Source organism: Schistocerca americana, chromosome 11 (genome assembly GCF_021461395.2).
Source record: "Schistocerca americana isolate TAMUIC-IGC-003095 chromosome 11, iqSchAmer2.1, whole genome shotgun sequence".
Classification (NCBI taxonomy): Eukaryota; Metazoa; Arthropoda; class Insecta; order Orthoptera; family Acrididae; genus Schistocerca; species Schistocerca americana.
Window position 1 is genome coordinate 23,232,626 of NC_060129.1, and position 488,776 is coordinate 23,721,401.

At 42.0% G+C, this 488,776-nt stretch overlaps 2 protein-coding genes across 10 annotated transcripts; one reads left to right on the forward strand and one right to left on the reverse strand.

Annotated features, from left to right (window-relative positions):
- Window positions 1–35,473: 35,473 nt before the first annotated feature.
- LOC124553594 (zinc finger protein 436-like) lies at window positions 35,474–250,328 on the reverse strand. Of its 4 annotated transcripts, XM_047127447.1 has the most exons (14): window positions 249,949–250,327; window positions 199,483–199,651; window positions 169,214–169,267; window positions 155,728–155,826; window positions 148,691–148,756; window positions 140,366–140,431; window positions 108,887–108,985; window positions 108,576–108,644; window positions 98,253–98,330; window positions 94,538–94,606; window positions 76,979–77,077; window positions 73,054–73,119; window positions 66,787–66,824; window positions 35,474–36,610 (listed from the first exon to the last, which is right to left on the reverse strand). In XM_047127447.1, the coding sequence occupies exons 2-14, from the start codon at window positions 199,510–199,512 to the stop codon at window positions 35,500–35,502; spliced, it is 1,944 nt and encodes a 647-aa protein (XP_046983403.1). In that variant the 5' UTR covers window positions 199,513–199,651; window positions 249,949–250,327; the 3' UTR covers window positions 35,474–35,499. The 4 variants fall into 4 exon arrangements, with proteins under 4 accessions (XP_046983403.1, XP_046983406.1, XP_046983404.1 ...); XM_047127450.1 differs by lacking the exon at window positions 108,887–108,985 and having other exon boundaries at window positions 249,949–250,328; XM_047127448.1 differs by lacking the exon at window positions 199,483–199,651.
- A 12-nt stretch (window positions 250,329–250,340) lies between these two features.
- Window positions 250,341–416,057, forward strand: LOC124553595. Of its 6 annotated transcripts, none has more exons than XM_047127454.1 (9): window positions 250,341–250,578; window positions 301,880–302,197; window positions 322,946–323,028; window positions 353,169–353,243; window positions 364,375–364,446; window positions 369,123–369,201; window positions 380,617–380,705; window positions 393,073–393,110; window positions 415,495–415,748. In XM_047127454.1, the coding sequence occupies exons 2-9, from the start codon at window positions 302,026–302,028 to the stop codon at window positions 415,607–415,609; spliced, it is 723 nt and encodes a 240-aa protein (XP_046983410.1). In that variant the 5' UTR covers window positions 250,341–250,578; window positions 301,880–302,025; the 3' UTR covers window positions 415,610–415,748. The 6 variants fall into 6 exon arrangements, with proteins under 6 accessions (XP_046983410.1, XP_046983412.1, XP_046983411.1 ...); XM_047127455.1 differs by having other exon boundaries at window positions 250,342–250,578; window positions 369,123–369,200; window positions 380,628–380,705; XM_047127451.1 differs by having other exon boundaries at window positions 250,343–250,578; window positions 415,490–416,057.
- The last annotated feature ends 72,719 nt before the right edge of the window (window positions 416,058–488,776 follow it).

Here is a 488,776-nt window from a genome sequence, read left to right on the forward strand (position 1 = left end):
CTTGAAGTCTTAGGCTATTTCGCCTGTCTCATACCTCTTGCTCACCAGATGATGCGAGTTTTGTCATGGCTTTCTCTCAAGGCCATCAGTGGCTCTAATGGAAGTTGTCTACTCCTGGGGCCTTTTTTCGACTTATGTCTTTCAGTGCTTAGTCAAATTATTCTCACAGTATCATATCTCCCTTCTCATCTTCCTCTATGTGGTCTTACATTTTCTTAATATTGCCCTCAAGTACATCTCCTTTGTCTAGAGCCTCTGTATACTCCTTCCACCGATATGCTTTCCCTTCTTTGCTTAGGACTGGTTTTTAAACTGAGCTCTTGATATTCATACAGGTGTTTCTCTTCTCTCCAAATTCTCTTTAATTTTCCTTTTGGCAGTGTCTGTCTTATCACTAGTGACATATGCTTGTATATATGCTTACATTTGTCATCTACCCATTCCTGCTTAGCCATTTTGCTTTTCTGTCAATCTCTTTTTTTATATGTTTGTATTCCCTTTTGCCTACTTCATTTATTACATTTTCTCCTTTCACTGATTAAATTCAAAATCTCTTGTGTTACCCAAGGATTTCTATTAGCCCTTGTCTTGTTACCTACTTGATCCTCTGCTTCTCGCAAAGCTACCCATTCTTCTTCTACTGTATTCCTCCCCCCCCCCCCCCCCCCCCCATTATTGTCAATTGTTTCCTAAGCTCCCTCTGAAACCCTATGGTTCTTTCAGTTTATCCCTCCTTATATTCCCACCTTTTTGCAGTTTCTTCAGTTGTAATAGACAGTTCATAACCTATAAATTGTGTTCTGAGTCCACACCTGCCCCTGGAAATGTCTTACAATTTAAAACCTGGTTCCTAAATCTCTTTCTAACCATTATACAATCAGTCTGAAACTCTCCGGTGTCTCCAGGTCTCTTCCACGTATACAACCTTCTCTTATGATTGTTAAACGAGGTATTAGCTATGATTAAATTATGCTCTGTGCAAAATTCTACCAGGTGGCTTCCTCTTTCATTCCTTTATCCCAGTCCATATTCACCGACTACTTCTCTTTTGCTTCTTTTTCCTGCAATCGACCTTCAGTCTCCCGTGACAATTAAGCCTCACTTTGGACACTGTTCTCAAGCGGGGGATGTGTTAGTCGATGTTCTTGAGCAGCTGGAAATCATTCGGACTACCGTAAAGTGATTGGCAACTGTTGCGAATCGGTGTCTCAGAAGAGCTCCCGAGAGTCGAGAACTTGTGGTAACAACGGTACCACAAGTACAGTCCTCTTCTGTGACCCTGTCTCCATTGCAGGAAGTACGGGATCTGTCTCTAACTCTCCACTTCAATGCACGTGGCATATCAGTGGTAGATCTAGGCATCACATGCGGAGTGCATGGGGACCGATCACCCTAACCAACAAGTTTGGTGCTGTCTTTCCCTAAGACTGAATCAGGGGGATTCACTTCACCTGTTCTGCGAAATCCGCTTTGTCCTGTGTCGAGATGTGGCAAACGCAAAAGGGTAGGAGTCTATTAATCATCCGTTCAAATGTAGAGTGAATAATGGTACACCTTTGGGAATATTCCAGAAGCCGCTGAGAGAACAGGTTGCAAGCAACTGCTGATTGTGGCACACACTGGAACAAACGATGCCTGTCATTTGGACTCCAAGGTCATATTTGGATCACTGCAGCATCTGGCACAGAACGTTGAGAAGGCCAGCCTTCACACGGAGTTTCACTGTCTCCCGAACTGATCAACGCCACCCGTTTCTGAGCCGAGAGGACGAACCAGAGATTTGAAAGTCCTATGGCAAGTTACGCTGCGACTTCCCGGACTCGCGCCATAGGGTAGAGAACAGTAGGGTCCTCCTACACGGGACAGGTGTGCGCTGCACATCAGAGACTGCTACACAGGTAGCTGACAGTTTGTGGGGTGCACATCAATGGCAGATCATGGGCATAAATTCTTGGGAGGCCAGGAAACATCTTGGAAAATCTCCTTTTCTTCACTTTTAATGTATATATAGCATTCCTAATGACCACTACTACTATGAAGATGACAACTATCACTACTATTACTATTGCTAATATTAATAATAATAATAATAATAATAATATTAACCAGACATAATATCTGAGAAAGGAAATAAATAATAATAATAGCGGCACCCACTTTTACTTACAAATAGTTTGGGCATCTGAGCATAGTTACTTGTAAAACAAAGTTAACACGACTTCCCGAACCTCTCAATGACCTAGTCATATTGTGTGCCTCGGCTTTCAAGTATTCACAGTACTGGTTTTTCAACTGAGGAACAAACAAGAGGCGTTAGGCGATCCTGGGCCATACTGTTCCTCAAATGCATTTTCATGTCCTTAAGACAAGAAAAATTCCATTCAAGTGAAGCGTTTGTTGCAGGAATGGTTGTAACTGGACAAAATAGCTGAAAGCTTCTGAAAGAATTTGGTTTATTTCATTCTCAATCATTCTTTTGGTAACACTTCCACCTTTGCTAACATCTCCCAAATTGACAGAAATGTTTCTTTATGCTGGGAATAAAATACAGTTTCTGCAACTGCAAGCAACTTAAGGTTGCATCTTGTGTCTAATAAAGAATCCACACAGTCTATATGGAAGTGATGAGCATAACTGGCGAACAGTAATGCTTAATTTAAGGAAGAGCAGTTTATCATAATGTGAAAATCTTGTTCCCGATTGTGTCACAGTATTATCCAACACCTCTAAGTACGCCAGTGTTTTTGCCATCAATGAATTGCCATTGTATTCAACCACCATTTCAGCTCTGTTCATGGAAACTTCAGCTTGTGATTTAGTAGGGTGTTTCACAGAATGTAAAAAGTTTCTCAATTTATCTTCATTATTTAAGTTTTTCATGTAAGTTATCAATTATGAGGCAAAATTGTTGCAAAATGTCATCATTCGTTTTTTTTCTGAAAAATGTTGAAAAGCAGTTCAATGTTTAAAAGTGCAAGGATGGGCTTCATACATATTCACTGTACACAGGACAATTAACATAAGGGAAAACTATAGGCCAGCACCACAGCTACACCCCACACCCAGATACCTGCAAGTGTTGCGAACGTTACAATGCAACTGCCGGGCGGTCACTGTGCATGCACAGATGCAAAGAGAGGTACAGCTCGCGCGTCTTCAGTTTGCCTCGTGTGTCTGTTGTGAGTACAGTACAAGTTTGATCATCCTTTATTTTTTCCTCTGTGTGTATTATTAGTGTGCAGTGACTTCATACTGAAATTATGACGTCTACTAGTAAATGAAAATTGGAAAGCAGAAAACTGAACAGTCAGTCTTAGGAGATTATACATGATGTTTTAATGTTTATGGAAGATGAGTCCACTCAGGGAAGGAACATTCCAGTGCAGCAAGTTCAGCCGAGAGCCCAAGTGGCCGCAGGCATTTTGCTTATCACTCTACCGAAAATTAGAAGGGAAGGCAGGCTATACAAATCTGGTGGAGGACAGAAATTTGTAGCTCCAGATAAAAAACGTAAACGCAAAAGAGTTGTAGACACTGATACTTTTCATGAGGCCATTGTTAGGAGAACTGCTTACCACTTTTCTATGAGTGAAGGAATTAAAAAGAAGTTGAAAGAAGCTATAGACTTTCAAGATAGCAACGCAAATGTAAGGTTGTTATTAATGGAATTAGGGGGAAAAAATGAAGCAGGCTCATATCGTTAGAGAGATGCGACATCTGAGAAAAATAATTGGGATTTTGAGGCAATTAAAAAAATTTTGGGACGGGAACACACACACTGCTTTTGCTGACGAAACCTTCATTTTACCATCACACGTTAAGTTGGGAATCGTGGAGTGATGGACTCACGATCCCCTCCAAGCGGTATCAAAGGGACAACATGTAGTAACTCGTGCATGTAGTGAAGAGGACTTTATCCTAATTCACTTGTCATGTGAAGTCAAATCAAGCAACAGCAAATCACCACAACCACATGAAGCAACAAAATTAAGTGGTTCACAGAAAAAGTTATCCCCAATTTAAAACCTAACTCTGCACTAATTCTCAACACTACTCCATTTCATATCACAATATTAAAATAAAGAACGCTCCAGTGTCTTAATTCTACTAAAGATAGTATCAGAAAGTGACTAGCAATGCAATGTACCCCATTCTTGGGTGACATGCCGAAACCTACTCTATACGAGCTCATCGGAGAACCGAGCCACCGAGGACCGCCAGGTATTCCATCGATAAGATCCTACAAGCTGCCGTTCACGTTACTTTGGACTTCCTTTCTTACCACCCGGAATTAAATACAATGGAGAATAGTTGGTCTATTGTATAAGGTTGAGTAACTTCTAGGAACATTCTCTGCGAGGTAACACCTCTGCCAAGAAACACCTCTGCAACGAAACATCTCTGAAAAATTTGTGCGAGGAAAGATTTAATTCAATGATTAAACAAGATTGGGAATATGTTAAAGTAATTAAGCAAGAATACACACAGCAAGAAATCTTTTTTGCCAATGAGATAGATAAAATAATAATATAGTGATCGGTGAGTACTTGCACTTGACGTTTCCTGTCCAGTGAGCATATGCTCGTGTCGAGCTCTGCGGCAGTTCTCTCCGTGACATCGCCTATGCTTTCAGATATCTGGTGCAGAGTGTACTGGTCTCCCTTGCCATGGAATTGCGTGGCAACACAGCTATGACAGCCTGTAGCCCCTCTTATATTCCTAATACTGAGGCCACGGCTACCACAGCAACCGAGCGTAGACAGGCAGCCTGGCACATGTCTGGTCTCCTCACCAAATGCTTCGTACCTCCGTCTGCCTTAGGTTAGGATTAAGCTTTCACACTTTTTACGTGCTCACTAGTGCTGCAAGTTTACAAGAAATAACACAAGCTAACACCTTTCGCGCTCACTGTGTAGCGGGACTTTGAATTTCGCCGCGCTACACTCGTTCCCTCAGATAAAAAATGTCTCGTCGCAGCGGTATGAGCGCTCGACGGCAGAGAAACTACTAAAATTGTTAACTTTTTTTGTTTTTTTTTTCGTTTCAATTGTCTCTTGTTAGCGGTAGCTTAAGGCAGGCGTGATCTGATGCTGACGTAAAAACTTAATGGCTAATCTTGATCTGATTGTAATGTGTAGACATTGTGAAAGTTATTAAGAAATTCGGTGGATGGAAGTAGCAAAGTGAATTACATTGCATACAGTATCAAGATGATTTTAATTGGTATAAATTAGTGATCCCTGGACTATTACAAGATTTCGGAGCAGATTTTTTCACGCTGATATGAAGGAGATTTTTGAAGACGTGGACGCCGCCCGAAAGAAGATAAGTTAATCTGGTAAAGGATGATCTCTCGTCTACGCCACTTCCCCCTGTCAGTTACATTCTGTTATTCTCTGTTTCTTTTCAATAACTTTTGTAGTGAAAATTGGTTTAACTTTTGCTCAAAAACGCCACAAGGACCACCCCAACAATAGCTTTTCCGAATAACGAAGTCCGATAGCTTTTCCGTAATACAAAGTCCGATCTGCATTTCTTTCATTCTTTCCCTTTTTCACGGTCTCTCTTCTCCCATTTTTTTTTTTATTAACCACTACAACTTGCGACCGTGACAGGACGCAATTTTCGGATGTGTCGTTTTTGAGCAAATTTGAAACTTTAATTTGTATTTTTTCCCAACAGAGAATATCAAAAAATCCTGAACTTTAAAGGGTAACGAAAACACCAACTTTATTGTACCTAAGCAAATGATTATACAACAATATTGTAAAGAATTTTTGTAACTAATTCAATCTGTTTTTCTTTGCATGGCATATGTTGATGCAAAACTATTATTTTGAGGACTTTTGGTGATTATCCGATGGAGATGTATTAAGAAAATCCATATTTTGACGAATACGATTTACGCAGAAGTGTTTGACCAGCCGCTGTAGGACAGAAAATTTAATGGTGAGTCACACAATTATGTTTCATTCAAGCATTCAATAGCCAACTGCAGAATCCATTTTTCCCTTTCCACACATCCTGTAGTTTTCTTCTAGATTTTTCCAAAATTATCTATCTCTATTGTAGTTTGTGGTAATTATAGTATTGTTGTAGCATATGAAGATCGTGAATTTGACCGCCAAACAGTCATTTGTTACGAAAAATTTTGTCCGCCCTGCTGCAGCTTTCTCAATCATTGTTTGCAATAGAGCAATCATTTACATTGACGAGAAAATATTTCAACCTAAATTTGAGTCAAATTTTTATTAATCAGACTTATATTATTCCCTTTTTGACTTACGATTATACATTCTATTACAATGGAACGCGGTAAGGTAGAGATAGTTTCGGCAGATGAGTTAAGTGAAGTAGATTCATCTTTCAACCAACAAGAAAGTCCGCGTTTCCCTCCATGGACCAGTTCACAGATCAATGCAATGATTTTGCCTCAAACTCGCAACACTTGTGATAATACACAGATGGCGAATTTAAATGACGAAATGTGGAATGGACGCGAGACTAGACCGTCAGCGCCATTGTTAACATCAATGTCAGAACCGAATATGAGACAAATTCAGCAATGTGACACAAATCGGACACAGGAAACTGACAAACTGGACCGACTATTAGAGTTATTTGCAGACATGAAACGAGACGCTAGTCAGAAAATTGACGCAAAACTGGACGCACTTGGTCAGGACTTTAAACAAAGGCTAGACAAAAGCGACGAAAAATTTGACGTATTAAACCGTACTATGACCGAAAATTTTGAACGAACGACAAAACAGATTACAGAATTAAATAACACCACTCAAAAGCTCAGCCAGAGATTTGAAACTTTGTCCAACCGAGTCACTAAACAGGAAGAAACTTTGGTTACATTCACACACAAAACAAAAAACAATATCACCCGATGTGAGAATCAGTTAACTCAAATAGTTAATGTGCAGCAGGAAGTGAACACCCGTGTGGAAGAGTTAGCTCAGGCCCACACTTCAGCTAGCTCCACCCAAGAAAAGCTGACTGAAGAAGTGGGAAATATTACTCAACAACTTACAATGGTAGTTCTTGAACAAACCCACCTCAAAGAAAAGATAGAAAAACTAGAAGATCGAGCGGACCTCGCGTCACTAAACAACGACACCAACATGGCCGAAAGAATTGTACATGAATGTAAATTGTGTGACGACTATCTGGACAAAAAACTTGAAACAATTACAGAAGACATACTTTCAAAAACAAAGACACATGTTAAAGACGAGACAAAACACATACAAGACGAAGTGACAAAATTACGAGACAATGTTGTGCCGTGTTTGGCGATAGGAGCAAATGCATCGTCAGGAAACGACAAAACAGCTAAAACCATGGCTAATGACACAGACAGATCACCACCTATTGTGGAATCACCTATTTCAAATCAAAATTACAATGTGCCGCTTTCTTTTCCACCGAACGAGCAATATTACGTTACCACACCTAGAGTAGCAAGTGACCTAAATCACATCAATACAGTTATGCCAACCGGCATGGCCGATGACACGTTTGTAAGACATGGGTATTTCCAGACATTTTCCACTGAGGACAAGCACAAAGTCCACCCTATTGTGTTTATTAGATCATTTGACGGTGTTTTTCCACGTAGTTGGTCAGAAGTCGATAAAATCAGATACGTCACCAATCTCATGAGAGGACGAGCAGCTAAGTGGGGTGCCGCTATGAAACGGCGGTGCCTTACGTTTGAACAGTTCGAACAAGCCTTCTTGGACGAATTCTGGTCCGAGAATGAGCAACAGAGTCTAATGAGAGAAGTGTGCAACCCCGAGACCTATGACCCTAAAAAAGAGACATTAAGACAATACTTTGAGAGGTACTTAGACACGACACTGTACTGGTCCAAATCAGCCGACTTGTCAGCGATAATTGACACTTTAAAGAGCCACTTACCCTTTCCATACCGAGACAGATTAATAGGAGTACCGGAGAATGACGTTAAGACTTTCTTAAACTTCTTAGATCAAATGGACGTAGTTTACAGAGGCGATTCACGCCATTCAAATTTTACTCATATTAGTAACCAAAATCAGCACCCACCCCAAAGGAACCGTAGTGACGGTGGTTGGTGGAACCATCCGTCCGCGCCGCGACACAATACGATGCCTGCGCGCGAAACATACTCAAATGGAAACGTGTATGACAGTAGGAACAACCGCAGAAATTCGTGGAATAATAATAACAACAATAATTATCTTCCATATCAAAATGGTAACTACAAGCAAAATGAAAATCACAGACAGTACTACAACAACCGCAATAGGAGACGTGAGAATAACCGGTACAACCCGGGCTACTTTAACAGGAACATGCCATATAACAGACATAATTACCATCAAAACAATAACAATCCCAACAATTACCGACAGAATATGTGGAACACACAACATTCACGCATGACAAATCATAACCCTCCACGGAATCCGCCCCCGTTCCCCAGTCCAGTTATGCACTCCCCGCCACGAAGTAGCAATAACAATTGCGGCGCGCCATCAGCTGACGCGTGGGCGCCAACCGGCCGGAATGTAAACATAGTGGAGCTGGTCAATGAACCCGGCCAAACACAGCAGACGACGGAAAACAGTCGACGACCGAGCTAAGCGCTCGTGCTTCGGTCGTGAGGTGTTGTAAGAGCGCAACGGCTGAGACGGTTTGTTTCCTCAGGTACGACGACAAAATGACAGCTATTATATTCAGGTCCATTCAGAATAGCAAGCATACCTCACCCAGGTTGTTACTCCCTAGAATACCTGTTATCTATCAAGCCGAGGGGGCTGCATCCCCACAGACATTTGAAACCCTTTGTGCACTAAAACAACATAATATAATGATAACTAAGTTGAACATGAGCAAGTTGCTGTGAAAACGAGATCGTAAATATTTGTATTGAATACACGAACATTAAGTTATACAGCCTAAGAACACAAACGTTAATTTATGGAAATTATATACTGCAGTTACACTTGTACACATAATTATGAAGAGAATGTAAACTCAGGTGAGTACACTTACTGAATGAGAAAATATATTCATATAGGAATGAGGTCTACGCAGGTTACATTTGTTGTTAATCGTAAATTATAAGAACCAACAATTAGTTATTTCAAGACACTCTAATGACAGGAAATAATAGCTATTGACATCAGTAATGACATAGGTATGTAGCAGAATGAATGAGGATGTAAGAATGAATGATCAGTATGAATGAGTTAATATTTAAGTTAATATAAGAAGATAAGTTACTGTGAAGTAGTTGATGGAGACAGATTATTTGAGGAAAATATTATTGGAGTTTTATGAGAATGGAAGTGCCAAATGGCCCCATGTATGTGATATATTAATGTTTGATGAGGAATATGTTTAATGTATAAGGATATATATATCATGATGAATATGTGAGTAAGGAATGAGTGAGAATGTTTTGGTAATATTGTGCTACATAGAGAAGTGAGTAAACAGTCAACATCTTTAAGATTATACAAGAATTTCAGTTTGAAAGAAAACATTTGTGATGAGTTAGAACACATGAGTACAAGACGTTAAAAGTGAATCTATTTACAGTGCCCTTGAAAATGAACGAATGTAAGAAAAGCAGAGTGAACATAATGGTGATTACAGCTGTTGAAAGAAGTGTAATAAGAATGTAACTTGGAAAAACATTAGCTTTAATTTATTTCAGAAGTGTAACTTAGTAACCTTTCGTTAAGTTTCGTTACGCCATTGTGTGGAAGAAAACATTTATAGTTCGTGTTCAGACAGGAGAATGATATTTTAAGGAACTTAAGTTGAAATATAGTTTTTACACAGCCCTCATGTGAATGCATTTGTTTAAAAAAAAAAAAAAAATACGAAAGTGAAATTTAGTGCCATATTAGCCTTTATTATAATTACATACGACAGAAAACCCTGAGGAAGCAAAAGATAGGAGAGTTATTAAGGCTGTTTTGCGACTCGTACAACACCTCCACTTAAGCGAACAGATGACAAAATTACACCTACGTTAAAGACAACATTTGACTTTTCAGGTAATGCAAGGTAAGTGCAAAGGAGCAGTGACCACCCGTGCAACCGACGTCGAGCAACGGACAGTGAGAAAGAGACATTTTACTGTCAATTATAATAATATGTTCTTTATTTATGATTTATAGATAGACATGATGCATATACACACAACATACATAATGTTTAACCTTCATTAAAGTAGAAGAAAGTTCATGGTTGAACTCTTGAGAGGAAATTTGATATGTTATCATATAATACACATTATGAGAGAGACAATCTCTGAGATACATTTTCCATTTGTATAGACGGTATCCACAAGAAGTGGAGATATTGAGGATGTACTGAGCAGATATGTGATTTACTCATGCAAGGATTTGTTAAGGTATCATACACTTAGTCATATGAACAGTCAGAACATAAACAGAGAATCTGTCATGAGGTTACACTACACAGACTTGACGTAAGGACACTTACATTTACCCATGATTTGGCAAATTGTAAGCACCCCCTTTCACACACCCCTTGAAGGTGATGCAAACATTATAACGTATTGTGTACTCTTTTTAATGTATTAGCTGTAGGATTAGGTAGTTTTTAGGTAGTGAATAGTTTCTTCCATTCTATCTTTCTTTCTTTCTCCATTATCCTACCACCTCCTGCAGCTGGGTATTGTTTGTTTATGGAATGTAAGAATATATTGTGTGACAGTAAACTTTCAGGTATGAATAAAAAGACATTAAGAAAACTGAGTATGGCATTACAAGCCTGGTCAACCCAATAAAAGAAAGCCAATGGGACTTAGTATAATTTTTTTTAGTGTAAATATTTCACGTGTATATTCTTGTAAATTTATATGTATTTGTATATGTGTTAAAACTTTGCATATTGTCAACATATTTTGAAACGTGACCACGAAATGTAAGCTTTCATAATTAGCGATGTAAACATGCTTGGACAAAGTGAACTGTTAAAATGTAAATGTGGCAAAAAGTGTTGCAAACTGTGTTAAACTGTGAACGTTATAAACGACGAATTTTGTGTTGTTTGTGAAACTTATGGTGCATAAACCAAATAACTGTTTGTAAATCGATATAAACTGCAATTTACTTCGACGATAATGAGGATTTCCACACTGCAAATGAACGTTTGTTGGCATGTGTAAACAATGCGGTGAAACACCTACCTTTGCGAACATCGACGCCGTTGTTCCTGGCCGGCCTTCAGATGCTTGGAGACAATAAACTCAGCACCTGTCGTAGGCGATGTGGAGGCTAAAAACTACATCGACCATATATGCCCCGGGAACAATAGTCATGAAAACGCACAAGGACCTGGAGTGTTGTGTCATAACAGAAGACATGGACGTTGCTTCAGATCACGCACACGCTCAATCTTATGGTGTCACCAAACTTAACACGCCATTTATGCTGGAATAACAACTTGTAATGAACACTATGTGAGAGCGAATACTGTTGAAGACTGTCATAACACAGCGATTTTGAAACTGCCGCACGCGAAATTCAGTGATGCTATTGCGCATGTGCAAAGGCTACGTGCTGCCAGAGATGAATTGGGAAACCAACGCTGGAAGCGCACAACATTAACTGCGCTGGTGAGCAGCTTGCTCAAACACACACTATGTAAACATATATATATTAATTGTCTAAAAAGAATCAAAACTGTAACAAGTGTATGTAGTATATAGATTTAGAAACAAAGTATTGACAAAGATAATCCTCTAAGTATGCACGCGGCGTTTCCTGGGAAAATATGTGTAGTAGACATTTAGGTATATCTATTCTATTGTTTGCTAGCCTGCCACGCTAAATGTTTAAGCGTGACAGTCGAGGGGGCGATGTAGCGGGACTTCGAATTTCGCAGCGCTACACTCGTTCCATCAGATAAAAAATGTCTCGTCGCAGCGGTATGAGCGCTCGACGGCAGAGAAACTACTAAAATTGTTAACTTTTTTTGTTTTTTTTTTTCGTTTCAATTGTCTCTTGTTAGCGGTAGCTTAAGGCAGGCGTGATCTGATGCTGACGTAAAAACTTAATGGCTAATCTTGATCTGATTGTAATGTGTAGACATTGTGGAAGTTATTAAGAAATTCGGTGGATGGAAGTAGCAAAGTGAATTACATTGCATACAGTATCAAGATGATTTTAATTGGTATAAATTAGTGATCCCTGGACTATTACAAGATTTCGGAGCAGATTTTTTCACGCTGATATGAAGGAGATTTTTGAAGACGTGGACGCCGCCCGAAAGAAGATAAGTTAATCTGGTAAAGGATGATCTCTCGTCTACGCCACTTCCCCCTGTCAGTTACATTCTGTTATTCTCTGTTTCTTTTCAATAACTTTTGTAGTGAAAATTGGTTTAACTTTTGCTCAAAAACGCCACAAGGACCACCCCAACAATAGCTTTTCCGAATAACGAAGTCCGATAGCTTTTCCGTAATACAAAGTCCGATCTGCATTTCTTTCATTCTTTCCCTTTTTCACGGTCTCTCTTCTCCCATTTTTTTTATTAACCAATACAACTGACACAAGTGAGAGTATTAAAATCCTTGTGGTTAACTGCCGAAGCATTCACAACAAAGTGCCAGAGTTTTAAGTGCTTCTGAAAATCAGTGAAGATCACATAATACTACGTGCAGTAAGCTGGTTGAAATGTGAAATTGATAGCAGTGAGATTTTTTTGGGAAAATGTTCGTCTTTATCAAAAGGAAATGGAGGTCGTGTACTGGTCAGTAGACGACAAACTCAGATCCACCAAGATAGATATTTCATCTACATCTACATCTACATTTATACTCCGCAAGCCACCCAATGGTGTGTGGCGGAGGGCACTTTACGTGCCACTGTCATCACCTCTCTTTCCTGTTCCAGTCGCGTACGGTACGCGGGAAGAACAACTGCCGGAAAGCCTCCGTCCGCACTCGAATCTCTCTAATTTTACATTCGTGGTCTCCTCCGGAGGTATAAGTAGGGGGAAGCAATATATTCGATACCTCATCCAGAAACGCACCCTCTCGAAACCTGGACAGCAAGCTACACCGCGATGTAGAGCGCCTCTCTTGCAGAGTCTGCCATTCGAGTTTGCTAAACATCTCCGTAACGCTATCACGCTTACCAAATAACCCTGTGACGAAACGCGCCGCTCTTCTTTGGATCTTCTCTATCTCCTCCGTCAACCCGACCTTGTACGGATCCCATACTGATGAGCAATACTCAAGTATAGGTCGAACGAGCAAGCTACACTTGAAATTGTTTGGGCAATGCTCAGTATCAGTGGTGGGCATAAAATGATAATCGAATCTTTCTTATCGCCCACCAGTCTCGTCTCCTGATGTAACTGAAAACTTTAGAGAAAACCTCATTTCACTTATACTTAAGTTCTCCAATCATACACTAATCATTGGTGGAGACTTTAATCATCCAACAATCAATTTGGAAAATTACAGTTTTGTTAGTGGTGGGTACGACAAGATATCCTGCAAAACATTACTAAACACACACACAACTGCAGTCTCAGGCAACTGAAACCACACTGAGTGTGGTTTCAGTTGCCTAAGACTGCAGTCGTGTGTGTGTGTGTGTGTGTGTGTGTGTGTGTGTGTGTGTGTGTGTGTGTGTACTGTTGATGAAGGCCCATGGCCGAAAGCTTTAATTGTGAGTCATTTTGTTGCGCCTATCTGCAACTCAGCATCTCCGCTATATGGTGAATGGCATCTTTCCTTCTCATAATATTGTTACATTCCATACTGGATTTTCCACTGTTTGACCATACTGGTCAGATATGTGGCGAACAGAACAATTCATAATGGAAGGGATCCTAAGTGGTAACTTCAAAATAAACAGAGACTACGGCATAATAGGTGTAAAACAAAGCATATGGCTACCAATAGAGAGATCCTGAACAAAACACATATGGCAGTGAAGACAGCAAAGTGTGAAGTCTTCAGCGACTACCGTAGCAGAACATTATCAAATGATCTTTCTCAAAACCCAAAGAAATTCTAGCCATATGTAAAGGCTGTTAGTGTACAGTCCCTAGCGATTGAGACAGGAACTGAAATTGAGAGTGTCAAAGCAAAAGATGAAATGCTTCACTCTGTTTTCAAATGTTTCTTTACAAAGGAAAACCCAGGACTTAAACCTTGTATGACTGAAAAGATGAGTGAAATTAGTAGTTGTGTCAGTGGTGTTGAGAGACAGCTGAAATCGTTAGCACTGAACAAAGCTCCAGGCCCTGAAACAATCCCTGTCAGATTCTATGCTGAATTTGCAGGTGAGTTAGTGCCTCTTCTCACCTCAAACAAAAAACCATTCCCAGTTCTTGGAAGAGGGACAGGTCACATCCATTTACAAGAAAGGCAGTAGAATTGATCCCCAAAACTTCCTTCCAATATCCTCGACAAACTTCCGTCCAGTATTCTTGACACGGATTTGTTGCAGTATCTTAGAAGATATTCTGACCTCAAACGTGATGAGGTATCTCGAACAGAATGATCTCCTCAGTGCCAACCAGCACAGATTGCAGAACCACTGATCACGTGAAACCCGACTCGCACTTTTCTCATGTGACATACTGAAATCTTTGGATCGAGGCACTCCGGTACATGCAGTATACTTCTGGAAAACATTTGTTTCAGTACCAATCTACGCTTATTGTCAAAAGTACGATCACATGGGGTATCAAGTGAAATCTGTGACTGGACTGAGGACTTTTTGGTAGGGAGGATGCAGCACGGTATCTGGGATGGAGAGTCAACGCCAGATGTAGGAATAACTTGTGGTGTGCCCCCAGGGAAGTGTGTTTGGACCCTTGCTGTTCATGGTGTATATTAATGACCTTGTGGACAATATCAATAGTAACCTCAGAACTTCGTGACGATGATGCAGTTATCTGTAATGAAGTACTGTCTGATAGAAGCTCCATAAATATTCAGTCAGATCTTGATTAAGGTTCCAAATTGGTGCAAATGTTGGAAACTTGCTTTAAATCTACAGAAATGTAAAAATGTGCACTTCAGAAAACGAAAAAAATGCAGTATCCCACAGTTATGATATCAATGCCCTGTTGGGGTTGTCCAACTCAGACTAATATCAGGGTATAACGCTTTGTAAGTGTATGGAATGGAATGGAATGATCATATAGACTGAATCATGGGTAATGCAAGTGGCAGACTTTGTTTATTGGTAGAACACTGGGGAAACGCAATCAGTCTACAAAAGAGATTGCTTACAAATAACTCACGGGACCCGTACCAAACAGGACTAACGGGATACTGAACGTATATAGAGAAGGGCAGCACAAATGGTCACAGGTTTGTTCGATCCGTTGGAGTGTCTCACAGAGACACGGGAGAAACTGAACTGGCAGACTCTTGAAGATAGACATAAGGAATGCCAAGAGAGCCTACTTATAAAGTTTCATGAAATGATGACTCTAGAAATATACTACAACCCCCTACACATTGCTAATGTAGGGACTGTGAGAAGATTATATTAAGTACAGCACACACAGAGGCATTTAAGCAATCATTCTTCCTGCGCTCAATATGTGAATTAAATGGGAAGAAATCTTAACAAATGGCACAATGGGACATACCCTCTGCTGTGCACATCACAGTGGTTAGCAGAGTAGAGATATACATCTCTAGATTATTCACTTAAGACTGGTTCCTGAAAGTGTGTAAGTACGCTTTTGCAGGGTTACTGATATCTACGAGGGCAGTTCAATAAGTAATGCAACACATTTTTTTTCTGAAACAGGGGTTGTTTTATTCAGCATTGAAATACACCAGGTTATTCCCCAATCTTTTAGCTACACAACACTATTTTTCAACGTAATCTACATTCAATGCTACGGCCTTACGCCACCTTGAAATGAGGGCCTGTATGCCTGCATGGTACCATTCCACTGGTCGATGTCGGAGCCAACGTCGTACTGCATCAATAACTTCTTCATCATCCGCGTAGTGCGTCCCACGGATTGCGTCCTTCATTGGGCCAAACATACGGAAATCCGACGGTGCGAGATCGGGGCTGTAGGGTGCATGAGGAAGAACAGTTCACTGAAGTTTTGGGAGCTCCTCTCGGGTGCGAAGACTTGTGTGAGGTCTTGCGTTGTCATGAAGAAGGAGAAGTTCGTTCTGATTTTTGTGCCTACGAACACGCTGAAGTCGTTTCTTCAATTTCTGAAGAGTAGCACAATACACTTCAGAGTTGATCGTTTGACCATGGGGAAGGATATTGAACAGAATAACCTGGGAGATCAGACAGTCTTGCTTGACCTTGCGGCGATGATGACACATGCTTTGCCCAACGACTCACCGTGCTTTTGTCCACTGCCAGATCACCGTAGACATTCTGCAAGCACCTATGAATATCTGAGATGCCCTGGTTTTCCGCCAAAAGAAACTCGATCACTGCCCGTTGTTTGCAACGCACATCCGTTACAGACGCCATTTTAACAGTTCCGTACAGTGCTGCCACCTGTCGGAAGTCAATGAAACTATACGAGATGAAGCGGGAATGTTTGAAAATATTTCACAAGAAATTTCCGGTTTTTTCAACCAAAATTTGCCGAGAAAAAAAAAAAGTGTTGTATTACTTATTGAACTGCCCTCGTATCTTCAAATGTCTGCCAGTTCAGGTTTCTTCAGTACTTCCATGACACCCTCCTCTGAGGGAATCTTAGTCTGTGACGATGAGGCAATCATAGATTGAAACCATTCACACTACCCTTCTTTGTAAATCTTCAGTATCCGCTGTTAGTCGTATCTGATACAGGTCCCACACACTTCCCTAACAAGTGTCATTCCTAGACTTGATTGCATTTTCCCAGTGAACCAAATGAACGTGACCTTTCCATTTCATACCCCTATAAATTGTCATTCCCAGGTAATGTACATATAGATTGAAAGGACAAAGCAGCAATACATTGGTCAACACTGGTTATGCATCCCTCAGTTGCACATTAAGTGATGTGTTTTAAGTTATGTACAAGTCAATTGATTGCAGTTGTGACACTGGCAATGTACTGGTAATCATACAGTACTGCATTTTGTGAAGCACCAAATTTTACACTTCTCCAATCTCTGCACCACTTTGAAATCTCATCAAGATCTGACTGGATATTTGAGCAGCTCCTTTCGCCTAATATTTCATTATAGGTAACTGAATCACCTGCAAAGAGTCTGAGGTTGCTGCTAATATTGTTTGCTTGATCACAATTCCTTTTACAGGTTTCTAGGGGTTGTAGCTGAAGTTCTGATAAGGAAGATAGGATCCCATTTCACGGTACACACACAGTACAGACAAATGAGCTCTGACGTGTGCACTTTAGAGGAGCCAATGGCACGCGTCCTCTTCTATGTGACAAAGCTGTTCTGCTGTGGTGGCAAGTGAAGTGTGTGGTTGGGCATTGTCACGGTGGAGGAAAACATTTCCCTTTTCCTTTCAGACCGTCGTTAGCCGTTGTTTCAGAGTTCACAGTGTTGTGATGTAACGTGCTGAATATATCGTTGTTCTACGATTGAGGAAATCTACATTCTTTGACGTCGAGTGTGTGGCTCGTCTGTGGAGCAGCGAAGACCCCAGTTGTGGACATACGGGTTTCTCGTATCCATCATTGCAGTTGGCCAAAAACAGTATGCAACAACACAATTACAAAAGAGGCTGACAACGGTGCCCTTGCCTCAATTTGTGGGCAGATCTATCTTCAAACTTACTTTATATTCAATCAGTACATTTCTGGACACGGATTCCTTACCAAAACCTTTATCTACTAAGTCCCCTCTACATCCCTGGAAGCTTGTAATAGCAACTGTGGAATGTCCTGTACAGAAAATGAACGTTTAAGTACCCAACACACTTCTCTGGGCTCACACCTCGAACTACTTCTAGTTGTGTCGTCGGTGCTCCAGCCGAGATAACGTGCCGCTGCCTCCCTACTGAGGAATCTTCAACCTCAGTCTCATCACAACTTTTATTTGATAGGTCATATGTTACAAGTTATGTATATTGGAGGTGGAGGGGAGGGGGGGGGGGGGGCGGACAAAAGGAAAGGAACTAACGATTTCAGCTGTATTGCGACTTTTATGTGGAATCAGTGGCGACGAGTGCAAGTGTGTGCTGAATTGGGAATCCCACATGGGATCTCCTATTTACTAGGCAGTTGTGTTAACCGCTGTGCCACCCACACACACTGTTTATCACAAATGAATGGACAATGTTGGTACACTCCACATCTAACTCAGATTCCCACCTACAGCCTGTACTCCCCATCCGTATCCTCCACGCTTGCCTATTTTAGATTCTCAGTGGAGGTCAAACGTAAATGTGCAACTGCAATGAAGGTTGTAGATTCGTTACCCATCGAAGCAAACAGACATCATCCGTTCATATAATATGAAGGTCGAATAATATGAAGGTCGAATGAAAAGTAATGCCTCTACCTTCGTTAATTGGGTTTGGATGGAAATATTTTAATAAATCAAATGCAGAAATAATACTTAGAACGTGATCTTTAATGACCAATATTCACTTTTCCATATAATCACCAGCCAATTGGACACATTTCTGCCAATGATGAACAAGGTTTCTGAAGCCGTCACGGAAGAAGTCGACACAGTTTGCACAACCACAGTCTCACACAGTTCTCTCGACATCTTCATCAGAAGCATAATGATGTCCCCGCAGATCGTCTTTCGTTATCGGGAATAGATGGAAGTCGGACGGTGCTAAATGTGGACTGTATGGAGGATGCCGTACGGTAGTGCGATTCAGTCTCTAAAAGTTCTGCTGTGGTGGCACGTGAAGTGTGTCGTTGGGCATTGTCAAGGTGAAGGAAAACATTTCCATTTTCCTTTCGGACCCTCATTAGCTGTCGTTTCAGAGTTCACAGCGTTGTGATGTAACGCTCTGAATATTGTTGTTCCAAGATCAAGGAAATCAACAGGGATAACACCATCTGCATCCCAGAACACTGTGGCCACGATTTTTCCAGATGAGGTCTGCGTCTCGAATTCCTTTTTCTGGAGCGAGTCTGAGTCGATATTCCACAGAATGACGTTTCATCTCCTGTCACAATTGAATGGAGAAAGGTGTCACCATTCTCGTAACATGAGAGGACTTCCTGATAAATTTCAAGTCTGTGCGCTTTCATTTCAGGAGTCAGCATCCGGGGTACCCATTGTGCACAGATCTTCTGATAGCCGAGCAAAGCAACACTGTGACCCACGCGTTCTTGTGAAATGGCAATTGTGCTTGCAATTTCTCTCCGAGTGATCCGACAATCGTCCTGAATCAATGTGTCAACATTTTACTTGTGAAGCTCGGTGGCTGCTGTCACGGGACGTCCAACTCTTCGTCTGCCACACAGGTCAGATGTTCCCCCCTCGACATCTTTAAACTTACTCCCGCAATGGCGCACAGTACTCACGTCGACAGAATCACCATAAACTGCTACCATCCTCTGTGAATCTCCTTTGGGGTGACACCTGTTGCAGTCGAGATCTCAATGACTGCACGTCGCTTAAATCGCACTGACTGACCGTCTGCACAGGGTTCCAAACTTTACACTGTAACAACACAACTGTTCAATGCTGAGGCTTCCTCCCAACTGGAGCTAGAGAGAAGAGGCTACAGAACAAGCGAGTACTTGCCGCATTCCGATGCCGCCAACTGTTGAAGAGTTACGGAGGTGGAGGCATTACTTTTCAGTCAACCCGAGTATATGATAGACGATTTCAAGAAATATGTTGCTGATGCAGTCGGTACTCTGACGGATTGCTGAAATTAAATAGATTATACCGGGCCAGTAACCCAGCGAAAAAGGAGCACCTAACATTACACAAGTGCGCAGCAGGTCTAGAAATGGAAGCACATCCTGTATGTGCCTTTACACTTTACAGGCCACTTACACATGAACACTTGACAGTCATGTTAGTGAATATGACCCAGGAAATCACTGGACAGTTAAAGTCTAAAAGTGGTAATGGTACAGCAATTAAAAATTCAATTTCAAAAAATATTATGCCCCTTTAATATGTCTAGCCCACTCCCAGACTGTAACAACCAACCACATACAATTTATTCTCACTTTTACAGAAGATTGTATTAATATACGAGAAGCTATATATATCACTGGGTGCTTACAAATACTAATTCAGATCTTATGTCACTTCAGTGCACTGATTTCTGAGAAACTGTCTACACTAACAGAAAAAAATCAGAACATCAAGGAGTTGTGCAACATAAAGAAATTTGGTAGGCACGTTTCTACTTCCGGAAAATGACATCCATTCAAATTCCGTGCCAGTCGCAGAAGAGTGGCGCTAGTAATGACACTTGCTTTAAATATGTACTGTAACGGTTGTGAGCATTAGGTAGCTTTTAAATTGCACACGGTGAGTCGACGTTAGTTACAAATGCTTTAAGGCGACAAAGACGCCATTATCAAAACCTGACCGAGTTTCAGTGAGGTCACGTAATAGGGCTACGAGAAGCTGAATGTTCCTTCTGCTATATTGCAGGATAAGTTAGCAGGAAAGTGGCCGCTGTACGTGACTGCTGGCAGCAGTGGTCACAGGAATGCACGGTCGCAAGAGCGGCCGAGCGGCACTGCCGAGACAGAAGACCGACGTGTACGGCACGTGGCTCCCGTATGTCACACTGCATCTGCAGCAGCAGTTGTCACCACAGTTACACACCAAACTGTTACAAATCTGTTACTCCGAGGACAGCCTCGAGCCAGACGCCCCGTAGCGTGCGTTCCACTGACTCTGAACCACTACCATTTGCAACTTCACTGGTGTCAAGCAAGAGCTCACTGGAGGCCAGGGTGGAAGTTATTTTCTGATCGAAGGTGGTCCTGCCTCAGTGCCAGTGTCGGTTAGGAGGAGGCCAGTTGAGGCCTGTCTGCTTGCTGGACACACTGGATCTACATCTGAAGTTACGATCCCGTATGTCATTTCCTACGACAGCAGGATTATCACACGAATCCCGACTGCAAATTCGTGCGCACCAATACGGTTCGATCTGTCGTGCCGCCACTCACAAACAGCATTCCGGGGGGTGTTTTCCGACAGGATAACGCTCGCTCGCACGCTCTACGGGGTGTCGACGTGTCGCCTCAGCGTGCTCGATCCCCGGACTCGCCTCCAGTTGAGAACGTGCGGGACGTCATCGCACGACAACTCCGGCATCGACCGTCCCTGTACCGACCGACCGAGTGCGACAGGCGCGGAACTCCAGACAGACGTATTCTCAAGATTTCATTACTCTACATAATTACTTTTGGTATTGTGATTTTTTTCTGTAAGTGTACAGCACAGATTGCTTACAACACTAATTCAGATCTTACGTCACTCGAGTGAGCAAAGTGCGTGCACAGTAAACCGACGAGGAACTTTATAACTACTCGAGGAAAAACACTGCCGAGGCACCTTTGACCTTTCCGGGAGAGAAGAACTACGTTGACTGTTTCACTAATTCTGAAGTACAGATTCACCACGTACACACTTTGCCTCTTTCTTCTATACACCTGCACACTTGCTGTCACATTTAACAAATGTACAGTGACAGTGACAAACAATGAGTTTACAATTCAGAAAAACACTTTACAAGACCACAAGTAATATTAATAAGAAATTTGGAGATCAGTCCAATGTGAGACATAAACACCCTTCACCACTACAAGTTTTCTGTTTTCATCCGACAACTGTATTGCCAGCAACATACCGTTTGCTATGTGGAGATACGATTTAAATTGCTCCGACATCATACAAATCACAATATACTTCCAGAAACAGAAAATTAGTGATGTAGGTGGCTGTGTAGCTCTTGTACCTCATACAAGTGAGGGCACAGAAACATTAATTTCATTCCAGTGAAGTTCCCTTATTCTGGAGCCTTGCAGATAATGCGACAATTCTAAATTCAACCACAACTACAATGTATTTTACAAATAGGAAACAGTGGAGTACAAAACTGTTTTGCTAGACCATAAATCTAAAACCTCAGTCTCAGGATACCCCATGAAGGTTTCTTGACAGTCTGAATTGGTCAAAACCATTTCTTATTCAAATAATACTATTGCTACTTTTAAATAAAAATGTTTTACTGTGACAGTCCATTTCCAAAACACAGAAGTTCCGTGTAGCATTCTGAGGGCACGTCCTTCCACCTCGTGGTCTTGGATCTTTGTATTTCATTATGTTGACACAGTGGTTGCAAAAAGGCAGTTCTGCTGATGTTTCTGTAGCCGTAAATCATTTGTTTCACACAATGTCATTTCTGAGGGAACACAGTCCAGAAAGGAAGACTAACTGAGAACAATTACTCTACCAACTGTTTAGAAACACATACCCTACTTAATTTCTTGCACTTAGACATAAAAAAATGAAATGAACATATGGAATGGTTGGCCGGGAGGGCCCATTCGGGGGAGTTCGGCCGCTTACACGTGAACACGAATGCTCGAGTCTAGCGGCGTTCCTAACTATTGCTTAACATTCCTCTGCATTGCCGGTGATAATTTTACCTCATACGGGTATAACAAACAGAATTTTCCATCATCACACTCTTCAACTCCCCCTAGAAAGCTATTGGCCCTCTAAGGCTACAGTCTCATTTGTATTATTCGGCTCCATATCAATTTTTCTCTCTTTATGTTAATATTCTTCTAACACCGGGTAAATTGGAGATTCCCACTGCCACAATTCCACAGTAATTTTTCCACCGACGGTATCATCTATATTGAAAGCTAAAGATCGGACCGTACAGTAAATTTCAACCCTAAGGTAAGAGTTTTTTTCTGACCTTAAGTGCTTCCTTTCTCACACCGATGCCTCGAGGAAGGAAATGTTGACTGTTACAAATCAGTACTCACGTCACTCCTACATGTACATCCGCCAGTCTTTCATTTTATAATAAGTACGCTATTTTTACCTGCCATCTACTGACCGGAGCACAGTACTTCTCTTATACTACGAACTGATATCCTCGGTCATTAAAAATAGAAGTTAAGGTTGACATAGAACATATATATCAATGAACCAGTGGCTGCACTGAGGTGGGTTTCAAACTGGAATATCTGAAAATGTTACTCAATTTTAACAAAAGTGCTTCAAAGAGCACTGTCTATTTATAATTACAAAGTTTTGCTAAATGCACTCTTTAGAAGAGTATTTTGGAACTGGCAGTTATTAGTGATCGTTAAACAAAGAAATTCTTTCTCGCTAGTGGATTTTCAATGAACCAAACAATTCGAGTGGCTAAGGGTGGCCGACTTGCACACACCGCACAGACAACTTTTCCTGCACAGCTGTTAAACTGCAGCACATTCTCCCAGTTGACCAACTAGCTGAGCCAAATTCGTACACAGTCCGTGTGCCTGCTCCGAACACCTGTACTGCTCAGTTAAATCGCCAACACACAAAATTCAGGTTATACCGGCAGTATTTTGCAAGTCTGGTGACTTTTGTTATACATTCCATCTCGTAATGCTGCAGAATTCATTGGTCGATTTTCAAAGTCAGCAAGCTCAGCACGCAAACTGCTTATAAGTATCCACACGACGGTCCAGTTGTGACATCATCATCAGACCACTTCCTAAGATCGCAGAGTCGTGTCAGTGCACGATGCAGGCACCCGATGAGGTGTGACGTCAAGTCACGTGCCCATTTTTACATCATTGGAAGATTGTATCGGTGCTATAATGGCCGGTACAAAAAATAAAGAGGCTACCTTTTATAATGACACATTTTGATGTATGCAGATGTATAAATTGACTTTCTCCTTTAATGATGCTTTTCAGTTTATACCGACGTATAAATCGAAACACGTCATTAAAGAAAGTCGTCACAAAACAATCGGAAACTTCCGTGTATCTTTTGTACTGTCCATTATAGCACCGACACAATCTTCAAAGTAGTGTTGCTCTATTCAGCACTGATTGTGAGGCCCACAGCTAGTGATATTTCAGTCATTCCCCTTTTCTGTTGCTGTTGTTTTTGTGCTTTTGCTCTTCTAGGGCCTCTCTGTACACCCTAGTAATGTTGAAACTTGATAAAACTATATTACCAGCTAAATGGATTGTTCTTCCTGACTCCCAGTGCACAATCGGCTGCTGCCGCCAATTTATCCGTGCCGTCCACACGACAGTCGGTCTAGTTTTCCTCGAGCCGGGTGTTATTGCCTCTTTTGGTAGTTGCTACGTACACTTAGTCACGAGTAATGAGAGTATAGCCCTATACGGCCGAAGGCCAAAACTTTAAAAGAGTGTCTGCAATTTATCTGACAGCTGGAACGGGCACGATGGTCGAGCCAGGTCGGGCCACGTGCAGCCGTGCGAGAGTTCGGGCATTTGCCAGTAGGTGACGGCACATTTGAGTCACTAAGCTCAGCAGAGGAGGGCATTACGTTCACTCCGTCAGTATGACGTGACACCGTATCGAAGATGACTGTAGATGTGTGTCGACTTTTGTGAATACTCTAGACATATTGTCCCGGTAGTGCCATTTGCTTTCTCGGCTTTGGACGTGGTGGTTCAAACTGGTCTCTCTTCTGTGTTATACGAGGGTGCTTTGAAAAGTTCCCAGAATCACCGTGAGAGGTCAGTGCTAGAGCAACAAGTTGTTCACGTAATATTCATTGCACTGTTGCGCGTAAACATGTGCCATGTCGGTGCTCTCGGAAGAGAGATGTGGTTCTATTGCTGTTCCCGCGCAGTGATTTGCGAAGATGGAAAAAAATTCAGGTTCGAGCAGTGATTAAGTACTTTGTAAAGAGAAGTATGAAAGCAAAGGACATTCGTGCCGATTTCCGGAATACACTGGGGGACTCTGCTCCTTCATAGTCAACTGTTGCCAAGAGGACAAACGAATTTATATTCGGCCAGGAGAGCTTAGATGGTGATCTGTGCAGTGGTCGACTAAGGTGTGTCACTGCCCCAGAAATCATTGCAAAAGTGTGTAAAAAGGTCACGGAGGATCGTCGATCGAAAGTGTGTGAAATTGCTAACACTTGCCAGATGTCATCTGGAAGGGTGTATCACTTTTTAACTGAAGAATTAGAAATGAAAAAATTATCTGCAAGATGGGTGCCACCACCCTTGATGCTGGGTCAAAAATGCACGAGAATGGACATATCGGAACAATATCTGGCCCGTATTAGGAGAAACGAACAAGACTTTTTGCCACTGTTTGTGACCACAGATGAAACTTGGGTGCACTACTATACCCCAGAGATAAAACGGCAGTCAAAGCAGTGGAAACATGCTGATTCTCTGCCACCAAAGAAAGCAAAGACAATTCCTTCGGCGGGAAAGGTAAAAGCACCAGTATTCTGGGATGCGAAGGGGATTCTGTTTGTAGATTGTCTCCCCACTGGGCAAACAATTACTGGAGAATACTATGCTAACCTTCTGGACAAATTTCAACAAAAGATACGCGAAAAAGGGCCAGGTTTAGCAAGGAAGAAAGCCACCTTCCATCGAGACAATGTGTGCCCAGACACGTTCCATCGGTGTGGAAAAATTACACCGACTGAGGTACGAATTTTTGCCACACCTGCCTTATTCACCTGATACGGCTCCGTCAGACTTCCACCTCTTCCCAAAACTGAAAATTTTTCTCGGTGGACGAAGATTCACTTCGAATGAAGAATTGATAGCCGGAGTTGACAATTATTTTGCAGGCCCGGAGGAAACCCATTTTCGAGATGGGACTAAGACACCGGAACATCGTTGGACTGAGTGCATTAATCTACAAGGAGACGAGCTCGAAAAATAAAAAAAGTTTCAGTGACGTAAGTACTTTTTTCCTATTCCGTTCCGAGAACATTTCAAACCACCCTCGTACATTTACTGTTCTCTCAATATGTCGACAGCGTCTGACGCCGTTATGAGAGAAAATCTGAAAGTTTTCAGCATTAACAATGAGTTTCACTGTAATCGTGTTTCACAAGAATACATTGACAGACAGAACTGGAGGACACTGCAGTACGGGCAACACTGTGGCAGCAGGAGTGCAGCAGGCACACTGCAGATGTGGCACGCGATCTGGAAGAGTCTGGCGCACTTATCCGTTGTCGAGGAACGTGGAAGGAGTGGCTGTGCCTACAGTGCCCGTCCATTACGTAAACCTAAATTCAGTGACATCCGATCGTGGAGCTCCGTCAAAACAGACAAGTGGATCTGTTACAAACCTTATATATTATAGACTACATTCCAGAACATGTATTCTGAGCATGAGAAATGTAAATTTTCAGCAAAATTGTTAATAATACAATGAAAGCAGTAGCAGCATATCAATGTGGACTTAGGCATTAAGTTCTATTTCTTTCTGATTTATTAATAGTAAATCTAAAGTAGCATTTGGATGTACAAAACTCTGATTATCGAGCAAACTAATCGACCCGGCAGAAAAACTCGAGGACAGCAGTGAAAAGATGAGTAAATTTCCAAAAGATGAGAAACTTTCCATTTAATTTTATGTAGCATACACACGTATTGATTAAGATTGTTTTTAAGTATGTATACAAAATGGAAGTATGTGAATATTCTTAAAAACAGTGTGGGGGCACAAATAGCCGGTGGCCATCTTGTCTCCAGTCATTCGCAGGCCACAGCTGCAGCAGTGAACACGTACCTATCGGGGAGGGCGATCGGGTCGCATTTCTGTAGTATTCTGTATTCTCGGACTTCCGGGATTCGTACGGGTCGGAAGCAGATACTTAGAAAATCTGCGGTCGTACGATCGTGTGGATACAGGAATATTCCGTCGAGAGAGTGACAGTGCAGACTTGGAATAATTCACACGAGGTGAAGGGTAGAACTCAAAAACATTTTTGTGGGTTTGTAACCGTTCTGAACTTGTCATTTTAGCTCGTTTGACCGTGTGGAGCTCTCAATTGAACTCAAAAGTTTTCAGTACTTTATCAGTACTACTCATTATTTACTGTGATACACAGCTCTAGTTTCTTTTACTTTACAGCTCAGTCGTTACTTTGATTCAGATTAAAGAAGATAACGATAAACCCTGATTTTTATTTAAATCAAAATTTCAGTGACTAGTGAACATTATTTATTTTTCATTGCACAGTCAAAGCCGGCCAGCATATTTTTTAATTATTGAACTTTTGTGTAATTTGTCTTGTGACAGCCAGAGCGAGAGCACCAGCAGCAGCGAGTACTGTTTGTATAAAGCGTTTTTGTACTTATTTGCTGCGCTTAGCTTTTAAATAGTTTTTCTCGGAAAACCTAGCATAGTTTTCGCGTCTCGTATTTCAGTGAGTGTTTCTTGATTATCAGAGTAGCTCATCAGAAGATTATCTTGGGAATTTGTCACCGTATAGAGTAGGGTAAACATAGTCATGTGTAGGGACTGTGGTTGTTGTGAGCGGACGCAAGGAGAATTGGCCACTCTTCGGGGGCAGGTGGAGGCTTTGTCTGTTAGGCTCATCGAGCTCGAGGCGCAGGCGTCGGCTCGTAGTGGCGTTGGGGCAACTGTGGTGAGACCTATGCCTACTTCGGTGGCCTTGGAATCACATGGAACCCCTGATGTCGCTGCGTCTTCCGGCAGTGAGCATCTTACCGGTCAGCCATCACTCCAGGGTGAATGGCGGACAGTGGTGGGCTCGCGCGTGCCTGGCCGAAAGGCGAAGGTGGGATCTGGCCGCGTGGCAGCTGCCTTACCCCTTTCCAACAGGTACGGGGTGCTTCCTAGTGGTGATGACATCGTTTCCGAGCCACCACAGGATGCCTCGCCTGTTGGGCCAGTGGCCGATTCTCCGGCAAGGTCCCGACAGTCACAGAGGGCGGGCCTATTAGTTATAGGGAGCTCCAACGTTAGGCGGGTTATGGAGCCCCTTAGGAAAATAGCGGGTAGGTCGGGGAAGAATGCCAGTGTGCACTCGGTGTGCTTGCCGGGGGGTCTCGTCCGTAATGTGGAGGAGGCCCTTCCGGCAGCTATTGAACGCACTGGGTGTGACTGGCTGCAGATAGTAGCACATGTCGGAACGAATGACGCCTGCCGCTTGGGTTCTGAGGCCATCCTTGGTTCCTTCCGGCGGCTGGCTGATTTGGTGAAGACAACCAGCATCGCACGCGGAGTGCAAGCTGAGCTTAATATCTGCAGCATAGTGCCCAGAGTCGATCGCGGTCCTCTGGTTTGGAGCCGTGTGGAGGGTCTAAACCAGAGGCTCAGACGACTCTGCGACTATAATGGTTGCAAATTCATCGACCTCCGTTATTGGGTGGAGAACTGTAGGGGCCCCCTAGACAGGTCAGGCGTGCACTACACACCGGAAGCAGCTACTAGGGTAGCAGAGTACGTGTGGCGTGCACACGGGGGTTTTTTAGGTTAGAGGGACCCCCCCTTGGGCGAAACGATAAAATACCTGACGGCTTACCAGAGAGGACATTATCATCGTTGATAAAGAACGTCCGTCCTCAGAGACCAAAAACAGGAAAAGTTAACGTAATATTGGTAAACTGCAGGAGTATCCAGGGCAAGGTTCCTGAATTAGTATCTCTTATTGAAGGAAATAGTGCGCATATAGTATTAGGAACGGAAAGTTGGTTAAAACCGGAAGTGAACAGTAACGAAATCCTAGACACAGAATGGAATATATACCGCAAGGATAGGATAAACGCCAATGGTGGAGGAGTATTTATAGCAGTAAAGAATTCAATAATATCCAGTGAAGTTATTAGCGAATGCGAATGTGAAATAATCTGGGTTAAGTTAAGTATCAAAGATGGGTCAGATATGATAGTCGGATGCTTCTATAGACCACCTGCATCAGCAACCGTAGTAGTTGAGCGCCTCAGAGAGAACCTGCAGAACGTCGTGAAGAAGTTTCGTGATCATACTATTGTAATAGGGGGAGACTTCAATCTACCAGGTATAGAATGGGATAGTCACACAATCAGAACTGGAGCCAGGGACAGAGACTCTTGTGACATTATCCTGACTGCCTTGTCCGAGAATTACTTCGAGCAAATAGTTAGAGAACCAACTCGTGAAGCTAACGTTTTAGACCTCATAGCAACAAATAGACCGGAACTTTTCGACTCCGTGAATGTAGAAGAGGGTATCAGTGATCATAAGTCAGTGGTTGCATCAATGACTACAAGTGTAATAAGAAATGCCAAGAAAGGAAGGAAAATATATTTGCTTAACAAGAGTGATAGGGCACAAATCGCAGAATATCTGAGTGACCACCATCAAACGTTCATTTCTGAGGAAGAGGATGTGGAACAAAAATGGAAAAAATTCAGAAACATCGTCCAGTACGCCTTAGATAAGTTCGTACCGACTAAGGTCCAAAGCGAGGGGAAAGATCCACCGTGGTATAACAATCATGTACGAAAGGTACTACGGAAACAAAGAAAGCTTCATCATAGGTTTAAGAGTAGTCGAATCATAGCTGATAAGGAAAAGCTGAACGAAGCGAAAAAGAGCGTAAAGAGAGCAATGAGAGAAGCATTCAACGAATTCGAACATAAAACATTGGCAAACAATCTAAACAAGAACCCTAAAAAGTTTTGGTCATATGTAAAATCGGTAAGCGGATCTATTCAGTCACTCGTTGACCACGATGGCACCGAAACAGAGGACGACCGAAGAAAGGCAGAAATACTGAATTCAGTGTTCCGAAACTGTTTCACTGCGGAAAATCGTAACACGGTCCCTGATTTCAGCCGTCGCACGGACGCCAAAATGGAAAATATTGAAATAAACGATATCGGAATTGAAAAACAACTGCTATCACTTAGTAGCGGAAAAGCATTCGGACCAGACGAGATACCCTTAAGATTCTACAGTGATTATGCTAAAGAACTTGCCCCCTTTCTATCAGCAATTTATCGTAGATCGCTGGAAGAACGTAAAGTACCTAGCGACTGGAAGAAAGCGCAGGTCGTTCCCATTTTCAAGAAGGGTCATAAATCAGATGCGAATAATTATAGGCCTATTTCGCTTACGTCAATCTGTTGTAGAATAATGGAACATGTTTTGTGTTCTCGTATTATGACGTTCTTAGATAATACAAATCTCCTTCATCATAACCAACATGGATTCCGCAAACAGAGATCATGTGAAACTCAGCTCGCCCTATTTGCCCAAGAAATTCACAGTGCCGTAGACACTGGCGAGCAGATTGATGCCGTATTCCTGGACTTCAGGAAGGCATTTGATACGGTTCCGCACTTACGTTTAGTGAAAAAAATACGAGCTTACGGAATATCGGACCAGGTTTGTGATTGGATTCAGGATTTCCTAGAAGAAAGAACACAACATGTCATTCTTAACGGTTCAAAATCTGCAGATGTAGAGGTAATTTCGGGAGTACCGCAGGGAAGCGTGATAGGACCTTTATTGTTTACAATATACATAAATGACTTAGTTGACAACATCGGTAGCTCAATGAGGCTATTTGCAGATGACACGGTTGTCTACACGAAAGTAGCAACATCAGAAGACTCGTACGTACTCCAGGAGGACCTGCAGAGGATTAATGCATGGTGCGACAGCTGGCAGCTTTCCCTAAACGTAGATAAATGTAATATAATGCGCATACATAGGGGCAGAAATCCATTCCAGTACGATTATGCCATAGGTGGTAAATCATTGGAAGCGGTAACGACCGTAAAATACTTAGGAGTTACTATCCGGAGCGATCTGAAGTGGAATGATCACATAAAACAAATAGTGGGAAAAGCAGGCGCCAGGTTGAGATTCATAGGAAGAATTCTAAGAAAATGTGACTCATCGACGAAAGAAGTAGCTTACAAAACGCTTGTTCGTCCGATTCTTGAGTATTGCTCATCAGTATGGGACCCTTACCAGTTTGGATTAATAGAAGAGATAGACATGATCCAGCGAAACGCAGCGCGATTCGTCATGGGGACATTTAGTCAGCGCGAGAGCGTTACGGAGATGCTGAACAAGCTCCAGTGGCAGACACTTCAAGAAAGGCGTTACGCAATACGGAGAGGTTTATTATCGAAATTACGAGAGAGCACATTCCGGGAAGAGATGGGCAACATATTACTACCACCCACATATATCTCGCGTAATGATCACAACGAAAAGATCCGAGAAATTAGAGCAAATACGGAGACTTACAAGCAGTCGTTCTTCCCACGCACAATTCGTGAATGGAACAGGGAAGGGGGGATCAGATAGTGGTACAATAAGTACCCTCCGCCACACACCGTAAGGTGGCTCGCGGAGTATAGATGTAGATGTAGATGTAGAATAATGTGATAAAAGTGTTTGGTTGTCCTCTACACATTAATGTATCCAAACAATTAAAAATCAACACGGGGTCGCAGAAGAGCTTCTGTGAAGTTTGGAAGGTAGGAGATGAGGTACTGGCAGAATTGAAGCTGTGAGGACAGATTGTGAGTCGTACTTGGGTAGCTCAGATGGTAGAACACTTTGCCATGAAAGACAAAGGTCCCGAGTTCGAGTCTCGGTCCGGTACATATTTGTAATCTGCCAGGAAGTTTCATATCGGCGCACACTCCGCTGCAGAGTGAAAATCTCATTCTAAAAATCAACACACATTCTAAAACTCATAGGAACAATTTGAAGTAGAATTTTTTTCCCTTTTCTTTCTTTTATTGATACATAAATCATTACACGCCCACTAATGACCAAATGAAGATAACATTTTATTTCTCTTTTCCTTCCGCTTCCTCCAAAACTCTCTCACTTTATCAGAATGACCTTTTTTCCTCTCATCTTACCATTTCACAAAAGCTGTTTTTCTGTTCATTTTATCCTGAAACCCTCTCCATTTTTTGACATCTTGTTTGAATTTGTTTCTCCTGACTACACTAAAATTTTTTTGTCCACTTTCCATTTTAAATGAATATGTGGATCTTCCTTCATTGTCTTTACATGTCCAAGCAGCATAACACTTCTTTTCCTGACCTCGTCTGTTTTTTTAGGGCATGATGAGTGTATTTCCTTACTTGGTCTCAAAACCAAATTGGCACCTTCGTTTTTGACTGGACTGAATATTTCTCGCAGGATTCTTCTTTCTATCTTTACGAAATCTTCTAATGACCTTTTGCATTTGGATAAAAGTGGTGTTTCCAACCCACAGAGGACTCACTGATTTAGAACTCTATTATAATGCCTTAATTTCATATCTTTTTAAAAACATTTCTATTGTACAGATTTCTCACTTCAATGTATGCCCTTTTCATTTTTTCAGTCCAGATACAGATAGCTTATGTTTCACTTTTTATGATTACATTTTCATCCACATATTTAAAGATGTCAGTTTTCTAGATGTTGTCATACTTGGTCTTTAAAATTCTTGGTGAGTTACTTTCATTGGAGTATTCAGCCTTTTCAAATGATATTTGTAGACGTGTCTTCTTAGCTGTTTTCTTCAGAAGTTCTCATCTTTTCTTTGCATTCTTTGAGGTTCCAACTATTATTACGAGATCGTCTGCAAAGGCCAGACAATTTATTGCTTCTTGTGATCTACCCAACTTAATGTCGTTATTAACCCTGTTTTTCCTTCTTCTATTTTCCATTGTTGCCCCCACCCACCCCCCTCCCGGACCACCACCACCACCGCATAGAGATTACATGGAACGACACACAGGACAAAGAAGAGAGAATGCACTGTACTTTCTCTTGACATACAAAAGACCTTTCCTCTTCCAAAAGTGAGCATTGCTACTGTGTATAGCAAACGGCAGCTTTCTTGTTTCATATTGGGCATACATCATTCGGCTACACACAAAGGTACAATCAACATCTGGCATGAAGGTGTTGCAGGTCAGGTACTCAATGAAATATGTTTCTGTCTTTTGAAATATTTACATGAGCATCCTGTGAAAGGAAAGGTCATATTGTGGCCTGGCTCTTATGGTGGCCAAAACAGAAGCTTAAAAATAGTAAGCCTCCTGATGCATTTCTTGCAAGATCCTAGTAACAATATCAAGGAGATCACTCATAAGTTCAAAACTACAGGGTACAGTCATTTACCCATTGCTACAGACTTTGTCTCCATTGAGAGCAAAGTTAGAAAGCATCAACATATTTGCCACCCTACTGAGCTACAAAATGTAACAAAAACTTGCAGAGTTCAAGAGCAAGCATTTGAATGGTGGAGATAGAAACAAAAGACTTTTATTCATCAGAAAACATTACATCAGCATTAACCCTTAGAAACAAAGTTGATGGCCACCCTTTATCGTGGGTGAGTATTGGATGTATTCATATCTGCCATCAAAATGTGAATGTACTGGAATTCAAATACACTTACAATGAGGAAACGGAGTGTCGTGAGGTTACGTTTACCAAAAGGATCCGAGGCTGAACAGCTGAACCTCACAATATTGTTCTGAAAGTTAAACACCCTGAAGGGAAACCACTAACTTCTCCACAGCTACAATATTTTAAATATATATTCTGTCTCATTCCTCCAATATGTCATGACTTTTATAAGAATTTGCCAAGTAGCAGCGAAGAGAGTGCAGAACTGATCTACAACATAATAATTAACTTCAACTGTATGGTGTTCGTTTGCTACTTTACAAAGTAACATCTCCTGATGAATTTATAACTGTTTAAATATAGAATGTGCTGATATAAACCTATTTAAATAAGTAATGAAGTAACTTTTAACTTCTATTCCAAATTTTATGTTGATAATTGTGATTATAATAATGTCTGTACATCATTACGTGTGCTTAAAGTTTAAAATGCAATAAACATTGATAAACACATTTAATAAATGTAATTTATCCCAATTTGAGTTGCAGTATAAACTATCTGATTCACGGTAGTGTCTGGAAGTTAAAAGCTGATTATGCCAAACAGAAAAATTTGTAGTTGGTTTACTCTGGCATAACACCACCAAAATCATTTCTACATCTGTACACATTGTTTGGTATATAACAAGGGGTCATATCCCTCCCACGAATATAAGTGTTTGTTAGATGGGTACTGAGTTAGAGAAGGGGCCATGTCCATATAAACAAGCATATGGTAGATTTGTTCTAATAAAAAAGAAGAAATTAGATGATGTAATGAAAATTATACGATACATACCTGATGAGCATTTTATAACAGTATCTGACTGTGGCCAGCAAAGGATGGACAGGATAAAGATGAAGCATACCCACCATTGTCTGTCCTGCTGTATTTTGTTTGTGGTTGTATATTGGGTACATTATGAATTAACCTTTATGCTCATAGTACACTCTTTTATTGCTACAATGAAGATGAATAATATAAACTATAACACAACCTTCCTGCTGCAAAAATGCTACTTGCCTAACCAGCATCAACAGGTTCGAAAAAAGGTCATCTCCCATACATTTAAACTGGATTACTGATCACATTGGTGGCTGAAGGGTATTGTAATTATGTATACTGTTTCACCCTGGGACCACCTGCTACACAGAAACTCGACGACACCATATTTAAACCCACTGTGCAGTAAAACGGTTTTTTGTATCTCCTGAAAAATTTCCTTTCTGGGATACGACCCCTTTTCCAACTCACCAGTTCAATTTATAAACTGTGCCGTCACATGTGAGGACTCGAAAGCAGCAATTTGCAGCAAAAACATTTTATTAACTGAAGGGGAGAATGTTGCAAAGTGCAAGAGATTTTATATAATCCTACTGTGGCAAGCGGCGAGCACAAGACCTTCGCAGTTATGAAATATCGGAGCACGTGTCAAAAAGAGAGAGCGATAAATAGCAGACGTCATCCTAAATGATCTGGAGCTTTTGGCAGGAAAGAACCAACCGAGGAAAAGTTTTCCACCCATTCGTAAAAGCAACCCAGATCACAGAAAATAATAAACTGACAAGTGACTCGATATCTGAATAAGCCCACCATTCTTCGTGGCAGGAGTATATAAAACCTCTGGCACAGGCAATCAGGTGTGCAAAAGGACTCCTAACAGAAGAATTTAATACCGTACTTAAAGAACATAACAGCAACTGTTGTTTGGGCAACACCGATAAATCAGCAATAGCTGAAGGTGCACTAGGCCTAGGACAGAACCAAATTCATTTCTCCAGTCGCACAGTTTTATCGAGATCCGAGCATTACTGTGTCAGGACGGACAAGAGGCCACAGAAATTCAAAAGTACAAAACGAATATTAACAGCAAAGAACCAGGATCGGAATTAGACAAGTTGCAGACGTGAGTGTTAAATAAAGCAACAAGCACTAACTCTTACACAACAGAGGCTCCGGAACACACACCTGCACGACTCCGCTATCTTACGAAGTGGTCCGACGAGCTCACAACTGTTACGTCGACAGGTCCGAACGGGTCGGCTCGCTCAGCTAGAAGCTACCGAGTCTCCGTAGCCCGCGAAGGAGTGTCTGGCATTAGGACGCGAGACGTCACGCACGAAACTAAAGATTGCCGAGCTCCGACCCGGTTCGGACTTTTAAGGCGGGTTTTCGACGTGCTGCCGGTGTAGGTGGCGCTTCAGTTGGTTCGTCGCCGAGAAGGACGCGCCGCAGACGCCGCAGGCGTACGGCCGCTCCCCCGTGTGGATGCGCATGTGCCTGTTGAGACCGCCGAGCTCGGCGAACGAGCTGCTGCACAAGTCGCACTTGAACGGCTTCTCCCCCGTGTGCAGCTGCTTGTGCCTCTGCAGGGTGGCCGACCACATGAACGACTCGCCGCACACGTCGCAGCTGTACGGCCTCTCGCCGGAGTGCATCCGCCTGTGCCGCCTCAGGCTGTTCGGGGCGGAGAAGCAGTTACCGCAGTCGTCGCACTTGTACGGCTTCTTCCCGGTGTGGATCTGCTTGTGCGTCTTGAGTTTCCCGAGCAAGTTGAAACACTCGCCGCACACCTCGCAGCGGTACGGGTTCTCCCCCGTGTGCATCCGCAGGTGCACCTTGAGGGTGTGGAGGAGAGCGAACGGCCGCCCGCAGAACTCGCAGTAGTGGCGCTTCTCGGCTGTGTGCGTCACTCTGTGGTTCCGCAGGTGGACCGCCTGCACGAACGTCTTCCCGCAGAGGTCGCACCCGTACGGCCTCTCGCCGGAGTGTGTCCGCTGGTGCGACTTCAGGCTCCCGACGAGGGGGAAAGCTTTACCGCACAGGTCGCAGATGTGGGGCTTGGTGTCGGGGCGTTTCCGAATCCTGCGCTTTTTCTGGTGCTTGGAAGATCTGCCGGAGTCTCCCCTGTTCCACTTCGAGGAGACCGCGGGCACCCGCAGGTTATTCTCGTGACCCTTCGAATGGTCGATGAGGGACGCGGTGTCACAGAACACTTCTCCGCACCGCCTGCACACGTGCGACGGCGGAGGCACCTCCCGGATGTGGACGAACACGTGATTGACCAGGTGGTACTTGGTCGAGAAGATGGCGGAGCACGAGTCGCACCTGAACGCCTGCTGCACCGTTTCCTTCCCGTCGCTCCTGCAGCTCCTCGACACGAAACTACTGTACGACGGACCTCCGCCGTTCGCGATAACGAAAGCCGGACGGTCGTAATCCGCTTCTCCTGAAGCGGCCCAACGGTTCTCGTCCGACGTGTGGCTCCACCTGTGGAATACAGTACACAGTAATTATAAGATCTTACAAATTTACGAGAAATATATTCGCATTCATGCGGTGACCACATAATCACAAAAAGTTAAGTGCTAGAACAGCAACAGTCACAGAACTGGGCCACTTATTTTACGTACGGTGAGAATACGGGTGATAAGGCTCAGACAGTGGTTTTGCCAGCTCAGGTCCTTCAGATACTTCTTCTGTTCCGTGTCATTCATTTGTTCACCACTCCAGAGGAACTGCACTGACGCAGTACGAGTCCAGTAAAACATTAACAGACTGAAGCGACCACTGTTAGCTATTTCTATAATTAATACTTACAAACAGTTACACACTGCTAATTTATTCATTTGTACAGTAGTGGGAATTACTTTTTATGTACATCCACAAGCATTAAAGCATTACTTTGGAAATCTGTATATCTCTTCATCTCAGGCAGAAATGGTGTGGCACAGATGTCTGGCAGAGATGTGGGAGGTACAGGGTGTGGCCACAGCGTGACCAGGACACGAGGCTGCCGTGCTACAAAATAGTGTCAAAATACGTCGTCTTCATTCGACCGACATAGCAATGCACTGTATTTTGGCGTTGACTTCTAAAAAAACTACTCTACAATTTACACTTAAACGACTGGATGAGTGTTCCTACAACACCTTCAGACTATTTCTCTACTGTTCCACTTGCAAATGGCACATGAGAAAAATGAACACTTAAATGTTTCCGTGCAAACTACAATTCCTTTTATGTTATTACAATAGTAATTTCTCACTTGTAGGTACCTCTTCAAAGAGTTCTTCCAATAAAACACCGTCTTTAGCTTGCCTTCGCCCGCCCCTCTCCGCACATTATTTTCTACGTAATGCATCCACTTTAGGTTGTTACCATTGTAATTTGCAGGTATTATTTTAAACCGACAATCTTTACAGTTGTGTCAAGTGCTGTGTAACCAAAATTTACCAGAAACTTATTTTTAATGCACATGTATAGAACAAATTTTCACTGTAAGACTGCTAAAGGAATTCCACCATGAATATGAAATAGGTCTTTGTCTACTGACGGACTTTCTAAACACTAAAAAAAAAGTGAGTGTGTGTGTGTGTGTGTGTGTGTGTGTGTGTGTGGGGCGGGGGTGCGGTGGGGGTGGGGGGGGGGGGGAGGGGGGGGGGCACGGATGTATGCATTGCATGTGTGTGAATAGATACAGTATGAAACTCTCTGGGCAACAGAGGAGTGGAATAGCAGAAATAGTGAAATCTACAATGGGAGCTTGAGTTGTGTGGAAGTGGAAGGGGAGAGAGATCGGACTGGCTGTAACTGAAAAATGACTTGAGGCGGAGAAGTGCACTTTCACCTCTGCTCTTCACTGTGGCGATGGATAAGATAATGATAAGAGTAGAACAGTAATTTGTGAAGGAAAGATGCAAGCAACGGTAATCAAACGAGGATATGAATTTCCCGACGGTCCACGATCATTGTGAGTATTTTGTGAAAAACACTGTTTTGGCTGCTTATAAAAGTTTCTTTATTTATTTTCACATAAAGCTTAGAAGTTATAAAGTAAGATTCTGTGTCACTGGTAAAATCTGTACCTAATCTGGGCACCAACTAACCCACAGTTGTAGGGAAACGACTGAGGAAGATGAAGAATTTGAAGTATTTGGGAAGCTTAATGCAGGAGAATGAAAGATACCCCAGAAATAAATTAGTGGGGGACGCAAGCAGAAGCATTCCAGAAGTGTGTTAGAAGCCTGTCAAGGCGCACGGACGGACCTCAAAACATCTACATCTAAATGATTAGTCTGCAATTCACATTTAAGTGCTTGGCAGAAGGCTCGTTGAACCACAATCATACTATCTCTCTACCATTCCACTCCCGAACAGCGCGCGGGAAAAACCAACACCTAAACCTTTCTGTTCAAGCTCGGATTTCTCTTATTTTATTTTGATGATCATTCCTACCTATGTAGGTTGGGCTCAACAAAATATTTTCGCATTCGGAAGAGAAAGTTGGTGACTGAAATTTCGTAAATAGATCTCGCCGCAACGAAAAACGTCTTTGCTGTAATGACTTCCATTCCAATTCGCGTATCATATCTGCCACATTCTCTCCCCTACTACATGATAATACAAAACGAGCTGCCCTTTTTTGTTCCCTTTCGATGTCCTCCGTCAATCCCACCCAGCAAGGATCCCACACCGCGCAGCAATATTCCAACAGAGGACGAACGAGTGTAGTGTAAGCTGTCTCTTTAGTGGACTTGTTGCATCTTCTAAGTGTCCTGCCAATGAAACGCAACCTTTGGCTCGCCTTCCCCACAATATTATCTATGTGGTCTTTCCAACTGAAGTTGTTCGTAATTTTTACACCCAGGTACTCAGTTGAATTGACAGCCTCGAGAATTGTACTATTTATCGAGTAATCGAATTCCAAAGGATTTGTTTTGGAACTCGTGTGGATCACCTCACACTTTTCGTTATTTAGCGTCAACTGCCACCTGCCACACCATACAGCAATCTTTTCTAAATCACTTTGCAACTGATACTGGTCTTCGGATGATATTACTAGACGGTAAATTACAGCATCATCTGCGAACAACCTAAGAGAACTGCTCAGATTGTCACCCAGATCATTTATATAGATCAGGAACAGCAGAGGTCCCAGGACGCTTCCCTGGGGAACACCTGATATCACTTCAGTTTTACTCGACAATTTGCCGTCTATTACTACGAAGTGCGAACTTCCTGACAGGAAATCACGAATCCAGTCGCACAACTGAGACGATACCCCACAGGCCCGCAGCTTGATTAGAAGTCGCTTGTGAGGAACGGTGTCAAAAGCTTTCCGGAAATCTAGAAATACGGAATCAACTTGAGATCCCCTGTCGATAGCGGCCATTACTTCATGTGAATAAAGAGCTAGCTGCGTTGCACAAGAACAATGTTTTCTGAAACCGTGCTGATTACATATCAATAGATCGTTCCCTTCGAGGTGATTCATAATGTTTGAATACAGTATATGCTCCAAAATCCTACTGCAAACCGACGTCAATGATATAGGTCTGTAGTTCGATGGATTACTCCTACTACCCTTCTTAAACACTGGTGTGACCTGCGCAATTTTCCAATCTGTAGGTACAGATCTATCGGTGAGCGAGCGGTTATATATGCTTGCTAAGTAGGGAGCTATTGTATCAGCGTAATCTGAAAGGAACCTAGTCGGTATACAATCTGGACCTGAAGACTTGCCCGTATCAAGCGATTTGAGTTGCTTCGCAACCCCTAAGGTATCTACTTCTAAGAAACTCATGGCAGTAGCTGTTCGTCTTTCAAATTCTGGAATATTCCATTTGTCTTCCCTGGTAAAGGAATTTCGGAAAACTGCGTTCAATAACTCCGCTTTAGCGGCACAGTCGTCGGTAACAGTACCATCGGCACTGCGCAGCGAAGGTATTGACTGCGTCTTGCCGCTTGTGTACTTTACATACGACCAGAATTTCATCAGATTTTCTACCAAATTTCGAGACAATGTTTCGTTGTGGAACCTATTAAAGGCATCTCGCATTGAAGTCCGTGCCAAATTTCGTGCGGCTGTAAATTTTAGCCAATCTTCGGGATTTCGCGTTCTTCTGAACTTCGCATGCTTTTTCCGTAGCCTCTGCAACAGCGTTCGGACCTGTTTTGTGTACCATGGGGGATCAGCTTCATCTCTTACCAATTTATGAGGTATGAATCTCTCAATTGCTGTTGCTACTATATCTTTGAATTTGAGCCACATCTCGTCTACATTTGCATAGTCAGTTCGGAAGGAATGGAGATTGTCTCTTAGGAAGGCTTCTAGTGACACTTTATCCGCTTTTTTAAATAAAATTATTTTGCGTTTGTTTCTGGTGGATTTGGAAGAAACGGTATTGAGCCTAGCTACAATGACCTTGTGAACACTAATCCCTGTATAAGTCATGATGCTCTCTATCAGCTCTGGATTGTTTGTGGCTAAGAGGTCAAGTGTGTTTTCGCAACCATTTACAATTCGCATGGGTTCATGGACTAACTGCTCAAAATAATTTTTGGAGTAAGCATTTAGGACAATCTCAGAAGATGTTTTCTGCCTACCACTGGTTTTGAACAAGTATTTTTGCCAACATATCGAGGGAAGGTTGAAGTCCCCACCAACTATAACCGTATTTGAGTGGGGTATTTATTTGTTACGAGACTCACATTTTCTCTGAACTGTTCAGCAACTATATCATCGGAGTCTGGGGGTCGGTAGAAGGAGCCAATTATTAACTTAGTTCGGCTGTTAAGTATAACCTCCACCCATACCAATTCGCACAGAGTATCTACTTCAACTTCACTACAAGATAAACCACTACTGACAGACACAAACACTCCACCACCAATTCTGCCTAATCTATCTTTCCTGAACACCGTCTGAGACTTGGTAAAAATTTCTGCAGAACTTATTTCAGGCTTTAGCCAGCTTTCTGTACCTATAACGATTTCAGGTTCTGTGCTTTCTATTAGCGCTTTCAGGGACTTTCCCAGCACAACTACAACAATTTACAACTACAATTCCGACTGTTCCTTGATCCAAGCACGTCCTGTATTTGTCATGCACCCTTTGAGATTGCAGCCCACCCTGTACTTTCCCGAGGCCTTCTAACCTAAAAAACTGCCCAGTCCACGCCACACAGCCTCCGCTACCCGTGTAGCCGCCAGCTGAGTGTAGTGAACTCCTGACCTATTCAGCACCCTATGGCGCAAGTCAAGGAATCTGCAGCCAACACGGTCGCAAAACTGTCTGAGCCTCTGATTCAGACCCTCCACCCGGCTCTGCACCAAAGGTCCGCAGTCAGTTCTGTCAACGATGCTGCAGATGGTGAGCTCTGCCTTCATCTCGTAAGCAAGACCGGCAGCCTTCACCAAATCAGATAGCCGCTGGAATCCAGAGAGAATTTCCTCAGATCCAAAGCGACACACGTCATTAGTGCCGACATGTCCCACCACCTGCAGCTGGCTGCACCCTGTGCTCTTCGTGGCATCCGGAAGGACCCTTTCCACATCAGGAATGACTCCACCCGGAATGCACACGGAGTGCACACTGGATTTCTTCCCCTCCTTAGCTGCCATACCCCTGGGGCCCCATTATGCGCTTAACATTGGAGCTCCCAACTACCAATAAGCCCACCCTCTGCAATTGCCCGGACCTTGAAGGCTGAGAATCATCCTCTGAAACAGGGCAGGCAGCTGCATCATGCTCAGCCAGAGACAGTGCCTGAAACCTGTTTGTCAGACGCACCGGGGAGGCTTTCTGATCAGCCTCCGGGGACGTCTTTCGCTGCCTGCCACGCCTTGGAACGACCTCCCAGTCAACCACAGGCGAGGGCTCAGCCCCACTGCGGGCAGCAACCGGGGCAACCACAGCGGAAGACCGATCTGGGGACAGATGGGACAAGGTTGACATCCCCGTGATACCCAAGTCCAGCTCCCCACAGTGGTGCCCATTGGCAACAGCCTCAAGCTGCGCGACCGAAGTCAGCGCCGCTTGCAGCTGTGAGCGAAGGGATGCCAACTCAGCCCTCATCCGAACACAGCAATCACAGTCCCACAGTGAGACGTGCAAGAAGTGTGCAAACGACATTTGGGCAGATACCGACAGGGGTGTCCAGCTGTGCCGACTCCGCGATGTGGCCAGCTGCGCTAGGTTTCTGGGCTGAAGATCTGCGGTGCAAGCAGCCCGTCCTAGTGGCTTACGTCTGCACCTACGAGCATACTGCAAAGCCACCGTATGTTGCGTGGCAAAGGGCATGCTGTACCACTGTCAGTCATATGCTTCCCTGTTCCACTCACAAACAGAGCGAGGGAAAAACGACCGTCTCTATGCCTCCGTATCGAGCCCACTCTCTCTAATCTTATCTCTGCGGCCACTATGCGCAATGCATGTTGGTGGCAGGAGAATTGTTTGGCAGTCAGCTTCAAACGCTTGTGCTCTAAATTTTCTCAACAGTGTTTATCGGAAAAAATGTCGCCTTCCATCTGGGGATTCTCATTCGAGTTCTTGAAGCATCCCCAGAAAATTTACGTGTCGTTCGAACCTACCGGTAACAAACCAAGCAGCCCGCCTTCGAATTACTTCGATATTTTCCTGTAATCTGACCTGGAAAGGGGGGGGGGGGGAGGGGGGGGGGGGAATCAAAGGTCGGATACTTTTTAGACAGACCTCGTATAATGTAACAGCGCCCCTGTCACACTCCTTGGGGCACTCCTGACAATACCCTCGTCTCTGACGAAGAGTCACCGTCGGGGACAATTTACTGGGTTCTCTTACTCAGTAAATCTTTGAGCCACTCACATACCTAAAAACCCATTGTGTATGCTTGTGACTTTGTTCAAATTCAGCTTTGTGGCATTGTGTCAAATATTTTATGGAAATCTAGAAATACGGAATCTGTCCATTGCCTCTCATCCAATGTTTGCAGTACATTATGTGAGAAAAGGGCAAGCTGAGTTTCACAAGAATGAGGATTTCTAAAACCATATTGATTTGCGGACATAAGATTAAGAGTCTCAAGAAAGTTAATTATAATTGAACTGAAAATATGTTCAAGGATTCTGCAGCAAACAGAAGTTAGGGATATTGGTCTGTAATTATTGTGGGTCCGTTCTTTTACCCTTCTTATACACAGAAGTCACCTGCACCTTTTTCCAGTCGCTTAGTACTTTGCACCGCACAGGAGATTTGCGATAAATGCAAGCTGAATAAGGGACCAATGCTGTAGAGTACTCTTTGTAAAACCAAATTTTGATTCCATCTGGATCTGGCAACGTATTTGCTTTTAACTCTTTCAGTTGTTTTTCTGCACCAGAAATGCTTATTATTATGTCCTCAACACGGGAGTCGATGCGACAGTCAAATGACGGTACATTTGATCGATTCTCATGTGTATACAATTTCTTAGATGCGAAATTTAAAACTACTTCTTCACTTTTGCTGTCTTCTACTGCCACACCAGACTGGTCAACAAGTGACTGGGCTGAAGCCTTATATCCAATTATCAATTTTACTTAGGACCAGAATTTTCTCAGTTTCTCGACAAAATACACTGCTAAGGTATCACGGTAGTAACTGTTGTAATCTTTGTGCATCTGTCTTTTTATTGACACACAAATTTCTATTAACTTCTGCCTGTCATCATTTGCACATTCTCCTTCGATCTGAGAGTGCAACAGCCTTTCCTTTATCAACATTTTTCGAATTTCATTGTTAAACTACAGTGGGTCTTTTCCATCCTTAATCCACTTACTTGGCAGATCCTTCTTCAGAGAAGGATTTACAATCCATTTAAACCTTGCCCTTAATTCCTCTACATCCATCATAATGGAACTAAATGATGTCAGTTCATTGTCTCAGTGGGATTCTAACAACTGTCTATATCCAGCATGAGATTTACATTCTGCAGCAGAGTGTGCACTGATATGAAACTTCCTGGCAGATTAAAACTGTGTGCCGGGCCAAGACTCGAACTCGAGACCTTTGCCTTTTGCCGGCAAGTGCTCTACCAACTGAGCTACCCAAGCACGACTCACGCCCCGTCCTCACAGCTTTACTTTTGCCACTACCTCATCTCCTACCTTCCAAACTTTACAGAAGCTCTCCTGCATACCTTGCAGGACTAGAACTCCTGAACGAACGGATATTGCGGAGACATGGTTCAGTTGGTAGAGCACTTGCCCACAAAAGGCAAATCTCCCGAGTTCGAGTATCGATCTGGCACACAATTTTCATCTGCCAGTAAGTTTCAACTGTCTATATGATCTTTCTGGCAGAAATACTCTCCTACCCTTCTCGACTGATTTATTAACTTTAGCAACCAAAACTCGCTATGACGACATAATGGTCACTAATTCCTGTCTCTATACTGATGCTGTCTATTAGGTTAGGCGTGCTTGTAGCTATGAGGTCTGAAATACTTCTACTGTAAGTGGGCTGTCAAACTAGCTGATCAAGACAGTTTTTAGAAAATGTGTTCAAAAGAACTTCACACTGTACCCCCTGCAATGAATCTGTAAATGTCCCAGTCTAGACTTGGTAGGTTAAAATCACCTCCAACTAATATTGCACGATCTGGGTATTTCTGCACTGCTGACCTTAAGACTTTGTACAAATGACTCTAAAACCGTCACAGCGGAATCGGGTAGCCGGTCAAAGCGTCCGACAATTATTTCGATTTCATCTAGGGCTGTTATACGTGACCAGATACAGTAACTGTCACACTGAAATTCTACATCAGTAGAGAAAATATTTTTGTCGACTGCTATATCACATCCCAACCCACGGTGTCGAATCCGCCTTTCCGATACGTATGCCACGAATCACTGTACATCTCAGATCTTCCTATTTCGAGTTTCAGCCAGTTCTCAGTTCTGAAAATGATTTGAGCATGAGAAGGGCAGTAAATTTGGAAACACTCTGCTACCACCTTGCCTAAAAAATCCCATTTGCACTCCACAAGCACTCTGCTCACCGAGTAGCTGCTACCTTTGTGTGTGCACCCCTCACCTATCAAAGGGAAGCCCTGTGCACCCATCACCTATCAAAGGGAAGCCCTGTGCACCCCTCACCTATCAAAGGGAAGCCCTGTGCACCCCTCACCTATCAAAGGGAAGCCCTGTGCACCCCTCACCTATCAAAGGGAAGCCCTGTGCACCCCTCACCTATCAAAGGGAAGCCCTGTGCACCCCTCACCTATCAAAGGGAAGCCCTGTGCACCCCTCACCTATCAAAGGGAAGCCCTGTGCACCCCTCACCTATCAAAGGGAAGCCCTGTGCACCCCTCACCTATCAAAGGGAAGCCCTGTGCACCCCTCACCTATCAAAGGGAAGCCCTGTGCACCCCTCACCTATCAAAGGGAAGCCCTGTGCACCCCTCACCTATCAAAGGGAAGCCCTGTGCACCCCTCACCTATCAAAGGGAAGCCCTGTGCACCCCTCACCTATCAAAGGGAAGCCCTGTGCACCCCTCACCTATCAAAGGGAAGCCCTGTGCACCCCTCACCTATCAAAGGGAAGCCCTGTGCACCCCTCACCTATCAAAGGGAAGCCCTGCAATTCCCTACAGGATAATGCAAGTCTAAAAGACTGCAACCAAGAATGTCAGAGAGACAACAAAGCCTTTGGCCGAGGCCCTCCACACGGCTGCAAACCGAAGGACCCCCGCCGACTCTGGGAACGGTGCTGCAAATTGCGAGCTCCACTCGCACGTTACCTCCACCGGCAGCCTTTACTGACTGAGAACGGCCTCAGAACCCACGCGACAGGCACTATCGGTGCCGACACGAGCCACAACTCGCAGGTAACTGCAACTCGTACACTCGATAGGCGCAGGCGAGGCCTCCTCCACGTCTCGGATGAGGCGCCCTGGCACATATACCGAGTGCACGCCGACTTTCTTTCTGGCCTCGAATAATATCTGCCTAGGAGGCTCTATAGTGCACCTAACATTGGAGTTTCCAATAACTTATAAAGCCTCCCCGCGTGTGCCTGCTCGGACCCAGCCAGCTGTCCAGCCGCAGAGTGAAGAGGTGGGGCCAGGAGGCCAGTCTCCACACCGGCCTCCGCCTCGAGCGTCGCAGACGCGTTACCGCCCACCACTCACCCTGCTGTGAGGGCGGACCCAGGGGCAAAACGAGCGACATCTGAGACAACTCGTGCAATGTCAGAATCTCCGCCACCACTATACACGAGGCAGCAGTCTGAAGACGACTGACCGTTGCCAAAAGAACACTCGGCTGTTCAAAAACTGTAGCCAGCCGGTCTCGCATCTGCACACGGCGTGCACACGTCCTACCGATACTAGCGAGACTAAGTGAAAAAGTGACTTTTGAAAGTGCAGACAGAAATCTAGATATGCAACTTGCTAACCTCCTGAAGGGTCAGCTGTGGAGATTGACACCTTAGGAGAGATGAAGCTGGCTGTTAAACAGAAATGAAAACTGTGCTACAGGCTGCCTGACAACACTTTACAGTTACAGAAAAGCATGAATGAACCACATAAATAGAGAAAAAAAAAACACTCAAATTTAAGAACTATAATATTAAGAACATATGGGAGATGTTTACTACATAACTTGCACTTCGCATACGTGTAGCAGACAGCACTAGGAGGCCGGTCGCCAGGGGAGTACGGTAAACTCGTCTCGGTGTTCTTCGAACCACACACGTACGCAGTGGCTCGTCTCACACACTGCATGCAATGCGAGGCACAATGTTAAAACAGCAACTAAAAGGGACAACACTATTAAAAGCACATTAACAGGCAAGGGATTAAAAGAAAACAGCATAATCAAATGTCCTGAGACAGGTTTGTCAAGTGGATAAAACGAAGAATGCGAGCAGCTGCTCCTGGGTCATCCGCTAAAATTTCATCCAGAGTACACGGCAGGCCAATATCAACGCGCAGTGTATTAAAATTCGGAAAGGATGTTAAAATGTGGAGTACCGTCAGCAATCGCCCACACGGGCAGAATGGCACCGGTACAGCCGTCGGTAGATGGCGGTGGCTGAACCGGCAGTGTCCAATTCGTAACCGGGCCAAAACGACCTCCTCCCGCCGAGAAGGGCGTGAAGAGGTCGTCCGAGCCGTGGGAAGAGGTTTCGAGGCCCGAAGCTTGTTGTCCGTAAGTGCAGCCCAATCGGCATGCCACAGTGACAAAATGCGCTGACAAATGACCTTGCTACAACAATCAGATGAAGGCACACAACAAGAAGCTGTCCGAGGATGGAGGACCGCAGCCTTGGCCGTGACATCTGCAGTTTCATTCCCAGGGATACCGACATGGCCAGGAACCCACATAAAGTTAATCGGAGAACCGTCGTCTGCCAGCTGCTGAAGAGAGCGTTGGATCCGGTGCACGAAAGGGTGAACTGGATACGGATCACTGTGGCTCTGGATGGCACTCAGGGAATCGGAGCAGATGACATAAGCAGAATGTCGGTGGCAGCAGGGTGTAAAGAACAGCCTGGTAGAGGCAGGGTGTATACACGGACAAGGAAAAAAAAATGCCCGGATTTTTACCTGATCTCCCGGTTAAAAATAAATTTTCTTCCGGATGAAAATACACTTTTTCTGTGTAAAGTAGTAGCATACTTTCTCTCGGAACTGTAAGACGTATCCTTTGAATGGATATGGTTTTATACAGCAGCGTTGTCTAATACTGAAAAAGCTGTTAATAGAAATAGTACTTAACCCTGGTGTGGTTTCTCGATCTGATTACATCTATGTTGCCCCTGTTGCTGGATGAAACAAAATAGGCCTTTCTAATATTGCAGCAATTGTAAAACACACCAAATAAGTGAGACTGTTTTGGCAATAACGATCATTTTTGTAGTACAACAGAATATAATTCACAAAGTACCAATATGAAATACCTATTTGGCATACTACAATCAAAAAGCTTTATGTTAGGAAATAGTTTCAAATTTCATACATATGCTTCAGTTTCTCATGCACGAGACCAAAAAGTAGTAGAACGAAATTTTTGTATAAATTTGGAATCGTCATATTATTCCATAATCTGTTTGACGTCCCCGTTTCTTCTCCTTCCTCATTCTAACAAACAGTCTCGTCATCACTAATTCTGTAACTATTCCTACGACTGTCAAAACTCATTCTCCGGTTAACTTTACTAACCCTGCCACAATCACCGGTTTAGTTATCCAGCGATTATTCACCGGTTAGGCGTTATTACGAGTTCGTAAAATGCGTTTCCCGCGCTACTTCCAGAATGGAACTTAAGCGGCTGCTAGCCGGGGACTGCATCTGGCACTCTCTAGTGTAATGATCTGGACAAAAATTTTCTGTCAAAATTTTACTTTCTTGGATACACCGAGGAGATAATATGTAATCTTTCTTACACGTTATTCCTGTTAGTCGTTTATTTCCACTCTGGTAGTCTGAATCTACGGATTTCGCTAGTGATTATAACAACGCTGAACATTTGCAAACCGAATCAACCACATAAACAAGCAGCAGTTGGCATTCTCCGGTTCGGTTTTATTCCGCTCAGCTCGTATAGCCCCGTCCCATTTTGTCTGCAGTTGGTAGAGACATCACGTACAATATGCACGCATTCAAAAATCAACTAATTCATTCAGAAATCAATTAGAATGTGTTCAAATACCAGCAGGGGTGTGTTTCAAAATCATATGAATCATCGATAGACTGACATGCTCTGGATGCTAGATGCTATGTGAAACAAGGATTTTCCCTCAAGAATATGAATTTGCCCCTCCCCCCGAAATTGCCACCCGGTTCAGATACCCCGGTTTGCCTAGATACGGGCCTGCTGCGCACGCGTGAATCTGACAGATTGGGCGCGCCAGTAAATTTTTCCGGGTACCACGTGGCTGGTTACTGCTACTGCTACTTAGACAGCCAACAGACAAATTTCTGTAGCCAGGAGCAGGAGAAGGTACTAAAAGTAGCCAGGAGCAGGAGAAGGTACTAAAAGGCCTTTGACATATTCTGCTGTTGGCAGACGCTTGTAAGAGCACTGTCATTTTATATGGCGCATTTCCTTTGCAATTTAAGTTTTATTTTCGTTTCTCCTCTCTTGTTCATGTTTTAATGCTGCAGTATTATTCTGTAGTAGCTGGATACAGTAATATGCTTTGTTAGAGTATCGGTTCTTACCAGTCAGAATTACAAAAAATTAACTGAAAACTTAAACAACGAAAAATTCCTGGAATTCTAAAAAAATCCCGGGTTTTTCCTGGTTTCCTCCTGGATGAAAAAATTACTGAGTTATTCCTGGATCTCCCAGTTGTCCCGGGTCGTAGACACCCTGAGAGGGCAAATAGCTCAGCTGTGAAGAGCGAACAATGGCCATGGAGCCGGTATTTGAAACTGTGTGCCCCAACAATAAAGGAACACCCGACACCATCATCGGTCTTAGAGACATCTGTATAAATGAAGAACATATTAATGAACTTCGAATGAAGTTCGACAAAGTGGGAGCGGTATACTGAAGCGGGGGTAACCTCCTTTGGGAGCGAGCTGAGGTCAAGGTGAGCGCAAACCTGAGCCTGGAGCCAAGGTGGCGTTTGGCTCTCGCCCACTCGAAAGGTTGCAGGGAGTGAAAAATCAAGGTGCTGAAGGAGGCGACGAAAGTGAACTCCAGGGGGTAGCAGGGCAGATACATACAACCCCTATTGACGGTCGAGACAGTCGTCAAAAAAGGAACGATAAGACGGGTGGTCGGGCACTGACAATAGCCGGCAGGCATACCGACAAAGCAGTATATCGCGTCGGTAGGTTAGTGGCAATTCACCGGCTTCAGCATGACGACTCTCGAAGGGACTAGTATAGAGTTGAAGTGGCGTAAGATGGACGGCCGTGCAGAGGAGTATACAAAGCTCCCATAATCCAGCTTTGATCGGACGATCGACCGATATAGGCGAAGTAACACGGTTCGATCTGCTCCCCATGACGTACCGCTGAGAACACGGAGGACATTTAGAGAACGGGTACAACGGGCAGCCAAATATGACATGTGGAGACCAGCTAAGTTTCCTGTCAGATGTAACACCTAAAAATTTTGTTGTCTCCACGAATGGGAGAGCAACGGGACTGAGACGTAAGGACGGTGGGAGAAATTCTTTGTAGCGCCAGAAGTTAATGCAGATCACCGGACATCCAGCTGCGGTATTGGCATGCAAATTACAACCTCTGTTGCCGAACAGCAGTCAGTCCGGGTGCACGAATTAAATGTCTCCTGTGAAGGCCGTATGCACCGACATTCACCGAACGGTCATCGGAGAGACACTGTTAGTAGCCCCTAGGTTCATCGGGGTGGTCGACTACCCACCGGTTGCACGTCTGCTCACCCGTACACATCTCCGCAGATGTCGTTCACTCCCGTCATAATAACCCTCGGAACACGCAGTTGCCTCTGTGCCGGTTTCGGATTGCGACATTTTGCCACGCACGATATATTTCGACCGCGGCAGAACACAAATAGTTTACAAACTTAGCTGTTTCAGAAATGCTTCCACTCTCGGGCCGAAACCTAACAGTCGTGATCTTTTGCACCTGAGATAAATCACTCCATTTCTGCATTACGATAATGACTGCACTGCACCGATTTATACACAAAGGGCGTTCAAAATGTTTTGCACAGTCATCTCTAATTTTTCATTTTTGGCAGGAAGAGAATGAAATTTTTTGTGACCATATTTGGAACATTTAGCTATAAGTTGGTATACGAAAGTATTTTCATTTATTTACAGGTGAGTCATAATGGAGTGTGAAGTAGATGTCAGGTTGCGACAACGGTCGGTGATGGAGTTCCTCTTCAAGAGTGGCGATGACTCTGTCACATCGATTCACAGGAAGTTGCTCCCTGTTTATGGGGAAGACACAGTGGATCGCAGCAGTATTCAGCAGTGGTTGCAGAGATTTAAAGAAGGTGATTTCTCTCTACTGGACAATCCACGAAGCGGTAGACCATCGACGGCAGTGAGTGATGTGAATAAGGAGAGCAAATCATCCAAAATGACAGATGTGTGATGACACGACAGCTTGCTGAAATTCCTCGTCAGTGGGTAGTGTGGTATTACTGGTACAGCCACTAGGGTACAGAAAAATCTGTGCCTGGATCACTGACAAGTGAAATCAAGACAATGAGGAAGAATGTGTGCGAGGGTCTCGTGAAGACCATTACTGGAGAGTGGAAACAGTGTTTTGACGGCGTCATTACCCAGTTTGAAACACGGTTGTTTCTGTCCAAACCTGAGAGCAAAACCCAATCTGTGGAATGGCGTCATCCGGGTTCCCCTCAGTACAACAAAACGAGACTTTGACGAACAGCAGGCCGAAAGGTGATGGCCTCCTTCTTCTGGGACCAGTGAGATGTCATTTTCATTGACTTTTTGGAACCCGGTTCCACAATTAACCGGGACCGTTACTGTTTGTCATTGGACAAACTGCGACATGCCATCAAGACTCACAGACCACAGCTTCAGGGTCAGCTCATCAGACTACACCGTGAGAATGCCAGACACCGTACAGCCCTTATGATGCAGGAGAAAATCACGAAAATGGGTCAGAAAATTGTTCCTCATCCACCCTACAGTCCGGACTTGGCTCCGTCTGATTTTTACCTCTTTGGTCGTCTGAAGGCCCACCTGCACAGTAAAACATGTGACAGTGAGAAAGACCTTATTTCCTGTGTCAAGCAATGGTGTAAAAGTCAATCCCCAGAGTGTTACCAAAGTGCATTTACATCACAGAAAGAATGTTGGGCCAGATGTGTCACAGCTGATGGATGCTACATTGAGTAGTCTCAATGTATAGCTAGATGTTCCAAGTCTGTTCACAAACAATTTCAGTCTCCTCCTGCAAAAAAAAAAAGAGACAACTGTGCAAAACTTTTGGAACGCCCTTTCTACCTTTCACTACTAATGCTGCCACCTGACACCTGTGAGTCGTCACTGCACGCTGACGCCAAACGTAGGCGAAGGTCACACGGATGTGAGTGCACTGTGTACATCGAGTGTACTAGGTTCAAATTGCGATGTGTGCCTCGGAGATTGGGTAAGTAAAGGAAGAGACAGAAGTAAAATACAAGGTAGTGAGGTGCAGTTCTTGTGAAATTATACTGGATAGAGGAGGAGGAGGAGGAGATCAGTGTTTAACATCCTGTCGAGAACGAGGTCATTAGTGATGGAGCAGAGGCTTGGATTAGGGGAAGCATCAAGAACGAAACTGGCCGTGTCCTTCTGAAAGGAGCGATTTTGGGAAATCACAGAAAACCTAAATCAGGCTGACTGAACAAGAGTTTGAAGTGTCGTCCTCCCGAAAGAAAGTCCAGTGTGCTAAACACTGCACTATCCAGCTTGATGACAGGTTGAGGAATGAAAGGATCAGGTATTTAGTGAAAGGGGAAGCATTACAGCATAGGACAGAAGAATTGAGGCTTAGGTAGCATAAACGGGTTAAGCGAATGGAGGAGAAGAAGATATCCTGATGGATATGTAATATGAAAGGAAAGTGAAAAAAACTGAGAGACGGGGAGAGGAAAGAGTGAAGGACAGTGAGTGAAAGAGAGGAGCAGCCTGGACCAAGGTGGAGATGGATAGACGGTGGGAAGACAGAAGCAGATGTGGAGGCCTATGTTCCAAACAGTCAAAGCCAGCAGCTGGAAACTCTACAACACTGTTATGATGTCGATGATGATGACACGGAGAAGCTCACATCTTTTATTTTTCAGGGTCGACTGGCACCTTTGGTACCGTGAAGATATTTTGTCTGAATCATTTTGTAATTCATTTTGTTCTTCTAATGGTTTCACTAGACAGTAAATTATGACATCATCTGGACTGCTAAAATGGTCTTCCAAATTCTTTAAATAGATATAGAACAGCAGTGGGCCAACACCACTTCCTCAGGAAATCCCAGATATAGCTTTAGCTTCATTAGAAATTCGGGAGTGGAGAAGATACTAGCTGCATCGATTATAGTTCATGGAAAGAGGAAGAAATATGTAATCTTCAGCACAATAACAGAACTGAACATTAAAAAAAAAAACTGACTGATACGTGGTACATACGGACATGCGACACACACACACACACACGCAAACCAGAGAGATACCCAAAATACAGGGTGTCCCACTCAAACCTCCCTGATTTCAAGGACCTAGGAAAGAAAAACCACAGTAGATACGGCAATTAAAAATGCACCACATTGTAGAGCATCTCAAAGAATCTATATTCCCGCGTCAGAAGTCTCAAGTATTGTCGCCAGAGTGCAGCATGGTCGCATGAAGTGAAAATGGTGACTCCACAGCAGTGCACACAAGCAGTAGTAGGGTTTGCAGAAACAAAATCACTGATTTCTGTGCAAAAAAATTATCGTCAAGTGTATGATGTGAAAACAATTAAGGAATGTTATAGGAAGTTTCCGGCAACATTCTGGTGGTGCACGTTACAGAGTTTCAGAAGAGACAGTGGAAGACATCAGACAAACTTTTCTCAGAAGCCTGCACAAGTCAATTCGTCAAGCATCTAGGCAACTTTATGTTCTCGATCAACATCGCATCGTGTGGTTCACCAGCGTCTTCGTATGTGTGCTTACAAAGTGAAAATTCTACAATATCTGATGCCAAACGACAAACCACGCCGACAACAATTTGCTGCAGACATGCTGCAGGGTATTGATATGGACGCCAGCTTCCTGGAAAGATGTTTATTCTCAGATGAGGCAACCTTTCATCAATCAGGAAGGGTTAACAGGAATAATATTCACAAGTTTGTGATAGCCCTCAACTAAATGTCCGGTGCAAGCTATTGCATGACACGATTGTTGGACTGTTGTTCGTTGCGGAACAAATAGAGAATGGGTCAGTGTATCTCGACATGTTGGAGCAGTTTCTGAACCCTCAGATACAAGATTTGCAACCCAACATCATTTTTCAACAAGAGGGAGCTCCACCGCATTGGTCAACGGGTGTTCACAAGTTACTGGATACGAAATTTCCCAATCGTCAGATCGGACGCGGAGGACCCATTGCCTGGCCACCACGTTCACCTAACATTATGCTGCTTAATTTCTTAATGTGGGGATTCGCGAAGGACCACGTGTATGTGACCAAAGTGGACGATATTTCTATGTTGCGACATTGTATCACTAATGCGATTGCAACAATAACGGAGGAAATGTTACAAAGAACTTTGATTATATCCATACTGGATGAGAGGTTGTGGTTGTGAATGTCAATGTTAAAAAATATATCGGCTCAACCACTTGTTCATAGTGTAAAACACTACGATTGACGCGTTTCGGAAGTCAAGCTTCCATCATCAGAATAATAAAAAGTAAAAGCACTCGTTAAAACTCGCTAAAATGGAACATGCACCGGGCACAATAAAATTGATAATAAAATTAAAACATCGTGGCTACTTCCCCTGTTGTAGCCAGGTCTTCCAAGGTGCATCTCTTTTTCTTTTTGTATATTACAAATGCTGTGTAGATGATACGCTGCTGCTTATTGATGGACAAGAAAAATAAGTTGCAGAAATTGTAAATAAATTTAACGAGTTACATGGTAAAATTGAATTCACTGTGGAAGATGAGGAAAATGGTGAACTGCAATTTCTCGACCTAAGTATTAGGAAACAAAACATGTTTTTAAAATATTAGGAAACCAACCACAATTGATGTGTTGATACAAAATAATTCCTGCCATCCTAATATCCAGAAACGTTCTGCTTTTAGATCTTTGATAGATGGAGCCTTTAGAGTCCCTATGAATGAAGAAGACAGAATGACTGAGCTGAATATCGTGAAACAACTACGCAGAGCTAACGGATATCACCAAAACGTTGTCAATAAATTAATACCACAGAAACAGCGCGCGAATGCAAGGAAGAATACCGCAAATAATATTACGAGAGTCACAATACCATACTTCGGTGATATTTCGCAAAAAGTGGCTAACATTTTCAAACCTTTTAAAGTTGATACCGCTTTTCACACCAATAATACGCTGCGGTTTAAACTAAGAAATAATTTACAGCAGGAAAGCGATAAATATGAGAGAGCTGGGGTTTATAAAATTCAGTGTAACACGTGCAAGGCAAGCTATGTAGGCCAAACTGGTAGGTCCTTTAAAGTATGTTACAAAGAACATAGCGATGCTTTACGGCTTCATAATTTTGAAAAGTCAGCTGTAGCCACGCATATTTGGGAAACGGGACACCCCATGTTGGGAATAGATCAGGATCTTGTTATTTTACATAGACAGGACAAGGCAAAAAGCTGAATCTACTAGAACAGCTGGAAATTATGATACATAGCGTGGATAATCAGAACACACTGAATGAACAGCTAACTGGTGATACAAATAACTTTTTCAAACATTTCACTGGTTTCTTTTAGTAACTACATTTTTAGCATTTGGCAGGATACCATCATTTCATGAGGTCCTTGGAACGCGTGAGCTCACTCACGTTTCAGTGTCGTGTTTGGCTACGTGGTGTGTGGTATCAACTTAAACGCACAGGCGGTTTACGACGATAGAGGAGAGAGCCGTGTGGTTGGAAGTTGAACACCATAGGCGACACCATTTTAGAGTTTTCTATATTTTGACGACTATGTGGAGATGCACCTTGGAAGATCTGGCTGCAAAAAGGGAAGTAGCCACAATGTTTTAATTTTATTATCAATTTTATTGCGCCCGGTGCATGTTCCATTTTAGCGAGTGTTAACAGGTTCTTTTACTTTTTATTATTCTGATGATGGAAGCTGGACTTCCGAAACGCGTCAATATTAGTGTTTTACACTATAAACAAGTGGTTGAACTGATATATTTTTCAATGTGTTACAAAGAACTTGGCAAGAAATTGAATACTTGATATTCTTCGTGCTGCAAATGGTTCACATGTAGAGGTGTGTTGTGATAAATAAATAAATTCTTTGAGATGCTCTACGATGTGGTGCATTTTTCATTGTCGTATCATGTCCCCCCCCCCCCCCCCCCCCCTCTCTTTGAAATCAGGAAGGTTTGAGTGGGCCACCCTGTATACACACCTGTGGCCACAGTGAGACTGACTGTTAATTATAACTTAATTATTGGGAGCAGCTGGCTGTCAGATGGAGGGAAGGGGCTAGGAAACGGGATACAAGATGAAGAGAGGGTAGTGGGGTGGTGTGAGGCAGCTGCTTTGACAGATGACACAGTGCCTGCACAACAAGGTTTCATCCGAGGGGAGAGCATATAAGAGGCAGAGACAAGTACTGAGGGTAGGAAAGGAAAGGAAGGTGGAGATGAAGGAGGAGACAGGGAGGGAAGAGAGCAAGGGAGAGGGAAGGAGAGAGAGAGAGAGAGAGAGAGAGAGAGAGAGAGAGAGAGAGAGAGACAGAGAGAGAGAGAGAGAGAGAGAGAGACAGAGAGAGAGAGAGAGAGAGAATATCTGCTGCATCCTGCATGGGATTGGGGGGGGGGGGGGAGAGTTAGTAGACAGTCTGGGCAGGGGAGGAGTGGTGTGGGCAGAAGAGAGTAGGAGAAAGGTAAGGTGAGATAGTGGGAGCAAGTTAGGAGAGGTGTGGAGCACAGGGGAGACAGTCCCCACCTGTATAGTTCAGAGAAGCTCCTGCTGGAAGGGAGAATCCAAATGGCTCGCACAGTGAAACAGCTGTTAAAGTCTTTTGTATTGTGGCGTGCAGCAGGTTCGACAACTGGACGGTCGAGTTTGTGGTTTGCCGCAGTTTGGCAGTGGCCATTTGTGCAAGTACACAGTAGGTTACTTCTCGTGCCCACACAGAATGCTGCATAGTAACTGCAGCACAACTGGTATATAGGATAGTTGCTTTCACACGTGGCCCTGCCTTTTATGGGCTTTCAACAGTTGGAACGGCATTCCCAGCACCATCTCAGGAAAGTATCACAGGTACTCTTGTCCTATTCCAGAATTACCTATAGCCGAGAAAGTGACTACCAAAATTATCCAACCCCTCCCCCGACACTTAGTAGTTCCCTGAGTATGCCTCGATGACATATTCCACCTTCCACACACCTAAAAACTTCCTCCACCCTTTATGAAACACAATGCTCCTAAACACCCATCCTGTAACACTTTAGTCAACATTTCTGTGCCATATGCAGTTTCACTTATGATTGAAACAGGCTTATGTCTGTTGAAGTTATTTTATTCATTGTGACGCAGCCACTGGGCTAAGACGTTTTTCATTTTTAAAAGCTTATGTAAGTAATATTTTATCACATACATAATCTTAGAAGTTTATGTATACATTGTATTACTGGTCTACATGTTATTTTGGTCACTTTTTAGGATTTATGAAGAAGGCTATATTATTATAGTTGAAACCATGGTCAAGATGTGGTATAAACATAATTAGTGCAACTGTGGGCTGTTTTTCATTCCAAACAATTTCGTAACGGTTGCTGGTATTGCTGCCACCATGAAAATAATGAATAATTTTGAGGTCACCTACAGCCACAACTACATCTATACTCTGCAAACCACTGTGAAGTGCACAGCAGATGGTACGTCCCATTGTACCAGTTATGGTTTCTTCCAGTTTCATTCACGTATGGAGCGCAGGAAGAATGATTGATAGAGTGCTTTTGTGTACTGGTAACTAATATGATCTCATTCTCACAGTCCCTATATGAGCGGTATGTAGGGGATTGTAGTATATTCCTAGAATCATCATTTAAAGCTGATTCTTGAAATACTGTAAATCAACTTTGTTGGGACAGTTTCCATCTCTCATCAAGAGTCTGCCAGTTCAGTCCTTTCAGCATCTCGGTGACATTCTTGCACAGGTCATGAAAAAAACTTGTGTGACCATTCATGCTCCCCTTCTCTACATCTACATCTACATCCATACTCTGCAAGCCAGCATACGAGTTGTGGTGGAAGGTATACTTTACCACACCTAGTCGTTTCCTTTCCTGTTTCACTCACAGATAAAGTGAAAGAAAAACAAATGTCTATATGCCTCCATACGAGCCCTAATTTCTCATCTCATATCTTCGTGGTCCCTCCACGAAAATATGTTGGCAGCAGTATGATCGTTCTGCAGTCAGCTTCAAATGTCGGTTCTCTAAATCTTCTCAGTAGTGTTCTCTGAAATGAATGTCGTCTTCCCTCTGGGGTTCACACTTGAGCTCCCGAGGCGTATCAATAACACTCGCATGCCGATTGAACCTACCAGCAACAAATCTAGCAGCTCACCTCTGAACTGCTTTGATGGCTTCTTTCAATCTGACCTGCTACAGATCCCAAACAGTTGAGCAGTATTCAAGAATAGGTCACACTAGCATCATATATGCAGTTTCCTTTACAGATGAATTATCCTTCGCTCTAGTTCTCCCAACAAACCGACACTGACCATTTGCGTTCCCTACCACAATCCTCACACGCTCGTTCCATTTCGTATTGCTTCGCAACGTTACACCCGTATATTTAAACAACATGACTGTGTCAAGCAGGACACTACCAATGTTGCATCTGAATGTTACGAGATTGATTTTCCTACTCATCCATATTAGCTTACAATTTTCTACATTAAGATCCAGCTGCCATTCATCATACCAACTAGAAATTTCGTTTAGGTCACCTCGTATTAACCTACAGTCACTTATCTTCGACACCTTCCTGTACACAACAGCATCATCAGCGAACAACTGCAGATTGATGCCCACCCTGTCTGCCAGATCATTCGTGTATACCGAAAATAGCTAGACTCCTATCGTACTTCCCTGGGGAGCTCTGACATTACCCCACCTCCGATAAACACTCACCGTCGAGGACAGCATAATGGATAATATTACTTAAGAAGTCTTTGAGCCACACACATACCTGGGAACCTATCCCGTATGCACGGTTGTACCCGTAGTTCGCAGTGGAGTACCTCAAACTACCGCCTAGCCTAAAAATAACCCGTGTGCACTCCACAAGTACTCTGCTATCCGAGTAGCTGCTTCCTTTGCGTAGTGCACCCCTGACCTATCCAGGGGAGTCCTGCAAACCCCCACCAATAACACAGGTCCAGATATCTGCTGCCAAGACTGTCACAGAGAAGACAGAGCCTTTGGCTGAGAACCTCCTTTTGGCCTCAAACCAAATGACCCCGATCAACTCTGGGAATGATGCTGCAAACTGTGAGCTCTGCTGGCACCCCTTGTGTGAAGCCAGGAGTCTTCACCACCTCTACAAGCTGCACGGAAGAACTGAGGTGGCCTCAGAATCCACGCGACAGGCGTCGTCGGTGCTGACGTGAGACACCACTTCCAGACGACTGCAGTCTGCTCACTCGATAGCGACAGGCAAGTACGCCTCAGATGAGGACTCCTGGCAGACATACCGAGTGTTCATTGGCTTTCATTTCAGTCCCAAACGCTATCCGCCTAAGGGGCTCCAAACGCATCTAACACTGGGACTCCCAATGACTAGCAAACCCCTCCCCCCGTGTACCTGCTCGGACTCTGCCGAAGGAGTGGCCAGCCGTACACTCGTAGGGTTATCGGCGAGGTCAGGCCTCCGGTCTCCACAGCGGCCCTCTGCCTCGAGCGACACGAATGCATTACCACCTGCCATTCGACCTACTGTGACGGCGGATCCGACACATCGGGTGCACTACGAGGTGCCTCGGAAGCGGAGCCTGTGGGCGAAACGAGTGACACCCGAGGTATCCCGTGCGACACACCACAATCTCCACCACCGTTACGCCCTGAGGCAGCAACCTAAAGGCGAGTGATCACAGATAAAACCACGTTCAACTCTCTGCAAACTGCAACCAGCTCCTCCTGCATCCCCACAACAGGCACACATTCTAGCCATCCTAGCAAGACTAACTGAAGAGTAAACAATAACAGCTGCTGGAAAGCTAGATAAGCAATTTGTTACCTTCCTATTTGTTCATGAGACCCAGAAAAATTAGATACAGGCTCCCAGGTAGATGCCATTTTCCTCGACTTCCGGAAGGCGTTCGATGCAGTTCTGCACTGTCGACTGATGAACAAAGTAAGAGCCTACGGAATATCAGACCAGCTGTGCGACTGGACTGAAGAGTTTTTAGCAAACAGAACACAGCATGTTGTTATCAATGGAGAGACATCTTCAGACGTTAAAGTAACCTCTGGTGTGCCACAGGGGAGTGTTGTGGGACCATTGCTTTTCACAATATATATAAATGACCTAGTAGATAGTGTCGGAAGTTCCGTGCGGCTTTTCGCGGATGATGCTGTAGTATACAGAGAAGTTGCAGCATTAGAAAATTGTAGCGAAATGCAGGAAGATCTGCAGTGGATAGGCACTTGCTGCAGGGAGTGGCAACTGACCCTTAACGTAGACAAATGTAATGTATTGCGAATACATAGAAAGAAGGATCCTTTATTGTATGATTATATGATAGCGGAACAAACACTGGTAGCAGTTACTTCTGTAAAATATCTGAGAGTATCCGTGCGGAACGCAACAAAGGAGGTGGCTTACAAAACACTCGTTCGACCTATACTCGAGTATTGCTCATCAGTGTGGGACCCGTACAAGGTCGGGTTGACGGAGGAGACAGAGAAGATCCAAAGAAGAGCAGCGCGTTTCGTCACAGGGTTATTTGGTAACCGTGATAGCGTTATGGAGATGTTTAACAAACTCGAGTGGCAGACTGTGCAAGAGAGGCGCTCTGCATCATGGTGTAGCTTGCTCGCCAGGTTTCGAGAGGGTGTGTTTCTGGATGAGGTATCGAATATATTGCTTCCCCCTACTTATACCTCCCAAGGAGATCACGAATGTAAAATTAGAGAGATTCGAGCGCACACGGAGGCTTTCTGGCAGTCGTTCTTCCCGCGCACCATACGCGAGTGGAACAGAAAAGGGAGGTAATGACAGTGGCACGTAAAGTGCCCTCCGCCACACACCGTTGGGTGGCTTGCGGAGTACAGATGTAGATGTAGATGTAGATGTAGAAGGTGTAACCCCCAAGGGGTGCTGATCCCTCAATGAACTGTGCAGCTGGCTGTTCTGAAGAAATGACAACTGAGCTACAGACTGTCTGAATTTACACTTACAGGGCAAAAAAGGAGGGCGAGAGAAAACTTCCTAAAGTAATTATACAAATACATAGCATTAAGAAAACACAGGAAAAGCTAAATACGTAGCTTGATGCCCCGGAGATGTGCCACAGGCAGCAGCTCGCACTGAACTGAGTGCCTAACCGGCCTGATTAGAATGGTCACTGGTCTCAAAACTAACAGCTGAGTAACTCTACTGCACTACTGACTAATTGAATAAAAACTTACAAAACACGAGATTCAACTCTGAGAATTTGAGGCTTCAGGTCTACCGAATATTTATTATACGCAAAGGTCATTGAATCGAGTACATAAAGCCACACTAGCAATGCCTGCGGCAGAAAACTTCACTACAAAGTAAACTCACTCGAGACAAAAGATCGAAAAATAAGCAAATTCTTGCAACAAAAATACGCAGCACTACTAACAATAGCTAAATAAACAGTTACTGTTCAGTTCTGCTCAGAAGTAAGTTAGAATAGCACTAAAATTAAAAATGTAAACAAACTGTGTACAACCGGTTGGCTGCTGTTGCTGCTGCTCTGTTTACATTCAATATCTCCTGCTAGTCCTATCTGGTACAGGCCCACACACTTGAGAAACATTCTAGGATGGTATGCAAGAGTGATCTGTAAGCAATCTGCTTTGTAGAATGGCTGCACTTCCCCAGTATCCTACTGAAAAACTAAAATCTATCACCAGCATTTTCCCACAACTGAGACTACGTGATCATTCCTTCGTACCCCTACAAAACGTTACACCCAGGTATCTGTACGGGCTGGCCAATTCCAACTGTGACTCACGGATATTAAAGGATAATAGGCTTTTCTCCTTTTGTGAAATGCACAATTTTACACTGCTGAATATTTAAAGCAATTTGCCAATATTTGCAACACTTGGAAATCTTATCACTGAATATTTATGCAGCTCCTTTCAGACAGTACTTCATTACAAATAACTATGTCATCTGCACAAAGTCTGAGGTTGCTATTAATAATGTCCACAAGGTCATTCGTATACTACATAAACAGCAATGGTACCAACACACTTCCCTGGGAAACACCCAAAGTTACTTCCACACATGTTGACGAATCTCCATTCATGATTATATGCTGCGTCCTGCCTACCAAAAAATCCTCATTCCAGTCACGAACTTCACTTGATAGCCATATGACTGTATTTTTTAAAAATAAGTGTAGGTGTGATATTGAATCAAATGCCTTCCTGAAATCGAGAAATATTGTACATACTTTCAGTATGTCATGTGAGAAACGTCCGAGTCGGGTTTCACACGATCGATGTTTTCGGAACCTGTGCTGTTTGGTATTGAAGAGAACATTCCGTTTGAGATACCTCATTATGTTTGAGCTCAGAATCTGTTCCAAGATTATACAACAAATCGATGTCACGGATATTGGATACAGTTTTGTGGCTCACTCCTGCCACCTTTCCTGTTGACAGGTGTCGTCTGGGCTCTCTTCCAGGAGCTGGCCACAGTGCTTTGTTTGAGGGATCTAAGACAGATGATAGTTAACAGACGGGCTAACTCATCCACAAATTGAGTATAGAATCTGAGAGGGATTCCGTCGGGCCCTGGAGCTTTGTTCAGTTTTAACGATTTCAGCTGTTTCTCAATGCAGCAGCCACTAAAATCTATTTTCTCCTCAGTGGCACGAAATAAAAGTGAGGCAATAATTCTGGACTTTCCTCTGCCAAGGAATATTTGAACACAAGAGTTAGGTGTTTCTCCTTTGGCTTTACTACTCTCAATTTTATTTCCCGTTGTAACATACAGCATTACTATAATATTCAATACCCAGAATTTGTAGCCGGGTATCGGTACTTTCTGTTACACAAAGAATAAAAAACATGCCACTATGGCACCTTTTCATGTTATGTAATTGTATTATATAATACTATGAATGATATATAAACAAAATTTACAAATAATTAAATAATATGTAACATAATAATCACTATGAACCATCAACATTTACTCAGAACTATAATAATCAGTACGTAATTCATTTGCTAAGAAGTAGTTAAAAATGTTAGCATCGATATTACTTTTGTTAATTAACTGCAATTAGATCTCGAAAGTTCAGTTTGGAAAACGTTATTGTAAATCGATCAAAAAGCAAGAACTAAATTTAAATTCATGTAATTTCAAGTGACAAATAATTTCAAACCCAAATTTGTAAACCAGAATTAATACCATAACTAAAATAATTAATTGATCATTGTTAACAAATGTAATTAACTCCATTACTTACGTTTGGATGCATATTTCAAAGTTATGAGCCATTAAAGAGGTTAAACAACTTGTGCATATATTACATAAATGTTAGCAATATTTTCCGATCGGTGATTCATTTGTACACTACTGGCCATTAAAATTGCTATGCCACGAAGATGACATTCTACAGACGCGAAATTTAACCGACAGGAAGAAGATGCTGTGATATGCAAATGATTAGCTTTTCAGAGCATACACACAAGGTTGGCGCCGGTGGTGACACCTACAACGTGCTGACATGAGGAAAGTTTCCAACCCATTTCTCATACACAAACAACAGTTGACCTGCGTTGCCTGGTGTAACGTTGTTGTGATGCCTCGTGTAAGGAGGAGAAATGCGTACTATCACGTTTCCGACTTTGATAAAGGTCAGATTGTAGCCTATCGCGATTGCGGTTTATCGTATCGCGACATTGCTGTTCGCGTTGGTCGAGATCCAATGACTGTTAGCAGAATACAGAATCAGTGGGTTCAGGAGGGTAATACGGAACGCCGTGCTGGATCCCAACGGCCTCGTATCACTCGCAGTCGAGATGACAGGCATCTTATCCGTATGGCTGTAACGGATCGTGCAGCCACGTCTCGATACCTGAGTCAACAGATGGGGACGTTTGCAAGACGACAACCATCTGCACAAACAGTTTGATGATGTTTGCAGCAGCATGAACTATCAGCTCGGAGACCGCGGCTGCGGTTACCCTTGACGCTGCATCACAGACAGAAGTGCCTGCGATGGTGTACTCGATGACGAACCTGGGTGCACGAATGGCAAAACGTCATTTTTTCAGATGAATCCAGGTTCTGTTTACAGCATCGTGACAGTAGCATCTGTGTTCGGTGACATCGTGCTGAACGCACATTGGAAGCGTGTATTTGTCATCGCCATACTGGCGGTGCCATTGGTTACACGTCGGTCACCTCTTGTTTGCATTGACGGCACTTTGAACAGTGGACGTTACATTTCAGATGTGTTACGACCCGTGGCTCTACCCTTTATTCGATCCCTGTGAAACCCTACATTTCAGCAGGATAATGCACGACCACATGTTTCAGGTCCTGTACGGGCCTTTGTGGATACAGAAAATGTTGGACTGCTGCTCTGGCCAGCACATTCTCCAGATCTCTCACCAATTGAAAACGTCTGGTCAATGGTGGCCGAGCAACTGGCTCGTCACAATACGGCAGCCACTACTCTTGAACTGTGGTATCGTGTTGAAGCTGCATGGGCAGCTGTACCTGTGTACGCCATCTAAGCTCTGTTTGACTCAATGCCCAGGCGTATCAAGGCCATTATTATGGCCAGATTTCTCAGGATCTATGCACCCAAACTGCGTGAAAATGTAATCACATGTCAGTTCTAGTATAATGTATTAGTCCAATGAATACCTGTTTATCATCTGCATTTCTTCTTGGTGTAGCAATTTTAATGGCCAGTATTGTATTTATTAAATTAATGAAACACATTATTGTAAAAAAGTCATATTTAATTTTCAATCTTAAATCGTACAATTTCTAACCTTAAACTCATATGTAATGAACTAATATTTTATGCTGTAAGTAATCTGATTGTCAACCTTTTGTATATTTGTAACTTTTAATTGTAACTATGAATTTCACGATGGTGTAACAATTGAAGTAATGAACACACGTTGTCTGGAATATATATAAGCAAATGTGGCAATGGAGTGTCAGTTCACCTAGGAGTTCACTTTGCAGTCAAGTCTTTTCAGTCAGTAAGTCGGTCTGTCAGCTGTTGGATTGTCAAACAGACTATAAGTGAAGTTTGATGTATTCTGCTACGACTTTGGAAAAATGTTATCAACAACAAATAAATCTCCGCAAATTGTATGACCTGGAGTTTTAATTAGAAGGAATCACCAGCTACCCGACTCAGGCAAATTACAAGATAAGTACAACAAGAATACTTCGTTATGCATTGCCCTTACTTACGTCCACTCCAGGTGCAAATACATAAGTAATTATATTAACGCACCAGTAAATAAATCATATGCATTCATAAAGTAAGGGGGATGACATACCGTCTTGTCCATGAGTGATTGGACACTACCTCTGAGTGATTCACTAGTATCTTGGAAAGTTGACAATATTTCAAGTCCCAGTAGACTCACTATCTACTGAGCACTATTGAAGTGCTTAATGGAATACAAGTGTATCCCTCAGTTTGATGAAAACTGAACTTGGTGCATATTATGTGAGCTGGGGCCATCTGGCACCATTTATTGAACTGTCAGAATGTCAGATAGCTCCATGTCAATACTGAGGAGAATAAGGTAATAAGCCTTACAAAGCAGCCTGAAACTTCTGACGGAATAAGGCGGCATCCTGCATCGCTTTGATACCTGGGTTGTTACTGGCTAACTGGATAGCTAACTGACCAGCAAGAGAACAGCTTTATAACGTCAGTATATAATTAACATGGCTGACACAGCAAGTGACAGTTTGGTAATAAATGGTGAAAGTATAGAAACTGAAGGTAAAATGCGGAAGAGAAATATAGAAAAGAGAAAAGATAGGAGCAGATAACGGGCATGTGACAGTGGACAATAATGGGGAATATGGTAGAAAAGTAGAAAGAACATTTAGTTAGTTCAATTCCATTAACAAAACAGCCCACAAAAATGAAAACACTTCTGGCACAACTGAGAACTCCTGAAAGGCAAGATTCCAGTGATGACATGAAGTCCGTGCACAGTTCACATACAGTGATACAGACCAGTGTACTACTATAAGTCTGCAGTGGGGCAAAAGTAGGGCATAGAAAATAAGTGACACTGTTCTGGAACATAAGTGTTTTAATGATTGGTCCGCCAAAGCTCCGAAAGTGTGTCATATAATGTCAATGTTGAAGTTTGTGCCTCCTGTTCGCTACAGCTTTTATAAAAATAACGAGTATGATTCCAAGAAAATGCAATTAATGAAAATGATGTTACTTATTGTTTTTCTATTGTATCTCAAAATGTGTATTGTATCATTAGTGAGGTGACAGTTTTCCCTATAATAATCAATGCATTCTGTGCCACATTTGCAGGAATTTAACACAATACCCACATAACCTAACCCATAAAATATTTTCTGATTCTTACTGTTATGATAAAGTTACAGGCTACTTAACAAAATGGTAAATATCTCCAAAGTACACTTTTGAGGGATACCTTCTTCTTCAACTAAGCCCTTCAATTCTTCATTTCATTTAAAAAGAAGTGTTCTACACCTATTACGATGAAACACTTTCCAGAGAAGAATGAAAACTTACCCCGTCGGATAAAATCCCTCATTCATGGAATCGGGTATCTGAAACATTAGGAACAACAATTGTCAGAATGAACAAGCTTAACTTCAACGCAAAGTGTTACAACTCTACACTTAGTTACTCAAATACATGACAAGTGTATTTGGCATTTTAACAAATTTATCAAAGACAGAGGTTAGTAAAGGTGCTGCATTATGAGAACGTTAATAATAACCTCACACTTTTTCACACGATGTAGTTATGTCAATGAGGTACTGTCTCAAAGCAGCTACATAAATATTCAACCAGATCTCAATAGGATTTCAAAGTGGTGCAAAGACTGGCAATTTGTTTTATTGGAAAAGAAATTAAAAATTGTGCGCTTCACAACTTGAAAAGCCATAGGTACACTATGTAAACAAAAGTATCCAGACACCCCCAAAACGTGTCTTTCATATTATGTGCATTGTGCTGCCACCTACTGCCAGGTACTCCATATCAGTGACATTGTGAGATAACAGAATGGGGCGCTCCACGAACTCGAGGAGTTCGAAAGTGCCCTAGGTACACTGTTTCCAATGTGATAGCGAAGTGGAAACACGAAGGGACACGTACAGCACAAAAGCGTACAGGCCGACCTCGCCTGTCGACTGACAGAGACCACCGACAGTTGAAGAGGGTCGTAACGTGTAATAGGCTGACACAGGAAGTCCAAACTGCATCAGGATCCACTGCAAGTACTACGACAGTTAGGCGGGAGGCGGGAAAACTTGGATCTGACAGTCGAGCAGCTGCTCGTAAGCCACACATCACGCTGGTAAATGCCCGGCTTTGTGTAAGGAGCGTAGACATTGTACGATTGCACTATCACAGCACAGGCCTACACTGATGTTTTAAGCAGGTTCTCGCTTCTCACTGTCAAAGAGCAATTTGGGGATGGCGATTGCACCTTTCGACACAATCGAGCACCTGTTGATAATGCACGGCCTTTGGCAGAGTGGTTACATGACAATGTAACGTGGCCTGCACAGAGTCCTGACCCGAATCCTATAAAACGACCAACGTCGATACTTCTCCTCAGTGCAGCACTCTGTGAAGAATCGGCTGCCATTACCCGAGAAACCTTCCAGCACCTGACTGAACGTATGCCCGCAAGAATGGAAGCTGTCATCAAGCCTAAGGGTGGGACAACACCGTACTGAATTCCAGCATTACAGATGGAGGGCGCCACGAACTTGTAAGTCATTTTCAGTCAGGTATCTGGATACTTTTGATCACACAGTGCACATAACTTCAGCATCTGGAATCAATATACTCATACAAATAGCAGGGCATAACAATTTGTTAGGATACCAAATGAAATGATAATTTAGGATCAGCTGTAGGTAAGGCACGTGGCATACTTTGAATCACTGGTAGGACACTGGGAAAATGCAGTCAGCCTTCAAAGGAGATTGTTTAAACAGGTCCAGTCACGTTAACGTGGCCACGTTTGAAGTCAATGTGGACCAACCACTCAGACAGCTGGTGGCAGCACTAGCAGAGGAGGGTCTGTGGATGAGGACAACAGTACAGTCTTTGTTGTAATGGCACAAATGGAGTGATTTATCCTATGTCCAAAACAAGGACGTAATCATTGGCTTTGGGGCCAAAGGTTGAAGCATTTCCGAAATGGCTAAGTTTGTAAACTGTTTGCGTGCTGCCACGGCTGAAGTATATCTGCACGAGAAACCGCCACTGCCAGATACTGGTGCCGAGGTAAGTGTGGTGGACAGACGACAGGGGTAAACGACGTCAGCGGATATGTGCACGCACTACCAGACGTGCAACTGTTGAGCAACTGGCTGCCCAGATGAACCGAGGGGCTACCGACAGTGCCTCCTCCACGACTGCTCGGCAAATGTCGCTGCACGTGGGCTTCTGCAGCAGGCGCCCGCTTAACTCACCCGTGCCGGCTGCCGTTCCGCGGTGACGACGGCCGAATTTGTGGGCCACTATCGCAACTGGACGTACGGTGTCTGGTGACGTGTGGCTCCTTCAGATGAATCGAGTATTATGATCCGTCTTGCAGATACTGGTGTGTATAGCGTGAAATGTATAAATGCAAACACCGAGCAACAATTGTCAGAAGAGTACAGGCCACACGAGGGAGCTATACTATGTGATCAAAAGTATCCGGAAACCTGGCTTAAAATGACTTACAAGTTCGTGACGCCCTCCATCGGTAATGCTAGAATTCAATATGGTGTTGCCCCACCCTTAGCCCTGATTACAGCTTCCACTCCCACAGCCGTGCGTCCAATCAGGTGCCGGAAGGTTTCTCGTGGAATGGGAGCCCATTCTTCACGGAGAACTGCATCGAGCAGAGGTATCGATGTCGATCGGTGAGGTTGGGCACAAACTCGGCATTCCAAAATGTCCCAAAGGTGTTCTATACGATTTAGGTCAGAGCTCTGTGCAGGCCAGTTCGTTACAGGGATGTTCTTGTCATGTAACCACTCCGCCACAGGCCGTGCATTACGAACAGGTGCTCGATCGTACTGAAAGATGCAATCGCCGTCCCCGAATTGCTCTTCGACACTGGGAAGCGATAAGGTGCTTAAAACATCAATGTGCTGTGATAGTGCCACGAAAACAACAAGGGGTGCAAGCCCCCTCCATCAAAAACACGACCACACCATAACACCACCGCCTCCGAATTTTACTGTCAGCACTACACACGCTGGCAGATGATGTTCACCGGACATTCGCCATACCCACACCCTGCCATCGGATCACCACATTGTGTACCGTGATTTGTCACTCCACACAACGTTTTTCCACTGTTCAATCGTCCAATTTTTACACTCCTTACACCGAGCGAGGCGTCGTCTGGCATTTACCGATGTGCTGTATGGTTTATGAGCAGCTGCTCGACCGTCATATACAAGTTTTCTCGCCTCCCGCCTGTCATAGTTTTTGCAGTGGATGCTGATGCAGTTTGGAATTCCTGTGAGATGGTCTACATACGTATCTGACTAATACACATTATGCCCCTGTTCAACTGTCGGCGGTCTCTGTGAGTCGACAGACGAGGTCGGCCTGTACGCTTTTGTGCTGTACGTCTCCCTTCACGTTTCCACTTCACCATCACATCAGAAACAGTGGACTTAGGGATATTTAGGAGTGTGGAAATCTCACGTACACAGGTATTACACAAGTGACACCCAATCACCTGACCATGTTCAAAGTCCGTGAGTTCCGCTGAGCACCCCATTCTGCTCTCTCACAATGTCTGATGACTACTGAGGTCACTGATATGGAGTACCTGGCAGTAGGTGGCAGCACAATGCACGTAATATGAAAAACGTGTCTTTGGGGGTGTCCAGGTACTTTTGGTCACATAGTGTATATGGCCTGGGGAACATTTTTGTGGCACCGTCTGCGTGATCTCGTCATTCTGGAGGGCACAATGGAACAACAAAAGCACGCATCTATCCTCGCAGACTGTGTCCACCTCTACATGCTGTTTCAATATTGTGAAAGGGAAAGTTGCTACTCGCCATATAGCAGAGATGCTGAGTCGCAGATAGGCACAACAAAACTGTCACAAATATAGCTTTCGGCCAGTAAGGCCTTCATCGAAGTTAGACGACAATGTGTAGTTTGTTATTCCCCGGCACGATGGCATCTACCAGACTGCCAATGCAGCATGTCACACAGCCCAGGGTGTACGCGTTTGGTTTGAAGAACACCAGAATTAGTTTATCGTACTCCCCGGGTTAAAAAAAAAATTGAGAATCTGTGGGAACAGCTCGACTGTGCTGTTTGCACGTGGATTCTCAACCGTGAAACCTAGAGCACCTGCCCACGGCACTGGAGCTGACACGGCACCGCATCCGTGTCGGCACCTTACAGAACCCGACTGGCTCTTACTGCACATCTCGGAACTGTCCACGCTGCAATACGCGGTTATTCGAGCTTTCGACAGGTGGACACATAAATACGACAGGACAGTGTAAAACACTTGTGTGAATAGTGCTTGTCTGAATACTGCTTTAGTGTGTGGGACCCGTACCATTCAGGACTAACAGGGGGTATTGAATATATTCAGAGAAGGGCAACACAAATGGTTACAAGTTTGTTTGACCCACGGTAGTTCCTTAGGGGGATGCTGATGAAACTTAACTAGGAGACTCTCGATGGTAGATGCCAATTATCTCGTAAAAACCTTCGTACAAAGTTTTGAAATGCCTTCAAGTAATGAATATGCAACTACCTGCTTTTACCATTCTTGTAGAGGTCACGAGAACAGAATTTGACTCGTTACACACACTGATGCATTTAAACAGACGTTCTTCCTGCACTCCGTATGTGAATGTGACAGGAAGAAAGCCTAGTACGTGGTACAACGGGGAATACCCTCTGCCATGCACTTCACACTCGTTTGTTGAATATGTGTGTCAATTTAGATGGAGGTTTCTGTGCACAGCTCCAGCTAAATCCCTGAAAACAGCATTGCTGGACTGTTAAATAAAACGTCACATCTGCATCCACACTCCGTGAGTGACAACAAAGCTTTGTGGCTGAGGATCATTCACTTTCCCTACAACTGAGTTTATGTGGCTGTTCCACTTCAAATATTTACTCAGTGGTAAAGTCAAATGTTTTTGTGGCACGAATGACTAGTCAGCTCTCTAATCCTATAGTCGGGCAACACCACCCTTTTATGTTTGTATTTCTCCACACTGACACCTAGATGGCAAGCAGGTATTATGTGGAGATGTAATTGCACATAACTACAGTTCTTGTAGCACAAATCTTTGTCACAGATAACTGTTCGACCTTCAACAGGATGGGGCACGACCACATTGCTATTTTCATGTTTAACACCATTTTATAATAACAAACGGCTTCAATAACGGTTGTTATTATTGATATTACTACTACGAGAGCCATCCGGAACATAAAGAACATTTTTCCACACCAAGATATTCTTTAATGATATAGAAACTGAATATACATGTTTTGGCATATACTTTGCCCGATTTTCCATAACGCGGCCTTTGGCATTAAGGAACTTGTCATAGCTCGGCACGTTTTGGTGTGCCCTCTTTATAGTGTCTAGCCGCCTACTATTCGACCAGATTGCGACAGCATCCTTCAGGTCTTCTTCATTCGCACAGCGCTTACCAGCAAGACAGCAGGAAAAAGTTCCAAGGTGCCAGACACTCATTGCGTTGTATTACAACAGACTCGGTTTAGTTTATATAACTTGCTGCAAATATGTACCAGTACTGGAGATGACTGCGTCTATAACACAGATTCACAAATCAGTGTTACTATTGTCTCAAAATTTATATCACACCAACTGTTCAGTACGAGTTGCGCAGTCCCGTAAGTTGTCATTACTGGAAGACAAACATTCTATCTGTCACAACCTATAGCCCCGCAGTGGCGATGTGACTCACCGTTCTGCCCCCGAGATAAGTGGCCAACTTTCCTCAGCTCACAGTCGAATTCACAAGCTTCAATTAAAATTAAGCACAGCTTAAAATATTACTGTCTCTGAAGTAAATTTATTTCTAACTAAGCAAGAAAACTGCAGTTTGCGGAAACTCTTTATAATTTGACATTATATGATTCGGTTGTTAGTTGCTAGATGTATATTGTAGTAAGACAATGACAAATTTGAATCTTGACATGTGCATACCTAAAAGGGGAGCACTGCAATAAACAGTAACAGTTTACCACTTCTAACCAATTTATTTATTTATTTTAAAATTCTAACTATCACCCAGTGTGTGTGTGTGTGTGTGTGTGTGTGTGTGTGTGTGTGTGTGTGTGCACGTGCGCGCGCCCAAAGGTTTTGTCAAATGATGCTGAACACACACGGCCTGGATCTTTCTTATGCATCTGGTGGAGGGGATATTGAAAATTCATGAATGGTAAGTGAAAAGTTTGTCCTAAATGCACTCCAAGGTTGTATGTGCAAGCATGTAAAAGATATACTGTTGTGAAATCAGATGGGTCTTTCTTTTTTAAATATTTAAAAAAAAAAATAAGAAAATTTTGTATATCTGTGCACAAGCAAGAATTTAGCGCAAAATTGTATCTTCATTCACGGCAAAAATACGAGCTTGTAAAATAGGACGTTTTGGTATCACCACGTATTCTGCGAGTGTGGCCGACTGCAGTCCTGGTCACACAGTGGGGAAAACACTGCTTGAGGAAATACAAAGCACAATGTGTGCAGCAATGCAGCCTGCTAGATACGAATACAATTAATGAGACCACAAGTGAAGCACTCACCACTTCTCTCTCGGAAGCCAGGGGGTCACTCAAGGGCTCATCACTGGCAGGTCCAACTGGAAGAACCTGTGGAGCAGAATAACCAACTAACTGGTGATAAACTACTATGCTAAAAAACATTGTGGCAATTTTGAGTAATAAAAAGCTTCTAAGGATATACTGCATCACTTAGCACAAAGCTGAGATTAGATACCATTTGGAATTGTCGAACAAAATTCACTTCACCTGAAACTCGGGGAAATGTTGAGATAATTCGAGAATTCTGAAAGACTCTGTGGGGTTTTCAACTGTTCACCGACCCAAACACGCAGGAACTTGGGACGTTTTCATTTCGGTCTGTCGAACCTCGTACTCCACCTCCTAACGCTCGAATGTGAGCACAATGTTAACCTCAGAATTTTTCACACTGCCGTGATTTCTGCGAGTGTCTTCCTTTCTTTTACTAATACGCCGAGGTGACAAAAGTCGTGGGATAGCGATCTACACGTGCACAGAGTGTGGCAGTTTCGCATGCACAAAGTGCAAAACGGCAGTACGTTGGAGACCCGCTGTCTGTACTCGAGTGATTCATTTGAAAACCTCTCCGACTAGATTACGGCTGCACGACAGGAATTGACAGACTCTCACCACAAAATGGTAATTGCAGCTAGATACGTGGGACATTCCATTTTGGAAATCCTTAAGGGATTCAATACTCTGACATCCACTGTGTCAATATCATGCTGAGAACAACAAATTTCAGGCACTATTTCTCACCACAGGGAACACAGGGGCTGACGGCCTTCACTTAATGACCGAGAGCACCGGCATCTGCGTAGAGTTGTCAGTGTTAACAGACAGCGACACTGCGGTGCAGGGTGTACACAGTCCGGGAACACTTTCAATTATTTATTGTGCAAGAACCGAACATTGTACAGATATCTTACAGATGTCATTTTGAAGAGAAACTCTAAAAGTTCTTTTTCACGTATACCCCCACAGCGTAGTTTGGTAATTTGCAGACAGTCAGCGCTAGTCGCAAACGTGGAGAGTTCGAGTGAGAAGGGAGCTTTCTGTGTGTCAGAGTTCGACAAAAATGAGTGTGCTACAGCTGTTCGACGGATATTTAGAACTGAGTACGGTAAGAAGCCACCGACAAGGAAGGCCATTTGCCACTGGCACAACAACTTCGCTAAGACAGGGTGCTTGTGCCCGGCAAAGAGGAACGGACGTCCCAGTGTGAGTGAAGTGAATGCGGAGCAGCTGTTTCACGAAACGGATTACCAGATCCCACTCCGTGTGAAGGTGGCAGCACTGACTGCAAGCTGAGGGGAGGGGTAGGGTGGGAAGGGGAGAAGCAGTAAGAATGAGGGAGTAGGGAAGTGGCGGACGTACTCAGCTGCTCCCAGCCAGCGACGACACGTGACATCTCGGTAAACAATTTCATGCTACTGAGACAAAAACGAGATTTTTCCAGCTCCCCCCCTCCCCCCCCCCAAATTTCTTTGATATGTTTGAAACCCTGATTTCCATAACTTGTGGCAATCCTGCAAATACTTGTTCAATCACTAACTGCAACTGCCTCATTAGAGGGTTGTGCTGCCAGCTCAGAATTTTAGTCACTTCCTTGCGTGGACCGTAAATTTTTTCTCACCTAGCTCACTGTTTATTTTATATTACTACTGCCACGTGGGTGTACAACAACACAGTTTATCATTGGGTTAGCTGAAGCAATAATGCAGGAATGGAAGCACGCTCGCAACTGTACAACAACAATGGAAAGGTACAAAACAACTTTGTTCGTGGTTGGTGCACTTTGCCCACTCGAGGGTTAATAATGTTCCAAACTGCTTGTGCCTTGTTTTTTGAGCATAGTACATGAGAAGGTTCCTTCTTTTTTCCTTTATCTCTCTTTTTTTTCTTCAAAGAAAGAAGAAGAAAAAGGAACACGAGACTGGAAGCTTTTACAACACAGGTGCTACTGAAATTGCAACTTGTGACTTCATCCCGTCTGCTGAATTTTGCAGAGCTCTTGCTTCCTAATAGATACTTTAAACCCAGGAGATGTATAGCCTTATAATCGCTATTCTTCATTTTCAGCCTTATTTCCTGTAGGGAAAAAAACAAGATTCAAAGTGTTGTAGGAATATGTTTAAGAAAAAATTTATCCCCTGCACTTTCTCGTAATTTCTCTGTAAATTCTGTGGTCGAGTCACTGCTTATGATTTTACACTACAATCCTTTTCCTCTATCATCTGTACCTAAATGGTCAGTAAAATTTTTTGTTAAAATGAGACCATCATGATCAGATAAACCATTTGCTATTGACTTTTCAGTTAAACCACTGCAGACTGTTGGATCCAAAACCAAGTTTTCAACGGCTGTTGCATCATGTCCTCCAAATCCTTCTAGGTAATTTTAACAAACTTTCTGGGTCTGGCTGCAAGGGATGGGAAAAACCGATGGGTTAAAACTGATACCAGTATTTTAGCCCTGAATAACTAGTATCTTCCGGTGTCTGTCTCGTTTATAACAGATGATTTTATTTTTTACTAATAACCGGATAAAAATACCGAAATATCAATTAGTCATTGCAGCAGTGCTAAAGTTTTTTGTTTTTAAATAGACCTTTTTTAAAGAACAAATAATTCATAAATTTGCACTGCTTTGAAATATTGCATTATTACAGAAAATGGGAAGGCGATAAGTGCTATTTTAACAACAATACCGACAGAAATGAGGAACAGACACACGGCGTAAGATCTGGTACAGCACTGCTGAGATGATTATGTCCCTGTTACCACAGGATGTGGCCTACCAAATGGTACGCATGTACATGTAGTGTGCAAGACTTGCCCCCACCTTGTCTACGCAGTAGTTTCTTGCTGTCGCCACTGGAGATCCATTTTATTGCAGAATGAGACCATCCACAGTCTGGAAAATTTTATGAAGTGCAGAACAATGAAATAAAATGCTTCATTTGCTTTAAAATTTTAAAAACGGGAGGATCCACAACGAATTTGTGACATAATGTAAGGAGAAAACTTACAACTTAACAGATCACTCACAGTTTGCAATAAAAACAGTAAGCAGCTGATTGGCTGCCTCCGTCTATATAATTTGTTTGTCTGCCTGCAGCCCTTGAGAATGGACAAATTAACACGAAAAATATAGTTCTTATATCTAAGTTTCCAATCTCAGAAGTGACTATTCGCAAAGTCCAAATTGTGGTACGATCCCAGATTAAATGATTTTTGAGTAGAGTTCTAAAAAATTAGAATCAACAGGAGAATACCTGAGATTTTTTGTAATAGTCAACCACTTCCCACTCTCCGAGAAAAGCATCCAACAATGGACAGACTAACTTTTGTTTTATTTGACTGTTTAATTTAATATTTTGATTCTACGTACCCTAAAACAGAGGGAGTAAAAATTTTTCAAACTCTGTTCAGTTTCCATATTTAATACAGGAAATAAAAGGAATAAAATAGCAAAAATTGGCTATTTCAGTAACTGGTTATTACGAGCACTTTTAACGGTACGGTTAAACTGGCGTTTAAGACAACCAAAAATCAGTTGCTTCAGCAACAACTGCCATTCCTACTGCCAACGAGTTCCATTTTTATTCGCGTCAAACATTTCTCGACCGTGTGCCTCAGTTTAGTATTACAGAAGTGAAGCTCGAGGTTCGAGAGATCTGCTGTAACATTTTAGTTTTCAGAAGGGAACTTTATGGTTAATCACTCGACGGCTTGCAGAAATTGCGAAGAATTGAAAATTATTGTGTTTGGCACTACACTGGAGTAATTGAAAATTCTTGTAAACTTGAAAGACGAGACTGTTTCTTTTGCATTTACGACCTTCCTTACGAAAATCGCCTCCGTCCCTCGTGAGACATAAATGCCTGTGGACGGCTTTAAGAGGAGAATTACTGAGCTGCTCTCACCCATTCCATCTCCGGCTCCAAGCCGAGAATCATCTCCTCCTCCTCAGCTCCTCCTGCCGGGTTACGCGCCGTCTTCTGCCGCGCCCCGTTCTCGTGTACCTGCAATCGAGAAAAATCACTGTATTGCACTAAACCATTTCAAAGAGTCAGTACTTACTAATTTTGGGCTGAGAAAAATGAATATGACAATGAAAAACTTTCCTTAGCTCTAGTTTCCGTGATACACACTAAGTGCAGGTATTTCATATTAATGGATTAAAAGAAAAAGATACATTTTAATTACATATGCTAACAGGACTAGGGGTAAGATAGATACTGCCTACAGGAAAATTAAAGAGACCTTTGGAGAAAGGAGAACCACTTGCATGAATATCAAGAGCTCAGATGGAAACCCAGTTCTAAGCAAAGAAGGGAAAGCAGAAAGGTGGAAGGAGTATATAGAAAGTCTATACAAGGGCGATGCACTTGAGGACAATATTATGGAAATGGAAGAGGATGTAGATGAAGACGAAATGGGAGATACGATACCGCGTGAAGAGTTTGACAGAGCACTGAAAGACCTGAGTTGAAACAAGGCCGCGGGAGTAGACAACATTCCATTAGAACTACTGACAGCCTTGGGAGAGCCAGTCCTGACAAAACTCTACCATCTGGTGAGCAAGATGTATGAGACAGGCGACATACCCTCAGACTTCAAGAAGAATATAATAATTCCAATCCCAAAGTAAGCAGGTGTTGAAAGATGTGAAAATTACCGAACTATCAGTTTAATAAGTCACGGCTGCAAAATACTAACGTGAATTCTTTACAGACGAATGGAAAAACTGGTAGAAGCCGACCTCGGGGAAGATCAGTTTGGATTCTGTAGAAATGATGGACTTAGCGAAAGCTTTTGACAATGTTGACTGGAACACTCTCTTTCAAATTCTGAAGGTGGGAGGGGTAAAATACAGGGAGCGAAAGGCTATTTACAATTTGTACAGAAACCAAATGGCAGTTATAAGAGCCGAGGGACATGAAAGGGAAGCAGTGGTTGGGAAGGGAGTGAGACAGGGTTGTAGCCTATCCCTGATGTTATTCAATCTGTATATTGAGCAAGTAGTGAAGGAAAGAAAAGAAAAATTCGGAGTAGGTATTAAAATCCGTGGAGAAGAAATAAAAACCTTGAGGTTCGCCAATGACATTGTAATTCTGTCAGAGACAGCAAAGGACTTGGAAGAGCAGTTGAACGGAATGGACAGTGTCTTGAAAGGAGGATATAAGACGAACATCAACAAAAGCAAAACGAAGATAATGGAATATAGTCGAATTAAGTCGGGTGATGCTGAGGGTATTAGATTAGGAAATGAGACACTTAAAGTTGTAAAGGAGTTTTGCTATTTGGGGAGCAAAATAACTGACGATGGTCGAAGTAGGGAGGATATAAAATGTGGACTGGCAATGGCAAGGAAAGCGTTTCTGAAGAAGAGATATTTGTTAACATCGAGTATAGATTTAAGTGTCAGAAAGTCGTTTCTGAAAGTATTTGTATGGAGTGTAGCCATGTATGGAAGTGAAACGTGGACAATAAATAGTTTGGACAAGAAGAGAATAGGAGATTTCGAAATGTGGTGGTACGGAAGAATGCTGAATATTAGATGGTTAGATCACATAACTAATGAGGAGGTATTGAATAGAATTGGGAAGAACAGGAGTTTGTGGCACAACTTGACAAGAAGAAGGGACCAGTTGGTAGGACATGTTCTGAGGCATCAAGGGATCACCAATTTAGTATTGGAGGGCAGCGTGGAGGGTAAAAATAGTAGAGGGAGACCAAGAGATGAATACACTAAGCAGATTCAGAAGGATGTAGCTGCAGTAGGTACTGGGAGATGAAGAAGCTTGCACAGGATAGAGTAGCATGGAGAGCTGCATCAAACCAGTCTCACGACTGAAGACAATAACAAGAAGCCTGAAAGTGTATTCGAATTTTTTCAATGGTAGTTACATTTTAAGAATTCTAAATTGCTGGAACAATACTTTACAGATGCATGGGTCTGAACAGAATTGTGTAGCGGCTGCACGAGGCCGTCATTTTTTAGTTTGTCTGTCGTAATGGAGTTCCATAGCATCCCTACACAAAGACAGACAGTAATCCACACACACTGCTTTGTTCCAATCGCCCTGATATCTTTGTTTCATAACAGAAATGTCCTTATGGAATCTTTCTCCATGTTCATCACTGTCAGCTTTAAAACTAGTAGGGAAAAAGTCTAAAGGGGAGTGGAGAAAATGGATTTTAAGGGACATATTGCATCGAAGGTTGTGGTATTTTTGCTAGAGCACTGTCGCCAACTGAGTGTAGTTATCATCTCTTTTGTTACCTAAAAATCCCTGGAAGGCTTCCCAAGCTTCCTTTTCTTCCCCCTCCAAAACTCGGTGAACTGCAGGATCCTTTACAAGTTTTCAATTTTGTGGCCCGATAAAAATACCTGCCTTAACTTTTGCATCACTTAATTTCGGAAATTTCTCTATTATTTACTTGAAGAACCATCCTTCTTGGTTCATACATTTGATAAAATTTTTCATCAAACCCAGCTGGATGTGCAGGGGTAGGAGAACAACAACCTTTGTGTCCACGACAGGCTCGGCACGGACATTTTTCTCGCTAAGGTTAAGATTTCTTGCAGGCCAGTCTGCTTTAATATAATGTTATTTCCTATCCCTACTGTCCCACATACATAAGAAGCAGCAATGTTTTGTGTACCCCAGCTGCAGTCCTAGGAGTATGGTAATGACTTTTAGATCATCACAGATTAACCATTTGTGTTCCTGATATTTGATTGAGTCCAACATGGCTGTCCTATTTGAATACATCACCTTCAGGTGAACAGCACGACCAACAGGAGTAGAAGGAAGACTGTTGCCATTGTGAAGTAACACAGGTTTCAAACTAAGCTCGGGGGAGTCTATGAACAGCCTCCATTCAGTTGGATCACGGTTCAAATTCAAAGATTTCATCAATGTCGCAGCAAACAACAAGATAGTTTATCTTCTCCAAAAAGGGAAGCAGTTCCACGTGACATTTTCTATGCTGTGAGACTGTGACATCACTTTCGAGAAGATTCCATTGCTTTTGTCGAGACCCAAGAATTTCTGCCTTTTCCTTTGATGTCTCTAAAGAGATCACTCAATTCCGCTTGACTCACTCTGTGAGCTTTATCATCTTTTCCCTCAAAATCAGGGTCATGTGATGTTGAAAGCTTGTTTGGTTCTTCTTCATCTTCTTCTTCTTTTTCTTTTTGTTCCACACTGTCTTTATTTTCTATTTCAAATACACAATTTTCATGTGGAGACAATTTTCAAGTGGAGTAGGAACTAGTCAACTATCTGGATGCGGAATGGGTCGATTAGCAGATCAAAGATTCGGGTATTGATCTGTTCTTCTTTTCTTCACACACAATCCTGCCTCTATAAGTGGAGTCAAGCAGAAATAGCAGTCATCTGTATGGTTTGTAGGCTCCAATCATTCCCCAGGCACAGCAAAAACCATAGGTCATTTCTTATTTTTCAGCCATTCTCGCAGTGTTACTGAACACTGCGTTGCAACATATATGTGGGGCCCAAGACCTATCCTGGTCCCTACTTCCATACCGAAATAACGCCGGTAGGCAATCTTCACAAGAGGCGTCAGCTTGCGTTTCTGCGAAGAAAATGTCATTTCGCCACAAATGTAACAAAAATTATTCCCCTTATTTGCACATTTTCGTGGCATTTTTACAAATTTTACACTACAAAAGCACTCTCAAACCAGAAATTCTGCTTTAATTACAGCAGAAACTGTATAAAACACACAGCCACAGCAACACTACCTATGTTTATGACTTACAAACAGCTTAATGTCATTTGTGTTTTGTTATTGGACAGGTCTGCCAACTACGATAACAAATTCCCCCAAAACTGAAAATGTTGACTATAAAAATGAAATGTCACTTTATCTCAGAAGCAAGAGCTAATCTTTCATTTGATGGTTGTTTTTTTAATTCAGGAGATGGACGTACATAAGAACCAACTATTTTTGAGCCCAAAACATTTTCATTGTTGGCCAGTGTAAACAGTGAATGACCCAAGAAAGAAAAATTGCTATTTCTTTAAAGATAGGACATTCCTCAACTCCTATTAGTGTGTGTGTCTACAAGTTCCACTTTCAGCAGCTGTGACTCAACAGGGTGGTGACAGAGACGGTCAACCGGGCCCTCTGCTGTCACCTGTTCACAACTCCAAAGCAGCAAGTTAAATATTTAGCTATTTCTGTGTTTTACTAGTAGCATATTTCTTAAATTTTGTGCATATTTTTGTATTTCAGAGGCTTCATAACACGTTCTGTAGCTGCAAGTGTAAATTCAGGCAATCTGTACTGCAGTTTTCATTTTTCTATGAACAGCTCACTAAGAGGATCTGGACCTCATGGCCTGTAGTTATTACTAGCATTTTGAAATGTAGTAACTTAAAAACATTGATAGATATTGGAATGAAACTTAAGCCAAATTAATATTGCAAGTTTCTTGTGCTGGCTGTTCTGAACTATTGTTAACTGGATATTGTAACCTACACGTGAAAGAAATTTGGAGCCAGTGTGGCTCTAGCTGCCAGACTGTGGTCATTGTGTGTGTGTGTGTGTGTGTGTGTGTGTGTGTGTGTGTGTGTGAAAGGCCTTGTTGCCCGAAAGCTAACTTTCCAAAAGTCTTTTTGTTGTGCCTTTCAGCAACTCGGTATCTCTGCTGTATGGTGAGTACCGACTATCCTTTTCATAATACTGTCACATTCCACCCTGGTTTTTCCATTGCTTTTAAAAACTCAATGTTTCTTTTAATAATTTAAGAACATATGATATGCTCCAGCTTACAATATTTCATGGAATGTTATATAATGTGGTTTACTGTGTAAGCATACACTAAACTATTATTTGTGCAAAATTTTGTTTTTGTTGCTTTAATATTGGACAAGAGAACGATACCTAAGTATGCAAAAACGATGATTACAGGAAACTGAAACTATAGCTATGCATGTCATTTATCAGCTGACATGCCTACACTGCACAGGCTTTTACATCGGTATGACAACAACTTAGCCGGCTGAGCGCATAAACGGACACAGACAAACTGTCCACCTAGGAGATGTCCAATACCCAGTAGCAGAGCATGCCCTCCAGCATAATTCTAGGGACCTAGGAACCTGCTACAATGTATGTGTCATTTGGCTTCTCCCACCCAACACCAGTCCCTCTGAAACGCGGAGATGGGAACTTGCACTCCGACACATCCTTTCAACCCGCCATCCGCCTGGACTGAACCTACGTTAAACAACCTCACTCCCATTTACTCTTCAGTCTTCTCCTCTTTCCCTTTCCTCTTTAGCCATTCACGCATCTTTTCATCCTACATAGTTGTGTTTATCTTTATACAATATACCTCTTTACTTCTGTATGCATCCTCTTTGGTTTGAAGGTGGCACAGTACTTACAGTAGAATATCTTTGGCTTCCCTCTGACAACCATGCCTCCATCCTTGCTACCCTCCCTGTTTACCTTTCCCTGTTGCTTCATAACCTGGGTTGTGAGTAACTGAATCCACTTTCCCTTCTTCCCTTTCTTTCCCCCTCTCTCCTCCCTGACGAAGGAACAAAGTTCCGAAAGCTAGGAACGTAAATTTTCTGTTCTGTTTTGTGACTCTATCGGCTGTACTGAGCTGAGGCAAGTACTGGCCAGCCCCTCTATCTCTTTGTTAGTATTTGTTGCACATGTCATTTTCTTCTCAATGATAATGTGTCCAAACATTCCCGCTCCGTAATCTTGGTGTCCTTTTCATCTTCTTTAGTTTTCCTTGTTATTCTGGGCTTCTCTGTCACACTTTGAGAAGCTTTTTCAGCTTCAGCGACATGCTGCCTGTCCACTCATAGTAGCCTGCATTTCATATTGTCCCCAGCTCTGATGCCTGGTCTGCTCGTGGTTTTTTATCAGCTTGTTATTCCATCATTACAATGTATTTTGGCAGGCTAACAAAAAATTTCTGGCAAACATTCCCAAATGCAACTACTGAAACTTTCTGTGTTTTGCCATGTAAAAATTTTTCCAAGAGTTTAGGACCTGAAAGATCTTGATATATTGGCTCTAGTTCTACCATAACAGTTTCTGGCATGGCGTATGCAGGTGTACGATTTTGTCCATTTGCTTCACACCTACAATACTTGCACCACAAAGTGTTTCCTTTTGGGAAGAGGCCATGCTGTGGATGCTCAACGGTGGATATTCTGTGAAACAAAGTTGCCCAAATCACTTTCCTCATCCCACTAACATTGTTGCTGCCTCTCCAGCTTGTCAGACCATAATACTCTGTGATGTTTTCAATTTCTGATTTGATGTTTCGTCCTGCCTCATACACCAATTGTACTGTCATGAGAGAATTCCCCCCCCCCCCCCCCCCTTCCACCTTTCCACATATCCTTGCAAAATTTCCTTAGTCTTGCTCCCATATGGTTTAGCAGTCACAGCACTACTGAAGCCATTACAGCCACCACCACCAAGATAGTGAGTGTATCACACACCACATCTAACAATTGACCTACTAAAAATACACACTGCCCCTTGCTTTCCATACCACCACTGAAAATTTTGAAGTTTTTGACATATTCGTGTTCATTTACCTTGTCGGCACAGCCTTGGCAGAGTTCTGTCAGACATTGATAGTCCAGCACCTTGCCCGTATATACAAGGGCAATTGTGACAACTCCATTCTGCTATGTATGGCATGGCCTCTCTTCTACCAGGAACTGTCCAACACAGCAACAATATCAGTAGATCCGCAAATATCTCTAGTTTCTTTCACTGGCCTCTGTACACATGCTTCGCTGACTTCTGTTACGGCAATACGCAAACCTTTATAATACCTCTCAAATCTAACAGGTGGCGGTGGGAGATACACGGTAGTACAGAACATCTGGACTGCTTCATTCCCCTTCCCAATAATACCTCGTGGCATAAGCAAGGAGAATATCCACTTCATGTTGCATGTTATCGCAGATGACATCGTATGTTTCATTACTTCACACACTTGACATTCCACTACAATTTTGCTGAATAGGCCTCTTCTCTTACATCCTCACTACACATAAGGGATTTTTAACTTACAGTATTAACTTTTAGTAACAGACAAAACTAATTCTGAAAACTTCCACTTACTAATTAAAATGTAACCTTTATTTTCATCTCTGACAACACCAACCTCAAGTACATTTTCAGTAAGATGTTGCAATTTGCATTCTGAAGCACTGCCTGGTGAGCTCTTAGGCCTAAACCCACTTTGCTGCAGTGTAGCAATTTCTTCATTTTTACATTTTCCAATGGCACACTCGTGGTTATTACCGCAAAATTTAGGACTGGAATTGAACTTACTAATTTTTGGGATTTTAGAATATGAAATGGTTGAAATACACAGTCAAGTAAGAAATGTAAATAAACTCGAGTAATCTACCTTTGTCGACAGAAAGATCGACTGCGATAAATCCCTGTTCATACTACAGTCAATATGTCCTTAAAGGATATTACACAAACGAGTTGCTATGAAATAGCGGTGCCAAAATTAAATAAAGAGACATTTTAGACAAGGTTTTGTGTTTGACAGTAATGAGACAATTAGGCATTCATGGGCTGAATCTGCTTCAGAAAGGCATTTAAACATAAAAATGATGAGGCACTACACTATATATAAACTATATAATTTTAGAACAGGAACAATCACAAATTTTATTGCATAAACTTCAGTTTTTTGGGCCCTCATAATGTCCTGGTCCCCTTAAAACATCAGTGTCCAGTGGTGACACATCAGGAGGGAAGCAAGTGCATACAAGGGTGGTTTGAAAAGTCCTCGGAATCACCACGAGAGGTCAGTGCTAGCGCAACGAGTTGTTCACATGTTCATTGGACTGTTGCCTGTAAACACGTGACGGTCAGTGCTCTTGGAAGAGAGCTGCGCTGGAGATGTGGCTCTGTTGTTTCCATGTAGTGATTTGCGAAGACGGGAGAGGGAGGGGGGGAATCGAGATTCGAGCAGCGATTAAGTACTTCATAAAAAAAGGTACGAAAGCAAAGGACGACCTCCAGAATACACTGAGGACTCTGCTCCTTCATAGTCAACTGTTGCCAAGTGGACAAATGAATTCAAATTTGACCGGGAGGGCTTAGATGATGACCCGCGCAGAGGTCGGCCAAGATGTGTCACTACTCCAGAAATGATTGCAAAAGTGCACAAAATGGTTACAAAGGACTGCCGATTGAAAGTACGTGAAACTGCTCACGCTTTCCAGATGTCATGTGAAAGGGTGTATCACATTTTAACTGAAGAATTAAAAATTAAAAAATTATCTGCAAGATAGGTGCCACGACTATTGACGCTGGATCAAAAACGCACAAGTACGGACATATTGGAACAATGTTTGATCCGTTTTAGGTGAAACGTACAAGATTTTTTGTGCCGGTTTGTGACCACAGATGAAACTTGGGTGCACTAGTATACCCCAAAGACAAAACAACAGTCAAACCAGTGGAAACATGTAGATTCTCCGCCACCAAAGACAGCAAAGACAATTGCTTCGGCGGGAAAGGTCACGGCACCAGTGTTCTGGGATGTGAAGGGAATTCTGTTTGTATATTATCTCTCCACTGGGCAAACAATTACTGGAGAATACTACGCCAACCTCAGGGACAAGTTGCAACAAAAGACCTGTGAAAAACGGCCAGGTTTAGCAAGAAAGAAAGTCACCTTCCATCGAGACAATGCGCGCCCGCACACACGTGCCGTCGCCATGGCAAAATTACACGAACTAAGGTACGAATTGTTGCCACACCCACCTATATGACTCCATCTCTTCCCAAAACTGAAAATTTTTCTCGGTGGCAAAAGATTCACTCCAAACAAAGAATTGACAGCCCAAGTTGACAACTATTTTGCAGGCCTGGAGGAAACTCATCTTCGAGATGGGATCCAGGCATCGGAACATCGTCGGATAGAGAACATTAACCTGCAAGGAGACTACACTGAAAAATAAAAAAAAGTTTCAGTGATGTAAGAATTATTTTTCTATTCCATTCCGAGAACTTTAGAAACCACCCTCATATATAGGTTTCTGTCCGGTTCTACAGTTCACTTCTTCAGTTAGTCTCGCTAGGACAGATAACACGTGTGCCCTGCCGGGCGCAGACTCGGGAGGAGCTGACCGCAGTTCGCGAACAGTCGAATGCACTTTTGGCTACAGTCGGCCACCTTCAGTCTGCTGCCTCACAAAGCTTGGCAGTGTCAGAGAACCTGGCACGTCACACGGGACACACGAGGTGCCACTCGTTTTGTCCGGAACTCTGCTGCCGAGGTACCTACTAGTGACCCGGACGCAGTGGATCCGCCTTCACGGCAGGGCGAGTGGCGGGCGGCAACGCGTTCGCGTCACTCGAGGCAGAAGGCCGACTGACCCACACTGCCTATTCACGCTGTGAGTGGACACGTGGCTGCCCCTTCGGCACAGTCCGAGTGGGCACACGTGGCCGGGGCTTTGATAGTTACCGGGAGCTCCGATGTCAGGTGCTTTACGGTGCCCCTTAGGAAGACAGCATTAAGGTCTGGAAAGAAAGCAAGTGTACACTCGTTACGGCTGTGCCGGTGGGTCCTGTCCGAGACGTGGAGGGTGCCCCGCCTGCGGCTATCGAGCGTGAGGGGCGCGGTCGTCTGCGAGTAGTGGCTCGCGTCAGCGCCGACAGTGTTTGCGGCGCGGGTCGAGGCCGTCCTCAGTTCGTACGTCTCGCTGGCAGAGGTGGTGAAGACCGCCGGCCTCGCACGCGGGGTGCGAGCGGAGCTCGCAGTTTGTAGCACCGTTCCGAGAGCCGACAGGCGTCCCCTGTTCGGAGCCGAGCGGAGGGTCTCGGCCGGAGGCTTCGCAGACTCTGCGAGAGTCTCGGCTACAGATTTCTAGACCCGCATTATCGGCTAGAGGTCTGTAAGATTGCCCTCGACAGGTCAGGGGAGCGCCACACAGAGGAAGCAGCTGCTCGGGTAGCAGAGTACTTGTGGAGTGCACACGGAGCTAGGCGGTAGTTTGAGATTGTTCGGTGGACTATCACCAGATGTTACACAGAAAGAAAAGTCAGATCACATTCAGATTAAAGACGCTTCAACTATAAAAATTTCATTTGTAACTTTTCAAAGTATTCGTAACAAAGTTCTCAAATTTACTGCCCTCCAGGTAACTTTTAGCAATCAAATTACTAGAGACCGAGAGCTGGCTGAAACCTAAAGCAAAAACCTCTGAGATATTTAGAAAGTCACGGGACATATATCATAAAGACAGATTAGAAGCCACAGAGGCGAAGTGTTCACTGTAGTCGACAAAAATATTGTCAATGTTGAGGCCAAAGTTAAACGTGACAGTGAAATTATCTCATCACGTATAACAGGTCTAGGTGGAATCAAGTGAATTGTTGGATGTTTTTACCAGCTACCAAATTCCACTGTGAGAGTTCTAGAGCCATTGTAAGAAAGTGTACGGCCAGTAGCGTGTAAAGTCTCAGATCGTGCAATACTAGTCGGAGACGACTTCAGCCGACCGAGTACAGACGAAGAGGTCTTTCGATTCATTCTGGGAGGGCACACACAGACGATCTTGCCAAGTACTTTCGAACACATTTTTTGAAAACAGCCTTAAGCAGCTGTTTCTGTGACCCACACATAATGGAAATACCTCAGACCTAATCTCTTAGACCTTGTAACTACATATTTGTAGTGCCAGATGTTATCGACGGAGTGATTCTGATATCATTACGGCGACTGTAATTATGAAAGCTAATAAATCAGCCGAGAAAGATAGGTGAGTGTTTCTGCCAGATAAAGTGGATAAGCAATTATTAGCATCTCACTTAGACAGTGAATTGGCGTCACGTAATACCAGTAAGATAGAGGTAGGGGAATTATGGGCAAAGTTTAAGCAGGTTGTAAATCGAAGTCTCAAGAGTTACGTGCCTAGTAAGTGGATGTTGTTGTTGTGGTCTTCAATCCGGAGACTGGTTTGATGCAGATCTCCATGTTACTCTATCCTGTGCAAGCTTCTTCATCTCCCAGTACGTTCTGCAACCTACATCCTTCTGAATCTGCTTAGTGTATTCGTCTCTTGGTCTCCCTCTACGATTTTTACCCTCCTCGCTGCCCTCCAATACTAAATTGGTGATCCCTTTATACCTCAAAACAGGTCCTACCAAGCGATCCCTTCTTCTAGTCAAGTTGTGCCACAAATTTCTCTTCACCCCAATCCTATTCAATACCTCCTCATTAATTATGTGATCTACCCATCTAATCTTCAGCATTCTTCTGTAGCACCACATTTCAAAAGCTTCTATTCTCTCTTTGTCGAAACTATTTATCGTCCACGTTTCACTTCCATACATGGCTACACTCCGTACAAATACTTTCAGAAACGACATCCTGACACTCAAATCTATACTCGATGTTAACAAATTTCTCTTCTTCAGAAACGCTTTCCTTGCCATTGCCAGTCTGCATTTAATAAGTGGATAAAGGATGGTAGAGACCTGCCACGCTTTAATAACGAAATTCGTACGATACTGAGGAAGCAGAGGCAGTTACACTCTCGGTTCAAAAGGGAACGCACAAATGATGACAAGTGAAGGCTAGTAGAGATTCGTGCCTCTGTGGGAAGATCTATGCACAAACCATACAACAACTATCACCGTCACACTTTAGCAAAACATCTGGCAGAGAACCCGAGAAAATTCTCGTCTTACATAAAACCGCTAAGCAGGCCTAAGGTTTCTGTTCAGTCCCTCGCTGACCACTTTGGTGTGGCAGTTGAAGATAGCAAAACAATAGTCAATGTTTTAAATTTCCCGTTCAAGAAATTACTCACACAGGTGAACCATACAAGCATACTGTTGTTTGACCATCAGGCAGACTCCCATACGGACGACATCACGATAAAAATATCTGGCCTAGAGAAGCAACCGAAAAATTTGAAAACAAATAAATCACCAGGTCCACTGGAATCCTAATTCGGTTTTACGAAGAGTACTCTAGGGCACTGACCCCTTACTTAGTTGGCATTTATCGTGAATCTCTCACCCGGCACAAAGGCCCAAGCAACTGGAAAAAGTTCGTTAAGAAAGATAAAAGAATGGACCTACAAAATTACAGACCATATCCCTAGCTTCTGTTTGATGCAGAATTTTTGAACATATTCTCAGTTCGAATATCACAAACTTTTTTGAGAGCAAGAAACTTATGTCCATGTATCAATGCGGTTTTAGAAAGCATCACCCGTGCAAAACTCAGAATACCCTTTTCTCGCAAGATATACTGAGAAGTATGGACGAAGGGCAAAATGCAGTTTCTATATTCCCAGATTTCCGAAAAGTGGTTGACACGGTGCGCTACTGTGGGCTGTTAACGGAGGTGCAAACGTACGGAACAAGTTCACAGACATGCAAATGGCTCAAAGACTTGTTAAATCATAGAACCCAGTGTACTGTCCTCAACAGCAACAAGAGTATTGTCAGGAGTGCCCCAGGGAAGTGTAATAGGACAGATAACACTCTCTATAAACATTAATGGTTTGGCAGACAGGGTGGGCAGCAATCTGTGGTGGTCTGCTGACGATGCCGTGGTGCACGGTAAGGTTCCGAAGTTGAGTGAGTGAAGGGAGATACGAGACAAAATTTCCAGTTGGTGCGATGAGTGGCAGCTAGCCCTAAATGTGGACAAAAGTAAGTTAATGCAGATGAGTAGGAAGAACAAACCTGTGATGTTCAGATACAGAATTATTAATGCCCTGGCCGTTTAAATATCTGGACATAACGATGCAAAGCGATACGAATGAGGTGGCACGAGCGTGTGAGAACTGTGGTAGGGAAGGTGAAATTATTGGGAGAATTTTTGGAAAGAGCGGATCACCTGTAAAGGAGACCGGATATAGGCCACTGGTGCGATCTAGTCTCGAATACTGCTCGTGTGTTTTGGATCCTTACCAGGTGGGATTGAAGGAAGACATCGAAGTGTTCAGAGGCGGCGGGATAGAGTTGTTACCAGTATGTCTGAATGACAAGTTAAGTGTTACGGTGATGCTTCGCGAACTCAAATAGGAATCCCTGGAGGGAAGGTGGCGTTCTCTTCAAAAAGCACTGTTGAGAAAACATAGAGAACTGGCAATTGAAACTGACTGCAAAGCAATTTTACTGCCACCAAAACGTTTCATGTAAGGACTGTGAAGATAAGATATGAGAAATTAGGGCTCACATAGAGGCCTATAGACAGTTGTTTTTCCCTCACTCTATTTGCAAATGGAACAGGAAAGCAAACAACTAGTAATGGTATAGGGTACTGTAGGCCACAGACTGAACATTGGCTTACGGGGTATGGATGTAGACGCAGATGTAGATACAGACACGTCTCTGGCAGTTACTTGTACTAGAGCTGGCAAGTGAATCAGCCATTTGCATTCTGTTACAGAAGCCTTCATTAATTTGATTCTCAAATACTGACTAGCAAGACTGTTTGATTGCATGTCGCTGTCTACTATCTTTATCGGTATAAATCTGAGGTGACGTTACTTGTGGCCACACAACCACATTTTCGTGTAACCACCATTATCACAGAAATGGACCAAGTCTCTCTGATGTCTCATGCTTGCAAATGGATTAGGATAGTGTATAGGAGGGGATACGAAGCCCACGCCTACCACAGTAGTACAAGTTTATCCGCCAACTAGCTCCGCAGATGACGAAGAGATTGATGAAATGTATGATGACATAAAAGAAATTATTCAGATAGTGAAGGGAGACGAAAATTTAATAGTCATCGGTGACTGGAACTCGACAGTAGGAAAAGGAAGAGAAGGAAACGTAGTAGGTGAATAAGGAATGGGAGCAAGGAATGCAAGAGGAAGCCGCCTGGTAGAATTTTGCACAGAGCATAACTTAATCATAGCTAACACTTGGTTCAAGAATCATGAAAGGAGGTTGTATACATGGAAGAAGCCTGGAGATACTGGAAGGTATCAGATAGATTATATAATGGTAAGACAGAGATTCAGGAACCAGGTTTTAAATTTTAAGACATTTCCAGGGACAGATGTGGACCCTGACCACAATCTATTGGTTATGAACTGTAGATTAAAACTGAAGAAACTGCAAAAAGGTGGGAAATTGAGGATATGGGACCTGGATAAACTGAAAGAACCAGAGGTTGTAAAGAGCTTCAGGAAGAGCATTAGGGAACAATAGACAAGAATGGCGGAAAGAAAGAATGGGTAGCATTGAGAGATGAAATAGTGAAGGTAGCAGAGGATCAAGTAGGTAAAAAGACGAGGGCTAGTAGAAATCCTTGGGTAACAGAAGAGATATTGAATTTAATTGATGAAAAGAGAAAATACAAAAATGCAGTAAATGAAGCAGGCAAAAAGGAATACAAACGTCTCAAAAATGAGATCGACAGGAAGTGCAAAATGGCTAAGTAGGGATGGCTAGAGGACAAATGTAAGGATGTAGAGGCGCATATCACTAGGGGTAAGATAGATACTGCCTACGGGAAAATTAAAAAGACCTTTGGAGAAAAGAGAACCACTTGCAAGAATATCAAGAGCTTTGATGGAAACCCAGTTCTAAGCAAAGAAGGGAAAGCAGAAAGGTGGAAGGAGTATATAGAGGGTCTATACAAGGGAAATGTACTTGAGGATAATATTATGGAAATGGAAGAGGATGTAGATGAAGATGAAATAGGAGACACGATACTGCGTGAAGAGTTTGACAGAGCACTGAAAGACCTGAGTCGAAACAAGGCCCTGGGAGTAGACAACATTCCATTAGAACTACTGACGGCCTTGGGAGAGCCAGTCCTGACAAAACTCTACCATCTGTTGAGCAAGATGTATGAGACAGGTGAAATACCCTCAGACTTCAAGAAGAATATAATAATTCCAATCCCAAAGAAAGCAGGTGTTGACAGATGTGAAAATTACCAAACTATCAGTTTAATAAGTCACGGCTGCAAAATACTAATGTGAATTCTTCACAGACGAAGGGAAAAACTAGTTGAAGCCGACCTCGGGGAAGATCAGTTTGGATTCCGTAGGAATATTGGAACACGTGAGGCAATACTCACCCTACGGCTTATCTTAGAAAACAGATTAAGGAAAGGCAAACCTAAGTTTCTAGCATTTGTAGACTTGGAGAAAGCTTTCGACAATGTTGACTGGTATACTCTCTTTCAAATTAAGGTGGCAGGAGTAAAATACAGGGAACGAAAAGCTATTTACAATTTGTACAGAAACCAGATGGCAGTCGATGGGCACAAAAGGGAAGCAGTGGTTGGGAAGGGTTGTAGCCTCTCCCTGATGTTATTCAATCTGTGTATTGAGCAAGCAGTAAAGGAAACAAAAGAAAAATTCGGAGTAGGAATTAAAATCCATGGAGAAGAAATAAAAACGTTGAGGTTCGCCGATGACATTGTAATTCTGTCAGAGACAGCAAAGGACTTGGGTGAGCAGTTGAACGGAATGGACAATGTCTTGAAACGAGGATATAAGATGAACACCAACAAAAGCAAAACGAGGATAATGGAGTGTAGTGAAATTAAGTCGGGTGATGCTGAGGGAATTAGATTAGTTTTGCTATTTGGGGAGCAAAATAACTGATGACGGTCGAAGTAGAGAGGATATAAAATGTAGACTGGCAATGGCAAGGAAATTGTTTCTGAAGAAGAGAAATTTGTAAACATCGAGTATTGATTTACGTGTCAGGAAGTCGTTTTTGAAAGTATTTGTATGGAGTGTAGCCATGAATGGAAGTGAAATGTGGATGATAAATAGTTTACACAAGAAGAGAATACAAGCTTTCGAAATGTGGTGCTACAGAAGAATGCTGAAGATTAGATGGGCAGATCACATAACTAATGAGGTGGTGTTGAATAGAATTGGAGACAAGAGAAATTTGTGGCACAACTTGACAAGAAGAAGGTAGGGCATATTCTGAGGCATCAAGGGATCACCAATTTAGTATTGGAGAGCAGCGTGGAGGGTAAAAATCGCAGAGGGAGACCAAGAGATGAATACACTAAACAGATTCAAAAGGATGTAGGTTGCAGTAGGTACTGGGAGATGAAGAAGTTTGCACAGGATAGAGTAGCATGGAGAGCTGCATCAAACCAGTCTCTGGACTGAAGACCACAACAACAACAATAGGAGGGGAAGAGACAAACTGTCCATCTACTCAACAAATTCAGCTAAGATCAATATGACTCTAGGAAACAGTGAGAAACCAGGAGGAGGAATTCTGAATTTGCAAGTAATAATAGACAAAGAAGGAGAAACAATTGTCTCTTCACAGTATCAAACAACAGTGAAAGGCAGAATTAGATTTTTGAAGTCCTGAAAGCAATGACGATAAAGTACAGGGAGAGAGAGAAAGGTACATTTGCATTGCGCAACTTTTCTGCAATTCACACTTAAGCGCTTACCAGATTGTTCACAGAGAGGCATCCACAGGTAGTGAGACATACGTACGTCATCGTCGTACGCAACCAGTTCAGTTTTAGAGTGACAGATTACTCACACATGGAGAAAACCACAGCCCGACCTACGCTCAGGATTGGTCTATAAAGTGTCGATGTTGGTTCCCCGAACAATACTAGGAAGCTTTAGCAGGATAGTTTGCATCTACATTCAGAGCTTGAGAGCTTGTGACATTTCCCATTATTTTATCGATAAGAGTTTCAGAAAAGGAAACAATTCAATTGATAGGAAAATTCTGTACTTACTTGACATATAAATGAACATGTGTACATACTTATTTGTTTTGGTAAAAATGACTAGAAAAGTCATTTTGAGAGATAAATCTATCTATATTATGTATATTAATTTGCATGAGGTATTCCTGATGGACTTCATGGAGAGACAAGGAGTAGCGCTATGCTTGACGTCACTGCAAGTGCAGCAAGAAACTGCTGTGCCGTGCCCAGCTCCCAGGAATATCAACAAGGCGAACATAATAATAATGTCAAGATACACTGAATCTTTTTATAATAGCATTTTGTTTAAATGGTTGAATGTTATAATTTTAACTGGGTGTCCAACATAAAGATGCATACTACATTAATGTCTGATGCACAGCGAACTTGTAATAAAGTCCAATTGCACCTTCAAGTTGTCAGAGTTCAGATTCAGTTGACATCGGCGTCAAATCGAGATTCTGCGAAGCTTGGCAGCTCGACAAATACAACGGGGCACGTGTATAGTTTATTGGGAACACACACATCAACCTAGCTTTCCCACGGTTTGACATTTCAGGTATTTCAGTATCTCCGTGAAACACGTATAATTTAACTGCTGGAAAGTAATGACTTCTCATTTTGCTGGCCCATGTAGGGCTGGAGCTAAACAAGCTACACACGAGAGTTAAGTATGATCAGAGATCAGAGAGGTTTCTTGTTGGCACAACAAAATTGTACCTAAAAATGAGATATAAATAGTCCTTCCTACCTGTGTGGTTTCCAGAAGTCTGGGTCCCACGTCATCGACCTCTTTCTGCACGATAATACACTCGGGTTCCTGTGACAGAAGATGCTACATTATGAAATGATTAAAAAATTACATTATTTACACCAAAGTACCAGTAATTATGACTGTTGTGGTGATAGGTGGAGAAACCTCTAAGAAAATCATTAAATATATATTTTGTAGTATCGATGACGAGAAAAAGCAGCTCCACAATGAGGAAATAAGAACGGTATAGCTTGTAAATGTGGCTACAATTAAATTAAACCTCTCACTAAAGGAAACAAAACTGTCACTACTGACCACAATAAAAATGTCTGAAACTATGGTGATTCCACAGGGTCATATCGATGTGATTCACCTGCAATGAAAAGAATAGATAGCAAGAAAATCAATTCTTTTTCAATGTTAGTTTGGGGAAGGATCCTAGCACCAATTTTGTTACTTCATTCTGATTTTATTACAAAGTTGTAGTATGTACTTTAGCTGATAAGAAGAAATACTAACACTTTTTGTCACTTCTCAGTACTACGATCTGTATTTCATCACAAGAAAAATACCTTCCTGTGCTGTTGGCTTTCTGCAAACTGTGAGGCACGCCTACCGGCCAGCAGGTTACATCATCCTTTCCAGGAGTGCCCACAACATGGAATTACTGTCTTTGCATGTTTCAAATGTGCAAGTACATTTACGAGTGGGGTGGGGGTGTCGGGTGGGGAGGGGGGCTGGGGAGGAGGAAGAAGAACAAGAAGAAGAAGGGGAAAAAAATAATGTATTTATAGTATATAGCTTTGTACGGCAAAAGCCACAATTTTACTTGACATTGAAACTTAAGTGTGTGGAGGAGGAAGCTTAATTTTACTCCCTTGATTTCTCGTCCTTCCCTGGGCTGGCTCTGATAAGGCAATGCGCTGTTTACTGCTAGTAGTCATTTTGTGAAATACTGATGAGTGAACACAGGGACTTATAATCAATCAGAACCAACCAATAATTATCATATATGTATTTTTTCATACTGATAAGAATAATTTTGAACTGGGGTATTGTGCAATGTGTTTGAATGGTCTTTAAACGTAAATGTAGTTCACGAACTGAGCTTTCATTTAAATGCTTTTATACGCAAAAAACCAAATCTGTTATGAAAGACAGTTAATAAATGATCCCTATCTTAAATATTCTGCAAGTGGAAGATTATTATATGTACACATTATTATTTTTTTTGAATAATTTAATTATTTCTTGCTAATTTTTTTTATTGAAGAGCTGTTGGCATAAATAGCTGCCATTTTAAAGAATCTGGCAGACTCAGTTATTCCTGATAGGGGAAAAAAATCAAGACTGATTTCCAGGTGGAACAATTCTTTAAAGAAAGGTTCCAGTATCTAACATGGATTGTTTTAGTAACAGACGAAGACCTTGCTGGGCGAAAGGTTATTTGTGACAGTCTTTTTATTGTGCCTATTTACGACTTAGCAGGAGTAGAAACTTTCCTTTTCATAATATTGTTATATTCCATCCAGGATTTTACATTGTTTGATGGATTGTTTTAGTTTATTTCAAAAAATCTTTAGGAGCATAATTTATTACAAAATTGTATTTCCTAAGTTTTATGAATGTTAAGTCCATCTAAGAACTTAGCCAACATTTACAAAACCACAGAGGCAAGATATAATAGTAATTATATTCCTATAAATGTTCCTCCTTTCTATCTATAAGGATACTGCCAAAATGCAGACTACTGCAAGCAGCTGCGGTTCGAGGCTCAGTTAGTACTACAGGGTGAATCAAAAAGAATCATCAGATTTTAAAAAACCGAACTATTATGTTAGTTGAGATATGTGCATCAACAATGTACTGTTGGAAAGAACGATCTCTCGAGTTTTACATGGTTCCCACTAGGTCAGCAGTGTGCACCCACTTCAGTTCTAGTAAAAATGGTGTCAGAAAAACAAAAAAAGTTTTGTGTTCTACATTTTGCACAGTGCGTGTCAGTAATACAGAGCATTAGATGATGGCATGAACAATTCCAAGAAACAGGTTGTTTGTGTAAAGACAGAACAAAGTCCTTGAGTGTCTGACACAGACGTTGAATGCGCCAACCGTAGTTTCACAAGGAGTCAACTGAAATCCATTCACTGTGCATTTCGACATCTCAGCATGCTCTCAATGTCCATCTGGCAGATGTTGCTCGATGTTTACACATGAAATCACATAAAATGCAGCTACTGCAATGCAAGCCCTTCGTGAAGGTGACAAACAACAGCGTGTGGAGTTCTGTAATTTCATTCTTGGCAAAATGGCGAATGACAGTTTTTTTGCACACTTAGTGTTTAGTGACGAGGCAACATTTGATTTAAATGGAATGGTGAACCGTCATAATGTGAGAATATGAAGTATGTAACAACCACATGAAGTTGTACAACACGGGACGGTCTCTCCAAATTTTAATGTGTTTTGAGCAGCTTCGCAGGAAAAGATGTACGGTCCATTTTTCTTTTCCGAGAACAGTGTTATAGGAAGCACATATCTCAATATGCTTAAGAACTTTCTTTTCCCGCAGTTGGAGACTGATTCGAACGACTTCATTTACCAACAGGATGGGCCATCTCCACACTGGCATCTGGAAGTGTGGGAATTTAAAAGTCAAAGGATTAGTGAACGACGGATCGGCTGCACTGGACCAAACCATTCGGTCTTACATTACTGGACTCCTATGTCACCAGTCCTGCTGGTACGTGATTATTTCTTGTGAGGATTTATAAAAGACTTTCTTTATGTGCCTCCATTACCAACAACAGTAAGTGAAATGAGACATCGCATAACAACAGCTGTGGAAGCTGTTACTTGACATGCTCACTGCATGTGTGGGAGCAATTTGAATACCACACTAACATGCCGTGCATCTCAAGGGGAGCGTATTTAACACCTATATATATAAAATAAATTTTTTTTTTTTTTTTTGAGGTCATCAAAAAACAAAATTCAATGTATATGTTTATTATTTTCAGAAATACAGTAGTGCCAAATAGGATGATTCTTTTTTATATACCGTGTATACTGTACGACAAGTGCAGGTACTGTTCGGAACTGTCATTGCAGCTAGAGATTCCGATTCGTAGCAACTTGACGATGTCTTTGCTGAAGTGGGAAAGTTTCACACCCAATTACTGTGCTTCAGCAAAAATATAATGTGATCCTGGCTTTGACCACAATGTTACCATGAATTGTATGTTAGGCTATGCAAAGTATACAAATCAGTTTTACTTTACTTTATTTAAATATTAGTAAGATCTTACAGCTAGCAGTAAAATAAACATACTAGAGAGGAAAATATAACTGATTGAGCTTCTTTCTTTCCGTGTCTGGGTTTATACGAAGTCAGAAACTATGGACTTTGATGTCGCTGAAAATAATCCTAGAAGTTATACAGGAGTAAAATAAATATGTGTGTAAATATTGTTACATTTCACATTCTGAAGTCGAACAGCCAATATTTGCATGCATGTGACGCTCGCACCTACTAGTAGCAGCAGTACACACTTTAGCACGAGCTAGTGTCTATCATCGTAACAAGAGTCAAGTGCGATTAAAGACCAGTGGCAGGTTTTGTCAGTACTACAAAACTTCGTCTTAAAATTAGATATAAATGGCTATGAAGAGGAAAGAAGAAAACTGTCTGTAAACGTAAGTTTGTTCCTACCTGTCTGGGTCGTAGCGCTCCAGTTTGCAAGGCGTCGTGACACAGATCTTCTCCCTGCACGATAATACACTCGGGTTCCTGTGACAAGAGGTGCCGCATTACAGAAGATTCAAAAATTATATTACTGACTTTGTAAGAACAGGAATAAAGACATTTAGGATTCATGAGAACAAAAAGCGGCTCCTATACTGTTGAAGCAAGAATGGAACAATTTGAAAAATCCACTAAAATTAAATTAAGCAAGTAACTACAGGCAGTGAAACTGTCAACACTGAGCAAATAAAAGTACATAAAACTTTGATCTTTCCCACAGCTTTGTACAGATATGAGTAGTTGACAATAAAAAAAGTGGATAGCAAGAAAAGTGATTCTTTTGGAATATATGTTTGGAGAAGGAGCCTAAGACTCACTACAATAAAATGTACTGCTCAGAAGGATGGAAGGTCACAGAGAGGAAAAGACAGGATGACATGGATAGGAGACATCAAAGAAACCACTGGGAAGGACACTGGAATAACTGAGGAACAAAACAATGTCTGGGAGTTCACGAAGGGACACCATTCATCATGACATCATGACTTGGAGATGACTTGATGGATTGTAGCAAGTAACAAAATAACATAAAAAGTAATGAACAACACACATACATAAATAAGAAATACACGGGGGTATATGGAAACACGAAAAACACAAGACATTAGCATGCCTAATACAGTGTAGGAAACCTGTTGACATTCAAAAGAGCTCCCAGTCATCTCGGAACGGATAAATACAGCTCCGGCATGATTTTTGAAGCAATCTTATACCACTCCTCCTGCAAAATAGTAGCAGGTTCAGAAAACGATGACGGAGAAGGATAGCGACCGAATATCCGTCTCTCTGAAGCAGAGCACAGAGACTCAGAAACATTGAGATCTGACGATTGTGGCAGCCAGGTGAGGCACGACAATTTGCCCTCGTGCTCACAAATCCAGTCCTGCATGATGCGAGCAGTAAGATAAGAGACACCGCTCGACTTATATTTTTACAATTTTTTTTAAAAAATAGCCTTTTGAAGAAACCTAGTTTCACCTAAAACTGGATATCTTAATGATTATGGATTAAAGCACCGATAAATTTCAAAAGTACATAAAAGGTAAAAATACATAAAAGGCAATAAAAATTTTGTGATCATTTCCCCTGTGACTATGCCACCTTAAAATGTAACCCATCAGCTCAGCATTCAAAACAAGAACTTTTGCTGTATCAGTTTTATTGCTTGTTGTACATCTCAAGCACTGTTCCCTTCAAAATAGTCCTCTCCACTGATAATACACCATTCCCATTGTTTCTTCCAGTTTTGGAACGCCTCCTGGAATGCATTTTGGGGGGCGGCACACAGGTTTGTCGCCAATTGTCCTGTATTTCTTCTACGGTTTGAAAACAACATCCTTTCAATGTGTTTTTCAGTTTGGGAAACAGGGAAAAATCTGGTGGGGCTAGGTCCTGAGAATACGGTGGGTGGACACAATGGGAATGTGGGGTTTTGCTAGATAACTGCAGACGAAGAGTGACGCGTAAGCCGGCACACTGTCACGATGCGACATCCGACTCTGGTTTTTCCCACAATTCAGGCCTCTTCCTGCACACAGCGTCCATCGTGCGCACTACGATTCCCCGCTAGTCTTCCTCATTTACCATCTGACCACGTGGCACAAATCTGTGATAGATAATACCTTTGTAGTCAAAAAACACAACCAACACCACCTCGATCTTTGACCTACTCACGTGTGTTTTTTTTTTTTTGGACGAAGTGACCCTCACTTTACTTTTATTCAATTAATTGGTTTAAATGTAATTTTTTATTTCTATTCCTTTTGTCACATCATTTTAGTTATCATATGCTCTCATTTTTTTCCTATTTTTTTTTTTTTTGCTTGAAGTCTTTGTTTATGTGATTTCAATTAATTTATGAATTAGTTTCGCTCTAGTTTATTGTGTTTTGACTTCCTATTTTTTTGTCGATGCTATTGCATCTATTATTTCTATTCCTCATTTAATTTTACTTGTAATCCCTTCTTTCGTTTAAATCATCATCTGTTTTGTTCCACCTATAGAGCAATGGGAATTTAGGCTATGTTTTAAATGTCTGTATGAGAATCACCAAAAGAAAGCACATCTGGCATCTTCTAATGAGAAATATTTTTGATACCACTGCACAGTGAATATGAACAGATTATATCGTCTTTTGTTTTTTAACAGATGGATTGGAACTCTCAAATATTTAAATATTATGATAGATAAACATAATAAGATTCACATTCACAAAAATTCCAAGTGGAAAAAGAATCATATAAAGAGAAAAACGAGACAAATGTCAACATTCATACAATGACTAAAAGATGTGACATAGGAATAAAAATAAAGAATTACATTTAAACCAATTAACTGTAGAAAAATAATGATCAAAGTCATTTCAATAATTATTTAAAAACAGAAAATGGAAAGATTTAAAAATATAAAATGGAAAGCATCTGCTGGGATTTGAACCTACAACCTTCTGCACGTCAAGGGCTTATCCTATCCATTACACCACACAACTAGTCTATTATACAGGGTGAGTCACTAACTATTGTCACCAAGAATAACTCCAGAAGTATGATAGGAGCTGAAAAGTTGGTGGGACAAAAGTTGCATGGGGCAACAGGGGCCATAATATGACACTGGTTTTTTTGTTGCAAGATGGGGTCGCTTCAGAGATATGAAGGTCAAGCCGTCCCCCCCCCCCCCCCCTTTTTTTTTTAATGGGATGCTATAGTTTGGCACTTATTTTCTGATAGCGGCTAATGAACGACCATTTACAGAAGGTGTTCGAAGTGATGACCACTGGTATCAATGCAGTACTGCAATCTTCTTATCATGGATTGACTGGTATTCCTTATCACTCATTTTGTTCTTGAAGGAATACATCATTCACATTTGCTTAACTCGACAATATTAGTCTTACCATTCCTATTAGTACTATATTGCAAAACCGTCGAATGGTGTTTACATATCCTTGGCACATTAGATGGATATGCTGTATTCGGCAAATATTTACTATTTTCACTATGCAGGGTGGTCAATTGATAGTGACCGGGCCAAATATATCACGAAATAAGCATCAAACGAAAAAACTACAAAGAACGAAACTCGTCTAGCTTGAAGGGTGAAACCAGATGGTGCTATGGTTGGCCCGCCAGATGGCGCTGCCATAGGTCAAACGGATATCAACTGCATTTTTTAAAATAGGAACCCCCATTTTTTATTACATATTCGTGTAGTATATAAATAAATATGAATGTTTTAGTTGGACCACTTTTTTCGCTTTGTGATAGATGGCGCTGTAATAGTCACAAACGTGTAAGTACATGGTATCACTTAACATTCTGCCAGTGCGAACGGTATTTGCTTTGTGATACATTACCCGTGTTAAAATGGACCATTTACCAATTGCGGCAAAGGTCGATATCGTGTTGATATATTGCTATTGTGATCGAAATGCCCAACGGGCGTGTGCTATGTATGCTGCTCGGTATCCTGGAAGACGTCATCCAAGTGTCGGGACCTTTCGCCGGATAGTTACGTTATTTATGGAAACAGGAAGTGTTCAGCCACATGTGAAACGACCTGCAACAAATGATGGAGCCCGAGTAGGTGTTTTAGCTGTTGTCGCGGCTAATCTGCACATCGATAGCAGGCAAACTGCGCGAGAATCGGGAATCTCAAAAACATCGGTGTTCAGAATACTACATCAACATTGATTGCAGCACCCGTACCATATTTCTATGCACCAGGAATTGCATGGCAACGGCTTTGAACGTCGTGTACAGTTCTGCCACTGGGCACAAGAGAATTTACAGGACTATGACAGTTTTTTTGCACGCATTCCATTTAGCAATGAAGCGTCATTCACCATCAGTGGTAACGTAAACCGGCATAATATGCACTACTGGGCAATGGAAAATGCATGATGGCTGCGACAAGTGGAACATCAGCGATCTTGGTGGGTTAATGTACGGTGCGGCATTATGGGAGGAAGGATAATTGGCCCCCATTTTATTGATGGCTATCCAAATAGCGCCATGTATGCTGATTTCCTACGTAATGTTCTACCGATGTTACTACAAGATGTTTCACTGCATGACAGAATGGCGATGTACTTCCAACACGATGGATGTCCGACACATAGCTCACGTGTGGTTGAAGTGGTATTGAATAGCATATTTCATGACAGGTGGATTGGTCGTTGAAGCACCATACCGTGGCCCGCACGTTCACCGGATCTGGCGTCCCCTGACTTCTTTCTGTGGGGAAAGTTGAAGGCTATTTGCTATCGTGATCCACCGACAACGCCTGACAACATGCGTCAGCGCATTGTCAATGTATGTGCGAACATTACAGAAGTCGAACTACTCGCTGTTGAGAGGAATGTCGTTACATGTATTACCAAATGCATTGAGGTTGACGGACATCATTTTGAGCATTTATTGCATTAATGTGGTATTTACAGGTAATGATGCTGTAACAGCATGCGTTCTCAGATATGATAAGTTCACGAAGGTACATGTATCACATTGGAACAACCGAAATAAAATGTTCAAACGCCCCTACGTCCTGTATTTTAATTTAAAAAACCTACCTGTTACCAACTGTTCGTCAAAAATTGTGAGCCAAATGTTTGTGACTATTACAGCACCATTTATCACAAAGAGATAAAAGTGGTCCAACTAAAACATTCATATTTCTTTACGTACTACACGAATATGTAATAAAAATGGGGGTTCATGTTTTACAAAACGCAGTTGATATCCGTTTGACCTATGGAAGCGCCATCTGGTTTCCCCCTTCAAGCTAGACAAGTTTCGTTCTTTGCAGTTTTTTCGTTTGAGGCTTATTTCGTGAGATATTTGGCTCGGTCACGATCAATGGACCATCCTGTATACGAGAGAGAATTGTAAGAGCATGTGCTTCAATAACTGCCGAAGTGATAAGGAATGCCACTCAATCCCTGATAAGAAGATTGCAGCACTGCATTGATACCTATGGTCACATCACTTTGCACACCTTCTGTAATGGGACATTCATGCCACCTTTGTGACCTTCGCTGACCTTCAAAGACCTTACTGTTACACATCATTGGATTCGTCTCGATAGCTGCTGTCAAAAAATAAGTACCAAACTATAGCATCCCATTGAGAGAGAGAGAGAGAGAGAGAGAGAGAGAGAGAGAGAGAGGGAACAAAGTTGACCTTCACATCTCTGATGCGACCCCACCTAGCACCAAAAAACCAACGTCATTTTATGGCCCCCATTGTCCCATTCAACTTCTGTCCCACTAACTTTTAAGGTACTATCACACTTTTGGAGTTATTCTAGGTGGAAACTGGTAATGACTCACCCTGTGTACTACTTGAGCATCGAGTAAAATTCTGAATTTTTTTCGTCGATCACCCACAAATGAGGGCCCATCTGGATGAGTGGCTGCAGGGTGTGTGATACCTGAGATCTTAACCTACATCATAGTATAGATGGTTTCAAAAAGTCGATCCCACCACTGGTGATCTCTCCTGGTGAGAAGATAAAGAATCCCTTTAAAAGATGTTTGGTTTCAGCAGTACGATGCTACATCGCACATTGCACTTCTTTGGTGTGCATTTCCTGGACAGTTATCTCACTTTTGGCAATGTCTCTTGGCCTCCCAAACCTCCAGACTTACCAGCGTGTGACTTCTGGCCTACATTAAATGGCATTTGATTTAATGTCAATAAACACACATTAATTTTTAAGAATTGATGAATTATTCTTTATTTAAAAACTGTCTCCCTCCCACGTGTCACCCTGCATTAAGCAAATAATATGTTCCACGGTCAATGGTATTAAATACGTCACAGGATAAGAGTGATCGACTAAAAAGCAAGTTTTCAACAATTCACCTCATTTTTGGGTGGCAGTGAGAAAAGTATTCAGTTTTTATTACAATGCTTTTCTTTATCCTGTTAAAATTCCACTAATTTTGAGGAAACGATTACCAATCATGCCCAGTCACTGTAACAGGCACACTGAGAGTTCTGCCTCGGAACTTGTTTAGCCAGGTTCACGTCGGAAAGAACTCCAGCGAACGAGCATCAGCGAATGAGAATTCTCTTTCACAGAAGCAGAGGGCGAACACAAGAGATCACCGTACAGTCGTGTCCAATTCATATTCGGCCACACTAGCTCCCGAGCGGCCGGTTGTCGGTCTTCCGCAAAAAGCCAAAGGAAGCTCCGTCCTCTAGGCTTCTGCATTAGATGCGGAGAGTGCACCGGCTGCCATCTTGCGAGTGAAGTTTTGTTGTTGACGTGAGCTGAATGAGTGACGGAGTGCTCCGAGTAGAGTGCAATGACAGCAGAACACAGATGTCGCGGGTGCCTGTCAGATTCGCAGCACCAACGTTGGACAGAACAAAATACGACCGGTAGAAAATTAATGAAGCACACAAATGTCCAAATGGGGACATGAGAAACACGATCAAAGATGTTTCCATTGGGTGGGACTGGAGCGAATATTTTTATTAAAAAGTAACATCACAATAAATTTCCTTGAAAGTAAACAAGTACGAATATGAATACATTATATTGATTAAAATTAAAAATATACAAAAGATCCGATCATTCTCATCGGTTACATTCACAGTAGCTTTAATCACACGGCAGGTGTCTCACTGCCACGTTAAGGATTTTCTATGTAAAAGCAGAATAAATAAAAACTGTTTACCCGTGATCACATTCCCTGCCCTCTAACAAACTGCAGGGTGACCAAGAAGTCCTCATACCCCCTCTGTATCGAATGCTAATTGATTTGATCTGTTTTAACGCAAGTACTTACTTACGTATTGAGTGTCCAATATCAACATGTTCACCATTGTCCTATAAACACATTTCCTCACGCCTTCACGTTGTTCTCGACATATTTTTGAGCACGTCCGGTGTTATAGTGAAAAATGCATTCTCAACAGCATCGTGCAGTTCTTCACTGGTGCAGATACGTGTGCCTTAACGAATCCCCGTAACGAGTTGTCAGGTGTGGTATGTCAGACCTCCTTGGTGTTCGTTTCGAGGGAGCTGGTGTTGCTGATGAACCGTGACCTATCCAGTGTTCATTAAGTAACTCACGCACTGCAAGTGTGTAGCGAGGAGGCGCTCAATCTCGCTGCAACGGCACGCATTCTGAGAGGCCTCTTTCCTCGACCTGAGGTAACACCTGTAAATAAATTTGTGCCACTCACATTCCCTTCAAACAAGAACTGTCCGAGCAGATTTTGTGATGTCCTTTTTGCCCATAATGTTACGTGAGACAGGTCCTTTCTACCTCTACTGTGTAATGACAATTCTCTTTGGCTCAATCGAGAACATGCCTAGCACGTGAGCTGCAATAAATGGCGCATTTGTCTGCAAACGTGACCTCCGTACGATTGATTGCATTTGGAAATCGAGTCAACAAAGCACCACAAGCTAACACTGCTCATTCCTGTGCCTATGAGATAACTCCTTTACAAACATCAGTGGAAAAGGTCAGACCTTAAGGTCTTTTTTTGTACAATCTCGTATTGCTGTCTTCGGTGTACTGACTTCCGATATATGTTTACATGTCGACTTCGTAGGAGATTGGTCAATCGAAGGAGATATGTTGGCGAATGTCTCCTCTTGTGTCTTCTTCATTCTCCTCCGGGGCCTGTTTTTAATGCACGTCTTTTCCACTCCAGACTTGTTGCCTTTCGCAGCAGAACTGCTCCCATAATCTGTCTCACTGCCTGCTCTGTGTGTCGTCGTTCATGTACCCACACACTTTTCACTGGTTTCCTCAGTAGTCTTAACTATGACCACTCACATCTGCCGTGGCTACAAATTAGAACTCGACTGCAACTGCGAAAACATGTAAACGTGAACTCGAACAATTTTTAAGAAGTAACAGAGCTACTAAACTGCATAAAAACTTTTTATACTAAATAGAAGTTACACTCATGGGGACTTCTTGCCCACCCTGTATATAGCAGATTTTATCAACTAGCTTATGTGAGCGATTGTATGTATATTCACATGTCATTAACCATGCTTTATTGACATTAACTTCCTTATGCATACTTTATACAATCACAAAAGATGATATAAGCGTTATTTAATTACAAAATTGCCAATATCCTGTGCCACAAATTTGAATGCAGTACACAGACAATTATTACACTTTTCACAGAACACAACCTTAATATTTTATTTTTTATTTTATTTTACTTTTTTTTTTTTTTTAATCAATAAGTGTAGTTCAGTCTGTTCTTCCAGCAGACTGCAGTTGCTCCAACTGGTTGATATAATTTATAATTCAGTCATGTACATTAAAAGACGAAAAGAAATTCCTGACAGTATCAATTCCTCGCACAACAGCAGTGAAACCTGACCCAACGCCCTCCTATTTTTCTTCTTCTTTGTCTTCTTCTTCTTCCTCATTGTTACCGCTAGCTCCCAAAAGGCATAAATGTAAGCATTTTATTTGCATCAGTCTCAGGTATCGAAGTCAGGACACCTTCATCACAACAGTGTAACAGTGTCTGGAATCTAACATTTTCAGAAAAATCAGTTTTCTACCCCCTCCTTCTTCTGGAACAAGGTCGTCCTCAGCAGCAACTGATGTACCTCAGCCACCCTTTGTGAAACAATTTAATATTGTCTGTTGTGTTATAGAATTCCAGGCAGCGACAAACATTTGCACAGGCTGTATGAGGCTGACTGTTATTACATCCTTCCTCTCAAAGAGTGAAACTGACTTCTGCAAAACTGCTACTTTGTGCTTATCTTGAACAGAGTGTATTATGCCCAGGCCCAGAGTTTGGAGGAAGGAACACAACATTTACATTCCTCACAAATTGTTTCCTTAGGAGGTACAGGGCATATGTTAATAATAAGTCCAATTCCTTTCTGCTGCACTCATCTTGGTATCTAATGCCTGAAAAAGTCGTAAGGATTTCTGGTATCTCCAGGGTCTGCGGTTGTACTAATATGCACAAAGCAGCATTTCTACATTTTGGAAACACCTGAGAATCATTAGTGGAGGCAACTTCCATTGCTATTTACACACAACAGCATAGTTACCCTTTTTTTCCTCCGTGGCAATTTTCTACCTTAACTGAATATGATTTTGCAGGAAGTAAATTATAACAGATGTCAGTTTCATAAGCATTGAAAATGTATCTGGGCTCGTAGCCCTCTAACAGTCGTGACAATGTAACATTCTTCGAAAAGTTTACACATTCTTCGAATAGACAACAGCACTGTCCAATATGAGTGTGTGAGGTGAGATCTGTATTATATTGTCTATGTGCTCACCTTCATGAGTCTTTTACTCAAGTTTGATTTAAATCTTCTGTCTGGTGACAAAACTTTAAACACGTAACGTTTAATAAAGGCTCTCGTGATTGGCACTTTTCCATATCTCAAAGTTGTGCCAGAAGCCGAGCTGAATGGAGTAGTTTTCGACAGCTCTGACATTTGGAAACTAATGAAAGATAAAACATCTGAAGATAAGACCGACAACAATGAAAGGTCAACTCAGATATCCTTTAAAGAAGTTATCAGCAAGTTTCTCGGCAAGCTCTCCGTTACGACAAAATAATGAGAAATGTGATGCATAGTTTGAAGGTACTGGGTGCCTCAATGCTGCACTTCACGAACTCCCAATTACCTATTTTCCAAAAACAATGTAGGTGCTGTGAGTGAGAAGCAGTGTGAAAGGTTCCACCGAGAGAGTAAAGGAAGGTAAGGTATCAGAGCCGAAGGGATGTCAGTATGATAGCTCACTGTTGCTGGATGCTACACGTGGTATGTCCCCGGGCAGCCAACTTGAAACAGTGTTTCAAATGGAAAAACAAGACATATTAAGTGCCGTACCTTTGTATTAGTGCTGAAGAACATTATACTTCATTATAATGTCAGGAGTGCCATACGTTAACATGTTGGTTTTTTATATATGTAGTATGAATTTTGTGCACCTTCATCATTAGTTTGTAAAATGAACCTTATGTGACAGAGAGAATCCCTTGGTATTTCTGAAATCAGCACATCAAAAATATCAGGATCACCCAAATGATTATAAAAAAATAATGTTGTAAGCCATTACTCATAATTAATAGTTCTGTTCATTCCTAGTTAGTGCTCCCAGACTTGTGTGTCACTTTTGTGCGAGTCGCACGAGTACACACCACTCTGGTTTCCAAAAGAGGCATTCACAACAGAAAACATGAAGACGTGTGGAAGAGTATATTGTCTCCGTACCTGTGGCAAGAATTCGTCAGCTTCTCGGTCTTCCAATGGCTCCTGCTTCACTCCAACAAACACAAAATCCTGCAACACAAACAAATTTTTTGTTTCAGATTTACTGACCAGAGACAGAATAAAATACAGAGGAAATCTGTGACACGTGTGGGGCGACGGGGGGCATGTTAATGTACATTAGAGAAGGGGGGCATTCTATCAAACATATGCCAAAACTGTGAACAGTGAGTGATTCATCTCATAATTATCCTCAAAATTGTTTAGAAAGGAAATTAAGCTCACCGAATAGAAATAAAAATCTAATGACGTACCGGCTCCACAGATGGGCGGTTAATGTGGCTACCCTCGGTGCGGGAGGAAGCTGGCTCGATTTCCGGAACGTCTTCAAATTGTTTCCGAGGAAGGGAGATCTGTTAACACAGGGATGGAAAAAATAAAATGAAAATCAATTCAGTCATTTGGTGGAAAACAATCGACTCATTCAGCTGTAATTTTACATACTGACTGCAATTATTCATTCAGTCTTTGAATGAAAGCAACATGTGGGAGCAACCAGATGAAAACATTCAACTGTTTTGCCACTGTTAAATCGTTACTGTTGACAACGCTCTGTTAACATTTGTCGTCACTGTTACGCCGTTCCGATATTTGCTTGCTATTTGAGTGCCAATAGGCAGTTTTCAGTTAAGTTTTCTGTCCACGCTTATAATAGGTGTTTTCTTAATAGCGAACTCAGCATCTGATGAAGAATACCAAAATGAACAGAGGCACGGGAATGGACGAAATCTTATGACTCCATAGAAAGTGATCCTCACGATACATTCAATACGATGTACAATAACTGCAAGGACAACTCTTATTACGAAACTATATTAATTAATTTACAGAAAACAAACGACCGAGGACAAATATTTCTCACAAAAAATACTTCTAACAGTTATTCAATAAATTTAGATTAAAAATTACTTGCTTATTTATTTAAACTTAAATCTGAAATGTAGCATCAGTTTTTAATCTCTGAAAACCAACAGAAAATCCAGATGCCAGACATATAAAAAAACCTCTTATTTATGTAAATAAATACACCAGTGGAAAAATTCTCCTATCAGAGTACAAAAAAGGGCAAATATGCTCCTGTTTAAAAGCCTCTGAATGAAAAGTATGGTACTGGCTACCTCAGTCTATCTTCCTCAGCACCTTTACAAGTTTTCTCAAACATTTGGCATTTGATCATATTGATGATCTATTCAACGTGCTCGCAACTCGCCTCTCACTCCCACAACCTCCCCTTGCTGTACTGCACTCAACACCCACTAGTCCATTTGTACTCTTCTGCTCCCACTCACCCTTTCTCACTCGTGCAGCCACAGTCATCGTCATCACAGTCTCCGTCTTCCTCTACCTTAGTCCTACCACCTCATTACTTCCTTCCCACTGCTGCTGTCTCTTCTCATTGTCACTGCCATACACTCTGATCTCTCATTATCACTGGCTCTTACCCACTTCCACTTCCCCCTCATCTTTGTTTCTCTATAACTGCCTCTGTCTCCTTCACTCTTGTCCGAGCACTGTTCTGTCAATCTGCCAACTATGTTCCACTGCCGCAGTGTCCTTCTCTCTCTCTCTCTCTCACACTGCCACTTTTTCCTTCACTCTTTCTGGAGCAGAACCACTGTTTACTATCTTCCAGTACTTATTAATTTTCTGTCTTTTTCTAAATGCCACCGTCTCTTCCTCTCTAACCACAGATATGTTTGCATCCCAAAACTGTTGGTAATTTTTTTAAATGTGCTGAGGAACGTACGACGAGGCAACTAGTACCCCAATTTTCTGCCGAGAGCCTCTCAAACGGGAGCATATTCGGCCTTTCCACTGGTTCCCTTCTTTAGCCTGCAAGGCATGTCTCTGATGTGAAAATAACTTTACAGATCGTTGAAATTTTGACAGTATACTTACACGAAACTGAAATAACGCAAAACTAGTTTTGCACCTCAGACAGGATTTTAAGTGCATAAAAATGTGCACGTGCTTCAGTGCCACAACTTGGGGTTCCCATAACCCTTACAACGATAACAGACATACTTTACAGCGTATTTCTTGTCACTAAATCACTTTGTAAGTTACATTTTCATCTCGTGTGCATCTTCTGTGTGTATAAGTAGAGTAACTTTGAACCTCTGTATCCTGGAAATGGGTAAAGATATCAAAACAATTTTCACGGTTGCTCAACATCAGGATATTATGAATATATTGTAAGGACTACAACCGTCTGGTGTGCACAACCATCTCGGAATAAGCAGCTCAGTTTTGATACTCAAAAAGCAAATGTTGACCTTGTACTGTAGGATAGTTACAGTAAGACAATCCTCTTGCTGGGAATGCAAATGGTCCCCGGTCCAAGGGCTATCCAAAACACACGACCTTACATTTCTGTCACCAACAGAATCTGATGTGTGAGTCCCAGAAAAATCTCATTTTTATTGCAAGGTTTTGGAATGTAACAGTAGTGTGTGCTGTCGAATGCATATTTAAAAAACTTGAAAATATTTCATTTTCCAAAAAATACTTTTTAATCACCTCTCCTTGAAATAGGAAATGTTATGTCTTTAACAAAATTGCCACCCCTAATCACAGTTCATGTATGACCAAGAAGACTGAAACACTATGTAAATAAATTCAATCAAATCCAGGGAGAGTTCCACGACCACAGATCGCTTGCGGTAGGTCGAGGCCCGCCAGTCAGAACAGACCTGAGGCATAATGTTTGCAGACACCATTGTGATTCTGTTAGAGATGACAAAGGACTTGGAGGAATAGCTGAACGGAATGGACAGTGTCTCGAAAAACGTGTTATAAGACGAACACCAACAGAAGTAAAACAAGGGTAAGGATTATCAACAATATTAGGCAAAAATAGAGAGCTACTTACTGTAAAAATGAAATGTTAAGTTGCAGACAGGCACAACGAAACACCAATTAGCTTTTGGCCAAAGCCTATGTTAGGAAAGAAAAAACACACACACACAAAAGCAAGCATACTTCATGCACACATGACCACCATCTCTGGCAGCTTGGACAGGAATGTAGCTGTCACATAGAATGCAAGCATCTGGAGGGGGCAGGAAGCACAACATATAGCAGGGTACAGGTGAGGGGGTAGAGGGGTGGGGGTGGAGAGAAGAGCACTGTCTGAGGCTGTGTGCAGGGACTAGACCTCCAACAGACATAGTGTCAGGTGGCTATGGGGCAGGGAGGTGAGGAAAAAAGGAGCCAAAAAGGGGAGGAGTGGGGAATGACGGGTGGGTGCACTTGCAGAGGACGGAACACAGAGAGGGTGGGAGGAGAGAATAGGGAGGAGGTGACAGGACAGAGGGGTACAAACTGTCGGAGGGCGTGAGGACGGCAGGTTACCGTAGGTAGAGGCCATGATAATTTCGGGTACGGAGAATGAGTTGTAAGTGCGCAGTTCAGAAAAGCTGTGGGTAGAGGGGAGGCTCCAGATGGCTTGTGCAATGAAGCAGCCACTGAAACTGAGCAAGTTACGTTTAGCTGCATGTTGAGCCACAGGATGTGCTACATTGTCTGGGCCACACTTTGGCAGCGGCTGTTCATCTCGGTGGACAGTCGGTCGGTATACACACCAATATAAAAACTGTGCAATGATTGCATCAGAGCCGGTATACAACACGGCTGCTTTTTCAGGTGGCTTGGACTCTGATTGGGGAAGATAAGGCTGTGACAGGACTGGAATAGGCAGTGCTGTTTTGGTGGACTGGGCAGGTCTCACGCTTGGGTCTGGAAGTGGCACAGAGATCAGCTAGAATGTCGTAGAGGTCGGGTGGGAGACAGAACATAACTTTAGGAGGGGTGCGAACGATCTCGGGCAGGGTGTCCCTCATTTCAGGGCACGACGAAAGGCGATCGAAGACCTGGCGAAGGATGTAGCTCATTTGTTTAGGCCCAGGGTGCTATTGGGTGACAAAGGTGGCACTCCTTTGTGGACGGTTCTTGGAGGTGGTGGGGATCTGAGGGGAAATCGAACAGAAGATCTGTTTGCTAACAGGCTGTAAGAGAAGGATGACAACTGTAAAAACGCAGGAGCTGTTGGTAGTTGGTTTGTTTCGCGTGGACAGAAGTGTGGATGGAGCCATCGTAGAGGAGGGGGTCAACACCCAGAAAGGTGGCACACTGGGTTGAGGAGCACCAGGTGAAGTGGATGGAAGAGAAGGTGTTGAAGTTGTGAAGGAATGAAGATCCGTTGTCTCGCCTGTGAGTCCAGATTGTGAAGATATCACCAGTGAACCTTAATGAGACCACGGCTTTGGCATTTTGGGAGGCTAGGAAGGTCTCCTCTAGATGAAGTATACACAGCTCGGCATAGCAGGGTTCCGTGCAGGTGTCCGTGGCTCTGCTGTGAATTTGTTTGTAACCTTACTTTCAAAGGAGAAGTAGTAAGGTGAATTAGGAACGAGGTAGTGGGTTCGGAGTCTGAAGGACGTCGAGAAAGGTAACGAGTAATAGCGATAACACCACGGACGTGAGGGATGTTGGTGCACAGGGAGGTGGTGTACACTGTGACGAGTAGGGATAGAGGAGGTCGAAGGAAGTGGGAGGCTAGACTACGAGCAATCGGTTGGAGGTGTCAGCCAATGACGGGCGAAAGTTTTTCAGTGGGGGCGCAATAAGCAGTCACAATTGCGCGTCCAGGATTGACGGGCTTGTGGATTTTGGGGAGGGTGTAGAAGGTGGGTATGCAGGATGTCGTAGCGGCGAGGACAGAAATGGATTCAGGGGAGAGGTTCCGGGAAGGACGTCAGGCTTTAAGCAGGGATTAGAGGTTGTACTGAACTTGTGGGGTAGAGCTCTCTGCTTCTCTTCCATGTGACATGCATTCTGGTCCACACAGCTGGAGATGGTAGTCATGTGTGAATAAGGTGTTTTGTGTGAGTGAATATGTGTGTGTGTGTGTGTGTGTGTGTGTGTGTGTGTGGGGGGGGGGGGGGGGGGTACAATGAGGACAGACCCAGGAACACTGTCACTTCTTGCACTTTTCTACTAACACCTTTCTAATGGAGAGGCTGTAAACAGATGCAAATGGGCGCACTGTTGCTGTGGAAGCTTGTGAAAATGCTTTGTTGGAACAACTGCAAGTTGGGCATTATGTGGCTTTCAAATACGATGAAAACTGGTATCCAGAGCACATTTCCCAGGTATTGAATGAATTTAAAGATACCGACATTAACTGCATGCCTCCTGCTGAATCAGTTCCTTTCACGGCCCTGTAGGAAAGATGCTGTTTGAGTCACATTCTCTGTTACGTGAAAGGTGAGTGTCTCGTCATTACACAGTCACAGTGCACAGTTGTATAAACTTGACAACATGCTGCGAAAAAAAAATCATCTCTCTCATCTTTAAGTGAAGTCATTTCGTGTTTGGTTCAAGTTGTCAAGAAAAACAAAGCTATATGCAACAGGATAGTTCTAGAAATACAATTTCTGTCTTTATAATTGAATCCGTTTATGGAACTGTTCTTTGCAGAAATTTTATATCTATGTACAGGGTGGTCCATTGATTGTGAACGGGCCAAATATCTCACGAAATAAGCCTCAAATGAAAAAACTACAAAGAATGAAACTTGTCTAGCTTGAAGGGGGAAACCAGATGGCGCTGCCTTAGGTCAAACGGATATCAACTGCGTTTTTAAATTAGGAACCCTCATTTTTTATTACCTATTCGTGTAGTACATAAAGAAATATGAATGCTTTAGTTGAACTACTTTTTCGCTTTGTGATAGATGGTACTGTAGTAGTCACAAACATATGGCTCACAATTTTAGACAAATAGATGGTAACAGGTAGGTTTTTAAAATTAAAATACAGAACGTAGGTACGTTTGACATTTTATTTCGGTTGGTCCAATGTGATACATGTACCTTTGTGAACTTATCACTTCTGAGAACGTATGCTGTTACAGCGTGATTACCTGTAAATATCACATTAATGCAATAAATGCTCAAAATGATGTCCGTCAACCTCAATGCATTTCGGAATACGTGCAACAACATTCCTCTCAACGTGAGTAGTTCGCCTTCCATGATGTTCGCACATGCACTGACAATGCGCTGACGCATGTTGTCAGGCATTGTCAGTGGATCACGATAGCAAATATCCTTCAACTTTCCCCACAGAAAGAAATCTGGAGACGTCAGATCCGGTGAACGTGCGGACCACGGTATTGTGCTTCAACGACCAATCCACCTGTCATGAAATAAGCTATTCAATACCGCTTCAACCGCACGTGAGCTATGTGCCGGACATCCATCGTGTTGGAAGTACATCGCCATTCTGTCATGCAGTGAAACACCTTGTAGTAACATCGGCAGAACATTACATAGCAAATCAGCATACAATTCACCATTTAAACTGTCATCAATAAAATGGGGGCCAATTATCCTTCCTCCCTTAATGCCGCACCATACATTAACCAGCCAAGGTCGCTGATGTTCCACTTGTCGCAGCCATCGTGCATTTTCCGTTGCCCAATAGTGGATATTATGCTGGTTTGCGTTACCGCTGTCCGTCAATGACGCTTTGTCGCTAAATAAAACGCGTGGAAAAAATCTGTTGCGCCCAGTGGCAGAACTGTACACAATGTTCAAAGTCGTCGCCATGCAATTCCTGGTGCATAGAAATATGGTACGGATGCTATCGATGTTGATGTAGCATTCTCAACACCGACGTTTTTGAGATTCCCGATTCTCACACAATTTGTCTGCTACTGATGTGCAGATTAACCACGACAGCAGCTAAAACATCTACTTGGGCATCATCATTTGTTGCAGGTCGTGGTTGACGTTTCACATGTGGCTGAACACTTCCTGTTTCCTTAAATAACGTAACTATCCGGCGAACGGTCCGGACACTTGGATGGTGTCACCCAGGATACAGAGCAGCATACATAGCACACGCCCATTTGGCATTTTGATCACAATAGCCATAGATCAACACGATATCGACCTTTTCCGCAATTGGTAAACGGGCCATTTCAACACGGGTAATGTATCACCGTAAGACAGAGATTTAGGAACCAGGTTTTAAATTGTAAGACATTTCCAGGGGCAGATGTGGACTCTGACCACAATCTATTTATTATGAACTGTAGATTAAAACTGAAGAAACTGCAAAAAGGTGGGAATTTAAGGAGATGGGACCTGGATAAACTGACTAAACCAGAGGTTGTACAGAGTTTCAGGGAGAGCATAAGGGAACAATTGACGGGAATGGGGGAAAGAAATACAGTAGAAGAAGAATGGGTAGCTTTGAGGGATGAAGTAGTGAAGGCGGCAGAGGATGAAGTAGGTAAAAAGACGAGGACTAGTAGAAATCCTTGGGTAACAGAAGAAATATTGAATTTAATTCATGAAAGGAGAAAATACAAAAATGCAGTAAATGAAGCAGGCAAAAGGGAATACAAGGATATAAAATGTAGACTGGCAATGGCAAGTAAAGCATTTCTGAAGAAGAGAAATTTGTTAACATCGAGTATAGATTTAAGTGTCAGGAAGTCGTTTCTGAAAGTATTTGTATGAAGTGTAGCCATGTATGGAAGTGAAACATGGACGATAAATAGTTTGGACAACAAGAGAATAGAAGCTTTCGAAATTTGGTGATACAGAAGAATGCTAAAGATTAGATGGGTAGATCACATAACTAATGAGGAGGCATTGAATAGAATTGGGGAGAAGAGGAGTTTGTGGCACAACTTGACAAGAAGAAGGGACCGGTTGGTAGGACATGTTCTGAGGCATCAAGGGATCACAAATTTAGCATTGGAGGGCAGAGTGGAGAGTAAAAATCGTAGAGGGAGACCAAGAGATGAATACACTAAGCAGATTCAGAAGGATGTAGGTTGCAGTAAGTACTGGGAGATGAAGAAGCTTGCATGGGATAGAGTAGCATGGAGAGCTGCATCAAACCAGTCTCAGGACTGAAGACAACAACAACAACAACAACAAATGTAACACACCCCCCACATGAACCATAGACCTTGCCGTTGGTGGGGAGGCTAGCGTGCCTCAGCGATGCAGATGGCCGTACCGTAGGTGCAACCACAACGGAGGGGTATCTGTTGAGAGGCCAGACAAACAAGTGGTTCCTGAAGAGGGGCAGCAGCCTTTTCAGTAGTTGCAGGGGCAACAGTCTGGATGATGGACTGATCTGGCCTTGTAACACTAACCAAAATGGCCTTGCTGTTCTGGTACTGCGAGCGGCTGAAAGCAAGGGGAAACTACAGCCGTAATTTTTCCCGAGGGCATGCAGCTTTACTGTATGATTAAATGATCATGGCGTCCTCTTGGGTAAAATATTCTGCAGGTAAAATAGTCCCCCATTCGGATCTCCGGGCGAGGACTACTCAGGAGGATGTTGTTATCAGTAGAAAGAAAGCTGGCGTTCTACGGATCGGAGTGTGGAAAGTCAGATCCCTTAATCGGGTAGGTAGGCTAGAAAATTTAAAAAGGGAAATGGATAGCTTAAAGTTAGATATAGTGGGAATTAGTGAAGTTCGGTGGCAGGAGGAACAAGACTTTCGGTCAGGTGAATACAGGGTTATAAATACAAAATCAAATAGGGGTAATGCAGGAGTAGGTTTAATAACAAATAAAAAAATAAGAGTACGGGTAAGCTATTACAAACAGCATAGTAAATGCATTATTGTGGCCAACATAGACACGGAGCCCATGCCTACTACAGTAGTACAAGTTTATATGCCGACTAGCTCTGCAGCTGAGGAAGAAATTGATGAAATGTATGATAAAATAAAAGAAATTATTCAGATAGTGAAAGGAGACGAAAATTTAATAGTCATGGGTGTCTGGAATTCGAGAGTAGTAAAAGGGAGAGAAGGAAACGTAGTAGGTGAATATGGATTGGGGCTAAGAAATGAAAGAGGAAGCCGCCTGGCAGAATTTTGTGCAGAGCATAACTTAATCATAGCTAACACTTGGTTCAAGAATAACGAAAGAAGGAAGAACCCTGGAGGTACTGACAGATTTCAGATAGATTATATAATGGTAAGACAGAGATTTAGGAACCAGGTTTTAAACTGTAAGACATTTCCAGGGGCAGATGTGGACTGACCACAATCTATTGGTTATGAACTGTAGATTAAAACTGAAAAAACTGCGAAACGGTGGGAATTTAAGGAGATTGGACCTGGATAAACTGAAAGAACCAGAGGTTGTACAGGGCTTTAGGGAGAGCATAAGGGAACAATTGACAGGAATGGGGGAAAGAAATACAGTAGAAGAAGAATAGATAACTTTGAGGGATGAAATAGTGAAGGCAGCAGAGTATCAAATAGGTAAAAAGACGACGGCTAGAATAAACCCTTGAGTAAGAGAAGAAATATTGAATTTAATTGATGAAAGGAGAAAATATAAAAATGCAATAACTGAAGTAGGCAAAAAGGAATACAAACGTCTCAAAAGTGATATTGACAGGAAGTGCAAAATGGCTAAGCAGGGATGGCTAGAGGACAAATGTAAGGATTAGAGGCTTATCTCACTAGGGGTAAGATAGATACTGCCTACAGAAAAATTAAAGAGGCCTTTGGAGAAAAGAGAACAATTCAAAAGAATATCAAGAGCTCAGATGGAAACCCAGTTCTAAGCAAAGAAGGGAAAGCAGAAAGGTGGAAGGAGTATATAGAGGGTCTATACAAGGGTGATGTTCTTGAAAACAATATTATAGAAATGGAAGAGAATGTAGATGAAGATGAAATATGAGGTATGATACTGCGTGGAGAGTTTGACAGAGCACTAAAAGACCTAAGTCGAAACAAGACCCCAGGAGTAGACAACATCCCATTAGAACTAACGATAACCTTGGGAGAGCCAGGCCTAACAAAACTCTACCATCTAGTGAGCAAGATGTATGAGACATGCGAAATACCCTCAGACTTCAAGAAGAATATAATAATTCCAATCCCAAAGAAAGCAGGGGTTGACAGATGTGAAAATTACCGAACTAGTAGTTTAATAAGCCACGGCTGCAAAATACTAACACGAATTCTTTACAGACGAATGGAAAAACTGGTAGAAGCCGACCTCGGGGTAGATCAGTTTGGATTCCGTAGAAATATTGAAACACATGAGGCAATACCGACCCTACGACTTATCTTACAAAAACATATTAAGGAAAGGCAAACCTAAGTATCTACCATTTGTAGACTTGGAGAAAGCTTTTGACAATGTTGACTAGAATACTCTCTTTCAAATTAAGGTGGCAGGAGTAAAATGAAGGGAGCGAAAGGCTATTTCCAATTTGTACAGAAACTAGATGGCAGTTTTAAGAGTCGAGGGGCACGAAAGAAAAGCAGTGGATGGGAAGGGAGTGAGACAGGGTTGTAGCCTCTCCCCGATGCTATTCAATCTGTATATTGAGCAAGCAGTAAAGGAAACAAAAGAAAAGTTCGGAGTAGGTATCAAAATCCATGGAGAAGAAATAAAAACTTTGAGGTTCACCGATGACATTGTAATTCTGTCAGAGACAGCAAAGAACTTGGAAGAGCAGTTGAACGGAATGGACAGTGTCTTGAAAGGAGGGTATAAGATGAACATCAACAAAAGCAAAACGAGGATAATGGAATGTAGTCGAATTAAGTCGGGTGATGCTGAGGGAATTAGATTAGGCAAAGAGACACTCAAAGTAGTAAAGGAGTTTTGCTATTTGGGGAGCAAAATAACTGATGATGGTCAAAGTAGAGAGGATATGAAATGTAGACTGGCAATGGCAAAGAAAGCGTTTTTGAAGAAGAGAAATTTGTTAACATCGAGTATAGATTTAAGTGTCAGGAAGTCGTTTCTGAAAGTATTTGTATGGAGTGTAGCCATGTATGGAAGTGAAACATGGACGATAAATAGTTTGGACAAGAAGAGAATAGAAGCTTTCGAAATTTGGTGCTACGGAAGAATGCTGAAGATTAGATGGGTAGATCACATAACTAATGAAGAGGTGTTGAATAGAATTGGGTAGAAGAGGAATTTGTTGCACAATTTGACAAGAAGAAGGGACTGGTTGGTAGGACATGGTCTGAGACATCGAGGGATCACCAATTTAGTATTGGAGGGCAGCATGGAGAGTAAAAATCGTAGAGGGAGACCAAGAAATGAATACACTAAGCAGATTCAGAAGGATGTAGGCTGCAGTAGGTACTGGGAGATGAAGAAGCTTGCACAGGATAGAGAAGCATGGAGAGCTGCATCAAACCAGTCTCAGGACTGAAGACCCCAACAACAACAACAACAACAATGTATCACGAAGCAAATACAGTCCACACTGGCGGAATGTTACGTGATACCATGTACTTTTTCGTTTGTGACTATTAAAGCGCCATGTATCACAAAGCAAAAAAAGGTGTCCAACTAAAACATTCTTTACGTACTACACGAATATGTAATAAAAAATGGGGGTTCCTACAAAGATGCTGTAACTTACCAAACGAAAGCATAGGTATGTTGATAGAGACATTAACAAACACAAACACACACACAAACTTCAAGCTTTCACAACCCACGGTTGCTTCATCAGGAAAGAGGGAAGGAGAGGGAAAGACGAAAGGATGTGGGTTTTAAGGGAGAGGGTAAGGAGTCATTCCAATCCCGGGAGCGGAAAGACTTACCTTAGGGGGAAAAAGAGACAGGTATACACATTCTATGGGTTGCAGGGGTCCCGACCCCTGGGGAGGTGGGTGGGTTACTTCTATGGCTCTGTGCGCCGCCTTATAGGCGGATGACCTTGAGCGGGACTTAGCCGTTTAGCGAGGCAGCCAGGGAACGCGGCCCCTAGTATTACTAGGGCCGCGTTGCACTAAAATCAAGTTTATCAACGGAAGTTGCGCAAGCGATAAGGCAGCGCTGAATGGAGCTTTCGGCGCGCTTCCTGTTTCTGCATCAGTCGACTGCAGGCAGCAGCACGCAGCACACAGCCATGCCGTATCGTCGTAGGAGATACACTAGGAGGAGCAGAATGCCAGTGTATAAAACTGTTTTTAGTTTTGATGAGACACCAAACCCTGTCTCTCAACAGGAGATACTGTCTGGTCCAATAACATTTGTTGGCTGTAAGATTACGTTTTCTTGTTCCAGGTAATTCATGGATGACACTTGCTTTGGTTAGAGGAAGTGAAAAGCCTTTAGAAGGATTGGAGGCTTACTATGACAGGGACATTATCTGTTATAAAACATTTTCGATTGGTGTTGTTGGAAGCAGAGATTATGGTACTGCTATTGTAACAACAGACAAGCCTTTTTTATTGTATACCAGGAACAGAAGAAAGGTTAATACCAATGAAAGAGTTAATCTTTGGTGTTGGGGCGCGCGCGCGCGCGCGCGCACACACACACACACACACACACACACACACACACACACACACATCCATCTGACATATACAGACACAAGCAGACATGTATGCGAGTGAATACCTGTCCCTTTTCCCCCTAAGGTAAGTCTTTCTGCTCCCGTGTTTGGAATGACTCCTTAACCTCTCCCTTAAAACCCACATCGTTTTGTCTGTCCCTCTTTCCTGATGAAGCAACCGTGGGTTGCGAAACCTTGAATTTTGTGTGCATGTTTGTGTTTGTTAGTGTCTCTATCAACATACCAACGCTTTCGTTTGGTAAGGAAATCATCTTTGTTTTTAGATATATATTTTTCCCACATGGAATGTTTCCCTCTATTATGATGAAGCAACCTTTGGTTGCGAAAGCCCATTTCACACAGTCTGGCAGACTGTTATGGAAATCTCTCTTCCCGTCCAGTTCAATGCATCCATAGTTCTCACCTTTCTGCATTCATTTCACCTTGTGGAAGTTGCAGAAACCTACTACCAACCTTTGCCAGCAAATAGCACTTTAAAGCTAACATTTCAGCGTTCTTCACCACAGAAAAGTTGACGCGTTTTGTTAGGGTCTTAATTTAATATAAAATGAGTCTTAAGTTTCACACACACACCTGTATACTACAATAACCACTAATTAGGTCAATTCTGCCACTTACTTTCACGTACTACTTGGGCCCGAAATAGCTGTCTTGTGCCATGTGACATTCAACTGACCGATGGCAGCACTCAGTTGTCAGCAATCCAGACATAACAGGCTGTCGCTGCTGCCTTTATTCAGTTGTTTAAACACGGCACATAATATGACGCTGGAGTGCCTGTGCTGTTCAGAAGTACTGAGCAAAGTTGCTCCAGATGCACAGCACGTCCGAAGGTACGGCCACTGCAGCAACTACTAGCATTATGAAATACATTAAATGGAGCTGCATTTGCAGATACGGACAACCGACAGCCGTGTAACGTATGGACGACAATGAAAATTTGTGTCACACCGGGATTCGAACCCCGGTATCCCGATTATCGTGAGTGGTTGTTTTACCGTTAGGTTATCCGAGCATACTCCACTGCCAGATCCTGACTTACGTACGTCGTCAACCGTGTGTCTACAACCTGCGTATATTTGCATACAGGAGAGACATTTTAATTGAATGAATATGATGATGATGATGATTGGATTGCGGAGCACTCAACTGCGCGGTTATCAGCACCCGTACAAATTCCCAACCTTTGCTCAGTTCAATCTCGTCACTTTGATGAATGATGATGAAATGACGAGGACAGCACAAACACGCAGTCATCTCGAGGCAGGTGAAAATCCCTGACCCCGCCGGGAATCGAGCCCGGGACCCCGTGCTCGGGAAGCGAGAACACGACCGCAAGACCGAGAGCTGCGGACATTTTAATTCGGAGTCACTTTCCCAGTGTCGACAGATAAATTTGATATTGCAGTGGCTGTGATGTTCACCAATACAGTGTGCAATGTAGGAGTGAAGATTGTAGGCACACGGTTGGTGAAATACGGTAATTAGGGTCTGGCTGTGAGTCACGCTCAGATAGCCTAACAGCAAGGCGAGCACTCGCGCAAAATTGGGAAATCTGGATTCGAGTCCTGGTCTGGCTCAAATTTTCATTGTCATCATTCCATTATAAGGCAGACGATTGTCCATATTCGCAACTGCGGATACATTTCACGTACGGCATACAAGTCTTTGGTGTATGCACGTGTGTCCTCAGATTCACTAAATGAGAGCCTGTGGTGACAGTTCAGCGATGATTTCGTACTACACTACTGGCCATTAAAATTGTTACACCAAGAAGAAATGCAGATGATAAACGGGTATTCATTCGACAAATATATAATACTAGAACTGACATGTGATTACATTTTCACGCACTTTGGGTGCATAGATCCTGAGAAATCAGTACCCAGAACAACCAGTTCTGGCCGTAATAACGGCCTTGATACGCCTGGGCATTGAGTCAAACAGAGCTCGGATGGCGTGTACAGGTACAGCTGCCCATGCAGCTTCAACACGATACCACAGTTCATCAAGAGTAGTGACTGGCGTATTGTGACGAGCCAGTTGGTCGGTCACCATTGACCAGACGTTTTCAATTGGTGAGAGATCTGGAGAACGCGCTGGCCAGGGCAGTAGTCGAACATTTCCTGTACCCAGACAGGCCCGTACAGAACCTGCAACATGCGGTCGTGCATTATCCTGCTGAAATGTAGGGTTTCGCAGGGATCGAATGAAGGGTAGAGCCACGGGTCGTAACACATCTGAAATGTAAAGTCCATTGTTCGAAGTGCTGTCAATGCGAACAAGAGGTGACCGGGACGTGTAAGCAATGCCACCCCATAGCATCACGCAGGGTGATACGCCAGTATGGCGATGACGAATACACGCTTCCAATGTGCGTTCACCGAGATGTCGCCAAACACGGATACGACCATCACGATGCTGTAAACAGAACCTGGATTCATCCGAAAAAATGAAGTTTTGCCATTCGCGCACCCGGGTTCGTCGTCAAGTACACCATCGCAGGTGCTCCTGTCTGTGATGCAGCGTCAAGGGTAACCGCAACTACAGTCTCTGAGCTGACAGTCCACGCTGCGGTAAACCTCGTCGAACTGTTCGTGGAGATGGGTGTTGTCTTGCAAACGTCCCCATCTCTTGACTCAGGGATCGAGATGTGGCTGCACGATCCATTACAGCCATGCGGATAAGATGCCTGTCATCTCGACTGCTAGTGGTACGAGGCAGTTGGCATCCAGCACGGCATTCTGTATTATCCTCCTGAAACCACCGATTCCATATTCTGCGAACAGTCATTGGATCTCGACCGACGCGAGCAGTAATGTTGCGATACGATAAACCGCAATCGCGATAGGCTACAATCCGACCTTTATCAAAGTCGGAAACGTGATGGTGCGCATTTCTCCTCCATACACGAGGCATCACAACAACGTTCCACCAGGCAACACTGGTCAACTGCTGTTTGTGTATGAGAAATCGGTTGGAAACTTTCCTCACGTCAGCACGTTGAAGGTGTCGCCACCGGCACCAAATTTGTGTGAATGCTCTGAAAAGCTAATCATTTGCATATCACAGGATCTTCTACCTGTCGGTTAAATTTCGCGTCTGTAGCACGTCATCTTTGTGGTGTAGCAATTTTAATGGCCAGTAGTGTAAATGTCAGATAAAAGCTCCAACAGACAGAACAATCCAAGGTGGTACAACACTTTCCACTTGTGTAGGTGCCTATAAGGTTTACCCACATAGACAAACGACACACATTAATTCATACAGGTCTAACTGAATGCGCCAAATATGTATTAATTCATATTACGCTGCAATAATGTAATCTGAGTGGGCAGCGGAAAAATTAAAAAGCAATGTACCTTGGGATTTTTTACATCACCTCTCTCATTTTAATGCAGGTAACATAGATCTTCTGTACTCATCCCACGTGGTGTACGGCAGTATTTTGTTCTATTTGAGTGTAACAAATGAAAAGTGGATAGCTCTCGGAAGAAAAGTACTTAATTTCTACGAGCTTCAAGTACACCTGTTCTCCCGTACGCACGTTGTGAACCACTGCAGCAAACCTTCGGATGCACGAGAATAATCTTCAAAAAAACGACCACCATATTGACATCGGCATTGTCGTACTGAGTGAGAGAAGAGGTGATTATCATTAATACGGAGAGAACTTCCCAGACCAATGTCTTTCTAGTTCATGTTGCAGAAGATTGAAAGCAGTGCCTATCGTGGTGTCTTGCAAAGCGTATGCGTAAAAGAAAAAAACTTTGTCAATCGACAGGTGCTGCCGATTTTGATACTGGCATCATACCTTTCTCGCTCGCCAAATTAACTGTATTTTATACACGCCAGACAGGCTGCTGTTGTGGTGTGAAGGAAACAGGTCGGTATGGTCAAACAGTGAACATCGTCTGTCCCGAGGCCGAAGACACTTACGACACGTACGGGCAGCACACTGCAGATTCTGCTGTCGGCGGTGTGACGCGGTCTACACAAACGTCCGCATGTAAAACTGTACAGGCTCCAGTTGTTACTCGTAACGGAGAGCTTCATTCTGACTCCTGCAGTCGCCTGCAGGGCTACTGCAGGAAGGTGGTTTCTCACAAGTGTCGGTTTTCAGTGACAAAGCCACATTTCATGTGCACGGAAAGGCAAATCGTCATAGTGTGTATGTTTGGGGCACAGAAAAATTCACACGGGGCTACAGAACACATTTGTAATTGACATACACTTAATGTGTTTCGTGTGTTGTATTCTTCGAAAGGTTACAGACTATTTTTCTTTGAGCAAGAAACTGTGACCGGTTACATGTTCTCGGACATGCTGCAGCACTGGCTTATGCTGCAGTTACAGCAAAACTGCGGAGACTTTATTTTTGCAAAAAGATGGTGCTTCACCACCTTTTCTTTCAGACATTTGTAATTACGTCCAAGGATAATTGATCATTTTATATCACACGATTTGCTATCAAATGTACAGTTCGGCTTTAGAAGTCGTTTAACAACCGAAAATGTTATATTCTCTTTTCTCTGTGAGGTACTGGATGGGTTAAACAAAAGGTTGCGAATGCTTGGCATATTTTTTTGATTTAACTGCGGCATTTTATTGTGTTGATCACAAAACATTGCTACAGAAGTTGGACCATTATGGAATACGAGGAGTAGCTCACAATTGGTTCACCTCTTACTTTAGCAACAGGCAGCAAAAGGTTATTATTCACAATGTTGAGAATGGCAGTGATGTGGGGTCTGAGTGGGATACTGTCAAGTGGGGGGTGCCCCAGGGATCAGTGTTGGGGCCACTCCTGTTCCTTATTTATATAAATGATTTGCCCTCTAGTATTATGGGTACCTCTAAAATATTTCTGTTTGCTGATGACACTAGCTTGGTAGTACAGGATGTTGTGTGCAACATTGGCTCAGTTTCTAATAATGCAGTACATGACCTCAGCTCACGGCTTGTAGAAAATAAAGTAACGCTAAATCACAGTAAGACTCAGTTTTTACAATTTCTAACACACAATTCAACAAAACCTGACGTTTTAATTTCACAGAATGGGCATATGATTAGTGAAACCGAACAGTTCAAATTTCTAGGTGTTCAGATAGATAATAAGCTGTCGTGGAAAGCCCACGTTCAGGATCTTGTTCAAAGACTTAATACTGCCATTTTTACTATTGGAATGGTATCAGAAGTGAGTGATCGTTCAACACGAAAATTAGTCTACTTTGTTTATTTTCATTCGCTGTTGTCGTCTGGTATCATATTTTGGGCTAACTCTTCTCATTCTAAAAGTATATTTTTGGCGCAGAAACGGGCAGCTCATGAAATAAGTGATGTTAGTTCACGAACCTCTTGTCAACCTCTGTTCACAAGTATGGGTATTTTGACATTGGCCTCTCAATACTTATATTCCTTATTGTCGTTTCTTGTTACCAATATCAGCTTATTCCCCAGAATAAGCAGCTTTCACTCGGTTAATACTTGGCAGAAATTAAACCTGCATTTGGATTGGACTTCCTTAGCTCTTGTGCAAAAAGATGTGCAGTATACTGCTGCATCCATTTTCAATAAGCTGCCACTTAAATTCAAAAATCTTGGCAGTAATCCACGCACTTTCAAATCGAAACTAAAGAGATTCCTCAAGGGGTCACTCCTCCTATTCTGTAGATGAGTTCCCTGAAAAATTAAGCTGATTTTTATTGCATTGCTGATAGCGTTTACTTAAACTTATAGAGTGACTTTTTTAAGGTTCATGAACATTTATTTTTATCTGTTATTATTGTTGTTGTGGTCTTCAGTCCTGAGACTGGTTTGATGCTACTCTATCCTGTGCAAGCTGCTTCATCTCCCAGTACCTACTGCAACCTACGTCCTTCTGAATCTGCTTAGTGTATTCATCTCTTGGCCTCCCTCTACGATTTTTACCCTACACGCTGCCCTCCAATACTAAATTGGTGATCCCTTGATGCCTCAGAACATGTCCTACCAACCGGTCCCTTCTTCTTGTCAAGTTGTGCCACAAACGCCAATTCTCCCCAATCCTATTCAATACTTCCTCATTAGTTATGTGATCTACCCACCTAATCTTCAGCATTCTTCCGTAGCACCACATTTTGAAAGCTTCTATTCTCTTCTTGTCCAAACTATTTATCGTCCATGTTTCACTTTCATACATGGCTACACTCCACACAAATACTTTCACAAAAGACTTCCTGAGACTTAAATCTATACTCGATGTTGACAAATTTCTCTTCTTCAGAAACGCTTTCCTACCCATTGCCAGTCTACATTTTAAATCCTCTCTACTTCGACTATCATCAGTTATTTTGCTCCCCAAATAGCAAAACTCCTTTACTACTTTGCGTGTCTCATTTCCTAATCTAATTCCCCCAGCATCACCCGACTTAATTCGACTACATTCCATTATTCTCGTTTTGCTTTTGTTGATGTTCATCTTATATACTCCTCTCAAGACACTGTCCATTCCATTCAACTGCTCTTCCAAGTCCTTTGCTGTCTCTGACAGAATTACAATGTCATCGGCGAACCTCAAAGTTTTTATTTCTTCTCCATGGATTTTAATATCTACTCCGAATTTTTCTTTTGTTTCCTTTACTGCTTGCTCTATGTACAGATTGAATAACATCGGGGAGAGGCTACAACGCTGTCTTACTCCCTTCCCAAGCACTGCTTCTCTTTCATGCCCCTCGACTCTTATAATTGCTATCTGGTTTCTGTACAAATTGTAAATAGCCTTTCGCTCCCTGTATTTTACCCCTGCCACCTTTAGAATTTGAAAGAGAGTATTCCAGTCAACACTGTCAAAAGCTTTCTCTAAGTCTACAAATGCTAGAAACGTAGTTTTGCCTTTCCTTAATCTTTCTTCTAAAATAAGTCGTAAGGTCAGTATTGCCTCACGTGTTCCAGTATTTCTACGAAATCCAAACTGATCTTCCCCGAGGTTGGCTTCTAGTAGTTTTTCCATTCGTCTGTAAAGAATTCGTGTTAGTATTTTGCAGCTGTGACTTATTAAACTGATAGTTTGGTAATTTTCAGATCTGTCAACACCTGCTTTCTATGGGATTGGAATTATTATATTCTTCTTGAAGTCTGAGGGTATTTCGCCTGTTTCATACATCTTGCTCACCAGATGGTAGAGTTTTGTCAGGACTGGCTCTCCATAGGCCGTCAGTAGTTCCAATGGAATGTTGTCTACTCCGGGGGCCTTGTTTCGACTCAGGTCTTTCAGTGCTCTATCAAACTCTTCACGCAGTATCGTATCTCCCATTTCATCTTCATCTACATCCTCTTCCATTTGCATAATATTGTCCTCAAGTACATCGCCCTTGTATAGACCCTCTATATACTCCTTCCACCTTTCTGCTTTCCCTTCTTTGCTTAGAACTGGGTTTTCCATTTGAGCTCTTGATGTTCATACAAGTGGTTCTCTTATCTCCAAAGGTCTCCTTAATTTTCCTGTAGACAGTATCTATCTTACCCCTAGTGAGATAAGCCTCTACATCCTTACATTTGTCCTCTAGCCATCCCTGCTTAGCCATTTTGCACATCCTGTCGATCTCATTTTTGAGACGTTTGTATTCCTTTTTGCCTACTTCAGTTATTGCATTTTTATATTTTCTTCTTTCATCAATTAAATTCAATATTTCTTGTGTTACCCAAGGATTTCTACTAGCCCTCGTCTTTTTACCTACTTGATCCTCTGCTGCCTTCACTACATCATCCCTCAGAGCTACCCATTCGTCTTCTACTGTATTTCTTTCCCCCATTCCTGTCAATTGTTCCCTTATGCTGTCCCTGAAATTCTGTACAACCTCTGGTTTAGACAGTTTATCCCGGTCCCATCTCCTTAAATTCCCACCTTTTTGCAGTTTCTTCAGATTTAATCTACAGGTCATAACCAATACATCGTGGTCAGAGTCCACATCTGCCCCTGGAAATGTCTTACAATTTAAAACCTGGTTCCTAAATCTCTGTCTTACCATTATATAATCTATCTGATACCTTTTAGTATCTCCAGGATTCTTCCATGTATACAACCTTCTTTTATGATTCTTAAACCAAGTGTTAGCTACGATTAAGTTGCGCTCTGTGCAAAATTCTACCAGGCGGCTTCCTCTTTCATTTCTTAGCCCCAATCCATATCCACCTACTACATTTCCTTCTCTCCCTTTTCCTACACTCGAATTCCAGTCACCCATGACTATTGAATTTTCATCTCCCTTCACTACCTGAATAATTTCTTTTATCTCATCATACATTTCTTCAATTCCTTCATCATCTGCAGAGGTAGTTGGCATATAAACTCGTACTACTGTAGTAGGCGCGGGCTTCGTATCTATCTTTGCCACAATCATGCGTTCACTATGCTGTTTGTAGTAGCTTACCCGCATTCCTATTTTCCTATTCATTATTAAACCTCCTCCTGCATTACCCCTATTTGATTTTGTGTTTATAACCCTGTACTCACCTGACCAGAAGTCTTGTTCCTCCTGCCACCGAACTTCACTAATTCACACTATATCTAACTTTAACCTATCCATTTCCCTTTTTAAATTTTCTAACCTACCTGCCCGATTAAGGGATCTGACATTCCACGCTCCGATCTGTAGAACGCCAGTTTTCTTTCTCCTGACAACGACGTCCTCTTGAGTAGTCCCTGCCCGGAGATCCGAATGGGGGACTATTTTACCTCCAGAATATTTTACCCAAGAGGACACCATCATCATTTAATCATACAGTAATGCTGCATGCCCTCGGGAAAAATTACGGCCGTAGTTTCCCCTTGCTTTCAGCTGTTCGCAGTGCCAGCACAGCAAGGCCGTTTTGGTTATTGTTACAAGGCCAGATCAGTCAATCATCCAGACTGTTGCCCTTGCAACTACTGAAAAGGCTGCTGCCCCTCTTCAGGAACCACACGTTTGTCTGGCCTCTCAACAGATACCCCTCCGTTGTGGATGTACCTAAGGTACGGCTATCTGTATCGCTGAGGCATGCAAGCCTCCCCACCAATGGCAAGGTCCATGGTTCATGGGGGGGATCTGTTATTACGTTTACATTGTAATTTCATGTACTGACACGTTCCATGACCTTGGAGATTTGCTCCTAAATTTGGACCTACAGAACTTGACGAGTAAATAAATAAATAAAAAAATGAACTGGCTCAGCAGACTGGACGAGCTCCCCATCGTGACTGTCCTCTCGTTCAGGGCCCCCACAGTTGGGGTACTTTATGTGATTTCTTTTTGTGGTGTCATGTCAAAGGTTGTGTGTGATTTCTTTTCATGATGTTACGTCAAATGTCATGTCTTCCTACCTCCACTGCCACTTAGTTTTCAATTTTTGTTTTCGTTGGATACTATCGTTAATGTTGTTAATTTTTACTGACAGACAGAACCGCCTTTTATTTGCACTTAGATCATAGCTCTTGCAAATTTTCGTCTACAAATCCTAACAGTGTCAAATCCACAATATGAGAGCACTGAACTACTTTCCTCATTTCAGAGGTAAAAATATCTCGATTCAGGTAGTTCTTTTCTCACCCGAGACCATATTATAATACTGCACTGAAACAGAGAAAGTGCAGAGGAGCCTCAGGTAGAATGAGGTGCAAGAAATGTGCAGCACAGTTCAACCGAGGCCAAGAAGACTAGGAATAGACAAAGCGTTAGGGAGAAGAAAGCGCTGCTGCTAGGTAGTGGGCCCTCAGTTACAGGAAAGTTTAGGGGCAGCGTACCAGGCCACCAGTATCTCCAAGCCAAATGCAGGGCTAAGTCATGCGATAGAGGACCTAGGGTCTTTATGTAAGGACTTTACAAAAGAGGACCATGTAGTGATAGTGGGTGGGGTGAGAAACAGTTTGGACAAGGATGGGGCATATGACATAGGTGGTGACCGGGACGAGATAGCTTCCCTGACTCACGGCACCGACGTACACTTTGATCGACCACACCTCGGTGGAGCTGTGAGGCGAATCAATCTGGGGTTAGGGATGGCTCTGAGGGCAGCCAACTTTGCTCACGTTTCTCTAGTGCCCGTCGGGGTTATCAGCAGATCGGGTTTCACTAGGCACGGTCTACACCTAAATAGGACTGGGAAGGGAAGATTGGTACAGCTGATTCATGGAACCGTACGGGGATGGATCTCGGGCCACACATGGTCAAATACCTGTTGTCATGGGTAGGAGAAGTGGGTCTTTTTTAGGATAAATCCAGACAACAGGTTCCCCTGCCTAAAGAGTATCTCTAGCAGTTTAAAAAATACTGAAACAACCACTCACAAGACAGATTTTAACACTTCAAATATCACACCTACCAGATGTCACAAAGTAAAACAAACCATGGGCCATTTCACAGACTTAACAATCCTCCATCAAAAGATGCAATCAATAAAAAATAAAATACTACTATTAGAAGTTGAGCTCCAATCTTTGAACTGCACAATAGTTTGTGTTACTGAGCACTGGTGTAGAGATACAGAGATCCAACATGTAGTATTATCATTGAATGGAATGGCAAACTCTTACTGCAGAACTGCTTCAAGGGGTGGAGGATCATGCAACTATATCAGAAAAGGAACACAGTTCAAATCAAGACATGACCTCAGTACACTAAGTGAAGACAAACACTTTGAAATATCAGCTATTGAATTAACAGAGCTTGATATCACCAAGAAATTAATAATTTTGGGTGTGTATAGCTCTCCCAGCGGTAGTGTGGACACTTATTTCAATAAATTAACACAAGTTCTAGATAAAGTCTCTAGTACAAAGGTCAACATAATTCTGGGTGGGGACATTAACATCAACACTAATATCATAAATGAATCCAGCAGTACCCTCATAAATATCCTTCACAGTTTTAGCATGTCCCTATTGGTCAATAGTGCAACAAGCGTTACTACAATGACTTCATCAGTAATTGACTATGTGGCCACAAATATGGACACGGAAAAATGTGATGTGCCTGTAAAAGATCTCAGACTATCATACCATATCTGTCAAATAACAACAGTAAAACCAGGCATTTAATCATTCCTTAAACTACAAGCTTACGAACGATATCTATCAGAAATCAAAACAAAAGATTTTTCAAAAGCTGGGATGAAGAGTATAAGGAAACCAATGGGAATAAGAAAGTCTCTAAATTCTCCACATTATTTGAATTGAACTTTGAAAAGGCATTTCCAAAAGTATGCATATCTGTATCAACATCACACAAAAACCTATGGATAACAGCAGGAATTAAGAAGTCCTCCCAAACACTTAAATACCTCAGTTCCAGGAAAAAGAGTCGCGATGATCCAGAATTCTTAAATTTCTATCACAGATACAAAAAGGTCTATAGGAAGGTGCTGATTGCTGCAAAAAAGTCATTTAATGACAAAATAATAAATAATGCAGAGAATAAAAGAAAAGCAGTCTGGGATGTTGTAAAAAAGGAAACGGGGAGAGGCAAACAAATGCAGAATAACGTACTTCTAAGAGTGGGGGATAAGGTAATAAATGATCCACAACACTTAGCAAATTATGTAAACGAGCATTTTTCAAGTATTGCAGAAAAGTTACAGCAAAAATTCCCCAAAACAAATATAACAACTGTAAATAATGTTGCACTAAATACAATGATGTCACTTACAACCACAGAGAATGATGTCAATAAAACTGCCCAAAAACTAAAAAATAAAAAGTCAGTAGGCTTAGATAAAGCACCAATGTGTGTACTGAAACAATGCATAGAGATTATAAAAGGCCCCTTAACAAATATAATAAATGAATCCTTCACATCAGGGACATTTCCAGAGCAGTTAAAACAGGCAAGAGTTGTACCTTTGCTTAAGAAAGGTAATGCAGAAGACATAGAAAATTATCAGCCCATTTCCCTGCTCTCACCATTCTCAAAAATAACAGAAGCAATTATGAAAGACAGATTAATGAATTGCCCAAATAAATACAATCTTTTAAGTGAATAACAGTTTGGTTTCCGAAGTGGCAAAAATACGAAGTCAGCCGTAGTAGAATTCACAAAAGTTGTACTTGATGCTCTTGATAAAAATGAGTGCATCACAGGCATATTTTTGGATCTTTCTAAGACCTTTGATACATTCAACCACAAGATTCTATTAAATAAATTAGAAGTATTAGGAATAAGAGGGGTAGGTAATGACTTGTTTCATCATACCTAGCAGACAGGGTACAAAGAGTAGAGATAACAAACACTACAAATAGATCCAAACATTTAGTAAAACACTTATCAGAACCAAAGTGCATTAATATAGGGGTTCCACAAGGTAGTATATTAGGACCAATACTATTCCCGATATACATCAATTACTGTCCCAGTAGTGTTACTCGTGGTGAAAAAATTCTCTTCGCTGATTACAGCAATATTATAGCCACTGAGAAAACAAGAGAACTCCTCGCAGAGAAAGTAAATGAAACTCTCAAGGAAGTTTACGATTGGTCAATAAGCAATAAAGTGATCTTGAACATAAAGAAAACTAATGCCATGAATTTCAGTTTGAAGGGGGAAAATGACTATGTTGAATTTTAATACAGATGACACCTCTATAGAGTGTGTAACAAACGAAAAATTTCTAGAAATGAATATTGATTCACAGATGAAGTGGTGTGACCACACAAAGGTACTTGCAAACAGAATGTCATCAGCATGGTACTTACAAACAGAATGTCATCAGCAGAATCCTATTATCACTGTGTAACATGCAGTGTCTTTTAGTTACATATTATTCACATGTACACTCAATTCTCAGCTATGGCATTCTGTTTTGGGGAACAAATGCACAAAATATGAACACAATTTTCAAACTCCAGAAAAGAGCCATAAGAATAATAACTAAAATAGTAGTCGAGCTCATTGTAAAGATCTGTTCAAAACACTCGGGATTTTAACTGCGGCATGTGAATACATTTACCAGTCAGTTGTACATATGAAAAATAACATTGGTAATTACTGCACAAACAGCTCTGTCCATGACCATGAAACAAGAGCTAGATTCGACTTACATTTACCAAGAAAAAATAAACATAAAACTCAAAACAGCATTTTCTACCAAAGAATAAAACTTACAATAAATTACCAAAAGAGATTTAAAAAAACTGCAAAAATACACTTATTTAAAAAGGCAGCTAAAAAGTACCTGTTATGCAATACATTTTATACACTGAAGGACTACTTAGATAAAACAGAGTAAGGGTTTGTAAAAAAAAATGTTATACAAATAAATAATGATGATTATAAAACATCCAGCATTCCACATAATACCTTCACACTGTTTTTTTCCTTCTTTTTCCCTTTTCTATAAATACTTACCCCCAAACTATGCATAGCACAACACTAACACTTCTTCCTCTTTCTGAACTCAACATCTCACTCTAAGTTGCAATACATAAAATGGCCCAGAGATCACCGGTGTGTGTGTGTGTGTGTGTGTGTGTGTGTGTGTGTGTGTGTGTGTTACAAAACCGTGTGTGTCTAGTGTGACTGACAGTGAGATATGAGTGAACAGTGTGGCATTAGACTATTTAATAACTTATTTGTAAAAAAAGTATTGCATACCAGGAGTAAATCTAATGATTGCCTCTAACTAGAAGTCTGTAAATGTATGTGTATACAAATTGGCTTATTTTAAATTGGTCTAAAGTTGTAAATATTTTGCCATGTCCTATATCCTTGTAAAAAGAGATCTACGAATGAATGAAGCTGCTGCTACTACTACTACTACTACTACTACTACCAGATGAAATTTAACTGCAGATTCATATAGCATGCATAAAATGCTGTTTTTTGAGATCGCAACAATGTAACATTAAGTTTAATTTTTGTGGAAATAATAGGAAACAGAAGCAATACCCTTGCACGCAGGTAAAATAACAATATCCAGATCAACTCTAAGTAAACTTAAAGCAGCCCTCTTAGCCACTGTGGCATTACTCTCGGGAGGACGTGCTCTAATCAACACACGACGTATCTCCGTTTTTGCCTTCTCTACTACCTCGGGAGATAGTTTTAAAATCTACCACTGTCTCGTACAAGCAGGATTACACTAAAAAGACGCAGCTTTTACTGTCCGATTCATCGAATCACCGGATCGGTGCCGACCCTACGAAAAGTGTCGGGAGGAGGATTAATGGCCTTCTGAAGGAAAGTTCCCAGTTTCAGGAGACTAGGAAGATCTTAATTCTTAGTGTGTTCCTCCTAGATTATATGCCCTTTGTAAGGTCCACAGTAGAAGAGTTCCTCTCTGTCTGATTGTGAATAATATTGTTGTTTTGACATACAACGATCAGCCTCACCATTACGACCATCAACCCACTACCGGTGTGAACCCGTGCGGGCGACAGCAGCGTCACCTGCTGAGGGACGACTGCCAGTCAGACACCTGCACGGTGCACACAGTATCAGTGAGTGTGCTGTCCGTGTGTAGAATGCTGAAGGCACTCAATCTACCCGAGTTTGATCGAGGGCAGACTGTGCCGGCCCGGAGGCTCGGTACGAGCGTTTCGCAAACTGCACAATTTATCGGGTGTTTGAGGAGCGCGGTGGTGAGTGTCTTCGACACGAGGTGAAATCACATCCACACGTCGTGAGGTAGGGGAGGGGACCCGTCATTACAGATGTCAGACGTTGTAGGCCGGGCAGACTGGTAAAACGGGACAGGTGCGAAACTGGCAGAACCGGCATCACACACTAATGCTGGGCAGAGTACGAGTGTGTCTGAACACAGTGACCACTGAACACTCCAAGCCGTGGGCCTCTGCAGGTGACAACCTGAGCACGTGCCGACATCGGCAAACTACGACCGAAACGGCAATGTGACCGTCGGCACTGGACGCCGGCACAGTGGCAGAACGTCGCGCGGTCTGACGAATCCCGAGACCTTCTTTATCGGGCCGACAGGAGGGAGTGAAACCGTCATCTTCCCGAGGACCGGCTCCTCGACACCTACACACTGCAGGACGGAGACGAGCTGGCAGCAGCTCCGGGGCACAACTGCGTGGGCATCTGCGGGTCCGGCGGAGCTCGTGCGAGGCACTGTGACGACCGAGAAGTATCGTACTCTGGTTGCAAACCGCATACGCCCCCTTCGTGATGATGATGTTTCCCGACAGCAGTGGCATTTTTCAACAAGACAATGTGTCAAGTCACAACGCCAGGAGTATGGTGGCCGGGTTCGAGGAAGTCTATGGTGTGTTCTAATTTATGTGCTGGCCCCCCAAATCACCAGATTTGAACCCGGTCGAACGCATCTGGGATGGGATGCGATTGAACGTGGCACGAGAACTCATTGCCCCCTGGTGCTCATCGCCCCTCCCCAGAATTTACGGGAAATAGGTAACTTGCGCGCGCATGTGTGTGTGTGTGTGTGTGTGTGTGTGTGTGTGTGTGTGTGTGTGTGTGTGTGTGCGCGCGCGCGCAGATGTGGTGCCAACTCTCTCTGGAGACCCACCGAGGCCTAACTGCTTCCATGCCACTTCATGTTGCCTCTGTCATCCGTGCCAAAGGCGAACATACTGGTTATTATGTAGGTGGTCATGACATTCTGGCTGATCAGTAGCAAAACACACTGCTATTCTGTTGAGCCCTATAGTAGGTCACCGTGAGCATCACACTTAGAAATCGGCAGATTTCTTATGTCAATTACAGGGAATGTGTTTGAATGACTCTGACATTTTAGTAAGTTTTGAAGTGGCATCTCTTTTCATTCGTGTCCCTCAGTGTGATTCCTGACAATCGATTGAGGTTAGGTTTCGTGTCGGTTTAATGAACCTATTTTGACATGCGATGACCCACTTACTTTTTATTCGATGGCCAGTACTGTGAGCAGACAGGTTCCAATGGGAAGCCCATCGTAACCTATTATTGCCAATTTGGTTATCGGAGACTCGAAAGACAGTGCCTCGGAGTCAAAAGCTTTGAAACGGGCATGTTTTTTCAGATATGCAGATGATACTTTTGTTGTTCGGTCTCGTGGCAATGGGAATTTGGGTGACACTCGGACCCTGAGAGTTGTGTCAGCCGAATTAGCCCATCTCCAGGTCACCTCTCATCAGAACGGTTACAGTGGAAGACAGATGAGACGTGCACTGTGCTACTGATCGACTGTATTCTGCATGGGTGATGGTAATACTGAGGTGGCAGTAAAGTCTACAGCCTTTTTGCCTTTATGCAGGGAGCACTTTGAACAGGATTGGTCATATTTTCTGAAAACAAATGAAGTGGGTTATTCAACCACCACCTAAAAGATTGGTGGGCCTTTTAGGTTACCTAAAACACGATCTCATTTGGCGCTAGGTGGTTGTCTACTGTATGTATTCCTTGCAGTTGTGGCGTGTAATGTATCGGTTAGACTATCGAGACTGTGGAGGAACAGTATACCGAGTGTGAGCGGCACACACGCTTGTGACAGCCAGACAAATCTGCCACTGCAGAACACTGCCTCGGTACCGGTCATCCTACAGCATACAGTGACACGGAGATTGTGGCATACATTTACAGCAACCGGGATGGTGTTGTTATGGAAACAGTTGACATTAAATTGGCAATTAACCTCGTTAATAGAGATAACTGTTTTTATCTAAATCCTGCATGCAATCTTGCTCTCTCCTTTGTCAAAAAACAGAGGGACAGAGTTAATACTACCTGACCTGTTGATTATTGATTTCACCACTGGTAACACCTGGAGTCAGTCACCTTCAGTTTGTACAATGGTCCCAGTGTTTACAGTGCGTCATCTTTGTGGAGTTTCTCTGCAAACTGCGGTTTCCAGTTCCCTCGCACAGTGCTTACTTACTGCAGTTACACCTTATAAATGGCAGGGTGTGCTCCTGTCAAAATATCGGCAGCTGTCGGCGACCTCAACCGCTGCATTACCCTAAGTTATCTGTACGCTATACATGCTGGGAGAAAGTCGGGTCTCAACAATCCGAAGATTACCCAATTACCATTATTCAATACTACGGTGTTAGTCACACGGCCCGGTGTGAAAAATTTCCTCAGCTTAGTGACAAAGTTCGTGAGAAAACTTTAAAGACAATTTTTTCAAGAATTTTTGACACCGAACTGATTTGTGAAACTGACATTTGAGTTCTGACCTTCAAGTACCACACACACACAAAATTACAAAAATTTGACTGGCATGTGATCTCCTTGTAAGGTTGAAATTGTAGAAGAAACAAAGAAAAAATGATAGCTGCATGTGCAAGTAATACTATAGTTCTTTAATTATTCTTCTGTCTCTTTAGTTTAGTTCAATCAGCTTTTAGAATTTTTATTACTTTGTTCTGGTTGACAGTGTCAGATGTGCTCCTCACGTCTGCCAGAGATAAAGGACCACAAAAGAAGATAAGTGAAGAAATGAAACAAGGCTGGGCTGCAGAAACGGTCGAGCACTCCCCGGGCTTGCCATGTGACACGACTGCCCCGCCACACTGAATATTAAAGTCTGGGAGGCCAAAACCTGATGACCATTATCCCACAGTTGGCCAGTTTTGAGGATAAGTAAACCTTTAGGCCCCACATTCCTCACAGTGCTGTGAGCAGTCCAGCAGCAGTGAAGTTCCACTGCTAAGACAGGGGGAGACTCGTCACACAGAACAGTGTTTTCTCTCTCTCTCTCTCTCTCTCTCTCTCTCTCTCTCTCTCTCTCTCTCTCTGGCCCCCCTCCCCTTTTCCAAAAAAAGTGTGATCTTTTTTACTCCTTTTCAGTGTTTCTACTGGCGGTATTGGAGAACAAATGTAATGTACTTTGCTTCCAGTAGATGGTAGCACGAGACAGTACGGTTCTCTTGTAAATTGCTGGAGTGTGGTCCGTCAACATTAGAGAAGCTGTGAGAGGAAACAACATTACTCTGTCTATCTGTAATTTTTTATCCTCCAAGAGTTTTTTGATAGCAACACAGCCAATTCGTATATTAATACAAGTGCTGCAGATGTCTTGACTCGAGGTGAGTGATCGAATGTCTAAAATTTCTCAACAATTAAAAATTGAAGCTGAGGGCTGCGTCTCGAATTTCTTTTTCTGGGGCGAGTCTGTGTCGATATTTCATAAACTGACATTTCGTCTCTGGGTCATAATGGTGTACCCACGTTTCATCTACTGTCGCAATTGAATGGAGAAAGGCGTCACCTTCATTCTCGTAATGTGAGAGATGTTCCTGGCAAATTACAAGTCTGTGCACTTTCATTTCAGGAGTCAGCATCCGGGGTATCAATCGTGCACAGATCTTCCGATAGCTGAGCAAAGCAATAATGTGGCCCACACGTTCTTGTGAAATGCCGATTGTGCTTGCAATTTCTCTCTGAGTGATACAACAACAGTCCTGAATCAATCTGTCAAAATTTTGTTCATGATCCTCAGTTGTTGCTGTCACAGGATGTCCAACTCTTCGTTTGCCACGCAGGTGAGATGTTCCTGCCTCGACATCTTTAAACGTACTCATCCGACGGCGGACAGTACTCACATCGACACAATCACCGTGAACTGCTTTCATTCTCTGATGAACCTCCTGTGGGGTGACACCTTCTGCTGTCAACAATTCAATGACTGCATGTTGCTTAAATCACATTGACCGACCGTCTGCACAGGGTTCCACACTTTACACTGTAACAACACAACTATTCAATGCTGAGGCATCCCGCCAACTGGAGCTAGAGAGAAGAGGCTACAGAACAAGCGAGTACCTGCCGCATCCCGATGCTGCCAACTGTTGAAAGAGTTATGAAAGTGAAGGCATTACTTTTCAGTCAATCCTCAAATAAATGTTAACAAGTCTTTCCTGATGGCATTTTCTGGAGTGTAGCCTTGTATGGAAGTGAAACATTGACAATAAGCAGTTCAGACAAGAGAATAATCACTTTTGAAACATGGTACTACAGAAGAATCCTCAAGATTACATGGGTACATAAAATAACTAATGAAGTGGTACTGAATAGAAATGGGGAGAAAATGAAGTTATGGCACAATTAAGACTAAAAGAAGGATTCGGTTGATAGGACACATTCTAAGACATCAAGTGATCGCCAATTTAGTACTCGAGGAAAGAGTAGGGGGGTGTAAAAATTGTAGAGGGAGACCAAGAGATGAATACAGTAAGCAGATTTGGAAGAATGATGTAGGTTGCAGTAGTTATTCAGAGATGGGAGGCTTGCACAAGATAGAGTAGCACGGAGAGCTGCATCAAGCCAGTCTTCGGACAGAAAACAACAACAATAAACACAGTGAACTGTCAAATGTAGCAGTGTTAAGTGAAAGAGAACCCTGCTAAGGGCAATCAGAGCAAGAAGCAGGCGTATTTTGCCTTCCTACCTTTTGTCGCACATTGTAACTGACAACTTCAGGTTGCTCGCTTCTCACTGTTACACAGTTCAGCTCCTGTAACAAACAGAAATTTTGGTTCATGCTCATAAGCAGAGTAGCCAAGGTACAAAGTCTTCAATATGTTACTGATTTTTGTATGCTAACGAGTCAGATCCCACAACAGTGTCTCGTGTGATGTCAGCGAGCAATGCTCGCAGTTTACCTGACTGCAACAGGTAGTTACACTTCAAGTGAGACAGAGACCAGAAATAATGAGATGTACAGACATGATAAAAGTCATGGGATAGCACCTAAAATCATGCCAGACTTCCTTTTGCCAGCATAGTGCAGCAACTTGACATGGCATACAATCAAAAAGTTGTTGAAAGACCCCTGCAGAAATACTGAGCCATGTCGCTTCTATAGCTGTCGATAATTGCAAAAGTGTTGCCAGTGCAGGGTTTCGTGCACGAACTGACCTCTCAATTACGTCCAATAAACGTTCAGTGGGAATCATTTCAGGCGATCTGGGTGGCCAGATCAACACCTGAATTGTCCCGAATGTTCTACAAAGCAGTTGCGAACAATTGTGGCCCAGTGACACGGTGCAGTATCATCTATAAAAACTCTTATCTTTGCTTTGGAACATGAAATCAGTAAATGGCTGCAAAAGGTCTCCAAGCAGCTGAACATAACCGTTTCCCATTAACGATCAGTTCAGTTGGAACCACAGGACTCAGTCCATTCTGTATGACAACAGCCCAAACTATTACGGAGCCACCACCAGCTCGCACAGTGCCCCGTCGACAACTCGGGTCCACGGCTTCTCGGGGTCTCTGCCACACTCGAACCCCACCATTAGATATTAACAACAGAAATTGGGACTCGTCGGAAAAGGCTACAGTTTTCCATCCTCTAGGATACAACCGATACGGTCACGAGCCCGGAAGAGACGGTGAAGGTGACGTCGAGTTGCCGGCAAAGGCACTCGCATCGACCGTCTACTGCCGTGGCTCATTACATCAAATTTTGCCGCACTGCCCTAACAAATACGTTTATTCTTACATCCCAGATTGATTTTGGCAGTTGTTTCACACAGTGTCGCTCGTCTGTTAGCACTGACAACTCTACTCAAATGCTGCTGCTCTCCGTCATTAAGTGAAGGCCGTCGGCCACTGCCTTCTCCGCGGTGAGAGGTAATTCCTGCAATTTGGTATTCTCGGCACACTCTCGAAACTGCGGATGGCAGAATAGTAAATCCCCTAACGATTTCCAAATTGGAACATTCCACGCATCTAGCTCAAACTACCATTCCGTATTTGAAGTCCGTTAATCCCCACCGTGCGTCACACGAGTCACCCGAGTACAAGTGACAGCTCCACCACTGCCCTTTTACAATACTCCCACCATCTTTATATGTGGATATTGCTATCCCATTACTTTTGTCACCTCCGTGCACATTATTAACTGGACTAATTTTTTTATTCCACAGGCAAAACGTTATTCTGTTAGAGGCCAGCACGGATCCGGATACTGACATTGTGGGTAAAAGCCCATACCGATACTTATATTAGCAGTTTTATCTGCAGATACACTGATAGAAAAAATTACAACACCAAAAAATAAATAACGCAGAGTAATGAAATTTTGATGGTTGGTTGGTTGTTTTGGGGAAGGAGACCAGACAGCGTGGTCATCGGTCTCATCGGATTAGGGAAGGAAGTCGGCCGTGCCCTTTCAGAGGAACCATCCCGGCATTTGCCTGGAATGATTTAGGGAAATCACGGAAAACCTAAATCGGGATGGCCGGACGCGGGATTGAACCGTCGTCCTCCTGAATGCGAGTCCAGTGTCTAACCACTGAAATTTTGAGATTACAGTTAGCTAGGTAATATATTTAAGCAATTAACATTTCAGGATCACAGATTTATGTAATCGTGAGATAAGCCACTGCAAATGTGAAATGACAGTATATTAATAACCATTCTAACTGCCGTAATGTTGAACGCAAGCATGCAAACATACACACACTGTGTTGTACAGGTGCCGGATGTCAGTTTACGGGATGGAGTTCCGTGCCTGTTGCACTCGGTCAGTCAATACGAGGAAGGTTAATGCCGGTCGTGGAATACATCGCAGCTGTCGTCTGATGACGTCCCGTATGTGCTCGACTGGGGACATCTGGTGATCGAACTGGCCGAGGCAGTGTGTCGACACTCTGTAGAGCACGTAGGTTTACAAAAGCAGTACGTGGACGGACGTTATCCTAGTGGACAACCACCCCGGAATGCTATTCACGAATGGCAGTACGACAGGATGAATCATAAGATTCTTTGCGTTCATTCTTAGTCTATGGAATGTGAATTACGAGGTCACACACAAGAAGATGAAAATTCAGGGCAGAAACAAGACTAGCGTCAGAATTCCTCTGTATCTAACAGTTTAAAGTGCTTAACAATATTTCAGAATCCATGGATGTGGGCAAAAGACTTGCAGATAAGGACTCATAGATAAGGTGCAAAAATGGCTCTGAGCAGTATGGGACTTAACTTCTAAGGTCATCAGTCTCCTAGAACTTAGAACTACTTAAACCTAACTAACCTAAGGACATCACACACATCCATGCCCGAGGCAGGATTCGAACCTGCGACCGTAGTGGTCGGGCGGTTCCAGACTGTAGCGCCTTTAACCGCTTGGCCACCCCGGCCGGCTAGGTCCAAAGGCAATTTTTGTTTGTTTATGTTTAGTTTTGATTTTACTTTTAAATTTAATGAACTTTTAATTTTACATCACATGGTTTTGCAGAACAATCTGTACATTGCCCCATACTGATAACTTGTAACCTGCAACCAAATAATGTTAATGTCAATATTTTTTTCCTTTATGCTTCAACGTAATCTTGTTGTGGTAACTGACAGATTGTTCAACATCATACACAAATATTACACATATTTTACAGAATTTTGGTTTAACAAAAGCTTTTCACTTCACCGAAACACAGTGCAAAACATTGTCTTTGTGTACTCTAAAGCCGTTGATGTTCACTTGTTCTCAAGCAAGTTTGGCATTGAATTTGAATTTTGCTCTCTCTCTCTCTCTCTCTCTCTCTCTCTCTCTCTCTCTCTGTGTGTGTGTGTGTGTGTGTGTGTGTGTGTGATTTTTTTACCTGCTTGTATTGTCTTTTCTGTAAAGCTGTTTTGCTGTGTTAAATAGCATGCCTTTGCAGAGTGTAGTGTATTCATTGATAACTCGTTTGCCTTCTGCTACTGCCTTCTGTGTGTGGAAGCTTTCTTCTGTCAATTATGGGAAAGGCTGTAGCTGGATTTTGGTATTTCTGAATTTGTTTCTATTGTAGTTGGGCTGTGGTTGTGGGCTATAAGGTGGTCAGCAAATGTGCTACATGAGCTACTACTTTTTAGGGTTCTGAGGTGTTGTAAAGTTGTTGCAAACTTCCTGCATGTTTGACCAGTGTACACTGATTGACGTATGTTGCATGCGAGTTCACATATTCCACATCTGTTGAATTTATCTGCTTTTGTTTCCCATCTTCTGCACCTTTTCTGTTTTGTGGTGTCTGTCCTCTATTCTATTCCAAGTACGTGTTTCTTTAATGTGTTTTTCTATTCTGTGAACAATTTTGTTATTGTAGGGGAGTATGCGCCATTTAGTTTTGTGTGCGTGTCATTGCCCTGGTGTGTCTTGTATGTGGTCACTGTTTGTGTATTGTGTTCTTGCGTGTCATGTAAGGTCTCGTATAATGTGGCCTGTTCTCTCCTTTTTCATTTGCATATTTGTTGTTAAGTTTCTCTATTACATGGGTATGGTAATCATTTTCTGCTGCTATTTGTTTTATTGTGTTTCACTCCTGTGATTAGTTCTCTTTGCATACGGCTGTTCCATTTACTCTACGGTGCACGAATCTGAAGCTTGCTCAGTTATGTGTCAGCGAGTGTTTCAATAGATTGTGAATGGTGGCGCTCGTTGTCGTCAGTTTCCTGAATATTGTAAAGTCACGGTGTTATACCGGAACCAAGGTATCCCCTGAGGGCCGGCAACCCATATAACAACACAGAGGATGAGGTTGTCTATGCCCAAAGGCATACCCAAAAGCACCGTGGTAAACACCGGCTATTTACACACAAGATAATGGAAACGGACATTCCGACCACTACTTCCTGCAGGGGGAGCTCGAGCCACGACCTGCAGGAAGTATCACTACGCTGAAATCCGATTGGCTGGAGACAGCTATTTCGGGGCTAGAACCAGACCTGAAGTTCAGTTCACGCCGGATGCGGAGAGAAGTCTTCCGAAGTAAGAGTGATTTCAGGTGTGCCGCAGGGGAGTGTCGTAGGACCGTTGCTATTCACAATATACATAAATGACCTTGTGGATGACATTGGAAGTTCACTGAGGCTTTTTGCGGATGATGCTGTGGTATATCGAGAGGTTGTAACAAAGGAAAATTGTACTGAAATGCAGGAGGATCTGCAACGAATTGACGCATGGTGCAGGGAATGGCAATTGAATCTCAATGTAGACAAATGTAATGTGCTGCGAATACATAGAAAGAAAGATCCCTTATCATTTAGCTACAATATAGCAGATCAGCAACTGGAAGCAGTTAATTCCATAAATTATCTGGGAGTACGCATTAGGAGTGATTTAAAATGGAATGGTCATATAAAGTTGATCGTCAGTAAAGCAGATGCCAGACTAAGATTCATTGGAAGAATCCTAAGGAAATGCAATCTGAAAACAAAGGAAGTAGGTTACAGTACACTTGTTCACCCACTGCTCGAATACTGCTCAGCAGTGTGGGATCCGTACCAGATAGGGTCGATAGAAGAGATAGAGAAGATCCAACGGAGAGCAGCGCGCTTCGTTACAGGATCATTTAGTAATCGCCAAAGCGTTGCAGAGATGATAGATAAACTCCAGTGGAAGACTCTGCAGGAGAGACGCTCAGTAGCTCGGTACGGGCTTTTGTTGAAGTTTCAAGAACATACCTTCACCGAGGAGTCAAGCAGTATATTGCTCCCTCCTACGTATATCTCGTGAAGAGACCGTGAGGATAGAATCAGAGAGATTAGAGCCCACACAGAGGCATACCGACAATCCTTCTTTCCACAAATAATACGAGACTCGAATAGAAGGGAGAACCGATAGAGGTACTCAATGTACCCTCCACCACACACTGTCAGGTGGTTTGCGGAGTATGGATGTAGATGTAGATGCCGACCTCGTGTACTGCAATCGTCTAAGATTATGTCTTCGTCTCGGAATTGGACTATTACTAGTGTGTGAGTGTGTTACCACAAACCTTTGTGGAAAATAAGAAGTGAACTTTTGTTTGCCTCAATTAGGAGACTTTTTTTTTGTTATTGTTACCTTTCCTTTGTATGTTCAGTCATCAACCTGGTGAACATACAACAATCAAAGTTATGTTGTGAAAATTTGTGAATTGTCAGTCACGACACATGGGTTTTCTTTATTATTTGTATGACAAGATTTAGAAAATTGTCTCTATTTTCTCTTTTTGTTTCTAACACAAAATAAGTTTTTGAGTGTAAATTGTTCTTCTCACTGAGAAACTGTTCTATGTGGGTGCAGTTCATGAATCAGGCATATTATGTTATCTACATAATCTATTTTTTTTTTAATTTTTATTATGCATCTGAAGCTGTTGTTCTTTAAGGTGTTCAAGAAAATGTTGACTAGGAAGCCACTATCAGTAGTCTCATTGGCACAGCTTCATTTTGGCAATAACAGTCTCTGTTGAGCACAAACTAACTTTGTGCCCTTAGGGTCCGGAGCACGATTTCTGTTTCATTGATGGGTACATGTCTGGTGTGTTTCCTTGTCATTTTAACCCTTGTTAATGATGTTGGGTGTTTATTGACTGTCACGCAGGTGTACACTGATGTGACAGCAAAAGATATAAAGGCATGCTGCGTCTGGTAAGTCTATGTTCTTGACTCTGTCCATTAATTCAAGTTTGCTAGGTTGCTGTTGTTTTCACAAGTGTAGATTTCCTCCAGCAAGGCACGTGTATGTCGGGCTAGGTGCTGGTACGGAGCACTTCTGAAACTCATGACTGGTCTTTATAGAATATTTTCTGCACACAGTTTTGGTTAGGAAACTGGAGTGGTCCTTTGGATTTTTTGGTGTCATTCTTTTTATTTGGCCTTTCAGAATGTGTTTTTGATGTTTTTTCCAGTTTTTGTTGAATTTTTTTCTGTTATCTTGCTGCAAAATTAATGATCAATCTGTTGAAGTTGGTCTTCAGAAACTAGTGGCCCAACAGCAAGCTACCATGAAAAAAATGAGCAAACACTGAAAAACATAAAAAATACATTTTGATAGTGATATATGGCACGATTTGTTACAGTTTCATCAGGGCTAGTTGTTACAGTGTAACAGCCTGCCCCGTGTCATATGCAGTTTCGTATTATGTATTTTCCTCGTGAACTCAACATGAGAAGTTAAAAAAAGAAGACAGAGACACACAAAAAGAAATGGCAAAAGATGTAATGTCAAACTTCCAGCAATTTTTAAAAACAAAGCAGACTTCTCTTCAATACAGATATCTAATCACAAGTTAGAAAATAAACAACAAAAAATAATACAAAACTACAGTATTTTTATCAATGCTTAACAGGCTCCATTATGTGCAACAACTTACCCCACCCACTGTAACATCATGTCCCATTGGGCATGGCTGGAAATTGTGTCCAGTCAGTGATATTCCTGATTGCTGAGCATGAGGGAAAAACATGAGGTGAATCTATAATAATGGTCTTGCATCATAATGTATGTCACATTAAAATAGCTCTAAAACTTTCTTGTGCAAAAATCATTGAAGAACTACTCCCATTCTGCTCTACTTGGCATTTCCCCTCATGAAAGCAAGCACTGGCCAGCCAGTCTACCTCCTTTATAATTGGAAGATGAAGCCTCTTTCTTCCACATATAACAGACAGGTGTGAATATTACCAAAACATTACTTTAGTAAGTCTCAATCGTAAATTACTGACACAAATTATTTACAGGAGAATTGAAAAATCATACAACCCAACATAGGGGAGTGTGAGTTCCAGTCTGGGAGAAATTTATTAACACACAAGATAATACTGACCTTTCGGTTAACCTCACAACACAGGTTCCTTTATGGGATTTGTAGATTCTGAGAAAGATTTTAATACTGTTGGCTGAAAAAAACTAAATTCTTATGGCACCAGGGATAAAATTCAGAGAGCAAAGTGTTATTTACAACTTGTACAGAAACCAGAGTCAAGGAGTGCAAAAAGGAAGGGAGTGAGATTGGGTTTCAGACTTTGCCTGGTGGTATTCAATCTGTACACTGAATAAGCAGTACACAAATCTGTGGAGAAATGTGGAAAGGAAATTAAAGTTTAGGTAGAACAAATAAAAATTTGGCAGTTTGCCGACGACATTGTAATTCTGTCACAGAGAGGAAAGGACTTAGAAGGAATGGAATGGGCCATATCTTTAAAACTGATTACAAGATTACCAAAAAAAAGTAAAGCAAGGGTAACAGAATGCACTGGAATTAAACCAGGCAGTGCCGAGAGGATCAGATTATGAGATGAGGTTTGCTATTTGGACAGTAAAATAACTAATCGTGACAAAAGTAGCAAAACAAACACAATATAATATGTACACTGGCAACGATAAGAGAAGCATTTCTGAAGAAGACATATTTGTTAACATTGAATGTAGATTTAAATGTTAGGAAGCCTTTTCTGAAAGTATTTGTACAGAGTGCAGCCATGCACAGAAGCGATATGGGAATGACAAGCAGTTCAGACAAGAAGATAACAGAAGTTTCTGAATATATAAGAAAAATGCTGGAGATTAGATGGGTACATGAAAAAACTAATTAAGAGGTACTAAACAAACCTGGGGAGAAAATAAATTTATGGCACAATTTGACCAAAGAAAGGAATCAGTTGACAGAAAAGATGGTAAGGGATCAACAAATCATCAGGTTGCTAATTTCTCTTTTTTTTGGGGGGGGGTGGGGGGGGGGGGGATGTAGAGGCTGGAATATAAGTGGATGTAGGTGGCAACAGGTACATCAAGATGTAGAGGCTAGCACAGCATAGAGTAGCAAGGAGAGCTGCATTAAATGAGGCACTGGACTGAAAACGACAACAACTAACATAGTAAACTGTGAAACGTACCAGTGTTAAGTGAGAGAGATTCCTGCTAAGAGGAATGAGAGCATGCCTTTGTACCTTTTGCTGTCACATCAGTGTACACCCGCATGACAATCAATAAACAACCAACATCAGGCGCACGTTGCCTCCCTACCTTTTGTCGCACATCGTCACCGACGACATCGGGTTGCTCTCTCCTCACTCTTACACAGTTCGGCTCCTGCAACACAAACAGAAGCTTTGGTCCATACTCCTGAGAAGAGTAGCCCAGGCACAAAGTCTTTAATGTGTTATTCTTTTCTGTATGCTAGTATTAAATCACATCATGTAATAGTACCTGGCGTGCTCGTCAATGAGCAATGCTCACAATTTACATGACAGCAATGGACAGTTTTTTATTCCAAAGTGCTTTGGTACTAAGTGCCTTGCCTATTTCATCTTGAAATGTGCAGTAAAATGTTTTTCATTTAGTGCAGACCAGCAGCCATTTGTATAGCCATGCAGACTGTGGTGTCACCTCCAGACACCACACTTGCTAGGTGGTAGCCTTTACATCGGCCGCGGTCCGTTAGTATACGTCGGACCCGCGTGTCGCCACTATCAGTGATTGCAGACGAGCGCCGCCACACGGCAGGTCTAGAGAGACTTCCTAGCACTCGCCCCAGTTGTACAGCCGACTTTGCTAGCGATGGTTCACTGACAAAATATGCTCTCATTTGCCGAGACGATAGTTTAGCATAGCCTTCAGCTACGTCATTTGCTACGACCTAGCAAGGTGCCATTATCAGTTACTATTGATATTGATTCATGTACCGTCCAGACCGACGTTCACCATTAATGGATTAAAGTTAAGTATTCCACCAGCTACGTCCGTTTTTCTAAAGTCTAATTTCCTTGTCCTGTTCCAGACCTCACGCCAGGCTGCGTGAGCTACAACGCGTGCCTTTTGGCCTCCTCTAGTAACACGGTGTTGGCTCTCCTGCCAACCAAAACACAGACATCTGTCTTACTGTAGCTATGTTACAGTATTGCCTATTAAGCAAGATCTGAATGATGAAACAGAGCTCCCACCTGAACCTTGTGTGAGTTTATTAATTTCTTTTGTAAAAATATTTTAATTGGACTTAAACTAACGTTCAGGTACTGGCATCATTTATATATGTACTGTTCAGATTTTACATGTGAAACAGTCAGCCTTAAGTGTCTCTGGACTGGAGTGAGGCTAATAGTTCAAATCTGTCCACCAGTGTAACAAACCTTGGTCTGAGATAAGTTTTAACTGTTTGAAAAAATTTTGCACTGCTTGAATACGCTGCACACAGATAAATGGATGAAGTCAAAACGAAACTTTTCTAATTCAATGATCTTTACCCGTTGTCATGATACTGTGGTTTAAAGTTGAGCTGAACATAGGATTTAAAACTGTTCTTATGCGAATTGAAAGAACTGTAATGCTTTAAAGAGAACGAAATTAATAAAAAATGCATTCTTACAATAAAGTTGAAAACTCACTTTTAAACATCTATCCTCAGTCATATTTTATGTGCAAAAAAACTGTTTCTTTTTTTTTCCTTTTTTCCCCACATCACTTCTATGTTTCAGGGTCATGCAAATCAGATCAAATTTTGCAAGAAAGTAAAAAAATTCATGTAATTCACAGCCGTCCTGTTGGTTTTGTGAAAGCCTGTTGCCACAATATAAGCAACACGGTTCAAAAGACTACAAAAAGGTAATCTATACCAGACCAGTCATTGCCTGAATCAACAAAAGTCGACATCAGTTGCCAAGTTATGGCAGTATCATGTCAAAATTACAGTGAATAGAAGTTGGGAACCATAACTGAAAATGCTTCTATCATTGGAGGGGGAAAAAAAAGCCGAGTATGCCCTGAGCAAAGTTAGGATGTAAAAGAAGGGAACCAGCTTTTTTTAATAATCTGGCAGCTTCAAAGACATTTGAATCGAAACATCTTGACATATTCACACTTTTCTACTGTCCCAGGTGCAGTAAGCTCTGATAGCTGCAAACATTTGACACCTGCACCTTGCAATTTTTAGGCTGCAGTCCCTGATCCTGTGTCCAAAATTCAGAAGATTCGCCAGCTATAGAAAATAATATACAATATGAAATACCAGAAGTGCATAGATGTAATAGCTAAAAGAGTTTTTCTAGGGGGAATAAAATATCTGAGAGTGGATGCATTACATTGTGTTGTATTACACTACAAGCAAAAAAGCATGAATAAGCAAATGTTTTGATTTAAATGTCTTTGAAGCTGCAAGTTATGTTGAAAAGCTAGTTCACTTCTTTTACATCCCTAACTCTGCCCAGGACATATTTGCCTTTATGTGCTATAACAGGAGCTATTTTCTTTCTGGTAGTTGTATCGGCACATATATGCAGTAATTTTACTTTATGGATGAAATTTAACTACTCTCTACAAAAAAAAAGGAGAAGAAAAGTCTACGGTAAATATAAAGGAATAAAGCTTCTAAATAGTTCTTACAAACTCTACACAATAAATAGTGACAGTAAAATGAGAAAGATAGCTTATGCACTTGTAATAGAGGAATAAAATGGCTTTAGAAAGAGTTGATCTTGTAGTGACTGTGTTACCACTGAACTGCAGTAAATAGAGAAATGATGAGAATACAACCTGCACACTCACATCACATTCATAGAGTATGAAATGCTTTGAACACACTGAACAGTTGCAAGACTTGGAACATCATCAAAAATGAGGGTCTCAAAGACATTTAATACAAGTAATACAGAGTTTAAACAATGGAAAATCCGTGATGGAATGTAAAAATATTATGAAAAGGAAAGTTGCTACTCACCATATTGCAGAGATGTGCGTCGCAGATAGGCACAACAAAAAGACTGTCACAAATAAAGCTTTCGGCCATTAAGGGCTTCGCCAACAATAGATGACAGACTGTGTGTGTGTGTGTGTGTGTGTGTGTGTGCGTGCGCGCGTGCAACTGTTGTCTATTGTTGACGAAGGCCTTAATGGCCGAAAGCTTTATTTGTGACAGTCTTTTTGTTGTGTCCATCTGCTACTTAGCATCTCCGCTTTATGGTGGGTAGGAGCTTTCCTTTTCATAATATTAATACAGAAATTATGATAAATACAGAGAATGAGAAGACAGGGCCAACAAAGATCAACAGAGGAGTTTGACAAAGGTATAGCCTTTCACACACTCTACTCAATATATACCAAGGTGACATTCTTAGACCCTGGAAATGAGAAGTTAACCAATGTGTGAAGTTAATATCTGGGCACACACATAGTTAATCCATTCTCTACCAATATCCAAATAATTATTCACAACAAAGAAAACGACTTCCAGTTTGCAATACATCTCCTAAACGAAATAAGAAAGGACGTACATCTAACAATTTCAGTAAAAACTAAGTACAATGAAACTTCGATTTTACATTCTCTGAGCAATTCTATGCCATAAATTAGCAGCCCCTGTGAAAAATCCATAGGATTAAGACTAAAAATTCTCGAATTTAAGTTTCTTCCTAGTAAGGTTTATCTCGATTTTACGTTCTTATCCGATGTCTCGGTTGACTTTGTCCCATTTCCTGCCTGTTGACATTTGATGTGACCGAACGAGTTGTAAGTGCCACAAAAGACAGACTGTTCACACAGTGGGCGGTCGTGGAGTTAAGGGAATATTTTAGGCCATTGTGGAGAGGAGAGACATGAGAGAGGAAATGCTGGTGCAATGCAGGATCAGTTTTGCCCACATAACTTGCAATGTTTAGCTTCACTGCACAATTATGATGCAAATACTGCTAGGTTGCAGCAGCAACGGAGAAAGGGGACAGTCGGCGCGAAGAGTTCTAGACCGGACCAATACGTGACGAAGGGGTCCAGCCACCAGCTTCCCTCGTGCCACTTACAACTCAGTGTCATCTTTTTGCACGTATTTCGGATGTACTGTATCCAGCAACAATGTCGATCGTCAACCTTTAAATTCAAACACCGAGCTCCGAAGAACATGCTCGGTCAGAATCGGGGAAATGTAATACGAGATTAACGGCACCACAAAATGTACAGCTGCTAAAACTTTCATTTTAGAGGCTCTCACGAAATGATGAAACAGTATTTACACTGGTGACTGTGTAATGCAAGCCGGTGTAGTCGTGTAAATTAGGGACTTCACACTACTTTTTGCAGCTGTGATGTCACTAGTGAGCTTTCGACTATTGATTTTTGCAAGCACGTGTGAACTACCACAGTGTGTACTGTGGGCATTTCGCTTATTCATTTCCTTTGTGGAGTGTGTAGCACAGTATGCCGTTTCAAAGCAGTGACACATTGAAAATGTATCACAAAAATGTCACCCTTATCATTAAATACCAGTTAATAAAGCACCAAAGACACAAAGCTTCAAGAGAAATTATGATAACTGAGACGAGACAAAATTTATACGATTTATCTGTAGCATAAGAAATAACGTCATAGTCTACAGAGTTAGACATAGTAAGTTCGCATCCTTCTAACTTTTTTTCCACCTTAGCACTGTTAACACATTCTGGGACTTCGTTGTCAAAATAATACGAGTATGTTCTGCAATATTCGATCTGGTTTAACATTTCTGTCTGCTTAGAGAACAAAGGATGAAATAAATATTTGGCTGTCCATTTCAGAATATGTTGTGATTTCACAGATCATTTCTGGCTGCCCTCACAGTGCCACTACATCCTGCAAAAAGTTGTGTGAAATGTACTCAATCCTTCACACATAAAATGAGCTTGCCTGCTCCATGTCTACAAGCGACACACTAAAGTCACTGCACACGCGTCACCAGATTACGCTGCGCGGCCATTGGCTACAGAAGGGAAAGCCCCCCTCCCAGTTATATTCTGGCAACTTTCACTGTACTTCACAGTTGTCGGTTCGCTTTTTTCTGGGTGAGCACAAAGGAAAAATCTCTCAAGAACGCGTGTTTTGTCATACCACTCGTGGTCGTAGTATGTCGGAAAATAGCTAGATCACCTTGTATCCAGATGACAATTTCAAATTTTTGAGGAGTTTTTGCTTGCTGTTACACATCTGCCATTTTTTAATAACTGATGATATTCATTACACCAAATTATTGTATAAACATTGTATTGTACATTTAATTTCCTTCATTTATACAGGTTTTATACAATGTATTGGAGAGGATTAGGATTTTTAATCGAGTACACTAATTACAAATGTTTTTGCTTGTATTTTGGGGGTTTTAATGTTTTCCTTGAATCTGCATTTTGCCCAATTTTGCATTTTTTAGATATGGACTGCACAAAAACTTAAAATAGGACTTTCATTGTAATTTCCTTAAAAGGATAATTTTATAGTTCACTCAAAAGTGGTACTAGACAAACAGCCAATAAAACTGGTGTCACATCTTCAGGTGGCCAGGCTGTGATATTAGCAACGATCACAGAAACGGTGTTACTGATAAATGAAACAAGTATCATGTGATATGTGGCACAATACACAGAACACTGAGTCGCAAGACAGTGGAGGACACAGAGTTAAAATTTTACGAAGTAATGGCTATCACTACTCCAATATATGGGAGCAGATCTTGAACAATAACTAAAGAAGTCAAAAGAAGAACACATTGGCGGAAATGAGACATTTGAGGAAAGTTAAAGGGTGTAACCTCAGAGGTCAAATACAAAACCTATTGCAAGAGAAGAACTTACTTTATACTGTAACAATAATAAAGATAGAGGCAGGATCCATAAAATGGAAACAACAAATCAACACAATGGGGAAAAACAGATTAGACAAACAAGTATTCAGTTATAAAGCAATAGGAAAAAAACACACACACACACACACACACACACACACACACACACACACACACATATACAGAAAGAGAGAGAGAGAGAGAGAGAGAGAGAGAGAGAGAGAGAGAGAGAGAGAGAAGGCTTTGGTGTGGACAGAACTAGCTGTTAGCCTACTCCATGAAGTGAAGAAGAAAAAAAAGAAGTAGTTAAAGAACAGTGTCAATTTTACAATGTTCCTCTGCTTTTGCATTACAAATTATCAATGACAACAACAACAATTTCAACTATTAGTCTTTAAAGTCACAGTTTCTAAGTTGGCACTTAGACTCCCATGTTCTGATCGGCGGCAGCCGGGGAAACTTTGTGCTGTAGTGATTAGCACTATTAATAGTCTATGCACAAACAACATAATTGTTACACAAATGAAAAACATAATCAAATGCTAACAAACACAAAGGGGTAAGAGAGGGATGCTGTATCATCTGCATTTCTTCTTGGTGTAACAATTTTAATGGCCAGTAGTGTAATACAGACTGCCCTATTGTTCCGTGCATCGGTCGGCGGTGAATAAGAAAATTGTGAGAAAAAGAGCTGAGTTTCAGTGACAAAGCCACATTTCGTATGTGTGGAAAGGTGAACTGTCGAAAGGTGTGTCTGGCGCACAGTAACTTTGTGTGAAATTGAGGATCACATTTGTTATTCACCTAAACTTAATGTCTTTAGTGTGTCGTCTTCTGCAAATGCTTAGAGACAATTTTTCTTTGAGAAGAAAACTGTGCTTGGTTACGTGTACCTGGACATGCTGCAGCAGTGGCTTATGCCACAATTACACCAAGACAGAGGAGACTTAATTTTTGCAACAAGACAGTGCTTCACCACAGTTTCTTTCAGACATTCAAACACTGAACTGCCTCAGCAGACTGGATAGCATTCCCATCATGAATCTCCCTTCTTCAGCACCCCTACAGTCGCCGGACTCTGTGTAATATTTTTCTCATGGGGTTATGTCGAGGATCACATGTTCCTGCCTCCGTTGCCACTTAATTTGGAAGAGTTGCGAGGAATTAATGCAGTCACACTTTTAAGTGTGACATTTTGGGACGTGTACAACAAGAGATCGATCATCGTACTGAAGTTCGCGATGTCAGGACGGTGCCCATATTGAGCAGCTGTAATGTCAGTTGAAAACTTCGAACGATACTTTATCCCCTGACACATTTCTGTTTGCTGTACAGCTTTTACTTTTCACATACATGTCTTTGGAAACACCAGAGTTACTTACAAATAACTGTGTGCATTGTGGATGCACGTCTCTGAGGTGTCCACTGTCAACGATGATGGAGAGACTAAAATTAAAATGAAAATATGAAATATACATCAGTTTCCTACCTGTAGTTTTCCAGAGACACTGGTCTGTTCAGAATTTTCAGTCTCCTCCTGTTCCGAATTGTCACTGTCCTCCATCTTTATTGTCACACAATCCAATTCCTGTAACAACAACAAACACTTTCATTTAATTCCTGTGCAGAATGTCAGAGTGGCATAGAACTGGGACACATAGAACATTGATGTGTGCAAGTGCTACGTTTGTGAACTGTCTACGGTTAAGGTCAGTCATCGCATCCCACAAAGCGAGTCACACGAGACCGATAAAAAGCTCTTCTGAGAAAGGGTTGCAGTTGGGCATGTAAAAGGTAATCTGTAAAGGAACATGTAAAATTGTTATTTATGTAAAACGTCAGTTGTACTTATATTTCAATTGTTTATATTTACCTTCCTGATTAGTTATACAATTAGTTTTGCTGGAAAATAAAGTAATTAAAAGTTACAGCTAACTGGAGCCATGACAATGTCATATAATTGAAAAACATTATCAGCTACTGAGCTGCTGGGAAGATATTGTTGCTACTCATAAGGAAGCAGACATTCACAACTTTCTGAAGACATATTGAGGACTGTCTGAAATTAAGTAACTTACAAAATAAGTAACATTAATAGTTCAGACCCTCAAACTTCAGGTCGCCTATTTTACTTTAGTGACTGCAACATTCCAAACTTTGACAATATAATTTCATTGCTGTATCTTTCTTTAATTAGATAACACCTCTCACTAATTAGTTCAGTCAATAATTAATATTTCAAATAATTTTGAATCATAAAACATTTATTTCAAGACGGATGCCATACTCGTATATATGCAATTTCACATAAAGTGTAAGAATAATGTCTGATGTACTTTTGTCGATTACTAACGTGAAACATTTTTCGTACACCAAACAATAGTGAAGTTTTATAGTCCATGCAAAACAGTAAAATCTAACCAAGCAGAATATGAAGACATTAAGAGTTTCAGAAATCACATCACATTTTCACGCACGTCTTCGAATAGCTGCATCTCATCCCAAATCGCCAGTCTACGCCCGGAGATCATAAAAGTAGCACTGTAACGATGTCGGTTCGATCGAGAATCTGCGACCGGCAAGATCCCTGTTTCATTTAAAGTGTAATTCTGTACCATAAGATAACAAAAATGTGTGCCAAATACGTTTGAAAGTAATCTGAACCTCAGAAACGTCTTTGCATCTCAAAATCTTGGACGAGCGAGTAAATACACTTCCTAGGACTGTCGATATCTGCAAACTGGTTTTCCTCCGGATATGTCTGCAAAGGTTAGAGATGTGTAGAAGGTGCCCCAGACCTCGAACAAAAGTAATTTTTATTATTTAAATTTTACGAAGAGTTCACCTATTTTGTCCATCACCTTTCGGCTCACGTGACATAAAACAACCGCTTCGCAGTGGAATAGGGCGAACCGTCATCAGCAGAGCCGCACTGACAATCGAATCGTATCGGCAGAGCAGGTGACTGGTGAGTGTGAGGGTCCCAGCACTGCAACTGAAAAGTATCTCCCTCTCTTCTGTTCAGAGTCACCGCCAGTTCCTCCACCTTTAAAGTGTCCCTTCTCCTTCGAGGTGGGTCCACGGTTACCAGAGTTACCTTCTCTCGCCCTCCTGACAGTCCTCGCCTCGTAAACACGATGAGCAAATAGACTGGTACGCATTCTTTTTCTGAACCTGAACACTGTGTATTAATTACAAGCCGATACTGCTCTCCAATCCCGACTACATCTCCGGGGGGCACGTACAGATGGGTGACCTTTTAACTGTATAACATATAAACTACGAGGGCAGTTCAATAAGTAATGCAACACATTTTTTTTTCTCGGCCAATTTTGGTTGAAAAAACCGGAAATTTCTTGTGGAATATTTTCAAACATTCCCGCTTCGTCTCGTATAGTTTCATTGACTTCCGACAGCTGGCAGCGCTGTACGGAACTGTTAAAATGGCGTCTGTAACGGATGTGCGTTGCAAACGACGGGCAGTGATCGAGTTTCTTTTGGCGGAAAACCAGGGCATCTCAGATATTCGTAGGCGCTTGCAGAATGTCTACGGTGATCTGGCAGTGGACAAAAGCACGGTGAGTCGTTGGGCAAAGCGTGTGTCATCATCGCCGCAAGGTCAAGCGAGACTGTCTGACCTCCCGCGTGCGGGCCGGCTGTGCACAGCTGTGACTCCTGCAATGTCGGAGCGTTCGAACACACTCGTTCGAGATGATCGACGGATCACCGTCAAACAACTCGGTGCTCAACTTGACATTTCTGTTGGTAGTGCTGTCACAATTGTTCACCAGTTGGGATATTCAAAGGTTTGTTCCCGCTGGGTCCCTCGTTGTCTAACCGAACACCGTAAAGAGCAAAGGAGAACCATCTGTGCGGAATTGCTTGCTCGTTATGTGGCTGAGGGTGACAATTTCTTGTCAAAGATTGTTACAGGCGATGAAACATGGGTTCATCACTTTGAACCTGAAACAAAAGAGCAATCAATGGAGTGGCGCCACATCCACTCCCCTACCAAGAAAAAGTTTAAAGCCATACCGTCAGCCGGTAAAGTCATGGTTACAGTCTTCTGGGACGCTGAAGGGGTTATTCTGTTCGATGTCCTTCCCCATGGTCAAATGATCAACTCTGAAGTGTATTGTGCTACTCTTCAGAAATTGAAGAAACGACTTCAGCGTGTTCGTAGGCACAAAAATCTGAACGAACTTCTCCTTCTTCATGACAACGCAAGACCTCACACAAGTCTTCACACCCGAGAGGAGCTCACAAAACTTCAGTGGACTGTTCTTCCTCATGCACCCAACAGCCCTGATCTCGCACCGTTGGATTTCCATATGTTTGGCCCAATGAAGGACGCAATCTGTGGGAGGCACTACGCGGATGATGAAGAAGTTATTGATGTAGTACGACATTGGCTCCGACATCGACCAGTGGAATGGTACCGTGCAGGCATACACCCCCTCATTTCAAGGTGGCGTAAGGCCGTAGCATTGAATGTAGATTACGTTGAAAAATAGTGTTGTGTAGCTAAAAGATTGGGGAATAACCTGGTGTATTTCAATGCTGAATAAAACAACCCCTGTTTCAGAAAGAAAATGTGTTGCATTACTTATTGAACTGCCCTCGTATTAAACTGGAACTTCCCATAAACTACGGTACTGTGCAAATAAAGTGAATCTTTTGAAATCCATTTCTTTTTCGAGCTAATCAGTTGGAACTACACTTCATAGCATCAGTTTTCTGGATACATTTTTACAACAGCAAGATACGACGTTTCAGATTTCGCCAAAACTGAGTGCAACATGTAACTACAGGCAAGAGGTCAGCCAGTGTCCTGAGTTTGCTGTGCTCCAGCTCAACATTCAAAAACTAGCTGCAAGCACTCTGTCGATACCTAACCGATTCCCTCTGGCTGAAATTTCTTCGATTCTGTTAAGTAAATTTTGTGCATAATGGAAAATAATAAAAACTGCTTGAAAATTCATGCTTCCATCCCTACTTTATTAAAATATATTTCTTGATCTGTTGTGACAAATGATTACAGTTTTTGATTTTGTTTCCCCCATTAGATACTATAGCTAACGTTGTTAGTGGACAGTCAGAACCAGCTTTTATTTGAATTGAGATGATTGCTCACTGAAGCCATCTTTCACAAACCATAATTGCATCAAATCCACAATATGAGAGCACTAAACTATTCTACTATGTGCACCTCAGAAACAGACATTCGGAACAACTGAGCTACATCGAACAACGCAGGAAGTCAAAATATCTTGAGTCAGGTACCCTGTTTTTCATACAAGACCTTATTATAACAATACAAATAATTTAAAGCAATGGATTAATACGTGTACACACACACACACACACACACACACACACACACACACACACACAGTCTGGATAAAAATTTAACTACAGATTCGCATTACACATATCAAGTGCTACTGTTTGAGATTAATGGTAACATAATATTAAATTTTAATTTTTGGTAAAATATAAGAGGCAATTACAAAGTTTACATTTGAGGGTATTGCTACAGCATACACGCAATGTATCGTGACTCCAAAGTCGATATATGAGCACCGACATGTAAGCAACGGAGTAGTGCAGCGTTTGAGCCTTTCTGACGTGTGTGTGGTAAGTCTGGAAATGCGAACTGTGGCAACATTACTACCAAATGCATCCAAACAGGATCAATGTGTGCTTATTCGTAAATCCGTCAGAGAACGAAGAATGTGTGTGGGGCAGCACTTCTGTCGATAGCCACCACTGCGGAACAGCGCGCCAAGTTCGCAATTCGACAAGACGTGCCGGTCAATCTGGTAGGCCAGCCTCTTCTGCAGAAGTCACACCGACTCCAATGGGAGACACTCGAGCGTCTGCCCTATAGTCTCAGTCTCTCCCCGAGTGATTAAAACGCCTTCGGTCCCTCGAAGGGTCGAAGATTCCTGTCAGACGAGAGTGTGCAGCATGACACGGTGTTTTACTAAATGATTATCTTCACCGTAGTGTGTCAGTCGGATGATTGCCTCGATGCTCACAGCGATGTTGCCCGGCTGACATAAAAATTCTAGAGAGCGAGGTGCCCCCCCCCCCCCAGACACTACCTTCTTCTTGTCAACTGGTATCAGTCTGTAACTCATGAATATGATCTTCATTCATATACAACCAGCACTCTCTGAGGAACTCCCTTTTATGTTACGAATCCATAAATTACATAGAAAATTGCTGTCAATCTCTGTTAACAATAGTTTATTTTCCCCAACGGAAAAATTTCATTAATTAGTCAATTACTTTTTTTTTTCTTCATCTTCCCACCATTACCCTATTTTCTCCCCTTCTCTTTCTAACTGTATTCCCCGCACCTTACCCACTGAACATTTTTTTTTTATTTGTCCACTTCTTAACTTCTTGGTCCCCACTGTCAATTTCTGTGCCTGTTTAATTCACCTTTAATTCACACTCTAAAGCTTCCATCATCTCCTAACCGAGTTGCACCAGGGCTTCAAGGGGTTGTCCCGCGTTTCAGTTACCACCCAAAAAAAAGTTATGTAATTAATTATTTGTTTGCTGACTGCAGGTATATATCTGCAGTACTGATATACACTGGATTACCAGCAGCACAGTATCGCAGCATGCTGCTGGAAGAGGCAAAATAACATGGTGCAATCCATTGGTAAAGCAGAACATTGTATAGTGAATTGTTTCTGGCAGCAGCAGAAAAGTTGCAACTCTGCCCATACAGACGGCTTCCTCAGCTGTCAGGAATGGCCCAATACAGCCGCAATGTTTAGAAAAGTCACCCAGAACCGTGTGTCAGGGGAGACTTACTGGCAGTCCTGTATATAAAGTCTCCACACTCTTCACTCCATTCTATTGAAAACTGTTGCAAGTGATAGCAGAATAACGTGAGTGACTTTAGAAATTTTACTATTCGTAACATCACTTTCTTTACATGTTCCGTGCCATAAATTTTAGCACAAAGCCCTCCTTCATGTAGAGAACAATGAATCCCATCTGTTGATCATTGTAATTTTTGCTCTTTCACTGCCAATGTAGATTATTTCTGCACAATATTATAATGTTGTTTCATAGCAAATCTGCAACACCCAATGCTTATGCAAATTGCCACTCATTTTAAAGGGCTCATAACAGTAGATAGCTAGACTGCCTGTTTTCTGCAAACAGCCACCGGACCTGTGAACGTCCTCCACCCCACAATTCTACCGAACGTCAGAGAGTCGTGCCGACCGGAACGAGCCACAGCAGAATACTAAATGAAATGTCGCGCTCCTCTGGCTACCTCCACTAAGGACGGAGCAAAGCCGAGACAGCACGGGCCTCAGCCCGCCGGTGGTCCGCACACCCTGCACACGTGAATTTCGGCACGCCGTGGACGGCTCCGTAGCAGATGGTAGCTCCTGACGGTGCAGTTCTCCAGCCGATCACTGGTGGGTGGGCTGGCAGTACCAGACAGGCTGTGAGAGGAAACACTGTATTCCGTCTGTCTGTAATTTTTCTTCTCCCAGTATTTTTTAATAGCAACAAAGCCATTTTGTAGATCAGTGCAAGTCTGTTAACATGTGGAAGACGTAACTGGAGGTAGTGATAAATGTTTAAAATTACTTTACAGTTTAAAAATGATTCCTATCTGCACCTAAATAGGAAGCGGTGATATATGGGGCAATTTGTTACAGTTTCATCGGGGCTAGATGTTACAGTGTAACAACCTGACCCGTGTCACATGCAGTTTCTCGTAACACATTTTTCGTGTGAAGGCAATGTGAGAAATTTAAAAAAGACAAAAAGCGGCACAACACCAAAAGAAGTGGCAAAAGGAGTAATGTCAGCTTACCAGTAATGTAGGGTGTGTGAGTAGACCACCGCCTACGGGTACACCCCAGGTAATGGTGTAACTGACATAAAGGCTACTCACATCGAGAAGCACAATCGCAGACGCTACTTGATGTCCGAAATGAAGCACACAAAAGGTGGTCACCCTTACGACCACTCGATTAAAATAATCGGACCTTCAGTCCGGGTGTTACAATTTAACTGCGAAGAGATGTCTAGATCGAAGGACGAGTGCATTGCACGAACTGCTGAGAAGGAGTGCACCGACACCATCTGTCTTTGAGAACTCCGTATAAATAATGCCAATGAACTCGATGACAGGCGGGTTTCAAGACAGCAACCTATGCCTCGTCTAGCACACACAGTTCGGCAATCTACGTAAAAGATAATCTGATTGAATTTTGTGCAGAGCCTGTGGTTTGTACTCGAGATGGCCTGGAAATCTTAAAACTCCAAAACATAATCACTGTTTCGTTATACAAGTCTCCTAAAGTAAGATGGCCCAACCGCAACATAACCACTGTGGCTCACCCTGCCGTATACACGGGCGAGTCGAATACGTAGACAACTTCGATGGCCGTCATACCTCCAGGGGATACACATCTAACGACAGAGATGCTGAGACGGTGGTGAAATTGACGGAAGCTAAGGACCTGCAACTACTGTATGATGCCAAAGAAAGTAAAACTTTCCACTTGGCTAGGTGGCAGAAAAACCTCTGTTTCGTCAATAGAGACCAATTTGACAGCCCAATGCCCTCTTGCCATAAAGTGTTAAACAGTTTCCCCTAGGTCAGTGTAAGCCTGTCAGCCTCATGATACGTCTTCAAGTTCATCATTAAAACTGCCAAACTAAAATGATAGATTGTTAGAAAATCAAACTTCAACATGTTCTGTAAAGAGAGCAAATTGAACATTCAAATTGTTCCTTCTACTGCAGGAAACTAAGACATTTGTAGCCATCCCGAAAGACGCAGCCGAGAAGAACATACCTCGGAGTTTTCGTAACGATTATATACTGGGTCGGTTGAGGGATACAGAAGTATTGCTAAACAGATATGAAGAAACTGGAGATCCTCTGATTGGAAACCAAATAATAGAGTTATTGAATTCCACCAGAGCACAGAGGTGGCAACGGACTACAGAAGAAATAAGCTTTGCACACTCCAGTAGGACGAGGTGGAGCCTCCCCAGGCATTTGGGCGCTGCTGCTCCCCCCGCTGGAAAAGACAGATAACAACAAAATTGTTGATTGCCTCGTGGAAATTTCAAAATCTTCATCTTCAGAAAGACATTCACCAAGATAATAAAAAAAGGGCAGTAACTCCAACAGCTCATTCACTCCCACACAATTCACAACAGTCACAGGCATTCCCAACAGAAACCCTAAATTCAGCTCTGAAGCAAATTAAACACAGAAAGGTGCCTGGCCCAGATGGTGTGTTCCCTGAGTTCTTGAAGAATCTAGGTGGGTCCACCAAACAGTGGCTGCTGAATTTCTACGAGATCCTCCAGACTGGTGATATCCCCAATGATTTTAGGAAATCCAAAATCCTTGCTGTTCTCAAACCGGGAAAGCCATCAGATAGTCCACAGAGCTATCGGCCCATCACATTTAATCGTGTGCTATAAACTCCTAGAGAGATTAACAGAACAGAATTTCCCCTACAACCGATAAATCAATCATTACACAACAGGCCGGCTTTAATTGCCGATGCTGTGCCGACTGTGTTCTGGCACTAAACTCATTTATAAAAGCTCATTTTCAAAAAGGTCTTCAAACTGCATGCGCATTTATAGATTTACCCTCGGCATATGACATTATCTCAAAAAAGGAGATAATATATTTAGAAACTATAACACACAATTCTGTGTAAAAAGATCACCAGATTAATCCAGAATATACTTAGTACTAGAATAATTACAGTACACATTAATGAGAGAGCCAGTTCTACCCGTACTCTCAAAAATGGCCCTCCTTAGGGGTCAGTCCTGCACCACTTCTTCTACTGCATATGACATCAACAAAATTTATCTATGCTGACAATATGGCACTGGAAAACCAACATCAAACATTGGAGGAAGGAAGTGACCAACTGCAAGAAGACCTAGAAATAATGCAAAAATACTAAATGAAATGGTGCCTCAAACCTAATCTTCCTATCTTAGCAATAGTTGGCTCTCAAAATACTTGATTTTTACTTTGGCGGTGAAAGAATACGGTACAACACTTGCACCACATACCTAGGAGTCACTCTGGACAGATCACTGACTTATAAGCAACGTCTGACAAAAACTGCCCACAAAATACAGTCTAGGAACAACATTCTCGTGGGATGAAAATGGAAACACATTGAGAAGTGTTACATTGGCCTTCACGTATTCTACCACAGAATACTGCACTGCAGTGTGGTATAAGAGCCACCATTCCTATGAAGTCGACGTACAGCTAAATCGAGCAATAAGGATCGTATCGGGCACACTAAAATCCTCTCCCATTGTGTGGCTTCCGATCCTAGCCAATATCGCAACTCCTCAACTCTGCAGAACAGCCCGGCTCAAGAGGAGTGGTTAAAAGTTATCGGCCAGGAAAACTACCAGCCAGCCACAAAACTTCACAAGGTGCGGCACTTAAATCCGGACAAATGAACTATTTTTAAAAGCAAATTGATTAAAAAGAAAATACAAATGAAAATCCTTTTACATTCAAGTAGTGGTATCTTTCAAGAGTAACATCACTCGATGTAACCCCCTTCAGCCACAATGACCACCTCTAATCTCGTACCGAAGCGATCGCACGCACTCTTTAAGACAGCGCTGTCCGTGTTCACCGATGCTGCTCCAATTGCGGTGTGCAGAGATGTGAATATTAGGGTGGCTCATCTTATCTGTAACTCTTTCGACTTCACTCGAAACGTAGTAATCGAGAGGGTTCAAATCTGTGCTATTCGGGTGCCAGAACTCCTTTGACCAGAACATGTCAACTTGATCCAAGAGCCCGTATCGGCTGGTGCACAGTCCCGTTGAAAGACATATCTCCCAGAAGCCACAATTACCACCCACGGCCTCACAACATTCGTCAAGACATTCAAATAAACTTCTTTAGTGACAGTTTGCTCTATTCAAAGAAATGTGGCGGCACAGTATCACCCTAACTGGACACGACATCCAGACTTCTCCAAAGCACTATACTTGGCCACAATATAGTAAAAAGTTGATCTCGGGTACCTGAAGGTTCAAACTCTTGCAGTGGGTGAACGCCCAGGGCAAAGACTTTTGATAATCGCGGCTCTTTCGGTTGTACTACACACCTGTCCGTAACACCTCTGCCATTTTGAGGTTCTAGGACTGTTTACTAGATGCCTGCGGCTTTCGAGAAAGCCAATTGCGGCCTCTGGCAGATCTACGATATGGCGGGAAATTCAAATTGAAATTTGTCCGGATTAAAGTCCCGCACCCTCCTCCACCAGATCGTCTTAGGTCTCGTCGCCCTATCAGGAGAACCACCAATTTGGAAGACAACCACGACATTACTGCCAAATGGACTGAACATGTTGCCAACAATACAGAAATTAAGAACATGGACATTATCCCACAAGTAGCAGACAGAACTCCGGAAATGGATCCACCCCGTCGAATACTGAACTGCCCGAAACAGTTTAGGGTAGGCACTGGTAGAAGTCTAGACACGCTGTTCAAATGGAGCACGGAAAGCTCACCAGAGTGCAACTGAGGAACACTGAATCAGAGCACGGACCACAGCTAAATGAGTGCCCCAGCAGATCACTCCCAGATGGCATCACAGAGCCGCACTCCGTATCTCCAGCAGAGTGATGCTTTGCTGTCTGATCTGGATATAACTATTTATGTTAAAGTTTCTTGCTTACCCTTTTAATGCACCTGTTCAGACTATGTATATCTCATGCCCAAATGTCTATATTTTAACTGTCTTAACTGACTGTACAGTATATCTGTAACTGTTCATTTTAAGTATCATATGTTTTAGGTAATATCTACATACTTAACATACATCTGCTTGGTGCTAGTCATTGTTGTTAGGTAATGTTTTGTCTTCTGTAATTTTTTTATTTCTCATGTGAAAATATATGTGTAAAAACAAAACAGACTTTTCTATACTACTGATATGTAATCACTTGTAAGAGAAAAACAACAATAAATACTACAAAACTATAACATTTTTATCAATATGCAAAAGGCTACACTATGTGTAACAACTTACCCCACCCACTGTAAAATTATGTTCCATTGGGCATGGCTGGAAATTGTGCCCAGCCAGTGACATTCCTGATTGCTGAGCATGAGGAAAAAAGTGAGGTAAATCTATAATAATGGTCTTGCATCATAATGTATTTCACATTAAAATAATTTTAAAACTTTCTTGTGCAAAAATCATTGAAAATCTACTCCCATTCTCCTCTACTTGGCATTTGCCCCTCATGAAAGCAAGCACTGGCCAGCCAGTCTACCTCCTTTATAATTGGGAGATCAAGCCTCTTTCTTCCACATATAACTGACAGGCGTGAATATTACCAGAACATTACTTTAATAAGTTTCAGTTGCAAATTACGGACACAAATTATTTACAATATAAGGGAAAGACTTGTACAATATAACATGGGGAAGGTGAGTTTCAGTTTGGGAGAAATGTAGGAACACACAAGTTAATACTGACCCCTTACTTTATCTCATAACCCAGGTTCAAGGAAGGCAATCTATTTTTATAGCATTTGTAGATTCTGAGAAAGCTTTTAATACTGTCGGCTGGAAAAAAACTCTTTAAAATTCTGATGGCAGCAGGGTTAAAATACAGCAAGCACAGTGCTAGGCCTTTGATTGTGTGAATCATGGAATTCTTTTAGATAAGCTAAATCATTATGATTTGAGGGGGGGGGGGGGGGGCAGTGCACAAATGGTTTAATTCATGCTTAACTGGTAGAATGCAGAAAGTTGAAATAAGTGGTTCATGTAATGTTAAAACAACAGCTGATTCCTCAAACTGGGGGGCTATCAAGTACGGGGTCCCACATGGTTCGGTCTTAGGTCCTTTACTGTTCTTGATATACATTAATGACTTACCATTCCAAATTGATGAAGATGCAAAGTTAGTTCTTTTTGCTGATGATACAAGTACAGTAATAACATCTAAAAACCAAGAACTAAGTGATGTAATTGTAAATGATGTTTTTCACAAAATGATTAAGTGGTTCTCAGCAAACAGACTCTCTTTAAATTTTGATAAAACACAGTATATACAGTTCCGTACAGTAAATGGCACAACTCCAGTAATAAATATAGACTTTGAACAGAAGTCTGTAGCTAAGGTAGAATTTTCAAAATTTTTAGGTGTGTCCATTGACGAGAGGTTAAACTGGAAGCAACACATTGATGGTGTGCTGAAACGTCTGAGTTCAGCTACGTATGCTATTAGGGTTATTGCAAATTTTGGTGATAAGAATCTCAGTAAATTAGCTTACTATGCCTACTTTCATTCACTGCTTTCGTATGGCATCATATTCTGGGGTAATTTATCATTCAGTAGAAAAGTATTCACTGCTCAAAAACGTGTAATGTGTAATCAGAATAATTGCTGGAGCCCACCCACAGTCATCCTGCAGACATCTATTTAAGGATCTAGGGATCTTCACAGTAACCTCACAGCATATATATTCACTTATGAAATTTGTTGTTAATAATCCAACCCAGTTCAAAAGTAATAGCAGTGTGCATAGCTATAACACCAGGAGAAAGGATGATCTTCACTATGCAGGGTTAAATCTGACTTTGGCACAGAAAGGGGTAAAGTATGCTGCCACAAAAGTCTTTGGTCACCTACCAAACAGCATCAAAAGCCTGACAGATAGCCAACTAACATTTAAAAATAAATTAAAAGAATTTCTAGATGACAACTCCTTCTACTCATTGGCTGAATTTTTAGATATAAATTAAGGGGGGGAAAAAAACCAACAACAACAACAACAACTTAAACATAAGTGTCATGCAATATTTTGTGTAATGTAATATCTTGTACAGACATCTTTTATTAACCTGACACGTTCCACATCATTACGAAGTGTCGTATTCATGATCTATGGAACAAAGTATTAATCTAATCTAATCTACTTACAACTTGTACAGAAACCAGACTACAGTTGAGACTAAAAGTGAAAGAGCATAAAAAGGGAGCAGTGGTTGAGAAGGAAGTGAGACACGATTGTAGCCTTTTCATGGTGTTATTCAATCTGTACACTGAATAAGCAGAACAGAAACCTGTGGAGAAATGTGGAAAAGGAAATAAAATTTAGAGAGAAGAAATAAAAGCTTGGGATGTCTGTTGAGGACATTGTAATTCTGTCACACAGGGCAAAGGACATGGAAGGAATGGAATGGATCACGTCTTTGAGAGTCATTATGAGATAAAACTGACAAAAGCAAAACGAGGGTAACGGAAAGTCGGCAAATTCAACTGGCAGTGCTGAGTAAATTACATTAGGTAATGAGGGACTACAAGTAGCAGACAAGTTTTGATATCTGCGCAGAAAAGTAACTGATGACGATCATAGCAGTGAGAATACAGAGAGTACAGTGAACAGAAATTTGTTGTACTTAAGTGTTATGATGTCTTTAGAGAAGGAATTTGTCTGGAGTGTAGCCTGTACAGGTGTGAAACATAAGTGATGAGCAGTTCAGACAAGAAGAGAATAGTGTGGTATAGAAGAATGCTAAAGATTAGATGGGTACATCACAAAACTAATGAAGAGGTACTGAATAGAACTCAGGAGAAAATTAGTTTACGGCAGAATTGGAGAAAAGAAAGGATCGATCGAAAAGACACATCTTAAGGCATCACGAAATTGTCAGTTTGGAAATGCAGGAAACTGTGTGGTACAAAACTGTAGATGGCAACAAAGGGATGAACACAGTAAGCAGGTTCAGAAGAAAGAATAGTTATACAGGGGGGAGAACGCTTGCAGAGACAGCTGCATCAAACCTGTCTTCAGATCAAAGACAAGGATAACAACAACAAACATAGCAAACTTTTACACAAAGATACTTCTGCTAAGTGTAACCAAAGCAACAAGCACGCTTGTGTTGCCTTCCTACCTTTTGTCGTGCATTTTCAGGTAGCTCAGTCTTCATTCTTACACAGTTCTGCTCCTGTAACATAAAACAGAAATTACTGTTCTTCCATCTAAGCAAAGTAGCCAGGACAAAATCTTTAATACATTACTGTTTTATGCGTGCTAATGGGTCAGATCCGACAACAGTATCTAAGAGTCACAACGAGCAATGGACAAATACACTTACGTTGGCACAGAGACCAGAAATAATAAGGTGTATGACCATAAATTATTAACTGGATAAGTTTCTCATTCCATGGGGTCAATTTAATATTGTTAGAAGCCTCCACAGATATGGATATTGATCTGTAAGTAATATGTATGAAAACTCCGAGTACAGAATCACAGCTTTTAGGGGGCTGGGGGCTCATTTTTCAGATCCGAGCAGTGGCCACTTGTATAGCCATTAAAATATCTGGGTTACTGTAGTTATGTTACAATATTATGAAAAGGAAAGTTGCTACTCACAGCATAGCAGACGTGCTGAGACGCACAACAAAATGACTGTCACAGATAAAGATTTCGACCAGTAAGGTCTTCGTCAAAACTAGACCCCCCCCCCCCCCCCACACACACACACACAAATGAACTCACCCACACATGACTGTAGTCTCAGGCAACGAAGGACACTGCGAGCAGCAGCACCAGGGCAAGATGGGAGTGCCGATTGGGTGCAGATAGTAGGAGGCGGGGGTGGGGAGGGGACGGGGAAGGACAGAAGGGTAGGGGTGGCGGACAGCGAAGTACTGCAGGTTAGACGGGCGGCAGGCAAGACGTGCGGAGGAGGTGTAGCAGAAAAGAAGAGATGTACAAATGGAGCTGGATGGGTGAAGACAATGACTAACGAAGTTTGAAGCCAGGGGGTTATGGGAACACAGAATGTATTGCAGGGAAAGTTCCAAACAGTGCAATTCACAAAAGCTGGTGTTGGTGTTAAGGGTCCGTGTGGCACAGGCTGTGAAGCCGTCATTGACATGAAGGATGTCATGTTTGGCAGTGTGCTCAGCAACTTCAGCGTCCACTTGTTTCTTGCCACAGTTGACTGTGGTCATTCATGCAGACAGACAGCTTGTTGGATGTTATGCCCACATAGAATGCAGCACAGTGGTTGCAGCTTAGCTTGTAGGCCACATGACTTGTTTGACAGACAGCCCTGCCTTTGATGGGATAGGTGGTAATTGTGACCGGGCTGGAGTAGGTGGTGGTGGTGGGAGGATGTATGGAACAGTTCTTGCACCTAGGCCTATTACAGGGGTATGAGCCATTGGGTAAGGGATTGGGAGCAGGGGTTGTGTAGGGATGGACGAGTATATTGTGTAAGTTAGGTGGACGGAGGAATACCACTGGGGGAAGGGTGGGCAGGACATTTCTCATTTCAGGGCTCGATGAGAGGTAGTCCAAACCCTGGAATAGAATGTAATTCAGTTGCTCCAGTCCAGAAGCCACAGCCCCACAGAAGTATCAGTCCTTTCCAAAGGCTTCACCTTTTGTCTCACTCCCAAATTCAATCACACAGGACTTCTGAAGGACCTCCTCTCCTTCTCCCAGGCCCTACAGTGGAAACAACGTTTTGTCACCAACTCCACCCATCAGACTCGAACAAAGACCAATGTTGAACCCAAATCCCCCAACGTGCAAACTAACCTTACATCCACAGAAAGAACCGCAGTCCACCTTCTAAAAACTGATCCCAGCCTTATAATCCTATCTGTGGACAAAGACTCCACCACTATTGTTTTGAACTGCAATGATTACCTGGCAGAAGGACTCTGCCAGCTGTCAGATACTGCCATGTACAAATCTTGCCACAGTGACCCCATTCCAGAAATCCAGCAGGATCTCCCATCACTCCTCAAATCTTAGACCCATCCCAGAATCTCTCCCCGGAGTCCATCTCTCTGCTCACCCTTTCCACTCCCTGCACTCCTAAATGCTTCCTAAAGCCCATAAACCCACCCACCTAGGATGCCCCAATGTGGCCTGTTGCTGTGCCCCCACTGAGAGATTCTCTGCTGTCGTAGACTGACACCTTCAACCTTTTACCTGGGAACTACCCTCCTATATAAAAGATACCAAACATTTCCTCCACCAGCTCTCCACAGTTCCTGTCCCTTTACTACAGGGTGCCCTGCTCGTCACTATTGATGCCACCTCCCCTTAACACTAACATCCTCAATCCCCACGGTCCTACCGCTACTGAACGCTACCTTTCCCAATGCTCGACGGATTCCAAACTGACAACCTCCTTCCTAGTTGCCGTGACCAACTATATCCTCACCCACAATTACTTCACCTTTGAAAGCATTACCTACAAACAAATATGGGGTACAGCTATGGCCAACCGCATGGCACCATCCTATGTCAACCTATTTGTGGGTCAATTAGAGCAGTCCTTCCTAAACACCCAGAATCCTAAACCCCTCACCTGGTTCACATTCATAGATGACATCTCCACAATCTGGATCAAGGGTAAGGACACCCTATCCACATTCCTCCAGAACCTCAACTTCTCCCCCATTTGCTTCACCTGGTCCTACTCAACCCAACAAGCCACCTTCCTAGATGTTGCCCTTCATCTGAAAGATGGCTACATCAGTACCTCCATCCATATCAAACCTACTAACCACCAGCAATACCTCCACTTCGACAGCTGCCACCCATTCCGTACCGAGAAGTCCCTTCCGTACAGCCTAGCCACCCGTGGTTGTCGCATCTCCGGTGACGAGTAGTCCCTCTCAAAATATACCGAGGGTCTCACTGAAGCCTTCACTGACCGTAATTTTCCTCCCATCCTTGTACAAAAACAAATCTACCCTGCCTTGTCTTTCCAGTCTCCCACCACCTCCCACAGTCCCGCCACAGAGGAGCATTCCTCTCGTAACTCAGTATCCCCCCAGGAATGAAGCAACTGTATCACCTTCTCCGCCAGGGTTCTGCTACCTCCCATCTTGCCCTGAAATGAGAAATGTACTGCCCTCTATCCTTCCCACCCATCCTACCGTGGTATTCCGCCGTCCACCGAACCTACACAATATACTCGTCCGGCCTTACACAACCCCCCTACGTATATCCTACGTATATCTCGTGAAGAGACCACGAGGATAAAATCAGAGAGATTAGCGCCCACATAGATGCATACTGACAATCCTTCTTTCCACGAACAATACGAGACTGGAATAGAACGGAGAACCGATAGAGGTACTCAGGGTACCCTCCGCCACACACCGTCAGGTGGCTTGCGGAGTATGGATGTAGATGTAGATGTAGATCCCCTGCTCCAAATCCCTTACCTCGTGGCTAATACCCCTGTAATAGAGGTAGATGTAAGACCTGTCCAGTACATTCTCCTACCACCACCTACTCCAGTCTGGTCACTAACATCACCTGTCCCATCAGAGGCAGTGTGAAACCAGTCACACGGCCTACAAAATAAGCTGCAACCACTGTGCTGCATTCTATGTGGGCGTAACAACCAACACGCTGTCTGTCTGCATGAATGGCCACAGTCAACTGTGGCAAGAAACGAGTGGACCCTGATGTTGCTGAGCACACTGCTAAACATGACATCATTCATGTCAATGACTCCTGCACAGCCTGTGCTTACCACCAACACCAGCTTTTCTGGCTTCAACCTTTGTTAGTGTCCTCACCCATCCAGCCCCTTCCCTGTTCCCATTCCAGCACTACACAGCCATCATTCCACCATCACACCAAGTCTTTTTATTTCTCTCCTTTTCTGCCCCCCCCCCCCAACTATCCCCTGCTGTCTGTGTGACCTGTGGCACTTACTGTCCACCACCCACCATACTATACTATCCCTCCCCCTCCCCTACCTGCCTCAGCCCCCTCCTATCTGCACCCAATCACCACTCCCTGCTGCTCGCAGTATGGCTTCAGTTGCCTGAGACTACAAACGTGTTATCTGTGACAGTCTTTCTGTTGTGCTATCTGTGACTCAGCACCTCAACTATACAGTGAGTAGCAATTTTCGTTTCATAATATTTTTAGATTTCATCCTGGATTTTCCACTGTTTGCAATTATGTCACAGTATATTAAGCAAGGTTTGAACAACAAACCTGAGCTGGCACGCAAACAAATTGTGCGAGTTGATTAATTCCATTCACAAAAGATTTTAACTGGGCTGAAATTAATGCTCAGCTAATGACACCATTTGTATGCGCACTGTTCAAATTTTACATAATCCACCACATTTAAATAACTCTGGCCGGAGTGAGGTTGATGGTTCAAAGTTGGACCACTGGTGTATCTGACCTCGGTCTTCTAACTGAATGAAGTGGACACAGTCTAAAGTGAATCAAATAGAAAAAATGCATTAATATGATAAAATTTGAAATTTCACTTTCCAAAATCTGGCTTCAACATTAACAAAAACACGTTTTTTTATGTGCACTATTTCTATGTAGCCCCAGGGGCTTCAGCTAGAAGTACGCAGGTGGCGACCGCGGGGACCCGAGCTGAGTCTGACATTGCTTCCACTTACTTGTGTCAGACTCCTTCTTTCTCCTTCCCTGTCGGCCTCCCTTGGCCAACTCTTGCTTTTTCGACCCCAACGGTATTAGGTTTCGAGGCCCGAGGGCGTCTTTCCAATTTTCTTATTCCTTCCTATAACCCAACTCCTGAGGGGAGTCCACCCCTTAAGAAAAGCCAGCAGTCCTGTGAGCTGTGAGGGTAACACCGCAGGTTGGACGGGAGGCCAGCACCCTCTCTCCGTAAAAAATTAAACGTGCTTTCAAGACTACAAGTAAGCCTCGGAACATTACTGACAAAAATAGACGACGTCAATGGCAAAGAAACGGTATACGATTTGGAACGTGGAATGTAAGGAATCTGTACAAGACAGGAGCTGCAATCAGTGTGGTCAAGGAAATTCAGAGGTACAAACTAGACCTAGTTGCACTGCAAGAAATCCGGTGGGACGATGCTGGGAGCATTGCTGTTGAAAACTGTACAATTCTGTACGGAGCCTGTGAACGAGGTCATCTGTTAGGCACTGGTTTCTGCGTCAGTAAGACGTTGGCCACTAATGTTTCAGAATTCATTTCAGTCAACCCAAGAATATCTGTTCTAACACTGGAAGTAAAGCATATTAAGGCGACTTTTGTGAACTGTCATGCTCCCACAGAGGAGAGCGAATGTGAAGTGAAAGACGAGTTCTATGCACAGCTAGAGGCAGTGATGGACGCTATACCAAATGGACACCTGAGGATCTTCCTTGGTGATATGAATGCCAAGGTTGGGAAAGAACAAATATTCCAAGACACAACAGGTAGGCACAGTCTACACAACCTAAGCAATGACAATGGAGTTAGGTTCATCAGCTTCGCGACATCATTAGGGTTGTTCATCTCCAGCACAAACTTCCAGTGGAAAAACATACATAAAGGAACCTGGGTATCACCAGATGGGAGAACTGTAAATCAAATAGACCATGTTGCCGTTGATCTCAGAGCCAAGAGATGGGTGTTAGACGTTAAGACAGCGCGGGGTGCCGAAGGTGGGAGTCATCATTTCCTGGTCACAGGCCATTTAAACATACAGTGTAAAGGAAGAACGGGGCCTAAGTTAAAAATAGTGGAGAGGTACCATGTGGAGAAACTAAAAGATGAGGCAACGAAGACCAGATACCAGTTGCAACTTAGTAACCGCTTTGAAGCACTCAGCGAAGTGGACGCGAATCAGGAGCTCGAACTTATGTGGGGAAACATCCAGAGCTCAGTTAGGGATACAGCAAAGGAAACACTCATGGGGAAACCCAGTGGGCAAGAAGATCTGGTTTGGAAAGGAATGTGCAGAAGCCCTGGAAAGGAGAAAGGAAGCCAGGAACAAATGGCTGAAGGGGACAAATCTGGCACAGGCCAAAGCACAATTTGAGGAGGTCCGAAAGACTACACAAGCAATTCTGAGAAGAGCAAAGAGGAAATACATAAGGAATATCATCACTGAAGCAGAAACAACTTCAGAGGACAAAAGACGAGGGAAATGTTTCTGAGGCTGAAGTACCTCTGCAAAGGTCACCAGGCCAAGCAGAAATTTGTCAAAGATTCCCGTGATAAGATCCTGACGAACGATAGGGACATAGCTGAGAGATGGAAAGAGTACTTTCGACAGCTGCTAAATTGTGATGAACCCGAACTGCAGTTTGATTTCCAGTACCCAATTACAGCCGATGCAGACTATCCCCCACCTATCCTGGATGAGATAAAAACCAGAATCAGACACCTTAAACAGAATAAGAGTCCAGGTCAAGATGGAATACAGGCTGAAATGATCCTGGCAGGAGGAGAGAAACTTGCAGAAAAAATACACCGACTGATACAGGCAATATGGACCAAAGAAGAACTACCAGGAGAATGGAAAACAGCTCTGATTTGTCCAATACATAAGAAGGGCGACAAAGTGAAATGTGACAACTATCGAGGAATCGCCCTGCTTAACGTCTGCTATAAGATCCTGTCCAATTGCCTCATACATAGAATTCAGCCAGTGGCAGAATCGGTGATTGGGGAGTACCAGAGAGGTTTCCGGCCAGGACGGTCAACAGTAGATCACATCTTCAGGCTCCGGCAGCTCACTGAGAAACTGGGTGAATATGGTAAAGATTTGCATATTTTATTCGTTGATTTTAAGAAGGCCTACGATTGCATACATCGCAAGAGCCTGCTCAACTGTTTAAGGGAGTTTGGCATAGCAGAGAAACTCATCAATCTGATAAAGATCTGTCTAAACGAGACACATGCAAAGGTGAAGATGGGAAATCGCGTAACTGAGGAATTTGAAATTGTGACAGGACTCAGGCAAGGAGATGGGTTGTTCCCTATCCTGTTCAACTTTGCCCTCGAGAAGATCGTACGCGAGACCTTCCGAGAGAACGAAGGGATTGAAATCGAAGGAAAGAGACTGGCATACTTAGCCTATGCAGACGACATCTGTTTACTCTCTAGGTCGGAAGAGGAGTTGGAGCAAATGACCAAAGCACTAAAGGAGGCTGCCAGCAAATTTGGGCTAAACATAAACGAAGCTAAGACAGAGTACCTCGTTATGACGCGTGGTCATTGTCAGACTGCTGATCATCTACAATCACTGCAGGTTGGGGACCAGTCCTACAAGAGAGTGCAAGAATTCAAATACCTAGGGGCACTTTTCAATGAGAACTCGTCATGTGAAGCAGAGATCAATGCCAGAATACAAGCAGGAAACCGATCTTACCACAGCCTAGCACAACTGCTTCGGTCCAAATCTCTCTCCAGACAGTTCAAAATTCGACTGTTCAAAACCCTGATCCAGCCTGTTGTTCTATATGGCTGTGAGACATGGAGTATCCGGAAACAGGACTTCCATAAGCTCCTCGTTTTTGAGAGAAAAGTGCTTCGGGAGATCTTCGGTCCGGTTCTGGATGCAGATGCAGGGGAATGGAGGATCAGATACAACCGAGAGCTCGAGGAACTATACCAGCAGCCCAACATAGCAGGAGCTGTCAAAGCCAAACGAATGCAGTGGGCCGGCCATGTGGCCCGGGTGGAGGATCACAGATGGCCTCGGAAGCTCCTGGATTTCACAGCTACAGGAAAGAGACCGCCAGGGAGACCCGAGAAGCGTTGGAGGGATGGACTCCGTGAAGATTTAAAACAAATGTCAATAGATGTGGACAAATGGCGGATAGCAGCAATGGACAGAATACAGTGGAGGAGGAAACTTGTAGATGCTTGCGGTCCACTGGGCCTGATCACGTAGTAGTAGTAGTAGTAGTAGTATTTCTATGTTTTGAACTTTTGTGACTCAGTTCAAATTTTTGTAACGAGGTACAAAAGTACATGTAATTAATGTAATTCTATTGTTTTGTTATAGATTATTCACTGCCACGATATAAGCAACATGGTTTGAGAGACAATAAAAAATAGCTATAGCGGATCAGTCATTGCCTGAGTCAACAAAAATCTACATTGGTTGCCAAGCTATGGCAGTCAAATGACAAAATTACGGTAGAGCAAAAGTTGGGAATCAGAATAAAAATTGCTCCTATCGTAGCACAAAGAAAGACAAATATGTCCGAAGTAGAGTTAGGGAGGTAAAAGAAGGGAACTAGCTTTTGACTTTCCTGGCAGTTTCAAAGGCATTTAAATCAGAACATCCCAACATATTGACATTTTTTTTGTTACGAGTTAGCCGTCCTTTCCCAGTGCAAGGTGTTGGCACGTCTCCATATTCCTATTTACTCACTAGAGTCACTGGTCCTGTGCCCAAAATCCAGAAGATTCATCAGCCACAGAAAACAATACACACTGTGATATGGCTGTAGAGCATACATGTAACAGCTACAGAAGTTTTTCTGTGGGGATAACTTTTTTGGGGATGGGTACATTATATTACTGACATGGGTATCAATACTAAAACCTAAAAATCATAGAATTTGATGGCATGTTTTGATTTATATGTCTCTTAAGCTGCCAGATAGGTCAACAAGCTAGTTTCCTTCTTTTGCATCCCCAACTCTGCCCCGGACATATTCACCTGTTTTGTGCTGTGATAGGGGCACCTTCCATTATGGTATTTATATTGGCAAATATTTGTAGTAATAATTACTTTGGGTTAGAGGGTAAAAGTTTTCTCTACAAAAAAGGAGGAGAAAAGTCTGTGGCAACTAAAGAACAATAAGCCTCCTAAATGTTTCTTACAAACTCTACACAGAATTAACAATAAAATGAGAAAGATAGCTTATGCACTTGTAAAGGAGGAATAAAATGAGTCTCAAATGGGATGATCTTTTAGTGCAGTGTTACTATTGAACTGCAGCAGATAGAAAAATGACAAGAATACAACTTGGACGCTCACATCACATTTGAAGATATGAAAAGACTTTCAATAGAGTGAAAGGATCCAAGCTTTGGAACATCACGGAAAAACATGCATATTAGAGACATTTAATACAAATAATAAAGAATTTGTAACATCACAAAGAAATTATAATAAATACAGAGAATTAGGAGACAGATCAATAAAGATCAACGGAGGAGTGTGACAAGGGTGTTGATAAGGGTGTAGCCTTTCACCTATTCTATTCAATATACATTTGTAGACATAGGAATGGAAAGTCAAACATGTCACATTATTATCACTGGGTGTATTCGTGGACAAGGAAAAATAAAGACGCAGATTTTTCCTGGATTTCCTGGTTAAAAATACACTTCTTTCCCGGTGAAAATACAATTTTTCCATCTTAAGTGACAGTATACTTTCCCTTGGAACAGTAAAACTTATCAATAAAATGAATGGTTAAGGTTTTATATACCGGTGTAGAACTTGCCGGCACTTTAGAGAGAGAGAGAGAGAGAGAAAGAGAGAGAGTGCCTCCATATTTTCATATTACAAAAGTATAAATTCGAATTCCACCAAACACAGCACGTTAGTGTCCAAAGCATTGAAACTGACATCGTGGTGTGTCTCGGTAGGCCAATCATAGCTCGTTTGACGTGATCTCACCAGCTGACGACAGCAGATATTCAGAGTTCAGGACACGAGATGTACTCAGTCAATAGCATCACTGTTAAGTAGCGCGAACACACAAACAGGAAAAGTTAATGGTTTAAATTAATATACACAATGTACATATAGCAAACATATAATATTGGTCATTTTTTTTGCATTTGTTACACTTTAAGATACATCACATAAAAATGTGCCAGTAAAATTTTAATCTTCTGGGCTCGAAATTCTTCTAAGTGGCTGGCCCTCAAAGTGTTAAGTTTTAAATGAGATTCAAATGCTCTGTCATTTAAGAAATTCATCTTGCACAAAAGAAAATTTTGAAACTAATGCTTCTCAAACCACCATTTTCTTGAGACCTGTTAGAAACTGGCTCGTTTCAGCAGCTGCCAGAGAGCGTCAGAAAACAGGTGTTAATGCGTGTGCGCAGCTACGATGACGTACGAAGCCCATGTGTTCGTACCACAGTCTAACATTATGTTACACTGTGGTTTGTACATATAAAGCATTAATTTACATTAAGTAATAAAAGGAACAGGACATGAGAGGCTATTCCAAGAGCATCAGAATTTGGTAAGCCATTCTAAAATGCATAATTCGGCTCACAGTGCACATTCACATGTCCAGATTCACAGTGAAGTAGGCCCCAACCTGATATTAAGGTTTTCAATGTGATTTTCGAGACGTAAATTTTTTTGGCGTACCGGTGTTGTACTATCTCATATTAGGTACTTTATTATGGCATAACATGTGTACCATAAGATGAAAATGTGCACTTGAAATTCAGTGCACAGTTGAAACTAGCAAACAGTTTGGACTGAAACACTGTGTTTCAAATAAATCGGCTGCCTCTGTGAAAAAGATTAAAAAAGCCAAATTTCTTTGGCAAAAAAAATAACTTCATTCTTCTGGAAGGTGCTTAATGCTTGACAGCATTACAGTTCCGCACTGTCGCACAAAGTAAGAGCCTACGGAATATCAGACCAGCTGTGTGGCTGGATTGAAGAGTTTTTAGCAAACAGAACACAGCACGTTGTTATCAATGGAGAGACATCTACAGACGTTAAAGTAACCTCTGGCGTGCCACAGGGGAGTGTTATGGGACCATTGCTTTTCACAATATATATAAATGACCTAGTAGATAGTGTCGGAAGTCCCATGCGGCTTTTCGCGGATGATGCTGTAGTATACAGAGAAGTTGCAGCATTAGAAAATTGTAGCTAAATGCAGGAAGATCTGCAGCGGATAGGCACTTGGTGCAGGGAGTGGCAACTGACCCTTAACATAGACAAATGTAATGTATTGCGAATACATAGAAAGAAGTATCCTTTATTGTATGATTATATGATAGCGGAACAAACACTGGTAGCAGTTACTTCTGTAAAATATCTGGCAGTATGCGTGCAGAACGATTTGAAGTGGAATGATCATATAAAATTAATTGTTGGTAAGGCGGGTACCAGGTTGAGATTAATTGGGAGAGTCCTTAGAAAATGTAGTCCATCAACAAAGGAGGTGGCTTACAAAACACTCGTTCGATCTATACTTGAGTATTGCTCATCAGTGTGGGATCCGTACCAGATCGGGTTGACGGAGGAGATAGAGAAGATCCAAAGAAGAGCGGCGCGTTTCGTCACAGGGTTATTTGGTAACCGTGATAGCGTTACGGAGATGTTTAACAAACTCAAGTGGCAGACTCTGCAAGAGAGGCGCTCTGCATCGCGGTGTAGCTTGCCCGCCAGGTTTCGAGAGGGTGCGTTTCTGGATGAGGTATCGAATATATTGCTTCCCCCTACTTATACCTCCCGAGGAGATCACGAATGTAAAATTAGAGAGATTAGAGCGCGCACGGAGGCTTTCAGACAGTCGTTCTTCCCGCGAACCGTACGCGACTGGAACAGGAAAGGGAGGTAATGACAGTGGCACGTAAAGTGCCTTCCGCCACACACCGTTGGGTGGCTTGCGGAGTATAAATGTAGATGTAGACAGCAAAAAACCTGGAAATAAAATAAAATCAGAAAACAAACTAATAACATATTTTAGCTTTCCGTAATTCACTTGATAGCTCCAGGCCACAGATGGTTCAAATGGCTCTGAGCACTATGGGACTCAACTGCTGAGGTCATTAGTCCCCTAGAACTTAGAACTAGTTAAACCTAACTAACCTAAGGACATCACAAACATCCATGCCCGAAGCAGGATTCGAACCTGCGACCGTAGTGGTCCAGGCCACAGAAATCCGTTTTGTTTTCATTTGAAGTGAGCGCTTGAAAGAAGAGGAAACAGCAAAATCACTAGCAGCCACGCTTAAGTAGACAGAAGGGGGAGAAGATACTGCTGACAAGTGACTCAACTACGCACGTGTGTGGGCCCGCTGGAAAGTGCTCAAACAAACCTTGTGACAGAAGCAGTTTGTTGTTATGAAGTACTGCGCAGTCGTTGTCTTAAAGCCTTTGATACATTTTGCTGTTGACAGATGTTAGAGTATCAGTTCTTACCAGCCAAATTTACAAAATTTAAACTCAAAACTAAAACACTGAAAAATTTTTCCTGGTTGTCCCAGGGCGTACACACCATGTATGAGAGCACACAAGCATAAATACTCCGTGTGTATATATAGTTAATGATATGAATATAATAGAGGAAAACATTCCACGTGGGAAAAATATATCTAAAAACAAAGACGATGTAACTTACCAAACGAAAGCGTTGGTATGTTGATAGAGACACTAACAAACACAAACACAAAACACACACACACACACACACACACACACACACACACACACACACACACACACACACACAGAAAATTCAAGCTTTCGCAGTGTATACAGGGTGTGGTAGATAAGTAATGAGACTGGCGGCCGCGCGGCGCCCCAGTCGCTCGCAGGGCGGTCTCCACCTGTACGTCACGTGGTGGGGGATCTGAGCTAACAATAGAACCGGTTCACAGTCGCGTCGGAGCTCTGGTGCAGTGAGGGTCGAGCTTCGCGTATTACGTTGCTTGTGTGCCCGTGACACTTGTGAAAACGCTGAAGATGGATCGCTCGATAGAACAGCGGTATGCAATCAAATTTTGCTTTCGCTTGGGCAAAACTGCTTCGGAAACTTTTGCTATGATTACGGAAGCCTACAAAGAAGACTCCCTATCAAGAGCTCAAGTGTTCCGGTGGTTTAATGAATTTAAAAACGGGAGGCATTCCGTTGAAGACATGGAACGATCTGGACGCCCTTCAACGAGTCGTGTGGATGAAACGGTGGCCAAAGTGAAAGAACTCCTGGACTCCGACCGTCGTTTAAGTCTCAAAATGATCGCCAATGAGGTCTCCGTGAATAAATTTACGGTTCACCAAATTGTTACGCAAGATTTGATGATGAGGAAAGTTTGCGCAAAATTGGTTCCCCGAGTGCTCACCGCCGAACAAAAGCAACAACGAGTGGACGTTTGCCGTGAGATGTTGAATGATTTGGAAAATAATCCACACTTTTTAGACAACGTAGTAACAGGTGACAAATCGTGGACATTCCAGTACGACCCGGAGACGAAAGCCCAGAGCTCGGAGTGGCACACACCGGCATCCCCGCGGCCGAAGAAAGCAAGAATGTCAAAGTCCCGCATCGAGACAATGCTGATTGTGTTTTTCGACAAGCGGGGGTTAATTCACAAAGAGTTTGTCCCTCAGGGGAAGACTGTCAATGCCGAATTCTACAAAGAAGTCCTTCAGCGATTGCACAGAGCCGTCAAACGGAAGCGACAGGACCTTGCTCAACGCTGGCGTCTCCACCACGACAACGCTCCGGCGCACACAGCGTTCCTCGTGACCTCCTACTTGACCCGAATTGGAGTTGAAGTTTTGCCACAGCCACTGTACAGCCCTGACTTGAGTCCTCCCGATTTCTTCCTATTTCCGAAGGTCAAAAGATGCCTGAAGGGTCATCGTTTTGACGATATTCCGAACATCCAACGTGCTGTCACGCAGGTACTAACTGGGATAACTCAAACGGACTACAGTGGGGCCTATGAAGCTTGGAAAATGCGCTGGCAACGTTGTGTCGACGCCCAAGGCGAGTACTTTGAAGAATATTAACATTTTGTACAAATTGGATCAATAAATTTGTTTTTCTAGACTGAGTCTCATTACTTATCTACCACACCCTGTACCTGTGCCTTTTTCCCCCTAAGGTAAGTCTTTCCGCTCCCGGGATTGGAATGACTCCTTACCCTCTCCCTTAAGCAGCCCATACACAGCCGGACCGGTCCGCCGACCGACCCGTCGAGAGGGTTGGCCCCGACCGGCTCGCCTGTGTGTGAGCGATGGGCTCGCACTCGTGTCCGAAGTTCGGGTGCGTCGCCTCCACCGGCGAGCTGCTACCTGCTTCCCCGACCGCCACCTGCTGGGCCGGGGCCACAGCTCAGGCCGGCCGCTTCCTCCTAGCCCACATTCCGTCAGTACGGTGTCCGACTCTCTGTTATTCACTACTTCTTTCGTTGTCACTGCTTTTCGCTGCTTTTACGATAATGTCGTTCGAGGAAAACAAAGACTTTTGGGCGTGTTTCATTAATAATGTACAGAGAATGGCCACGTTTGTGGGAGATAAAAATCGAAGGACTACTCCGATAGGAATACGAGGAACAGAGCCTACAAAGTTCTTATAGCTAAGTGCAAAGAGATAAATTGTGCAGCAGACAAGGCGTTTGTCATTAAAAAGATTAGTTCTCTACGAGCGTCTTTCTGGCGACAGTTTAGAAAAATATGGGACGCTAAATCGGCAACTAGAAGTGCTGCTGAAAACGTGCCAGAACCGACGCTTCGGTACTACATTCTCCTGCAGTTCACCCCGGATCGAGAAGAGGTGCGATGTGGGATATCTTCACTAACACGGGGGACGACTCTGGAGGATGAACAGACTGAGGAAGTAAATGACGAGTCAGATATTGTTGTTGTAAGTATACAAACGCTTTTATTTATTAAGTATACAAAGTATAAATAAATGTTGCTCTGCACAGAAACTCTAAATGATCAAAGTTTCTTGAAATTCTAATTCATTCACGTCACTGAAAAATTGCTCGTATTTTCCCCGCATTTCCTCTGCAGTAACTGTGCCGGTTTGTCGTGTCGTATTGAGTCTTAACATTTGTTGACTACCTGGCTGCAAGTTTTTATCAGTAAGGTTTACAATTTGTGAGTTATTGCAATCAGCGGCAGTATGAATGTAATTAGGGCTTTTCTTCCTTAAAATGTTGTGCTAAACTGTACGTGCAAGAACGATTCCATCAACAGTTTTTATGTCAACCGCTATTGGCGTTAATAACACTCCAAATCTGTTTGCCATTATTCCAAAAGCATTCTCAACTACCTGCCGAGCTCTGCTCAGCCTGTAACCGAAGATCTTTTTCTCCCTTGTTAAGTTCCTTTGACGATACGGTTTCATTAAATTCGGCATCAGAGGGAGAGCTTCATCACCCACGAACACAAATGGCACTGTAGAATCCACTCCTTCCAGATAAACGGGATCTGGTAAATTTAGAGTTCCAGATACTAGTGAAGTGTAGAAGTCTGTAAGCTTTAGAATACTACCATCTGACACTCGCCCATTCGTACCGGTGTGAACATATATAAGCTCATAGTTTGCATTTACAACAGCGAAAAGGACAACTGAAAGTACCTTTGTAATTATAGTAATAGGAGCCACTACCCGCAGGTTTTTTTAATCAGGACATGCTTGTTACTAGCCGCTCCTCAGCAGTGATGGTAGCTCTTATATGCGTTTCTTTCTTCTCGATTTTAGGCCGTATAAGATCCAGTAATTTACAAAAAGTATTGTCATCCGTGCGTAAGAAGTTTTTATAGTCTGTAGGCTCTCAAACTTGGAGGGTACGTAACAGATTCGTGCGAGAAAACTTGAATTTATCTCTCAACCGTTCTTTCATCCATAAACGATTCTTTTTCTTGTCTTTATCTACACATCACTGCTGCAGCCACAGCAAGTTTTCCTTTTTGTTTTGACACGGTGAGTGCTGCCACACAACTGTGCGCTCGCAGGTAGAGGCCGCAGAGCGGTCGGCGGTGGCCACACACAGCCAGACTTGTCAGGGCTAGCATTAGCGAGTGGTTTGGCGGACCGGTCGGGCTGTGAATGGGCAGCTTTAAAACCCACATCCTTTCGTCTTTCCCTCTCCTTCCCTCTTCCCTGACGAAGCAACTGTGGGTTGTGAAAGCTTGAATTTTGTGTGTGTGTGTTTGTGTTTGTTAGTGTCTCTATCAACATACCAACGCTTTCGTTTGGTAAGTTACATCATCTTTGTATATATAGTTAAAATTTCAAAAAATTAAAGGCTATCCCTACTCTAATATGGTGTATGGAACTGAATGTCTGACAACAGCTGAGGTAGACAAAAGAAGAAAGCACATGGCTGAAATGAATGTACCCTCAAGATATCAAATATAAAACAATACCATAAGAGAAGAACTTACCTTATACTATAAAGACGACCAATTGAGTTGAAGACAGGCACAACGAAAACACACTTGCACAACAGCTTTCAGCCGCAATCTTTGTCATTAAAGGAACACACACACACACACACACACACACACATTGTCTTTACCATTTGATTAACAGGCATAAATTACTAGTACATAATATGCCATCAAACTCCTTCGTGTGTGACACTGTCCATGTCCCTGCATGCTGTTACATGGCCCATGCCTCACCACATGACAATTAGGAGCTCACATGGCAATAAGGAGCTAAAATAAATGTCATTGACGCAATTGTATCCTTAGTTCATGCAATCTTCAGTGAATTGACCGAAAGGGGTGGGAGGGGGGAGGGGGGGGGGGGGGCAGCCGAGAGGGAGAGGAGAGTGAAATGTGTCATATATTCGTACATGTTTTTAATGTTTGGCATACATCTGGCTTTATAGTACATTTAACCAGTTATTGGATTTTTTTTTTTTTGTTCTATTTAGTCTGTAATATAATTGGAACAGGTACATTAAATGCGCTAAATAAATATTTGAGAGTGTTCCCATTAAGGAAAGTTGTGCTGTTGCCTACAGGAAAGAGGAAAATAGAGAAACAAAAACTGGCAAAAAACGACAAAGAAGCAGTTGGTACAATCGCTAATGTGGGGCAAATTCAGTAGTTTTTGAGACAGTTTCAAAGTCACTGGCTTGCTATTAAGCCACTTTGCAATGTCTGTGACAGCAAAAATTTACTACAACAGACTTGCCAAAATGATAAAGTTCCATATAAAAATCAGCGATAGTGGTGGCTGTCCCAGGTATCAAAATACGAACGCATCTGGGCTGTGACACTTGTCGCAAAAAAAAGTAAAAATGCCTCTTCATTTTTCTCTTCAAAGCACCTACGAAGAGAATATGTTTACAGTAGCTATGTAATCACGTTCTAAATGTACAAGGCACTTTGCAGACAAAACCACGGCGCCTGCGACCACGTGACCAGGGTCACTACGAATGTTGACAACACAAAATCCGTTCTGCGCACCCGAAGCTCAATACAGAGATATTTCTACTCTGAGCCACTCCCACCACTTTACCACCTGCACTCCTACTCGTTACAGTTGACGCCATTCCCCTGTGTACCGACATCCCTCATCCTCTAGTCTTGTCACAATTGAACACTACCTTTCCCAACATTCTTCAGACTCCACACCCATTACCTCATTCCCCACTCATCTAATTAACTTCTTCTCCTTTGAAGGGAAAGTATACAAACAAATCCATACGACAGCCACGAGCACCCACATGGCACCCTCCTATACCAACCTATTTATGGGCCATATATAGGAGACCTTTCTACACTCCCAAAACCGCAAACCCTCGGTCTGGTTCAGGTTCATTCATAATATCTTCACAATTTGGACTCAGGGCCAGGACACCCTGTCTTCATTCCTTCACAATCTCGGCACCTTCTGTCCCATCCACTTCACTCGGTTCTCCTCAACCCAGTGTGCTACCTTTCTGGACATTAACCACCAACACACTGATGGCTCCATCCACCCCTCTGTCCACATTTAACCCGCAAACTATCTACGGTATCTGCATTTTGATACGTGGCATCCCTTCCACACCAAAATAGCCCTCCCGTACAATCTCGCCACCAGGGGATGGCACATCTGCAGTGACACCAACTCCCCTTCCCAGTACGCCGAGGGTCTCACCGAGGCCTTCACAGTCAGGCAATACGCCCTAGACCTAGTCTGCAGACGGACCTCCTGTGCCATTTCCCCTCACACCCCTAATCCTCCCACCACCCCCAGGAATCACCCAAAGCTGAAACACCGAATCACACCATTCACCAGATCTTCAATTACCTATCGTCGTGACCTCAAATGAGGGACATCCTACCCGACATCCTTCACAACCCTTCCTAGAGCGGTGTTACATTGTCACCCTATCTCCACAACATCCTAGCCCATCACTGTGCCACTCCCAATCCCAACCCCTCGCCACAGGCAACGTGTCGCTGTAGAAGACCCGGTTGCAAGACTTGCACAGTCCACCCACCCAGCACTTCTACATCTACATCTACATGACTACTCTGCAATTCACATTTAAGTGCTTGGCAGAGGGTTCATCGAGCCACAATTGTACTATCTCCCTACCACTCCACTACCGAAAAGCGCGCGGGAAAAACGAACACCTAAACCTTTCTGTTCGAGCTCTGATTTCTCTTATTTTATTTTGATGACCATTCCTACCTATGTAGGTTGGGCTCAACAAAATATTTTCGCATTCGGAAGAGAGAGTTGGTGACACAAATTTCGTAAATAGATCTCGCCGCGACGAAAAACGTCTTTGCTTTAATGACTTCCATCCCAACTCACGTATCATATCTGCCACACTCTCTCCCCTATTACGCGATGATACAAAACGAGCTGCCCTTTTTTGCACTCTTCCGATGTCCTCCGTCAATCCCACCTGGTAAGGATCCCACACCGCGCAGCAATATTCTAACAGAGGATGAACGAGTGTAGTGTAAGCTGTCTCTTCAGTGGACTTGTTGCATCTTCCAAGTGTCCTGCCAATGAAACGCAACTTTTGCCTCGCGTTCCCCACAATATTATCTATGTGGTCTTTCCAACTGAAGTTGTTCGTAATTTTTACATCCAGGTACTTAGTTGAATTGACAGCCTCGAGAATTGTACTATTTATCGAGTAATCGAATTCCAACGGATTTGTTTTGGAACTCGTGTGGATCACCTCACACTTTTCGTTATTTAGCGTCAACTGCCACCTGCCACACCATACAGCAATCTTTTCTAAATCGCTTTGCAACTGATACTGGTCTTCGGATGACCTTACTAGGCGGTAAATTACAGCATCATCTGCGAACAACCTAAGAGAACTCCTCAGATTGTCACCCAGGTCATTTATATAGATCAGGAACAGCAGAGGTCCCAGGACGCTTCGCTGGGGAACACCTGATATCACTTCAATTTTACTCGATGATTTGCCATCTTTTACTATGAACTGCGACCTTCCTGACAGGAAATCACGAATCCAGTCGCACAACTGAGACGATACCCCATAGGCCCGCAGCTTGATTACAAGTCGCTGGTGAGGAACGGTGTAAAAAGCTTTCCGGAAATCTAGAAATACGGAATCAACTTGAGATCCCCTGTCGATAGCGGCCATTACTTCGTGCGAATAAAGAGCTAGCTGCATTGCACAAGAACGATGTTTTCTGAAACCGTGCTGATTACGTATCAATAGATCGTTCCCTTCGAGGTGATTCATAATGTTTGAATACAATGTATGCCCCAAAACCCTACTGCAAACAGACGTCAATGATATCGGTCTGTAGTTCGATGGATTACTCCTACTACCCTTCTTAAACACTGGTGCGACCTGCGCAATTTTCCAATCTGTAGGTACAGATCTATCGGTGAGCGAGCGGTTGTATATGATTGCTAAGTAGGGAGCTATTGTATCAGCATAATCTGAAAGGAACCTAATCGGTATACAATCTGGGCCTGAAGACTTGCCCGTATCAAGCGATTTGAGTTGCTTCGCAACCCCAAAGGTATCTACTTCCAAGAAACTCATGCTGGCAGCTGCTCGTGTTTGAAATTCTGGAATATTCCATTCGTCTTCCCTGGTGAAGGAATTTCGGAAAACTGCGTTCAATAACTCCGCTTTAGCGGCACAGTCGTCGGTAACAGTACCATCGGCACTGCGCAGCGAAGGTATTGACTGCGTCTTGCCGCTTGTGTACTTTACATACGACCAGAACTTCTTCGGATTTTCTACCAAATTTCGAGACAATGTTTCGTTGTGGAACCTATTAAAGGCATCTCGCATTGAAGTCTGTGCCAAATTTTGCGCATCTGTAAATTTTAGCCAATCTTCAGGATTTCCTACTCCAGTCCTGTCACGGGTTTATCCTACACAAGTCAGGGGCTGGGCCACCTGTGAAAGCAGCACCTGTCATACCAGCTCTGCTGAAGTCACTGCACAGGATGAACAGCCACTGCCAAACTGTGGGCCACCCTGCGGTACAACACGCAGCTGAACATAACACGCTCGATTTCTTTGGCTGCTTCAGAAGCTGGGCCATCTCGATCCTCCCCTGCACTACTAGTTTTTCTGAGCTGTGCAGATGGGAGTTATTCTTACAACAAATTCTGTGTTCCCGAATTTAGCCCCCTTCGACGTAACGTACTGTCCCCGTACGCTCCACCCGACACTTTCGGCCGCCTCGTCCCACTGCCTCTTCCGTTTTCACGTTCCCCACCCTCTTCGTGTGCAGCGCTCTGCCAACGTAACTGCCCATCCTGTCCCCTTCCCTGCTCCTCTCCTTTCCTATTCCGCGGCCCGTTCCCCCTAACTCACGGACCTGCACCTGGCAGACTCTAGTCCCCGCAGGTCCCCCCAAACAGCGCTCTTCTCTCCCCTGACCTGTACTCTGCTGTCCCACCTCCTCCCCCGCCCCACTCCAGAAAGCTGTTCACGTGATAGTCACATTCCGACCGGAGCCGGCAGGTGGTAGCGGTCTTGTGTACGTGAGGTGTGCTCGACTGTGTGATCATTTTTTTCTGCTGAGGAAGGCTTTGGGCAAAACTATAACGTGTAACAGTCTTTTCGTTGTGCCTGTCTGCAGCTGAACACGTCATCTTCACAGTGAGTAGCAATCTATCCTCCTCTTAATATTGTCAATATTCTAAAATTTCTTTTGCCCCAAGGTATATACTCGAATATTACGCTAGCTATTCGTTCGTCAGACATCCTTCAAATGTGTTCACACAATTTCTTTTTGTACTTCTCTACTTCGTGAAGTATGCTTCTGATGCACTATTCATTTCTAATTTCGTTGTCCTTTTTCAAATCTACGATTTTGTGACCAGTTAGTGGTTGCTTCCATCTTCTTCCATTGACTGGTGGTTGGAGTCCTACTCTCTGATGCATACCCTGGAACTACTGCTGCCATCACACTATAAACTTTTTGTACTATCTCTTTCCTGAATTTTTTGAGGAGAGTGCGATTTAAAGTAGCTACCGACTGTTAAAATTTTTGCAAATGAATTCTTGATCATTTGATGTAATATACGAGATCTCACATTCTAAGTATTTAAAACTATTTATTTGTTCTAGAGATTTATCGTCAGGTATTCCTTATCGTGGAATGCTATTATTTCAGATTTATGTTGAGAGACTGACATATTATAATCATTGGCAATTTCTAAAACTGCTCTCTCTAATTTATCCTATGAGTCTCCTAAAATTATCTGATCATCTGGAAACATGAGTATATTTATAAACATTATTATTGATTGGCGACTCCATGGAGTGTCCTGTGCACCACGACCAGATAATGGATATACTTAGAAGGAGAGACATCATTGGTCGTATTATTTTGTTTTATTAACCGCAAAATCGATTTTCGGTCACTTAGTGACTATCCTCAGTGCTGTAATATACAATTTAAATTGGTAGGCACTGGTGTCAACAAGCTTAGAGCGATCACATAGAGCTTGTTGACACCAGTGCCTACCAATTTAAATTGTATATTACAGCACTGAGGGTGGTCACTAAGTGACCGAAAACCGATTTTGCGGTTAATAAAACAAAAAAAATATGACCAATGATGTCTGTCCTTCTAAGTATAACCATTATTATTAAGCTTATAATGGTGTACTACTTTATGCTGCCACATCTATCGTCTTGTATTTATGTATCAAATAATGTGGATGACAAATGACACTTTTGTCTCGCTCCTTGAGAGATGGTTTTTGAAAACAGACTTCCTTTTTGAACTTTCATTTACTTGTGTATGTACATATGTTGAATTACACTTACGAGTTGCTGAGGTATATCACTCTTTTCAAAAATTTCCCATAATTCAACTGCATTAACTTTCACATAGTTAATAAACGTTATGTACAAGTGATATTGCATTCTCTGTGTATTTCAACAATTTGGCACATTGGAAAAACACTAAGTGAGATCTTCCCATAGAAAACCCACTCTATTGCTCTGTTACTAAACATTCCTGAGAGTGTCTTTAGTATGCCTGTTAGTTTTGCATATTCTTGTATCCGTAGCTTAAGAGACTAACAGCTCGATAACTGTCACACATCCTGTAGTCACCTCTCTTAAGCTGGTATTACACGACATGCCTAACACGTACGAGTAAGGTGTAGATGGCCTGCCGCCTATCGGCACAATAGGTGAAGTTGTGATTTTAGCAGATGGTTCATCCACAGGGAAGAAATAGGAACCATTCTATTCTTCCACAGATCTGTACATGCACTGCAGAATCAAGCGGGCTTTCGGCATGTTATTGTGGTAGTAGATGGGCGTGAGCTATTGAGGACACTTTTGGCTATTGTGCAAGATATTACATACATTTTTATATGGCAAATTTCTTATAAATACTGTAATAAAACAATTAAAAAATGTCATTATTGTGTTGCCATTGAGAAAAGCTGCAATCTAATGATAGCTTCTTATTTTAGAAATGGACTGCAACAAAGAAAGTTGAGCCATACTGCAAGGAAAGAAATCTACATATGACACATTAGATACGCTGTTCCATAATCAGATACGTCTACAAATGTTTAATTCTGAGTCTGTATGTTTTACGTAAATGTGCATATATGTTTACTTTCGGTATGTGTAAGTATCACCTTGATTATATGATTGTTATCTTTTGTATTACACTATTAATATTCTCATATTACACTGAAGCGCCAAAGAAACTGGTACAGGCATGCACATTCAAATACAGAGGTATGTGAACAGGCAGAATACGGCGCTGCAGTTGCCCACACCAATATAATACAACAAGTCTCTGAGGCAGTTGTTACTGTTCCTACAATGGGCAAGTGAGGTAGAATGTGGTGTTGAAGTCGACGCACGAGCGATGGGACACAGCATCTCCGAGGTAGCGACGAAGTGAGGATTTTGCATATGACCATATCACGAGTGTACCGTAAACATCAGGAATCCAGTAAAACATCAAATCTCCTACACTGCCGTGGCCAGAAAAAGATCCTGCAAGAATTGGACCGATGACAAGTGAAGAGAATCTTTCAACATGACAGAAGTGCAACCCTTCTACAAATTGCTGCAGATTTCAATGCAGGGCCATCAAGAAGTCTAAGTCTGCAAACCATTCAAAGAAACATCATCCATATGGTAGCTTCCGGAGCCAAAGGCCCACTCATGTACCCTCAATGACTGCATGAGACAAAGCTTTACGCTTCGCCTGGGCCCCTCAACACCGACATTGGACTGTTGACGACTGGAAACGTGTTCCCTTGTTGGACGAGTCTCATTTCAAATTGTATCGAGCGGATGGATCTGTACGGATGGGTACGGAGACAACCTGATGAATCCATGGACCCTGTATGTCAGCAGGGGACTGTTTGAGCTGGTGGAAGCCGACACTGTCACGGCAAATGCTACACAGATAACTGTGCTCTCTGTGTCTAAAAGGCTGTGAAACGTAAACAGAGATAATCATTTGCTTGTAGCAGCATGATATAAAATGAACATCTTAGTCCATAATTGTCTCTCTCTTCCCAAGCATTAATCGTGACTTGTGGGGTCTGCTGTTTTGCTACATCTCCTCCATTTCTCCCTGTCGTTGACATCTTCTGGTCAAAAACGTGCATTGAAGTTGTCAGTCCATCTCTTTGCCGGTCTTCCTTGTGGTCTTGTTCCTCCCGGGTTGATGTGGAGCGCTGGTTTTGCGACGGAGTTGTCTTGCTTTCTAATGACGTGGCCATACCTGCAGAGAGGGGCTTCCCTAACTTTTTCGGTGATCGGCACAACACCAAACCTTTGATGGACGTCTGTACTTTTCACAACTGTTTAATAAATATTAAATTGCTGCATATGTTCAGAGTGTGTTTGTTTTGCATGTTGGCATTACAGTTACTATTTCTTATTTGCAGTTCACTGTTGCTTTTTGAGTTCCTTATTGCTATTTTATCATTTACAGATATTGAATTGAGCTGCGGATGCTAGAAAATGGTGTGCCAAGTGGAGAAATCAGATCACTTCTGATACATTACCCTTTTTGACCTTTGGAGTTTGAGAAGATCATTGAAACACATTAATCTGCAATGATCCACATCAAAGTACTCGAGAACTGTCAAGTGTGATGAACGGTAATCATTCCACCATCATACGACATTTGCACGCAATGGGGAAGGTTCAAAAATTGGGTGTATAGGTACCAAAATCAAATGTGTGTGAAATCTTATGGGACTTAACTGCTAAGGTCATCAGTCCCTAACCTTACACACTAATTAACCTAAATTACCCTAAGGACAAACACACACACCCATGCCCGAGGGAGGACTTGAACCTCCTCCGGGACCAGCTGTACAGGTACCACATATACTCTAATCCAAAATGACAAAAATCAGTGGGTGGCCAGACATGCATCTCTTCTTGCTTGTCATCAATTGGCTCGTGAACAACACCAACCTTCTTGTCCCATATTGTTACTGGTAATGAGAAATTATGTCTTTATGCAAACACGAACCATGGACTTTACTATCGGTGGGGAGGCTTGCGTGCCTCAGCAATATAGATAGCCGTACCATAGGTGCAACCACAACGGAGGGGTATCTGTTGAGAGGCCAGACAAACGTGTGGTTCCTGAAGAGGGGCAGCAGCCTTTTTAGTAGTTGCAGGGGCAACAGTCTGGATGATTGACTGATCTGGCCTTGTAAAACTAACCAAAATGGCCTTGCTGTGCTGGTACTGCGAACGGCTGAAAGCAAGGGGAAACTACAGCCATAATTTTTCCGGAGGGGATGCACCTTTACTGTATGGTTAAATGACGACGACATCCTCTTGGGTAAAATATTCCGGAGGTAAAATAGTCCCCCATTCTGATCTCCGGGCAGTATCTAATAAGGAGGATGTTGTTATCAGGAGAAACAAAACTGGTGTTCTACGATGCAGAGCACAGAATGTCAGGTCCCTTAAACGGGCAGGTAGGTTAGAAAATTTAAAAAGGGAAATGGATAGGTTAAAGTTAGATACAGTGGGAATTAGTGAAGTTCTGTGGCAGGAGGATCAAGACTTCTGGTCAGGTGAATACAGGGTCATAAAAACAAAATCAAATAGAGGTAATGCAGGAGTACGTTTAATAATGAATAAAAAATAAAATAAAAAAAGGAGAGAGCAAGGGTAAGCTACCACAAACATCATAGTTAATGCATTATTGTGGCCAAGATAGACACGAAGCCCACACTTACTAAAGTAGTACAAGTTTATATGCCAACTAGCTCCACAGACGATGAAGACATTGATGATATGTATGATGAGATAAAAGTAATTATTGAGATAGTGCATAGTAGTCATGGGGGACTGGAATTCGATAGTAGGAAAAGGAAGAGAAAGAAAAGTAGTAGGTGAATATGGAATGAGGTTAAGGAATGAAAGAGGAAGCCGCCTGGTAGAATTTTGCACAGAGCATAACTTAATCAAAGCTAACACTTAGTTTATGAATTAGAAAAGAAGGTTGTATATGTGGAAGAGGCCTGGAGACACTGGAAGGTTTCAGATAGACTATATAATGGTAAGACAGAGATTTAGCAACAAAGTTTTAAATTGTAAGACATTTCCAGGGGCAGATGTGGACTCTGACCACAATCTGTCAGTTACGAACTGTAGCTTAAAACTAAAGAAATTGCAAAAAGATGGGAATTTAAGGAGATGGGACCTGGATAAAATGAAAGAAGCAGAGGTTGTAGAGAGTTTCAGAGAGAGGATTAGGGAAGGTTTCCAAGAATAGGGGAAACAAATACAGTAGAAGGAGAACGGGTAGCTTTGAGAGATGAGATAGTAAAGACAGCTGAGAATGAAGTATGTAAAAAGACGAGGGCTAGTAGAAATCCTTGGGTAACAGAAGAGATATTAACTTTAATTGATGAAAGGAGAAAATATAAAAGTACAGTAAATGAAGCAGGCAAAAAGGAATACAAACATCTCAAAAATGAGATCGACAGGAAGTGCAAAATGGCTAAGCAGGCATGGCTAGAGGACAAATGTAAGGATGTAGAGGATTATCTCAATAGGGGTTAGATAGATACTGCCTACAGGAAAATTAAAGAGACCTCTAGAGAGAAGAGAACCACTTGTATGAATATCAAGAGCTCAGATGGAAACCCAGTTCTATGCAAAGAAGGGAAAGCAGAAAGGTGGAAGGAGTATATAGAGGGTCTATGCAAGGGAAATGTACTTGAGGACAATATTATGGAAATGAAAGAGGATGTAGATGAAGATGAAATGGGAGATATGATATTGCATGAAGAATTTGACAGGACACTAAAAGACGTAAGTTGAAACAAAGTCCCTGGGAGTAGACAACATTCCAGTAGAACTACTGATATCCTTAGGAGAGCCAGTCCTGATAAAACTCTACCATCTGGTGAGCAAGATGTATGAGACAGGCGAAATACCCTCAGACTTGAAGAAGAATACAATAATTCCAATCCCAAGGAAAGCAAGTGTTGACAGATGTGAAAACTACCGAACTGTCAGTTTAATAAGTCACGGCTGCAAAATACTAACGCGAATTATTCACAGACGAATGGAAAAACTGGTAGAAGCCGACCTCGGGGAAGATCAGTTTGGATTCCGTAGAAATATTGGAACACGTGAGGCAAAACTGACCATACGACTTATCTTAGAAGCTAGATTAAGAAAAGGCAAACCTACGTTTCTAGCATTTGTAGACTTAGAGAAAGCTTTTGACAATGTTGACTGGAATACTCTCTTTCAAATTCTGAAGGTGGCAGGGGTAAAATACAGGGAGCGGAAGGCTATTTACAATTTGTATACAAACGAGATGGCAGTTATAAGAGGTGAGGGGCCATGAAAGGAAAGTAGTGGTTGGGAAGGGAGTGAGACAGGGCTGTAGCCTCTCCCCAATGTTATTCAATCTGTATATTGAGCAAGCAGTAAAGGAAACAAAAGAAAAATTTGGAGTAGGAATTAAAATCCATGGAGAAGACATAAAAACTCTGAAGTTTGCTGAAGACAATATAATTCTGTTGGAGACAGCAAAGTACCCCGAGGAGCAGTTGAATGGAATGGGCAGTGTCTTGAAAGGAGGATATCAAAAAACGAGGATAATGGAATGTAGTATAATTAAATCAGGTGATGATGAGGGAATTAGATTAGGAAATGAGACAAAGTAGATGAGTTTTGCTATTTGGTGAGCAAAATAACTGATGATGATCGAAATAGAGGGGATATAAAATGTAGACTGGCAATGGCAAAGAAAGCGTTTCTGAAGAAGAGAAATTTGTTAACATCGAGTATAGATTTAAATGTCAGGAAGTCGTTTCTGGAAGTATTTGTATGGAAGGTAGCCATGTATGGAAGTGAAACGTGGACGATAAATAGTTTGGACAAGAAGAGAATAGAAGCTTTCGAAATGTGGTGCTACAGAAGAATGCTGAAGATTAGATGGGTAGATCACATTACTAATGAGGAGGTACTGAATAGAATTGGGGAGAAGAGGAGTTTGTGGCACAACTTGACAAGAAGAAGGGATCGGTTGGTACGACATGTTTTGAGGCATCAAGGGATCACCGATTTAGTGTTGGAGAGCAGCGTTGAGGGTAAAAATCGTAGAGGGAGACCAAGAGATGAATACAGCAAGCAGATTCAGAAGGATGTAGGTTGCAGTAGTTACTCGGAGATGAAGACGCTTGCACAGGATAGAGTAGCATGGAGAGCTGCATCAAACTAGTCTCTGGACTGGAGACCACAACGAGAACATGCCAACATAAGAAAAAGAAAGGAAATGTTGGGGGCAAACAATGCAGAACACCCTGTACAAAGACCTGCGCACAACCACAGAAGATAAAGTTATCCTTCTGGAGGGATAAAGATGGTGACGTGTACTATGAATTCCTTCCCTGAGGTGTAACCAGCAATGTTGACATTTACTGTCAACAAGTGAGATGTCTTGAGATACATGCTACTCCATGATAACACCTGCCCACATTCTGCTAGTGTGACTAAAAGCACTATACAAGAGTTAGGTTGTGAAGTATTCTGGACCGACCTTACTCACTTGTTCTTGCAACCTCAGATTTTCCACGTTTTCTACTCTCTACTGAACAACCTTCAACGAACTTCCTTTCCAAATGAAAATGCACTCCGAACACGGTTCACCGAGTTCTTCACCTCAAAACCACACGGTTTCTACAGTTGTGGAATCAAAAAGTTACCACAGTGTTGGCAGACTAATGCAAACAGTGAAAGCAAATGTATTACCGGTGATTAAAGCCTCTGTTGTGTGTATCTGTTGGGTTTATTAAACTCATGGAAAAATGCTACAGACTCATGCACCGACCTAATACAAACCTAGACCTCTCAGAAGTTTTAATATGGGTGAACAGGAGCCTTACAAAAATACTTTCACACTCAGTGATGTAAACAAGGCTGTAGCTACAAATAAGCACCTTTAGGATGTCGGTGCAGACTTACACATTAGGTGTATCAGGTAAGAGAGCTAACGGAAAGGCTGGCAGCTGCAGAGTCAAACAGTTGGGGTGCTGGTGCAGACTTGTATGCAACAGTTCTGTTGTGTAAGATGGCTTTAAATAATGGGATAACAACTGCAGTTTGCTCGTCTTCCAGTACATGACGGTATTTAGACAATTTAATAGCTTAATATTTAAATAATTCCACACTGAGATTGTCTACTCCTGGTTATTTTAGGGTTTTGGAAGACTTCAACACAGCATTTAATCCTTCCACTGATACAAGATTAATATGCACATTGCTAATTACAGTGTCCGTATTTTCCTCAAATTTTGGGAGTCAAGCCACACATTTTCTGAAATGGGGTTAATTTGAATCTTATCTTTAAACATACCAGAGTTAAAGTTACGAGGTCTGTTCAAAAATTGTGCAACACTCGTAATTTCGAGCCAATGGTGGTCTGGAACGAAATGCGGTTGTCACCCCTGTGTTTAATGTGTGACTGCCACAAGTTTCATTGTTGTATGTGTGTTAGTTATTGTTCAGTGCCTTATTCAGTAGAACGTTGTGTTGCACAGTTTGTGAATTTCGAGATGGCAGAGTTAGAGGAGCAACAAGCCTGCATTAAATTTTGTGTAAAACTCAAGAAAACCTTTACAGAGTCAAACCAAATCACGCAGGAAGTCTACGGGGATAAGTGCTGTAGACGTACTCAGTGTTACGTATGGTTCACACGGTTTAAATATGACCAGATGGAAGCTAAAGATGACCCTAGTACGTGCCTGGAACGTCAACGAAATTGTGCGAGCCAATCAAAGACTGACTGTCCAAGAGATTGCAGAATGTAACATTTCCGTTGGATCACGCCACGAAATCCTGACACAGCATCTCGGAATGCGTCCTGTTGCCGCCAAGTTCGTACCACGGCTCAAGAGTCGACACCAGAAAGACCTTCGCCTCTCTATCTGTGAAGAGCTTCTGGATCGCACAAATGAGAATGTGATGTTCCTTAAGAGAATCATAATTGGTGATTAGACATGGTTCTATGGTTATGATGTTGAGATGAAGGTTCAATCTTCACAATGGTTTGGGAAAGGTTATCCAAGACCAAAAAAGCTCGTTAGGTTAAGTCAAATGACAAAGACATGCTGATAGTTTTCTTTGACTTTGAACGATTAAATTCATCACGAATTTGTGTTGCAGGGACAAACTGTTAATCGATGGCACTATCAGGATCTGATGCGACACCTGCGAGGAAATGTGAGAAGGAAACAGCCTGAAATGTGGGTCTCGCATCACGATAACCCATCCGTGGATTCGTCTCTGTTGGTGCACGAGTATTGCACAAACAATGAAATCACTGTGCTGCCTGACCGTCCATAATCTCCAGACCTGGACTCAGCGGACTTCTTTTTACTTCCAAAGTTGAAAACTTTGTTGAAAGGACAAATATTTGCAACGATAGACGAGATAAAAGAAAATTCGCAGGCGGCACGTCACGCAATCTAGCAAGAGGCGTACCGAGACTGCTTCTGCAAGTCAAAACGGAGTTGGTAGCAGTGTACTAATCGTGAAGGAGAACATTTCGAAGGAGACCATGCACAATATATAAGAGGTAAGTGGACAAAGTTATGGAATTTTCTGAACTGACCGCATATATTGCCCCAGTATTATCACACACTCTCACTCTCAAGGAGGGCACTCACGTACAATCTCACCCCAACAAATGAGAGTAACCCCAGCAAATGAGAGTACTCACCTCCGCTGCAGATGGCAGACCCGCTTCCATGGTGCCCCAGAGTTGACTCGGATGCCCCTTTAATTAACAGCAACCCCAGCTGTGATGGAACGGGAAACCACCAGCTTCACGTTTTGCTCAATACGGATCTGAGACGTCAGTAGGCTGATAGATTGTGTTGCTCAGTCACCTACATACATGCCAAAGAATTTTCAATATGAACACATTCAAACAAAAGTTAAGATTGGGGTTTGGAAAGAAGTTATAATTCCTTTGCAAAAGTTTTTAATATCTTGCAAGCAGACACGAGGTAGAAAATTGTAAATCACCAGGTATTCAAAAACATGTGAACAGACTACGTCATAAAGCTCTGCTTTCCTAAATCATCACAGTATCTACACTTGGAATGTAAATATCAGCTAAGACTACTGTTTGTACACTATGTGATCAAAAGTATCTGGACACCCCCAAAAACATATGTTCGTCATATTAGGTGCTTTGTGCTGCCACCTACTTCCAGGTACTCCATATCACCGAGCTCAGTAGTCATTAGACATCGTGAGAGAGCAGAATGGGGTGCTCCGAAGAACTCACGGACTTCGAACGTGGTCAGGTGATTGGGTGTCACTTGTGACATACGTCTGTGCGCGAGATCTACACAATCCTAAACATCCCTAGGTCCACTGTTTCCGATGTGATAGTGAAGTGGAAATGTGAAGGGACACTTACATCACAAAAGCATACAGGCCAACCTCGTGTGTTGACCGACAGAGACAGCCGACAGTTGAAGAGAGTTGTAAAGTATAAGAGGCAGACATCTGTCCAGACCATCACACAGGAATTCCAAGCTGCATCAGGATCCACAGCAAGTACTATGACAGTTAGGCGGGAGGTGAGAATACTTGGATTTCACGGTCGAGCGGCTGCTCATAAGCCAGACATCATGTCGGTAAACGTCAAATGACGCTTTGCTCAGTGTAAGGAGCGTACACATTGGACGACTGAACAGAGGAAAAATGTGTGGAGTGACGAATCACGGTACACAATGTGGCGATCCGATGGCACGGTGTGGGTATGGCGAAAGCCCGATGAACGTCATCTGCCAGTGTACGTAGTGCCGACAGTAAAACTCGGAGGCACTGATGTTATGGTGTGGTCGTGTTTTTCGTGGAGGGGCCTTGCACCCCTTGTTGTTTTGTGTGGCGCTATCACAGCACAGGCCTACATTGGTGTTTTACGCACCTTCTCGCTTCCCGCTGTTGAAGAGCAATTCGGTGACGGCGATTGTATCTTTGAACACGATCGAACACCTGTTCGTATGCACAGCCTGTGGTGGAGTGGGTGCACAACCATAAAATCCCTGCGTTGGACTGGCCTGCACGGAGTCATGACCTGAATCTTATAGAACACGTTTGGGATGTTTTGGAAAGCCGACTTCGTGCCAGGCCTCTCCTCAGCGCAGCACTCCGTGAAGAATGGGCTACCATTCCCCAAGAAACCTTCCAGCACATATGCTTGCAAGAGTGGAAGCTATCATCTAGGCTAAGGGAGGGCCGAGAGCATATGGAATTCCAGCATTACTGACGGAGGGCACCACGAACTTGTAAGGCATTTTCAGCCAGGTGTCCAGATATTTTTGATAAAATAGTGTGTATGTCACAGATTTTAACCTTTGTGGTACATGATACTGTTTTCTGAGCTCAGTAACGTTAGATAATCACACAGTATAGACTGAGGTGACAAAAATCATGGGATACCTCCTGATATTGTCTCAGAGCACCTTCTGCCTTGTATAGTGCAGCAACAGAGTGGCACTGCCTCAGTAAGTTGTCGGAGGTCCCCTGCGGAAATACTGACCCCGCGGCCTCTGCAGCTGCCCAGAATTGCAAAAGTGTTGTCAGTGTGGGATTTTATGCACAAACTTACATCTCGATCGAGTCCCGTAAGTAATCGATGGGATTCGTTTCGGGTGATCTGGACGGACAAATCATTCACTCAAATTATCCAGGATGTTCTGCAAACCATTTGCGAACAATTGTGACCCGATGACACTGTGGACTGTCATCCGTAAATCTTCCATTACGGTTTGGGAGCACGAAGTAGACGAACGGCTTCAATGGTCGTAACCAATGGTCGGTTTAGTTGGACCAGAGGACACAGTTCATTCCCACACTCTTATGGAGCCACCACCAGCTTGCACAGTGCCTCGTTGACAACTCGGGCCTTTGGCTCCACGGAGTCTGCACCACACTCGAACCCGACTGTCAGCTCTCAACTACCGAAATCGGGGACACATCCGAGCGGGCCACAGTTTTCCAGTCGTCCAGGGTTCAATTGATACGGTCACGAGACCAGGAGAGGTGCTGAAGGCGATCTCTTGCTGTCAGCGAAGGCACTCAGATCGGTCGTGTGCTGCCGTAGTCCACTAAAACCAAATTTTGCGACACTGCCCTAACGGATACATTCATCGTACATCCCGCATTGATTTCTGTGGTTATTTCGTGCAGTGTTGCTTGTATGTTAGCACTGACAACTACACAAAACCCCACTGCTCTGAGTCATTAAGTGAAGGCTTCCAGCCATCGTGCTGTCCGTGAAGGGAGGTAATGTCTGGAATTTCGTATTCTCAGACAAACACTGTGGATCGCGGAATACTAAGATCTCTAATGATTTCCAAAATGGAGAGGGGCATTCAATTTTGAAAATCAGCAGAAAACTCAATTACCATTGTGCATTCCAAGTCTATTAATTCCCGTCGTGCAGTCATAATCGTGTCAGAAAGTTTTTCACATAAATCACCCGGGTACAAATGACAGCTCCGCCAATGCGCTGCCCTTTTATAAATCGTGTACGCAATACTACCGCCACCTGTGTAGGTGGATATCTCTATCCATGACTTTAGGCACCTCAGTAAAGTGCTACAGCTGGGAAATGTTAAAAGCAGGAGCAGCACCTTCCTCACAAAGACAATCATATGTGTGCACTACAAGCAGGCACTCATTCAAACACTCCTAGCCCCCCCCTCCCCCTCCCCCCCTTCTCTCTCTCTCTCTCTCTCTCTCTCTCTCTCTCTCTCTGTGTGTGTGTGTGTGTGTGTGTGTGTGTGTGTGTGGGCGCGCTACCTGCTCTTGATTCATTCCACATCGCAGAAGGCTCTCGAACGAATGACTCAGTGAGTATGAGGTTAACCATGTAGGTCACTGCTTTCCTTGACAACTGGCACAGTAATCGTGTAAGCGTCAAGCAACCAGCCCCTTCGTATACCTGGAAAACATTTATTTTTATTAAAGTATTGTCTCTCCTTGTAATTGTACTTCCTATTTCATATCTAGAAACTGTACGGAAACTGCAGGACAGCATACAAATTTCTATTTCTGCACCTACGTCCATAGTCTGCAAACCAGTGTGGAGTACATGTCAGAGGGTAGTTCCATCGTACCAGTTATCAAGGTTTCTTCCTATACTATTTGTGCACGGAGTGCAGGAAGAGTGACTCTTTATATTCCTCGGTGTGAACTGTAATTAGTCTAATCTCGTCTTTACGATTCCTACAGGAGCAATATGCACGAAGTGAAGAATACTCTAGAGTTCTTAATTTTTTAAGTATGCCTTCCAGGTAGTTTGCGTCTGTCCCCATGAGTTTGTTAATGTGTCCCTGAGAGTTTGTTAATGCGGGTTTTGAACATTTCATAGCACTGTCCCATTACTTGGTGAAACCTGTGTGTGCGCTGTTTTCTCCATAATTCAATATCCTCCACCCAAGTACAGGGGTGGGGTAACATGATGTACTGCCTGTGAGAGCAAGCAGTGGCATGGTAGGTTGTTAGGGTGCAACGTACAGTGTGTTGCTTAGGGTACCCTGTACCAGTACTAGTAACTTTCTCTCCTCTTCCACTCTCAATCGGAGTGAGGGAAAAACGACTCTCTATATGCCACCATACAAGCACAAATCTCTCAAATCTTAGGGCCTCGGTCTTTATGCCAAATATGTGTGTGCAGCAATAATCGTTCTCCATTCAGCCTCAAACACAAGTTCTCCAAATTTTTTCAATAGCGCTCCTCCAGTGATTCCCATTTCAGTTCCAAACCGTCTCCGTAACACTTGCTTGTTGTTCGTAACTACCAGTAACAATGTCTTTGTGTAATCCGACCTGGTAAGGATTCCAAACACTCGAGCAGTACTCGAGAATAGGTCGCACTAACGTTCTATATCCGATCTCCTTTACAAATGAACCACACGTTCTTAAAATTCTGCCAAAAAACCGAAGTTGAACATTTGCCTTCCGTACTACAACTCTTACACGCTCGTTCATTTCGTTTCACTTTGCGACATTACACAAAGATATTTAATCGGCACGATTATGTCAGGCATCACACAACTAGTGTTACATTCGAACATTACATGTTTGTTTTTCCTGCTCATCTGTATTAAATCACCCCATGAACCATGGACCTTGCCGTTGGTGGGGAGGCTTGCGTGCCTCAGCGATACAGATGGCCGTACCGTAGGTGCAACCACAACGGAGGGGTATCTGTTGAGAGGCCAGACAAACGTGTGGTTCCTGAAGAGGGGCAGCAGCCCTTTCAGTAGTTGCAGGGGCAACAGTCTAGATGATTGACTGATCTGGCCTTGTAACATTAACCAAAACGGCCTTGCTGAAGGCAAGGGGAAACTACAGCCGTAAATTTTCCCGAGGACATGCAGCTTTACTGTATGATTAAATGATAATGGCGTCCTCTTGGGTAAAATATTCCGGAGGTAAAATAGTCCCCCATTCGGATCTCCGTGCGGGGACTACTCAAGAGGACGTCGTTATCAGGAGAAAGAAAACTGGCGTTCTACGGATCGGAGCGTGGAATGTCAGATCTCTTAATCAGGCAGGTAGGTTAGAAAATTTAAAAAGGGAAATGGATAGGTTAAAGTTAGATATAGTGGGAATTAGTGAAGTTCGGTGGCAGGAGGAACAAGACTTTTGGTCAGGTGAATACAGGGTTATAAATACAAAATCAAATAGGGGTAATGCAGGAGTAGGTTTAATAATGAATAAAAAAATAGGAGTGCGGGTTAGCTACTACAAACAGCATAGTGAAGGCATTATTGTGGCCAAGATAGACACGAACCCACGCCTACTACAGTAGTACGAGTTTATATGCCAACTACCTCTGCAGATGATGAAGAAATTGATGAAATGTATGACGAGATAAAAGAAATTATTCAGGTAGTGAAGGGACACTAAAATTTAATAGTCATGGGTGACTGGAATTCGTCAGTAGGAAAAGGGAGAGAAGGAAACATAGTAGGTGAATATGGATTGGGGGGAAGAAATGAAAGAGGAAGCCGCCTCGTAGAATTTTGCACAGAGCATAACTTAATCATAGCTAACACTTGGTTCAAGAATCATGAAAGAAGGTTGTATACCTGGAAGAATCCTGGAGATACTAAAAGGTATCAGACAGATTATATAATGGTAAGACAGAGGTTTAGGAACCAGGTTTTAAATTGTAAGACATTTCCAGGGGCAGATGTGGATTCTGACCACAATCTATTGGTTATGAACTGCAGATTGAAACTGAAGAAACTGCAAAAATGTGGGAATTTAAGGAGATGGGACCTGGATAAATTGAAAGAACCAGAGGCTGTAGAGAGTTTCAGAGAGAGCATAAGGGAACAATTGACAGGTATGGGGGACAGAAATACAGTAGAAGAAGAATGGGTAGCTCTGAGGGATGAAGTAGTGAAGGCAGCAGAGGATCAAGTACGTAAAAAGATGAGGGCTAATAGAAATCCTTGGGTAACAGAAGAAATATTGAATTTAACTGATGAAAGGAGAAAATATAAAAATGCAGTAAATGAAGCAGGCAAAAAGGAATACAAACGTCTCAAAAATGAGATCGACAGGAAGTGCAAAATGGCTAAGCAGGGATGGCTAGAGGACAAATGTAAGGATGTAGAGGCTTGTCTCACTAGGGGTAAGATAGATACTGCCTACAGGAAAATCAAAGAGACCTTTGGAGAGAAGAGAACCACTTGTATGAATATCAAGAGTTCAGATGGCAACCCAGTTCTAAGCAAAGAAGGGAAGGCAGAAAGGTGGAAGGAGTATATAGAGGGTTTATAAAAGAGCGAAGTACTTGAGGACAATATTATAGAAATGGAAGAGGATGTAGATGAAGATGAAATGGGAGATAAGATACTGCGTGAAGAGTTTGACAGAGCACTGAAAGACATGAGTTAAAACAAGGCCCCGGGAGTAAACAACATTCCATTAGAACTACTGATGGCCTTGGGAGAGCGTCATGACAAAACTCTACCATCTGGTGAGCAAGATGTATGAGACAGGCGAAATACCCACAGACTTCAAGAAGAATATAATAATTCCAATCCCAAAGAAAGCAGGTGTTGACAGATGTGAAAATTACCGAACTATCAGTTTAATAAGTCACAGCTGCAAATTACTAACGCGAATTCTTTACAGACAAATGGAAAAACTGGTAGAAGCCGACCTCGGGGAAGATCAGTTTGGATTCTGTAGAAATGTTGGAACACGTGAGGCAATACTAACCTTACAACTTATCTTAGAAGAAAGATTAAGAAAAGGCAAACCTACATTTCTAGCATTTGTAGACTTAGAGAAAGCTTTTGACAATGTTGACTGGAATACTCTCTTTGAAATTCTAAAGGTGGCAGGTGTAAAATACAGGGAGCGAAAGGCTATTTACAATTTGTACAGAAACCATATGGCAGTTATAAGAGTCGGGGGGCATGAAAGGGAAGCAGTGGTTGGGAAAGGAGTGAGACAGGGTTGTAGCCTCTCCCCGATGTTATTCAATCTGTATATTGGGCAAGCAGTAAAGGAAACAAAAGAAAAATTTGGAGTAGGTATTAAAATTCATGGAGAAGAAGTAAAAACTTTGAGGTTCGCCGATGACATTGTAATTCTGTCAGAGACAGCAAAGGACTTGGAAGAGCAGTTGAACAGAATGGACAGTGTCTTGAAAGGAGTATTTAAGATGAACATCAACAAAAGCAAAATGAGGATAATGGAATGTAGTCAAATTAAATCGTGTGATGCTGAGGGGATTAGATTAGGAAATGAGACACTTAAAGTAGTAAAGGAGTTTTGCTATTTAGAGAGTAAAATAACCGATGATGGTCGAAGTAGAGAGGATATAAAATGTAGACTGGCAATGGCAAGGAAATCGTTTCTGAAGAAGAGAAATTTGTTAACATCGAGTATAGATTTAAGTGTCAGGAAGTCGTTTCTGAAAGTATTTGTATGGAGTGTAGCCATGTATGGAAGTGAAACATGGACGATAACCAGTTTGGACAAGAAGAGAATAGAAGCTTTCAAAATGTGGTGCTACAGAAGAATGCTGAAGATAAGGTGGGTAGATCACATAACTAATGAGGAGGTATTGAATAGGATTGGGGAGAAGAGAAGCTTGTGGCACAACTTGACTAAAAGAAGGGATCGGTTGGTAGGACATGTTTTGAGGTATCAGGGGATCACAAATTTAGCATTGGAGGGCAGTGCGGAGGGTAAACATCATAGAGGGAGACCAAGAGATGAATACACTAAGCAGATTCAGAAGGATGTGGGTTGCAGTAGGCACTGGGAGATGAAGAAGCTTGCACAGGATAGAGTAGCATGGAGAGCTGCATCAAACCAGTCTCAGGACTGAAGACCACAACAACAACACTGTATTAAATTACATTTTCCTATATTTACAGCTAGCTACCATTCCTCACACCAACTAGAAATTTTTTCTAAGTCATCTGGTACCCTCCTACAGTCACTCAACTTTGACACCACAATATCATCATCAAACAACCGCAGATTGCTGCCCACCCCTTCCGCCAAATTATTAGTGTATACACTGATAAGCCAAACTATAATGACCACTGTCCACCACAATGTCGGACGCTGCCTGTCAGCGTTGTGGGCACGTGTCGCAGTAACTTAAGTATGTAAGCAGACTAGACATGGACACGGGACCATACAGGGTGGCGCAGGGAAATGGGAAATTTCGAAATTACTTCATTTCCATGAATAAATTCATAAAACTAGTAATTTATTAACAAGAGTGAATGTATTCAGTATGCCATTATTCAGTAGTCTTTACAATCAAAATGCCCAAAAGTGTCTCTTTACTTTTTAAAGATGACATCGGAAAGATGTGCTCCCATTCGGCGTTCACACTCTAACAGCCTGTTATGAAAACTCTGGAATGCGTGGTGTAGCAAATCTTGGGGAATGGCAGTGATTTCGTTTTCAATGTTCTCCTTCAGCTCATGGATTGTTGCAGGACGTGTGCGGTACACCTTGGCTTTAAGATATCACCACAGGAAGAAGTCGCACACACTAAGATCAGGGGATCTCGTAGGCCATGCAATGTCACCGTTACGTGAAATAATGTGTCTTCCAAACAACTGATGAACTGCTGCCATCGATTGTCGAGCAGTGTGTGACGTGGCTCCGTCCTGCTGAAACCACATGTTTTCAACGTTAAGATTAAGTCTCGGTGTAAAGTATGTTTGAAGCATTTCAACATATCGAGCGGATGTTACTGTCACTGCACTACCATCCTCACGTTCAAAAAAATAAGGGCCGATAACACTATGACACGATACAGCACACCATATTGTGATCTTGGCGCTATGTAGTGGTTGCTGGTGAAACTCACAAGGATTGTCCTGTGCCCAGTAACGAAAATTCTGTTTGTTCACGAATCTGTTCAGGTGGAAATGGGCTTCGTCTGATATTCATAAGTTACCAAGGAAATTTGCGTCCTCGTTGATTTTAGCCAACATCTGGCTACTAAACTCCACACGTGACGCTGGGTCTCGTTCGTGTAAGTGTTGCACAATCTGCAACTTATAGGGATGGAAGTCTAATTCGTGCAGTATTCTTTGTAAGCTTCGTCGCTTAATGCCTAGCGAAGATGCATGCTGTCGAACGGAGCGGCGTGGACTTGTCTCGATTGCAGATCTAGCAGCTGAAATGTTCTCTGCGGTACGTACCGTTGGAATGCCACCTGGAGGTTTCTTTTTCAAGGCAGATCCTGTTTCTTCAAAATTACGCACCCACGCTGTAATCGCATGCGCAGATGGGACACGTCCGTGACGTCCAAGCTGGTAACGCTGTCGAAATGTTCTCTGCGCGGCAGTCGCACCATCACCATTTTTGTAAAGCGCTCTCACGGCTACTGCACGTTCCGCGCCAGTCCAATTCTCCACGATTACTAAATGGCAATGCGTTCACATCAATTGTGCAAAGTTTCGAACATCTGTCGGCGTTACAGTGCTGCCAACTGTAACGTTCAAAATTTCCCGTTCCCCTGCGCCACCCTGTACTAGCAGAGATATTGGCTGCAAGTGGAGAAATCCATTGAGATAAGTGACTTTGACAAAGGACAGGTTATTATTACGCAGAGCCTGTGAACGAACCTATCCAAAATGGCAAACCTGGTCTAATGTTCACGTGCTACTGTCGTGAGCATCTACGGAAAGAGGTAGGTGGACAGTGAAACTACGAATAGGTGCTAAATGGTCGGATATCGACAATTCTTTACAGAATGTGCAGTTCGGAGGCTTGTCGGCTCTACAAAGTAGGATAGATAGTGGTACTTGGAATCTCTGACAAAAGAGCAGAATGCTGGTGCATGCACAAATGTTTCTGAGCACACCATTCATCGTACATTGTTGAAGATGGAGGTCAGCAGCAGACCACGCCTTTTTGTTTATAAGCTGACCCAACAATGTTGTCAGTTATGACCGCAGTGAGCACGGGACCGTGGGGATTCGAGCATTTATCAATGGAAACGTGTTGGCTCTTCAGCTGAATCCCAGTTTTGCTACATGAGGTTGACGGTTCTCTCCACAAACACCGTCAGCGAGGTGAACGGCACCTCGAAACGTGCAGTGCACCACACACAGAGGCTGGTGGGAGCAGTATTACGCTATTAGAGACGTTTGTTGTTCTGCGCTCACACGGGTCTTGTGGTAGTAATTTAAGTCACACCGACAGCTACGAACCGCCTGCATCGCATCCCTTCGTGCTCGATGTCTTCCCTGACAATGATGTCATTTTTCAGCAGTATAATCGTCAGTGCCTCGGAGTCAGGTCTGTGTTACAGTGGTTCGAGGAACACTAAACTGAACTCACGTTGATGTCTCGGCGACCTCTTGTAAATACTATGGAATCCATCTGGATTGCTATTAGGCATCATCACTGCATATGTGCCATTATTTACACGAATTACATGATCTGTGCGTGGACTCCTAATGCTGAATACCTCCAACAAACATACCCACGAACCATCAGATCAATGCCCTGCAGAAACAGTGATGTATTTCGTTCCAAAGACGGACAAACAAGCTATCAAGCAGGTCATAAACGTTTTGGCTCATCAGTGTGCAGAGGTCCTATCACAGTTTCCTGGGCCACTCCTGACAATACAATTGTCTCTGACAATCACTCACCGTCGAGGACAACACACTGGGTCCTATTGCTTAAGAAGGCTCTGAGCCACTCACATACCTGGGAACCTATTCTGTATGGTCGTACTTTGTTTAACCGTCAGAAGTGGGGCACCGTATCAAATGCTTCTGAGAATCTGGCTGTTGCCCTTCATCCATAGTTCACAGTACGAGGTGCATTCAAGTTCTAAGGCCACCGATTTTTTTTTCTAATTAACTACTCACCCAAAATCGATGAAACTGGCGTTACTTCTCGACGTAATCGCCCTGCAGACGTACACATTTTTCACAACGCTGACGCCACGATTCCATGGCAGCGGCGAAGGCTTCTTTAGGAGTCTGTTTTGACCACTGGAAAATCGCTGAGGCAATAGCAGCACGGCTGGTGAATGTGCGGCCACGGAGAGTGTCTTTCATTGTTGGAAAAAGCCAAAAGTCACTAGGAGCCAGGTCAGGTGAGTAGGGAGCATGAGGAATCACTTCAAAGTTGTTATCACGAAGAAACTGTTGTGTAACGTTAGATCGATATGCGGGTGCGTTGTCTTGGTGAAACAGCACACGCGCAGCCCTTCCCGGACGTTTTTGTTGCAGTGCAGGAAGGAATTTGTTCTTCAAAACATTTTCGTAGGATGCACCTGTTACCGTAGTGCCCTTTGGAACGCAATTTGTAAGGATTACGCCCTCGCTATCCCAGAACATGGACACCATCATTTTTTCAGCACTGGCGGTTACCCGAAATTTTTTGGTGGTGGTGAATCTGTGTGCTTCCATGGAGCTGACTTGCGCTTTGTTTCTGGATTGAAAAATGGCATCCACGTCTCATCCATTGTCACAACCGACGAAAAGAAAGTCCCATTCCTGCTGTCGTTGCGCGTCAACATTGCTCGGCAACGTGCCACATGGGCAGCCTTGTGGTCGTCCGTCAGCATTCGTGGCACCCACCTGGATGACACTTTTCGCATTTTCAGGTCGTCATGCAGGATTGTGTGCACAGAACCCACAGAAATGCCAACTCCGGAGGCGATCTGTTGGACAGTCATTCGGCGATCCCCCAAAACAATTATCTCCACTTTCTCGGTCATGTCGTCAGACCGGCTAGTGCGAGCCCGAGGTTGTTTCGGTTTGTTGTCACACGATGTTCTGCCTTCATTAAACTGTCGCACCCACGAACGCACTTTCGACACATCCATAACTCTGTCAACACATGTCTCCTTCAACTGTTGATGAATTTCAATTGGTTTCACACCACGCAAATTCAGAAAACAAATGATTGCACACTGTTCAAGTAAGGAAAACGTCGCCATTTTAAGTATTTAAAACAGTTCTCATTCTCGCCACTGGCAGTAAAATTCCATCTGCCGTACGGTGCTGCGATTTCTGGGACGTATTCACAATGAACGCGGCCTCATTTTAAAACAATGCGCATGTTTCTATCTCTTTCCAGTCCGGAGAAAAAAAATCGGAGGCCTTAGAACTTGAATGCACCTCGTATAATATGCGAGAAAAGGGCAAGCTGAATTTGATATAAGCAATGCTTTTCGGTCTCTAGGAAATTTATTATATTCAAACTGAGAATATGTTCTAGGATTCTGCAGCGAACCAATCTTAAGTATATAGGTCAGTAATTTTCCAGGTCCAATCTCTTATCTTTCTTACGTGCAACAGTCACATGCACTTTTTTCAGTCACTCGGGACTTAGTACTGTGCGAGAGATTCGAGATAAATGCGAGCAAACTAAGGTGCCAGTGCCGTAGAATACCCTTTGTAGAACCGAGTTGGGATTCCATCTGGACCTGTCAACGAAGTGAAGCACAGGGTGTTGGGCAGCATGTTCAGCAAGTGGCTGGTCCAGCTGTCTCTTGGCCACAGTTTCTCGGTGGATATTCGTATGGACAGACAGCTCGTCAGTTGTAATGACCATGTAGGAAGCGGCACAGTGTTTCCAACTTAGCTTGTAGACCACATGACTACTTTCACAGGTAGATCTACCTTCAGTGGGATGGGTGATGTATGTGACCAGGTTCTAGTGGGTGGTGGTCGGAGGATGTATGGGACAGGGCTTGCTCTAGGTCTGTTGCAGGGATATGAGCCATGACGCAACGAGTGGGGCGCAAGGGTGAAGTACGGATGAACGAGGATATCGTGTAGGTACAGTGGGCGGCAAAATACTATTGTGGGAAGGGTGGGAAGTATAGTGGGTAGGGCACTCCACATTTCAGGGCACAATGAGAGGTAGTGGAAACCTTGGCAGAGAATGTGACTCAGTTGCTCCAGTCCTGGATGGTGCCGAGTCGCGACAGGAATGCTCCACTGTGGGTGGACGGTGGGACTTTGGGAGCTGGTGGGCGTTTGGAGAGAGAAGGCACAAGAGATCTGTTCCTACACAAGGCTGGGAGGGCAATTTCGGCCTGTGAGGGCCTCAGTCAGACCCTCGGTATATTTTGACACAGGCTACTCGTCACTATAGATCGACAGCCACGAGCATATACGCTGTACGGAAGACTTCTCGGTATGGAACGGATTGCAGCTGTCGAAGTGGAGAGTCACATGCTGGGCCAAGGTTTCCACTACCTCTCATTGTGCCCCGAAATGAGGAATGCCCTACCCACTATACTTCCCACCCTTCCCACAATAGTATTTTGCCACCTACTGTACCTACACGATATCCTCATCCATCCACGCCTGCACCCCACTTCTCACCTCATGGCTCATATCCCTGCAATATACCTAGACGCAATCCCTGTCCCATACATCCTCCGACCACCACCATGAGGAGGTAGTGAATAGAATTGGAGAGAAGAGAAATTTGTCGCACACCTTGACTAGAAGAAGGGATCGGTTGGTAGGGCATATTTTGAGTCATGAAGGGATCGGCAATTTAGTATTGGAGAGAAGCACGGGGGCTGAAACTCGTAGAGGGAGACCAAGAGATGAATACACTAAGCAGATTCAGAAGGATGTAGGTTGCAGTAAGTACTGGGAGATGAAGAAGCTTGCACAGGATAGAGTAGCATGAAGAGCTGCATCAAACCAGTCTCAGGACTGAAGACTGCAGCAGCAGCAGCAGCAGCAGCAGCAGCAGCAGCAGCAGCAACAACAACAATTTGTAGGAATACGAAATGTGATGATCACATCGGTACAGTCAGAGGTAAAGCAAGTGGCAGATTTTGGTTCAAAATGACTCCTACATCCCATCTCAGAATACTGCTCAAGTTTGTGGGACCATACCAAAGACCCATGCTAAACAGGACTAAAAGGGGACATGAACAGATACACAGACTTGAACGCGGCCAGGATTCAAAGCCGGGTCTCCCACTCACTAGGCAGATGCTCTAAACACTACGCTGCCCTGGCAGAGTGGCTTTGCACAACTGCACAGGTTACCATACCACAACTCCCTTGTCAATCCAAATTCCCACTCGTGCCTCATTATTCATTTCATTATGTATATAGACGAAGGTGCTTTGGAAACTTCTCGGAACGGAAAAGAAAAAAAGTAGTTACATGACTGAAACTTCTTTTACTTTTCAATGTAGTCTCCTTGTAGATTAATGCTCTCGGTTCAACAATGTTCCAGTGCCTCGGTCCCATCTTGAAAATGAGTTTCGTGCAGGCCAGCAAAATAGATGTTAACTCCGGCTATCAATTCTTCATTCGAAGTGAATCTTCGTCCACTAAGAAAAAGTTTCAGTTTTGGGAAGAGGTGGAAGTCTGACAAGAGCCATATCACTTGACGGTACATGTGTGCAGCGCACACGGTCTTGATGGAAGATGACTTTCTTCTTTGCTAAACCTGGCCTTTTTTCACGTATCTTTTGTTGCAGTTTGTCCCGGAGGTTAGCATAGTATTCTCCAGTAATTGTTTGCCCAATGTGGAAATAATATACAAACACAATCCCCTTCGCATCCAAGAACACTGACGTCGTGACCTTTCCCGCTGAAGGAATTGTCTCTGCTTTCTTAGGTGGAGGTGAATCAACATGTTTCCACTGCTATGACTGTTGTTTTGTCTATGGGGTGTAGTAGGGCACCAAACCCTCACAAACCAGTGCAAAAAATCTTGTTAGTTTCTCCTAATACGAGCCAAACATTGTCCCGATATGTCCATCCTCGTGTGTGTTTGATCCAGCGGCAAGAGTCGCGGCACCCATCTTGCAGACAATTTTTTTTCATTTCTAATTCTTCAGTTAAAATGTGATATAACCCTTTCTGATGACATCTGGCAAGCGCGAGCAAATTTCACGCACTTTCAATCGGTGATCCGTCGTGACCATTTTATCCACTTTTGCAATCATTTCTGGAGTAGTGACACATCTTGGCTGACCACCACGCGGATCATCATTTTATTGTCTCCAGACCAAATTTAAATTCATTGGCCCACTTGGCAAAAGCTGAAGATGAAGGAGCAGAGTTCCCCGGTGTATTCTGGTAATTCAGTACAAATGCCCTTTGCTTTCATACCTTTCTTTACAAAGTACTTAATCATTGCTCCATCTCCACTTTTTTCCATCTTCACAAATCTCTACGGGGGAACAACAGACACGTCACCGCCACAGCTCTCTTCCGAGATCACTGATATGGCACGTGTTTACAGGCCAATGAATATCACGTGAACAGCTCATTGCGCTTGCGCTGACCTCTCGTGGTCATTCCGAGAACTTTTCAAACCATCCTGCTACATCATAAATGTTTGAGACCTGAGATGTCTCCCGAACCATGTAGTTTCATTTGATTAAAAATGCCAATGCCTGGGTTTCAGGCAAAATCAACTGTTTTGTCCGATGCTGAGATGCTATTCCATTTATAGTTCTGCATTGGTATTCGAGTCTAGGGGGCTGCTGATTGACTGAGCAGGGAGGTGTGCTAGGGTAATTTGTCCAGTCGTGCAAAGCCACTGTGCCAGGGTGGAGCACTGGTCAGCACATCTGCCTCGAGAGCAGGAGACCGGGCTTTGAATCCCAGCCTTGGTACAAATTTTCATTCATCGCTTCAGCCTGCATGTATACACCGCTGGCCATCCAAAAAGGAATGCCAAAAAGCGCAGGAAATATGACACTCGATGAGTGATCTTGGAGATAATACGTTGCACAAAGATCACTCGATTGAAAATACAACCCCACGTGAAATGAGGAAGATGAAATTAGTACCGCGTGTTGCCGCCCTTGCTGGCTACAGCTGCTTCTGTACTCCGTTCGTCATAATAATGAGCCTCACGTAAACATTACACTATGTATTCCTCCGCGTTTGCTGGAACCTCATTGGATTTTGTTACACATGGAGCAGAAGTCAAGCTGTCTCGAGTACAGTCAAGTACGATACTGACGGTGCATTTTATGCTGTGTGTTACGCGTACATCTACTCACAATGGGACCCTCCATACTGTAAATCACGGATTTTGATGCCCTTCAAATATGTTGTAGAGGCACTTAACCCTGGGTACCTGGCTATCCGGTTTTTTAGCGACGGGCCTTGGTTTCTGAGAAAATCGATTTTGAAGTTCACTGCGCGATTTGTTTACCAGTGACATTACATATATTTCGAGCAAGCCAGCGTAGCCTACGGAAAAAAAAGCGGTAAAGGTTCACGGTTACCGCGCTGGAGGTACCGTGTTCGAATCCTGCTCCCAAAACGTCTTTTTTTATGTATGCAGGAACCATCTGGAAAATTTGGTCCTAACGTTCAGAAACGAGTAGACGAATTAACTGGGAAATACAGAAATGCAGTCGCGTCCTGCACGAAATCCGGGAAGTTCACGAAACTGGTGTACGAAGAATTTTTGCGTTCTGTAATTCTTCCGTACGTGGGACGGGCAAACCGATTAAACTTTATACGATCATCTATTCACTCATAAAAGGAAACCAGGCCAGGGTGGCCGAGCAGTTCTAGCCGCTACAGTCTCGAACCGCGCGACCGCTACGGTCGCAGGTTCGAATGCTGCCTCGGGCATGGATGTGTGTGACGTCGTTAGGTTTGTTAGGTTTAAGTAGTTCTAAGTTCTAGGGGTCTGATGACCTCAGAAGTTAAGTCCCATACTGCTGAGAGCCATTTGAACCATTAAACGAAAGTGAGCACCTGCACCCTAAAAGTGGTCCCACCAAAGTGCACCCCTTATTGCCAGCCCTGCGATATTTATTTTTACCGACAGGTGAAAATCGTCACGAAAATTATTCAGAATGCTCCCGACTTCATGAAAGACAATAGAGAGATCGCTTATAGGGAAGATTCGATAAAATTACATTCGCTAATCCTACATCAATACAGCGCACCTAATTTTGAAAGCATGATTAGATACGCATGGTTCGCATCGAAATTAGTGGATGAAATCGAAATCTTTTTGAACGCAAAGGAATTGTGTTTCCCGGTATCGCTCATGAAGAAACCGTGCGCCTGCAAGACGGTTGCTTTCATAAAATGCGCGTGGTACTACGAAAATGTGTGCTTCCATTGTTTCTGTGATACGTATCACCCACAATATTGTTCTGGCACATCAAGCAATGTGGACGATGAAAAATAAGATTTTGTAATATTGTATGACAGAAAAAAATTAATAACTGAATATATCTTTATAATTTCACACGCCTTACACTATTTGTTCATATTCTTTAAAATAAAATTGAAAAATTCGGTCGATTTTGAAAAAAAAATAAAAAGTAGAACACCAGCAGGTTTCGAACACGGTACCTACAGTACGGTAGCCGTGAACCTTTATCGCTGCGCTACGCTCAGTTGCTCGAAATAAGTGTAATGTTACGGTATACAACTCACACAATGAAATTCAAAATCGATTTTCTCAAAAACCAAGGCCCGTCGCTAAAAAATCGGGTAGCCAGCTACTCAGAATAAGTGCCTCTACAACATATTTGAAGCACATCAAAATCTGTGATTTACGGTATGGAGGGTCCCCTTGTCAGTAATAATATGGAGTAACAGCTTTACTGGCGCATTTTACTTCGACAGCACTGGCCAGGCAAGTGATGCAACTAACCTGCAGTTATGTGAACAGTTCCAGTGGATACGTAAAAAAAGACACTAGCACAGAAACAATATAGCTTTGAATGCCATTTAACTTTTAAACAGAAGGAAATAATATACCGCAAGACTCAGGCGATAAGCCTTTTAGGTGAACGGTCGGAAAACATGACTGGTCTCGATGTTAGCTAACATAGCACACTAAACTCTCGCTAATACGGACCTCTCAGTAATCTGGCACACTTTCAGCGTCTAGTCGTTCAACTTGAAATGACACCTATAATAATGAAATTTTGTTGCAACAATGCTGTTAGTTAATGACATTCCTGTACTCTTTGAAATTGTGGCTTTCATTACGGATCATTATCGTCGCTTCCAAAGGGAAACACGTTATGCTAGACCTCGAAATTAGACAAACTGGACTGAGGTTCTTCCCAGAAAACCATTGTTGCTGGCAACAGTATTGGACGATCAACTATTTATGACCAAACTTCAGCTGAAAAGGGGTAATCATAAACTGAGAGGAAAGTTACGATGAAACTGATGAAGGAGACACAGGAGGAGGAGAGGAGATGAGGACACCTCAAACTGCTGCTGCTTCAGCTGGAGACGCCTTGCTGGACTACATATGCAACACTCAGAAACATGGCAGGATCTATGAAATGCTTGTAAAGCCGTTGGGTGATAAAGCTTACTACCGTCGCATCATCATGGCGACAGCCAAAAGTTTCGGACATGTTGCACAGTAAACGTCGACTGTGCGTGTACACACTCACGGACTAAGTTTTCTGTAAAAATGAAAGTATTTTAACAATCCGGCACTTCCGCTAATCCGGCATCCATACGTGCGAGGGATGGCCGGTTCAGCAAGAGTCTTGGGTATTCTAATTAAAAACAAGAGAGATGAACATTCCTGACTGCAACAAGAGTAATTTTTCTGCATGAGCAATGCGTGGCGTAAAAACGCACTGCTGATTTTCCATGTACTTAAATATTGAAGCCAGTGAAGGTATTACAGTCAGTCGTCTGGTAATCTCTGAACTCCTTCCATATCGGACTCCAAGCAATATGGTACATTTCGGTACTGTTACGTTTATAATGAGGCGATCAGCAATAGAATGCCAAGCCATCAAAAATCCTCTTTTATGACGTGCTGTTCTGCATTTCGCCGTCGCTCGTCAGTGACTTGTCACAGAGCTTCGTGCATTAGTTCCAGTACGTTTGGCAGCGTAAGGGTCTTGTTTTCTCTTTTGCGACAAATCTCTTAACTTGGCTCCAGGTCAATTCTATTGGCTTCAGACTGCAGTGTTACGGTGACAACTGTAAAAATTCACCATCTGTACAGTGTGCTCGGCGGCACGAAAATTTGTGTTTTCCATGTTTCCATGAGACCACGTCTGTCCTACAAAACAATGGGCATATTCAAATAAAGAGTATCTGAATTTTCATTTTTCTCCAAAAAAATTAATTGGGTATTGTCTTCTTAACTTCAACAATCTCTAACAATCTTTTATAAAATATCGATAATTAAGAATGTATATTTCCAATGAAAACCAAAATTTTTCATGCGATGTGTAATGAGAAACTAGAAGACGTGTATTTTTCTTGACAAATGGTGGTTAAGTATGAGTTAATTAACATATATTGTTGCATTTCATAATTAAATGACCTAAGTATTCACACCGCAAAAAAATTATAGACAATGTGTTTCGAACCACGACCCGCACGCAAACACGATTGTCATTCAATAACGCTACCATTTACGACACACATATAATTACAATACTTTCACACTTATATTTATTACATAGCGTTTCTCGAAAAAAAAATCGAAGCTGGTTTTCATCTATAATCTTGTGAAAAATATTAACAACAACTTGTTTACCACCATTAAACATGTCCCGCTTCAGTACGAAGCAGTGTTATCCATTTTGACAGAACATACAGCGAGACAGAGCACGAGCAGCGATCACAGAGGTTGTGGCTGTACACGATTTTTGAAATAAATATCGATTTTCGTATTTCGACAGATTAAGGTTTTATTTAAGTACTCTGCAAAGGATTTTTCTGAAAAAAAAAAATTTTTTTTCGAGCATTTAAAGAGCATTTTCTTACCACGTGTGTTTATATGCCACGCCGATCCGTGACTCAGTTTTCTGCATATATTTTAGATCTTTATATCCCCTACATTGCACGTTAGGGATTTTTTTTTACTCTCGAGTGTGTCGGCTATCCTTGGAACGCAAAGGTCGGTATTCTTTTGTTTCTGCTGTTTGTAAACAACACGCTTTCGAACACGCGGTTAGTTTTGTTCAAGTGTGATTGCGAGAAGTTGTTATACTTAGAAATGGTTCAAATGGCTCTGAGCACTATGCGACTTAACTTCTGAGGTCATCAGTCGCCTAGAACTTAGAACTAATTAAACCTAACTAACCTAAGGACGTCACACACATCCATGCCCGAGACAGGATTCGAACCTGCGACCGTAGCGGTCACGCGGTTCCACACTGAAGCGCCTTTAACCGGGTCTAGTGCAGCAGGGGATACAACCCGTCGGCTTTGAACAATGACGTCATTCCTTAGTCATAGATCGTAATGTCTTCACTTCGAGGCATAGATAATAAAGCAGTTCTGTGTTCTAATAAGCACTATCATTAAAATAATTGAATGTAAATCTAAAAGCGATCGCTTGATATTGGGTGCATCATTAAACGTGTGACTTAATTAACTTAATTATTTGTTTTTTATTCGGCCGGTACTTAATATTTTTCGTAATGATATTAAGGTAATGTGGATTATTAATTTTTTGTTATAGAAAATTTGTAGTGTCTTATTTTCGTTTATAGGAATGGATTTGTCTACCGCTATGAATATGGACGATTTAAGGGAAGTTATGGGCCAAGATATGTTGACATTTACTTCCTGCAAATGTGTGGTCTGATAGCGGAATACGTTCAACGTCGTGAGTGCGGCGAACATATGCGCCTTACGCGTGTAACAGCTTTTGCTGTTGTGTTTCAGTTTCGTTTCTTTACTGATTGCTTAATGAAGTAGGATCAGTTTATTCTATCTCGTGAGATTTTTTTTTTTAAAGCCAAAAAACTCTTATTAGGTACTGAAGGGAGCTACAACACTAAGAAGAATCGCTTCTCGGCTTTTGACAAGATATTGCTTAATGAAGTAGGATCAGTTTATTCTATCTCGTGAGATTTTTTTTAAAAAAAGCCAAAAAACACTTATTAGGTACTGAAGGGAGCTGCTTAATAAAGTAGGATCAGTTTATTCTATCTCGTGAGATTTTTTTTTTTTAAAGTCAAAAAACACTAATTACGTACTGAAGGGAGCTAGAACATTAAGAAGAATCGCTTCTCGGCTTTTGACAAGATATTGCTTAATAAAGTAGGATCAGTTTATTCTATCTCGTGAGATTTTTTTTTTTTTTTCAAGTCAAAAAACACTTATTACGTACTGAAGGGAGCTAGAACATTAAGAAGAATCGCTTCTCGGCTTTTGACAAGATATTGCTTAATAAAGTAGGATCAGTTTATTCTATCTCGTGAGATTTTTTTTTAAAAGTCAAAAAACACTTATTAGGTACTGAAGGGAGCTGCTTAATAAAGTGGGATCAGTTTATTCTATCTCGTGAGATTTTTTTTTTTAAGTCAAAAAACACTTATGCTTTTGACAAGATCAATGTTTATCTCTCTCGCATTCCTTTGTTTCTCAACATTCTCATCAGCTCTTTCATCTCTGTAATACATGCTCTCTGGCGACTTGTGACGTCATTGTTCAAAGCCGACGGGTTGTATCCCCTGCTGCACTAGTCCCCTTTAACCGCACGGCCACACCGGCCGGCTGTTATACTTACATTTGCAGTGCTTGTTTACGTGTGTTTTGTTGTGATTATAGAAGATGACGAAACGTAAAGGCATTTTCAAGAAACGACAATTTAGAAGAAACAAGACTAGAAAGCTTTCTGTACAAGAGGTTATGTCGCCTGGCAACGATGTTTCTAATTGTAATTCTTCAACAAGTGCATCATCGAAGAAGCTCTCACCATTTCAAGAGACTTACAACGAATTTACTTTAAGTGACAAGGGGTGCAGTAACAGTATGAGAATATCATCAGATGTCATTTCTAAATTTGTACAATGTAGACAGTGTGCTGAGTCACAGAGAGTGAAAATTTGTGAGAGTGCCTTTGGGAGAAAAGGCCTCGCAATTGTTTTGGATTTAATTTGCACTAAATGCTCAGCTGTGATTTCATTTATGTGTTCTTCAAAACCAGATGTAAGTGGCCCTTATGAAATCACTTGATGGAAGTTGCCAGGAAAGAGGACATACTTCTCTGAATGGAGTAGTGACTGCCACGAGTGTAGACACCGGTAAAGTGTTAGATGTGGAGATAATGTCTAAATATTGCAAATGTTGTAAAGTCAATGAACATAAGGAACACAACTGTGTGGCTAATTTTAGAGGAACATGTGGTGGTATGGAAGTTCATGGAGTACAACAAATATTTCATCACTCCCTAGAAACAAGAGGCGTACAGTACACCAAATATTTGGGTGATGGTTACAGTAAGGTATACAACAATGTGGTGAACTCTAAGCCATATGGAGATGCCATTATTAGCAAAATAGAATGTGTAGGCTATGTTCAAAAACGTGTGGGAACAAGGCTGAGAAAACTAACTGTTGTTGACTGGACGGGGTCGGTTAACTTAAACTGAAGTAGAAAACTAGCAGGTATACTATAGGCAGGCAATTAGGAGAAATAAAGAAAATCTGGAGGCAATGAAGAGAGATGTTTGGGCCATATTCTTCTGTAAGTCCTCTACTGATGATAAGCCATGTCATGGATTGTGTCCATCAGGAGAAAATTCGTGGTGCAAATACAATAGGGCTCAGCCAACTGGGGAATCTTATTTTCACCAGCATTCTCTTCCTGCTGCCGTTATTACAGCAATTAAACCTATTTTCAGACACTTGACTCATCCTGACCTTCTAAGAAAATGTCTGCATGGGCAGAATGTTTCAACAGCATACTTTGAACTGCCTTCGAAAAACTGTATTTGTAGGCATGCATACAATGAAACTAGGAGTTCATGATGCTGTTATTACAATCAATTGTGGTAATATTGGAAGGTGTTGGGTACTGAAAAAGCTGGGAATTAACCCTGGTGAAAGTACGATCACTGGTCTGCAACATTGCAATAAAACGAGGATAGCCGATGCAGAGAGGTCTGCATCTAACATGGCCAGGAAAGCAAGACAAACATCCAGGAAGGTGAAAAATAAAATCTGGAAGACCTGCTACAGGCCAAAGAAGGGCCATCATAAGCGGCAGCAGTTCAGTTTTAATTAACTGTAAGTAACAAATTTCAAAAGTTTTTTCTTTAAAGTCAATTTCCCGCAAACTAAAATTTTCAGTACATATGCCTCATTATATCAGAAACTATCGTAGATAAAAGAATGAAATTTTCACAGACTCTGCACAACAAAAAGCCACATCTGGTACTACAATCATTAATATTCCCCCATTAGGAAGATCGCAAAAAATATTTTCTGTAGAAAAAACCTAATATTTTTTGTTAATAAATTTAAAAAAGTATTTCTTAAAAACTATAAAATGGATAAAGTAGATTTTACTACAGTTGACTCTATTAGCATCATGTAATATACAGTAAAAATATTAAGGTCCTGTATCAAATAGTTTTTTCAGAAATGGGTCAAATACTTGCCTAAATTAACATGGGTTAAATAGGCAGGGTGTGGTCCCCTTAAGATGGCTGTTAATACATCAGAATGTCTTAAAGGAATTTTTTACAGTGACACAGTAATAACATATCTGATACATACTTCCAATGGCTAAACAACGTCAGTGTACGATACGGCACCTTTTCAGTCATCAAGTTGTCTTCTTTTTTACATCAGGTTCGTTCTTGCGATGAAAGAAGTATACACACCTCGGTATTGAATCCAAAATGCTTTGGATGTGTTGTTGGGTAGAGCAGTCCATGCCGCGGCCACACATCGCCGAAGACGACCTGGTGTAGCAGCTGGTAGTGTATCCGGACCAATCGCCTGCACTTATCTACCAGATGTTTTCGATAGGCAAGGAATCGGCAGAACGGGGAGACCTAGGCAGCAATGCAATCCGACGGGCGGTTTCTTCACACTCGGCCAAGCAAATGCTTAGCTGGTTAACCATTTCAGCCTGTTACACGATACACAAACGCTTACAACACGAAATACGTATCTACAACAATTGTGTTTCCACTGCTGTATGAAGCTGCAAAGTTTGAAATTTGTAAATGGTTTCTGTTCGTTTGTACCGTTTAAATGGAAATAAATAATACTGCATGTGACTGCAGGGACGGACGGAAGGAGGGAGATTCAATAAATTTAAATTAAAAATAATTATTTAAGTAATAAACTTTTTAATGTGGGTCTTTTTAAAAAGCACTAAAATACGTTAAGAATTTCTCCTAGCCCCATACAGATTCATAAAACCATAGAGGCAGTCCTGAAAATTTATGCTTGCGAATTTTTAATAGCTACGATGATACTCGTAAAATTTAAAACGAAAAACATGGTGCGCATGCAGTATGTAATTGATGTAGAGTAGTTCAGGCTAGTCGTTAATAATTTAACTGAACTCCACATGATATGATCTGTTCTGCGATTTTTTTCAACGACATTTACTACATTTACTATCTACATTCCTTACTATAACGTATTGCACGCGTCCCACGCTTTCCGTTTTACAGGTATTGTCATAGCTACTAAAAATTCACAAGCACAAATTTACAGGACTATCTGCACGGCGTTAGGAATCTGTATGTGGCTATACGAGATTATTTAATACTTTTTAGTCGTTTTAAAAACGCATTATATTTAAAAGTTTTTATTTAAATGGTTATTTTCTGCTTTTTAGTTCTCTGTGTTTAAAATTTTTCAACTGATTTCAAAGATTTTGTTGACATGACAACTGAGGTATGTGGTAAATTTCAAATTTATTTCCGTTTCTCTTCAATTGAGTCAAGAAATATATTGCGTTCCCAACACACATCCCGCGAATGTGAAAATTAGAGAGAACCGAGCTCACAGAGGAGCTTAGCAGCAGTCGTCCTTAACTGCTAAACACGCATCATTCGAACCGGAAAACAAGGAAATAGCGGTGGTACACCAATTTCTCTCCACACACCAGGAAATAATGAAGAGTTAATATTGTACCATCTTCTAGTTCCGAGCTAAGCTGAAAGTTTCGAGTCTTTATGGGACCTGGATAAACTGACAGAACCAGAGGTTGTAGAGAGTTTCAGAGTGAGCATTAGGGAACGATTGACAAGAATGGGACAAAGAAATACAGTAGAAGTAGAATATGTAGCTATGAGGGATGAAATCGTGAAGGCAGCAGAGGATCAAGTAGGTAAAAAGACGAGGGCTAGTAGAAATCCTTGGGTAACAGAAGAAATATTGAATCTAACTGATGAAAGGAGAAAATATAACAATGCACTAAATGAAGCAGACAAAAAGGAATACAAACGTCTCAAAAATGAGATCGACGGGAACTGTAAACAGGTTAAGCAGGGATGGCTAGAGGACAAATGTAAGCATGTAGAGGCATATATCACTATGGGTAAGATAGATACTGCCTACAGGAAAATTAAGGAGACCTTTGGAGAAAACAGAACCACTTGTATGAATATTAAGAGCTCAGATGGAAACCCAGTTCTAAGCAAAGAAGGGAAAGCAGAAAGGTGGAAGGAGTATATAGAGGGTGTGGTGTCACCGCCGGACACCACACTTGCTAGGTGGTAGCCTTTAAAGCGGCCGCGGTCCGTTAGTATACGTCGGACCCGTGTGTCGCCACTATCAGTGATTGCAGACCGAGCGCCGCCACACGGCAGGTCTAGTCTAGACAGACTCCCTAGCACTCGCCCCAGTTGTACAGCCGACTTTGCTAGCGACGCTCCACTCACTACATACGCTCTCATTTGCAGAGACGATAGTTAGCATAGCCTTCAGCTACGTCATTTGCTACGACCTAGCAAGGCGCCATTATTATTTACTATTTATCTTGTGATGCATGTACCGTCAGACCGATGTTTACCAATTATGGATTAAAGTTAAGTATTCCAGAAACTACGTACTTTTTTTTACTAGTCTCTATTCCTTTAACTGTTCCAGACCTCACGCCAGCCTGCGTGAGGTTAAACGCGTGCCTTTCGGCTTCCTCTCATAGCGGCTTGGCTGTCTTGCCAAGTCACAACAGAGGGTCTATGCAAGGGCGACGTACTTGAGGACAATATTCTGGAAATGGAAGAGAGTGTAGATGAAGACGAAATGGGAGATACAATACTGCGTGAACAGTTTGACAGAGCACTGAAAGACCTGAGTCGAAACAAGGCTCCGGAAGTAGACAACATTCCATTAGAACTACTGACGGCCTTGGGAGAGCTAGTCCTGACAAAACTCTACCATCTGGTGAGCAAGATGTATGAGACAGGCGAAATACCCTCAGACTTCAAGAAGAATATAGTAATTCCAATCCCAAAGAAAGCAGGTGTTGACAGATGTGAAAATTACCGAACTATCAGTTTAATAAGTCTACGAATTAAGGAAATGCAAAACTACGTTTCTAGCATTTGTAGACTTAGAGAAAGCTTTTGACAATGTAATTGGAATATTCTCTTTCAAATTCTGAAAGTGGCAGGGGTAAAATACAGGGAGCGAAACGCTATTTACAATTTGTACAGAAACCAGATGGCAGTTGTAACAGTCGAGGGGTATGAAAGGGAAGCAGTGGTTGGAAAGGGAGTGAGACCGGGTTGTAGCCTATCCCCGATGTTATTCAGTTGAATATTGAGCAAGCAGTAAAGGATTCCGAGTACGAACTAAAATCCATGGAGAAGAAATAAAAACTTTGAGGTTCATCGATGACATTGTAATTCTGTCAGACAGGAAAGGACCTGGAAGAGCAGCTGAATGGAATGGACAGTGTCTTGAAAGGCAGATATAATGTAAACATCAACATAAACAAAGTGGATAATGGAATGTAGTCGAATTAATCGGGTGTTGCTGAGGGAATTAGATTAGGAAATGAGACAAAGTAGATGAGTTTTGCTATTTGGTGAACAAAATAACTGATGATGATCGAAGTAGAGAGGATATAAAATGTAGCCTGGCAATTGCTGAAGATTAGATGGGTAGGTCATGTAACTAATGAGGAGGTATTGAATAGAATTGGGGAGAAGAGAAGTTTGTGGCACAGCTTGACTAGAAGAAGGGATTGGCTGATAGGACATGTCCTGAGGCATCAAGGGATCACAAATTTAGCATTGGAGGGCAGCGTGGAGGGTAAAAATCGTAGAGGGAGACCAAGAGATGAATACACTAAGCAGATTCAGAAGGATGTAGGCTGCTGTAGGTACTGGTAGATGAAGAAGCTTGCACAGGATAGAGTAGCATGGATGATGATGATGTCTGGTGTGTGGGGCGCTCAACTGCGCGGTTATCAGCGCCCATAAAAATTCCCAACCTTTGCTCAGTCCAGTCTCGCCACTTTCATGATGATGATGAAATGATGTAGACAACACAACTTCCAGTCATCTCGAGGCAGGTGAAAATCCCTGACCCTGCCGGGAATCGAACGTGAGACCCCGTGCTCGGGAAGCGAGACCACGAGCGGCGGACTTTACATATATACAGGGTGGTCCACTGATAGTGACCGGGCCAAATATCTCACGAAATAAGCGTCAAACGAAAAAACTACAAAGAACGAAACTCGTCTAGCTTGAAGGGAGAAACCAGATGGCGCTATGGTTGGCCGGCTAGATGGCGCTGCCATAGGTCAAATGGATATCAACAGCGGTTGTTTTTTTTTTTTTTTTAAAGAGAGGAACCCCCAGTTTTTATTACATATTCGTGTAGTGCGTCAAGAAATATAAATATTGTAGTTGGACCACTTTTTTCGCTTTGTAACAGATGGCGCTGTAATAGTCACAAACATATAAGTACGTGGTATCACGTAACATTCCGCCAGTGCAGACGGTATTTGCTTCCTGATACATTACCAGTGTTAAAATGGACCGCTTACCAATTGCGAAAAAGGTCGATAACGTGTTGATGTATGGATATTGTGATCAAAATGCCGAACGGGCGTGTACTATGTATGCTGCTCGGTATCCTGGACACCATCCAAGTGTCCGGGCCGTTCGCCGGAGAGTTACGTTATCTATGGAAACAGGAAGTGTTCAGTCACATGTGAAACGTCAACCACGACCTGCAACAAATGATGATGCCCAAGTAGATGTTTTAGCTGCTGTCGCGGCTAATCCGCACATCAGTAGCAGACAAATTGCGCGAGAATCGGGAATCTCAAAAACGTCGTTGTTGAGAATGCTACATCAACATCGATTGCACCCGTAGCATATTTCTATGCACCAGGAATTGCATGGCGACGACTTTGAACGTCGTGTACAGTTCTGCCACTGGGCACAAGAGAAATTACGGGACAATGACAGATCTTTTGCACGCGTTCTATTTAGCGACGAAGCGTCATTCACCAACATCGGTAACGTAAACCGGCATAATATGCACTATTGGGCAACGGAAAATCCACGATGGCTGTGACAAGTGGAACATCAGCGACCTAGGGGGGTTAATGTATGGTGCGGCATTATGGGAGGAAGGATAATTGGCCCCCATTTTATCGATGTCAATATAAATGGTGCATTGTATGCTGATTTCCTACGTAATGTTCTACCGATGTTACTACAAGATGTTTCACTGCATGACAGAATGGCGGTGTACTATTAACATGATGGATGTCCGGCACATAGCTCGCATGCGGCTGAAGCGGTATTGAATAGCATATTTCATGACAGGTGGATTGGTCGTCGAAGCACCATACTATGGCCCGCACGTTCACCGGATCTGACGTCCCCGGATTTCTTTCTGTGGGGAAAGTTGAAGGATATTTGCTATCGTGATCCACCGACAACGCCTGACAACATGCGTCAGCGCATTGTCAATGGATGTGCGAACATTACGTAAGGCGAACTACTCGCTGTTGAGAGGAATGTCGTTACAGGTATTGCCAAATGCATTGAGGTTGACGGACATCATTCTGAGCATTTATTGCATTAATGTGGTATTTACAGCTAATCACGCTGCAGCACCATGCGTAGTCAGAAATTATAAGTTCGCAAAGATACATGTATCACATTGGAACAACCTAAACAAAATGTTGAAACGTACCTACGTTCTGTATTTTAATTTAAAAAACCTACCTGTTACGAACTGTTCGTCTTAAAACTGTGAGCCATATATTTGTGACTATTACAGCGCTATCTATCACAAAATGCAAAAAGTGGTCGAATTAAAACATTCATATTTCTTTGCGTACAATACGAACATGTAATAAAAATGGGGGTACCTATAAAAAAACACGTGGTTGATATCCGTTTGACCTATGGCAGCGCCATCTAGCGGGCCAACCATTGCGCCATCTGGTTATCTGGGTTCTCCCTTCAAGCTAGACGAGTTTCGTTCTTTGTAGTTTTTTTCGTTTGACGCTTATTTCGTGAGATAGTTGGCCCGGTCACTATCAATGGACCACCCTGTATATACATATATTTACAGTGCAGCACGAGATATTGTATTTTTAAAACCAAATAAAGACTGATTTTTAATGCCAAAAGTACGAAAATTCGTATTTAAGTAAGTAAATTGATAAATTTCGAAAATATTTTTACAGATATATAATTTACTCACATCTTTGAAATGAGATACTCTATTTGTCTGTAAAAATGCTGTGAATCCCAGTTGTGATTCATATATAACCGAAAATGCTGGGGAAGTACGTGAATAAAATCACTCAAACCCGGAGACTCGGTGAAAGCATTCATATAACGGCCGCAACCGGCAGAAACTTGTCACTCGGATGTCTCGCACTTTTAAGCCCGGTGCGTGGAAACATTCGTGTAACTTCTCGTCCGCCGAACTCTTGTTTCAGTCGATTGTCTCGCACTGAGTGAAATCACTTTTTGGCTGTGTTCACCAGAGGTCGTCCGATTGCTCGGCCGACAGCTTGGTCACGGAGCGTCCGATCTCTGTTAGGCGTATTTCACACCAAGCCGGCATCTTTGCCCTCTCCACACGAAGACGGCCGGCAGCCGCACGGCATGCCATGCCGTCCTTCTGTGTCTTGTGCATATTCAGTTGGCCTCGACTACAAATGGTGTGGTATCTCTTGTACAGACGTTTGGAAAATAGGAGGAAGAGGAGGAGAAGAGTGCATTGGGTCCACCCACTCAGTGTGAGAAGAGACGAAGTGGGTGCATTCTCTGTTCTTTTTGAGAAATTAAAGGGAGATGAAGGTAAGTTTTTAAATTATTTACGGACGAGTTTACGAACTTTTGACGGTCTACATGCACGAATTAAGAGTTCCATTCAACGCCGTAATACATCCTTCCGAGAATGTATCCAGCCTATAAAAATGTCGGCAATTGCAATCAGGCGAATGGAAAGGAAAACAATAGCTAAAATTTAAAAAAAATTATCCTAAAGGATGTACATTTTTATCAACTTAAAACACTGGTTAAACATTGAGCGACCCGACACTGAATTTTCAGAAGCTTATGAAGCGTGAGGTTCCGGTGGATGTTCCTGAAATTTGTTCCAATACTTGTTCGCAATACTGTGTGTCGGTAGTGGGTGGTTCACTATTTAGTGCAGCATTTGTAGACTGTTGTTTTTCAGAGACAGGGAAACTAGAGGTGCAGTACTAGGCTGAGCGGTTGGATTAACGTTTGCCAATAACTTTTTACGTTTCGTAATTTTGGAGACACGCTGCATAACCATTAACTGAAACTCAACTACCTCATCGTCATCAAATGTTTCGAAAGTTGGGACTATCCCGCTGAAAAAGACATAAGCTGATGGGGTGTTCTGTGTAGTGCATTAATCAGCTCTACCTTTTTCTTCATTACTGTGTGATTCTACACTTTTAAAACTACTTCCTCTGTGATCGTCTCATAACCACCATTTTCTCGATGCTCAGTGTCGTCAGTGACCGAAAAAGTGTCATCATAAATTGATCTTTCCGTAAACTCGTCATCGTCAGTGAGTGGGAAACTGTCGGCAGTTGGACGTCCTTCTATGGTTTTCTTCAAAAATTGAAGGTGTTGACTCTACATATACGTTCTGGGTGAATGCCTCTCACTGCCAGATTGTACGGTTGACTCATACATCCTCTCACTTTTGTGGAAGGAATCGAGTATTCGCCAACTTCTTCATAACAAATTTGTCTGAAACCAGAATACTATCTGACGTGGTACATCACACTACTACCCTTAGAAAAAAAGTTTAATGGTTTTCAGCGTGTCTGAAATGATAGTGTCATGAAAAGCGGAAAAGTTAAATGGTCTACTGGTATAAAAGTTCATTTTTATAGAATACCAGTCAGTTTTGCCGTCAATTTGAAAAGTATTGGAGAGCAGTAGGAGATCGAAATATTATATTGTAAAACCATAAGTTGGTAAGTTATTAAAAAGTTTCAGGTTTATTTCACAATTTCTTCCCGAAATGTGGAAGGCCAAACTTCATACTTTTTTCATGGGGGTATTTTTTCGCTCGACTCAGCTTTAAGCTATCTACATGAAAGTTGGTAATGCAATCTTTATTATTATTTCATTTAAGAGAGCGAAAAACGTTGTACAACATGTCGTAGACTTGTTTCTTCGCCGGCTGAGTGGCCGAGCGGTTCTAGGCACTTCAGTATGGAACCGCGCGACCGCAACGGTCGCAGGTTCGAATTCTGTCTCAGGCATGGATGTGTGTGATGTCCTTAGGTTAGTCAGGTTTAAATAGTTCTAGGTTCTGGGGGACTGATGACCTCAGAAGTTAAGTCTCATAGTGCTCAGAGCCGTTTGAACCATTTTTGAACTTATTTCTTGCACGAAAATATTGCCGGAGGTATGTCTCAATGTTGTCTAAAGCAGTGGGTGCACTGTGTAAAGGTGCGCTGTGGGGTGAAACAAGTGGCTGTATTTCCACCAGTATTTGTTTCGCGAAAGTAGAACACTGCCGTTGTTAATTGGGGATATGTACAAATGTTCGTACATAGTTTCATCAATAACTATGATGATCATGCGGGAATTCTTTCCCATTTTAGACCATTGAGCACGGAGTGGGCCTAATGTAGAATGGTTCACTTTATTCCTTCCATTATTGTTTAAGCTAGGTATACAGTACCCACTTTTCCGGAAAGATATAAAAATGTACTATTACTGAAACAATTATTTTTTGCAGATATCTGGCCAGTGGCTGTACGCTCACAGATCTACATTAAAGTCACAGGCTTGGCAATTCCCCAATCAGTAAAACAGTCAAATGTGTGTGCCGAGCTATTTGGTCTTTGTTCTACCCACCAAAGACGACTCTGAAAACATTGCTGCAAAATCTGAGCAAAGAGCAAGTTTTCCTCACTGCATTGGAGCTGTAGATGAAAAGCGCATTCGTATCGTCCATCCATTTAACTCAATGTACAACAAATTCAAATGGCTCTAAGCACTATGGGACTTAACATCTGAGATAACCAGTCCCCTAGACTGAGAACGACTTAAACCTAACTAACGTAAGCACATCACACACAGCCATGCCCGAGGCAGGATTCGAACCCGCGACCGCAGCTCAATGTACTACAATTACAAAGGATACATCTATAGTGTTGATGGCTGTGGCCGACTCTTGACTATAGATTTATCTACGTACATATCGGCAGTTATGGCAGAGAGAGTGATTGTACTATATTTAAAGAATGTTCTTTGTGCAAATTAATGTTGGAAAAAACTCGTAATTCCTAGAGACAGGTGCCTTCGCAGTACAGTAAGTCTAAAGGTACGTTATTGTTTTTTATTGGTGACGAAGTGATTGGACTGCGTCAACACCTTCTACGACCATACTCTGGACAGACATTAACAGTTGCTAAAAGACTGTTCAATTATCGTCTGTCAAGAGCCCGGAGGTACGTAGAATGTTCGTTTGGGATACTGACTAATAAATGGAGGATTTTCCACAGAGATACAAATTTAAAACGCGATTTTGCTTTTGATGTTGTCAAGGCGTGAGTTGTTTTGCACAATACCATTTTTAAAAAAGAAGGCTGCAACCCCGAGGATGCTGTGTCCCTAACTGGACTTGAAAGTATAACAAGAAATGAATTCGTACATGGGGGAATTTCTGCTAATAATGTACGAAAAATGATTACGGATTATTTTGTGTGTCGTGTACATAGTTCCACGTAGTCAGCGCGTACACAACTTACCCACTAGAGCGCGCCCCGCTAAGCACAACAGCGCAGGCGCAGCGCTCGTCCGTCTCCGCACTACGAGATGGCGCTGCCTTAGAGACGGACCAAATTCTGCTTCCGCCGATCCGCGTGTTAATATGTAACGCAGCCAATGAGGTTGCTGCTAACGTAGAACCTTTTCTCCTCGCGGATCACACTCGCGCAGTGATACCTGAACGCGCGAGGTATTATAACGAGTGTACAGACCTCCGATTAGTCAGTCTGCATCAGACTGCATTCCTCTGCACCAGTCTATAGTCAAGTTTCAATCTGCGCCTAATAAGATTATCATATTCCTGTACATAGCCATGAAGAAAAATGTATAGACACTTGTCAAGTATCAGAGATATGAGAGAATAAGATTCACGTACCAAGACCAAGGGAACTTCAGATTGTCAATTGTAAACAGCATCCAGAATCAAGTTACGTAATATCTACGATTTTTATTATTTTAATAAACGTGTGTGGAAATTAATCAAGTTGTGTTTAAAGTTGGTCACCGTCAATCTGCTACTCCAAGTGTGCAAGTGGCATTTCTATCGTCTGACCTAACGGCAGAAGATAAACACGCCACGATAAGACCATGAGACATATTGTTGACACTCGCCTACTTCGTTACAGCGACAAGTCAAATAATCTGATGGCGTGTGTACCGAAGGTCTTACAGAACGCACACCACATTATGGCACCTGAGGGATCTGTGAAATGGCAATTATCTAAAATTTAACGTCCCACTGATATAAAAAAATTGTATTTAACGTAAAAAAATAAAGATTTGTACTTATCGTAGTCGCCTCTGTCTTTGTCAAACATCCACTCAAAGCCTTCGTTCAGTTCTTTGCAAACTTCGATCCATGCATTCGTTGTTTGTATTTTGTCCTCATAAGTACCTAAAGTCTTGTCCCACAAATCTGGTCGTCCCTGAACTAATGTTATAAGGATTTCGATGTCAAATGCCGCCATGATATAGTAGACTAGAAATGCCTAGAACAGATTGGACCACTAAAACACAACTGGCTGGTACACGCTAGCTGTCGGGTAGACGTGTAGCGCTCTACGGCTCTGCACGCCCCACCCCCACCACCTGCACCACGCAGTGGGGGCCGCCGGCCTCGGCCCGGTGTGAAACGTCCCGTAACTTAAGCGCTGGTACCGGCTGCCGGGTAGATGTCAAATAAGCCTCAGTTTGTGGCAGGGTCAAGGAGATTCGGTTGGAAGCTATTCTGTGCATGAAAGAGGTCAGACTTTAACCTCCAAGGGTGGGATGGATACCGCGATACTTCTGTGCTTGGGGTTAAATGCTGCAGTGCGGCGTTTGCTATTAAAAAGATGCCGAATGCAAGTTAGTAAACTGGCGAGTATTGGAATTAGCAGACTAGTTTTACGAAAACATGAGATGAAGGGAAAAACGCCATGCCACAAAAGTTAGGAACGCTTCTATTTCGTAACACCACTTTCCTTCTCCCACCAACGATTAGTGTCAGTAACGTAATATTCTTAATGTTCTTCGTATTTATACGTATACGTTTTCAAAATATGTAGTTTCAATGAACCGGCTCTTTAAGGATCTCTTACAAATACACTACTGACCATGACCGGAATAACGGCCTCGATACGCCTGGGCATTGAGTCAAATAGAGCTTGGATGGCGTGTACAGGTACAGCTGCCCACGCAGCTTCAACACGACACCACAGTTCATCAAGAGTAGTCACTGGCGTATTGTGACGAGCCACTTGCTCGGCCACCATTGACCAGACATTTTCAATTGGTGCGAGATATGGCCAGGACAGCAGTCGAACATTTTGTGTATCCAGAAAGGCCCGTACAGGACCTGCAACATGCGGTCGTGCATTATCCTGCTGAAATGTAGGGTTTCGCAGGGATCGAATGAAGGGTAGAGCCACGGGTCGTAACACATCTGAAATGTAACGTCCACTGTTCAAAGTGCCGTCAATGCGAACAAGAGGTGACATAGACGTGTGACCAATGGTAGTACCACACACCATCACGCCGGGTCATACGTCAGTATGGCGATGACGAATACAAGCTTCCAATGTACGTTCACCGCGATGTCGCCAAACACGGATGAGACCATCGTGATACTGTAAACAGAACCCGGATTCATCCGAAAAAATGATGTTTTGCCGTTCGTGCAACCAGGTTCGTCATCGAGTACACCATCGCAGGCGCTCCTCTCTGAGATGCAGCGTCAAGGGTAACCGCAGCCACAGTCTCCGAGCTGATAGTCCGTGTTGCTGCAAACGTCGTCGAACTGCGTGCAGATGGTTGTTGTCCTGCAAACGTCCCCATCTGTTGGCTCAGGGATCGTGGCTGCACGATCTGTTACAGCCATCTCGACTGCTAGTGATACCGAGGCCGTTGGGATCCAGCACGGCGTTCCGTATTACCCTCCTGAACCCAACGATTCCATATTCTGCTAACAGTCATTGGATCTCGACCAGCGCGAACAGCAATGTCGCGATACGATAAACCGCAATCGCGATAGGCTACAATCCGACCTTTATCAAAGTCGGAAACGAGATGGTATGCATTTCTCCTTCTTACACGAGGCATCACAACGTTTCACCAGGCAACGCCAGTCAACTGCTGTTTGTGTATGAGAAATCGGTTGGAAACTTTCCTCATGTCAGTATGTTGTAGGTGTCGCCACCGGCGCCAACCTTGTGTGTATGCTCTGAAAAGCTAATCATTTGCATATCACAGCATCTTCTTCCTTTCGGTTAAATTTCGCGTCTGTAGCACGTCATCTTCGTGTTGAAGCAATTTTAACGGCCAGAAGTGTACGTCATTCGGAGTACGGTTTATTACGCTTCAGTGGTAGGATGTAAACGTTGGTGTTTTGTCAATGACGTTACGAGCTCATTATGGTTAACGGATAATATTTATCTGTGAGCAAATATTAACAGGGTGTATACGTAGACAAGGAAAAACTTCTCGGATTTTTTCCGGATCTCCCGGTTAAAAATTCAATTCCTCCCGGGTGAAAATACGCTTTTTACGTGTTAGGTGACAGTATACTTTCCCTCGGAACTGTAAAATTTATCAATCATTTGAATGATTATGGTTTTATACAGAGACTTAGCACTTCCCGGCACCTTAGAAAACGAAACTCAGGGGAAACAGTCACGTTTTGGAAAGTTCTCTGATGTGCAGCAACATATACGCTGCATATTTTCTTATCACGAAAGTACGAATTCGAGTTTCACCAAACACTGCATGTTACTTTCCGAAGCATTGAAATAGACATTGTGATGCGCTTTTGTAAGCCAGTCACAGCTCATGTCACGTGATCTCGTCGGCCGATGACAATGGATATGCAGAGCGTAGGATACGTGATGTACTCAGCCAATAGCAACATCACCGTTAAGCAGCGCAAACACACAAACAGGAAAAGTAATGGTTTAAATTAATATATATAGTGCTGCTACAGGAAAATGTATAATATTTGTCGCGAAAATTAATAAGCTGCAAGAGAAGCTAAGCTTTCACATATAATGTTGATCTTTTTTGCGCGTTTGCACTTTAAGACACGTCACGCAAATTTGCCTGTAAAATGTTTAATACCAACATAAATCTCTGATCTTTTGGGCTCGAAATTCTTCTTTTGATTTTTAAATGAGATTCAAACGCTCTGTGATCGCAGAAATTCATCGTACATTCTCGCACTTAGTTCATCATGCATAAAAGGAAATATTCATTTCAGCCAAGTCCCATTGTGTTTATAGCCATTTGAACCATTTGCAACAATAAGAGGCGTCCCAGCGGTTGCGCAGCTACGGTGACGTGGAAAGCCCGTATGTTCGTATGTGTGAAACATTAAAAGAGTTTACTTACATTATGTCATAAAAGAAACAAGACATCAGACGATACACCAAGAGAGCCCGAATTTCTTGAACCATACTGAAATGAATAATTCGCATTAAAGCGTACATTCGTATGTCCAGATTCCCAATTCAGGAAGATGAAAATGTGCACTTCAAATGCAGCGATCAGCTGAAACTAGCCAATACTGTAGAATTAAACACTTCGTTTCAAACAAACTGGCTGCCTCAGCGGAAAAGATAAATAAAGGCCAAATTTCTTTAGCAAAGCGACAAAAATAACTTCATTGTTCTGCAAGGCGGTTAATCCTTGATTGTCAGAAAGGGGTAAATTATATTAAAATCTGGAAATAATAACATGTTTTAGCCTTCCGTACTCATGAGAATGTATTTTAATTCACTTGATAGCTCCCAGCCACAGAAGTCACTTTTTTTTCATTTGACGTGAGAGCAGAAACGAAGAGGAAACAGCAAAATCACTAAATGTAAACACAGGTTCTAATCTTGCTATAGCTTTACGTGGCGTGCTTTTCTTTCTACGAAACAATCTATTACCTCATCCAAGTTCGTCAAACATTTTGCTACGTGAAAAATCGAAATGTCGTTGTCCAATACTGAAAAAGCTGTTGATACAAATAGTACCCCAGACTGGTGTGGTTTCTCGATCTTATTATCTCTATTTTGTCACTGTCTGCTAGACGAAAGAAAATGCGCCTTTCTAATATTGCAGCAATTGTAACACACACCAAATACGCGAGACTGTTTTGGTAATAATTGGTCATTTCATAATACGGCGGAATATAATTCGCGAAGTACCAACCTGCTACAAGCAAAAAGTTTTATGTTAGGAAATAGTTTCACGTTTCATTCATACGCTTCAGTTTCTCAAGCACGTGATCGAAAAGTAGTAGTACGAAATTTTTGTATAAATTTGGAATCGTCATATTATTCCATAATTTGTGTGATGTCCCCCTTTCTTCTCCTTCCTCGCTCTAACAAACAATCTTGTCATCACAAATTCTGTAACTATTGCTATCATTGTCAAAGCTCATTCTCCGGTTAACTCTACTAACCCTGCCAGATTCACCGGTTTAGTAATTATCCAGTGATTATTCTCCGGTTAGGCGTTGTTAAATGTTCGTACAACGCGTTTTCCGCGCTACTCCCAAAATAGAACTTAAGCGGCTGCTAGCCGGGAAATGTACAACTTGCCCTTTCTAGTGTAGCGATGTGGCCAAAAATGTTATCTCAAAATTTCATTTTCTTGGATACACCGAGAAATATAATACGTAATCTTTCTTACCTGTTATTCCTGTTAGTCGTCTATTTCCGCGCTGGTAGTCTGAATCTATGGACTTAGCTAGTAATCATAACAACGCGAATCATTCGCATACGCAATCAATCACATAAACAAACGGCATTCACCCGTTCGGCTTTATTCCGCTCAGCTCGTATAGTCCCATCCCCTGTTGTCTGCGGAAAGTTTATTTCTAGATGCGACGAGGATTCCCCTGGCAGGGACATCACGTACACTATGCACGCATTCAAAAATCAACTTATGATTCATTCAGAAATCAACTTAGAATGTGATCAAAAATGTTCAAAATGCAACAGGGATGCGTTTCAAAATCATTTGAATAATCGAATGACCAATGTGCGCCAGATGCTAGGCGCTTTGTGAAACAGGGTTCTTTTTCCTCGAGAATATGAATTTGCCCCCCTTACCACCGATATTGCCGCCCGCTTCGGATGCCCCGGTTTGCCCAACAGCCACATTTCTGTAGCCAGAAACGGGAGAAGGTATCGAACAGCGTGTGCGCGTGATCCCGCTCGTAACTGCTTAAATGAATCAAATGTAAACAGTCACGCTCACAGGAGGTAATTTGTAGTTACGAAGCATTGCATAATCTTCCTAAAGCCTTTCACACACTTTGCTGTTGGCAGACGCAATTTTTTTTAGTCTCGTTCATATTTTGTTGCTACAGTATTATTCTGCGGTAGCGGGATACAGTAATATCCTTCGTTAGAGTATCGGTTCATAACCAGTCAAAGTAACAAAAAATTAACTGAAAACTAAAACAACGAAAAATTCCCGGGTTTTTCCCGGTTTTCTCGCAGATGTCCGGGTCTATCCCGGATCGTATACACCCTGATTAGTTAATTAATGAAAGACAGATCTGTGGTTTTACAGCAGCTTACTTTATCATAAAAATGGTGAAAATTAATGCAATACTGACAGAATATTCAGATAAACAAAATCTAGTACTGGAAACTTCAATGCTCTTTAAACACTTACTGGTGGCAGTATTATTTCAGTCTTTTTTAATGCATAGCACAAAGCATAGCTTCAAAAATCGCTAAGAATAAATTTAACATTTCGTAGTATTTGCGGTGCAAGAGTGAAGATATGAGCATTTCTATTAGCCTTTAGGTCATCGTATATAGCCTCCAACATATCACTCAAAAACTTTAAAATTGTACTTTTCAGAACGTGGTATAGCGGGGTATAGGCCCAAATACTGGAAATATGTAAAGGTCCGATGTCACGTATTGCCGTTTTGCTTGAGCCTGAACTGCAGTTTTAACGTGATTATCGCATTTTTAATAGAAATCAAATCGCACCTCTACCAGCACTCGAAATTAGCTTTCGTTATCCGAAAGTGTTTCACGTATGACTTTTCGGGTTTACAGATGCAAGACGATTAGTGGTGGCCCTGAAAGGCAAGATTACAAAACATTTATGTTTTGCTCAATTTATTTGAAGTTGAGCTGACACGTTAAACTGAACTTCAATGGCTGTCATTTACCGCACGTGTTAATGATAAAGTTTAGAATAAGATACTCTGGACACGCAAAACACTGAAAAGTGGACGCACACACATTGCCGCATTTGCAAATCGAGATCATGTAACAGTCAATACCCTACTGGCATAAAAACGCCAGTAAGCAGTAATAATAATTTGCAGGCACCTAATGCCCACCTACAATAACACATACACGAAAAAAAAGCATAAGAAACTTCCTTCTTCTCATTCGAACGAATTAATTTTTTGAGGTTTAATTTACATCTAAAATATCCGATAAGGATTTTGCCTACTTCTTGTTTCCGATAAACGTGCGATTTCAGTACATAGATTCATAACTATAGCCCGATTGTGATATTTTTACGCTCAGGATGGCGCAAACTCTTCTTGTTCTTGGATTAAACTAACCAGCTTCTACAGCCCAAGGTTATTTAAAAGGGAGGTTGGGCCCGAAGCTAAATCAGCTGTGATTGGCTGGCGCAGTGACGTCACTGTAGGAGCAAAGCGAGGCAGCCCATGTGTGAGAATGTCGAAGAAAAACTGGTCTGAATTTCAGCGATTGTCATCCGGAGTTCGGCTGGTGAGAACGGCTACCGTGCTCATAGTGGCGAACTGATTTGAAAACATCGGCCGATGTAGGTAGTCGGCGGAATCGGCAGCATTGCGACCGCAGCCTTAAGCCCGGTGAGGGAAAACATTCATACAGCTGACACAGTCGCGGAGGCTAGTCTCGTTCGACTGACAAAACCCGCTGAACGAAACAACAATCAACTGACTAATCGATTGTGAACAACAGCTGGTTGTCCACACTACATCTGAATGACACTCACCTGCACGTCAAACAAATACGTGACCTCTGTGAACTAGGGCTGGGCAAAAGACACTCGCATTCGAACGAGCTCGAGACTTCCCGGTACAGTATTGAACTTGTTCGAACAGTCACTTGGCACTTCAATTGCGCAGAGCGAGTGCAACGGAAACTCAAGAAATTACGAACTAGCCACAACAATTAGCTACAGTTCTGCTCAAATTCTGAAAATTTCGAAAACACTGCATAAACTTGTATTTTGTTCGAACAAATTTACACTACGAGTTCTCATACAGTATAGCAATCCATGGACACACGAACGTTTATGCTGTTTTTTAAGTAATGATAATAAAGACAAAAATACTGATCTCCAATAGTTAGTACCTGATTGAGCCCAATGTTACATTTCATTTCTTTCTGAGTGGCGATAAGGCCTACCAGGTAGGTTGCAAATGAGTAATCCAATCTCCGTTCCCAAATTAGAATAACAGATAAAAACGATACCAGATTTAAATTAGTTTGAAAACAAGACGGCAACATTCAGATGAAACAATCATGACATTTAATTAAGAATTAAAAGCCGAACGAACAGAATAAGTGACTTTATGACTTTAATTTTTGTCACGAGAATGAATGACAGCGGCAAGACCCGTCTCGCACATAGTACCATCAGACGTCACTATATCGCGGGGCGAGTGACAGCTCGAGAATTGGAGACAATAACAATTGCAATCTTTTATTTATTTATTAGCTGCTGCTGTTACGAATGGTCTCTACGCTACAAGATGTATCACTCCTTGTTTTACAGCTATTTTTATTATCAAAATGCACAAGGCATTAAAAACGCTAAGGCAGGCCGTTCTGATAGTACCAATAAGTCACTAGATCGAACATGACCGGAGATTTCCCGAAATGGGACCTAATATGTCCGAACAGTTCGAGACGCGTTCAAACACAGCCTTACTATATACCTTCAACATCCCCTGTTAGTGCTATCTGGTACGGGTCCCACACAATTGAGCAATAACTATATAAAAAGTAAACTATCCCGGAAGAAATCTATTAACAAAGTTTCAAGAACCAGCGCTAAATGATTACTCTAGGGATATACTACAACCCCCTACGTATCGCTCACACAAGGATCGTGAGGATAACATTAGAATAATAAGTGCACGCACAGAAGCAATCAAACAACATTATTCCCACGTCCCACACGTGAATGGAACAGGTAGAACCCCTAACAACTGGTACAATGGAATGTTCCCTCTGCCATGCACCTCACGGTGGTTTGCAGATTGTAGATTTAGATGTAGATCTCTGACATCCATTGTTGAAATTTTAGGACATATTTTGGGCTCAAGCATAATGAGGTATCTCCAACAGACTGATCTCCATGTCAACCATCATGGATTATGGAAACATCGATCTTGTAAAACCGAACTTATACTTTTTTCACACGATGTACTGAAAGCTTTGGACCAGTGTGCGATTTGTGCTTTCACCAGTGGGGGGGACGTCTTAGGGGGTTAGTATAATTATATATGTTACTAGCTTCGACCGTGGCGTTACCCATGGTTGCCGGCCGTGGTGGCCGAGCGGTTCTAGGCGCTATAGTCTGGAACCGCGTAACCGCTACGGCCGCAGGTTCGAATCCTGCCTCGGGCATGGATGTATGTGATGTCCTTAGGTGTAACTAAGTAGTTAAGTAGTTCTAAGTTCTACGGGACTGATGACCTCAGACGTTAAGTCCCATAGTGCTCAGAGCCATTTGAACAATTTTTTTTACCCATGGTTAAACAGTTATTTATAAATAGATGTTAATGCCGAAACTCACTATTCACGCGTATGCACTATCAGAAAAACCACTTTGTGAGTTGTTTTAGTAAACCTTCAAATTTAGATCTCTCCTGAGTTGATCAGGAACCATCATGTCTCAGTTTTTAAAAAAGATGGACAAGAGAACTGTGACTTTCAAGAAAAGCTCGAACAGCATTAAATGAGGAAGCAACCCAACGTACGCGAAAAATACGGCCTAGTTTTAATAGCTGCGAGGATAATTCTTGTGAAACACTTTGTAGTAGTCTCTGATTTTTGGGACTTCGAGAAAACACAGAATATAAGGAATCTAAAAAAAACCTGTATATGGTATACATCTGCTACATCATTCATAACATCGTGGACAGCTAATTCCATTTTGTGATTCATACAATGAACGACAGTAGAGTGGCTACACCTTTGTAAGGTGCAAGCATTGTTGAGCCATACTTTTCAAGAGCTGCTAACAGTGTGCTGAAAATGCATTCTCCTGTCCCACTTTCTAATTCAACAATGTCAAAAAAATAATCACAAGCAACTCCCTCAAAGGACAAACGTATAAATATTATTAAACAAGTTTTATTGGAAACCGTTGTACTTTCGTCCATCATGATACTAAAGTTTGTACCCGATTCTACAAGGAAGTGAGCAAGATTCTCTTTCATTTCTTCTCCTACAAACATAATGATTCGGCAGGCATGGTCAGAATGAAGCATATTACCGACTGACAAACCATTACGCTTTTGTAGTTCGATTACGATTTGAATGATAATTTCTGTTTAGCTATTACATATGCACATCTGAACAACGACGCAGTTCGATTACTTTTTCTTGATACCGCTTTCCCCACAACTTTGCACTTCAATGACACATTTTTCTAAAATTTTCTTTTCTTTTATACTCATGATTTCTACGCACTTCATGTGTGGTTTGCACTTTGCATGATCCCCGATTGTATCATTTAGTTTTTTGGCGTTATTAGCATAAAGACCAGCTAAAAACGCGTTATCGATACGCACACGTTCACCGCTTTCCACCTGAAGTTCACGAACTTGTGAACACACTGTGCATATTACTAAGTTTTTGTCTTTTACGGACAGCCATGGCTTAGTCTTTTTGACAGTTTTGAAAACGTGGTAAGGCAACACAATTTCCTACTATAATCGCAAGAGTACTGCTACTCCCATTCTTATCTTGAGATTTGTCGGAGTTTTCGGTCAGCGGAGATTTAGCCTCTTCCCCTGTATTAGCACCATTATTACCGTTTTCTTTTTTGCATTCAGTGTCTATTGTTAACTCTTTTAGCACCACTGTTAGTATCCCGACTGTCAGAGTTTGTACGCGTATCAGGTAATGCACTGCTCTTAAGAAAATCAGAAATTTTGCTTTGTTTGAATGACATCCTGAAATTCCCTAGTTCTTACACGCCCAGACGCACTCAACTCACTAACGAAGCTACTAAAGCGGGAACGTGTGAAGATCGCCGTGTGTTTGGCGGACACGAGGCAACGAACGAACGACACCAATTAATTTGGAGTACGCGATGCTGGGGATCCTGTGTTAAGCTCCAGCCACGTGGTTCGTGGCTAGCGAAGTCGGACTGTCCGATCCCGTCTGACCAGTACCGTTGCTCACTTCGCACTACTTTGTGCTTTCGTCCCAGGAGCGTTAGTCCGCGACATACCGTTGCCAAAAGGTGGCCTAACAGTAAATGTTCGCACAGGTTCCGGGCCGGTCACCACCCTATGTCAGAGCCCGGAGTGGGAATTTCAGCCCCCAGCTCAGACAACTCTGCGGTACGACTGACACACTACTTCCCTCGCAAGCTCGCATGTAAACAGATGACGAACCTTAGACGAAACCAACAATGACAACACGATAATGATGATTTAATTCTAAATGTTTTGAAATGCTTAACTACTACATAACACTTTTTCAAAATTAATAAGCAAACATATTAATATTATTAATAGTAAGACTGTATTAAAAACTTTAAGTGTTCGGCTCCACAGATTTAAATTATATGTAAAGTTTTACTCCAGTGCGTGGGAAATAAACATCCCAGGTTGGGATGCATAAACTAAAACCAGAGGATGGGATGGTCTGATGCAGACAGGGGGAAATCCCCCCCCCCCCTGCAAATCGCACACTGCTTTGGACCAAGGCAGCCAGGTAAATGCAGTGTTTCTTGATTCCCGAAAAGCATTGGACTCAGTACCACACCTACGCTTATTGCCAAATCTCGATCATATGGGATATCAAGTCAAATTTATGACTGGATCGAGGACTTTTTGGGAGGGAGGACACAACATGTTATCTCGGATGGAGAGTGATCGTCGGATGTAGAAGTAACTTCAGGTGTGCCCCAGGGAAGCGTATTGGATCCCTTGCTTGCATCATGTTGTACATTAATTACCTTGTAGACAATATTAATAGTAACCTCATACTTTTTGCAGATGATGCTGTTATCTATGATGTACTGTCCGAAAGAAGCTGCATAAATGTTCAGTCAGATCTTGATAAGATTTCGAAGTGGTGCAAAGGTTAGAAACTTGCTTTAAACTTTCAGAAATGTAAAATTGTGCACTTCACAAAAGGAAAAAGCGTAGTATACTATGACCATAATATCAATGAGTCACTGCTGGAATCAGGCAACTGATTCAAATACCTGGGTGTAACACTTTGTAGGGATACGAAATCGAATTATCGCATAGGTTATTTAAAGCAGGTGGTAGACTTCAGTACACTGGTACAATACTGGGGAAATGCAATCAGTCTACAAAGGAGACTGCTTACGAATAACTTGGGCGACCAGCTGTAGAATACTGCTCAAGTATGTGGGACCCATAAAAATTGGACCAACAGGGGCTGAACGTCTCCTGAAGATTAATGTTGACTATCCAGAGAGTTTATTAACAAAGTTGCAGGAACCGGCTTTAAATGATGGTGTTAGGAATATACTACGGCCCCCTAGGTATCACTCACTTAAAGCATTCAAACAACCACTCTCCCTGCACTCCATATGTGAATGGAACAGAAAGAAACCCTAATATCTGGTACAACGGAACGCAGCCTCTGCAATCCACCTTACGGTGGTTTGCCGAGAATCGATGTAGACGGAGACGAGTTCTACGAGTGAATTGTAAGCAATCTCCTATATTTGCTCATTGCATTTCCCCAGTATTCTAGCAATAAATCAGTCTGCTTTACCCGTGACTTGAGTCTATGTTAGCATTCCTCTTCGTGTCCCTACCAAGTGTTACAACCATGTATTTGTATGAGTTTACAGAATCCATCTGTGACACTAACATTATACTCACTGGGTGCTTTGTTTCTTTGGTTTGTAAAGTGCACCACTTTCAAATCTTAACAAGGTCTGACTGAATATTTGTAGAGACTGTACTTCACTGCTGATAGCTGCACCATCTGCAAAAAGTTTGAGGTTACTATTAATATCATCTGCAATGTCATTGATATAAAACATGAACAGTACTGGTCCCAACACACTTCGCCGTGACACATCTGAAAGTACTTCTCCATCTGAGATATGCTGCGTCCTCCCTGCCAGGAAATCCTCAACCCAGTCAATATTTCATCTGATACACCACATAACTGTACTTTTGGTAATGAGCATAGGTGTGGTACTAAGTCAAATACTTTTCGGAAATTGAGAAATACTGCATCTACGTGACAGTCTTCATCTGTGGCTTTACAGATGTCACGTAAGAAAAACGTGAGTTGGGCTTCACGGGAGCGATGTTATCAAAATCCGTGCCAGTTGGCATGGAGGAGGTCGTTCTGTTTGAAATAACTCATTATGTTTGAGCTCGGAGTATATTGTAAGATTCTACAACATATGGATGTGAAGGATAAGAATAAGATGAACATCAACAAAAGTGAAACATGAGTAATGGCATGTAACTGAATTACATCAAGCAGTGCTGAGTGAATCAGATTAACAAATGAGGCACTAAGAGCCATTTTATAATTTGCACAGCAAAATCACTGGCAATTGCTGGAGTAGAGAGGGTTTTAAATGCAGACTGGCAATAGCGAGAAAAGTATTTTTTGAAAAAGAGAAATTTGTTAATATTGAATTTAAATGTTTGGAAATCCTTTTCTGAAGGTATTTGTCTGGAGTTTAGCCTTTCATAGAAGTGAAATGTGGACAATACACAGTTCAGTAAAGAAAAGGATAGAAGCCTTTGAAATCTAGTACTACTGAAGAATGCCGAGATCAGACGACTAGGTCGAATAATGGTCAAGGGTTTACCAAGTCGAACTGAGGAATAAAAGAAATTTATGGCACAACAGTAAGGAGGTTCATGTGGATGTAAGTTGCAGTGGTTAGGTATAGATGAAGAACAGACTAAGCTGGAGAGCTGCATCAAACAAGTCTTTGGACAGAAGATACCAATAACAACATGGTTAGTATGTTAAGTCTGCTTAAATAACTTTCACTTTTGTTAGTTGGTTTTACAGGGCCTATAGTCATACACTCAGAGCATTGTAAGATGTTCCCAAATTTTTTTAGTCTCACAGATTTCCTGCACAATCCACAGGCTGGAGTTTGTGGCTTGTATGTGGTCCAAAGATGAGTCGTATATATATATATATATATATATATATATATATATATATATATATATATAAAAAAATGAGATCCCTGCGGAACATTTAAAAAGCGGACCCAGCCCAATTCAGACTTACTGTTAGTCATCCAGTCCGTAGGAGAGGCAACAGCTTTTCAGTCTTTGGTCATAGCAACAGTTATTCTTGCATTTAATTATACAAAAAAAGGTGGTGTGTCTTTTCCCATGAGCAACTTTTGAAAAATTTCTTGAAACATTTTCAGCAAATCTTTGCAAGGAACATTTGCAGCTGTGACTAGTTTCATCAATATATATAAACACACACACACACACACACACACACACACACACACACACACACACACACACACACACACACACAATTCGAGGTGTGGGGTGGAAGATGGTGTCAAGAAGCTCCTGAGAAACTAATAGAAATTAATAGACGGTGGAGGGGGGGGGGGCAGATATCACAATAATGACTTTACTTTTCTCTCGGCTGAGCTATGTTGTTGTTGTTGTGGTCCTCAGTCCTGAGACTGGTTTGATGCAGCTCTCCAAGCTACTCTATCCTGTGCAAGCTTCTTCATCTCCCAGTAGTAGCTTGGAGAGCTGCATCAAACCAGTCTCAGGACTGAGAACCACAACAACAACATAGCTCCGCCGACAGAAAAGTAAAGTCATTATTGTGATATCTGCCCCCCCCCCCCCCCCCACCACCCTCTATTAATTTCTATTAGTTTCTCAGGAGCTTCTTGACACCATCTTCCACCCCACACCTGGAACACAATAATGACTTTACTTTTATCTCGGCTGAGCTGTATACCAGCCATAAGCAGTAGTTTAACTGCAGTTTTTGAGCACTGAGAATTTGTAAGGAATAATATTCACATGATTAACACATTTTGGAATACTAACTATTTTAAAATTTGTGATGTATAAAACATAGGCCTGATAAAATTTAATTTCGATGCTAGGTTAAAAATGCAGAATTCCTCGAGCGTTCCAGGTAAAATGTGATTCCCTGGGAAGCCAGGTTTTCCGGAATTGTCACCCTGACCTCTTTTACATATCAAAAAAAGCAATGCTTTTTTTCAAAGCAGTAGATCTGCTGTAGCATTCAGATTAAGGTCAATGCAGTAGCAAATTGTCCTCCTTGTGCGAAAACCACCTTACTCTCCTTTTATATGCTCAGCTTCTTATTGTGAAATTTATCTGACTTCTTATGTTATTAAACTCTCTAAACTGAAAAACAAATTAATGATTAGATTTAGGACTTCAATCGTAAAGAAGTTTAGCTACTATTTTCAGATAATCAGCCAAAAGCTTTTCCAAGTACACACTGAAAATGTCCTGAATTAAATTTACATGTAAATGAAACTACTGGCTTGTCTTCACATCTACAATACACCTTTGCAAATCACACTAAAGTTGTCCTGTTTGTAACAAAAGTGTTTCCTGTACTACTCTCACTTTTATTTTCATTTTCAACACACAGGCCAGTAGTCCACATGGTTTTAGAAGTGCATTTGGTCTGCTTTTTATTGCCAATCTTTTGATTTCCTAACCAATGGCATTCTTAAATATAATAGTTGTTAGAATTGAACTATGTCCACAAGAACACGGATTTTAAAGAAAAGTACATTTTAGCATTTTGGAAAAGTTCATACAATTTGTAAGAGTACTAAGAATTTTTTTCAGCTGGGGGAGTGGTGGGGAACAGCCAAAAGTTGTTTTTCCAACTGTCTGTCTTGAACCATAACATATCTGTATTTTGTGTTGCATGATGTCATGACTGCACAACATTTCTGAGTCACTTCATGTTTATGCATGGTGTATTATAGTATTTGACATACCCTTGTGCTGGGTCTTTATTATCCAATGTTGTTTGTTAGGTATGTTAGTGAATCATTTGCTATAAGTGTGTTTCAAGTTGTTACTGGTTGTGTCAGTTTGCAAGTGAGTTATTTTTATTTTGCATATTGCGGCTGGTGGAACCTTGTTTGCATTTGGAACTATTATTACTGTGTGTTTCTTATGGTCAGAGATCTGGTTTTCTTTTTAGTTTTTTGGTCAGTCATGGATATGACACAGAACTTTATGGATAAGCCATTGCTTATTGCAATGGGCTAAGATACAGTGCCTACAAACAGGCTCCTAAGGTCATTTGGATTGATTGCATACAATTTTGTTTTGTTTTTATGAGTGTATCTTTGTGATAGGAAAGGGGGGGTTCCCGGGATTGTTGGTCAACCCAGACTTATGGAGTGGTGAGTTTGGTAAGTATTTAGTGTTGATTTGGTTTTTACGTATATAGATGTTGTTTGTGTGTATCAATATTTTTGCTGCTGCAAGTTTTCATGAATTTTGAGATTCTTCTTGCTAGTGTTTGGTAATTGTGTTCGATTTGCTAAATATTGTTGTTTACACTTTTTTTATATTAGTTATGTGACAGCATTTTCGTTTATTGTACTATAGCCTTTATCTTAGATACATAGGGGAAGTGAAGATTTAGATAACTGGTTTGAGTGTGTTGGTCTTAGGTACGCAAGCTCCTTTTAAGATGCTATATAGGACAAGTGAAAACTGCAGTATCAGGTTTTGGAATTGTATGGGTTCATTTTATCGAGGGCTTTGTATGAGCAGCAAAGGTCAACATATAGTCAAGCCAAATTTACCATGCCAATGGTTTTCGTTTTTGCATTTTTTGGTTGTGTTGTATATTGGGAATTAGGCCTACGTGTTTGATTTTTGCCGAATTTGTTTTGGAATGGTGTTGTAATTCTTATTGTCATATATTTATTTGCCCCCGCCTAACCCCCACCCCATCCTACTTCCCGCGGTTCTTCTTTGACAAAGAAATTTGATAGTGTAATACCGGCCTTACTTTGAGTCCACTGATCAAGTCATGGTCGGCGTATTGTTGGCTATGCGCTTCGTGTCAAGAATCAATGCAGAAGGGTGGATTTGCAACTTTCGGTTTTCCCGACCATATTGTCAAAACTTTCGTAAACGTTAGGTCCATCCGCCCTTAATGTGGTTTTCAGTGATTTGGATAAGTGGATTCTTAAGTTAGCCTGCTTTACAATAGGCCACAGCGAATTAAATATAGTTGTTATGTTATAGCATAAATACGTGTATACATTTGTGTAATTCAAGAAATGTCTTAGAAAGGGAGATACAAAATTTATACGAAATGTAAAAAAAAAAACTTTAAAGGCAAGCAGCACTTATTTTTATCCAAACCAATTTCGAACGGAGAATGGCTATTTAATTCTGGGTCATTATTAATGCCAACAATAGAAGCTTTTTGGGTGGCATGCTTCAACGTACCCGGGAGCTACCAGATCAACAGTTGAAAAGAAAAATCACAGAATTTCTATTAAAACTAAATCCATATGACGATTATGGATTCTTGATGAGCTCCAAGAAAATGGTGTAATGGTAATATTTTTATTATTGTACAAGTTGAATTACGATATGATGCACTAGTGAACAGGCACATACATACTTTAAAGAATCTTCTAAATATTCATTATTGTGACACACGTAATGCTACAACACTTTTATATGGTGTATATGTGGGTAGTGTGACCACTGACGCTTCAAATGATCACTACAATACAAATAAAATATGTTTCAGAGCGTGTAAGAAGTTAATCGATTTCTTTTACTTGCAAGGACACATGCAGTATTACTTCTCTTTTCGAATACGACTAATTTTATTTTAATAAGAAACAGGTTGTTGGTACATAAACTACACACAGATTTTCTGCCACTTGCTATGTGTTCTTAATCTGATGCTGCATATCTTACCTTTTCACTTGCATTTCGCTAAAACCATTTTGATGCCAGCATAGAGTCATGAAGGAAAAGATTCCCATTGTTAGCTTTCAAAACCATTACACAGAGAAGTGTAGCGTTACCCGCCTAATTTCTTTCAAATCAATAGCCTTTTGTTCCAAGAACAATGCTTCGAAATTAACAATGGGTATTGAACACGTCAACTGGAGCGCCAACACTCACAGAAAAACATATTGAGTAACATGGAATACTTTTATGTCATTATTTAGTTACTATGCTCACATGAACGAACGAAACACTTCATCCCCCCTTTGTTTACTTTTTGCTGCAGTTGCAGGAACAGTCACAAACAGCAGCACATAGCACAACCCAGCCCAGGTGACAAGTCACTGTCGGAATCCACGCAAAGATCATATACGATGTCAATGAAGATGTGACGCCGTCATCGTGAAACCAGCTATTGTGGAACTTCGCTGTGTTTTGAGAGAGCAGAACACTGTCACGCTGTGAGTGAAGTCTCTGTGAAGTGCAGTGTCAGTCATCGAGAAAAAGAAAAAAAACAACGTAAATTTGTGAAAAAATGGTTACTTGTGTTGTCTACGGATGAGCAGACAGCAGCGGGAAGTCAGCTGTCTACCACAGGTAAATACTTTATTTACAATAATATTTTTTGATGTAATTCTCGAAAAGTTCAATACTGACTGATCTAATCAGATGTTTACAGAGTTGTGAGGACACGCTATGCAGTAGTTTAAGGTTAGGAGGATGGGGAGTTTGAAGTACTGTATGAATAGAAAATAAAAGTTAGAGATCTGGCCTCTACCACCCGGTTTTCAATATAGTTTTACATGTCGGCCTCAGCATGGAATTGCGGTAGAGTTTATTTACTCATTCATTCATCCCTAGGCATATTTCGTTGTATGGATGTCACCATTTTTGATTATATGGAGTTGGTTACAAATTACAATCTATTGTGTCTACTTTGTAATTGGTCCAACTTGACTATTCATTTGTAATAATTTTATGTCTTATGAATTCTTTAATAGATGCAAAACCATTTACTAGAAAATATTCTTTAAGATATGTTTTAAATTTATAGAGTTCCCCTTAGTTTTTTGATCTCATTTGGTAGTTACATAAGATCTTGACTCCATGGTAAACATAGTGGTTTGGGCCTTTGCTATATTCATTCTATTGAGGTACAAGCAATCACTTTATCTAGTTTGACGATTGTGTGTGGAGCTGTTTCCTGCATACTGCTTAGCGTTTCTCTTTTTTTACTTTTGTATAAAACTGTAGTTTGTGGTATTTATTCACTTGGAACTGTCAGAATAGGGCTACCCCATTTCTGGAATAGCTCAATGTAGAGGGCCCTTTTGTGGCCCTTGCTCGTAATTTTCAAGATTCATTTTTGCAATTTGAACATGTTTTCCACATTCTGAGCTTTCGCACTACAGAATATTATGCCATAACTTATGAAAGAATGGGTATGTGCACAGTACATTGCTTTTAGGCCTGAGCTATTACACAGTGTGGTTAATATTTGTAAGACATAGCATGCTGTGCTAATTCTTTATCAAGTACTCCAATATGTTCATTCCATTTTAAATGCTGATCATATGCATACTTAAAAATGTTGTGCCAGCAACACTTTGTGGTTTCATTATGTATTTTTGCTATAATGGGTTTTTTGTTTATGTATAAGCTCATGTTATTAGTCTTTTTACATTAAGAGTTAATTAGTTGTTGTATGAACAGTTGCAGACACCCTTAAGTACCTTTTCAGCTTTTACTTCTAATGTTTCTGGTGTTTTCCTGTCGTTAGCAAATAACACAGTTTCTCCTTGTATGACCCACATGGGAAGTCATTAATGTAAATGAGAAACAGTATTGGGCCTAACTCACTCATTTGAGGGACTCTGCTGTTCAAATATTCTTGATCTGAAAGGTGTTTTACCATATAATTTGATCCACTTGAAATTCGAGATGTCTCTATCCTTTGCACTTTGTCTGCTCGGTCAGACCTAAAAGATTTATTTACTACTTCCCTCATTTCTATTGCTTCAAATTTACCTAAATGTATTTCATGATCAACTGCTGTACTAAGGTCTAGGAAAATGCCTGTTACTTGTTGTCCATTATCTGTGCCTTCTAAAACTGCTTTTGGAAATTTTTCTGCAGCAGCTTCTGTTCCATTTCCGTTCCTGAAAACAAACTGTTCTTTGCATCAAAGTTGGTATTTGTTTAAATAATCCGTAAGTCTGTTTTCACACCAGTTTCTATTATTTTAGAAATGGAAGACAGTAATGAAGCTGGTCTGTAATTCTCTGTATTTTCTGTATCACAATTTTTATGTATGGCAAGAACTTTTACCTGCTTTAAGTAATCAGAAAAGCAACCTGGTGAGAATGACTTGTTTATAATGTCTGTCGAGAATGACTCATTTATAATGTCTGTTAGGGGTGCTTTTATGCTGCTAACGCAATTTTTTACTAGACACATTGGAACGTCATCTCAACCTGTGGACATTTTACTCTTAAATATATGTACAATCCTACTGATTTCCTTCCCAGTGGTAGGTTATGGCAGCATTGTACGAGGTTTATTTTAGCTGTGTACTGTATTTTAGGAGGCTTTTCTTGCAATTTGGTTGCTGTATTACTAAAGTAGTTGTTTACAAAGTTGTCCATGTTCTTAGGCTTATCAATTAAACTATTGTTATTTCTAATTTTTATGTTCATCTTTATGCTGCCTGTTTCTTGTTTTACTACATTCCAAATGGCTTTGGTTTTATTCTTTGAGTTGTGCTTGGTCTTATCCTTTTCGATTTATTTTCTTTAATGGAGCTGAGATATTTGAGCATTTCAGATAATTTTTAGATATTTTTTTGTTATCCAGTCCCCATCAGAATATACTACCTAAGGAAATTTTAATTTGAATATATTCATGAATTTGTATAATTTTTTTGTTTTCATTTGTTTCTGAATATGCTTCTGACCATGTCTGACTGATCATCTGCATTGCAAATTCACATCTTTTTGATTTCGAAAACACCCTTCTGTAGCTAAACTCTTTTGTTTGTTTCTTTGTATGTATGGTTTGTGGTGTTCACTGTTTATTTCTTTTCTCTTTTTGAAATAAATGAAGATAAAAAGACTACTAGAGATCCATCGAGGGTTTGAGTCACTGTACCCCAGAAAGGATTCGCTGTCACCGTGTCAGTTGTGCTTTTGCATAATAAATATAGGTTGTAGGCTGCCAATCCTGCGGCAGCCCAAGCTATTGCTTGTTTATCCTCACAGTTGACTGTCAGTCTACCACAAAAAGTGTCATTATTTTATAATTGATTTATAAAATTATTGAGGCTTTCGTGGCCACTTGAATGTCAATCACTGGTGATGGCGAAACGTCAGGAAAATTGTCAGTCAAACATTGGCCAAAGGACCTGAGACAGAAGCCAACAGACAATACCTTCATTTGATTTGTCTCTTAATTTGATTCTTGCCATGATATGCTTCATTTTTATGTCTCCACCTGTTTGCGTACTTTGAACATTACAAATTATGCTGCTATGCAGAACTGTGAAATTATCTGTATTGTACTTATTAGCTCTGTAGTTCCAGGTTTTTGTTAGAAATAGTTGTTACTAGTATGCAGATATTACTATAATTTGCTCGGTGAGGTAGGTGACAGTATCAGGTTAGTTGTTTCTTTTTGTTCTTATAGTGTCAACCAGTGATGAATTTTTCTGTTCCACGACTTAAGATACTATTTAACTTAAACTTTCAATTAATTAGTTTATGTTATCTTTAATTGACTCACTGCACGTGTATCATTATTTGCTTTCTATTATGTAAACTTTTAATGTTTATGAAGCCTGTAAATTTTGTAGACAGTGGACTTTTCCATATTAACAGTTCAATAATATCGCGCCCCCGGCAATAAAAAGTGACAGAAACGCAGCAATTATTGGTTTGCCATTGAAAAATACATATGGAGTACCCTGGCGTGCAAGAAAAATGTAATGAGATTTAATTCCGAATATACTTACTGGAAATTTGAAGGAAGCTTCTGCTGTTTCATAATATGTTTCAGGGAATTAATTTTTTAATATGTGTTTCCTCAGGCATTGCATTTATCTAGTTGACCCCTTATTCTTGTCAGGCAGTCCCTCCACTCCCCCTCGCTCGAATAGTGCTTCATCTCGATTGGCAAAGATAGGGGTAAATTAAAACCACATCGATGAAATGGATCCCATCCTACAGTGGAACTTGCAGATGTTCAGGATGCATGTGGAAGAACTGTCACTTATCTAAGGGTAAACCACTGTGTCTGTGTCTGTGGAGACTCATTTCCATCCATCATACACCACTGGGCTACGACGCTATGTGCTCCACAAAAAGGACGACCTGAGTGGAGAGAGAGCTAGAGGAGGCGTAGGTATTATTGTCAGTACCAACTAACACTCCTCGCTTCTCTCACTTATGACAACATTACCACCAGTTGCCGTATCAGGGAACGTGCGTCATCCGTTGACAATACGTTTCCTTTACTTGCCCACATGATGCACTTGACAAAGAGGCCCTAACCGACCTTATTACACAGCTCCCCCGCCCCTTCATCCTAAATGGTGATTTTAATGCACACAATGTGCTTTGGGGCTCTGCAACTGCCTGCCCCAGAGGTAGAGCAACTGAGAGGCTTCTCTCATCATCGTGCGCACACTTGCTAAATGTGGGAGTGAGCACTGGGTTGTTCTGCCATTTATCTCCCACTTTGCTCTTCAGCTCTTGCTCACACTGCTCAATGGGAAGTGGTCAATGAGCTGCACAGAAGTGATCACTTCCCGATCTGGATTCACCTGCCCGTTGGAGTGAAACCCGAAAGGAAACTGACACAATGGGTGCTCGGTAGAGTAGACTGGACACTTTATAGCCAGTTGGCCCAGTTCGAACATTGTGCAAATGTCGAGGCACGGGTGGATCCACTGTGCTACTGCAACATCCATTCTGCAGTCCACGGGACAACAGAAGAGGCAACCTGTCCCTTGGCAGATTGCCGAATGCCGCTGCAATCTGCAGGCGTGTGACTCTGCGTAGGTTCAAGTGTCCGTCAACTGCAGAGAATCTCGCAGCCTTTCAGGTGGCGAGGGGAAAGTGTCACCGAACTATTCTAGAGAGCAAGAAGAGGTTGTGGCAACAGTTCCTGAACACCATTAATCGTTCCACCAAAACTTCCGTTGTGTGGGAGACGACGTAGGTGCCCCACAGCTGCTGTAATGGGGAACGGCATTCTCCAGACCGATCCACTAAACATTGCCGAGACTATGGTGGCGTATTTTGCCACAGTTACTGCAACAACCAGTCAGGATCCAGGTTTCCATCCCCATAGAGCGGTTACTGAGAAGTGTAGTCTGGACTTCCGGTCCACCTCTGAAGAAGATTACAACTGCCCATTTTCCATGTCGGAGCTGGATTCTGCATTGTCTGCAGCTCGTGACACATCCCGTGTTCACGACAGCATCCGTTACAGTAGGCTGCAGCACCTCACGAGGCGAAACAAAAATATCCTTCTCGCACTTTTTAATGCCATTTGGCTGTCAGGTCACTTTCCCGACTCGTGGCACGATGCAATTTCAATTCGTCTTTTAAAACCTGGCAAAGCCTGTACGTGCCCAAGTAGTTACTGTAGTGTTACCCTCACTAGCAGTATGGGGAAGACCTTGCAGCAGATGGTCACCTGCTGCCTTGTCTGGATCTTAGACTCCAGACAACCCTGTAGTCATTTTCAGTGTGGTTCAGGACGTATCACTCCACCTTTGACGAACTTGCCCTCCTGGAGGTGGCTATACAACACGATTTCCTACACCAGCATCACCTTCTAGGTATATTTTTAGGCATCGAGAAGGCCTACGATACTACTTGGGGGCACCTTATCCTGGAGCAGCTTCACAAATGGAGTTTTTGTGGTAATCTTCCCATTTTTATTCAGTCCTTCCCCTCGCCACGATATTTTAGATATTGAGTCAGTAACCCCTGTCTGATCACTTTGAGCACGAGAACAGTGTCCGTCAAGGTAGGGTTTTAAGTGTGACTGTCTTTGCCATAGCTATTAATAGCATTACATGCAGAGTGAAAAGTTCTGTCCAGTGTTCTTTGTTTGTGTATGACTTCTCTGTGTTTGGCCTTCTTCAAGCCTCGCAACGACAACACGTCATTTGCAACTATTCGATGTTTGGACGGATGGATGCAAAAGAGTGGTTTCACATTTTCCACTGAGAAGTTTGTATGTGTTCCTTTTAACCATTCTCGTTCCATTTTAATCTTCTTGAGTTGAGGATGAGGGCACTGTTCTTACTTTTAAAGACACAGCGAGTTTCTTGGGCCTCATATTTGACTCTAGGCTTACCCGGTTACCGCATCTTAAGGATTTGAAAAAACGGGCACTTAACGCTTTAATTATTTTAAAATGTCTTAGCCACAGTGCGTGGGGAGCAGACAGGGCTTGTCCATTCCGGTTTTACAGGGCATTTGCGTGCTCTCGGCTCGACTACGTGTGCACGGTGTACGGATCTGCGAGACCCTCTTATTTACAGATGTTGGATGTGGTGCACCGTGAAGGGATTCGGTTGGCCACTGGGGCATTCAGAACTAGCCCCATTCCAAGCCTCTGTGTAGAGGCAGGTGAAGCACTACTTCACATCAGACGACAGCTACTTAAGGTGTGCCAGGCGTACAAAACACTGTCCGTACATTACACACTCATCTGCTGTACCACTGCTGAGCCTCAACTGGAAAAGCTTTTTTGTAACAGGCAATGAGGCCCTGTGGGATTCGTACACACGATTGCCTTCTAGGAATTGGTGGGGCCGGTCCTCACATTTCCCATTGCGATGGGAGCAGATTTCCACCGTGGCTTCTACAGGGTCCAGACTTACTTTAGAGCTGATGAATTTTAAGAAAGGTCATACGTCAAATTTTACATTTCAATCCTTGTTTTTTAACATTTTAGATCTGCATCACAGTTTCACAATAGTATACACTGATGGCTGTAAGCGAGGGAATTCCCTCGGCTGTTCCGTCGTGTTCCTCAACTGTGTCACCAGAACTTGCCTTCCTGATGAGTATACTGTTTTCTCAGCGGAGCTCCACACGATCCTAAAGGCACTGGAGCAGATGTGTAGTATTCAAACTGTTTCTCATTTGCTCCAATTCCCTTAGTGCCTTACAATCGTTACACAACCTGTACACAGCTGAGGAGTTGGTACGGCTGATACAAGACCAACTGTACTCGCTCCGACGGCACGGTAAGCGAGTGTCATTCTGCTGGGTGTCAGGTCACGTAGGGATATGGGGAAATGAACAGGCCGAGGAGGCCTGCAGAGGACAGGATGTGGTAAAGTGTCCTATTCTCTTGCAGGCTGTTGTTTCTGCACTACACAGAAAGCGCACGCAGTTGTGGGATAAGGAATGGCTCACGGTGACGGCCAATAAGCTTTGGATGATGAAGTGGCGTTCTTCCTGCCAGTTGTTCGGGTGGGATGAAGTGATCATCACGTGCCTTAGAATTGAGCACTGCCTTCTCACAAACAACTTTTTACTACAGTGAGACGATCCCCAGTTTTGTGATGCTTGTGGCACGCACATCTCTATGTGCCTTATTTTAACGGAGTGCATTTTATATCGTGATGCAAGGGCAGAAGCAAATATTGGTGGGGATCTGCCCTCAGTTTTAGCTGATGATGAGACGAGTGTGGCTAAGGTTTTAAAGTTTTTTGATGTGTCTGGACTCTGACCTAAACTTTTAGGCTGGAGGTTTTAGTGCATTAAAGAGTGGATGGTTTCTCCTTTTTTTATTCTTGTGGTCAGCCAGCCATTTCCATCTGCTACATTGTTTCAGCTCCTGTCATTAATGTTTTACAACTGACGCAATACTTTGTTCTGTCATTCTGAGCGGGTATGCACGTAGTTTTACAACTTTTGTACCTGTGTTTTACATGCTGTTTTATCTTACTTTTTTGTGTATTTTATTGACACTCGTCTCCATCTGTTTTCACGCAGCTACTAAAGACCTTGCTGTCTTGTGCCCATACAAACATGTCTGAGTCCGTGCAATGTACAGTTTAGTAGATTCTAGGTATTCTTTTAGGCTATAGAGAAATAAAATTAAATAACCTTTTAATTTATTTCAGAAATCAGCTGTCTGTTCAGTCCATTTTGTTGTGCATGGGATTTAGTATATAAATAGCATCCAAAGTTTGAGACCTTATTCAGTTAATTTGATTCATTTCCTATGGAAATAATTGTCACTCTATATTGCTTGTGTTGCAATTGTGTGTGTGTGTCTATTTAACTGTGCATAATTGTTAAAAACATGTTTACTGAAGGGACAGTAGTGATATTAAAATTTTTGCATTTATTTCTGCAGGATGGTTATTGGGTGAAATTTGCATTGCAAGTAACAGTCTTCTTTTGATATTTAATTAGCCATTGTATAAGCATGTGTGCTGCATTTCTCCAGACTGTGATGCGGCATGATAAGTGGTAGTAGATTAAGCCATCGTACATTGTAAACAATGTGCATGTATTTACTCTGTTTAGACATCATTCTGATTAAGAATATGCTACTGCTTATTTTAAGCATACTTTGCAGATAATGTCCTCCTATGTCAAGTGTTTATCAACAATGGCACCCAAGAATTTGTGATTGCCTACCTCTTGAGAACTAAATTTTTCAGTCCTAACAAAACTCTACCATCTGGTGAGCAAAATGTGTGAGACGGGTGAAATACCATCAGACTTCAAGAAGAATATAATAATTCCAATCCTGAAGAAAGCAGGTGTTGACAGATGTGAAAATTACCGAACTATCAGTTTAATAAGTCACGGCTGCAAAATACTAACACTAATTCTTCACAGACGAATGGAAAAACTGGTAGAAGCCGACCTCGGGGAAGATCAGTTTGGATTCCGTAGAAATATTGGAACACGTGAGACAAAACTGACCATACGACTTATCTTAAAAGCTAGATTAAGAAAAGGCAAACCTGCGTTTATAGCATTTGTAGACTTAGAGAAAGCTTTTGACAATGTTGACTGGAATACTCTTTCAAATTCTGAAGTTGGCAGGGGTAAAATACAGGGAGCGAAAGGCTATTTACAATTTGTACAGAAACCAGATGGCAGTTATAGGAGTCGAGGGATACGAAAGGGAAGCTTTGGTTGGGAAGGGAGTGAGACAGGGTTGTAACCTGTCCCCGATGTTATTCAATCTGTATATTGAGCAAGCAGTGAAGGAAACAAAAGAAAAATTCGGAGTAGGTATTAAAATCCATGGAGAAGAAATAAAAACTTTGATGTTTGCCTATGACATTGTAATTCTGTCAGACAGTAAAGGACTTGGAAGAGCAGTTGAACAGAATGGATAGTGTCTTGAAAGGAGGATATAAGATGAACATCAACAAAAGCAAAACGAGGATAATGGAATGTAGTCGAATTAAGTCGGGTGATGCTGAGGGAATTAGATTAGGAAATGAGACACTTAAAGTAGTAAAGGAGTTTTGCTATTTGGGGAGCAAAATAACTGATGATGGTCGAAGTAGAGAGGATATAAAATGTAGACTGGCAATGGCAAGGAAAGCGTTTCTGAAGAAGAGAAATTTGTTAACATCGAGTATAGATTTAAGTGTCAGGAAGTCGTTTCTGAAAGTATTTGTATGGAGTGTAGCCATGTATGGAAGTGAAACATGGACGGTAAATAGTTTGGACAAGAAGAGAATAGAAGCTTTCGAAATGTGGTGCTACAGAAGAATGCTGAAGCTTAGATGGGTAGGTCACATTACTAATGAGGAGGTACTGAACAGAATTGGGGAGAGGAGGAATTTGTGGCACAATGTGACTAGAAGAATGGATCGGTTGGTAGGTCATGGTCTGAGGCATCAAGGGATCACCAATTTAGTATTGGAGGGCAGCATGGAGGGTAAAAATCGTAGAGGGAGACCAAGAGATGAAGACACTAAACAGGTTCAGAAGGATGTAGGTTGCAGTAGTTGCTTGGAGATGAAGAAGCTTGCACAGGATAGAGTAGCATGGAGAGCTGCATCAAACCAGTCTCAGGACTGAAGACCACAACAACAACGAGAACTGAATTACCTAGTTCAAGACGAATTTCGTTAATGTTTGTAGATTTATTTGTTCATAATTGTGTGTACATTGTCTGACGTGCATTTTGTAACAAGTTGATTTTACTGATAAGTAGGTAGAATTTTTCTGTATCGCACTTTCAGGCACTTTCTCATTTATTTATTTACACGTCAAGTTCCGTAGGACCAAATTGAGGAGCAACTCTCCAAGGTCATGGAACATGTCAATACATGAAACTACAACTTAAAAGTAATAACAGATAAAGTTTCAGTAAATGCAGTCAACAATGTAACATAAGAATCAGCTTAATTTTTCAAGGAACTCCTCAACAGAATAGGAGGAGTGACCCATGAGTAAACTCTTCAGTTTCGATTTGAAAGCGCGTGGATTACTGCTAAGATTTTTAAATTCTTGTAGAAGATTATTGAAAATGGATGCAGCAGTATAGTGTACACCTTTCTGCACAAGAGATACGGAAGTCCGATCCAGATGCAGGTTTGTTTTCTACCGAGTATTAACCGAGTGGAAGCCACTTATTCTTAGGAATAAGCTAATACTGTTAACAAGAAATGACAGTAAAGAATGTATGTATTGAGAGGTCAGTGTCAAAATACTCAGACTGGTGAACAGGAGTCTACAAGAGGTTAGTGAACTTACACCACCTACTGCCCATTTCTGAGCCAAAAATATCCTTTTAGAAGAGTTACATCAAAATGCAAAACCATATGACATAAGCGAATGAAAATAAGCTAAGTGGACTAATTTTTGTGTCGAACAATCACTTATTTCAGATACCGTTCGAATAGTAAAAATGGCAGCATTAAGTCTTTGAACAAGATCCTGATCGTGGGCTTTCCACGACAGTTTACTATGTATCTGAACTCCTAGAAATTTGAACTGTTCAGTTTCACTAATCATATGACCATTCTGTGAAATTAAAGCGTCTGGATTTGTTGAATTGTGTGTTAGAAACTGTAAAAACTGTGTCTTACTGTGATTTAGCGTTTATTTTCTACAAGCCATGAGCTAATGTTGCTTTACCACCAAGCTAGTGTCATCAGCAAATAGAAATATTTTAGAGTTTCCCATAATACTAGAGGGCGTATCATTTATATAAATAAGGAACAGAAGTGGCCCCAACACTGATCCCTGGGGGCACCCCCCATTTGGCCATTCACCACTCAGACCTCACATCATAGCCATTCTCAACACTGTGAATAATGGCCTTTTGCTACCTGTTGTTAAAGCGAGTCTGAACCAATTGTCAGCTACTCCCCATATTCCATAGTGATCCAACTTCTGGAGCAATACTTTCTGATCAACACAATCAAACACCTTAGTTAAATAAAAAATACACCTAGCATTCGAAATCTTTTATTTAACCCATCCAGTACCTTACAGAGAGAAGAGAATATAACATTTTCAGGTATTAAGACTTATAAAGCTGAACTGTTCATTTGACAGCAAATTGTGTGATATGAAATGATCAATTACCCTTACATACACCACCTTTTCAATAATTTTAGCAAACACTGATGGCATAGAAATTGGTCTAAAATTGTCTACATTATCCCTTTCTATAAAATGGCTTTATTACTGAGTACTTTAATCGTTCAGGAAACTGACCGTTCCTAAAGGAAAAATTACAAATATGACAAAAAAAAAGGTCAACATGTGCAGCACACTACTTTAATATTCTGCTAGACACTCCATCATAACCATGAGAGTCCTTAGTCTTCAGTGATTTAATTATTGACTCAATCTCCCTCTTGTCTCTATCACAGAGGAGTATTTCAGACATCAATCTCAGAAAGGTATTTGCCAAGAAAGTTATATGATTCCCTGTAGAAACTAAGTTTTTATTTCATTCACCCACAATGCTTAGAAAGTGATTATTAAATACTACACATACCTCTGACTTAACAGTAATAGAAATATTTTTACTACAAACTGACTTTAAATCGTCAACCTTGTGCTGTTGATCAGACACTTCCTTCACAACTGACCATATGGTTTTATCTTGTGAATTAGCTGTTCTATTTGCATTCTACATACTCTTTGCTTTCCTAATAACATTTTTAGCCACCTTACAATACTGTTTGTAATGGACTATTGCAGCTTGATTGTGACTACTTCTAACATTTTGATATAATTCCCGCTTGTCAGCCACCCGGGCTGCCTATTACTGCTAGTACCCTGTTTAGAATGCTCTAAAGGAAAGCAACTCTCAAAGAGCATGAGAAATGTGTTAAGGAAAGCATTATATTTGTCATCTATTTAGCACATTAAACCAGGAGAAAAATGACATCCCTTGGATAGATCTGTAATGAATTACAGAATAAGGAAATATAAATGTGAAATCCACCAAATATGACTTGATAGCTGTGGAAGCTGTGAAATCAAGATTGTGCTATGTGATACGCTTTTCTTACACAACCTGAGTACCGGACATGTGATCTCAGCCAATCAGAACACGTATGAGAGCACATTACAGCTGATGTAATCAGCCAATCATATCATCACATTTTCAGTGCGAACACACAAACTACAAAAAAATTGCAAGTATGGAAAACAAATAAAGAAATATTCCAGTGTAATGTACAAAGTGTACAGTACCAAGCAAAGCAATGCTGTAACATACCTGTAATGTTGACAAAATTGAAGGCACTAGTTTCCCCAAAAGGCACGGAATTGTAGTTGTTAGTCTTTCTCGCAACATTTCTCGAAAGAATTATTGCATTCCACTTCTGCTGGGTGGGTAATATTTACTCGCTTCAACAAAAAGTTATGCAGTATTATTATTATTATTATTATTATTATTATTATTATTATTATTTCCCCTGGTGATATGCTTGACACTGAGCTTGTGTGAACAGAATGATCTTTTGTATCAACGAAGTTCAGAGTATGGATCACTTTAAGGTGCAGAAAACCTTCAGTACCTTGAGTGTTGTACGAGCCGAAGCAGTCACTAATGATCATAATCCTAGGGAGGATCTTTTCTTTTATTATTGTGAAAAACTCTTCCTCGGTTCTACATTCAATGGGCTCTAGGAGCATTTTTTCGGCCCTCATTGAATTTCACCGAACACCCAATTTTGAATGATTTCATGGACTGTGTTGTTTCCTTTTCACAAATTTTGCTTCGCTAACCCACAACTAAACTGTTGCACTCCAACCTATCTTAGACCTCTGGATACACTACAGATCAGTCTGTCACAACAACCAGATTTTTGCTGCCAATTCAAGCTGTGTTCTTATTTCCCAGCCTAACACCACCATCCTAACACCACCATAGGAAATCGCAAGGTACTGGGAAATACCACACTCCTGAAAATCGCTAGCTGTTAGTAGAATAACAGCCAAGTGCTTGTAACAACAAAGAATGTATAAGTCAGCTTCATTCTGAGCAATTTAGCACTGGATCACCAAACTCTCCTAGAATTTAGGCTTGCAATTGGTACAAATTTGTGGCTCCTGCTAACATTTTGAACAGTAAAATTGTTAGTATAGGTTGCAAAATAGGGCATTTTGTTCATGGCATACCACTAGAGGCTGTGTAATTAACAAGTGTGTAAATATATCTAAAAACAAAGAAGCTGTAACTTACGAAACGAAAGTGTTGGTATGTTGATAGAGACAACAAAAACAATAAAAACACACACACACAAATTTCAAGCTTTCGGAACCAAAGGTTGCTTCATCAGGAAAGAGGGAAGGAGAGGGAAAGACGAAAGGATGTGGGTTTTAAGGGAGAGGGTAAGGAGTCATTCCAATCCCGGGAGCGGAAAGACTTACCTTAGGGAGAAAAAAGGACAGGTACGCACACACACACACACACACACACACACACACACACACGTGTAAATGCAAAGAGGCTGGGCAGAGATGCCAGTCGAGGCGGAAGTACAAAGGCAAAGATGTTGAATGACAGGTGAGGTATGAGCGGCGGCAACTTGAAATTAGCAGAGGTTGAAGCCTGGTGGGTAACGGGAAGAGAGAATATATTGAAGGGCAAGTTTCCATCTCCGGAGTTCTGATAGGTTGGTGTCAGTGGGAAGTATCCAGATAACCCGGACGGTGTAACACTGTGCCGAGATGTGCCGGCCGTGCACCGAGGCATGTTTAGCCACAGGGTGATCCTCATTACCAACAAACACTGTCTGCCTGTGTCCATTCATGCGAATGGACAGTTTGTTGCTGGTCATTCCCCCATAGAAAGCTTCACAGTGTAGGCAGGTCAGTTGGTAAATCACGTGGGTGCTTTAACACGTGGCTCTGCCTTTGATCGTGTACACCTTCCGGGTTACAGGACTGGAGTAGGTGGTGGTGGGAGGGTGCACGGTACAGGTTTTACACCGGGGGCAGTTACAAGGGTAGGAGCCAGAGGGTAGGGAAGGTGGTTTGGGGATTCCATAGGGATGAACTAAGAGGTTGCGAAGGTTAGGTGGACGGCGGAAAGACACTCTTGGTGGGGTGGGGAGGATTTCGTGAAGGATGGATCTCATTTCAGGGCAGGATTTGAGGAAGTCGTATCCCTGCTGGAGAGCCACATTCAGAGTCTGATCCAGTCCTGGAAAGTATCCTGTCACAAGTGGGGCACTTTTGGGGTTCTTCTGTGGGAGGTTCTGGGTTTGAGGGGATGAGGAAGTGGCTCTGGTTATTTGCTTCTGTACCAGGTCGGGAGGGTAGTTGCGGGATGCGAAAGCTGTTTTCAGGTTGTAGGTGTAATGGTTCAGGGATTCCGGACTGGAGCAGATTTGTTTGCCACGAAGACCTAAGCTGTAGGGAAGCGACCATTTGATATGGAGTGGGTGGCAGCTGTCATAATGGAGGTACTGTTGCTTGTTGGTGGGTTTGATGTGGACAGACGTGTGAAGCTGGCCATTGGACAGCTGGAGGTCAACATCAAGGTAAGTGGCATGGGATTTGGAGTAGGACCAGGTGAATCTGATGGAACCAAAGGAGTTGAGGTTGGAGAGGAAATTCTGGAGTTCTTCTTCACTGTGAGTCCAGATCATGAAGATGTCATCAATAAATCTGTACCAAACTTTGGGTTGCCAGGCTTGGATAACCAAGAAGGCATCCTCTAAGCGACCCATAAATAGGTTGGCGTATGAGGGGGCCATCCTGGTACCCGTTGCTGTTCCCTTTAATTGTTGGTGTGTCTGGCCTTCAAAAGTGAAGAGGTTGTGGATTAGGATGAAGCTGGCTAAGGTAATGAGGAAAGAGGTTCCTCCGCTAATTTCAAGTTGCCGCCGCTCATACCTCACCTGTCATTCATCATCATCGTTGCCTCTTTACTTCTGCCTCGACTGACATCTCTGCCCAACCTCTTTGCATTTACATATGTGTGTGTGTGTGTGTGTGTGTGTGTGTGTGTGTGTGTGTGTGTGTGTGTGTGGGCGCGCGCGCAAGTATATACCTGTCCTTTTTCCCCCTAAGGTAAGTCTTTCCGCTCCCGGGATTGGAATGACTCCTTACCCTCTCCCTTAAAACCCACATCCTTTCGTCTTTCCCTCTCCTTCCCTCTTTCCAGACGAAGCAACCTTGGGTTGCGAAAGCTTGAAATTTGTGTGTGTGTGTTTTTTATTGTTTTTGTTGTCTCTATCAGCATACTGACACTTTCGTCTGGTAAGTTACAGCTTCTTTGTTTTTAGATATATTTTTCCCATGTGGAATGTTTCCCTCTATTATATTCATAACAAGTGTGTAAACTATTAATAACGACTTCCTTTGAATAAAATATGGAGTAGCAAAATTTATGATGATTTAGTAACAATATCACCTTCCCTCCCCCTCACGCCCCCTCCTCCTCTCTGCTGTTCTAGGATTAAGTTCTTCTGTTGTCACACCCAAGCTGTGCCATAGTCTTGGAAATGATGATATGGAAACCATGACACATTCAGAATAAAATGACAATATATTTCTCTCAAACAGGAGTGGGAATGTCATTACCTCATTTGCATAAGTTTAAGATGTCGTTTTACACCTCAACCTCACACATCCCTGATGGGGGAGAAGGGGGAGGGAGGGGGGGGGGGGAGACAGAACCAAAATTATGAATGAAGCTGTAGCTACTTTTATTTCTACACTTCATGTAATTTGTGTGTGGACAATACGAAATAGTCACATTGTCACCGGCTAAATAGACCACGCCTACTATGCTCAGTTAATCGGCTAGCTGGATAATGTGTCGTGTGCTCAGATTGTGTAACAAAAGCACATCGTTCAGCGCAATCTCGATTTCGCAGTTTCAGAAGCTATCGTGCCGTGTTAGGTGGATTCCATATTTATACTTGCTTAGTCCACAAATATGCAGTTTCAGTACTACAGCGCATTAAAAAATCTATCCGAGACGTACATTTCTTCTCCATTTAATGTTCTACAGTGCCTGAAAGTGCAGTACTGATATTTACAAAAATTTAACCAATATATTTATAGGTCACCTTCAGTTTTGTAGTCACTTAATTCTAGTTCTTCTACCGACTTACTTATCAGTACGAGCAAAGTGTCATTGGCAAGCATAACTACATTGCCACGTACACTGATGTCCAAAATTAAAGCAACAAATGGCAATTTTGTAAGGTTGTGTTTATTTTGCCACGAAATAGCATAAACAGGTGATAGTAAAGTAAAAACAACGTAAAGAATATGGAACAGAACATAAGTCTCATGTTGAGGCAAAATGCCCATTCTTCCTGCAGAGCTGCTGAAAAGTCTTGGGGAGTGGTTGGTGGATGCTGATGTGATGCAACCCAACTCCCTAATGCATCCCAGACATGCTCTAAGGGATTTAAAGTGGGAAAGCGAGCAGGCCACGTCATGTGTGCAGTATCCTTTGTTTCCAAAACAACATCAACCACGTCTGCTCTGTGAGGTCGATCATTATTATCCATCAGTGTGAAGTCCGGGCCTACAGAACCTTGCAATAACCGCACATGATATCCCAAGATCTCCTCGTGGTATGTAACAGCAGTTAAATCTTGCTGATTCGCCCATACAATTTCACGAAGAGGCATTTGAGTGGCCAGCGTAATACTTGCCCACGCCATTAGGGATCCTCCACAATATCGGTCTCTTTTTCACAATATTTGGGTCCTGAAGTCGTGTTAAAAGTGCTCTCCAGATGTGAATCCACTGAGAATCACTCTCCAGACCAAATCGGACTCATCTGTGAAAAGAACATTGGGCCCCTTGTTTGACCATCCAGGTGGCATGTTGACGGCTCCACACTAGATGTTCCCTTCTTTGAAGAAATGCCAGAGGTAAACAGACAGCAGATCTCCAACAATGAAGGCCATTGCGCTGAAGCCTTTTGTACGTCGTTTGCTTCAATACAACACGTCCAGGGGATGCTGTGAGGTCAGAGGCCAGTTGCAGTACAGTACTAAGGCGATACCGTCGTGCCATTACAGCCAAATAACGGTCCACTCGTTCTTTCACACGAGGCTGGGCCTGTCCTGGTCTTTGGGATAACAGTTACGGTGTCCATAAACTGTTGCCTCATCCGAAAAACAACAGGATGATTCACGTGAAGCCATCGGGCCACATCAGTTTGTGACTTTCCTGCTTCCATTCTTCCTATGCCCCTCCACAGCAGAGTCTGTAGGCATCTTCTCAGTGCCGTAGTGCACCATCTGTGATTGTGCACACAGCGGTTGTGGATGTAGGACTACACTGTAAACACTACCCCACTCGAAGGTGCCCTGGCATCATTGCTGGCATGCCTGTGTGTTGATCGGAATGCCATCTTCTGTGCAGAACACAGTCGTAATATCATCTGTTGACTGTTTGTATGATTATATTGTGAATTACACACAGGATGGGGAAATAGCATTTTGTTGCTTTATTTTTGGATACCAGTGTACTACTGATATCGCACCATTTCCATACAGAATGAAAAGAAGGGGTCCCAGAACTGATTCCTGAGGTACACCCAAGTTGACTAGCCAAAAATTAGAGAGTATGTTTACAGTAAAACCAGTTGTTCTGTTCTTTACTTCTGCATATGGCTGCCTTCCACAAGCAATTTGATGATGTCAGCTACCTTGCCGCTGATACCATAACAGTGTAGGTTAGGTACTAGTCTGTTACACACACGATCAAATGCCTCTGGAAAATTGAGGAAAAATTCCTACACTTCTCTTTGTTCATCTGCTGCCCCAGTAATGTTGCCTACAAAGTTAGCTGGGGCTGCGGTGGTGGATGTGCATTTTTTAACAGTGCTGTGTACCGTGAGTATGTTATTTCTTTCTCTGTAAAAAGTGATATTCTGTTTTTGAGGACAGTTTCCACAGTTTTAGACAAGACAAATCTGATAGTAATTAACATGTTGTTTGCAGGATTTTTCATGTTGTTGTTGTTATGCTCTTCAGTCGTGAGACTAGCTTGATGCAGCTCTCCCTGCTACTCTATCCTGTGCAAGCTGCTTCATCTCCCAGTACCTCCTGCAACCTACATCCTTCTGAATCTGCTTAGTGTATTCATCTCTTGGTCTCCCTCTACGATTTTTACCCTCCACGCTGCCCTCCAATACTAAATTGGTGATCCCTTGATGCCTCAGAACATGATCTACCAACCGACCCCTTCTTCTTGTCGAGTTGTGCCACAAACTCCTCTTCTCCCCAATTCTATTCAATACCTCCTCATTAGTTATGTGATCTACCAATCTAATCTTCAGTATCCTTCTGTAGCACCACATTTCGAAAGCTTCTATTCTCTTCATGTCCAAACTATTTATCGTCCGTGTTTCACTTCCACACATGCCAACACTCCATACAAATACTTTCAGAAACGACTTCCTGACACTTAAATCTATACTCGATGTTAACAAATTTCTCTTCTTCAGAAACGCTTTCCTTGCCATTGCCAGTCTACATTTGATATCCTCTCTACTTCGACCATCATCAGTTATTTTGCTCCCCAAATAGCAAAACTGCTTTACTACTTTAAGTGTCTCATTTCCTAATCTAATTCCCTCCACATCACCCAATTTAATTCGACTACATTCCATTATCCTCGTTTTGCTTTTGTTGATGTTCATCTTATATCCTCCATTCAAGACAGTGTCCCTTCCATTAACGGCTCTTCCAAGTCCTTTGCTGTCTCTGACAGAATTACAATGTCATCGGCAAACCTCAAAGTTTTTATTTCTTCTCCATGGACTTTAATTCCTACTCCAAATTTTTCTTTTCTTTCCTTTACTGCTTGCTCAATACACAGATTGAATAACATCGGGGAGAGGCTACAACCCTGTCTCACTCCCTTCCCAACCACTGCTTTCCTTTCATGCCCCCCGACTCTTATAACTGCCATCTGGTTTCTGTACAAATTGTAAACAGCCTTTCGCTCCCTGTATTTTATCCCTGCCACCTTCAGAATTTGAAAGACAGTATTCCAGTCAACATTGTCAAAAGCTTTCTCTAAGTCCGCAAATACTAGAAACGTAGGTTTGCCTTTCCTTAATCCATTTTCTAAGATAATTCGTAGGGTCAGTATTGCCTCACGTGTTCCAACATTTCTACGAAATCCAAAGTGATCTTCCCCGAGGTTGGCTTCGACCAGTTTTTCCATTCGTCTGTAAATAATTAGTGTTAGTATTTTGCAGCTGTGACTTATTAAACTGATAGTATGGTAATTTTCACATCTGTCAACACCTGCTTTCTTTGGGATTGGAATTATTACATTATTCTTGAAGTCAGGGGTATTTTGCTGTCTCATACATCTTCCTCACCAGATGATAGATTTTGACATGACTGGCTCTCCTAAGGATATCAGTAGTTCTAATGGAATGTTGTCTACTCCCAGGGCCTTGTTTCGACTCAGGTCTTTCAGTGCTCTGTCAAACTCTTCACGCAGTATCATATCTCCCATTTCATCTTCATCTACATCCTCTTCCATTTCCATGATATTGTCCTCAAGAACATCGCCCCTGTATAGACCCTCTATATACTCCTTCCACCTTTCTGCTTTTCCTTCTTTGCTTAGAACAGGGTTTCCATCTGAGCTCTTGATATTCATACAAGTGGTTCTCTTACCCCTAGTGAGATAAGCTCCTACATCCTTACATTTGTCCTCTAGCCAACCCTGCTTAGCCATTTTGCACTGCCTGTTGATCTCATTTTTGAGACGTTTGTATTCCTTTTTGCCTGCTTCATTTACTGTATTTTTATATTTTCTCCTTTCATCAATTAAATTCAATATTTCTTCTGTTACCCAAGGATTTCTACCAGCCCTCGTATTTTTACCTACTTGATCCTCTGCTGCCATCACTACTTCGTCCCTCAAAGCTACCCATTCTTCTTCTGCTGTATTTCTTTCCCCCATTCCTTTCAATTGTTCCCTTATGCTCTCCCTGAAACTCTGTACAACCTCTGATTTTGTCAGTTTATCCAGGTCCCATCTCCTTAAATTCCCACCTTTTTGCAATTTCTTCAGTTTTAATCTACAGTTCATAACCAATAGATTGTGGTCAGAGTCCACATCTGCCCCTGGAAATGTCTTACAATTTAAAACCTGGTTCCTAAATCTCTGTCATACCATGATGTAATCTATCTGAAACCTGTCAGTATCTCCAGGCTTTTTCCATGTATACAACCTTCTTTCATGATTCTTGAACCAAGTGTCAGCTATGATTAAGTTGTGCTCTGTGCAAAATTCTACCAGGCGGCTTCCTCTTTCATTTCTTACCCCCAATCCATATTCACCTACTAGGTTTCCTTCTCTCCCTTTTCCTACTGCTGAATTCCAGTCACCCATGACTATTAAATTTTCGTCTCCCTCCACTATCTGAATAATTCCTTTTATTTCATCATACATTTCTTCAATTTCTTCGTCATCTGCAGAGCTAGTTGGCATATAAACTTGTACTACTGTAGTAGGCGTGGGCTTCGTGTCTATCTTGGCCACAATAATGTGTTCACTATGCTGTTTGTAGTAGCTTACCCGCATTCCTATTTTTTTTATTCATTATTAAACCTACTCCTGCATTACCCCTATTTGATTTTGTATTTATAACCCTGTATTCGCCTGACCAAAAGTCTTGTTCCTCCTGCCACCGATCTTCACTAATTCCCACTATATCTAACTTCAACCTATCCATTTCCCTTTTTAAATTTTCTAACCTACCTGCCCGAGTAAGGGATCTGACATTCCACGCTCCGATCTGTAGAACAGCAGTTTTCTTTCTCCTGATAACGACGTCCTCTTGTGTAGTCCCCGCCCGGAGATCCGAATGGGGGACTATTTTACCTCCGGAATATTTTACCCAAGAGGACGCCATCATCATTTATCCATACAGTAGAGCTGTAAATTAATTACGGCTGTACTTTCCCCTTTCTTTCATGTGTTCGCAGTACCAGAACAGCAAGGCCATTTTGGTTAGTGTTACAAGGCCTGATCAGTCAATCATCCAGACTGTTGTCCCTGCTACTACTGAAAAGGCTGCTGCCCCTCTTCAGGAACCACACGTTTGTCTGTCCTCTCAACAGATACCCCTCCGTTGTGGTTGTACCTACGGTACGGCCATCTGTATCGCTGAGGCACGCAAGTCTCCCCACCAACGGCAAGGTCCATGGTTCATGGGGGGGGGGGGGTGTTATTTATCTACTATAAATCCAGTTCCAAATTGTGGACAACTTCCCATTGCTAGTTTTCCAGGTTTTCCTTTCTATATGCTGTATCCTCCTGAATCAAAGGATTTTCAATTTTCATCTGTATATCGTGATTCCTGAAATACGATAATTTTGATTTTACATTCTCTGAATTTGCCCTGGATGTGTTTTAGTTTTCCAATTTTTACGAGAGAATGTACATTAAATGTCATTAGCCAAATTCTCGATTTTCGTTTGATTTTGTTATTACGGGGTTTGGAGGCACTCCGGTTTATCTCCGTGCACACTTCTGTGGTCTCCCCAGAATCCGAATAGAACACTTGCGGTTTTTCAAGTGTGGGATTTGACCCACTGGTGTAATTCGTCTTCGAAGGTGATTTATCCATTTTGATCTATTTGTGAACTGCGTTTCAGTCTAGTTAAGCTCAGAGTTCCACTTCTGAGTTTTATAGATCAGCTACCACTAACATGTGGAACAGACGCTGTAGGGGTGCCGCCAATGACCTGTGGAGCCGCCGTGCTCTTTGTCCAAATAACTTTGGACAATAGCCTTATAATATTCCAAAAAGCAAAGTTGCCTCTTCCGCCAATTCCACCGATTTTCATCTCCGTCTTCACTGCTGTTGAGGTCTGTTCTAATTTTCGTAGTTTCACCCGTTTCTCCCTAGATGGCTGTTGTGCTAGACCAGTACCGTTCGCGGCGGATCGTCGTGTAATACCCGCTTTAGGCCCTTATGATTCTCAGCGCCCTAAATGATAAAATTCATAACTTACTATATTATAACTCATTGAGAAACCCACAAAATAGGTTTAATATACTTACGTCCGATATAATTTTCCTATAGTGAGTGAATTAGCATATCTGAGGAGTGTCTGTCATCTAGCAGGAGTTATGTCGAGCGAACGGGGATAGAAGTCTGCACCCGGTGGCACCGACGTAAACTTCTGAGTGGCAAGGGACAGCTGTGCACATCGTGAACCGTGCACATAGTTCATCAAATCCGTGCGTGTTTGTCCTCTAAGGCAATTACGTAACGCTAGTTGCGCATGCGTGAAAGCTCCTTAACCCTTTCAGACCTGAACTATTTTAAGCTAAAGAAAAAAATATTTTGCCGTAAAATATATATTATTATACTGAAAGGGAATATCTAGACATGTTTTCAAATTTTTTTTCACCTCTCTTCATTAAAAAAAGTGCATAATTGTGCACAAAACGTCTCATAGGCTACAGAACACAAAGCAGTATCGAATAAAAAAAAATATTTTTTCATGAAAATGAGAGGAGAAACACTTGAACAATTCTAAATCAAACATAAATACAATTAAAAATGGTAAGTGTTTACTTGGCTCTATGGAAATCAACAAAAGAGTTACGGTCCTTTGTGACACAGAGATGCACGCCATATTTGTCACAATAAAAGTGTGTCTTCCTGCTACACATAGCATATTTACACCTTTTTCCTTATTTGTTTCCATCCAGGTGTGGTATAAGATCTGTTGCATCCAGTCTTACTTCTCTAGCAGGCTTAGATTCGTGCCTGCTCTTGTCATTTTGTGGTGACTTTCCATCCCGTGGTGAATTTCTGTCGTTACCTGGTCTTCCTATCTTCCTTGACACCATGTTTCCCACCTTTATGAGCCCTTCAGCAACTCTCATGCGAAACTGCATAAAGTCTGGAACGTTTTTCTTTGTAAATCATTGCTTGTTACTGTCTCTCCTGTAGTCCAACCAGCTGTTAAAAATAGCAAAGTTGAGTGCAAGGAAGATAAGACGCAAAGTCCACTTCCTTGAACGAATGTAAATCCTATAAAGGCTAATCAGTTGATCTAGGGGGCCTACACCGCCCATAGCATGATTATATACAGGGTCTTACAAAAAGTTACGGCCAAACTTTCAGGAAACATTCCTCACACACAAAGAAAGAAAATATGTTATGTGGACATGTGTCCGGAAACGCTTACTTTCCATGTTAGAGCTCATTTTATTACTTCTCTTCAAATCACCTTAATCATGGAATGGAAACACACAGCAACAGAACGTACCAGCGTGACTTCAAACACTTTGTCACAGGAAATGTTCAAAATGTCCTCCGTTAGCGAGGATACATGCATCCACCCTCCGTCGCACGGAATCCCTGATGCGCTGATGCAGCCCTGGAGAATGGCGTATTGTATCACAGCCGTCCACAATGCGAGCACGAAGAGTCTCTACATTTGGTACCAGCTTTCAAATGCCCCTATAAATGAAAGTCAAGAGGGTTGAGGTCAGGAGAGCGTGGAGGCCACGGAATTGGTCCGCCTCTACCAATCCGTCGGTCACCGAATCTGTTATTGAGAAGCGTACGAACACTTCGACTGAAATGTGCAGGAGCTCCATGCATGAACCGCATGTTATGTCGTACTTGTAAAGGCACATGTTCTAGCAGCACAGGTAGAGTATCCTGTATGAAATCATGATAACGTGCTCCATTGAGCGTAGGTGGAAGAACATGGGACCCAATCGAGACATCACCAACAATGCCTGCCCAAACGTTCACAGAAAATCTGTGTTGATGACGTGATTGCACAATTGCGTGCGGATTCTCGTCAGCCCACACGTGTTGATTGTGAAAATTTACAATTTGATCATGTTGGAATGAAGCCTCATCCGTAAAGAGAAGATTTGCACTGAAATGAGGATTGACACATTGTCGGGTGAACCATTCGCAGAAGTGTACCCGTGGAGGCCAATCAGCTGCTGATAGTGCCTGCACACGCTGTACACAGTACGGAAACAACTGGTTTTCCCGTAGCGCTCTCCCTACAGTGACGTGGTCAACGTTACCTTGTACAGCAGCAACTTCTCTGACGCTGACATTAGGGTTATCGTCAACTGCACGAAGAATTGCCTCGTCCATTGCAGGTGTCCTTGTCGTTCTAGGTCTTCCTCAGTCGCGAGCCATAGGCTGGAATGTTCCGTGCTCCCTAAGACGCCGATCAATTGTTTCGAACGTCTTCCTGTCGGGACACCTTCGTTCTGGAAATCTGTCTCGATACAAACGTACCGCGCCACGGCTATTGCCCCGTGCTAATCCGTATATCAAATGGACATCTGCCAACTCCGCATTTGTAAACATTGCACTGACTGCAAAACCACGTTCGTGATGAACACTTGCCTGTTGATGCTACGTACTGATGTGCTTGATGCTAGTACTGTAGAGCAATGAGTCACATGTCAACACAAGCACTGAAGTCAACATTACCTTCCTTCAATTGGGCCAACTGGCGGTGAATCGAGGAAGCACAGTACATACTGACGAAACTAAAATGAGCTCTAACATGGAAATTAAGCGTTTCCGGACACATGTCCACATAACATCTTTTCTTTATTTGTGCGTGAGGAATGTTTTCTGAAAGTTTGACCGTACCTTTTTGTAACACCCTGTAGTTTTACTATTTCTGGCCGGCTAACCCCAAACGGTGACATACTCACAGGTCTCCTTGCTCCAGTGTTTTACAGTATCCTCTTCACCAGAGCCAACAAAATTTGAAGCATGGCACACCCTGTGATTGTCCATCCACTTCACAATAACAGTCCCATCAATACTAACGACTTCATAATAGGAGCCACAGTTTCTCTTCTTCAGCTCCTTTACTTTTGAGAACCTGAAGAAGCTGGTATGAAGAAAAATAGTTATCATTGTACAATTTATGCCCATCTTTATATATTCTTTCTACTAGTTTCAAAACTATAGCTGCACCAAGTCTAAATGTTTTTAGTAGTCCTTTATCTACGTCCATCAGAGATCCTTGGTAAATGATAAAATCGTAGGCTTGTCCGGATTGGCCACAAAGAACAAATATTTTTATTCCCCATAATGTTGGCTTCCTTATGAAGTAATGCTTTATTGAAAGATGTCCCCTGAATGGTACAATCTGTTCATGAGTACACAAATTATCTTCTCAAGTTTCAACTGGAGGCACTGATCCCTTACAGCATTGTAAAGAGGGCAAACCTTATACAGTCTGCCACTACAGTTTTTTGGAATTTCTAAATTGTTTACAGTGTGGAGATTACGGCGAAGTCTGAAAAATCTGTCTCTCGACATTTTGTCCTGGAACATCTGAATGCCTGAAGTTCTGTCCCAGAACAATCGAACTCTTGGAAACCCTAGTGTTCCACTGGCAGAGTGAAAAGCAAAACGAGACTGAATTTCTGCAGAATCTGTAGGTTTGAAATTTATATCACCATTCTGAAGAGCATATGTATTGGTGCATTCAGCCATATTATCGAAGTCAGAGTCTTTTATATATCTTTTGAAGTATGATAGAGGACTTAATAGCTCAACATCATCATCCATTGCTGCATTTTCGTGAAATGTTGTGTTTGGCTTGATAAACACACCTTTCTTCCATTCGACTTTATTCTTTTTAGTGATTACCGGTACATCACCATCTTCTTCACTCATACGAACGATTGCTCCCCACACATGATGGTCAGAATTGCCATTTGCAGCGACTTGAGGAACATCATCTTCAGCAATATCTACCACATCGTCAGGCCCACTTTCATCAGCTCCTGCTCGTTTGTGGTTTCGTGGTCATGGCTCCACATCAGGTAAATGTCCATATCCTTCTATGTCACTGAGATCTATATCAAAGCCACAATCAGATTCAAATAGTTGAAGCACAGCCTGAATATCCTCTTCCTCACCCAGGTCAAAAATATCTGTAAAAGTGTTGATAGATTTCCATTTTGTATTATGTTACGCAGTGTCCTAATTATTTACCTTACAAATTAGTAATTAGCTGTAATTACACAGATTCTTATGTCTCTTCATAGTTCTCCACAGCAGCTAAAAGTGCAGTAAGTCTACAACTATCTAACTAATCTGTGACTTCCATAGATTCAATATAACTTCAACATTCTTCCAGCTCTAAACAACCATTAACGCTATTTGTGCATAATAATGTACATTAATTTTCAGCTATCTGCTACAGTGTGTGTAACATGTTATGATCTCTACTAATTATTTCAACATTTGGTTAAATATTAGAACAGAAAACACCACTACATAATTCCTATATTCTTCGTAGTAACAGAAACAAGAAGACATACCTTTCGCAGTTGAATTCTTTCCCGCCATACTTGCACAAAGTTGCAGTTAGTCCCTCTCTGCGATCATAGTTGGCCTAAAAGCGTCCACAGTGGATTCACGGAAGTCAGAAGTATGCTCTGTACTTTTGATTCATAGTACCGAGGTTTTCTGTTGCAAAGATAAAGTAGTTGTGCATAATTATGCACATAGAGTCTGAAGTTGTTAAAATGAGCACGAGTGAAGTGTGCTCGCAACCCTGTTGCCAAGTTTCATGGAGCCTAGAGCAGCAGTAGCACGGTAGATCTAAGTGCTGTATCTTTCAGATTGCAGCATCTGTGTCATGTTCAACAGCATTCAAAGAAAAATGGCCAATAAATCCGCAAGTTGTCGAATGTTAGTGTGTTCACGTGCTCTTACAAAGCAGTCGCCACTGCCAGTAAGCTTTCTAAATTCATTGTGTTGACGTATGCAAGCTGTGAACTGCCAATGCTTTTAGCTTCAGATAGCAATAAAGCTGCTTTGTTTTGTAAATATCGGTTTTTCCCTGCAGCAATTTTATTTTAGTTCTTAATTTTTTTTTTCTTTTCTGGGACTGTGAGCTGATAAATCAACTCCACTTGCAGCAGAAACAGCTGTTAACGGGACACACTGCAGGAGTTTGGATTTGTATAAAGTGTTGGAATTTTCATCGTGTTTTCAACCTGAAGGTAGAGCATAGGCGATACTTTAAAATGAAGACAGGAGGCCGCATTAAAATGTTTTGAAATAGGCTCAGAGCTTTAAGTTCACTCTGACATAATTTTATTATGAAATATAACTCATATCTGTTAAATAATGACGATTGATAAGTGTCATATAGAAACCTACGTCAAGCTTTGCCCTAAATATGAGATGTGTTTCAGCTTTTCCATTATCTTACTGTTGGTGTACAATATCTTCTTCTCCATTATTTTCTTCCAATAGTAAGTACAACAATAAATAGCGATCACCAATTTTGAGAAATGTGCGTCTAGTTGCATGGGTATCACCAGCACTAAATTATTGGAGGGGGTTACGACTTAATAAACATGATTTGATCACAAGGGAGTCTAAACTGGACATCTCCCTGAAAAAAGGTTGAAAACATTAGGACCTAAAATCACGTTTTGAAGCAATGCTCATGTCTCAGACGATATATTTCAGTGCTATTTATGTCATAAAGTGTTAGAGTTTAAGCCGGGTTTGAAACTATCTTGTGATTACTGAGTATAAAAGAGTTATATAACAATTAAATTGCCGCGCGGGAATAGCCGAGCGGTCTAGGGAGCTACAGTCGTGGACTGTGCGACTGCTCCCGGCGGAGGTTCGAGTCCTCCCTCGGGCATGGGTGTGTTTGTTTGTCCTTAGGATAATTTAGGTTAAGTAGTGTGTAAGCTTAGGGACTGGTGACCTTAGCAGTTAAGTCCCATAAGATTGCACACACATTTGAACTTTTTTTTTAACAATTAAATTCATTGATAGTGTGTGTATGTACCAAAGTCATGGAAAAAATGTATTCACCACTGTTGTTCGTGGGTAATATTTATTAGAACTTAAGATGACAACCAGAGCAGTGATACACAAATTGCCCACGATTTGAACAGCAGGCTACAGCACTTCCAAGTGGCGCGGGTGGGCGTTGACTCCAGTATGCTCAAATAAAATACTTTATCTGCTAGCTTCGCCTACTGTTGAGAGATGCGGCTTTCTTTCCAGTTTTAAAAACAGTTTCGATGTGTTGGCTTCATTTAGTACATAGAATACAAATGTGTAACCTAAAATGAATCAAACGTAAAGCAACCAACAATCACAGTTTTCACTGCAAACTTTTCAAATATTTTGCTACTTGAAAATTAAGTATCGCCGTAACTATGACGAATTTCGAAAAAATTGGCACTTCATCATCAAGCTGTGATATGAAACAACAACATAAAAAAACCGTTTTGTATGCAAACTTGGTGTCCTAAGAATCGAATTATATACTGTTGTACTAAATGGTCTATGGTCGGTCAAATAATAAGTATACAGTAGTGGAGAACACGCGCAAATGCAAAGCAAGTCGTCTTGATATTTTTAAAGGAAAAGGGAACATCAACTGAAAAATGAACTTCATGAGTTGATGTAGCTGTTCTTCATTTACACAAAATATCTTTTTACGATTTAGTGAGCTTTGATTGTTTACTGCTAGAAAATTGGAAAACTCATTTTTATCATGTACTGTTATAAGGCACTTCGCCCAAACCACTCCTTACTTTCAAGTGTGGTCTTTTCTCCTATTACTGCTTACTGTATATGTCTAACTTTTTTACTAAATGAGAGAACTTTACTTGTAGGTAAGCCCAGCAGCTAAAATGTACAATTAACAAAATAATAAATAAAAATATCCTCTCGCTTTTGGCTTCGAACAACATTTGAAAGGTAACTTGTTTGGACTATTTTATTGATTGGGAATTTTTGAAAAATTTAGTGTACTAGCAACATATATTTTACCAAAAGATATACTAAACAAGTTAGAGATTGAATTCCCCAAACAACTAACAGAAGATTAAACGCTCCACTGGGTGGCGCGGCTGGTTGGCAGAGACAGTTTAGGCAGGTGATCAGTGAGTCAAGTACACTGGCCCTAAAGTGTGGAGAACGCAAGCGGAATTGATCTGACGCTGAGCAGACTTTGGTTGATCAAATCTACTCAAGTTTCTCTACGTAGGTGCAGCTGAGAGCAAGATGTGGTTGAGATCTGTACGCCCTGACAATGCCGGGGCGGTAGTAAATTCCCCTGTTTACTTAGTGCGGTGACGTGACTTGCAGCTGGCGAGATGTGTGCGGCGGAGGTGAGGCGAATCGATGGCTGCCAGGAAAGAAATCCAAAAATCTCACGGTCCAGCGATCCGGCAGACGGATCACAATGTACTGTCCACCAGAGCCCTGAAATCACGGTAGATTTCAGTGTGTAAAGCCGTCGGCACACGGACGTTGAGCGTGCCAAGTTGAACGTGCTGTTGAACGCTCAGGAACGATGCGATTTGTGCATACGGTGCGTGGGACCCGACGTGGTATACGCGATCGCAACGCACTCCAGCGGCAGTTGAGGGATGTTTCTAGTTCGTAAATCACTGTTTACTCAACGGGCGCGCGTCAAATTCCCACGTTAGCTCTATTAAAACGCACGTTTCCTCCATCGTCCACGAAAAGGGAAGTACCATGTCCAATCAATAAGGACACAGGGTTACGAAAGTTCCATTACAAAGAGTGCGGTAAAAATTTGGAATCCTTCTCCGCATAAGATAAACATTCCCACATTTTAGTACAACCCCAAGGTCAGTCTTACTTAATCACCGTTCCCACCCAGTAGCAGAATCTTTCCAACATGTGAATTACGAAGCGTAAAAGGAGCAAAATGTCTTTATACAAGTAGCGCAAGCTGTCCTGTAGATAAAGCTAATCGGACACCCCTAAAAAAAAGGTGAACTTATATTTACATAACATCAAATATTATAGTATATACTCATATTAAACTAATAATAAAGTATCAGAACCTAATAAAAACGCGGCTGTTGGGAAAAAAAGTTTGGAAGTGTTACGACGAGATCCACCGCCCCATCAAAAACTCATTACTGGACAGCGACCTACTCACTACGCTAAACCAACAATACCCCTGCACATAATCATATTATATTAGCCAACGGTAAAAACGTTATCGTGGGTAATTATGTTACTAATTGAAATTTAATTATAACAAATTGTACCAAGAACAATGAGTTTTGGGTGGATCTTCAGTGTGTCACTGCCTTCAAATAGCCTACTCTCATAATACGCAAGTTACAATAATTCTTTGGCACTGAACATGATGTTTCTCATTAATTTATTGGATCGATTCACACAACTAACGAGTTTTCCATTGAGTCTCAATTTGCTGGTGCTCAGAAAGAGGCTATATACATATAGGCTTGAAATGATTGCCAGTATGGCGCCTCACAACTCTGTACTGAAGGGAGACGGCGTGCGTGTGACGTAGGTGGCGTTGTGACGTCTCATTGGTCAACGCTCAGACGCACGCTCAGAATATCTGACGTGCCAGATACTGCTCTGCACGTTCGGAAAGACTCCCGAACGTGCTGTTCCACGCTATGACGTCAGAAACTCGGCACGCTCAACGTTCGGATGCACGGTCCGTGTGCCGACGGCTTAACACACCCGTTCACTGGCCGTACCAAGGGCCAATTTGGCTCACTTATACGACAGAGCACAAAAGGATAACAAACGTCAAGAGTGGTAAACCAGAAACGAATAACTGTGCCCCCGGCAAACGAGTTGTCCGAGACGTTTCAAATCACCCTGTCAGTACAGTATGAACTTCACCACAGGCTCCCGAGTCTAAACTACTCGCCAGTGTAGTCAGTCTCAGGAGAGGCCCAAAGTACCAACCACACATGCCAGAGCTTCGATCGGAAGAGCTTACCAGCCTCAGGTCCCCTCACCCGAGAGCTTCCCGCCTATGCCTTTTCCTGCAAAGCACACGAGCTGTACCGCCTTCACACCGTCTCGAGCCAGCGCTAAATGTCCCCGCCCACATGACAGCACTGGACAAGCGTTAAGAAATCCGCGTCTCTGAAGAAGAAGAAAACGCCTATTACGGGCTTTTTTTTCGCAGAGGGGGAATAGTCGTGGCTCTTCCCACAGCAACAAGGAAACAGATACAATCTCAAAAATCTTTATCTAAATTGCCTGTGCCTTGTAGCTATGTGTAATAAAGATTCCATCTTAAACGTTTCTCAGATGCCGGAGTCTTCTTATACAACAGTGGCGACCGAGGGAAGTGGGTCACTGGCCTTCTTGCAGTATCGGCGAACACGAAAACATGTGAATTTTTGTTACGCTTGGCTCTCACAATGCCCGGTTTACGACTCCACTGTGTAGCCGCGTTCCAGGCTTCTGCTGGCGTCGCGGCATTGTTATGCTGGGGCGCTGTCCCTCCCTGTCTGGCGAGTTTTACTAAGGGATGGGCTCGCCGCCAATTGCTTTCAGCTCCCAACAAGCCGAGCTAAGAATCATAAAAATACCTCATGCTTTTAGCGCCCTGCCAGCCTCCATCAACGTCTGCTCAGGCCGTAAACATTCTTGATTCCCGCTCAAGGTGCGCCAGGTTGTAATAAAATCTTTAATAATTTTTCGTATGCGAAAAAGTCGAGGGACATGAAAGGGAAGCAGTGGCTAGGAAGGGAATGAGACAGGATTGTAGCTTCTCCCCGCTATTATTCAATCTGTATATTGAGCAAGCAGTAAATGAAACAAAAGAAAAATTCGGAGTAGGTATTATAAGTCCATGGAGAAGAAATAAAAACTTTGAGGTTCGCAGATGACTTTGTAATTCTGTCAGACAGCAAAGGACCTGGAAGAGCAGCTGAACAGAATGGACAGTGTCTTGAAAGGAGGATATAACATGAACATCAACAAAAGCAAAACGAGGATAATGGAATGTAGTCAAATTAAATCAGTCGATACTGAGGGAATTAGATTATGAAATGAGACACTTAACGTAGTAAAGGAGTTTTGCTATTTGGGGAGCAAAATAACTGATGATCGTCGAAGTAGAGAAGATATAAAATGTAGACTGGCAATGGCAAGGAAAGCGTTTCTGAAGAAGAGAAATTTGTTAACATCGAGTATAGATTTAAGTGTCAGGAAGTCTTTTCTGAGAGTATTTGTATGGAGTGTAGCCATGTATGGAAGTGAAACGTGGACAATAAATAGTTTGGACAAGAAGAGAATAGGAGATTTCGAAATGTGGTGGTACGGAAGAATGCTGAATATTAGATGGTTAGATCACATAACTAATGAGGAGGTATTGAATAGAATTGGGAAGAACAGGAGTTTGTGGCACAACTTGACTAGAAGAAGGGATCGGTTGGTAGGACATGCTCTGAGGCATCAAGGGATCACCAATTTAGTATTGGAGGGCAGCGTGGAGGATAAAAATCGAAGAGGGAGACCAAGAGATCAATACACTAAGCAGATTCAGAAGGATGTAGGTTGCAGTAGGTACTGGGAGATGAAGAAGCTTGCACAGGATAGAGTAGCATGGAGAGCTGCATCAAACCAGTCTCAGGGCTGAAGACCACAGCAACATGCGAAAAATAGGTGAGTAACTTGTCCTCTCTCACGTTTACTCGGTTTTAATGCGGCAGACTTCCCGCATGGATTGCGGCCGACTTTCCATTCTGTATATTCTCTGTCTTAGCAATACTCGCGCAATTTTAATTATTTCTCGTGCTGCTGAAATGACCAGTGACGTTAGTCAAGTTGTCAGAGACAGAATGTTCGCATTTATCTTGTAACATTGATGTTTTATTAACCATAGAGCTGACACTTCCAGCAATAAACCGTCAACAACAGATTTCGTAACCTTGGTTAAAATTTTTTGGAAGCATTGCTGGATACACAGTAATGCTCACACATCAGGAAAATATATGTGCCACGATGGCAGGGTCGTGTTGTGGGATCATTCGTAGTTTGCGCCGACTAGCGCCCACTGATATCAATATTCTGTGAGCCAGTTTACCTCGAAAGTTGGCTCTCACATTTTCAGTAATACAGGGTGAGTCAAAAAGGACTTTACAATTTTGGAATAATATAGAAATTTATTGAGATAACTTACAGAATCGGTAGATGAGTCGTTTTGTAGCAAACAACCGTAAGTTTGATTCAGTTAGTGCATCAGTACCCCTTTCCGCCACCAAGAGGGATGGGCTTATGGGAGCCTTTATATTTTATGAAGTAACAGCATTTTCATGAGATGAGAAAACATTTTATTTTCCAAGCACAGATCAAAAACTAACAAGAATAAACAACTCGTAACCAAGCCGACTACGGCAAAGATAAATATCTGTCAGCTGCAGCTTTCACCCGCTGTTTTTGGCGCAGTGGATAAATGACGTCGCCACAGGCTAAACTGCGATTTTCCGATATAAGTGATTTCTGCAAATGCTGCTTTCCGGTAACTGCGATTTGTCGCAGTTAAGAATTGCAGTTAAAGAATTCACAATTTGTATCCCTCCGCACTCCACTAATCCTATTTCTGCGACTCGAGCGAGTTTCGCTGCTTCTGCGATTTACGCGATTTCTGTAACTTTGCTATTTATCGCTGGTAGATGTTACACTGTCATTAGTCGCAAGTAAGAAGTGAACTGTGTAAATACAATCAAAAAATATGTTCTCGCGTGTTTAGGCGATTACTTATCAGGACCCAAGGTTAGCGTTTCAGTAATGCAACTGACAAAAAGTTACGTGTAATGGTATATTATTAATGTTTCCAACGATTATTCCTCAGCCGTTACATGATATACAAAAGGTACGCCTGCCCAGAGACAAAATTTCATATCAACAAAACAGTATCAAGTATGTTTTACTTATGTTCGTCCTTTGGCTTTTAATTTGTATTAATGGATCAAGTGTGAAAATAATGATAGTGTGATGTTGGGAATTATAACACAAATTACCACACAATACCATAACAGTTCATCTTTAGAATATTGATTCTAAACACGTTGTTAAGGTTCACAGGTATCTGAACCACATTTTCGATCAATCGATATAGCAATAATTCAAAATATCATTGACAGAAGAAGTGGAGAATTTACCACAGCGTTTTGTCAAAAGTAAGATTAGTCCCTGTGTTTGTGAATGAACGTAGTGACATCGTATATGCAAACTGTGAAACCTCCTTGCCCCACTCAATGCTTACCTTACCAGAAATATTAGCAGTTATAGAATGTGAATTATATTGCTAGTAATTAGTAGCAGTATAAAAATTTAATAATCCTCGTAATTTTCGAGATGTAGTTCCCATTTCGATTGCTGTCTGCTCCACGTACCTCTCCACATTAGAAGAGAGAATCGTCAACATTTAAGATGACTCTTGAACTCGCAGCGTAAAATAGAAGTGTACAAACTGTGTATTGGTACAGTGTGTCATAAAGTCGTTATGTAATTTGAAAGAGATGGTAAGTAAATGTGGACTACAGTGTGAGTGAACAATGAGAATTCCATTCTCACCTTGGTGGAACCATCCTACACCCCAAAATTTTCTGCTATGTATGTAGTGGTAAAGAGTTTCTAGAGTGCAATATTGATTCGTCCGTCCGTCCCTCTTAGAAATGCTGATTGTGATGACAGACTGACCTGTAGAGTAGGTTGGAAGGTTGTGTGTTTTAAGGTTGATAATGTACAAGTGAAAACAGTGTAAAATACTGATCTTGCAGTTTAAAGCTGACATTCGGTAAAGTATTTGTGCAATATTTGAAAATACAGGCAAACTTAACTGCGTATTGTACTGTCGGAAAAAATATCCGTCTTGTGAATACAGTTGTTAAACATTTTGTGAAAGTTACATAGTAGACACCAGATTGCATTTTTAATAGCTTATATACGATATATGTGTGTAATACGTATCAGTATCGCATCAGAGCTTTATCCATTATATTTCTTCTGAAACTATTCTGCAGTTTGTTTTTATGATGAAAAGTGTGTTTGGTATATGCAATTTTGTCATATGATGACATGTTGGAGACCGTGGCTGTTTTTGAAGACAAATGTTGATCGTGTTAGGACAGCAACCAGCCACAAATTTACTTTGAGTTCCTTTATTCAAAGGAAACCGTTACCGGTTTCGAATCGTTGCGATTCATCATCAGACGGTTTACACGCTTTCTTTCTACATTTGGTGTGATTTTTACAGATTAATTGACCTAAAATATAAATAAAATATAATTACAAACACGTCACACACAGATGGTTGCGTTGCAGATTTTCGTTGCATGTGACTTACGTGAAACGTCGGTTTCGTTATAGAAACAATCACACGAAACCGACGTTTCACGTAAGTCACATGCAACGAAAATCTGCAACGCAACCATCTGTGTGTGACGTGTTTGTAATTATATTTTATTTATATTTTAGGTCAATTAATCTGTAAAAATCACACCAAATGTAGAAAGAAGGCGTGTAAACCGTCTGATGATGAATCGCAACGATTCGAAACCGGTAACGGTTTCCTTTGAATAAAGGAACTCAAAGTAAATTTGTGGCTGGTTGCTGTCCTAACACGATCAACATGTGTTTGGTATGTCAAGAAAATTCCAGGCTACTTTATTCGCCATTCACATTCGTTTGTTGCCCCAATTCTCAGCCGACTACAAAATTTTTCTCAGAGCAAATAAGCTTCTTGGTTTATTTCTTCCCTCATAATATGTAGTACAGCCATATCGTGAGACATAATGTTGTTAGTACGGACGTAGGTCAACAGGTGGCCTACGGCATCTAATATTAACTGCGCTTTTGGCTGCTACTTGCGACAACAGAAACCTGGAATGTTAAAGGCAGTTGTGACTAAAATCGCAGCCACATTCTGAAAAGTCGTTATTGTGATATGTGACTTCTCAATCGCTGTGATTTATAACATACACGATTTCTTGCTCACGACTAGCTAAAATTGCTATTTTTACTGATGCAGAGCGTGCTAGCTGTGTGTTTTGTTTTTATGAATCGAATTCTGCAATAACTTTTGGGCGTAAATTTCGCGCCTACTATGCTAAAGAACCTCCACAGAGGGTTTCGATTTACGCTCGGCACGAGAATTTTGTTTAGACGGGTTGTTCACTGCGATATGACAATCACTGTGTCGTCGGCGTGTTGATGGTTTATGTCGAAGAGGTTGGGGAGAGCTTTGCCCGCAGTCCACAAAAATCAATGCGACGTCCGTTTCGCGAAACCGACATTCCACAAAAGACTGGTGAATACTGCGTAGACGTTTACACTTGAAACAGTATAGATTCACAACGGCACAGCAAATTAGTGATGCAGGTAAGACTGCTCGTGGGGAATTCTGTGCGTAAATGTTGCATAGGATAGAGCGCGGTGAGACATTTCTGAACACAGTGGTCTTCAGCGATAAGTCAACATTTTCTACCAGCGGCATGGTGAACGCCCACAACCCAGCGCAGAGTGTGGTGCAGTGGAAATCCACACATTTATGACAACCCCAAAGTTAATGTGTTTTGTGCCCTTAGCAAACTGAATTGCACAGTCCGTTCTTCTTCATAGAGAAAACTTATCACTGTTATTGTGTACCTGGAAATTCTATATTGTACGGTGTACAACCTTGCTTCCGTCGTTTGCCTATAGGTGGCGACAACGGTAAGTAGTAGTCGAAAGAAACAGATCGCAGATGTCAGGCAGTCAGCTTGGACCTCGGTGAACCTAACCTCAGTCGATTTGTGTCCGCATCATGAAGTTGTTCTTGATTGCAAATGTCTGTTTACGAGCCTAATTCTCGTCATTTGCGGGAGGTGTTACTGTTTTGTTTCAGTCTGAAGAAAACAGCTGCTGAGTCTCATCGAATGCTCTCAAGTACGTATATGTTGTTGTTGTGGTCTTCAGTCGTGAGACTGGTTTGATGCAGCTCTCCATGCTACTCTATCCTGTGCAAGCTTCTTCATCTCCCAGTACCTACTGCAGCCTACACGCTTCTGAATCTGCTTGGTGTATTCATCTCTTGCTCTCCCTCTACGATTTTTACCCTCCAAGCTGCCCTCCAATACTAAGTTGGTGATCCCTTGATGTCCCAGAACATGTCCTACCAACCGATCCCTTCTTCTAGTCAAGTTGTGCCACAAACTCCTCTTCTCCACTATTCTATTCAATACCTCCTCATTAGTTACGTGATCTACCCACCTTATCTTCAGCATTCTTCTATAGCACCACATTTCGAAAGCTTCTATTCTCTTCTCGTCCAAACTATTTATCGTCCATGTTTCACTTCCATACATGGCTACACTCCATACAAATACTCTCAGAAACTACTTCCTGACACTTAAATCTATACTCGATGTTAACAAATTTCTCTTCTTCGGAAACGCTTTCCTTGCCATTGCCAGTCTACATTTTATATCCTCTCTACTTCGACCATCATCAGTTATTTTGCTCCCCTAATAGCAAAACTCTTTACTACGTTAAGTGTCTCATTTCCTAATCTAATTCCCTCAGCATCACCCGACTTCATTCGACTACATTCCATTATTCTCGTTTAAAAGAGAAGAGAAGAAAAGAAAAGAAAAGGTTGAAAATATGGGAAAGAAATGGTGAATGGAAAGGTTTTTTTTTTAAAAAAATCGTTCATGACCGTGAAAAAAAGGAAAGAAAGAAATGCAAATCGGACTTCGTGTTACAGAAAAGTTATCGGACTTTGTGATTCGGAAAAGCTGTTGTTGGGGTGGTCCTTGTGGCGTTTCTGAGCAAAAGTCAAACCAATTTCCACTACAAAAATTATTTAAAAAAAGACAGAATAACAAATGTAACTAACAGGGGGAAATGGCGTAGATAAGAGTTCATCCTTTACCAGGTTAACATATCTTCTTTCGTGCGGCGTCCAGGTCTTCAAAAATCTCCTACTTCATTTCTGCGTGAAAAGTCTGCTCCGAAATCTTGCAATAAGTTTCATTGTCCAGGAATTTCTAATGCATGCAAAACCGACTCGATATTAAATGCAATTTATTTTACGTCGCTTCCCTCCTCCAAATGTCATAACAACTTTCACAATATGTCTACACATTAATAAGTTTTTTTTCTTTTTTATCAGATCACGTCTGCATTAACCTTCCGCTCTCGAGAGACAATAGACGGAAAGAAAACAAAAAAAGAGTTACAATTTTAGTATTTTCTCTGCCGTCGAGCGCTCATTTCATCGTCGCAGCAGTATTGCTGCGACGGTATAATTTATGTCTGAGGGAACGAGTGTAGCGCGGCGAAATTCAAAGTCCCACTACATGGTGTTCATCTTATATCCTCCATTCAAGATCCTATTCATTCCGTTCAACAGCTCTTCCAAGTCCTTTGCTGTCTCTGACAGAAATACAATGTCATCGGCGAACCTCAAAGTTTTTATTTCTTCTCCATGGATTTTAATACCTACTCGGAATTTTTCCTATGTTTCCTTCATTGCTTGCTCAATATACAGATTGAATAACATCGGGGAGAGGCTACAATCCTGCCTCACTCCCTTCCCAACCACTGCTTCCCTTTCATACCCCTCGACTCTTATAACTGCCATCTGGTTTCTGTAGAAATTGTAAATAGCCTTTCGTTCATTTTACCCCTGCCATCTTCAAAATTTGAAAGAGAGTATTCCAGTCAACATCTCTTAATCGGGCAGGTAGGTTAGAAAATTTAAAAAGGGAAGTGGATAGGTTAAAGTTAGATATAGTGGGAATTAGTGAAGTTCGGTGACGGGAGGAACAAGACTTTTGGTCCGGCGAATACAGGGTTATAAATACAAAATCAAATAGGGGTAATGCAGGAGTAGGTTTAATAATGAATAAAAAATAGGCGTGCGGGTAAGCTACTACCAACAGCATAGTCAACGCCTTATTGTGGCCAAGATAGCCCACGCCTACAACAGTAGTACAAGTTTATATGCCAACTAGCTCTTTGCAGATGACGAAGAAATTGAAGAAATGTATGATGAAATAAAAGAAATTATTCAGATAGTGAAGGGACACGAAAATTTAATAGTCGTGGGTGACTGGAATTCGGCAGTAGGAAAAGGGAGAGAAGGAAACCTAGTAGGTGAATATGGATTGGGGGTAAGAAATGAAAGAGGAAGCCGCCTGGTAGAATTTTGCACAGAGCGCAACTTAATCATAGCTAACACTTGGTTTAAGAATCATAAAAGAAGGTTGTATACATGGAAGAATCCTGGAGATACTAAAAGGTATCAGATAGATTATATAATGGTAAGACAGAGATTTAGGAACCAGGTTTTAAATTGTAAGACATTTCCAGGGGCAGATGTGGACTCTGACCACAATCTATTGGTTATGACCTGTAGATTAAAACTGAAGAAATTGCAAAAAGGTGGGAATTTAAGAAGATGGGACCTGGATAAAATGACTAAACCAGAGGTTATACAGAGCACTGAAAGACCTGAGTCGAAACAAGGCCTCGGGGGTAGACAACATTCCATTTGGACTACTGACAGCCATGGGAGAGCCAGTCCTGACAAAACTCTACCATCTGATGAGCAAGATGTATGAGACAGGCGAAATACCCTCAGACTTCAAGAAGAATATAATAATTCCAATCCCCAAAAAATCTGGATCTGACTTCCCCCCTCCCCATGAACCATGGACCTTGCCGTTGGTGGGGAGGCTTGCGTGCCTCAGCGATACAGATGGCCGTACCGTAGGTGCAACCACAACGGAGGGGAATCTGTTGAGAGGCCAGACAAACATGTGGTTCCTGAAGAGGGGCAGCAGCCTTTTCAGTAGTTGCAGGGGCAACAGTCTGGATCATTGACTGATCTGGCCTTGTAACACTAACCAAAACGGCCTTGCTGTTCTGGTTCTGCGAACGGCTGAAAGCAAGGGGAAACTACAGCCGTAATTTTTCCCGAGGGCATGCAGCTTTACTGTATGATTAAATGATGATGGCGTCCTCTCGGGTAAAATATTCCGGAGGTAAAATAGTCCCCCATTCGCATCTCCGGGCGGGGACTACTCAAGAGAACGTCGTTATCAGGAGAAAGAAAACTGGCGTTCTACGGATCGGAGCGTGGAATGTCAGATCCCTTACTCGGGCAGGTAGGTATGAAAGAACGTGTCGTGAGTGGTTTCAGCGCTCAAGAACGGTGATTTTAACGTCGCAGACCGGCATAGTGGTGGAAGAGAGAATGTTTTCGAAGATGGTGAATTGGAGACATTGCTGAGTGAAGACTCGCGTCCAACTCATCAAGAATTGGCACGAATAGTGGGAGTGACACAGCAAGCCATTTCAAATCGTCTCAAGGCTATGGCCACGATTCAGGAAGAAGGAACTTGGGTCCCTTGTTAGCCGAAATCAAGAGACATTGAACGGTGTTTGTGTGTTTGCTTTAGAAGCAAAAACGGAAGGGATTTCTGCATCGCATTGTGATCGGGGACGAAAAATGGATTCATTACGATAACTCTAAAAGCCAAAAATCATGGGGATATCCGGGCGACGCTTCCACGTCGGCGGCCAAACCGAGTATTCGCGGCTCCAAGATCGTGCTCTGCATCTGGTGGGACCAGCTCGGCGTCGTGCACTGTGAGGTGTTAAAACCGAGTGAAGCAGTCACAGGTGCTCGTTATCGAGCGCAGTTAATGCGTCTGAGCAGAGCATTAAAAGACAAACGGCCGCAATACAGAGAGAGGCGCGACAACGCTCGACCCCACGTTGCAAAAGAGGTCAAAACGTGCTTGGAAACGTTGAAATGGGAAGTCCTACCCCACCCGCCGTATTCTCCAGACGTTGTTCCCTCTGATTATCACCTGTTTAGATCAATGGTGCATGGCCCGGCTGACCAACACTTCCGATCTCATGAAGAAGTCACAAATTGGATCGCTTCAAAAGACGAACAACTTTTTCGACGCGGGTTTCGTACACTGCCCGAAAGATGGGAGAATGTAGTGGCCAGCGATGAAAAATACTTTGAATGATACATGTGTAACCAATTTGTTTCAATAAAGCCTCAAATGTTTGGAAAAAACGGCGGAAGCAGAGTTGTACACCTTGTAGAAAACTTTATAATTCCACGGATTGATGAAGGTGACCGAGATTGGACGGTTTATTACCAACTCTCATCACCTCCCTCCACACGTTTGACACCGCTGGTTTTCTTTTCTCTGCGGTTTCGTTAAAGATCGTCTGTATGTTACTCCCCTGCCAAACAATTTAGCCGACGTGAAAAATCGAATCTACGCTCGCATCTCACAAGTTACGCCCGATTTGCTGCAACAGGTGTGGGAGGAAGTTGAGTACTGTTAGTTTGTTTGCCGCGCCAGAAATGGCAGCCCATTACAATCAAAATGACACTTAACACTTTTAAGTGAAACTTGAGCTTGTTTGCTACAAAATGACATCTGCGCCGATTCTGTAATTTATCTCAATGAATTTCTATATCATTCCTAAGTTGTTAAGTCCTTTTTGACTCACCCCGTTCTGTCAAACTGCCAATATACACTATTGGCCATTAAAATTGCTACACCACGAAGATGACGTCCTACAGATGCGAAATTTAACCTACAGGAATAAGATGCTGTGATATGTAAATGATTAGCTTTTCAGAGCATTCACACAAGGTTGGCGCCGGTGGCGACACCTACAACGTGCTGACATGAGGAAAGTTTCCAACCGTTTTCTCATACACAAATAGCAGTTGACCGGCGTTGCCTGATAAAACGTTGTTGTGATGCCTCGTGTAAGGAGGAGAAATGCGTACCATCACGTTTCCGACTTTCATAAAGGTCGGATTGTAGCGTATCGCGATTGCGGTTTATCGTATCGTGACATTGCTGCTCGCGTTGGTCGAGATCCAATGACTGTTAGCAGAATATGGAATCGGTGGGTTCAGGAGGGTAATACGGAACGCCGTGCTGGATCCCAACGGCCTCGTATCACTAGCAGTAGAGATGACAGGCATCTTATCCGCAGGCTATAACGGTTTGTGCAGCCACGTCTCGATCCCTGAGTCAACACATGGGGACGTTTGCAAGACAAAAACCATCTGCACGAACAGTTCGACGACGTTTGCTGCAGCATGGACTACCAGCTCGGAGACCGTGGCTGCGGTTACCCTTGATGCTGCATCACAGACAGGAGCGCCTGTGATGCTGTACTCAATGACGAACCTGGGTGCACGAATGACAAAACGTCATTTTATGGATGAATCCAGGTTCTGTTTACAGCATCGCGATGGTCGCATCCGTGTTTGGCGACATCGCGGTGAACGCACATTGGAAGCGTGTATTCGTCATCGCCATACTGGCATATCACCCGGTGTGATGGCATGGGGTGCCATCGGTTATATGTCTCGGTCACCTCTTGTTCGCACTGACGGCACTTTGAACAGTGGACGTTACATTTCAAATGTGTTACGACCCGTAGCTCCACCCTTCATTTGATCCCTGCGAAACCCTACAGTTCAGCAGGATAATGCGCGACCGCATGTTGCAGGTCCTGTACGGGCCTTTCTGGACACAGAAAATGTCCGACTGCTGCCCTGGCCAGCACATTCTCCAGATGTCTCACCAATTGAAAACGTCTGATCAATGGTGGCCGAGCAACTGGCTCGTCGCAATACGCCAGTCACTACTCTTGATGAACTGTGGTGTCGTGTTGAAGCTCCATGGGCAGCTGTACCTGTACACGCCATCCAAGCTCTGTTTGACTCAATGCCCAGGCGTATCGAGGCCGTTATTCCGGCCAGAGGTGGTTGTTCTGAGTACTGATTTCTCAAGACCTATGCACCCAAATTGCGTGAAAATGTAATCACATGTCAGTTCTAGTATAATATATTTGTCCAATGAATAGCCGATTATCATGTGCATTTCTTCTTGGTGTAGCATTTTTTCTGACCAGTAGTGTAGAAATATTGAGCAGCAGTATTGATGGCTCTCAAAATATTCTCAATGTTCGATTCGCGGATTTACTTCTAACTTGGTTTACATTTTGTAGTGGTCCATTAGGACGATATAATGTGCAAGTTGTAACGCGTACTAACGATTTCGAGAAAACCACAGGAGCAGTTTTTAGGCGGAAGTGATGTGTCGTTGCGTCGCGAGTGAAACGCCCGGTTGCGTTGACGTTCAGACCCGAGACAGGCAGCACGTGACAGCTTCGGTACGCGCCTGCTTCCAACGACAGATATACAGCTGACGGGGAGCTCTGAGCTCGCAGTACTCGTGTCCAACATGACTGTATACAGGGTGTCACAAAAAGGTACGGCCAAGCTCTGAGGAAACATTCCTCACACACAAATAAAGAAAATACGTTATGTGGACATGTGTCCGGAAACGCTTACTTTCCATGTTAGAGCTCATTTTACTTTCGTCAGTATGTACTGTACTTCCTCGATTCACCGCCATGATTTCATACGGGATACTCTACCTGTGCTGCTAGAACATGTGCCTTTACAAGTACGACACAACATGTGGTTCATGCACGATGGAGCACCTGCACATTTCTGTCAGTGTTCGTACGCTTCTAAACAACAGATTCGGTGACCGACGGATTGGTAGAGGCGGACCAATTCCGTGGCCTCCACGCTCTCCTGACCTCAACCCTCTTGACTTTCATTTATGGGGGCATTTGAAAGCTCTCGTCTACGCAACCCCGGTACCAAATGTAGAGACTCTTCGTGCTCGTATTGTGGACGGCTGTGATACAATACGCCATTCTCCAGGGCTGCATCAGCGCATCAGGCATTCCGTGCGACGGAGGGTGGATGCATGTATTCTCGCTAACGGAGGACATTTTGAACATTTCCTGTTACAAAGTGTTTGAAGTCACGCTGGTACGTTCTGTTGCTGTGTGTTTCCATTCCATGATTAATGTGATTTGAAGAAAGGTAATAAAATGAGCTCTAACATGGAAAGTAAGCGTTTCCGGTGACATGTCCTCATAACGTATTTTCTTTCTGTGTGTGTGAGGAATGTTTCCTGAAAGTTTGGCCGTACCTTTTTGCAACACCCTGTATACGTAGCTACAGAATTCGTGTACTTTTCTTCATTTTGATCCCTCAGTTATCCGTATGCAGTAAAAAAATTAGCGAGTGCCGCGCGGTCTGAGGTGCCTTGGCACGGGCTCAGGATGGACGAATAACCGTCTGGCGGCAGCCCAACAGAGCTGGAAGAAAAAAGAAAATGCCAGCTGCAGGGAAGCATGGCAGGGGACCTGCTATGGTTTGTAGTTGTATGTCGGCCCAAGGAGTGGGTGAGCTCCTCTTCACTGATGAAACAGTGGATAAAAATGTATACCTGCAGATTCTAAGGAACAATTGGAAGAATAGCGCAGAAAATATTTGGATTGGAAGTTATTTGTCCCAAAACTTTTGTGAAGGCAAGTCTATGTTATTTGACATAAATGTGAAATTATTTGTATATTTTGTGTCATTGAATGAAGCAAAATCTTCAATTTATTGTTCTGTGAATATCATTTATCTGTTGGATTAACATAACACATTCAATTGTTTATCTGTTATTTCTCTAAGTAAATACAAAACTATTGTTTGACCCAAAACTTATGAAAGGTACTGTATGTTTCTAACGTTTCTGAACTTGCGTTCCGTTTTAGAAGATTTGACTCTTCAATTCCTTTGTTGTTCACACCCGTCTGTTTGTTGTTTACATTTCTGTGAGACGTCTATGTGGTATCTTGCGTAGTCTCACTATTCATCACACTTACGAGGGTGGTTTGAAGAGTTTTCGGAACAGAATAGGAAAAAAAGTATTTGCATCAGTTAAACTTTTTTATTTTTGAATGTAGTCTCCTTGTAGATTATTGAACTTGGGCCAACGATGTTCCAGTGCATTGATCCCCTCTCCGAAATGAGTTTCCTCCAGGGCTGCAAAATACACTCCTGGAAATGGAAAAAAGAACACATTGACACCGGTGTGTCAGACCCACCATACTTGCTCCGGACACTGCGAGAGGGCTGTACAAGCAATGATCACACGCACGGCACAGCGGACACACCAGGAACCGCGGTGTTGGCCGTCGAATGGCGCTAGCTGCGCAGCATTTGTGCACCGCCGCCGTCAGTGTCAGCCAGTTTGCCGTGGCATACGGAGCTCCATCGCAGTCTTTAACACTGGTAGCATACCGCGACAGCGTGGACGTGAACCGTATGTGCAGTTGACGGACTTTGAGCGAGGGCGTATAGTGGGCATGCGGGAGGCCGGGTGGACGTACCGCCGAATTGCTCAACACGTGGGGCGTGAGGTCTCCACAGTACATCGATGTTGTCGCCAGTGGTCGGCGAAAGGTGCACGTGCCCGTCGACCTGGGACCGGACCGCAGCGACGCACGGATGCACGCCAAGACCGTAGGATCCTACGCAGTGCCGTAGAGGACCGCACCGCCACTTCCCAGCAAATTAGGGACACTGTTGCTCCTGGGGTATCGGCGAGGACCATTCGCAACCGTCTCCATGAAGCTGGGCTACGGTCCCGCACACCGTTAGGCCGTCTTCCGCTCACGCCCCAACATCGTGCAGCCCGCCTCCAGTGGTGTCGCGACAGGCGTGAATGGAGGGACGAATGGAGACGTGTCGTCTTCAGCGATGAGAGTCGCTTCTGCCTTGGTGCCAATGATGGTCGTATGCGTGTTTGGCGCCGTGCAGGTGAGCGCCACAATGAGGACTGCATACGACCGAGGCACACAGGGCCAACACCCGGCATCATGGTGTGGGGAGCGATCTCCTACACTGGCCGTACACCACTGGTGATCGTCGAGGGGACACTGAATAGTGCACGGTACATCCAAACCGTCATCGAACCCATCGTTCTACCCTTCCTAGACCGGCAAGGGAACTTGCTGTTCCAACAGGACAATGCACGTCCGCATGTATCCCGTGCCACCCAACGTGCTCTAGAAGGTGTAAGTCAACTACCCTGGCCAGCAAGATCTCCGGATCTGTCCCCCATTGAGCATGTTTGGGACTGGATGAAGCGTCGTCTCACGCGGTCTGCACGTCCAGTACGAACGCTGGTCCAACTGAGGCGCCAGGTGGAAATGGCATGGCAAGCCGTTCCACAGGACTACATCCAGCATCTCTACGATCGTCTCCATGGGAGAATAGCGACCTGCATTGCTGCGAAAGGTGGATATACACTGTACTAGTGCCGACATTGTGCATGCTCTGTTGCCTGTGTCTATGTGCCTGTGGTTCTGTCTGTGTGATCATGTGATGTATCTGACCCCAGGAATGTGTCAATAAAGTTTGCCCTTCCTGGGACAATGAATTCACGGTGTTCTTATTTCAATTTCCAGGAGTGTATTTGTCAACTCCGGCTATCAATTCATCGTTTGAATTGAATCCTCATCCATCAGGAAAAATTTCGAAAGAAATGGGAGTCTGACAGCCATACCACGTGAGTATGGCGGGTGTGGCAACAATTCTTACCTTAGTTCGTGTAATTTTGCCATGTCGACGGCACATGTGTGATGGAAGAAGACTTTCTTCCTTGCTGGTCCTTTCCTTTTTTCGCGTATCTTCAGTTTATCCAGGAGGTTAGCATAGTATTCTCCAGTAATTGTTTGCGCAGTGGGGAGATAATCTACGAACAGAACCCCTTTCGCATCCCAGAACACTGATGTCATGACCTTTCCCGCGGAAGGAATTGTCTTTGTTTTCTTTGGTGGCAGAGAATCAGCATGTTTCAACTGCTTTGACTGTTGTTTTGTCTCTGGGGTATAGTAGTGCAACCAAGTTTCATCTGCGGTCACAAACCGACGCAAAAAATCTTGTTTGTTTCTCCTAAAAAGGGGCCAAATACGAGGTGCATTCAAGTTCTAAGGCCTCCGATTTTTTTTCCCCGCACTGGAAAGAAATAGAAACATGCGTATTGTTTTAAAATGAGGCCGCATTCATTGTCAATACGTCCTAGAGATGGCAGCACCATACGGCAGATGGAATTTTACCGCCAGCGGCGAGAATGAGAACTGTTTTAAATACTTAAAAAGGCGACGTTTTGCTTACTTGAACAGCGTGCAATCATTCGTTTTCTGAATTTGCGTGGTGTGAAATCAATTGAAATTCGTCGACAGTTGAAGGAGACGTGGTGATGGAGTTACAGATGTGTCGAAAGTGCGTTCGTGGGTGTGACAGTTTAATGAAGGCAGAACATCGTGTGACAACAAACCGAAACAACCTCGGGCCCGCACGAGCCGGTCTGACGACACGATCGAGAAAGTGGAGAGAATTGTTTTGGGGGATCGCCGAATGACTGTTGAACAGATCGCCTCCAGAGTTGGCATTTCTGTGCGTTCTGTGCACACAATCCTGCATGACGACCTGAAAATGCGAAAAGTGTCATCCAGGTGGGTGCCACGAATGCTGACGGACGACCACATGGCTGCCCGTGTGGCATGTTGCTGAGCAATGTTGACGCGCAACGACAGCACGAATCGGACTTTCTTTTCGTCGGTTGTGACAATTGATGAGACTTGGATGCCATTTTTCAATCCAGAAACAAAGCGCCAGTCAGCTCAATGGAAGCACACCGATTCACCGCCACCAAAAAAATTTCGGGTAACCGCCAGTGCTGAAAAAATGATGGTGTCCATGTTCTGGGACAGCGAGGGCGTAATCTTTACCCATTGCGTTCCAAAGGGCACTACGGTAACAGGTGCATCCTACGAAAATGTTTTGAAGAACAAATTCCTTCCTGCACTGCAACAAAAACGTCCGGGAAGGGCTGCGCGTGTGCTGTTTCACCGAGACAACACACCCACACATCGAGCTAACGTTACACAACAGTTTCTTCGTGATAACAACTTTGAAGTGATTCCTCATGGTCCCTACTCACCTGACCTGGCTCCTAGTGACTTTTGGCTTTTTCCAACAATGAAAAACACTCTCCGTGGCTGCACATTCACCAGCCGTGCTGCTATTGCCTCAGCGATTTTCCAGTGGTCAAAACAGACTCCTAAAGAAGCCTTTGCCGCTGCCATGGAATTATGGCGTCAACGTTGTGAAAAATGTGTACGTCTGCAGAGCGATTACGTCGAGAAGTGACGCCAGTTTCATCGATTTCGGGTGAGTAGTTAATTACAAAAAAAATCGGAAGCCTTAGAACTTGAGAGCACCTCGTACTGTTCTGATATGTCCATTCTCGTACGTTTTTTATTCAGCGCCAAGAGTCGCGGCACCCATCTTGCAGACAATTTTCTTTCATTTCTAATTCTTCAGTTAAAATGTGATATGCCCTTTCAAATGACATCTGGCAAGCGTGAGCTCTTTCACGCACTTTCAATCGGCGATCCTGCGTGACCATTTTGTGCACTTTTGCAATGTTCTCTGGAGCAGTGACACATCTTGGCCGACTTCAGCCCGGAATAGTCTAAGCTCTCCGGACCAAATTTAAATTCATTTGTCCACTTGGCGACAGTCGAGTATGAAGGAGGAGAGTAAGAGCGTGTATTCTGGAAATCTGCAAGAATGTCCTTTGCTTTCATACCTTTCTTTACAAAGTACTTAATCACTGCTCGAATCTCGATTTTTTCCATCTTTGCAAATCACTACGCGGGAACAACAACAGAGCCACGTCACGGTAACAGCTCTCTTGCAAGAGCACTGACGTGTCACGTGTTTACAGGCAACAGTCCAATGAACATTACGTGAACAACTCGTTGCGCTAGCACTGACCTCTCGTGGTGATTCCAAGAACTTTCAGACCACCCTCGTGCCGGCCGTGGTGGTCTAGCGGTTCTAGGCGCTCAGTCCGGAACCGCGCGACTGCTACGGCGCAGGTTCGACTCCTGCCTCGGGCATGGATGTGTGTGATGTCCTTAGGTTAAGTTAGGTTTAAGTATTTCTAAGTTCTAGGGGACTCATGACCACAGATGTTAAGTCCCATAGTGCTCAGAGCCATTTGAACCACCCTGGCATGGTAATGCATTCTTATCACATAACTTATATTCTATAACCAATGTATAGTATGACAACTGTCAAGACCACACAAAGAGAGTAAACATTTCAATGACCGCACGACAAGTTCATAAAGTTGTGAAGGGGAAAAAAAAAAGGCAGGAGGATGTTAGAATCCAGTTCGCCCGATTCACAGTCCAATGCCGTGACCACTTAACGCCGACGCCACGGCGCTCATCCTCTACTCTGTGTTCCACTTGTTGAGGCTGGACCGTTCACTGTTTCCATTTTGCTTTTTTGTTTTCACAGTTCAGTACACCTCCTTCCTGTTTTCATGCTTGATCTGTGTTCAGTTTTTGACAGGCTATCTACTGGTTCATCTTATCACTAAATCTGAGGGGGGGTGCGATGGTGGAAGTTCCCTTATTAACAGCTACTTTCAGAATGGCAGAATATGCACAGCCAGTTATTCTCTAGAGCCAGCTTGGTACGGTCACTTAATGTCAATTTTCGGTGCGAAACGACACCCCAATCAAGCGTTCTCCAGGTGCGAGATACTTACAGGTAGTGGCGGTTTTGTGGTTAGCGCTCAAGCACCATAATCGTTAGGTCGTTGGATCGAGTCCTGCTAATGGTTTTTCTTACTTCATATGTTTTCAACACTACTCATATTATTCGCACATATTACATGTGAAAGGTAATATGCTGAAAAGACATACGTTTCTGCATGAACTTGTACTGACTTTCAAATGTTATTTGATTGTTTGCTAATTTTTATTATCAAAGCAATTATTATAATTATCTAGAGACACACCTTTCATGGACGAGGGTCAGACCTCGAAAGCCCGATTCAAAGGACGAGAAACAAAGCTGTAAATAACGTTATTCATTGATACGGTGAGTTACAGTATTCCGAATGTACGATTAGGCGTTGGGTGTGCTTCGGACATTACTAGTTGCAGGTTGATAGTTTTCGTACAGACACGGGAAACATAAATTAAAACGGCATCTAGTACATCGAATGAATGTAATTTACCCGCATGCCCACGGAGTCTTCAGAGTTTTTTGAAATTTGTAGTAAGTTCCTATGTGACCAATCTGCTGAGGTCATCGGTCCCTAGGCTTACACACTAACTTATACGGACAACACACACACACACACACACACACACACACACACACACACACACACACACACACACACACACACACCATGCCCGAGGGAGGACTCGAACCTCCGACGGGGGGAGCCGCGCGAACCGTGGCAGGGCCCCTGAGACCGAACACGTACCCCGCGCGGCTCTTCAGAGTTTCTGAGGAAAAACAAAATTCGGTGATGTTTTGAAAAATGTCTGTTTCTGCCGACAAGTTATGTATCGCTCCAACACTGCCAAAGAAACACAGGATAATTTCGCAAGTGAAAGAAATAGTATTTAAATGATGACTAACTGAAACCCTCAGCTGCCGACAGGTGTTGTTGATATACCTCGAAGTGGACAGCTGACAATGTGTGCCCCAACCGTGACTCGAACCCGAGATCTCCACTTTACATGGCAGACGCTCTATCCATCTGAGCCACCGAGGACACAGATGAATAGCGCGACTGCGGGGACTTATCCCTTGCACGCTTCCCGTGAGACTCACATTCCCAACTGTCCACAATTCTACATGTGTAATGTACCTTATAGACATTTGCCCATTCACTCATTACTCGCGCACGTTTTGGCATCCTGTGCGCATTCGCACAGACGAAGGTCAATGGCTGGGTAGCCTTTAACTATATATATATGAAGACAGAAACTGTTCAGATCTCGGGTTCGAGTCCCGGTCGGGGCACACATTTTCAGCTGTCCACATCGACGTAAATCAACACCACCTGTCGGCAGCTGAGGGTTTCAGTTAGTCATCATTTATTCCAGGGAAAAGCTGCACGGTCATCAACAGTATTCTGATCTTTCGAGAGATAGTATTTATTACTTTTAGTGCTAGTTTATTTATGTTTACACTAACATAAGAAATCAGCTGAAATGTAAAGGCGTCTTTATTGCCATTCTACTTCCCCTTCTTGTGAAACAGTCTGTGAATTCATTTCGCACTTCCTCGGCTGACTGTGGCCAGTTATGTACGTTTATGGGTTCCAACTAAATATTTGTTTTGCCCATGGGTCATTTCGGCACTCTCGTTGAGTTTGGAAAACTTTGGGAACCAAGTGTGCCAGTTGGGGCTTAAATGGAATTCTCCTCTGTTACTAATAAGTTGTGAAAAGCGCATATCGCCTCGTGTTTTCGGGACTCGGAAGTATTCGCGTTCGTAGTACTCGAAAACGTGCACATGTAAGTCCTAAAATGTTTTCATACTCTCATACGCATTTCGTGCTCGGGAAGACCGATAGTTAAACATCCGATTTTGCATTGCTTGACCTCTCGAACGGTAGGGCTTCCTTATATATTTGTTTGGACCAGAAGCCTGTATTACTGTACTTTTTCCATCCATAGCGCGAATCCAGTTCAGAAAACCCTATCTATTTTCAAAACTATTTGCGATTTGTAACCACTCTTCTTCTGTTGAAGATATCTCAAATTATAGGAAACAAAATTGTATCTGAAATGTATCCCTTTGAAGATACATACTACATTATGATATTTATTTTAGGTACCAGAAGATGCCAGAGAGAAGAATGAGTGAGAGGCAAATTCTCTTCCATAAAACACACTCAGTGATATGGAAGGAACAAAAAGTGGTGTGAAAAATTAAGCGAGGCAAATACGGACGATATTCCGAGCAGAGCAGTAGAAGCCATGCAGAAGCCTGTTGATGAATATCAGGTGTTTGCGGATTATGTAGCATTAGAACTACGTTCGTTATCACAACCATCGAGTAAAAAAAAATTAAAAAGGATGATACAAGAGGCGATACTGCAAGTTTCCGCAGAAGATGAAGATGCAGGTGCTTCCCGGATACCTCCAAAAGGTAATTACTTCGTAAATTTTCTGCTTAAGCGAATTGTTTGGTTTACATTTTTATATATACACTATATGATCAAAAGTATCCGGACACCCCTAAAAAGATACGTTTTTTGTATTAGGCGCATTGTGCTGCCACCTAGTACCAGGTACTCCATATCAGCGACCTCAGTAGTCATTACACATCGTGAGAGAGCAGAATGGGGCGCTTCGCGGAACTCACGGACTTCGAACGTGCTCAGGTCATTGGGTGTTACCTCTGTCATGCGTCTGTACCCGAGATTTCCAGACTCCTGAACATCCCTAGGTCCACTGTTTCCGATGTGTCAGTGAAGTGGAAACGTGAAGGGACACGTACAGCACAAAAGCGTACAGGCCGACCTCGTCTGTTGACTGACAGAGACCGCCGACAGTTGAAGAGGGTCGTAATGTGTAATAGGCAGACGTCTATCCAGACCATCACACAGGAATTCCAAACTGCATCGGGATCCACTGCAAGTACTATGACAGATAGGTGGGAGGTGGAAAAACTTGTGTTTCATGGTCGAGCAGCTGCTCGTAAGCCACACATCACGGCGATGAATGCCAAACGACGGCTCGCTTGGTGTACGGAGCGTAAACATTGGACGACTGAACAGTGGAAAAACGTTGTGTGGAGTGACGAATCTCGGTACACCTGTGGCTATCCGATGGCAGGGTGTGGGTGTGGCGAATGTCCGGTGAACGTCATCTGCCAGCGTGTGTAGTGCCGACAGTAAAATTCTGAGGCGGTGGTGTTACAGTGTGATCGTGTTTTTCGTGGAGGGGGCTCGCACTCCTTGTTGTTTTGTGTGACACTATCACAGCACAGGCCTACACTGATGTTTTAGGCACCGCCTTGCTTCCCACTGATGAAGAGCAATTCGGGGATGGCGATTGCTTATTTGAACACGATCGGGCACCTGTTCATAATACACGGCCTGTGGCGAAGTGGTTACAGGACAATAACATCCCTGTAATGGACTGGCCTGCAGAGAGTCCTGACCTGAATGCTACAGAACACCTTCGGGATGTTTCGGAACGCTGACTTCGTGCCAGGCCTCTCTGACCGACATCGATACCTCTCCTCGTGAAGAATGGGCTGCCATTCACCGAGAAACCTTCCAGCACCTGACTGAACGTATGCCTGAGAGAGTGGAAGTTGTTATCAAGGTTAAGGATGGGCCAACACCATATTGAATTCCAGTATTAACGATGGAGAACGCCACGAGCTTCTAAGGCATTTTCAGCCAGGTCTCTGGATATTTTTGATCACATAGGGTAGGTATCGAACTTAAAGGCATGTAGCACAAAAACCGTTAAAGAAAAAAGGATGTCTTTTGGTTAGGCCTTTAATGAGCTGTAGCACTGAAACTTCATATTTGCGCAATAAACAAGAATAAATACGAAATCCACCAAAAACGGCACGATAGCTTCGCAAACTGTGAAATCGAGATTGCCCTGTGCGAAGTGCTGTTGTTACTCAATCTAAGGATTGCACACGTAATCTAGTTAGCCAATCCAGCGAGTACGGCAGACCGATCTACTCAGCCAATGGCAAAGGTGACTGTTTCTTCGCGTGCACTACAGGAATACAATTTTTTTTATCCGAAATATTGGCTGTTTTTTTCGTCATAGATTTGGTTAGGATGGGATGTAAGACGACATTTAAATTGTTGCGAATGAAACAGTGACATGGGGGGAATATGTTTTGCAAGGAATATGTAGCTCTTTTATTCGGAATACGTCGTGGTTTCCATATCGCGATATTCTAGGGTGTGGTACTGCTTGGACGTAACAACAGAACTTAATCTTCGAACACTAAAGGCGGTGACTTTGTTACTAAACCACACAATTTATAGTTCGTGCACTAGTTAATTACAGTTATAAGGCCTTTAATGGTACGTCATATACAAAATAAGTACAGAATGCCCTGTTTTACACCCTGTGTTGACAACAGTATTGCTCAAATTATTGCCGGGAACCTCGAATTGGTACCAACCGCAATCATAAATTTTTGGAAGGTTTAGCAATCTAGTGTAAAACTGCTGAGAGTGAGAGTGAAGCAGTGGTTTTTATATTCTGCTTGTTACAAATATCTGGTTGTTCTAGGAATACGTCGTGAATTGCTCGAGTGTGGTTAAGCTGTATTTTCCGAATATCTCACAGTTTCCGTGTGGTCAGGCAGGGACACGAGAGCACAGCTTCTGGTCGTGGTGACAGGCTGATTTTTAGCGTAGCCAGAAGTCTAGCGTAGGTTCGAATGCAAAAGTATGGTTGTGAGTTGGCGAAGCAGAAAACTTGATTTTGGTGACAGACTGCTCTGTAGCGTAGCCAGAAGTCGAGTTTATGTTCAGAGGTAGCTATTTATTGTTAGTGGGCGAAACCTACCAATCTGAAAGCGAAAAACAGTATTGTGGTGATAAAGTTATATCTAGCTTGCGGCACAGCAGGGAAATATATAACCTTATGTCGTGAGCAATCTGATATTTTCGCGAATATGTCGAGATCTCCGATAATGTGGATAGGCAGGAAAGTAGGAGCATAAATTCAATTTATTTTTGCTATCGTTTCGGCCTGCTATGGACCGCGAAGATTTTTATCTCTTCCCTGATTGTTTTTTCCTCTTTTGCCAGTAGATTTTCATTTTGGCTGACTGCGCTTCTATGGATTTGCTCTGCACAGGACCTTTTATGTCCTGAAACCAGCTGGATATTCGCCCAATTGTTGATCTAAGATTGTTTCAGCTCTGTTTAACAACATACTGGAAAAGAAACGTCTTGTAAGTCGTTGGTATCAAAGAGATTCCTCGGTAATTATTCAGACCACTCTTATCGCCTTTTTTATGAAGTGGGTGAATAATTGCTACGGTCCAATCTGGCGGCAGAGTTTAAGTTTCCCAAATCTTCACTATGATATCATGGAGATGTTTTATTGTATCGTGATCTGCGTATTTCCACTTTTCAGCCAATATGCGATCCTCACCTCCAGATTTGTTATTTTTCAAGCCTTGTATAGTTTTCGTGATTTCATCTAATGTTTGAGAGGGACTATCTGCAGGAGTAATAGTAGGATAGAAATCAAGCTTTTCATTTGGATTTTCAGCATTCAGCAGGGATGAAAAGTAATTTCCAAAAGCTGCAGCACACGATTTGTCATTCAAATTTAGTTTTACATCGAGTCCTCGTATATGTAAAGTAGGAGGTTTAAACTTCGATAGTTGTGATGTAGAGGCTTTATAAAATTCCAGAGTGTGATGACTTCTAAAATTTCTTCTATTTCATCTATGTGGTTTTTGTTGAAGAGTCTCTTAGTTGATATCAATACTTTTGATGTACCTTTCGTAACCTTCAAGTAGTTTTCGTGATTTTTGAAGGTTTTCTTGCTATTCCATTTTATCCAAGCCTGTCTTCGCTTTTCAATTGCTTCATTACAGTCTTCGTTCCACCACGGGTGTTTATATTTTTTATTGGTCAGTATATTTCAGTGGCTGATTGTACCACGGCTTCTGTAATTCTGTTCCAGTCTGTTTTATTTGGTTTGCTGTGTACAGTTTCTGTAAATTTGTTGTTGATATCTTTCAGTTTACTTATATCAAATTCTGGTGGTCTTGAAATATTGGAAAGGTTCTTTCGGCTATCTTGGATGATATTCATTTTTACCAGAGACAAGTAATGATCAGAATTAATGTTGGCATTCCTCAAAACAGTAACATTGAAAATTTCCCTGGTGGATTTCTTAGAGACAGCTACATGGTCCACCTGGTGGAACTCTCCAAATATTGCGTTAGGGTGTTTCCAAGTTTTGGCGTTTCGAGGTAGGCGCTTGAAGGCTGTGGATTTTAAAAGAAGATCACAGTTCTTACAAATATCAATTAGTCGCTCACCATTTTTATTTGTTCTTTTATGTGCAGGGTAGTCACCAACCAGTTCTTTTTTCTTTCTCTTACAACCTTCAGCAGACGTCTTCTCTCACCAACCCTTTCCAATACTCTTTCTTTACTCACTCTTTCCATCCAGCTTATTCTCTCCATTCTCCTCCACATCCACATCTCAAATGCTTCTAACCTTTTTTCATCCTCTCGTCTCAGCGTCCATGTTTCTGCCCCATTTACTGCCACACTCCAGACAAAACATATGCCAAGCCTTTTCCTTAGACCTTTATCTAATTAGCCACATAAGTCTCCTCTTTCTGTTGAATGCCTCCTTCACTATGGCAGTTAGAGTTTTCACCTCCTGGTGACATCTCAAGTCTTCAGTTATTGTGCTTCCAAGATGTATAAATGCACTTACTTGGCTAATGGTAGATTGTCCTATTTTAATATTGGACAGTCTGCGTCTTGTACTGATGACCATACTCTCTGTTTTTGCTGTGTTTATCTGTATCCCATATTCCACACAAGCTTCATTCAGATCTTTCAGCATGTTGTTCACTGCCCTCTCACTTTCTGCCACTAATATCGTGTCATCAGGAAACCTTATACATTCTATTCTCTTTCCACCAATAGATATTCCTCTTTTCCCATCTAAGCCTCTCGCAATAATCTCTCCAAGATATGCGTTAAACAACAGTGGGGAAAGGCAACAACTTTGTCTAATGGAGAGCAGCGAAAGTTTGAACATTTTTCGTTCTTCCCATAAATTGTTCTTATGTACAAAACAACAAAATTCCACAGAAACAATTCTTCCTTTTTTTCAGAGAACTTATGCAAATAATAATAATAATAATAATAATAATAATAATTATTATTATTATTATTATTATTATTATTATTATTATTATTATCATCATCATCATCATCATCATCATCATCATCATCATCGTTATTATTATTGACTGCGGCTGAAGTTGTATAAATATGTTGATGAGCATAACTGTTATAAGCAGATGCTGTTATTTTCGCACACTCATATTTATCTGAATTTAAAAATTTGCGAACGCCCAGAATGTTATATCTACGAGCCGCCACATCCCACATTTCGCGGGTTACGTAGCTGAATAGATGTTTCGTCGAGCACATCGCCCGAAAGAAATAATATATCACTGTTTTGTTAAGCGGGTAAACTTTACCGCTCGGCGGAACTATGATGCATTAATTCTTTCGAAGAATGTTGCAAGCTCAACTGGCGACTACAATTCCGGCGCTTTCAGTTTCCTCATCATCAAAGGTATGTTGCCGTGGAAGTAAAAAAAAAAAAAAAAAAAAAAAAAAAAAAGAGTTGTCATTACGTCACAAACTTTAATCCATCGTTTGCCATCATGGTGATTCATGAAGATGTGCAAATATTTTAATATGTTATTCTACAAGTAAAACTAAAGAAAAAAGCTCATATAAACGTAGGCACGCGAATGTGTTGTTACGGAGTTACGGCCAAGATTTTGCCTGAAATTTAGCAACTTCGCAGATATGAAGTCATCGCAAAACTGTACGATTTCCATTTATTTTGTCATTGGTATGGTGAATGTAATAAAACACGTCTGAGATGTCTATCTGCAGTAGTTTTCAAGAACATCCAGAGGCGCAAAGAAGTAATTTCGCAATTTTTTAAATTGATTAACTACTTGGCCTAGTTTGTTTTTCAAAACCCAGACAATTGCACAGGCTTTTCAACAGAAGTTCTAGGGCTACGTTGAACAGCATCACATATCCTCATCGTCGTGTTCGTGTATCGAGTGCTCGTAGTCATTATGATCGCTAGATAGAGCACCTGTCTCCACTAACGGTTCGTGCATTCGAAATCCTCCGAGTCGGATGTACGTGATATTCGTTAACTGCAGCCATAGCATTATCATCTCATTTGCCATAAATAAACACCGTATGGGCGTATTCCTTTGTCGTAAACTTTAAAGGCATCCCTCTTTCATAAATAATCTTCAACTTACAGCAGTTACTACGTTGTTTCACTTAAATACTCTGTTATTATTTTGTTCCACTGAACAATACAGGACACTAACTCATTTCAAGGTTAGGAAACGACTGAAACAACTCACTAACGGTTGCCGACACAGAGTAGAAATATCCCTGGAGTGAGCATTCAGAAGCGCAGAATTGATTTGCCACAATGGTCACGTGATCTCGGGACGCCGTAGATTTGTCCGACATTTGTCCTATAAATTTTGAATGTTGTCATATCGCTAGTAAAGACAGATTCCCTTCGCAGGTGCTGTGGACTTAATATAGACGTTTGCAGGCACCATAGCAGTTTACGTCTGATATTTGAAATAAATTGGGCTCTTAGCTTTGAAGAGCAAAATGAACGAGCATGACGTCACAGAAGCTTCACGTCAGCATGTATTTACAATGTCTTTCATGTCACATCTCGTCAAGTCGCTTAACACAGTACTGAACCGCAAAAATGGGGTTTTGAATCACCATCCCTAATATGCATAAAATGTTATAGTATCAGAACTGAGGAGCTAACAACGACAAAATTTGTCAATGGCCGAAGCAAACTTTATAGCCTATGTTCTTGATCAATTATGTTTGGTAAATTACTGAGAAGTGAGACAACGTTTCAAAACATCGACAATTATTTGCTAGGGAAAATATGTACATTCATACACATCAAAGAAAGCTTCAAACGAAATAATGAAGTCTGTTAAACTTATCCATTATGTTTTTTCTTATGTAATTAATAACGTCATAAACAACTGTATTTTCCTCCTCCATTAAAGCTGACTTTTTTGCTTAAAATGTCATAAGGTGGAATTTGCTTCGCCTACTTATGTTCTTATTGTACATTGTGGGCGTCAACGCAGTTGTGTTATCGTAAAACCTAAATAACTTTTCGGCTTCAGATATACGACCTCGGTTGTGTAAGAAAGTAGAAAAAAATATCCCAGTCGTCATGGAACATCTCCAATTTGTCACTAAAGCATGTTAACAGACTGGTACCGTTAAAATTTTCTTCCCGAGAAACCTTGACGTACCGTGAAATGACGTTCCGTTGGCGACCTGTGCGAATGCCTCCATTCGAAAGGTAATGTAGAATGTTTTGGTGTTATACGACGAGACGTTACGTTGCTGATGGCGGACGCGAATTGGTGCTAAACAATCGACGTCGTCCCGAGATCACGTGACAATTCCAGTTTAATGCTGACAACATGCGCAGGACGCAATGCTCACTCCAGAGATATTTCTACTCTCTGGTTGCCGACAATGACATAAACGTTTCTACATTGTTAATGGAAAGTAAGCAAATTTACTTGTATAACAATCTTTGCTTCTCTGGATGTTCTGGAAAACTACTGCAGATACACGTCTGTGACATGTTTTATTTGTCAGCAGACCAATAACAACAAAATAGATGGAAATCGTGCTTTTCTTTAACCTCGTACGGTTTTGCGATGGATTCATATTAGCAGCAGGCAAAATCTTTACGTAAATAAACATTTGCGGACCTATGTTTATATGAACTTTTTTCCGTAGTTTTACTTGTTGAACAAAATATTAAACTAATTTGCGTTTCTTTAATCACCGTGAATAGCCCAAAACATTAGGCTCACCGCATTTATATCTCCTCGGTGATACTTCCCAGTGATGTCTTTCTGACGTGCCAGTGCCCTGTTGTGGAATCTGTCGACTTCTGTGGTAGCAGCTGGAGTTTTGATTGTGTAGAGACGTAGTTGTTCCATCAATAATGCTGGCTTGCGTCATCCACGGGTGTAATCGATCCGATCGTAATCTGAAGTTTCAAGGCATCACATTTCATTCGTAAGTGGAGCCATTCAAGCAATATTGGCTTTTGTATACATGAGTCATGGTTGCGCTGTTTACTTTTATTGTTTCTTGTGTTCTACATTACCTGCCAAATTGCAGTAGCTCCAACATCCGAGCCACTCCGTCTCAACGGTGCCGTCCCCGCACAACAGACTGCTACGTGGCCGCGCTAATTGTTCGTGCAGCATTTCATGCCCTTAAATTTGTCTCGCCGATAATTATTCACTGTCCATATTTCTTCTCCCTTTGAAAAAGATTCTGACTAGAATAGCCATTGACACAGGAGTCGTGTGTGTGTGTGTGTGTGTGTGTGTGTGTGTGTTTATTGTTTTTTTTTTTAGGTTCTTTGTTTCGTTTATTAAGAAGGCTGTCGCCGAAAACTTATGTGAGCACTCGTCTCGTCGTGCATAGCTGCTTCCAGTTCACAGTACAGTTATTCGCTTACAAAGTTTGTTGTGGATAATCTAGTGTACTTCAGAATGAACAGCGATGTACATAATTACATCAGAGGGGAAAAATTACTTTCATTACGATACATTGAGGTTGTCTGTAGCACAAACAGGGGTTCACAATGCTGAACGAAAAGGTTTGATCGCTGCCTGACAGACAGCAAAGTGAAATTTGAAACTGATATGAAAACGTTTCTGTTTGACAACACTTCCTGCTACGCAGAAAAATACCTGTTACTGTATTGCGTAGTTGTCGTTTACATCACATACTTCCTGTCTTGGTCAGAAACGAAGTCTCACGCTTCTTGACAGATCGGAGGGGGAATGACACCGCCGTACTAGGCGAGGTCCTAATGGAGGTGGTTTGCCGTTGCCTTCCTCTGACCGTAATGGGAATCACACACAGTCATCTCGGGTCATGTGGAAATCCCTTGACCCCGCCGGGAATCGATCCCGGACCCCTACTAGGGAAGCGAGAACGCTACCGCGAGACCACGAGCTCCGGGCTAATCTTGATTATTCGAAATATATCCAAAAAAAGTAAGTTACATTGACGATGCCAAACGTGTCGTATTACTACAGCAAATACGCATTCAAAAATACAAAAACTTTCGAAATTGCCCTCCTGACAGCATTGTTATTCATATATATGCACCGTAATCTTTAGTATTTAAAACAGATGTTGGGGCGCACGCGACAGAAATAATGAACAAGAAGCAATCGTTAACAAGCAGTAGTCAAATGTTATGGGCTATTTAAGTTGGCAGCAAGTCCTTTCCACTCTAGCTTCAAAACAACGTAAGTGTACAGTGCCATCTCCCGTCTTTTTTTACCTCTGTGTATGTCACAGCATCGCTGTGCTCGATACTGTGCATTAATTTGGAATATCTACTTTATTCGTGTTTCGTGCTGAACATTTTTCATTCTTTGTGTGTTCGCGCACTGAAAATGCGATGTGATTCGCTGATTACAGAACGTGTAATATGTCCTGATTGTGTCTTCTGATTGACTAAGGAGATCGCGCACCTGCCCTGTGCTCGAATGGTGTACAAAAGCACATCGCACAGCTCAATCTCGATTTCATTTCTGAAGTTATTGTCCCGTATTTGGTGGATTTCATATTTATACTTGTGTACTGCGCAGAGCGGTAAACATACCATGTCTCTTATACGTCTAGGTGATATTTGGCCAGGTCGGCACGCTACATCTCTCACACAACTTGCACTTGTTAGGAGCGGTAAACGTACCGCGTCAGTGATACGTCTAGGTGATGTTTGGCCAGGTCGGCACGCTACATCTCTCACACAGCTGGTCGGAGTGGCCGTGCGGTTCTAGGCGCTACACTCTGGAACCGCGTGACCGCTACGGTCGCAGGTTCGAATCCTGCCTCGGGCATGGATGTGTGTGATGTCCTTAGGTTAGTTAGGTTTAAGTAGTTCTAAGTTCTAGGGGACTGATTACCACAGCAGTTAAGTCCCATAGTGCTCAGAGCCATTTGAATCTCTCACACAACTTGTGCTTGTTCGGAGCGGTAAATGTACCACGTCTCTGATACGTCTAGATGATGTGTGGCCAGGTCGGCATGCTATGTCTCTCACACGACATTGTAAGCTAGTTGACAAACGCGCAAATTTGACATTCAGCATGGTGGCTGATGGCAGTGAGTGTAAAGGCATTTCCCATTATTAGTAAAAATGCTTGCAGTTGGCAATTGATTTACGAATGGCGCGCTGTGTGTTCAAGCGAATAATGACTTTCACAATCAGCTGCGATGCACCACGAAAATTGCTATCTTATTCTTCCTTCGTGATTGCTGCATTTGAGGAATATCAGCTTAATGAATTGAATTGCTTGCCAGGTTAGCTAAATTAATAGTTGTGACGCGGCTGTTTACAATTTCCATTGTACATTTACTGCTACAGTACTATTAGCAAGTGTATGCCTACAGGTTTTTATAATGTAGATTATCCGTGTAATGGTGAGAATACATCGCAACATCATTGTTACATTACATTACAATAAGACTTGTTCCATAGATGGTAAATACATTTCGTAATGATGTGGAACGTGTCAGTTTAACTTAAGATTTCTTTCCACGATATAATTTATTTTTTATATGTATTAGTGTTTCGAAAATATTAGTGGAACTGAAATATTTTAGAAAACTATTAGCTGAATGTAACCGAATTGAAAGTTTGGATAGGCCGTGCGGTTCTGGCGCTGCAGCCCTGAACCGCGGGACTGCTACGGTCGCAGGTTCGAATCCTGCCTCGGGCATGGGTGTGTTTGATGTCCTTAGGTTAGTTAGGTTTAAGTAGTTCTAAGTTCTAGGGAACTTATGACCTAAGATGTTGAGTCCCATAGTGCTCAGGGCCATTTGAACCATTTTGAAAGTTTGGATAGGGGATGTGATGTAACCTAACCTCCGTTCCTATGGCAGTAAACATTGAATCTCTCGAAAAATTACACCTATTTACACGTAGGATCAAATATTTTTCCTTTACTGATCATGTGGGTGTAATATTTGGTCAAAAATTTTATTTGTTCACCATTAGTAAGTTATCTTTCGTGAATAATTTTTATTTTATATCCTAAGTAAATATCATTACCGAGTCATGTAGATATGATACATTTAAAGTAAGTATTGCAATTGCCGCTAAATAATTTTAGTTATTACATAAGTTTTAAAACCCATTCGGTTGTTAGCTGTGATCGAAGTGTTAAGCCAAATATCTTGATTGTCATTGGAGGAATGTCAGCGTAATTTTTCATATGGGATGTTTTAATACAAATTACATCGGGAATGATGATTATGGTCACTTCTTGAGTTTCAGTGATTGTCACTACTACTGCTACACGATATTGGAAAAAAAAAAAGCAGAAACTGCTAGCTGGTTTGGTAGTGGCGTTTTCTGAATTGTAACGTTAGGTCCCGACTGGATTACAGTCAAGCCTTCCAAATCAATAAAAAGTTCCAGAAGACACGGGAAGTCATTGCATCAGTCCAGCTGCTTGTATGCTTTGTAGACGAGGAGAACAACATTCGGCCATGCCAAGTAGTTCTTAAGCAGTCTAACAGGGCAGTGCTAGTGAAACATCGGAAGAGAGCTCTTACTACTGTGTCAGGAACACATGGGAGTCACTGAAATTGAACAGTTCCATCTTGACAGATACACGCCAGTGTCATACTGATTTGCTATGGAACTAATAAAAGGGAAGGGGGCAGTGGCTGCATATTCAAAAAGTGGTTGAAAACCTTAGCTCTTTAGGTTTAAAGAGTATTATATTGCACAGCTTTTTGATCGTCGTGCTGCAGTCGTGGATCAGGAAATAAACGAGGTTGTAGCACTGACAGTTTATAGGCCACCCGCAGAAAATATCTCGGCAACTGTGAACGGTGCTAATAAGCTTACGCAGCTTAACTGAAGAATAACTGTTTGTGGATACTTGAATGAAGGTTTCTTATCAGATAGTACTGACCATCCAGAGTGTTGATATCCAGCTTTGGATTATTTTCACAGTAAAATTCCCTGCGAGAGTTGAAGGATGTAGTGTAATAGCTATTGAAGATAGTTGTTAGTCCCAACAACCTACATTGATCAGACAAGAAAACCAATAGTCAATGATTTGTCAGGGCATAGTGGTCAGATGTTAACCATTAAATATATAGATCAGTTATTTATGCACATCATAAAAAAAAGCATTGCGGAATTGTAAGCAATGACTGAAGTGTAGCATTTAGAGACAAAATGCAGGAAGAATTCTGAGAAGAAATTTGTAAAGAAGACAGTGTAAATGGTAATTCAACTATTAAAATATTCCTGCTTGACCTTGTGTTTTGCATCATAAAACAAATAGGGGTAAAATTGAACTACACTGCAGACACTTTAAAAGCTGTGGTGTTTACTGAGGAAATGAGCATTGTAATCAAGGGTTCAAACTTGCCCAAAGCAGACACAGTGCTGTTGATTGCTAAACAGGCTACGAGTGGTTCACAGCTAATGTTTAGGTCTTAACCTCACAAATATTCATGTTATGCTATTTCTAACAAGTGTTGCAGTTTAAAGGAAATGTTTTTTATTGCAACATTTAATAGCATAGGGTGTAAAGGTACAAAACAGTCAGACAATACATAATGAGAATCAGTCCAAGCGATAATTACAAAAACCAAAGAATAAATTAACCTCAGCAATAATGTCACTTAGTGTAAACACTTTGTGTCTTGAATATATTCGATGTAACAATGCATAATCACTACATCACTCCTCCCCGAGTGCTAACGGTATCTTCGATCAAAGCGAATGTGACGTCTGGATCGCGTAACAGCTGGTTTTACTGTTGCTGAAGCATCAGGATTGGCGTTCGATGTCCATTTGTGGCTTATCTGTGATAGGTGGTGGAGTGGAGTAATTCCGTCACGTCTGTGGTCGGTCCGCAAGGCGATTTGCTCTTACCATCAGAGAAGGTGCAGAAGACGTGTTTAAGGCAGTCAACAGAGTTAGTTGTTGGTGTACCCATGACATCAAACTTAAACACTTTGCCACCGTTTCCGAGGACTGGATACGGTCCCTCTTATGGTGGCTGTAGAGGTATGCGGACAGCATTGTGGTAAAAAGAAAAAAAATGTTGGCCGTGTTTGCACAGGTCAGTGAAGATGAAAGGGTGGATGTCTTGTTGATCTCTCAGTGCAACGAGACGGAGCTGCCGGATCTGCGTGCGTAGTTTGTCGACAGTCCGATGCCTCGAAAAAGTGAATCCGACACGTTGCTGGTGAACTCACCGGGCTGTCGAAATGGTTGGTCGCAGGTGAGATCTGCTGCTGGACATTTCAGATTGTCCTCGACGAACGCTCAGATATGCAGGACGACGATCGGCAGTGTTTCTGTCCGACATTGTGACACTGAAGGGATACCTTTAACAATCAGTGCAGACGTTCCGCTAAACCATTCACTGCTTAATGATAACCTGTTGTTCGGATGCGCTTCACATTTAACAGGGCAGTGCATGCCTTAAAGGCGTAGCATTCAAACTGCCTGCCCTAGTCAGTGGTAATTGTAAGGAACTTTCTGAAACGAGCAATCCACAACAGAATGTGTTTGCGACTGTGTAGGCAGTGATGTCGACCACAGGAAAGACTTTGGGCCGATAAGTGAAGTGGTCGATGGCAGTTAGGCTGTATATGTATATTCTTCAGACGGTGGTGAAGGCAGACAGTGTCGATACGTACGTTGTCGATTCACCGGGGACAGGTGCGCTGTGGGGAGTGCACTGACGTGACAAGTGATTTTTTTCTGCTGACGGGCGTTACACTGGTGAACAAGTGCTTTACAGTCTTCATTGATACTTTGTAACACCATAGCTCTAATGCTGTGCTGATTTATTTTGCTTTTGTTTCATTTAATGTTACATTGCTGTGCTTCTGTAAATGTGTTTGTTTGAATAGATAACACAAAACTGTATACTCCTTTCTTTGTTAAAACTTTGATGTCATGATTTGATTGTATGCTGTGTAGCATAACTGTCATTTATATTCTTTGTCCCATTTGGAGGGATCAAAACTTACTATATATAATTGTAATTTTGTGTGAATAATTTTTTGTAGAAATGTCTTTATGTGCAAATGTTCTGTTTTATTTAATGTGTTTGGTTGCTGTTATGTAAACTGCTGATCCTCACTTAGGGTTCTTAGTTCTTTAGTATATAAAAGGTGTTGTGGTTCCCCTCGGGAACGGAACTGTGTAGCGCGCACAAATTGTGGTTGGCCTTGGTGGAAAAGGTGGAACTGATAGTCAGTCGGGGACGAGCTACGAGTCGGGGGTGAGCTACCACACTGTGCACTGTCATGTAAATGTTGCATATCGTGCTGGTTCCGAGAGAAGCTTTTCCTGCCGCTTTCCAATGCCTCGGATGGATGGATAAATAGCTGGAACTATTCTGGAATTTGTATCTGTCATCGCCACCAAGAAATGACAGAGTCCAGCAATTCTGTCTGCGAATCCACCTACCAACATGCAGTTGCCACCATGTTGCGCAATCACTGTAAAGTAATACTATAATGATGTACAGTGAAGGATCAGCTTAATGGACGTGTTAGTGTGCTCAAATATAAGGTAAATTTTATCTGAATTTATGTACCTACCCTGATTTTTTCCCTCATCATAACACCTCTCAGGTTCCTTTCCGTTTGAGCTAAAGTGATATCCGAGTGTCCTTACTAAAAGAACATTAAAGCCCAATATTTTGTTCATTAATGCCTCTTCAACATAGTAAAAAAAAAAAGAAAGTTAAAATTAATGTGGCAAGAGAGTGAGTTAAAGTAAATGTTGTTTGCTGAAAATATTCCTATTAAAACTGCTTATTAAAGTGCTGTTGCTAACTTCAAAATTAAAAGTTCTTAAGACTGAGGCTTATAAAGCAACTGATCACATTGTTGTCTGTAGTAAATTCTAAAAGGTGAGTCAGTTTCTTGCAATTTTGTCAACATTGTGTTACGCTGTAGTAAAAGTGAGAAAGCTGCAGTTGTGAAACGTTATATACTCATGTGTGCTAAGTGTTGGTCTCTCTTGTGTATTAGAAGTGCATATTAATAGTAATGTTATAAAGACCATTCACTTTGTGTAAGCCCTGAAAGTAATAGTGTGTTTTGGTATCTGTTATAATTTTGCAAATTGTTTCTGCTGCTCTGTTAGTTTCAATCTTACCATACACATATGTATGTGTAAGAGTTCATTGCACTCGCGTGTGACAAAGTATAGGTTGTGTTGATCCATTAGAGTTACTAATAACTATTTTCTTGAACGAGAATGTTAACCATTCTCTTGCCTAGTTAGGCTGGCGACCGTTTTCTTTATCAATTGGACAGTGCAGATAGGCAAAATTTTGTTCGTACTGTTCAAATATTTACGTAATTCTGACTTTCACTTCCGATAAGCCACTTCCGTTAGGCACAATACGGTCAACATAATAAAATTCCTCTCTGAGGGTAACACTGCTCTGTTGCGTTATACCATAATTACTCTAACAAAATAATTCTGATTTGCAAATTGCCTCCAGTTTCGAGGTTATGGTATAGTAGTAGCAGACTGGAGTGTTATAACTTGTCAACACAAAAGTTCGTTTAACCAAATTCGTCATACCTCAGACCCCTCGAGCAGACACGTCAAAAGTTAAGTCACAAATGATCGTGGCTTCAGTGTGAGGACATCAGTGTAAAATGTCGCACTTGACGGTAGTATGTGGACACGGCGGAACTGCAGACTAGATGCTGCTACAATAAATCTCGGAGGTCACTGTCGGATTGCTGCACCGAGGTGAGTGCTTCGTAATTCGCTGCGCCTGTAATCGCTTCTAAGCGAGAGAGAGGGCGTCTGCCAGTACGTTCATTTCTCTTACAGTATGGGCTACGCATAAAAACCATAAGTGGACATTAATGGTCATCCACTGAAAGCACAGTGTGTAAATTTCCTTGGGGTCCAGCTGAGTAATGAGTTGAAATGGAATCAGCACAGATAAACTAATCAAGAAGATCAGTTCAGTTTATGCCCTTCACGAATATCTCTTCTTGTGTTGACCTATAGACAACAGTGTTGGCTCATTTTGTGGATTTGCACTCCCAGTGGTCTTACAGAGTTGATCTTCTGGTGAAGTACACCTAAAATAAACAAAGTGTGAAATGTAATATTCAGTAAGCAATTTTGAATGCATTAGGAGATTCGCATTCCTTGACAATGCATTATTGTCAGCTATTTGCGACACATGAAAATTTGTGTTGGACCGGGCCACGAACCCAGATTTACCGCTTAACTTGAGCAGTTGCCTCAATCACTCTGGCTGTCCGATAACACCTGTAGCATAAGTGATGTATCTGTTCGTCAGTGGGCTAAAATGATGATATAACACTTGTCTCCCTGTGCAGGAACTGCAAATTGTGTGAGCATTAGGGTTGTGATTACGTGACGTGTGGAAGTTCGGCTCGGTTCTGGAGGTATGCTCACATAAAAGAACTGGCTAAGGTGATAAGTGGGAAATCCGGGTTTGAGTCCCACACTGACACAAATTTGCACGTGTCACACACTGCCGACATCAATCCGTAGTCGCTGTATGTGAATTTGTTTTGTAATAAACATCAATTTCAACTGAACTGTAATAAACAGTCATAGTGAAAGACACAAAAATAATTTCCATGTAAACTTTGCCTCCTTGTGTCCAGGATTCAGAATGGTGGTAAGATATTCAGTAATCCCCTATCTGACAGCAAGGAATTCATACAAAAATAAAAAACGTCTCTGATCAGCCACTCCTTCTACAAATTATCTGAATATCTAGTTTCGGGGACTGAAAGCTTCTGTTAGCCACATGGCAAGTAGCAGTGTTTTTTATAAAGCTGGATGACAAGTAATATAATAGGACTCAGGAGATGTAAAAAATATTTTCTTTGAGAATACCGTCATGATCAAGTAAATATTACATGGCTACTGGCAGATAAACAACAGCTGTACAGTGTGATGGAGAAGGCAGCAGATATTTTCGAAGTAGTAGCTTTCTTACAGATTCACTCGATGAAATTTAGCTGTCATAAGTATGAGTATCATTAAGCAGTATAGTGATCGTTTGTTATTACCTCAGCAGACAGATTAAGTTTCTATGATTTCTTTTTCTATGATTTCTTTATCTCGTGTTGACGTATACCTTGAGTAATTCCAAATCCTTTAACATTCTCTTTCTTTATGCCAGGAAACATGATGAACTAATATAATCTGGACACGCTGTCGGAGGATGAAGATCTTGTCCATTTTAGATATTGCACACTTTTTACATTAATATGAATCTACCAGTTAATGAGCCATAGACCTTGCCGTTGGTGGGGAGGCTTGCATGTCTCAGTGATACAGATAGCTGTACCGTAGGTGCAACCACAATGTAGGGGTATCTGTTGAGATGCCAGACAAACTTGTGGTTCCTGAAGAGGGGCAGCAGCCTTTTCGGTAGTTGCTTCTATCAGAGGATCAAGTAGGTAAAAAGATGAGAGCTAATAGAAATCCTTGGATAACAGAAGAAATATTGAATTGAATTGATGAAAGGAGAAAATACAAAAATGCAGTAAATGAAGCAGGCAAAAAGAAATACAAACATCTCAAAAATGAGATTGACAGGAAGTGCAAAATGACTAACCAGGCATGGCTAGAGGACAAATGTAAGGATGTAGAGGCTTATCTCACTAGGGGTAAGATAGATACAGTCTACAGGAAAATTAAAGAGACCTTTGGAGAAAAGAGAACCACTTGTATGAATGTCAAGAGCTCAGATGGAAACCCCGTTCTAAGCAAAGAATGGAAAGCAGAAAGGTGGAAGGAGGGTATAGAGGGTCTATACAGGGGTGACGTACTTGAGGACAATATTATGGAAATAGAAGAGGATGTAGATGAAGATAAAATGGGAGATACAATACTGCGTGAAGAGTTTGACAGAGCACTGAAAGACCCGAGTTGAAACAAGGCCCCGGGAGTAGACAACATCCCATTAGAACTACTGACAGCCTCGGGAGAGCCACTCCTGCCAAAACTCTACCATCTGGTGAGCAAGATATATGAGACAAGTGAAATGCCCACAGACTTCAAGAAGAATATAATAATTCCAATTGCAAAGAAAGCGGATGTTGACAGATGTGAAAATTACCGACCTATCAGTTTAATAAGTCACATCTGCAAAATACTATCACAAATTCTTTACAGACGAATGGAAAAACTGGTAGAAGCCAACCTCCGGGAAGATCAGTTTGGATTCCGTAGAAATATTGGAACATGTGAGGCAATACTAAACCTACGACTTATCTTAGAAGCTAGATTAAGTAAAGGCAAACCTACGTTTCTAGCATTTATAGACTTAAAGAAAGCTTTTGACAATGTTAACTCGAATACTCTGTTTCAAATTCTGAAGGTGGCAGGGGTAAAATACAGGGAGCGAAAGGCTATTTATAATTTGTACAGAAAATAGATGGCAGTTATAAGAGTCGAGATACATGAAAGGGAAGCAGTGGATGGGAAGGGAGTGAGATAGGGTTTGTAGCCTCTCCCCGATGTTATTCAATCTGTATATTGAGCAAACAGAAAAGGAAACAAAAGAAAAATTCGGAGTAGGAATTAAAATCCGTGGAGAAGAAATAAAAACATTGAGGTTCGCCGATGACATTGTAATTCTGTCAGAGACAGCAAAGGACTTGGAAGAGCAGTTGAACGGAATGGACAGTGTATTGAAAGGAGGATATAAGATGAACATCAACAAAAGCTAAGTGAGGATAATGGAATGTAGTCGAATTAAATCAGGTGATGCTGAGAGTACTAGAGTAGGAAATGAGGCACTTAAAGTAGTAAAGGAGTTTTGCTATTTGGGGAGCAAAATAACTGATGATGGTCGAAGTAGAGAGGATATAAAATGTAGACTGGCAATGGCAAGGAAAGCGTTTCTGAAGAAGAAAAATTTGTTAACGTCGAGTATAGATTGAAGTGTCAGGAAGTCGTTTCTGAAAGTATTTGTATGGAGTGTAGCCATGGATGAAAGTGAAATGTGGACGATAAATAGATTAGACAGGAAGAGAATAGAAGTTTTTGAAATGTGGTGTTACAGAAGAATGTTGAAGATTAGATGGGTAGATCACATAACTAATGAGGAGGTATTGAATAGAATTGGGGAGAAGAGAAATTTGTGGCACAACGTGACTAGAAGAAGTGATTGGTTGGTAGGAAACCTTCTGAGGCATCAAGGGATCACCAATTTAGTGTTGAAGGGCAGTGTGGAGGGTAAAAATCGTAGAGGGAGACCAAGGGATGAATACATTAAGCAGATTCAGAAGGATGTAGGTTGTTGAAGAAGCTTGCAAAGTATAGAGTAGCATGGAGAGCTGCATCAAACCAGTCTCAGGACTGAAGACCACAACATCAACAACCAGTTAATAATATACATAATTCTCAAAATGTTATTATTTATGAAAAATAGTTTTAAATCCAGTGATTGGTGGTCAAGTATTGATTTGATTGATGGAGGAAGGCATAAAACAACTGTGGTCATATTCCACTGTTACCCAGACCGAAACTGAGTTGTTGTTGTTGTTCTTGCTGCTGTTGTTGTAATCCCTTATTTGACAAGGTTTCCTCAGGCTCTAATGAGTTGAATATTCTGTGTCGTTTGCCCTCCAGGTGTCTGCAGTGGAAGACTAGGTTTGGTGCAGTTTCATACTCCTTCCTATATCTACACCTATCGTATGCTGCCTCTATGTATCACGTGTAGGCTTTCTTACAATTTCTGTGGCCAGTCATAAGCCCTAGGATGAATTTCATGTGTGTGGTGTTAAAGTTCAGGGTTACTCTAGGGATATACTAAAACCCCCTACATATTTCTCACATAGGGATCACGATGGTAAGATTAGAGTAATTACTGCACACCCACAGAGGCATTCAAGCAGTCATTCTGCCCGGGCTCCATTCATGATTTGAACAGGAAGAAACCCTAATAATGCACCCTCTGTCCAGCACCTCACAGTGGTTTGCTGAGTATAGATGTAGATGTAAATTCATAAGGTTATTCTTCAAATATTTTGAGTTACACTTGTGGGCACAGCAGTTTTACTGAACACATTTACATTTTTCTGTTATGTGTTGTTCTACTAATACCATGCCATTTTGTGTACTTCATTTTGATATTCTGTGATGCACTTGTCTTTTGATTCCTTTTGAGATAGAGGGTGCATCTGCTCTCTCTCTCTCTCTGTCTGTCTGTCTGTCTGTCTGTGTGTGTGTGTGTGTGTGTGTGTGTGTGTGTGTGTGTTTGTTTGTCACACACACACACACACACACACACACACACACACACAAAATAAACCACAACCTGGTAAGAACTGTGCATGATCCCAGAAACAAAATTTCAAGAAAAACCGTACTGTTAACAGTGACCACTGAAAATGCCTTAAAATAAACAGAAATGCGTTTGGTCATGATCAGAAGTTGGTATTAATGTATATAACATGTACTTCAAGCCCTTGCTATAAAATACATGCCTTCTGATACCCCATTGGGTACTGTATTAATCCACTCTTGACACATGCCGCCCTGCCCCTCATTCCCATCAGACACACATTGCTGTGCGACACTTGTTTGTCATTTAATGGCACTGTTCTATATTCTTACTGCCTGGCATGAGCTTTCCAGTTTAATGCGACTTTGGCAGCTTGCTGCTTGTTTATTGGAACAGCACTTCATTTGGCCCCACGGCACTGAGTGGTCGCTGTCATAGACCTTTCCGTAACAGAGTAATCTGCTTTCTTAACCGTGAATGAAACCCAGAAGCAGCCCTATATTTAGTTAGTTGCTTGTTACATCCTCAGATTGGGAAAAAAAAAATCGTGTTTTTAGAGAAGCGTTGCATTTCGGATGTTCTGACAATATTATGCTTGTATCTGTTGTTCCACAAGACACCTCCACTGTTGATATGGTGATTTCCTTTGTATCCATACAGACTGACTTAATGAGAAATCCAATTCAGATAGTAGAGTGATGTATTATCTATTCTGTTCTAGTTGATGCTGGCAGTAAATATTTAAGGCAGGAGTGCCAGCGGAAGCCAGTCACCATGGAAGCTGAGATGCCTGGTGCAGCTGAGGTAAAACCTTTACTTATATCCTTCACTGTGTTATGAACATATTTACATAAGATGGAAAATTGCAAGTCCCCCAGTGAAATTCAGAAAGTTCTTGCAGAAAGAACTCACGACTGATCACTTATTTACTCGAGGGCCAGTACTGACATTGTGGGACGACACCTAGGGCTGCGTATGTACCAACCTTATTATTAATTGTACGTAAATTAGTATGTTCCGAGCATCTGATAGACTAGCTGTAATAAGGGTGCGACAAGTTGGCCACCTGCCCCCCGAGTACAGAGCGTTAAATGTCGGCATCGTTCAGAATACTTTGTGCTCTGTTTCAGGTTGCTGCCACTCTGTGGCCGCATTGTTGTGACACTGTAATTGACTGATGAAGTGATGGTGTGTTGTCTGTGTGAGCAGATGATTAGTTTCCAGAATGAGATTTTCACTCTGTAGCGGAGTGTGCACTGATATGAAACTTCCTGGCAGATTAAAACTGTGTACCAGACCGAGATTCGAACTCGGGACCTTTGCCTTTCGTGGGCAAGTGCTCTACCAACTGAGCTACCCGAGCACGACTCACGCCCCGTCCTCACAGCTTTACTTCTGTATCGCAGGAGAGCTTCTGTAAAGTTTGGAAGGTAGGAGACGAGGTACTGGCAGAAGTAAAGCTGTGAGGACAGGGCATGAGTGGTGCTTGGGTAGCTCGGATGGTAGAGCACTTGCCCGCGAAAGGCAAAGGTTCCGAGTTCGAGTCTCGATCCGGCACACAGTTTTAATCTGCCAGGAAGTTTCAGATGATTAGTTGGTTAACAGCAGTAATTGTACATGCATTGTTCTCAATTGTTAATTAAAGGTTTTAAAAAATGAACCACTACAACTGTATAATCAAAGAAATTTATTTCAAACAAATAGTTTCACCACAACACTTATACCGTCTTGAAGTCCATCATAAACCAAAAGAGTGGGTTAATTCCTTGACCAATGTATTGTAGACCTGTATAATACTGAAGACTTTCTTCTGACAACAGTAATGATTCCATTACCGAAAAAACAAGGAACCAAGAAATGCAGCGAGCACAGGACAATCAGCCTCATTTCACATGCAGCCAAAGTGATGTTAAGGATAATTAATAAAAGACTTGAAAAAGTAATGGAGGAGAATCTTGGCGAGGAGCAGTTTGGCTTTAGACGGAATACGGGCACCAGAGATGCAATAGGGCTCTACGAATCTTGGGAGAAAGGTTTATTGAAAAAGGCATTTGACAATGTCGTTTGGGACAAGCTGGTGACTATAATGAGGGAAAAGAGAGTGGACTGGAAAACCAGTAGACTTATAAACTCATTATATCTTAATCAAAAAGTTTCAGTTAAAGTGAGAGGAGAAAGTACAAACTGGATCAGACTAGGAAAAGGAGTAAGACAAGGATGCTGTTTATCACCTACCCTTTTCAACCTCTACTTGGAAAATACGATTGACCAATGCTCATTAGATGTGAAAGGGGTAGAAATTGGAGGAAGAAGAGTAGGGTGTTTGAGATTTTCTGATGACATGGTCCTTCTAGCCACAGGAGAAAAAGAATTACAGGATTTGGTGGACACCATTGCAACTAACCGAAAAAAAATATGAAATGAAAATTAACACAAATAAAACAACAGTATTGGCACTAGGAGGAAATAAGGAAATAAAAATTATGCTGAATGAGGAAACACTAGAACAGGTGCAAAATTTTAAGTATCTTGGAAGCAGGACAGACACCGACTGGAAGTGCACCACAGAAATTAAAACAAGGATAGCAATGGCAAAAGAGGCGTTTTATGAGAAAAGGAGAATCTTCTGCAGCGGTCTGGACAGAGAACTCAGAAAGAGACTCATAAAATGTCTTGTATGGAGTGTTCTTCTATATGGCGCTGAAACATGGACTATGAGGAAGAAAGACAGAGAAAGGCTGGAGGCTTTTGAGATCTGGGCATGGCGGAGGATGGAAAGAATAAGTTCGGTTGTCAGAGTAAAAAATGAAGAGGTACTGAGAAGAGTGGGAGAGAAAAGACAGTTACTAGATGTAATAAAGAGAAGAAAAAGAAATTGGATTGGGCATATATTAAGAAAGAATGACGGACTGATAAAAACAGTTTTAGAAGGTTATGTAGGAGGGAAAAGGAAGCGAGGAAGGGAGAGATTCCAGATACTGGATGACATGATGGACAGTACAACATACAGCAGCTTTAAGGAGGAAGCAATGGATCGCAGAAAATGGAGAGGCAAAGGACCTGCTAATATAGCAGAAAACTGATGATGATGATAATACTAGTTGCCATTGATTTCATAGATAAAGAGCGTAGACTCTGCAGCATGTTGTCACCACTGTGACCACATGGACATAAATGCAACCCCCAACTGCGTTATATGGGTTCTATGATACCTGGGCCAAGGAATGGAAGCACTGTTTCGGTTTATAGTGGACCTGAAGATGGCGTAAGTGTTGCACCGAAACTAGTCTTTTGAAATAAATTCCTTTGATGAAACAGCTATGACAGTTCATTTTCTTTATTTATATCATCGGCCACTGCTCCCTACTGCAGGAACACTGGTCTTCCACAAAATGTGTTGTTTTAAAACTGCCCTAATTTAATTTCATATTCCTTGCTACAAATATGTTTCTCATTTGAAGATGACTGTCCCTGTAACACACAGTCACAAATCCTCTTTGAAATTTATGCCACAGCAGCTGATTGGAACAAGGAACACACACCCAGACATTTTTAGTACTTGAAGATGAACAATAAAACTTTCCCCGTCTTACTTCATTAACACCGCGGTGGCCGCTCAACTTACTCCTCTGTCCCGATGTAAGCTGCCGAATTAACTAAATGAAGCACATCTGAAAATATTTGTGTCTCTGGAAGTATTTTTGTTTGTTATTGGGCAGGAGAACTACTCTCTTCATACAGTCGTGATATTAGCTGACGTTTTTCGTGTTAGCTGTTAGATGCGTATTATTGTAAAATACAGCTGAGAACCACAGGCCGCACTTACAGTTAATTTGGGCCGTACCCCTTGCATGTGGCCTGTGGGCCACAGTTTGATGACCACTGTTGTAGATGCATTTGGATAGTTTCCCTATGTGGTAGAAGACAGTGACAACGTGGTATCAAGTGGCATTGTTGTCATCGTCGTCCTCTGGCCAGAGACTGGTTTCAGGCAGCTCTCTATGTTAGGCTATGGTGTGCCAAGCCGTTTGATCTCTGTGTAATTACTGCTGCCTATATCCATTAGAAGCTGCTTACTGTATTCATACCTATAAGGATCTCCCTCTACAATCTTTGCTCCTGCCCCTGCACCCCCCTCCTACTTTCCCCTTCTCTCTCTCTCTCTCTCTCTCTCTCTCTCTCTCTCTCTCCCCCCCTCTCCCTCTCCCCCTCCCTCCCTCCATTGCAAAATTGACAATTCCTGGATGTCTCAGGGTATGTCCTACCAACTTATCCCTTTAGACAAACAGTGCCATAAATTTCTTTTTCCATCAGTTCATTTCATTTCCTCCTTGTTAGTTATTGAAGCTACCCAACTGACCTTCAGTGTTCTTGTGTATCACCACATATGAAAAGTTTCTGTACCCTTCACATGTAAACTGCTTGTCATCTGCATTTCACTTCTGCACAAGGTTACACTCAACACAAGTACCTTCAGGAGCATTTTTCTTCCTATTGTGAGTCTGCCTTTTATACCCTGTCTACTTTGACCATTGTCAGTTACTCTGCTGCCCAAATAACAAAACTTGCCTATTACTTCTAGTGTCTCATTTCCTAATATATGAGGTTTGAATGATAAGTAATTGGGTTTGGATGGGAATATTTTAATAAATGAAAAACAGAAATAATCCTTAGAATGTAATCTTTAATTACCAATATACACTTTTCCACATAATCACCAGCTAATTGGATACATTTCTGCCAACAATGAACAGGTTTCCTGAAGCTGTCACGGAAGAAGTAGACACTCTGTTTCTGCTACCACAGTCTCACAATTCTCTGAACATCTTCATTAGAAGCATGATGTTGTCCTCACAGACCATCTTTCATTAGCGAGAACAGATGGGAGTCAGACGGTGCTAAGTCTGGGCTGTACGGAGGATGCCGTGAGATTCAGTCTCCGAAGTTCTGCTGTGGTGGCACGTGAAGTGTGTGGTTTGGCACTGTCATGCTGTAGGAGAACATTTCCCTTTTCCTTTCGGACCCTCGTTAGCCGTCGTTTGAGAGTTCACAGCATTGTGGTGTAACACTCTGAATTTGTTGTTGTTCCACGATCGAGGAAATTGACAGGGATAACACCATCTGCATCCCAGAAGAATGCGGCCGTGATTTTTCCATATGAGGGCTGTGTCTTGCATTTCCTATTCTGGGGCAAGTCTTTGTTTCAACATTCCATAGACCGACATTTCATCTCTGGGTCGTAACGGTGTACCCACACCCACCTCCCGTCACAATTAAGTGGACAAAGGCATCACCTTCATTCTCGTAACGCGAGAGGAGTTCCTGGCAAATTTTAAGTCTGAGCACTTTCATTTCAGGAGTCGGCATCCGGGGTACCCACCGTGCACAGATCTTCCGATAGCTGAGCAAAGCAATAATGTGACTAACACGTTCTTGTGAAATGCCGAGTGTGCTTGCAATATCTCTCTGACTGATACGACGATCGTCAAGAATCAATCTGCCAACATTTTGCTTGTGAAACTCGGTGGTTGCTGTCACGGGATGCCCACCTTTAAATCTACTCGCCCAAGAACGCACAGTACTCACATTGACAGAATCACCGTAAACTGCTTTCATTCTCTGATGAATCTCCTGTGGGGTGACACCTTCTGGTGTCAAGAATTCAATGACTGCGTGTTTGCATAAATTACATTCAGCGACCGTCTGTGCAGGATTCCATATTTTACACTGTAACAACACAACTGTTCAGTGCTAAGGCTTCCCGCCAACTGGAGCTATAGAGGAGAGGCTACGGAACAAGCCATTACCTGCCACATAGCGATGCTGCCAACTGTCGAAGAGTTACGAAGGTGGAGGCACTACTTTTCAGTCAACCCTCATAATTCTCTCAGCATCTCCTTTTTTGGTGCCCAGGTAACATTGAACTAAAGAAAGTGTTTCTCTAAGGAAGCAACAAGAAAACATGATAACCACAAAACCGAATCTGTATGAAAGAACACAAGATGTAGTTCGATATAATGAGAATTATTATCAATCGGGGAACAGAGAACACACTGTTCGTCACCAGCAGTTGTTCTCCGAGGTTCGGAATTCATCTAGGTCACGACCGGTGGTGCACTGGTGTGGTCTTCATCTGGTAGCACCCTATCTGTGACTCGTCATTTATTCTGGATTACACTCGGTGCTACAGTCGGTGGCACACTGCAGGTGGTGGTCCCGTAAGGGCCACCTGTGGTAGGGGTACTAGGAATACGCTGGTGTCACGTGGCTTTGTGGATGTGAAATAGTGCTGGCTGTGTCCGGTAAACTTACGAGGGTCACTCCAAAAGAAATGCACACTATTTTTTTTTTTTAAATCTATCTTTTATTCTACATGTTTGAAAGTTTTACAGTGTGTAGATACAGCCTTTAGGAACAATATTTTCATTTCTCCACATAATTTCCATCCCTATCAACTGCCTTACGCCATCTTGGAACCAGCGCCTGTATACCCACACGGTAAATTCTGGACCAGGCTGTTGGAGCCACTGTTTGGCAGCGTCCACAAGGGAGTCATCATCTTCAAACCTTGTTCCACGAAGAGAGTCTTTCAGTTCCCCAAAGAGATGATAGTCATGTGGAGCCAGTTCAGGACTGTAAGTTGGGTGTTTCTGTGTTGTCCATCCGAGTTTTGTGATCGCTTCCATGGTTTTATGACCAACTTGTGGCCGTGCATTGTCCTGCAACAGCAAAACATCCGATGTGGTCGAACACGACACAGTCGAGCTTGAAGTTTCTTCAGTGTCATCACATATGCATCAGAATTTATGGTGGTTCCACTTGGCACGATGTCCACTAGCAGGAATCCTTCGGAATCGAAAACCACCGTAGCCATAACTTTTCCAGCAGAAGGTGTGGTTTTGAATTTTTTTGTCTTGGGTGAATTTGCACGATGCTGCTCCATTGATTGCCTCTTCGTCTCTGGTGAAAAACGATGGAGCCATGTTTCATCACCTGTCACAATTCTTCCAAGAAATTAATCTCCACCATTCTCGTACTGTTCCAAAAGTTCGCTGCATACCGTTTTTCTTGTTCCTTTGTAAGCCACTGTCAACATACTGGGAACCCACCTGGCACAAACCTTTTTTAACGCCAACACTTTCAGTGTTCTGCAAACACTTCCCTCCCCTATCCCAACATAGCGTGACAATTCGTTCACTGTGATGCATCTGTCAGCAGTCACCAATTGGTTAACTCTCTGCACATTGTCTGTAGTGTGTGCAGTACGAGGCCTGCCGCTGCGAGGACAATCCTCAATATTGCCGTGCCCGCTTCCGTCACGTAACCTGCTCGCCCACCGACTAACTGTACTGCGATCGACAGCAGCATCTCCGTACACCTTGTTCAACCTCGTGTGGATGTTTCCCACTGTCTCGTTTTCACAGCACAGGAATTCTTGACAGCACGTTGCTACTGACGAACGTCAAGTGTAGCAGCCATCTTGAAGACGTGCTGTGATGGCGGCACTCGCGGGAACAGGTTGAACTAAGTTTGAAAACAAGCAGGAAGGATGCATCTACACACTGTACAACTTTCACACATGCAGAATGGAAACTGTATTTTCTTTTGGAGCACCCCCTACACTGCAGCGGACGGCACAGTGAGGGTGGGCGGCGCCAGCCCACAGAGCACAGCGGTGCGGCGGGTGCTTTCCCCTTCGCAGAGGGACGGCGGACCCGTCTCGAGGGACAGACGGTGACCGTGGCGTAGCTCGCAGCCGGGGACACTGCAGGACATCCTGGAATATTCTCGCCTCGACCCTTATAATTTTGTGAAGTTTCGATAGATTGTTGCACTGTACGTGGCCTTCAAAAAGTCATCTGTAACAGATGTGCGTTGTGAGGGCGAGGCATCTGTCACTGTCGCACTAAGGTCACGGAAATGTGTTCGATCTCCCGGGTGACAGCTGGCGACACACAGCTGTGACTCCTGCAGTGTCGGAGCGTGCAGACACTCTCACTCGAGGTGATCGACGGATTGCAAACATCTCGCTGGACGACTGCCGAGGTTATCGGTGCGGCGAGACGTCGGCTCCGATGTGGACCAGTTGAGCGGTCCCGTGCAGGCACTGAGTGAGGTGGCATAAGGCCGTCGCATTGAACAGATATTATGTTGAAAAATAGGGATGTAGAGACAGAAGAGTGGGAAATAATACAGTGTACTGGAGTCCTGAATAAAATGTACCTGCTTTCAGGGGAAAAAAAATGTATATTTTCAGAACGATATTTCCACTCTGTAGTGGAGTGTGGACTGATATGAAACTTCCTGGGAGATTCAAACTGTGTGCCGGACAGAGACTCGAACTCGGAACCTTTAGCAAAGTCCGGCACACAGTTTTAATGTGCCAGGAAGTTTCGAAACGTGTATTACTTATTGAACGCTCCTTCTACACTGTCGTGGGCAAGCCTCAAGTTTAATTTCTTGTCTTTGAACTTTAATTTCCTTTCAAAATTTCTCCTTGGGATCCCTCATAGCTTGCACACTGTACATATTGGATAGGATTAGAGATAGGCTACAACCTTGTCCCATTCCCTTCAGAACTACAGTTCGGTTTCTGTACAAGTTGCAGATAACCTCTTGCTCACTGTATTTTATCCCTTATACCTTAAGAATTTCAAAAAGTATAATCCAGACAATATTTTCAAAAGCTTTGTCTAAATCTACCAATGCTATAAATGTATGTTTCTGTTCCATCCACCTATCTTGTAAGATCAGTTGTGATGTCAGTATTGCTTTGCTTGTTCATACATTTCTGTGGTACCTGTGACATAAACTTCTCTTAGTGTTTCCGGTCTTCTGTAGATGATTTGTACAGTATTTTGTCAATGAAGCTAATTAAACTGATGGGTCAGCAGTGTTCACAAATGTCAGCATCTCCCTTCTTTGGAATAAGAATGTAATAATACTTGTTGCAGTCTGAGTTTTTTTGAAATCTATGACACAGGTCTGTAGTAATACTTCTGTACCTGTTTGTGTATCATGCCGTCTTCTCAATATTAGTCACATCGTAACAATTTCTGATGTGAATAACTGTATATTAAAATCTTCACAGTTATCAATTTAACAGTTTTATCTGATATTCAAATGGGTCATACGTGTCTATATACAGGCTCAAGAAAAATTCACACCCTCAGACTTTGCAGCGCGATTCCTGAAGTATGTGCGATACAAAAATTTCTCTTAAAAAATTTCATCCTGGACATATTTCCGACAGTAAATTGGTGTTAAAGATTGGCAATCTGGCAACACAGTAATCAAATGTACAGTAACTACCTCTGTCAGCATACAAGAGTAGTCCTGCACAGTGTATAGCAATTTGGATTTGTGTGCGTGAGGTCGAGGTGTGTCTGTTTTAATTAGCCAATTTCATTCTGCCGTATAATACTGTAGTATAAACCGTACCTTAAGCTACACATATATGACATTTACATAATACAGTGTTCTGTAACAGTGAACATGACAAAAACATCATCAGACAAGTTGGAAATTGACAGCTGGAATATATAACCTGTCACAGGACAGAATAACTACAAAAACATCATCAATTTTGGGATGCTAAAGATGATTGCACCATTACATAACTCGACATCTACTAGTCGTTTATAATGCGTGCAGTATATGCACTCAGGTGTAACACATTAGCAATTGGTGACAGTAATAATTTCCATATCAATGACCGCATGACTTGTACAAAAGAATACTTGGCCCTCGGAGCAGCCCCCCTGCAAGTGGAAACATTGCGCGACTCGCTAGATCTTACAGTTTCGGACTCTTCAAAATTGTCTGCAGCCACAGAGACAAGAGTAGCACGAACACGCGGTATAGTTCTTACACATGTGTCAGCAGAGTAGAGTACGATGTTTGTTCAGCTGTCCCCGCAGGATGAAATCCGTAAGTCAGGGGAATGCTAGAGGCTGTACAACTGGACCGCTCTGTCTGAGCCACTTGCCTGGAAGTGTTCTGTCTAAATACCGCCACACATTAATTCCAAAATGTGGAGGGGCATCGTGTTGGAACCATTATCTCTGTTTAACATTAAAAAAAAAAAATCTTCCAGTGCATCAGGCAAATAGTTTGAAAGGAATGCACGATACCTTCATACAGTCAGCCAATCAGGTGACAAGAAGGGACCCAAACTCCTTTCTCCCTGTATTCTGCCCCAGATGTCGATGCCAAAGTGAACTCGATATCCACGGTTGGAGCTGATGTGTGGGTTAGTGTCACACCAATGGCTGTCATTGTGCATAGTGAAGACACCTTCAAGAGTGAACACTGCTTCACCTGACCGTGCAGGGTGTATCGTAATTAATGACATAAATGTGTACAGTTGAAAGTACACGATACTAGAAGCAAAAAAGTCTCAGTAAACATAGGGTCGAAAATGCGTACCTTAAGAGTTACGAGCAATTTTCCATCTTCAATACTGTGAAACAAATCTCTTCTATTGCAAGCTCTTTGCTTTCCGTATTTTGGGAAGTGGTAGTATGGACAAAACGAGAAAAAAATTTCCAGTAAACAAGTGCTCTGAAATGCATACATTAAGAGCTATGAACACTTTTTCATCTTCACTACTTTGAAACATAACTCTTCTAGTGAACAAATGCTCATAACTTTTAAGGTATGCATTTTAGAGCACATGTTTACTGGACATTTTTTTCTAGTTTTGGTCCATACTGCCACTTCCCAAAACACGGAAAGCAAAGAGCTTGCAGTATAAGAGATTTGTTTCACACTATCAAAGATAGAGAAATTGCTCGTACTCTTAAGGTACGCATTTTCAACCCTGAGAGTTTTTTGCTTCTAGTATTGTGTACTTTCAACTGTACGCATTTAAGCCATTAATTATGATGCACCCCGTATTATTATGAAGTCATTGTTGGCTTCCTGTTGTTGAAACCATTCACTGAATTGCACGGGATGCAGGTGTCGCATTAAAGAATAATGACAGGGGTGCAGCCCACGCTCGTACAGCACATCGATGACCGTGCATCGGGAGACACGCAGCTGCCTCGGTGCTCTACACGTACTTCATTGTGTTCTTGATGTGTGACCTCCAGAATAGCTTCCTCAGTAGCTAGAGTAAGGCGAGTCCGTGGACGACCTCTGTCTCCCGAAGGCGAAGCTCCAGATGGTGAAAACCGTTTTTGTACAAATGACGTCAACCGGGATATCTAGCAGTGTATTCACGAGTGGCAACACCAGCCCGGTTATCAGTTACACTGAGGATTGGAAGCTTATCCACATATTCATCATTTGTGTATGCCTTACGTCCGCCACACTGTTTTAGAATAACACAAGTAGAAAGTGCAGTATGTATACGATTGTACACGGAGTCCGTCATGGGCACATTACTCTGTTAGCAAATAGTCCCTGTCTGGAGAACAGCACATACATTAGTCGCAACATGCAACATTATCTCTGTTACAGTTTTTCTTCTGCACGATTAATCCCGATACTGCGATTGCAAAGTTTTTGTTTTTTAATTACACTGATCCCCTAGCGGTAGTGAATGTGATGTTTCATCGCTGATGATGATGATGATGATGATGATGATGATGATAATTCCGAAATTTGATTTGAAAAAAAGAATTCCAAGAATCAAAAATTATAGAAGTATGGGAAAAAAACTTACAAAGAACTGGAAAGATTTCCCCAAAAATTTATACAGAAAGCAAGAGAACTGATCCCATTACAGAAGAAATACAAGCGCCAGGGTGGGATTCAAATTGTGATAATGCAATAGGGTAGAAGCAACGAACCCACTTAAAACTACAACTCTGACAAATCAGAAACCACACAAGAGAAATTTTTTGAAGTTAGAAAACAAATAGCTAAAATACTTAGACAAACTTAGAAAATATCTTAATGAGCAACTAAACGTAATTGAAGACTTTAGGAACCACAAAACCACGAGTTTTACAAAATGTTTGCAAATCAAATCAAAGGATACACAGCACAATCAGCAGGTCCAGAAAACGAAATGGAAAACTGGCACTAAATAACAAAGGAAATTGTCAAGAATTAGCCAAATATTTCTCACAACTTCTAAATTGCTCGCAACCTAGTATGAGATTCCCCAGATTACAGCCTGAACACACGAATGAAACTTCACTACTGCCAACTCGAGAAGAAATTTGTAATCACAGTAAAAAGCTAAAAATTAATAAGTCATCAGGAGAAGATGGAATTGTAGCTGAACTACTAAAGAACCTTGCTCCAATTTTCTTAAAAGAGATCAGTCAAATCATCCAAGAAGTTTGGCAGATAGAAAACATTCCAGAGGATTAAAAATATGCACTAATTTTTTCATTACACAAAAAGGGAGATAGATGGAAACAACTACAGAGGCATTTCACTTTTGCGGGTCACTTACAAAATTTTATCCACGTGTCTTCTAAAGAGAGCCCAATAACAGGTAGTACACACAATTTCAGTTTACCAAGTAGGCTTTTGACCTAATAGTTCGTGCCGGGAACAGATCTTTAATCTTAAAACTATTTTAAAAATTAAAGCAATCAGGTTGAAACCAATAGTCTGCTCATTTGTTGATGTTACATATGATTCTATAGATAGACAGTCCCTATGCAATATTCTAGAAGAAAGCGGACACATCAAAACTCGAAAACTGATCGAACAAACACTGTCAGAAACCAAACCAAAAATTCGATTCATAGATGAAATTTCGGAACCATTCTTAGTTGAAACAGGAGTAAGGCAAGTGAATTGGATCTCACCATCATTATTCAGCATATTTTTAGACAATGTATTGAAAGAATGGGAAATGGAACTAAGATAACGAAACTTTTGGAAGCTAATCGAGCTAGGAAGAGGTCAAGCAAAATTGAACATTCCATACTTAGTGTTTGCAGGTGACTTGGCAATTCTAACTGACAGTGAAGAAACAGCAGTGAAACAAATTGAGACTCTCAAAGAATGTGCAGAGAAGGTTGGCCTGCAAACTTCCTTTGACAAGACTGAATTCATGTGTTCCAAGTTAGATATTCCGAAACTGAAAACAAATTGTTGAATCAACAGTACTCGAAAAAAATAGAAAAAAAGCAGATTTCAGAAAATCAAGAAAGCGTCCAGACTTGTTTCAAATTTGTATAACAAAAAATGCCTGTCAGAAGGCACTAAAATCAAACACTACAACACAGTAATCGGTCACATATGCAAGTGAAACAATGTCATTGAATCAAAAAGTAGATTTACAAGAAATTAAGAAAGTAAAGAGTAAGGTTATTAGAAAAACTCTGGGATCACGATACACACAAAATGGACACAGGCTGCAAACCACCGAGACAACAGGAAAAGTATCAAACATTGAAACTGCCATCAAAAAGAGACGAACAAAGTTCGATGGACACCTAGATAGATTACCTGGAAACAGACTGACTAAATGTTTGTTGAACTATGTGACATCCCCTAAAGCATCAATACCTTGGTTAACTGAAGTTAAGAAGGATTTGATAAAAGCAAAAATTGATGTAACAAATACATCATACAGCGATACATTCAGAAGCAAAATTGACATGTGGAAGTTTATTCAAGAGATGGAACCAAAACCCTAGTGACCAAAGTGGATTGAAGAAAGAAAGAAGGTCTTTGGGGAGAAAATGAAGAAATATTGGGAAAATAAGAAGACCCTAAGAAAGATTGAAAATCACCTGCTTATCATTATCCAATGGGCATATTCACTATCTTTTTCGAAGCACGTTCCTAGGACTACTGGTGCTGTAAGGCCCTAACGAAATGTAATGGACCTGAACGTGGTAAGAATAATGATTGGTGTTAATCGATGGGACCATTGGGGGAGGATAAAATGAAAAAAAAGGTTTGGAATCTAATAGATGCAATGATGCGAAACAGTTTGTGTACACTAGATGCAAAAGACTTCTTTAAAAACTGACCAGTGAAAATGATTGTACTTTTGTTTCTTTGTTCATAGTACACAAGTGCAAATGTTTTGTAGAAGACCCACTGTAATTGCTGTATGCCAGTTCAGATGCCAGACACCGTACCACGTAGATGACATTTAGCAAATAAAAATAAATACAGCTCGACCCAGAATGGAACTCTCGACCTCCTGAGTGCTAACCCAAAATGCTATCCACTGCACTGCACTGCTCCTATATGCTGACAGAAGTACAGTGTGTAAACTTTTAGATGGCAGACCTCTCACTAGTCCTGAATCGGTAGAAGTCGGTAAACGTTGGGAGGCTTTGGTAGGCACGCAGTTTCGACTGCTGCCAACATTACGTAGCTGACTGTTTTGTACAAGGTAGCCATTGTCGTCTCCTTCATTGTTGTTTTGCGCTGTACTGTTCTGCGTATTTTTATTGCGTAGTTGTGCTAAACATTATCAAAATGAGTGAAGAGGCAGTTGCTGGCCCATCTCGGGAGTCGCCAACAACCCCCACGGTTTTATATACTTTTTTTTTTAACACGTTTGCGAAACGTGTTGCGAATAGTGTTAGTAGTGAAGAAATAATAGAACAAAATGTAATGCCTGATGCGGCACTTTTTCACACATCTCGGTGTTTACCACATCATACCTCCTGAATTATATGTCGTAAAGAGACATAAATTTGCCGGCGCATTTACTGACATATGTGGATACTGTATGTGAAATACGTTGCGATTAGAGTTAATAGTAATGAAATAATACATTAAAACGTCGTGCCTACTGCGGCAGATTTACGGTATGTACTGAGAAAATGTAGTAAGCGACAACCTTTTTTCCTTTCATTATTTTGTGGGGGGTGTCAGCGGGAAAATTTTTTGTAATGGTTTGAAATTGTATGTAACGTTTGTTGCTAGTCGCTAAGTGCTCTCATTCTCAAATAGTGGATGCATAAATCTGGGTATTTTCCCGCGGTGGCATCTCATTATTTATGACATCATATCTCCTTAAGAATGTGTCTTATTTCTTTTTTTTTTTCGGCTAGGGACTTTCATGGGCATACGAAGAACAAATCACCAAAATTTCATCGCAGTCGGATGGTTTGGGAACGCACAGAGGGCAGACATACATACATTGATTTTTATATATAGAGATTGACAGTTACGTTATACTATATGACCTGTTTAAGTATATTTAAATTTTATAATTAATTTAATGTACATGATGATTTCAGTTTCGTTTACAAACAACATTTAAAGCGAGTTTTACTTCCGAGCCTTTCGTCTGCTTTTGTGTAAGCATGACGCGCAATTTGTAGTGCCAGCACTGCAACTGGTAGGCGTGCCTTGTCCCTCCCCAACGTCTCCTCTCCCCTCGCCAGCCAATGCTCGCTTCCTCCTCTCCCCGCACTCCCCTCACAACTCTGCCGTCTTACAGTTAACACACTGTGCATGGGATTACAGTGTTGCCAAATTGCCTATCTTTAATGTCCATTTACTGCCAGGAATATGCACAGGACAAAATTTTGAGAGACATTTTTGTATTGACAGTATGTGAGTAATTGCTCTGCGAAGTCAGTGTGTGCAAATTTTTCTTCACCCTGTATACGTGACTGAAGATTTTATGTGTAATATGTGGTTTTCCAAGTTGGAAATTATGACATGTCAGTAATATTATCTATTTCATACCGAGAAGGTAGTAAATTACTGGAACTGGTAGTAGTAATGAACAAACAATGGAAACTATATGTAGGAACATCAACAATACAGGGTGTTTCAAAATGAACATACCGGTTTTAAGGCGTTGTAGCATTTATTACGTTCGACTTACAATTGTAAATAATACACCAAATAAAAGAGAAACTCAAACAGTTTTGATTGTATACCTGTGTGCAGTGAGAAGAGTATGGAATGACAAAGAGTGACTGAAAAAGTGTCGAACGAGTGCGATTCTTTCAAGCTTAGCCCCAAGAAATGTCCCTGTGGAAAGTTTATGTGCCTTTCTTTTTTGGCGAATCAACTGCAACTGATGTTTCTTATCGTGATGTGCTACAGCTATGGTCCGTGTCTCAATGGGAAGCAGCTGAACAACACATCTTTATTTGGGAGCATGGTGGTGCACCACCTCACTGGCATAACTCAGTACGCGACTGGATAAACGACGTCGTGGCCGGCCGGTGGATCAGATGCGAGGGGGCGTTTGACACAGCATTTTATGCACGACCTGCACATTCACACACGATCTGACGTGATCATGTGTATGCGCCTCCGATACCAGCTGATCTGTCCGACTTTAGAAACAGTGTTATTGCAACAGTTACTCACGACACATCAATCGAGGTTTCGGAACAACTCGCGTAACAACTTAATGTGTGATCGGTGTTCACACTGAATAATTGTAAGAAAAACTGTTTGTGTTTCTCTTTCATTTGGTGTATTATTTGTAATTGTAAGGCCAGAATGTGATTGTCACGTGGGATGCAAGCAGCAACCCGGGTGGGGCAGGGAAGGAAAAGGAATACTAGTTTACATATGGGGGTAGATACAAATACGGTCTTGTGGAGTGTTCAGACACTAGGATTCTAACAGGTGCAGCGCCAGGAAGTTGTGGGGCAGGCAGGTGGGGGGAAAAAGGAGCGAAAGATGAGAGGAGTGGGGAAAGACGGGTGGGTACGTTGGAAGAGCTCGGCAAACAGAGAGGGTGAGAGATGAGAATGGGAAGTAGGTGATTGGGCAGGGGAGGTGGAAAATGTCAGGTGGAGGGTGTGGGGATAGTATGTTACTGTAGATTGATGCCGAGACTACTACAGGAGCGGAAAGCTGGTGGTGGAGGGGAGGATTCAGATGGCAGCTGTCGAAATCGAGCATGTTGTGCTGGCCGAGCACTTCCTGTTACAGACTTGTCAGAGGTTTATCCTGCCCCATCAGGAGCCGGGCCACCTGTGAAAGCAGTAATGTCGTTTACGAGCTCTGCTGCAGCCGTTGCACAGCTCTTCGTATTGGCACGACTACCGACTAGCTGTCCAGCAGGATGAACGGCCACCTCCAAACTGTGGCCGAGAGCAAAGCTGACCACCGTGTGGCATAATGTGCAGCTGAACGTAACACGCTTCATTTCGATGGCTGCTTCACTAACTCAGCCACCTGGATGCTTGCCCCCCCCCCCCCCCCCTTCCCATCCCCACGACCGTCATGTTTTCTGAACTGTGCAGATGGGATTTATCCTTAAAACAAATTCTCTGCTCCCACAAGTATCCCGGCCTCGACCTATCGACCTACTGTAACGTACTGTCCCCACGCCTTCACGCTGTCACCTCGTCTCCCAGCCTCTTTGTTTGCCACCTCTGCGAACACACTCGCCTGTCTTTTTCTGCTCCTCTCCTTTATTGCTCCTTTTTTTCCCATCTTCCTGCCCCACCATCTCCTGACGCTGCGCCTGTTGGCATTGTAGTCCCTACACACTCCGTCAGACAGCATTTGTCTCTCCCTCCATCCGTACACTACTATCCCATCACCTTCCCCACGCACTCCAGGTTAGTGCTGGCATCCGACGTGACAGTTGCATTCCGGCCCGAGCGCCCAGAATTTGCGGTCATGTGTGCGTGAGGTGTGCTTGCTTACGTCACGTGTGGTGTTTGTTTCTCTTTTGCTGATGGAGGCTGTGACTGAAGCCTCTATGTGAGTGTCTTTTAATTGTGCCTGTCTGCAGCTTAACTTGGCTTTTTACAGTAAGTAGCACTCTACCTTTTCCTACATTGTTAGTAGTAATAAACAAGTATTAATACACCCACATCTCGTGCACTTAAAAAAATATGTTACTGCTGTTGGAAGTTGCCTGCAAAAAAATGTAGGTTTTTGTCTGTCTAACGTAGCTTACATGCCGGGTCAAATAGTTTAGTCATGGTCGGCTCTCCCGAGGATCTCGATAATTCTGAGAGAATGTCGTCTGTCCCAGGGAGCTTGTTTCAGCTTAAGTCTCTCAGCTTTCTGCCAAATTCTTCTTGTAGTTTTGTATCTCCCATTTGGTCTACTTTTGCTTTCTCTTCTCTTAGCATAATATTGTCTTCAGGTTCATCTTCATTGTATAAATTCCCTATATTTTCTTTTCATTTCTTTCAGCTATTCCTCCTTTGCTCAGTACTGCCTCGATGCCTGAGCTCGTGATACACATTATGTTCTTTCTCTTTTCTCCCAACTAGTTAGATGTACGAGAGGCACACTGTATGGGCCCTCAGGTCGTGACTGTGACAGTGGAAGAGACTGTCAAAAGCTTCGGCTCTCTCTAAGGTCTTACATAAACAGGGACTATTTTATTTCAGAATGTACATGTAAAAAGCTACATATCAAAATTTTGTTGTAACTGTAAGCTAACTGCTTGGTGAGATAATAATGAAAATAAAAGACATTGGACAAACAATAACTCCTACTTCTTTATGGAGAATGCGGATTTGCATTCGGGATATTTAATTCAAAACATCTGTCTCCAGGTCTCAAATCTCCTACTGCATCACTATAACATATCAGACACATGCTGGGATGTTTCCCTCATCGAGTCGTGGTTTTCTTCCTTTAGTCTTTGTCAGTCTTGACATGTAGCCCATTTTAACATCTTGGTGTCTGTGAAATGTTAAACTTGGAACTTGGTTTTGTAATGAAGGTTTTGCAGCTCTTCTGTCGTTCTGCTGCAAACATTGTGTGTTACATTAGATTAGGTGTGTGTTAGATTAGATATACTTTTATTCTATAGGTTCATAGTGATGAGATCCTTGAGAATGCAGAACATGTCAGAAAACAAGAATAATTATTACATATTTACACGTGAAGTGGTCATCATGGATGTTGACTAACTCAAAAAGGCTTAAACACATTTTTATTTAACATGTAATGTTAACAAACTTGTCACAACACATGGAGAAGTATAAGGGACAGTGAAACGAAAAAGAGACTTATGGAAAAAGTAAGTAAACTGTTTATTATTTCAAAAGTAATGACCTTAACTGTTAATACTTTTATCCTACTATTAGACTAGATGGTCAATCCCTTTATGGAAAAATGTTTCAGGTTGCCTACGGAACCATGATTGTACCCAGGTGTGCATCTCTTTGTCTGAAATAAATTGACAGAACTGAATGTCTTTCTTCAGAGCTCAAAAAATATGGAAACCGCATGGAGAGAGATCTAGACTGTATGGAGGATGTAATGGCTGCCCAGCAAAACATCTCCAGTGTAGATGAACCAACCTGCCAATAAAACACCCCCCCCCCCCCCCCTGTTGCTGAAGTTGTTTCGACTACACAGCAGAAGTTTTATTGGGAAGACCTGACACATCCTCCCCACGCTATTTCCACATTTTCGGAGCCCTGAAGAAAGAAATTCGTGGCTGTCAATTTACTTCGGACAAAGAGGTGCGCGCCTGGGTATAACCGTGGTTCTGCAGTCTCTTACAGACACTTCCCATGAAGCCACTGACTGTCTAGTCTCACAGTGGAACAAGTGTACACGCATCATAAAAAGTTTTGCATCACCCCAGTTTCCAGAACTCCTGAAGATAGACGATGACTGTGGATGTTGTATCGCAGACATAGCCCGTTTGACTGTTCAGAGATTCCACTAAACCCTCCTAAAGTTGTAAACAAACATGCATGAGCAGCGCCTATTAGACGGAGGGGGCCCAACTGCCTATCAGTTTGAGTCGTTCCACCAGGAAGGAGGTACACAGCTCGTGGTGTCTGTAGTTCAGTCGTGCCCAGACGGTCAATACTGCGGTTCGATTGCGTCTGCATTGTTCCTTTGTGCCAGGAACGGCTCTCAGCAAGGAAAGTGTCCAGGTGTCTCGCAGTGAACCAAAGCGATGTCGTTCGGACATGGGGGAGATACAGAGAGACAGGAACTGTCGGTGACATGCCTCACTCAGACTGCCCGAGGGCTACTACTGCAGTGGATGACCGCTACCTACAGATTATGGCTTGGAGGAACCCTGACAGCAGCGCCAATGTGGTGGATAATGCTTTTCGTGCAGCCACAGGACATTGTGTTAAGACTCAGTGTGCAATAGGCTACATGATGCGCAACTTCACTCCCGACATCCGTGGCGAGGCTATCTATGCAACCGTAACACCGTGCAGCGCGGTACCGATGGGCCCGACACGGTGCCGAACGGACTGCTCAGCATTGGCATCACGTTCTCTTCACCGACGAGTGTTGCGTGTGCCTTCAACCAGACAATCGTCGGAGATGTATTTGGAGGCAACCCGGTCAGGCTGAACGCCTTAGACACACTGTCCAGTGAGTGCAGCAAGGTGGAGGTTCCCTGCTGTTTTGGGGTGACACGATCTGGGGTCGACGTACGCTGCTGCCGGTCACAAAAGACACCGTAACGGCTGTACGATACGTGAATGCCGTCTTCCGACCGATAGTGTGACCGTATCGGCAGCCTACTGGCGAGCCGTTCGTCTTCCTGGAAGACAGTTCGCGCCCACATCGTGCACATCTTGTGAATGACTTCCTTCAGGATAACGGCATCGCTCGACTAGAGTGGCCGGCATTTTCTCTAGCTACGAACCCCATCGAACGTGCCTGAGATAGATTGAAAAGGGCTGTTTACGGACGATGTGACCCACCGACCACTATGAGGGTTGTACGCCGTTGAGGAGTGGGTCAATCTGGACCGACAGTGCCATGATGAACTTGTGGATAGTATGCCACGAAGAATACAGGCATGCATCAGTGCAACAGGGCGTGCTACTGGGTATTAGAGGTACCGGTGTGTACAGCAGTCTGGATCACCACCTCTGAAGGTGTCACTGTATGGTGGTACAATATGCAATGTGTTGTTTTCGTGAACAGTAAAAAGGGTGGAAATGATGTTCATGTTGATCTACATTCCAATTTTCTCTACACGTTCCGGAACTCTCGGAACCGAGGTGGTGCAAAGCTTTTTTTGATGTGTGTATTAATAGTTACAGCAATTACTTTCCAAATAATGAACAATTTATGTACTTTTCCCGTGTGTCTTGTTTTCATTTGACTGCCTCTTATGCAATATGCTGAGGCTGATATGGCAATTCCCATGTTATTCTACTCGCACATCATAAAACTGAAAAGCCAGTTTACATCAGTTATTTGCATTTACCACATTACTGCACTGATATGTACAGAAGTCAGATTTCACGCAATAACACATTATTTGATTATATTAATTATGTACAGGGACTTATAAAAGTATTTCATATTTTGAGAGGTGTTAGTATGGACCAAAACAAGACAAAAATGTGTGGCAAACATGGTCACTAAAATGCATCTACATCTACATCTACATGATTACTCTGCAGTTCACATTTAAGTGCTTGGCAGAGGGTTCATCAAACCACAGTCATACTATCTCTCTACCATTCCACTCTCGAGCAGCGCGCAGTAAAAACGAACACCTAAACCTTTCTGTTCGAGCTCTGATTTCTCTTATTTTATTTTGATGATCATTCCTACCTATGTAGGTTGGGCTCAACAAAATATTTTCGTATTCGGAAGAGAAAGTTGGTGACTGAAATTTCATAAATAGATCTCACCGCGACGAAAAACGTCTTTACTTTAATGACTTCCATCCCAGCTCGTATATCGTATCTGCCACACTCTCTCCCCTATTACATGATAATACAAAACGAGCTGCCCTTTTTTGCACCCTTTCGATGTCCTCCGTGAATCCCACCTGGTAAGGATCCCACACTGCGCAGCAATATTCTAACAGATGACGAACGAGTGTGGTGTAAGCTGTCTCTTTAGTGGACTTGTTGCATCTTCCAAGTGTCCGGCCAATGAAACGCAACCTTTGGCTCGCCTTCCCCACAATATTATCTATGTGGTCTTTCCAACTGAAGTTGTTTGTAATTTTAACACCCAGGTACTTAGTTAGAATGACAGCCTCGAGAATTGTACTATTTATCGAGTAATCGAATTCCGACGGATTTCTTTCGGAACTCATGTGGATCACCTCACACTTTTCATTATTTAGCGTCAACTGCCACCTGCCACACCATACAGTAATCTTTTCTAAATTGCTTTGCAACTGATACTGGTCTTCGGATGACCTTACTAGACAGTAAATTACAGCATCATCTGCGAACAGGCTAAGATAACTGCTCAGATTGTCACCCAGGTCATTTATATAGATCAGGAAGAGCAGAGGTCCCAGGACGCTTCCCTGGGGAACACCTGATATTACTTCAATTTTACTCGATGATTTGCCGTCTATTACTACGAGCTGCGACCTTCCTGACCGGAAATCACGAATCCAGTCACACAACTGAGACGATACCCTATAGGCTTGCAGCTTGATTAGAAGTTGCTTGTTCGGAACAGTGTCAAAAGCTTTCCGGAAACCTTAAGAGGTATCAGTATTTGTTCATCTTCACTACTGTGGAATTCATCTCTTTTGTTGAACAAGGTATGCATTTTAGAAAATATGTTTACTGGACTTTTTTTCTTGTTTCAATCTGCTCTACCTTCTTGCAAGATGTGGAAAGTAAAGAGCTTGCAGTAGGTGAGACGTGTTTCACAGAGATCAGCAAGTGCTCATAGCTCTTGATGTATGGTTTCAGAGCCCATGTTTACTGGACATTTTTTTTTTTGTTTTGGTTTGTACTACCACCTCTCAAAATATGGAATACTTAGCTTATTCCCCCTTCTAAGAAATTTGTGAATTGTGCATGAGTATCCGGCCGGGGAGGCCGAGCGGTTCTAGGTGCTACAGTCTGGAACCGCACGACCGCTACGGTCCCAGGTTCGAATCCTGCCTCGGGCATGGATGTGGGTGATGTTCTTAGGTTAGTTAGGTTTAAGTAGTTCTAAGTTCTAGGGGACTGATGACCTCAGAAGTTAAGTCCCATAGTGCTCAGAGCCATTTGAACCATTTTTTGTGCATGAGTAGGTGGCTACCAGTAAATCCTTTAGCCTCCTCTTAAACTGAACTGTATTGGTAGTTACATTTTTTTTTCTTACTGCTGGCAAGTGATTGCAAATATGTTTCTCTGAATAATTGACACCTTTCTGGACCAAAGTGATGGCAAATCTTTGTAAAGGGTATTCTTATGTTTGGTATTGAGTCCATGGACTGAGCTGTTGGTTTAAAAAAGAGTTACAGTGACAGTTTTCATTAAGAACTAAGTATATTATTAAGCATTAGTTGGTATCACTAGTTCCTTGCACAGATTTCTGCATGATGATGCTAAGTTCACAACACAAGTAATTCTTATTACATGCTTTTGAACTTGAAAAACTTTGGCTTGCCTTGATGAGTTACCCCAAAAAATAATCACATATGACATAATGGAATGAAAGTAAGCAGACTACATCAGCTTCTTTATTTTTGTATCGTACAAGTTATGAACTTCATAGAGAGTGGTTGTGGGGCGGCGGGTAGGAAATTTGTCAATTTTATGTTGTTCGTATAAATGTTTGGTTTGTAGAATGTAAAACCAGTTCCTATTATTTAGAATGTTATTTATGCTGTCTTTCGCCGTTCTCAACACTGGCTCTCTAACTACAATATTGGCAACCAGAAAGTGATTAGCAAAACGTGAAGCCTGTAATTAGAATTCCTGCCCCCAGGGGCTCAGCATTCGTTTGCTGGGTACGGGCTTGGCGACCCCGGGGTCCTGAGCTGGGGACTGGTCAGCGCCGCCGGTCTCCTGTCACCGTAACCCCCGGACATGCTTCAGCGACCACCGTATGGTGCGGCGGTGGAATGTTGTGTGCTGCGGGGAATGGTAATCTTGGCTTGACCGCCTGGATTGCGAGGAAGGTAAACCTCTATACAAACCCCTCAATCTTACGGTGTGCTGCGCGCCTATAAGATGCATGGCTGTTGGGGTGGAACAGTCGCTAGCGGGCAACCTCTGGGGCACCTGCCGCACCCCAGTTGTATACGGCTTACTCAGGCACGCGGGGCTCTGTCTGAGCGGACCTTTAGTTCCCTAGCTGCTCGTGGGACCGCAATGGACCCTTCGACCTCTACATTTCCCCCTACCAGTGGATTGGGTGGGCCGCTGGTAGGCAAACACACCCCTTCGAAAAAGCGACTTCGTGCTTCGAGTCCTCCAGCTCCTGGTGTTGCTAGAGATTTATCAGACTGTTGTAACAGGGCACATGCTGAAAATCAGAATGTGTTTTTGATTATTAAACGGAAGGAGGGTAGCTTTGAGAGGGTTTCTCCCTTTTACATCCACAAGGGTCTTGAAGGAATTGCAGGTACACTGAAATCTGTTAAGCGACTGCGCAATGGTACTCTCTTAGTTGAGACTTCTAGTTCCCGTCAAGTCGCTTCTCTTCGGAAAGCACCCAGTCTCGGAGAGTACGCTATCGAGACCGAGCTCCACTCCACCCTCAACTATAGTAAGGGTGTTGTGACATGTAGGGACTTGGTGGATATCTCCACAGACGAGTTGAAATCTGAGTGGGCTGACGAAGGTATTGTTGACGTGCAGAATATTATGAGGCGAGTCGATGGGGACCTAGTAAAATCCGACTCATTTATTCTCACGTTCAGTTGCCCGAGACTTCCAGAGCATGTTAAAGCAGGGTTCTTACGTTTGCCAGTACGGCCATATTTCCCCAACCCAATGCGCTGCTTTAAATGTCAGCGCTTTGGGCATACTACATTGGGGTGCAATGGGATAGCCACTTGCGGTAAATGTGGTCAGCCTGCCCATGAAGGAGCCGATTGTTCATCGCCTGTGAAGTGCGTGAATTGCTTTGGGAGTCACCCTGTCTGGAGCCGGGTCTGCCCCATCTATCTCGAGGAACGGAAGATACAGGAGATCAAAACATCTAAGCGCATCCCCTATGGTGAGGCCAAGAAGCTCTTTAAGGCCATGCAACCTCCTGTGTTTACTACATCTTTCGCTTCCGCCCTGAAAAAACCAGTACAAATGGCCACTGTTGCTACGCAAACGGAGGTTGCTAGTGTTAGCACTAATACCTGCATTTGCCAGTGCACTTGTGCTGCTGCGGTTGTTTTGCAACCTGCAGCTCTCCCCGCAACGTCGGACAAGGCCGTGGTTGCTGACGTTGGGGTACTTCCTGCCTCTTCCCCTATGGCACCTTCTGCCCAGGCGAGTAAAGCTCCAACTGCTGACAAGGCTCTGCATTCTAAGCCCCCTAAGACCAAGACGCCGAAGGTGAAGATTTTGCCACCTGCGGAGACTGATGAGGGTCGGTCCGATGACGAGGCCATCATACTGTCTGACATCTCCCGTGGGTCGTCATCGGAGCTGATGGACATTGATGTCGACCGGGGGCGCTCTTCTCGCCCCAGGAATAAATCTCCGGCCAGTACGGGCTCTCCTCCAAAACACAGAGGCAGGGTGAAAGTTCAGCCACCCTGATCACTGGCTCCCATCTTACAGTGGAACCTGAATGGGTTCAGGACGCATGTGGCCGAACTACAACTCCTTGTACGTGAGTTCCCTTTGTGCTTATGTCTCCAAGAGACACATTTTCGGGCCACTGATGCTCCTTCTTTACGGGGCTATACCGTCTATCGGAAAGATGATCTGACGGGGGAAAGGGCAAAGGGTGGTGTTGCGGTTTTTGTCCGTGACATGCACCCCTCATCTGAGCTCCCTCTCGTTACAGACTTGCAAGCAGTTGCAGTTGACCTTCTTGTGGGTCGGAGGCTCACAGTCTGTTCACTTTACTTACCTCCTCAGGATGCGATAGACTCTGAGGCTCTCTCAGACCTTATTGGCCAACTTCCCCGCCCATTTCTTCTTCTGGGGGACTTCAATGCTTATAATGTCTTATGGGGCTCTTCGACTACTTGCCCCAGGGGTCGCATTCTGGAACGCCTCATGGTGTCTGAAGAACTGTGCATCCTCAACTCTGGTGCCCCCACTCATTTCTGTACTGCTTCTGGGTCGTCGTCAGCTATTGACCTTTCCTTTTGCTCTCCAGCACTAGCGGATTCTGCTCTATGGGAGGTTGATGCTGACCTCCATTCTAGTGACCACTTCCCCCTTTGGATTCGCCTCCTGGATGATGCTATGGCATTTCCGGTACCACCCCGGTGGCACCTCTGCAGGGCTGACTGGACACCTTTTAGCCACCTGGCCGTTTTGGAACACCGTGACAGCGTCCACGAATGGGTAGACCATGTTACAGCTGTGATCTCCCATGCTGCTGAATTGTCAATCCCACGGTCATCCGGTCATCCCAAGAGGCGTCCTGTCCCTTGGTGGACCCCTGAGTGCCGCTCAGCCATTCGAGCCCGCCGTGCCGCTCTGCGCCGCTTCAAGTGCCGTCCCACAGCTGACAATCTTGCAGCCTTTCGGGTGGCAAGGGCTAAAGCGCGACGCGTGATTAAAGAGAGCAAACGACGGTCATGGCAATCGTTCTTGAACTCCATCTCCCGCTCCACTAGTTCTACGAAAGTATGGGAAGCCATCAGGAGGATTTCCGGGAAACTCGTCCAGCTACCTGTCACGGCCTTGCTGCATCAGGGAAGTCTCCTCACCGCGCCGAGAGACATTGCCCAGACACTGGCCATGCATTTTGCGGAATCTACCGCCACTATTAACTGTGATCCAGATTTCTGCCGCTACCGCACTGCCATCGAGAGGGATCACTTGGACTTCCGGTCTCCTAATTCTGAACCCTACAACTGCCCCTTCACCATGTGGGAACTGGATTCGGCACTGTCTGTGGCTCATGATACTGCGCCTGGTCATGATCAAATCCGGTATAGCATGCTGCGGCACTTGTTACTGCCTTCCAAGGAAGTTCTCCTGAATTGTTTTAATATGATATGGTTATCCGGCACGTACCCTGACTCGTGGAGGGAAGCGATTTTGATACCCCTCCTCAAACCAGGGAAGGACCGAACGCATCCCAGTAGTTATCGAAGTATCGCCTTGACGAGCTGTGTCGGGAAGACGTTGGAACGCATGGTCAATCGTCGCCTGGTTTGGCTGCTCGAGACCAGGCAGCTCCTTAGCCCCTCTCAGTGTGGCTTTCGGAGATGGCGTTCCACTATAGACAACTTGACCCTGCTTGAGGCGGCCATCCAGCAGGCCTTCCTGCGTAACCAGCATTGTCTAGGTGTATTCTTTGACATTCATAAGGCGTATGACACTACTTGGCGCCGCCATATCCTCAATCAACTGCATGAGTGGGGCTTTCGTGGCCGTCTCCCCATCTTCATTCGGTCCTTTCTTTCCCACCGCCTCTTTCGCTATAGGGTTGGTAATGTGCTATCTGATTTGTATGTGCAGGAGAATGGTGTTCCTCAGGGAAGCGTTTTAAGTGTCACCCTCTTTGCCGTCACCATTAACAGTATCACGTCCACTATCCGGAGTCCTGCCCAATGCTCCTTGTTTGTGGACGATTTTGCTGTTTTCTGTTCTTCCTCCAGTCTTGTCACTGCTAGTCGACAGTTGCAGCTTACGATACAGCGATTAGAGGCATGGACTGCGAAGACGGGTTTTACCTTTTCTGCAGACAAATGTGTGTGTGTTCATTTTAATCGTTCTCGACGTGCTTTTACCTCCCCTGAATTGCGTCTGAGGGACACCATTCTTCCTTTTAGCGACACTGTGCGGTTCCTGGGCCTCACTTTTGATTCCAAACTGTCGTGGTTGCCTCACCTTAAAGACCTCAAGGTGCGGGCCCTGAAGGCACTGAATATTTTGAAGTGTCTGAGCCATCGGTCCTGGGGAGCAGATCGGGCGCGTCTGCTGCAGTTTTATAGGGCTTTCGTCCGATCGCGGCTTGACTATGGTTGCACCGTGTATGGGTCAGCAAGGCCTTCGTATCTGAAGATACTTGACGCAGTACACCATGAGGGTATCAGGCTGGCCACTGGTGCCTTCCGTACCAGTCCCATCCCCAGCCTGTGTGCTGAGGCAGGGGAACCGCCGCTCGCCATCCGGCGGCAACTCCTCATGGTGCGACGGGTGTGTCAGTTTCTTGCCTGTCCTACATCCCCTGCATACTCTACCGTTGCCCGACCGCCTATGGAACGTCTCTATTCCAGTCGTCCCAGGGCAACGAGACCATTTGGGATTCGTGCCAAGCATTTGCTTGAGTCCCTTGGTGTGGAACGTGTGGCCCCCCAACGATAAGGTTTTACTCGCCTGCCTCCCTGGTTGCTCCAGAGGCCCTGCGTCCTTTTAGACTTGTCGGAGTACCGGAGGAGCTGCACTCCTGCGTTTGTTTTTACCGCCTTATTTTATGATATTTTAAACCAGCATCCCGACCATGTACCAATATTTACGGATGGCTCTAAACAGGGGGACTCTGTTGGTTGTGCTGTTGTTTTCCCTGATCGAGTCGTCAAGTTACGGCTTCCTGCGGCGTTTACCATCTTTGATGCCGAATTGTTTGCGATCTTGCGGGCATTGGAGCAGATGAGATGTGTTCCCAGTCGTAAGTTCCTCATCTGTTCTGACTCCCTGAGTGCCCTTCAGACCATGCAACACTTGTACCCAGCGGATACGGTCGTCCAGAACGTCCATGATGCCCTCCTCCACCTGCAGCGGCAGGGGAAGGAGGTTTCCTTCTGCTGGGTGCCGGGGCACGTGGGTATTAGGGGAAACGAGTTGGCGGATGTGGCTGCCAAAGATGCATGTTCCCTCCCTCACGTTGTTGACTGTGCCGTCCCCCTCCATGCTGTTACCTCCCTCCTGCGTTTTCGCGTTATGCGTCAGTGGGAAGAGGAGTGGCTGGCAGTCGGTGAAAATAAGCTGCGTCTGGTGAAGGCCACCACGCGGCCATGGCGTACTTCCTCCCAGTCACGCAGGCGGGATGAGGTTCTCCTCACTCGCCTCCGCATCGGGCACAGTCCCTTCACACATGGTTTTTTACTTCGGCGGGAGGATCCCCCAATCTGCAGTGCTTGTGGCGTCCAGATTACTGTCCGCCACATTTTAGTTGACTGTCTTTTATTCTCTGACCAGAGGGCGGTGGTTTCTTTGCCACCGGATTTGCCCTCTATTTTGAAAGACGACGCAACGTCTGTGTTTAAGGTTTTACGGTTTTGTGTCCTGTCCAATTTGTTGCCGCGGCTTTTAGGGAGAGGTTTTTAATGTGCTGCTGGACGACTGGCTCACCCAGATTTTAGGTAAGAGGTCAACCAGTCACGTCTACCTCCTTGTTTCCCTTCGGTTTCTGTCCTTTCCTTGTGTTTCCTTTCCTTTTTTAGTGCACTCCTTCTCCTCTTGTTTTGCCTCTGTCTGTGAGGATTTGGCACTGCGTCAGGTCTGTGTTTTTTAGCTGTTCCCCTTGTTCGTTGTTCGTCTTAGTCCCTTCACTGCATGTGTTCCTGTTTTTATGCGTTTGGGCGCTGATGACCCCGCTGTTTAGCGCCCGTAAACCTCAAACACACACACACCTTAGAATTCCTAGTGCGCACTTCAACTGAGAATACACTTATAGTTATAGCTTATAGCTCTGAGGAATTGGGAGATTGTCTGGGATTTCTAATCAAAAACGGTCGTGAAAAAAACGTTCTGTATTCTGCAAGTCACAGATGAAAACAAAAGAATCCACACAATCTAACTAACAGAGCCGTTCAGAGTCTAATGCACTGATGCCACTATAACTGTCCAAATTAAATATTTAAGTGAATGCTCGCCATAATTTGATGATTAGGTTCATCAAACGCCACGCTAAATAATGGTAGAATGTCTGTCCCGCGACGACACGTGAAAATACGACATACGGAAACTGAAGATAGATAATTAAAGTCATCCCAGAATTAACACTTCTCTCGAAAATGATTTCATGGTTACGCGTATCCCGAGTAACTTAATACGGCATCCGAGGCCGTTTATAGCAATGATACCGACGGGACGCGACTTCCGACACAGATGATGTGTTATTCAGCGTCTGGAGAGAACTAGGGCCTTGCTTCCTCGCGCAGCGTTCTTATATATAAAGCCGCGGTGCGGACGGCTAAGGGAATGCCTGATCAAATCGGCTCTCCTGACTAGCCGCTGGGCTAGTAATGCACCACATTAAGTTACCGAATAAATCATAGCTTCTTTTGCTGATGGCCGATGAAGTTCTTAATTTAAATATGCATTCAGCACACAGGTAAGTAATCATAATAAAAGTTTGACGTGGCTAAGTTAAATATTTTGGGCGAGAGAATTAATTTAATTACACTGCACGCAGTAGACTAGCTCTGTACCTGCCCTTTGGAGATACGCTATCGCTATAGTTTTACAGTTATTCAAATGAAACTTCTCACATCTTTATGGTGATAGCGGATCTCCATTCTACTTAAATATAAACATCGTAGCCTTATTTATTAGCCTACTTAATCTATCTTGCTTCCTTAATTTTTAAGACAAAAACCAGAAAATCATGAATTTCCACTAAAATTTTAATTTGTGAAATCCAAAGTACTGTTTTTATTAAATTATTATGAACGAGGAATCTAAATATAAATTTTTAACTATCTAGCTCTTTTCTGTTGCGCCAATGACTTTTACAGAAAAACGTCCAAATTTCGAAAATGGTTAAAGTTATTGAACTGACATTCAACACATATTGATTTAGTATTACTCCTGACATGCCAGAAACATTTCAGGTTATTTACTTGATTTTTAAAGTATTGCGCAACATTTATGACGTCAGAGCTAGTTACAGCGGACTGGCTGGCACACAATGGAAAGACTGATGTGCATTTATTAAGGCGTGAGTAAGCTGCTTCCCTACACAGTTTTTCAGATTTCATTAAATGACCATTCTAAAACTGTTTGATTTGCTATTTTTTATGATTTTCATATCATCTATAAATAAAACTAACCTGGTAATGTTACTGATGAAATGTACACAAGAAAAAGTAAAGATCCTAAGGTGGAACCACTTGTAGTTAGTTCCTCAATTGGATGACAGTTGATGGCTTAATATGAGACTTTCCCATTGGCTCGAGTTGTTCCCTGTCAAAGTTACAATTTGAACCATTTTGTAGCACAGTCATTTGAGTTAAATCTTTGTCTGTGTTGCAGGATATGGAATATACCACAATAAAGCAAGAGAAACTCTCAGACGATGATGAAGCTGCCGATTTAGCACAAATGCAGGTAGAAAGCTAGCATAGTTTGCATTTCTGCTTATTTTGTACTTATATTGTATCTGTTGAGTATTTGTTACTGAACCCATCACCAAAAGAAAGAGATCACCTAAAAATTTTGAGTTTTTATAGATATTGTAGATAGGGTTAACACATGTGGGAAACAATCAATTATTGTTTTGTGGAAAACACACACACACACACACACACACACACACACACACACACACACACACACACACACATTGATCTTCAGTCCCATGAAGGGTGTCAAGGGTGATTCTATAACAGTGGAGGACTGGTTTTTAAATTCACGTCTTCCAACTTGCTTTGATATGGAGGTGATGATATAAGACACACAGCTAAACTTTACAAAGGGCCACATACATACAGCATTGGGAAGATTGTATGTGGTAGCCAATGAACAGCTGTTAACCAGGTACGTCATTGTGCTGCTAATATACAAATTAATCAAATTTTGTGGACAGCATTTCCTTCGCATTCACTTTTGTTGCATTTCTGTACAGGATGCCCGGACAGTCCCTTTACATGTGTGATTAGTTTATTGTAACTTCAATAACACAGTTGTTTGTCCAAAACGTTCATATGTGCACCATTGTTATACTTACATGGTGTGGTGTGCCTTCAACTGTTTGAATCATATTCTGTCAGTCCTCTGATGGCCATTGACCAGAATGCTTCCGTGCCAAAGTCCATTTTTATTTAAAATTGTATTGTGCTGCTTTTAATCTAGGTTCTCACAAAGTGTGCTCAACTTGCAGGGTGAACACAACACTGACGCACTAACTTAGGCACACATTTCTCTTCAGATTGACGGGGGGCATCCAAAACACTTCTAAGGTGAAAAGGTGTCTTCTCTCCCGCGATCAAAGTCTAACACGTCAGTTGTTTCTTACCGAATTGTTAACAAATCTTGTCTGTCACCCGTGCAATATTTTCAGTGCTGTGTTTCTGTTTACGGGCACACACACTTGCCACGAAGTGCTCCTCCAAAGTGAAGTCACTGCTAACTGTCACTGTTCTTCACCGAGCACGGAAAGGCGAACAGTTGTTCTCCTTCTCAGACAGACACCCGGCCGCTAGCAGTCGTGTTGCAGGCGCTATATCGGTGAACAATTTCAAGTCTTGTGTATCTTACCATTTTACTGTGTGACGTGCTTTTAGTTAGAGACTTCCTGTGCACATTGTATATACCACACTTGCACATTATACATTTGAAATGTTATTAAGGATTTTGTGTCAAAAGCAAGTCTCAGTTTTGGCGAAAAAGTTATGTGAATTAGGTGTGTCGTGTCGACGGCCCCTTTTTCGTTTTCTGCGTTCGTCACTTGCACGAGTTTCTTTCATTGACACGGGCAGGATTTTTTCTGTGTTCGAACAACATTGACAATTTTGTCTCAGAGGCGGAATATGTGTCGTCACGACAGACCGATCCTCGGCACAGATGGCGGTCTGGTTAAGTTTGAAGGTGACAACACAATTGTGTCAAGCAAAGCAAATAAATGTAAAAACGATTCCACAGTCGAGGCCACAGAATAATATGTAGATATCCAGACTCTTTTGTTAGCTCGGAAGCTGATATTTTCATTTTCTGTTTAATTATGTCCAGGGTCTCTCTAATACCTAGTGTGTTAGGGTTGCTATTTCACTGAATTCTCAGTATTTCAACTGTGATTCAAATGAAAACAATGTTTCATCGTTGGGTGTACAAATCACCTTTTCATTCTCATCCTTCATACATTTGTCCAGTCAGTGATTCCAGTGTTAGAAATGTTCATTGTAATCACCTGTATTAACTTGACAGCTACTCCCTATTTTTCTTTCTTTATTGGCCACCTCTGTGTCATTAATTCTGTGTCATTTGATTCTCTTCTTTACTTGTGGAAACAAGAAGCAGGCACGTATTCTCTGTCCTCGTCAGTCGGATGCTATAGTCTAAGTTTCTAGTACCTATAGTAAATTTGGTGTAAGAAGATTTCTGACAACTAGTAGAGCTGTTGCCATCTTTCAGACACGAAGCATTAATGGCTGCAGGTGAAAAAAATAGTCGTCTATATGGCAGTGACAACACTGAGGCATTGCAATAACAAGTTTACAAAACCACATTACGTGTTCGGTCGAGACAGGTACACAGAGCTGCTGCAGGATCTCATTACCCAGCAACATTGCGTGCTGCTTCTGTTATTCCCGAATGGACCGTCAGTGACACTGATTTACGTACTCTACACTGACTGACATATGGAATAGTAGGGCAGTATATTCTACTTTGATTTTGTTGATATTCATCTTATATCCTCCTTTCAAGACACTGTCCATTCCGTTCAACTGCTCTTCCGTGTCCTTCACTGTCTCTGACAGAATTAAAAAGCAAAACAAGGATAATGGAGTGTAGTCAGATTAAATCAGGTGATGTTGAGGGAATTAGATTAGGAAATGAGACTTGTGAAGTAGTAAATGAGTTTTGCTATTTGGGGAACAAAATAACTGATGGTCGAAGTAGAGAGGATATAAAATGTAGACTGGCAATGGCAAGGAAAGCATTTCTGAAGAAGAGAAATTTGTCAACATCGAGTATAGATTTAAGTGTCAGGAAGTCGTTTCTGAAAGTATTTGTACAGAGTGTAGCCTTGCATGGAAGTAAAATGTGGACGATAAATAGTTTGGACAAGAAGAGAATAGAAGCTTTCGAGATGTGGTATACAGAAGATCGCTGAAAATTAGATCGGTAGATCACATAACTAATGAGGAGGTATTGAATAGAATTGGGGAGAAGAGGAGCTTATGGCACAACTTGACTAGAAGAAGGGACCGGTTGGTAGGACACGTTCTGAGGCATCGTGGGATCATCAATTTAGTATTGGAGGGCAGCGTGGAGGGTAAAAATCGTAGAGGGAGACCAAGAGATGAATACACTAAGCAGATTCAGAAGAATGTAGGTTGCAGATTCAGAAGAATGTAGGGAGATGAAGAAGCTTGCACAGGATAGAGTAGCATGGAGAGCTGCATCAAACCAGTCTCAGGACTGAAGACAACAACAACAACAACAACAACAACAACAACAGCAACATTATATTCTACTTTACACAGCTGTCGACACTTTCTGGTGAGCTGAGTACTGTACTGTTTATCACCACCTGCTGTGCAGTCTCTCTCTCGGTTCCGTGATCTGTCGTAACTTTTAAAATATAGATGAAAATGACTGATCAAATAAATGGAAATTCTGCCGTACTTAGTCCTGAACATTTTTTTATATTATGTAAATTGAAGGTAGAGGGGTGGGTGTGGAGAAAGAAAAGGGAAGGGAAGAAATTCTTGATTTCAGCTGTATCGGCACTTTGTGTGGCTTCTGTGGTGACGAGTGAAAATGTATGCCGGACCTAGATTTGAACACGGGATCTCCTGCTTATTAGGCAGTTGTGTTAAGCACTGCACCGCCTGCACTCACTGTTTTACCACAGTAGCCTGTCGCGGCACGCCCCTCGGTCGAGCCACATTCGCAACTAGTGCCACCTGTCTGCAGTCCATGCCTGTGTCCCCCTTGCTCAGTAGTTTGCCACAGGATTTCAAACATGACTGCACATACGTACCAAAGGTGGTGGATTTGTAGCCCACCGAGGCAAATCGATTACGTGAATCATGAATTCCTTCCCTTTTCTTTCCTCCACCCTCATCTGTCTTTGTGCACATAATATGTATCACAGCTGCAGATTCCACACATTGTCTGTTCTTTTGGATGTGTCCAAAAGGAGAGATTCCACAGATTCATACAATTTTTTTATATTTCGCATTTGGATTTAGCCCCGTGTCTAATGAGGAAGCCAGCTCAGTACTGACACACAATCTCGAGGTATGCAGAATCGGCATCATTACGTCACCAAAATAGCACACACATTTCATTGCGTGACTTTCCTCATACGTATAGTAGAGAGGGAACTGTCTAAAGTTGAACCCCGGTTTAATACTTTCACTACCTTTCGAGTGTCCAACTTGACCACATAGCGTCCTGCATCTGACGCCTCTAAAGGCCGACAGTCCACTGCCCTGAGACTGATATCACTGAAGCTTTGAACTGAACTTACTGCACCTTTGTGAAGTCTTGCGGGTGATCGCTTTCTCACTATCGTGTCCAAACATTATTAGACCATTCCGTGTCGAGTGGTCTAATTTCGGAAAAAGTTCCTGCGTGACGGCCACAGATTTTAATGAAATTTTGCCTGAACAATCACACGTGTTCCTAGTAAACAATGATAAAGTTTCACTGTTATTAATTCAGTAGTTCCGGAGATATAGTCATTTGCTTGACCCCTTAGTACAGCTATCGACAGTGCAGCTGTGAGTTTTCAGCGACTTTGAGACATAGTATCTCTCGCAATATTTTCTTGAAAGATACAAAAATAGACCATATTTTACAACTTTCTGTGCTCTCTTGAGAGAAATAATAAAAAAAAGATTTCTCAATTTATTTGCACATGGATAATTTGGAGCCAAGTCAGCTGAAAAAACACCCTCGAAAAAATGTTAAGTTTAGCTTTTTATATCTCCAGAAATAATTGTGGGATAAACTTGAAACCTTACACATAATAACTTACCAGTATAAGGTGTCAGAATATAAAATTTAATTCGTCTACTGCTTTCAAATAGTTCACAAATTGAGGGCAATATTGATGATTTTTCTAAAAACAGCCATCACAGTTACCAGTTTTAACTCCTCTCGACTTTTTCTTGTCGGGTGGTATCTAGTGTCTCGTTTACAGTAGGAATATGATGTCCTTGCCTATGTTCTGGCAGTAGCAACAATTATTTAGCACACAACAGGGTTTGCCGACCACATACAAAAGTGTGTGTTGTAGATGCACCTTGTGTGGTGTCTACTGCAGTCACAGACATAGACATAATCCCTGGTAGGACATAGAAGTTCTGTGACTCCATGACATCTCTATGACATATGAGGCCTGATCAGAAAAGACTGAAACTGATTTTTTATTTATTTATTTATTTATTTTTCCCCACACATGTGACACATAGACTAAAAAGTGCTGCTGGCTATAGACATTATACATAAAAACCTGCTTTTTTTTTTTTAAAAAAAAAAAAAAACACACACACACACAAAATGTAGTTTCACTGTTTTGCAACAATGTAAACAAACCAACAGACATAAACACTGTGGCAGTGTGCAATGAGAAACAGTGTAAGAAAGGGAAGTGTAAATATTGCAGGGCAGGAAATACTGCAGAATGCCAAAAGCTGCCACGTGCAAATGTGAAATGAAGCCTTGCAACACCAACCGCTGCTAGCAAGGAGGGAGGGAGCAGAATATGTAAAGAAACACCGTAAGTAACTTGCAGACCAACTTGATAAAGAAAACACTGTTTTTAACGTAAAACAATCAAAAATGTACAAACGTATGCATACAGTTTACAGAATAACCACGGAAGATGCTTTATAAATAAAAGCGAAATGTGTCAGGTGTAATTCTTTTTAATTAGACTGCAATCAGATCAAGATGGATAACCTATACTAAGAGATTTTAACAGCTGCTGCAGAAGATGGCCATGAAAAAAAAAAAAAAAAAAAAAAAAAGTATTCTGCAAAGTTGTTATCACGTCCAGCCTCAGACACAATTTCAAACATAAAATCATATCGAGGCAACAGTGACCACAAGATAAATATATCCACAGGAGTTGCGGATTTGGGTTTCTACATTATTAATGGGGTTGTATTAATGCTACTTCCGATAAACATAGGTAGATCTTAATATTACATTGTGAACAAATGTCTTCATAGTGATATCATGCCAAAAACATTGTGAAAAAGTGGCAGTCAGTGTTTAATTTCTGTGTGAAAGCAGTGACACAGGTCATTGATGTACAGACATGTGAGAGTGCTCAACATAGGGGAATACCGGAGTGTACACTATTAGTATCTCCCCTCCCTGTTTCTTCGGCATAAACACAACAACACTGGCACACTGCCCAGGTAATAAGTTTGCTGTGTACACCTACTGACTTTACTCTGATAATTTCAACTCAGTTGTCTAAAATAAGTGATTTTGTTGCCATTGAGCATGACATTTTTTTTATGGTCTCGTTAATTATTCCATTGTTCCTGACCTGTTTGGAGCCACTTTGGTCCCATTAACACATTGAACATTGCACTATCTCGGTCAGCCTGTGTGCCCACCCACGGTCATTCAGCACATCTTACTTCAAGCCTGTGCGTACACACGTGGCTTGTTTCTATGTTATAAGCATGCACCGGAGAATTCTGTGGTCCCAGTGAACAACAGAATCGTACATGACTGGGCAGAATAATGAATATACTGATACTGAGTTTTGAGGATCAATAATATGAAACATGTTCTGAGCATTTCATAATTATATTTTTTATTTTGTGTTCATGAATGCTACATACAAGGTTACAAAAGTGCTCAGAATATCAAAATGTAATTTGTGAACTAGATCTTACAACTAACAACATTTTATTGATCCAATCATTTAATTGGATAGATAAAAAATCTACTCACCAAGCGGTGGCAGAACACACATGTAAAAGACTGTTGTGATTGGCAAGGTTTCAGAGCCGGGGACCCCTTCTTCAGGCAGAAGGGTTGAAGTGGAAGGAAGAAGGGTACAGGAAAAGGACCGGATAGGTTTAGGAAAAGGGGTAGATTGTGGGAAAGTGACCCAAAACCGTGGGTCAGGGGAGACTTAGTGTACGGAATGAGAAGGAAAGTTTTTTCCTTCACATAAACATGCATTCAGTGGTGTTTTTGGAAACATTTGATGTATGTCGGTAAGTTGCATGTCCGAGAGTGTGTGCGAATTCTTTTTCCCCACACTTTTGCAAGCATAAGCAGCATTCTGCCATTGGGTCACGATTTTGTAGCACGGGCTGCACCTTTTGCTGGTAATGCTCTTCTGCCGCTTATACTCTTTCGGCAAGTGCTTAGGCTTGCAGCTGAAAGGTCTTGCCAAGTTTGGATCCAATGTAGGATACACAAGTGATTGGACAAGAGTTTCTTTGAAATCATTGCTGCCAATTTTTCTTGTTGTATACTTTATTGTACAAATACAGAACATTTACAGTGGATGTGGAAGTGATGAAATGGAAGACAAGTATCTTGTAGCATTTGACAGGTCTATATATATATCATACATATGAGGCCATCAGATCGGAGAGGTCAATAAATACTTTTCCTTTGTTATAGTCTATGACCGTAGTGGGCTCACTTGTTTCTTTTTGTTTTTGTTTTGTACTGAGCATTAGCATGTCTCGTTTATCCTTCCACTTCAGGACTACATTTTTGCCTCTACGGCATCGGGGGGGATTATTCTTTCGATTTGCACGAATGTGCCTAACAAATGTCTCTCGCTGGGTTAGCATTCTAGATACGGAACACTAGTGTGCCAGTTATCGATACACAGTTACTACCTAGAGTCAGTCCCTTAATTCTGTTGCTAGCCTCTCAGCAACAGATATATCATCTGTTCTTTCCTTGCCAGCGAAGACTTCAAATAATCAGGTATAACTTCCACTAACGGAAAGCTTGAAAACCTTAATCCCATATTTATGTCTTTTTTTTTAGGGATGTATTGTCAAAAGTAAATACATTTACGAAATGGTGCGTTGCTTTCACCTATACAAACCGCTCCTTCTGTAGTGCAGGATTCCTTGAATTTCTTCCCCAGGATTTCCACAAATTTTGAGATTGTGAAAAGCCTGTTCTTCTGGATCTTTTTCTTGCTATTACTTGATAAGTGCAATATCGAAAGTAACATTTCAAATCTCTTAAGATTAATTATTTTTGGAATTCCATTTTCATGCATTCTTTTTTTGGATTGTTAGTATCTCAATTTGGGAAACTGCATAATCCCCTTCCAGAGAATAATCACCAAAATCTTGTACATTTAATCAGTATTGGTGTCAAACCATTTTGATTGCCTTTGATTTGGAGTTCTGGTGGCAATAGTTTTTTCTGCAGCAAACCTATTGATCTCTTCAGCTAACAGCAATATAATATTATTGTCAATGAAGTCTTGAAAATGAGAGATGGGAGGTAGTCCTTGAAGCTTTTGGATGAACACCAGTGTCTGGAGAGGAGAAAGTAAAATTAATTCTGTCCCCTTCTACAGTTTCCCATTTATCTTCATCTGAAAGATTCACAAGAGGATCATCATCATTAGGCTCGGAGTCAGTTGACCCTGTGTCGTGTTTGTCATCATCGTCCTCAGAAGTCAAACTGGAACTGTCACCAGGTGAAACATTTGGGTATTCAGCGGAATCATCGGAGAAGCCTGTGGCATCATCTTCAGAACGATTTGTCGACATTTCAGCGATTTCTGCATCTGAGAGCCCTCTGATACCCATTTTAGTTCAAAATCTGAAATGAAATGAATGTGTTAAACTAAAAAACCAAAATATCTACTGTTAATCATTTGGTTCCACAATGCAAAATTAATTCAACGGACCATGTGACCACAGGCGGAAACGTAAGCAAATACATAAAAAATATAAAATAACAAAGTTAGAATAACAAAGGATATCACAATCAAAAAAATAATAATTTGTTCAAATCGAATAAAAGGATTTAAATGTTTGGTCCAGCATATCCAATGACTGAATGCAGCAAGGTGTTCAGTGTGTTAAAATCCGTCAAGATAATTTTCTTCCAGTAATTGCTACGCTATTTAAATGGTTAATAATAATGTAACACAACACAGTTGGTTTTTTCTTTATTTAGTTTACTAAAGAGTTCATATGATATGGTTGTTGTTATTGCGACCTATATTTCACTGCTGTGACGGAAGTTTCACACAGAACTGACATTTGTCTGACTAATGGAGATCTTCACTTTTTAACTACAGAAATTACTAGACAATAAAGTATATTACAGTTACCTTTTGGATATTAACATAAAAAATAAAAGATATAATAAGCAGTAAAGTAGATTTGTTTAACTAAAAGCCATATGGTTAAATACGGCAAAATAATGGTACTTCTTATGCAGTGGAAATTTTAATATGCAGATGGATTCCCCAAATGTTGCCAAGAATTTTCTATACAGTGAAATTTTCTAATTGGAATACTGAATAAACTGAGAGATTATTTTAGTAAAAGTGTACATTTTTGAAATAGAGAAGTCGGGACTACAAAATTTTGTCTCAGGGTGAAATATTGGGGAAACTAGAACTTTGCACATGAATGAACTTTAGAAATATTTTTTTTTTTTTTAAAAAAGTAAGATCTTTGCTTGAAAGAAGAGAATGAGGAATGAGCTGTGGCAGTCCAAAAACAAACAATTTTTAGGCGGGGTTGCCATTTCGATGAGCACATAGTTTGCAGGTACACTATGTGATCAAAAGTATCTGTACACCTAAATGAAAATGACTTGCAAGTTTGTGCTCCCCCCCCCCCCCCCCCCCTGTCCCCCTCCCCTTCCCAATTGGTAATGCTGGAATTCGATATGGTGTTGGCCCGCCCTTAGTGCTGATGATAGCTTCCACTCTTGCAGGCATACATTCAGTCAGGTGCTGGAAGGTTTCTTGGGGAATGGCAGCCCATTCTTCAGGGAGTGCTGCACTGAGAAGAGGGATCGATGTCGGTCAGTGAGGCCTGGCAAGAAGTCGGCATTCCAAAACATCCCAAAGGTGTTCTGTAGGATTCAGGTCAGAACTCTGTAGAAGCCAGTTCATTATAGGGATGTTATTGTCGTGTAACCACTCCGGCACAGGTCGTGCGTTATGAACAGGCACTCAATCGTGTTGAAAGATGCAATCGCCATATCCGAATTGCTCTTCAACAGTGGGAAGTGAGAAGGTGCTTAACACATCAATGTAGGCCTGTGCTGTGATAGTGCCACGCAAAACAACAAGGGGTGCAAGCCACCTCCAGGGAAAACACGACCACAACATAACACGACCGCCTCCAAATTTTACTTTTTGCACTACACGTGCTGGCAGATGACATTCACTGGGCATTCGCCATACCTACACCCTGCCATCGGATCGCCACATTGTGTACCGTGATTGGTCACTCCACTCAACATTTTTCCACTGTTCAGTCATCAAATGTTTATGCTCCTGACACCAAGTGAGGCATCGTTTGGAATTTACTGGTATGAAGTGTGGTTTAAGAGCAGCTGCTCGACCATGAAATCCAAGTTTTCTCACCTCCCGCTTAACTGTCATAGTACTTGTAGTGGGTCTTGATGCAGTTTGGAATTCTTGTGTGATGGTCTGCATAGATGTCTGCCTATTACACATTACGACCCTCTTCAACTGTCGGCAGTCTCTGTCAGTCAACAGACGAGGTCGGCCTGTACACTTTTGTGCTGTACGTGTCCCTTCACGTTTCCACTTCACTATCACACCAGAAACAGTGGACCTAGGGATGTTTAGGAATGCGGAAATCTCGCGCACAGACGTATGACACAAGTGACACCCAATTACCTGACTACGTTCAACGTCCGTGAGTTCCGTGGAGTGCACCATTCTGCTGTCTGATGATGATTAATGAAAACTGAGGTCGCTGATATGGAGTACCTGGCAATAGGTGGCAGCACAATGAACCTGATGTGAAAAATGTATGTTTTTGGGGTGTCCGCATACTTTTAATCATATAGTGTATAATAAATTATGAATATTTTTTTGAATAAAATGTTTCCATATGTTCCATTACATACTGTCATCACCAGACTTTAAATTATATTATGAATTATAAAGTCTAGTGAAATATTGCATGAATAAGAATGTGGTATTTTTGCTTTCACATGCTATATGGACTATTCATGAAAAGAGATGATAAAGTAGAAAAATAATATTGGGGTGAGGAGTATAAAAACAAGTAGAGTAATCTCACGTTGTCCTGCTACACTATGCATGAAACACTGAAAGAAACATATTTGTGTGAAGGTGCTGCACTGACACATTAAAATCCAAATATTTAGCCAATGTCATTTGTTCAGCAAAGGGGGGTTCTTACCCCTGGTATTTGTAACACTACACTAGCAGCTGATATTTGTGAATGAGACAACTCTGTTCTGTACTTGCTTTAACAGAAAATTGTCACATATTTTGCCACACACAAAAAAAAATTGTAATGTTGTTTCTTCTTTGCAGGGATTTGACTTTGTGGCAGTGAAGCAGGAGCCATTGGAGGACACGGCGGCAGAGGGACAGGACGCGGTACAGGTATGAAATGTAGTTTGTGTCCTCTCTAAGTTTTTCCAAGTATTTCACCATCAGATGTCAGTAGAGAGTATCATTTGTGTGTGTAGTTTACCACGTATTAAAATTTCTTCTCTTTCCATTCGCATATGGAGCACTATAATAGTGACAGTTTAAATGCTTACGTGTGCACCGTAATTAGTTTAATCTCGTTTTCACGGTCTCCGTGCTACTGACATGTACGGGGCTGTAGTACTGTATTTTGTGGACTATAAGATGCACTTTTATCTTTGAAAAATTGCCACCAAAATTCAGGTGTATCTTATACTCAAAATCGATATAAAAATGTCCAGTGCTCGATTTAAAATTCCCGCCAGTCTTAAAAATGGCCACATTTTCGATGCCTCGGGAAACCTATTTCCATCTGGCAACAGTGGATTCAACTGGCAGCAGCAGTGCACCGATGCGACAAACGTCCGTCGTGGGGATTTGAGAGCTTGCTAACACACTCTTCCTCCCACCTCACCCTCCCCCTCCCCCTAAATTACAAACCAGAACACTGTCTAGGCTATGGCACGTCATTGCAGTGTGCAGTGTCGACGAACTTTAACTGAAAGTGATTTGTGTTATCGGTAACAGTAAAATATTTTTGTTAGTCACTAGTTTTGAGATGGAAAAGAATAAAAGATATTTGTACGACACGGGCTATAAATTGAAAGTAATAGCATATGCAGAACAACACGGAAATGGAACAGCTGGGGGGTGTATCGGCCCTCCACAAACAGGAAAAAACCATTCGTGACTGGCAGGCTAGTAAAGAAGAGCTGAACAAAATGGAAAAGATTAAATGTTCAGATAAAGAACTGAATGCAAAATGGCAAAAACTAGAAAATGACGTATTGAAATGAATTCGAGAACACTGTAAAAATGTCATTGGAATTAATACAAAAATGATACAAATACACTCTCGTAAGCTACTGCTACAGTGGAACTAGACAGATTTTTGTGGTGGAGTTGGTCGGTGCTACAGGTTTACGAAGTGTCGTGTACTTAGTGTTGCGAACAAAAACCAAAATGCCACAAGACTATGAAGAGAAAATATTATGTTTCCATCTCTTTATTATTTGACATATAAAGAAAGCCAGTATGGAACTATGGCCAATAGAGAATATGGATGAAACTCCCCTGACATTTGATGTGCTGAGTAACAGGACTCTTGCCATGAAAGATGTTAAAACTGCAACCGTAAAAGCAAAAGTGGACATGTAAAAATGCACTACACTGTTATCTTCTCATGTTGTGCGGACAGTACCAAACATAACCCAATGATCATTTTCAAGTTCAGAACAGTACCAAAGCCTTCTGAAATACTGCCAGGTGGTGGTGTTCGTGCACATGACAAGGGTCGGGTGGACGAGACTGCTGTGAAGTTATGGATTAAGTTAGTGTGGGAGAGAAGGAAAGGTGCTGGAGCTTGCTGTGATTCCGGGAGGATTTATTTCACAAGTGCAATGTTTTGATGTCTCGGTAAATAAACCATTTAAGGTGTGCGCGAGAGAGGAATGGAACAAATGATGATGGGTGAAACCCAATATGAATTCATGCCAGAGGGAGCTTTAAAACAACCTCCAATCGAACAAGTGTGTCAGTGGATAAAACAGTTGTGGTCTAGAGTGAGAGAAGACATTGTTAAATCTTTCAAGAAGTGTGACATCTGTAATGCTCTTGATGGCAGTGAAGACCATCTTACACAGGGTGTCCCACTCAAACCTCCCTGATTTCAAAGAAACACGGAAAGAAACCACAATAACTATGTCTATGAAAAATGCACCACATTGTAGAGTATCTCAAAGAATTTATTTATCACCAATACACCTCCATATGTGAACCATTTGTGGCACGAAGAATATCGAGTCTGGTTTCAATTTCTTGCCACATTCTTTGTAGCATTTCCTCTGTTATTGTTGCAATCGCATTAGTGATACGATGTCATACACGCGGTCCTTCACAAATCCCCACACGAAGAAATAAAGCGGCCTAATGTCGGCTGAATGTGGTGGCCTTGAACATTATAAAATACTGTTCCTTTCCATTTCATTCATTTTAAGTATTTTAGAAAATGAGTAATCTTCAGGTGGCGTATCTTTTTCACTTTCAGCAATAGAATATTTATTAGCACCTGTAGCAGTAATATAAATTTACAGTTAAATGTTTAACTCCTGTGATAAATGTCGTATCATAAGACAGAGTGACTTCCAGTGCAAGACAATGACAAAGACCAATTAACAATTGCAACCTGTTTAGTACAAGTCATTCACAATATTCATTTATTTACACACTGATTAAAGATTGATCACAGAGAATGACCACAAAACTGTGATATCTTCTCCCTTAGAAACTGTAGGAAGCTGTGTTGCTCTGATCCCTGCCGGTTTGACTTGAAACAGAAATGAAATAACCATTTTGTAAATATTTTCAAATTACGATTGGAAGGTCCGTTGTTGCTAAAATATATTCTTAACTGCTAAATGTCAAATAAAGACTGCTACTGTGACCTACTGCACGATCTGAAACCCAAAATCGAAATGAAGAGGAAAAGGAAGCTTCCAGAAGGGGTGATTTTGCTTCACAGTAATGGCCACCGTCGTACGGCTGTGAAAACAATCCAGTGTATTAAGAATCTCTGTTGTGAGCTGCTGAAGCACCCACTGTGCAGAGCCTACCTGGCTCCAGGCCGGGGCTCGAGAACTCGCCGATTTCGAGTGTGAGCACCTGCAGTGTGGAGGGGAGCGAGGAAAATTTGCGTATACCGTTCGGTTGTGGCAACACGGGAGAAGCGTCGGCTGTGAAACAGGAGAGAATCAGTTTCGAGCAGCGGTGCCCTCCAACAGTGGCAGTGGCGAGACGACATTCTGTCGCACCGATTCTTATCATTTTTACACGAAAACATTGCTTTGCAAAATGTTTAATGTATCACGAGATGCTGAATATTTGGAGGCAGTGCAATTTACAAAAACGCGACGTGTCTTACCATGTTAAACAATAAGGAAATGGAAAATATGAAGAACCTGAGTGTGTATAAGAGGCTTTAAAACTTAAAAGGAAGCTCCCTGGAGAGGAAGAAGGAGGGGAAGAAAATTAGTACCATTTGGATGTGCTGCTTTTAGGAAAGCCCTTGCACCCCTTCACGAATGGTGACTTAAGGAAAGAATACTCGGTAGTTGCAGCCGAATACTTACTTGCGACGCAGATACGACAGATTTGTGTGGTGCCTTTATCAGTCGTGACAATCACGTGTCCCATAGGCTATCTCTGATGATGTTCTCCATCTACATCGATACTCCGCAATCCACCTTACGGCACTCGGTTGAGGGTATCCCGTACCACTAGTAGCCATTTCCCGTCCTGTTCCACTCGCAGTGTAACGCCATTCGTCGCCTAGAACAGTCACACAGTCTTCGTCTTCTGTGCGACGGTCGACCGTTCTCTGTCCACTGTCGCGGCAGACTGAAATGGCGGATTCGCAACAGAAGTGACGAACTCGTAACGCCATCTGGCATAATTTCTATGAACTGCACAAAGTTGAATGCACAATTTGAAAGCTTTGCCTGAATAGTATACTTGTAGGATCAAAGTTCAATCGGGTGACTTACCGTGCGTCACCTTGTATGTGGATTTACAGTGTCTGTTGAAAAAGTTCAGATACTGGTTTCATTCCTGGTACATTAGTGACAGCAGAGCAGTAACTACACATGCGACCTTAACTGGCAACTGTGAGTGACAGCTCTGCATTTGACTAGCCAGTTGTGAGTAGGCAGTATTAAGTAGTGCGTCACAGGTGTATCACAAATTGCAAAGAGTGCAAAGAGTTTGTCCTGCACACCTCAACTTCCGAACAAAAGGACTAGGCGTGGACTTGTGCCGCAACTCGATTCGGATGCAAAATGGGGACAGTTCTTTCCTGGAAAAAAATCGTCACGGGTGACAAGACCCAGTTTTCTATGTGAGCCTACCACAGAAGTCGTAGTGCAGAAATTAATATGAAGGGCTAACAGTTTGACGACAGCCGACATTTGAGCCAGTGTGCTACAAAAATTGAATGACATCTTAAGCGAGAACTTTTCTGATGCTTTCACACAACCATTGTGCGTGTTGAACTCAAGTGAAGGGATACTGTGTAGAACACCTGAAGCATTAAAACAATCATCTTTACTTTTCTGTATTTTTTATTAATCCAGTCTTGAAACTTTTTGGACTTACTGGCTTTTGAAGGGCAATGTGTAACACCTTTTTACGTATCTGCTGTTTTGTTTTCTTTATAATGCCGTAAACACTCTCTCTTTTTTTTTTTAATCATTTCATATCTTTGTGTTGTTATTTCTGCACAGTAATAGGCTTTATCTTTCTCTAGATAATGTAAAGCCTAAATAATTTACTTCTTTTTGTAGGACAGAAAACAGGAAAAAACAAATCGGAGTTTTATGTAGCAGTCTTCACTGATAATTTGAGCAGGCTGTGATGGTAAAATGCAGTTTGTACAAGGTTTTTGTGACATGAGCTATGTTGTAATTTCAGAAGGTGTTAAACTTCTCATTTGTATGTGAGAACTTGTCTTCATTAGTGGTATTTATTATTTGCTATGTTCCATACAAAATATGTAATTCTTTAATCATTTTTTAAGGCAGCATCTTTTGTCACAGGAATCTGAATATATTACTGTGAAGAAAGAGGAGCCGTTTCACGACGACGGGCGACACGGAGAGCCGGATCCCGCACAGGTAGTGAGGACCTCACATTCACAGATGGTTTTCTTTTAGTCATTATTTATTTCTCTATTTAACAATTATGAAAAAGATAGATTGCTACTCACCGAAAAGATGACGCATTGAGTTGTAGACAGACACAACGAAGAGACTGTTACGTACTGAGCTTTCAGCTAAAGCCTTCTTCAGAAAAGAAAGGAAAGGGAAACAAATATACATTCACGCGAGCAGGCACACGTCACGAACACGACTGCTCTCTCTCTGTTGTTTTGAACAAAAGCAGCAGTCTGGAGTAGGACAGGGAAGTGGGAGGAATAGCAGGGTAAGGGTGTAGGGAGAGGGGTGGAACATATAGTGTCTAAAAGGTGGCAGGACAAAGTGCCAGGTGCAGTGTCGGGGAGGAGGGGGAGAGCAGAGATGGGAAAAGACCGATGGTTGTGTTAGCAGAGAGAAGAAACAGCGGGAGGGTACATGCATTGGGAGGAGGTGATAGGACAGAGGTGGGGGAGCCTCTCGGGTGGAGGGTAAGGTGACAGTAGGTTAAGTTAGGTTGAGGCCGGGATCATTCCTGGAGCAGAGAATGTATTGTTAAGATAACTCCCATCTGTGCAATCCAGGACATCTGGTGGTGGAGGGAAGGATTCAAATGGCCTGGGTTGTGAAGCAGCCATTGAAATCCACCAATCCAGCCTGTTTTGTTCAGCTGCACATAATGCCGAGGTGGTACCCTTTGCTAAGAGCAAGAGAGAGGGGTGTGCCTGCGTGTGTGTGTGTGTGTGTGTGTGTGTGTGTGTGTGTGTGTGTGTGTGTGTGTGTGTTTACCTTTCTTTACGGAAGGAGGCTTTGGCCAAAAGCTCAGTATTAACAGTATTTTCATTGTGCCCTGTGTGTGTGTGTGTGTGTGTGTTTACCTTTCTTTACGGAAGGAGGCTTTGGCCAAAAGCTCAGTATTAACAGTATTTTCATTGTGCCCAGCTGCAACTTGATGTATTGTCTTTATGGTGAGCAGCAATCTGTCCTTTTCATAACTATCCGTGTTCCAATCTATACTTTAGACTGTTTGATTTCACAGTTTAAGGTACGATTCCAGAGTGCCAACAAAACCTAGCATTGATCTTTAATCACACTTCAGCTGCACGTGTAGCTCGTTAGGCTCAAATCGAGATTATTCTGATCCACAGGAGAACATTACAGAGGTGATATAGAACTTGTACTGGAAGACACTTCAAACTAGATGCCAAGTATCGTGTGAAAGGCTACTCACAAAACTTGGAGAACCAGTGTTAACCCTTCCTGATCCACAGTCAGACTGTGTCCGACATTGTAACTTGTTGCTGTACACTGATGAACCGAAACATTGTGACAGAAGCCCACAGCAACACTGGATGCCACCTGGTGTGTTGTGGGCGAGTGACGCAGTAAGAAAAGTATGTAAGATGTGAGCTGCAAATGGGGAAATCCACTGAGGTAAGTGACTCGGATAAGGGGCTGACTATTATTACGCGTAGCTCGTGGACGAGTATCTCGAAAATGCCGAAGCTGGTCGAATGTTCGTGTGCTATTGTCACGATCGTCTACAGAAAGAGGCCGGAGGACACTATATACCAAACGGTTTGGAGTCGACGACTTTTCACAGAATGTGGCGCTCGGAGGCACGTGTGCTCTGTAAAGTAGGATAGACAGTGATCTGCGGCATCTCTGCCGGAAGAAGAAAATGCCGGTGCACTTACAAGTTTTTGGGAGCACACAGTTCGTCGTACACCGTTTAACGTGGAGCTCCACGGCAGAGCACGACGTGTCGACCTGACGACACTGTCAGTTAAGATTGCAGCGGGCACGGGACCGTCAGGATACGACAGGCGATCGGTGGAAACCTGTCGGCTCTTTACGTGAATCACATTTTTGCTACACTAGGTCGACAGCCGTCTTCACAAATACCGTCGTCGATTTGTACGGCAACTCGAAATGAGCGGCACACCACAGATGTGGGCTCGGGATGGTGGGAGCAGTATTACGCTACGAGAGACGTTCTCCTGCGCTTGTTCGGGCCTGTAGTACTAATCGAAGCCACACTGACTGTTGCGAACCATTTGCACCCGTACGTGCCCGATGTCTTCCCCGACAGCAGTGTCACTGTTCGGCACTCTAATTGTCTGTGTCTCAGAGCCACAACTGTGCTACAGTGATTTGAGGAGGACTATAGTGAACTCGTATTGGTGTCTCTGACCAAATTTGCCCGATGTAAGTCCTACTGAAACCATTTGGGTTGCTATCAGGTGCCATCACCACATACACAAATTGGTGGTCCATTAATTGCGTGAATTACATGACCTTTGCATAGACATCTAATGCCACAAACCTCCACAACCTACCGAGAAAATGTCGGGTCTGTGATGTGCAGAATCGGCGATGCATTTTGTTCGAAAGACAGACAGAGAAGCTATTAAGTAGGTGCTCGTAATGTTTTGACTCGTCAGTGTAGCTCTGATGTTGGACGATGTCTGACACATTTCCATTATTGTAAAATAAATAAGAGTTGAGCAGAATGCAGTGGATAGAAAAATTTGATTGGAAAGGATTAAGTGAGGAAAGTAGAAACACACTTCTGGCCCATTAATATTACTCCTGTAGTGACCAAGAAGATAAGAGTAGACACACAACAGTATACACACAGTCATTTCAAAAAATTAGTTAACCTCTACTCCATATACTACATTCACCAATAAATTATTTATTTACATCTTCAGTAGTAGTATAAATTAACAGTTAAAATCTGCTTTTGCTGCGATTAGTGTTAAGTGATACGACTGATGGCTTTCCAGTAAGAATACAAATATCCATTAATTAGTACCCCACGTTCAGTACAAACCACGGACAATATTTTTTTTTTTATTTCACAGTTATTCGATGTGTAAATAACGATAACAGGGAATAACAGAATTGTAGTACCTTTCCCCAACCAGCACCTGGGAAAGCGATCCATCGTGTTTGAAACATCGGTTTAGGGTTCTGGAACACCCACCGTACAAATGTGACACGGCTTCAGCTGAGTTCCACCTTCTTGATCAGACACGGCAGCACCTCTGGGAATGAAAGTTTTTGTCGTACGACGAAGTTGTGGAGGCAGTGTGAGAATGGATGTGCACGATGCCACAGAGCTACTTCTGGGATGGGTTTGGAAAACTTTGGAAAGGATGGCTGAACTGCATGGAGGTTAAGGGGGCTGAGAGAGCAATTGTTACATGCAGTGTTGTGTTCTCAATAACATATTGCCTTACTTAGTGAACCAGTACAAAAAGGAAAGTTCCTGTGGCACCGCAAGGAAGTGTATGAATACTCCGTGCCAAAAAGCATCCCTCAGTACCACGCTGTGCTTACATTTGGGCAAAAATCTCTCCACACCCCTCCCAAACTCCCACTATCGGCAGGAGCAGCGACGTAGTTCCCGTAAACGGCGGTCGTCTTCAGAAACTGGGCCCGCTGTTTTCTTGCGAGATACCTTATGAAACGTAGTTGAAGGGCAGTAGGTGGATTCCGTATTCCTAAATTTCCAGGAAACATTCGACACGGTGCCGCTCTGCAGACTTAACGGTGGTACGAAAGTGCGGAATAGTTTTCCAGATATGCGAGTGGCTCGAAGACTTCTCGAGCAAAAGAACCCGGCAGATTGTCGTGGAAGGTGTGTGTGTGAGAGAGGTGAGGGGATTGTCAGGAGTGCCCCAGAGAGCTGTGACGGTTCTTTGTACCCGTAAACACTCGTGCCGGGTAGGGTGAGCACCGACCTGCAGCTGTGTGTTGACGACACCGTAGTGTACAGCGGAGTGTCATTGTTGAGTGACTGTAGGAGGCTGCAGGATGATTTGGACAGTACTTCTGTTTGGTGTGATGAATGGCAGCTTGCTCTAAATGTGGAAGAATATAAGTTAATGAGGGTGAGTAGGAAATACAATTTTGTAATCTACAAATAGAGTATTAGCGTTTTCTGGTTGAAATACTCATATCAGTTAAATATCTAGGCACAGTGTTGCAGAGCGATACGAGATAGAATCGAAATTTGAGGTTGATGGTGTAGGTCAGTATGACCACACCGTAACACTACTTCCACAGAGTTTTACTGTTGGCTCTACATATGCTAGCAGATGATGTTTACCGGGCATTCACCGTACGCACACCCTGCCATTGCATCGCCACATTGTGTACTGTGATTCGTCACTCCACACAACAGTTTTTCACTGTTCAATCGTCCAATGTCGATTCTCCTTACACCGAGCGAGGCGTCGTTTTGCTTTTACCGGCGTGATATGTGGCTTATGAGGAGCTTATTGACTGTGAAATCCAAGTTTTCTCACCTCCTGCCGAACTGTCATATTTCTTGCAGTGGATCCTGATGCAATTTGAAATTCCTATGTGATGATCTTGGATAAATGTCTGCCTATTACACATTATGACCCTCTTTGACTGTTGCGGTCTCTGTCAGGCAAAAAACGAGGTCAGCCTGTACGCTTTTGTGTTGTACATGTCCCTTTTCACTATCATACCCATTTCACTATCACATCCGAAACAGTGGACCTAGGGAAGTTTAGGAGTGTAGAAATCTCACGTACAGACGTATCACACAAGTGACACCCAATCACCTGACCACGTTCGAAGTCGGTGAGTTCCACGGAGCGCCCCATTCTGCTCTCCCACGATGTCTAATGACTACTGAGGTCGCTGATATGGAGTACCTGGCAGTAGGTGCCAGTACAGTGCACCTAATATGAAAAACTTATATTTTTGGGGATGTCTGGACACTTTTGATCACATACCGTATTTACTCAAATCTAAGCCGCCCTTTTTTTTCCGGTTTTTGTAATCCAAAAAACCGCCTGCGGCTTAGAATCGAGTGCAAAGTAAGTGGCAGTTCTGAAAAATGTTGGTAGGTGCCGCCACAACTAACTTCTGCCTTCGAATATATGTAGCGCTACACAGGCATGCTTTGCAGGCACAAAGATAAATACTGGCGCCCAAACCTCTGCGTCAGTAAAAGAATTTAAAAAAAGGTGAAAGACGAGCTTTTTTTCTCCGCCCCGAGTTTCGACCACTGCATTTTCATACATTATCCAACAAAGTAAATACAAATTCCGTATTGTTCATCTTCAAATGTAGCAGCATTTCACTGTACTACGAAAATCCGACTGGCAAGACTGTTTGGGATGTTTGTCAATATGGCCAACTCTACGATCTGAATTTTTTCCTACCTGTGAGAAGAGATGGTTGCTAATAGGAACTTTTATGAATTGTGAATCACATGCAATATTCTGTTCACCATAATAATAATGAATATAAACATTTTACCATGTATTCTTTTGTGTTTGCTGCTATCACATTTAAATCCTGTCTGCCTAATAAACTACGAAACTAGAGTGAGACAACAGCAAACGCGGAAGAATATGCATATCATGTCATGTTTATATTCGTATTATTCTTATGCCTAATAGTGATACAGTCAGAAACGAAGCACGGCAACTGACTGGATTTTTAAATCTAAGATGACTCTAATTTCTGTGCAGAATTTGATGTACTAAAGAAGCGGCCGCAAAGATTTTCAAACGGAGAAAAATTTTCGCCTAACTCTCAATTAGAACATGTTCCATCATACGCAGTCTATTATTTGGTTCTTGTTGATCATTATCACAGAAAGCAGCAGTGTAAGTAACAACAAATAGCAGTCTCTTGCTATTGTTTCGCTAATGAGATGATTCCTCTCCTTTTTTTCTATTTTATTGCAAGCGGCGGTAGTGCACACGAAAGCAAGCCATGCTGCAAGCGGCGACAGGCCGTAAACACGCACGATCAGAATGCGACAAGCAGTGCATGACACAGTACAGTAATGCATTTTCAGCTTAGAGTGACGTAAACACCTATAACAAAGAAAACTGCGCTTGTCAGATCAAAGAAAAATAAGCAATCAATTCAAACCAGATGAAGCACGTGAAAAAGGAAGGGTACCCGTATAAATACAGACAGAGCGCCTGACGCATAGCAACGGCTACCTGGTAAAGCTTAACTGCTAAGCTTACGACTCGAACCAAATTACTGTAGCTGTATCGTCATTTATTCGACCTAAATTGTCTCTCATATCACAACGGATCAACTTTGTTTCGATTTGGAGGTGCGGCCTAAAACTTTTCTCTCCGCTTGAATTTCGAGTCTCAAACTTCAGGTGCAGCTTAGATTCGGGAAAATGTTTTTCCTCGATTTCAATCTCATTTTTCAGGTGCGGCTTCGATTCGAATGCGGATTAGATTCGAGTACGGCTTAGATTTGAGTAAATACGGTAATGTACATCTGTTTTATTTACAAGTACAAGATGAATATCAAGAAACTGTATACCCTTCCTTAATAGAGCAGATTTCTCATAGTTAAAAAAGTTTTTAATGAAAATTGCGTCATCTGTTTATATTTTTATACAGTCCAGTCACTTTAATATGAACACGACCTGTGTTCAACGTCAGCCTGCAATAACCACTCACAGTCGGCAGATGACAGCGCTACCCGTGGAGGGCGTGTAAAGTGTGTCAGTTGGCATTTTCGAAATGGCTAAGTTGGCAAACCATTTGTGTGCTGACCAGGTTAAAGCGTGCTGTGCACGGTAAGATGGCGCTACTGAAAACCAGTGCTGAGGCAGCTGTGACACACCATTGGCCACAGATGACGGGGGTGTACTTTGGCTGCGGAGGTGTCTTCAGGTGAATAGACGTGTGACTGTTGAGCAGCTGACTGCCCAGTTGAACCGAGGGGCTACCAACTGTGTCGTGCGCAGCTCACCGTCTAGTGGCTAGCGTTGCTACCTCTGGATCACAGGGTCCCGGGTTCGATTCCTCGTCAGGTTGGGGATTTTCTCTGCCTGGGGCCTGAGTTTTTGTGTTGTCCCCGTCACTTCATCATCATCATCATCATCATCATCATATAGTGGTTAATAAAAAAGAAAAAGGAAAAGAAAAGAAAAGGTTGAAAATGTGGGAAGAAATCGTGAGTAAAAAGGGGTTTTTTAAAATCGTTAATGACCGTGAAAAAAGGGAAAGAATGAAATGCAAATCGGACTTTGTATTACAGAAAAGTTTTCAGACTTCGTGATTCGGAAAAGCTATTGTTGGGGTGGTCCTTGTGGCATTTCTGAGCAAAAGTCAGACCAATTTCCACTACAAAAATTGTTTGAAAAAAGACAGAGAATAACAAATGTGACTAACAGGGGGAAATGGCGTAGAGAAGAGTTCATCCTTTACCACGTTAACACGTCTTCTTTTTGTGCGTCGTCCAGGTCTTCAAAAATCTCCTACTTCATTTCTGCGTGAAAAGTCTGCTCCGAAATGTTGCAATAAGTTTCATCGTCCAGGAATTTCTAATGTATACAAAAAGTGTCTCGATATTAAATGCAATTTATTTTACGTCACTTCCCTCCTCCAAATGTCATAACAACTTCCACAATATGTCTACACATTAATAATTTTTTTTTGTCTTTATCAGATGACGTCTGCATTAAGCTTCTGCTCTCGAGAGGCAATAAAGAAACGGATAGAAAAAAAAAGAGTTACAATTTTAGTATTTTCTCTGCCGTCGAGCGCTCATACCACTGCGACGGTATAATTTATGTCTGAGGGAACGAGTGTAGCGCGGCGAAATTAAAAGTCCCACTACAATCATCCTCATCATCATCATTTGTGAGAGTGACTAGATTGGATTGTGGAAAAAAAAATGGACTGTGTGAAAATTGGGACTTTGTACACACGCTGATGACTGCGCAGTTGAGCACCCCACAAACCAGACGTCATAATCGACACAAACAGTGTCTCCTCAATGACCGTTTATCAAATGTTGCCACGTGTGGGCCTCCACAAAAGGCACCTGGTCTTCAGAATGTTCTCGTGGTGTTCCCTACGGGGTCTCATCGTTCGGGAAGACAGAATGGATTGACACGAGTATGTGTCTATCCTGGGGGCCTTGTCCACTCCTTCATGCAGTCTGTTTTTCCTTGGCACAATCGCATCTACCTGCAGGACAATATATTGTGTCACACAGCTTACAGTGTACGTGTGTGGCTCAGAGAGCACCGGGATAAGTTTAGTGTATTTGTCTGGCCACCAAACTCCCCAGATTTAAACCCAATCGAGAATCGGGAGGACTGTCTGAATCGGGCTGTTTGCACCGTGGATCCCGAGTCGAGAGACCCGACGCAACTGGGCACGACACGGGAGTCGGCAGCGGCGCACGGCCCCGTCGCCACCCTCCAGAACCTCTCTCAGTAGTTGACGCTGCAGGAGGCGGTCACGTTAATGCGACTGGACAGTGTCTCAGTGTTGTCTAGCATAAAACATTTATTATTTCAGATATTAGGCCTCTAGGCATAGTGAACGCATTATTGTGGCCGAGATAGACACGAAGCCCACGCCTACCACACTAGTACAAGTTTATATGCCAACTAGCTGTGCAGATGACTAAGAGATAAAAGAAATTATTCAGATAGTGAAGGGAGATGAAAATTTAATAGTCATGGGTGACTGGAATTCGAGAGTAGGAAAACGGAGAGAAGGAAACATAGTAGGTGAATATGGATTGGGGGTAAGAAACGAAAGAGGAAGCCGTCTGGTAGAATTTTGCACAGAGCATAATCATAGGTAACACTTGGTTCAAGAATCATAAAAGAAGGTTGTATACATGGACGAATCCTGGAGATACTAAAAGGTATCAGATAGATTATGTAATGGTAAGACAGAGATTTAGGAACCAGGTTTTAAATTGTAGGACATTTCCAGGGGCAGATGTGGACTCTGACCACAATCTATTGGTTACGAACTGTAGATTAAAACTGAAGAAATTGCAAAAAGGTGGGAATTTAAGGAGATGGGACCTGGATAAACTGACAAAATCAGAGGTTGTACAGAGTTTCAGGGAGAGCATAAGGGAACAATTGACAGGAATGGGGGAAATAAATAGAGTAGAAGAAGAATGGGTAGCTTTGAGGGATGAAGTAGTGATGGCAGCAGAGGATCAAGTAGGTAAAAATACGAGGGCTGGTAGAAATCCTTGGGTAACAGAAGAAATATTGAATTTAATTCATGAAAGGAGAAAATATAAAAATGCGGTAAATGAAGCAGGCAAAAAGGAATACAAACGTCTCAAAAATGAGATCGACAGGAAGTGCAAAATGGCTAAGCAGGGATGGCTAGAGGACAAATGTAAGGATGTAGAGGCTTATCTCACTAGGGGTAAGATAGATATTGCCTACAGGAAAATTAAAGAGACTTTTAGAGAAAAGAGAACCACTTGTATGAATATCAAGAGCTGAGACGGAAACCCAGTTCTAAGTAAAGAAGAGAAAGCAGAAAGGTGGAAGAAGTATATAGAGGGTCTGTACAAGGGTGATGTACTTGAGGACACTAGTTTGGAAACGGAAGAGGATGTAGGTGATAGCCTTGGCAGAGCCGGCCCTGACAAAACATTACCATCTGGTGAGCAAGATGTATGAGACAGGCGAAATACCCTCAGACTTCAAGAAGAATATAATTATTCCAATTCCAAAGAAAGCAGGTGTTGACAGATGTGAAAATTACCCGACTATCAGTTTAATAAGTCACTGCTGCAAAATACTAACGCGAATTCCTTACAGATGTGTGGAAAAACTGGTAGAAGCCGACCTCGGGGAAGATCAGTTTGGATTCCCTAGAAATACTGGAACACATGGTGCAATACTGACCCTACGACTTATCTTAGAAGAAAGATTAAGGAAAGCCAAACCTACATTTCTAGCATTTGTCGACTTAAGAGAAAGCTTTCGACAATGTTGACTGGAATGCTCTCTTTCAAATTTTGAAGGTGGCAGGGCTAAAATACAGGGAGCAAAAGGCTATTTACAATTTGTACCGAAACCAGATGGCAGTTATAAGAGTGGAGGGACATGAAACGGAAGCAGTGGTTGGGAAGGGAGCGAGACAGGGTTGTAGCCTCTCCCCGATGTTATTCAATCTGTATATTGAACAAGTAGTGAAGGAAACAAACGAAAAATTCGGAGTAGGTATTAAAATCCACGGAGAAGAAATAAAAACTTTGAGGTTCGCCGATGACATTGTAATTATGTCAGAGACGCAGAGGACCTGGAAGAGCAGCTGGACGGAATGGACAGTGTCTTGAAAGGAGGGTATAAGATGAACATCAACAAAAGCAAAGCAAGGATAATGGAATGTAGTCAAATTAAGTTGGGTGATGCTGAAGGAATTAGATTAGGAAATGAGACACTTAAAGTAGTAAAGGAGTTTTGCTATTTGGGGAGCAGAATAACTGATGATGGTCGAAGTAGAGAGGATATAAAATGTAGACTGGCAATGACAAGGAAAGCGCTTCTGAAGAAGAGAAATTTGTTAACATCGAATATAGATTTAAGTGTCAGGAAGTCGTTTCTGAAAGTATTTGTGTGGAGTGTGGCCATGTATGGAAGTGAAATGTGCACGATAAATAGTTTGGACAAGAAGAGAATAGAAGCTTTTGAAATGTGGCGCTACAGAAGAATGCTGAAGATTAGATGGGTAGATCACATAACTAATGAGGAGCTATTGAATAGAATTGCGGAAAAGAGAAATTTGTGGCGCAACTTGACTAGAAGAAGAGATCAGTTGGTAGGACATGTTCAGAGGCATCAAGGGATCACCAATTTAGTATTGGAAGGCAGCGTGGAGGGTAAAAATCGTAGAGGGAGACCAAGAGATGAATACACTAAACGGATTCAGAAGGATGTGGGTTGCAGTAGGTACTGGGAGATGAAGAAGCTTGCACAGGATAGAGTAGCATGGAGAGCTGCATCAAACCAGCCCCAGGACTGAAGACCACAACAACAGGCTTCTTTTTATGGGGGAAAAAATATTCCTCATGGAACCTTTTCCTTGCGTCAAAGGGAAATAATAAATAAAAATTACAAATGCACAAAAGAACAAGATCCACCATTATAAACAGAACTTCAGATGTTAGTAGATGCAATCAGTGTCCTCTGGCGATGTTATTGTCACTCTTCTGTTCCTGAGAATTCTTGACTGTGTGGTCGAGTTCTGTTTACAGTCTTCGTGTGAAATGCGTTGTGGAATATTTTTTGTTTTCTTATGTTCTGTTCTGTGACATCCAGTGTACTGGGTACAAGTGAAGAATTCGAGGAAAGTTTTCCCTTACGTTTTGAGTCTTAGGAATTAAAATGAGTTTCTTCACTAATAATTTGATCAATCTGTGATGGTAAAATATAATTTGCACAAAATTTCTGTGATGTTAGCTACATTCGGAGTTCAAAAGATACTAACTTTTTGTTTATATGTCAGAGCTTGTCTTCACTGTTCCCGGTATTTGTTACTTGTTACATTGCTTACATAGCAAATAATGTAGAACTTGAATCATTTTTTATTGAGACATCTTATGCCACAGGAAGCTGAGCGTTTTGTCGTCCCTAAAGAGGAACCCTTTGACCACAGGGTGCAACCTGGAGAGCTGGGCACCCCACAGGTAGGAAGAGCCTCACACTCTGAGATACTTTTCTTGTTTTCATCCTCATTGTTATTTAATTCTCTTTTTAATTTACAGTACTATGGTGCTAACAAAACCTGACACTGGTCTTTAATCATGCTTTACTCTCAAGTGTAACTTTTTAGGCATGACACAAGGTTATTTTGAGCCACAGAGGAACATTACAAAGATGTTAAAAAACCTAAACTGGCAGACACATGAAGATAGATGCCAACTATTCCATAAAAGGCTGCTCACAAAATTTCAAGTACCACTACTAAGTGAGGTAACTATTTATATACTTCAGCTCATTAATGCATTATGCACCAAGACAAGATTTGACTAATGGTCTTGCTTATGAGCTGGATGAAAATCAAATCAAAATTTTAGTTCAAAGAAATATTGCAATATCCACGCCATAATATTGTGGTTCCTGCAAATTATTAAAGGTTTTGGAGCAGCAAATGGTGCGAAACTAATTATTTACGTATATTATATAATGGAAGGAAACATTCCACGTGGGAAAAATTATATATAAAAACAAAGATGAGGTGACTTACCGAACAAAAGCGCTGGCAGGTCGATAGACACACAAACAAACACAAACACACACACAAAATTCAAGCTTTCGCAACAAACCGTTGCCTCATCAGGAAAGAGGGAAGGAGAGGGGAAGACGAAAGGAAGTGGGTTTTAAGGGAGAGGGTAAGGAGTCATTCCAATCCCGGGAGCGGAAAGACTTACCTTAGGGGGAAAAAAGGACAGGTATACACTCGCACACACGCACATATCCATCCACACATCATGATGTGTGGATGGATATGTGCGTGTGTGCGAGTGTATATCTGTCCTTTTTTCCCCCTAAGGTAAGTCTTTCCACTCCCGGGATTGGAATGACTCCTTACCCTCTCCCTTAAAACCCACTTCCTTTCGTCTTCCCCTCTCCTTCCCTCTTTCCTGATGAGGCAACAGTTTGTTGCGAAAGCTTGAATTTTGTGTGTGTGTTTGTGTTTGTTTGTGTGTCTATCAACCTGCCAGCGCTTTTGTTCGGTAAGTCACCTCATCTTTGTTTTTATTTACGTATATTAACGCATTTGAGGTGATATTGGTGGTTATATTGAAAGTTTGCTACATTAGTTGTTATATTTAATATAGAAACCGCTCTCTTGCATACTTCCCACGAATTTGCCTACTTAAAGATTGGGGCTGCAGCCTGAATAGTCTTGGCTCTGATTTGGTAGTTACAGCTATGCCTTTAAAAATGTAAGGTCCAGACTATCTAACCTTGGCCTAATGAAAAACAATGCCCTGTATTGAATTATTGCAGAAGGAAGAAGTGCTGCAGGATGCACCCTGGGTCAGAGGTGGGGATGTAAAGTTACCATTAAAATACTCTAACAATAGTCAAAGCGCGAGCTAAGAAACAAATTTAATTTAAATGCACAGTGTAATAGGCAGAGTACGGAAAATACAGGACAAAAGGCTGTTAAAACAAAACACAAACACGTGGTGGTTGGTATTGAACGAAGAAAGTGCCATACAAATGGGAATTTTGTTATAAATTGGTTTGAATTGCACTGAATTTATTTCAAAGATAACAGATGTGAAAACTGAAGGCTCTTAAACATGACTGCTAACATGTGATGGTAATGAAGTGAAAGCAAGTACCAAACAACGGAAGGCACTGAATAAAGGCCAAGTCACATTGGCTGCCACATCACTTCCTGTCAAAACATTCAGAAATGCATTTCAAATGCTGGCAATACAAGAAACAATTATAGTAACAAAACAAGGTAATAATTTTCACATAATCACATTCAATATGCAACAGACACTACACCTAAACTGAGGATAGGGTAAATGTTTAACAGGTATAAAATATGGTCAATAATTTCAGTGCCCATTCCTTTGTAGCTCATTGAGGACATTTTTTCTACTGGGATGAACCAGTATCTAAAAGAGGACCAGATGAAGTAGCAAATTGTATAAAGATATATTTTGAAAACAATGACATCAAAGATGAAGTAGTAATAACGTATTTGGGCAGTTGTTGCAGACAAAACGAGAACTGGATGTTAGTGGGATTTTGGTTGTACGCGTTGAAGTCGGTTCATTTCAAATGCATTGAACACAGCTCTCTTCAGGTTGTACACAGCATGTTGCCCAGAGAGTTTATAAATGTGATGACTGGGGAGAAGTTCATAAAACATTCAAAAACAAAGTCATTCCTGTTGACACAAATTACTCGAAGCTTTTTCTACAGTTTCTCTGCACCGAAAGATTTATTTTGCAAACCTGAAAGAGTGCGTAATGAACAGAAGTTCTGTATAGCAAAGTGTCTGAGACTAGTATTTTGTGTCGACCTGCAACAACCTACTCAGACATTGTTTTGTGATACGTACAATGGCTGTCAGGAATTGGTTTCCGTATTGAAATGCGAAAGGCCTTCGACCAGTAATTCATTAACGGACGTATTTGAAACAAAATAGGGTGGTCCACTTTCTCTTAAAGACAACAAATTAAAAGACATTCTTTCCTGTTTGACAATATTGTAAAAGAATAGTTGCTACTCACCATACAGCGGAGATGCTGACTTGCAGAGATGCACCACAAAATGACTGTCACAAAATAAGCTTTCGGCCAACAAGGCCTTTGTCAAAACACACACACACAGAGTGCAAATACAACTCAAATACCACAGTAGCTGCAGCTGCACTATGAGCACCAGTGACAATGCATGATGGGAGAGGCAACTGGGTGGGGGTAAGGAGGAGGCTGGGGTGGGGAGGGAGAGATGTGGCAGGGTAGGGGTGGGGGACGGTGAGTGCTGCAGTCAGGCCTTTTTGCCCAAAGAGGACAGTCGTGTGTGTGTGTGTGTGTGTGTGTGTGTGTGTGTGTGTGTGTGTGTGTGTGTGTGTGTGTGTGAGAGAGAGAGAATGTATGTGTTTGTTCTGTTTCTGATGAAGGATGATGTCTTAGGACAACTTTTTCTTTTTTTCACGGTGACTCAAGAATTGATCTAGACTCTGGGCAATATAAAATTAATTTCCGTGTCACCAGAATTTTCTTATTTCATAGCTTGACAATACAATCAAATAAATGTAACAATACTGTAACAGAATCAAGCAAACAAATCATGTTACAGACAAAGGCACATTATTTTTCCAAACATGTCACAAGTTTTAAACTGATATCATACACAGTTTATTATGTACCGCAGCATTTTCTTCATCAGACTTTGTGCACAGCCTTACCATTCACATAAGTAGATCAATTTCACTCCTGCCAAATTTCCGAAACAAATAAAAAAATCTAGCAATTTACTTCCTCTCCTCCTCCTCCTGATCCTGTCAGTGACATGATGAATTGCCTTCTGGCTAGAAGGGGTACCAACCATGATACACAGCAGGGATCCATTTTAACAACCACCTCCAAACCTCTCTCACATCCCCTCACAGGTGAAAAACCCTGTCTCGCAGTCCTACTACACTTACTCCACCCTCCTAAACTCACTCCCACACCACACAGAATCCCGAACCTAAACAGACATAAAAACCAGTCACAAACCTTTCCTCCACAAGTCTTAGCCCCGCAGAAATATCAGTCCTTTCCAAAGGCCTCACCTTTTGCCCCACTCCCAAATTTTATCATTCAGGACTTGTGAAGGACCTTCTCTCACTCTTCTGATCCTACAGTGGGAACACATTTTCGCCACCAACCCTATCAATCAGACTCGATCAAAGACCAATGTTGAGCTCTGTCTGACTCAGTTTACTCCTCCATCCAACTGTGATTCACCCCCCACTGCCTCCCCCCTCCCCCTGCCAAATTACCCCGTTAACTTTCCAGAATTTCTGAACTTCGAAACTTGCCTCACCATCATTCCCCAAATCCCTCAACATGCAAACTAACCTTACATCTGCAGAAAGAACTGCAGTCCACCATCTAAAACCTGATCTCAACCTTATAATCCTACCAGTGGATGAAGGCTCCACCACGGTTATTTTGAACCACGAGGATTACCTGGCACAAGGACTCCACCAACTGCCAGATACTTCCACCTACGAAGCCTGCCACAGTGACCCCATTCCAGAAATCCAGCAGGATCTCCAGTCTCTCCTCAAACCTTAGGCCCATCCGAGAACTTCTCCCCAGACCCCATTTCTATCCTCATCCCTACCACTCTCCTACATGTTTCCTAAAGTCCATAAATCCACCCCTCAGGACGCCCCATTGTGGCCGGTTACTGTGCCCCAACTGCTCTCAAAGACCAACAACTTCTAGCTGTAAACTGCCATTCTATATAAAAGACACCAGCAATTTCCTCCACTGAACCTCCACAGTTCCTCACCCTTTAGCACTCGGTGCCCTGCTCGTCACTATTGATGCCACCTCCCTCTACACTAACATCCCTAATGCCCGTCGTCTTGCCACTATTCGAGACTAATTTTGCCAATGCCCGACAGATTCCAAACCCTCCTTCCTAGTCTCTGTGACCAATTATATCCTCACCAACAATTACTTCTCCTTTGAAGGCATTACCTACAAACAAATCTGTGGTACGGCTACGGGCAACCGCACGGCACCGTCCTGTGCTAATCTATTCGTGGGCCGTCTAGAGGAATCCTTCCTAAAACCCAGAATCCTAAACCCCTCACCTGGTTCAGATTCATTGATGACATCTTTGCTATCTGGATTGAAGATGAGGACACCTTATTCACATTCCTCCAGAACCTCAACAACTTCTCCCCCATTTGCTTCACTTGGTCCTACTCAACCCAACAAGCCACCTTCCTAGATGTTGACCTCTACCTCAGAGATGGCTACATCAGTACCTCTGTCCATATCAAACTACTAACCATCAGCAATACCTCCACTTCGACAGCTGCCACCCGTCCCATACCGAGAAGTCCCTTCCGTACAGCCCAGCCACCCACGATCGACACATCTGCAGTGACGAGCAGTCCTTCTCTAAATATACCGAGGGTCTCACTGAAGCCTTCACGGACCATAATTTTCCTCCCATCCTTGTACAAAAACAATTCTCCCGTGCCTTATCTTTCCAGTCTCCCACCACCTCCCAAAGTCCCACCGTCCGGCCACAGAGAAGCATTCCCCTAGTAACTCAGTACCACCCAGGACAGGAGCAAATAAATTACATTCTCAGCCAGCATTTAATTACCTCTCGTTGTGCCCTGAAATGAAAAATGTCCTGCCCACTATCCTTCCCACCCATCCTACCGTGGCATTCCGCCGTCCATTGGACCTACACAATATACTCGTCCATCCTTACACAACCCCTGCTCACAATCCCTTACCTAGTGGCTCATTCGCCTGTAATAGACCTAGATGCAAGACCTGTCCCATACATCCTCCCACCACCACCTACATCAGTCCGGTCACGAACATCGCCTATCCCATCGAGGGCAGGGCTACGTGTGAAAACAATCACTTGATCTACACACTAAGCTGCAACCGCAACCACTGTGCTGCATTCTATTTGGGCACGACAAGCAACAAGTTGTCTGTCCACACGAATAGCCATCGACAAACTTTGGCCAAGAAACAACTGGACCACCCTGTTACTGGCAAGGGAACCTCCCCATCGCACCCCCCTCAGATTCAGTTATAAATTGACACAGTGGATAGGCCTTGAAAAACTGAAAACAGATCAATCGAGAAAACAGGAAGAAGTTGTGTGGAACTATGAAAAAAATAAGCAAAATATACAAACTGAGTAGTCCACGTGCAAGATATGCAACATCAAGGATGATACGAGCTCAGGAGCGCCGTGATCCTGTGGTTAGCGTGAGCAGCTGCGGAGCAAGAGGTCCTCGGTTCAAGTCATCCCTTGAGTGAAAAGTTTAATTTTTTATTTTCAAACAATAAGTATCTGTCCGTCTGTTCGCTATATTTGCTGGATTGATACTGCCCACGGAATACATCTCCCATATTTAATGAACTCTCGTCCAAAGTAGCGAACAGCCAACTGCCAGCCAGGGAGCCTCGTTAGCAGGAATACTCTCTCTTCCGTGCGCTGTAGTCGACTGACGTCGTGTGTTTCGATGTTTGTTTAGGTGTAGCGTCCCCATACTACAGTGAAGTTATCTCGCATCGGATGGACGGACGGACAGATAATAATTGTCTGAAAATAAAAATTTTCACTCAAAGGAGACTTGAACCAAAGACCTTTCGTTCCACAACTGGTCACGCTAACTACGGGACTACGGCGCTCCTGAGCTCAGACTCTCCTTGATGTTGCCTATCTTGCAATGGACTACTAAGTTTGTATATTTTGCTTATTTTTATCATAGTTCGACACAACTTCTTCCTGTTTTCTCGATTGATCTGTGTTCAGTTTTTCAAAGCCTATCCACTGTGCCAACTTATAACTAAGTCTGAGGGGAGTGCGATGGGGAGGTTCCCTTGTGAGCACGCCACCCAACACGATGTTCTTCATCTCAACGACTGCTTCACAGCCTGTGCCGTACGGATCCTACCCACCGACACCAGCTTTTCTGAACAGGGCAGGTGGGAACCCTCCCTGCAATATATCCTATGTTCCCGTAACCCTTCTGACCTCAACCTTTGTTAGTCATTGTCCTCTCCCATCAGCCCCTTCCCTGTTTCCATTTAAGCACCATACAGCCATCTATTCCACCCACCGACTTTTTTCTTCTCTCCTTTTCCACTGCTCCCCCCCCCCCCCCCCCACCCCTGCCCCACATCACCGTCTAACCACCTGACTGCACCTAGCTGCCCCACCCTCTCTCCACCTCGTCCCCGCACGCTCCAGAGCAGCACTCACCGTCCCCCACCCCTACCCTGCCACATCTCCCCTCTCCACCCCAGCCTCCTCCTTATCCCCACCCAGTTGCCTCTCCCATCATGCATTGTCACTGGTGCTCATAGTGCAGCTGCAGCTACTGTGGTATTTGAGTTGTATTTGCACTCTGTGTGTGTGTGTTTTGACAAAGGCCTTGTTGGCCGAAAGCTTATTTTGTGACAGTCATTTTGTGGTGCATCTCTGCAAGTCAGCATCTCCGCTGTATGGTGAGTAGCAACTATTCTTTTACAATATTGTCAAACAGGAAAGAATGTCTTTTAATTTGTTGTCTTTAAGAGAAAGTGGACCACCCTATTTTGTTTCAAATACGTCCGTTAATGAATTACTGGTCGAAGGCCTTTCGCATTTCAATACGGAAACCAATTCCTGACAGCCATTGTACGTATCACAAAACAATGTCTGAGTAGGTTGTTGCAGGTCGACACAAAATACTAGTCTCAGACACTTTGCTATACAGAACTTCTGTTCATTACGCACTCTTTCAGGTTTGCAAAATAAATCTTTCGGTGCAGAGAAACTGTAGAAAAAGCTTCGAGTAATTTGTGTCAACAGGAATGACTTTGTTTTTGAATGTTTTATGAACTTCTCCCCAGTCATCACATTTATAAACTCTCTGGGCAACATGCTGTGTACAACCTGAAGAGAGCTGTGTTCAATGCATTTGAAATGAACCGACTTCAACGCGTACAACCAAAATCCCACTAACATCCAGTTCTCGTTTTGTCTGCAACAACTGCCCAAATACGTTATTACTACTTCATCTTTGATGTCATTGTTTTCAAAATATATCTTTATACAATTTGCTACTTCGTCTGGTCCTCTTTTAGATACTGGTTCATCCCAGTAGAAAAAATGTCCTCAATGAGCTACAAAGGAATGGGCACTGAAATTATTGACCATATTTTATACCTGTTAAACATTTACCCTATCCTCAGTTTAGGTGTAGTGTCTGTTGCATATTGAATGTGATTATGTGAAAATTATTACCTTGTTTTGTTACTATAATTGTTTCTTGTATTGCCAGCATTTGAAATGCATTTCTGAATGTTTTGACAGGAAGTGATGTGGCAGCGAATGTGACTTGGCCTTTATTCAGTGCCTTCCGTTGTTTGGCACTTGCTTTCACTTCATTACCATCACATGTTAGCAGTCATGTTTAAGAGCCTTCAGTTTTCACATCTGTTATCTTTGAAATAAATTCAGTGCAATTCAAACCAATTTATAACAAAATTCCCATTTGTATGGCACTTTCTTCGTTCAATACCAACCACCACGTGTTTGTGTTTTGTTTTAACAGCCTTTTGTCCTGTATTTTCCGTACTCTGCCTATTACACTGTGCATTTAAATTAAATTTGTTTCTTAGCTCGCGCTTAGACTATTGTTAGAGTATTTTAATGGTAACTTTACATCCCCACCTCTGACCCAGGGTGCATCCTGCAGCACTTCTTCCTTCTGCAATAATTCAATACAGGGCATTGTTTTTCATTAGGCCAAGGTTAGATAGTCTGGACCTTACATTTTTAAAGGCATAGCTGTAACTACCAAATCAGAGCCAAGACTATTCAGGCTGCAGCCCCAATCTTTAAGTAGGCAAATTCGTGGGAAGTATGCAAGAGAGCGGTTTCTATATTAAATATAACAACTAATGTAGCAAACTTTCAATATAACCACCAATATCACCTCAAATGCATTAATATACGTAAATAATTAGTTTCGCACCATTTGCTGCTCCAAAACCTTTAATAATTTGCAGGAACCACAATATTATGGTGTGGATATTGCAATATTGTCTGAGGGAGCATCATTTTTTGCCCATCTTAGATGCACTTTCAGTCAGGCCTTACTGTCCAAAGAGGACAGTTACGGTGTGTGTGCAAGGACGTAGTCCGGAAACTGGATAGTTCTAGCATACTTTTTCACTGTGTCTGCCTGTGACTCGACCCCTCCATTACGTGGAAAGTAAGAATCTATCTTTTTCCTGTGGTTAACAATGCAGGAAAAGATAGACTGCCACTTACTGTAAAGATGACGTGTTAGTTGCAGGCAGGCACAGGCCGAGCTGCTGGAGGCGGTGGTGAGGCGTACGTGAGAGGTGCTCGTGGACGTGCGTGGTGTCTGTTTCTCTTTTGCTGATGAAGGCTGTGGCTGAAAGTTTTGTGTAAGTGTCTTTTAACTGTGCCTGTCTGCAACTTGATGTGTCTTCTATACGGTAAGTAGTGATCTGTCCTTTCCTGCATAGCTGATATCCCTATCTGAAGTTTCCATTGTTTGTCCTTCCCTGTTGTTGTTATTCCCTCCTGGACTTTCTATTATTTGAGATTCTGTATTGAGATTGTATACTTCTTTATAGCAAAAATTGTTAATATAAGTCTTAGTGTAAAAAACTGAAAAAATTGGGACATCCTAAATTTGTATTTTGTAGAGGTTTTTCAGTAATGTTTTGTTAATTCGACCAGCAAGTATTCTGTGGTAAGTCTGTGCTAACCTGTGTTAAGTGACTCAGTTTGCAAGTAAGCTATGTTAACGACCCATTGACGAACTTTTAAGAATTAAAAGTTTGGGTAGAATTTACCATAAGTATGTCTTTATAGTAGATGTATGTGAAAAAATGATTTATCTGGAAACAAAAATCACATTGGTTGTACACAGAACGCCGGCCGGGGTGGCCGAGTGGTTCTAGGCACTTCAGTCTGGAACCGCGCAACCGCTACGGTCGCGTCACAGGTTCGAATCCTGCCTCGGGCGTGGATGTGTGTGATGTCCTTAGGTTAGTTAGGTTTAAGTAGTTCTAAGTTCTGGGGGACTGATGACCTCAGATGTTAAGTCCCATAGTGCTCAGAGCCATTTTCTTTTTTTTTTGTACACGGAACATATTATTTATGAGATTTTCTTCAAACTTCACTGTGTGCTTCCTCAAAACGACCATCTTTTCCGAAACCATTGTTTGGAGTCGAGGTCTACATAAGTGTGTGGTCTTGTGTGCTGGCTGTAGACCGATTCTTTACGGGTGATGCAGGGACTGTCACTGTTTGGTTTTCCTTTTATGGTAATTACATTTTGCATGATAGGCAGTCAAATGAAAATGAGGCAGATTGGAAAAAAGTTAGTAAACTGTTTATTACTTCAAAAGTAATTGCCATAACTGATGACACTTTTATCCCACTGTGAGACGAGAGGGTCAGTGTCTTCACGGAAAAACATTTTCAGGTACCTATCGAACTGTGATTGTTCTCAGGTGTGCACCTCTAGTCCAAAGGAAATTGACAGCCACAAATGTCTTTCTTCGTGGCTCCAAAAATATGGAATCACATGGGGAGTACAGAGAATGTGTAAGGGATTGCCAGCGAAACTTCTGCAGCGTGGTTGAAACGACCTCGGCAGAATGTGGGTCATTACGTGTGACTGTCGATTTGCTTCAGATGAAGAGGTCACACCTGGCTGTAGTCGTACTTCCTTAGGCAACCGCCGACATTTGTCCACGAAGGCATTGACTGTCACGTCTCTCAGCGGGAGAAATGTATTAACAGTTATGATGATTACTTTTGAAATACTCAATAGTTTACTTACTTTTTCCATCTGTCTTTTGTTTTACTGCCCATTATAGTATGTCAGTATGTGGAATGGGTAGAATTTCAATTTTTCTAAATGGTTTTCTGCACGAAGGAATATGGCGAAACTGCAGTTCGTCCGTGAAACAGATAGCTTATAAAACTCATGTATGGCTCACACTGGAATAATGACAAAATGTCAACATCACAGCACACTAACAGGCAACATTGGGCTTATACAGTGAAGGGGGCTTCGAATGGCTGTAGGCACGTTTGACTGGTGACGGAGTAAAACAGACGTACAGAAAATTCTCGTCCGATTGACACTCGGTGAAAGACACGGTACATTTCGCTACAACCTACTGTGAGAGGATGTCGAGAACTGCCATTCTGGACAGCATCTACAAGTATTCTTCTGCTTCCCACATATCTTTCCCTATCTAAATAATATAGGGAAATAGTCCACACAGAGATGTACGAGCACTTGTTCTTCCTGTGTTCTGTCTGTGGAACAGAAGTAATCTTAGTATATAGTGCAGTAGAAAGTTCCATGTACCATGTAGTTCATAGTCATCCGTGGAATGTGGCTGTATGTGTAAGAATTACTTAAAAACTCAAAGAAGCTGTTTTCAGGGGTGTAACTGGATCTTTTCACAGAAACCTCTATTGACATTTACATAAATAATCTGCGAGCCACTGTGAAGTGCATGACAGGATACTACAAATTGTACCAGTTATTGGGACTTCTTGTTCCATTTGTGTACAAGTAGGGAGAGCAGGAAGGGTAATTGGTTAATCACCTCTGTGCACACTGTAATTAATCAAATCTTGTCTTTGCAGTTCCTACAAGAGCGATGTGTAGGGCGTTGTAGTACATTCCTAAAGTCTTGAGACTTTGTAGGTACGTTCTTGTGGGGTAATTATCAAATCTCTTCATGCATCTGGAAAGTCAAGTTGTTCAACATTTATGTGAGACTCTTATGACGAGTCAGGGGAATATTTGTATACGTTCAGTTTCCTCAGACAGTCCTAGTTGGGACCGGCCCCACGCACTTGTATAGTATTCGAAAGTAGGTCACATCAATGATTTGTAAGCACTCCTATGTCAGTGATCCCATTCCACCAGTGTCCTGCCAATGAACTGATGTGTTGGCTGGCCTGACCGTATGTGATTGCTCTGTTTCATGTCCTTACAAATTCTTACATCCAGTTATTTATATAGGTTGACTAATTGCAGTTGTCTCATTGATATTGCACTTATAGGATACTATGATTTTCCATTTTGTGAAATATGTAATATTTGTGCGGCTAATTTAAGGCAGTACTTCATTGTCAATAACTGCACAATCTGGGAAATGTCTGAGGTCGCTATTAATATTGTTACATTGCAGCCCCATAATTAACCTCTACTGTTGATAGATCTGTTCTAGTAACAAATGCATTCTCGCTTGAATTTGTGTATGCAAGTGTAGATATTGTAATGAAATGATTATTAAGTTGACACCCTAGCTGCAGACAGGTGTTGATATATCATTGGGGACATGTCGAAAGTGTGTGGTGTGCCCCAACCGGGACTAACCCGGGATCTCCCGCTTACACGGAGGATGCTCTATCCGTCTGAGCCACCGAGGGCACAGAGGATAGTGCACCTGCAGGGACTTATCCCTTGCACGCTCCCCGTGAGACCGACATTCCCGACGTGTCCACACCACCACATTTGTAGTGCACCTGAGCAGGAGATCCCGGGTTGCAGTCCCGGTCAGGACACACATTTTCAACATGTCCCCAATGATATATCGATGCCTGTTTGCAGCTAGGGTGTCGATCTAATTATCATTTCATTCTAAAGAAGCTGCACGGTATCTCTTCTTTCGGGAACAGATACTACCTTCATATATAGATATTGTAATGGTTTGTATTAAAGTTAAGCTTGTGTATTATGAAATTTAATTGCATCATCTGATGTTTCAGGTAGCTGCGCCGATGAACGGAGAATTCGAACTGAGGGGGTAAGTTCTTATTCTGTTGTCCGCAGCTCGCAGTCGTGTGGTAGTGTTCTGGCTTCCCACATCCGGGTTCCCGGGTTCAATTCCCGGCGGGGTCAGGGATTTTCTCTGCCTCGTGATGACTGGGTGTTGTGTGGTGTCCTTAGGTTAGTTAGGTTTAAGTAGTTCTAAGTTCTAGGGGACTGATGACCATAGATGTTAAGTCCCATAGTGCTCAGAGCCATTTGAACCATTTTTTTCTTATTCTGCTGTGAAAAGTCATCGTGATAGGTATACATCAGTACTCTTTAAATGAAATAAACTAATGTTTTCAGCAGATAGTGTTAATTCCATCTAGTGACATTTGAAATGTTACCAACATTCCAAGTTAATGGCGAAAAAACTCAATTTTCCTAACACCAAATGAAGGTAATATACTGACAGAGGAAAAAAATGCAAGACCGAAAAGTAATTAATACACAGTAATGAAATTTCAGGAATACGTGCGTGTAGCTAACACAGTTAAGTGGTTAACATTGCAAGATCACAGGTTAATGTAAGTGCAAGAAAAATCATTGTAAACGTGAAATGCTGGTATGTAATAACAGGTGTAACCTCCAGAATGTTGACTGTAAGTGCACAAATGTGAATGTATTATCTTGCACAGCTGCCAGATGTTAGTTTGTGGGATGGAGTTCCACGTCTGATGCACGTGGCCGGTCAATACGGGGACAGTTAACGTCAGTCGGGGACGATGCTGGAGATGTCGTCCGGTGACGTGTCCTGTGCGTTCGGTTGGAGACAGATCCGGTGACAAAGCAGGCCGAGGCAACGTGTCGACAGTCTGTAGAGTGTGTCGGGCTACGACAGTGGTTTGTGGGCGATCGTTATCCTGTTGGAAAACACTTCCTAGAATGACAGCATAACAGATAGAATTAACAGATCGGCGCACAGATTTGCAGTCAGGGTGCGCAGGATAATCACGAAAGCTGTCCTGCTGTCGTACAGAAACGCCGATCACTGGCAGTGAGACGCAACTGACCTTCATCCTGCCCACCCACCAGCTCTCAGTTGACACCACTAAACTTGCAGAGGTTGGTAGTTTGGGGTCAGTGGAATACACGCTACTGGGTGTCTGGCTCAGAGCTGTCCTTGAAGTAACTGATTTGTAACACTTTCTTGTTTCACTGTGGTGGCTACTGCAAATCCAATACGATACACCAGAGCCAGTTGCCGAACACGGTGGTCTTCCCTCTCAGTAGCGTCGTACGGCTGCCCGGAACCTGGACTTCTTGCGACCGCACGTTCCCTTGACTACCGCTGCCGGCAGTCGTGTACAGTGGCTGCATTCCTGCCGAGTCTTTCTGCAGTGTGGCAGGAGGAACATCCACCTTCTTATAGTCCTATTATCTGACCTTATTTAAACTCAGTGAAATGTTAATAATGGCATCTTTGTCACCTTAAAGACATTCTCGACTAGCATCAGTTCACCACGTCCAGTGTCAAAGGTGACTTAGGCTCACGACCGTTGCAGTGTGTATTTGAAGCAAACTGGATTTCCGTCTTCATAGTGGCACTTATAGTGCCATTCTTGTGCAACTAGCATGAAATTTGAGTAGACATTGTCTTTCAGGTGTAGAAACGTGCCTACCAACTTTTACTTATGCCGCACAACTCCTCCTTCGTGTCGAGGTTTATTTTCCATCGGTGTATTTTACTACTTCATTTGCTCAAGTTACGTGTTTTTCCACCTTCATTATTCTGAATTATATTGTTGTCACAGCTGCAAAATACTAACGCAAATTCTGTACAGACGAATGGAAAAACTGATCGAAGCCGACCTCGGGGAAGATCAGTTTGGATTCCGTAGAAATGTTGGAACACGTGAAGCAATACTGACCCTACGACTTATCTTAGAAGAAAGATTAAGGAAAGGCAAACCTACGTTTCTAGCATTTGTAGACTTAGAGAAAGCTTTTGACAATGTTGTCTGGAATACTCTCTTTCAAATTCTGAAGGTGCAGGGGTAAAATACAGGGAGCAAAAGGCTATTTACAATTTGTACAGAAACCAGATAGTGGTTATAAGAGTCGAGGAGCACGAAAGGGGAGCAGTGGATGGGAAGGGAGTGAGACAGGTTTGTAGCCTCTCCCCGATGTTATTCAATCTGTATAGTGAGCAAGCAGTAAAGGAAACAAAAGAAAAATTCAGAGTAGGTATTAAAATCCATGGAGAAGAAATAAAAACTTTGAGGTTCGCTGATGACATTGTAATTCTGTCAGAGACAGCAAAGGACTTGGAAGAGCAGTTGAACAGAGTGGACAGTGTCTTGAAAGGAGGGTATAAGATGAACACCAACAAAAGCAAAACGAGGACAATGGAATGTAGTAGAATTAAGTCGGGTCATGCAGAGGGAATTAGATTAGGAAATGAGACACTTACAGTAGTAAAAGAGTTTTGCTATTTGGGGAGCAAAATAACTGACAATGGTCGAAGTAGGGAGGATATAAAATGTAGGCTGGCAATGGCAAGGAAAGCGTTTCTGAAGAAGAAAAATTTGTTAACATCGAGTACAGATTTAAATGTCAGGAAGTCATTCTTGAAAGTATTTGTATGGAGTGTAGCCGTGTATGGTAGTGAAATGTGGACGATAAATAGTTTAGACAAGAAGAGAATAGAAGCTTTTGAAATGTGGTGCTACAGAAGAATGCTGAAGATTAGGTGGGTAGATCACATAATTAATGAGGAGGTATTGAATAGAATTGGGGAGAAGAGGAGTTTGGTCCACAACTTGACTAGAAGAAGGGATCGGTTGGTATGGCATGTTCTGAGACATCGAGGGATCACCACTGCATTGGAGGGCAGCGTGGAGGGTAAAAATTGTAGAGGGAGACCGAGAGGTGAATACACTAAGAAGATTCAGAAGGATGTAGGTTGCAGTAGGTACTGGGAGATGAAAAAGCTTGCACAGGATAGAGTAGCAGGGAGAGCTGCATCAAACCAGTCGCATGACTGAAGACCACAACAACAACAACAACAACAACAACATTGTCGAATACAGAAATAAATTATGTTTTATCCATTGTAGTGTGACATATCCATTAAGCCACAGTGTCTCTTGGAATCTCTCTGTCATAGAATCTCCATTATCTCATTGCCCTATTAACTAAAATAAACTGGCCCTCTCTACAGTCATCCCTGTTAAATGTCCAGAAACTTCCTCAGACTGAACAAAGCGTAGGTTGGAGACTGTGATTTGACAGCTTCTTCATTACCTTTCACTAATGCAGAATTTGCATCGCAGGACCTCAGCAGGAGGTAAGTACCTGTCTGGCAGCACTATTGCTGCAGTGGTCACACGCTGTGGCTCAGGTGGTGACACTGCAGCATTTCAGTGGCCTCTGCAATAGCAGTTGTGACTTAAGCTTTTTCCCCCTCCTGTGTAACAAGATAAGTGGGTGTTAATTAGATAATCACAAATACGAGGTGCTGCCCAAGATATCTGAGAATTTCAGTGTAAAAATCAGGAGACTAGACACAAGTCTTCTGTCACAGTCAAAGTCGTCAGCTCAGGCCTGTGTCCAATGATCCCAGCATTGTTTGCATATTTATAAGCACTCCTGTAGGTCTGCAGGGTAAAGGATGTTCAGGACCCATTGGGACTCTAATTCGATGTCTTCAATTCAGCCGAAGTGTTGCCATTTAAATGCGATTTTACTCTCGGGGAACAGTTTGAAGGCACACAGGGCAACATCTTGCACGTATTGAGGGTGGGGTACTGTTCCCGTGATGTTTTTGGCCGGGAATTCCTTCACAGTGAATGAGGTATACCCGAGTGCATTGTCACGATGCACTGACCAGTCTTTCCTTTTCCGCAACTGGGGCAATTTGCACTGAACATTTTCCACAGTTCCCTCAAAACCTCGCAGTACGACTGTCTGTTGACAGTCTGACTATGTGGAACAAAACTCCTTGTGCACTATTCCCCGAATGTCAAAACAAAAATGATCAGCATTGACAGTATGTTGCTGCAAACTTGTCGAGCTTTTTCCGGCCTCAGAAAAGGTGGTGTTTTCCATTGTGACGATTGCTGCTTCTCTTCAGAGTAGAGCCGAGATTTGTCACCTGCGGAGGTTTCATTGGTCAATACTGAGAAGCTGAGGGACAAACATGGCTACAGTTCATATAGCGTTCTAGCTATTGAATGAAATGTACCATACAACAGCCCAAGTGTGTTACAAACATCACGAATTATCTGCCTTAGGTCTTTGTGAATCACATCACACGCTTTTACTATCATTTCTACTGTTGTACATCTCGAGACTCGACCACAGTGTTCATTATCTTCCGCAGACTCTCGGCCTCCCTCGAAGCTCTCGAACCACTCAAATGTGTTTGCTTCACTCGGTGCACTCTGACCGAATGCCTCTGACGGGATGCTGTGAGTTCCAGCTACAGTTTTCTTCAGCTTGAAACAAAATTTGATACAAATCAGTTGCTCCTTCACTTTATTTGTTTCACAATTCTCAGAAGCACTGAAACACATGCAGACATACACACCAGCACCCCGTAACTGCGTGCACCAAAGATGACGCAACTTCGTGCCACAGTAACCGAAATGTGTACCTCGGGACATCTAGTGACAGAATGTCGTACTGCTACTGGTCTGACTGGTGCAACGAAATTCTCAAATATTTTGGGTAGTACCTCATATCGATACTACTCTGTCTCACCAAAAATGCCTAAACACAGTTTGCACAATTTTCTGTTCACTAGCACGGAAATGAAGTTTAATCACGACTCGGGTGGAGTTTAAAGAGACATCCTCTTTGTCGGAATGGAAAATTTAATTAATAAATTCGGAGACGGGATTGTGGCTGGTACTAACCGTAGAGGGGCAAAACGTATAGTGCTGCCAATAGACAAATACGAAAGTGGCAGCATTATCACAACTCTCAGAACTTTGTTCCTCGCTTGGGGAGGAAGCGCAATAAGTTGAGAAAGATTGGAAAGGACGGACAAGGGTGAGCAGAGATGAAGGGGGGACAATCAGTTGTTCAGTTGCTGATACTTTCTGCAGCCTGCTTGTTAACGTTGGGAGGACCCTCGGTTTGATAACTGTCACTGTCTAAGATGTATACAAAGTAAGAATTAATGAATAACCACTCCAGCCACTAAAAACTCTTTGTTTTAGTCCATGACCAGATTTGCCTTCAATATTGGTGCCATTTTTCAGTGGATATGTAAATTCTGCTGTTGTGAGAAAAACTAATCAGTATAAAATCCAAAACTGGTTCTGGACTAAAGAACATCATTTGAGCAGCTGGAGTGGTTATTCATTAATTCAGTATGCAGTGGCAGAGGAGAAAAGCATTTCAAACAGAGAGAAACTAATAACGAATTGCGAAGATCTGGCACCGTGTATTTTGGTCGACATTTTGTTATGAAGTTCCAACTTTTTTATTGTTAAGTCTGTAGTGTGCGAGCCACCTCATCTCTGCAGAACTTCTGCACCTTACAGCCACTCGAACTCGCTTACCGTATTTGTGTATTCGTCTCCCTCTGCAATTTTTACCCGTCACACTTCCCTCCATTTCAAAATTGGCAATTCCCCACAAGTTTAATTTATTTCCAGTTAGGTTCTGTACCACTTCGTTAGTTGTTTCTCCTGTTCGTATAACATTCGTGCACCGTTCTTCTGTAATACAACATTTTGAAAGCTTCTATTCACTCGCCATCTGAAATGGGTACCGTCCACATTTCACTTTTGTACAGTGCTACACTCCTGGCTGGCGGTAGCCAAACTGCAACCCGAATCGAGTTTTTTATAATAATATCTATCTAGCAGTTAACAGCTGAATCCAGAAACACCAGCTAACATTAAGAGCTTCTTAAGAGTGTAGCTTTCCTGCCGAATAACAAACAAAAATAGTTAGAGAGACAGTAAAATTTTAAGAGACACTTAATTTTAATTAATGTCGGTGATTTCAGTCGTAGTGCAAAGTAAAGTTGGCTGCTTACCTGAGGTGCAGAGGAGCAATTAGTGCTGCACTGCAGGGTTAGACAATGTAAGAGAGGGAATATTTTGTCATTTCTCTTCCACATGTGTGTGAACGACTCGTACTGATCGCCTGCAGTGATATAAATTTTGACACAGAAGCAATACAGATTCGTAAGTGCACATTACAGAGACCATTATCTTCAAATGTGGAACTTACATGGAATTGAATTAAGACTGTTGTAATACATCACAGAGATAGAAGAAAAATGAAATTCAAAACATTTATTAAGCATCTGTGATTGTGTCTCATATTGTGTAATTCATTTCAATATAATCACAGTTACTGTTATTAATCAGTTTTGGTCGAAATTCGACAGTTTTGGATCAAACTTTGCTGTTAAATGTTTCGTGCCCAAAGCATCTGAAAAAATTACTTAGCGTGAGGTGAAGGATATGCCGACATCCTCAGAACCTCTCTGATAGTGACTCTGTGATTTTCCAGAACCGTTTACTTTTTTTCTTCCACATTTTCGTCAGTAATTGATGTGCTAGGGCATCCGGGATGGTCGTCATTTTCAACATCTTGCCCCTCCTCAAAACGTTCGTACCACTGGTAAACTCTTGTCTTACTTGCAGTACATTCTTCAAAAATCACAGTCGACATTAAAATTGTGGTAATGCACTTTATTCCATTATTCGAGCAAAATTTAACGCAAAATCGTTGATCCATCATTTTCCAAGTAAAAATTCACCGAGCACTCAAAAACAAGTATAACTGTTTTCTACTGTCAACTGTATACTAAATATTGAAAACAATTGATAATGCAAACATATGTCATGAACATGTGTCCCAACAAGATAAAAAAAATTGGGAGTGTTATATAAAAAACCAGCAAAATTAAAAAATTCTCTTTTCTTCTCGATCACACATTGTAGTCCCTTCCCATTTCAGCTTTCCCTTATTTGCTTTGTACCAGCTTGCCATCTTAGCTCACACAGCTGCACCTTTTTCCTTCAAAGATGTTTTTAATCTCGGTACAGCTGGTATTTGTCATTCCTGTACTCGTGTGGGCTTCTAAAGCTTTGCATTTCTCCGTAGTTATTATGGACTCTCTGTCAGTCTCATTGTTTAGATATCTGCATTGCCTTTTGTTTGCTATATTTTTGTGTCGACTCCTTTCATTAATTAAATTGAGCATCTCGTGTGTGCGATGCCCTTAGCATCTCGTATCTGAAAGCTACCCTTTTGTTTTAATTGCATTCATTCAGTCAGTGTCAGCAAATTGTTGCCTATTTATCCCTTTGACACTATAAGAAAAAGCTAGATTGCTAATGAAACTGTAAAGATTTCACGTTAAGTTGTAAACGGCACAGTAAAAATGCAATTGCACATTAGCTCTCCCACAAAGCCTTCGTCAGAAAAGGAGAGTAGAAGCAGCAGTCTGGGCAAAGGGAATGGATAGCATAATACGAGTGGGGAAAGAGAGAGCTCACAGTCTGGTGACGGGCATTCGTCCCGGTGGCCAACTGATCGGTAGGCACACCGGTATAAAAAGCCGTGCAGCGGTTGCGACAGAGTTACTGAATGACGCGGCTGCTTTCACAGGCAGCCGGGCCATGCTGGGCTAGGATAAATCTGTGACGGGACGAATAGGAAGTGCTGGGTGGGTGGGTTAGGCAGGTTTGGCTCCTGGGACTTCCACGGGGATACGGTACCTGTGGCAAGGGGTCGGACTCGGATGTTGTGGAGGTAGGGTGGGCGACGTAACGCCATTTTAGGAGGGGTGGGAAAGATCTCGAGTGGGATATCCCTCACCCCTTTATAGCTGGTTCTTGGGGGTGGTGGGAGGATTGGGGGTGTGAAGGAAAATGGTATGCAGGGTGTATACGACCTGGGACAACCGGGAGATGTGAGAAAAACCCAGGAATTTTTTCATCCACGAGAAAACCGGGAGAAACCTGGGAATTGTTTAGAATTCCGGGAATTTTTCATTGTTTTAATTTTCAGTTAAATTTTTGTGATTTTGACTGGTAGGAACCAATACTCTGACAAAGGATATTACTGTATCCCGCTACTGCAGAATAATACTGCAGCAACAAAACATGAAAGAGAGAAAATAAAAACGAAAATGAAACTTAAGTTGCAAAGGAAATGCGCCGTATACAGCAACAAAACACAGTTCTCATACAAGCATCTGCCAACAGCAAAGTGTGTCAAAGGCTTTAGGAAGACTATGCAATGCTTCATAACAACAAATTGCCTCCCGTGAGCGTGACGTGACAACTGTGTTAAGTAGATTCTTTGGAGCAGTTGCGGGCGGGCTCTTGCACGTGCGCAGTTGAGTCGCGTGTGAGTAGTTGAGTAGTACCTTCTCCCGCTTCTGGTTACAGAAGTGTGGCTTGGCGCCACTATCTAGTATTGCCTCGGTTCGGAAATATAGTAGGTCTGGGGCTGATGCACAGTGCAGTCTGAGTTATGGTGGGGAGGTGTGTCGTCTCCACGTGACCCGTGACCACGTGACCAGTGATTTTGTTGTTTCCTCTTCGTTTATAGCACTTGGGTTAAATGATAAAACGGATTTTTGAGGCCGGGAGCTATCAAATGAATTAAAATATGTTCGCATAGTTACAGAAGGCAAATATATGTTACTAGTTTCAGATTTTATTTGCAACTTTCTGACAGTCGAGCATTAATCGCCTTGCAGAACAGTGAAATTATTTTTATCAGTTTGCTAAAGAGATTAGGCTTTTATTAATCTTTTCTTCTGAGGCAGTCAGTTTATTTGAAACCGAGGGTTAAATTTCACTCTATTGGTTTCTTTCAACTATTCGCTGCATTTCGAGTGCACGTATGGCATTATGCCATAATAAAGAACTGAACGTGAGATAATACAGTACTGGTACTCCATGAAAATTTACATCCGAATCTGGACATACGAATTATGCATTTTAGTATGGTTCACGAAATTCCGATGCTCTTGAATCATCCTCTGATGTATTGTTTCTTTTATGCCATAATGTAAGATATTTTAATGTTTTACATGTACAAACATGTGGGCTTCCTGTGTCATCGTAGCTACGCAAGCGCGGTGACGCCTGGCGCTCTCTTGCAACTGCTGAAACGAACCTGTTTGCAACAGGTCGTGGGAAAATATTGCGAACGGTATATATTCAGAGCAAATTTCCTTTTACGCAAGATGGTCTATGTTCGAGAATGTACGATGAATTTCTTAAATCACAGAGTGTTTGACTCTCATTTAAAAATCAACTCTTTGAGGACCACCATTTCGAAGAATTTTGAGCCCAGAAGATCAGACATTTATGTCGTTATTAAAAATGTTACTGGCACATTTGTGTGATGTATCTTAAAATTGTAACACGCGCAAAAAAGATCAACATTATATGTGGAAGCTTAGCTTCTCTTCCAGCTTATTAATCTTAGAGACCAATATTATATGTGAATGCTATGTACATTAATTTAAACCATTAACTTTTCTTATTTGTGTGTTCGCACTACTTAAGAGTGATGTTGCTATTGGCTGACTACATCACGTGTCCCGTGCTGTCATCAGCTGGTGAGATGGCGTGACACGAGCTGTGACTGGCTTACAAAAGCGCATCGCATTCTCGATTTCAATGTTTCAGAAAGTGACGTGCGGTGTTTAGTGGAATTCAAATTTATACCTTCGTAATACGAAAATATGCACCGTACATGTTGCTGCACATCAAGGGTCTTTCAAAACTTGTTTTCCCCCTTGAGTTTCGTTTTCTAAGGTGCTGGGAAATTCTACGTCGGTATATAAAACCGTAAACATTCAAAGGATTGATGAGTTTTACAGTGTCGAGGAAGAGTATACTGTCACTTAACACGGAAAGGTGTATTTTCACCCAGGAGAAAGTATATTTTTAATTGGGAAATCCAGGAAATTTTTTTTCCTTGTCCACGTATACACCCTGGTATGGGAAATCTATTTGTAGAATAGGTCTGGGGGGATAGTGGCTGTCTGTGAAGGCCGTGGTAAGACCCTCAGCATACTGGGCAAGGGAGTTCTCGTCCCTGCAAATACGCCATCCCCAGCTGACAAGGCTGTACGGGAGGGATTTGTTGGCACGAAAGGGATGATAACTGTCAAAATGTAGGTGTTATTGATGGTCGGTGATTCTAATGTGGACAGAGGTGAGGACGGAGTGATCGGAGAGGAGAAGGTCGACGTCCACGAAAGTAGCGTGCGGGATTGGGTAGGACCGGGCGAAGTGTAAGGGAGAGGAGGTGTTGAGGTTGTGAACCATTGAGGATAGAGTATCTCGACCCAGAGTCCAAATAGTAAAGATATCTTCGACGAACGTGAACCAGACGAGGGGTTCGGCATTTTGGGAGGCGAGGAAGGTCTCCTCTAGACGGCCTATAAGCGGGTTGCTGCAGTAGGGTGCCGTGTCCCCTTCAAAGGAGAGGTAGTAAGGTGTATGAGGAATGAGGTAGGGGGTTTGGAGTGTAGGTGGTGCCAACGGTGACGAGTGGGGATCCAGGAGGTAAAGGGATGGTGGAGGAACTGGTTCATTTCTTTGATATGGGAGACTAGAGGTATTGGTCAGTGAGGGCCAAAATTCGTTTGTTGTGCCTGTCTGCAACTCGGTGAGTCATCTTTGTGGTAGGTCTCACCCGTTACATTGGTGAGAGTTTCAATTGTTTCAGTTCCCCCTTGGAAACTCTATACAACTTCTGGTTCCTTCAGTTTATTTAGGTGCCCTCTTAAGTTGCTATCTTACAGGTTTTTCTTCAGTTTTAAATAGCAGAATAAGTTCAAGCTAAGAAAACATCAGCCTGACACGAAGCCTTTTAGCCCTTCATATTAGTAGTTAAGCTGGTAAACCCCGTTCCCAATTTTCCATTTGCCGCACAGTCAAATCTTTCCGTTTTCTTATTAAAGAATTACCAGGAAACTCCTGATCTTTAAAGAATTGAACTGTCACATATAAAATAAATTCAAATATCTGATTAATGAGTTAATGTGCTAATCATTTTACATTCAGTGTGTAAGTGAGAAGATATTTAGAGAAATTATGTTTAAACTAGTCGTAAGGCACTAACAGCTCTCATTCTGCAATACTGCACAAACACGGTCGGGGTAATTTGCATGCCGTGAACTACACTGCCTCGAGATACACGTACACTGTGTTAAACCTTCGACCTGCCAGGTAGGCCGAGAGCGCTAATGCGCCGCTTCCCGGACTCGGGTAGGTGCTCCGGCCCCGGATCGAATCTGCCCGGCAGATTACCAATGTGGGCCGGTATGTCGGCTGACCTGGATGTGCTTTTTGGGCAGTTTTCCACATCCCACTAGGTGAATACCGGGCCGGTCCCCACGGTCCACCTCAGTTACACGACTCGCAGACATCTGAACACGTTCGTACTGTTTCACGGATTACCTAGACGCAGACAGCTGGCGTACACTGATTCCGCCCCAGGGGGTAGGGGGTGGTGACAGGGACGGCATCCGGCCACCCCTCAAACATTAACCGAGCCAAATCCGACCCTAACTGTGCCGACCGTGGGACAGAGGCACGAGCAAAAGAGGACGACACTCTTAAGTCTTCAGTGTTAGACTATTCCTTTTAATGAGTGGATCATGACAGCATTTAATTGTTTTTAATTCTATCAATATTACATGGAACATTGAAAATCAATGTTTTGTGTCTCATGGAGTGTGTTATATGGGCAACCTCCTACTACCGGGTTCAGTACCTAGTGACATAGATTATGTTGAGATTTCTGTCAGTTTATATAATTTTGTATTTACTCCTTTCATTAATGAAATCCAGTATCTTACGAGTTATCCATAGATACCTACTGGGCCTTCATTTAACAACCAGTTGTAAAGGGGAAGATCCCCTTTGTGTGTGTTTTTTTACATTAGTTAGGTTTGAGAAAAGAAAATTGTCAGAAAACGTAGCAATGTTTTCAGTTTAGTTTTATGTGCTCACCAACCACTCAACATTGCAGCTATACAGGGTGTTACAAAAAGGTACGGCCAAACTTTCAGGAAACATTCCCCACACACAAAGAAAGAAAATATGTTATGTGGACATGTGTCCAGAAACGCTTACTTTCCATGTTAGAGCTCATTTTAGTTTCTTCCATCTACGCTCAATGGAGCATGTTATCATGATTTCATACGTGATATTCTACCTGTGCTGTCAGAACGTGTGCCTTTACAAGTACGACACAACTTGAGGTTCACGCACGATGGAGCTCCTGCACATTTCAGTCGAAGTGTTTGTATGCTTCTCGGCAACAGATTCGGTGACCGACGGATTGGTAGAGGCGGATCAATTCCGTGACCTCCACACTCTCCTGACCTCAACTCTCTTGTCTTTCATTTATGGGGGCATTTGAAAGCTACGCAACCCCAGTACCAAATGTAGAGACTCTTCATGCTCGTATTGTGGACGGCTGTGATACAATATGCCATTCTCCAGGGCTGCATCAGGGATTCCGTGCGACGGAGGGTGGATGCGTGTACCCTCGCTAACGGAGGAGATTTTGAACATTTCCTGTAACAAAGTGTTTGAAGTCACACTGGTACGTTCTGTTGCTGTGTGTTTCCATTCCATGATTAATGTGATTTGAAGAGAAGTAATAAAATGAGCTCTAATATGGAAAGTAAGCGTTTCCGGACACATGTCCACATAACATATTTTCTTTCTTTGTGTGTGAGGAATGTTTCCTGAAAGTTTGGTCGTACCTTTTTCTAACACCCTGTATAGCGAGTTGCCTTCATTGATTTGTACAAGATATTTCATCAGTTAATAACGAAGGAGACGTTTCAGATGGTAGAGTGAGTCAAGTTAGACATCCGTAGGCAGGAGCGACCGTCGATGGCGACTTCTGTGAAGTTCGCAGTGGATTTGGGAGGCACTTCTATAAATTGTTTGGACATTACATCAGTGACACACTTATTTAGTACTTACAGAAAAAAAACATAGCTATAGATATGATAATCCCTGCAAGCTCCCAGAATTCAGTGTCACAGAGAGGTGGCTTTCCATTCCGTGGTGCACGACTCCCAGTTAGTTCCCTTATCTCAGTCTGTGTTTCAAGTTACAGAATATCAAACTTCCCACTTTCGGTAATGAGTGTAGTTCTGACCTGATTGATAATGTTCTATGGATAAAGAACACACATCAGACTACATCACTTCTGTGTACTGGCCAACAGGAGCTAGCCAGTAATTGCAAGAACGTGTGCAGCTTCCCGTATGTTGGCAGAATTTCAGATAGCCTCACAACTACAGACCTGCAGTCTACGATAATAGCACAATTAAATTATTACTCGTTAGTAAAGATGCAGTGAAACCCTTTGTACAGAGTGGGTCATCTGTAAGCACCAGCAAGTGCTGTGGTGTAGTATTACAGTCGGGCAGATCTGTGGCAGCCAGGTTATCTCAAGCTGGACAGTAAGGAAGACAGACTCAAGCTTTGTGAAACATCTTGCAACACAAAATAAACCGTAGAATTTACTTTGAGAAAAAAAGTGTCACACACTGTTAAGAAAAGCGCAAGCTGACCTCTCCGTTTCAAATGACCGACCACAATTTCTTATTCCCCCTGTGTTAATTTTAGTTTCAGCTATCCAAATAATAGATTGCAGTTGTAAGTTCAACTTTATTTTTCAGCTGTTGTGTTAGATGTAAGACATACCTTTGCAAACATTAGCTACCTCATTATTTTTTTGTCTTACGTATGTAATATCTGTGTAAGTCGTATTTCATTGTATTGGTGTTCTGTTGTCACCAGATGATGGCCAAAGAAGCTGAAAGCCGGTTTGTATAATATTTGCAGAGAATTGGGGAAGTGATTTCTGTTTAACATCATTGTTGCCATGTTCTGTCAAGCACCTACAGAAAATTCAGTTAATGTTACAAATGTATATAAGGAAAAAAAGATCTATTTTAAAAAGACCCAGTGCTCTGCCTTATATATATAAAAACAAAGATGCTGTAACTTACCAAACAGTAAAGCGCTGGTAGATAGACACAATAAAAAACACACAAATACACACAAATTTCAAGCTTTCGAAACCCAAGGTTGCTTCATCAGCAAAGAGGGAAGGAGAGGGAAAGACGAAAGGAGGTTGGTTTTAAGGGAGAGGGTAAGAAGTCTTTCCAATCCCGGGAGCAGAAAGACTTACCTTAGGGGGAAAAAGGACAGGTATACACGCACGCTCGCACGCACACACACACACACACACACACACACACACACACACACACACACACACACAAACAAACACAGGCAGACATATGTCTGCCTGCGTTTGTATATGAGCGGATGGATATGTGTGTGTATGCGCACGCACGCGCGAGTGTATACCTGTCCTTTTTTTCCCCCTAACGTAAGTCTTTCCGTTCCTCGGATTGGAATGACTCCTTACCCTCTCCCTTAAAACCCACATCCTTTCTTCTTTCCCTCTCCTTCCCTCTTTCCTGATGAAGCAACCGTGGGTTGTGAAAGCTTGAATTTTGCGTGTGTGTTTGTGTTTGTTTGGGTGTCTATCAACATACCAACGCTTTCGTTTGGTAAGTTACATCATCTTTGTTTTTAGATATTTCCCACGGGGAATTTTTCCCTCTATTTTTACATATAAAGGAGGTCCAACATGATATTAGGAGGTACCTCACGACTTGTCACCTCAGCGTATAGTGTCCACACGCTGGAGTATAGCAACTAGAGAAAAAAAACCTTTCAACGTATTTTGACCCCAGTGAAAGTCTCACACTAATGTGTGAAAAGGAGTTATTGTTCTTGTTCTATGCCAAGTAACTTGACACTTCTATCTGTAGTGTTGCCACGTATAAATCACATATATACAAATTTTGGCTGTTAAAAATAAGTGGTAAAAGAGGATATTTTTGACTGGAATGTCGCCACATATAAGTCACATATATACAAATTTTGGCTGTTAAAAATAAGTGGTGAATGAGGATATTTTTGACTGGAATGTTTGCTGTATTTGAACTTTGATGATGTGATTGTCTCTATTGAGAAGCAGTACAGTTTTACCACTTGAGAGCAGAAGGTTTTCCTAATTTAAAATCTTTCTCGATATTATTTGATAATTAAAAAATCTACAGAAAGTTTATTTTGACCTTTTGTGGGCATTCATAGCTGTGTGTCTTATACGTGACAACACTACAGATAGAAGTGACAAGTTACTTGGCATAGAACGAGAACAATAACTCTTTTTCACACATTAGTGAGAGACTTTCGCTGGTGTCAAAATATGTCGAAAGGTTTCGTTCTCCGGTTGCCGTACTGCAGAGTGTCGACACTATATGCTGAGGTGAAAAGTCGTGAGGTACCTCCTAATATCGTGTCGCACCTCCTTTTGCCTGGCCCACCTACCTCCATGTGGTGTCAGGGGCTAGAACAGACCCGCAACCCTTCCTCGCCTGTCGTAAGAGGTGACTAAAAGAAAACTTTCTTATTATTTTTTTACCTTAGTCTTGTGACTGTTTTTGGACTTTAGAAGCTTTTTGTGTTTTCACTTTTTTTCATTTTAATGCCTTTTCCCCCCTCACATTTTTTGGCTATTTAAATTCTGGTCCCCTTTTTGGGCTCGACGTCACTTTCCAAATTGTACCGAAGTGCGGGCCATTTGGGGAAGGACACCTTACTCGGTGCACTGCCTCTCCACTCTGGACTGTTGCCTTTTGCACCTACCGATCGATCGGATCTACCTCTGCACCCAAAATCCAGCACGGTAGTCGATCTGTCACGGTGGGGTTGTCACGTACCCTCTCGGTGGTAACCCCCTGACGAGGCAGGGACCGCACTGCCGATGCCTGAGCTGTGATCTCTCTGTGTCAGCCGAGGAGTAGGTCCCTGTCCACTTCGGGGTACCGGGACTCTGGGCAACGGCTACTCTGCCGGGTGGCCTTTGTCTCGGCGGGGTGGCGGCCGCGGAGAGAGTGTCTGATCGGAGTGAGTGGCATTGGGGCAGACGATCCGCAATGAAACGGATCAAATGTAATGGTGGCTGTGTCAAACGGCTGTCTCATTAGTAAGGAACAGTGATTTTAATGCAGATGTTTACAATCCTCTGGCATTTCCATTAATGGATGGTGTATTGAACGTGTTCGTGGTGTCAGCATTAAAGTGATTGCACACTTACAGGCGCACTTAATCGTGAATCTCACAATGAATGTGACCCTCAGTTGTCTAATGTTAAACTGTGACTATCGGTGAGAGGAGGAGAACTTTCATTCCCTAAGGAGTTATTCTCATAATGGTGGCTCAGTATTCTGTTGTAAGTTGCTTCCTGAAAAAATTTTGATAACATGAGGGAGAGGGAGGTTATTCTATAGTTAGAGACGAGTTGCGTATCGCCACTGACATGTGTGAGACAGAAAGCAAAAAGGGAACCTCTTGTCGGAGATGTAAAATTTTCAGGACGAGCACAAATGTTCGATAATGTCAGTAGTAATTTACTTCGTTCTGTGCACACTTGTATCGATTTGAAAGTTGTTTGAACCTACAAGAGTCAGTAATATCATTAAAAGAAAAAAATTTCAGTCTTCTAAAAAGGGATCACTTGTCGTTATGAGGAAATAACAATGGTGTAACAATAGCTATCTTTTGTACCTGCCACAGCTGCATATGCAATGCTACACAAAAAGCATCTCCCAGATTTTATAGGTATTTTTAAGGTTCTGAGAGCAGCTTTTTATAAAAGGAGAATGGTTTTTGAATAGGATAATGCCAAACGAGACAAGTGGCCCCTTTCTATATGAGAGTTATAAATGCTTACACGTTACTTACTTGCAGTTGGCAGCCCTAATATCCCAGCTGACAGCTGACATTACTGTAGCACAAACACCTACACTTACAACACATGTTAAGCCTACTGCTGTTGCTGCTAAAATGAAAAAGTTGAAATTTTTGTGATAATGCATGACTGGTTAAATGTCTTGAAGAATAGAAGTGATAATGAAGAACCTCATCATTGAGTCCATTGTTAGCTACAAAGGTAGTACATTGCAAAATGGTCATTGATGGAAATGAATTTGGCCTCACAACTTTCCCCAAAAAAATGGACCCATTTGGTTTCCTGCTGTAATAATTCAAACAGGGATGAGAAAGGAACGAAAAGATTATATTTTTAAAAAGACATAAGAATGAATTGCAAAGAGGAATAAAAAGACCTTCTGTGTCTTGAAGTAGAACCAGAACCACCCACGCAATGAAGATCCTGAGGAAGCAGCTTACCAGCTGGGTATTCCAGAACCAAAGAATAGGCAAAAATGCTGTTTGTGAATGATCTTGAAACCACGCACACACACATTTTACAACTAGAAAATCAAATCCTTTGGCCATTGTAAAGTATGGGATCTTGGTGATCTATTTTTTTGGGATTTTGTTAATTCAAAATTTCATATTCTTTTGAGTCCATTAATGACTTCAAAATCAAAATTCTGTCTAAAGGATCCCTGCTGTAACACAGAGAAAAGAAAAAAAAAATAAAGGCTGTACAGGGTACACTACTTTTTCTCAATTTGAGACCAGTTTATTTTTTAAAATTTTGAACACTATAATGTGCTGCTTGTCTGAAGAGGTTAACCACTTAATGTGTAATGTTAACTTTAACAAGTCCGTCCCATTTGACAAAGAACATTTTGAGAGTAATACACACACCAAAAATGTTTAGCATCACCCCGGTGCCCAGAACTCCTCAAAATAGATGTTGAATGTGGGTACTGCATCACAGACACAGTCTCTTTCACTGTTCAGAGATGTCACTAAACCTGCCCAAAGATAAACAACCATGCATGAGCAGCACCTATTAAGCTGAGGGAGTCTGACAGCTGATCAGCTCCAGTCATTCCACCAGGAAGGAGGTACACCGCTCATGTTGTCTGTAGTTCAATCGTGCCTGGACGGTCAATACTGTGGGTAGATCACGTCCGCATTGTTACTTTGTCCCAGGAAGAGTTCTCAACAAGGGAAGTGCCCGGGCGTCTCGGAGTGAACCGAAGTGATGTTGTTCGGACATGGAGGAGAGATAGAGAGACAGGAACTGTCGATGACATACTTCACTAGCTGCTGTGACCGAGCAGTTCTAGGCACTTCAGTCCGCAACCGCGCTGCTGCTGCAGTCGCAGGTTCAAATCCTGCCTCGGGCATGGATGTGTGGATGTCCTTAGGTTACTTACAGACATAAGGATGAATTGCAAAGAGGAAGTAGTTCTAAGTCTAGGGGACAGATGACCTCAGATGCTAAGTCCCAAAGTGCTTGGAGCCATTTGAACCATTTGACATGTTTTGCTCAGGCTTCCCGAGGACTACCACTACAGTGGATGACCACTACCTACGGATTATTGCTCGGAGGAACCCTGACAGCAACACCACCGTGTTGAATAATGCTTTTTGTGCAGCCACGGGACATCGTGTTACGACTCAAACTGTGCGCAATAGGCTGCATGATGGGCAGCTTCACTCCCAACATCCGTGGCGAGGTCCACATTTGCAACCACGACACTGTGCAGCGCAGCTCAGATGGGCCCAACAACATGCTGAACGGAATGCTCAGGATTGGCATCACGTTCTCTTCACCGACGAGTGTCGCATATGCCTTCAACCAAACAATCGTCGGAGACATGTTTGGAGGCAACCTGGTCAGGCTGAACGCCTCAGACACACTGTCCAGCGAGTGCAGCAAGGTGGAGATTCCGTGCTGTTTCGGGGTGGCATTATGATGGGCCGACGTATGCCGCTGGTGGTCACAGAAGGTGCAGTAACGGCTGTATGATATGTGAATGCCATCCTCCGACTGAATGTGCAACTTATTGGCAGCATATTGGCGAGGCATTCGTCTTCGTGGACAACAATTCGCGCCACCTTCATGCACATCTTGCAGATGACTTGCTTCAGGATAACGACATCGCTCGACTGGAGTGGCCAGTATGATCTGCAGACATGAACCCTATCTAATATTCCTGGTATAGATCGAAAAGGGCTGTTTATGGACAACATGACCCAACAACCACTCTGAGGGATCTATGGTGAATCATTGTTGAGAAGTGGGACAATCTGGACTGACAGTGCCTTGATGAACTTGTGGATAGTATGCCACGACGAATATAGACATTCATCAATGCAAGAGGACATGCTACTGGGTATTGGAGGTACCAGTGTGTACAGCAATCTGGGCCATCACCTCTGAAGGTCTCACTGTATGGTGGTACAATGTGCAGTGTGTGGTTTTCAACAGCAGTAAAAAGGGCGGAAATGATGTTTATGTTGATCTCTGTTCCAATTTTCTGTACAAGTTTCGGATCACTCGGAACTGAGGTGATGCGAAACTTTCTTTAATGTGTATATTTCATCACCAATGTTCAGCCTGTCATAAGTCACTCAAATTTATTAACAGAAATCTTGTTTGTATAAAATTGCTCAGAATTTAATTCTGAACGTAAAAATCACAACAGCTAAAAATCCGGTATTTTTGACAAGGGTTCCTTTTCTGCTTTCCATCTCATTATTTATAGGCATAACTACTGCAAGCTTTGGTCCTGCAGCAAATAATCCTCAACTCGTCGATTGATTACAGAGGTAACTCGAGGGAGGCACTACTGAGTCAGGATAAGATATTAGTAATTTGGCTGAGATACCACTGTAACCAGAAGTGTTACTATGTTTTAGTGACTGATGATTTTCGTGTTCTTTGTAAGATGCAAATTAGCAAAACTGGTGTCGAAGTGAGTTTATCAGACCTGCTTTCGAGGGACCAGTTTGTGACCATGTATTTTCAGTAACTTTTCGAAGAATTCATTGAATTTAGTGCTCAGTGATTTGAATTTTTATAACATCTGTCACGCTACTACTGTAATCGGGAAGTTCAATATCATTTTCCATGCTGAGTTTGTTTTGTGCCCACTAATGCTCTAGGTAGTCCTTGCCGTGTTCCTAAAGTCTCTAGTTTTGTGTACATAGAAGAAGAATTTTGCAATACTGTTCGTAGTGTATTTTTAAGTCTGGGATCGAAATATCTTGTACGAGAAAGACCGAGCTTTATTTAATTTGAAAAGGGAAGAGCCTACCACTGTGTGGCTGCCCCCTCCTATGTTAACATCTTGACTGCGACCAAGTTGCAATGTTTGGTCAGCATAACATTCAATACGGAGAGAATTAGTGGGTGCTGCATTACTGATTAATGTGACAGTTGTAATGAAACTTTCAGTAAATTGACACACAGTTCTTTCACATGCTGCACTGTTCCCACACGTCAATTTTGATCAGTTTCACAATACATTATTCCAGCCAGCCAATTGTATGCCCGTGTGAAATCACGTGGCATGGCAGATATCCCTAGATGTGAGCCTAAATTACCGTATTTACTCGAATCTAAGCCGCACTCGAATCTAAGCCGCAACTGAAAAATGAGACTCGAAATAAAGGGAAAAAAAAATTTCCCGAATCTAAGCCGCACCTGAAACTTGAGACTTGAAATTCAAGGGGAGAGAAAAGTTTTAGGCCGCACTTCCAAATCGAAACGAAGTTGGTCCATTGTAATCTGAGACACAATTTAGGTCGAATGAATGACGATACAGCTACAGTAGTTTGGTTCGAGTCGTAAGCTTAGCAGTTAAGCTTTACCAGGTAGCCATTGCTATGCGTCAGGCGCTTCGTCCGTATTTATACGGCTACCCTCCCTTTTTTACGTGCTTCGTCTGGTTTGAATCGATTGCTTAGTTTGCTTTGATCTGATAAGTGCCATTTTCTTTGTTATAGGTGTTTATGTCACTCTAAGCTGAAAATGCAATACTGTACTGTGTCATGCATTGTTTGTCGCATTCTGATAGTGCGTGTTTGCAGCCTGTCGCCGCTCGCAGAATGGCTTGCTTTTGTGCGCGCTACCGCCGCTTACAATTTAAAAAAAAAGAGAGAGGAATCGTCTCATTAGTGAAACAATGGCAAGAGACTGCTATTTGTTGTTACTTACACTACTGCTTTCTGTGATAATGATCAACAAGAACCAAATAATAGACTGCGTATGATGGAACATGTTCTATTTGAGAGTTAGGCGAAAATTTTTCTCCGTTTGAAAATCTTTGCGGCCGCTTCTTTAGTACATCAAATTCTGCACAGAAATTAGAGTCATCTTAGATTTAAAAATCCAGTCAGTTGCCGTGCTTCGTTTCTGACTGTATCACTATTAGGCATAAGAATAATACGAATATAAACATGACACGATATGTATATTCTTCCGCGTTTGCTGTTGTCTCACTCTAGTTTCGTAGTTCATTAGGCAGGCAGGATTTAAATGAGATAGCAGCAAAAACGAAAGAATATATGATAAAATGTTTATATTCGTATTATTCTTATGGTGAAGAGAATACTGCATGTGATTCACATTTCATGAGGTTCCTATTAACAACCATCTCTTCTCACCGGGTAGGAAAAAATTCAGAACGTAGAGTTGGCCGAATTGACAAACATCCCAAACAGTCTTGCCAGTCGGATTTTCGTAGTACATTGAAATTCTGCTACATTCGAAGATGAACAATACGGAATTTGTATTTACTTCATTGGATAATGTATGATAATGCAGTGGTTGAAACTCGGGGCGGAGAAAAAAAGCCCGTCTTCCACCCTTTTTTTTTACACGGAGGTTTTGGCGCCAGTATTTATCTTTGTGCCTACAAAGCATGCCTGTGTAGCGCTACATATATTCGAAGGCAGAAGTTAGTTGTGGCAGCACCTACCAACATTTTTCAGAACTTCCGCTTCCTTTGCACTGGATTCTAGGCCACAGGGGGTTTTTGAATTACAAAAACCGGAAAAAAGTGCAGCTTAGATTTGAGTAAATACGGTACACAATATTTGGGTTTACTCGCTACATTCCGAGAACTGTCGGTGCTATTTCGAGGTACGTGTATGCTCATCAGTAAATACTTCTGTACACAAATTTCAATCTATTAACATCATATTTTGCTCCGAGGCTTTGGTGAGTAAACCGGCCAGTAATGGATTCTAAAAGTAAATTCTCCAACTGTCTAGTTTTTGGCTCCAGCTGCCACCGTTTGCGTGCCAGGATGTGGGCAGTGCCGACACAGCTGTCGATATTGGTGATAAGGTGTGTAACTTGTATACACTATTACTAACTGAACTGCTACTGATTACAGGTCTCGAATACAATATTGTTATGCAACTTTATGTCAAGTTCTAGTCACACTGTGGCATCGCCATTTTTTTAAACACCTTGAGTGTAAACTAATTTGTAAACTTTCTTGTTGTATTTGTAATTTGTGTTCTCCTACTTACACTTTCTGTTGTCTTGACTGTTTACTTTGAACATACACAAGTATATTCATGTAGTTTCAATGATGTTTCCATTACTTTCCAGTGCAGCAGTGGAACGGAGGGAAACTACTTCGACAGAGGAGGCTCCTCTCAGTTTGTCGCCAATTATAAAACAGAACGATCGACAGGAAATTGGTGCTCGGGCGAGGCAGTTAAAAGCTAAATTACAGATGCTGGTGAACTATGTAAATTCGTGTGAGCTGAGTGCGGAAACAATAGGCATCATGGACAAAGAAGTGGACCGTTGGTTATCACTAACTCACTTTTACGTCAGTAGGGAAGTTCCGCATTGCGCCAGCAGTGATGAGACGAAAGTGCAACGAATGCCTGATAAAGAAAAGAGTACTGTTGGAAAACCAAACCTTGTTGAGAAGCCTAATGTTCCAGATGTACTGAGGCAAGTTGGCAGTGAAATGTTGACTACGCATGTCAATTTTGATCATTCTTACTGTAAGTATTAAGTTGACCTACCCTAAATTATTGGGTGCCCATCACGATTTGTTGACGTTTTGCAGAAACACGCCATGCAAAAACAGATTAATTCAGTGGATGCGGTAGCTCTCTTCTGATAAGGAAATCTGTGTGTATTTAATAAAGAAAATAATTTGGTATGTGCTGAGTCTGTTGATTCCTTTATCCTATTACATATAATTAACAAGCTTATTTTAATGTCACTTGGATTTAGTGTGTTCTTGTGATTTTTAATAACTTTGCTACCTTCTGTACTTCATTATAGATAACTGCATCATCTGCAAGACATCTGAGGTTACTATTGATATTGTCTGAAAATCATCAGTATACGAGAGCTGATGCAAAAGTAACACAATTTTTTTCTTCCTCGGTATTGCAGCTGAATTGTCGAAATCTGACGGTGATATATTTTGAAGTTTGCCCTCCAGGCTGTCTTTCATTTTCGTGTGCGGGTCTAGCGAGAGAAGCTCGAACTGTGAAGCAGACGTGGTGCATGTGTTACTGTCATCAACTTGTGAAGAGCAGCGAAGTGTAGTTCGATATTTGTGGGACAAAGGGCATAAACAAAATGAAATTCACAGGGACATGCCTGGTGTGCACGGGAAAGACCATAGCAGTGTCTCTAGCTGGTGTGCACTCTACTAAAAGGCCGTGTGAATCTTTGTGACTCTCCTGTAATGGGCGGCCGGTAACAGCTGCAACCCCGCAGAATGTCTGAGCCATTGAACGACTGACATGTGCAACTGCAAAACTTATCACAGAAGTTCAACATTTTTTTATGTTGCGGTGTAAGATATTGTTCGTGGTGAATTTAAATTTCGTAAAGTTAGTGCTCGTCGGGCGCCTAAGAAAGTGACAGACGGCGATGAGGCCCGATGAATGACGACAAGCTCAGATCACATAATGCATTACCCTGCAGAAGGGCACGACTTTCTGAAAGGAGTTGTCACTACACATCTGAAATTGAAGAGGCGTCTGTGGAGCAGAAACACGCTAGTTCTCCTGTACAAAAAAGATTCAGAGTGACTCGGTCTACTAGGAAAGTGCTTGTGATAGTGTTCTGGGATACGCACGGTGCGTTATCGGTGGACTTCGCCGAACGCAGGACCAGTGCGAATGCTGCAGCCTAAGTAAAACTGTGGTTAAGTTGCGTCGTGCCCTCGTGACAGACGCCACAAGATTAATGCTGACGGTGTCAAACTTCTTCGTGACAATGCTTGCCCCCATGTCGCTTCTCCTGTTCGTGAGAAAATAGCCAAATTTGGATGGGAGGTGCTCCGGCATCCACCGTACAGTCCGGTATCCACCGTACAGTCCGGTCTTTGCACCGTCCTACTTGCTTCTGTTTGGTCCTGCGAAGAAATTCCTGACTGGCCAATGCTTTGCTACAGATCTGGAAGTGAAATCAGCAGTCCGCAGGTGGCTATACTCCGACAAAATGCATTTCCGTGAACAAGACGTATTGAAGCTGGTACCGTGATGGAGACACATATTTAGAATGTTGGTGACTATGAAGAAAAGTAGGTAAAATATGTAAGTTTATTTATGATTTTTTTTTTTTTTGTTACCTGTTAAACATTTTGGTAATGAAACTGTTGTGCATTATTTTGCCATCTTCCCTCATACAAAATTAACAACAATGTTTCCAACACATTTCCCATGTTTATGCCTGAAGTTACTTTATATCTATCTATTAGTCTTCATCTTAGATAACATACTGCTTCCTCCCTACTAGGAAGTCCAGTCAAAAATTTTGCTTGATACCCCCATAAGATGCTACTTTTGTGTTTAAACAATGGTGTACTGCTGAGTCGGATGCTTTTTTTAAGTCAAGAACTACTATCATCTTTATTAATGCCTCGGTTCACAGTTTTTTGGATGCCACGAGAAAAAGGTACGAATTGGGTTTTGTATGATTTATATTTTTGGAATATGTGCTGGTTGACATGGAAAATGTTGTTCTGTTTGAGATGCCTCATTGAGTTTGAGCTCAAAATGTGTTGCAAGATCCTGCACAGGTCAGTTCAACGGTATCAGATGGTAGTGCGGCTTTTTTGCTTCTTGTAAACGTGTGTGACTTGCCCTTGCTTCGAACACGGGGCTCAATAGTTTGTTTGGAGTATCTGTGGTGTATTATTATTAATATGGAAACTAACACAGTTACAAATTCTGTATAGAACATGGCAGGGATTTGGCCGGGCTGTGGAGTCTTACTTAATTTTAGCGCTTGTAGCCTTTTCCCAATGTCACTGACACTGATCTCTCACTTACCTAGCAGTGGTGCGAGAAGTAAATCTGGCCAAAAGGGGGTGCAATCCCACTCCCATGACATGTAACAGCAAAAGGAGAAGCAGTGTGGATCACATGCCAGACATAGTTGACACGAAGAACTGGAAAAAATGCAGAAAGCCAGGCTGCGAAGGAGGAACTTTTCTCATGTCTGGTTCTGAATCGAAACTTTCGCCAAATTTAACTGAGATAATTAAGTATGATTTGAACTGCAATTGCAGTACCAGTAGTTTGTAATGTAATCATTTTGTCATGCAAAAACATGTGTTTATGTTACATTGCGGTAATTTTGATGCTAATATTTAATGTGCTAGAAACGTATGATATTTATATTTATGTTGATGTGTCTAGAAATGTAACTCTCAGTATTTATGACCATGATCCATAAATTTATTACATGCAAAAAATTTTAAAATTTAATTTAATATACAAAAACAATGTTTCAGACCCAAAGTCCAGTATGCTGTACCACCCGTTCTGGAAAAAGGAATATTGGAAAACTTTTTTTTGTAGTTTTAAAATGTACCTTATGTATATTTGGTTCCATAAAGAGCACACTTTAAGTAACATTAAAGAAAAACTCCTGGGCCTCAGGTAGTTAAATTCAGTCTCAAAGTATGGGGTCAGACTCTACAACAGATAGGTGTTAAACTTATGGGACGGTAGTCGTGCTTTTTTGTTACCCTTTCTTCAGACCGTTAGGCACAGTTTTTGTTTAGTGTGTGTCTGGTATATATTTATTAAAATGGGAGGTAACTCAGCTGTGAATTCTGTATAGAATGTGACAGACAATTGATCAGGCTCTGGAGTCTTGAATGATTTGAGCTGTTTCCCTCTGTCACTGACACTGATTTGTCACTCGCATTTGCAGTTGTGCAAGAAGTTCATCTGTATCTTCCTTTGCAAAGGGACAGTTGAAAACTGAGTTGTTTTCTAGTTTTGCTGTGGTACTCTGTTTCAGCAGCTTTGCAGTTCAAATGCCCCAGTACACGATCTAATGTAGAATGAAAGTGAAGTCGATAATAACTACCGCCAGTTCAATGAACTCTTTAAGTTTCAGGCCTAACTAATGGATAAAAATATTTTCTGTGATAAATTCAATTCTTATCAGAAGCTTTGTTTCAGCATAGTCAGAAATGTCATTTTTAAACAATATAACCTAAAAATAAATAAAGGATAATGCACCACAATCAAAATTCTTGTGAATATGAGTGTATAGTGAATGAAATATCTATCCTGGAGCAGCATTTTATGAAGTATATGCAAAGGTATTGTTTAATCTGTTGTGTAATTGTCTGTTGTTGTAATTCATTGCTATTTTGGTTTCCTATTATGGTAGATTTCTATACCTTAGGTCTCAAGAGTGGGGGGTGGGGGGGGGGGGGTTAAGTAGTACACATATTAGTTTAGCAGTGAACAATTCTGTTAGCAGCCTTGATTGTGTTATACAACAATATAATGATAATGTTAGAACTCACCGACAAAATGCATGATAATTGAGTGTTGTGTCTCTGGCACATATTGCTAAACTTAATCAGTTGGTCGTGGTTTCCATTGTTGGTAGATGTTTGAACAACTGTGTCCTGTAGACAGAACATTGTCACATCAACCTGAGGACAACAGTGTTCTGTGCAATGTATTATGAGTTTTATATTTCCTTACATATATTGTTATGGTAGTGGTGTTGTTTAAATATTGTTTTTGTTTGAGTTTACTACACCAGCAGTTGATATATGGCTGTGATGAGTGTATATGGGTACACCCACTCAGGTTGACTGTATAAAAAGCAAGGTTATGGAAACGCACTATGCAAATTTCACAGTATGTACACATAAGCAATACAGATTAGTCCGCACATTTATAAGCGTACGCCAATGCATTTAATACAAAATATTTCAGAAAAAAGACCAAACTTAGCTTACGGCATATTTATTGCACGGTGTGCTACATTTTAAAGCACTACCACTGTCAAAGTACTGTACTGCCAATAGCTTCAGATGAGGAGGGACGTATGAACTGGTGCATTTCACGGTGCGACGTCCGAGTCCACTTTTCCCACAGTTCGAGCCTCTCCCTGCACCTGACGTCCCTCACACACTCTAAAATTCCCTGGTATGCTCCCTTGTTTACCTTCTCCCTGAGCATTACAGATTCCTGAAAATTTTTTTTTCCCCCTGCAAAGGCATTGTCCATCTGACACCACCTGACTCTTTCGCCAACTAGTGCACGCTTTCGCATACGAGACCCTTTGCCACCCACTACGAAGACTGCACCTTTGTTTCAATGTCCGTCTCTAAAAGTTGTGCCAAGTTTCTAGCTAAATCACACCCCCTAGCATGGCAGCTGACACTCACAGTGAAACGAGGCCAACGACAGTTCACTGCCTAAACCTTCCGCTAGGGGCACTCGGTAGCCGCTGTGCGCTCCTCTGCCGTTTGAAGTGCTATTTTGTAAGTTCAGTCTTTTTGTGAGCAGGCGGCGTGTTATATGTTGGTGGTTTCAGAGTAAGCTCTTAAAAGTGGCACATTGCCATAATGAGCTGATGAAGTGAAAATAAGTTACTGTGATTGTAACGCAGACAAGGTGTCAAATGGAATAGTCTTTTAATGGTGAAATAGTTCTCAGATTTCATTTCAAATGGTTCACTTGCTTCTATTCTGTACACGTTACATGTTTGGCGTTTTTCAAGCTGGTATCAGATTGTTATGTATCAACTGGATACATCCTTGCTGTACAGAAACTCGTTCGAGACTTTTGTAAATATTCTGGAAGTCAGAATGTGTGTTGCAATTCTTTCATTACAATTAATATTCCATATTTCTATGGCTTTTCTCAACTGTAATGAATGCATTCAGTATCTTCTTCGTTGTTGAACATCTTTGAGTTGCTAAAGATACAAAGCATCACTATCGTGGTCTGGTGAAGGCATATTTGGAACTCGCCTCTAGCTACACTGTTTTGCCCTTCCCAGTGGCACTGTGGCACTTCCCTTTCTCGACCAGACATCCTCGCTGTGACACACCGTTTCTGTGGGCTCTGTGCCCGAGAGAAAGAGATAGAGAAGCTTCCAAAGTAGCTATATTTCTCCTAATACTTATACGTAAAAATTAATGTGCAGGGTGTGGCATAGCTGTGAAACCACCCTTCTAAAACAAAAACAGATGGATAAACACAAATTTTTAGTCAAGTAATATAAGATGGAGGACGACGAAACCGTGTGGCGCCATTTTGGAGGCTGCCATCTTGCACGCGGCTCCTAATTTTCAGTGTAGAAAGGGGGTTGTGTGACATAACAGACTGGTATAGAAGTATACCTGAAAAATGGTGTTTTTCATTTGAGCATAGCTTAGTTCATTCTTTAGTTATGTCACATAACGTGTGGCCACGTATGGCTGTCCTCAGTTTCCTGCGAGATGTGGAAAGTGCTGCACTGTGGGTCCACTGTGAAGGGTGCTGACAACAGTTACGTTGCTTCACCTCTAGCTGTTTGAGATTGTCCAGCTTTCAGTTTGTGTACAAAAGAGACGGTTCCACAGAATTTTGAGATAGGCTGCATTGCCGACTGTGAGTAATAGGTGGCCGTCCCGGCTGGAGTCGATTGAAATCCTCTGCGGTAACACGGGTACTCCTCTCTTCTGATAGCGGGACATTTCGGCCTGAGTTAATGCCTTCAACTTTCGTGCCTTATCTAAAGAAGAAATGTTAGTCGTAACTTGAGAATAAAGCGAGCTATGTTCTAATGAAAGGAATCATTGTTTTTCTTATGTAATTCTTCATTTGTTTGATGTGAAACATGATCGCCTTACCTTCTAAAAATTATGAGCCGCACCCAGTCTAGTGGCTTGCCACACCCAGTGTAGTGGCTTTCAGAATGGCCACCGTGTCGGTAATGACCACAGAGGTTTCCCCTGCTACGTATGGAATTGAATAGATTAGCACTAGTCACAATTTGTGTGTTTTACAAAAGTACCCACAAGTGACCATTTCTACCTGTTAACGTACAACATTAGTTTAACATCCCTGAAGGCTCTTGTCGACGATGGGTTTCACGGAACACAGTTATGAATCAATGAATAACACTGAACAGTAGATAAAGGTGGACAGTCTGTGATGAAACTGCAGTCGCGGCCATTTATCATGTGTTTCCTGTGTCTAATTCAAGTTGGCCAACTATTACTGATATAGGACTTCATTTTTATGATAGTACGGGCCTTGCATGAATTTGAATAAGATGTTGTTGTCGTTGTCGTTGTCTTCAGTCCTGAGACTGGTTTGATGCAGCTCTCCATGCTACTCTATCCTGTGCAGTCCTCTTCATCTCCCAGTACCTACTGCAACCCACATCCTTCTCAATCTGTTTAGTGTATTCATCTCTTGGTCTCCCTCTACGATTTTTACCCTCCACGCTGCCCTCCAATGCTAAATTTGTGATCCCTCGATGCCTCAGAACATGTCCTACCAACCGGTCCCTTCTTCTTGTCAAGTTGTGCCACAAACTCCTCTTCTCCCCAATTCTATTCAATACCTCCTCATTAATTATGTGATATACCCATCTAATCTTCAGCATTCTTCTGTAGCACCACATTTCAAAAGCTTCTATTCTCTTCTTGTCCAAACTATTTATTGTCCATGTTCACTTCCATACATGGCTACGCTCCACACAAATACTTTCAGAAACGACTTCCTGACACTTAAATCTATACTCAATGTTAACAAATTTCTCTTCTTCAGAAACGCTTTCCTTGCCATTGCCAGTCTACATTTTATATCCTCTCTACATCGACCATCATCAGTTATTTTGCTCCCAAAATAGCAAAACTCCTTTACTACTTTCAGTGTCTCATAGACACTGTCCATTCCGTTCAACTGCTCTTCCAAGTCCTTTGCTGTCTCTGACAGAATTACAATGTCATCGGCGAACCTCAGAGTTTTTATTTCTTCTCCATGGATTTTAATACCTACTCCAAATTTTTCTTTTGTTTCCTTTACTACTTGCTCAATATACAGATTGAATAACATCGGGGATAGGCCACAACCCTGTTTCACTCCCTTCCCAACCACTGCTTCCTTTTGATGTCCCTCGACTCTTATAACTGCCATCTGGTTTCTGTACAAATTGTAAATAGCATTTCGCTCCCTGTATTTTACCCCTGCCACCTTCAGAACCTGAAAGAGAGTATTCCAGTCAACATTGTCAAAAGCTTTCTCTATGTCTACAAATGCTAGAAATGTAGATTTGCCTTTTCTTAATCTATTTTCTAAGATAAGTCATAGAGTCAGTATTGCCTCACGTGTTCCAAGATTTCTACGGAATCCAAACTGATCTTCGCCGAGGTTGGCTTCTAGTAGTTTTTCCATTCGTCTGTAAAGAATTCGCGTTAATATTTTGCAGCTGTGACTTATTAAACTGATAGTACGGTAATTTTCACATCTTTCAACACCTGCTTTCTTTGGGAGTGGAATTATTATATTCTTCTTGAAGTCTGTGGGCATTTCACTTGTCTCATACATCTTGCTCACCAGATGGTAGAGTTTTGTCAGGAGTGGCTCTCCCAAGGCTGTCAGTAGTTCCAATGGAATGTTGTCTACTACCGGGGACTTGTTTCGACTCAGGTCTTTCAGTGCTCTGTCAAACTCTTCACGCAGTATTGTATCTCCCATTGCATCTTCATCTACATCCTCATCCATTTCCATAATATTGTCCTCAAGTACATTGCCCTTGTATAGATCCTCTATATACTCCTTCCACATTTCTGCTTTCCCTTCTTTGCTTAGAACTGGGTTTCCATCTGAGTTCTTGATATTCATACAAGTGGCTCTCTTTTCTCCAAAGGTCTCTCTAATTTTCTTGTAGGTAGTATCTATCTTATCCCTAGTGAGATAAGCCTCTACATCCTTACATTTGTCCTCTAGCCATCCCTGCTTAGCCATTTTGCACTTCCTTTCGATATCATTTTTGAGACGTTTGTATTTCTTTTAGCCTGCTTCATTTACTGCATTTTTATATTTTCTCCTTTCATCAATGAACTTCAATATTTCTTCTGTTACCCAAGGGTTTCTACTAGCCCTCGTCTTTTTACCTATTTGATCCTCTGCTGCCTTCACTATTTCATACCCCCATTGCTGTCAATTGTTGCCTTATGCTCTCCATGAAATTCTGTACAAGCTCTGGTTTAGTCAGTTTATCCAGGTCCCATCTCCTTAAGTTCGCACCTATTTGCAGTTTCTTCAATTTTAATCTACAGCTCATAACCAATAGATTGTGGTCAGAGTCCACATCTGGAAATGTCTTACAATTTAAAACCTGGTTTCTAAATCTCTGTCTTACCATTATATAATCTATCTGATACCTTCTAGTATCACCTGGATTCTTCCATGTATACAACCTTCTTTTATGATTCTTGAACCAAATGTTAGCTATGATTAAGTTGTGCTCTGTGCAAAATTCTACCAGACAGCTTCCTCTTTCATTTCTCTCCCCCAATCCATATTCACCCACTATGTTTCCTTCTCTCCCTTTTCCTACTCTCGAATTCCAATCACCCCTCACTATTAAATTTTCGTCTCCCTTCACTACCTGAATAATTTATTTTATCTCATCATACATTTCATCAATTTCTTCATCATCTGCAGAGCTAGGTGGCATATAAACTTGTACTACTGTAGTAGGCGTGGGCTTCGTGTCTATCTTGGCCACAATAATGCGTTCACTATGCTGTTTGTAGTAGCTTACCCGCACTCCTATTTTCTTATTCATTATTAAACCTACTCCTGCATTACCCATATTTGATTTTGTATTTATAACCCTGTATTCGCCTGACCAAAAGTCTTGTTCCCCCTGCCACCGAACTTCCCTAATTCCCACTATATCTAAATGTAACCTATCCATTCCCCTTTTTAAATTTTCTAACCTACCTGCCCGATTAATGGATCTGACATTCCACACTCAGATCCATAGAACGCCAGTTTTCTTTCTCCTGATAACGACGTCCTCTTGAGTAGTCCCCGCCCGGAGATCCAAATGGGGGACTATTTTACCTCCGGAATATTTTACCCAAGAGGACGCCATCATCATTTAACGATACAGTAAAGCTGCATGCCCTCGGGAAAAATTATGGCCGTAGTTTCCCCTTGCTTGGCAGTACCAGCACAGCAAGGCCGTTTTGGTTAGTTTTACAAGGCCAGGTCAGTCAATCATCCATTCTGTTGCCCGTGCAACTACTGAAAAGGCTGCTGCCCCTCTTCAGGAACCACATGTTTGTCTGGCCTCTCAACAGATACCCCTCCGCTGTGGTTGCACCTACGGTACGGCCATCTGTATCGCTGAGACATGCAAGCCTCCCCACCAAGAGCAAGGTGCATGGTTCGTGGGGATAGTTGAATAAGATCTTTAATAAGATATTCTTTTTATAAATCCAAAAATGTTTCAATTTATTTGTACTAAATTCCACAGATGGAACTACACGTCACACGAGAATTGGTACATTCCATCAGGAGAAGCGCATTCCAACTGAGTGGGACTCATTACTCAAAATAATGGAGGTTCCTCATACAGTAGCTCTGTGATGAGGAGCTACAGAGATGAGGGACAGAACCGGTACAGCAGGCATTCAGATGCAACTTGTGCTCAGTCTAGTACTGTTTCGTGTACCACGTGTTGTAGTGATACGTCACATTCCTCGAATGAGAGATATCACGTCCTTAAATATGTGTCAAAGAAAATATGTTAGTGACAGAGAGTGGTCAATAAGTGGTGAGCACCCCACTGTTGGGAGATGTTTTAAATTGTAGGGCTGATACCAGAGCTAACAATCCGGTGACTACGGAAGTGGGTACCAGTCAGACAACCGTACCTTGTGAGGTGAAAATCGGAGTTCCACGGAGTGGGCAGTGTGGAAGAAAGAGCTCCATTAAATCTAAGAATGTGAAATGTCAATCCTCATTTATTGTGTATTGGGTTGTAATTTTGAAGATAACATAAGAAAGTGAATTGAATCTCACTTGTTATTTATGGGGTGAAGTGAATGAGAAGTTAATCAGCTGTATCTACAGTCTGTAAGGAGGTGAAGTGTGAGGAAAGTTGGAGGAAGAAGGCACAGGGATTCAGGGCACAGATTAGCTGGACACTGATTAATAGTACTTAATGGCGACAGAATATTCGGTAAGCAACATTCATTGTGTACAAATGGAGTGTTCAGCGGTAACTTATTAAGTGTTTGGCCAACCTGATACACTTCAGTGTTCACCCACATTACTGAGGTGGCCCCGCCGTACCGTGTGTGCCTGGCAGTGCAGAGAGACGTTCTACAACGATTCGTCTCTCGTCGAGTGGTCGGCAGGTCACGAAAGTAAGTGGCAGGTAGTTGTGGTCTCGGAGCAGAGCAAAGTATCTGAGCTTTCAGCTTACAAAGCTTTCGCAGGAAAAACACACACACACACACACACACACACACACACACACACACAAGTGCGCACTTGTGTTATTTCTGACAAAGTCCTTGGTGGCCAAAAGCTCACTTTACGACAGTCTTTTGTTGTGCCTATCTGCGACCTAGCATCTCCACTATATGGTGAGTAACAGCTATCCTTTTCCTAATATTGTTACATTCCAGCCTGGATTTTCTCTTGTTCTATTTTACTGTGCCTAACATTTTGACTCCTACTGCTGGAGACATGGTCAGAAACTGTAAGGAGTTACCAGTGAGAATAGCAGCCTGGATACAAGGGAAGCATTTATTTGGTGTGTGGTCCTAGGCAGATGTGAAACTCGGACAATAGGAAAATGAGAACAAAGACAGCTAGAGGCCCTGGAGATAAGGTGTTACGGAAGGATGGAGTATAAGAGTTACTGACAAAGAGGTGATGAGAAGAATACGGGAAACCAGACCTCTCGATGCTAGAGTGCAGTGGAGAACCATGTTGCCATGCTAGTAGGGAAATACACCAACAGAAGCTGCTAATGACAGTGGAACTTAAACTCATCTAGGCATAAGACTGTAAGAAGAAGCAGTCACATATAATAAGTAAAAGTAATTAGACAGCACCTTTATTAAAATATATATAGTGCATAGGCTAAAAATCCAAAATTGTTGAAAATTAAGAGAGATCGAGGTCGGGAAATATAAAATAACAAATATGCCCTAAGAATAAAGGTTCCCTATAGGCTACAAATGGGTGTATATCAAATATGAAATATGATCAGAATCACTAAAAGCATCAAAATAATCAGAGTGCAAAAATCTTAATAGCACATTGTACAGAATAGGGGAAAAAACTGGGATACAAGTATGCAGTTTTATGACAGATATCATAAGGTCATAAAAAGTTTGCTTCTTACTGACCAAATCATCATTCAGAAGCCCTCCATTACCACCAGTGAAATGATAAATAATGACTGCTGGGCGATAGCCGCAGGAACTGGAACTGTCAACTCATAACTGGAACCAGCCTGGCATCAGCGTGTGGCATACTTAAGTCGTGTGCTCAGAATACAAATAGCATTTTGTGAACTACTTGGCGGATGCATGAAATAGTTCTGGGTATCAGCACTCTTTGTGGTGACAGACGTAACTATTTGTGGACGAGTCATCTATTTGAAGGTCTCGTAGCAGAAGCACAAAATGTGCCCCATCTAGGAGGCGACTGACTGTACTAAGCGAGACGGTTTGTGAGTCTGCCTGTCAGGTGGTGAGCTCCAAGATAATGCCAGGTACAGAACAGTAATCTTCCCCAACCTGTCCCTTTCTTTTCCTGAGGGAGGAACTGCTAGTTCCAAATGCTAGGCAACAGCTCACTTGTACTTGTGCTGCATCTGTCATCTCTTGGAGGTCTTATAGTTTGTCAAGCCTAGTTTATACGATGACACTAGGTTGCAGGCAACTGCGCTACCGGCCACTGTCGGTGAAACTAAACACTGTCGGCGTGTTCCAACTTTGGCGACACGAGCTTTGAGGTTGTGTGTGTTCGTAGTGTGTAGACAAACTGAAATACGCTGTGGGGGACGGCGAATAATGTTCGCTTTTTGGATATCTATGCTTTTCATAGGTGTTTGTGGGATTTCAGTGATGCTGATTACAAAAATAAGCAATATACTGCTGCTCCTGAGACCTTGAAGTGCGATCAGAACACAGATAGTTTGACAATATCCGAGCTGCACGCCAAAATTTATTCAATTAGAAGCACGTATACAAATGAATTAAGAATAATACAACCAAATGTAATTCTAGCTGTGGAAATGCTCTCGTCTAAAAGACTAAAATCCCATCATTCAAGTTGGCCGACTCTGTTTTTAAGGAATATTGTTGACAGGAGGGAAGGCTTCACAAATCAAGAAGCTGCATTCTTCATTCAATGTTCATCTATTTAAAGCAGTGCTCCCCATTCATATATGTATGAATTTCGAAATATTACCACTACAGATCTATCATCAAGAGAGTAGTTTGCAAACCATTCTCTTCTTATTGTGGCCTTCTTTGAATAATTACTGCTGTTAATGTTAATAATTATTGGTGTTAATAAAAAAGCACCATCACCAACTAAATCCGCATCTTATAGCATGCAGAGTGTTCTCGATTGTAATGCACGCAATGTGATATGTAATTTCAGTTCTGGCAACAGTGCTTTGTGCATTACAATATCTTTATTCCTTATCACGTAATTAACTCTGTTTAGAATAGATGTGAACAGTTCTGGTGACATTCTAAGATAATTAAAAGAAATTCTTGGGTCTTCCATTACGAATTATTTCAGCAGGTATGCTGAGCAACCGAGCTGACGTCTTCTCTTCATCTAGTCACAAATCAAAACACGTTTCTTATTTTTTTCTTATGCAGCGCTTCCACACAATGAGCTTTAACTCCTTCACTACTCGTGCGGCGTGCAGCTGCCAAATCTTTTATTTCAGACATGACTCTGCAACCCACAAAACAATGAAACTGAAGTGTATACTGGTTTCGCCGTGTCTACAGTCAAATACGAAACCATTTGCGTGCAACTCATTCCACGCAACGAGTGGCGCAACCCAATGTCGTCATGTAAATTATGCTTTAGTATATCAATATTTAATTTTCTGCACGACCCGTTGCTAGATCCAGCTCGTCCATTTGCCCGTGTAATGGTGTCGGCAACAAGGAATGAGCGAGTGCTTCTCTGCCGGAGATGGGTGGAGGTGTGGGCGATGAAGGCAGCTGAGTGCTGTCAGAGCTCTTTACGGTTAACTGCAAACAGACACAGTGCAGTGTGGCCGCAGTAAGCGGGCAACGAATATTGAACCTTGCACCCGGACACGCTGGTGCGGACCTGCTGCTGTAAGCACTTCTCGAACAGGTGGCCAACTTTCGCCGAGGCTTCAAGTAGCTGGAGTGAGGCTGGCCTCGTGGGAGAATTACATTCTCGCTCCCCGTGTTGAGCACAAGTGTCAAAACTGAGCTACAGTTGTCCACTAGTTGTCACTGTGCATATTCAGTACTCACCGGTGATTCCTCTGCAGTGAGTGGCCATCTTTGCTCTTGCGGAAAAGTTATCGTTGGTAGAAATAAAGTTATTATTGCAACCCGAGATGAACTCACCAGAAGGAATTGTATTCTAAGGATACACTCCATTCCAGTTCTAGCACTTAAATACTTTCGCAGCTGCAAACTGTCCAGGTTTTGTTCCTGCTGACCCACATTTTCCGGTTTCTTTTTAGCACTGTATGACTAAAGTAAACTTCACTTGACTTCCAGCGTCTCTGTTTGCCCTCTTCTCCACAGTGATGGGCAAATCCTTCTTAGCTCTAACCTGTTGCCACTCTTTTCCTGCCTTACTTTTCCAACAGATAAGTCTGTACCACGCTCTCACCTCATCTACCGTCTCCGACTGTTATCTGCATTTCTAGAATTTTCTTGTTGTATGTGCTGGCATCAGTAATGCTTCCCACTTCCTGGGTTCCCTAATAAGTTTGTCACCCTTTATAAGCACAGCACTGCAGTACCAGTAGCAGTCATGTTGCTGAGAAAATATAGCAAATTAATAATGTTCTACGTCTGCATATAGAGACAGAAGCCCACAACTATACTTTGAAGCAAATGAAATTTGGGCTACTATGGTAGTCATTAGTAACAAAGCTTCAATTATTCCTTAAATCAACTAAAGTTTCGTAATTGGTGTTTTGTTTATTTGCAGGCACACATCAACAATGCCAGTAAATGTCGAAATTCCCGTGCCACTCTACTGGAGCGTGCATTACTGGCAAGTGGAGTACTGTGCAGTAATTAGTTTTCAGCAGCAGTGAAAACAGTGCAAGTGTGTCACGTCAGTCCGGAGCGAGTTAGTCAGCTGTCGGGATTGGCCTCGATAGTGCTGTAAACTTTCTGCTGCTGCCAGAAATGAATTGCCACACAATTCTTCTGTGTTTGGGTGGGCTGCACCATTCTGTTTCGGCTCCTGTAGTGGCACGCTGCAATACTGTGGTGTGGGGATTTCGACGTGTTCCGTGATTGCTGACTTACCTGCAAACAGCAAAAGATAACTTTCTTGACTTGACAGTGAAAACATTATGACTATCAATAATATTATTAGTTTTGATCAGCACTATCTAATCTACATTCACATCTGTCCTCAGCAAATCACCTCACAGTACATGGTAGAGGGTAATTCTGGTACCATTGTCCCCGCTTCGCTGTTCTATTCACAGATAATGTGTAGTGACAGTGACTGTGATCACTGGTAAAACTCCATCTCTGCTGTGAAGTCTTAACTTTTCTCATAGGGATCATTTTGCGAGATGTGTATGCGAGGACTTAAAATGGTGCCCAATTCTTTCCAGAATTTGCCTAGCAAACTTCTCCGTGACACACAACTATTGTAATGTGTGTCGACAGTGTTTGTGGAGCATCTCTGTAATGCTCTTGCACCGAGCAAATTATCCCATGAAGAAACCCACCACACTCTGTATCTCTTGTTTTAATCCAACCTGTTAATGGTCCCTGAGTGACTAATAAACAAGAACTGGTCAACTGAGTGCTTTGTAAGCCACTCCTGTTGGGGGTAAATTACATTTTTTTAAGTTTCTTCCCACGAATCTCATTCTGACATCTGTTATTCCCACAATTAGTCTTACGTGGTCCTTCTGCTTTAGGTGGCTGCATGCGGAAACTGTGTAGGTATTTTACACTAGTAACTTCTAGCAGTAATTTGCAAACAGTCAAATCGAACTAGTACCACTTTAGCTATTTGTGCACGATATGGTACAGTTATATTTGTGGTCAACTGGCAGCCTTTTGCACATCCTTCCACGTTTCACGACAGTCTTCTGGTGTCATAGTGTCATTGACGTGGGGCCTCCAACACTATCCGCTAGATTACTTATACAGATTGTAAACAATGACTGTCCTGCAACTGTCCCATATGTTACTCCTGAAATTATCTTTATATCTGTTGATTGTTCTGTGTTAAGAACGATGTGTTGCTTTCTAACTACGAGGAATTCCTGAATCTGGTGATATATCTGGTTCAATACCCAGTAAACCTGTGCAGGTGGAACTGTATCGAATGATTTCCGGAACTTGAGGAATGCGACATCGACTTACCCACCTTAATCTGTGGCACTGTGGATCTCGTGGATGGACGTGACTAGTGGACTTTTGCGAGATTCCTGTTTATGAAATCTATATTGGTTTTTGTAAATTACATTTTCATTCTTCAGCAATGTCATAATGTCTGAGCACATGCATTTCTTTGTGCACTTTTGTGGCTACGTATGACTGTTGATCACACAGTTTCATTGTACAAATGTATGCAAGGTGACCAGATGGAACGTATCGTGCAGATGGTAGAAGGGAAAGCGTCTCCAGTACTCCATTTGATCGTGTTGCGGGCAGGTGCAAACTTTGATGGTATCTGATATCTTGCCTCTTGTGCTCAAATTTCATATTGTGACACATGCTCTCCCTCACTCTTTTATTCCTGTTCGGAAACTATCTTTCACTAATTTTCTGACATACCCGTTAAATGTCATAAGGACTACAACAGTTGTTGTATTGTACCCTCTTCTTCAGCAAACTTACTTTTTTTGCTGCATCACTTTATTTATCTCAGCTTTTTTAAAATCTGGGACATTCAGTAAGTAATGAAACAAATCTCGGGTGAACAGCCTGGTACGAGTGTGCACAGGACACAATATTTCGGCAGTCGACCACGTCGCCGTCGTCAGCGCACCTGATGATGGCAACGTGATCGATTGCCGAAATATTGTGTCCTGTGCACACTCGTACCAGGCTGTTCACCCGAGATTTGTTTCGTCATAAAATACGCCTGGAGAAATTGAATACTCACATTCAGTAAGTAATTCACCCACTTTTTCCTGAAAACAGGTTAGTTTCATTCAGATTCCTACACACCATATTGTTTACCTCTCATTTGGCTATAAAACGCTACTTTTCAACATAATCTCTGTTCTGTGCAATGGCCGTACACCACACGGTACCAGTCTAATGGCCGATGTTGCAACCGACGTCTCGCTCCGTCGATAACCTCCCCGTCATCCACTTACTGTTCAACAAAAAATTGTCACGATCAGTCTCGTAACGCACAAGCAGTTCCGCACAGATGGTCCTTTGCTGCACTTTACGATCTGCTGTCAGGCAGCGAGTAACCCGACCTGCACGCATCTTTGAGTACCCTAAACTGGTGGACGAGTGGTCTACTGAGAGAGATGTCCAGTTGTGCAGCAAGGTGTTCGACTGTGATCTGTCAGTCACCTTAAAAGAGAGTGTTCACGCGTTTCAACACTACGGGACTCACAGCTGTCCAGCACGCACGAGATGGGAAAGGTTTACGCGACCTTGTCACAATGATGACAGGCACCTTGCCCGACGGCTCACTGAGCTTTGCAGGCATCTACAAATATCTACGATGCTATGTTTTTCCACCAAAACAAACTCCGTACAACTCTCTGCACGGGAACACACCTCCATTACAGAGGCCATTCTGAAGGCTACATATAGCACCTCCATCTAGAGCCTGAAGCAGGAATATTCCACAACAAATTCTGCATTCTTCAACCAAAATTGACCGAGAGGAAAAGTGTGTTGCATTACTTATTGAACACCTTGTATATTATCTGTCTGTCTCTCTACTTTACACTGTTTAAAAGAAAAAGCAAGGCTTATACACACCGTGTACATCATATTTGCAGCAACTTGTTATGATGTACAATGTGTCAGTAGTTTTACAAATATTGTCCGTTTTCTCAATGAAGATTATGCTGATAGTTTACGTAGCTGTATCTTTACTTTCATCATCATCTACTCAAATGGACCCCAAAGTTTCTCTGTCTCTCTCTCATCTTTAATTAATTAATGGCTTATATGGCTTAGGACATAAACCGTATGGCCACCTTCAGAATTGCTTTTTTTATTAATTAAATGTGTAGCAGTCTGAAATCATTACAAATAGTTATTATATTCATTAAAACTGAAATTAAGTGTGTTTATTTATTCATCATTGCTTTTTCTGTTTGTGGGGTTGAGGTCAGCGGTAGCTTGATTCCAATCGTGACACCACCATCCTTTTGGTATCAGTATTTGTGTACTCCGTCTGTCTACAACCATAGTAAATAACCTATTTAGATGTGAGAGCATTTTCTAAATGTTTGCTGAGTTTGTATCTGAAGTAGGACATGGGTGCCAGCCCGATATTCATCTAGCTGAATGTGGAAATCCGCCTTAAACCATATCTAGACTGGCCCACGCACCGACCCTCATCGTTGCTCTGCAGGGCGCATTTGATCCGGGACTGGCACGCCATTCTGAATCCCGGAAGCAGTGTGCGATACATGTGGATCGTGAAATTAAGTCCTTGATCTAAGCAAATTAAAATACAATCATTACTATGAAGGGGAGATACATAAATAATTCTTATTACATTATGATAATGTAATGTAAGAATATTAAAAAAATCATTTTTCTGATATTCATCGTTCTCCTTTAAAACCATATGAATGTTCATTGGTAATGTACTGCCAGATCACATCAGGCACTGTATTGTCGTCATGGTATCTCGATATCTTCTGTGGTATCTGAAGAAAATGCTGCATTCACACGAAAAGATGGGATCATTTTGAAATGGTGGAACTTTTGCCAGTATCTCCTGTGATTAAACTGAAATTGTGGCATTTTCAGTTTCTGCTGTATCTGCAGTTTTGATACCAAGGATGTGATGGGAAATTAGGAACCATTGCTGCATATTGTCTCCCTGTAATTTCGTATGACTGGTATGGACTGTTGTTCCTAGTGTTATACGAGGGTTATTCCAAAAGTAAGGTCCGATTGATTGCCAAATTGAAACCACAGTGAACATCAGAAATGTTTTACTTGTAACAATTAGCTACACCTTTCAGCTACTTCTCTACGTAGTCGCCGTTCTGACTTAGACTTTTGTCATAGCGTTGTACCAACTTTTCAATAGCCTCATCATAGAAGGCAGCCGCCAGTGCTTTCCGCCAATTCTCCACGCTGCCCTACACCTCGTTGTCTGTGTCAAAATGTTGTCTTCAAAGACAGCGGTTCATGTGACCAGAGATGAAACTCAGGGGGAGACAATTGCGGACTGTATTGTGGGTAATCTAACATTTCCATTTGAAAACGATGCAGGAGCATCTTCATTGCCCCTGCAGAATGCAGCTGAGAATTGTCGTGAAGACGAAACAGCACGACAGTTATGTAATGTTGGCTGCATAGCTTCAGGCGAAATTTCTCACCAGGCCCTCGTACTTGGCGGCAGACACTATTTTCTAGACATCTTTACGCACTCACTGCGAGCTCAGAAATGAGAAGAGCGACGTGATGCTAACTGGGGTTATACTAGAGACACTACCCAACACATCTGTGCAAAGCTTTATCGGATTTTCATAGTCGTTTCCATTTCGCAACCGATCGGACCTTACTTTTGGAATAACCCTCGTATTTGTGAACACTTGAAATTGTGTCTAATTGTTAACAACAAAGTTCATCTGACAGTAAATGTGCTGTGAGTTTCTATCCGTGTGTGGAATTTCTGCCGAAAGTTATCCTGAGGGACATTTAAGGATTGAAAATGTGTATAATAACCTGACTTTCTAATGCTTTCATTGGGAGTCACACACAGAGAGAAAACAGGTGCACTCGAGAATTGGTATTTGTGTGTACGTGTAAACAAATAAGTAGGACGTACGTTTGTTGCTAAATAATTGTGAGAGCTGGAAAGCGTCCCCTCAAAAATGACATTATGTGAAACACAGTGACACACGGCTGCAGAAACCTGAGAAGGACTGCATTTTCGTAACTACCATCTTCCAACATAATTCAATACAAAGGAACAGATGACAAGGGCAGAGGATATGCCCTCAAAATGCATCATGACTGTTGAAAATGAAAAGTGAAAAATGGGGCTACAGCAAAAAATCATTTTTATACAAATGTAACAATAGTATTATTTGAACCAGAAATGAGCTTACTTAGTGTGAACAAACCCTTATGGGTACTCTTCAGACAGAGTTTTTAGATTTGTTTGTTTATCAGTACAGTTTTGTGTTCCACTGTTTTTCATTTCTAAAGTGTACTGTAATTATGACTGAATTTATAATCGTGTGCTCTCTGCAAGGCTGTAGAATAGAGAATGCTTGTCTGTGTCGTGTTACTGGAACAAAATTAACCTTTTGTACCGTCAGTTGCATGAGGTACGGGACCTGCACTGATAATTTTCTCTGTCTGGGATTCTATTGTGATTTGTATGATGTTGGAGCAATTTAAATCTTATCTTCATGTAACAAACAGTATCTTGTCTGATCGCACAACAGTTTTTGATTCTTTTGAGGGAATGAGTAAAAGACAAGAAATTCTGTAGTCGTTGAACAGTGTTGATGTCTCACATCAGGTTAATACCAATTCTTGTTAGTTAACTTGTTTGTTACCTTGTAAAGTATTTTTTCCTCTAAAAGTTTTTTGTTCTGTGCGTGGATAGCTCTTAAACAAGATGGTTGGTAGGCAGGTGAATAGAAGGAAAAAAAAAGTGTGGGCAGTGAAGAGTGCTTCACAGGGGATCATATGGAGCTAAAAGAAAAACTGAAATAATTAATTTCATCCTCCTCTCTTGGAAGATCAATGACGTTCTGAGAATATTTTTCACTAAGTGGTTCTAAAATGCAACACAGATTTTTGGTCGACTGGGTATACACTTTATTCACCCAGTGGTATAAAATCTGACAATTAGTGCCTTGCTGTCGTGCGCCCAAAAACCCCTCTACTACTACTAATTAGTGTTTCTAATTTAGCTGTAATTTGTAAAAAGACTCCCAGATTCCAGTGCAATCTTGTGCAATGGTGAGAATAAATTGTGTGGTGTTCGTTGTGAAAGTGTGGATGTGACCTAGACACATTAAAGGAAGCTTAGTGTTTTTTAATGTGACTTGTTAATTGCTATACCGATGCCACTTTTAAACATTAACTATCGTGTGATTTCCTAGGTAATTAGTTGTTAATGTGACTGTGAAGTGTAGACACACACATGGATGTTGCTCCACTGCTCTCGTCTCTGTTCGGATTCGTTCCCTGTACACATTTGTGCGAACCTTCTGAGGGGTTACCGTATTGGAATAATGTATTTAGTTTCAGCAGTCTGTCAAAGCAGAGTGGTTGGTGTGGCGCAACAACAAAATTTGCGACTGTATTGAAGATTTCTCGATAGAGGGGCGCAACATGTCATTTCGGATGGAGAGCGATAAGCAGAAATAGAAGTAGCTTTCGTTTTCTCCCAGGGAAATCCATTGGGATCCTTCCTGTTCATGTTGTCTATTAACAAACTTGCAGTCATTAATAACAGTAGCCTAAGATTTTTTGCAGATGATGCAGTTATCCATCATTGAGTATTGTCTGAAAGAAGCTACAAAGATACACAGTTAGATGTTGATAACATTACAAAGCAGTGCAAAGATTTACAACTTGTTAAAAATGTTCAGAAATGTGTAATTGTGCACTTCATGGGAAAAAAATGTTATAGTATAACATTGATGACTCACACCTGGAATCAGCCATCTCATACAAATACGTGGGTGTGACACTGTAAGCATATAAAATGGAATGATCACAGAGGCTCAACCATACACAAGGCAAGTGGGAGACCAGTTAATTGGTGGTCAGGACATAGCCAGGATTTTGCCAAGGGGTGGGGGGTCTAATTTGTTAAAGAGGAACTTATAAAGGCTCATGTTTTTCTTTTATTCTCAAAACACATTTTTTTTAAATTTTATGCATTAATTTGCTTTCAGGAGGCCTCCATACAGATAGTATTTGATCTACAAATTTACCGACAAAAGCTTCTCTTAAAAAAGTATGAGACTCTTCAGACATTTGTGGTCTTATGGTATACAGCTTAAGTTTCCGTGATGTCTTCGTCTCGTGGTAATGTGTACCTTGATTATGTAGTTCCACATTCCTGAAGGGGATCTATGGAACATGATGAAGTGAAATTTTTGCTATCTTTCAATTTGGGACAGTGAAAAATTAGCATTTGCAGCCAAGCGTGCCCCACTGAAAGAAAAGCACATTCCTTTATTTGTACATGCAGCAAGACCACCTACAATAAATATTTATTGTAGGTGGTCTTGCGTCACGAGAGGTACTGCGGCTGCGTTCCTTTCAAAGATAAGCTTTGGCTTTCTTGAAGGCATCTATAGATGTCTGTTGTCAAAGTATTGCCGTCACTGCGGGAGCCGTACTAGCATACGAATTCAAGCAGTCCCTTTATACGTTCAGTTCGTTTATTCAGTGCAAATTTGGAAACTGTTGCTGTCTTTTCTTTCTATAAAGGTGACAACCTGCCCACTTCACACTTATTATTAATGTAGCAGTACACAATGGTGCGAAAAGTACTTAAGAAGTCTCAAAAAAAATGGTTCAAATGGCTCTGAGCACTATGGGACTTAACTTCTCAGGTCATCAGTCCCCTAGAACTTAGAACTACTTAAACCTAACTAACCTAAAGACATCACACACATCCATGCCCGAGGCAGGATTCGAACCTGCGACGGTAGCGGTCGCGCGGTTCCAGACTGTAGCGCCTAGAACCGCTCGGCCACTCCGGCCGGCTAAGAAGTCTCCCCAACGCTAAATAAGTACGCTGGTTTGTGTGAAGAGTATTCTAATTTGTGCGAAAAATGATAGCTGTTGCCGTATTTTATTTCTTTGAAAGTGATAACCTGTGAACCACATACTAGTTCGATACGTAGTGGTATGCACTGTAGAAAGTACTTCAGGGTGTATACGCCCTGGGACAATCGGGAAAAACCCGGGACTTTTTAGATCTCCAGGAATTTTTCAGAGGTTTAGTTTTCAATTAAATTTTTGTAATTTTGTTTGCTAACAACAGATTCTAACAAAGAATATTACTCTACCTTGCTACTGCAGAATTATATTGTAGCAATAAAACATAAACGAGAGAGAAAAAATGAAGTAAAACTAAGTTGCAAAGGAAATGCGCCATTTACAACAATACAAGCTGCACACGCAAACGTCTGCCAACAACAAAACGTGTTAACCCTAGCATTACCAACGTATTTTTTGTTACATGTAATACCAACGGGGGGGCCTCAAAGGCCCATAAAGAATACCACAATTTATTTTATCATAAATCAAGTTTATTTACTTCTGATACCTCTAATAACAATTCAAAATGCTTAGACATTGTTTTTGTATACTGGATAATAAAAGATGTTATTATAATAGGAATAAAATGAACAAATCACGAGATTCAGTTTATATATTTTTTGGAATAATGTTTCAAAATAGTGTTTTCTTATAAAAACGACTTTTTTAATTCGATACACTACATGAAGCAAACAAAATTTACTGTCTCATTCTGCAACGCATTTTTCACACAACACTGTCTTCCTGCAGTGTTTCCCACAGACGTGTTTGTGGCACTGAGAGCAGGTAACAGTTGACTTTCCCAGCTTGTTGTACTTGATCTTTTTAGATGCAGCTTCTTGGCAGCATAGGTGGCACCGTCCACGTGTTCCTGGTTCTGCTGTTGAGGATGATGGTTCTACAGAGCAGCTGAGCTTCCGTTGTGTGATGCTTTCCATTGCCATTATTACTGGCTTCTGAAGTCCATACAAATTTTGTGCCCGTTTATCTACTTGAGATCTTATTAGTTCGAGACCTAAGTTAGTGATAAAAACTCTTCTGCGGTTTAGCAAATTCTTTTTCCAATTCGGAAAGTTGAGGAGGAAGAGTGAATATGCATTTATTGCTGCTATGTCAATGAGTGTGTAGAAGAGGGACAAAGGCCATCTTCTTGTTCCTCTCTTTGTGCTGTAGTGTCTTGCCATCTGGTCTATGGTGTCCACGCCTCCCTTTGTAGAATTATAAAAAAGATTTATGTTAGTCTTTTTTGAGTCTTCATTCAACACCCCTTCTGAGTGATAAGTTGAAAGCATCAACAGCAGTCGTTTTGGCTTCTCGCGGACTAGCGTTGATGCAAGAGTAACTGGTGGCCTCTGTGTCTGAGGGTCAGTATAAGCAAAGGTGGAAGAGTGTAAACTGCGGCCAGTTGTAGTCTTCAGCTCTTCAGGTATGTGTCGTCTGTTAGACTGTAGGGTGCCAACAAGTGTGAGGTGAAAATCATTCCATAGAGTCTCAGCAAGCTCCACTGAAGTATAGTACCGATCTGTGGTAACATTATGGCCTGATTTTTCAATAGGTTTTATTAGTCTCTTTACAATTTCCATCGGTCCATTTGAATGCTGTGTATTTCCTGACTTGCCTGTATAGATGTCCATGCTGATCACATATCTAGTCTCAGAATCAGACAGCATTCGAATTAGAATGCCGTATTTTCCAGGTTTTTCTTTTAGAAACACCTTGAATGGACAGCGACCACGGAACAAAGACAACATCTCATCCACTGTTGTACGTAGACCAGGAATGAAATACAATGGAAGTGAAGAATTGAAGCTTTCAAAAATTTCCCTCATTGGAGCAAACTTGTCAGTCTGGCGACGAATTTCTCTTGTGTTCTTATCATCGAACCTCAATATTTTAGTCAATTCGAAAAATCGGGTCCGACTCATTGATCCATAGTACACTTGTCTGCCCTGAAGCAAAGACCATAAATCTTGGACAGGTATCTTATTGTCATGATTTGAACCCATGATTAGCAAGAGTCATATATAACAAAATAACTCATCTTCATCTGTGTGCTGAATACCTAGTCGAGAAGCCTCTTCATTTGAGTGTAGTTTTATTAGATTCATAATTTGAGGTGTAAAAAAGAGCTCTATAGACTCTTTCGGAGACGCAGTTCTTCCTTGTTGTCCTAGCCCCATTCTTTCTCGCACTATATTTTGTACAGAACGCCGATATTGTCGAGATGGCTTCGTAATATACTCTCGTCCACTTTTTGCAATGAATTTATCACATTCCGTATCATTATCATCTGGTGGATTGGCTTCAACCTCATCTTCATTCTCAGACGATGAATCAGTTCTAATTTCTTCCACATCATCATCCACTTCACTTTCCTCTAAATCTGATTCGTTCAAAACTTCTTCTAGCACTCTTTCAATGGAACTATCACGTAAACGATGTCTACTCATGTTGCTGGTTCAACAGCAGCAGAAACACTGAAAATAACAATGGTCCGCTTCATAATAATATGTCTGAAGGCAACAATGCCAAAATTCGTTTCATGGTAAGAATTTGAAACGAGAACCTCGTAAATCTTTCCTTGCTATTACCAACGGGTGGGCTTCTAAGGCCCACAGAGAATTAAATCAAGTAAATGAATTTTAATTACATTTTTATTCCGAAATTCTGTAATGACTCAATAGTACATTCAATAACGAACAATTACCTTTGCTTTCAAGTTCATATATCGAAGGGTGTGGATACAACATAGAAAAACTGAGTCAGTGGGCCTACCAGGCCCCCCCGTTGGTAATGCTAGGGTTAAAGGCATTAAGACGAAAGACTATGCAGTACCTCATAACAGTAAACTGCTTGCGATGAGCGTGACGTCACAATAGTTTGCTTTAACTTTGTTGCAGAGGATGCCAGTCGCGTGTGAACAGTACTTTCTCCCGCTCCTGGCTACTTGGAAGTGTGGCTGTAGCAAGCAGCCACACGCTACCCGGGAAATTTTTTCTTGCACGCAGTGTTTACATTTATTTATATTGCTGTTTCCTCTTCGTTTACAGATATGGGTATACTAACTACTGCCTCTCAGTATGAAATTTGTCCTAAATAATATATCTCTTTTTCCAACAAACAGCTCAGTTCATACAAACAATACCAGGAACAAATATGATCAGCACAAGGACTTAAAAGCACTTACTTTGGTTCAAAAAGGGGTCCACTACTCAGGAACACTCATCTTCAATAATTTGCCAGCAAACATAAAAAATTTAAGTTACAAATAAAGATCAGTTTAAAAGGAGCCTACTCCATTGACGAATTTTTAATAGAAACAAATAATGTATTGTATATATTCATACTACTAGTATTGTTATTTCAGCTTAAAGAAAATTGACGTGTTCAACATCCACGAGGATCTCTTCAGCACGGATCTAAGGAACAAAAAAACTTAGCCGGCCGAAGTGGGCGAGCGGTTCTAGGCGCTACAGTCTGGAACCGCGTGACCGCTACGGTCGCAGGTTCGAATCCTGCCTCGGGCATGGATGTGTGTGATAGTTTCAAATGCTTGCTGGAACTCGAGAACACGTTTTCATCTTCTGGCACGTACATCACTATCGATAAAACGAAATGAGCATACGGCATCGTTGGCCGGAAGGCCCCTATACGGGGAAGTTCGGCCGACAGGTGCAAGTCTTTATTTCATTCGACGCCACGATAATAAAGAACCAAACACGAGATAATGCAGTATCGGTACTCCAAGAAAATTTACATGCAGAAAACCACACTGAAAAGCTTAATATCAGGTTGGAGCCTACTTCATCTGGACATACGAATGTACACTTCAAGCAGAATTGGGTATTTTAGTGTGGTTTACGAAATTCCGATGCTCTTGGATTATCATGTGATGTTCTGTTTCTTTTATTACGTTATGTAAGTTCTCTTGATGCTTTAAACGTACGAACATACAGGCCGCACACGGGAGCTACAACTGTTTTCTGGCGGCCAATGACAGCTGATGAAACGAACCTGTTTCTAATAGCTCGCGGGAAAATACTGCGAATGGTGGTTTGAAAAGCGTCACTGTCAATGTGAATATCTTTTTACACATGATGAATTATGCTGCTTACGAGAATGTGCGATGAATTTTTTAAATCGTAGATCGTTTGACTGTCGTTTTAAAACTTAAAATTTTACTAGCTGATTTGTGTGATGTATGTTAAAAGTGTAACACATTTAAAAAAAAGACCAATTGAAACCTTAGCTTTCGTGGTAGCTAATTGATCTTCGAGACATGGATTATATGCGAAAGCGTACCTTCCCTTGTAGCCACAATTGTATATTAATTTAAACCAATAACTTTTCCTACTCGTGTGTTCGTACTATTTAACAGTGATGTTGCTGTTGGCTGACTACATCACGTGTTCTGTGCTCTGAATACCTGCTTTCATTGGCTGGCGAGATCACGTGGCATGAGCTATGATTGACTTACAAAAGCGAATCGCAGTCTCGATTTCAATGTTTCGGGAACTAACTTGCCGAGTTCGGTGGAAATTCGAATTTATACTTTTGTAATATGAAAATATGCAGCGTACTTATGGCTGCATGTAACTTTTATTTTACCCCGTCCGCGCTCGTTTACTTATGTGTCGGGAATTTCAGGCCGGTGCATGAAACCTTAACCCTTCAGAGAATTGTAAGCTTTACAGCTCCGAGGGAACCTATCCTGTCATTTTACACGGAAAAAGTGTATTTTCCTTCGCGAGAAAGTGTGTTTTTAAACGGGAAATCCGGGATTTTTTTCCTTGTCCGAGTATACTAAAGGAGAGGCTTCCTCACTGTTAAAAAAATGCGCCAGTTGTCTAAAGTATGTTCTAATTTGAGCTAAAAATTATTATTCACTGCCAGGAAAATAAACTTCTTCCTGTGATGTCGAAAGTAACTGAAATACCAGCAAAATGCACCAGTACCAGAGTATATTTCGTCTGCATAAGTGCTTCACCTGAAGACGGTGATCTTATCCTCCTACACATCACTATTAAATTTTTCTTAGTGTCTTCATTAGTTTCACAAGTTTCCAGAGGTGTAAGATTTACAAAAGAAAAACTTTTTACTTATCTTCATTTTCTGTTGTTGTTGGCTGCAGTTCTCGTGTCTAGGGGTACATTCTTGTGGCTGAAATTTTAGTTTAGAGGGTTCCAGATGACTAAGTAACTGATGAAGATTTGCCTTTATTATTGTTGAATTTTATTCTTTGTCACGGTTTTTAATAACACCCTGTCTTTACAATTTTCACTTCTATCACACAGCAAATTGCGTTGTTAGTGTCAATCATTAAAATACGTCCGTTTCCATCAGAGGCATGCCCTCTACTCTACTCCTACATTCTGCGGTACTAACTATATTCCAAAGAGTTTACAAAGCGAAAGCGTTTACAAACTTTCTTCACAAGAAAAGGATCTCCACCAAGTTATATCATTATTTGATAAATGAATCCAGAAATAAATTTAATAATTAGCATTAGATTGTGCAATTAATATGAATTTTAAGTATGCCCAATATTTCATAATTTACAATATTGCTAAAAACGAGTAATTTTAGCTGTACATGTCAACTGTAACAAATTAATTTCTTTTTATACATTTTAGCCTTTCAGGAAGCATTCCTCACACACAAATAAAGAAAAGATGTTATGTGGACATGTGTCCGGAAACGCTTAATTTCCATGTTAGAGCTCATTTTAGTTTCGTCAGTATGTACTGTACTTCCTCGATTCACCGCCAGTTGGCTCAATTGGAGGAAGGTAATGTTGACTTCGGTGCTTGTCTCATTGCTCTACAGTACTAGCATCAAGCACATCAGTACGTAGCATCAACAGGTTAGTGTTCATCACGAACGTGGTTTTGCAGTCAGTGCAATGTTTACAAATGCGGACTTGGCAGATGCCCATTTGATGTATGGATTAGCACGGGGCAATAGCCGTGGCGCGGTACGTTTGTATCGAGACAGATTTCCAGAACGAAGGTGTCCCGACAGGAAGACGTTCGAAACAATTGATCGGCGTCTTAGGGAGCACGGAACATTCCAGCCTATGACTCGCGACTGGGGAAGACCTAGAACGACAAGGACACCTGCAATGGACGAGGCAATTCTTCGTGCAGTTGACGATAACCCTAATGTCAGCGTCAGAGAAGTTGCTGCTGTACAAGGTAACGTTGACCACGTCACTGTACGGAGAGTGCTACGGGAGAACCAGTTGTTTCCGTACCATGTACAGCGTGTGCAGGCATTATCAGCAGCTGATTGGCCTCCACGGGTACACATCTGCAAATGGTTCATCCGACAATGAGTCAATCCTCATTTCAGTGCAAATGGTCTCTTTACGGATGAGGCTTCATTCCAACGTGCTAAAATTGTAAATTTTCACAATCAACATGTGTGGGCTGACGAGAATCCGCACGCAGTTGTGCAATCACGTCATCAACACAGATTTTCTGTGAACGTTTGGGCAGGCATTGTTCGTGATGTCTCGAGTGGGCCCCATGTTCTTCCACCTACGCTCAATGGAGCACGTTATCATGATTTCATACGGGATACTCTACCTGTGCTGCTAGAACACGTGCCTTTACAAGTACGACACAACATGTGGTTCATGCACAATGGAACTCCTGCACATTTCAGTCGAAGTGCTCATATGCTTCTCAACAACAGATTCAGTGACCGATGGATTGGTAGAGGCGGACCAATTCCGTGGCCTCCACGCTCTCCTGACCTCAACCCTCTCGGCTTTCATTTATGGGAGCATTTGAAAGCTCTTGTCTACGCAACCCCGGTACCAAATGTAGAGACTCTTCGTGCTCGTATTGCGGACGGCTGTGATACAATACACCATTCTCCAGGGCTGCATCACCGCATCAGGGATTCCATGCGACGGAGGGTGGATGCATGTATCCTCGCTAACGGAGGACATTTTGAACATTTCCTGTAACAAAGTGTTTGAAGTCACGCTGGTACGTTCTGTTGCTGTTCTGTGTTTCCATTACATGATTAATGTGATTTGAAGAGAAGTAATAAAATGAGCTCTAACATGGAAAGTAAGCGTTTCCGGACACATGTCCACATAACATATTTTCTTTCTTTGTGTGTGAGGAATGTTTCCTGAAAGTTTGGCTGTACCTTTTTGTAACACCCTGTATAATACATAGAGGAATTTTGTAATTAAACAGCTGAAATAATTTTAACCTATACAAGATTTAAAATAAGTTTGGTATCGCCTAATTCTATAAAAAAGGTTGTATTAGGAAAGGGTGTCCCATTACAAGACGTTCTTGTTTGGGAAAGTAGTCTCCCAGGGACAGTGGCAATAAGGGGAGGGGGGGCGGGCCATAGCCTCCCTTCCACTGGGGTAAAGTGGATAAAATGACTTAAGCAATCAGTGAATACATTACTCCAACATTCAATCGTTTTTTAATAACTATGTAGCAATATAGTTTGCAATGTGTTTCACACACATTTTGACAAAAGAATAAGAGTGGCAAATAGCTTACTATCTAAACCAATAAGTATCATTTAACTTAAAATGGGCCTCTTCTTATTTATTAATATTCATTTTCTACACTAAATTCCAAAACAGTTACCAAAAACTACTGTAAGGAACACCAAATTTTACCAGTTTGTCGGTGGAGGGTCCCAACTCTCCTTTTGTTAAGCGATATTCCATTCCCCCAAAGCCCTCTCCCCCAACCCATTAGCCCCTCTTCCCTTGACCGACTTCTAGAATCGCCCCTGAAGTCTACTATAATAACTAGCCTGTTATTTCATAGACAGCTGACAGTGTGACTAAGTCAACTTTTAATTCTTTCTCATGTGTGTTAGGCTTTCTCACATTCCTTGCTCTGACAGTGAGCAATAGTTTTTTTAACAGATAATCAACATGTTCTGAATATACACTTGTATTTTCTTGTTTAATTTGTTAATTATTGATGACAACAAGTCCCAAAAGCTCTCAACAACGTGAAGGTGAGCAATAAAATTTTTTGCACATGGCAAAGCTTGAACCAAAACAATCAGATTTACATTTTGCTCTCCTTGTCTGTTGTTGCCGAAGTTGCTACAATATAGTGACCAACTGTGGAGCGTAACTTACTTTGTCATAGGTCACTGAAATGATAACTCATCTCATATTAAATATCAGTAAGTTGTACCTTTTTGAAAGAGTCTCAATGCACTGGTGTTTTGGAAGAGCATTTATTTCTAGGACATTTAAAGAACCATTTGCACTCGAGCTCAGACGATATTTAATTTACTGAACTTAGATTATATTTATCGATTTTTTAAGACAAGACAAATCAAAACAAAGGAATTAACACCGCTCTCTTGTCGCAGCCAGTAGGCATCAGCACACTCTTATGTCATTCGTTGTCCTAGCAGGACGTAATGTTTTGTGTGGCTCCACAGTTAGCCATATTGATACTTATTTGCAGAAAAGAGGCGCAGACTTAATAAGTCGCTCTCGTTTGTGAATTATCTGCAATTATTTACCTAGAATTTTACGTGTCATTCATATCGTAATGTATATGTTGAAATGTATACATGTTTTATTTAATCGTATGCTTTTCTCTGTTTTAGTAGTTTTAGTCACCCCATTGTCACGATTGAAGCTGAGGTCAGATATCAGACTTTGTCTACAAAAAAATGTATAATGAGCCCTGGCTACGTTCCGTACATCTTCGGACGTGCGAAGCTCGATAAATTCACGGCGTAAATTGCATTTACTTTATTGTGTGACCTCAATGAACAATACTACGTAAGATTTTATGAAACATTAAGAAATTCAATTCCAATCTTAAAGGCGAAACAAACTTTAATCTCTCAATTACTTATCCAAACAACAATAATTATTATTATTACAAATTATTATGTTATTATTTTATTTTATTTTTGTTTTGTTTTATATTATAATACGCCACATAAGAGCGTGAGGAAATCCAATATGACCTGAGACAGATGAGTCTGCCAAAGTATATCAAGAAAGGATGTATGTGCAAATAATGGCACGTTAGAAGTGTAGCTTAATGTAATTAGCAAGTATCAAAAGATACACTTCTTTAGATGACTAAACTAACCATCCATTGCTAACTTTGTACCTCAGTGCACAGCTATTTAATCATAGCCTGAAAGGGGAAAATCGAGTACCAACATGTCAGTGACTTCAGAGGTAATGTTATGTTAAATCTGTGCACTCTTTTCGGGATAGTGGCGGTTCAGACCTGTGTTTCTATACCACAATTATTGTTTCAATGTTATATGTGATGTCAATAAAATACTAGTCACACATTGACCAATATGAAGTCCCCTAACTTTTAGTGATGCAGTATATTGTGCAGCAGCTATCATTTGTATGTACTTTGATCTAAGATAGAGTTTTGGCTCATGCTAGTATTATCTGTTTTCTCTATGTAAAATATTTGTTATGTCTGACAGCTTGACCACTTCTTTGGTGCACATATCTAGAAACATGGCCCTATGCAATGTTAGTCGATCTTGATCAGAATCAGTCTTGTAGAACTGCAGAATTAGATCAGCATCAATTTGACCAAGAGTAAAAGCTTCATATTGTGACTTAAGTTCCAAAAGCTTTCTTTGAAATCTACGATTTTGTGAATACACAGCCACATCAATTACTTCAAAAACAAAAAATTAAAAAAAAGTCTGTACAATTCCTCTGGCGTATGACCAGATTTGAGGATCACTACCTTTATTGTAGTGTTTTGGTATCTTTCTTTTTCTAGGCAAAACAGGTTCATTGATATTATGTAACTTGAATAATTTGATGGTAAGATACGGGGGGGGGGGGGGGGGGGGGGGAAGCAGGCAGAGGAAGAAGAAGACATGAAAGGAACTGCGAATATCAGTGACGATGAGTGAGAATGTGTACTGGACTGCGATTCGAACCCAGAATATCCTGGTGACTAGTAGTCAGTTGTGTCGACCAGTGTGCTGTACGACACACTGTTTATTGCAAAGTCACGGACTATCTCAGTACGCTCCCCAGCTGGCGTGCCTTCCCATCTACATCTACATGATTACTCTGCAATTCACATTTAAGTGCTTGGCAGAGGGTTCATCGAACCACAATCATACTATCTCCCTACCATTCCACTCCCGAACAGCGCGTGGGAAAAACGGACACCTAAACCTTTCTGTTCAAGCTCTGATTTCTCTTATTTTATTTTGATGATCATTCCTACCTATGTAGGTTGGGCTCAACAAAATAGTTTCGCATTCGGAAGAGAAAGTTGGTGACTGAAATTTCGTAAATAGATCTCGCAGCGACGAAAAACGTCTTTGCTTTAATGACTTCCATCCCAACTTGCGTATCATATCTGCCACACTCTCTCCCCTATTACGCGATAATACAAAACGAGCTGCCCTTTTTTGCACCCTTCCGATGTCCTCCGTCAATCCCACCTGGTAAGGATCCCACACCGCGCAGCAATATTCTAACAGAGGACGAATGAGTGTAGTGTAAGCTGTCTCTTTAGTGGACTTGTTGCATCTTCCAAGTGTCCTGCCAATGAAACGCAACCTTTGGCTCGCCTTCGCCACAATATTATCTATGTGGTCTTTCCAACTGATGTTGTTCGTAATTTTAACACCCATGTACTTAGTTGAATTGACAGCCTCGAGAATTGTACTATTTATCGAGTAATCGAATTCCAACGGATTTCTTTTGGAACTCATGTGGATCACCTCACACTTTTCGTTATTTAGCGTCAACTGCCACCTGCCACACCATACAGCAATCTTTTCTAAATCGCTTTGCAACTGATACTGGTCTTCGGATGACCTTACTAGATGGTAAATTATAGCATCATCTGCGAACAACATAAGAGAACTGCTCAGATTGTCACACAGGTCATTTATATAGATCAGGAACAGCAGAGGTCCCAGGACGCTTCCCTGGGGAACACTTGATATCACTTCAGTTTTACTCGATGATTTGCCGTCTATTTCTACGAACTGCGACCTTCCTGACAGGAAATCACGAATCCAGTCGCACAACTGAGACGATACCCCATAGGCCCGCAACTTGATTAGAAGTCGCTTGTGAGGAACGGTGTAAAAAGCTTTCCGGAAATCTGGAAATACGGAATCAACTTGAGATCCCCTGTCGACAGCGGCCATTACTTCGTGCGAATAAATAGCTAGCTGCGTTGCACAAGAACGATGTTTCCTGAAACCATGCTGATTACGTATCAATAGATCGTTCTCCTCGAGGTGACTCATTATGTTTGAATACAGTATATGCTCCAAAACCCTACTGCAAACCGACGTCAATGATATAGGTCTGTAGTTCGATGGATTACTCCTACTACCCTTCTTAAACACTGGTGCGACCTGCGCAATTTTCCAATCTGTAGGTACAGATCTATCGGTGAGCGAGCGGTTGTTTATGATTGCTAAGTAGGGAGCTATTGTATCAGCGTAATCTGAAAGGAAACTAATCGGTATACAATCTGGGCCTGAAGACTTGCCCGTATCAAGTGATTTGAGTTGCTTCGCAACCCCAAAGGTATCTACTTCTAAGAAACTCATGCTAGCAGCTGTTCGTGTTTCAAATTCTGGAATATTCCATTCGTCTTCCCTGGTGAAGGAATTTCGGAAAACTGCGTTCAATAACTCCGCTTTAGCGGCACAGTCGTCGGTAACAGTACCATTGGCACTGCGCAGCGAAGTTATTGACTGCGTCTTGCCGCTTGTGTACTTTCCATACGACCAGAATTTCTTCGGATTTTCTACCAAATTTCGAGACAATGTTTCGTTGTGGAACCTATTAAAGGCATCTCGCATTGAAGTCCGTGCCAAATTTCGCTCGTCTGTAAATTTTAGCCAATCTTCGGGATTTCGCGTTCTTCTGAACTTCGCATGCTTTTTCCGTTGCCTCTGCAACAGAGTTCGGACCTGTTTTGTGTACCACAGGGGATCAGTTCCATCTCTTACCAATTTATGAGGTATAAATCTCTCAATTGCTGTTGCTACTATATCTTTGAATTTGAGCCACATCTCGTCTACATTTGCATAGTCAGTTCGGAAGGAATGGAGATTGTCTCTTAGGAAAGCTTCTAGTGACACTTTATCCGCTTTTTTAAATAAAAATATTTTGCGTTTGTTTCTGGTGGATTTGGAAGAAACAGTATTGAGCCTAGCTACAACGACCTTGTGATCACTAATCCCTGTATCAGTCATGATGCTCTCTATTAGCTCTGGATTGTTTGTGGCTAAGAGGTCAAGTGTGTTTTCGCAACCATTTACAATTCGCATGGGTTCGTGGACTAACTGCTCGAAATAATTTTCGGAGAAAGCATTTAAGACAATCTCGGAAGATGCTTTCTGCCTACCACCGGTTTTGAACAAGTATTTTTGCCAACATATCGAGGGAAGGTTGAAGTCCCCACCAACTATAACCGTATGAGTGGGGTATTTATTTGTTACGAGACTCAAATTTTCTCTGAACTGTTCATCAACTATATCATCGGAGTCTGGGGGTCGGTAGAAGGAGCCAATTATTAACTTAGTTCGGCTGTTAAGTATAACCTCCACCCATACCAATTCGCACGGAGTATCTACCTCGACTTCACTACAAGATAAACCACTACTGACAGACACAAACACTCCACCACCAATTCTGCCTAATCTATCTTTCCTGAACACCGTCTGAGACTTCGTAAAAATTTCTGCAGAACTTATTTCAGGCTTTAGCCAGCTTTCTGTCCCATCTAGCAGCATTCCTCATCTGTGTCCTCCATGCTCGCTAATTTTAGATTCGCACTGGGGGTCAAACGATATTGTGCATCTGTATGGAAGATTGTGAATTAATTGCCCGTCAAAACAAATTAATTATATGAATGCGTGATGGCTGTTGAACCCACAACTTTCAGTTTGGATGCACAATATCGTTCGACCTCCGGCGGGAATCTAAAATTCGCGAGCGTGGACATGAAAGGGAACTGCGATTGTTGGTTGGTTGGGGAGTGTACTGAGATAGTCTGTGCATTTACGATAAAGACTATGCGCCGGCGCAATGGTAGACATAACTGCCTAGTGTAACACCCCAAGAAACCTGAAAACCCAAATAATAATGTCATGATAATTTAAAGCAGGGAACAGTGTTGTCCTGACAGGTACGACAACTTTGACAAGAATATAACACCTTAAAGTTTTGATGAACACCAGTTTCAATAATTACCGAGTATGTCATGATATAAAGATAGAAAGAAAGAAAGGTTATTTTTAATTAGCTATCAAACATCTCAGTAGTAACTGCAAATTAGTACGACGAAAGTTACGTCCAAAGTAATATGTCGGTCAGAGATAACATTTATTGTGAGAGTTGTAAACGCGGCGAAAAGGAAATTCAATGTGTCCACAACGCTCCATCATGGAAATGCTAGTCGCTTGCTAGCTTGTTTGCTATCAAGTCGAGAGAGAGCACCGTTTGTTATAGTACTACAAACGGAACGCTACGAGATTTAAAAAAAAAACAAAAAAAACAAAGTAATATTGTGTGATAGACACGCGCGGACTGTGTTCTCAGTTATTCTGACTTGAGGACTTGAACTGAAGTGATATTCTGATAGTGTACGACGAGTTAATGAACTTTAATTATTGGCGATATTATTGTTGGACTCAACCTTCATCAAAGTGAAGTTGCAACGAAGAAGGAACATAGTATAGAAGACTGCAATACCTGATTAGCCTTGTGTAGGAAACATTATTTTACGACCACACGAAGATAATATAAATACGCCGATTGTAAAAGTTGTCGTAATTGTCACGATCACCGAACTGGAAAGAATCGTAATTGATGTGATCCATCGGTGTGCGTGTGGTGTGATGATTATAAACTAACTGCTAAGAAGGGAACCTCCCCATCGGAGCCCCCTCAGATTTAGTTATAAATTGGCACAGTGCATAGGCCTTGAAAAACTGAACACACACAAATCGAGAAAACAGGAAGAAGTTGTGTGGAACTATGAAAAAAATTAGCAAAATATACAAACTGAGTAGTCCACGTGCAGGATATGCAACATCAAGGATGATATGAGCTCAGGAGCGCCGTGATCCCGTGGTTAGCGTGAGCAGCTGCGGAGCAAGAGGTCCATGGTTCAAGACTTCCCTAGAGTGTAGATTGTACTTTCTTTATTTTTGCAAAGTTATGATCTGTCGTTCGTTCATTGACGTCTCTGTTCACTGTAATTAGTTTAGTGTCTGTGTTTTGCGACCGCACCGCAAAACCGTGCGATTAGTTGGCGAAAGGACGTGCCTCTCCAATGGGAACCGAAAACATTTGATCGCAAGGTCATAGGTCAACCGATTCCTCCACACGAAAACCCGTCGACACTGGTGACGGCATGTGCGTCACATGACAGGAATATGCTGTCGATCCACCTAACTTGTATACTTGGCGAATGGGTAAAAATATTCTTCTGCCTTGCCCGATTTAGGTTTACTCGTGGATGTGATAATCACTCCCGAAAAAGTGATGAAAACATAAGAGTTTGTCACATAAACTGCAACAAATGAATGCAACAGTTTCAGAGTCGCACAGTTTTCTCTGTGCTCTGTCAAAACATGTTTTTAACGTTTTCAAATTTTTCCGTGTGTAGACCGTCAAATCCTGCATATGTCCAAGCAAATCTGAACATGTCCTGGAATTTTGGAGAGCGAAATTGATTATGTTTCATTACTTGAACTTTGATAATTGTCTGAAAATAAAAAAAGTAAACTTTTCACTCGAGGGAAGACTTGAACCAAGGACCTCTCGTTCCGCAGTTGCTCACAGGACCACGGTGCACCTCAGCTCACAGTACCCTATATGCTGCCTATCTTGCACATGGACTACTCAGTTTCTATATTTTTCTTATTTTTTTCATAGTTCCATACAACTTCTTCCTATTTTCTCGATTGATCTGTGTTCAGTTTTTCAAGGCCTATCCACTGTGCCAACTTACAACTAAACCTGAGGGAGGTGCGATGGGGAGATTCCCTTGTAAGAAGAAACAATAAAAATGGAAATCTGACGTGTTGGCTCCATCATTAATTGAACTGTGTGATAGTTGATGATCGAAATTAATTAACTGTGAACATTTTATCTGAAAGAGTGACTTGATGAACATTTAGCACTGAAAGAAGTGTTTTTCCGAAATAATATTACGACGCACGAAAGCAAGATAGCATTATAGATCTGGATTTGCGTCGAGCCATAGTGAACAATTCTCCTCGGCAACGTAAAAACAACTACTGATACTGAACCGCAAATGAGTTTTTCCTGGCTTCAGTGGTGTGAAACGACGCCGGTGATGAATGATTCACTCAATACTGCAATAACTAACTGGGCATAGCAAATCACCATAAAACCATAACAGACAATTAAAATCAGCAGTTCGCATCGCTGAGAAGACTGTGCGGACTCGCAAACGGCGCGAGGAACAATTTTCTGTAGAGATTTTCAGGTGGTGGTCCACGTTATCGGACGGGGACAACCATGACTGCGCGTCGCGTCTCCTTCCCACCGACCGAGCTGTAGCAGTAGCGGCTCATCAACAGCGACAACTACTGACGCTAGAAATTAAGAGCTCATATAGGGACACACTCACGGTAGTTACTTCTTCGCCCAATGTTTGAGAGGAACAGAAATGGAAATGACTAGTAGTGGTACAGGGTACCCTCCACCACAAACCATACAATGGCTTTTGGAGTATGTATGTAGACATAGATACTGAAACTATAATTGGCCAGTCAAAGAATATTGATGAAATTACCAGGTTCTCAGAGCAATATTTCCTTTAGCAGATTTTCAGTGTGTATCTCTCCCCTATTTTAAGCCTTTCCCTGGACCAACGTCCCACTAGTAAGCAGGAGATCCCAGGTTTGACTGGCAGTGTCGTACAGATTTTCATTAATCGCCACCAACTCCACAGAAAGTCCCAATACAGCTGATATCGTCATTTGCTTCCCTTCCCTTCTCTTCCCTTCCTCCACTCCCCCACCCAACCTTCAATTTAGATAGTATGTATCACAGCTGCTGATAACAGGTTTAATCTTGCCGAAAACTGAAATCAACATGTGTAGGAAATTAAGAAATTTGTATTGACGTACGATTGTGAAATATCCACTAGCGTTCCCACCAATGTCACTTCTTTCTTCTGACAAGGAAACCTCCCCATCGCACCCCCCTCAGATTTAGTTATAAGTTGGCACAGTGGATAGGCCTTGAAAAACTGAACGCAGATCAATCGAGAAAACAGGAAGAAGTTGTGTGGAACTATGATAAAAATAAGCAAAATATACAAACTTAGTAGTCTATGTGCAACAAAGGCAACATCAAGGATAATGTGAGCTCAGTAGGGCCGTGGTCCTGTAGTTAGCGTGAGTAGCTGCGGAACGAGAGGTCCTTGGTTCGAGTCTTCTCTCGAGTGAAAAGTTCAATTTTTTTAATTTTCAGACAATTATTATCTGTCCGTCCGTCCGATGCGATCACTTTTTTCGGAGTAATTCTCACGTCCACAAGAAAACCTAAATCGGGCAAGGTAGAAGAATCTTTTTACCCATTCGCCAAGTGTGCAAGTTAGGTGGGTCGACAACATATTCCTGTCATGTGACGCACATGCCGTCACCAGTGTCGTATAGAATATATCAGACGTGTTTTCCTGTGGAGGAATCGGTTGACCTATGACCTTGCGATCAAATGTTTTCGGTTCCCATTGGAGAGGCACGTCTTTTAATCTACTAATCGTACGGTTTTGCGGTGCGCTCGCAAAACAGAGACACTAAACTTCTTACAGTGAACAGAGACGTCAATGAACTAACGGACAGATCATAACTTTGCGAAAACAAAGAAAGTAAACTTTTCACTCGAGGAAAGACTTGAACCAAGGACCTCTCGTTCCGCAGCTGCTCACGCTAACCACGGGACAACGGCGCTCCTGAGCTCACACTATCCTAAATGTTGCCTATCATGCGCATGGACTACTCAGTTTGTATATTTTGCTTATTTTTATCATAGTTCCTCACAACTTCTTCCTGTTTTCTCGATTGATCTGTGTTCAGTTTTTCAAGGCCTATCCACTGTGCCAACTTATAACTAAATCTCAGGGGTGGTGCGATGGGGAGGTTCCCTTGTGAGAGCTCTTTCAAAAATTTTAAGACCTTGTCATAATTGCTTTCCAACGATTGTGGTGGCTGTACCCTCACACCAATCTGCTAGCCTCTTTGATGAATACCTTAACACCCTCGTAAATGAGCAAACTTGTTTACCGAGTTCTCCCTTATATAAAGCTCATCAGTTTAACCTCACTTTCACGCTTATGTTGTTTGTATTAATGTTTTGACCGTGTTGGGATTGTCCACTGCAGTAGCCATCAGAAAGATCGCGGGAGGCGCACATCGGCACGGCAGGGCGTGTCACGGACGGTAGTTGCCGCCAGTAGAGTCCCGTCCACCAGAGGGCACGCGAGAATTCGGCCGCGCCCTCTGCCGGCGGAACAACAACTCAGGCAGCACGGGCCGTGCCCATTCAGTTAACATCGCGCATGCCTAGGACACAGTCCCGGTCTACGCTAAGTGAAGTGCGATGTAAAACGTGAACAGTGTTACTACAACCACAAATGCAGACAGAGCATTTCTGGCATCGACTTGGGCACTGTGCTTAAAGGAGGAGATGTTGGTCCAGGGAAAGGCTTAAAATAGGGGAGAGATACACTCTGAAAATCTGCTAAAGGAAGTATTGATCGGAGAACCTGGTAATTTCATCAATATTCTTTGACTGGCCAATTATAGTTTCAGTATCTATGTCTACATACATACTCCAAAAGCCATTGTATGGTTTGTGGTGGAGGGTACCCTGTACCACTACTAGTCATTTCCATTTCTGTTCCACTCAAAAATTGGGCGAAGTTGTAACTACTGTGAGTGTGTCCCTATATGAGCTCTAATTTCTAGTATCTTGCCTTCGTGATCTTCGTGCAAAGTGTACGTCAGCGGCAGTAGAATCATTATGGACCTGCTTCAAATGCCAGTTCTCTAAATTTGCTCAATAATGTTCCTTGAAAAGAACGTCGCCTTCCCATTTGAGTTCTCTAAGCATCTCCCTAACAATTGCGTGTTGTTCGAACCCACTGGTAACAAATCTAGCAGTCCGGCTCTGAACTGCTTGGACATCTTCCTATTATCTGACCTGGTGCGATTCATATACACTCGTGCAGTACTCAAGAATAGGTCACGCTGGTGTCCTACACGCTGTCTGCTTTACAGATGAACCTCTTGTATGGGTGCAGTACCCTTTCATACCTCTACCCTTACATACCTATACCACATGTTAGACTGTGCCTATACCCTTACGAAGTATCGATCATACGCTCTATGCAGCGATCATAAACCAAAGCAAAGTCTGCAGTGCAGTCAACAGGGTGCGAGTGGATGAGTAGTAGCCGATTGTTACAGCCCACGAGTTAAAGTCGGGTATGCGAGAGGATAGAGGCGATTGCTCGGTAGCGAGGCCGGAGATTAGTGACAGAATAAAGGTGTAATGGCACACAGTATTTGATTTCTGTTGAGTGCTTATAAATGTAGGTTTACAATAGGGTGTTTCATTTAATAAAATCCAGTATTTGAGAAAGGACATGCTATCATTTAGTAGTTTTCCTTAGATTTCACAATAACAGAAGGGCACGATAATTAGTTTGATGCAAAGGATTATGCTAAATTAATTACATATAACTTCATCTTCAACATACGCGAATAATAAAGTTCGGTGCGAAACTGGGGGGGGGGGGGGGGGGGGGAGGTTATATATTATATGGCAACGTGTGTGTCGGACTTCCATTCCACAGCAATCTTTGGAAACGACGGATAAGACAACACAGCAATCCGTGAGTCAACAGCATTTCAGCACAGCAGCGTTGCGAAATTAATTGATTTCAACGTTATCTAGGAACGAACAGGAATAGGAACAATCAATAATATTACTGACGTTTGCGAGTGAACTTTTCAATTAAGAGCAGGCATAAGTTGTGTCGAACAGTGATTGTTGTGTTACTCAAGATGAGGGAGGGCAATTTAATAACGTGGTTGGCAGAGAACAAAATAATGTGATGGAAAATACTATAGACGATTCGACAGAGGGAAGTAGTATTGTTAGTTCTGATTTCCCTAAAACAAGTTCAACACCGGTGGTTATACAGCAAACAGAAAATGCTATTGTCAGTAAGGACTGTATGCCTCAGTCGTTAGAAGCAATCAAAAATGTTAATGAGGAAAATAGAAACGAGATTTTCATGAGCAAAATAAAAAGGCACATTACGAAACAACAAAAGATCCGACAGGAAATCAAAAATGATTATCAGACACTAACTAATGTGATTAGTAATTTGCGAACGGAACTCACCAGCTCATTTGAACAAAATCATGATGAGCTCCGAAAAGAATGTGAAGAGATATGAGGCCATTGGCAGCGATATTATAGATCTTAAAATACAAGTTAATGGACAGTGTACGCAAACGGAAAATTCTGTTAGCAAATATAATGACAAGGTTAAGGCTAAAAATGACTAAATGGTCAAAATTAAAAGTTCTCGCCAACAAAGGATCGATAATTAAGATGGTTACCGGCATACAAACGCGATGTGATGAACTAAGTGATTAGGTAGACGAAGTTCGACTAAAAGGTAACGAACGTCGACACACTGTCAAAAGGAATTAGTAAAGAAATTTTGCATGTTGAAATTAATGCAGTATTACGCGAAACAGATAGCAATACTGTTGGTTTGACGCAAGTAATTCTTGACAATGAACTGAAACAAGGCATCCACGCAGTGGAGTTCATTAATGAATTCAAACCTGCGTTTCTGAAGCATTATATGCAACATATTAAAATAGATACTTGCGTCAGCCACATGAAGGGTGAGAGATATATTTGGGGTATAAGTGAATCCGACAATAACATAAAGAATGAAGAATTTGAAACAGCATTTTTGAACAGATTTTGGTCGAGAGAAAAACAATGGGATGTAAAATCAAATTATTCTCACACCACCGAATTATGCAAGACAGTACGGTACAATGCGTGAATTTATGCAAAGGTACTGGAATGACAGTGCGTATTTGGATGTTACGGTTAAAGAAGAACTGATGCTTATATTAATCCAGAAAGTACCATTTTTGGTACGTGAGAAGTTAGTACTCACATCACAGTTAACAATGGAGCAAGTGTGTTTGCTAATTTACCGAACTGAAGTGCTCAATGCCGAACGGGAACAACCTGAGCGAAATAGTATTAATAATTACCTGAGTCATTATTACTGCCCAACGCGAGAAGAAATTCCAAGTTACGGACGACCGAAAGTATTTGATGACCGAGACGATGATAGACACAGAAGAAACAGATGCAATGTACAAGACGGATTGAGGTCAAATCATCCGCTGAACCGGCCACACCATGATAGACACACAGGACAGTATCGATCGCCAGAATGTGCAAGAAGCCGCGATCGCAATCAGCGATACTCTGAACAGTTAAACTAAGCAATGTTCCGGAGACGACCCACTCCGAAACACTGTCAGGGGTACAAGGGTCGGATATTATGATAAATGCCATAAGGTGTGAACATGCAAATGACGTCAGACGGGATTTGTGCTGAGAAGATGAAGAAACTAATACAGAAATTCTGATGCCATTTGTAGAAGTATGTCGTATTGTTATGGATGCATTAATTGATTCAGCTAGCGAGGCAAGTGCTATTTCTGAAAATCTATTTGCGCAATTAAACAATCTTTTAGCCGTTCCCACATTTCCTGTTAACGGCGTATGTATTGTCAGCGCAGTTGGAAACCGAAGCAAACTAATTAAAGAACAAGCATTACTAAGATTTCGTATTCAAGGGGATGAATATGAGCAGTGTGTGTTAACCGTTGGTTCTCTCAATATTGAACTACTTCTCGGAGTTGATTGGTTGTCAGAGATGAGATGCAGTATTAAATTTGAGGAGAATTGTCTGTGGACGAAGAAAGATAATGAAGAAAGTATAATTGCATTTAAGGGATTTATAGTGGATGATGATAAGGACGCTGCGGGTGTGAAGATAAGGATGATGAGTTGTAGAGGAGAAGATGAAACTATAACTTTAAACATTTCAGAGAACTGAAGTAAGCTGCGAGAGAGGAACGAGGAGGGTACTCTAAATTGTATTGGAACCAAGATTCGAGCGCTAGTGGACTTTCCTGAAGCAGAACGAGAAGAGTTGAGGGAAGTACTGAGATGCTACATCGACGTATTTTGAAAGGTACCAGGATTAATTAAAGGATGTGTCTGTAAAATTAAAGAAAATGATCGTGAACCATTCTGTAGTAAGTCATACGCGATACCATTGGCAATACGGGAAAAACATACCAGAAAAAGTTGACAAAAACAATGTACACTGTAGTTTTAGACTTTGTCCGTCAAAGTTACTGGCAAATACGCTCTCATTGATAAACATATCAAACAGCACTTCACATGGTCAAATATTTGGCCAACAAAGTAAAATTTGGCGAACTGAATGATCATTTAATAATATTGTTAATTCATGAAGAATCACCAGAAAGTCTCAAATAGTATCTTGCTTCACATTTTACACCACCAAATTCAAATTATGCTCCCAACAATGAACAAACATAGTTCTTGGCTCCAACTGGGTAATCATACTTCATAGTTCTGTTAAATGTCCACTGACATTAAGTCACACAAACATAACATTGACCATGACAGTATTTTATGTCAAGAGGTAAACGTCTTATGACATCCTGCCAACCCATCCAACTGCCTGCCACCTGGGCTGGCCATTCCATTATGGTAGCCCCCTGACTGTGCAGGGATTGCAGTGTTGGTGCCTGAGCTGGAAACCCCCAAGGCATACCACGGAGTATGTGTTTGTCATGGCTGAACTCTGGGCAATAGTTTACTGGCCTGATAACCATAGGTGTGGCTGGATGGTGTTCATGGGTGAGTGTCATAGTTCAGAGTGGATGGTACCATGATAGAAGAATTGTACATGAAGCGAATTAAACTTTCTCCCATTGGCGGCTGCACAGCCGCAGCAGTCTTTCCCTGGCTACAGTGTGGGAGGAACACAGGGCTCAGACGAGGGGAGAAATATTCCCCCCAATACTTAGCTGGTTCTAGAACTGGCGGGGATTCATTTTTGACTACATAGCCACTGTTCTTCGTTGAACACCTCGAGGACAGGTTTGGAGCCAGTAGAAATACTTTCAAAAATGAAAAGTTTCATTCTGACTAATTTCACTGTGATCTCTTTCTACAGATGGATGATGAGCTGTGATCCAGTTTGGAGTGATGGGGTGTGGATTTTGTCTGCTGTGTCCAATGGAGACCAAAGGACAATAAGATTGATACTGCAGCCTTCATCTTCGCCTTTGAGGGTGACTGAGTGCCTGAAAAGGTCAAGGTGATGGTGTGCCAATGCAGTGTGAAGCCCCCTCGTATGTGCAAATGCAAGAGATTCGACCACGTCTTCATGTTGTAATACCAGTGCCACCTGTAGGGATTCTAGACATCCTCTTTGTGCCTTTCTCCCCATCTTTGTTAACTGTGGGGAGAACCATTCCCTCTGTTCACTAGACTGCGCCATCTTCTAAAAAGAAAAGGAAAATCCGGAGTACAAGACTCTTGACTGAATAATGTATCAATTATCTTAGATATGTCAATGACATATGCTATAGTTGTGACATCATCCTTTTTAGGTACTGTGCATTCTACATTGGACCCTTGGGGCCATTTGACTACTCCTGTACCCATGGTGGTTGGGACCCACCTTCTACTGCTTCCTCCACACCACCTTTGGGGCATCGACTCCCCACCTGCCAGGGTCGTCATTCCCCAACCTTTGGCTGAAGAAACAATGCCCCCTCTAGCATCTCTTATCAGAAAGGTGTCCCCAGGATGCTCCCTTGGAAGGAATATACTGATCTGCAAACAGATGCCAGGCAATGGCAGGAGGGGTCGCAGGTTGTAGAGCATAGTGTTCCTCGTGTATCCCAGTATCTGGACCCCACATGCTCTTGCAGACATCAAAATCATTTAAAGAGGAGAAGTACAAGTTCTACAAGGAGATTCTAGTGAACCCTGTGCCACCAGTCTCCATATGTTGCACCTCTGTTTTCGAGGCAGTGTCTGTGGTGGCTCGCCGCCCTTCCACACATCTTGATTGGGAATAAATGTGTATTGATGCTGTATCTTCACAACCAGTGGTAGCAGGTGGCCCTGAGGCATGACATGCCTTCTCAGCCCCTTCGTGCCCCCACAGGTTTCTGATAGCGTGATCTCTAGTGGAACAGTAGTATTTTGTCCTTTGCCAGTTGGCTTGAGCTACTATGTCACTTTTTGCATTGCCCTTCTGGGAACTCGGTTTCCAGCAATGCGGATCCCTATCCTCCTTGGCTGTTGGGACACTGACTGTGAAGGAGTGTCAGATGGTGGTGACATGAATGTTCTGGATTCTGTCATTGTCACTTGATATGACTTTGGAAGCTGTTGCTGCCTGTATGTGGATGTCTCTGCAATTTACTGTCGTGACAGTCAAGTGTTGCAGAATATATTGTCTGCATTTTTTTTCTCAGCTGCACCCACCCTTCCTAATAATGGCTGACTTAAGAGCCCACAACCCTTTGTGGAATCCAACTATGACAACTGGCTCCAGAAAAATTATTGAAAACTTGCTCACAGAGCTTGATCTTTGCATCTTGAATACTGGTGTTCTCACACAGTTCCATGTGTCACATAGGTCTTATTCGACCATTGATATTTCCATTTGCAGCCCACGTCTTCAAGTCTCCTTCCAAGTCCACAATGCCTTTTTTGACAGTGATCGTTTTCCAGTCGTTTTGACTCTACTCTGACACCATTCGCCTGGGCATCCATCCAGGTGGGCTCTCAACAAAGCTCAAAGCTGGTTGGGATGCCTCCACCTCTGCTGTTGCCCTTCACACCCTCGCCACATGGCGGTATAAACATGACTGTTCGAAGTACAATGGCAGCCATTCTGTCTGGTTCTCCCTGTCGAAAGACAATAACTTGGTGGACTCCTGAAATCGCTGTGAAAAATTTGGAAATTTGTAGTAAGGTCATTGGTCCCTAACACACAAACAAACACACACACAGACACACACACAGAAGCGAGGACTCAAATCTCTGACGGAGGGAGCCGTGCGGACCGTGACAAGGTGCCTCAGACATCGCGGGGTAGCCATTATAAATCACAAATAGGCTCTCCAACACTATAAGTGACATCTGTCGTTATAGCACTTCATAGACATAGAGCGACTCCATGCAAATGACTCCAGGCTTGTGCCAGCTATATCATAAAATGACAGAAATGAGAATGCTCGGATTGGTATGTTGTAACCAGTGCTGTTTTTCTGGGGGAACACTGGGGGATGCGTACTCCTAAACTTTTTCGTCAACAAAGTAATTTTTTTATGATGTTGAGAACTTGGGAGAGTGCCAAAGATCTATTTCACGGACATAAATTGTTTATTTCATTTTTTCGTGTTGGTAATGGCAATACGAACGATACCAGTGCAGTTTTTTGTGGGAAAATCGATGTCATTGACTGTTTCAAGCATTTTGAAGCTGTGGTAACCTTTCTCGACAACTGAATCGCTGGCACTCATTTGGGCAAGCATAGCATGTAGTGCCTTCGCCCACCAATAGTGGACGATGGTAGTGGTAAATGGATATGTGTACGCTCAAATCACATGCTTCATTTGAGGTGATGTAAACTGAAGTGCTCGATACCACTTTCTCCTGTATGTTTGTGTGTTTCTCGGTATTGCCTGCTTCATTTGAGCTGTAAAGTAAACTGAAGAGTCTGATACTAGTTTTTTGTAGTTCAACATGTTGACGTCATGATATCCCATGCTTCAGTTATAACTAATTTTCGCTGCATTATATCCCATGTCGGAGTACCCTCAAACTTTTTTTTTTAGAAAAAAGCACTGGTTGTAACCATTGGACTATGTATCCCTCCATTGTAGGTTTGGGCAAAGACTGGATGCCTCTATGAACACCACTCTGGCACAAATGCACCCATTATGTCTGCACTAAACCAGGCACTGTCGCCAAACATGTTGCTTTGCATTATGCTTGAGCATCTGCATCTGAAAACTATCACACTATCCACAAACAGTAGGTGTAGCCAATCCACTTAACTTTCATAACATGTTACCTGAAACTATATAATGCATCATTCAATGAGTGGCAATTCCTGAGTGCCATAACCATTTGCCCTGATGCAGCACTAGGGCCCCACTGTAGCCAGAGCCAAACGGTCAGTCACTTAACAGTGGATTGCCAACGTCACATCCTTTCCATTTGCAACTGTATCTAGAGCAAGGGTGAGTTCCCGTCTCGATGGTGAGAAAATGTGATCATTCCTGTAACTGTATACAGCTCACCCCACCTGCTGGAACTCTGGAGCTGGAGTAGTGTAACAACCACGCTGCCAGTAAATGATCTTACACAGACCGGCCAGTATTCTGTATTACAAAATGAATGACTGCCAATAAAACATATGTGGACTCGGAGTGGCCCTGACCTTCCGGCATTGTGCTGACAGAGAAACTGCAGTATCATTCTGTTCAGTTTGTATCTTTTCGCCTGGTTGCTACAGAAGACTTCCACGACACTAACCTGGCCTTTGGTTCAAACAGCCTGAACTGCAAAGTTGGTAGGTAATTACACACACACAGTCTCCACTCTTTGTCCTTTAAAATGTTCATCATCATAAGATGGCCAGTTAATATTTACAAATGGTCACACAGTTTAAAAAATCTGTTTTTTTTAGGTGTTCAGAATTTCACAAATACAACAATGGAACTACTAACTGTAATATCCTGAAGAAGGTACAATACGAGGTGTGGCTAGAAAAAAACCGGACTAGTACTGGTGAAACAATAAAACGAATGCAATAATGCTGAAAGTCGCGTGGCCTGTCACGTGACTCTCGCTCCGCCTACTGCTCGAGTTTCATCTGCCTCCTGCACTCAGTCTGCCCGTGGCGTCTGTTTTAAGTAGTTGACGTTTTGTCTGTGCGTCGGAAAATGTTGAGTGTACAGAAAGAACAGCGTGTTAACATCAAATTTTGTTTCAAATTAGGAAAATCTGCAAGTGAAACGTTTGTAATGTTACAAGTGTATGGCGATGATTGTTTATCGCGAACACAAGTGTTTGAGTGGTTTAAACGATTTAAAGATGGCCGCGAAGACACCAGTAATGACACTCGCACTGGCAGACCATTGTCAGCAAAAACTGATGCAAACATTGAAAAAATCGGTAAACTTGTTCCTTGTCAACTCCTGTTAACTCAGACACTGCTCTTATTGTTAAACGGCGATCTTGTCGAACACGTTTACCGATTTTTTCAATGTTTGCATCAGTTTTTGCTGACAATGGTCTGCCAGTGCGAGTGTCATCACTAGTGTCTTCGCGGCCATCTTTAAATCGTTTAAACCATTCAAACACTTGTGTTCGCGATAAACAATCATCGCCGTACACTTGTTGTAACATTACAAACGTTTCACTTGCAGATTTTCCTAGTTTGAAACAAAATTTGATGTTAACACGCTGTTCTTTCTGTACACTCAACATTTTTCCGACGCACAGACAAAACGTCAACTACTTAAAACAGACGCCACGGGCAGACTGAGTGCAGGAGGCAGATGAAACTCGAGCAGTAGGCGGAGCGAGAGTCACGTAACAAGCCACGCGACTTTCAGCCTTATTGCATTCGTTTTATTGTTTCACCAGTACTAGTCCGGTTTTTTTCTAGCCACACCTCGTAGATGAAGATGGGATGGAGAGGGGTGCAAAAGAAGTAACACACAGTAAATTTTGAAGAGAGGCTGCAATTAAGGGACAAGGAATATAAACTTTATATGTGTGGTGTCTGTTCGTCCTGACATGACAAAGAACAGACACCATTGAGATCAAGCAGCCATTACAAATCAAGAAACAAAGGAATTAGACATTAGTTGCCAATGGGCATCAATTTATATCAATGGGGAACATTTGTGATGGTCAGTGATCTATTCAGTGCAGATACACACCGAACTCAAACTCTTACGGGAATTGGGAAGATGCAGCAAATAATGGGGCTAATGAGCGGGGGCACTACATCAGTAGTGTGTGGGTAGGTTGAGAATTGTGGTCTGACAGGGGACTCACTAGGGTAGTGCGTGCAGTTGCAACGACCATTGTGTCTGGATGGCTTAGTGGTCAGCACATCTGTGGAGTAGGCAGGAGACACGGACTCAAACCCCGATCTGGCACAAATTTTCAGGTTGCCCAATTGATATAAATCAATGCCCACTGGCAGCTAAGGTCTTTAGTTCCCTTGTGTCTTGAATAAAAACTTTATGTTTACCAGTGACACTATTTCTATTAGACACAGGAAGGACTTGGGACATTTCCCGCTGTTTGTTTGGCTATGAAAATTTGTACAAAACCCATTTGATTATTCAGAGGGACTCAGGTTTTTGGTACACTGAAGTATTTGGTCAAAAATGGATAATGTTTTGAAAAGACATCTTAAGATGAACACAAATAAAAGTGAAATAGCGGTAACAGAATGGATTCTAGTTAATCAGCCGTTGCCAAGGAAATTAGATTAGTAAATGTACTGAAATTAGTAGGTGTGTGTTGCTATTTGGGCAACAAAATAAGTGATAACAGCAGAAATAGAGGAGATATCAAATGCAGACTAGTAATGGCATGGAAATCTTTCCTAAGTATTTGTCTCGAGTGTAGCCTCATATGCAAGGGAACCCTGTTCGATAAATGGAGCGGATAAAACGAGAATAAGAGCTTTTCAAATGTTTATACTGTTACAGGGAATTTTTTCATCCGGGAGAAAACCAGGAAAAACCCGGGAATTTTTTAGAATTCCGGGTGGCTATTATTGTTTTAGTTTTCAGTTAATTTTTGTGATTTTGACTGGTAAGAATCAATACTCCAACAAAGGATATTACTGTATCCCGCTTCCGCGGAATAATACTGCAGCAAAAAACATGAACGAGAGGGGAAAAAAAAACGAAAATAAAACTTAAGTCGCAAAGGAAAGCGCCATATATAAAAGCCAAACATAGTGCTCATACAAGCGTCTGCGTACAGCAAGGTGTGTCTAAGGCTTTAGGAAGACTATGCAATGCTTCCTAACAACACATTGCTTCCGATGAGCGTGACGTGACAGACAGTACTGGTACTCAAGAAAATTTGCATCCAAATCTGGACATACAAATTTGCACTTTAAGCCGAACTTTGCATTTTAGTATGGTTCACGAAATTCCGATGCTCTTGAAGTATCTTCTGATGTCTTGTTTCTTTTGTTACATAGTGCAAGATCTTTTAATGTTTTACACGTACGGACATACGAGCTTCCTGTGTCATCGTAGCTGCCCAGTGTAGTGGCGCCTGTTATCTGGCGCTCTCTGGCAACTGCTGAAACGAATCAGTTTCTAACAGGTCACGGGAAAACATTGCGGATGGTTGTTTGAAAAGCGTTACTTTCAAAGTAAATTTACTTGTAAACAAGATGAACAATGTTCGAGAATGTACGATGAATTTCTTAAATCACAGAGCGTATGACTCTCAATTAAAAATCAACTCGTTGAGGACGACCATCTAGAAGAATTTCGAGCCCAGAAGATCAGAAACTTACGTCCTTATTAAAAATTTTACTGGCACGTTTGTGTGATATATCTGAAAGTGTAACTCGCGCAAAAAGATCAACATTATATGTGGAAGCTTAGCATCTCCTGCAGCTTTTTAATCGTCGAGACCACGATTATATGTGAAAGCTTTGTTTTTCTTGTAGCAACACTATGTATATTAATTTAAACGATTAACGTTTCTTACTTGTGTGTTCGCGCTACTGAAGAGTGATCCTGCTATTGGCTGGCTACATCACGTGTCCTACGCTGTCATCAGCTGGCGAGATCACGTGACATGAGCTACGACTGGCTTACAAAAGCGCGTCGCAGTCTCGACTTCAATGCTGCGGAAAGTAACATGCGGTGTATGGTGGAATTCTAATTTATACCTTCATAACACGAAAATATGCAGTGTGCATGTTGCTGCACATCAAAGATCTTTCCTAAACGTCTTTTTGTTTTATCCCTTAGTTTCGTTTTCTAAAGTGCTGGGGAATTCTACGCCGGCATATAAAACCATAAACATTCGAAGGACTGATAAGTTTTACAGTGGCGAGGAAAATCATACTATCACTTAACACAAGAAAAGTGTTTCCTTGTCTCTGTATACACCCTGTGTTACATAAGTGTGTTCACAGTTGGGTAATAATGAAAAGGTACTGCAGACAAGAGCTCCAACGCACAATCTGACAGCGAGAAGAGATCGGTGACAGGACATGTCTCGAGGCACCGAGGACTAGTTAATCTGGTAATTCAGGGAGGTGTGAGGTGTAAACATCGTAGAGGGAGATCAGTGCTTAACCACGATAAGTATCTCAGGTGGATGTCAGTCGTGCACAGATGAAGAGGCTCGCACGGGATAGGCTAGCGTGCAGAACAGCATCAAACCACAACATTTTGAAGGTAAATAGGTTAGGTAATAATATGTTAACTACCTGCAGGCTTGGTCTACTCTGTATTGGCTACAGTGGTAAAGTTGGAAGATGGAAGCTATCCGTTACCTCTACAAATGTGTCCTCGGTAGCTGCGCCTCAGTCAAATCTGGCTGGAAAAATTGGTGTCGAAAGTAGGCTATCGTCAGTGGTGTCTACACTGAGATTACAGTTCAAACACTTTATTGCACTCGCCTATGGTTTATGGCCAGATTGTGTCTCATTTACTTTGATTACAGTACAGATAAACTGACAGCCACATACTACACACAGTCGATGGTATATAATGTGACTGTTTGAGTGGAGTAATGTGACACTGAAGTGACACAAAAGTTCACGTATGGTAAACATATACAGGGTGTCCATGAAGTCCCTTTACAACTACAAAACTTTATTACAATGGCGATTGTTGAAATACTTTAACAACATTTCTTTTATTGTAATCAGTGTTTATAAAAGTTTTTTTTTTTTTTTTTTTTTTTTTTTTTTTTTTTTTGACAGTGTTTAATAGACCTCTATACGGGCACGTTTAGTTGCACGAAGCACATTTCTTGCCATGTTTGCATAGCGTCATCAATGGTGGCAATGGCATTACGAATCATTTGCTTCGAGTCAGCAACATCCCTTATCTGTGTCTGATACACAATATCTTTTACGTACCGCCATAAAAAAAGTCCAAGGCAGGGATATCTGGCGAATACAGTGGGCAAGGAATTGGCCCATCCCTCCTAATCCATCTGGCTGGAAATGTTTCATTGAGGAACCGATGAATGTGCAATCCCCAATGTGGTGGTGTATCATCTTGCTGGAAAATGATGGTTGATTGTAAGTTACTTGTGATGCTACATATTCAGTCAGAAGGTCGAGGTAAACATCTGCAGTAATTGTTGACTCGTTGAAGAAAAATGGACCAATTATTCGGTTGCACACGATTCCACACCACACATTCAAATTTGGGCCATCCCGGTGAAGCTCCCTAGTCACATGGGGGTGCTCAGATCCCCAGATTCTCACACTGTGTCTGTTTGGTGTCCCAGAAACGTGAAAAATTGCCTCGTCACTGAAACAATCTCACTTGAGGAATACTTCATCCTCCAGTTCCAGCATGTTGAGTGCAAACTCTGTTTTTTTGGCTTGTCATTTGGCTCAAGTGTCTGTAACAGTTGCACTTTGGAAGCGTAAGTTCTTGTGGAGGACCCTAAGCACAGTTGAACATGGTAGTTGCAACTGTCTGGCAGCAGTGCGGATGGACTTCGTAGGTGACCGAGTGAAGGTGTTTGAAATGCGATCGATGTTTTCCTCGGATGTTCGCGGTCACCTGCTCCTTCCTTTATCCGACACTGTCCCTGTCTCCAAAAATTTTTATGCCATGCACGGATTGAAGGGCACAATGGTGGATCTCTTCCATACTTCGTTCTGAAGTTTTGTTGAGTCTGAACATCAGATTTTGTCTCAGTAAACCAGGAAACACATTGTGCCTTCTCTTGAGGAGTTGCCATTTTATAGAGGTTCAGTTCCTTCCATCAACAGAGTATCTGAAACACAAAATTTTAGTCTATATAAAAACTTTGGTGAACAGTGATTACAATAAAAGAAATTTTGTTAAAATATTTCAACAACTGCTGTTGCAATAAAATTTTGAAGTTGTTAAACCCTGTGTAATTGAGTCATTGAATAAAGTTCTCGAATCACTGTCTTCGAAGTTTAACAATCGTATTTATATGAAAACAATGTGCACAGGAAGTAACACTGTTCACAGTCTGATCCTATTGTCACAGTGAGCATTAGGGCCTACTGAAATTTGAAAGTCTGTAGTAATAATTACAAACACACTGAGCAGTGTATGTTTACATATGAACAATGACAACAAAATCTGAAATAACTAATGTTTCTTTTTTTTAATTGCCATGGCAACTAATCATACTAATGCATTCTAAATAGTCACAAGAATGTAATAGGCATAGATAAAACTGGATAAGCCCTGAGTCAGTATTCAAAACTTTAGGTCTATGAACATGCCATAAATGACAGTGTTGAAGATATCACAAAATCTGAAGAAAAAAATTACTATTTTGGGGGGAAGAAAAGACAGCTGGAATCAGTCCACCTGCTTTGTTACAAAGAGTATAGCAGAATTGAAGTGGTAAGATGCAGAGGGTAGAGAGTGAAATTTAAATCTCTAGAAAGTCAGTGGCTTTCATTTCATCATATCCACTTACAGTTTTGTAAAATACATAAATTTCTCCATAAAATCAGAACACTCAGTTCCAAAATGTTTTTCTTCAAAAAATCTCTTATTTTTGTTATTTAGTATTAATTACATATGTACTTGATCTGTGAGCCAGTGTAAAACTAAGTGTAGCCATATGTTGTTGTTATTTGTGTACATGGCTTAATAATACACGTTATACAAAGCAATCGGATGTGGATACCACAAGGCAGTGCACTCAGCCTTGAACAAGTATGAACATGTTTCTCACATCACTTTACCAATTTTTTTTTTTGTTTGTTTACTCAGATCTTTTATAATGAACTTAGGATATTTTGACAAGTGGATGCCATTTGTCTACCACTACTTGTTGCTCAAAAGATCAAGTTGTCCAACTCTGTGAAGCTCCACCTCAAATGAAAAAGACGCTACCACGTCAACACAGTTACCTTCGACTAAATATGAAATGAAGAAATCAGATATACTGCATTGCAAATATTGAAATTACAATTATTTAATGGCCAGTGCACAGGTAAAAAAGATGGCAGTATCATTAGCACCAATCTGTGACATTACAAATTCAAATGTAAAATTCTGGTAGTGTGAAGTCTGGGCAGTATGAAAAATTTTCTGAGTCTTAAATCAACATGGTCAAGTATGAATCTATGTAAGCTGCTCAAAATAAGTTTTGCACCTGCCCCCACAACTAGCATAGCTTAATTTTTAATCAGAATCCCCTGCTCTATAGTGTTTTGCCCCCAGGAAGCCACTGAATGCAGCCACCTGTGTGACTGAGGTAAAGGTAGACGTGCATTTTTAGTGCATTTTCACAGCACGCATCGTATCCCCAGTCGTGAATGAAACAATGCAGCTCACCTATAATTGTCGAGTCTGCGAATGCCCCCAAACGTGTCATTTCGTGTTTGGGCGGTGCGCACACTGTCACTTTTCAATACGTAGGGTTGTCGAGTACAGATAGTAGCCTGCCGAATCGATGTACTACACAGCAACATCATTCCGACATTTGACTACTACCGTGAGACACAAAATGTCGAAGTTCAAACTTCGTAGTGGTCGTCCACAGTTAACGACACTGACTAATGTCCACTACCTACAAATGTTTCTCAGGTACCTCGAAGAGAACGGAACAGAAGTGCGCACTGTCATTTTGGAGGCAGCTGGAAGAGCTGCGTCGACCCAGACAGTATTCGACCATCTCCACACGGTCAATTTGGACTCTAGGCATCCATTACAAACAACAGTGCAAACAACCTAGCACAGTGATGTGCGAAGAAAGTGGGCAAGGGAAAATTTGGAACGGAGCCCGGATCGCTGCCGTCAGGGGCATTTTGGTGACGATCAGTTGTAGACAAATGTGGATAGCAGTGCATTGCATGTCTCTCACATGTGGTCCCACGGATTTGGGAGGGAGATGGATCAGTCACATTTTAGGCCAGTTTTACAAACACCTCTCAACACTGTCGAGTAAGGTTTGTGGGGTGTACATCATTCGTACAGGATCCTCTAGCCTACTGCCTGATCCCACAGCTAACTTTTGAAAGACGGGCAGCCCTTTGAAATGATAATATGCGGGTGGACTGTACTGACTTTGTGCACATCTTACTCCAGGAACTAAGAACAAATCGAATGTAGGGGCCCGTTAATCTACCGACACAGATGAATCGAGAACATGTGGGATCGGTCGAGACTCTGAGGGCGTTATCACATGAACCCTCGTCAAATGCTGGATGACCTCGGGAGGGCCACCGAAGGAGAAAGGGAGGGGCTCAAGGAGTGATGTTTTGACAACTTCTCTGACAGCACCCTGAGGGGGGCAGGGGGGTTTCGAGGTGTGTCCTTGTATGGGGTGGAGTGACACGGTATCGGGTATTATGTAGCGGTGGATTTCAACTGCACTGATATGCATTTTCAAACAAATTACCTTTATTATATTTATTGTTTCATCTTTATTCCACAGCAATTTTTCCCTTTGTTTATTGAGGCTTACTCTTTCATTTCCTGCTCCCTTCACTTCTACACTCAAGAACAGTTCCAGATGTGCAAGTGGTGAAAAACATTTATTGTGCAGTTTATTTAAGCTCTGCTCTAAGTTAGTTATTAGAAATCAATCTTGGTATCAACGAATAACATCTTCAAAATAATAACATTAGGAAGTGTGTGTGGGACATGAAGTCTAGATTTATTGAATAAGAAGCTGCAAAACATGAGCAAAAAGTGTTTTTCTTGTGTAATAATTACAATTTAGTATGTAATGAAACAGAGCCCACAGGAATGTCAATCCAAATAACAGTATGAATTTTGTGCGGCCATCAAACCCATTCTCAGACTGAACCTCAGTGTGGCATACAAGTAAGCCAGAAATGCCAACTGCGTAGTCATTCCACAACTGAGGGTCCGTGACAGGTGGTGAAAAACTACACTCAGCTGAGGTAAACTGCAAATACGGGACTGATTCTGTAGGTTTTGTTACTGCCAGTAACATATATTGATTTTATTAAAGGCAGTTCACACTGGCTGTCAAAAGAATGAGACCGTCAAATTTAGTAAGACTTTGACGGCTCTGCAGATAAAACTAAAAAGTCTGCAGAAATGTGTGTGCAGTCTAAAAATTGTAACATATTCTGTGACAGGAAGCATACCTCACATAGTATAATTACTAAAGTTACAGAGTGAAACAAGGCATGTGCAAAACAAAGGAAAAGCAATGTTACTGGTCTCACACCAACTTTGTCTAAGGACTACAAAACTGCACTTTGAGAAGCAGTGGCCTGAAAGTGGTGTTTTATAGAAAGAAAGTTGGAGTATGTATCACACTGTTTTAAATGTAAAGCTGTTTTCCACTACAGTGGTGTAAATGTAGACCCACATGAAAAGATCTGGATATGTGGTGCTGCTAATTGAGTACGCAAAAAAAAATTAGAGTTAATTGTGAGCAGTGAAAAGGAAGAAAGATTACGTTGTAATATCCCACCGATGCTGAAGTCATTAGAGATAGGATGAACATTATAGACGGCAAGGATGAAATAAGTTCACTGTTGTTGGAAGTGCCTCAGACTCGTATTAAAGTCCAAGTATGACAAGTTGTAGCACCAAAAGCATTTGAAATCCTAAGTGAGAGTTAATGCAAGGCTCAAAGAAACGAAACTTGTTTCCCAGCAAATAAACCAAATGAAAACCAGCAATAATTCCAGTTCTTCTGGATGTTGTTGTTGTTGTGGTCTTCAGTCCTGAGACTGGTTTGATGCAGCTCTCCATGCTACTCTATCCTGTGCAAGCTTCTTCATCTCCCAATACCTACTGCAACCTACATCCTTCTGAATCTGCTTAGTGTATTCATCTCTTGGTCTCCCTCTACGATTTTTACCCTCCACACTGCCCTCCAATGCCAAATTTGTGATCCCTTGATGCCTCAAAACATGACCTACCAACCGATCCCTTCTTCTAGTCAAGTTGTGCCTCAAACTTCTCTTCTCCCCAATCCTATTCAATACCTCCTCATTAGTTACGTGATCTACCCACCTTGTCTTCAGCATTTTTCTGTAGCACCACATTTTGAAAGCTTCTATTCTCTTCTTGACCAAACTAGTTATCGTCCATGTTTCACTTCCATACATAGCTACACTCCATACAAATACTTTCAGAAACGACTTCCTGACACTTAAATCTATACTCGATGTTAACAAATTTCTCTTCTTGAGAAACGCTTTCCTTGCCATTGCCAGTCTACATTTTATATCCTCTCTACTTCGACCATCATCAGTTATTTTACTCCCTAAATAGCAAAACTCCTTTACTACTTTAAGTGTCTCATTTCCTAATCCAATTCCCTCAGCATCACCCGACTTAATTTGACAACATTCCATTATCCTCGTTTTGCTTTTGTTGATGTTCATCTTATATCCTCCTTTCAAGACACTGTCCATTCCGTTCAACTGCTCTTCCAAGTCCTTTGCTGTCTCTGACAGAATTACAATGTCATTGGCGAACCTCAAAGTTTTTACTTCTTCTCCATGAATTTTAATACCTACTCCGAATTTTTCTTTTGTTCCCTTTACTGCTTGCTCAATATACAGATTGAATAACATCGGGGAGAGGCTACAACCCTGTCTCACTCCTTTCCCAACCACTGCTTCCCTTTCATGCCCCTCGACTCTTATAACTGCTATCTGGTTTCTGTACAAATTGTAAATAGCCTATCGCTCCCTGTATTTTACCCCTGCCACCTTCAGATTTTGAAAGGAGTATTCCAGTTAACATTGTCAAAAGCGATCAATTGTTCAATAGAAGAGATGTGTTTCACAGTAGTAAAGATGAACAAGTGCTCATAGTTCTTAAGACATGCATTTTAAAGCCCATTTTTTCTTCAGGATATGGAACAGGAAAGACCTCATATGTGGAAAAAAAAGGGGGGGGGGGCAGTCATCCAGAAATATAACAAAAGCTGAACTTAAAGAGTCAGACTACTATCACGGTATTGCCTTGCTAAGTCAGCGTGTTAGAAGTAGTGAGTATGTAGAGAGGAAATGCAGCCACGGTCCATGGAGAGATGGAAGATTACATTACAGCAGTTGGAGGGCGGACGAGAAATCAAACATACTTACCTTGCCCTTTCTATAGCTATGGTCAAAAATGTGCCTGCTTGCTAAATAGTTTCATAAAGCATAAGTGTTGTGGAACATGTTATTAATCCTAATGTATTCTTCAGAAGTGTGGTTGAAGTGTCAGCAAAGTGTGCCAACGATTTCACCGAGCTAGCTGACACAGTGGTAAGACAGTACTGGACTCGTATTGGGAAGGACACCAGTTCGAATCTGTGCCGAGTCATCCAGATTTAAGTTTTCTGTCAGTTTCTTAGATGGTTCCTTTGAAGGAGCATGGACCAGTTCCTTCCTCAGCAGAAGCTTCTGTTCTGTCTCTAAAGACCTTACTAACAGGAGGTCGCGGACATTAATTCTTAACTGGATAGGAGACACTAATCTTGCTTTGTATCTGCTAGTGATTTTGAATATGACGATATTATTATTCTCACAGAAATGAATTACAGTTCCAAACAAATTCTCAGATGTTGGTACCACAAATACACGGTGCCCCAGGAGCAATGGTAAAGACTCAGAGAAATGATAAGAACGATTATTAGAAGCAAAAATGTCTAGTAAATGTGGGTTCTAAAATGCGTACCTTAGTATCTGTGAGCACTTCTTCATGAACCAAATCTCTTCTACTGAAAGCTCTTTGCCTTCCATATTTTGGGAGAAGGTAGTATGGTCTAAAACAAGAAAAAAAATGCATATCTTAAGAGCTATGATCAATTGTTCAATAGAAGAGATGTGTTTCACAGTAGTAAAGATGAACAAGTGCTCATAGTTCTTAAGACATGCATTTTAAAGCCCACTTTTTCTAGCCATTTTTCCTTTGAATGATCATTTTTGTCATATCTCTGAATATTGATCATTCCTCGTGAGAGACCCTGTATAATGGAATGTATCATCCCACACCATTACGATAAAACAAGAACCGACCACACAGTGTGTAAGTTCAGTGCACAAAACTTCAGGAATGGATTCCTAATATAACAAGAAGAAAAAAGGTGAAGTAAACATGGGCTCAAAAATGAGCTATGAGCACTCGTTTAATAGAAGAGAGCGAAGATCAACAACTGCTTATAGTTTTTATGGTATGAACTTTAGAGCACATGTTTATTAGGCTTTTTTCCTTCTTGTTCTATGAGGAATCCATTCCTAAAGTTTTGCCATTGAGTTTTGAAATATTTTGTATATATGGCAGTTTGAACGTATCAAAGTTTGCTCAAGTAAATTTAACTAATTTCACTTAACACTGCTACGAATTTTAAATTCTTGAATCTAAGTAATCAGGCAATATGCAGAAAGAATGCTTAATATACGTTAAATTTTATTTTCAGTTGGTTTGTATTCCCAGTCTGTTGCTGTAAGTCAGCTGAGATCTGGAATAGCTTTTTCAGTAAAGAATGTAATTCTGTTGTGAACCCCAGACACAGGGACAAAATTTACATGGAAGTTATTTGTAGTGATTCAGCAAATCACAATCCACTTAAAACTGATTTTTTTTATTTTCACCAACAAAAACCAGTAAGGAGTAAATGGATTGTGAAGCGAGTGTAAAAATTCCAAGATCCTTAAGACTACTCTGCAAAATGTGCAGTTATCTTCTTCACGCTGCATTCTTATTGCTTGCTTCTACTAAATAAGCCCCCTCCATGAAAAACATGACCACACCATAACACCACTGGCTCTGAATTTTACTGTTGGTACTACACACGCTGGCAGATGATGTTCACCGGGCATTTGCCATACCTACACCGTGCCATCGGATGCCACATTGTGTACCATGATTTGTCACTCCACACAATGTTTTTCCACTGTTCAATTGTGCAATGTTTTATTCTCCTTACAATGAGCGAGGCATTGTTTGGCATTTACCGGTGTGATGTATGACTTATGAGCAGCCGCTTGACCAAGAAATCCCAGTTTTCTCATCTTCCACCTAACTGTCATAATACTTGCAGTGGATCCTGATGCAGTTTGGAATTCCTGTGTGATGGTCTGGATAGATGTCTGCCTATTGCACATTACGACCCTCTTCAACTGTCGGCGGTATCTGTCAGTCAATAGATGAGGTCGGCCTGTAAGTTTTTGTGCTGTACGTGTTTCTTCAGATTTCCACTTCACTATCACATCAGAAACAATGAAGCTAGGGATGTTTAGGAGTGTGGAAATCTCTCGCATAGACGTATGACACAAGTGACACCCAATCACCTGACCACGTTCGAAGTCCGTGAGCTCCACAGAGTGCCCCATTCTGCTCTCTCACGATGTCTAATGACTACTGAGGTCACTGATATGGAGTACCTGACAGTAAGTGGCAGCACAATGCACCTAATATGAAAAACGAATGTGTTTTGGGGTGTCCGGATACTGTTGATCATATAGTGAAATGGTTTTTTTTTTTTAAATTTGCAAGTAGTCTTTCCCACTTTGAGAAATTATAAACCTGTTACTTAGCCAGTTTTCTGTAAGCTTTGCTGTCTTCTTCTTTGGGTAAAATTGTTGTCTAGGGTTTTCGTCAATGGGTAAATCTGGAAACTTCCAAAATCATAATGTTTCAGTGGGTGACTTCAACCACTAAATAATAAAAATTTATTCATTTTAGCTTCTGTATTTTTTAACACTCTAACAACTAGTTCAGAGTAATAATTTCCTTCTGCTCACACGAGTTACAAAGTTCCAACTGCTCCTACGACAGCACAAATCTATTATCCTCCTAAACACTGACTCCTCCTACACATACTTACAACCACTCTTCCCAACAAGTATGAGCGATTGGAAAGTTTAAGATTTTAGGCAAAGAATCTAAATATTTTCATTGTCGGCAACGTAAATGATTCAACTGACTTCACGTATATTTTTTTACATAAATATAACGAAATTTCTTAGAAATATTGTTGTAGTAACTTGGCAAAATTTACAAACAATGGAAAGTCCATGCTGGAATAATGACAGTATCATAAAAAGGATAAACTGCTACTCACCACACAGTGGTGATGATGAGTTGCAGATAGGCACAATAAAATGAATGTCAAACAAGTATGCATTTGGACAAAATGGCCTTGGCAGCCAGAGAGAGAGAGAGAGAGAGAGAGAGAGAGAGAGAGAGAGAGAGTGTGTGTGTGTGTGTGTGTGTGTGTGTGTGTGTGTGTGTGTGTGTGTGTGTGTTTATCTCCGACTCAACTCCTCTGCTATATGGTGAGTAGCAATCTATCTTTTTCATAATATTGCCATTTTTGTAAAATTTACATAATTTTAATACTGAATAAAAGCAGTGATTCAACTTATAAATAAATTTATATGAGGTATTTTTTATATACGAAGTGACAGAAAGGCACTGGTATTGAAGGAAGCCTAGTATATGTTTTGCCTGATTACAGAACACCTCCAATTCTCTATGAATGGGGGGTTTTAAGTCCCTATTTGGGCATCCCAGTGTAGGTCTGCTGTGATTTTCCTAGATTATTTAAAGTGAATGTTGGGATGGTTCCATTGAGGGGTCACATCCGAATTCCTGACTCCGTCCTTGCCCGATCTGAGCATGTTCTCACTTTCATGGTATATCCTATTCTTCCTTGCTGTTTATATATAAATATTTCTGTTGACTTGCCATGTGCAGTCTCATGCATAATGGTCAGTGGACAAATAAAGAAAAAATAAATGCCCCTTTTGTATGTTAAATATGTGGTTGCTGTGGCAAAGACCTGACAAACAAAATTTTTCTACTGAAGGAGACCTGGACTGTTATATACATTATCTATTTAGAAATTGTCAAGTAGTTTAGGAAATATTCAAATTTAATTTCTTGCTTGTGTAATACAGCCTAAAAAAGAAAACTTTAAACAGTGACTTTAAGGTTCTTCCATATGTTACTGCAGCGATTACTATTAGAACTGTCTCTTACTCATCATGTTTCATGGACAAGGAATGTAGTGCCGTGATAGGCAATGACCGTAAGATTCAATGTTGGTTTCTTAAAATTCTACACAATGTTTCTCTATTTGTTAGGCACTACTACTCTTCAGTGTTTACATTTGTGGAAGACTACAATACAATGTGATAAGTTCTGGCTACAATATCAAAAAATGCTGCACGTTCAACTACTTCACCCACATGAGTACAAACACTGTGGACATGTCACAAAATACTCATAATCAAACAATGGAAAATCCTGGATGGAATGTAAGATTATTGAGAAAAGGGAAGTTGCTACTCACCATATGGCAGAGATGCTGAGTTGCAGATAGGCACAACAAAAAGACTGTTACAAATATAGCTTTTGAAGGCCTTTTCACAATATTGTTTAAAATACTCATAATTATTTCTCTGGAACAAAGTACTACATGTGGTACGACAGGAATACTGGTGACAGAAAATTGTAAAACTATCACAAGCAAAATTTTTCAGCAGACAGCTTTCTCTTGTTGGCACAGAAAGCAAAATTCTATTCCTCCAATGGCTTAGATACTGCATTACCATTTAGTCCATGAATTCAATTTGAATGTAGTTAAAATTTAAGAATTCACTCTTCGCCCAATTTTAATTTATTTTAACTCTAAATCTGGAATTGGTCACCTGTTCAAGTAAATCAGTTTCCAGTTTATTTGGTGTTCAGGAATACCTATCTCCTCCAGAGGTCAAAGTGAAATAATTTTAGAAAAGTGTTTACATACTAAAAAGAGGATCATGCATGCCATGTAAATTACTTATTGTTCTTGTTACATGGCATTGTTTGCACCTCAATGTGTTTTATCCCCAGTGCCTCTCTGTGATCAAGTCAAACTATGACTATCAACTCTTCTTTTCAGTCTTTACATTGCGCAAGCTGTGAAGGAAAGCGAGGAGAAATTTGGAATCGGAATTAACATTCAGAGAGAAGAAATGCAAACTTTAAGGTTTGTTGATGACATTGTAATTCTCTGAGATGGCAAAGGACACAGAAGAGCAGTTAAATGGAATGGACAGTGTCTTAAAGAGACATTGTAAGATGAACATCAGTCAAAGTAAAATATCAGTAATGGAATGTAATTTAATTGAATCAGGGAATGCAAAGGAAATTATATTCAGAAATGAGAGACTAAAAGCAGTAGCTGAGTTTGTCTTGCGGGCACCACAATAACTGACAATGGGGAATTAGGAAGACATAAAATGCAGACTGGCAATAGCAAGGAAAGCATTTCTGAAAAAGAGGAATTTATTAACAGTCAGTACCCACTAATGTGTTAGGAAGTCTTGTTTGAAGATTTTTGTAAGGAGTGTAGCCTTGTAAGGATGTGAAACATGGATCATAAGCAGTTCAGACAAAACAAGAATGACAGCATTTGGAATGTGGCGCTACAGAAGAATGCTGGAGATCAGGGGGTAGATTGAATAACAAATGAAGATGTACTGAACTGAATCGGGGAAAGAGAAATTAATAGTACATATTGAGTAAATGGAGGAAATGTCCTGAGGCATGAAGGCAGTGTCAGTTTGGTAATGTAAGGAAGTGTGTGTGTATGAGGATGTTGGTGGGGGGAGAGTTGTTGAGGGAGGTCCAGGTTTGAATACAGTAACCACGGCCGAATGAATGTAGGTTGATAGTTATGCAGGGGTGCTTAGGCTTGCACAGTATAGACTAGTGTGCAAAGCATCAAACTAAAGACCACAACAACAATGTAAGAAATGTCAAGTTCACTGATTTAAATGTGGCACCTTGTTGGCCACACATACTACAGACACATAACCTTAGTTTTTCTGTTTCCAACATTACCTTGACATACCTACATATATCATAATGACAAATTGTTTTATTTTATCTGCTGTATATTTAATGCCAAATCGACTCATACATATCTTGTTTAAGTTCACTTTTAGTAACTGCAGGCGCATTGAAAATTAGCTATGACAGAATAGAAGCCATCATATTCCAGTGTCATTTAGTTTTGGTGAATTAATTTTAGCCTGAAATCATAAACTTAGCCACCCACCACACTGGGATCTAAATGTATACAAAAATTGTTTCTTGTGGATCCCCCACCCAATCATACCACATCTTTTTCTGTTTCTCTCAGATTTTTTTTCTTTTTTTTTTTCCCCCAGATGCTCCCACAACTTCTCTAGGTGATCCCCCAGCCCCTACTTCCATCATTCAGCTCTTAACTGTGGAATTCTTTTCTGGGTATCAAAGGCATAGGAGATGGATTCAATCCTTAAACTGAAGAAAAGGCCCATAACAACAGCACTTAAGAGTAGTTGGGTTCATATAAAGAACTGTTTAAAGATACTTGTACCCATACTGAAACAAGTTAGTACAGCTAATCTTTTTGTTAGATGTTATTGGTTTGCTGTTTATGGTGTGGTAAGTTGTTATGTACGGATATGATGATGAAATATAACAGTGCTATGTTGCGGTCAGATATGGGGAAGGACACGTTGTCCGCTATTAAATTCCCCCAGTTACTTGGACTGATCACTGACATTGTTTAGTGTAGTATTTGCCACGAGAACATGAGGTCGACCAGAGTTTCGGCATCTCAGACCAGGAACGGATACGTGTGGCGGTGTTGGTGTGATAACATCATTGGCTGTGAGAGAGATCGTTTTGCTGATGTACTATTTCTGTTATAGGTCCTCGATTAGTTTTTGTGCGCTCGAGACTGGCGTGAGTGAGAGAACGGAATTAGACTGGTTTTCTTTTTGTAGGGAAGTGTGTTGTGAGTATGTAAAGTATAAGGGTAAGTTGGGTGGGCTAGGGATGTTGGTTGAGACTGACAAATCACAGTTTTGGAAGAGGAAGTATGGGGAAGATAGTTCTCCAGTTGATTTGTGGGTGTGGGGGAAGGTTATTTCAGGGGTTGGGTATGCTGACTGTGTTTTCAGGGTTTTGGAGGGCCGTACTAAGAGGAAATTAGTGGGGGCGATTGAAGAGCATGTGAGGAGGGGAGTACTGTTGATTCAGATGCTTTCTCATCTTATTGGGGATGGGGGAAGAGGGGTTTTGATCATTTAGTTGTGAACCATAGTTAACAGCTTAAAAATTTTGAAACTGGGGCGTGTACCAATACAATAGAGGAGTTATGGGGCCATTAAACCAGTCATAGGGAGGGGGAAGAGGTGTTCTTCTAACCTGCAATCTCGTTTGGATGAGTATTGCTGGCAGAAGAGCACCCCTGGGGATTATTGTATTGTTTGAGTTTTTCTGAGCGCTATGGGTAAGATGTACAGGCTAAGGATGGTTAGTTGAGGGGGTTTGGTATGTGCATGTGGGACGGGAGGGACAGCAGCGTTGTGGTAATGGTAGTGGATTTAGGTGGGTGGGTTTGCAGGTGGGGGGGGGGGGGGGGGATGTTTTATGATTATCTTGTAGAGCACCTTTTCTGTTGCAGTTGTTCATTTGTAAGGGGTGGTTAATTTTTGTTTATTTTGTGGTTTTTATTTATACCTGGTGTTTTGTTTGGATTGGGTGACGTGGGTGTTTAGGGGTGGTTTGGAAGGTTTTTCGTTTGTTTGTTTGTTTGTGTTTTTCTTGTGTGTTTGTGAGGGGGTGGCGGTAGCCAACATAGTATGCAGCACCGGAATTTGTTGGAAGTAAGTAATTGTTTTTTTGGGTCTAATCTTTTAGATTGGTGATGTTTTGCGCATTGATTGTGCTTTAATTTACGTAGGGATGTTCGATTTTTGGGTTTTTGGGGTGTGTGGTTTTAGTTTTCGTAGTTGTAGGTGTTGGTTTTTTGTTGTATCAACAACTGTGGTTGACCTATATAGGTCATAGGGAATGTGTGATTCCAATTTTCATAATACGTATTGATATCGTCAGCTATGTTTGACCTATACAGGGTGGTTCATTGATCATGACCTGGCCACATATATCACGAAATACGCATCAAACGAAAAAACTACAAAGAACGGAACTTGTCTAGCTTGATGGGGGAAACCAGATAGCACTATGGTTGGCTCGCTAGATGGCGCTGCCGTAGATCAAACGGATATCAACTGCATTTTTTTTAAAGATAGGAACCCCCATTTTTTATTCCATATTCGTGTAGTACGTAAAGAAATATGAATGTTTTAGTTGGACCACATTTTTCGCTTTGTGATAGATGGCACTGTAAAAGTCACAAACATATGGCTCACAATTTTAAACGAACAGTTGGTAACATGTCGGTTCTTTAAATTAAAATACAAAACGTAGGTACATTTGAACATTTTATTTCGGTTGTTCCAATGTGATACATGTACCATTGTGAACTTATCGTTTCTGAGAACGCATGCTGTTACAGCATGATTACCTGTAAATACCACATTAATGCAATAAATGCTCAAAATGATGTCCGTAAACCTCATGCATTTGGCAATACGTGTAACAACATTCCTCTCAACAGTGAGTAGTTCGCCTTCCGTAATGTTCACACGTGCATTGACAATTTGCTGACGCATATTGTCAGGTGTTGTCGGTGGATCACGATAGCAAATATCCTTCAACTTTCCCCACAGAAGGAAATCCGGGGACGTCAGATCCAGTGAACGTGCGGGCCATGGTATGGTGCTTCGACGACCAATCCACCTGTCATGAAATATGCAATTCAATACCGCTTCAACCCCACGCGAGCTATGTGCCGGACATCCATCATGTTGTAAGTACATTGCCATTCTGTCATGCAATGAAACATCTTGTAGTAACATCGGTAGAACATTACTTAGGAAATCAGCGTACGTTGCACCACTTAGATTGCCATCGATAAAATGGGGGCCAATTATCCATCTTCCCATAATGCCATACCATACATTAACCCACCAAGGTCACTGATGTTCCACTTGTCGCAGCCATCGTGGATTTTCTGTTGCCCAATAGTGCATATTATGCCGGTTTACGTTACCGCTGTTGATAAATGACACTTCGGCGCTAAATAGAACGCGTGCACAAAATCTGTCATCGTCCCGTAATTTCTCTTGTGCCCAGTGGCAGAACTGTACACAAGATTCAAAGTCATCACCATGCCATTCCTAGTGTATAGAAATATGGTTCGAGTGCAATCGATGTTGATGTATCATTCTCAACACCGACGTTTTTGAGATTCCCTATTCTCGCATAATTTGTCTGCTACTGATGTGTGGATTAGCCGCAACAGCAGCTAAAACACCTACTTGGGCATCATCGTTTGTCACAGGTTGTAGCTGTTGTTTTACATGTGGCTGAACACATCCTGCTTCCTTAAATAATGTAACTATTTGGCGAACGGTCCGGACAATTGGATGATGTCGTCCAGGATACCGAGCAGCATACATAGCACACGCCCATTGGGCATTTTGATCACAATAGCCATACATCAACATGATATCGATCTTTTCCGCAATTGGTAAACGGTCCATTCTAACACGGGTAATGTATCACAAAGCAAATACTGTCCGCACTGGCGGAATGTTGCACGATACCACGTACTTATACGTTTGTGACTATTATAGTGCCATCTATCACAAACCGAAAAAAGTCATCCAACTAAAACACTCATATTTCTTTACTTACTACACGAATATGTAATAAAAAAATGGGGATTCCTATTTAAAAAAACGCAGTTGATATCCGTTTGATCTATAGCAGCACCATTTAATGGGCCAACCATAACGCCATCTGATTTCCCCCTTCAAGCTAGACGAGTTTCGTTGTTTGTAGTTTTTTCGTTTGATGCTTATTTTGTGAGACATTTGGCATGGTCACTATCAATGGACCACCATGTATATGTAAAGGGAAATGTCTGATTCCAGTTTTTGTAGGTGTAGGTTTTGTTTTTGTGGTATCGACTACTGCAGTGGTAGATCAAGGGAAGTGTGGATTTTGCTGGTGTAGTGTGTCCCCCCTCATGAACCATGGACCTTGCCGTTGGTGGGGAGGCTTGTGTGCCTCAACGATACAGGTAGCCGTACCATAGGTGCAACCACAATGGAGGGGTATCTGTTGAGAGGCCAGACAAACGTGTGGTTCCTGAAGAGGGGCAGCAGCCTTTTCAGTAGTTGCAGGGGCAACAGTCTGGATGATTGACTGATCTGGCCTTGTAACACTAACCAAAATGGCCTTGCTGTTCTGGTACTGCAAACGGCTGAAAGCAAGGGGAAAGTACAGCCGTAATTTTTCCCGAGGGCATGCAGCTTTACTGTATGATTAAATGATGATGGTGTCCTCTTGGGTAAAATATTCCGGAGGTAAAATAGTCCCCCATTCGGATCTCCGGGTGGGGACTACTCAGGAGGATGTTGTTATCAGTATTATCAGGTGAAAAAAAACTGGCGTTCTACGGATCGGAGTGTGGAATGTCAGATCCCTTAATCAGGCAGGTAGGTTAGAAAATTTAAAAAGGGAAATGGTTGGTCAGGTGAATACAGGAGATGCTGAGAATGCCCATTTCCGCCAAATTCGTGACGTCATTGGTCAAAGCAGACAGGTGGAATTGGAAGCTTCTGTAAACCTGTTTTAACATTACTACAAGCAAATTGCAATTGATTTTACAGTTACGTATAAACTACCACAGACTTTTACCACATCTGTTTCGTGGGTGTGACTAACAAGTAGTATACGTCTGTACTGGGATTATCAATGCAAATAATGCACTGTAAACAATGAAATTTCTTCAGCAACAAACCTGGTCCATCACAGAATATTCCCTCCAAAACATTATGTATCAGTAAGGATTTAATGATGAAATGTCTTAGTGCTATGTACACTTTACAAAATTAACTTAAATTTGTTGCATTTTTGAAAGAATGTTGAATTTTAATAAATACATGTAGGTTCTAAATCTTTATAGTCTATACATGCAAGCTTGATATTTATTATCAGTGTAATTTTGAGCCTCAAGCTCACATGACCCTGCTCTTATTTTATTTTGTAGTAACTCAGGGATCACCTCACATACTGAGGGATCACCTCATAATGACATGATATAGGATCTGTTGCCATAATACAATAAAAATAAACTACTTAAATATACATACACATAGGTTATGTAAGGACAGTTTTAATATTCCCTATGATGGTACAAATGGACAGGGGGCAAACTGTTTTGTTACTCCACTACCTTCTGGATGTCTTATTTCATGTTCCAGGATCATTTTGCACCATAAATTCTAATAACGTGAAATGAGTCCTTTTTCATTCCCATCTCAAATTATACGGCTTTCTCTTTCTTCTTCTTTAACACTCACAAATGTGAGTAACTAATTCTTACCCACCACATTGAACATATTACAGTAGTAGAAATTAATCTACAGAATAGGAGTAGCTGTCAAAGAGAAACTTTTTCAGTTTGTTTTCAAATTTTACTCTGCTGCCTGTCAGACATTTTATATCATGGTTAAGTGATCAAAAGTTTTTATGAATATACTGTGAAGCAGTAGTCAGAATGCCCAACTTCAGCAATGTGTCCATAAGAAGATTGTGTGAGCACCAAATATTATTCTTAGAGTACGATTACAAGCAATGAAAATTTTCTTTCTTAAAGTTCAGTTACCCCAGAAAATTATTCCACATGACAGTATTGAATGAAAATACGTAAAATATATCAACATACTTATTTGTCTCTCCCCAAGATTTGAAATGCTTCTAAGTGCAAATGTAGTTGAACTAAGTTATTTTAGGAGTACCAAAATAAGCTTTTTCCAGTTTAAACTATATTAATATTGACTGACATCTAAGAAACCCGAAATTTCCACCCTATTTATTATTCTCTCACCATTTGTTACACTTATCAATGGTGAACTACTACTAGATGTGCTATACTTAATATGTTGTGTCTTTTTAAAATTGAGGGCGTGCCCATTCAGAGAAACCATTTTTTACTGTTTCTTCTGGTGCTATATGTATGGTAGGATTGATTACAGTATTAGTGTCTTCAGCAAAAAGAACTAATTCTACTTCTTGTGTATTAGATGGAATATTGTTTACATATATGACGAACAATAGCAGACGTAAGATTGAGCTCTGGGGACCTCACATGTGATTCCTCCCCACTCAGAATTATGTCCCAGGACTATATTGACTAAATTCTGAAATACAATTTTCTGCATTCTTTTGGCTAGATATGACATTTTTCATTGGTTGGCTATACCATCAGTCCCCTAAAACTTCAATTTATCTAGGACAATACTGTGATTCACACAGTCAGATTCCTTAGGTAGGTCACAGAAAATACCAACTGGCACTATTTTATTATTTAATGCTTGTAAAATTTGGTGAGAGAACAAGTACATAGCATTCTCAGCACAGAAACTCTTCTGAAACCCAAACTGTGATTTACTGAGGATATTATGGTTGCTAAGGTGTGATACTATTCTAGAATGCATCACCTTCTCAAAAATTTTGGAAAATGATGTCAGCAGTGAAACACGTCTGTAGGCTAGTTATTTACATTTCTATTACCACTTTTTTAAATATTGACTGTACAATAGGTTTTATTTCACAATCTAAATTTCGGCCTTAGGCCATTATCAAGTGTTACAACTGCAACAGATTAAAGCACAATGAAAGTACAAGTATCAGACAAAGTATCAGAAAAATATCAGGGCCAACAGTTAAATCAATGTATGGGCTGCACGATTTGTTCTCCTACTTATGTATTACAAATCATCAGAACTACTCGAGTAGAACCCAAGTCATTAAAACATGTATCTTTGGTTATATAAACCAATGTTGTAAATGCAAGAACATTTGTGTAATATGCTAACTGCCAGTGAATTAGCATAATACACAAATGTCCTCCCATTTACTTCGACAAAATTGGTTTATATAACCAAAGATACATGTTTTGATGATGACTTTGGTTCTACTCAAGTAGTTCTGATGACTTATAATACACAAGTAGGAGAACAAAACATGCAGCCTATACATTGATTTAACTGTTTGCTCTGCTATTTTTCTGCTATTTGTACTTTTATTGCACTTTAATGTGTTGCAGTTGTAACACTTGATAATGGACCAAAACCTGTTGTACAGGCAAATGATGGTTATACCTTTCATAAAGTTTTATACGACTGTGGCTCTATGGAAAAAATGCCTTGAGTTAGGGATACATTACGTATTTCAGATAAGACCAGGCTCATCATATGGAAACAAATCTTTTGTGCTCTATTGGGAACACTAACAAAACCAGATCAGCTATTATTTTTTGTAGTTTTGAGTTTTTGTATTGTGAAATTACTGTAGAATATCTACTTGTTCTTGCCAGGAAATACATTTACCTTTTCCTTCTCAAGATACTTTAATCCCTCCCGTAATCCATGACTAATGTCCTTTTCAAATAATGACATAAATTTGTCATGCAACATACTAAATTTTATGAAAGCATTTGGTTCATTATAAATTTCATCCCAGGTTATTACTTGTAAACTATTCTTAAAAACATTCGTTCTGGAGTCAACTATTCTAATTGATTTCCCCTAAGGAGTATTCACACTGTAAAGCACTGTATTATTTATCCTAACTGTGAATCATGATCAGAGAGCACATTAGTTACTTGGCAAATAAGTCAGTTTCTTGCTTTGATCTTCACCAAAGAAAACATTATCAATTAGGGCCCTACTGTCTTTATCCAACCGTGTTACTGAAATGACACTGTAGGGCCCAAATAGGGTTTCCAGATCACTTTTCCTATCAGAATCCGTTAGAAAATCTACATCTTAATCACTATAGGCTATTAAGGTTTGCTGCTGTCTGACAATAGTACGATGAGTAAATTTTCACGTGTGCGAGTTACACTATTTCACTAAACACTACTGTAGTTCTGAGATGGATTCCACTTCATTTTCACAGCACTTATGTTATTTTTTTCTAGAGTGCCGTGGTTCCGTGAAACATTTTCTCAACATGTAGTCGATTAGCAACATCATTGGCACGATATCAGGCAAATACTTAAGCTCCTTATTGTATTAACCACTCCTTGTAATGAAATC

Excerpts from the sequence above, each read along its gene's own strand:
- LOC124553594 (XM_047127447.1), bottom strand. The coding sequence starts at position 199,512 with ATGGAAGCGGGTCTGCCATCTGCAGCGGAG. Across the intron at positions 108,986-140,365 it reads GTTACAATGTGCGACAAAAG|ATCTCCCTTCCTCGGAAACA; the intron begins GTAGGAAGGCAA and ends CTGTGTTAACAG. Across the intron at positions 94,607-98,252 it reads GAGCGCTACGACCCAGACAG|GAACCCGAGTGTATTATCGT; the intron begins GTAGGAACAAAC and ends CTTCTGTCACAG.
- LOC124553595 (XM_047127451.1), top strand. The coding sequence starts at position 302,026 with ATGCAGAAGCCTGTTGATGAATATCAGGTGTTTGCGGATTATGTAGCA. Across the intron at positions 364,447-369,122 it reads AGGGACAGGACGCGGTACAG|GAATCTGAATATATTACTGT; the intron begins GTATGAAATGTA and ends CTTTTGTCACAG. Across the intron at positions 393,111-415,489 it reads GGAGAATTCGAACTGAGGGG|TGCAGCAGTGGAACGGAGGG; the intron begins GTAAGTTCTTAT and ends ATTACTTTCCAG.